The 576,716-nt window shown below is 43.9% G+C and overlaps 4 protein-coding genes across 4 annotated transcripts; 3 read left to right on the forward strand and 1 right to left on the reverse strand.

The window, feature by feature from the left end:
* The first annotated feature begins 55,429 nt into the window (after window positions 1–55,429).
* Window positions 55,430–104,257, forward strand: LOC115476446 (lipopolysaccharide-induced tumor necrosis factor-alpha factor homolog). Its single transcript, XM_030212822.1, has 4 exons — window positions 55,430–55,663; window positions 98,038–98,232; window positions 100,123–100,279; window positions 103,009–104,257. Exons 2-4 carry the CDS (start codon window positions 98,043–98,045, stop codon window positions 103,115–103,117), a joined length of 456 nt encoding a protein of 151 aa, XP_030068682.1. The 5' UTR covers window positions 55,430–55,663; window positions 98,038–98,042; the 3' UTR covers window positions 103,118–104,257.
* Window positions 104,258–145,735: 41,478 nt separating this feature from the next.
* Window positions 145,736–415,433, forward strand: LOC115476004 (the record flags this gene model as incomplete). The annotated part of the gene is given in 73 exon segments (XM_030212099.1): window positions 145,736–145,807; window positions 152,207–152,277; window positions 155,148–155,313; window positions 160,142–160,279; window positions 161,896–162,085; window positions 165,636–165,763; window positions 183,232–183,335; window positions 192,300–192,465; window positions 195,903–196,085; window positions 196,315–196,467; window positions 198,412–198,556; window positions 208,879–209,037; window positions 211,620–211,738; window positions 216,242–216,517; window positions 227,113–227,268; window positions 229,148–229,332; window positions 230,661–230,843; window positions 232,995–233,089; window positions 236,890–237,059; window positions 241,048–241,207; window positions 244,024–244,103; window positions 248,281–248,461; window positions 249,764–249,919; window positions 251,765–251,843; window positions 251,845–251,894; window positions 253,185–253,247; window positions 253,250–253,344; window positions 257,741–257,921; window positions 261,342–261,553; window positions 263,963–264,151; window positions 269,680–269,819; window positions 274,094–274,256; window positions 277,504–277,590; window positions 280,283–280,417; window positions 285,755–285,874; window positions 289,352–289,444; window positions 291,144–291,361; window positions 299,081–299,274; window positions 303,345–303,647; window positions 306,399–306,628; window positions 309,302–309,463; window positions 317,741–317,818; window positions 319,759–320,127; window positions 323,332–323,646; window positions 324,473–324,604; window positions 325,285–325,434; window positions 330,391–330,507; window positions 336,144–336,317; window positions 336,442–336,628; window positions 341,738–341,829; window positions 344,194–344,306; window positions 351,504–351,585; window positions 354,327–354,464; window positions 355,800–355,962; window positions 358,388–358,509; window positions 363,831–363,971; window positions 370,089–370,202; window positions 372,741–372,869; window positions 376,897–377,058; window positions 381,354–381,518; window positions 385,959–386,124; window positions 388,725–388,909; window positions 392,418–392,510; window positions 395,235–395,439; window positions 397,937–398,124; window positions 400,410–400,507; window positions 401,729–401,913; window positions 404,732–404,934; window positions 406,897–407,059; window positions 408,732–408,841; window positions 411,441–411,563; window positions 412,028–412,169; window positions 413,917–415,433. Coding segments are annotated over 73 exon segments (10,959 nt in total), but the record flags the coding sequence as incomplete, so codon positions are not given.
* A 9,842-nt stretch (window positions 415,434–425,275) lies between these two features.
* RMI2 (RecQ mediated genome instability 2) lies at window positions 425,276–430,443 on the reverse strand. Its single transcript, XM_030211923.1, has 2 exons — window positions 430,141–430,443; window positions 425,276–427,627 (listed from the first exon to the last, which is right to left on the reverse strand). The coding sequence occupies exons 1-2, from the start codon at window positions 430,433–430,435 to the stop codon at window positions 427,479–427,481; spliced, it is 444 nt and encodes a 147-aa protein (XP_030067783.1). The 5' UTR covers window positions 430,436–430,443; the 3' UTR covers window positions 425,276–427,478.
* A 96,142-nt stretch (window positions 430,444–526,585) lies between these two features.
* SOCS1 (suppressor of cytokine signaling 1) lies at window positions 526,586–529,276 on the forward strand. Its single transcript, XM_030211899.1, has 2 exons — window positions 526,586–526,837; window positions 528,269–529,276. The coding sequence occupies exon 2, from the start codon at window positions 528,343–528,345 to the stop codon at window positions 528,994–528,996; it is 654 nt and encodes a 217-aa protein (XP_030067759.1). The 5' UTR covers window positions 526,586–526,837; window positions 528,269–528,342; the 3' UTR covers window positions 528,997–529,276.
* Window positions 529,277–576,716: the final 47,440 nt, after the last annotated feature.

The following is a 576,716-nucleotide window of genomic DNA, read 5'->3' on the forward strand; positions in this document are numbered from 1 at the left end:
GTCCAATAAAAAAGGTATCATCTTATTTTCTTTTCCATGTTTTATTTTGTTTGATTTCTATAGATTCTACATGGAATGTTGCTATTCCACTAGCAACATTCCATGTAGAAGTCGGCCCTTGTAGATCACCAATGTGGCCGCGCAGGCTTCTGCTTCTGTGAGTCTGACGTCCTGCACGTACGTCAGACTCACAGAAACAGAAGCCTGCACATCCTTCTACATGGAATGTTGCTAGTGGAATAGCAACATTCCATGTAGAATCTCCAATAGTAGCAACATTCCATGTAGAATCTCCAATGGTATCTATTTTACTGTCATAGTAATGCTTGAATGTTTTCACTTATATACACTGTCAGCTAGCACATTTGCTTATTTCCGATCTGAGGAAGAAGGGCAACCTTCGAAAGCTAATCAAGAAATGTATTAAGCTATGTCCAATAAAAAAGGTATCATCTTATTTTCTTTTCCATGTTTTATTTTGTTTGATTTCTATTGTTATAATTGAGAAACTCGTGTGAACTAAGATATAGGCAGGGAGGTGGACTTTACTGCTATGATGGCAGGCTAGAAGTGCTATCCAAAGAGCTGGTTTTCAGATCTAGATATGCACTCAGTTCTGAGTACTATTCACTATAAAAATGTTATAATGTTGATATAACAAAAAAATATATATGTATGTATAAAGAAGGTTTCTGTATTAGTTTGAGCGTTGCAATTGGAGAAACGGATATATAAAGAACACCCCAGAAAATTAATATAGGAAGTTTCGGATTGCCAGGAAGAACATTCTCCAACTGCTCAACTCCTGGCTGGGACCTTCCATTGTGACAGTATACGTAAATGATAACCCCCAGGACATTTCTGCAGGAAAACTGAGCATATATACAACGTGCATTTGCAATTAAGTCATACACAAATCTGTGAATTCGAACAGAAAGGAATTCTGTAAAGGAGATTTCAGCCCAACAATTTTGAAACTCTTTTCTTCCTTATATCTGATGAAATAATCTTTGTCGATGTCTACAAATACAGGACTCGAAACATTGTTAATTCATTACAAGGTTTCACACCAGTGGCGTAGCCACAGGTGGGCCTGAGTGGGCCAGGGCCCACCCACTTAGGGCTCAGGCCCACCCAACAGTAGCAAATGTTTAGCGGTAGCTGGTGGGGATCCCAAGCTTGGCCAGCTGAAGGCTTCCCCCTGATGGTAACGAAAATGCTACTCTCCATGATACTGGCACCTGTGCATGCCTGCTGCAGACTGCCAAGGTGGAAAGAAACATTTTCCTGCCAGCTGAGATATTTTTATGGTGATGGTTTTGGGGGGGAGGGCGGAACATTTGGTGCCCACCCACTTCTTGCCTAGGCCCACCCAAAATCTGTTGTCTGGCTATGCCCCTGTTTTCACACAACTTATTTGCTTTGCCCTTAAACAAGGAACCAGCACACATGAGGCTCCCATATTAATGGTAAAATCTTTTAGATGCTGCCTTAGGTCAGGAACAGTGGCGTACCAAGGGGGGGGCGCCGCGCGCCTGTCGGCTCTTCGTTTTCATGCTCCCTTTGCCTCGGAACAGGTTACTTCCTGTTCCGGGGCAGAGGGAGCATGAAAACGAAGAGCCGGCAGGCGCGTGGCAACCCCCCCCCCCCCAGCGGCGTGCACCCGGGGGGGGTGTCGCGCTGTTCTGGGGGGGGGCACTGCACCCGGGGGGCGGGGCGCATCGGCGATCTGCCCCGGGTGTCAGCCCCCCTAGGAACGCCACTGGTCAGGAATACACAAAAAAAGAGACTGAAGCCGCATTGAAACTTTTTCATGAGATCCTTTGTCAGTTCAGTCTTTCTCAGGTTAATGGCCCTATTACTCTTCTCAGGAATGGTACATTGACTGAACATTCCTTGTTGATATTAATAGAAGTGCCACAATCAGGGTCATTGAGGGATGACTCTTCTGCAACAGTACAGTGAACAAACCCACACTGTCACTGCAGATGACATCTCCTTTACAGCCCATGTGTTTCAGATTCATGAATCTAATTTAGAAAACAGAATTCTATCACTGGGATATTTATATGGCTGACAAGTTTTGATCATTTATCCATAATTTCAGCATAACGATTATATTTTTCATCTTTCTCAATTTTAGATCTGCCTGGTGTCATTCCCCATGGTCATCACACCATTCACTCTGTCGAAATGCCTATATCTCTTCTTGGTTCCTGCTATGTCCGTGGTCTGTCAAAGTTTCACAGTCTATATTTAGTATGTCCAGAATGCTGTTCAAATCCTTGAGTCGTATGATCACAAAATATGCCAGTCTCTTTTTCAATCCTTGTTTTGATCAGTGCTGGACATATTTGCTCTAAACTCTAAAGGGTTTACACTAGAAAATTGAATTCTTCTTATTCTCTCTCTCCCCCCCCCCCCCCCCACCTTCCCTCAAGCAATCATATTCCCCTCTACACTTCTGCTCCCTGTTGATAGTTAACGTTTTTAGTGGAATTTCTTATGGAGCTCCCAGCTAGCACTCCCCTCCCGGCTCCCGCTTTGTTCTGCTCAGACTCACACACACTTGTTTGTCACTCACTGTCAGAGAGTATGGACTGCATGGGCTTCCTTCCGCTTCTATAAGAACACAAAACAGTTTAAAGTGAGAAATTCTGAAGAATTTCTCTCTTCAAAACCTTCCATGCCACCCCCAGTGCCAGTAAATTTCCAGTGTTAAGGGCAGCCTTTGTTTGTATCTGTGCTGTTCTCTGAGCATTGGGAGGAAATACCAAATGACCTCATTAACATTCATTCCAGTACATTTAAATACAATTTACAGCCATCTTTGGCACGCAAGTTGTTTCCCATGCTAGAGCCCTCTGAACATTCTGCATACATTAACGTGCACTAGTTTGGCGCTAATTACCGGCATTAGGTTTTGAGCATTGACCACTGTGCAGGGCCGCTGAGAGGGGGGCAGGGGGGGCAAAATTCCCCAGGCCCAGGCCTTCAAGGGGGGCCCAGCGCTGGGGTCTCTCCTGCTACTGATGGGATCCGGGTGACCGCGTCCCGACAGGAGCTGGAGAGAGACCTTGGCGCTGGGCCCCCCCTCCCTTGCATTGCCTGCCTAGCAGCTGCTGGGTCCTCAGGCCACACATGCTCAGTTTTGAGACTGAGCATGTGCGACCTGAGGAAAGCAGCCGCAGGGGTAGTCAATGCTGAGCAGAGAAGGAGCCGCGCTGCCTGTAGCTGGCAGGGCCAGCCAAGGTGCTTCAGGCGGGCGGGGGCGATGATGATTCTGTGGGGGGGGGGCAGTGATCCTGGGGGGGGGGTGGAGATCCTGGGTGGCAGCAGCCCTGCCCCGGGCCCGACGGCGGCAGGCCGTCCCCAGGCCCGGCTCACTGTCTCGGCGGCCCTGCCCCTGTGTCTGTTACCCAGGGTTTAATTTCTGCCAGAACAACATTGAAACAATATTCTACCACCTTTTTGGGGGAAGCAGAACAGTTCGTGGTGTAATTCAGTTCCGGCTCAGAACAGAGAGACAAGTAGTTGTGGATCATTTCTGGACTCCTACCTGCTAGAACAAGCAGAACAGAGCTAGGACTATTGGAGCTGTTTAGTCTGAGACAGGAGAAGCAACGTGACCTTGGAGCTGTTTAGTCTGAGGCAGGAGAAGCAACATGACCTTGAACTTTACACATTTTTTTCCACAATTGTTGAGGTTATGAGCAAAAACACAAGGAGTGAATGCCCAGCAAACTCATTGTTTGTTTCGCTAGTTGGTGTGCTGCTTTCCTGGACCTACTTCTGTTTATTGGGCTGCCTCCTCGAGCCCTGCTGCCTATAGTGGAGAAGGGGGGGGGGGGGGGATCCAAAGGAATCAACGGGAGGAAATGAAGAGAAGGGGGGTGTTGGGGGGAGGGGCGCACGAGATATTCAGTCCTCCATCCCCAGCCCCCCACCTTCACTATACAGTACAATGAAGATGAGGAGAAAAAGTGCAAATTTGTGCATCACCATTTATACACTGTTGGGACTGGTTCTGGGAGCTTATTTTATGAAAGCAGGATAGGTCAAAGTCCCAAAATGCAAAACCAAGAGAAGAGTTAAACCACTAATACAAAAATGAGGACTCCAAGGATACTGATTAAGTACTAAAAATAGCAATGTAGCACTGTACTGAAATGATCTATTTGTAATTGTAGCCTATCGGCAATCTGGGGCCAGCATCAGTAATCTGAGCAGTACCATAGGCCGCTGAGCAGCCACCGTGCTACTACATTAGCGGAACATCCCTAATAATTGGTGCTATTTGGCTCGAGCGTACGTCACTCATCTGCCGCCCGTCTCCCACTTCTTTCCAGCGTCCACAACAGCTACATCTGTGGCATATAAAGTCACTCAGCTGTGCCGGCTTAGATTCAATCATATCACTTGTGTCTATGAACAAATATGTGAGAAAAAATGAGGGTGGGGGGGGGGGGGGGGGGAGCCACAACGTCATTTATCTCAACAACTTGAAATGGTGGTTTAGTCCGGACTTGGGTCCATCGAGGTGCCTCGTTTTGAAAAACGCTTCAGGGACCAGTGTAGCTCACACCCTGCTGTTATAGTGAAAATTGAACTGGCTCACACATAAACACCATTGTTGAAGAGTTTGAAGCAGTTTATAAATTAGGTGACTTTTTGGACTTTTCCACATATTCACCACCTGTTATGAAATGACCCCCAAGGCAGGGGCGTAGCCACGGGCGGGCCCGGGTGGGCCTGGGCCCACCCAATTTCAGGTCAGGCTTGCCCAGCAGCAAAGTTCCTGACTGCGATTCCAGTCGCAGGCTCCGCTCACAGTCGCAGCGATTCCCACACGCTGCCTGCCAGTGCCGGCTGCCGCTCAATCTCCTTGCGCTACTAAGCGCTAACCCGGAAGTCTCTCCTCTGCAGGAGAGACTTCCGGGTTAGCGCTTAGTAGCGCAAGGAGATTGTTGAGCGGCAGCCGGCAGGCAGTGTGTGGGAATCGCTGCGACTGCGAGCGGAGCCTGTGAGTAGAATCGCCGTCAGGAACACTGCTGCTGGGAGGGCCTGCAAGGAGGGTGAAATGCTGCAGCTGCCCGGGGGGGGGGGGGGGGGGGGGGGAGGGATGATGGGGGAAAGATGTCGCATGGGGGAGGGAAGACGGGGGACACAGCAGCTGCACAGGGGGAAGGGAAGATGGAAAGAAAGATGCTGCACAGGGGGGAGGGAAGATGGAAAGATGAGGCTTGGTTGGTGGGTGAGGGAGATGCACGGAGGAAAAAGGGAGAGATGCAGCAAAGGGGTGGAGGGGTGAGGAAGGGAGAAGTCTTGGCTGTGTATGAGGTGGAGGGGAGGGACACATGCTGCATACAGAGGGAATAGGTGGGGAGGGAGAGAAATGGTAGGCATAGGGGTGGAGAGGAGGCAGAAATGGTGGGTATAGTGGTGAAGGGAGGGCGGAGCAGAGAAAATTTTGTGCCCACCCACTTTGGGCTCAGGCCCACCCAAAACTGGCTGTCTGGCTACGCCACTGCCCCAAGGTGTCTGTGTTGGCCCCTTTGCTTATCCAACTTGAATATCTTTTGTTCAGGCAGTGCAGAGTAGGTAGTTCGTCTTTCACAAATATCTTCCAAATATCCCCTTTTCATGCCAGCTACTATTTGAGTTTTTCTCTATCCATCTTCAAGGTGCCTAAAAGAAATTTAGGGGAACTAAGCTCAGTGTTAACACTTCCCACCAATTAATGCACATAATTATCATGCTTGCCAATAGTATCAATATTATCAGAAGTTGTTCAAAAGATGGAGGCTTAAGATGAGACACGTCGATCTTACAATGGAATCTTAATACCGGATGCTGTTAAATTACATCTCTAGAAAACATAGTCTCATTTTTAGACTGTAGTTCTCTTGACATCTGCTTTCTCCCTTGATAATAACCAGAAATAAATTAAATTGAAAGTTAATCCTGATCTTTGTAAAAAAAAAGAAAAAAGATGTTCCCAGGTGATTTTTGAAGGTCATGAAGGCATACTGTGATGCAACCGGCTGCCACTCATGCTGTGAATGACTGCTCTAGGATCCTTGAAGCTAAATAATTCACTAAAACTGTTTGCATTTTTATTTTTGTTACTTTCGGCTTCACAGAAAACGATCTCAGCCATGATCATTAATTGGCTGTGACCACCACAGGAAATCAGAAGCCATTAATATAAATAACCACTTGAACTGAAAGGACAACAGTAGAATATTCATGATCCTTGGAAGAAGATATTCCTGGGATGCTGGGGCGGAGTTTTATATGGCACATGCAAATCCCATCGACATTCTTTATGACCTTGGGCAAATCACATAATCCTTCATTGGAGTTTCAATAATGTGTTAACCAGTTAATACGCATTAATGTACATTACCTCTCATTAATTTGAGTTGTGCATATTTAGTTGTGGAGGTCATATTTAGCAACTAAATATGACCTCCACAACAAAGAAAATGTTCCAATCAATGTGGAAACTCAAACGTGTGAAACAATTCTTCCCAAGAGAAACATTTCGCAACCTGATTCAATCAATGGTACTAAGCCAGGTAGACTACTGCAATGGAATTTATGCGGGATGCAAAGAACAAACATTAAAGAAACTTCAGACTGCTCAAAACATGGCAGCTAGGCTTATCTTTGGAAAAACGTGATTTGAAAGCGCAAAACCCCTCCATGAAAAACTACACTGGCTCCCAATCAAAGAACACACAGCTTTCAAAATCTGCACTCTGGTTCACAAAATTATCTACGGTTAAGCCCCGGGATACATGACAGACTTGATTGACCTACCAACTAGAAACACATCCGAATCAACATGAACGTACCTAAATCTGCACTACCCAAGCTGCAAAGGACTCAAATACAAATCAACTTATGCATCCAGTTTCTCCTACATAAGCACACAACTGTGGAACGCATTACCAAAAGCTGTGAAAACTACGTACAACCACCTAAACTTCCGGAAAAAACTAAAAACTAACCTGTTTAAACAGGCATACCCTACCAATCCAACATTAATGCCTGATCTCTGCAACACAACAAAACTAAAGTATGTAATGGACATAACACAACTCTTCCGTTGTACGATTCCATAATGTGGCTATACCACATGAACTTTATCTAACCACAATATCACTTTGTATTTGTTTACACCGGAGTCGTCAAACGCCTCTCCGGTACTATGTAAGCCACATTGAGCCTACAAATAGGTGGGAAAATGTGGGATACAAATGTAACAAATAAATAAATTTAGGAGCCCTTTTACAAAGTGGTGTTAAGCCCACCGTGGACTTACCGCACGCCAATCTGGAGCTACCTCCAGCCCAATACGGGCGCCGGCGGTAGTTCCACCCCCAGTGCCCGGCCTTTCTGGCACTAGTGGAAATATTTTAAAAAATACTTACGCAGGTGCTAACCTGGCGGTAATCGGGCAGCACCCTGCGCTACCCGATTACCACCAGGTTAGCGTGGGAGCCCTTACCGCCACCTTAGTGGGTGGCAGTAAGAGCCCTCCCCTGCATGGCCACGCGGTAAGTGAAATTTTACCTCATGGTCATTTCTTTTTTTGGCCTTTTTACCCGCTGTGCTAAAAAGGGCCTCTGCGCATGGCAAAAATGGCCCCGCAGCTTTGTAAAAATGCTTCTTATATTGTAAATTCTGTGGAGACAGGAAAGTAATTACTGTAACTCACCTTGAACTACCACTGAAAAGGCAAAGCCAAATCCACTCTTAAAGAAAGTATTCTGCAGTATTGTGTGTAGCTTTAGTATATCGCAAGAATCATTGCATAAGCACATAAGTACAAAAGTAATGCCACACTGGGAAAAGACCAAGGGTCCATCGAGCCCAGCATCCTGTCCACGACAGCGGCCAATCCAGGCCAAGGGCACCTGGCAAGCTTCCCAAACGTACAAACATTCTATACATGTTATTCCTGGAATTGTGGATTTTTTCCCAAGTCCATCTAGCAGCGGTTTATGGACTTGTCCTTTAGGAAACCGTCTAACCCCATTTTAAATGCTGCTAAGCTAACCGCCTTCACCATGTTCTCTGGCAACGAATTCCAGAGTTTAATTATGCGTTGGGTGAAGAAAACGTTTCTCCGATTTGTTTTAAATTTACTACACTGTAGTTTCATCGCATGCCCCCTAGTCCTAGTATTTTTGGAAAGCGTGAACAGACGCTTCACATCCACCTGTTCCACTCCACTCATTATTTTATATACCTCTATCATGTCTCCCCTCAGCCGTCTCTTCTCCAAGCTGAAAAGCCCTAGCCTCCTTAGTCCTTCTTCATAGGGAAGTCGTCCCATCCCCGTTATCATTTTAGTCGCCCTTCGCTGCACCTTTTCCAATTCTACTATATCTTTCTTGAGACTTAGGGGAGAAGTTATCAACATGGGCTACCATAAGATGGGTTATTTTACCACAAGTCATGCTTTTTTAGCACAGCGTCTCATTGTACAATATCAGACAGTGTGCCAAAATAGCATTACTTGTAAAATAACCCATCTTAAAGGTAGCCCTCATTGATAACATCCCCACTCTCAATAAGCCAACATTGAGAATGATCTAAAAATGCTACACACAAACTTTGATACCTCTAAGATCTTGTCTTCAAATGTCTGGATGTAGGTTTGATAAAATATGGATGGAACCTGCAAAGAATCCTATTTAATGTAGGATCAATATGGCTGGAAAACTCTACAGTGCAATCACTTGAATGCTGTAGTCTATTCCACCTATTTCCCAAAACTCAGTATACACTATTCACGATCAACTTGGTTTCTTTGGGTTTCCAGCTCAGTCGGCACTTCTGTATGGGGTCTTTTTACTAAGCTGCAGTTAAAGGAGCCCTGCTCTAGCGGCGGTGGCTGTTTTTGCCACGCGATTGAATGACTAGAAATCGGGGTTAGGTTTCTAATGCATTTATGAGTGTTAATATACCAACCTGACTTTTATTTTGGCCTGAAAATGACCACTGCTAGCATTAGAAAGTTCTTGAGGAGATCTGCGTGTCCCTGGGATCAGTAGCATGGAATCTTGCTGCTATTTGGGATTCCATCAGGTACTTGTGACCCGAATTGGCCACTGTATATGCAGGATACTGGGTTAGATGGACCATTGGTCTGACCTAGTATGGCTATTCTTCTGTTCTAATGAAAATGAATTTGAAAATCTGACCTTTTTTTATCAAATTAAATAGGGTATCTGTTCTCAAGAAAGAGCTTTAAAACTGTGATATCAAGGACTCAGTTTCTAATTGATACCAGATAGCCTGTGCATTATAAACTAATTATCTTAGAACACTTTTTCTAATTGTTAATATATGCCCATTGATAGCATTTCTGTACTTAATTGTCTCTAATGCACTAGAGACTATTTGTGGCACGAGTGTAATTATTTCTAATAGCGTATTATTTCTACCTGTTCCCTAGTGGAAATAGCTTTCCTACTTTCGCTGTTCATTAGAACTGTGTTACCGAACACTGATTAGCTAGGATTATGCAGGACACTGAAACCTGGAATAAGCTGCACAGAGAAAAAAAAATCAATAGCAAGAAGTTCAATTACATTTCTAGGACCACTGCCAAGTATCATGGAACAAGCCAATTTAATTTCCTGAGAAAGAGGGGGAGGAGAGGTAAATAAGTGCTGGTACCCATGGCTGCTCAGCATTCTTAGACGCAACACCTTAGATACTAACACCTCCTCAGGCAGAAAATTCAGCATAATCAGACACGTGGAACAGCAGTTAAAGCATAGTTCTCTTTTTAAACTCTTTTTATACTTTTAAACTTTTTATATTTTTTAAACTTTTTTATAATTTCCAGGCATAAAATTGACATTGGTGTTAAAAGAATCCAAATAATCACAAAAATAAATAAAGAAAATTATGGGGGGGGGGGGGGGGGGGGGGTCTTTTACTAAAGTTTAGCTCAAGCTATCTGCAGCAAGGCCTATAGGATAAAATGGGCCCTGTTGCAGATAACTGGAGCTACACTTTAGTAAAAGACCCCCTGTATGAACAATACAAGAGCTAAACTCAATTAGAATGCTGGGGTCAATGGACTTTGGTCTATCTCCACACTTGACAGGTCTAGATCACAAGCACTCAGCACATCCCCAATAGTAGATCAAATTTCTCACAGCTCATTTCAATAGTCTATTTTGAGATCGCTACCTTCCAATCCAGGCACTAAAATATATTAATTGGACATTGACATATGGATGCTGTTAATCTTTTGATTTACCATTAAGAATTTAGTGGAAATCAATGAAAGAAATTAGTTGCTCAAGGAAAAATCATGGACATAGGAATATGAATTTCTGATAACCATATAGATGATTGGAGTGGTTATCTTTTGCTACATTTGGAGAATCTTGAAGATTTTTGAGCCCTTGAGGATTTAACCTTTAGTACAATACCATCGGAGAGTCTATTGGAAAGCTTGAAACTTAAAAGATTGATATAACAACTTACAAGTTATTTAGGACAATACCATCGGAGAGTCTATTGGAAAACTTGAAACTTAAAAGATTGATATAACAACTTACAAGTTATTTAGGACAATACCATCGGAGAGTCTATTGGAAAGCTTGACACTTAAAAGACTGATATAACAACTTACAAGTTAAGTGACCACTTGAGGATTTCTCTTTGTAATTTTGTGAATTTTGTGAATTCCGGGCTTCATGTATTTACCTTGAACACAGATTATGAGTATGAGTGAAAGTGGAGTATGAGTCAGAATGAATGAGGGTTGTGAATAGAGATACAGGAACAATAGAGCAAAAGGTATATTGAAATGTATACTGAAAGGTTAATAAATTAATTATTGTAAAAACTTAATTGCAGTCACATAACTGATAATTAATAGCTCATTTCAAGAGATAAGCAATGGTTTTCCTGGCTAACAAGTTTTAATGGACTGTTCCGAGAATTTGTCCAAACCTCTTTTGAGCCTCACTATGTTCAATGCCTTGACCACATCCTCTGGCAGTAGATGCCACAACTTAATTTGTGCTTCATGGGAAAAAAAAAACCCCTTTCCTACAATTTTCAATTGATTTTCATGAAATGTATTAATGTTTAAAAGGTTAAACAGCTATTCTCTATTTAATTCTTCCATTCAACATGCTTTTGTAAACTTCTATACAGAGGCATTATGATATTCTGAGTTTGTCCTCCTTTTCTTTTCAAATTAATCCTAACGTTCTTTCTCTTTTTGTTTTTGAGTGCCCAGGTCACACTGATGATACTTCCGTTTAAGAGTAATACCTTCTACACTTATTAGGAATAGGAAGCTTATTACATCTTTGAAGGTGTTTTTGGCCGATGATGAAGGGAGGATCATAAAGATCTGTTTCAGCTCCGTCAGATTATTAAGTATCTTGGAGCTCCTTGAGGCCTTTTCTGTGATCATCATTGGCCTAAGCAGCATATGTATTTTGTCATTTTCGAGTAGGTGGAGTTTTTGAGTCAATTTCTAGAGTACTAGCAGCTCCACACCCCATCGATTTTTTTTTTGATTTCTAGTTAATTCAGTGTTAGCCAGTTAGCATAAGCTAATGCCAATGCGCTAGCTGGTTAACGACTCCATGCTCATTCTCTGCCCCTTGACACACACCCTCCAAAGAATAATTTTAAAAAATAGCTAATGTGTGAGCTAGTGCACACTAACAGGCAAAAAACCGCACAACGCAGTAACACATTTTCAGTGAGCCTGTATTTCATATACTAAGTACACGTTAGGGTTTAACACCCTTTAATAAAAGGGCCCATAAGCCAGGGGTTTTTTCAATTACATTTAACTGGACAGACACCTGTGCCATGATGATCCCAGGTAAATGCGGGCGCTACAGGCCACTAGTACCGGACTAGCACCCGCATTTACCAGTGTGGCATAATCGGAGGGGTCTGGCGCAAAATTTAGCTCGTCGGTATTCTGCCTATATGATCAGAGCACTGCACTCTGATTGTACAGGCAGAATAGCGCCTTATCCCTACACCAGCTCAGATTTGGCATTAAAGGCTCTCTTCCTCCCTGTCCGGCCACCATCAGTCCTGGAGGTCCAGTGGACCCCTGGACCCCCCAAAGGCAAGGCCCTGGTGGCCTAGTGCCCCCCAAGCCCCCTCGCCCCCAGATACCGACTGTGTGCACAGGAAGAGTGGAGGTGAATGGGGGTTGGGGGGGGGGGGGGTTGGTCACAGATACCTAAAAATACTATCTTGTATCTATCTCAGAAATCACCCTCAGCCCCACAGTCCCTCAATCTGTCTCTCTCCTGCTCCCCTGTGTCGGGAAGGGACCCAAGTGATTACGTTAACATGATAACCGGGTCCGGGCATGGCATGGAGAGTGATGGATGGAGAGAGGAGCAGATGCAGGAAGGTGGGGGAAGGGTGGCAGCAGCTGTGGCGATCCTGCCCCAAGCCCGGCTCTGTCTCTTGGCGGCACTGAAACACACTGGGAATTGACAAAATCACCATCTGTCAACTTGAGAAATCTGTGCTGCTTGGAGCTGCCCACATCCTGTTTCCATACCTCTGAATATCCTTACTTAAGTACGTAAGTATTGCCATACTGGGAAAGACCAAAGGTCCATCAAGCTCAGCATCCTGTTTCCAACAGTGGCCAATCCAGGTCACAAATACCTGGCAAGATCCCAAAAAAGTACAAAGCATTTTATACTGCTTATCCCAGAAATAGTGGATTTTCCACAAGTCCATTTAATAATGGTCTATAGACCAAACCTTTTTTAAACTCCACTAAGCTAACCGCCTTTACTACATTCTCTGGCAACGAATTCCAGAGTTTAATTATACGTTGGGCACAGTAGCATGGAGGCACTTAGGACTAGATTCTATATATGGTGCCTGAAAAATCGGTGCAGAAAAAAATATACCTAGGCATATTCTATAAAGTATAACTTAATATAGGTTTACTTGATGGAATACACCTACATTTCCACATGGATTATAGAATTCTTGGGAACGTCTCAAAATTTAGAGTGCCAAACCCAGCCAAGAGCATCTGGCAGGCTGTGTGAAGCCACAATATTGTGAAAATTCACTCTCAGCCATCCAACATTGTTCTTACCTGCATAACTCCTAAGTTTTTCAAAATATGCTCTTTCACAAAAGCTTCTGTTCACAGTGGTTTTACTATGGCTGCATTCATTTTAATCCAGCATTAGCAAAACCTCTACAAGTCTCAACAAAGATCGGTTCTCATTGCTTAGATTATACTGACATCTGGTGGGATCCTAACAAATGAGTTGCTTATTTTTTTTAACTTCTGCCATTTCATTGTTCTCTCAAGGCTGGATGCTGTGTAGAAACTTCCCTGTTCCAGTGAGTTTGTAACTGCGGTAATAGAGGGTGAACTGGTGAAGTAACTTTACCAAAGTCAGAAGGAGCATCAGTTGGAGCTTAACCCTGACTTCCCTGATTCTCAGCCACATTTTCTTTTTTAACTTTTAATCAGTGCCTGCCAAAAAATAAATTAAAAAATCCTCATTTTACATGCGTATAGAACACCTACTAATCTCAATTTGTGATTTTTTTTTAAATTTCACAACATGTAAACATTTTTCTACAAAATAAGGGAAAGTCAGAATCCAATGCAGGAATATGTGTGATATTTAAACTATGTACTATAATCTATAAACTGTTACAAACCAAACAACTAATTTATATGTTTCAACTCCTACCATCATTATTGGGTGGTCGTGGTAGATCCTCTCGTAATTTACATAATTTTCACTTTCCAGTTTCTAAAGGAGTGAGATATACAAAGCTATTTGAACAAAACATTCCCATTTCAAATAGTGAAAGTCTGGAATGCTCTTTCACATTGTTTAAAATTATGTGAGAACTATGGGGTCAATATTCAAAGCGATTTAACCAGCCAGAAATGACTCCTGGCCAGTTAGGTTGACTGTTCGGGGCTAACCAGTCATTCTCAAGAATGACTGGTTAGCGTTTAAAGCATAACCAGATACTTTGGGGGTCTTCTGGGGGTAGAATTGGCACTTGGCCAGTTAAGTGCCAATATTCCATATCATCAAGCTGATCAATCCATAGACTGGTGGGTTGTGTCCATCTACCAGCAGGTGGAGATAGAGAGCAAACTTTTGCCTCCCTATATGTGGTCATGTGCTGCCGGAAACTCCTCAGTATGTTCTCTATCTCAGCAGGTGGTGGTCACACACAGCAGCAGCTCTGGCTAGGCCTCCAAGCCTAATCCTTAGGTTTTGTTGAGGCCTGGGGTTGAGGGCTCTTTTGAGCAAGTGCAAACCTGGTGGTGCCAGGTCCCTCCTTTTCTCCCCCCTCCCGCTGGCTCCGTTTAAAAAAAAAAATATATATATTTTTAAACGTCTTTAAAGGCGTTTAATTCGACGTTTCTTTAAACGTTCATTGCAGCTACTCACTGGGACACCAGTTCGTTACAGCTCGGAGCGGCAAGCAGGTAATTTTACCTTTTTATAGCGGGCAGGGGGTTCCCCGATTCTTCTCCTCGTGGCAATGGCGTCGGAGGGCGAGGGCGCAAAGGGTCGCTCCCCGGATCGCTGGAGCGCTTCTAGAGGGGATGCGGGGGTTTTACAACCTGATTCGCCCTTGATGGGTGATAGTTTAGTGACCGATGAATGTCCCGGTCGTTCCTCCGGCGTGGCGGTTTTTTCCCGCCATAAACGCCCATCCCCCGCTCCTCGCCTCCGCCATCTTGGCCGGCCACGCGGCTCGGACGGCTTCTTCGGGGCCGCCCTTGAGGTTGGAGACATTAATGCCATGAACGCCCTTATTTTGGGCGACGGCACAAAAGCGGCTAAAGTTAAGCGCCGTTCTTCCCGCGCGGCTCCTTCACGGAGTTTCGCGCCGGACGCCATTTTGGATGCGCAGCATGTCTCTCCCCCGCTATTGCGAGCGCCGGTTGAGAGTGCGTCTAGGGCCGTTGCCCAGGCTGCGGAAGTGCACAGTCTGGGGGGTTTCTCCCCCGAGTTTGTTTTGCTGCTGCATCAGGCTTTCCTCATGCAAAACGCTGCCCCTGCTCCCTCTTCTGATAAAGAGGTTGAGGTTCCCAGAGGTAAACGCCCTCGGGTTGATTTCCAGGCCTTGGAGGACTTTTGTCTCCTCCGATGTAGATGAGGGCAGCGTGTCTGAGGTCTCCCAACGATCCTTTGCGGATTCCTTGGAGGAGATAGACCCCCGCTCGGATGGAGCGGATGACCCCTCTGCAGCGCGGCTTTTTAGCCCAGAGGATTTGCCCAACCTGTTGTTACAGGCCATGGACACTTTGAAGATTTCCTCTCCGGAGGACGTCTTTCCCTCAGCCCCTGTTGGCTCTGCCATTATGCTGGGGACGAAGCGCCCGCCTAGAACCTTCCACGTGCATGATGCCATGCACACCTTAATTGCGGCTCAATGGGATGTCCCGGAAACGAGCCTTAAAGTGGCTAGGGCTATGTCCCGCCTCTATCCTTTGGCTGTGAGTGAACGTGAGGCCTATCTGTGGCCTACCGTGGATTCTTTAATCACTGCGGTGACTAAGAAAACGGCGTTGCCGGTGGAAGGTGGCACGGCCCTAAAGGACGCCCAAGACAGAAGATTGGAGGCGGCCTTAAGGTCGTCCTTTGAGGCAGCTGCTTTAAGTTTGCAGGCCTCAGTTTGCGGCTCCTATGTGGCCAGGGCGTGCCGGACTATGGTGCAGCGGGCTTCCCCCTCGGATCATTCCTTGAGGGCTGATTGGCCGGCCCTGGAATCGGGCTTAGCCTATTTGGCAGACTTGCTGTATGATGTCTGGAGAGCCTCAGCTAAAGGCATGGCTCAGACAGTCTCTGCGCGGCGGTGGCTTTGGCTGAATCATTGGTCTGCTGACCACGCCTCTAATTCCCGCCTGGCTAGATTGCCTTTTAAAGGCAAGCTGCTCTTTGGGGTCGAGCTGGACAAAATCGTGACCGATCTCGGCACGTCTAAGGGCAAGAAATTACCAGAGGTCAGGGCTCGGGTTAGTACTCGTCCCGATACCTCCAGAGGACGGTTGCAGGAAGCCCATCGGTACCCGCCCGGGCAAGTCGGGTTCCTCTGCCCCCTCTTCCTTCAAGAGGAATTTCTCCCCCAAGCAGCATTCCTTTCGCAGAGACCGCCGTCCCGGAGGTGCTCCCTCCGGTCCTCCCCCAGGGTCTCGTACCCAATGACGGGGCCTTGGTCCACGCCCCAGTGCAGATTGGAGGACGGCTGTCCTCGTTTCTGGGCGAGTGGACCACTATAACTTCAGACGCGTGGGTGCTGGAAGTCATCAGAGACGGCTACAAGCTAGAGTTCTGCCAACCCTTAAGAGACGGGTTTGTACTCTCTCCCTGCAAGTCTCCGGTCAAGCTGTGGTAGTGCAGCAGACCTTGGACAACCTGATCCGCCTGGGTGCGGTCGTTCCGGTGCCAAAAAATCAGATTGGCAAGGGACGTTACTCCATTTACTTTGTGGTTCCAAAGAAAGGAGGTTCTGTCCGGCCTATCCTCGACCTCAAAGGGGTCAATCGGGCCTGGAAAGTGAGGCACTTTCGCATGGGGACTCTCCGCTCTGTTATAGCGGCAGTGAAGGCAGGAGAGTTCTTGGCTTCCTTGGACATCAAGGAAGCGTACCTGCATATTCCCATCTGGCCTCTCCAACGCTTTCTGCGTTTTACAGTCCTGAGACGACACTTCCAGTTCAGAGCCCTCCCTTTCGGGTTGGCTACTGCTCCGCGGACCTTTTCCAAAGTAATGGGGGTCATAGCGGCCTTCCTGCTAAAGGAAGGAGTACAAGTCCATCCTTATCTGAACGAGTGGTTGATCCGAGCCCCCTCTTATGCAGAGTGCGGCAAAGCTATGGACCGGGTAGTTGCTCTTTTGAGCTCCCTGGGATGGATCATCAACTGGAAGAAGAGCCAGCTGCGCCCGACTCAGTCCCTGGTGTATCTGGGAGTTCGATTCGACACCCAAGTGGGCAGAGTGTTCCTGCCAGACAATCGGATTGTCAAGCTTCAGGCTCAGGTGGACTAGTTCCTAGTAGCCTCTCCTATTCGGGCTTGGGACTACGTGCAGCTGTTGGGCTCTATGACGGCCACGATGGAAGTAGTGCCCTGGGCCAGGGCTCATATGAGACCACTACAGCTATCTCTGCTGCTGCGCTGGACTCCGATGTCGGAGGATTATGCTGTGCGCCTTCCCGTGGACCCAGCAGTGCGCAAGGCGCTGAGCTGGTGGACGCAGACAGACAAGTTGTCTGCAGGATTGCCTCTGGTGACCCCGGAGTGGATTGTCGTCACGACAGACGCCTCTTTGATGGGCTGGGGAGCCCACTGCTTGGGAAGGACAGCGCAGGGGCTCTAGTCTCCTGCAGAGGCAAGTGGTCTATCAACCTCCTGGAACTCAGAGCCATTCGGTTGGTGTTATTGGAGTTCATCCCGGTACTGGTGTTGAAGCCTGTACGGGTCCTGTCGGACAATGCCACGGCTGTGGCCTATATCAACCGCCAGGGAGGTACCAAGAGCGCCCCTCTAGCCAAGGAGGCTATGAGTCTTTGCCAGTGGGCGGGAGCGAACCTGGAGCAGCTTTCAGCGGCCCACATTGCCGGAGTCATGAATGTCAAGGCGGACTTTCTCAGTCGCCATACCTTGGAGCCCGGAGAGTGGCAACTATCTGCTCAGGCGTTCTTGGACATCACGAAGCGCTGGGGCCAGCCGAGCCTAGATCTGATGGCGTCATCGGCCAATGGCCAAGTGCCGCACTTTTTCAGCAGAGGACGGGACCCTCGATCCCTGGGAGTAGATGCTCTTCTCCAACAGTGGCCGACACAAGAGCTCCTCTATGTGTTCCCGCCCTGGCCCATGTTGGGCAGGGTGCTAGACCGGGTGGCAAAGCATCCCGGCAGGGTAATCCTGGTGGGTCCGGATTGGCCCAGACGTCCCTGGTATGCGGACTTGTTCAGGCTCTCAGTCGACGATCCTCTGCGGCTGTCAGTGGAGCAGGGCCTGTTACATCAGGGTCCCGTGGTGATGGAGGATCCCTCTCCCTTTGGTCTTACGGCCTGGCTATTGAGCGGCAGCGTCTGAGGAAGAAGGGCTTCTCAGACAAGGTCATCGCCACTATGCTGAGAGCGAGGAAGCGCTCTACTTCTACTGCTTACGCCAGGGTTTGGCGTATCTTTGCAGCATGGTGTGAAGCAGGCTCACTTTCTCCCTTCACTGCTCCAATTTCTTCAGTGTTGGCGTTCCTGCAAGAAGGTCTGGAGAAAGGCCTGTCGCTCAGTTCCCTTAAAGTCCAGGTAGCGGCTCTGGCTTGCTTCAGGGGCCGCCTGAAGGGTGCTTCCCTGGCTTCGCAGCCAGATGTGGTGCGCTTTCTCAAGGGAGTTAATCACCTGCGCCCTCCTCTGCACTCAGTGGTGCCTGCGTGGAATCTCAACCTGGTGCTAAGAGCATTGCAGAAGCCGCCTTTGGAACCCTTGTCGAGGGCATCTCTGAAAGACCTGACGTTGAAAGCAGTCTTTTTGGTGGCTATCACTTCAGCCAGAAGAGTTTCCGAGCTCCAGGCGCTCTCATGTCGAGAGCCTTTTCTGCCGTTCACTGAGGCAGGAGTGACTATTCGCACAGTGCCTTCCTTCCTGCCCAAGATTGGTTCTCGCTTCCATGTGAATCAGCAGCTCTGTCTCCCTTCCTTTCGTAGGGAGGACTACCCAGAGGAGTACTCCGCTCTTGAATATCTGGATGTGAGACGAGTCATCATCAGATACTTGGAAGTGACCAATGATTTCCGGAAATCGGATCATCTGTTTGTCCTGTTTGCAGGTCCTCGTAAGGGTCTGCAGGCTGCTAAGCCTACAGTGGCAAGATGGGTCAAGGAAGCCATTGCAGCGGCTTATGTGGCCGCGGGGAAGGTGCCGCCTATCCAGCTGAAGGCTCACTCCACGAGAGCTCAGGCGGCCTCGATGGCAGAGGCCGGATCCGTCTCCTTGGAAGAGATATGCAAGGCGGCAACGTGGGCTTCGGCTCATACATTCTCCAAGCATTACCGTTTGACTGTGGCTGCACGGGCGGAGGCCCGGTTTGGAGCTTCAGTGTTGAGGTCAGGGATTTCTATGTCCCGCCCTGGGTGAGTACTGCTTCGGTACATCCCACCAGTCTATGGATTGATCAGCTTGATGATATGGAAGGTAAAATTATGTATAATCATACCTGATAATTTTCTTTCCATTAATCATAGCTGATCAATCCATAGCCCCTCCCAGATATCTGTACTGTTTATATTCTGGTTGAATTTTAGGTTCAAGTTTAGCCTTCAGTTACTTCAGGAGGACTTCGTGTTCAAGTTCTTCTTTCACTTGGATTCTTCAAGAGTTGAGACGAGTTTGTGTTACAGTGAGCTGCTGCATTCCTCTCCCCTCCGTTTTACGGGGCTGGATTGAGACATAAATTCTGCCGGCACTCCCTCCCGCTTCGTGCGGCTGTAGGGCAGCTTTGTACCCCTCCCGCTTCGGCGGTGTTAGGGTCAGTCAGCTCCTCCCGCGGTTGCGGTTGCAGGATAAGCCAGATCCCCCCGCATCGGCGGGTGTGGTGTCCCTCCCCCGCTCCGCGGGGATGAGCTGGACGGATTCCCCTCCCCCACTTGTGTGGGGATGAGCTGGGTTAATTCCCCTCCCCCGTTTCGGCGGTGGTGAGCTGGGCAGAGTGTCCCTTCGTGGGTGTAATTCTCTAAGTGCTGAGTCCTGCGGATGGAGCTTTGATATCGACATACTGAGGAGTTTCCGGCAGCACATGACCACATATAGGGAGGCAAAAGTTTGCTCTCTATCTCCACCTGCTGGTAGATGGACACAACCCACCAGTCTATGGATTGATCAGCTATGATTAATGGAAAGAAAATTATCAGGTATGATTATACATAATTTTACCTTCAGCACTTAACTGGCCAAGGTCACAGCATAAATAGGACCACATAAAAGTCAATCCTATCTTTATACGGTGCCCCATAGCTGGTTAAAGTGCCGAATATCACACTTAACCAGTTATGGTGTAGCCGGCTCTGGAAACCTGAAAATTCAATGCCAAAGCCCAGATATTGCTCAGCATTGAATTTATAAAAGTTTATAAAAGTCTGATATTGCTCAGCATTGAATTTATAAAAGTCTATTGTGTTTGCCATCCCCAATCTTTTTGAAATGTTGGCACATCTGATCTTTTACACTTGTGGCTGAGAATCTGGCAGGAAAGAGAGGAAAGAGATTAAGGATAGGATTCTGATCCATTTGGAATTATATTGTGTGCTGAAATTATTATAAATATTAAGCACTTTGATTAAGTACTTATCTTCTGGAGCTCCTGCTTTCATAAATCCTATGATAGAGGAGAGAGAGAGAAATTAGATGTTCAATAGAGACAAGGTACATAAGTATTGCCAAAGGTCCATCAAGCCCAGCATCCTGTTTCCAACAGTGGCCAATTCAGGTCACAAATACCCGGCAAGATCCCCAAAATGTACAAAACATTTTATACTGCTTATCCCAGAAATAGTGGATTCTCCCCAAATCCATTTAATAATGGTCTATGGACTTTTTCTTTAGGAAGCCCGCCAAACCTTTTTTAAACTCCGCTAAGCTAACCGCCTTTACCACATTCTCTGGCAACGAATTCCAGAGTTTAAGTACATGTTGAGTGAAGAAATATTTTCTCCAATTCATTTTAAATTTACTACATTGTAGCTTCATCGCATGCCCCCTAGTCCTAATATTTTTGGAAAGCATAAACAGACGCTTCACATCTACCCGTTCCACTCCACTCATTATTTTATAGACCTCTATCATACCTCCCCTCAGCCGCTTTTTCTCCAAGCTGAAGAGCCCTAGCCGCTTTAGCCTTTCCTCATAGGGAAGTCGTCCCATCCCCTTTATCATTTTCGTCACCCTTCTCTACACCTTTTCTAATTCCACTATATCTTTTTTGAAATACGGCGACCAGAATTGAACACAATATTCAAGACGCGGTCGCACCATGGTGCGATACAAAGGCATTATAACATCCTCATTTTTGTTTTCCATTCCTTTCCTAATAATACCTAACATTCTATTTGCTTTCTTAGCCACAGCAGCACACTGAGCAGAAGGTTTCAACGTATCATCAACGACGACACCTAGATCCCTTTCTTGGTCCATGACTCCTAACGTGGAACCTTGCATGACGTAGCTATAATTCGGGTTCCTCTTTCCCACACGCATCACTTTGCACTTGCTCACATTAAACGTCATCTGCCATTCAGATGCCCGGTCTTCCAGTCTCGTAAGGTCCCCTTGTAATTTTTCACAATCCTCCTGCGATTTAACAACTTTGAATAACTTTGTGTCATCAGCAAATTTAATTACCTCACTAGTTACTCCCATTTCTAGGTCATTTATAAATATGTTAAAAAGCAATGGTCCCAGCACAGACCCATGGGGAACCCCACTAACTACCCTTCTCCATTGAGAATACTGACCATTTAACCCTACTCTCTATTTTCTATCTTTTAACCAGTTTTTAATCTACAATAGAACACTACCTAGGATAAAGGGAAAGGGAAAGGGAAATGGGATTTGATATACCGCCTTTCTGAGGTTTTTGCAACTACATTCAAAGTGGTTTACATATATTCAGGTACTTATTTTGTAGCAGGGGCAACAGAGGTTTAAGTGACTTGCCCAAGGTCACAAGGAGCTGCAGTGGGAATTGAATTCAGTTCCCCAGGATCAAAGTCCACTGTACTAACCACTAGGTATACACTAGGCTACTCCTCCACTCCAATTTAAATATTACTTTTTACCAACTGGTACCTGAATTGAAACCTGAAAAGGAAATGCAGAAATTCTACCTTCATTGCATATTCCTGAAAGGGAACTGGCTACGCCTATTAATATAAAGAAAGGAGTCATTTGTTTGTTAAAGGAGAAGAGTGCTGTGTGTTACCTTGATAAACTTGTTTTTTTTTAATCACAATACCATCCTCCAACCTTGCAGAAAGAGAACAATAAAATTGCTTTCACTTAGGGCCCTGTTTACTTAGTCACGCTATAGGAGCACTAGTGTTTTTAGCGCACACTAAAAATTAGCACGCGCTAATGCTAGAGACGCCCATAGGAATATATGGGTATCTCTAGCATTAGCGCGCACTAAAAAATGTTAGTGCACCTTAGCAAACAGGGCTCCTACTCTTTGTTTGGTACATGGGGGAAAATATACCAACATCGCTGCAACCTTCATCCTACCTGGAGATTTAGCACTGTTTATTGTTTCCTGTCCTAAGTAGAGAGGTGTGGTAGCCGTGTTAGTCCACTCTTAAAGGTTATCAATAGAAATCAAACAAAATAAAACACGGAAAAGAAAATAAGATGATACCTTTTTTATTGGACATAACTTAATACATTTCTTGATTAGCTTTCGAAGGTTGCCATTCTTCGTCAGATCGGAAATAAGCAAATGTGGTAGCAGATAGTATATATACTGAAAGGTTATTTTAAAACAATATAGGAACGTAAGACCTTTGAAATAAGAATGATTGAATATTTTGACACCCAACAAACAGGACTTAATAAGGATCTGGGTTTTCTAACTCATTATAAACCATAAAGCTGTATTTCTCTGTTTATTTCTCTGTTTATTACCCTCCTCTCACCTACCAACACCCATCCTGTTAGAATATCAATGAAATGCTTTGATGTCCCCATGCATACCCCCACCCTCCCACTCTGTCAGACTGTCAAAGTAATGCTTTGATGTTTCTCTTATATATACTATCTGCTAACACATTTGCTTATTTCCGATATGACGAAGAAGGGCAACCTTCGAAAGCTAATCAAGAAATGTATTAAGTTATGTCCAATAAAAAAGGTATCATCTTATTTTCTTTTCCATGTTTTATTTTGTTTGATTTCTATCCTAATCCCTGTCAGGATTGCTGGAAGTCAAAATTATTGCTGGACATACTTATATTAATATGAAACCAGCTTGACATAATATTAAAGCAGCTTCTGGCCTCTGAGAACTCTCCCCCCCCCCTCCCTCAGGAACCACTGAGGATGAAATGGAACAAATTGTGTTGAGGGCCTGCTAGCCCTGTGTTTAATTGCTCTTGATCAGCATACCTTTTGTTCCATTTGAGAGCAGGGCTCTCTCTAAGAACAAAGGAGGCCAGACATAGAGGCTCCATGACTAGTGACTTCAAAAAGGACAACCTGTGAAATTGCTGCCCTCTCCTGGCTTCAAAGAAAGCAAACAGAGTTTTGGCTAGGAAGAAAGATAAGTTTTGATCTCTTTCTGTTCTTGAGATATAAATGCAGAGCACATGCTCAGGGCACTTCTCTCTCTGTCCAGGGCACTTCTCTGTGTCTCTCTTTTTCTTTTTCTTTCCCTCTGCCCACCACCATCTTGAGCCCCAGAATACAGGGCTCTGGGGGGGGGGGGGCTGGCAGCTTCTCTCTCTTCCTTTCTCTCTGCATACCTCCATCTTTAGCCACCAGAGCACATGGCTCTGCTGGCTTAACTGTTCTTTCTCTTTCTCTAGTGTAACAAAGAGAGGGAACCAAGTACAAAAAGACCAAACAAAAAAGAAGAGCACAAAGGGCCTTTAAAAACAGAAGGGAACACAGTTTTTTCATTAAAATAATCCTTTAATGGTGAACTTTGATTGAAGAGAGACCCGACACGGGCAGTGTTTTGGTGCTACCGCACCTGCATCAGGGGTCACACCAATGACAAAGGAGGCTTAATAGACTAATTTCAAAAGACTGATGCTTTCCAAAATTTTGTGTGATATATTCCTCCGGATAAGATGTAATGCGAAACTCACACAGCAGCAGCGTAAGTCGTAATGAAAACCCACTGCCTCTGTGAACTGGATCCGGGACCAACCCTAGACAACGATTGCTGACAATCCCTTCTTCCTGTCTCCAGGAGACTCATTGCCAGGGTAAGTCTACTCATTATTGGTGAGTGACCCTGCAGAGGGGTGGGGTTAAAGAGAAAGTGGTAGGCTGTTTTCCAGTGTGGCCAACCTTGCTCATTTCCTGCGAGTTTGGGCTTTTTTTTTTAACTCATATTTTTTTGGTAACCATTATAAATAATTCATTGGAAAAGTCACGGCCTATGGGGTTTCCAATGAAAACACACAAGGGGTATTTGACAAGAAACATGAGTAAACATTTTATTAAATAATAATAATAATAAATGAAGCATTTGAATGTCTCATTCGTGGAGTACCATTTGTTAATGTGTGATGGTACTGCTGCAGAATGGTAAAAGGTGTTAAATACTTTGCTGCTTCTTTACACAATGCAATGAGATGCCTAGTTTAGCAGCAATTAACATTATCACTCTTTCAAATTTAACTTCTGTAACAAAAAAAAAAATCAGCATATCTTGAAAGGTTTGCACTGAAAGGGTTGTTACTCATTTCTCTCCTTGCCTCTGCAATGGGGACTTGGAAACTCAGCAACAAGCAGGTTTAAACAAACAAACAAAAAAAAAACCCCAGGCTCATATAAATGTAAAAAAACAAACAAACCTCTTTCACCTTCACCTAACTCAAATTCAGTCTGGTAAATGTCCTGTGGTAAGCATATGCACCAATTCACTCCGGTCCGAGATTTTCTTGTCTAAAATAAACTTGTGTGCACACAATATCATTACTGGTAGGTAGAAGCCTCACTAGCGGTGCGGCCATCTTGCGGTGGGTACCACAGGCACCTCCGTTGTGCGTCTCCTCGGGCATCAGATCACTAGCTCAGGAACTCCAGGGTACCTACTACCCTAACTCAAAAAAACACAAAATGAAAAAAACTTGACTCCCTGCCTTCAGTGAGTGCACCCTAACTCCAATCAATGTTTTTTTTTTGGCCAAGGACAGGGAATGCTACCTACCACACTTTACCCTTAGATTCATTTTTTTTTAGGTTATTTCCCCCAACTGTACTTTATGCCTTAATGGTACTGTCAGGGAGGTAGGCTGGATCTCCCAAGCAGGAGTCACTCATGGTGGCAGGCTTTAAGACAGGAGTTCTCGGTGCCAGTTCTTTTTCTGTCAGACAGGCTTTTCTCCTTGAGGCACGCACTTCACTTAGGATACACTCGGATGCAGGCTCTCTTGGGGTCGGGGCACTCGCCTCAGGTGGGGTGCTTCCCCTTCAGGACCAGTCTTACCTTCACCAGTCAGGCCCTTGTATGGCCAGCTTCACTCTCTCCAGACAGGAGCATACACGACTGAATACGCACTGGCTGAACTTCTCAGGGATGTGGGGTTCTCCAGCCACGCCACTCCCTTCTGGCTTCTTGTTCTGGCCCAGCTCTTCTCTCAGCACTGCCCGGGACTGTACTGCTTCTCTCAGCCAATACTGCTCCTAGCACAGCCCTGCATTGCTCCCAGTACGGATCTGCCCTAGTCCCAGCTCAACATAGCTTCTCAGTACAGTCCCCATTGCTCCTTTGCTTCGCCCTCCGTCTAGCCCTGGTCTCAGCTGCAGCCGCTATAGCCTCTCTCCCCGGCTTGCCTGTTCTACAGCAGCTCAGCAGCTCTTGCACCCCAGACTTGCTTGCAGATCTCACCTTGTCCCTCGGGTCACTTACAGTTCAGCTTTCCTTTCCTGGGCAGGCTTGCCTTTTTTGGTCATCGGCTATTATCTTCTCTGTTCAGGCTTGTACTTTTCTCAGTGTGCAGCTTATTCTCTGTTCAGGCTTGTCTCTCCTTTCCAGCCTGCAGCCTTGTTGCTTCTCAAGCGCCTGCCTGCCACTTCACCTTGCCTGGGCTTGCTTCCTCTTCCCTTGGCAGCCACACTTGCTCGAGCTTGTTTCCTCTGCCCTCGGCAGCCGCACATGCCCAAGCATGTTTCTTCTCCTCTCTCTTTTGACTTCTTGCTTCTTTGTCCCCCTATTGGGCTGATCCACCTTCTGCACCCGGATTGGCCCAAATTCACACCCTTTCTTGGCCCTGCCTGTTGATTAGTTGCCTGCCTAAAATGCCCCTCAGACTTGCCTGTTGCCCCTTAAGCTCCCAGGAGGCCATTCAAAAAAAAAACAACCCCGGTATGGTTGCACCAATTGCGGCACCCTTGATTCTCCCCACCTAGGGGCCTCATTAAGCCTCTCAGACTTAGTTTAATTTATGTTGGGGCTCCCAGTGCCCCCAGTGTTTATTTTTTTAAATTTATTTCAAGGTTCCTGTGGCCATGAGAATGGGCCTCTGCACATGTGTGGCTTGTGATGTTACTGCTGTGCATACATGATGATGTCATAGGCTTGTGCAGTAGGCCCAGCAACCTGGCCCCAAGGCTCTGATAGAGTCGGGGCCCTCCCTGCAACTGCCCTCTGCCCTTAAATGAGCCTTGTCTGGCTCAGGAATGGCCCTGCACTCTCCGGATTGCCAACACCCATGGCGGGACTGTGAACCACGTGGCCCCCACCCACAGGCACCATTGGGAGCCTCCTCACTGCCTGGGACCTTCCCAGAAGTAACCAAAACAAAACATTTAATCTCAGGTTACATTTTTTCCGGACCTCGCAAGTAGCTTATTCTTTGGCTTGTTTTTTTTCGGTGCTCGCTTGTTTTTGGGCTTGTTCCAATCATCGCCGTTTGGTTTACCGTAGAAGGTAGAGTGACAACATTGCAAGTAAGTGTTGTCGATGACATCATCGCAGATTTTTATTTCCATGGAGTTCTAAGTCTCTTAAGTTAATATAATACAGTCTAAGAAGACAAATAATTGCATGAACAATGCAATACTTTCAGGAGCATTGCAGGTCCTTACGGAATGACATGCCATGGTATATGCTGTACCAACTTCATGCCAACCAGTTGCATGCTGTAGCGTTTTAATGAAAACATGTACTGCACAACGCAGACAATACTGACAATAACGATGTCTTGGACATTTTGATTGACTGGCTGACAACATGCAATTAATGAACTTGAATTATGTATGTTCATACATATCAACATGTTTAATTTTTAAAAAGTGTTTTAGCATATGATTAAACTTCATATTATGTTAAAAAATTGGTCTTGTTTTTTGAACCGATATCATTTGTTTTTTTAAGCAAAACATGCTTGTTTTTCCAAGACTACCTGGCAACACTGCTGTTTCCTCCTAATTTAGGTGCACTTCAGGTGACGTGGGGACAACTTAAGACATCTGGTCAGGGCTGCCGAGAGGGGGGGGGGCAGTGGGGGCAAAATTCCCTGGGCCCGAGCCTCCAAGGGGGGCCCAGTGCTGGGGTCTCTCTCTCTCCTGCTTCTGCCGAGACCTGAGTGATCGCGTCCTGACAGAAGCAGGAGAGAAAAAACTCCGGCGCTGCGGCCGGGCCCCCCTTGGAGGCTGGGGAGGACCCGGAGGATCCACTCCAGCACTGCTCTTCTGCCCAGTCGAGTGGCTGCTTTTCTTCTCAGGCGCGCCTGCTCGGTTTTGAAACCGAGCATGCCTTGAGAGACAAAACAGCTGCAAGGGAAGGCAATCGACAGAAGAGCAGCGCTGGAGGAAGACATCTTCTGCTGGTGGGGCCTCGGGATGCCTGCCAGCCAACAAAGTATTTTGCAGCAGCGATCTGGGGGCGGGGGGCTGTGGTGACGGTTATGGGGGGCGGAGGGTAGCGGCGGTCCTGCCTTGGGCCTGGCGGCGGCAGCCCTGCATCTGGTCTCTGGGCTGGAATCTCTTGTATCACTGGGGCATTACATAGATTTAAACAGAGAAGTTAAAAGAGGAAGGCAAAACCTCATTGTTCAGAAATCTTGAAACATATCTGCCCATCTACTTTGCCGGTTTTGTTTTAACTCACTTCCTGCTTGGTGTCACTCCCTTTCCATATTGAAAAAAGAAAGTTAATCGCTGTGCCAGTCAGCAGGCAGGAGCACATAGGACCAGATCTGACCTGCAAGTTCTTTGGCTCCTCTGCTTCCTGTGCAACCCACAAAAATCAGCCTGTTGGGTCAGGTTGGTTGGCATTTTTTTTTTACTTCTATATGTTTTCAGGTTAGTATTTTCCAAAGAAGATCAGACCACACTGGCTAGTGCCTGATGATTCAGTGCTTTTTTTTTTTAAATATAGATAGTTTAGAATTACTCACATCCAGTTTAGTTCTTCCCAATTCTGATCGTATGTGTTTTTAAAAACTTCATTTTAACAATTTACATCTCAAAAAGAGTCATGTAAATAAGAAAAGAAAATACATTTCAGAAACAATTTAACAGAAACATACAATTATTATAATGCCTAAATCACAAGGAGAAAGAAAGACTTAAACCAAATTGGTTGTACAAAAAATTACAGTTTCAATAACATCTAATCTCCTGCAACTATTCCAAGACTTCTACCAACCATATCGTAACATATCCTTTAATCAGAAAGAAATTTCTCCAGATGCAAAGGATCCACAAAACCATATGTTCCACCATGGTATTGCAGAATGTATTTACATGGCAACCTTAAAAATAAAAAAACGTGTAGCCCTTATAGCCTAAATATACAATTTCAATTGCCAAAATAAATAAATAAATCTGGGTAGCATGCAAGACACTATGGCCACAAAATGAAATTCCTGAAGTAAACCTTTAAGACCAACAATTGATCTCTTTCTGTGAAGAAACAGGCCAACCCTTTCAGAGACCTACTTCCTTCCACTCTCATACCTTTCCACAGCACCTCATTCTGGCCTCGATCACACATACAGAACACAAACAGTTGCTGCTCAAATACAGGATAAGTGACCACAAACTAAAAATGCTAATGTAGACAAAAATTAAAGTGAAACCCCTGTGATGCCACTCTGCAAGCAGTGCAACACCAGAGAACTAGAAATACATTCGCCCTGCACAGTACAAAAATAACACCAGCAGATGTGAATTCTTAAAAATGACAAAATTTAGTCATTAAACTGAAAATAACATAATTTTTCCTACCTTTGTTGTCTGGTGATTTTATTATTCTAACATCTTGTTCCCAGTCTCTAGTTCTGCCTCCCTCTGTCTATGTTCTCAACTCTATATTCCAGAGCTTTCACGCCATTTACTGTTTCTTTTCTTGCCTCCTTTCTTCTCTACTTCCTGCCCTACATCATCTTTCACATTCATCTTTCTGCCTCCTTCTCAAATCTAGTTTACCATCATTTCTCTTCTCCTCCATCATTGTGTAGCATCCCCTCCCTCCCCTCTTCCTATCCATGTGCAGCATCCAATCCCAACCCTCTCTCTTCTCTTCATTTCCATCTATTTACAGCAATTCCTCCTCTCCTCTTCCCTTCCATCCATGTGCAGCATTTCCCCCTCTTCTCTTCCTGTCCCTTCCATATCCATGTGCAGCATTCCCCCCTTCCCTTCCACCCATGTGTAGCATTTCCCCCTCTCTTCTCTTTTCTTCCATTCCATGTTCAGCATTTCCTCCACTTCCCTTCCATCCATGTGCAGCATTCCCCCTCTCTCTTCTCTTCCATCTGTGTGCAGCATTTCCACCTCTCTTGTCTTTTCTTCCCTCCCACCCATGTGTAGCACTTTTCCCATCTTCTGTTCCATCCATGTGCAAAATTCCTCCCCTTCTGTTTCCATGTGCATTTCCCCTCTCTATCTCTTCCCTTCCATCCATGTGCTGCATTCCTCCACTTCTCTTCCAACCATGTGCATCATTCCCCCTTCTCTTCCTTTCTCCTCCATCCATGTGCAGCATTTCCTCCCCTCTCTTTTCTCTTCCCTTCCATTCATGTGCAGCATTCATCCCCTCTCCTCCTCTTCTATCTCTTCCATTCCCTTCTATCCTCTTATTGACCTATAAGTGCATTCACTCTGCAGCTGCTAAGTACCTCTCCACTCTCATCTTTCCCTACATTCCTCCCCGGGAACTCCGTTCACTGGCTAAATCTCTCTTATCTGCACCCTTCTCCTCCACCGCTAACTCCAGACTCTGTTCCTTTTATCTTGCTGCACCATATGCCTGGAATAGACTTCCTGAGCCAGTATGTCAAGCTCCATCTCTGTCCGTCTTCAAATCTAAGCTAAAAGCCCACCTTTTTGATGCTGCTTTTAACTCCTAACCCTTATTCACTTGTTCAGAACCCTTATTTTATCATCCTCACTTTAATATTCCTTATCTCTTGTTTGTCTGTCCTAATTAGATTGTAAGCTCTGTCGAGCAGGGACTGTCTCTTCATGTTCAAGTGTACAGCGCTGCGTATATCTAGTAGCGCTTTAGAAATGATAAGTAGTAGTAGTAGTATCCATGTGCAGCTTCTTTTCTCTCTCCCCCTTTTCCCTCTTATGGGTCCAGCATCTCTCCTTATCTCCATCTATCCCCTGCCCCATGGGCCCTACAAACTTGGAGTGTTTGCCAGCAGCAATTACATCAAACTCCCTCCAGCCATCCTGTTTTTCCTCTGCCATGTCCTGCCCATATGGCAACAGGAAATTGCAATAGGACGCCGGAGCTGGCTGGAGCAGCCTGATGTAATCACTGCCTATGCACACAGCAAGTTTGTAGGATCCATGGGATGCGGGCAGGCAGAGGAAGTAGGGAGGCGATGCTGGACTCGTAGGGCAGTGTGCTGATTCTGTTTGTGGTGACAAAGGAATATTTTAGGATGTCACTTGCCACTTTGTAGCAACACCTGTGGCTGTGGAATGCCTTCTTGGTTGGTGGGGCCAAGCGCCTGCCTAGCACTGCCACAGACCCTGTCCCCAGCTCTGCCCCTAAGTCTCACTACTGATTCTGCCATAATCTCTTCCATGGATTATTCTCATATATGCTATATAATCTCCTCAGTATGCCCTCAAAGTCTCTCTTCTTCTCCAGCCCTTGCCTTCCTCAGTCCTCCAATGCACTCTCCTCCAACCCCCCACCCCCAGCGAAGTTCTCTCTTTCCCCATCCCCTTTTCCCAGAACTGACTTTTAACAGTGGTGGCTAAAGAGGAAGAGGGGGTTCCTGGCAGTCCAGTGCTCAAAAACAGCCATGCAGCTGCAGAGGTCTGGCACTTACAAACAGCTGTACAGCAGCGGAGGGATCCCGGTGTCCGGTGCCGAACAGCAATGCAGAATGAAACCTGCGTTGAGGGAGCTGGAGCTGATGCTGGTAATGGCGGCAGAGGCTGGATCAGGAAGACTGAGAGCATAGCACAGCAGACAGACAGTAGTTCCACATGCCATAACTTCTGGCCACCTGCTGATTGTTAAAGCTGGTGTGGTAAGGCGAGGGGTTGACAGGACTTCAGTGGCTATGTGCTTGTAGGGGGCGAGGCTCAATATTTTGGTGGGGCTACGGCTCCCGTGGCCCAGCCCGATCCGACACTTATGACGGTGTGCAGTAAAGTACTGTGTGCTAACAGCAGTGCTCCATCCACACCCACTTCCCATTCATAACTCTCCCGTTTTCTGTTCCGTAACTGGCTTGCAGTTACAGGTTGTAATGGTTATTGTGTTTGGGGTCGTTTTACTAAGGTGCACTGAAAAATGGCCTGCGCTGGTGTAGATGCGTATATTGAATTCGCACAGGTCCATTTTTCAGCGTGCTTGCAAAAAAAGGCCTTTTTGGGGGGGGGGGGGGGGGGGCCGAAAATGTTCATTGTGACGAAATGAAAGTTGGTGCCTGTCCATTTTGAACCCGAGACCTTACCGCCACCCATTGACTTAGCGGTAAAGTCTCACGTGTTAACCGGGTGGTAATCAATCATCAGTGCATGTACACTGCCGAATATTGCCCGGTTAGCGCCCTGTGCCGGAAATTTTCCGGCGTGCGTAGTGGACGCGTATTAAAAAAAAAAATGAAATTACCACCCAGGCCACGTGGTAGCCGGGCGGTAGTTCCAAATTGGCACGCACTGGGTGCAAGTAGGCGCCTATGCAGCTTAGTAAAAGGGCCCTGTGTGCTAGTAGTATTTGCTGATTCAGACATTAACTACTTAATCCACTTGAGTAAAAGGGCTCTTTATAGTACAGAGCAGGTGCTACTGGAGGTAACTGTAAGGCAGGGGCGTAGCCAGACTTCGGCAGGAGGGGGGGTCCAGGACCAAATCTATGGGGGCCCAGGCCCCCCTGGCCCCACGTAGCTACACCACTGCTGTAAGGGCCTATTTTATGGAAGCATGAAAGTGCCACTATATCACAGATGTACCCTTTGTCTGGTGGGCATCAGGCGGGTTAATAATAGTACTATTTAGAACTGTTGGGGTTGGGGTCAGGGCCAGGACCAGCAGGCACAGTAAATCCACTTGCACTCCACACTTCTCTCACCCAATAACATATTCCTAGCCAGTATTTTTATACTCCAGCCAAATGTTTACTCAACTCAGGTGATGTAAGGTATCAACAGGATATTTCTTTCGAGAACTATTTACAGTTACACAAAGTATCCAGGATAAAGTATTCTCCCAAAGGTGATATCAAAACGGTATTTAACACTTACAGCTACTTTCGCAAATGTTAGTTGATCCTCAGGTATGTTAGAAGTTTGCTGTAGAAACCTCTTACAGATTATTACTCATTGGGTTCCAGTTTAGGTAGATGTTTTTTCGCTCAGGAGACTGAACTCTGACCCGGCAGGTACATAGTCCTTGTAGAAGTTCCTTGGTCCCAGTCCAAAACACACCTTGGAAACAGTGCAGCAACTGGGCTGTTCTGTCCCTGCTTCCTTCCTCTGTGCACCAGCTGTGTTAGTCAGTCGCAAGCTCCCTTTGCTTTTAGCAGGTGCAATGGCCAGGGAGAAAGAAACCGAAGATATGACCACTCCTTGGGATTAGGGTTTTATAGTCCCTCAGATTCCCTCCAAATGGTATCTCCTACCATGGCTGTTACTAGGTAAAGGACCCTTCCATTCTAGTAGAGAGACAGAGATTACTGCAAAGATGTCTCTGGTAAGCAGAATCTGTGTTTTCTCTACACAGGCATATAGGAACCATGATATGACATTACCCGCCCCTCCAAAGTGCTTACATCAATAGAAATGGAGAGAACTTGGTTCTAATTTAGAATTATTCTGTTTTTCTGCAAACTACTACTACTACTTAACATTTCTAAAGCGCTACTAGGGTTACGCAGCGCTGTACAGTTTAACAAAGAAGGACAGTCCCTGCTCAAAGGAGCGTACAATCTAATGGACAAAATGTGCAATCAAATTGGGGCAGTCTAGATTTCCTGAATAGAGGTATAATGGTTAGGTGCCGAAGGCGACATTGAAGAGGTGGGCTTTGAGCAAGGATTTGAAGATGGGCAGGGAGGGGGCTTGGCGTATGGGTTCAGGAAGTTTATTCCAAGCATAGGGAGAGGCGATGCAGAAAGGGCGGAGCCTGGAATTGGCGGTGGTGGAGAAGGGTGCAGAGAGGAGGGATTTGTCCTGTGAGCGGAGGTTTCGGGTAGGAGCGTAAGGGGAGATAAGGGTAGAGAGGTAATGAGGGGCTGCAGATTGAGTGCATTTGTAGGTTAGTAGGAGAAGCTTGAACTGGATGCAGTACCTGATCGGAAGCCAGTGAAGTGACTTGAAGAGAAATTACTCAGGCCTTCTGTCAAAAACATGCAACTTGTTGTTTAACTGAACTTCCAGCTTCCGACCAGATTAACGTGACATAGAAATGCACGTCCTTCAACCTTCCAGGATCAGTTATAACTTGGTAAGGTATAAATAACAGAGTGAAGAAAAATATCTGTGAACTAGCTTCTGGTGTGACAGCATAAGGTTATTTTTTTACAAATATTTAACTTTATTTATTGTTACACAGACACACACAAAAAAAAAGAAAATGCAAACTACAAACAGTGAGGAAAAATACCCCTTCCCTAACCCTTTATACTCTAAGCCCACACATCCTGGTAAATTACAGTAGTTCCATTCTCTAGAAACCCCAACACATTTCACTGTGAACTTAACAAGGAAATCTTACCATAGTTCTGAGTAGAAATCTAAGCCCTGAAAACATGTGCAATTTTTTAAAGAAAGCAAATCATCATTGAGAGGGAAAGCTAGTCTAGTGGTTAGTGCAGTGGACTTTGATCCTGGGGAACTAAGTTCGATTCCCACTGCAGCTCCTTGTGAATCTGGGCAAGTCACTTAACCCTCCATTGCCCCTGGTACAACTAAGTACCTGAATATATGTAAACCGCATTGAATGTAGTTGCAAAAACCTCAGAAAGGTGGTATATCAAGTCCCATTTCCCTATTTGAGATTCTAGATGGAATGTTGCTACTATTGAGATTCTGTTGCTACTATTTGAGATTCTACATGGAATGTTAATGTTGCTATTCCACTAGCAACATTCCATGTAGAAGCCTGTCCTTGCAGATCAGCAATGTGGCCGCGCAGGCTTCTGTTTCTGTGAGTCTGACGTCCTGCACATACATGCAGGACGTCAAACTCACAGAAACAGAAGCCTGCGCGGCCGCATTGGTGATCTGCAGGGGCAGGCTTCTATATAGAATGTTGTTAGTGGAGGAGTAGCCTAGTGGTTAGTGCAGTGGACTTGGTCTGTGCCAAAGCCGGTGGTGGGAGGCGGGACTGGTGGTTGGGAGGCGGGGATAGTGCTGGGCAGACTTATACGGTCTGTGCCTGAAAAAGGACAGGTACAAATCAAGGTAAGGTATACACAAAAAGTAGCACATGTGAGTTTATCTTGTTGGGCAGACTGGATGGACCGTGCTTGTGCAGGAAATGTTCTGATAAGATCTTTTAGCTGCTTTGTATAATCCTGTGTGGGGTCCTCAGTTAGTTTCCTGTAGTATTTGTTGTCTGAGAGCTGTCTGTGTCCCTCTTCAATGTATTTTTGTGTGTGTCCATAATTACCACTGCGCCTCCTTTGTCTGCGGGTTTGATGATAATGCGTTCGTTAGTTTGTAGAGTTCTTATGGCAGCTCTTTCTGGTGGGGTGAGATTGTACAGAAACTCTGAAACAATTTTACTATTCCTTCAATACAATCTATTCCTTCAATTTTTTGGACACCACAGTCTCAATTAGTGATGGCTGTATACAAACATCTATATACATGAAACCCACAGACAGATGCAGCTACCTCCACAACTCCAGCTTCCACCCTTCACATACAAAAAGATCCATTATTTACAGCCAAGCCACAAGATACCACCATATCTGCTCAGACCCAGAGGATAGAGACAGACACCTTGAAACCCTGACTGCATCCTTCAAACAGAAAGGCTACAACCCCAAAATAATCTCCAAGAATATTGCCTCCTCCCTCAAAACACCCAGGGAAAATCTGCTACAGTACAAAGAAAAAAAAGCCACAGACAGAATTCCCCTTGTAGTGACATACAACCCAGAGCTGGAGAAACTGAGGAAAATCATGAGAGACCTACAGCCACTACTTCAGGAAGATGAATTACTGAAAGAGATATTCCCATCCCCACCAGTGCTGGCCTTCCGACAGCCACCAAATTTAAAACACAAGCTGATCAGAAGTAAACTACCAACACAGACGGAAAAAGAAAAGGGCACGTTCCCGTATAACACAGCCAGCTGCAAACTATGCCAAACCATTTCACAAGACCCCACAGTCATTCACAAAGGAAAAATATTCAACATAAAGGACTATTTTACATGCTCATCTTCCAATGTGGTATATATCATTCAGTGTAAGAAATGTAACGAAGGATGCTATATTGGAGAAACAGGCCAGATGCTTAAGACAAGATTCAATCTACACAGACATCACATGAAAATAGCCGGTGCCAGTCAGGCCCCCACCCCTGTGGGCCAACACTTCACAAGACCAGAACACTGCACCAGTGATTTCACAGCAAGAATACTGAAAGGTAATTTTAAAACAATACAGGAACTTAAGACCTTTGAAATAAGAATGATTGAATATTTTGACACCCAACAAACAGGACTTAATAAGGATCTGGGTTTTCTAACTCATTATAAAACATAAAGCTGTATTTCTCTGTTTATTACCCTCCTCTCACCTACCAACACCCATTCTGTTAGAATATCAATGAAATGCTTTGATGTCCCCATGCATACCCCCACCCTCCCACTCTGTCAGACAGTCAAAGTAATGCTTTGATGTTTCTCTCATATATACTATCTGCTACCTCATTTGCTTATTTCCGATCTGAGGAAGAAGGGCAACCTTCGAAAGCTAATCAAGAAATGTATTGTTATGTCCAATAAAAAAGGTATCATCTTATTTTCTTTTCCATGTTTTATTTTGTTTGATTTCTATTGATAACCTCACTGAAATAAGAAACTTTCTTCTGAAGTTAAGGTACATTGGCTAGGGATTAACGCAGGGGTGTAGCCAGAGCCCAAAGGGGGACATTTTGGTCCGCATCCCCGCCACCCTGCTGCTCCCCACCCACCGCCACCACTGCACATACCTTGGCTCGCAGGGGTCCCCAACCTCCACCAGCTGAAGCATTTGTCCAGCACTGGTCTCTGGCTCTGCCGCCTTGCCTGCCCTGTTCTCTCTTCCCCTCATGTCCAGCATGCTCATTTTAATGAAATTGATCATGCTCACACATGCCCACGCCAGCCAAACCAGGGGCACAGAGCCAATTTGGGAGCCCAGGCCCCCATAGCTACACCACTGGAATAAAGTAAACTTAAGTGAACACTAGAGGAGACAGTGTGGTAACAATTGGAAAATGCGATATTCCTAACTTTGCCCCCGTTTACAAAGTTGTGCAGCAATGCTGACACAGCCCATTCAAAGTGAACGGGCTATTTCAGCATTAACACACCGGCAGCTGCTAGTAGGGCTTTGTAAACGGGGGCCTTTGTTATTGCAGTTAACACTGCAAATCTTGAAAGTGTCAATCAGTTTTGCTAACATTTTACAACATGTACCCCTTTCCCCTCCCTTTGGGAAAAGTATTCATGACAAGTTTCTAAACACATCATGAAGGGATGATGTCGTTTGTGCCCTGCCCTGTGGAAGAATTGGTGCCCAGTGGTAAATACTCAGCACTGGTCACACAAAGGGAGCCTGAATGATTGACCTTGCCTGCACGGATTTGTGCGATACATTATCTTTTCCTGTTTCTAGAGCATACAAATACATGGAGCCAGTGCTATGCACATAATGTAACAGAAACTTCCCTGTTCACTAAAACATTGTTCCAGACTTCACCAGACTTGCTAGTGGTAAACATAACATGTCAGCTGACAGACTGGAGGCTCTACTTGCAGGAAACCATGTTCTGCTCCACCTATTGCTGCAATGTTAACCTCATGTAATGTGATTGTCACTCTAGTTTCCTCTCGATGAGTAACACACGAAAAAGATGTGATCCTGTAAGTGGAGAACTGTAAATAGGTCCTCGGGATCAGATGTTTCTTCTCCAAGTCTCAGTAACTGGATCAGTGAGTTAGGGAGAAAACACTTGGAAATACAGAGCCAGTTTCCTTCTAGGCAAACATAAATCTTTTAACTCTTTTTCACTATGCATTTCTTATTTACGGATAAAAGTGCGGCTGCTGTACTAATCTTATTTATTTATTGCATCTGTATCCCACATATTCCCACCAATTTGCAGGCTCAATGTGGCTTACATTATACCGTGATGGCGATCGCCATTTCCGGATAGAGAAATACAAGCGATATTACATTAAGGTGTATAAATGGTAAAGTAGAATACATGTGGATTTGATACATGTTTATGTGAATTAAGATTATTAAGTTGATTTATAAGAACTACAAAGGTTTTTGTGAGTTTCCTCAATATATTGTGAGTGGAAGTAACCAGATGGTGCCACTGAGGATCCACAGACGGTGGCACCTTACCCAGGTAGCTTTGAATATCACGGATCCCTTGTAAGTTTTACGTAACAGCTGAAAGTGGACGGGTGAGAGAGGAGGCGGGAGGGAGAGTAGGCAGGTTTACAGGTGATGAGCGCATCACCTGACATGCAGATGCAGGTAAATTCTCCAATACGGTCCAGACAGGTGGCATCGTTCTGGCACGGCATGGACAGGCATTCGTTGATATCCGACTCACAGCGGGGGCTGGTGTAGCCCTTCCCACACTGGCACTGGAAGGAGCCCTCTGTATTCACACGCTTCTGCTTGAACGTATAGAAAGATTAATAAATAGAAAACAAAAAGGTGACAGTTTTTATTGGACTAACCTTGGGAAACCATCTAAGTTTATGGTTATGTTTGCTAAAGCTGTTAACATACATTATTTGCTTCAAGGCCCATTTAACTTGCCTTTTGTTAAATCTATGCTGACTCATTCCCATTGAGCTGTGTCTTTCTATGTGGTCAGTACAGTCATTTTTTTTTTTTTAGTATAACTTCTACCATTTGCCCAGCCCCAGGCTCATTGGTCTTTAGTTAGCTGCATCACCTCTGAAGCCTTTTACAAAAATTGGCATTACATTGGTCCTCCCTTTGTTCCTCAGCTACCATGGCTGTTTTAAGTAAGAACCTAAGAATAGCCATACTGGGTCAGACTGACGGTCCATCTAGCCCAGGATCCTGCTTCCAACAGTGGCCAATCCAGGCCACAAGTACCTGGCAGAAACCCAAATAGTAAAAACATTCCATGCTACCAATCCCAGGGCAAGCAGTGGCTTCCCCATGTCTGTCTCAATAGCAGACTATGGACTTTTCCTCCAAGAACTTGTCCAAACCATTTTTAAACCCAGATAAACTAACCACTGTTACCACATCCTCCGGCAAAGAGTTCCAGAACTTAACTATTTGTTGAGTGAAAAAAAATATTTCCTCCTATTTGTTTTAAAAGTGTTTCATCTAACTTCATTGAGCATCCCCTAGTATTTGTACTTTTAGAATGAGTAAAAAATTGATTTACTTCTACTCGTTTTACACCACTCAGGATTTTGAAAACCTCAATCTCATCTCCCCTCAGCTGTCTCTTTTCCAAGCTGAAGAGCCCTAACCTCTTTAGCCTTTCCTCATACAAGTTCCATCCCCTTTATCATTTTGGTTGCTCTTCTTTGAAACTTTTCTAATTCTGCTATATCTTTTTTTAAAGATACAGTGACCAGAACTGAATGCAATACTCAAGGTGAGGTCGTACCATGGAGCGATACAGAAGCTTTATAGCTTTCTCAGTCTTACCATCCCTTTCCTAATAATTCCTAGCATCCTGTTTACTTTTTTGGCCACCACTACACACTGGGTAGAAGATTTCAGCATACTGTCAACAATATCACCTAGTTTACTGAGTACTAAAAACAGGTTAGCAATTTCATACTGCAGTTCCTTCAGAATAGAGAGTTGCACAAGAATGGGGAGTGCAGGAATCTTGCGGAACCCACGAGATTCCCATGGGTATGGAAGCAGTTGCTGTGGGATTCCCACGGGTGACTAAAGTCTTTGGTGACTCCAGAATGTGGCTTGGAATGCACTGAGAAAGACAATCGGAGCACCAGAATGAAGTTTGGAATGTATGGAGAGAGACATTTGGAGCACCAAAATGAGGCTTGGAATGCCCAGAGAGGCAGCTGCAAGACCAGACTGAGGCTTGGAGCACTGTTGACTCAAGGAGGTATGGTAATAGGAGTCAGCATGATGTCACAAGGCTGAAGCTGGTTTCCACCCACTCCACCCAAGGAGATTTAAATTCTCCCCAATGCATCTGCCACCATCTTGGTAGTCCCAAAACAATGTAATTGATAGGGCAACAAGGTCCGCTTACTGGCTTCAGCCCATATAATGGGCCAGATAAGCTCATACTGTCTCCTGTTATCAAACTTCCTTGGGTTGAATAGTGAATACCATCCAAAAAATGTGGGAGGCTGTTGGGGTAGGGAGGAAAGAAGGTGGTCGCAAGTAAATAATAGCGTTGACTCCTGTGGGTATGGGTGGGGATAGAGGAGATTAATTGTGGGGATGGAATGGATCTTAGGTAGGGATGGGTGAAACTTCTGCCCCTTTCCAACTCTCTATTTCAGAACTTTGGGACAAATACCATCAAGTCATGGTGATTTGATACTGTTTAGTTGTCAGTTTCATGTATTACATCTTTGAGACTTACAGTGAATTGTTTTAGTTGCTCTGAATCACCACCATCAAAAAAAGATGTCCACTATGACCATGACTCCATATCCTCCTCGGTAAAGACTGAGGCAAAGGATTCATTTAGGTTTTTTTTTTAAATTTATTTATTTATTTATAAATTTCAAGTATACAAACTTGTTCAGAAAAATTGGATATAATGAGGTTACAATATAATAGGCAATATATCATTTATGAAACTTCCCTCAAACCAATACAAGTCCTCAAATTAGGAGTTCGAAATTCAAACATCATTGAAGGTATATTACTAAGAAATAAACACAATTACAAAAGAGTAGCAGAGATGTAAAGGACACTATATTCCAATTTTCAAACAACATCACTAGTTGAAACTACTGTTTCAGCTGTCTTTCTAGATGTAATAAATGTCTCGAGTTGGGATGGGTCATAAAACACAAACTTTTCAGAGTGGTAGGTGACCAAACACTTGCATGGAAATTAAAAAAAAAAAAGTTGCTCCCAGTTGAATCGTTTCCTGCTTTTTCTGAAGAAATCTTTTCCGGCGCAGCTGTGTATCCTTTGATACATCAGGGTATACACTAATTTTTAACCCTTTGAAGAGTTTTTCACGATTTTTATAGAACAATTTTAATATCCAAAGTTTGTCCGGAGACAAAGCAACTGTAGCCAATAACGTGGCTGCTATTACTTGTTCAGAGTCTGAGGTTTCTAGTAAAGCTGAAACATCGAGGGGTTGGTTTTGTAATGTTTGTTGCTGTCTAGATGGAAGGTAGAAAGCTTGTGCAAAAGGAGGTATATTTTCTTCACTTATCTGTAAGATATCTTTAAAATGTATTTTCAACATCTCTCTAGGAGCCACATTGTCTAATTGAGGAAAATTAATAAATCGCAAGTTATTACTTTTTGAAAAGTTTTCCATTATCTCTGCCTTTCTTCTTAAGTTAATTAAGTCTTTCACCATGTTATTTTGAACTTCTTGCACTCGTTGTACTTCCTTATCTTGTTTCTCAACTTTTACATTCAATTGCTTTATTTTCTCCTCTACACAGACAACATCCTGTTTCACTTTTTGAATCTGAGGAATTAATGCTTTGCCCAAATCTGCAATGAGTGTCCACAGACAGTCTAACGTAACTTCGGGAGGTTTATCTTGAAAAACTGCAAGTGAAAAGGCACCTACCCCCGTTTGTTCTTGTAAGGAAATTCCTTCCATAGTCGAGGCATTTTGCTCCTCCTTTGATGTTTCAGCCTGTGCGATCAATCCAGCTCCCTGGTGATCTTCCTATGCCCCCCGTCGTCCTTCGTCTATCTCCCTTTCCGGGGTTAGACTCGGAGATGCCATTCCTTGAGCTCCAATCTCGCAAGGCACTGGAGGAGGAGGGGGTGTTCGAGCGTCGGGGCTTAGAGAGACTTCCAGCTCTAAGGTCTCCTGCGCTCCTTCAACCAGCACAGGAGACAACAGCGAGCCGCTCACCGGCGTTCTAGCGTCCAAAACTCGCTGCAAAAAACAATCAATTGAACCGCTTCGAGTTGGGGTACTAAGCCGCTGGGAGGCTGCAGCAGCAGCTTTCCCCCTTCTCTTAGGCATTTTAGGTATGGCTAATACAAAAAGCCCTTTTAAAAAAGGAAAATTTGCAGGAGCTTCTGTAACGTGTCTGCTCTACTCGGCAGCCATTTTGAACTCCCAGCTTCAAACCTGGGGATTCATTTAGTTTTATTGATCTTACCGTATCTTCCCTGAGCACTCCTTTTACCCCTTGGCCATTTAGCAGTCTTACTTCCTCAAGGGTTTTTTTTTTTTTGTTTAGAACGTACTTGAAAATGTTTTTGGTGAAAGTTGTCTCTACGATAAGCACTTTCAAACTCTCCGTTAGCCTGTACTGCTACTGTTTTACATCTACTTTTCGAGTGCTTGTTCTCATTCCTGTTTTCTTCATTTGAAACTGCTTTCCACTTTCTGAGAGATGCCTTTTAGATTTTTCACTGCCTCTTCCACCTCACAATTAAACCTCACTGGCCATCATTTCAACCTCTTTAAAGGCATGGAACATATTTTATTTGAACTTCAAAAATACTTTCTTTTTAATAATATGCACACCTTATGCAAAGTTTTGACTCTAGCAACAACGCCTTTAATTTTGCTCTAATTTCCTCATTTAAAAAAAAACAATTAAATGCTACAGTAGTAGCTTTTTAGTGTCCTCCTTCCATTGATGACAAATTTAATTGTATTTTCACCAGTATTGCCTAGCAATCCCATCACTGTTATCCCTTGCACCAAGTCTTGTCTACCAGTAAGGACTGGAGCTAAACTACTTTCCTTTCTGCTCCAGGAAGCAGTCATTTATGGCATGCAAAAACTTTACTCCCCTAATATGTCCCACTGAGATGTTTACCCAGTCATTACTGGGTAGTTGAAATCTCCCATTATTGTATGTGTTAGCCTTCCTTAGTTAGCATGTTATGGTCTGTTGCTTCATTCTTTTAAGGTGGGCAATAGAGCATATTAGTGGGAGAATACTTTCTCTTCACATACAGAATGTCTATCCTTAGAGAATCCACATTGCATTTTGTCTCCTTCAAGACTACTGAACATGAGAACTGTCTGGCTAAATTGAAACCAGGCCTCCTCTACAGAGCAGTTGTTCTCAACCTTTTTCTGTACTGACCAGCCGTTAAGCCCGTAACAACGGGCTAGTTTTTTGTTTTCCTTTGGCCCGCCCCCCCCCAACCCTGCTCTCTCCCCTGCCCTCCCCCCAGCATCTGTTTCCCTCAGTTCCGCCCCCTCCTTCCCTCCCTGCTCCCTCCTCCTCCGATTTCCACGCCCATGTCCAAGCCCTCCTCCCTATTGGGCTGTACTGCTGGTGGAGGCGGGGCTTGGACTTCTACACTCTCAGCATTCCGACTCTACTGCGCATTTGCAGGTGAGTTGGTCACTTGCTGCTTATATGTTTGATACACTTGATGGATGATGCTCTCATGTGTGACATGCTGCACTTGGGACCATCAGTGTGTATGTGTAGTGGTGGTGGTGGGGGGTGGGGGGGGGGGTTAGGTGCAGCTTGCCAGTCCTCTCTCTCTCACACACACTTTCTTAAACACACATTCAGGCTCATCCCCTTTCATCCATCCCCCCCCCCCCCCAAGGCCAGATTCAGTCCCTCTCTCCTCTCTCTCCCACTGCCCCCCCTCCGTACCTTAACTCACCACCTCTAGGTTCACAGTTTATGACCCTTTCAAATGCTCCTCTCTATTCCTTTTGGACTCCTCCCTTTCTCTTATGATGCCTCCCAAACTGAATCATCGTTCCAGGCTTAACTCCACAGGCTCACATCCTCTTTTCCGTTTTCCTCTTCCTCTGCAGCCAACAGTGGCAGGGATGAGAAACTCCCATTTTCTGCCCAGTCCAGTAGCAAGGTTGCCAGGTGGGCGGGTTTTCGCCAGCAGCGGCGGGAAAATTTAGCCGGCCACGGGATGCGGTTTTTTGTGCGGCGGCGGGAAAATTTCACCGGCCACGGGATGCGGTTTTATGGGCGGTTTTCCCATTGCCGCTGTGCGAGTTCGGCGGTTTTTTCCGGGGCTTCTATTGGTCAGTATAATGCTGTTACGGTATCCTCTCCTGACCTAAGGAAGGAAGTATTGGTCTCTGAAACTTTATTAACACCATATTACTTTATCCTAAATTAAAAATACAATTATTTTCTTTACCTTTGTTGTATGGCCATTTACTTTTTCTCATTGTGTTGCTCCCAGTCTCTAGATTCTGCTTTCCTTCGTTTTCGCTTAACTCTTCTGCCAGGGTTTCCTGGCCATTTGTCATTTTTCTCTCCTTTTTCTTTGCTTTCTTCAATATTTTTCTGCCTCTCTCTGTGTCCAGATTTAATTAATTCTTACTATCCATTCTTTAATTTCCTTCATCTACTTATGGCTTTTCATCTTTTTCTCACCCTTGTTCTCCCCATGCCCCTTCCTCTTATTCTCCAATCTTTCACTACTCCCCCTTTCCATCCAGCGTCTTCCCTCTTTCTCTCCCCATCCTTCCACCCATCTACCCTCTCTCCTGATCCTTCCATCTAATGTCTCTCTCCCTCCTTCTAACCAGTGTCTATCTCTCTACCCTTTTCTGTTCAGTGTCCCTTCTCTCTCCACATCCTTCCAGTCTCTCCCCTTTTTCTCTGCATCCTTTCATCCATCTCCCCTCTTTCTCTGCCATCCTCCCATCTGTTTTCCCTCTTTCTCTCCCCATCCTCCATTTTCCCTCTTTCTCTGCCATCCTCCCATCTGTTTTCCCTCTCTCCCCATCCTTCCATTTTCCCTCTTTCTCTGCCATCTGTTTTCCCTCTTTCTCTCTCCATCCTCCATTTTCCCTCTTTCTCTCCCCATCCTTCCATTTTCCCTCTTTCTCTGCCATCTGTTTTCCCTCTTTCTCTCCCCATCCTTCCATTTTCCCTCTTTCTCCCCATCCTGCCATTTTCCCTCTTTCTCTGCCATCTGTTTTCCCTCTTTCTCTCCCCATCCTTCCATTTTCCCTCTTTCTCCGCATCCTGCCATCCATTTTTCCTCTCCCGATTCAGGCCCACCAGCCCCAGCTCCCATTGCCGGCCACTGCTGCTTTTCCTGATGAGCAGCAGGGCCGGTGCTACAAAAAGAAGAAGCGCTCGGCTGACCGAGCTGAGCGCCAATGCAAACGACGACTTGACGAGAAAAAATGTTTTAAAAAAAAACGCGGCACCGCAGGCAGCCTCGAAGCATTGGCTGCTGGCTCTGCAGGCTCCGCCCGCTTCTTCCTACCTGCCAACTTCCGGGTCTGTCTCACTCCTGCGCCTGTGTGCCAGGACCTGGATGATTCTATTAACGTGTTAAACCGGGTGATGCGGGTTATCACGGTAACGCAATCATCTGGGTCCCAGCCCACAGGAGCAGGAGACGACAGACCAAGGGAGGAGCAGTCAGACCATCAAACCTCTTTGAGTCAGACACAGGAAGGTAAGGGGGCAGGTGGGGGTGGGGGCCTGAATGGGGGAGGCTCACCAAGGTGTGGTGGCCCAGGTGGGGTGGGTGGTCGGTCCTGCCCTGGGCCTGGCTGTGTCTCTCGGCAGCCATGCTCACCCTATGCTTGGAACAACCTTCCTGAACCATTACGCCAAGCCCCCTCCCTGCCCGTCTTCAAGTCTTTGCTTAAAGCCCACCTCTTCAATGCTGCGTTCGGCACCTAACCCTTACCGTTCAGTGAATCCAGACTGCCCCAATTTGACTGCCCCTATCGGACCGACCGTTCACTTGTCTATTAGATTGTAAGCTCTTTGAGCAGGGACTGTCTCTCTTTGTTAAATTGTACAGCGCTGTGTAACCCTAGTAGCGCTCTGGAAGTGTTAAGTAGTAGTAGTAGTATTTTACTCCTGCGTGAATGTCATTTGGAAGTTTTAGTGCAGAGGAAGATTCAGCAGGATATCAGAAATTTAGTATATTGGGGATAGGATTTCCAGAATTAAACTTCGTAATGATGGTACAAAATTAGCCTCTGCTAAGGAATTCAACTGAAATCAGAAAGAGAAACCAAAATTATGATGATTTTGTTCATCTGTTTGACTAAAACATGGCAGCCAGGTTGATATTCGGTAAATCACGTTTCGAAAGTGCCAAACCCCTTCGAGAAAAACTGCACTGGCTCCCAATCAAGGAATGTATTACCTTCAAAATCTGCACCTTGGTCCACAAGATTATCTATGGTGAAGTTCCAGGATATATGGTCGACCTGATTGATCTCCCAACCAGAAACTGAACCAGAGCATCACGTACCTACTTGAATCTCCACTACCCGAGCTGCAAAGGACTCGGATACAAATTAACCTATGCATCCAACTTCTCCTACATAGGCACACAATTGTGGAATACACTGCCAAAGACTGTGAAATCAATCTACGACCATCTAAACTTCAGGAGATCATTAAAGACCTACCTATTCAGAAAAGCGTTCCCCACAGACCTAACCTAGATGCCTCCAATCTGCAACACAGCAAAACCATAGACTGTATTGGACATTATATATTATTTCCTATCTTTGATCCCTAGGCACCTGAATATACTAACTTTACCCGACCCTAACATCAAATTGTATTTGTTTCCATACCGGTCTTGGCGATCGCCTTACGGTAAGATGTAAGCCAGATTGAGCCTGCAAATAAGTGGGAAAATGTGGGATACAAATAAAATAAATTGGATTCCTCCTGCTTCGTGCTCACATAGAACAGCCAAATAAGAAGTTAATGTTATATAACAAGTTGCCATCAGTAGGTGCTATCTTATAAAGATAGGTAAGTGGGTACTTTTCTTTATAAAAGACTGGTGAATGTGACAGAGAATACACACTGGATGTAAGCACAATCACTGGCATCTGCTCACACGTTGGTGTAAATAAACACGCATACTTTACACTGGTACATGCATAGATTTTGAAGGCATAGACATTACACAAGTTCAAGAACAGGCATCAATTTTAAAACATACTTTATTCATGTATGTACTTATTTTATAAAATACACATGTAAATCGCAACTACATGCATGCTCCGTCCAAACTCCACACCTCATGTAAAAGTATGCACTAGCTTCTACTGTGTGTACAAAATATATCACTGTGGTAACGGGAGCGAGGGTGGACCCAGGGTCCAGGTAAGAGAGCCACATAGTGGATGCAGGTGAAATAAAAATACTGTTTACTACAAGTATCAGGTAGGGGCCCTGTTCCATTCACAGGTAGGTGAGAAAAGATAAACACAAAACTGTTCTTTAAATGTAACGAGGTTCTCCAGTGACCTGTTTCCAGTGCCGTAGCGAGGGCGGCTGCCACCCGGGGCAGTTAGCTGCTGCGCCCCCCCCCCCAGAGTGCATTCTTACCAGTAGCGTAGGAAGGGGAGCGGGAGGGCCGGTCCGCCCCGATTGCACGTAGCTGGGAGCTGCGTCGGCTCCGCTGGTTCCCTGCTCTCTCTGTCCCGGAACAGGAAGTAACCTGTTCAGGGGCAGATGGAGCAGGGAACCAGCAGAGCCGACACCCCCCCAGCGGCGGACCGCCCCCCTGCCCCCTTCCTACGCCACTGCCTGTTCCTGCAGGGCCACGGCATATATTACTATTTCTCAGCATGGCAGGACACATTGCTTGTCTCTGGCCTAGTTCCCTAGAGTTACCAATATAATCTCTAGCAGTTACTTCAGGGTCAAAATCCGAAGCTGCAAGGTTTCAAGTTGAACTTGGCCTACTGCCTACAGCTGTTACAGTTCACAACAGGTGGTAGAAGCAAACGCAGTTGGGTGTTGTTGTTTCCCTCTGGACCTCTTTAACCTAGCTGTACCCCAGGCTTTTATACTTCCTGGACCATGCCCTCCTGGCTCCACCCCTTCCTGTATAACTTCCTTCCTAGGGAGGGACTATGGGTTTTAAGGTTGGCTTAAGGGGAAATAGCAGTGTCCTAAAGACTCTCTGACAATCACAAGGACACATTTTCTGTCCATGCAGTGCGTCTTCACTTACAATCAGCCAAGGATTAAACTCTTTTTTTTCGCTTTTCATCTAGCATAGTCACTGCAATGACAGACCAAACTAGATTTGATGAGAAAAAAAAATTCTCATCACCAAGACAACATCTTATTTATCACAATATACTCTACCAGCAGCTGTTAAGGATATTAAATAACTTAACTTTGTTTAAACAAACCTGAATGCTCCAAGGCCTTTATAAATAGACAATGCAGTGTTCCCTTCTTGTATCAAGCCACCTGCAAATCATCACATTTGTTTTGTCATACAGTGGATTTAATACATTGTAGCAGAATGTTCCAAGAATTTTTGTAATTTTTGCAGTCAAGATTTCTTGTAACTTTGTTTCTCATGTGTTTGTGTACATCACTCCACAAGCCTAGCAGCGCTACAGAAATAGTAGTACTTTTCCATAAAGGGAGGTTCAATGGCCACCCTGATGGCCATGCACTGCCTTGAACAGGACCCAGTTTTGATTCCTGGGTCATGTGTTCTGCTCCCTGGGTAAGCTGGGGAGTCATGGATGTTACATAGGCAGTTTTCACAGCAACTTGGGGGGGGGGGGGGGGGGGGGGGGAAGTCCACTGCATCAACCACTAGGCTACTCTAGGGACCTGCCTGCCTGCTGCTCTAATGGTCATTATATCTGCAGCTGTCATAGAACCTGGTATGTACTATCACTTTCACTTCTTAGGTGGGTGGGAGGGGGTCAGTGACCACTGGGGGATTAAGGGGGGGATCATGCCTTTATCCCTCCAGTGGTCATGTGGTCAGTTTGGGTACCTTTTTGGCACTTAGTCATTACTGAAGCAGGCCTAGCTTAAAAGTTTGTTTTTTTTGCCCTAGAAGTTTTTACAATGTTCCATTATCACAGAAAAATGTACAAATCGTAAGCCTGCTCAAGTCCCACCCAAAACACGCCTCCAGCATGCCCCCTTCAGATTTAGATGAACTATTTAGAAAAATATCTTTAAAATGTGTTTAGAGAAAAACGTTGATCTGCCATTTTTTGGACGTTTTTCTGTTTCTAAAATGAGCCCCACGTCTGCACATCAAGAACCGCAACCAACTTCAGCTTCATCTCCTTTTCAAAGTAACCCAACTCTTCACGGTTGTGTTTGACTGGAAAGCAGTAACCAGTTCAACAAACACAGGCAGCTATATTGTTCTCATAGGCTGTATTCCCTCAACAGCACCATTTACGATGAGATGATCCATTGTTTGCACGACGAAGATTACAATAGCAAAATTCTGTTCCAGGTTTTGCCATTTCATTTGGTTCATTGAGGAATCGTCATTTACATCTCGCTTCCACGTTTATTTTTTACTTTTAACTGTAAGCAACAGATGTAACTGAGTAAAAGCAGTAAAAATTGATGAAATTATTACTTTGGTAAAAGTTAAAGTAACAAATGTTTCCTGTACTTGTTTACAAGTAAAACTGACAAAACTTTTACTTAAGTACAGTAAGTACTTACCAGTGGCGTAACAAGGGGGGGGGGGGGGGTGGTGGTGGCGGTCCGCCCCAGGTGCACGCCGCTGAGAGGGTGCCACGCGCCTGTCTGCTCTTCGTTTTCATGCTCCCTTTGCCCCGGAACAGGTTACTTCCTGTTCCGGGGCAGAGGGAGCATGAAAACAAAGAGCCGGCAGGCGTGCAGCACCCCCCCCAGCGGCGTGCACCCGGGGGGGTTCTTTCGCCGAGGGGGCATCGCTGCACCCGGGGGGCATCGGCGATCCGCCCCAGGTGTCAGCCCCCCTAGGAATGCCACTGGTACTTACATTTACTTAGTTACCATACAACACTGACTGTACTTACCTTTAGACAGATTGCTTCAGATGGAACCAAACACACCTCTCTTTAACATCACTGGACCTATGCGTGGAATACTCTCCCTATTCTTCTATGATTAGAACCCTCATATGACAAGTTAAAATCTGGTTACAAGACTTACCTGTGCCACGAAACCTGAATTCTGAAGGTCCCTGTCTTATACGCTGCAATGCAGACGCTTAATGGTGAAGGAGGGGGAGGGTCAATTTCTGTGAAATAAGTCAAACATACTTTACACTGTTATGATAGTAAATGTTCTTTTTCTTCCTTGACTATACGATCTTATTATATAAGCTGCTCAGAAGATCAGTCCAATGGGCGGAATAACAGGTGGAAGTAAACTTGAAATTTGATTTAATTCATCTCAAAAGTGTCTAATCTACTATGGAAAAAGCTCCCTCTCTTATCGAGATCCTTCACACATCCTTAAACTAAAGCCCCTTGACTGGAGTGTAAACACACACGAAAGCTGATCAGAAGTCAATGAAGAGAGTCCAGCTCAGCTCACCTCCAATCTGGCAGATGTATTCTGAACCTCTTGCAGCCTATGTGAGGGCCACTGAGGAGGGTGCACACATAGGCCATTATGGTAGCCTATCTGTGAACTCTGAACTTTTTTGGCCATTTAGTACTCAGATTAAAAAAAAAAAGACTCAGAATTGATGGGTATCTTCATTAATTATGCAGCAGAAAAAGTCAAACCATCTTACAAAATCCAGCTATTTCCACGTGATAATTCCATGTGGGAGTCATGTCCAGTACCTGAGGCTTTGAACTGGGTCACAGGATGTTTTATACTGATTAGTTAATTATTATTCACTATCAGATAATAAAATAGTTTCTAACCTTTGGTGACTGTCAACCTTGACTTGAATTTTCTGACCCAGCATCTTTCTTTCATCGTTCTTTTCTCATTTTTATTCTTTTCTTGTTTGTTTCTGTTATTTCTCTCTTTCTGTTGTCTTCTTCCATTTTTTTTTCAGTTCCGTCTCTTCCTTGTTTTTTTTTTTTTTTGGGGCAGCAGATATTAAAAAAAAAAAACAACTTTCTGTCTTTTTATCTCATTATCCAGTTCCTTTCTATTTCTCCAATTCCTGTTCTTCTGGCCTCCCCATTCCTCCTTTTCTCTCTTTCTCTTGTATTTTATTTCTCTCTTCTATCTTTCTACACTGTTTCCCTGGATCCCCCTCCCTACCATCCCTGATCCTCTCATCTCTTACCTCCATCATCCCTGATCCTATCACCTCCTACCTCCATCATCCCTGATCCTCTCACCTTCTACCTCCATCATCCCTGATCCTATCACCTTCTACCTCCATCATCCCTGATCCTATCACCTCCTACCTCCATCATCCCTGATCCTCTCACCTCCTACCTCCATCATCCCTGATCCTCTCATCTCCTACCTCCATCATCCCTGGTACATGTCATCTGTCCTCTCCCGTTATTCTCTTGCACTCATCATGGATCCTATTGCCCTCTCCCTCCAATACCCAATCTTTTTTGCTTAATCAAAGTCCTTTCTCCCCCTATTGATCCTCTCTCTCTCATCTTTTTTATTCTAGGTCCTCTTTCCCCCTCCATATCCCCAACTTGACTCCTCCTTCCAGCTCCTCCCTATTTCCATGTCCTCTCTCTCCTTCTCTCTAGCTCATCTTTTCCCTCCCGTCCTCTCATCTTGGGTCATCTATCTCAATCATGGATCCTCTTTCTTGTTCAATGCCTCCATCACATTAGATAAGTACATAAGCATCGCCATGCTGGGTCAGACCAAGGGTCCATGGAGCCCAGCACCCTGTCACTGACAGCGGCCAAAAGAACAAGCAATTTGTCCCGCCCATCCTAGAAATACTGTATTATTCCCTCATCCATTCAATACCATTCTATGTTTTTTTCCTCCAGGAAGCCGTCCAACCCTTTTTTGAAGTCCGCCATTCGTGCAATCTCTCTCCCCTCAATTCATATGTGGTTTCCATCTTCTTTCTTATTCTACTAATGACATCACACGACTCTCACTGCATATCCATAAAAGGGATGAGGCCATGAATATTTACAAGGAAGCTGACAATGTATTATGAAATTCCAAGCAGGAGACAAACCAAAATAGGAACTATTCACTTTTCCTCTCATGCTCAGGTTCTGTGAGCAATGAGTCAATTTATTTTTATTTTTTTAACAAGATGCATATATTTGCTGACGGTGTCAAATAAGTTCCTGCCACATATGTTTCTAGGTCCAGAGTTCGGGTGAAATAAACCTTGTATGTTTTGCAAAAGCTGTGAAATGTTGAAAAAAGCGTTTGTAACCAAGTTTCCCCTACTCTGGAGGACAAGCCCATTAAAGGTTATTAGCCAGATTTGGGTGTCTCTTCTTACTTCAGGGAATGGATTTTCCTATCATTAGTGAGATACTTCCAAGTAACCCATACCAGCCACTATCAGAAACAGGATGCTGGTCTGAATGGTGCATTGGTCTGAAGCAGCATGACACCTCTTATGTTTATGAAAATGATTTATAACATGTACCCTGTGGTTTCAATAGAAAAACAAGGCTGTCACAGTATGGAAAGTTTGTTTCCATTACCACCATTTATCGTATTGGCATTCCACCAGGGAGATAAAGAGGTTTTGCATATACTGCTAGCACTAGTTGTGTAAGGTAGAACACTACGAAATTTGAATCAAATCATTGAACTGAGCATCACAAATGCCACATGACATACACTGTTATTATCTGCATGCTGTGGATGATGAGACAGGGTGTGGGATTTTCCAGTGAGGAAATAAAGGTCAACAAATGAGCTGTAGGTGATAACATAGTAACATAGTAGATGACGGCAGAAAAAGACCTGCACAGTCCATCCAGTCTGCCCAACAAGATAAACTCATATGTGCTACTTTTTGTGTATACCTTACCTTGATTTGTACCTGTCCTTTTCCGGGCACAGACCGTATAAGTCTGCCCAGCACTATCCCCGCCTCCCAACCACCAGCCCCGCCTCCCACCACCGGTTCTGGCACAGACCGTATAAGTCTGCCCAGCACTGTCCCCGCCTCCCACCACCGGCTCTGGCACAGACTGTATAAGTCTGCCCAGCACCATCTCCACCTCCCGCCACCGGCTCTGGCACCCAACCTCGGCTAAGCTCCTTAGGATCCATTCCTTCTGAACAGGATTCCTTTGTTTATCCCACGCATGTTTGAATTCCGTTACCGTTTTCACCACCTCCCGCGGGAGGGCATTCCAAGCATCCTGAAAAACTGACTGGCAATGGGTAATTCAGGACCGGACTTGGGAAACCCTGGTGTAGGCATTGCTCCTGCCTCCAATTTTAAAGGAACACGGAGGAGTCGAAGGGGGGGGGGGGTCACTAGACCACCAAGGCCACTGTTTTTTGGTTGCAAGGGGAAGGAGCTTGAGAAGGGACTTTTTGGTTGTGGGGGTCCATTGGACCACTGGGGAATTCTAGTGGGGGGGGGGGTAAGGGGGGGGTCTGGTCATCCCTAGGCATAGACACAAAAGCTAGGTCTACCACACAGTTATTGTGGGCATGAGCCAGGAATGTTCAGACCCCTTTACCGACCAATGTTCAAAACTAACAGCGTGCATATAATTTGCATGCTGTTAAGTGTTGATCATTGGTTGGTAATTCCAACTAACTGTCGAGCCAATGTTTGTCCGGCGCTGTTCCCTACAGAGCTGGAGTTTTGTGCATTGGGCCCTTAGTGGTGCTGTAGAGCAAGTAAACATAGATCAATTTTTTACTCTTTCAAAAAGTACAAAGACTAGGGGACGCTCAAAGAAGTTACATGGTACTACTTTTAAAATGTTTGTTCCTTTATTGTAAAACGAAGGGACTTTTTTCCTCTCAATGTGTGATACAACTACTTCACAGAGTGAATGGGAAGAAGTTTGGTTGCTGCACTCAGCATTCATTTCATATTAAATCACTAGTAAAAGAGGCCCGTTTCTGTGTGAAATGAAATGGGCGCTAGCAAGGTTGTCCTCCTTCCCCCTCTCCCTCCCTCCAGGGTTCCCTCCCCCTCCCTCCCGGGCCCCCTCCCCCTCCATCCAGGGCTTCCTCCCTCCCTCCCTCCCTCCAGGGCCCCCTCCCCTCCCCTCCCCACCCCACCCCTTCGAGTTCCAGGGGCACCCCGCTGTGGTAAAAGAAACCACACTTTTTAAACCTACCCCTTCGCCGACGTGCATCATGACATTTCAGCCGCCACTGCGCTGTGCCCGCCCCTTTGTTCTGGGAATAGCTTACTGCCACAGCAGCAGCCGCCTCATCCGGCGGAGGGATACGCGACACTTGCAACCGGCCTCCGCACGTTCGCTGATGGACTGTTGCCTGCGCTGCAGCCGCTCATGTGAAAAGAGCCCCGGGGGTTGAGAGCATTCTCCGGAAAGGTAAAGTGTGTCTCATCTCTTGCTTTCAGTGTTCCTGAAGAGTCATGGCGTCTCGAGCTTCTTTTCACCTTTCCCCCTGCTCTTTCAGCAGACTTCTTAGCCTGGTGAAGTAGTTCCAGGAGAGAGGGAGGGGGGTGGCTGGGAACTCTTTTTTTTTTTTTTGTCCCCTGAAATCTGCCAACATGGCGCTTCTTAAGGGAAAGTTTGGCATTTTGTGGCGGACGGAGTTGGCTGCAGGGGAGGAAATGGGAATGAAGGGATCGGTGGGGACAGCGCTTAGATGACGTTTGTTCGCGAAGGCGGGGGGGGGGGGGGGGGGGGAGAGGCCTTACTACTGCCTTTTTTTTTTAACCTCTTTGGCCCTCTCACTTCCCATTGGTCCTCCCTCTGACGTCATCGCCAGAGTGGACCAATGGGAAGTGTGTTACGAACCCAGGCATCCAGACGGAGGTGCAAATTATTATATAGGACATTTGGCCCCTGACGCAGGCGCTGTGCATCAAAATACAGCCTGTGTTGGGTCCATATTGGAAAATCAATTTTTATCATTAAAGGAATTGTGTCCCGTTTCTGAAGGCTCCTGGTGCTTTTTGCTGTATCTTCTACTACTTTTAAAATGAACAGGAGAAATTATGTTTTCATTCAGGGGGTCTTTTACTAAGCGGTGGTAAACCTAACACAGGCTTACCGCTCGCTAAACTGGAAGTACCGGGTTAGCGCAAAAACCCTTACCGCCACCTCAATGGGTGGCGGTAAGTGCTCCCCCCCCCCCCCCGATATGTCCACGTGGCAAGTACTTCACTTGCCACATGACCATTTCTTAAAAAAAAAAAACCCAAAGAGCCTTTTACTTGCTGCGGTAAAAGAGGGCCTCAGAACATGTCAAAAACAGGCCCCCTTTTACCGCAGCTTAGTAAAAGGACCCCTCAATGAATAGTTACTATTATTATTTTATAAATTATCTCTTTCTGTACCACTAGCTCTTATCTATGTGCTTCCATTCATTTAAATTGTTACACTCATACACGAATAAAATGGTGTGATTGCCTGTTAGTCTATTTTAAAGCATGGACACACAGACATTAAAAACAAAAAACAAAAGAATAAAAAGTGATACTTTTTTTTTTATTGAACTACCAATCCAAATAATCGGTAACTTTAACACCATTCATGCAGGTAGACCTTTTATTTAGTTGGCTTGTTATATTCAAAGCAGCTTAATTTCATGAGCTACCTACTATGCTGGACCCCTGTCTATCCACACCTCCACGTCTATGCAGATACTTTTTATGCATAAGAAGATTACCGGCGCGAATTTAAAGAAAAAAAATTAACTCCGGATACATTATTTAATACTTACCTCTTTTGTGGCAAAAACACAGTACTGTGCAACAAGTCCTCGCGTGGCGTGAATAATTCAGCATAGTCGCACTTGCTCGGCTCCCTGCCCAGGGCTGATACAGCGACGATCACACACTAACCCATGCACGGGTCAGCGACTTCAGAAGTCATCAGCTGATCTAGTGGCGCGTGGGTGTGACGAGTCGACCTCCAAATGCAGCGTTAAGATACACGTGGAGCTCCCTACACGCAGGCGCCAGGAGATCAGGTCAGGTGGTCTCCGAGACTGGGTCGCTCGTGCATGTGTCAGTGTGAGTTCAGCAGCAGGACAGAAAAAGTGCAGCTGCGTTGAATTATTGAAGGAAGGAGGAGGAGGAGGGGGCGGTACCTAATGCCATCCATCCCCGCGGGCTTCCTCTGTCTGATCCAACTTTTTGTTGTTTCCGGCAAGGCAGGAGTCGCAGGACGTCTCAGAGGGAGAGAAGTTGTGCGGACGGAGAGCTGTGGGATTGTTGGTGGGCGACCTCAGGTATGATATGGCGGACGGGACGCAGAGGGTCCAAGAGGGCGGACAGGGAGGGACAGAATGCGCGTGGGGAGGGGTACGCGGTGTGCGTGTGTTACAGAGGCGTACTTTCAAAGCACAGAGTTACGTGGAAGCGTATTTTCAAAGCACGAAGCTACATAGAAACCTATGGGACTTTGTAAGTCTAAGTGCTTTGAAAAGGAACCCCTTGGTATCTTTGTGCTTACGGGAGTGGAGGTATAGCCTAGTATGTTCAGGGAGCCTGGGTTCAAATCCCGCTGGGGCTCCTTGTGCTATGGGGCAAAACTTTTAACCTTCCATTGCCTCATGTACAAATTCCTAATCTCTCCAGGGGTAGGAAAATACCTACTTTAATTGAATATAGGTTACCTTGAGCAACTACTGAGAAGGCACAGCTTACATCCAGATATTGTAAAATAATTACCACAGCTATTTCTGGAATCCATATGAGAATAAAAGAGGAAACGAAAACAAAAGTAAAACCAAAACATTAAACAAAAATACTGTGTTAAATTTCAATACACAAAATTTATCTCTGTACAGTTAGGGCCAGACAGGACTGGGGGGGGGGGGGCAAATAGGGCAGCTACTTTGGCCCACAGCTCCAGAGTGCTCACCCAAGCTGGCATGTGTTCTCCTCCTCCCCACCCTGCAAGCTGGCATGTCTTCTTCTCTTTCTTCTCCCCCCCCCCCCCCCCCCCCACAAGCTGGCATGTCGTCTTCTCCTTCTTCTCCCCCCCACAAGCTGGCATGTCTTCTTCTCCTTCTCCTCCTCCCCCCCTCCACAAGCTGGCATGTCTTCTTCTCCTCCTCCCCCCCTCCACAAGCTGGCATGTCTTCTTCTCCTCCTCCCCCCCTCCACAAGCTGGCATGTCTTCTTCTCCTTCTTCTCCTCCTCCCCCCCCCCACAAGCTGGCATGTCTCCTTCTCCTCCTCCCCCCCCCCACAAGCTGGCATGTCTTCTTCTCCTTCTCCTCCTCCCCACCTCCACAAGCTGGCATGTCTTCTTCTCCTCCTCCCCCCCTCCACAAGCTGGCATGTCTTCTTCTCCTTCTCCCCCCCTCCACAAGCTGGCATGTCTTCTTCTCCTCCCCCCCCCCTCCGGCAAGCTGGCATGTCTTCTGCTCCTCCTCCCCCCCCTGCAATGGGGGTAAAGGAAGGAGATGGTAGAGCTAGGGACTGAGGGAGGATGGGGGAAATTGATAGGAAACTGAAAATTAAAAAGAAGGGTGAGGTTGAAATTTGAGTGGACAGAGGCAGGAAAGAATAAAAGGGAGGAAAGAACTGAAAGGGGAAAAAATTAATTTGTTAGAGATGGGTGTAGTGAGGGAGTGGAATGAGAAAAGAAAAATGGACAGCAGAATTAGTAGGAGACAGATAAGAGAAACTAGGACAAAGATGATGGGAAAACATATGGCTCTCTTTACAAAGCTGCACTATTAGCGGCATGATAATTGCGAAGAAGCCCATTCTGTTCCCCTGGGCTTCCTCACATTCAGAGCACCGTTAATGGTAGCGCAGCTTTGTAAAAGGAGTCCATAATGTCCAGACAAAAAAAGGTAGAAAAAAAGTGTTTTATTTTGAATGTATTAACTGGAATATGTGAGCTTTGGGATATGTGCATCACGGATGCTTTTGTATTGTATTTAGTGGCTTAGACAGACTGTTGATTTGGAAGGGGTGGGGCTTGAGCCCCAAATGGGTGGGCACCATTTCCTCCCTGCCCCAGTGGTGTAGCCAAGGGTGGGCTTGGGTGGGCCCAGGCCCGCCCACTTTGGGTTCAGGCCCACCCAGTCGCAGCATACTTATGATGTGGCTGTCGGGGATCCCCAAGCCCCAAAAGCCGAAAACTTCCAACAAGTGTCTCTCCTGCATACCTTGTAAGTAGCAGATCTTTGCCTGCAGTGAGCAGTGACATACATACTGCTCGCACCGGCCCCACAGCCTTCCCTCTGATGTATTTCTGCCTAGGCAGAAACAGGAAGCTGCATCAGAGAGAAGGGTGTGGGGCCAACATGAGCAGTGTGTATTAGTTGCTGCTGGTGAAAATCTGCTATTTAAAAGGTATACGGGAGAGGGGGGATGTTTGAGAGACCATATGGCATGCAGGCGAGAGGAGAGACCAAATCACCTGTGGGACGGGGCGAGGTTCTTCTGCCCACCCATCTTGGGCCCAGGCCCACCCAAAATTGGGTGTCTGGCTACGCCCCTGCCCTGCCCAAATGCAAAATATAAATAACTGAGCTGGCGGGGATCCCCCGAGCCCTGCCAACTGAAGACCTCCAGTCCAGCTGCCAGAAATCTCCAAGCTCTGCAGATGGGGGCGGTATCCCCGAGCTACCACTGCCGCCCCCACTACACATGTTCAGTTTTCAGGCATTCGTGAAAGTCGAGCAAGAGGGAGGGGCGCGAGGTGTAGCATCAGCAGCTCTGAAATACCGTTGCTGGCTGCAGAGCTTGCAGAGGCTTGGGGATCCTCACCAGCCAGGGAGATGTTAATTTGTGTGGGGCCCATTCCTCCCACCATGGTTACGCCACTGATTGTGTTCAGTGCAAAGCAAAGTGCATTTCTGTTTTTATTTCTCCAGTGTTGGAGTACTTGAGTTTAACTTCTTGGGGTTCCCAGTTCAGTTTAGGTGTTCATATTTCTAATTTGTGATCCTTTGTTCTATATTTGGTGAAGGTATGTCTGTGTGTTTTTGTGTGTGAAGAAGCCATTTAAAGCTGTGTTGTATGTGATTAGAGCTGTACCAGATAGTATTCTACTGTTCGGCCAAATATGAATAATGAAAAATACTGGCCAAGTATGAATACAAATAATGGGCGTTCAGCTTTAACATAAACAAATAAAAGAAGCATCATGAAATCAGAGATGTGCCTTTCAGTAGGATTTAGCACAGAGCCCTGGATTATTCGTATTCAAATTTAAATCACTATTGAGCCGAATATGAATAATGTATTCGTGGCCGAATTGAATATGAATGTTCAGTACAGCCCTGGTAGTAATGGCAGATGGAGAGATCAGAGTAGGGGGCAGGAAGGAGAAGGGATTAGGGCCCCCTCCTTAATTTCTTCATTGGGGCCCCAGTAACACCAGTCCTGGGGCCAAATTATGGAAATAGAAGACCTTGGTTGGTTGTCGGTGAAAATTTGTGCTGCTATAAAGCCATGATAGAAGCTGGTATCAATTGAACTGAAGGACCAGTGGAACAGCCTATGCTTGGAATAAACTCCCTGAGCCCATACGTCAGGCCCCCTCCCTGCCCATCTTCAAATCCTTACTCAAAGCCCACCTCTTCAATGTCGCCTTCGGCACATAACCATTATACCTCCATTCAGGAAATCTAGACTGCCCCAACTTGACATTTCGTCCTTTAGATTGTAATCTCCTTTGAGCAGGGACTGTCCTTCTTTGTTAAACTGTACAGCGCTGCGTAACCCTAGTAGCGCTTTAGAAATGTTGAGCAGTTGTTTTAAAAAGGTATTTGAAAGGGTATATATAATCTTTGTTTATCTAGTTTACATCTGGATAGTATAATACACAAACATCTTACAATCAGCATGTATTTTATATTTGGAAGTCTACATCTTCCAGTTAGGTGATCCATTTTGGTTCGTTACAAATGAGTCATCAGGGTATAATCCCTACCCTCCATGTAAAGTACATATTTGTAGTCTCAGACAAGGGTAAAATTCCAGTTAACCATTGGGACTCTGACTTGTTCCTGAAGCTGACCAAATTTTGGCTTAGGCTTCAGTGCATTTTCATCTGAAATTGAAACTTTGTGCTATGTCATGACCCCCTCCCCCCCCCCCTTGAGCTGAAGGTGCTTCCTTCACCCCCCCCCCCCTTGGGAACAGAAGAAGCGCCTCTCTGGACCCACTTAAGGCTGCTGTGGCCCCTCCTCCCCCCCCCTGTTGACCTACCTTACCACCCTAGTGGTCTAGTGGCTAGCTGGGCAGGGTGATCCTCAGTTGCTCCTGCTAATTCAGTGTCTGCAGTGGGCTTCCAGCAGCAGTTTCACAAGGTTGCTGGTGGAGGTTGCAGCAGCTGTTCTGAGATTGGTACCAACGCGGACAAGAGTTTCTGCAGATCACTTCTGCCCCGACTAGCCACTAAACCACTAGGGTGTTAAAGTAGGCCTTGCGAGTGGGGTGGGAGGGAGAGAGAGTGGAGACTTTTGGCTTTGGTCAAAGCTGAGTGGCAGATTCTGATTTTGGTCACCCTCTTAACTTGTTCTTCTTTATCCGTGTATGTTTTCAAATGTCTAGTCCAAAATGCATTTAAGCAGCAAAACCCTGTTTTATGGCCGTGTATAATCCAAGGTAGAGAAGTAGATAGAAATGGTTTTTTGGTTTACTGGAGATACTTGTCATTGTAACAAATTTGATTGGGAAACAGTGGCTGTTTCCTCACATTGTGATTGCTGCAATGGATTTTTAAGAGTTTGCTTGTGTCTGCAGCTCTTACCGGGAAGGAGGGGGTGGGTGTGTGTGTGTCATGTTTTCCATTTCTTTTCCTTTTGATACAACTTGAGTCCACAGGGTAGCAGAAATCCCCAGCTCTTCCTGCTTCTCTTGTACTGAAATACTAAATGGCTCCAGATGACCCTGGTCTGTCATTTTGGGTTATGACACCAGTAGGGCAAGGAGCAAGTGGGGATTGCTCTGGCCCCCCTTTTTTTTTTTTGACCCAGAATGGTGGCTGGATTCTCAATTGTGCTTTATAGACAGGGGTACGGAATATCGGAGCAGGTAAGTGAGATCTCCAGCTTTTGGACTCCTAAACCTGGCCTTCCCAGGGTGGGGTAAGATGAAAGGGGGCCTACCTTGTGATCAGGGTCACGTACGTGCAGGACGTCAGACTCACAGAAACAGAAGCCTGCGCAGGCTTCTACATGGAATGTTGCTAGTGGAATAGCAACATTCCATGTAGAATCTCCAATAGTAGCAACATTCCACCTAGAATCTCCAATAGTAGCAACATTCCATGTAGAATCTCCAATAGTATCTATTTTATTTTTGTTACATTTGTATCCTGCGCTTTCCCACTCCTGGCAGGCTCAATGCGGCTTACACAGGGCAATGGAGGGTTAAGTGACTTGCCCAGAGTCACAAGGAGCTGCCTGTGCCTGAAGTGGGAATCAAACTCAGTTCTTCAGTTTCCCAGGACCAAAGTCCACCACCCTAACCACTAGGCCACTCCTCCACTGTTGGTGCTATTTGAGATTGAAGTCAGCCCTTGCAGATCACCAATGTGGCCACGCAGGCTTCTGCTTCTGTGAGTCTGACGTCCTGCACAGCAGGACGTCAGACTCACAGAAACAGAAGCCTGCGCAGCCTTCTACATGGAATGTTGCTAGTGGAATAGCAACATTCCATGTAGAATCTCCAATAGTAGCAACATTCCAAGTAGAATCTCAAACAGTAGCAACAGAATCTCCAATAGTAGCAACATTCCATGTAGAATCTCCAATAGTATCTATTTTATTTTTGTTACATTTGTACCCTGCGCTTTCCCACTCATGGCAGGCTCAATGCGGCTTACACAGGGCAATGGAGGGTTAAGTGACTTGCCCAGAGTCACAAGGAGCTGCCTGTGCCTGAAGTGGGAATCGAACTCAGTTCTTCAGTTCCTCAGGACCAAAGTCCACCACCCTAACCACTAGGCCACTCCAAGTTAAGCAAATCTTTTTTTTTTTTTTTTTAACTCTGATATGGCTCCCAGAGCACCAATTTTAGTACCACCAATTTTTTTTTTCAGATTCTTCCAGTATAAATTGACAAATGCTGGTACTTCATGATCTTTTCCAATTCTTTCTTTCCAACCTGACAGTCACCTGATATTGACACTTTATCAAATCATATGTGTTTCTTTTCTATCACTTTTATAGATTACACTATGTTAGATATCAGTTTGGGTTCTAAAATCCCACAGTACTTTTTTGCATTTTCTGTGACTTTATCCTTGATGTCATGTTTCCGGTTTTTACAATCTTCCAATAATCACCTCCTGAATTAATACATTTTACAGATGATCTCGGCGGTGCCCCTTGCTGGATAAAATTACATACCAGCAAGACTTATGCACTCATCTCATCCCTGGTCAAATCTTGCTGGTGTGCAATTTTATCCAGCAAGGGGCACCGCCGAGGTCAGCAGTAAAATTTATTAATTCTGGAGGTGATTATTGGAAGATTGGGATTGATATTACCTACCAGAAATGGTTTTGCCTTGTGGAAGAGTATTAATCCAAATTTTAGTCACCTTGAAATGTATATTTTGTAATCTTTACAAGTGCCAGTGAGTTAATCTGATGACTTAGTCATTTCCTATGTTCGGTTTGGGCAAAATTGCAGGTGAGCCACTGATGCGATCTGCAGTTTTCTTTCTTTCCACTCTAATTTTATCAATGTTTTTTTTGGTCTTCCAGATTTGTTTGAATTGCTTGTTCTTAAGACTTCCATTTTCATGTTAAGTTGTCTGCAGTTGCTTCTGTGTCTTTTTAAATACTGTACATTCAACTGTTAGCTTACAAATATATGGAAACTAAACAGAAATACAAAAAAAAATTAGACAACTGGGAAAAGCTTTCATTTCATACTTTGATCAATAGTTGCACATTTAGCCCTCTTTTTATCCTCTTCCACAATGTTTCACTTGTAATAAATCTCATCCACAATTCCATAAAACGTAGCCTATCTATGGGGTCTTTTTACTAAGCTGTAAACGCTAGCATGCAGTTACCGTAACTTATAATGGCTCACCAAGAGGACATGTTCAGGTGTCCTGCAGTAAGTTTGAAATCAGTGTGCACTAAATGCAGGCAAACATGTGTTTTTTTGTGCAGAGTGGGCACTTCTGCACTAGACATCGCAGCTATGTTACCACGCATTAAGGAGGATGGTGGCTCCTGCAGAGACTGCGAAGCACTGTTCCCAGTTTGGGAACCTGCAAGTAGCATTGGGGAGGTGTACCACATGTCACCGCGTAGCCTCCCAGAGTCCTAAGGTGCTGGAATCCAGTGAAGCCCTTAGCCCAGCATTAGTTGTTTTTGCATCGGGGCAGTTTTGGCGGGCTCTGTGGGGATCGCCTCGGCCTGTACTACTGCGGGTTCCGTTTTTGAGTCCCCGACAGATTTTGGGCGGCCGACATGGTGTCGGAAATTCAGCACGGGGCTGCCTCAAAGTCCAGTCCTTCTGCCCAGACCTCAGAGCTTGATGCTGTATTCCAGAGTAGTTCTGGCGCTGGGGAAGTACTCTTCTCTGGAATTTGTGCTTCTGGTGCACAAGGCCTTTTTTGTTCAAGCGGTCGGGGCTGTCCAGGGTGCCTCTCCGGTGGCCCCAGCAAAGAGGGCGCTCGTGGAGATTTTGGTGGGTTCCTTGTGTGTGGAGTCGGACCACACACGCTGTCCTCCATTGGAGGAAGGGGATGACCCAACAGTGGCTAAAGTTTAGCTGGGATGAGCTTTCTTCTCTTATCACTAGATCTCTGGAGGCGCTTAACACAGTGGCGTAGCCACAGGTGGGCCTGGGTGGGCTGGGGCCCACCCACTTAGGGCTCAGGCCCATCCAACAGCAGCACATGGTAATGAAAATGCCGCTCTCCACAATACTGGCACCTTCGCATGCTCAGTTTTCAGCGCATGCCTGCTGCAGACTACCAAGGTGCAGACTGGAGAGAAGCATTTTTCCACCAGCTGAGATTTTTTTTGATGTGGGGGTGGGGGGGGGGGGGGGGGAGAACATTTGGTGCCCACCCACTTCTTGCCTAGGCCTACCCAAAATTTGCTGCTTGGCTACGCCCCTGGCTTAACATCTCTTCGCTGAATTCCCTGCTCGCGGAGGCTTGTGCTCACCCCTTGATTTTTGACCTTGAACCATCCGTATCAATGAGGCTATGATAAAAGCCCTGATATTCAGCCAGATGCAGGCCTGAGAGTGGCACGACTATATCTGCTGCCAACAGGAGAGTTGGAGTCCTTATGGATTCCCAGGGTGGACTCTCATTACCACAGTCACCAAAAAGACGACCTTGCCTATGGAAGATGTCACTGCCCTTAAGGATGCACAGGATCGTAAGTTGGTGTCTGCCCTTAAGGTATCCTTTGAGGTAGTGGCTTTGGCCATTCAGGCCTTGGTTTGTGGCTCTTATGCCCCCCCCCCCCCCCCCCGGGCGTGCCTCTCCTAGGTCCAGCAGACCTTGGTGGAGGAGATGTTCCTGTCCTTGGAGGTGAGACTGGCCTATCCGGTGTACCTGTTCTACAGTCTCCTACGGGCCTTTGCGAAGGAAGTCCTTGGCAGTGGCTGCATGCCGCTGGCTTTGGCTTCGACACTTGGCTGCAGATACAGCCTCTAAGGCCTGGCATGGCTATCTTTTTGGGGCAAGATTCTGTTTAGCAAGGATTTGGAGATTAAGGATCTGGGGGCGCTCAAAGGGCAGTGCTTGCCTGAGGACAGGCCTAGAGCTTCTTCCCGTTCCACCCAGGCCCTATCTAGATAACAAAGCGTTACTGCCCTGGCAGGTCGGGTTTCTTTCACAGGCTGCACTTTCAAGTGAAACAGCAGCCCTTTCAAGGTGATAGGTGCTCGGGCGCCTCCCCTTCCAGGACTGCACTGGCCACCCATGCTTCCCAATGATGGGCTGCTGGTCCACTCCCCAGAAATGGTGGTTGGAGGTCTGTTTTCACTGTTTCTCAGAAAGTGGACCAGGGTGACATCAGACTAGTTGGTCTTGGAAGTCATGTGGGATGGCTACAAACTGGAATTGGCATGTCCCCTGACAGATTTCTTCTTGGAGTCCCCCTACAAGTTGCTGGCAGTGGTCAGGTTCATGCTATCAGCGCTGGTACGCCTAGGGGTGTTTCTGGAAGTGACTTGGCCGGTACTCAATCTACTTCATGGTCCCCAAAAAAGGGGCAGACTTTTTTTTACCCTGTTCTTGACCTCCAGTATGTCTACAGGGCCCTCACCCCCATTTTCAGTTGGCTATCGTAGCCGTTCAACCGGGAGAGTTTCTCACCTCGCTGGATCTCACAGAGGCATATTTACATATCTCCATTTGTGTTCTCTGCTTTTGTGTGCTGAGAGAGCGTTATCAGTTCTGAGCAGTGCAGTCCAGGTGTTCTCCGACAATGCCACAGCAGTTGCTTTTATGTCGGTAAACAGGGCAGCATGAAGAGCACCTCTTTGGTGCACGAGGCTGTAGTTCTTTGTGGTACACATAGCTTGCTGAATGTGCAGGCAGATTTCCTTCGCAGAAACATTTTGGATCCAGTGGAAGAGTGGGAACTCTGGATTGGCATTTTGTCAGATCACGTCATGCTTGGGGGGGGGGGGGGGGGGGTTGTCATGATGCTGGACCTCATGGCTCGGAGAGCCAATGCGAAGGTACCCAGATTCTTGAGCAGGAGTTGGGAGCTTGATTCAGAAAGGATCAACATGGTGCTTCGGAGTTGTCCACAGCATCAGCTGCTGTATGTCTTTCCACTGTGGCTGATAGGCCATGTCTTGGGTTGTATCATGTGTCTTTGGGGCCCGGTCATTCTGGTGGCTCTGGACTGGCCCAGGCACCCATTGTATGCAGACCTGATCAGTTGCAGATTGGAAGTCCGTTCCGGCTGCCGCCCCCCCCCCCCCCCCCCCCCCCGAAGGATCTTCTTACACAGGGTCCCATGATCATGGAGAATACCCGCCCCCTTTGGTCTTATGGCATGATTCTTGAATGGGCATGACTGAGAAAGAGAGGATATCCAGATACTGTAATTGCGACAGTGCTTCAGGCCCCGAAACGGTACACCTTGGTGGCATACACGTGTGTGGTGCACATTTGAGTCCTGGTGTGAAAAGTTGGGCTGCAGGTGTCCAGCATCGGTAACTCACATCCTTGCCTTGGGTTGGAGAAGTGCCTGTCTCAATTCCTTGAAGATGCAGGTGGTAGCTCTGGCCTGTCTTTGGGGGTGGGTACAGCACATGTCCCCTGCGGCAACCCAGATGTTATCTGTTTTTGTCTGTCTGGGAGTGAACCATCTGCAGTGCCCCATCTTGCCCCCATGGAGCTTGAACTTGGTCCTTCATGCTCTCCATAGGCTGCCATTCGAGCTTTTGGACTGACTTTCCTTGAAGGAGTTGACCAAGACCAGTTTTCCTGGTACCATAGCTTCGACTAAAAGGATTTCTGAACTGTAGGCATTATCTTGCAGGGATTTATTCCTCCATTTTACAAAAGTGGAGGTTTCGATCTGGGTGGTTCCATTTTTCCAAAGGTTGTATCAGTTATTCCATCTGAACTAGCTGATCAACTTGCCTGCATTTCGCAGGGAGGATTATCTGGTAGAATATCATTCTCTTTGCTGCTTGGATGTGCGCAAGATTGTGGTCAAGTATTTGGAGGTCTCTAATGACTTTTGACACTTGGATCTCCTCTTTGCAGGACACAAGAAAGGGGATCAGGCCTCCTAAGGCGACTGTGGTGCATTGGCTAAAGAAGGCCATTGCATCCCCATGTACTTGCTGACAGGCAAGGCTTCTTCACCGCTGTTAGAACACTTTACTAGGGCACGGGTGGCGACTTTCACGGAGGCGCAGACGTTATCAGTTGGAGACTTTTCAGTCAGCCACGTGGTCATCGGACCACATGTTCTCAAAGCACTACAGGCTGGACATGCTGGCACGGGAGGGATGCGTTTTTTGGAGCCCCAGTGTTGTCTGTGGGGGTCTCCAGGTCCCTTCCTACTTGAGAACTGCTATGATAAATCCCACAAGTCTCTGGATTGAACTGTGGGATGCTATGGAAGGAAAAATTTAGTCCTTACTGTTAATTTTCTTTCCGTTAGTCCCAACGGATCAATCCAGAGCCCCCCCCCCCCCCCCCGAATTGTTCTGGATTTGGGCAGGGTCTCAGAGCAGTTGGCAGAGTATAAGTTTCACTGGGGACACTTCGCTTTGGTGTTTTCTGGTGTAGGGCAGTTGATTTCCACTCCTGGTGGGAAGGGTGTGTTTTCTAGGTTCTTCTGTGAGATTGCGTGGCTGCTGCTTCTTAAAATTAATAAAAAAAATGTAATTTCCTTTCTATGGGCAAGTGGCTAAAAGTCTGAACATTTGGTGTTTTTTTTTAATGGAGGAAGGAGATTGTTTTGTTGAATGAATGGTTTTGGACCCTGCTATGTTATTGGCAGTACTGAGTTGTCTGCATGGTACCTTGTATGACAAGAGCGTTCTCTATTTCCACCTGCTCGTAGATAGGCATAACCCACAAGCCTTCGTATTGATCCATTGGGACCTATGGAAAGAAAATTTACCAGGTGAGAACTAATTTTGCTGCTCCAGAAAATTGGAGTTGGATAGTTCACCTCTGTTCGAAATAGGCAAACATTTTTACACACGCCTTTCTTTGCTGTGTTCTCAGGTTCTTCCTGTTGTGCTTATCAGCAGTAGGCAGGCTCAAAAGCAGTTTTCAAGCCCTCACTCAACTAGCTATTCCCCCCCCCCCCCCCCAAAAAAAAAAAAAATAGAAAACTACAGAATTTGCTGGAATTATAAATGCTTTGTTTTCCCTGTGATTTTTCAAGCCAGTGTTCATAAAGGATAAGCACGATAAAATTGGGAGACTTCAACAGTTAAAACAAGAAATCTGCGTAAATCTGTGTCCTGTCTTCTGACCTCCCCCTGCAGTTCCTTTCTTATTCCTAGCTTCCTCTGTACTAACTCATCCTTTCTTTTCTCTTCTGGTTGTGTGGAAACCCTTGGAATTGCCATCCATACACTCTGTGCCATGGGCCAGGGCCACTAATAGTAGTGGAAGATCTGTAACAGTAATTCATCTTTCAGTGCTTGATTTTTCTTTTCCTGTGTGCTGGCTTTCTTATGACTGGAATGTTATAACAGCTGTTGCTGTAGTCTGCCTGACCTTATTTAGCCCACTCTTAACTCTTTGCAAAATTTTGTTCTTTATTCCTCTGTTTTCTGGAGTACACTCCATTAGTCAACTTTTTAGTGGCTTCCTCTGAAGAATCATATTTAGATATTTAACCATTGCCTATTTATGAATTCACTAGTAAAAGAAGCCCGTTTCAGAGCAAATGAAATGGGCGCTAGCAAGGTTTTCGTCGCCAACACCCCGCTCCCTCCCTCCCTGGCCAACCGTTGTTCTGGCATTGCTCCGCCCCAACGTCATGACGTTTGATGGGAGGGCGGGGCCAGGAGCGATTTTCCACCCCCGCCTCCCTGCCAACCCCTTTGTTGTTCTGCCATTGCTCCGCCCTCAAGGGCGGGGCCCGGAGCGATTTCCCACCCCCCTGCCTCCCTCCCTGCCAACCCCTTTGTTGTTCTGCCATTGCTCCGCCCTCGAGGGCGGGGCCCGGAGCGATTTTGGTGGCTTCACCACCACGAACCTTCGAACCTTTTTGAAGGAAGTCCGAGCTTGGCTTCACTGACGTCAGTGTCCTCAGAATGTTGAGGGTGAGTTTTATTATAGTAGATGGTCAGTCTTCATCACAAAACCATATGTACCCTTTGTTTGTCATATTGCCTTCTCTGCATTCCCCATAATAATAATAATAAGCAAGCCTTTTTACCTCTGGGTCCCATCTTCTCGAATAAGCTATCCTCAGATATCCCTCCTCACCCTTCAGCTTGCCCTGGAGAATCTGATACCCTAGGCAAACCTTCAGGGAAACAGTCTTTTTAGTGGCCATTTTTTTGAGAGGGTATCCGAATTACAGGCTTTCTTGCAGAGATCCTTAGCTGTTTTTTTTTTTTTTTTCAACCATCTGATTCTGTTTCCAGGTTAGAACCATCATTTCTTTCAAAGGTGATTTCCCCCCATGTTCATCTAAATCAGGTGATCATTCTTCCAGCTTTGTCAGATAAGTCGGGCTTCCAAGCCTTCATAAGCTTGGGTGTGTGCAGAGCTGTAGGATGTACACAGATTGTATCGGTGAATTAAATTCCTGTCTTGATCAGTTAAATGGGATGGTTAGATGAATCTGCCATAGTAGGTAATGTCTCTTAACACAACTTGGGTATGGGTGAGTCTGAAATATCATGTTGTGGTGACCAAATACGAGAGTGCGCAACCCTTAAGACAGAAACTCCACTGGCTTCCACTCAAGGAACGTATTGAATTCAAGATCTGCACGATCGTACACAAGATCATTCACGCAGATGCCCCACTGTACATGTTTAACCTTGTGGACTTACCGCCCAGAAATGCCAAGAGATCAGCACGCAGATTCCTCAATCTGAACTTCCCCAGTTGTAAAGGACTTAAATATAAGCACTACCTTCTCCTACAGAAGTACACAGATATGGAATGGGTTACCCCCAGCCCTAAAAACTATGGATAATCTAAGCAACTTTCGCAGATCTCTGAAGACACATCTCTTTAATAGAGCCTACAAAAAGACCCCTTAAAGACACAAATCACCTCCTAAACTATCCTATTCTAACACCATCTTCTCTAACTCCTCATCCATCTTCTGCTTACTTTTGATTGTATCCAATATCCTGTTATGACTCTGTCATAACAACACTCTGTAAGCCACATTGAGCCTGCAAATGGGTGGGAAATTGTGGGGTACAAATGTAACAATAATAATAATAATAATAATTTTATCCCGCAATATAATATCAATATTCCCTGGGTTTCAGATATTTAGGGGCAATGCTGTATAAAGAAGATTTGGGTCATAAACCTATTTAGTTTGCTTTTGTGAAAAAGCAATGATGCAGTTGAAGATGAGTCATCAGTTAACAGCCTAATCTAGAAGGTGGTGCTTTGAAGAATAGTGATGCAGGCAATTTTTTGGAACTTTGGTCATAAAAATGGTATAAAAATTATAAACACTTGAAGGTCGTCATTTTCATGCCAGATAGGCTGTTTGTATTTCATAGGCCTTTCAAAAGCTACTATTGCATGTGGGATTAAGGAGAGCATAGCAACAGTTTACCACCTCATTGAATAGAGAATCTAGCAGGTCTCTGAGCTCAGGCAACTTCTTGGGCAGAAGATTGGATATCCGCAGATCAGCTACTCTGTCCTTGCTGTATTCCTTTATACAAGAATTACAAGACTGATGATCAGGCCAGATGAGATGCTGCCTTTGACAGTTATGTAGCAGGATGCCATGTCTTCTGCACACCCAGTGGGATAAAGCTGTGGTACATCCCATTGGTCTAGCACAGTGGTTCTGAAATCAATCTTGGGGGGACTACCAGCCAATCGGGTTTTCAGGATATCACTAATAAAAATGCTTGAGAGAGATTTGCATGTCTGTTGCCTTCATTATATGCAAATCTCTCTTGCACATGTTTTAAGGAAGGAAGATAACAATTTTGACACAATTATCCAAGGAGTAAATAAACGTCTTGAGAATTTTAAATGCAACATTAAGAAAATCAAGTTAAGTAAACTACAGAGAGATGAAAATAAGAGGTTCAATATATCCTTGCTCCAAACCAAAGGTTTTCCACAAAACTAACAATTATAAACTGTCTATCTCACGCCAACACAAACAGATTGAAAAACTAGTATCAGTAGGATAGATAACTCCAGCTCCTAATAACCATACAAGATACACCAGTTCCCAATAATCAGACAATAGAAACAGAGAATCTGTAGTGATTCAGGTGAACTGTTTACCTCTCCTCCTACCAGTCCCGCAACAAGCCAGCAAGCTACATATCTCGATATCTATTAATGATGGGATTTTGACATTTTTTTAGAACATATATTCATTTCCTTATTTATTTTTTTTGAGAGAGAAGGTACTTACAGAGCAAAGCTATTCAATTGCAAGCTTAAGTCTTAAAAACAATTTTTATAAAAGAACAAAATATCTTGACATTCAATAGGGACAAAGAATGTTCCAAAGTGGATTACTGACCTGCCATGTGCCAGTCTCAATTGCAAAAGGACAATAACTATTCTTAACTAACTTGAATAATTAACATAGCTTGATGAATATTTCTTACTGAAAGTGTTTGAGCATACTTAATAAATATACACACAGGTGTGCAAGTATGTCGATGCCGACCGTCGGATTTTTACTGTTTCCTGTGTGATTGCAAGTCTGAGGTTTTTGTTCCTTTGTGCACACATCAATGAAATTTCTAAACTACATTGCATAAACCATCAGACATGTTTTGTACATTTTTGGGATCTTACCGGGTATTTGTGACCTGGATTGGCCACTGTTGGAAATACGATGCTGGGCTCGATGGACCTTTGGTCTTTCCCAGTATGGCAATACTTATGTACTTACGTAATAGAAATCTCTCTACTTTGTTACCAATACCTTCATATAAACACTGCTTACTCTTTGTAGTTCAATATTATAATAGCATCATGCATATTAATTCATGTCATAAAACTGTTTAATATGTAACGGAATCCTCTGAAGTGGTTATATTAACGTGAGCAAATGACTCGCTGCCACTTTTATCAATCTCCTGATTTTTGTAGATAAATCCGAATGTTTTGTGTACATGAAACTAGTATACATAAAAATTTTTGTGCGTGTCAGATATATATATCTTGCTCTGTTCACTTCATTTAGATTAGCATGTGACCCGCGGGGAAGTTCTGTGCAGCCTAGGTTGTTTAGTGTGCTTTAGAAATATCTGGTTAACTACATAAAGTAAATTTGGCTACTAAGTAATTGTAATGGGGAGAGAAAGAAGATGAATATTTTAGTGCAGCCCATGATGAATACACAGCTGCTGTAGCAGCCCATCATAGTCATGAATCATTTATTTATTTTTATTAGGATTTATTTATTGCCTTTTTGAAGGCATTCACTCGAGGCAAATTTCTCAACCTGCACTTCCCCAGCTGTAAAGGACTAAAATACAAGCTGATACACACCACCACCTTCTCTTACATGAGTACGCAGCTGTGGAATGCATTGCCTACAACCCTGAAAGCAATTGACGAAATAACTAGCTTTCCCAAATCTTTGAAGACTCATCTCTTCAACAAGGCCTACTAAGAGAACCCACAGCCTCACAACATTACCTCACCAATATTCCCAATTATTACAACATTACCTCACCAATATTCCCAATTATTAAAGTCCACCTTCCATACCATCCGAATAACACCTTCCTTCTTTCTTCCTTTACTTAATCTCTGTACAATACTAAGTGTTTTTGTTATCATGGAATGACTATACCATAACAAACTATGTAAGCCACATTGAGCCTGCAAATAGGTGGGAAAATGTGGGATACAAATGCAATAAATATTATAATAATAAGGCGGTATACAGTAAGAATAGATCGAACATGAGCAATAGGCAATTACAGCAGTAAAAATATTCAAATAAAGTATGGCATAGTATACTACTTACAATGTCAACTCAATACGTAATAGAACATTTTAACTGATAGTGAAGGGTGAAGCAAAGATGGAACATATAGATAGTGAAGAGAGAGTAAGAAGAATTAGAAAGTAAGGTGACTAATTTAAAGAAAGTTGCACATGAGGTCAGAGAGATGGTTAAATATTATCTCAGCTAGGATAGGAGTGGATAAACATGTCCTGCTGCAGTATGTGCAGCCCATGTCACTCCTTGTGTGTTTGACTGAGACTAACAAGTTAGTTACTTCTTCCATTAAAGGCTTGATTGAAATGCCAAGCTTTCACCTGCTTCCTGAAGTAGCAATAGTCTTGAGTTAAGCAGAGCCTTTGAAGCGGTGCATTCCAGAGTGTGGGGGCTACTTCCATAGATGGAAGCAAAAAAAACCAACTACTATTTTTATTATACCTGGTAGATGTGCAGAATGAAATCTGATGGACCCTTCATTATGTGCTTTTCTTTTATCCCATTTTTTCAGTATCTGTTCTTCATTTCACAAAATTGACACTTGACATCTGTGAGAAGCAGCAGGACATTTTGGAGGTCACGTGGCACCCATGCATTTCCTAAAATCACAAAGCCATTATCCTCTATATATTAATATGTTACAAGAGCATGATGCTTGCTAGATTGGTTCCCCCACTCCCCCCCCCCACCACACACAGCTCTTAAGACAGCTGCTTAAGCCAATGAGACAACCATTCCTCTTTGGTCCATTATCAACCCCTTTCTAATGGGTTTTGTAAGGAAATAACACTTTGCTTATATCTGTCAGTATGTGTGAAAGCATATTTTTAAATATTTTTCTTTCTTTCCGTCCTTCGTATTGGTGTGGGTATTTGCTTACCCAGAACCGCAAAGGAAACATCAGTGAAAAAAGTAACAATAATCTGAATATATGATTATGAGAAATGTGTGTGCTAAAGCCAACATTCTTATTGTTTAATCTGATATTTATTTATTTGTTACATTTGCGTCCCACATTTTCCCCACCTAATTGCAGGCTCAATGTGGCTTACACGGTACCGTAAAGGCGATCGCCGGTTCCGGTATGAAGAAATACAAAATGATGTAGTGGTAGAATAAAGTTAATCTGTGACAGACACTTTAGGTAATCGTAGAGGGGAAGAGTTAATTTATGTCCAGTACTAGCTTTGATGGGATGGATCTGGGATTGAAAGAGTGGTTGGTACAAGGAGAAATTAGATCTTACCTGATCATTTTCTTTCCATTAGTCCTTCCCACCATTCCAGAACCTGTGGGACAGCTGCGTCCACCAACCAGCAGGCAGAGACAGAAAACCAAACCGAGCCGAGACACCTCGATGGTATAATGAAATCACATTTTTAGAAAGCTTATTGAATCAACTGATATTCTATAGCTTGAGATGTGGCTGCAGACTTGCCCTATAGTTAGGGTGATTTAAGTCTGTGCTTTCCAGAGACTTCACTGGCAGAGGCTCATGGTTCTATTAGTAGACTGACCGACCAGCCAGGGTTCAGATCCCTCCTTGTGACCTTAGGTAAGTCACTTAACCCCCTTATTGCCTCGGGTACAAACGCAGAAAGCTACCGTAGGCAGATGTGTGGTTACTGCAGGGTGTAAGTGCCTATTGCTGGGTATGCAGTACAGAAAGGGGTCCTGCACAGAAGTTAATTCTCGCGGCATATTAAAATGGATGATGAGTCTAGTATTCTGCTGCAGTGCACACAGGTGAATGGGATTCTAATGTATGCTCATCATGAGAAACTTACTGCCAGGTCTGAGATGGCTTAGAGTGAGTTAAGAGGATTTGATTTCATTTGGGTTTTTTTTTTCCCTGTAGCTATAATAAGACAAAACGGAGGAAGTAGTAGTGGAGTGCTTGTCCGAACCAAACGAGCCATCTGTACGTAACCTGGAATGTTCTGTGCATAAACACTAGCCTCATAAAAAGTTCTTGCACAGAACAACACTTTCAGTTCATGCACAAATGTGCTGGAACTTCATTCAGAAACGCACCCGGTGAGGCTGCCCTCGCTGCAGAACTTTTGTGCACATGTCTGGCAGGCTTTCCCTGATTAGCGCACAAGTTCTGCATGCTTTGAATTTACACTTAGCTTACTGCATCACGGTTTTTCTTTTAATGTCATGGTAGAAGCCACATGCTCAGCCATCAACACGTGTCTCTACCATTGGGCCTTCTGCATTGGTCTCTTTAAATTGTAAGCCCTCCAAGGTCTTGGAAATTCATTCAGGTTCAGTATGAGCTCATCTTCCGTTTTATTACTGAAAAGAAACTTTGACTTCGGAGAGCTAGTCAAAAATTGTAGTTGTGGAATCTTTTATAAATGCAACAGGCATTACAAAATAGTTTTGCGTATCTATTTACATACTACTGGATTCATTGTACAGTAATGTTAGTACCTTTTTATATATGAACCAATAATAAAGTTGATCACAAAGAACATCCCTCTTGCCTTAAGTCATATTAACAGAAGAATATTTTTCAGTGATGGTTTTGGCTTTTTAGCAGTTGTCAATCTGCTGCACTTCTGCTCTTTTTTTTGTTTTTGTTTTTGTGAACTGTGGCTATTAATGAAAGATACTGTTTCCAAAAGACTTTAGCCTGAAAAATTCCCTTTTCTCTCAAATGGAGCTCTTCTGATTCCGCTTGGAGTTTTCATCTCATGTTTGTTGCAGTACAGGAAATAGCTGTCATTTAGTGTGCATGTATCATTCTAAAATAAGCAGGATATTTTTTTTTTTTGAAGTCTTCTTCCCTGAGCTTTCTTTATGGTAACTTACTGAGAATACATATACTTTTAGAAAAGCTGAAGGGAAAGGGAAATGGGACTTGATATACTGCCTTTCTGTGGTATTTTTGCAACTACATTCAAAGCAGTTTACATATATGCAGGTACTTATTTTGTACCTGGGGCAATGGAGGGTTAAGTGACTTGCCCACAGTCACAAGGAGCTGCAGTGGGAATTGAACCCAGTTCCCCAGGGTCAAAGTCCGCTGCACTAACCACTAGGCTACTCCTCCACTCCAGGAAAGTAGAAGAGTTCTTACTAATATAAAAACATAAGAGCAGGAAAAGCCATACAGCCTATCCTAGTTCTCTGTCCACAAATGCTCAGCACTACAATCCCTTCCACTGTCTTGAAGCCGCTGATTGCCCAAGCTTTTAGAATTCAGAAACTACCCTTGTCTCCTGCACTAGGACATGAACACATGAGATACATTACATCCACTGTATTCAAATTTATCTTGTGCATATTCATTGTGGATATCCTAAAAGCCTGACTCACTAGGTTGAAAACCCCCTGCTTTAGGCCAGTGCTTCTCAAGCCAGTCCTTGGGGCATACCCAGCTAGTCAGGTTTTTAGGATCACAGTGAATATGCATTAAGAGATCTGCATGGACTGCCTCTTTGGTATGTAAATCTATCCATGCACGTTCAGGATATCCTGCAAAAGCAACTGGTTGGGTGTGCTTCGAGGACTGGGCTGAGAGAAACTGCCCTAGGCCATCCCTCCTTGGACCTATTGCTAGGGCAGTGATTTTATTTCAACCCAGTCCGTGGGGCACATCCAGCCATTCAGGTTCAGGATATCCACAACGAATATGCATATGAATACGCTGAAGCACCCTGCTGTAGTTCAGGCATCTGCGCGTGTGTCCCTGGCATTAAAAATCCTTTTGTGTGTTTTAGTGTTAAGAGCGTGTTTGTGGGGGTGGAGAGTAGACATGCTTAGCGAGAATCGGTTTGCGCAGCTACATTGCTACACACCAACCAATTAGCGCATGAGCCCTTTCTGCCTACTAAATAGGTGTTGATAAGGGCTCATGTGCTAACAGCCACACACTACGTTGCATATTCGATTGCTATCTTACTACATTGTTAAATTGTATTTTACTAACTGTAGCCTGCACTACGGTATTGTGTAAGCCAATTGTGGGGTATAAATGTGTTAAATAAATGGGAAATTAGCGCTTGGCCATTAATAGAAAAAAAATAGAAATGCAGCCATTTTACAGCAGCGCTAAAAATGGCCTCGGCATGAAAGGAAACCCATGCGCTAACCATAGCGCACGGCTTCTTTTAGTGCAGCTTAATAAAAGGACCCCTTAGTTTGTAAAATGCTTGACAGTTGTCTTTGAAAGTCATCTAGCAGTTCCAAATAAGCATAAACGCACAACATTTTATAGGACGTGCATGATTAAACGCTCTGATTTTAGCAATCAATGTGTGGATAACAAGGCTTACCACAAAGATCAACCAATGTGAATATATATAACTCCTCCACACATAGTTAGAAATGTCTTATAATATCTGCTTGTTATACTACTATCATGTCTTATCATTATCATGTTACCAAAGATTCTTCTGTAACACTAAATGTCTATTTTCTATTATATTTCCACTACACATGATGTATTGTAAGCCACATTGAGCCTGCAAATAGGTGGGAAAATGTGGGATACAAATGCAATAAATAAATAAAATAAAATTTGGAAAACCCAAATGGCCAGTAGACTGGGCTGAGTGCCGAGTTGGAGGCAGTAGCTTCTCAGCTACCGCAACGCAGAGCTTCAGTTGATCCTTGTGCTGGAATGAGAGCTTGTTCTTTTAAAGTGTCTTGGTGGTGCCTGAATATTTCAAGACTTCTTTAAAGAGGGTGCTATGACTGAAGCAGGGTGAGCTTAAGGAAGGAAAGTGGAATTTCATTGCTTTAGTCAGTGTACATAAAGGAAGAGTAACCTGTGTGCTTTTCTTCCACATTGTATGTCCCACATCTTATTTCCTCTGGTTGTCATTCTGTTCTATCCAGTTCAAGAAATTCCAGATTAACAAACCTATGGATTTGTACTGATGTGTACCTTCTCTCTCTTTTGTTTCATTTTTGGGTCAGTAACATTGGATCAATCTTTGGATGGATACGATTCTAAACATTTTGACACCGTTGATAGCAATAACTGTCAAATATATTTTATCCAACTGGAAGAATAATTCACAACTTATTATACATTTTTGGTGGAATAATGTTTTACAAACCCATAAATATTGTACGGTCAAGACTGGTTATTTCCAGATGTCTCATCACAAAGTTTGGTTAACATTGCAGCAATATTTGGAATCAAATTCTACTAGTTAGCCATCTGAGCACAATATTATGATCTCCCTTTCCCCTTTCTTAATTTTCCCCTCTGTCCTTAGTCTTTCCCTTATCATTTCTTTTTATATACCTGTTGTATACTTCGAATTTATGAACTTTGACAGTAATCTAGTTATATGTTTGTTTCATATGGTTCTTCTAATGGAATGGAAGTTATACTATATTCTATAATCCATTGGGATGGATGTTATATTTAAAACTAATAAAAAATAATGAATTAAAGAAAAATATTTGGGTTTAGGAGGCAAACTGCTTGTTAAAACAGAATGACTAAATGTGCTGGAATTTAGAATACGGCAGAAATTTTATTTTACCTCTGTGAAACAAGCAATTAATTTTAATGTGCTCACATAAAGGCCTAGAAAGATTGTTTCCCAGCCCTGTCCAGATAAGCAGGATTATGCCTGAAAGAGATTTGCATACACTGGGTCTCTAGGACAACGTCATTGCATGATCCATGATAAGGGGATGTGCCGAGGGTAAGGCTTGGAAATGCAAACCTAAAGGAGTTATCCAGTTCCTGAATTCTGTGTTTAGGTAAGGCTGGTGTGATTATATTTTAGCTTACAATAAGTTGCTTAAACTTGAAAAAGGCAGCACTCAGTGTGAGGGAAGAATATTTTTCCCATTATTTCTACAAAATATTTCATACTAGTGGAACCATGCCCGTTTCCTCAACAATGAAACGGGCCCTAGGAAGGCTGTCATGCAAGCTTTTTTCTCTCTCTCTCCCCTCCCATCCGTGTCCCGCGATTCTCTCCTTTTACTGTCCTCCCATCCCATCCATGTCCATCAGTTCTCTTCCCCGCGGTTTGTACCTGAATGTTTTCTGGCTGGCTGACGCTGGCTTCCCTTTCGTTCGTAACATCCCTCCTGACGTCAGCTCGCCTCCAGCGTTCCCTTCCCTCTCACTGTTCCACCCTCTGATATCATTACGTCTTGACGCAAGAGCGGGACAGTGAGGGGGAATGAAACGCTGGAGGCTGGCTGACATCAGGAGATGTTACGAAGCCAGCCAGCCATGGAACGTTGGAGGTGAAAATTATTATATAGGATTTACACACGTAAAACAAAAACATACCTATAGAATTGTTCAGGTAAGAAGGTTTTTTTTTTTTTTAAATTAACTGTGGATAGTACAAATACATAGAGAATGAGACCTTGTTTTTCATGTTCTGTGCAACCCCCCCCCCCCCCCCAACGTTCTTTGGTTCCGAGTCAGAACTAGAGCAGGCACTATTTGGGCTAGGACACTTACCTTCAGACGTTTTCAGATGCTTTAAACTATTATACCCACCTTTCACAACTACATAATAAAGGACATCAATCGGATTTAATGCTTAAATGCAAGATTCAGGATCCACTATACTATACAAGTTTGGTCAGAATATTTATGGTCTGTTCATTATATGTTAGAATTTATGACTAATTGGCTGCCATCAAAACAAGTCTGTTAAACCCACTCAATTATTGAGAAATTTGATTCCCGGTGTTTTATTAATTAGAATCAGCAGATGAACTAGTTCCAGTTCAGAGGAAAAATAAGCTTAAATCTAGTAATAGTAGAGTGGAGGAGTGGCCTAGTGGCTAGAGCACTGGTCTTGCAATCCAGAGGTGGCCGATTCAAATCCCACTGCTGCTCCTTGTGATCTTGTGCAAGTCACTTAACCCTCCATTGCCTCAGGTACAAACTTAGATTGTGAGCTCTCCTGGGACAGAGAAATATCCAGTGTACCTGAATGTAACTCACCTTGAGCTACTACTGAAAAAGGTGTGAGCAAAATCTAAATATGTGAGAATCTACATGGAATGTTGCTAGTGGAGGAGTAGCCTAGTGGTTAGTGCAGTGGAACATGGAATGTTGCTACTATTTGAGATTCTACGTGGAATGTTAATGTTGCTAATACACTAGCAACATTCCATGTAGAAGCTTGCCCTTGCAGCTCAGCAACGCGGCCGCATTGCTGATCTGCAAGAGCAAGCTTCTAGATGGAATGCTGCTAGTGGAGGAGTGGCTAGAGGTTAGAGCATCGGTCTTGAACTCCAGAGGTGCTTGGTTCAAATCCCACTGCTGCTCCTTGTGATCTTGTGCAAGTCACTTAACCCTCCATTGCCTCAGGTACAAACTTAGATTGTGAGCCCTCCTGGGACAGAGAAATACCCAGTGTACCTGAATGTAACTCACCTTGAGCTACTACTGAAAAAGGTGTGAGCAAAATCTAAAATAAATAAAATAATAGTTAAATCCAGATTTGTTAAAACTGTTGTAAATTAGAACATATGGGGGGGGGGGGGGGGGGGGGGGGAACTTCCAATGACTTATCCAGACTTAACTGGAAAAAGGCAGTATCCAGATTATTAGCAGAAGCTAGGAGTAATTTTTACTCCAGTATAATCTGAATTGATGTTACAAATAGTAGGTGACTGTTCAGTCTTGTTGCCTCTTACAAATACACAAAATGTTACAGCTACCGTATTTTTCGGACTATAAGACACTTTTTTTTCCCCCCAAATTTGGGAGGAAAATGGGGGGGTGCGTCTTGTAGTCCGAAGGTAGAGATTTAGCAGGCCGCCCGCCCTCCCTCCGAGTTCGGGATCGCCCTCCCTAGGGTTACCTCCCCTCCCCCCGGCCCTGTCACCACCTCTCCCCTTACTCACGCGATCTTCCCTGGTGGTCCAGTGACGTTGGGGCAGGAAAGAGCCCCTTCTTTCCTGCCCAGCGCGCTGCTCTGCATCCTCCTGTATGCTGCCTGTGACGGTCTCGGCAAGATTCAAAATGGCCACCGAGAATTGAAGTCTCGCGAGGCCACTTCAATTCTCGGAGGCCATTTTGAATCTCGCCGAGACCGTTACAGGCAGCATACAGGAGGATGCAGAGCAGTGCGCTGGGCAGGAAAGAGGGGGCTCTTTCCTGCCCCGACGTCACTAGACCACCAGGGAAGATCGCGTGAGTAAGGGGAGAGGTGGTGACAGGGCCAGGGGGAGGGCGATTCCAAACTTGGAGGGAGGGATTCGGACAAGACGCACCGGAGCACCTAGGTTTTAGAGGAGGGAAAAAGTGCGTCTTATAGTCCGAATTTTTTTTCTATTTCCCTCCTCTAAAACCTAGGTGCGTCTTATGGTCCGGTGCGTCTTATAGTCCGAAAAATACGGTAACTCTAATGTCAATCTCCTATGGCTAACCAATTGGCTGACTATTTTCAGTCTAAAATCCAAGTTATTAGATCCCATTTTCCAGATAGTACAACTGGGATCAATTTTTCTTTAAATCATTACAATAGTGACATTATTCCAAGAGATCAAATCTGTACAAATAATGACTGTATTACATTATTTAGTAAATATGCAGACTCCCACTATCAATTAGCTGTCTTTAATATAAATGATGAACATAGTTCTTTAGAATTTAAACAAATGATCTTTGGTTATGTAAAGCATTAAAATTTGGGAAATTTTCCATCGCATTGAGAAAAAAATATTTTTATAAAGGATCCTATGGAAGCACTGCATATTGTATCAAATTATAAACCAATGTTATCTTCACCATTTTTTTTGTGAAAATAATGGAAGGGTTTGGCTGAACACCTGTTACATTATCTAGGTCTATGTGATATTTTACGTATTTTTCTCAGTCTGGATTTTGATCTTTATGTAGTACAGAGACAGACGTAGAATCTTTTATTAGGTAATATTAAAACTATAATTGCTGAAGGAGGAAAGTGTTGATTTTGCAGTTTGGTCTTTCTAGTGTATTTGATCTGGTTGACCACAATCTTTATACAGCTCTTAGTCTAGGTATAACAGGAAGAGTGTCTGTTTTGGCTTAAGGGTTTTCTACATAGAACTTGTCAGAATGCACAATACTTTTTCAGAGTCCTGAAATAATATCTTGTGGTATGCCGCAAGGTTCCCCTCTGTCTCTGATCTTATTCGCTATCTTTTTACATTCATTAGGCTATGGTCTAGAAAATGCTAATTTTCAATTATTTATATACATGGACAGATTTTGGATGATGTGGTGAACTAAAAAAAAAATCTAGGTGAACCTGGAAAACAGACTGGACCAAATTAACAAGTTAGAGTGATAAATCACCTAGACCAGATGGTATATACCCCAGGGTACTGAAAACTCGAATATGAAATTGCTGATCTGCTGTTAGTCATCTGTAACCTGAAGTTAAAATCGTCCATAGTACTTGAAGACTGGAGGGTGGCCAATGTAACACTGATCTTTAAAAAGGGTTGCGGGGTGATTGGGAAATTACAGACTGGTAAACCTGACTTCAGTTCTGGGCAAAATAGTGGAAACTATAATAAAGAATTAAATTATAGAACACATACAGACAAACGTGGTTTAATGGGACAGAGTCGGCATGGGTTCACCCAAGGTAAGTCTTGCGTTTATCCACACGTTGAAACAAATTGGTAAGCCAATTGATTTTCAGAAAGCTTTGAACAAGTTCTTATGAAACTCCTGAGAATTAAAAAGTCATGGAATAAGTGGCAATGTCCTTCTGTGGATTAAGAATTGGTTATTGGACAGAAAACTGAGAGTGTAGGGTTAAATGGTCATGTTTCTCAATGGAGGAGGGTGAATGTAGAGTGCCGTAAGGATCTGTTCTGGGACTGGTGCTATTTAACTTATTTATTCATGATATGGAAATTGGAACAAGTGAGTTGGTTAAATTTGCAGATGACACAAAACTATTCAAAGTTCTCCAAACACATATGGACTATGAAAAATTGCAGGGAGACACTAGGAAACTGGAAGACTGGGCATCCAGATGGCAAATGAAATTTAATGTGGACAAATGCAAAATGATGTACACTGGAAAGAATAATCTGAATCATACTTACCTGATGCGAAGATTCATATTAGGAGTCAGCACTCAAGAAAAGGTCTTAGTGTCATTGTAGACAAGATGCTGAATTTGCCCAGTGTGCATTAGCAGTCAAGAAAGCAAACAGAATGCTAGGAACAATTAGGAAAAGGATAAGTAAGTAAGACCAAGAATATTATAATGCCTCTATTTCTCCATGGTGCAACCTCACCTTGATTATTGCATTCAGTTCTGGTCACCTCTTGGGCTCTTCAGCTTGGAAAAAGAGATGGCTGGTGTGTGTGTGGGGGGGGGGGGGGGGGGGGAGATATGACTGAGGTTTACAAAATCCTGAGTGATATAGAATGAGCAAAAGTGAATCAATTTTTCACTGTTTTCCAGAAAAGTACAAAGACCAGGGAACAGTCAATGAAATTCCATGGAAATACTTTTACAACAAATAGGAGGAAATATTTTTTCATTTAAAGAATAGTTAAGCTCTGGAACTCGTTGTGGAGGATGCGCAAACAGCGGTTAGCATATCTGGGTTTAAAAGAAAAGGTTTGAACAAGACCTTTGAGGAAAGGTCCATACTGTGTTGTTGAGGTAGACATGGGGGAAGCCACTGCTTTCCCTGGGATTAGTAGCATGGAATGTTTCTACTATTTGGGTTTCTGCCAGGTACTTGTAACCTAGATTGGTCAATGTTGGAAGCAGGATACTGGGCTAAATGGATCATTGGTCTGACCCAGTATGGCTAGTTTCATGTTATTTACAGTGGTTATTCCTATTATAACTTTGCTTTGTTTAGTTTAAAATTGGATAATTCAATTTAGATTAAAATTGAACAAAAACATTTCTATTCATGGGAGAACCTGGTACTGTGAATTATGATCATACCTTAAATATAACGGGCATTGACTATACCATTTTAAGGGGATTTTATTTGATTGCAAGCTTTCTTTGGAACCCCATATTAATTTCTTGAAAACTTTTTTTTTCTTTTGATAAAGTTAAAATTAAAGTTAAAATATATTTGCAAGCTAAGAACATCATTTCCATCTGCTGGTAGAAGCATTATTGCTACCCCAAATGGACTATTGTAATATTTATTTAGATTGCAGGTTTTTTTGTTTTTCAATAAAAAGCTAGGACAAACTATAAAGAATATGGCAGTAAGCTCACCTTTCTAACAAAAGGTGATTAGAATTACCCCATTTCTAATTAAATTACACTGGCTTCCAATAGAGGCAAGAATAATTTTAAAATTGTATTATATATTTAAAATTGTAACTGGAAATGCACTTTTATCTGTATTCTTTATTATGAGACAGATCTCCACTTAACTTTCTCAAACCTAGATGGAAAAAACATAGAAGATGGCTTAATGCCACTTTTGCTTATCAAGCTGCAAAAAATTGGAAAACTTTACCTTCTTACATTACATTATTAACTACAGGCTGTTTGGGATATCTTAAACATTGGGCAAAAAACTCCATTACCCGGACTACTGTTCAAATCTCAAGGTTCTACACACAATTTAAGCAATATTTAAGCGTTATTTGCGTGCTCCTGTTCAACAACACACAGAATAGTGAGTAGCACTTAGCTTATGATTTAAATCGGCACTCTTCTATATCCGTTCGATGGGGACTGCCGTTTCACCTAGAAACATGGCTTCATCCGGAACGAAGTGCTCTCTTGTGATGTTGAGAATTCAAGGTGGAGGCATAAGTTTAAAGATGGCGCTTAAATATTGCTTAAATTGTGTGTAGAACCTTGAGATTTGAACAGTAGTCCGGGTAATGGAGTTTTTTGCCCAATGATAGAACCGCTGCGTGAGTTATTTCTTAAAACTTTGTATAACCTCGCACTAAACCACCAGTATTATACTAGTGGTTTCTGAGGGCTTTTTCTCCATTTTACCCAATGAGTATTGCGACCAATAATTAATATTGGCTGGAGCTGTTTATCTGGTATTAGGTTACATATTTTACCCCAGCCACGCTGCATTTGTTCTGTGCAGTTTCCATATCTTAAACATGCCTATTTCAGAAATATGTGTTAAGTAACTAAAATAAAGTTTTTTAAACGTTTGATTCTAATTTCACATATGATGTAATTCTAGATGGTGGTTCCATATCTCACTTAAACCTCTGTGAACAACACTCGTGAGATTTTTGCGGTATGTAAATACCAAGTATAATGTAATTCACAATACTGTACAGCAGTGGTTCCCAAAACTGGTCCTGGAGGCACCCCAACCAGTCAGGTTTTCAGGGTATCCACAAGGAATATTTACAAGAGATTTTTGCATGCAGTGGAGGCAATGCATGTAAATCTCTTCATGAATATTCATTGTGGGTATCCTGAAAACCAGACTGACTGGTGAACCACCGCCATAGGGGATTTCCATGTTTAGCTGTAACTAGACTATTTTGGTCAGAAGCAACAGAGAGCTCTTTTGGAATCTGGTACTTCTGCAACCTGAGCCTTGCCACCAGGAATGGAGGAATAGCCTAGTAGCACAGTGGATAGAGAACTAAGGAATCCAGGTTTCACATCCCACTGATCCTCCTTGTAGCGCTGGGTAAGTTACTTAACCCTCCATGGGCTCTGGTACACACAGGGCCATTTTTGAAAGAGGACGCCCATCTTTTGACATAAATCGGAAGATGGTCGTCCAAATCGGTATAATCGAAAGTTGATTTTGGACGTCCCCAACTGCTTTCCGTCGCAGGGACGGCCAAAGTTCACAGGGGTGTGTCGGAGGCATAATAAAAAAAAAACAAGGATGTCCCTGACAAACACTTGGATGACTTTACCTGGTCGTGCTTTTCTTACAACCAAATCACAAAAAGGTGCCTGAAATGACCAGATGACCACCGGAGGGAATCAGGGATGACCTCCCATTACTCCCCCAGTGGTCACTAACCCCCTCCCACCCTCAAAAAAACATCTTTAAAAATGTCCTGCCAGCCTCAGATGTCATACTCGGGTCCATCACAGCAGTATGCAGGTCCCTGGAGCAGTTTTAGTGGGTACTGCAGTGCACTTCAGGCAGGTGGACCCAGGCCCATCCCCCTCCTTACCTGTTACATTTGTGGAGGAAACAGCGAGCTCTCCAAAACCCACCACAAACCCACTGTACCCACATCTAAGTGCCCCTCTTCACCCATTAGGGCTGTGGTGGTATTGTACAGTTGTGGGTAGTGGGTTTTGGGGGGCTCAGCACACAAGGTAAGGGAGCTATGTTCCTGGGAGCAATTTCTGAAGTCCACTGCAGTGCCCCCTAGGGTGCCCGGTTGGTGTCCTGGCATGTCGGGGGGGGGGGGGGGGGGGGGGGGGAAACCAGTGCACTAGAAATGCTGGCTCCTCCCATGACCAAATGGCTTGCATTTGGTCGTTTCTGAGATGGACATTCTTGGATTCCATTATCGCTGAAAATCAGAAACGACCAAGTCTAGGGATGACCAAATCTAGGGATGACCAGATTTCAGGATTTGGACGTCCCTGACCGTATTATCGAAACAAAAAATGGACGTCCATCTTGTTTCAAAAATACGGGTTTCCCCGCCCCTGGATGGGGACGTTTTGCGAAGACGTCTAAATAATAACTTTGGACATCCCTTTCAAAAATGCTCTCTTAGTCAGGTACCCTAGGTACATCCTTGTTCTCAGACAACTTAAAATGTAACTACCCTTGAACTACTAATAGAAGAGTGAGCTTATCTTAATAAAAATAAAATAAAATACAATTTTGCAATAGATAGCTGCCCTCTAACTCTTCCTTCCCCCACCTCCTTTTGCAGAGACTTAACACTGCTGCCTCAGCAACTCTATTAGATTTTTTTTTTGTTACATTTGTACCCTGTGCTTTCCCACTCATGGCAGGCTCAATGCGGCTTACATGGGGCAATGGAGGGTTAAGTGACTTGCCCAGAGTCACAAGGAGCTGCCTGTGCCTGAAGTGGGAATCAAACTCAGTTCCTCAGTTCCCCAGGACCAAAGTCCACCACTCTAACCACTAGGCCACTCCTCCACTGTTGGTGCTATTTGAGATTCTACATGGAATGTTGCTATTCCACTAGCAACATTCCATGTAGAAGTCGGCCCTTGCAGATCACCAATGTGGCCGCGCAGGCTTCTACATGGAATGTTGCTAGTGGAATAGCAACATTCCATGTAGAATCTCCAATAGTAGCAACATTCCAAGTAGAATCTCAAACAGTAGCAACAGAATCTCCAATAGTAGCAACATTCCATGTAGAATCTCCAATAGTATCTTTTATTTTTGTTACATTTGTACCCTGCGCTTTCCCACTCATGGCAGGCTCAATGCGGCTTACACAGGGCAATGGAGGGTTAAGTGACTTGCCCAGAGTCACAAAGATCATAAGTTGGTTTGGGGGCATGGATTGCAGATCTGCTTTAGGAAGTTGGAGCATAGTCACTGAGTCATTCTGGCTATGTGCCAGGAATATTATACACATAAGATTTCCCTTCCATTTGATCACAAAGGTTTTGCTGGAAGATGGGATTCAGCTTTGAAATATTCATTAAAGGCTATTCTGATGAGACTTCAAGGGGCTGCCAAAGAAAGGTCTGAGTTACAGTGTAAGTAGCAACTACTGCCTAACCCAAAGTGGACGGTGTACTGAGAGTTTGTGAATACCTTAGGATGGTCTGTTTGTATTAGCACAATTAACACTCCTTTAAGTCCTAAAATTTAAATCTTGAGAGAGGACCACTCCTAAATGATTTCATTCAGAAACTGGTGGCACCTCCTTGAGCAGCAGTAATATCAACAAACAATTTCCATTAATTGATGTTCAGTCTGTCACCTGATCATGGTGTTTTGGCCCATTCTTCTATATGGAACAGTTTTCAACTCTTGACGTATTGGGGGCTTCCTTCCATGAAGGGCTCACTTCAAATCTTGATGCTTTTCAGTAGAGTTGAGGTCAGAGCTTTGACTTGGAAAGCTCAGAATGCACAATGGCTTTTTGTTAGTATCCGTAGTAGTAGGGTTATCTTGCAACGTGACTCACTTTTGGCTCTGCTTCAGATCCAGCTCACAAGTGAATGGCCTGACTTTCACCTCAACAATTTTCTGATAATGAAGCAGAATTTATGGCTCTATTAAAGCTGGCAAGCAGTCTGGATCCCAGTGTCGCTAAGCAGCCCCAAAACATATTTATTTACAGATTCTTGATATACTGCAGATGGCTACTCTTGTGGCGTTTTACGTGGTTTACAATACAAAAATATTCAGGCAGCAGGAAAAGAGAAGAGAGGGAGGGGGAAGAGGTGAGGAGAGAGGAAGTCAGCGAAAGGCCATCTTGGCAAAAGATGTATCTTTAACCAGAGATTTGAATTTGATGAAGTTTCGATATGGGAAGGAATGTGTTCCAGAGCTTTGGTCCAAGATAACCGAAAGCAGTTTCCCAGGAAATGTTTAAGCTGAGGGTGGAGGAAGATGGAGAAGCCCACTGTTGGGATGAGTGGAGAGGTACATAGAAAAATCTTTTTTTTTTAACTGGGCTGAGAAGTACTGATCTAGAGGTAAAAATTGATCATTAGAGTCCTTAGACAACCCCACCACAGAAGAATTCTAATTGTGAATGCCAGAATGCAGGACAGCTCAATACAAACAGTCACCACTATTCTTTGACAGGATGAGGTTCTTAGTTTTGAAAGCAGTATTAGGCAAAAACCAGTGGGCTCAGCCCACCTGGCAGCAGCATGTATCTGATGTGGATGGCAGAGCTCCTTCCCCTGCCCTGCAGGGGTTCAAACATCTCAACTAACTAACCAACCCCCCTCCCTCCCTGTACCTGGTAAACACTTGAGTTCCTCACCAGCAGCGACTTATATCTGTTGATCGTGCTGGCTATAAGCTTTCCCTCCTGATGTAACAATTCTGTTTTCGCATAGGCAGGACCAGGAAGTTACGTCAGAGGGAAGGCTCATGGCCAGCACAAGGAGTGGGTATGAGTTGCTGCTGGTAAGGGGGTTGGTTGAGGGACACTGGAACCCCTGAGGTGAGAGGGAGAGAGACTCCAATGCCAACTCACTTTGGGCTCAGGACCACCCAAAATTGGGTGTCAAGCTATGCCATTGGCTCATGTGTCCAAGTAACATTCTTCAGAAGTCTTGTGAGTCATCACAGATGCTCTTTGTCAAGCTTAAGGTGGGCAGCAATTTTTAACAAAACAGTGGGTCCTTCCTAGCTAACCTCCCCATAAAACACAATTGCAGTGTTGATGCGTTGATCCTTATATCAGTTACAGCAAGAGGCCTGCAGATATTTAGTCTGGGTTCGTATGTGACTCTGGTTTTCTACTGGTGATCTTGGCAGGATGACCATAACCTGGGAAGAGTCACTAGTCTGCAATTTTTTCAGTTGTAGACTGATAGTGGATGAATGATGTTCTAATATATAGAAAGTATGAACTCTTTTATAACAAGTTGCTGTGCTCAGTTATCCTTGAGCACTGAAGTTACCTGGCTGTTAATTTTAGTACAGGATATGACACTTCAGATATGCATTCTTGGTTCATTAGAGGAGTATTGCCTTTTTGTGGCAAGTTGTCTTGCATACTGGCATTCACAATTAGAATTCTTTTCATATCTTTGATGGCAAAATTGTCTGGGGACTTCTCCCCCCCCCCCCCCCCCCCAATGTTTTTCTCCTAGACTTCTCCACCCGGTCCTTGGGATACATCCAGCCAGCTAGGTTTTCAGGGTCTACCAAATATGCATGAGAGATTTGTATGTAGATATATTTTTATACATATTCATGGTAGAGATCCTGAAACCTGACTGACTAGATACATCCTAAGGACTGGGTTGAGAATCTTTGCCCTAGATGCTGAATGGCAGAAGCATAAAATAGATCCTCTGAGTCTTATGTGGTATAAAGGTGGGGCTAGCCCAGGCTGCCAGAAATTAGTGCCTGCAATGGGACTCTAGTAGAGACACCCCACCCAAGCCAAGAAGCTGCTGCTGTAGATTTTAGGGCTAAACATGGACTGCTGTGTGGCTGTCCATCTCTCTAGGCCAGGGGTTCTGAACCCAGTCCACAGGACACACCTACCAGTCAGGTTTTCAGGATACCCACAATGAATATGCATGAGATTGGATTTGCATTCCCTAGCTCAATTGAATGCACAATTTCTTATGCATGCAAATCTTGAAAACCTGACTAGCTGGATGTGTCTCAAGGGCTGGCCCTACTCTAGGCCCTGTACATTTGCACCCTTGGGTAGGGGAAGGAGAGTTCAAAACAAGGCATTTAGCTACAAAAAGATCCAGTGGCGTACAAGATCTGAGGCAGCATGGTTTTAACAAAGGAAAATTGTCACATCTGGCTTTCTTTGACTGGGTGACCAGAGGACTGGATAAGAGGGCACATGCTAGATGTGGTCTATTTGGACTACAGCAAAGCCTTTGACATGGTTCCTCATTGGAGGCTTGTGAACAAATTGAACGGACTGAAATTAGGAGCCATAGTGATGAACTGGATTAGAAACTTGTTAACAGACATCAAGAGTGTGGTAGTGAATGGAATGTCCAAAGGGAGTGGACAACATCAGATTTGATCTAAAAAGATTAGAAGAATGGTCTGTTTGGCAGCTAAAATTTAATGCAAAGAAGTGTACAGTGATGCATGTGGGGTGCAGAGACCCAAGAGTTGTATTTGCTAGGGGGTGAGAGGTTGATCAGCACAGACCAGGAGAGGGACTTTGGGGTCATGGTGTCGGAAGATCTTAAGGCAGCAAAACAATGTGGCAAGGATGCTAGGCTGCATAGAGAGGGGCATATCCAGTAGAAGAAAGGTGTTAATGCCTCTACAAGTGATTAGTGAGGCCCCATTTGGAGTATTAAGCTTTTTGGAGGCCATATCTTGCTAAGGACATCAAAAGGTATATGAGGAAGAGACTTGAAAACCTCAATATGTATACCCTAGAGTAGGGGTTCCCAACCCAGTCCTCAGGACACACACCTAGCCAGTCAAGTTTTCAGGATATCCATAATGAATATGCATGAGATTGATTTGGATACAAAAGAGGATTTATTGTGGATATCCTGAAAACCTGGCTGGGTGTGTCCTGAGGACAGGGTTGAGAACTACTGCACTAGAGGAAAGGAGGTATGGGGATGATACGGATGTTTTACATTTAAAACATATTAATATGCAAACTAATCTTTTAGAGATGGTGCAGTGGTAGAACTAGAGGTCATGAGTTGAGGTTGCAGAATGGAAGACTTGGGAGCAATGTCAAGAAATACTTTTTCACAAAAAGGGTGATGAATGCCCTTCCGCAAGGAGATTGTAAAAAAACCAAAATGATACAGAATTCGAGAGTGTATGGGATAAACACACAGAACTTGTTCACTATATAGAAAAAAAGGTGGAATCCAATTAAAGCAAAACTTAAATGACCTTTATAACTGGAGTTGAGCTTTGATGGCAGCTTTAGAGGTTGGGAAGTAAGACCAATGCCGGGCTGATTTCTGCAGTCTGGGTTCCATAAATGGTAAAAACGGATCAGGATCAAGGCTGGAGTGGGAAGTAGGACTGGTGCCGGGGCAGACCTCTACAGTGTGTGCCCCAAAATTAGCAGGGAGAGACAGATTTGAAGTATACCGATGTTTAATCATGAAAAAATGGAACCTGTGCAGAGTGCCAGATTCAACTTTGGCCACTCTATTAGACTGGATGGGTCATGTAGGTCTTTATCTGCGGACATTTACTATGTTACTATAGCGCTCATTTTCAAAGCACACAGATGTCTCAATGTCAGTCCGTCTGCTGAAAACCTCCCAATTGCGATTTTTGGAATAGCAGAATTTGGGCATCCTACACTGTTCTTCCAAATAGCAAGGGGGTGTGTTTTGGACTAGGGAGGGCCCAAAGATAGGATGTCTCAACAGTGATAATTGAATGGGGAGAAACATCCAAACCTAAAAAGGTTGTCTTTATTTAGACCGATTTTGGTCATGACCCAATTTAAATGCCTGTACCCTGCAACAAAATGAAACCAAAGCTCGTAATGGACATATAATAACTCTTCCTCTCTATGATTCCCTAATGTGTCTGTACACACGAACCTTATTCTACCACATTACTGTATTTCTTCATACCAGAATTGGCGAACGCCTTTACGGTACTATGTAAGCCACATTGAGCCTGCAAATAGATGGGAAAATGTGGGATACAAATGTAACAAATAAATAAAATATCCGGGATACAGAAATGTTCTCTGAGCAGCTGACCACTGGAGGGATAAAGGCGTGATTCCTCATGAAAGTGAAACCTGAAAGGAATACCAGGCTGTAAGACAGCATTAAGTATTATGGGCATACTGGACAAAGCAGAAAGCAGTTCTGAAGGGTAGCCTAGAGGTCAGTGCAGTGGACTATTAACCAAGGTGGGGATACAGGTTCAATTCCCACTTCAGCTTTTTTTTTCCCCCCTTTATACTCTGAGCCCTCCAGATACACATCTATTGTACCTAAATATTTTGACACCTGCAAGCCTGAAGGCTATTAAGGTGGTGTACTGTAATATTTCCCTGTTTCTTGAGGGCTCGGCATTTTAAAATTAAGAGTTGTGGGGAGAATATCAACTTTGATAACCTGGTTTACAATCCATTGCAATGACCACTAGGCTGCCCTTCTCCTCCGCAAGGAGGTCTGTGGCTATTTCTGAAAAAATGCTAACACAGACATCTTTGTCATTAGATGGATGTTAATCATAATTTTGATGTTTTCAGTTTGTAAAATTGAGTGTTTGATATTGCTCATGTATTTTCAAACTAGAAAGCCTGATATATTTCCTGTTAAAAAAATGGCTGACACATGGATGTTTTCTTTGGATGTTATGAGCAGGACATCCTAATTCTAACTTGGATGTCATTTGGAAAATGCCCCTCCCCTCCACATGGGCTGCAGCCTTTCTAGTCTGTTTCAAAAGCACTAAAGCTTTTTTTTTTTTTTTTTGTTAATATTCTGTAAACATTTGGCTCAGGAGGATTATCAAACCAAATATCTGTTACATACTTTGCAGTCTTCAGTGATTTTCTGGTCATTCTCACAAAATCTATTGTAATTCTTATGTGTTGTTCCCAGTAATTTTATGGTTAGTTTTATGTAAATCACTTTGGTCTTTTCTGGGAATCAGCAAATTGTAAGCATTGAGATTAGATTAAAAAACAAAACAAGATTTTCTACAGCCTCCCCCTTACATTCTATATAATAAGCCAAAAATCATGCATTCATTTGGTATGTAACTTCCACCCTACAATGGCAAGTATGGGCGTAAGTGCTCTTAACCACTGTACCATTACTTAGAGCGCTTAAGTGTCCAAGCATGTAATTGCAAGCGGAGTGTTCATGCAGGAGGGGCATGTTAGATTTTATAGCTGTGGGTGCTATTGATATTTACATGAGTTAAAAGGTGGGTCATTCCGTTTCAAGTGGTCTGGTGGTCCCTGTGCGACCATCACGCATTTCGATTAAATTTTCTGTGAACATTCATACGTGTCCCAATGAGCATTGGTAAAGTTTTACGTTCTCAAAGGGAAATGGAGAACAGATGCCATCTTTTGTAAAATTTTCTGTAATATTTATTAGAAAAAAAAAGTAATGGCTTTAATGGTAAGATCACACTAACCCCAGATTCTATACAGTGTTCCTAGAGTTGCACGCTATTCCGTGCATAAATCTAGGCATATTTTATAACTACGTGCGTACATTGTTATATCAAGCTAAGTGTTGTTAACAGCTCTTAACAAGCAATAATGAGCACACTAACTGTCAAAAATTAGAATTTAGCGTGTGTACCTTGCTAAGCGTATTCTGTAATGTACTGTGCCTAAATTCTAATGCGCACAGGCAAAAAGGGGCGTGGAAATGGGCATTTTGTGGGCATTCCGAAACCTATTAATGTTATAAAATATGGGCCAGTGCACACAAATCTATGTGCAGGGATTTACACCAGCTTTTCAGAGCCATAACCAGTCTGAGGTACTACCTTCTCTTTTGCAAGGCACTAAAAATGCATCTGTTTGCACAAATATTTCTACAAGACCTATGTAGGACTATAACCCCTGCAAGCATGCAAACGTGGATTCTGGTTGGACCCATTCTTTTGTACCTTTCTATGTAAAGTGTCTTTTCTTTCTTGCACTAATTTCTAATTTCTCTCTCTCTCTCTCTCTCTCTCTCTCTCTCTCTCTCTCTCTCCCCCCCTCCCCCCCCCCCCCCCCCCCCCCCCCCTCTCTCTCTCTCTCTCTCTCTCTCTCTCCCTCCCCCCTCTCTCTCTCTCTCTCTCCCTCCCCCCCTCTCTCCCTCTCTCTCTCTCTCCTCCCTCTCTCCCCCCCCCCCCCACACACACACATTGAGCCTGCATGTTTGTGGGGTATAAATAAATGGTCGTGCGTACACTGTCACATTAACTACACCTAAGCGTATTCTAAATACCACATATAAGTTTAGAAAATTTAGAAAATGCTTAGGCATAATTGCCTAGCACTCGTTAATTTTAGGCGCCATATATAGAATCGGGGCCTAAGTACTTCCATTAGAAAATGGACAAGCCATGAAAGGTTTTACCAAAAAGCCACTTCCCCCAACCCCAGTAGATATCAAAAATGTAAGAGGTAAAAAGTGTCTGGTTGTGAAAAGACTATGAAATTATACATTTCCCAAGTCTATACACATGCATTTCCATATTTGTAAATATACTTAATTTTTTAAAATTAAGTATAATGTATTTAGCAGTCTAGTTCATCAGGTGTTTGCAGTATATGAACTGTATCCTTAGAAATCATAGCTATTTTCAGTGTATACATGATAGGAACATGGGTGGACCATGGATAATGTTACAAGCAATGTATGCAGTTTATGGGATACTATTGGTTGCGTGCGCAGGATGTCACATTTTTAAGCAGGTGCATTTACATCTGCAATTGGCATGGCATAAGCAAGGTGCAGCTAAATGTTGGTGTATAATTTCTGGCTTATGCCAGTATTCAATAATAGATTTCGCATGCAGATTTGCTGGTACGGAATATTAGCACACAGATTTTTGGCACCTAACTTTTTAGAACTCTTGACTCCTTCAATTCCAAAGTGGCCTTTTTTCACTAAGCCATAGTAACAACAACAACAACAACAAAAAAAAAAAGTGGCCTGCGTTAGTTTTGATGCGTGAAGTTGGCATGTGCTGGGCCACTTTTTACCATGGCAGGAAAGGCCTTTTTAAAAACGGGGGCAGTAAATGGCCATGCGCTAATATTAAATTAGCATGTGGCTATTTACTGCCTGACTCTTACTGCCACATATTTAGTAATCGGTAAAGGCTCACGTTCTAACCCTGTGGTAATCGAGCAGTGTGCAGCAATGTGGCTGCGCTGCAATTACTGCTGGGAATGCCCCCCCCCCCCCAGTAGAAAATAGGAAATTGTATTTACCACGGAAAAACTGCATGCGCCAACTTTGGAACTACCGCCAGGCTCTTGTGCTACCCTGGCGGTAGGGCCGATTTGCCACACTCTACCCATGCGGTAGCCCTATGACACCTTCTGTAAAAGGGCCCCTAGGTTTAATTTGCTTTGAGGTAAGTTTTTTTTTTTTTTTTTTTTTTTTTAGCATGCTGATTTGTTGAGAAATCAGAGGCTGATGTACTGTTTTTGCTTCAATGCAAGCGCAGACCAGAGAGTGAATTTAAACTTGATGCAACACCTATTTGCATGTGGATTAACTGCCACAGGGATCAGTTTGTCAACATTTTTGTAAATAGTATTGCAGAAGGGCCATTGAGAGGTTTGCCTCTTTGCAGAGAGTGGTAAAATCTGTGCACAGTAGACACTTGGAAGGTACAGGATTACATCAGGCGACAGCTGGTGGAACTCAAACTATATTAAACACAAGCACCACTAAATAAATAAGTAAACCCTGCAGGGAGAGAATTATGAGGGGTAAACTTTTTTTGTGCACCAAAGTGTGGTCTGAAGTTGATCATATCTTAGAGTACTCAGGCTGGTAGATGTGACAATGGCAAAAGTCGGAAGGGTGTTTGGAGACACAGGAAAAAGAATGAGCAGCAGGAAAACAAGGTTGTGTCGGAGACGTCATCTGGAGTACAGACAGTGTACAGTGCTGGAGACCGCACCTTCACAAAGATATAAATAAGATGGAGTCGGTCCAGAGGGCAGCTACTAAAATGGTCAGTGGTCTTTATCATAAAGCATATGAGGACAGAATTAAAGATTCCAACATATGCACTGGAGGAAAGGTAGGATGAAAGCTGTGGAATGTAGGGCTGCTAAGATAAATGAAAAAGGATAGACCCGGGTTTAATCTAAGGAAATACTTCTTTTAGAGAAGGCGGCAGATGCACAGAATGGCCTCCCCCTGGAAATGCTGGAATCAGGACCAGCCAGAAGATCTCTATGGTACGCTTTTTGTGTGTGTGTGTGTTTGATAACACCCAGCACGCACTTTGGCATTTACTCTCATGCCACTTTTAGCATACATTTTAACTTTTGCTTTTTTTTGCATGGCCTCTGAATGAGTTATCTATATATATAAAACTCACCCTCAACGTTCTATTGTCTGACGTTACTGAAGCCAAGGTTCGTAAGTTCGAAGGTCTGAAGCCACGAAAATCAGTCTCGGGGCCCCACCCTCGCGTCAAACGTTATGGCGTTGAGGGCGGGAGCAATTCACTCACATCGACGGCGGCCAGGGCGACGCAATGGGCCACCCACTGACGGCGAAGGTGCGTTGGGTGGGAGGGCCAGAGTCACACATCGACGGCGGCCACGGCGGCGCAATGCCATCACTAACAACGAAGGTGCATTGGGTGGGGGGGGGGCCCACAGGAAAGCCTTGCTAGCGCCCGTTTCATTGGCTCCAGAAACGGGCCTTTTTTTACTAGTAGAATATAAAAATTTCCAAGTAGTTACAAGTTGAGGCCCGAGGGTGCTGGATCCCAGCCCTAGTTCCAGCTGAGCTGAAGGCCAGAGGAACAGTAGGGTGGAGCTTAAAGAACAGAAAAAAAATAATTGCTGATTTTTCAAAGGTCTTACCGCCCCCCCCCCTAGAACTGTTCCACATTAGCTAAAAATATTTGCCAAAAAGTTTGAACCTTTTTATTTGAATATCTAGAGGTAGCTCAATCATCCCAAAGTTGGTGAAAAAATTAATTTATTAACAAAAATGCAGGAACACATTTTGTTTCATGAATCAGTTATGCAACATAGTGAAAACATTTGGCACAGGAGTCTATAATGTAGCAATGCTGTAGAAAAGCAACAAAATTAGGGTAGTCCTGCCAGTGTCAGTTTCTTGGTATCTGGAGTCAAGTGTTCTTCTGTAAAACAAAAGAAAATAAGATAACCTGTATTACCCTTTTCATCTAGCTTTCAAACGCAATACCTTCAGTTCAGAAATGAGCGAATGATGACGCACAAGAATGTATATGTGAAACATGAAAGCATTCCAATGACAAGCCTCATGGGGGAAAGTGGGGGGGTGGAGGGAGAGATGGATGGCTGATCGGAAGGTGATCAAGCAGTATAATTTTAGGGTTTATAATGTGATAAAGATTTGGGTTTCCTATCGCATTATAAACCCTAAAATTATATTGCTTTGTCACGCTCTGACTAGCCATCCATTTCTCCCTGTTTCTCACCCCTATCCCCCACTCCTGCCTTTCCCCATGACCTGTTAACTAGAATGCTTTCATGTTTCACATAATCTAATGTCGTAACTTGTTCATTTCGGATCTGAAGTTATTGCTTTCAAAAGCTTATCAAAATATGTATTAAGTCCAATAACTCGGGTATTTTATTTTATTTCTACTTTATATTAGTATGAGGATAAACCTGGTGGTGCTACTCAATTTGCAGTAAGAACTTGTGACTCGACTTTTTTGTCATGAGGCTGCTGTATTTTTCAATGAGAGCAATGCCACATTTCATCGTAATCATTTCACCACTGTAAATGGGATGCATTCAGGCTCATTTTCAAAGCACTTAGCCTCCCAAAGTTCCATAGAAACCTATGGAACTTAGCCTCCCAAAGTGCTTTGAAAATATGCCTCATTGTCTCCACTGCCTGCTGGACGTCCTTGTCACTTCCACATGTTTGGGTTTGCATCGAGAAATGCAATAATGGCTTACATCATCAGCTGATGACTGAGCGGTGATTTGATTTAAGCATACTGGGTGACGTGATGGGAGTTGCATGTTCAGTTTGTTCCACCGTAGCTTGCAAAATACTGACAGCCTAATTTGGTTTCACAGCTGCCCATATTCAAGAATGCCTTATGTGGGATTGCTGAATTACTATTTGATGCCTTCAGAATATACATGTTGAGTTGCTCGTAACTGTTCACCAATTTAACTGTTTGAAGTGTTTCTTTATATACACAAACAAAATTTAGAGGTAAGAAGGTCATTTTTGCAAACTTCAAAGATAAGCTTCAGCTTAAGGAGCAGGAGAAAACAGCTGCCTTCCACCAAAAAAAAACAAAAAATTCAGTACATTTTGGAAACTTTGTTTGTTTTTTTTAAACTAAGCTGCGGTAACTATTTTAGTGCGCACTAAACGCTAGACATGCCCATAGGAATATGTGGGCAGATCTAACGTTAAGACATTTGGGGCTCCTTTACTAAGTGGCGCTACCGATTCAGTGGCGCACCGAATGCGAAGAAGCCCATTCAATTCCCATGGGTTTCTTTGCATTCCGTGCATGCTAATCGGTAGCACCAGTTTGTAAAAGGAGCCCTTGCTTATCTTTAGTAGTGCAACCTGTCATTTCTGTGTATTTGTATCACCACACCACCACTTGTAGTGCAAATACAGTTTCGGTTGCACAGGACTTGAATGAGTAGTAGCCTATACTGTGCATGATAGAAATGTGTGTTTTGGGTGGTGGGAGGAGGGTAAAAAAAAAAGGTATAACTTTTTTTTTTTTTTCCTTTCAATTTCTGCTGTAGGTAAAATGCAGGCTCCAGGCTCTTATCAGTCTATTCCAGCTGGATACCCCACTGCAACAGCTCCTCCTTCATACGAAGAAGCGACAGTCCCCCAATATGGCCCTGCTCCTGGATCAGGCATGAAGAATATGGGTGACCCTGCATATAATGCACAACCCATGCCTATGCCTATGCCTGTACCTGTAGCCAATGCTGGTAAGATTTAAAAAAAAAATTGTTTTTTTTTAAGCAGTTTGACTGCTTCTGTGGTTTTGGAACTTCAGAATTATTATTTTTAAATACTTAGCCCATGAATTTACATTAGTAATCAGTTCCAGATATAGTAGGTATTTTTCTGTCTCCAGAGACCCTACATTCTAATTTTGTATCTAAGGCAAGAGGGTGAAACGACTTGCCCAAGGTGATCAGGAGCATCAGCTGGAGAAATGGGGAAATAAGATTTGAACTCGGGCCTTCCATCCTGCTGCTCTAACCTGTAGGCTACTCCTTTGTCTCCTACATACTCATTAGGAATGTGTGACTTGCATACTCTATCCTTGGGACACACTGAGTCAGTCAGGTTTTCAGGAAATCCACAATAAACATGCATGAAATTTGCATGCACTTCCTCCATTGTATGCAAATCACATGCATATTTTTGGGTTCTGGCTAGGGGTGTCCAAGGAAAATCCACTTTCTTGATATGAATGCTTACCATGCTAAAATTTATTAGATTTTTTTTTTTTTTTAGTTACATTTGTACCCCGTGCTTTCCCACTCATGGCAGGCTCAATGCGGCTTACATGGGGCAATGGAGGGTTAAGTGACTTGCCCAGAGTCACAAGGAGCTGCCTGTGCCTGAAGTGGGAATCGAACTCAGTTCCTCAGTTCCCCAGGACCAAAGTCCACCACCCTAACCACTAGACCACTCCTCCACTGTTGCTACTATTTGAGATTCTACATGGAATGTTCCTATTCCAACATTCCATGTAGAAGTCGGCCCTTGCAGATCACCAATGTGGCCGCGCAGGCTTCTGCTTCTGTGAGTCTGACGTCCTGCACGTACGTGCAGGACGTCAGACTCACAGAAACAGAAGCCTGCGCAGCCTTCTACATGGAATGTTGCTAGTGGAATAGAACATTCCATGTAGAATCTCCAATAGTAGCAACATTCCATGTAGAATCTCCAATAGTAGCAACATTCCACCTAGAATCTCCAATAGTAGCAACATTCCATGTAGAATCTCCAATAGTATCCATTTTATTTTAGTTACAATTGTACCCCGCGCTTTCCCACTCATGGCAGGCTCAATGCGGCTTACATGGGGCAATGGAGGGTTAAGTGACTTGCCCAGAGTCACAAGGAGCTGCCTGTGCCTGAAGTGGGAATCGAGCTCAGTTTCTCAGTTTGACAGGACCAGAGTCCACCACCCTAACCACTAGGCCACTCCTCCACTGTTGCTACTATTTGAGATTCTACATGGAATGTTCCTATTCCAACATTCCATGTAGAAGTCGGCCCTTGCAGATCACCAATGTGGCCGCGCAGGCTTCTGCTTCTGTGAGTCTGACGTCCTGCACGTACGTGCAGGACGTCAGACTCACAGAAACAGAAGCCTGCGCAGCCTTCTACATGGAATGTTGCTAATGGAATAGCAACATTCCATGTAGAATCTCCAATAGTAGCAACATTCCATGTAGAATCTCCAATAGTATCTATTTTATTTTTGTTACATTTGTACCCTGCGCTTTCCCACTCATGGCAGGCTCAATGCGGCTTACATGGGGCAATGGAGGGTTAAGTGACTTGCCCAGAGTCACAAGGAGCTGCCTGTGCCTGAAGTGGGAATCGAGCTCATTCTCAGTTTGACAACACCAGAGTCCACCACCCTAACCACTAGGCCACTCCTGATTAAAGCAGAACTCTGAAGCGAATGTGATTTATGCATCAAAGCACATTTGCAGGTTTCCTTTTGAAGTTTGTACTTCACAGAATTCACAATGGGTATTTTGGGGGTTTTTATTTTGTTCTGCAGTAAGTGGGGGATTATATTTAAATTCCATTTGCTTTACCTTCACGCTGAGCTTTTCTCTTGTTTTGACCAGTTACTGTTCAGACTGTATTCGTGCAGCAACCAGTATCGTTTTATGACCGGCCTGTTCAGATGACCTGCCCTTCCTGCCATGAAATGATAGTGACCCATCTATCATATAATGCAGGAGCACTGACCTGGCTATCCTGTGGGGGCCTCTGCATATTAGGGTGAGTTGTAGAATGCTATAAACTTTTTTTTTTTTTTTTTTTTTCCTTCCCATTTTTTGCAACTTTCTTCAGTCCATGCCTCTCCCATTTTATTTATGAACTTCAATACTTAAAAATGCTAGGAACACTTATGCATCCCTCCTTTGTCCAGCCTGTGAGAGAAGTACCGTCTCGTAGAAGACCAACCTATGACATACCAACTTTAGTGCAAAAGGAATTTTTGAACATCGCAGGTGTCATGTTTTTGTACGCTCCCTCCCTCCTGTGTCCCAGGCATACAATAGTCAATGCAATCTCTTGCCTTGACAGTCTTGTCAGGCACTGAAGAAAATCTACTATAATAAAACTCACCCTCAACGTTCTGAGGACACTAACGTCAGTGAAGCCAAGCCCTGACTTCCTTCAAAAAGGTTCGAAGGTTCGTGGTGGTGAAGCCACCAAAATCGCTCTGGGCCCCGCCCTCGAGGGCGGAGCAATGGCAGAACAACGAAGGGGTTGGCAGGGAGGGAGGTGGGAAATCGCTCCAGGCCCCGCCCTCGCGTCAAATGTCATGACGTTGGGGGCGGAGCAATGGCAGAACAACGAAGGGGTTGGCCAGGGAGGGAGGGAGGGGGTGTTGGCTACGAAAACCTTGCTAGCGCCCGTTTCATTTGCTCAGAAACGGGCCTCTTTTACTAGTAGAATATAAATGACCAAACATCTGACTTTTGGGGTTTTTTTCAGCATACTGTCTTAATCATATTCCTGGGCATTAAATAAGTTTCCCTTGTGACAGAAAGGAGACTGTGCAAGATGAGCACCTCTTTACTACTACTACTACTACTATTTAGCATTTCTATAGCGCTACAAGGCATACAAGAAAGGCAGTCCCTGCTCAAAGAGCTTACAATCTAATAGACAAAAACTAAAGTAAGCAAATCAACTCAATTATTGTGTACAGGAAGGAGGAGGGTAGGTGGAGGCAGGTGGTTACGAGTCAAAAGCAATGTTAAAGAGGTGGGCTTTCAGTCTAGATTTAAAGGTGGCCAAGGATGGGGCAAGACGTAGGGGCCCAGGAAGTTTATTCCAGGCGTAGGGTGCAGCGAGACAGAAGGCGTGAAGTCTGGAGTTGGCAGTAGTGGAGAAGGGAACAGATAAGAAGGATTTATCCATGGAGCGGAGTGCATGGGAAGGGGTGTAGGGAAGGACGAGTGTGGAGAGATACTGGGGAGCAGCAGAGTGAGTACATTTATAGGTTAGTAGAAGAAGTTTGAACAGGATGCGAAAACGGATAGGGAGCCAGTGAAGGGTCTTGAGGAGAGGGGTAGTATGAGTAAAGCGACCCTGGCGGAAGACGAGACAAGATAAAGGAATTGTGCATTAGACATTCAGTCACTAAGACTGAACAAACGTTACCACAAAGGTTTCTGGATGGGTGTTTGATATTACAGACCCATCATGTGGTGATTTTGAGGAAGTGGTTTCTATACAGGAAGAAGCCTGCAGGGTCTGATGGCTTGTGATTTGAAATTGAGCTAAAATCTAGCACCTTTTTATAGAATGTCCTGATGGGTCTGTAAATCCTGGCGGATACTTTTTTAATTTTGTGGGCAAAGTATGCAGCAAAATCATTGCAGTTCAGTTTAGACAGGGCAGACTGGTTCTGTTGTGGGGGTTGCAGTAGGCTGTTTACTATACTGAACCACTGCTTGGCTGAATTGGCAGCCTATGCAGTGCATTAAGAGAACTATTGCTTTTCGGTTGCTGTTAAGGCTTGGCGGTACTTTGTCGTGTTCTTCCTACACAGTTTAGCCAGTCTTCATCCAGGCGAGATTTACACAGTCTCTTTTCCAGTTTCCGTCCTTAGCGTTTTAAGGCATTTTTATGTGTGAAGGTCCATTTTTCGGAGAGAATTGTGTTAGGATATGCAAAGTCCCCTTCCCCCTTTGTATTTTATGAAAGGTTCCGCCAGATACAGAGCCTTTGTAAAATAGCTAGATGAACACTGGCAAAAGGTATTTGCTGTATCATCTAAATGGTTTGTATTTTTTAAAAAGCTGCACATGGTAAGAGTCTCGCTGTCCCTCGAATGTGCATGGGAGTAGCTTTTTAAAATCGCTGCCCCATTTGTCCATGCAACTTCTCCCCCATCTATATAGCTTTGCAGTTCCTGACTGTAACACCCTCACCCTCTGTTCTTATGGGGGGGTCCCTGGTGGTCTAGGGGGAACAAGAATGATGCCTAGTTGCTCCTCTGTTTGGCTACAGGTTCAAAATGGCAGCTTTGAACTCTCAGCAGTAATCATATGGTAGTACCATCAAGGGTTAAGATGCCAAAAGCTTAACCCCCTAGCAGAAGTACCATGAGACCCATGCTAGGGGGTTAAAGCTTCTGTTGTTAAACTGGAACCAAATGGAGTAGGAGCAATTAGGCATGGCTCATGTACATAGTAGCTTCTCTTAACAAGCAAAGCCTTTTGTAGAATACAGAGGGAGTTTTACACATCTGAATACCTCAATCCTCCTCTTCACAACCTAGTTAAAGGGGGCCTTCACATAACTATACAGTGTATATTTAGGGGACCTTTTACTAAAGCTTTGCACATGCTAAATGCTAAGAAGCAATCGGCTTCTTAGCATTTAGCGTGTACTAAGCTGCAGTAAAAGGACCCCTTAATCTTTCCTCTGCTTGTGCTCAAGGATTCCATTTGTTTTAATTCTAAGAAAATGTATTCATCTTAACTTTTTAGGTGTGCGTTCGGATGCTGTTTGATTCCTTTCTGCGTTGATGCCCTCCAGGATGTGGATCATTATTGCCCAAACTGTAAAGCACTGCTTGGCACCTACAAACGTCTATAGACCTCTGTCAGATGTTCTCTGAGAATGTTAGATTTCTTTTTTTTTTTTTTTTCTAGCACCTTTTCAAGCCATTTCTGAACCTCGCAAAGATGTCAGCGATGCCACACTCAAAGGCTGAATATAAATTTGGATTTAAAAACTGTAGGCAGGCAAAAAGTAAAATTTTGTATCCGTTCTGAGCCCAGAATTTTATTGTATTTTCAAGAATATTTTTGCAAATGTCAATTTTTCATAATCTTGTATAGTAAATGCAGGTTGCAATAATGTCTAGCTTGTTAAGGGAAGATTGCAATTCATTTTGTTTAAAAAGTGTATTGGAAAATATTTTCATATTCAGAGTGCCTTCTTTTTTTCCCCCCCTAAATTTCAGGATTTGGGGTTGTAAAGTTTTTATGCACCAAAATGGGTACCTTTCTGGATACACTGGGTGTTGTAGTTTTACCTTTTTAAGAAAGGTGGTTCGATTTTTCATTATTTTATATGAAATCATCTTTTATTGAAGTTTTCAGATATAACCGTTGTACTGAAAAAGAAAAGATTATAAACCGGAAAAGCAGCAACAACAAAAATTGCAAGTTTTATCCCAGAGTATCATCCCCACCTCCCCTCACCCCTTACCCCCTCAACACTAAATCCATCTTATAAGGAGCAAATTTCAACATGGTATCTAACTTCACAAATTGAGTAACAAAACTGTGCAAGTGAGTCCGTAATTTTATAAAATGATTTTTTTTTCTTATCTGCTTCTCCCCTGACATATTCCATTTCGAATCAAATGATACATTTGATTTTTGCCATTGTGCCAGTGTGGGAGGTTCTGGACATATCCATTGTAATAGAATGTAAAGTTTTGCAGTTAAAGACTTTCTGTACAAATGAAGCAGATTAAATTGTATCCAATCCGAGAGACATGATTTTTGCGCTGTTAGGAAGGGATTGTCCCACACAGTTCTTCTTATATGGACACTATCCTAAACATTCCAGGATAACATGTCCACCAGCAATGCCAATAAGTATCCTCTGCATTCCCACATCTGACAATTACCAGTTCATCCCTCCCTAATTCTACTGATCCAGCTTGATTTCCTTATTTAAGCTTTTTTTATTTTTTATTTTTATTAAAAGGCTATCTTAGAGGTACATAACATGAACAGCAGTGATTACTGCATACTAGAGCCAGGTGTACTGAAATAGGGTTATCAATTTCATGATGCCAAATTTCACTCCCAGTTGTGAAAGTAACCTTTTTGTCAGCTCATCTGGTGGATAAAGCTTGCATAAACATGCATTATTAGGTCAGTTGACATTTCATGGAGATGCTGGTCTCTTATTTATCATGGTAACGTTTTAATGGTAAAACAGCATGGGAAAGCAAAACTTGGGTGTAGTTTTTCCTTATTGAACCTTTTTATGGTAATTTGCCTCTATTCCAACTTTGTGTTCACTCTGTGATGACACAAAATCTCATCTGAAATGTTTAAGTAGTTTAATGGTTGTAAGTTGCTTTTTGTATTATCGTGGTAACCTTTTGCAAGACAGTGGGAATCGATTGGCCTAACTAAGCTTCCTTTTGTTCTCCAATACAAACAATAGCACTGGCAAACACGTCAGCCAGGTTTTTATAATGCATATTCAGTGTACTTTCTCTTGTAAACATTTTATTATATTTCTACTAGTTAAACAGCAGCCTTTTAGAATCCTGATACAGCTTCCATGAGTGCTGAACGTTGAGCTGGTGTTTAAAATGTAGGTGTTCTAGTTTTATTGTTGTAATTATCTGTTAACATAAACTTAAAAATAAAATTGAAAGGAAAAAGTGGTAGTATGGCGCAGTGAGGAGTCATCCTACCTGTTGGATTTTGGGAAGGCTGCGTATCTGATGCCTTGAAGCTGTGAGGGTGCAAGAGCTTTTGTGATGGTTGATCTTGGAGACTTCTATACCCTGGATTAGCAAGAGATCCATTGAGGCATATTTTCAAAGCACTTAGCCTTCCAAAGTTCCATACGTTTCTGTGGAACTTTGGAAGGCTAAGTGCTTTGAAAATATGCCTCACAGTCTACTGGGTTCGCCGTCTGGAGAGAGTTTTATAAAGAGGAGATGATAAACAAATTCAATTGCCTTTTATATGAATGCTGTTACCTTCTGGGGATTGTATTCTGAATATCTTTTTTTATGAAGGAAAGAACTGACCTCTGTTCTTCGGGAAATGCATGTGAGAATTGTAATACGTTAACTTCAGTGTGACTACTGGGCGGGGGGGGGGGGGGGGGGTCCACTGATTGCCATACTGTGTGTTTCTCTAATGTACTTAGAATCAACTACAACAATCATTAGCGAGAACATTTAACACTGATATCCCAACAAAGTACAGTTCTCAATGAAAAGAGAAATCAAACAAAAATAGAGATCGCAGACAATTGCAGTAATTAAGTAAAACTTTTCGAGGAAGGTGGTTTATGCCAATGATGCATCATTTTGGCTCCTGAAGGCTAAATTTTTGGAGTTCTGTGAGGCTCTGAGTCTTTTTCCTTTCTCTATTTTGATTAATTACTCTTTTCATTGAGAACTGTATTTTGTTGAGATCTCTAATGTGCCTGGTCTGGCACTCCATATGGTGGTGAGAGATTTTTTTCAAGTCTGCAAATCAGTTGAATAGTTAATCCCTAGAACCAACTGTTGCGTAAATGAAGAATTCCCTGGTTTTACAGCATGGGAAACTACTACAGACGTAGATAAATTGACTCTGTTCCCAATTGTGACATCAATGAAAGGTAGTCAGCAAAACTGCAGGGTTTGTGGTGCATTTTTTTTTTCTTTCAAAATGCAGCTTAGGTTTCACAACCCTGTAGAAGCTGAGGGGGGGGATTTTTGTTTTTATTCTCTTTAAAGTTGGATGTTGTGGTGGGAGGTCCAGGTTTAGTTTGAAGCTGCTCCTACTGAGGTTGCTTGTTTTGTCCTGGGATTTTTATACTTTATGCACCTTCATTTTTATTATCCAGTCATGCAACAGTCTTTTTTTTTATTTTGCTAAAGGGCCACAGATCACAGCTACCTTTTTTGGCATGTGATTTACATGGACCCTGAGCCTGGGTGGTTGCTCTTGTCTGATGTGATGCCTATGCTTAAATTTTGGATGACCATAAATGCTGCTTCTATAGCGTCACCAGCCCCTGCCAATGTGAGCTGGAGCCAGATCTGGTAATCAAATTGGGGCATCTTGTAGGGCTACGTATAGTGTTGGAACAGTTTTATGGAGTATTGTATGAAAAGCACCTTTTGGTTTCAGACAACCCACAGAAATTTAGCCCTGGCTATCCCTGTTGACACATGAAACTTGGGGATGTTTTGACCTTCCTGTTAAAAAGGGGAGGAAGGGAAGCTAAAAAGTAAATGAACAGCTGTTTTGAGGTCTTGTGTCCTCCATTTCCTGTATATAAAATTGCTTTTTGCTGTATGGACCAAAGACATTTAACTCTGTAAACTGTGTGAATAATATATATATGAACAATATTGCTGATGTTTGTTTTAAAATGCTCTGTGCTTGTTACTTGGCTTTATGGAAAATAAATGTTCAAGGATAGTCTATGACAAAATATTTTTGAATTATTATATTTGTCATTTCAAAAGAAAGGTTAAAGGTCTTCTGCAAAATATTCACTGCCCCAGGGATCTGCAGAAGGACTAGTTATTTTAAAATATTTATAAATGATATTGGAAAGGAAGCAGCAAGTAAGGTGATCAGACTTTCAGATGATGACAAAATCTCAAATCATGAGCTGATTATGTGGCACTATAGGACTACCTTGCAAGATGAGGACTGTGTGTCTAAATGAAATTTTTATTCAAAATATCTTAGTTTTTTTTTTTTAACATAATGCAACAGAAGAAGGCCAATACAGCTTGCATTCTTAAGGAGCAGGATGCACTCTTTAGCGGACACATGAGTGTGTGCATGAAAACACTGTCTTCTGTCTTGATTTTAATTATGATGATGATTTCTGTTTTTAGTTTAGTCCTTTCTCTATGGAAATTCACTTTTGACATGCTATCGCTTCAATCTATCCCTGTGCACTGGGGCGATCACACTCTGTCTCCACCTGCTCTTTCAAAGGTAAGACAGTTTGGTCGGTTTCTCCATTCAGGCCTTCACTCTCCTGGAGCTCCTTCCACCTCTCATTGTATTCGGATTGCGCTAGTGAATGCTCGCTCCATTGGGGGGAAAATATTTTCTTACCAGAATAGATAAGAGGCTGGGGCCTTGCTGTTATTTACACATCTAGTCTTCCAATTTGCCAAACTCAACCCATTAGCTCCCACACCCTTAGAACTTTAACCCCTTACACACCTTCAAGAACTCTTCGCTCCATGGGTCTAAACCTCTTCAGTACCTTCCTTACACCAGGTCCGTTTTGACTCCATTCAGACCAGAATTTTCACTGTAAATGGCCCCACACTCTGGACTTTTGTTGCCCTTGTATCTTCAACTGGAGCATGCTCTTGATGGTTTCAAAATAGGGGTAAAAAAAAAAAAACCTTTCAACTTAATAATGCCTTCACGTCTGAGTCTGCTTAGTGTGTTCAGTTATTGGTGCAGCTTTGCTATGTAGGTTTGGTGCTGGGTCTACGGCACAACTGCTTTGTTTCCCCCTCTTCGTCTATTCCCTGCCCTGCTCATGGTCTTCTGCCTAACATTTTTCTCTATCTTATCAACCATTGTAGTTCCTTTCAAAGTTATTTATATTGTATTTTGTATATTATGAATCGCTCTGAAAGTGTACCCGTGAAGTGGTATATCAAATTGAACCTTGGATTTGACAGACATCTACTTTTTCTCAGTTGACATTCAAGGGGAGTTCAGATATTGTAGCTATTTTTCCTGACCCTAGAGTACTTATAATAAGTTTTGTACCTGAGACAATTGAGGGTTAAGTGACATGCCCAAGATCATATGGGGCCACAGTGGGATTTGAACCAGACTTCCCTTGTTCTCGGCCCACTGCCTTATTACGTTGCTCCTCCACTCCACTTGTACATACCTACGTTAGTCTGTGGTCATTATTAAGTTGCAACCACCCTCTTTGTTTTCCTACATACACAAGTTTTATGGGGTAAGGGGTGAGGGTGACTGGGGCTGCATGGACATGTTAGCCTTGCTCAAATGAACAGACTGTTCCAGTGCAGGTTTTGCCCAAAACATGTATGGAGTTGTAGCTCATAGGGAATTTTAATAGCAAAGTGGCAGCCTTAGCTAGGGCCATCTGTACTGAAGGACAAATCAGTGGAAAATAACCCATGCCGCTGTTTAAATGTCAAGGTCTGATAAACTGATATTGCAGTAAGCTTATAAACACAACCAGCAATCTTTACGTTCCCAGAGTGGTGGAGTTGATCTTTCTTGAATGGCTGCTGAATCTGACTCTTCTCCCCCTTTTCCCACAACTTGCTTTTTATGGTAAGACTGATTGTGACTGCTCTCTAGCTGGCCAATGGCTGGAGAGAAAAATCTGAGACTTAACTCTGTAGCTGGTGCTTTTCTGCCACCAGTAATTGGAAAAAAAAATTGCAAGTTTACATACAAATCCAAAACAACATGCCCAATGCTCAGGTAATTCTTGATATCTTTATTAATGAACAGTTCTCAAAATGTCCACTAGACTGAAAGACAGGACCTGTTTCGAGGCTGCATCAGGGACGGGCATCAGGCCACATCCGCTTTGATTAGCATCCATTGTGTTACCCCACCACTACACTGTGTATAGAGTGTGGGATACTTTTGGACAGTGTCAATCTTATATTTATGCTAATATGTATTAAATCACTGTAACAACTCTGGCACTGTATCATTTAATCACAGTAAGTACTGATATAATCGGAGACATGAGGCTCAAATTCTTCCCTATAAACCACTCATTCAAATATGCCAATTAGAGATAATTACTGAGGTCTATATATCATTATTGGCTCAATTCAACTATTTGCTCTTAAAAATTGTGGTGTTTTATGTAGTTCAAATCAGAAGTTCTAGCTTTACTCATCTGAAATAACTTCATGAAGAAGGAACATTGTTTCCAGCCAGTGCTAATGACTTCTCATATGTGTTTTGACCTGGCTGATTGTGTTGCTGCGTTAGGCTTTGTCATGGTGGAGCACTCAACTCAGTCATGAAACACTGGTCTAGTCAATACCCAGATACGAGATGAATGTGACATACAGGCATGGTTAAAAATAAAGGTGTTATATCAACCATAACCAAATAGTAGATGCAGTGGTTTGAAAGACTATTTCATTTTTCTAGAATCCAAGTTGGAGGGTTGGGGGAAGAATTTGCTACCAGCCCCGTGACTGAGCTACATGCTGAAAAATCTTGTGGCTTCTTGGTTTCTAAATTTAAACTTCCTGTGCAGTTCTGGTTTGTCCATCCAGCGGGTGCTTTAATTGTTTTGTAAGTGCAACATCAGCCTGAGTTGATGGTAATGAAACTGCACCATGTTTTCATATTCTATATCTGTGCTAGGTTTTTCATTTGGAAGATTTTCTACTTGTACTTTGGCCTTAAGTATATTGAATATCTTCTGTGGTTAACAAATGAAAATATGTAAGGAAGAGAGCAAGAACTGAACTCCTTTCCTATAGGTAAAAAATAAATTAAAATCTATTAAATTTATTTTAAGCATACACCTATCCTTGAGAAATGTTTTCAACCCCGTCCTGTGGCCAGAAAAATATGTATCACACATTTTTGCACGCACTGCCTACCATGGGGTGTGAATCTTCTCATGTGTGTTCATTGTGGATATCCTGAAAACCTTGACTGGGGTGTCTTGAGGACTCTTCTGAATCACTGTGTAAAGTCATGTGATTATTTTTTATTTTTATTACATTTGTACCTCGCGCTTTCCCACTCATGGCAGACTCAATGTGGCTTACATGGGGCAATGGAGGGTTAAGCTGCCTGTGCCTGAAGTGGGAATCTAACTCAGTTCCTCAGTTCTCCAGGACCAAAGTCCACCACCCTAACCACTAGGCCACTCCTCCACAGATTTCTTTTTAATGGTGATAATGGCTGTAGCACTAGCATGTAGTGTTTTTTTTTTTTTTACTTTCCTTTTCTTAGGCTGTTGGGCGATTATAAACTTGAACAATTTTAATCATGAGATTTAATTACAATTAATCTTGACTTAACTGGCTTGGTGTTGTACCAATATTTCACTTAACACATCATCAGCCAATTAGCGTGGGGGCAAGGCTGGAGCAGGGACAGAGCTAGGGGTTGCCAAAATGCCCCTGCAGCTATGTACCAGTGCCCCTCCTCACCCATCATTACTGCTGCCTTCCTCTGTTGATCCCCATGGCTGCCTTGCAGCTGTGCCCTAGCTCTTACAGGAACTGGAAATTGAATCACAGGAAGGCAGAAATTGGTATGTGCCATGATGTTGGACCCGTGGGAGCTGGGGAAGAGAGGCAGTGAGCACAGCAAAGTTAACCCAAAACTTTTAATCATGAAAAAAACCCATATTGCATCAAAAACTAATGGAAGCAGAATCTTAGAGCGTAAAATATTTTTGTGCATGAGGAAAAAAAAAAAAAAAAGAGTAGGATTGGGGAGGGAAAATGTGATCAAATGATGATCTTAAGGTACCCAAACTGGTTGAAAAGATGATGGGAAAAGCCAGAAGGATGTTTGGGTGTGATACTGTTCAAAAATACCATCCTGGAATCCCAGGCCAAATGTATTCCATGTATTAAAAAAGGAGGAAGGAAGACCAAACAATAGCATGGTTCAAAATTGAGATGAAGGAAGCTATGAGCTAAAAGAAAATCATTCAGAAAATGGAAGAAGAATCTGAGTGAAAATAATAAGAAATAGTATAATGAATGGTAAGTCTAATGCAAAATGCTGATAAGGAAGGCAAAGAGGGACTTTGAAAAAAAAAAAGATTGTGTTGGAGGCAAAAAACACATAGTAAATATATTTTTTAGGTATATTAAAAGCAAGAAGCCAGCAAAAGAATCAGTTGGACTGCTAGATGACTGAGAGGTATAATAGGGTACTCAGGGGAGACAGCCATAGCGGAGAGATTAAATGAATTCTTTGCTTCTGTCTTCACCGAGGAAGATTTGGGAACGATACCAGTGCCAGAAATAGTATTCAAAACTGACAACTCAGAGAAACTGAAATCTCTGTAAACCTGGAAGATGTAATGGTGCAATTTAACAAACTGAAGAGTAGCAAATCATCTGGACTGGATGGTATTCATCCCAGAGTACTAATAGAATTAAAAAAATGAACTTGTAGAGCTATTGTTAGTAATATGTAATTTATCTTTAAAATCAAGCACGGTATTGGAAGATTGGAGGGTGGCCAATATAATGCCAATTTTTAAAATAGATTCCAGAGGTGATCTGGGAATTTATATACTCACATCGGTACCAGGCAAAATGGTAGATACTATTATAAAGAACAAAATTACAGTACATATTCAAAAGCATGGATTAATGAGACAGAGCCAACATGGATTTAGTGAAGGGAAATCTTGCCTCACCAATCTATTACTTATCTTTGAAGGGGTGGACAAAAGCGAGCCGGTCGATATTGTGTATCTGGATTTTCAAAAGGCATTTGACAAAGTACTTCATGAAAAACTCCAGGAAATTGGAGAATCATGGGATAGGAGGTAGTGTTCTATTGTGTATTAAAAACTGGTTAAAAGATAGAAAACAGAGAGTAGGGTTAAATGGTCAGTATTCTCAATGGAGAAGGGTAGATAATGGGGTTCCCCAGGGGTCCATGCTGGGACTGCTGCTTTTTAATATATTTACTAGCCGTTAAGCCTGTTAAAACGGGCGCGTATTGGAATGTTTTTTTTCCCAAGGCCCCCCTCCCGTTGCAGCTGCAAGGCCCCCTGCCATCCTCCTTCCCTGCCAGCTCCAAGGCCCCCTCTGTCCCTCCCTCCCAGCTCCAAGGCTCCAGTCCTCCCCCCTTCCCAGCTGCAAGGTCCCCTGCCCTCCCTCCCTCCCTCCCTCCCTCCCAGTTCCAAGGCCCTCCCCCCAGCTCCCAAGGCCCCCTTCCCTCCCTCCCACCCAGTTCCAAGGCCCCCTGCTCTCCCTCACAACTGTAAGGGGCCCCATTCCCTCACAACTGTAAGGGCCCCCCTGCCCTCCCTCCCAGCTCCAAGGCTCCAGTCCTCCCCCCTTCCCAGCTGCAAGGCCCCCCGCCCTCCCAGTTCCAAGGCCCCAGGCCCTCCCCCCCAGCTCCCAAGGCCCCCTTCCCTCCCTCCCTCCCAGTTCCAAGGCCCCAGGCCCTCCCCCCAGCTCCCAAGGCCCCCTTCCCTCCCTCCCTCCCAGTTCCAAGGCCCCCTGCTCTCCCTCACAACTGTAAGGGCCCCCCTGCCCTCCCTCCCAGCTCCAAGGCTCCAGTCCTCCCCCCTTCCCAGCTGCAAGGCCCCCCACCCTCCCTCCCAGTTCCAAGGCCCCAGGCCCCCCCAACTCCCAAGGCCCCCAGGCCCCCCAGCTCCCAAGGCCCCCTTCCCTCCCTCCCAGTTCCAAGGCCCCCCCCGTGCCTTCTTCCCAGCCAGCTGGAAGGCCCCCTTCAGTCCAGCCCTCCCAGCTCCAAGGCCCCCCTCCTTCTGAGACCTCCCATGTCCCCTCCCCCCCCAAGGTAGCCGCTACCGCCCCCCCCCACCCCGGAGTCGCCACCACCCCCCCCCCTTCACCCGGCCCGGGCCCTCTCTTCATTATTCAACTCACAGCAGCGCCAAAACAGCAGCAAGCAGCAGCTCCCGTTGGCCTTCCTTCACTGCCTATGCCTCGCCCTCGTGTGACATCACGTCGGCGAGGGCGGGGCACAGGCAGGGAAGGAAGGCCGACGGGAGCTGAAGCTGAGCTGCTTGCTGCTGTTTCGGCGCTGCTGTAAGTTGAATAACGAAGAGAGGGCCCGGGCCGGGTGAAGGGGGGGGGGTGGTGGCGACTCCGGGGGGGGGGGGTGGTAGCGGCTACCTTGGGGGGGAGCGGTACCGACGTCAGCGGTTCCCTCCCTCCCCTTCCGCGCAGTTTCCCTCTCTGTCCCGCCTCCCTCCCCCCGTCATCACGTCTTGACGCGGGGGCGGGACAGAGAGGGAAGTCTCTACTGCGCATTTGCAGGTGAGTCGGTCACTTGCCATTTATAGGTTTGATAAATAATCTAGAGATGGGAGTAACTAGTGAGATATTTAAATTTGCCGATGACACAAAGTTATTAAATTGCAAGAGGATTGTGAAAAATTAGAAGAGGACCTTACAAGACTGGGAGACTGGGCATCCAAATGGCAGATGACGTTTAATGTGAGCAAGTGCAAGGTGATGCATGTGGGAATGAGGAACCTGAATTATAGCTACATGAGGCAAGGCTCCACAGTAGGAGTCACCGACCAGGAAAAGGATCTAGGTGTCATTGTTGATGATACATTGAAACCCTCTACTCAGTGTGCGGTGGCGGCTAAGAAAGCAAATAACGTTAGGTATTATTAGGAAAGGAATGGAAAACAAAAATAAGGATGTTATAATTCCTTTGTATTGCTCCATGGTGTGACTGCACCTCGGATATTGTGTGCAATTTTGTACTAGGCTGCGCATTTGGTTTGCTATTCTCTAAACATTATAAAATATTACAGAAAAATATGACAGGAATTAGAGAAAAAAAAAAGTCTTTTATTCTTACTCACCAGCACAGCATCAAATATCAATTGCCAGTTGTAACAAACTTACAAAATCTAACATGAGAGCCTCTGATAATTATAAGTAATCAGACTAATTATATAAAGAAGAGAAAAAGGAGACAGGAAAGTTTATTCCTTATACAAAGGTCACAGAACAAACAGAAAGAATGAATGAAAAAGATTCTTAGCTGTAAAGAATTAGTTTTTACAGAGGGCGGAGAGCACCTCCTTTGGGGAAAAATAGGCCATGGGATGGATCTGAAACTCTCTTTCCAAGCATGGCTAGTTTTGCAGAGTTTCTTTGCAGTGTGGTTTTATAGGCTGTGGTGAGCATCCACCTCTCCTCTACCCTGGACCAATCATAAGTGCTACATAGGTGCTGGAGCCTTGTAATTGGGTCTTTCATATGTGCTGGAGGCTTGCAATTGGTGTCCTTGCCACACCTCTTCTCAGTAAATTACATTTGTAACAAGTTAGACCAGGTAGCTGAGTTGCCCTTGCAACAGGAGGTCCCATCAGAGTTTGTGACCAGCCAGCAATTCCTTCATGAGGCTGATAGTAAAGAAAGATGGGGGATGGGAAATGGTGCAGCATACCTGAACTAGAACATTATACCTAAAAATTATAGACACTTCCCTATGAGAAAAAGCTAAAGCAGCTAGGGCTCTTCAGCTTGGAGAAAAAATGGCTGAGGGGAGATGTGATAGAGATCTATAAAATAATGAGTGAAGTGAAATGGGTAGACGTGAGTCGCTTGTTTACTCTTTCCAAAAATACTAGGACTAGGGAACACACAATGAAGCTACAACGTAGTAAATTTAAAACAAATCAGAGAAAATATTTCTTCACTCAACATGTAATTAAACTCTGTAATTTATTGCCAGTTAGCTTAGCTGGGTTTCAAAAAGGTTTGGATAACTTCCTAAAAGAAAAGTCCATAATCCATTATTAAAATAGAGTTATAAAATAAACTTGGGGAAAATTCACTGTTTATTTCTGAGATAAGCATAAGCAGCAGAAAATGTATTGTACTGTTTTGGGATCTTGCCAGCTACTTGTAACCTGGATTGGCCACCGTTGGAAACAGAATGCTAGGCTTGTTGGACTTTCGGTCTGTCCCAGTGTGGCAATACTTATGTTCTTATGTAAAGAGGAATGGCCAGCAGGAAATACAAGGTGATAGGCCTCTGTCTTTCTGGGAGACCCTATTTAGAGTACAGTGTAGAATTCTGGAGACCACACCCTCAAAGATTTTTTAAAAATAGGATGGAGTCAGGCCAGAGAGCAACTACTAAACTAGTCAGTGGTCTTCTTCATAAAGTGTATAGGGACAAACTTACCCCCCCCCCCCCATGTACTAAGCCATGTTCTAATTCATTTTGAATGGGCTGTGTCGGCTTTGCTGCGTGGCTTAGTAAACAGGGGTGCTAGATACTGCAACATGTACCCAGTTCTTGGGGTACATGCAGCTGGTTTGGGTTTTCATGCACTGCTCTCTTTGGTATGCAAATCTCATGTATATTCATTATGGATATCCTGAAAAACCTAACTGGATGGGACCTGAGAACTGGGTTGAGAAATACCGACTTAGAGAGTATTGAGGAATAGTGATATTACTATGCTATACACACCAAGGTCGACCTTCGGCATGCTTCTAGCTGAACTGGCTGCCACAATTGCTAGTGGAAGGAAAGGAGAAAAACAGTCCTTGAAACTGTTCTGAATCGCTCAGGCTCTCTGTTTGAAGAAACACGCTGGATTTCATTGTAGCAACGTTAACCTTGGTTGAGTAATGACTGTCATTACTGATTGAAGTATGCATGTACGGGGAAATTCTATAAATGGTGCTGAAAAGTCAGTGCCGGTACAAAATAAGTGTTAAGCACTCCAGGATAAGCACCCATTATGGAACGGTGCTCAGAGCTAAGTCTGGGTCTAACTTTGGGTGCCAGTATTTACGCATATTATTTTATTTATTTTAAAAATGTATAAATTGCCTAACTCCTAAGCGGTTTACAAAAAACACATACTGGTGTTTCATGACTTTGGGGAAAATGATTATTTCATCAGTTTGAAGAGTGCTCCTTGACAAAGCCCTAATACAGCAACTCCAATACATAAACCTCAATTAAAATACACAGCACCTGTACTCAAAATGTATAAAACAAACAAATGCCAAAACCTGGTATAAATGTTGATTGCCTAATTTTCAGGCGTTGAGTGTGCAAATCATAGTTTCCTATAACATTATGCGTAACTTTTAGGAATGGTTCCTGATCTGCCCATACCCCATTTGAGAAGCACACCAGAAAAGTTAGGGGGGCCCTTTTACTAAGCCATGTAGGCGCCTACGCATGCTCAATGTGCGCCAATTTGGAACTACCAGCTGGTGACCGCATGGCCTGGGTGGTAATTTCATTTTGTATGTGCGTCCAGTAGGTGCGCCGGAAATTTTCCAGCGCATGGCACTAACTGGGTGGTAATCAGCATTGTATGCATGCTGACGATTACTGCCTGGTTAACACATGAGACCTTACTGCTAACTCAATGGGTGGCGGTAAGGTCTCGGGCCCAAAATGGGTGCATGCCAATTTTCATTTTACTGCATATCCATTTTCGCCCCCCCCCCCCAAAGGCCTTTTTTGTAGGTGCGCTGAAAAATGAACCTGTGCATGTCCAGTACACGCGTCTATACCAGTGCAGGCCACTTTTCAGTGCACCTTAGTAAAAGGACCCCAGGCGCGAACGTTATAGGGCAGATGTGTATGCCATTCCAAATTGGTGCCAATTAATTCCAAATATTACTGTTTAACTAAGGGGCCCTTTTACTAAGCTGCTGAAGGGCTAATGAGCGCCAAATTGACGCTACTGCCCGGGTAGCACGGGCACCCAGCGGTAATTTCGAAGTTGGCGTGTGCTGTTTCCCACGGTAGAAAATATTTTTCTAATTTCTACTGCGGGGGTGTTCCAGGCAGTAATCGGCAGTGTGGCACATTAGCATGTGAGCCCTTACCACTAGGTCAATGGGTGGCAGTAAATAGCTGCGTGCTACTTTTCATTTTAGCACACGGCCATTAAAAAAAAGCCTTTCTTCCCAGCCATGGTAAAAAAAAAAATGACCTAGTATGCACCGATTTCACACATCCAAAATACCACAGGCCAAGGGATAGTGTTTTATCTTTGTGTCAAAGTGCAATGATGGGCTGGTTTTGCCTGGATGCCTTTGGTGGATTCCCAGTATGGCTTGGGATGCTGCACTAGGCTGGAACCTGTGCCACTGTCCAAAAATCAATATCATAAAAATTCTTAAACGATGTAAGGCATATGACTAGGGAATAATAGGAAGAAAAAGCCTCATAAAGCTCCAGCCAGCAGAGTCTATAGAGCTGTAAAATTCTTCATCATCGGCAAAAAAACCTTCTATTAACAAACAAAATTTGTTTACTTGGCTCTAAAAAGAGTCTTGCCCTCTTCAGACAGTGCACAATTGCAGATGCAGAACTGCAGTTTTTGTTTTTGACACTAGCCAATTTTCAAATTAAAAACAGGAGGGTTTTTCTGACAATGATGAAGAATTTTGCAGGTCTATAGACTCTCCCTGTCTGAGAATATTTGCGTAAGGTGTGTATGTTCTATAGTTAAATTCTCCTACCCCTTGGGTTATTATTGTTTGTAGTGGTTTCAAACATCAGTATCTACTGGACCAAACTAGAGTGCACAGAAGGAGCTGTGATAACCCTCTTCACCTACCAACACAGCATGACTATGATCGAACAGGATAACACGCACTCTTCATCCATTCCGACCCTCCACTTATACCTCATACGATCACTATACAACTTTGTATTTGTTATCCACCGACTGAGCAAATGCCTTTGACGGTACTATGTAAGCCACATTGAGCCTGTAAATAGGTGGGAAAATGTGGGGTACAAATGCAATCTCTCTATATAAAACACACCTCCAACGTTCTATTGAAGCCTCAAGTTTCCCAACGTTCTAAAAATGAAGTGGTGTAGATCGATGCTGCTCCATGAGTGTATGCCCCGCCCTCACGTCACAACGTGATGATGTAGAGGGCGGAGCACTTACACTCAACGAATCACATTGCCCACCCAATCTGTGACAGCAAACACATTGAGAACGCGAACGACCTGCAACAAAGGGAGGACTACCATCGCCCCGCCCTCATGTCACAACAGAACACTGACACTTGGGAGGAAGCGAGGGAGCGAGCCAGTCTGAACATGGGAGGGAGGGAGCGAGCCAGCCAGAATGTGGGGGGAGGGAGGCAGGCAGGCAGCCAGCCTGAACGTCGGAGGGAGGGAGGAACCAGCCTGAACGTGGGAGGGAGGGAGCCAGCTTGAATGTGACAGTGGGAGGGAGGGCCACAACCCTGAAAGGTGGAGGGAGGGGGGCCCACGACCCTGAAGCTGGGAGGGGGGAGGGGAGGAAAAAGGGGAGGGGAAGGAAGGGGAGGGGGAAAAGGGCGGGAGACGGAGGGGGGCCCCTGCCGCACACTCTCATTCTTTCTCACACACACACGCACTCACACCGACAGCCTCACTCTATGTCACACACTCACACATTCACTCTGTCACTCTCACACACACACTACGATGAAAACCTTGCTAGCGCCCGTTTCATTGGTCTCACAAACGGGCCTTTTTTACTAGTAAATAAATAAAATAGAAAATGTGAAAAAACACCTTTGCACACCCATCCAAGCCCCCCCCCCCCCCATTGTGGTGGAGGACTTGGCCTGTGGTTTCTGAAGTAGGAAGTGAGTTTCGGAAACAGTGTCAGGACTAGGTTTGAAAAAAAAATTTGAACATTCTGGCATAAGGTCACAAAGAGGAAGAGAGAGGTGGAATTATGAATGAGAGGGGGGATGGTTCTGGGGTTGGGTTGGTAAGTGGGAAGAATATGGTAGGAAAGGGAAGTGTCCAAGCACCCTCTGAATTTTCAGTAGGTCAGAGCTACTTTTAAATATTTTATTTATTTATTGGGATTTATTAACCAACTTTATGAAGAGATTCAGTCAAGGTGATGTATATAATATAAAATATAATAAAGTTACTCATTAAAAACCTGAGTAAACAGCCAGGTCTTAACAAAACAATGCAAAGTGAGCCCTTCCTACATGTAGTGGTGTAGCCAGAATTGATTTTTTTTTTGGAGTGGCCTAAGTTTAATGTGGGGGTGGGGCAGGAATTAGTCCCCACAGGTATGAGTCAGACTCTTATATTCTTAATGACAAATAATGTGTGTGTACCTAAAAATGTCTGCATCAGCTGTCAAGCATCATGCATAACACTTTCCCTAAACTTCACTTCTTGCTGGAATTACTGCAGGATCCATGAGAAAACCAATAATTGAAAAATTACCAGTTTGTACTTTTTTCACAGTACTGTTTCTGTATTTTGCAAAGCTTAAGCTTAATGTGTCAAACATTTACCAACACTGAAGTCCAAGTACATATAGAAACAATTTAATGAAACTGATACCTACCTCTTAATTCTGTTCTAAGTTTCCAAGTTTAATAAGGGCTTATACCTCGCTCATCAAGCAGTATCTGAGCGACTTACAATAGGAAAATATTTTGGTTTATAAATATGCAAGAACAAGGTTACATAGAAAGCAAAGAATTCATTATAGAAGCATCAGAGCTAATTAATCATGTACTAAAGCAACCATCAGTTTCTTCTTTCAGAATGTTCAGGCAGAGAGCAACCCAAAATCCAAAAACATTACATTAGTGCTGTCACCTCAGCAAGGGCAAAGCACAGTCATTCCACTGCCAGACACTGCAAAGTAACACAAAACCCTACAAAATGACAGCCCCAATAATGAATAAACTCCTTGACTGTGTCCAGGGAAGGCTAATTTCCATTGGGTTTAGTGCCCTCAATCAAATTTTGAAAAGTTGGCTCATGGTTAGACTCTGCATGCAGTGCAACACTGGAGAAATAGAAACAGACCTACATATCTGCTTGCACTGAGCTGGGCATTTTATTTTTCCAAGTACTTTAGTTTCATTCTCTCTTTTCTTCTGTCTCTCCCCCTATCTCATTCCAGAGTCTGCTGTTCATTTGCAATTTCTCCTCTCTCCTCCTGTCTTCTTCCATTCTTCCCTATCTCTAATATGGATGTTTTCTTTCATTTCTTTTTTCTGCCCCATGATTGCTGATTGTTATTGCTACTGGTCTTCCTGCAGGTTTTGCTACTGCTGCAATTAACCTGGTTTTGCTGGATATGGAATAGAAACCCTGAGCCAGTAGGTCAGGCTCAGTCTCTGGCCGTCTTCAAGTAAAGGCTTAAAGCCCACCTCTTTGCTACTGCTTTCGACTCCTAACCATGACTCTCTTACTCAACACCCTCACTTATCACCCCCTACCACTGCAATTTCCCCACCCCTAGCTGTCTGTTCGTCTGTCCAATTTAGATTGTAAGCTCTGTTGAGCAGGGACTGTCTTTTCATGTTAATTTGTACAGCGCTGCGTAAGTCTAGTAGTGCTATAGAAATGTTTAGTAGTAGTAGTAGTATGTGGGGGAGGGGGAATGAGCTGAAGACAGAAGGGCCCAGGTCCTCGAGCCCCTCCCAGGGCTATGTCTCTACCTACAGGGATGCAATAGGGTAGCTGTTCACAAAGATGTTTGGGACCCCCCCCATCCTGGCCCCATCAGGCCTTCCCCAGGTCAAGCCACTCCTCACGCACACTCTCTCCCCCTCAGTTCCCTCTTCCTCAGCCTTTATCACACTCTCTCCTCACTTGTCTCTTCCAAAATTGCCAGCTCACTACTCTCACGCACACTCTCTCTCCCTCTCCCAGGCCTTTTCTCTCTTCTGCCCAGCTACTCTCTACCAGTCTCTCTCCCTTTCAGCTGCTTCCCAACATTCACCTTTGCACTTTATATCCACAGACCTTTATGCGAATTTTCAAAAGGAAACTATCTGCAGAGTTTTACATTAACATTGTTTTTCTTCCTTTATTTCTCTTTCTCAATCCTTCTTCAGTTTCTGTCTTGATTACTCTCTTATGTAGGGTTTCAGTTTCCATTTCTCTAGCTTTTCTTTATTTATGTCCCCTCCTCCTTACTTTCCAATTTTCCTCTTCTGTTAACGGTTCTTTTCTCTTAGACTTTCCACTAGATTGTTCTACTTTCTCGTCATCTTTCTTCTGCTTATTTCATTCTATGTCTGATTTCTTTTTTTCCTTTTTTTTTTCATTCTCTTACACTTCTTTCCTCTTCATTCACAATCCTCCTTCTTCAGCACCCTCCCCACCTCTCCCTTACTGCACTTGTCATGCCCCTGTCACACATCCCTCACCCATTTCCTTCATCTCACTTCTCCACCCTCCTTCCCCTTTTATCTCTGCTCATCCTTCCTGTTCCACCGTTCTCTTCTCCAGTCCATCATTTCCCTCCTTAATGCTTGCTGTCACCTCTCTTCTTTTTCCCTGTTTTTCAACATCCCTATTCTTGCCTTTTCTCCTCCACTTTCTGTCCTGCCTTCCTCACGTCTGTACTTTTTTCTTCATTCTTTTGTATCTTGCCCTCCCCCATGTTCTAGTCAGCAACACAACCCAGGAGACTTAACGTTGTTATCTGAAATGTGCTATCTAAGAACTTCTGCATTTCTGTTTATGAAACTAAATAATAGGAAAATGATTTGAAACTACACCATGATCAAATAGTCAGCCCTTCAGCTTTTCTTTTGTACCGTCTGAACCGTTTAGAGCTTGGGAGGGTGTGCAAAATTCTCAGTTCTGCATCTGAGCTCACTTCCGCCTTCCCCAGGGATTAAAGCAGAACTACCGGGCCTGGCTTTCACATCCAGGTGTGGAAATAATTCATTTTAAACTTGAAACTACCCAAATTGATAAACAGGGATAGCTACAAGCCAAAACGTTTTCTCCCACATGCTAGGCAAAAAAAACAAAACAAAACCCTATCTCAATTGTCCTTAATAAATGAAACTTTCCCTATGTGTTTTGTATGTGTGATGCTGTGACCAAGTATGCAATATGCCATACAATATCATAAAATGATGAAAAAGGAGCCCATCTCTCTCAAATGCAATAAGTGTGTTATAATCTACTACTACTACTTATCATTTCTATAGCGCTACTAGATGTACGCAGCGCTGTACACTTGAACATGAAGAGACATTATGATCTAATTGAGGATGTCAGCTGGTGGTTCCTCCTGCATTCCTGTTTTGCAGGGTATGATGGATAGTCTCAGGGGCCAATGCAGAAAGCTTTGCAATAGAGCCCACAATCCCAGAATGCACCACGAGGAGCAGGATGCTACCATTTTGAAGATGACGGTGCCGGAGGCTCCTGCCTCTTTTAGAAGTACGGGATTCAGGGAAGGCCTGGGCAAGGAGTTGGGTAGAGGGCCCCACTAGCCACCAGAGCATTGTATTTTTAGTTAGGTGAGTCGGGTGGGTGGGAGAGAAGGAGGAAAGGATGCCACTAGTTATCATGGATCTAGGTCAGGGCTTGGGGGGTGGGGGGAAGGTGCTGCTGGACACTAGGGATCTGGTTCAGGGGTCAGGATGGGAGGGGGTGGGTGCCACTAGACACCAGAGAATTTTACTTTTAATTTGGGGGTCAGGGGTCAGGTGGGCACCTTATGCCAGGGTTGGGTAAGGGGGTTTGCCCAAATGTCCATTGGGTCCAGTTGGGGTGGGATAGAGGGTGCCAGTGCAGGCAACAAACATGCATGGGATAAACATAAAGGAATCCTGTTCAGAAGGAATGGATCCTAAGGAGCTTAGCCGAGATTGGGTGGCAGAGCCGGTGGCGGGAGGCAGAGATGGTGCTGTGGTGAAGGCGGTTAGCTTAGCAGAGTTTAAAAAGGGGTTGGACGGTTTCCTAAACGACTAAATGGACTTGGAAAAATCCAAAATTTCAGGAATAACATGTATAGAATGTTTGTACATTTGGGAAGCTTGCCAGGTGCCCTTGGTCTGGATTGGCCGCTGTCATGGACAGGATGCTGGGCTCGATGGACCCTTGGTCTTTTCCCAGTATGGCATTACTTATGTACTTATGGGCAGACTTATACGATCTGTGCCAGAGCCGGTGGTGGGAGGCAGGGCTGGTGGTTGGGAGGCAGGGATAGTGCTGGGCAGACTTATACGGTCTGTGCCCGGAAAAGGACAGGTACAAATCAAGGTAAGGTATACACAAAAAGTAGCACATGTGAGTTTATCTTGTTGAGCAGACTGGATGGACCGTGCAGGTCTTTTTCTGCCATCATCTACTATGTTACTATGTTATGCCAGGGTTGGTTAAGGGGGTTTGCCCAAATGTCCATTGGGTCCAGTTGGGGTGGGATAGAGGGTGCCAGTGCAGACAACTAACCAGCAGGGAGGTCAGGTCAGGCAACACTTGTATAAGCTCATTAACTCAAGTTAGCACAGTGAATTTATACCCCTTAGGGCAAGATGCACAAAACAAAATGAGGCTTTAACGAGCCTTTAAACAGTTTTCCTACCCTGGCATGCATTAAAGCCCAATTTCTGACGACGGTAGAGGCAAACGAAAACAGAATGCAGATGAGCAAATTGTGTAGAAACCCTATTGTAATGAGATGCATCAAAGTTTACCGCTTGCCCTAATGCTGGAAAACTACGGGAAAGCTAACGAGAGGTCTGTACCTCTCGTTGGGGCTGCCCAGCTTCCAAAACTAATGTAAAACAAAACAAAAAAATCAGGAGGGGCAAAAACGCTCATCAGGAGCGTCCTTTATCGACGGCCTTGCCCCGCCTGCCCGCCCGAGGTCACCGCTGCTCCCCGCTCCCCCCTGCATTAAAGTCATAGCTTTAGGCTACCCCGGCTCCCCTCCCTTCCTCCCTTCTTCTATTTCTCCTCAGCTCCGCCTCCCGCCATCCTCCGCCCCGTGCCCCGCCCCCACTGAGGTCATAGCTGCCGCTCCCCCTCTCCACCGGGCCCCCCTCCATCTTACCAGGCCCTCACAGCACCTCTCACCTCTGTGTGAAGGCGCTGCACGGGCAAGAAGAACAGCTGATCGCCTCTTCGCCGAATCTTCGGACGTCCCTCCTTACCTCCTGGGCCCGCCCTCGTCTGACGTAAGTAACCTAGATGGAGGGGGGCCCGGTGGAGGGGGGAGCGGCGGGGCATGGGGGGGTGGAGGATGGCGGGAGGCGGAGCTGAGGAGAAAGAGAGGAAGGGAGGGGGGCCGGGGCAGCCTAAAGCTATGACTTTAATGCAGGGGGGAGCGGGGAGCAGCGGGGAGCAGCGGCGACCTCGGGCGGGGGCAAGGACGTCCATAAAGGACGTGTTTGGGTTTTTTTTATTCTTACGTCCTTAGCATGCACAGAGCAGCCAGCATAACGCTCGGCTGCTCTGCGCATGCTCTACGGGCCGATTTTGCGACGGTTTAACGAAGGGTTAGAGAATGCAAGCGAGCTGCAACGAACAGCTCATTTGCATTCCCTTTTCTTCGTGCATAGCCGTTCCGTACCGATTCGTGATGGAATTCGGTGTGGAACGGCTCTAACGAGGACTTTTGTACATTTTGCCCTTAGTCAGCTACCCTGCAACTTTGGGGTGGATGGCAGCTAGATGGCTAGGGGTATAAATACACCACTCTCACTTGGGTGAATAAGAGGCATATTTTCAAAGCACTTTGGGAGGCTAAGTTCCATAGGTTTCTATGGAACTTTGGGAGGCTAAGTTCCATAGGTTTCTATGGAACTTTGGGAGGCTAAGTGCTTTGAAAATATGCCTCTAAGCGTATTAATTCTCATACTCAAACCAGCATCAGCTCCCTTCACTCCACTTTTCTGTTCCCACCACTGTCCTCTATATTTGTCCCAAAAATAATACCCTGTTTCCCCGAAAGTAAGTCATCCCCCGAAAATAAGACCTAGTAGACGTTTTCCTGAATTGGTAGATATAAGGCCTCCCCCGAAAATAAGACCTAGCAAATTTTTGTTTGAAATCAGGGCTGCCGAGAGCCGGACAAGGCCGCCCCCGGGCCGCCCTCCCCACCCGAGGTCGTTGGGCCCACCCTCCTTTGCTCCCAGAACTAACCTTAAATGCCTCCTTTCACCTTCGCAGCAAGCAGCAGCAGGGCAGACCTCTCCTTCCTTCCATGCCCCGCCCTCGCGGACGTTACGGATTAGTTCCGGGAGCGACGGAGGGTGGGCGGGCCAACCCTGATACAACCCCGATGTTTCTCTGAAAAATAAGACAGCCCCTGAAAATAATACCTAGCGCATTTTTGGGGCAAAAATTAATATAAGACAGTGTCTTATTTTCGGGGAAACACGGTAATCTACTGGTCAATATTCATCTGGTGGCACAGTCTTTTTTTAAAGTGTCGAATGTGGCTGGCTAAATTAGCCCCAGATATTGCCCAGGCACCAGCATTGAATACCCAGGGTTACCTGGGCATGATCTGGCCACTGGCTCTTATGCAGAATATCAGATCCCCACCAATTCTGATCCCCCTCCTGCCTCCCCAAAACAAGGTTCAGGTCTGCTCACGCCCCCCCCCAAAAGCATCACCCAAACAACAAATTTAGGACCCTGTCCTGACCTTCCCATCATAGAACCCCCCCCCCATCCCAGTAGGCCACCCCATGAGCCAAGTGTACACTTCCTGCTGGCCCAGTGGGCAATCTGGGCAGGAGTGGATTCCACTCACTTCTGCCCCCTGGTGACTGCAGCAGAAAAATTGTGGCTGTGACCTCTTGCACATTTCCCAATACAGAGTGCCACCTCAAGCTATGAGAGGTTTCGGCCGATATATGCCATATAGTTAAGGAGGCATAGTTAAGACTGCCTTTTGTGTGCCCAATCTGCCTGCTTAGCTGTTTAGACACTGGTACCCACTTAATTGCCAGTTCCTCCCTGTAACGCCCCTTTCCTGCTGGAAAGATGACCATTTAGTGCCCATATTCAATGGCATCGCCTGGTTAAGTACTGCGAATATTGGCGGATGGCCCACTGAGTGCAATTTAACAGGCAGGAGCCTCTCGTGCCCGCTGAAATTGCTTTGAATGTTGACTCCTTAATGTTAGGGTTTTAATGTTACCTCAGTTTTTTTGGAAGCCTAATGTTTCTTCATGCTCCAGTATTTCAGTCTGAGAAATTGAAAAATCTTTTAAAAACAAGAATATGGGATGCGGTTGGACAGGTGTCCATCTCATGGTTTTATAAGTTGTTGATTAAGCAATTGGCTGCTCCTTCCTACGCAGGAAGCTTGGTCTTGGGATCTTGGCCGCCCTTTGGGATGTTCTGTAAGACTTTCCTTGTTTACCACTGAACTTCGAGAATGCCATTATCGGGTGCTTCATCGAGGTTACTTTTCTCAAAGACCTTACCACGCAGTCTGTGCAGATACTCCCTGCTGCCTGAAATGTAATTATCCAGATACAACATTTTCTCACGGCATGTGGACCAGTAGGAAGATCCGTGCCTTTTGGGTGGCTCTCCAAACCTACTTGCAGTGCCTTCTAGGACACTCTCGTCCCCTTTCGTTGGAGGGGGTTCTTTTAATCAACCTCTCCCTTGTGGGTTCACAGTCCAAAGGTGAAAGATATTTTTTGAGGAAAGTCTACATTTTAGCTCAGAAATGTGTTTTGAATCACTGGTTGCAGACCTCCCTGTCAACATTTTGGTACTGTCATAATAAGCTTCAAGCTTTGATGCTTTGCAAATCTTATGGGGCTCGTGCACATCCTAAGCGCCAGTAAGACTTTTTGGCCATTTGGAATCCATATCTCCATTCACTTTCACCAACTTTTCGTAGTCAGGTGATTAATGGCTTTGGAGACTGTCTTACCAATGCTCCCCAGGGATGTGAGGGAGAGTAGGATGTGGCTTTGTGTGGGGCGGAGGGGGCAGAGCCCTCTGGGGTGTTTTGGTTTGGGGTACAAACATGAAGACCTTACACCTTTTGTGGTTTTCTGCTTTGGTTCTGATCCTTGGAAGGGGGAGGGGGTGGGTGGGTGTTCCAAAATATCTGAGGGGGTGGGAAGTTGTTTTAATTTTTTTTGTCATTGCTCACTGTTTCTACTTTGTACTTGCATTTTGCTAACAAAAAGAAACTTAATAATAGCAACAAAAAAACTCAAGAATATGGTTTTGAGGGCTTCTGTTTACTTGATACTGTTGTCGGCCAAAGTTTAATTGCTTTAGCCCCAAACTTCAACTTCTGCATTAAGGGATTGATATTCTAAAGGTTTTGTCCCATTTTATGTCTGTGGGAAAAATGATAACTACGGAGGACCTTAAATACTACAGTAGCAGAACATCTGTCAGCAGATCAGGATTACTTAGCTCACCCTGATGGGAAAAATTTTCCCCACCCAAAATCGGCCCTAAACCAGCCCAAAACCCACCCAAAGTCAAACCCCGCCTCCAATGTCACCGACCCCGTCTCCAACGTCATCTACCCCGCCTCCAACTCCATCAACACTGCCCCTGACATCACCTCTGATGTCGTTAACCCCGCCCACTATGTCACATCTGATGTCATTAACCCCGCCCCTGATGTCAACCCCGCCCCGGAAAAGCTTCTATTGGACCAAATTGGACCAATAGAAGCCCCGGAAAAGAGCCCAAACCCCGCACAGCTGCAACGAAAAAGAAGCCCAATTTCACGCAGCCCGCAGCCTTTGAAAATTTCCCGCATCCTGGCTTAAAAACCAGCCCAATTGGGTTTAAAAACCAGCCCAATTGGGTGGGAAACCCACCCATCTGACAACACTAAGACTCTTAGGGCAGGTCTTATTCACTCTTCAGTTATCTCCTTCTCTACCTTTATTATCACTGCCATCTATATCTGCCCAAACCATGTTTGAATTCAGTCCTGAGAACTGAATTAAAAAAGTTATTTTTGTAGATTTGTTGATGTGTAATTTACAACATCAGCCGAGATAATGTAAGCCACATTGAGCCTGCAAATTGGTGGGAAAATGTGGGATACAAATGCTACTAATAAATAAATACGTTACAGAGTTTACAATGAAACAGCTGCTTAGCCTGTTGGAGATGGTTCTTTACTGGCCCCTAGTGGTTATATTGTATATTATCAAAGCTATGTCATTGCTACTGAACATTATTCTGTGCAAATAAAATTCTTTTGCAGTTGATAAAACTATGAGACTTCCAATTAGGCCCTTTGGTGTTATTTGAGGCCACCTGGGCTTTTCCGCCTTTTTTTTTTGTTTTTTTGAGTCTGCTTGTGTGGGAGATGGTGAAGAGAGAGGTTAAGAGTAAGGGTCCTCCAGCATAGTCAGTATTGGGACCTGCAGACAAGCATCTGCAACCCGTACAAGATATGTCCTTTTCTGGTCATCTTTCATTTAGTTATGATGCCTTCCGAATCTCTGGGGCATCACTGAGCCATGTATATTGGTTATATTGTGTACAGTAGGACACTGATTGGCTTGTTAACCAATTAGGTTAGGCGCATTGTTATGGAATACATTTCAATGTCTAAGCAGAAATCTAGGTGTGATATATAGAATCTGGGGGTTAGTGCCAGTGGCGTAGCCACAGGTGGGCCTGGGTGGGCCGGGGGCCCACCCAACATTAGCACATGTTTAGCGGTAGCCGGTGGGGATCCCAAGCTCCGCCAGCTAAAGACTTCCCCCTGATGGTAACGAAAACGCTACTGTCCACAATACCGGCACCTGCGCATGCTCAGCTTTCAGCGCATGCCTGCTACAGACTGCCAAGGTGGAAAGGAGCATTTTTTCACCAGCTGAGATAATTTTTTTTGGTGGGAGTGTGCCTAGGCCCAGCCAAAATCTGTTGTCTGGCTACGCCTCTGGTTAGTGCACATTTGTGTAACTACCAATTATTGCCACCTATGATCTTCGATTTTTGACTTTTCCTAAAACTTATTTGTGGTCTGCCTTGAAACTTCTGAAAACGTATTTCTTAAGTTTTGTGTGTTTCTGCTTTTGATTTTTATGCCCTAATCTCTGTAGCCTTTCCTCATATGAGAGGAGTTCCATCCCCTCAATCATTTTGGTCAGCCTTCTTTGAACCTGTTCTAATTCTGCTATATCTTTTTTAGATACAGTGACCAGAACTGCACATAATACGCACCATGGAGCGATACAAAGGTATTACAAGATTCTTCGTCGCATTTTCTATCCCTTTCCTAATAATTCCTAGCATTCTGTTAGCTTTTTTGGCTGCCACCACATGGAACATTTCAGTGTATTGACTACAATGACACCTAGATCATTTTCTAAGGTGCTGATTCCTAAGGTTAACCTAACATCAGGTAACTGATTTGGATTATTTTTCCCAATATGCATCACTTTGCATTTGTCTACATTAAATTTCATCTGCCATTTGGATGCCCAGTCTTCCAATTTCCTATGGTCTTCTTGCAATTTTTCACAGCCTGCATGTGTTTTAATATCTATGAATAGTTTTGTGTCATCTGCAAATGTAATCACCTCACTTGTCGTTCCCATTTATAAATAAGTTAAATAGCACCGGTCCCAGTACAGATCCCTGCGGCACTTCCCTATTCACCCTCCTCCATTGAGAAAAATGGCCATTTAACCCTACCCTCTGTTTTCTATCCATTAACCAGTTCCTAATCCACACCAGAACATTGCCTCATATCCCATGAGTTTTTAATTTCCTCAGGAGTCTCTCATGATGGACTGTCAAAAGCTTTCTGAAAATCTAGATGCACTAAAACAACTGACTCAACTTTATCCACATGTTTATTCACTCCTTCAAAGCAGCCATGCACCAACACCTATTTCACAAAAGGTCTGCTTCCCCTGACGTCAAAACCTGGCTACACTTTTGCTTCCAGCAATACTCCAATTTGTACAGGAGCAGCAGGCAACTGCATGATATGCTTATCAAAACTATTGCAAGCACTTTATTATAATGCCAAAAGAATAGCTGACTTTACTTTTTGGTTCCCAGAAGAATCATCATCAGAGCAACAGTTCTATTATAAAGGAAGACATTAGGGGTGGGCAATTAATGCATTAATAACACTATTAACATATTAATATTTTAATGTGGCCCGATTTTTTTTAATGCTGACACACGACTCACTCTTACTTCTACAGCAAGGCTCCTTTTCTCCTTCCTTGGTGCTTCTTATCTCTCATAAGTACATAAGTAGTGCCATACTGGGAAAGACCAAAGGTCCATCTAGCCCAGCATCCTGTCACCGACAGTGGCCAATCCAGGTCAAGGGCACCTGGCACGCTCCCCTGCTGAATATTCGTGGTTAGCTGGCTAAACGCTATTTTAACTGGACAGGAGCCGTTCATGGCTGGTTAAATAGCACCGGATATCAGTCAGTAAGTATTTTAGTCTTTCTGGGAGGAGTATCCTAATGGTTAGCATAATGGGCTGAGGACCAGGGGAGTTAAGTTTGATTCCCACTGTGGCTCTTTGTGACCCTGGGCACGTCACTTAACCTTCCATTGTCCCAGATAAAAAAAACTTAAGATTGTGAGTCCACTAGGGACAGAGAAAGTATCTGTATGTAATATGTAAACTGTTTTGGTTATACCATAGAAAGGCAGTATATTCAATGCATTACCCTTATCAAATGCTATGAGCTGCATAGAAATTTTGATACGCGGCATACAATATTCTGCCTTCAACCTATATAATGAGTGATAAACCCAAAGTCAGTTTGGCATATGAAACAGATTTGCTTCTCAATTTCCACAATTTTACTGAATAAGAGGAACATAAAACTTACTGGAAGAAGGAATGGAGGAAAACCTCTGAGTCGAACTGTTATTAAGTCCTTAGAATACCTCTGCTAAAAAACCTAAAGAGTAACAGTAATGCTTCCTGTAGGTGCTGGGGAGGTGGGCAGGAGACACTGAGATGCATTGAAGACCATTTTGAAGCAGCTGCAAGACAATGGAGAATCTTGGACTAGTACGTTGTAAACCAGGGAAGACAGGCTTCAAATTCTGCTTCTCTCACTGACTCTCTTTAAAGAAAATCCCAGAAATGGCACACAGCAGGAAGGCATGCTTTGCACATGCAAGAGGGTGCCTATATTAGCAGTTATGAATGCGGATTTTGAGCTAGATTCTATATGAGGTGCCTGAAAAATCTGTGAAAATACGCTTAGGTGTATTCTATAAAGTATGCCTAAATCTAGGCATACTTTATAGAATAAGCCTAAATTTCCATGAGGATTATAGAATACACCAAGCGTCCATCTGCATGACTAAATTTAGTCATAGGCAGTGATGCCAAGTAAAATGGTGTAAATCCCAACACCTAAATGAGGTGCAGACCGGGTGTATTCTATAACAACTCACATAGATTTGATAAATGCCCATAGCCCCCCATTCCATGCTCATGGTCATGCTCCCTTTTCAACTATGCAACTGAGAATTTACGTGCATCATGTTGCAGAATACACTTAGACAGTTGTGTGTGTAAATGCTAATTACCTCTTCTTCTACCTCAGTCTTGCTGTTTTTCTTCCTTCGAAGTCCACTCCATCCGTCTATTTGCTCCTCTGCCTCTCCGAGTAGCAGTCATTTATCGACCCCCTGATAAGTCCCTTTCTTCCTTTCTCACTGACTTTGATGCTTGGCTTTCCTTCTTTCTTGAACCTTCATCTCCTTCCCTCATTCTTGGGGATTTTAACATTCATGCTAATGATCCCTCTGACTCTTATGCTTCGCAGTTTCTTGCTTTAACATCCTCTTTCAATCTTCAACTGTGCTTCACTGCCCCCACTCACCAGAATGGCCACTGTCTTGATCTTATCCTCTTCTCAAACTGCTCACTCTCCAGTTTCTGTGCCTCAGCTCTTCCCCTCTCTGACCATCATCTGATAACTTTCACACTTAAACACCCTCCTCCCCAGTCCCCTCCAATCTTAACCAATACATTTAGGAATCTTCAGGCTATTGACCCTTCTACTCTGTCCTCCAGTGTTTCAAATCTCTTCTCTACCACTATGTTATTCAAGTCTGTCAATGAGGCTGTCTCTTCCTATAATACTATTCTCTCCTCTGCTCTGGATACTCTCGCTCCTCCCATTCCCCGTTTTGTAAAATGTACCAAACCCCAGCCTTGGCTGACCTCTAGAATCCGCTACCTACGTTCCTGTGCCCGCTCTGCCGAACGCCTTTAGCTGAAATCCCATGCCCATGCTGACTTCATACATTTTAAATTCTTGCTGACCTCCTTCCAGTCTGCTCTTTTACTTGCCAAACAGGACTATTACATCCAGTTGACAAACTCTCTTGGCTCAAACCCTCGATGTCTCTTTGCCACACTGAACTCTCTTGTCAAAGTGCCTTCACCTCCAACCCCCACTTCACTTCCCCCCCCCCCCCAGACTCTGGCTGAGTTCTTTCATGATAAGGTTCACAAGATTAAACTTGAATTCTCAACCAGGTCACCTCCACCTCTCCTTCCCTTAGTCCATTCTCTCAACCCTCCAACCCCTGCCTCCTTTTCTTCCTTTTCTGAAATTACTGAAGAGGAAACTACACATCTTATTTCCTCCTCGAAACTAACTGCCTGTTCCTCTGATCCTATTCCCACCCATCTACTTAACACTATCTCTCCTAAGGTCATCCCTTTTATCTGTCATATCCTCAATCTTTCACTGTCCACTGTGACTGTTCCTGATGCCTTCAAACATGCCGTAGTCACACCACTCCTTAAAAAACCTTCATTGGATCCTACCTGTCCTTCCAACTATCGCCCTTCTCCCGTTGTATCGTTGTATCGCTCCATGGTGCGACCGCACCTGGAGTATTGTGTTCAGTACTGGTCTCCGTATCTCAAAAAAGATATAGTAGAATTGGAAAAGGTACAGCGAAGGGCGACGAAAATGATAGTGGGGATGGGACGACTTTCCTATGAAGAGAGGCTGAGAAGGCTAGGGCTTTTCAGCTTGGAGAAGAGACGGCTGAGGGGAGATATGATAGAAGTGTATAAAATAATGAGTGGAATGGATCGGGTGGATGTGAAGCGACTGTTCACGCTATCCAAAAATACTAGGACTAGAGGGCATGAGTTGAAGCTACAGTGTGGTAAATTTAAAACGAATCGGAGAAAATTTTTCTTCACCCAACGTGTAATTAGACTCTGGAATTCATTGCCGGAGAACGTGGTACGGGCGGTTAGCTTGACGGAGTTTAAAAAGGGGTTAGATAGATTCCTAAAGGACAAGTCCATAGACCGCTATTAAATGGACTGGAAAAATTCCTCATTTTTAGGTATAACTTGTCTGGAATGTTTTTACGTTTGGGGAGCGTGCCAGGTGCCCTTGACCTGGATTGGCCACTGTCGGTGACAGGATGCTGGGCTAGATGGACCTTTGGTCTTTCCCAGTATGGCACTACTTATGTACTTATGTACTTTCCTATCCAAGATACTTGAATGTACTGTTCACCGCCATTGCCTTGACTTTCTTTCATGTCAAGCTATTCTTGATCCACTTCAATCTGGCTTTCGCCCCCTTCATTCAACTGAAACAGCACTTGCTAAAGTCTCCAATGATCTGTTCCTGACCAGATCCAAAGGTCTCTATTCTATCCTCAGACTTCTCGATCTATCTGCTGCTTTTGACACTGTTGATCACAGCCTACTCCTTGATATGCTGCCCTCACTTGGATTTCAGGGCTCTGTTCTTTCCTGGTTTTCTTCTTATCTCTCCCAGCGTACCTTTAGTGTATACTCTAGTGGATCCTCCTCTACTTCTATCCCACTGTCAGTTGGTGTACCTCAGGGATCTGTCCTGGGACCCCTTCTTTTCTCCATCTATACTTCTTCCCTTGGTACTCTGATCTCATCCCATGGTTTTCAGTATCATCTTTATGCTGATGACTCCCAGATCTACCTCTCCACACCAGAAATCTCAGCTGGAATCCAGGCCAAAGTATCAGCCTGCCTGTCTGACATTGCTGCCTGGATGTCTCAGCGCCATCTGAAACTAAACATGACCAAGACTGAGCTTCTCATCTTTCCCCCTAAACTAACCTCTCCTCCTCCCCCATTCTCTATTTTTGTGGATAACACTCTTATCCTTCCTGTCTCATCAGCTCGTAACCTTGGGGTCATCTTCGACTCCTTCTTCTCCTTCTCTGCACATATTCAGCAGACTGCTAAAACCTGTCGTTTCTCTATAATATCAGCAAAATTCGCGCTTTCCTTCTGAGCACACTACCAGAACCCCCATCCACACTCTTATCACCTCTCGCTTAGACTATTGCAACTTGCTTCTCACAGGTCTCCCACTTAGCCATCTCTCTCCTCTTCAATCTGTTCAAAATTCTGCTGCACAACTAATATTCCGCCAGTGTCGTTATGCTCATGTTAGCCCTCTCCTCAAGTCACTTCACTGGCTTCCTATTCGTTTCTGCATACAGTTCAAACTCCTCTTATTGACCTATAAGTGTATTCACTCTGCAGCTCCTCAGTACCTCTCCACTCTCATCTCTCCCTACATTCCTCCCCGGGAACTCTGTTCACTGGGTAAATCTCTCTTATCTGCACCCTTCTCCTCCACTGCTAACTCCAGACTCTGTTCCTTTTATCTTGCTGCACCATATGCCTGGAATAGACTTCCTAAGCCAGTACGTCAAGTTCCATCTCTGGCCATCTTCAAATCTAAGCTACAAGCCCACCTTTTTGATGCTGCTTTTAACTCCTAACCCTTATTCACTTGTTCAGAACCCTTATTTTATCATCCTCACTTTAATATTCCCTTATCTCTTGTTTGTCCTGTTTGTCCTAATTAGATTATAAACTCTGTCGAGCAGGGACTGTCTCTTCATGTTCAAGTGTACAGCGCTGTGTTCGTCTAGTAGCGCTTTAGAAATGATAACTAGTAGTAGTAGTAGTAATTAATGCCAATTAGTGTCAATAATTATTTATGTTGCAATTATCAGCACTGATTGGCCCCCCTCCATGTGTCCGGCATCTCTCTCCCTTGTCTCCAGCCCCCTCATGAGTCCAGTAGCTCTCACCCTTCTCCCCTTGGGTCCATCACCTCTCCCTCCAGCCTCCATCCACAGGTCCAGCACCTCTCTCCCTTGCCTCCAGCCCCCCCCCCCCAACCACGGGTCTAGCACCTTTCCCTCCAGACCCCTTCCATGGGTCCATCATCTTTCTCCATTGCCTCCAGCCCCCCATGGGTCCAGCAGCTCTCTCCCTTCCCACTATGGGTTCAGCACCTCTCCCTCTAGCCGATCTCCACAGGTCCAGCACCTCTCTCCCTTCCCTCCAGCCCCTCTCCCAGCATAGGTCCAGCACCTCTCCTCAGTTTTTCCAGACAGAATCCCCCTTGAAGTGACATACAATCCAGAGCTGGAAAAACTGAGGAAAATCATAAGAGATATACAACCTATACTCCAGGAGGATGAATTACTGAAAGAGATATTCCCATCCCCACCAGTACTGGCCTTCCAACAGCCACCCAACTTAAAACACAAGCTAATCAGAAGTAAACTTCCATCACAGACTGAAAAGGAACAGAAGGGCACACTTCCCTGTAATTTATCCAGTTGCAAACTATGCCAAAATATTTCACAGGACCCCACAGTCATCCACAAAGGAAAGATATTCAACATAAAGGAATCTTTCACTTGTTCATCTTCCAATGTGGTATACATCATTCAGTGTAAAAAATGTAACGAAGGATGCTATATTGGAGAAACAGGCCAGATGCTTAAGACAAGATTCAATTTACATAGACATCACATGAACAATACTGGTGCCAGTAGGGCTCCCACCCCTGTTGGTCAGCATTTTACAGGACCAGGACACTGTACCAGTGACTTCACAGTGAGAATCCTGAAAGATAACTTTAAAACCATACAAGAACGTAAGACCTTTGAAGTCAGAATGATTGAATATTTTAACACCCAACAGAAAGGACTTAACAAGGATCTGGGGTTCCTAGCCCATTATAAACCATAAAGCTGTATTCTCTCTTGATCACCCCACCCCTCACCTATCCACACCCATCCTGTTACAATATCAATGATATGCTTTGATGTCCCCATGCATACCTCCTACCCACCCCCATCCTCCCACCCTGTCAGACTGTCATAGTAATGCTTGAATGTTTTCACTTATATACACTGTCAGCTAGCACATTTGCTTATTTCCGATCTAACGAAGAAGGGCAACCTTCGAAAGCTAATCAAGAAATGTATTAAGTTATGTCCAATAAAAAAGGTATCATCTTATTTTCTTTTCCATGTTTTATTTTGTTTGATTTCTATTGATAACCTATTGTAATCACAGAAAGGCCCCATCCCATTTCCCTTTAAATAAACGGCTTTGAATGTATGAAAGGCTGTATATTAAATTAAACTAAAATAAGATGCAACGTGCCTTTCTGTAATCCACAAGGTAAGGGCAAGAATACCCTCCTAGTTTCATATTAATGCCCTCAGGACTTCTGTTCCACCGGTGAGCCACTCTGCTATCATACATAATCATTTAATAAGTGGCTCTTCCGACATTACTGGGGTAAAAAGATCCAATTATTTTTAAACAAAGTACATTTTTATTCCAAAATATACGTTTTACCGAATGATCATTAGATACATGGTCCATATAATAAAACACTTTTCCAAATGCAATATACAGATTCAAATAGGTACATTTTACTTTGCCTACAAGGAGAATTTGCAATACATTTTCATAAGGTGTGATCGCCACTCAGAACAATCTAATGTAAGAAATATGATCTTACTTTAAGTAAAGACACAGAGCTGACAATATACAACTCGGTCCGATTAAAGCAGTTACCATTACCGGCCGGCCGGTCCGAGAGAGAAAGTTAGACGTGTCTCAGTGCAAAATAACTCTTTAGTAATGCTCTAGGCAGTTGCTTTCCCTGTTAAATCCAATCCATTGCACTTGCACCCAGCAATTACTGTTACCAAATTATAGTAGGATGATGACCCGATGTTGTTAAGTAGATAGATTTAACTATTTTTTTTCTATCCACCCTGTTGCTCAGATAAGATTTGACCCGCAATCGTAGAAAAGCCGCCGTCCTCACACTAGAGTCGAAGCTGCTTTCTGATTGGCCGAAGGGTTCCCTTTCGAAGAAGGGGTTGATCCAACTGTGCCCGTGCGAGGAATCTATTGGCTGTGTGGTTTCATCTCTATTCCCTCCCACCCCCTCGCGCAGCACTGTGCTCCCTGCAGGGTGTGGGCGGGGTGCGCGGCTGATGCTGTCTGGTGCTGAGGGTTTCCCCAGTCCTCGCGCGCTCCGTGCACCTTCTCAGCAGTGCCGCGGACTGATGCTACTATTCCTCAACGTGTTCACCCGGGGTGCTGATCTCTCTGTCTTTCTTCAGGCCATGAGGCTCCATCCAGGCATACTCCTCTGGGCTGTTGTGGTAGGAGCTTTGGGCAGTAAGTAAAGGATCCGTTTCCCCGTGCTCTCTTAACTCCGCTAGTAGAGGTTCTTTAAGTCTCGAAGTATGCCCTCCTCTCTGTTGTAAATTGTGGTTTAAGATTTATAAGTGCGGTCTTTGTTGCCGTCTCAGCTGGGAAATTTGCCAAAGTCTTTACAATTAAAGCATCACGAGGAAGTGTGAATGTATACTTGCTCATTGTTCAGGTGGTATGCTTAAAGATTGCAGGTGGTGTCCTGCCGGTATCTGTTGTATTGCTTCCTCCGATCATGTATCTGCTGACAGTTGTCTCATCACACTTTATTTCGTTTCTGGTCAGAGCCGTAGAAATAGGACGACAGGTGCCGGTGGTGTTTGTGATGTGATGATACGCTTTGATCGCACGCAAATGTAGTTTGCTTTGTACTGGAGCTTGGATTGTGCGCAGCAGTTCAGTACTTTGTATTCAATGTGAATTACACACTATAAATTCTGCAACTGTCCTCCCCTAAAATTCAATCAATCTTGCAACTGCCCCCCCCCCCCAATAACAATAAAACAAACAAAAAAACTTGGAACAATAGTAACAATAAAGTCGCAACTGGAGAATCCAAAAACAAACAAACAAAAGAACCTAAGAAATTTGTTTAGGATTAAAGTATAGTGATAAAGGGGATGGGATGACATTTTTATGAGGAAAGACTAAAGCGGCTAGGGCTCATCAACTGGGAGAAAAGACGGCCGAGGGGAGATAGGATAGAGATTTATAAAATACTGAGTGGAATGGAACAGGTAGATGTGAATCGCTTGTTAACTCTTTCCAAACATACTGGGACTAGGGGGCACACAAAGAAGCTACTAAGTAGTAAATTTAAAATGAATCAGAGAAAAAATTCGTGCCACAGAATGTGGTAAAAGCAGTTAGCAGGGGGGTTAAAAAAAAGGTTTGGATAATTTCCTAAAAGAAAAGTCCATAAACCATTATTAAGATGGCCTTGGGAAAATCCACTGCTTATTCTAGGATAAGCAGCATAAAATCTGTTCTGCTGTTCTGGGATCTTGCCAGGTACTTGACCTGGATTGGCCACTGTTGGAAACAGGATACTGGGTTTGGTGGACCTTCGGTCTGCCCCAGTATGGTAATTCTTATGTTTTTATGAAAGAAAAAAAAGGCACCAAACCAGATGTGCTTAGTTATTAAGTTAGTCCGATAAACAAAAACTATCATTTGTGACTGGTCTGCTGACCCAAAATTGTAGGTATTAGATTAAGATATTCTATTTGTTTTAAAGATGTGACAGCAGGAATGTAGAGTTAATTGGGTATTGTAATTGGAGACCCTAGTTTGAGTGATACCTTTGAGCTGTCCAGCCAAAAGAATGGAGAACAAAGCAAGTTTATGTCCAGCTATTTGAATGTTTTCATATATGCATTTTTTTTTTTGCAAATTGAACAACTCAGTACAGTATGTCCTGCAAAGGTTTTGTTTTTCTAGTTTTTTAAAATTTTATTCAAAAACTGATTCCTCTACCAGCTATGAATGCTACTTTACATAAAAAGAAAACACAATTCTACAAAAGAAGTTCAAAAGATCAAGGAACTGATGCTGTAAGAATTTATTGGGATAGTTTGCAAGGGAACATCTAGTTTTAAAAGTATGAGAGCAAAATAAAAAGTAAATACGGTTTTTCTCACTAGATGGAATATATTTTAACTATCCATTTCTTAATACCTGACATTCATAATCTGAAAGAAGGTTTAACATATGTGTGTATGTGAGTGGTTTCCTTTTGGACTTTTGCAAGACAGAGCAATAAAATACTCAAAGGCATTGTACGTTTAAGGAAATGCACTGTGGTGAGCTCTTGCTTTTCGGGAGGAAAATCATATCCCTAAAACAAACTTCTCTGATGTATCTTTCATGAAGGAGTCTTTATCGTTCTCCTTGGAAAGTCACCGAAGCAGAAACTTTATTAAAGTATATAAATCTGTAGTTGGACTGCAATTAAAAAGCATCTTAGCATGTCTGACAGATGTAATTCTTGAGAACACCCAGTAGATCTTGTGTGATGCCAGTGCAGCTGTTTCTTATTGACTGGAAAAAGCATGATCTGCAAATCTGAAATGTTTTACACACAGTGGAATCGCAACAGAATAACTAAGAGCTGAATTTACTAAAAAGCACTGCCACATTATGGTGTGTTAACACACATTAAGGCTTGTTATTAACTTCAGTTTCTATTTTCTGCAGTGGGACCTTTTTACTAATAACTCACGTTAACAGCATTAGGATGCTAACCCGTAGCACACTTTTGTAAATCCAGCCTTAATTTTGATTATATTAGACTTATTAATTGCACATTTGAGGCTACTAGTTATTATTGTACTGTCAGCTATTTTTGAAATTAAAATTTGCATTGAGTATACATTACCCTCAAGGTTTTCCAATAGTTTTAAACATTTGTTTTCTTAGCACGCACTTTTCTGTTGTTTTACTTCTTTTGCTTCTTTGTCCTGCTCTTTTGGGCTTCATGCTCTATTGGAGCCCTGGGTAGGAATGGGCAACCCACTTTGTTTTACTTCATTTCCAAGGTTCTGTGCAGCATTATTCATTTTGGGGTTTTTTTGTTGTTAGATTTCATTTTTCTTTCAAGAGCAATGTTAAGCGTGTGCATTATATGCAGAGAATGCATACTTTCCCGATAGTGTGTGCATGTATGATGGTTCACGGATGTGCCAGGGTATTGTGAGCGCCATCAGTAATTGTGAAGCTGGTGTGTGCAGTTTCCTGCAGTAGAAAATCATTTTCTATTTTCTACCGGGGGGGGGGGGGGGGGGGCGTTCCTGGCGGTAATCGGCAGCACAGCCACATTGCCATGCTCTGCCTGATTACTGCACAAGTAGCACGTGAGCCCTTGCCACCAAGTAAATAGGTGGTAATAAGGGCTCAGGCAGTAAATAGCCATGTGCTACTTTTAATATTAGTGCACGGCCATTTACTGCCCCATTTTAAAAAAGGACTTTTTACGCTCTGTGGTAAAAAAAAATGGCCCTACACACACCAATTTCACGTGCCCACACTAGCGCAGGCCACTTTTTACTGCAGCTTAGTAAAAGGGTCTCTGAGAGTGGGAACCACATGTCCAGTATCACTCAAATGCTCAACACTCATAAATTTATATATTATCCATGGTCTCAGTGGTGACTCTTTTCACATAAACCGCTACTAAACGGACTTGGAAAACTCCAAAATTCCAGGAATAACATGTATAGAATGTTTGTACGTTTGGGAAGCTTGCCAGGTGCCCTTGGCCTGGATTGGCCGCTGTCGTGGACAGGATGCTGGGCTCGATGGACCCTTGGTCTTTTCCCAGTATGGCATTACTTATGTACTTATGAGCTGTCAGCTCATGACTCGCCTATCTCTTCATCGATCAAAACAGTTATTTATGCTTACATTTGGGTACAGTAACATTAGTGTAATACATTTGTGACGTATGGAGGCTGTCCGTAGTTTATGTGTTTAGTTGTAGAATATTTTGAATAAGTAGGTTTTCATAGCTTTTCTGAACAGGAGATAGTCAGTGATACTTCAAATGACTTTTGGTATTGAGTTCAACCATTTGGAACCCTGGTAGCTGAATCCTGCTCTGTAAATGGTTTTGTAAGTTGTGTTTCTGTAGTTGGGTAGGTGGAGAAGGAGGTAGCTTCTGGTTTCCGGGTTTGTGTTTCTTGGAGATAATTTGATCGGGTCTTGCATGTATTCTGGTGCCATTCCAAGTAGTATCTTGAAAATGAGGGTGCCGGCTTTGAAGATTAGTCTTGCCTTGATTGGCAGCCAGTGTAGTTTTTTGAGTAGTAGAGTTTCTGTTTCATATTTCGACTTTTTGAATATTAATCTTGCTGCTGTGTTTTGGATAGTTTGTAATGATTTTAGTGTGTTTTCCTTATACCCTACGTATGCTGCATTGCAGTAGTCTAGGTGGGATAGTATTGTTGTTTGTACCATTATACTGAATGATTGTCTGGGAAAGTAGTCTCTTATCCTTCTTAGTTTCCGTAGTGTTCTGAAACATTTTGATGTTACCGCTGATATTTGGTTTTCCAGTGATAGATGTTTATCTAGGATGATTCAAGTATTTTTAGGCATGTTTGATTGTTGATTGTGAATTTTTGGTAGGTTGTGGGTGGACATCTTGGGTTTTCAGTAAGTTGTTCATGAGTTTGAATAGTTTTTTTCATGTTGCTCTGTTCTGGGTTGGTGTAAGTGCTATAGTATTCTGTTTCAGCTTTTTTAACATTGCGTGTGTATTTTCCTATATAGCTTTTCTCCACATGGTTTTGTTTGCAAATGAACCTTTTCCAGAGATGGGAAGGCAGCAGAACTAGAGGGCATGAAATGAGATTGAAGGGGGGCAGACTCAAAAAAAATGTCAGGAAGTATTTTTTCACGGAGAGAGTGGTGGATGCTTGGAATGCCCTCCCGCGGGAGGTGGTGGAGAGGAAAACGGTAACGGAATTCAAACACGCGTGGGATAAACATAAAGGAATCCTGTTCAGAAGAAATTGGGTGGCAGGTCTTTTTCTGCCGTCATCTACTATGTTATGTTACTATGTTTGTGTCAGTTTTGGTTTTGGCCCATTTTTGTTCCAGTTTCTTGCATAGTTTTTTCATTTGTAGTAGTTCATCATTAAACCATGGACATGGTTGGTTTTGGTTCCTTGTTAAGCTAATTAAGTTACGTAGGTTGTTATAGAATATGCCTGGATTTTGGCGCGGATCTCTAGGCAAGCTATGCAGAATTCGGAGGAAAATGCACAATTAAATGCTTAAGTGCAAGCTGTACAGTCAGCAGTATTCTATAATAGGAGTATGGAACTACCTTAGCGTGTAAATATGAGGGGACATACATGTGGGTGGAGCATAGGCGTGACATGGACATATCTCCCACTTGTGCACACAACTTATAGAATACTGTAAGTTGTGTGTGTGAGTTGCCGCATTTAGGTTCACCCATTTATTCCTGCTATTGACATGGCAGAAGTGGGCATAGTTGCCACAAGTAGTAACAGCTGCCAGACTTAGAAGCCTTAATTGCAGGGCTCTGGCTGAAGCCCTAGTGTATTTAAATATCTAGGAGCATTAATGTACAGGAGGTGAGCCTTTTTCAAATGAAGGAAAACTCTGGAATGAGGGGGCATACGATGAACTTAAGAGGAACTAGGCTTAGGAGGAATCTAAGAAAGTAGTCGTTCATGGAAAGGGTGGTAGAAGCGTGGAATGGCCTCCCGGTGGAGGTCATGGAGATGAGGACTGTGTCCGAATTTAAGAAAGCATTGGATAAGCATGTAGTATCCCTCAGGGGCGTAGCCAGACTTCGGTGGGAGGGGGATCCAGAGCCCGAGGTGAGGGGGCCCTTTTACTAAGCAGCGGTAGGGCTAATGTATGGGTAGTGTGCGCCAAATCGACACTACTGCTGGGGTAGTAAGGGCATAATTTTGAAGTTGGTGATAATTTTGAAGTTGGCATGCACTGTTTCCCGCGGTAGAAAATATTTTTCTATTTACTACCATGTGGGGGTTCCCAGCGGTAATCGGCAGCACGGCCACATTAGCACACGCTGCATGATTACCATACTAGTAGTGTGTGAGCCCTTACTGCTAGGTCAGTGGGTGGCGGTAAGGGCTCAGGCAGTAAATAGCTGCATGCTACTTTTAATTTAATGCATGACCATTTACTTCCCCATTAAAAAAGCCTTTTTCCCAGCTGCGATAAAAAAAATGGCCCAGCGCGCACCAATTTCACGCAGCTAAAGTACCACAGGCCACTTTTTACCACAGCTTAGTAAAAGGGCCCCTAATGTATTTATTTAGATTTTGCTCACACCTTTTTCAGTAGTAGCTCAAGGTGAGTTACATTCAGGTACTCTGGATATTTCTCTGTCCCAGGAGGGCTCACAATCTAATTTTGTACCTGAGGCAATGGAGGGTTAAGTGATTTGCCAAGATCACAAGGAGCAGTAGTGGGATTTGCAACGGCCACCTCTGGATTGTAAGACCAGTGCTCTAACCACTAGGCCACGCCACGGTAGGTTGGGATGGGATATAAAAGTGCTGCCAATGAAGCTTTACAGTGCTGGATTCTAATTGCTGTTCTGGTGAAGCTAAAAGTTCAAAGCAGTAGACGGTAACTGCTGGATCAAAACATCTATTTCTTCATTTGTTATCATTCTGTGTTTTTGTAGAAATCCTTGAGAATGTAAAGAAGGAAGATTCCTGTATTATAGAGTGCCCTGGTAAGTAGGACAGTTGGGTATTTCTAATTCAGATTTGTGGTGAATTTGATGTGCAGATTCAGGTGAAAATGCCAAGTCGACTTTTGAGTAGAACAGAGATCACCTTTTGGTGATATGAGTTGACTTGCTTTTTTTCTTTTGACCATAGACTATGTCATTGGTTCCCAAACTGTTTCTGTTCACGGCACCCTTCGTGTCCGAGCAACATTTTGCGGCACCCCTCAACCTCTGCCCCCCAACCACGCAGGTCTTCAGCTCAGAGGGAGGGAGGGAGGACGACCCTGGAACACGGAGGGAGGGGGACACGAACTGGGAGGGAGGGGGGCCCCTGGCACACATTCTCTCTCACAGACAAACTCGCACCCCGTCTCATTCTCTGTCACACACACGCACTCGCACATTCACTCTGTCTCTCTCACACACACTCTCTCAAACATATACACTCCGAGGAAAGCCTTGCTAGCGCCCGTTTCATTTCTTTGAGAAACGGACCTTTTTTACTAGTAAATATAATAAATGAGGTAAACTTGAAAACAGCAAATTGAAACCTAATAATAGGACTACCACGAAACAGGATCAGAAATGTACACATTTGACAGCACTGAAATTCAAATAACAGATGGCCCCCAGATATATGTGCCCAGATTTGTGTGCGTGCCCGAGATGCATGAAGAAATGAATTGAATAATGAGCTCTGAACCATCAATAATTGGGTGCTAACAATTATTGAGGTGACTTGGCACCCATTATTTGTTTTATTTTATTTATTGGGATTTATGAATTGTCTTTATGAAGGTAGAGTGGACCATAGATTAGCAGCTTGGTATGAAAATGAGGATGTAAAACTTTTCTTTAATTTTCTTTAATATTACACCTTTAGCACTGGGAAACAATATCACCATTCTATTCCCAGCTAGGGGTCTACATATGAAATAAACCATATATTGAGGAATTAGTCCATTTAAGATCTTAAAGATCAAACAACCTAGCTTAAACAAAATTCTAGCCAGTGCAGAGTCCAAAAAAAAAAAGGTTTTATCTTATCTGATTTAATCAAAGAATAGATCAGACATACTGCAACATATTGAACTGATTGAACCCTCTTCAACAAGGTTTCTGACAGCCCTAAATAAACAATGTTGCAGTAGTCCAGCTTATTCAAAATTAACGATTGACCCGCCAGCTTAAATTGATTCTGTTCCAAGTACTTTCTAATACTTCTCACATTTCCTAACGTGCAAAATGTACTCTGTATAAAATGATTAAATGATTTTCCATAGATAATTTATAATCCAAAGTAATACCAAAAAGTTTCAATGAATGTTCTAAGGTGTAATCTATCCCATCAGTTCTAAGATTTAAATCCTCATGGGCATGGGCGTTCACATGGGCAGTGCATAGGAGGGGAATGGCGGGGCTGTATTTATATAATACTAGCCATTAAGCCCGTTAAAACAGGCGAGATTTCCAGCTACCCTCCTTGCTGCCGCTCCCTCCCCCCTCCATGCCGGGCCCCCTGCACTGACCTGACAGCGCCTCTCACCTCCTTGTGAAAGCGCTGCAGGCAGCAGCAGATCGCTCCGCTGCTGCGTGCAGCGCTTCCACACAGAGGTGAGAGGCGCTGTCAGGTCAGTGCAGGGGGCCCGATACGGAGGGGGGCGGGAGCGGCGGCGGGGATGGGGGGGAGGGTGGAGGTTGGTACGCGCGATGTTCGTTTCCAGGCTCCAGCGGCAGCATCTGACAGTCCGACTCCGTTTCCCTCTCTGTTCTGCTCTCTGACGTCATCACGTCTTGACGTGAGGGCGGGACAGAGAGGGAAGTCTCTACCGCGCATTTGCAGGTGAGTCGGTCACTTGCCATTTATATGTTTGATAGGGGCCATTTTACTAAGCCACAGCAAAAAGTGGCCTGTGGCAGTGCAAGTCCTAATGTTTGGCCAAAGTTACATATTGGTTGACTCCAAATTCCAAAAATAAATTATGCAGTTAACTTCAAAGTTAACAGAATAAAGACTTTGGGAAAATCAACTTCAATCTTAAACTGAAGTTTAAGATTTTCTCTCTAACATGTGTTTCCCTTTCAGGCTTACATTTTGAATTATTTCCATACTAAGACTGGTCCTTCTCCTGTTGCTTTCAATGTTTGCGTTTAGGCTCTAGTCAGGTGAATTTCCGCAAAGAGCAGAGATACATCTACAAATACTCTACAACCACCAGCACATTTTTACAGGGGAAACTCTCCGGAAGAAGTGGTATTACTTTAGAGAGCATAGTAAATATTGAAGCACTAGGAAAATGCCACCTAGTATTAAAAGTAAGTATATTTTTTTAACTTATTGTAAATGAACCAAAAATAACTGGCGCAATTCAGATGCTGTGGCTCATCTGTACCGTAGTAAGTCCTTTACGTTACTAAAACGTTCCTGCCTTATCGTTAATGGTGCATTATGAGGGATCATCCGTGCATGCCAAGAAAAGGAAGTTATTTGACAAGAAATGCCAATTTGGCTCTTCATTTTGGTGTTAGTTGTCCATATGCATGTACAGGTTGGGAGCACTGCTAGCAGCTCAGAATGATATATCTTGATCACTGTAACAGATCCTGTGTTTGGCACGGTTGATGATGGAAGAACTTTCCAGAGTTTCTGAAATCAAAGGATCAGGAGAGCAAGGCAGCCTATGAAAACTCGTCTGTATTCCTGTGGGTGCAGGCTACAATATATACTGAAGTATTATGTATGATTTTTATTTATTTATTGGGATTTATTTACAGCCTTTTTGAAGAAATGTACCCAAGGCAGTGTAAAGCAAGAATAAACCAGATATAGGCAACAGACTATTAAAGCAGAAGAAAATATTCAAAAAATAGTACACAATATTATGGCATAGTATGCTACTTAAATATCAACACAATATACATTAAAACATCTTATTAAATCATTTATTTATAATCTTTCATTTTACAAGGGTCACTTGCAAACAGGAATACAGAGATGACTGTAAATTAATACAATATAAGAAAAAGTCTAACCTAGAAAATGTATTGTATACAATCTATCACTTTCTTAGACCACAAAATGAAAAGGAACAAGGGGGGGGGGGGGGGGGGGGAGGGGAGTTTAATAATCCATTTTCGCATCCTGTTCAAACTTCTTCTACTAACCTATAAATGTACTCACTCTGCTGCTCCCCAGTATCTCTCCACACTCATCTTTCCCTACACCCCTTCCCGTGCACTCCGCTCCATGGATAAATCCATCTTATCTGTTCCCTTCTCCACTACTGCCAACTCCAGACTTCGCGCCTTCTGTCTCGCTGCACCCTACGCCTGGAATAAACTTCCTGAGCCCCTACGTCTTGCCCCATCCTTGGCCACCTTTAAATCTAGACTGAAAGCCCACCTCTTTAACATTGCTTTTGACTCGTAACCACTTGTAACCACTCGCCTCCACCTACCCTCCTCTCTTCCTTCCCATTCACATTAATTGATTTGATTTGCTTACTTTATTTCTTGTCTATTAGATTGTAAGCTCTTTGAGCAGGGACTGTCTTTCTTCTATGTTTGTGCAGCGCTGCGTATGCCTTGTAGCGCTATAGAAATGCTAAATAGTAGTAGTAGTAGGAGATATTATACTAATATAACCATTGAAGAAAATGGCCTGGCCAGTTCATATACATTCTTATCTTAATTAAAGATCTTATTCTCTAACTTCCAGGCTATCCGGAATCTTTTTTTAGTGTCTAGAAACACTTGAAGCTGATCCGGTTCAAAAAAGACATATTTAGTCCCAGTAGAGTTTATCAAACATTTGCATGGATATACTAATGAAAATGTTGCGCCCAATTTTTTTTCTTCTCTCAAGGCCAAGAATCTCTTTCTTCTGTCCTGTGTTGATTTTTTAAAACATCTTAATAGATAGCACAGGTTGTAAGCAGAGGTGAAACATATAGGCAGATAAGTTAGAGTAACAGGAGTTCGATTGAAAATAAAGGTGACTGACGTAAGAAAAATTGCACGTGAAGTCAGAAAAGGTGCATGAATAGGATTTCAGCTAGATAGGAGAGGATAAGCAAATCCTGTTACAATAAGCGCAGCAGGTTTTAGTCCTTGTACTGTATGTGTGTGTGACTAGCTAGTTGTCGTTTCTTCCATTAAAAATTTGGGAGAAGAGCCAAGTTTTTATCTGCTTCCAGAAGTAGAGATAGTCTTGTGTTAAGAGAAGCGTTTCAGAAAATGCATTCCAAGGTGCAAAGGTGGGGGGGAGGGGCTTCTCTAAAGAAGGCTCATTGGCAGGTGTCAGATTACATGATGTCCTTTGGAGATGGTGTGGTTAGGGATATTCCTTAGGAAGGCCTTAGTGGTTATGCAGGTTGGGCTATGCGAGTAGGAGAATTGGTTGCTCCACATAAGAGAGCAAAGGGAGAGTATGGAGTGTTGCTCCAGGATGTACGACTTATCGCACACGTGCTGCATATTCATATTCACCTGTCCAAGACTGATCAGTCTGGGCGAGGAGTGCGGGTGTTTTTGCTGCGCTGCCCAGATTTGATGTCTTGTCTGGTGCGTTCTGCGTGTGTGTGTATATGCGCTCAGGGAGCGTTGCATTGGTTGGTGCACCAGGACAGGTCCCCACTGACACATTATCAATTTGCTGCAGTGTTAAAGCGGAGGTTAGCGACCATAGGCTGGGATCCCTGTTTGTATGGTACGCATTCCTTCCGTATTTGAGCTGCTTCATTTGCGGCAAGGCAAGGAGGGTCCCCGGCTATGCTAAAAAGGTTGGGTCGTTGGAGGTCTGATTGTTATAGGGTTATGTGCGGGTGGGTAAAATGAAGCTGGGTGACTAACCTGCTGCCTTGTAGCTTCTGATGCCGATCAATAATTGTGTGTGGATTTGTGGGCATTCTTACGTCTACTGGGCTCAGAAGAAAGCGAAGGAGTCCTTTTGGGATTGACTGTACTTGGCGTTTGCATTTTTTCTTCTCCCCAACTGGTGTTGGTGCATTTGGGGGAATGACCTCTGTGCAGTGAAAGGAATGGAGCTGATCTGCATAATTAAAAGGACTTTCCTTATTGCTGCTTGTTTCTTCCCTTTTATACGTTTTGTTTGGTCTGCTATTATTCCTCAGCTGGTGTGGAGGGGGGGCAGAAAAGGTGAAGCCAGTAGAGTGATTGAGGGAGTGGGTCAGTGCTAATGTGGCTCGCTTCGTTATTGCTCTGTGTGGGATGGTGATGGGGCATGAGTTGATGACACGGGATTATCCTGGGCTTTACTGCCCAGATAGGGTCCATTTATCTGATATAGGAGTGAACATTTTCTTGAATGATATTCAGGATTTATTAGAGGTTTATTTTAGTGGCAGACAAGCCGCTTTTGGTAGGGCAGAATGGTAAAAACAGAAGGTGTGTGAATCATTGGTACGGTGGAGACCTATTAAGTTGTGTCTCATGTGCGGCACCACCATGGGAAGGAGCACGACCCTGCGGTCCACGGGTCGTGTGATTTGGGGGTAGACAGAAAATTAATAATTGTTGGGCATAAAATGGGGGTGGCTAGTTCGATACCGGATACCGATTAGCTGAGCAGGGTGGGGGTGAGTTTGATGTAACGTTGACATTGAAGTCTAGCTGTTAAAGTTTGTGTTATATAATAAAGCTGCGGCCAATGCCTTGCCATGTTACTTTAACTGAGGTTTGCAAATTTTATGGCATGAGTGGGAATTGAAATATTATGTTTATCCGCCCAATATTTAAAATGGTATGACCGCCGAAACAGCATTTAACCGGCTACCCGGTGCTGAATAACGCTGGATATATCGTAAAATATAACCAGCTATCCAGCGATTTTCACTGCAGAGCCAGCTAAGTTTGGTGGCCATATTCGGCCACCACAATAGGTGGATTAAACTTTGACAAGCTCCAACTTAACCGGCTAGCACCAAACATTTTGGCCGGTTAAATTGGAACCGGCCAAATTTGAACTGGATATTCAATGCCGGTCACCGGAACTGGCTTGGAATTGAATATCCGGTTTCAGAATTGACCGTGGGAAACAACCCAGCTATCTCCTGTGGTCTGACTAGCGGGACCTATGAGTTTTCACTTTGTGACTTGTCTTTCCTATATAAAAGGACAAGGCCATAAACCGCATAAATAACACCTTCTGTGTTGCAATCTGTATAATTGCAGAGTGTATGAGAAAATGTTAAAGTCAGATGCTTGAAAACACAAAGTTCAAATGTGTGCTCACAGTCTACACACAGGGCCAGTCTTAGGCATAAGTACATAAGCACCGCCACGCTGGGAAAAGACCAAAGGTCCATCAAGCCCAGCACTCCGTCTCCGACAGCGGCCAATCCAGGCCCCAAGAACCTGGCAAAATCCCAAAATTTATTAACGATCAATGGGCTTTTCCTTCAGGAATCTGTCCAGACCCCTTTTAAACTCAGCAAGGCCAGCTGCTGTCACTACCTTCTCCGGCAATGAGTTCCAGAGTCTAACCGTGCGCTGAGTAAAGAAAAACTTTCTCCAATTTGTTTTAAACCTACCACATTCTAGTTTCATCTTGTGTCCCCTAGTTCTATTATTGTTAGAAAGTGTAAACAAATGCAGGGGCGACAGGGGCAGTCATACAGGGCCTCGCGCTCCCAGGGGCCCTGCGCCGGCCTTGGCATGTCCCTCTCTCTCCTCCTCACCTGAAATCCAGCCTATCAACCTCCCTTCCTGTGGGATCTGGTACCCTTCCTGCTCCCTACATCGCTTAATCTTCCATGCTGTTGCCCTCCAGCAGCATCAGTGAAGTAAGCAGACTGCCTTCAGCGGCCCTGGAAGCTTTCCCTCTACTACGTGTCCCGCCTACGCGAGACAGGAAGTTGTAGCAGAGGGAAAGCTTCGGGGCAATAATCATCAAATGTACATGTGTCAATTTTTACAGGCGGGGAGGGGTTGGGTGGAGGGCCCCACAGAACTGGTTCTCACAAGGCCCCGCAGTTGCTAAGACTGGCCCTGTCCACACAGTTTCCACACTTGCAGTGTTCGCTTTGAGTGATATTAGAATTCACAAACACTTGCTGCAGCAGGCTAGGTATTACAAAGAAATCCTGCAAGTTCTTTTGTCTTTGACATGCAAACTGAGGTTTTACATGAGGCCACACAAAGCACCCCCGAAAAGTGATTTACCATAATTCTTCTACTTTTCCCCTTTATCTTGTGGAAATAAACTCCTGGTACTGCTTAAAGTATATCTAGATTCAGGAGTCTGTGCTGCCCTGTAAATCTTCACCAGTAGACAATTCAGAAGCTGGCTCCTTGCCTGGACAATACTGATGTTGCTGCCAGAGCAGCTAAAGTAGGCAATATTTTTTAGTTATAGAAATATAAATTTAGGAAGGGAGGCTGTGTCTCACCTCTCTTTGCCCTGTTCGCTTCAGTGACATGAAAGGTGTACTGGATGATTCAGTGAAGCAGACCTGCTGAGGGAAGTTCCAGATGGTTCCTGAGCTGCACAAGCTTTTGCATTAAGGGCTCCTTTTGCTGAGCTGCGGGGAAAAAGTGGCCTTAGTATGTCCTTAGTGGGTCTTTCCCACATGCTAAGGCCATTTTTAGTGCAGCCGGAAAATGACCGATTTTTCGTTTTCCAAATTAATGGTCTTGCGCTAATGTTACCCAGAGATGCAATTCTGGTGGCTGCATCTCAAAAAAGATATAATGGAACGGGAAAAGGTACAGAGAAGGGTGACCGAAATGATTAATGGGAGGGAACAACTTTACTTTAAGGAAAGGCTAAAGAGGTTAGGGCTCTTCGGCTTGGAGAAGAGACAGCTGAGATATGATAGAGGTCTATAAAATCCTGACTGGAGTGGAATGGGCAAAAGTGAATTGATTGATTTCTATTGCTTTGAGCTTTAGAACCTCAGTTTTTTTTTTGTTTGCCTTTTTTTTTTTGTTACAAGAATGGCAATGTTGTAAGAAAGGTACAGTTAAGTACATAAGAACATAAGTATTGCCATACTGGGATACACCGAAGGTCCATCAAGCCCAGTATCCTGTTTCCAACAGTGGCCAATCCAGGTCACAAGTACCTGGCAAGATCCCAGAACAGTAAAACAGATTTTGTGCTGCTCATACTAGAAAAAAATTAGTATGGATATCTGTGTCTATCATTACATTAGATATTACTGTCTTTTGAATTTTATGAATATTTGTGGGGCTTTTTAGCAGATATATTTGCTGAGTGTTTTTTGATTTTGGTCTTTATTTGATATGTGGTTTATTGTTGCTAAGATAATGGAGTGGTTACCTTTGTTTTTAGTGGGTGGGTGTAATTTTGCATTTGGATTTGCATAATCCCCGGGCCTTACCCCTCCTGTTATAGTTGGATTCTGATGCTACGGTGATAAATTTTACTTGAACATAAACTGTTTCACTTCTATTGTGTACAGCAGTCCTGGGGGGTCTGCTCCAGCCTCTTTTCTCCTGTGAGCCAGTCATCCAGCTAGCCGCTAAACGCTAATATTGAGCCGAGATAGCCAGCTGTCTCACACTGAATATTATCACTTAGCCAGCTAAGTACCGTTTAACTGGCCAAGTGCCGTTCCTGACCGGTTAAATGGTTTTGAATATTGGGGGGGGGGGGGGGGGGGGTTAAGAGTTTTGCTGATCTATTGTATTTAACACATTGAAGTTATTTATTTATTTATTTTTGCTTTGTAGCTACAAGATGTACAATTAAAGACCACACTGGCATCCAGAGGGGAATTGATGAAGAAGATAGAAAGTTTAAAGTAAAAATATTTGGTTTTCTCCATAGTAGCTTCTAAAACTTGCTTATCATAGTGCATTGTAATGTTTCAATTCATTGTCTAGCTGCAGCTTACTATGGAGTTTTCCTGCACGCTGAGAAATATTTGTGTATGTGACTATTTTAATTGCCCTTAGGGGTAAAAGAGATGAATTGATAATGAATGTAACTGTTGGGCAGACTGGATGGACCATTCAGGTCTTTATCTGCCGTCATCTACTATGTTACTATGTTCAGAAAAAAAAATTCTTATGTATTTTTAGAAGAAAAATGAAATTCAACTTGTTAGCTCCATCGGGAAAGTAGAAATACAATGACCTATTAATCCATAGGTGATATTTGTTTATAGAAAATTTCTAATATCCTTACTCTAAATTCTAAGTTTTCTGCTTTCACCATCACTTTTTTATTTATGTAATTGATATTTTGTTCAGGGCCAGTGCTGACACGGAACAGGCACTGTTTTATTAAACTATGGAAAAATTCTAGAACCGAAAGAAGACAATTTTTCTGTAAAATGCAGTTTAGGTTCTCTAGTCTCCAAAAATGTATAGGGAAAGAGAAATGGGACTTGATATACCGCCTTTCTGTGGTTCTTGCAATTACATTCAAAGCGGTTTACATGGTATTTACAGGTACTTATTTGTACCTGGGGCAATGAGGGGTTAAGTGACTTGCCCAGAGTCGGAAGTGTTACAGTAAGAAAATTATGACACCAGTAATCTGCTAACCTGTCATCAGCTGATAGAATTATGCGGTTGAGGATTTGGTTTGAAATCAAATCCTCAGCAGCATAATTCTATCAGCTGACGACAGCAGATTAGTGGTGTCATAATTTTCTTACTATAACACTTGAAATGTAACTCAAATGTGTATTTATAAGAGGTGTGTTTGCAAATTCCTCTGCCTGCCAAGATGCCCAAAGCCTTAGCGAGCTGTCGCTTTCCCACAAAGGGTGATACTCCTTGTGTGACAGGCTGTCCTGCTGTCTAACTTAACTCAGACCTGGGATTTTCATGCCTTGTTCTGTTAGTTAACTGGCCTTTACATAGTAGTACTATCATAAATAATTAACGGGAAACATTATTACCACTGACCATTCCCCTCACAAAAATATCAATAAATATTTGAGAATACAGTTCACAGTACAATGATGCTTTTTATCAAAGCTTTATTCTGTCAAAATCTTTATAAAACCACTTCACAGGTGCTAATAACAATAAATAACTTCATATTAGAAACCCCTTGTGTTATAGAGTAGCACAATCATTTTCTGGGCTGTTATTAATTAAGGCAAAAAATATTGTTCACACTTAAATACACATATTATTAATATTACCTAAATATCACTTATCAAAGAACTAGTAAAAAAAAAAGGCCCGTTTCTGGAGCCAATGAAACGGGCGCTAGCAAGGCTTTCCTCTGGCCCCCCCCACCCAACGCACCTTCATTGTTAGTGACGCCATTGTGCCACCGTGGCCGCCGTCGTCGATGTGTGACTCTGGCCCCGCCACCCAACGCACCTTCGTCGTCAGTGGGTGGCCCATTGAGCCGCCATGGCCGCCGTCGATGTGAGTGAATTGCTCCGCCCTCAACGTCATAACATTTGACGCGAGGGCAGGGCCCCGAGTCTGTGATTTTCGTGGCTTCAGAGCTTCGAACTTACGAACCTTGGCTTCAGTAACGTCAGACAATAGAACATTGAGGGTGAGTTTTATATATATAGATTATACAAGAAGCTCGTACACAGTACTGACAACTAAGTTCAAAGGGTCAGCAACGAGACAACTTAAAACTTTATAAATATATATATATAATATACTTTTTAAAAACTCATGCATGTCTCACAATACCAACAGTCATGCCTTGGGCAGACACATTTCCCCTTTCAAAATCAAATGCATAGTTTCTCTGCAAAACCAACATATTTATGATCTGTTTTGTTGAACACACAAGTACAGAGGGCAATACAGATATATTGAGGAAAAGCATAAAATTATTTAGCACCTTTTGTACATTCATATAGTACATTCCATAGGGCTGTATAAGAGTTGTATAAGGGCTGTATATCATGTGACTTCTACAGGTGTGATGCACATGTGGACTGAAATTGGGACTCTCATATTCTGGACTGAATTAAGAAGCTTAAACATTAAAGAAAGTATTTGGAGGGAGAGGTTCAACATGGATAAGGGAGTAACTGAAAGTCATCCAGTGATGAAATGCAGTTAGACTTAATTTAGTCCTGTATCTCTAGGATGATTGCTAGGCTGCAGTGCCACTAACAATTTTTTAAAGCCAGGAATTTCCTTTCATGGTTCTGTGATTGCTAGTCTCTGTAGGGACTCCAGACAATGAGTAATTTTGAATCTGGTGCAGATGCTCCCTAACCAGGCCAGTAGATGTTGCTGTTGAGTGGCAGAGTGAAGCTTCCTACCTCTACAGCATTCCTAGCCCTTGGCATCCAAGGATATAAATATAGACTGGTATCTTTTCATTAATGGTGGTCATGTTTTAGTCTTATTTCAATGTTCCTAACTGTGAAAGATCATCACTTAGTGCCACCTTAATGAAAAGAAGAGAGTTCTGATGTTGTAGGGCCAGAGATGAAGGAATAGAAGTTTGTGTAGCATAGGTTCACTTGCTGTATTACTCCACAAGATGTTACAGTCATCCTGGGGGAAGCGATGATAACTCTAGTTACAAGCTCTCTTAAAGACCTACATAAGGAAAATTGAAGTGGGCGTAGGGGTCAAAATTATGAAATCCTTGATGGAGAAATATTATAACAAAATATAAGAGAGGTTCCCTCTCTTAACTGTATTTTTCTTTTTCACCATTCTCTAAACACAGGGAGACACTGGAGAGGTATCTGCTTCCATTTTCCTTTCACGATGGGAAGATTGCTAAGATCTGTCCCAGCATGCATGAAGAGACCTGGGCACTGAATATTAAGCGGGGGATTCTGAGCATCCTTCAGAGCTCACTTAAAGCCACAACACAAGGGACTGTTGAAGAGGTGAGAGCTTCTTTTGTTGAGGCTGGTTGAAACGGAATAAAATTCTAGTCCTGCTGCATTCATAGGTACCATCACAAGAATATCATAGGAGAATTTCTAAGTGGGGAAAAAGTCATCATATGCATTTCTCAATAATCGGTTTTGTGTCTATTCTCCAGCATTGAGAATTTCGATAAAAATTATAATTGCAATTAATCGCGTGATGAAAGCAATGTTATTTATTTATTTATGTTTCCTTTGCAGCTTGGGGATCCTCTTCAGGTCCACGGGGATCCTGAGGGGATGGACCCAGGTCCGCGGGAATGGACCTAGGTCCTGCAGTGTTCCTGCGGAAGGTCAGGCAAATCTTCCCAGCCTCAGGGTGCCCACCCCGAACATAGTTCAATGCATGCTGGTGGTCTAGTGGCCTCTTCAGGGCAGAAAAGATCCCCACTCTTTCCTGCCTGCTGCCGCTGTTCCGGTCACTACTGCCGCTTCATCAAAATGGCTGCCAAGACTTCAAGTGACAGCCTCGTGAGACTTCTGCAGAAGTATTGCGAGGCCACTGCTTGAAGTCTCGACAGCCATTTTTAGAAGTATTGTCAGTGAGTGGATCAGCGGCAGCAGGCAGGAAAGAGTGGGGATCTTTCCTGCTCCTTAGAGGCCACTAGACCACTGGGGTCTATTGAGGTATGTTCGGGGAGGGCACCCTGACTCAGTGCTGGAGGGGAGGAGAGGTGGATGGATGGATGGGAGGGAGCTGTAAAAAGGGTGGCTGGAGTGTGGGTGCAGGGTGGAAGGGGGCAGGAAAAAAGATGGGTAAGGAGGACATACAAGAAGGGGGAAGGGAGAAATAGAGCCTATGGGATAGAAGGGGATGGAGAGGAGAGGGGGACCTGCTGCTCATGTATGGGAGGGAAAGGAAAAGGGGACCTGCTGCTCATGGATATTTGCTTTTTTGAAAATGTACATCTTTTAAAATTATGTATTTATCAGAGTACAGAAGAAAATGCATTTATATAACATTTACCAGTATTTTCACTGCTTATAGAATCTGGCTTTCTTGGGGGGGGGGGGGGTTGTCAAAGTGACTGTGAGGCGGGGTGCGATGTGGTTTCACAGGGGCGGGGCTGGGTGAGCCAGGGGTAGGGATGGAGAGAGTACTTGCGGTGGGATGGGCAGGGATGGGTTAGATTTTGGCAGGACCGGGCAGGAATGGGTTAGATTTCTGTCCCTTTGCAACTCTCTACTCTGGTCAAGTCACTTAACCTTCCACTGCCCAGCATCACAAGGAGCTGCTGTTGAAGGGGGGGGGGGGGGACATCCCTTTATTCACATGATTAATTGCAATTACAAATTTTAATCGAAATGCAGCCCTAAAAAAATTAAAGTATAAAAACTAATGAAAAGATAAAAAATACAAGATACTAATTGAAAAATTACAAATTAAAAAAATCTAAACCAGCATGCAGAATAGCTAAAAGCAGGCTTACAGTTTTCAGAGCCTACTTCTGAAATGCAGCCCTTCAGTTTTTCAATCTGGGGAAGCCAATGTTTATATTACCAAATGGCTGAACAGAAAATATGCGGAAAAAAAGAATATTCTAAAAGAGATGATGTTATAAATGAATAAAAGAATACCGCTTCCTTGTTCAAGTTTTTGGTGATAAGGATATCCTGAATATTTGTCTATTTTACTTTGACCACTAGAGTCAAAATCCTATGGGGTCCTTTTAACAAGCTGCAGTAAGAAATGGCCTTAGCACACCCTTATGTGGGTCTTTCCTGTGCTTTAAGGCCATTTTTCGATCTTTTGCCGCAACTGGTGTAAGCAGGAGCTTGAGCCTCGCAGCACCGGACATTGAGGCTGTTCCTGTGGTATCAAGTCTCGTGAGACTTAATTCCGCAAGATCAATCACATCTTCCGGTGCTGTGCTGCTCAACCTTGTGGTGAAACCGGTTGCAGCAGAGAAGCGGGGATCCCATTGGAGGACTTCACCTAGAGCTCCTGCAGGCCAGTCATGACAGGAAAGCAAGTCTCCATCGAAGGTGAGGGGAACGAGACAGGGTGGGATGCCGTGCTGTGCAGTGGAAGAGTACATCTAAGAGAGTATAGCAGCTTCTGCAGAACAAGCTTTATTTTAAAATGTCCGGTTCACAGATGTTTGCATATTTTCTGTGTTTTATTAAAATTGTATGTAATCTGCATGTTTGGCTGTTGTACAAATACTTGGAGGAAATGATGTTTTAAAAGAGAAAACACATTTGGTTTCATTTATATCCAAATGTACAGTGTAATCCTGAATAAGGATGCTAAATGTATGTGCTTGCTGGCTTGCACATTTCAATGCTGTAAATCAGAGAGCGAGTGGGTGACAGCAGGGGGGGGGGTACATATGAGAGAGAGTGAAGGTAGGAAGAGAAAGAGAGAGCGTGAGTGTGCTCAAGAGAACACACACTTGTCTTGGCCCTCCAAATGTTACGAGATATTAAATGCGGCCTCTTTTTCAAAGGTGTGGTAGACCTAACGCAGGCCTACCACATGGTAAAAGGGAACTACCGCAGGATGCGATGAGGTTTCTCCTGGTAGTTTGGCCATCAGCGCACGCTATTCCCGTGGTACAAAATATTTTTACCGTGGTAAGCGTGTCTGGGGACAGAGAATAGGCGTGCCTATGCTAATTGGGTGGCATGGGCACATTACCGTGCGCTACCCGATTGGCACAGGAGTAGCACAGGAGCCCTAAATAGGTGGTGGTAAGGGCTTCCAGCAGTAATGGCCATGTGCTAATAGGAAAGTTTGCATGTGGCCATTAAAAAAAATGAACGCGGCCATTTTGCTGCTGCACTAAAAGTAGCTGCAGTTCCTGGGAAACCTACACACTGACAGCAGCAACAGCCACTTTTTAGTATGGCTTAGTAAAAGGACCCCTACATGTGCATTAGGGCCGCTATCAGGCTTATTTTCGAAAGAGAAGGGCGCCCATCTTTTGATACAAATCGGGAGATGGTCGTCCTTCTCTCAGGGTCGCCCAAATCGGCATAATCGAAAACCGATTTTGGGCATCCCCAACTGCTTCCCGTCGTGGGGACGACCAAAGTTTCCGGGGGCGTGTCGGAGGCGTAGCGAAGGCGGGACTGGGGCGTCCTCGAGCGATAATGGAAAAAAGAAGGGCGTCCCTGACGAGCACTTGGCCGACTTTACTTGGTCCATTTTTTTCTTACAACCAAGCCTCAAAAAGGTGCCCGAACGGACCAGATGACCACCGGAGGGAATCGGGGATGACCTCCCCTGACTCCCCCAGTGGTGACTAACCCCCTCCCACCCTGAAAAAAACAACTTTAAAAACTTTTTTTGCCAGCCTCAAATATCATACTCATGTCCGTCGCAACAGTATACAGGTCCCTGGGGGGGGGGGGGGGGGGGGGGGAGGTGTGTGTGTCAGCGGAGGCATAGCGAAGGCGTAGACATCCTTCTTTCAAACATTTTGGGCATCCTGAACTGCAGGGAGTGGAGTGGAGGCATGGCCTAGTGGTTAGAGCACTGGTCTTGCAATCCAGAGGTGGCCCACTGCTGCTACTTGTGATCCAAAATCCAAATAAATAAATAAATAAATAAAGGGGGTGTCAGAGGTATAGCAAAGGCATGGACATCCTTCTCACAGAAACATCCACATTTTGGACATCCTGAACGAGCACTTGGATGTTTTCACCTGGAATTGTGTTTTTTAAAGGTTGTAGACAGCTATTATACATGCAGCTTGTCTGCATGTATGAAGCCGTCTTTGCCATGCGCAGAGCAGCCATGCATAATGCTTGGCTGCTCTGCACTGGCTTCCCCTCCTTAGGAAGGAAATCATGTGCAAATGAGCTAACAGCGAGCAGCTCATTTGCATAAGATTTCTTTCATGCATGCCCGTTCCTTTCCAAATTGCTAAGGGATTGGTAAGGGAAGGGCTTTTTCCGTTCAGTTAGTCCACTGCAGTGCCCCCTAGGGTGCCTGGTTGGTGTCCTGGCACTACGAATGCTGGCTCCTCCTACAACCAAATGAGTTGGATTTGGTCGTTTTTGAGATGGGTGTCCTTGGTTTCCATTATCGCCGAAAACCGGGGACGACCATCTCTAAGGTCGACCTAAATGTTGAGATTTGGGCGTCCCCAACCGTATTATCAAAACAAAAGATGGACACCCATCTTGTTTCAATAATACGGGTTTCCCCTACCCTTCGCGGGGACGTCCTGCGAGGACATCCTCAGGAAAACTTGGGCGCCCCGTTCGATTATGCCCCTCCACGTTTTGTAATTGTCATTTGAAGCAAAGTTACTTTCCAGCCTTGATTTTTAAACTTTATGGTTTTATTCTGCTCTTGGAAACATTACTTTCTTGGCAGATGAAGACAGTACTTCCAAGTTCACCTTCTAGATGTCTCTGCTCAGGCTTAGAAAGCTTTATATATTATCATTGCATCTTGGGCATGTCAGACCAGCAGTCCCTTGATTTCTAGGCTGGAAGGGCATTGTCCTCTGCTTTGTTCCCTGTAAATTGAGGAGATACTATCAGTTCTCTTCTCTGGTCAGGCTCAGACAGTCATTAGTCATAAATCTCTAGGATTCAGCAGCTATCTTATCTTTAAGGGATTCAGCAGAAACAGATGTTCATCTGACATCAGCGGATGATCATTATCATTTTATTATCCCAAAAGAGGAGTTTGCATGAAAGTGGATAAAATGACTGACACTGCAGGATTACACTACTGCAAGATTAGTCACAACCTGTAGTAAATGGTAATTGATAACATTTGTAAATGCCTGTGTTCTACTAAACATTGTCACTGTGCATTTGACTCCAGGTGGACATTTTGGGATCATGCCCCACCAAGTATCTTCTCAAAAACTCTGTTCTAAAGAAGTCAAAAGACTTAAACCTGTGCTCTCACAGATCTGCAAGCCTTTCTTCACTGCGGTCAGTTCCACTTCCAGATGGAACAGTGAGTACTCAGGGATGTATGTTGTGTTCGTTCATGATTGTCCACATAGACTGTAGTACAAGTACAAGAAAAATGATAAGGTGTGTGAGACATTGCTTAAATAACAGGATTTGAAAAGTGTTAGTCATTGGGGTTCATTCTGGTCAGGACTGGCTCCGGAGCAAATAGAACCCTGAATAAAAATCAATGATGCACTGTCTCCCTCTGGTGGATTGGTGGGAAATAGTTTGGTTTGGTGGGAATGCATACAAGCTTTTTCTAACAATCCCTCCCCCGTGATTGGCATGTGGTTGGGGGTAGACCTTTTATCCCCTCCCAACTCACACGCTCACGTTCACATACACATTCTCTCTCTTTTTTTTCTCCCATCCTAGCAATTGCATGTTCCTGTATCTAAGTCTGAAGTTGACTGTTACTTTAACGTTACCAGTGGTATCTCTAGACATAAGCATTTGGGGGTAAACTAGGGGACCATTTTACTAAGCTGTGCTAAAAAGTGGCCTGCGCTATGACTAGCACATGGGTTTCACGTTCGCTGAGGCCACTTTTAGCATGGCTGTAAAATGGCTGCATTTCCTATTTCCATCATTAATGGCCATGTGCTAATTTCCCAATTAGCATGTGGCCATTAGTGCAGGAGCCCTTAACGACACCTATTTTCTATCAGTAAGGGCTCCCGCAGAACTCGGGGAAGCCACAAACCCAAATTGGGGGTCCCAGGCTCCCAATTCGCCCCGTGGCTACGACACAGGCAGTAATCAGGTAACACGGGCACATTACCGTGTGCTACCCAATTACTGCAGGAGCCTTTACCACCTCCTAAAAGGTTGATGATTAGGGATCCCGGTGGTAATGGCTACGCATTAATGTGTAAATTTGCGCATGGCCATTAATAAAAACACCCGACCGCGGCCATTTTTCAGCCACTCTAGAAAGTGGCTGGAGCACACGGCAAACCCACGTGCTAATCGCAGCACCAGCCACTTTCTAGCACGGCTTGGAAAAAGGACCCCTAATGTGTTAGTCATAGATTAAAATGTAGTTGCCTGGAATGTTGATTATTAAAGCCAACTGTGTGAATATTCCGTGACGCATGTGGCTTGGTATACTTGGCTTCATGGGGCAGAAGTGAAGCCTTAGCCTTGGACTTTTACTTTCCTAATGCAGTTTGGGCATCTGTTTTGCTTTTCTCTGTGGGGCCAGTGTGAAACAGCTCAAATTTACATTGCCATCTTATTCCCCTTGAATTAAAGCAGTTCACATAACACCCCATAATTTAACAGCTTGGAACTGACGGAGCCTTAGAAAGTGTGCATTAAAGACCTTTCTGAAGGAGCCAGCGCTAGCTATGGAACCTTTATATAACACTTGGAAAAAGACCAGTAAAAGTAGTGTTATGAAGTGAAATACCATGAATATAGCCAAAATAAATATTTTAATTGATTAAAAACAAAGCTTTAGAAGTGGAAAAATTTTTTTTTAAAACAAATCATTTGGTTGGAGTCTCACAATTTAAAACCAATTTCAAAGGAGCCCCCAGTGTGCTAAATAATATTTGTGTTTTTAGTATTGTCAAACAAAGATTTCATAGAGCTTGTTTTTCTGTTTTTCCTTAGGCCCAGCAGCGGATTCTAGAATCCAAGCTGGAATGCATACAGAGCTTTAAGGATAAGATACCGGTCCAGACTGCATGCACTGAATCCCATCTCCTCACACCCTTCTCCAAGAGGGGAAATGGTGCCAAGACACAGACACATTCGTCACTTAAACTTCTTAAAATAGAGGCCACGGCATCTTACAGGAAAGGTCAGTGGATGCTTTGCCGATGTATTGTTGACTTTACAAAATACGTTTGAAACCTGTGGCTGAGAGGCACAGTGGGAGAAAAAAATGCACGGGACGAACCTTTAGATATTGAACTCTGTCTGCGTTGGAACTTGACCTATTGAAAATGGGCTAAATTGAAATGTATGACCATCCTCTGGATCAAAAGTTTTAAAAGCAATTTTTATTTCCATTGGTACTTGGCGAATGTTTTCAGTTTCCTCTGGATTTGCTCAGGAAGTGCGGCCACTCCATTGGGCCCAGCTGTGAGTTCTGAAGGTTATTTGTAGTGTATGCTTCTGAAAAACTGGAGACAGAAACAGCTTGTATTTTTAAAGCCGTTGCTTCTCCTAAGGGTGTGTGGTGATAAAAAGACCTGGTCACTTGCGACACAATATAACCAAAGACCGTAACGGACATTACCTGACTCTTCTTCCCCATTTCCCTCTCTAAGTTCCCCCCAACTGTTCCTACCATACATGTACCTCATTATACCACAATATCACTTTGTATTCATTCATACCATGTATTTGTTCAGACCGTAATCGGCTAACGCCGTTAACGGTTATATGTAAGCCACATTGAGCCTGCAAAAGGTGGGATAATGTGGGATACAAATGTAATAAATATTAATAATAAAATGAGCTGTGTAGTCACAAAAGCCCCTGCTGGCTTTCAGCTCAGTCATGCTTTAAATCAAACACAGAGAGGGTAATAAAGCACTGAGTAGTTAATCCAGAGCCTCAAAATAATTAAAAAGAATGGGCTTATGATTCCAATTATTTGAGTAGAAAAAATCGCTTGTTGATATTTCAGCAAAATAATTCTCCCATTTCATCACTTGTGCAGCTATTATTAGAAATCCTGCTGCTGTAGAAAATCCTGCAGTGCCTCCCCTACTGTAGTGACGGTAAAGAATAGTGTGGTGCCAGTCGGTTTCGGATTGCCAGACCGCTACAGTCTCTGATTTTCCAAGGCCCAGTCTGCAGTGTCCTAAGAAAATCGCAGAGCTAAATGATTCCAGTCTGTTTGACCATTCTGTTGAGGCCCAGTGAGGAATCTGCCAAGTTATGTGGAGGTTCCAGTCAGGGGCGTATCTGGACTCTGGCGGTAGGGGGGGCCAGAGCCAGAGGGAGGGGCACATTTTAGCCCCTCCCCCCGGCGCCACCGATCCCCCCCGCCATTTCCGGACCCCTCGCCACTGCCAGACCCCCCCCTCGCCACCAATGACACTCTCCACCCCCTCCCACCGCCGCCAACCCTCCCCCGCTGCTGTCACTTACCTTTGCTGGCGGGGGACCCCAACCCCCCGCCAGCCGAGGTCCTCTCTTCCATGCAGGCTGCAAGTTGCAATGCTTCCTGTTCTTCTGAGTCTGACGTCCTGCACGTACAACGCGCAGGACGTCAGACTGAGTTCCAAATTCTGAGTCTGACAACATGCAGGATGTCAGACTCAGAAGAACAGGAAGTGTTGCAACTTGCATCCTGCATGGAAGAGAGGACTTTGGCTGGCGGGGGTTTGGGGTCCCCTGCCAGCAAAGATCGGCGACGGGTTGGTGGTGGGTGGGCGGGAGGTGGAGAGGGTCGGTGGTAGGGGGGTCCAGGGCGAAATCTGCGGGGGCCCAGGCCCCTGTGGCCCCACGCAGATACGCCCCTGGTTCCAGTACTGGCTGATGTTTCAGTGAAGGCCTGTTTTTAGAGAGAACCAATTTTCAGACCATTCAATGATCATTTCACATCACAAACTTAGATTGTCATGACTGAGAAGGTCTCAACTGTTTTAACGCCCTGAAACTGAACACAACTCTCAGCTCTGTTGAAGAGGTGTGGAAAACCCTCAGGTCATCTCTGCTCCTGTTTCTGTTGATGTTTTCTGTAGCTAATCTTAGGGTACCGTAAACATAACTGGTTAGATGCTCCCTGAGCAAGAGGATTTGAAAGTCACAAGAAAGATAAATCCAACTCCACATCAGGTTGAACTGAATTTAGATCATAGATCCAGATAGCCACTCTGTCTAGGTTTAGAATTCATGGTATAGGGATGTAGCTTCCTTTCAGTTTTTTTCTATGGCTACATTATAAGACATACAGGACTAGATTCTATATATCATGTCTAAACATTTGGCACCAAAATGAAATTTGCTTAGGCGTATTCTATAAAGTACGCTTTAATTTAGGCATAAGTTATTGAATAAGCCTAAATTTCTGCACTGTTTATAGACTATGCCGAACGAAGGTCCACGTGACTAAATTTAGTCATGCTCAATTACGTCAAGTAAAACCTGTTGTAAATTCCAATTTATGTCAATTAGTACTGATTATTGGTTGTTAACATCCAATTATCAGCACTGATTAGCTTGTTAACTAATTAAGTTATGCGTATTGTTATGGAATACGTTTTGATTTCCACATGTAAATCTCAGCACGATATATAGAATCCCGGGGATGGAGAGTTATTTTATAAAAAGTCACCTAGGAGGAGAGGTGTCTCATGACACTAATGAAGGAACGTCTAACGGTGGGTGGTTTCAAATGGCAGAAGGAAGGGATACCCATCAGCTAATGTGATGATCAAAGCATCCTTGAGGAGCTGTGGGGGATCAGTAATCTAGAGAGAAAATGGGGAAGACCACTTTGAAATATTTTGTGCATTAGGATAATAATTTTAAAGATAATTCCTGTAGATGTTGTTAACCAATGTTCTTCTAATAGGAGAAGGGTGACACAGTCATATTTGTAAGTGCCTGTAACAAGTTTGATAGCCGCATTTTGGATAAACTGTAGTCTTTTTATATCTGTAAGCTTAATGCCTTGAAATAAGGCATTACAGTAGTCCAAATTACTGAGCATGAATGTGTGTATTGATATTCTGAGGTCCTTTTTGTAAAGAGCATCCTACCCCATGATTATAACCCAGTAATTGTAGTAACAGTCCTTGGTTAGTGCCATAAATTGTAGCTTCCATCAGCATCTAGTATGCATAGATTCCTGAATCCTACCTATAAGTGTCACTGCAGTACAAGGACTTGGATTCCCTTTGTCCTCTTGGGGTGTTAGTATTGCCTCTGCAGCATAGCCTTAGCTGGTCAGTTGATTAGGACAGTGGTTCCCAAACTTTCTTGGGTCACGGTGCCCCTAGGCTACACATTTCTTCTCATCTCCCCCACCCCTCCCCCATCCTGCCCCACCCCAACAGCGTTGAGTCCTACCTGACCTGGCAGGGATGCCCAAGCCCCACTAGCTGAAGAGGTCCACTGCCCGAGGTCCAAGCTCTATGCTGCTTGCACAAGCAAATTGGTAGCATGCTTCAGCCACCAAGACCTGCATTCCCATGTATGCCCTCCTCTCTTCCTCTTCAATCCAGTGTCTGCCTTCCTTCTCTCCCCCCTTCAATCCTGTGTCTATCCTCCTTCTCGCTCCCCTTCCATGCAGCATCTGCCCTCCTCTCTCCCTGGCTTACACATCTTTATTCTGTTTCAAATATTGGCCATAGCCACTGAGGGTGATCTGTATACATGTTTTGTCTTCTTAGTGGACATCAAGGATTTCTATGTAAGCAATTTGCTGTATGAAAATGAAGAAACCGTGGAAAAGTCCCAGGGAGAGGAGGTAGCTGAGATTGTCAGGAACCTATGCCTGGCACAGAGCATGCACTTTGAGGTGAGACATACCACTTGTTAAAACATACATCTGAGCAGAGCTTATAAAGAAAATTGTACTAGTGCCCTCTGTTGCTGTAATTACTATTATAACAGATTTATAACACTCAGATGGTAAACAATAGTCCTTAGTCTACGTATCTCTGCTTTGCTCAAAAAAAGTAAATCAGCATATCTGCTGTTGTGATCTTAAACACCCCCCCCCAAACTCCCCCCCCCAAAACAAACAAACAAGGTATTCTCTCTCTCTACTGTATATTCAGATAACAAATGAAAAAAAAGGCAACGGGCCTCCAAGGATGGGTTGCAGGGGCAGCCCAAGCAATCTGCGGCCTGAGGCAGGGATGAGATGCCCCCCCCCCCCGAGTCCAACATCTCTCCACACTCTCGCACTCTTCAAATTCCCTGCCCCCAGCTGTGGTCTGGCATCTCCCCCTTCCTTCCTCAACCCCCCTCCCTGAGCCTATGTTCTCCCCCCCCCCAAAAAAAATGTCACGCCTCCGAAGGAAATTATGTCAAAAAGGCGGCTGCAGTACAGAGAAAAAGCTGCAGCGTATGAGAATCGCTGCCAATAGTAATGACTTTTGAAAAACAAAAAAAAAGAAGGTATGCTCGGGGTGGGGGGGGGGGGGGGGGGGGGTTGAGAAAGGAAGGGAGGAGATGCTGCTCCTTAAAGAGTGCTGTCTGAGGCCCCCACCTCAGTTGACCAAACGGTAAGGCCATCATTGATGGGTTAGCATCTAAAGTTGTGGAAAAACAAAAGAACAATTCCTTGTGCAAAGCTCTGCTTGGAACTCAATACACCTATACAAAAATTATAATAGCAATAATGAATTCTTTCTTCGTCACTATTCTGGTGTTACATTTTTAAAATTTTTCAATATTCATACTAACAGGAGGAAAAAAAAACCTCAGCAGTCACAAGCTTTTTGCTGTGGGGTTCAAACATTGTCAAATCCACTCCGTCAAGAGTACCACAGCAGCCCATTGTCTTAGACCAATCATTGGCAAAAACCTCCCAAAAATGTTTTTGAAATTTCAAAACTTTCAAAACTTAAATCCAGATATTCATATATGACAAAATTCTTGCAGCAGAGTAACCAAAATCTTATGCATACTCATCAGTGTGTAATACCATAATATAACAGCACTCAGCTTTGAGTGTGCTCCATCTCAAACTTGATCCCCAATAGGAGTCCAAACATCAATACTCCAACTCCTAAGCAACACTTACTCCTCCTGCTATTGTGAGCTCCGTATTTGTCGGCCCTGAATATTGATGAAAAATGGCGCCGGTGTATTAAAAAGACGCTGACCCTAGCATCAGAACTGACATCGTTACAAAATGAGCATGCTTTATTGAAAAATTCACAAGAACACTGTCCATTAGATCTTCTCATTCAAGCCTACAGATTCCATCTGGAAAATCTTGCTTGAACATCCTGACGAACCAATTCTTTGAAAGCTTTCACTGTTGGGTCCAAAGGAATTGGTGGCATCCACATCGACTTGCACACCATCCATGATTTATCATAGCCCGTCTCTTTATCAGCAAAATAAATCTCTAGTTGTAATGACCTGATAAATCTCTCCAAATCCACTCTGAATTGAAACTCATCAAAATCAATAGCCGGAACAAACGACAGACCCCCTAGAAAGTAAAGAAACAGCGTCTGTCGTTAGCGTTGTGGCGGATAAATTCATCACCACAGGTTGAAGTTTCTCTGTGACCTTCACACTAAGGGGAGAAGTTATCCATGTGGGCTACCATGAAGACATTTATTTTAACAATAACTCATGCTGTTTTAACACATCCCATTTTAGCAATGAGACCTAGTTACTAATGAGGTTAATAACCCTTCTTAACAGTAGCCCACTTGAGAAACTTCCCCCCCCCCAGACATATATGCAATAAAAATGTAAAATACTAGTTTACACACAAATAACACTTCTAAAATAAACACTTAATAATGTATACTATTTTTCATTTTTCTATAAAATGCCATACTTATTTTTCGACATTCAAAATTGTATTTAAATTAATACTGAGCTGCTATGATGCAAAATCATGTGAAGTAGCTTATTAACTATTTCCGTTAAAATAACCCATGTGCAAAATTCATTTTGTGGCTGAAATACTGCAGTAAATAAGTAACTAACTTCATATGTACATAAAAATAAATATATGAATAACCTTACTGAGATGTAGTTGTCTCTTTTGCAAAGTTTTTGCAGGATATTTATGCACTGTTGTTCTATGGGGTTCATTTGCATATGCAGAAAGATGATGTGTGAAAAAGCTGATAATGCATGCTAAAAATCACAATTTACTACTCAAGCCTTAGTAAACGTGAAAGTTAAACTGTAATGGATGTGGATTTATACCATACATTTAGACCGTGGGAGGGAACCTGGCTAACTCCTGCGGTTGGCGGTCAGCCCGGAAATTCAATGCTGTGCCATTTCCGATGACTGGCATTGAATATTCAGTTTATTTTTGGACAGTTTAAAGTTAGCTGGCTGCGTCAATATTCAAAGATAACCATTTAACTTTAAACTGGCTAAACATATACCAGATATTTAAGTGGCCCGATGTGGCTGTTTACAAGAGCTGGATAGGAATTGAATATTTGGGGATAGCTGGCTATATTGTGTGATATAGCTGGTTATCTCCTAGGCACTAACTGGGGATATTCAGTGAGTGATAATCGGCTATCCTCCACTGAATATCACCGGATAGCCGGATAAGTGCCATTTAGCCGGCCAAGTGCCATTCCTGGCCAGTTAAATGGTTTTGAATACTGGGAGGCTTATAGACAGTAATACCTATTATTGAATCAGCTTAGAAATTATTCAGAGATGATGTGGGTGAATTTATTCAAAAAGGCAGTAAATAATTCCTAATTATTAATAATTATGATAGTAGTGCACATGAAATAGTTTCCTTCTTCAGATATGCAGTAATTTATATTCATATAGTTGCATAAAACCTTACTTTTTAGTACGGTGGTGCATAGCAATTTAAGGGCCAGAGTTACTAAGTTTATTTATTTGGATTTTGCTCACACCTTTTTCAGTAGTAGCTCAAGGTGAGTTACATTCAGGTACACTAGGTATTTATATGAATGGAAATAACCCACACTATTGCCTAATAACATATGCTGATTGACAAAATCATGCATTATATGCCCTTATGAAATGATTTTTTTACTGCCACACACATTAACTAGTAATGAGATATAAAGCATGCAAATACATGCAAAGCAGCTATTATTATGCAAATTGAATTAACATACCACATCAAGACGTGTCCGTTGTGTTTCTTCTCCAGGAGCATTGGCCGCTACCTGGGGAGCAAATTAAAGGGGATGTTGCTTGACAAAAGTATCCCTCTACCTTATCAATCCTGTTTGTGAAGTACCCCCCTTCCTGTTCTCCCTATAGGCTTCTACTGGGGATTTCCCTGCAGATGCTCCTGTCCTGGTTGCTCCCAGTTTCAAAATGATGGCTTAGCACTCATGGTATTACTGATAAGGGGTCAGGCTGCCAAATAAGGGGGTCTTTGTTCAGGGGATCAAGGAGGTGGCAGACTGCTTCCAGGAATGCACGATATTCTTGCCTGTAACAACCTAAAATTATATTTATGGTGGGATTCACTAACCACGGGCCTTTGTTTGGACTTTAGTTTGTACTTTGTTCCCTCTCTTTTGTTATACCCGGGATTCACTAACCTGCATTTTTTTTTTTTTGTTACATTTGTACCTCGCGCTTTCCCACTCATGGCAGGCTCTATGCGGCAGGCAATGGAGGGTTAAGTGACTTGCCCAGAGTCACAAGGAGCTGCCTGCGCTGGGAATTGAACTCAGTTCCTCAGTTCCCCAGGACCAAAGTCCACCACCCTAACCACTAGGCCACTCCTCCACTGTTGCTACTATTTGAGATTCTACATGGAACGTTGCTATTCCACTAGCAACATTCCATGTAGAAGTCGGCCCTTGCAGATCACCAATGTGGCCGCGCAGAAGCAGAAGCCTGCGCAGCCTTCTACATGGAATGTTGCTAGTGGAATAGCAACATTCCATGTAGAATCTCCAATAGCAGCAACATTCCATGTAGAGTCTCTAATAGTATCTATTTTATTTTTGTTACATTTGTACCCTGCGCTTTCCCACTCATGGCAGGCTCAATGCGGCTTACGTGGGGCAATGGAGGGTTAAGTGACTTGCCCAGAGTCACAAGGAGCTGCCTGTGCCTGAAGTGGGAATCGAACTCAGTTCCTCAGTTCCTCAGTTCCCCAGGACCAAAGTCCACCACCCTAACCACTAGGCCACTCCTCCACTTACTGTGATGAGGAACAATGCACTATTTTACTACATGAGAATTTATTGTGGGAATAACTAACCTGCATTATTATGGAGAGGCAACATGTGCAGTTTACTGCATGAACATTTATAATCATGGGAATCACTAACCTGCATTACTATAGGGAGGTAAATTTCAATGTTTTGCTGCATGAAAATTTATTACTAACCTGTATTACTAAGGGAAGGTACAAAGTATTATTAATAATAATAATAATAATAATATTATTTATTGCATTTGTACCCCACATTTTCCCACCTATTTGCAGGCTCAATGTGGCTTACAGAGTGTTGTTATGACAAAGTCATGACAGGGAATTGGATACAATCAAAGTAATCAGAAGATGGATGATGAATTAGAGAGGATGGTATTAGATAGGATAGGTTTGGAGGTGATTTGTGTCTTTAAGAGTTCTTTTTGTAGGCTGTCTTGAAGAGATGTGTCTTCAGAGATTTGAGAAAGTTGCTTAGATTGTCCATAGTTTTTAGGGCTGGGGGTAACCCATTCCATATCTGTGTACTTCTGTAGGAGAAGGTAGTGGCGTATGCCTGCTTATATTTAAGTCCTTTACAACTGGGGAAGTTCAGATTTAGGAATTTGCGGGCTGATCTCTTGGCATTTCTGGGCGGTAGGTCCACAAGGTTAGACTTGTACAGTGGAGCATCTGCATGAATGATCTTGTGTACGGTTGTGCAGATCTTGAATTCGATCAGTTCCTTGAGTGGAAGCCAGTGAAGTTTCTCTCTTAAGGGTTTCGCACTTTCGTATTTAGTCTTTCCAAATATGAGTCTGGCTGCGGTATTTTGGGCTGTTTGGAGTTTCTTAATAGTCTGTTCTTTGCAGCCAGCGTACAGAGTGTTACAATAGTCCAAAAGTACTGTTTTACTGCATGAGAATTTATCATGGGATTCACTATCCTGTGGTATCTGGTAAGTATTTTCAGTACGTGAACACAAAGAAGCGTTCAATACCAGTTCCTGTATGGTGACTCTTAATTGATAAGTTTATAAGCTTTGTTATCAAATTATTTAGATTTATTTACTTGTTCATTTTACTATTGTAATGCTGTTAACAAAATTGTAAGTTCGATGCTAAATTGTACCTACTGTACGCCGCCTTGGGTGAATCTCATCATCAAGGCGGTTCATAAATCCAAATACATAAATAAGAGTTACCACACATGAGCTGGGATGAGCCTCCTTGGTACAAAGAATGCTAAAGCAACCAAGCATGCTAGTGCTTTTTTTGGGGAGAGGAGGGATATGTAGGGGTGGAAGGGAGGGACATTGATCAACAAGACAATAGCTGATCTCATTGGGTCTCTATCTTCCTCCTTTCTAGCCATCTGGTCCTCTCTGGGAGTCTAAGCCCCTTGCATGAATGGTTTGAGAAGTTTTAGGAAAGTTCATTCAGTTGCCGGGGAGACTGTATGCAAATGATTTCTCTGAACAATGTTGATTCTAATTGAGGAGGAATAAATAAAAAGAAAATGAGGGATAGGAGAGAAATCGAACGACATGTGGCAGAAAAGCAGTCTAGAGTATAATTTTGCTCTCATCAGCAAGCTCGTTTACCTTTTTAGAAATAAAACTGTGTCTTACAACTGAGTGTACTCTCTATAATTCCCCTTTTCTTTTCACTGTTGATTCTGGACTTTGTATTGCAGTGGACCTGAGCTGCTTTAATAGATAAATCTAGCCAAAAAAGATGTTGGGACTGGCACAGGATTTCTGGGGCTCAGCCCTGTTCTTAGAAAATGACACTGAAGCAACAGCGAAATTAGTTGCTATTGTTCCGTGTCATTTCCACTACAAGATGAAATTTAGAAAAATAAATCTCATTTTGTTTCACTTTTTTCATTTTAGCAAAATGAATTTAAAAAAAGAAGAGAATTTTAAAAATTCACATCTCTGGTTAGCACAACTAAAATAAGCGCCCCCTGTCTTTTCTTCTTCAGCTGTGGATCAGATGTAAGTTACAGGGACAAGTAAGGTTTAAAAGAAACCATACAGGCTGCCTGCAGGTCAGTTTGCTTACATAATTTTGAACCAGCACATCTTTTGCCCCAGGTGCGAAGGTGGCGGACCTCACGCGTCACCTAGATAGGATTTTAGATAGTGCTGGGGAGGAGTCCGCTGTCTTGGTACATGTGGGTACCAATGACATAGGAAAATGTGGGAGAGAGGTTCTGGAAGCCAAATTTAGGCTCTTAGGTAGAAAGCTCAAATCCAGATCCTCTAGGGTAGCATTTTCTGAAATGCTACCTGTTCCACGTGCAGGGCCCAAGAGACAGACAGAGCTCCAGAGTCTCAATGCGTGGATGAGACGATGGTGCAGGGAGGAGGGTTTTAGATTTGTTAGGAACTGGGCAACATTCTGGGGAAGGGGAAGTCTATTCCGAAAGGATGGGCTCCACCTTAACCAGGGTGGGACCAGGCTGGGACCAGGCTGCTGGCATCGGCATTTAAAAAGGAGATAGAGCAGCTTTTAAACTAGAAATGGGGGGAAGGCCGACAGTCGCTCAAAAGCGCATGGTTCGGGAAAAGGTATCTTGCAAAGATACCTCACAAACAGGGAAGATAGGGTTTCTGGATAGTGAGGTTGCACAACAGACCGTGGTAGGCCAGGTGCCCTTAAATACAACTAAAGATCAGACAAAAGATGTCAAATCAATAGTGTCAGGTACTAAGCATCATGCAAATAAGAACAACAAACATACTCTGAAATGTCTATATGCAAATGCTAGGAGTCTAAGAAATAAGATGGGAGAGTTGGAATATATTGCACTAAATGAAAAATTGGATATAATAGGCATTACTGAGACCTGGTGGAAGGAGGATAACCAGTGGGACACTGTCATACCGGGGTACAAAGTATATCGTAATGATAGGGTGGACCGGACTGGTGGAGGGGTAGCATTGTATATTAACGAGAGCCTTGACTCAGATAGATTACAAATTCAGCAGGACACAAATCACACCTTTGAATCACTGTGGGTTGAAATTCCATGTATAAAAGGGAAAAAAATGGTGATAGGAGTGTACTACCGTCCGCCTCGCCAGGATGAGCAGGTAGACACAGAAATGATAAAAGAAATCAGAGACGCGAACAAAATGGGCAATGTGATAATAATGGGTGACTTCAATTATCCAAATATAGACTGGGTAAATGTAACATCGGGACACGCTACAGAGATACAATTCCTTGATGAAATCAAGGACAGCTTTATGGAGCAGCTGGTGCAGGAGCCGACGAGAGAAGGAAAAATTCTAGACTTGGTCCTTAGTGGAGCGCATGATCTGGTGAGGGACGTTATGGTACTCGGGCCGCTTGATAACAGTGACCATAATATGATTAGTTTTGACATCGACCTTGAAGTAACTGTACACAGAAAGTCAAATACGTTAGCGTTTAACTTTAAAAAAGGAGACTATGATAAAATGAGAAGAACGGTAAAAAAAAAAACTTAGGGGGGCAACTGAGAGAGTAAAAACTGTACAACAGGCGTGGACGCTGTTCAAAAATACCATCCTGGAGGCCCAGGCCATACATATTCCGCGAATTAGAAAAGAAAGACGGAAGTCCAAAAGACACCCGGCCTGGTTGAAAAGTGAGGTGAAGGAAGCTATTAGGGCTAAAAGAAACACCTTCAGAAAATGGAAGAAGGAACCGTCTGAAAATAACAAGAAACAGCATAAGGAGTGTCAAAGCAAATGCAAGGCGCAGATTAAGAAGGCCAAGAGGGAGTATGAAAAAAAGATAGCATTAGAGGCAAAAAAACATAGTAAAAATTTTTTTCGGTATATTAAAAGCAGGAAGCCTTCAAAAGAATCGGTTGGGCCGCTGGATGACCGAGGGGTAAAAGGGGCGATCAAGGAAGACAAAGACGTAGCGGAGAGACTGAATGAATTCTTTGCTTCAGTCTTCACCGAGGAAGATTTGGGTGGGATACCGGTGTCGGAAATGGTAAATCAAGCGGACGAGTCGGAGAAACTTACTGACTTCACGGTAAACTTGGAGGACGTAATGGGGCAGTTCGGCAAACTGAAGAGTAGCAAATCTCCTGGACCGGATGGTATTCATCCTAGAGTACTGATAGAACTGAAAAACGAGCTTGCGGAGCTACTGCTAGTGATATGCAACTTATCCTTAAAATCGAGCATGGTACCGGAAGATTGGAGGGTGGCCAATGTAACGCCCATTTTTAAAAAAGGCTCCAGGGGAGATCCGGGAAATTATAGACCGGTGAGTCTGACGTCGGTGCCGGGGAAAATGGTAGAGGCTATTATTAAAAACAAAATTACAGAGCACATCCGAGGACATGGATTACTGAGACCAAGTCAGCATGGCTTTTGTGTGGGGAAATCTTGCCTGACCAATTTACTTCAATTCTTTGAAGGAGTGAACAAACATGTGGACAAAGGGGAGTCGGTTGATATTGTGTATCTGGATTTTCAAAAGGCGTTTGACAAGGTACCTCATGAAAGGCTACAGAGGAAATTGGAGGGTCATAGGATAGGAGGAAATGTCCTATTGTGGATTAAAAACTGGTTGAAGGATAGGAAACAGAGAGTGGGGTTAAATGGGCAGTATTCACAATGGAGAAGGGTAGTTAGTGGGGTTCCTCAGGGGTCCGTGCTAGGACCGCTGCTTTTTAATATATTTATAAATGATTTAGAGATGGGAGTAACTAGCGAGGTAATTAAATTTGCTGATGACACAAAGTTATTCAAAGTCGTTAAATCGCGACAGGATTGTGAAAAATTACAAGAGGACCTTACGAGACTGGGAGACTGGGCTGCTAAATGGCAGATGACGTTTAATGTGAGCAAGTGCAAGGTGATGCATGTGGGAAAAAAGAACCCGAATTATAGCTACGTCATGCAAGGTTCCACGTTAGGAGTTACGGACCAAGAAAGGGATCTGGGTGTCGTCGTCGATAACACACTGAAACCTTCTGCTCAGTGTGCTGCTGCGGCTAAGAAAGCGAATAGAATGTTGGGTATTATTAGGAAAGGTATGGAAAACAGGTGTGAGGATGTTATAATGCCGTTGTATCGCTCCATGGTGCGACCGCACCTTGAGTATTGTGTTCAATTCTGGTCGCCGCATCTCAAGAAAGATATAGTAGAATTGGAAAAGGTGCAGCGAAGGGCGACTAAAATGATAGCGGGGATGGGACGACTTCCCTATGAAGAAAGACTAAGGAGGCTAGGGCTATACAGCTTGGAGAAGAGACGGCTGAGGGGAGACATGATAGAGGTATATAAAATAATGAGTGGAGTGGAACAGGTGGATGTGAAGCATCTGTTCACGCTTTCCAAAAATACTAGGACTAGGGGGCATGCGATGAAACTACAGTGTAGTAAATTTAAAACAAATCGGAGAAAATTTTTCTTCACCCAACGCATAATTAAACTCTGGAATTCGTTGCCGGAGAAAGTGGTGAAGGTGGTTAGCTTAGCAGAGTTTAAAAAGGGGTTGGACGGTTTCCTAAAGGACGTCCATAAACCGCTACTAAACGGACTTGGAAAAATCCAAAATTCCAGGAATAACATGTATAGAATGTTTGTACGTTTGGGAAGCTTGCCAGGTGCCCTTGGCCTGGATTGGCCGCTGTCGTGGACAGGATGCTGGGCTCGATGGACCCTTGGTCTTTTCCCAGTATGGCATTACTTATGTACTTATGTACTTATATGATTTCATTTCCTGCAATTTCAGAAAAGATTTGAGGAAATAAAGGGGCCCTTTTACTAAAGCATAGCATGTGCTAGTGGAATGAATTACCGACCACCTTGAGAACAACACATGACCTGATGACCTTCCGGAAATTACTGAAGACTTACTTGTTCAAAAAAACGTACAAAAAAGATCCCCCATAAGAAACAGACACCTAAACTTCACCAGTTACAATTATAATGGAACTTTACACCCGAATTACTGAATATTATATCTTGTTCAGATATCATTATGTTTTATCTATTTACCCACTTCTCATTATACATAATTTTCTTATGCACCTTTACTGCAATAATGCTGAAATTCTTACTGCGTTAATATGATTGCCATTACATTCTTATGCACCTTATCTGTTAACTATATTCTGATTTCTTTATTCCATCAATGTGATTGTTGTTGTATTATATGGGATATAAATGCAGCAAATAAATAAATAAAATTAGCACCAGTGACGATCCTAGGTCGGCTGCCACCTGGGGCGGATCGCCGATGCACCCCCCCCCCCCTTCCCAGATGCAGGACGACACCCCCCCCAGCACAATGACACCCCCTGGCACATCAACCCCCCCCCCCGAGTGCATTCTTAGTTGATGGGAGCAGACGCACGGCTCTCGGCTCTGCTGGCTCCCTGCTCCCTCTGCCCCGGAACAGGAAGTAACCTGCTCCGGGGCAGAGGGAGCAGGGAACCAGCGGAGCCGACAGGCGCACGGCTGCTCCCTGCAACCCTCCAGCAGCGTGCACCCGGGGCGGACCGCCCCCACCGCCCCGCCCTTGGTATGCCGCTGATTAGCATTAGCTAAATGATGAGATGCCTATAGGTATAAAATGAACTTCTTTGCATTTAGCACATGCTAATTTTGTTAGCACATGCTAGGCTTTAGTAAAAGGGCTCCGAAGTCTGCAAAGTGAGCCCTACGAAGTGAGGCTTTAGGATTTAAACCCGCATATCCTAGAGCAGAGGTTCTCAGCCCAGTCCCCAGGACACAGTCCTTCAGGTTTTCAGGATACCCACAATGAATATGCATGAAATACATTTGCATAGAATGGAGGCAGTGCATGCATATGTATCTCATGCATATTCATTGTGGGTATCCTGAAAACCTGACTGGCTAGGTGTGTCCCGAGGACTGGGTTGAAAACTCCTGCTGTAGAAGAGTGTAACAGAGATATTTCCATCACAATGTATGGGATGTAAATATTTTCAAGCGAGACAGAAACTCCAGAAAAGGTGGTGCTTGTGTGAGGCCAAAAGAGGGTAGACAGTGCTTTGCAAATCTGTCTTGGAGACCCCAAAGCCAGTTAGGTTTACAGCATATGCACAATGAATATGCATGAGATAAATATGCAAATTTATCTCCTTCCTATCCTGAAAAGTCAACCAGCTGGGGGTTCCCAAGGAGAGGTTTTGAGAAGTCCTGGGATAGACTCAGGATAAAATATTTCTTCACAGAAAAGATGGTAGGTGCATGGAGCAGACGTCCAAGGGAGATGCTAGAGATGAGGATAGTACTGGAGCTTACGAAAGCATTGGATAAGCAGCTTAGACATGGGAAAGTGAAGGTAAAGCCAGAGATTGCCTGGAGTCTGTGGTAATGCTACAGGAAGGGAAAACATTCAGGCGTTGCAGTCTTCATCTGCCATGTGTCTCTTCCAGAAAGTGCTGTGGGATTTGTGTTACCTGTTGAGAACTTCATAAAAGTCCTACAGTGTGTTCGGCAGAGGATTTTGCTCACACAGTAGTTCCAGAGCTGTAAGAGCCCCAGTTCGAGGAACAAAACTCCTTGCCACTCCAGGTTTTGGAACTTACACCCCAGATGCACTGCAGTATTTGTAGTCCCCTGAATCAGCACTGTAAGTCACACAGAACTTCAGGAGAGAGCTGGCAGAAGCTCAAAATCTCTCACTTTTTGCTGGGTTACTTGGCATTTCTGTATTTCTGAAGATATTTTTCTCCTTTCTAAAGTTATAGGGGTAAGGTTACTAAGGTGCACTATAGGTGTGTTAGCATTTTTTAAACACGTGTTAATGGTTAACGTGTTAAACACTAATGCGCCCATAGGAATGTGTTGACATAAGCGGGGCCAGGGCCGTCCCAAGGCAAGATGCCGCCTGAGGCAGGAAGTTACAATCAGAGAGGCGGCCGCAGTAAAGGGAAGAGGCAGGTGCCGGAGGTGGTAGGGCAGCGTATGGGAATCTCTGACGCTGTTGGGTTTGGAACATCAACATGATGAGGTAAAACACCGTGAAGGGGGAGATGCCGTTCTCCGAGATTCCATTCCTGAAGAGTGCTGCCTGAAAACCCCGCCTCAGGTGACCTAATGGTCGGACCACTCCTGGGCGGGGCTCCCACTTCCCTCACATAACTTACAGAATACAGTAAGTTATACGTGTCCCAGAGGCACATAGGTGTTAACACTTACAGTTCTGTAGCTGGCGTGAATGACTGCGCCTAAAGGTTAAGTGTGTAAATACCAGTTTACACATGTATTCTATAAAGGAACATAGGTGTCTACATTCTTTTCAAGAGCAGGCTTGTGACATGCACCCTGTTATAGAAATGGCTCCTTTATGACTAGCTGTCAAGGGCAAATTTTTCCTCAGGTTAGAACAACAGTGCATGCACACACTCCACCTAATTCTATGTATGGCACCTTGAGTTGCACGTGCAAATCTGGGTGGAGTCTTATTTTTGCACATAACTTAATTTGATAACGAGCCAATCAGTACCGTTAATTGGATGCTAATAAGCAATTACCACTGATTAGCAATAATTACAATTTGTATGCATTGCTCGCTAAGCGCATTCTATAATGTAGTCTGCATAAATTCTACCATGTGGATCCCAAAAGGGGGGTGTGGCTATAGGAGGAGCATGGGTGTGTCATGGGCGTTCTAAAACTTAACACCCAGTGTTATAGAATAACCTGCTCTCTCCTGGATTCTATATAGTGCACCTAGAGGCCCGCACCAAAATCCAGACGTATTCTATAACAATGCGCATTACATAATTGGCTTATCAAGTTAATCAGCATTGATAACAGCACTTAACAAGCAATAATAAGCACTAATTGGCAATAAGTAGAATTTATGCACACAACAGTGTATTCTGCAATGAACTGCGCCAAAATTCGAATGTATGCAGTTCAAAAGGGGCATGGCAATGAGCTGGGAAATAGGCATTCTGCGGGCATTCCCAAATTTACGTTCATAGCTATAGACTATGGCCCAGTGTGCGTAAATCTATGCACAGGGATTTATGCCACATTTTTATTGGTGTAAATGGAGGCACTTAGTTTTAGGCGCTGGGATATCAACTAAATGTATTCTATATACCACTCCTAAATCTAGGTGCTGCTCATAGAACACGCTTAGACGGAAATGTCTATTGCTTGGATTTTTTAGGCGCCTTATCTAGAATCTGGCCCTCTGCGACTAATGTTAGGCGTGGGTATTTGCACCAGGTTTTCATTGGTGTAAATGGCTGCACCTAAATTCTAGTCAAGTGGGCAGATTTAGGCATATTCTGTAAACCAATCTCTAACTTTAGGCGCAGTTTACAGAATACGCCTAAGTGTGTTTTCCTTTGGCGCTGTTTTTTTAGGCAACATATATAAAATCTGGCCCCACTGTCAGCAAAACACCCACCTCTGTGTAATGTTTAGAACATGCACTTTTCATTTTCTTTTTTTTAAATGAGAAATAAATATTGCATTAAGGGGGGAAGTTATCAATGTGTGCTACTGTTAAGCTGGGTTATTTTAACACAGGGGCTCATTGCATAGAACAGGAACCTGTGCTAAAATAACCCAACTTGTGGTAAAATAACCCAACTTAACAGTAGCCCACATTGATAACTTCTCTCCTAAGTGTAGTAATTTTACAAATATTCTGGACCTTGATTTCACCAATTTCTTAGAAACTTCTCAGGACAACATATCAGAACGAGCCACCATCTGCATTTCCTTTACCTGTGAGCATGATAAAGTTACAGTTATGAAAGCTTACTTCAAAAAGAAAGATTTCCTTTATTTGCGGTGCTAAGGTTCAAATGTTTCCAGATGTAACTTGTGCTACACAGCTGTGTAGAAGGCTTTTTTTTTTGCAGTTAAAGTCATGCACCTTGGCAGCAGGGGCTAGTTTCTTTTTGACATTCCCCTGCAAATGGCCGATTAAAGGCTTCTTATACAAAACTGCACTAACGATTCCCGCGTGGCAAATAAGAGGAAGACCAAAGGAATTGAATGGGCTTCCTTTCATTACCTGCACAGGAAATGCTAGCACGGCTTTGTATAAGAGGCCCTAAGGGGCCATTTTACTAATGTGCGCTGAAAAATGGCCTGCGCTGGTGTAGATATGTGTATTGGACGCGTGCAGGTCCATTTTTCAGCACGCCTGCAGAAAAGGCCTCTTTTTTTGCTGAAAATGGACATGCGGCAAAATAAAAATCAGCACGCATCCGTTTTTGGGCCTGAGAACTTACGGCCACCCATTGACTTAGGGGTAAGGTTCCGCACATTAACCGGGTGGTAATTGTCAGCGTGTGGACACTGCCGATTACTGCCCACTTTGTGCCCATTTTGGGCCTGAGAACTTACTGCCACCCATTGACTTAGCGGTAAGGTCTCACACATTAACCGGGTGGTAATCGTCAGCGTGTGGACACTGCTGATTACGGCCCACTTTGTGCCACACAGTAGAAAATAGAAATTATTTTCTGACGTGCATTTTGGATGCGTGTAGAAATTAGAATTACCACCTGGAGCACACGGTAGCCCAGCGTTAGTTCTAATTTGATGTGTGTTGTACACATGTAGGCGCCTATGCATCTTAGTAAAAGGCAGGGGCGTAGCCAGACTTCAGCAGGAGGGGGGTCCAGAGCCCGAGGTGAGGGGGCAAATTTTAGCCCCCCCTGGCGCCGCCGACCTCCCCCCCGCCATTGCTGACCCCCCCCACTGCCGCTGCTGCTACCACCACCAACAACTTTGACCCCCCCCGCCGCCGACCCTCTCGACCCCCCTCCTGCCGCCAACCCGCCGTCGCCTACCTTTGCTGGCGGGGGACCCCCAACCCCTGCCAGCTGAGGTCCTCTTCTTCCTTTGTTCTGTTTCTGAGTCTGACGTCAGACTCACAGAAACAGAAGCCTGCGCGGCCGCGTTGCTGATCTGCAAGGGCAGGCTTCTACATAGAACATTGCTAGTGGAATAGCAACATTAACATTCCATGTAGAATCTCAAATAATAGCAACATTCCATGTTCCACTGCACTAACCACTAGGCTACTCCTCCACTAGCAACATTCCATGTAGATTCTCACATATTTATTTATTTAGATTTTGCTCACACCTTTTTCAGTAGTAGCTCAAGGTGAGTTACATTCAGGTACACTGGATATTTCCCTGTCCCAGGAGGGCTCACAATCTAAGTTTGCACCTGAGGCAATGGAGGGTTAAGTGACTTGCCCAAGATCACAAGGAGCAGCAGTGGGATTTGAACCAGCCACCTCTGGATTGCAAGACTGATGCTCTAACCACTAGGCTACTCCTCCACTAGCAACATTCCATGTAGATTCTCACATATTTATTTATTTAGATTTTGCTCACACCTTTTTCAGTAGTAGCTTTGTACCTGAGCCAAGGGAGGGTTAAGTGACTTGCCCAAGATCACAAGGAGCAGCAGTGGGATTTGAACTGGCCACTCCTTAATTACTTTTAATATCAGTAGTCAAATGTTTAGAATATAGCATATATCTAGCACTTAGCTTTCAAATTCTGTACCCAGCTAAGTGCTTGATATATGCTATGCTAAAATTTAAAATAAAATTTAAAAAACTAAAAAAAATTTAAAATTTACATTTAAAGAGAGCTTGATTTGCTATTTCATTGTAAACAAGATTAGGTCTATTTTGTCTTCAGTTCTAATTATACTTGTTAATAGATTTTTCACTGAAGCTTGCCTTGTTATACTGAGGGGTCCTTTTACTAAGGTGCCCTGAAAAGTGGCTTGCGGTAGTGTAAGCGCGGGTTTTGGGTGCACGTTGATCCATTTTTCAGCGCGCCTGTAAAAAAGGCATCGTCTTGTACTGCCCTGTTACTGCAGGGTTAGCACGGGAGACCTTATCTCCACCTCAGTGGGTGGCGGTAAGGGCTCCCGTCGCATGGCCAAGCGGTAAGAGTTCTCTTACCGCATGGCCATGTGTGCTGGGGGATTTTTTTTTACCCACTGCAGTAAAAAGGGCCCTGGCACATGGGAAAAACAGCCCCCACCCTCAGCGCAGGGCCCTTTTTCCCGCAGCTTGGTAAAAGGGCCCCTAAGATATGTGCAGGTGTAATTTATTTTATTTTGTTTCTGTAAGATATAACCAAGTAAAACCAAGTAAAGGTTTGAGGGATGATTGCGAGACGAGTCCTGGGATATGAAGAGTGCTTTTGCGCTGAAGCAATTTAAGAAGCCTAATGGCAAAGGAGGCTTTGTTGCCTCTTATTGCTTTTATGGCTTTGACACAGGCGTGGGCTGTTACACTGATCCTGAGGACTCTGTTCCCTTCCTTCACATATTTAGTGGACTGTATATACTCATTTGTGACACATTCTATTATTTTATAGGCTTTGAAGAGTATTTTCATGGATTCTATAAGGCATGGAACCTAACTCTAAGGGGTCCTTTTACCAAGCTGCGGTAAAAAGGGCTTTGCAGTAGCAGCAGCCGCCTTTTTTACCGTGTGCAAAGACCCTTTTTACCGCAGCAGTTAAAAAGCATGAAAAAAACACATGGCCATGTGGTAAGCTTACACTTAGCACGTGGCCATGCTGGGGGGGGGGGGGGGTGAAGAGCACTTATTGCCACCCATTGAGGTGGTGGTAAGAGCTCCCGCACTACCCCGGAGGTAACCCTCGGTGGTATATCTTTTTAAAAATCCAGCAGCACCGGAAATGGAGTGTGCTGGAGGTGGGACTACTGCCGGTGGCCATGTTGGACCGACGGTAGTTCTGGGTTGCTGCGTGGCAAGCGTTTAGTAAAGGGCCCCTAATAGCATGTAATTCAAAAGGGGGTGTGGGGTAGTTGCTTGTGCCTGGACAGTGGCGTACCTAGCTTGTTCGCCACCCAGGGCGGGTCTCTGCAGCCAAGACGTGTCACCCCCCCCCAAGTGCATCACCCCATCACCTTTCCTCCTAGCAAGGGGGTGTTCGGAGCAGGCATGCTGCTGTCTGCTCTGCTGGTCCCCTGCCCCAGAACAGGAAGTAACGCCTGCTCCCTGGGCAGACCGCCCCCACCGCCACTGTGCCTGGATTTGGGAGGTATGCTCATTATCCATGTGTGTGTTCCAGTTGGTAATTTAGTTGGGTTTTTTTTTTGCCTTTTCTTCTCCTAGACTGCAGATCTCTTCATGAAACTGGTGTTTGAACTTCGACGTTTGTCTGCTGATGCCGTGATGGACTTGTGGCAAACATCATCATTTAAGTGCAGAGACAACTGGTAGGGTGATTTCTACATAAGGTGGAGCAGTGATAAAAGACAGTGCAAGTTTCTGTACCTTGTATTACCCTTCCAGTTATATGCATAATCCATATCAAGAATGAAACATTTATTGGGATTTATTAACCACTTTTATAAAGAGATTCATCTAAGGCGGTGTACAGCAGGTACAGTTTAACATCAAATTTACAATTGTGTTAACAACATAACAATAGTAAAATAACCAAGAATAAATATAAATACAATAAATGAGGTAAACTTGAAAACAGCAAATTGAAACTGAATAACAGTTCATTGTCCAGCAGGTGAATGTTTTACTCTAGTTGTACGTGGAGGGGCATAATCAAACGTGAACGCCTATCTCCATGGGCATCTATGTCCGAAAATGGGTACGTGAAGAGGTGGGACAGACCGTTTTTTCGAAAAAATGGACGTTTTTCAGATAGGCGTTTGTTTTTTTTAGTGATAATGGAAACTAAAAACGCCCAGCTCAAAAACAACTTAATCTGAGCCATTTGGTCGTGGGAGGGGCCAGGATTCGTAGTACATTCGCCCCCCTGACATGCCAGGACACCAACTGGGCACCCTAGAGGTCAGTGTGGTGGACTTCAGACAACGCTCTTACATGCATAGCTCCCTTACCATGGGTGCTGAGCACCCAACCCCCCTCCCCCAAAACCCACTACCCACAAATGTACAACACTACCATAGCTCTTAGGAGTGAAGGGGGCACCTACATGTGGGTACAGTGGATTTTGGAAACCTTCCATTTACCAGCCCAAGTATTACAGGTGGGGGGGAGATGGGCCTGGGTCCACCTGGCTGAAGTGCACTGCAGTACCCACTAAAAGTGCTCCAGGGACCTGCATACATGCAGGCCTCTAGGACTTGTTGCTGCTATATAACATTGGCACACCAGTTGACACCTGAAGACTAATCTCTCCGAAAATGTCCTTTATTGAAATAAGCACTCTTACTCACAGTTAACTGCAGATCAGAGGTTGTGCCCCACTGGCAACGAGTTTCCCTGGTACTGAGATGAGCAGTAGGTCAGAGCTGGCACAATGGTGTACAATGCCCTCTTTCAGCCACATTCAAGTTAAGAACTAAGTTCTGTAACGTGGCTAACGCGTGAAAGGGATCTAAAACTAGCTTACAAAAATGCCCACTACCTCATGGACTACCGGAAACAAAACAGGGCACACTCTGACCCAGTAAGCAGGGGGAAAAGCACCATGGGAGTAGAACCTACCAACTACCAACATCGTGAGCATTGAGCACAAGCTAGTGGAATCACGGAGCCCAATACCCTACACCCACCACAATGCATTGCTGATGTGACTCTGCAGTGCGCATAACAGAAAAGGTGTCACACTCACCCGAGAGCCACATCAGAACCAGGGAAAGGCTGTCACAAGATAGAACACATTCTGCTGTCATGGAGGTGGGTACAGCATTTGAGGCTGGCATAGAGGCTGGAAAAAAAGTTTTTAAAGTGGGGTTTTATTGGTGGGAGGGGGTTAGTGACCACTGGGGGAGTCCGGGGAGGTCCTCCCTGATTCCCTCCAGTGGTCATCTTGTCAGTTGGGGCACTTTTTTGGGACTTGTTTGTGAAAAAAAAGGGTCCACAAAAAGTGACCCAAAATCGCGGTAAAAATGCTTTTTTTTCGATTATCAGCTAAAGACACCCATCTCTCCTCGGCTGATAACCATGCCCCAGTTCCGCCTTCACCACGCCTCCGACACGCCCCGTCAACTTTACCCGTTTCCGCAACGGATTGCAGTTGGAAACGCCCCAAATCGGCTTTTGATTATACCGATTTGGGCGCCCACAGGAGAAAGATGCCCATCTCCCGATTTGGGTCGCAATATAGGCGTTTTTCTCTTTCGATTATAAGCAGGATTGTCTCATTGTACAGCTCACCTTGCATGCCTTTAGAGCTAAAGCATTTCAAACTCCCATGAGACAGTTGAAGGAGAACTTACCATAGTGGGCTTATAAACTTGGAAATATGGTGGTAATTTTTAGTTTTAGGTGGCAGGAATGCATGTGCATGACAGTGTCTAGTCATTTACATGCATAAATGGCTACTTGCATATGTAAATAATCTCTTACAGAACACCGACTAATGGAAAGGTAAATGCCATGTTTTGATGTTATGTACTTTGCCAGTGGACATGTGATTTTTTTTAATTACATTTGTACCCCGCGCTTTCCCACTCATGGCATGCTCAATGCGGCTTACATGGGGCAATGGAGGGTTAAGTGACTTGCCCAGAGTCACAAGGAGCTGCCTGTGCCGGGAATCGAACTCAGTTCCTCAGTTCCCCAGGACCAAAGTCCACCACCCTAACCACTAGGCCACTCCTCTGATTGGACAGAGCATGCAAATATGTCCATAAATTATAGAATACTAAATTTATGCATATTGGGCTAGATTCAGTAAATGGTGCTCAAACTTGACTGCTGAAAAAAATGAGCAATAAGTGCTGTTCTAGGAATGGCGCTCTGAGTTGGCCACCATTTATAGAATAGTGCTTAGTTTCGGGATCTGCACCCAGTTTTGGGCACAAGTATTTGCATCAACTGAACCCTGGTGTAATTCCTAAATTAGGTGCAGATCTGCCATAATCTATAACACTGTGTGCAAATTGTAGGAACACCCCTGAGCTGCCCATGCCCCTCCTTTGGCCATGCCCCCTTTTCGGATCCACTGTTAAAACTTTATGCACACACATCTTTATAGAATATCGACAAGGAAGATGCACATGTCAATGCAAATTATTGCCAATTAGCGGCAGTAATTGTTAGTGGCCAATTATTGACACTGGCTCGTTATTCAATTAAATTGCACGTGCAAATTGGATGCATGCCCAAAATTTACACGTGCAATTTTGAGCACCATTTATAGAATTTGGGGGGATTATAGCTAACCTCTAGGCATGACACAAACCAAAGAGGAGGGTAGATGGGCTCTAGGCGTGGGCATTAACACCAGCTATAGGGCTAGTGTAAAAAGGCCTACCCCAACGACCCCACGTAACCCTCTTCACCTATCAACACAGCATGACTATGATCACACAGGACAACACGCAATCTTCGTCCATTTCGACCCTCCACTTATACCTCATACGATCACCATACAACTTTGTATTTGTTATCCACCGACTGGGCAAACGCCTTTGACGGTACTATGTAAGCCACATTGAGCCTGCAAACAGGTGGGAAAATGTGGGGTACAAATGCAATAAATAAATTGTGGAACGCTTTGCCCAAAACCGTGAGATCTATCCATAACCATCTTAACTTCAGGAAACTACTGAAAATCAACTTGTTTAAGAAGGCCTACCCCATGACCCAAATTAACTTTCTACTTCCTGCGACACAGCAAAATATGGACCGTACTAGACTTCTATCACTACCCCCTCTTTATTTCTTTGTTGATCTATACTTATGTTTCTTGCATGCTTACTACTATACTATGTATTTGTATTATTGAACCGGAGCCTACTTCTACGGTATTGTGTAAGCCACATTGAGCCTGCAACTAAGTGGGAAAATGTGGGATATAAATGTGTTAAATAAATAAATAAATAAATAATTGTGTTTTAAGGGGAAGGATTCTATATATGGCGCCTAAAAAATCCACATTTTCGCCTAAGCATATTCTATAAGCGGCACCTAGGTTTAGGCGTAGTATATAGAATATGCTTAGTTGATACCCCTGTGCCTAAAACTATGTGCATCTATTTACACCAGCTTCCTGTTTGCTTTTTTGGTTGGAATGCTTCCTTCTGTTTAATTTCTGAACTAACTAGTTCAATCAATGAGGGTACAACTAATAAAAGGGAAAACATGGCGTAAATCCCAGTGTGTAGATTTAGGCGCAGAGGGCCATATTCTATAGCTACATGCATAACTTTCAAATATGCGCAATAGTCCACAGAATCATCTACGGACTCGCACCAGATTACATGACGGAACTTATCGATCTACCAATAAGAAGCGTGACTAGAACAGCAAGAACCTACCTAACCCTTCACTACCCCAATTGCAAAGGTATAAAATACAAATCTTCACATGCCGCCAGCCTCTCGTTTATAGGCACACAACTTTGGAACTCACCGCCCGAAGACCTGAAACTCACAGAAAACTACCTACAATTCAGAAAAAACCTGAAAACACATCTTTGCAAGAAGTCTTTCCCCCCTGGATCTGCCTAATCCCACACCACCATACATCACAAAAAGTTCAGAAATGGAAAACAATAATATTAACCTCTGCTAATATATCAGCCTAAGCGTTTATTGTACTTCTGTATTATGTACTAGACTTCTACAAATCTAAATTTTGTAACCGCCTTTTTAGCAATATGTAAGCCACATTGAACCTGCCATATGGTGGGAAAATGTGGGATACAAATGCAATAAATAAATTTCAGAATGCCTATGAAATGCCCATTTCCCCGCCCATAACCACTGCATGCGTAGAAGTTGGGCACAGTGCTATACAGAATACGCTTAGCAAGTTGTGTACATAAATTTGAATTATTGCCAATTAGTGCTCATTATTGCTTGTTAAGTGCTGTTATCAACGCTAATTAGCTTGTTAAGCCAATTAAGTTACACGGGTTGTTATGGAATCTGCCTGTATTTTGGTGTGGATCTCTAGTCACGCTATATAGAATACGGGGATAAATGTAAGTATGTTTTCTGCCACTTGCAGTAGTATTCTGTAGAGAAAAGTAGGTGCTTGAAATAGGCACCTTTTCTTATCCTGGTGCCCGATTATAGAATTACCCTCTACAAGTCTGAAATTCTAATCTGTTTTTTTAGGGGAAGATCCAGCCTTTCCTAAATAAATGCCTATTCAAAAGAGCTCAAGAACATAATGCTGATCCCTATTATTTTGATGCAAATTGAATTGTATTTGTAGCTTTAACAAGGACCTTGTTGTGTGCAGTCACTTTGTCTTCATTTGCCTATCTAAGAAGCAGAATCTTGACTGACATCAGTGACAGCTGAGGTATTATGCTCTGCTGCATCCTTTCTGGTCTTTTATTCCCAGGGCAGCTAGTGCTGATTGTGGGAAGAATGTGACTGCATTATGATAGGCGTTTCTGTAATAGATTCTTCTTGTTTGGAGAGTGTTTATTCTTTTGGCTCTTCCAACCCAGCAGCCTTTGGGATAAGTTACTTTTTCCTTGGTTAACTTGTCAAACTTGTGTTTTCTGTGAAGTTGGAGAGAGGAGGGGAGTATCATTTAAAAATGAAATTGTGTGCATTCTATTTGTGTAACCTTTTCCAGATGTTCTTCCTAATAACATTTCTGCATTACTCCAGAGATTTGTCATTGTTTTGTTTTGAATTAGTGAAAACCAGATGTACTTTTCACTGACACAAAATGAGAGCAATGCCTTAGTGTGCCTCATAAGAACAGCCATATTGGGTCAGACCAATGGTCCATCTAGCTCAGCATCCTGCTTCCAGCAGTGGCCAATCCAGGTCACAAGTACCTGGCAGAAACCCAATTAGTAGCACCATTCCATGCTACCAATTCCAGGGCAAGCAGTGGCTTCCCTTATGTCCATCTCAATAACAGTCTATTGACTTTTCCTCCAGGAACTTGTCCAAACCTTTTTTTAAAACTCAGATGCACTAACCACCATTACTACATCCTCCGACAATGAGTTCCAGAGCTTAACTATTCTTTGAGTGAAAAAATATTTCTTCCTATTTGTTTTTAAAGTATTTCCATGCAATTTCATTGAGTGTCCCCTGGTCTTTGTACTTTTTGAATGAGTGAAAAATCGATTCACCTCCACCCACTCCACACCACTCAGGATTTTGTAGACCTCAATCGTATCTTTCCCTCCTCCCCCCCCCCCCCCAGCCGTCTCTTTCCTAAGGTGAAGAGCCCTAACCTCGTTAGCCTTTCCTCATATGGGAGCAGTTCCATCCCCTTTATCATTTTGGTCGCTCTTCTTTGAACCTTTTCTAATTCCGCTATATCTTTTTTGAGATATGGAGACCAGAATTGAACACAGTACTCAAGATGAGGTCGCACCATGGAGCGATACAGAGGCATTATTTTTTTGGTCTTATTTTGCATCCCTATCCTAATTCATCCTAGCTTCCTGTTTGCTTTTTGGCTGGAATGCTTCCTTCTATTTAATTGCTGAACTAACTAGTTCAATCAATGAAGGTGCAACTAACAAAAGTACAACGGTACCGCCAAATAGACAAAAAATGCAAACAAAGGAAAAATATGACTTGACTGGTATACAGTTATTAGAGTTCTTGTCAAAGTCACATGTCTTATATATTGAAATAAATAAACTAAGGAGGAGGAGAGAGTTGGTGGTAAGAGAAGTCCTGAGTCAGGCTTACCTGCCCAAACATTGGCAGTGAGGGAGCTGTATGGTGGGTGCGAAGTAACATCATCTGTTCAAGCCTGGAACATTTAAAAGCCAGCCCCACTTGTGGCGTTCAGTTGAGGGTGTGGCTGGTGTGACCAAAGGGGCACACCAAGCCCTGTGAGATTCTCTTGGAGCAACAGGAGCAATGAAGGAGCTGGTTTGTGGATTTGTCCTGCTGGAGGTGATTGGGATCTCTCTCTGAGCAGTAGGTTGTTGTGTCTGTTTTCTGTTGAAGAGGAAGGCTAAAGCCAATAGTGTAGTTCCTTCAAGCCCTCCTCTTCAAGTTCCTGTGGATAAACATCTGATAATTGAAGGAAGTCAAGTGGGAACTTTGATGAGAGTTGCCCCTCAAGAACAAGCGACGATTAGATCCACTGAGAGGACTCCCCCTCCTATGCCAAGCATTTCCTTTGTGTCTCCTTTGATTAACGTAGATACAGTTGGAAAGGATAATGGGTTGACCTCTATAACTACATCCTGTTCCATTACTTAAGCCGGTTGTGTGTCCTTCTGTGGACTTGCTAAGTTTGATTACAGATTCTTCACAAGATATTACTTTAAAAGAAATATGGACTGTGGATACTAGACCTGAGACCATGATTAAGGGGACTGTGGTGCAGTTGTGTCTCTTTTCCCAGGAAACTGTATCTAAATTGGAAGAGAAGAAGAATACATTTTCATCTATTGAAAAAAAGTTCTGTATGTTACAACTTCAGTTTGCGACTTTGCAGACTAGTGGCTCATTGGCAAGTGAGGATAACCTCTCCACTCATTTGTGGATTGAGAGGCTTGAAAATTCAGTATGATCCAGGATCTGAGATTTTTTTTAATTTTCTTCATACAGAGTTGCTTTCCCTTGATATATTTCTATCCAAGGAGGTTCTTCTTATTTCCAGATCTGAAGAAATTCGAATTTCCTCTTGTTGTTCTATTCCTAATCACTCTCATGTGGACAATGTGATTGAGGGGGATTTTGACTCCCTTGAGGGAGGTAGCTTGAACTTGACCAATTGTTTAGAAAGTTCTTCAAATATTATTTCTTTTAGAACTACACTGTGTGTCACATTTTCTGCTGAGAGAAATCAACTATTAGTAGTACTAAAGTCTTACTTTAAAAAGAAAGATTTCCTATTTTGTGGTCATAAAATTCAGATATTCTGAGATGTTGCTGGTTTTAAATAGCTAAGAAGGACAGTGGCGTACCAAGGGGGGCGGTGGGGGCGGTCCACCCCGGGTGCACGCCGCTGGGGGGTGCCGCGGCGCGTGCCTGTCAGCTGAGTTCACTAACTTCACTGCAGCTCCCTCTGCCCCAGAACAGGTTACTTCCTGTTCCGGCCGGGGCAGAGGGAGCTGCAGCGAAGTTAGCGAACTCAGCTGACAGGTGCGCGCCACGGCACCCCCCCCAGCGGCGTGCACCGGGGGGGGGGGGGGTGTCATTTCGCCGGGGGGGGGGGGGGGCGAGCGCTGCACCCTGGGGGGGCACATCGGCGATCCACCCCGGGTGTCATGCAGGCTAGGATCGCCACTGAAGAAGGAAAATACTTCTCGTTATGAGAACTAGAATTTTCACAATAGGAGGTACCTTTTTAAAGTTTCCTTTGTAAATGTTTGATCACTTGGAAAGGAAAGCAGTATGGTTTGTTTGGGGTTATTTTGGACCCATCACATTTGGAAAGATTTCTTCCTAAAGCTATTTAAGTTGGGAGGGTTTTTGAGATCCTATGTAGTAAAAGCCACAAGAGTGCAAGATCTTGGACGCATCTTGCTTATTTTTCTTATTCTTATTTTTCTTTTTGATTTCTCCTAACCTCTTCTCGATGGGGCTATATTTCCCATTTTCTTTGCGTGATTATTTATGGATGTTGCCTACAGTTTGTTACGGTGTATTTTCCATTACTTCTTTTGCACCAACGGTTGGAAACGCCAAAGATTTCTCCCCGAAGAAGAGCAGAAAAGCTCAAAACACGGTATCGTAACAGGCATTTTGGCACTGGATACTGTTGTGAGCGAGGAGATCTCCTGCTTTTCCACAAGTGAAGGAATGGAGTGGAGGAGTAGCCTATGGGTTAATGTAGTGGTCTGAGAATCTGGAGAACTGGTTCGATTCCCACTGCAGCTCCTTGTGACTCTGGCCAAGTCACTTAACCCTCCATTGCTCCATGTGCGAAATAAGTACCTGCATATAATATGTAAACCAGTTTGATTATAACCAGTATATCAAATACCGTTCCCTTTCCCCTTATTAGTTTGAATGCACATTGAGCACAACAGAGTTTTGGTTGTGTGTGTGTTATGGACCTATGATGAGACCAGCCAAGGATCTCATATGAAAGTTTGTCTTTCTGAGCTTGAATGCGCTATGAAGGTGAAAACCCCCCGTTTACGTTAGATAAAACTCATGAAGTTTGGATGGTATTGCTTTTTAACTAAGACAGTTCTGCTGTATTGGTCATTTGTACATTGTTTTTAATGCAATAGCAATAGAGGTAAGACAAGAACAGCTCATTCAGGTATATTGACTTATGTAGGTGTTTAATTGTTTCAGGCAGCCGCTAATAGATGCCTTACCCTCCTGTGGGACTGAGGCCTGTGTGAGCCTAATGAAAAAAATCCTACTGTCCAAAGAAGTGGAAGAGGATAAGGTGGAATCGTTTCTTTGGTCACTGGCATTTATTCCACAGCCCACGTCTGGCATGATTGGCTCTCTTGCTGTAAGAAAATTATTTATTTTTTTAAAATGTATGAACATATAGAACCAAATTCTATAAATGACGCTGAAAAATCGGTGACCGAAAATGCATGCATAAATTTCAATTAATGCCAATCAGCACCAATAATTGATTATTAGCACCCAGTTCAATTGACATTTGGATCATTAATCAATTAAATTGCACAAGCAAATTGGGTGTGTATCTAAATTTGCACTTGCAATTTTAAATATCATTTATAGAATTTCTGGGATCACACAGACACACACAAACACTGCACTGATTTCCATATTCCTGCCCAAGGGCCAGAAGATCAAGCATGGCGTCAAAATGTTTTTCAAAAACACGGAAAACTTGCAGCCTCTTATACTGCCTTTGTATTGGAAGGTATTACAGTCTGTCACTGTGCCCTGTGTGATTACCTGCAAAGTTCTCGTTTACGAACTGAATTTAGTAAAGGCTTTCAGACATGAACCTCACCGGTTTTTTGTAATAACTTCTTGCAATTTAATTTTTGTGGAAAGGTTTAGGATACATTGCATTATTATTATCTACGGTTAAGCCCCGGGATACATGACAGACCTCGTAGACCTACCAACCAGAAACACAATAAAATCAGCATGAACATACCTAAATCTCCACTACCCAAACTGCAAAGGACTCAAATACAAATCAACGTATGTATCCAGCTTTTCCTACATAAGCACACAACTGTGGAACGCATTACCAAAAGCCGTGAAAACAACGTATGACCACCTAAACTTCCGGAAATCACTAAAAACTAACCTGTTCAAAAAGGCATACCCTACCGACCCAACCTAAATGCCTGAACCCGGGGAAGAGGCAGGTAGTGGAGCACTTATGGAGAGTACTCGAGGCAGTGAAGATAAATTGGTGACACCAGTGAGTAGTGTAGCACAAGTGTCTACAAGGGCCCCTTTAGTTACACGATCATGCAGGGGCAGGAAGGTTTAAGTCCTGTGATTAACTTGTCAAGTAAAGTACTGTCAGCTGATCAGATGGCTCTACTTACGTTGGGACTGTTCAGAAAAAAAACCATCATCTGGTGAGTGACTTGTTTCTTTGGGGCTAGAAATCACAGACTGTTGGGTGAAAGATCCTCAGGCCTACCAGAGACAATTCCAGCCCTGGCCTACGCCCTACATAAAATTTAGAACTTAGCTGGAGATTTGAGTGATCCACACCCCAGGACCAGGGTTACAATACTAAACCTGATTTTAATATGAATCTGATTTATATATGAAGAGCAGCAGAATAAGTAAGAAATCAGTAAGTAACTTACAGAGGATCAGCTGGAAAACCCTATAGGTCACTGAAACCTGATGCTCATAGTCCCATAAGCATTCCACTAGAACAGAAGACCGAGAAAGACTTACAAGTTTTGGGAGGTCAATGAACAGATCATCTAGAACAGGATGAATGGAAATAAATTATTGGCTGGGATCCAAAGACTCCTGGTGTACTAATTCCTTCTCTCCCTCTCCACTAAGGGATACACCAAACTAAAACAGTGGAAGACATTTCCTCTTAAAAAAGAAACATCACCAAGTCTATAAAAATGAATTCTGGATACTTCCCTGGTACCAGATTCACTTTGCTTGGACATTCAGGTTATTTGGACAGAAGCAAGAATCTCTCCAACCCCCCGTCTTAAAAGGGGCTTAAATCTGCCAGAAATATGAGAATCAGGCAGGATTCCTGCTGCCGAATGTCCGTCTAGACCAGAAATTAAGAGAAACCCACCACATCTGTGTAAGCCTTTTCTTTCCTAGGTTTCCAAATCTGCCTTTGAAACCTCCAAGTAACTTGTAAATGGTTGCTTGCAATGATACTTTAAATGTCTCTCTCTCCTCTGTCCTGCTTCTTAAAAACTGGGCTGTAGGATTCTAGACAGGTCTTCAGTGTCACTTTACTGGAAAAAACATACTCCAGCTTAAAGAAATAACTATCTACACAGTCTCCAAGGAAACAAGTTCACTTCTCAAGTCCCAGTGATTTTTTCCAAAATCTGTCCCATCCTGGTATCAAGTCTCTGGTTAGGGAGATCCCTTATTTCAATCAGCCAGTGGGCCACTCCCATTCTTCAGCCCGGGGCCACTTCTTCCCCACCGTGCTGTCACCATCCACCTTGGCTCCTGCCCACCAGTAGGGGCTAGATTTATGCTCTCTTCCAGCAGAATCTCTTTATTCAAACCAGGATCCTCCTCTGTATTTTGGGCCTTGGTGGAGGTTGGGCAACTAAAAGCCCCGTGTCTTTCCCGCTTAGTCCATTTATCCTTCTTAACCCTTCCTCCCTGGGCGGAGTTGATGAAACATCTTTCCCTCCTCCTCACGGCTCTTCCTTTTAGTAACCCTGAGGAGAACAATACCATGCTTGAGGAACTCCTGAGTTTGCATGCCACTAAGAGAGGAAATTAAGACGTGTTATTTTTCTATTAACCCCAGTGATTAGTAAATAGGTCTCATTGCATAAAAAGGGACCTATGCTAAAACAGCATGAGTTAATGGTAGAATAACCTGTCTTGATGATAGTCCATCTTGATAACTTCCCCTCTAAATGCAATGAGCAGAAAGAATGACATTTTCAAATATCAAAATAGACCTACAGTATTACAATTGAGGGTCTGAATAAGGAGAATGTTTTAGTAGTGAATAGTTTGCAGTGAAAACAGAAGAAATATACTCAGTGCAGCTCCTTGACAATAATGTTCATGAACTTCAGACCACTGAGAGTGTTAGAGGATGACCTTGCCTGTTAATTTCCAGGTTATGTGTAATAAACTACCATTTTGTTGATTTCCATGTTGGGTTGGTGTACGGTTCTAGTGTGGGGAACTGAATTTCTGAGCATCTGATTTGAAAAGTGAGGTTAGTAACCAAGCCACAGAGAACAAAGTGAACGTTGAAGCCAGAGCTCTATTACCATTGCAGTTTACTAGAAGTCAAGATAGGACTTGAGCAAATCATGTTGTTATCTACTGTAGTATAATTATAGCAATACTTCCTGATATTTTTCAGGACTAAGTTACACCAGTCTCCTAGGGGCCCCTGTACTAAGATGTGGTAAGCACTAAAGTATGCTTACTGCAGCTAAAAATGCCTTAGCATGGGGTGTGGTCATATGTCCTACAGTAGTTTTGAGATCGGTTAGCGCAGTTACATTGTCGCACACTAACTGATTAGCATATGGTTAGTACGTGAGCCCTTACTGCCTACAAAATAGGTGGCGATAGGGGCTCTTGTGCTAATGAGAAAATTAGCACGTGGCCATTAACGTTGGAAATAGAAAAATCGGCCATTTTACTCCTGGCCTTAGCGCATGGAAATGACTCATGTAAGGATGCACTAAAGCCACATTTTTGTTTGCCTTCATCTTATAGACAACCAGTGACTTGTTTTTCTTGTATTTGTGGTTTCAGCCCTTGCTGCAGTTACCAGAAGCAGGTCAGGGTATTTTTTTAGGCATCACGGCGCTGGTCCATAACTTCTGTTCGACTCACAGTGACTGTGCCCTGGTACCGGAGCTTCAGACTTTAATGAAGACCCTGCAAGGTTATTTGAAGGAAAACTGCACCATAGGAAAACCGGAGCAGATGACCAAGGTACAGTACTGGCAGTGCTGAAGAGCGTGGAACATAACTCAGTAGGATTAAAACAATATTCATCACATTTCTGTCCTTTTTTTTTTCTTCTCTTCTATTAACCTGTTGAAAATGGAACATTTGAACCATGGGTTGCATGAATTCCAGAGAAAGTCTACATTGTGTTGCAGGAAGAGAGGAGGTCTGAAAGTCTTTCATTCTTCTCTGTTGTGCTTTTCTTTTTTTTCAGCTGAATCTGGTGTTGAAGGCGATTGGGAACGCAGGACTGGCAGCAGCTTCTCTTTCTCCTGTTCTAAGTTCTTGTGCACGCCTTAAAAGCAATCCCTTGGCAATACGAATAGCTGCTGTTGAGGCCTTCCGACGCATTCCTTGCTCGGCGGATGTAAGTTTAGAAATTTCTGGGCTAATTCCTTTTTCCTCCAGTTATAGATACAGTGAGTAAAATGCATCAATAGTAGCTCTGTTAGTGTTTTTAAAAGGTGAAGTGAAACATTATTGGGGTTGTTTGGGAGGACAATAGCAGGGCTGCGCTTACTCTCACTTCACAAAGAAATTTTTATAAGGCGTGTGCTTAGAGCATGTTAAATATAGTCAGGTAAATCAAATGTGGCGCAGTGTAGAGTTTACCACAATGTCAACAGAGAATAAAAGAGACCGTTTCAATTTTAAAGTAATAAACTCTTTTAAATAAACTCAGCTTATGTGCTTGACAACAATTATCACATCATGACCTACTTGGGGGGAAAAAGCCTCAGAACCTTACCTCCACCTTTTCTTTTTGTATAGGTGGTAGGATTTACAAGGGTAATTTACCTCATAGGCATAAAAAAACCACCCCAGTTTAAGTCAGTAAGGGGTCCTTCTACTAAGCTGTGGTAAAAGGGGGCCTGCACTAGCGTCAGTGCGTGTTTTTGATGCGCGCTGAGGTCCCCTTTTACCACAGTGGGTAAAAGGCTGTATTTTTTTCCTCAAAAAGAAATGGCCATGCAGTAAATGAACCACTTGCCACTCGGCCATTTCAGGGGAGGGGCACTTATCGCCACCCATTCAGGTGGTAGTAAGGGCTCCCGTGCTAACCTGGCGGTAACTGAGCAGCATGCAGTGATGCCCAATTACCGCCGAGTAAGCACCGACTTGTACTTACGCTCATTACTTATAGAATACCATAAGTTATGCTTGTACAGTGAAACCTCGGTTTTCATCAATAATCCGTCCGAAAACAATCGGTGAAATCCGAAACCAGCGAAAACCAAGGCAATTAAGGAGGATGCCCAAAATCGGGAGAAGGACGTCCATCTTCCGATACAAATTGGGAGATGGACGTCCTTTTTTGACGAAATCCGAGGCAACCGATGAAAACTGAGACAAATTTCTAGATGAAAAAAATCAACGAAATCCGAAACCGACGAAAACCGATGTCAACGAAAACCAAGGTTTCACTATATCTCCGTTTATTTGGGTGCAAGCATTTACTGGTGTAAGCGTGCACCCAGCTTGTACGTGTGTATATGTACCTGGTTATGCTAATATTTGTCCAGAGGAAAGTAGGTGGCTACATTCCTTTAGAGAAGAGGCTCCTACCAGTTGTCCTGTTACAGAACTGGATATTTTAGCTGAACTCTTACCAGGTGACTAGAACTTGTTATACATTGCTGATGGAGAACCATTAGGAAAATACTGAATTTCCGGAAAATTATTAGGAGTAATTTTATAATGAGTTTTATGTTCTAAGAAAATGCATAATCATTTTCACATATTAGTGGCTGCTTACCTGTCCTAAAGTGGGATAGACTCAGGAGAAATTAAGGAAATACTTTATGGAAAGGGTGGTGGATCCGTGGAATGGCCTCCCTGTGGAGATGAAGATAGTCTCTGAAATACAAGAAAGTGTGTAACAGATACATAGGATATGTAAGGAAGAGGAAGAGATAGTCACTTGGTATGGAGGGCAGACTGGATAAGTCATATGCCCCCCCCCCCCCCGATATTCTGCGCCATTTAACCGGCCATCCGCTTATATTCAGCACATCACTGGTTACGTTTGGCGGACAAATTGGGCCACTGAAATAGAAGGCCTATCGTAGGCCAGTTTAAACTTAACCAGCCATCACTGAATATTGGTTTGGCCGGTTAAGTTTAAACTGGCCAAAAATAAACCAGATATTCCATCTCGGTTACCGGAAATGGCCTGGCATTGCATATCTGGTCTCACCGCAAACAGAGGGAGTTTGCCGGGCTGTCTGATTGGACCCTGTGATCTTTATCTGCTTTCATTTCTCTATGTTAACGGTACTTTTCATGACATTATTTCCTCTATGCCTCTTAGCGCACTGTATTACTCCAGCTGTACCAAGCGACCGAAGAAAACGCTGAACTAAGAATTACTTCATATTATACTGCCATGAAATGCCCAAGTGAAGATCTCTTTAACAAAGTGCAACAGACTTTGCAGGATGAGAAATCCAGTCAAGGTCAGGAAGAAGCTAACTGAATATCATAACGTTGGGGGTGGGGATGGGGTAAGGGTTCATCTATCTTTCATTTTATTTTCTCCACAAGACATGTGCAGGGAGCTGTGGGACAAATACTTGGAGATGCATCCTCACAGTAGTATAGCCAGAGCTCAATTTCTGAGTGGGCCTGGAGGTAGACTGGGTGGGCAAGGCCCTCATATTTCCTCTCTGAATACCTTGGCTGTTGGGGATCTCAAAGTCCCACCAGCTAAAGAGTCCTCTCCGGAGCTCCTCCCCTTCAAACTATGTGAAACCCAGGGCAGTCGGTGGTGCATTTCCAGCTGCCGGCACCGCCCCCCATGTGTGCTCAGTTCATGTACATGAACTGAGCATGAGCAGGGGCCATCGACTACCCTGGGTTTGAGAGTTCAAGGAGGGGGGGAGTTTCAGAGAGGACTCTTCAGCTGGTACAGCTTCGGGATCCTTTCCAGCTACACTGACCATCTACGTTGCCACTGGGTGACACAGGCCCACCTGTGGCTACCCCACTGCATTCTTAGAGCCCCTTTCTGCCAGCAGGGGCTACCATGATACTTGAAGCCATTTTTCATTCCCATGCTTGACTGCATGACTTTCTGTGGTGTGCCCAGGCCCAACAGGCTTTAATGAATGGGAGATCTGAAAGCGAGTGTCCTGCAGCAGACCTCACAGTTCACTACACTGCAGCTTTTTCAGTGAAAGCATTGAATTAACCTTCACATTTTTCTTATGATTTTCTCAGTTTTAGAAATACAATAAGGCCAAATTGTCACCAGGGTTACAAACTGATATTATTTATCCTCCACATAATTTATACATGGTGCACATACTTCTCTGACTTTTAGGTGAAAGACAGCAACTTAAAATGCTTCAGTTCTTTCTGTTAAAGAACTATTTTTAAAGGACTGGGAATGCTGTAACTAGGCACAGTAATTGTTAGAGACAAGCCATGTTATGACTTGGAGTATTGTGTTAGTTTTGGAGGCCGTATCTTGCTAAGGACGTAAAAAGACTTGAAGCAGTTCAAAGAAAAGTGACCAAAATGGTATGGGGTTTGCGTCACAAGATGTAAACGGAGAGACTTGAGGACTTGAACATGTACACCCTGGAGGAAATGAGACATAAGGGTGATATGATACAGACATTCAAATGTTTGAAATATATCATTCCACAAATACACCTTTTCCAGAGACGACATGAATTGAGGTTGCAGGGGAGCCGACTCAGGAATAGTGTCAGAAAGTACCTTTTCATGAAGAGGGTGATAGATACCTGGAATGGTGAAGATGAAAATGGTAACGGAATTCAAAAATGCGTGGGATAAACACAAAGGAATCCTGTATAGAAGGCATGGAACCAAACAAGCGTAATGGTGATTAGATGGCAACACTAGTAATTGGGAAGCAAAGCCAGTGCTGGGCAGACTTCTACGGTCTGTGCCCTGAAAATGGCAAGGACAAATCTAGATCAAATATACATATGTAGTATCACATCATACCTTATGCTGTGAGTTTATCTTGTTGGGCAGACTGGATGGACCTTTATAGTCATCTACTATGTATATTATAATTTCCACTAGTATAACTGATGATAATGAGTGTTTTATTCTTCCAGATTTAATAATGAGTGTTTTAATCGTCCAAATTTAACTATAATTTATTGTGCATAGAATTCAGATATGTCTGCTGGCACGGTAAACAGCCACAAAGGGTTATTAGAAAACTGGATACTGGTGCTATGGTAGAGATAAGGTTTTTGTCTTATTTACAAGTGACAGTCGGTTTTAGTAGACAGTTGTTGCGGGATTATACTGTACAGTATGTAGTGCCTCAGAAACATTGCTGTCCACTTTATTGTTTAATCTTTCTTTCTGGCATCAGTTGTAAGCAGTGAGGTAGCAAGGGGGGGGCGGGAGGGGCGGTCTGCCCCGGGTGTCAGCTCGGGGGGGGGGGGGGTTGCTCCCTGCCAGCTCCCCCCCCTCGGCGCATCGACACCCCTCCCCCGACCAGCTCCCGCACCCTACCTTTAAAAAGAATATCGGAATCCCAGGCGCAGCGCCTCGCGCCTGCCCTGCATGTAAAAGAAATGTGGACCGTCGGGCCTTCCCTCGCTCTATCTGTCCCGCCCTCCACTGACGCAACTTCCTATTTCCGCAAGGGCGGGACAGACAGAGCGAGGGAAGGCCCGACGGTCTACATTTCCTTTATGTGCAGGGCAGGCGCGAGGCGCTGCGCCTCGGATTCCGATATTCTTTTTAAAGGTAGGGTGTGGGAGCTGGTCAGGGGGGAGGGGGTGTCGATGCGCCGAGGGGGGGGATGTCATCGTGCTGCACCCGGGGGGGGGGGGGTGCAACGGCGAACCGCCCCGGGTGGCAGCCCCCTCTGCTACGCCACTGGTTGTAAGTATTTTAAGGAAGTTGGAGTGCAGTGTTTTGTATTTTGAGATGATAATCAGTTTATAGTTCCATTATGTAGGGATTGTGTGTGGGGGGGTGGGGGGGAGGGTTATCTAGGTTGCAGACATGCTTGGATAAGGGAGGAGGTGGATGCACTTGAATAAGCTGCAAAAAACAGAGATGTTGTGGGGCTGTAAGACTACTCTCCAAAGGGAACAATTTTGTGAGCAGTAGAGTTGAAAGCTCAGGACTGCATTTGGGATTTGAGGATGGAATTAGGTGGTGGGTTGACATTGTGGTTTCAGTTCTCTTTTGTGGTACAGAGCTGTTTTTTTTCAGTTATGACTATTTATTTATTTGTTACATTTGTATCCCATATTTTCCCACCTATTTGCAGGCTCAATGTGGCTTACATAGTACCGTAAAGGCATTCGCCAATTCTGGTATGAACAAATACAGTAATGTTGTGGTAGAATAAGGTTCATGTGTACAGACACATTAGGGAATCGTAGAGAGGAAGAGAATCGTAGAGAGGAAGAGTTATTATATGTCCATTACGAGCTTTGGTTTCGTTGTGTTGCAGGGTACAGGCATTTAAGTTGGGTCGGTAGGGTATGCCTTTTTGAACAGGTTAGTTTTTAATGATTTCCGGAAGTTTAGGTGATCATAAGTTGTTTTCACGGCTTTTGGTAATGCGTTCCATAGTTGTGTGTTTATGTAGGAAAAGCTGGATGCATAGGTTGATTTGTATTTGAGTCCTTCGCAGAATTGAAATTTCAACATCTTTTCACAGAGAATGGTTTTGTTTGGGTGGTCTATTTGAGGATTATTACACATTTAGACAGGGGCAGCCCTATAGTTAGGCCAATTGAGGTCCTTGAGGAAACAGGAAGTTAGTTCAGACAGGGCAGGACGCGGTAGAGACAAGACTTGGTGGCCAGTGGCAGGCAGCAAATATGAATCGCTGCTACTGCCTGGCAACCTCTACGAAGCAAGTGAATGTAAATGGGGGGAGGGAGGAGTTTGAGAGAGAGGGGGAAAAGATGCCAGACCACCTGTGGGGAGGGGGGTATGTATGGATAGAAAGATGCTGGACTGCTTGCAGGGTGAAGAGGAAGATGGAAGGTACCGGACCGCAGGAGGAGAGAAGCAAAAAGAAAAATGCTGTATCTCGGATGGAGGAATGGAAGGTGTGAAGTTAGAATGGTGGTGGGGGGGGGGGGGGGGGGGGGTAGAGGGAGAAAAATGGAGATATGTTGGCCTCAGAGACAGAGGAGAGGGAGGGAGAGATGGAGGATATCAGGAGACAGGAAGGAAGAGAAAGAGAGAGAGATGTTTGAATAGGGAGCGAGAGGGAAAATTGCTGGACAGCAGGAGGTAGGAAGGGAAATCTGAAGGAGAGATGTATAGGGGAAGGGGGGTTGGAGGACTGGAAGGGAGAAATGATGAACAACAGGAGGCAGGCAGGGAAGTAAGAAGGATGGATATATGAAGGGTGGTTGGGGGAGGGGAAAATGTTGGACAACAGGAAGCAGGAAGTGAAGCCAGAAGGAGGGATGTTTGGAGGGGAGGGAGGGAGAGATGCTTGATAACAAAAAGGGAAGCAAGAGGGCAAGATGTTTGAATCAGGAATGGGGGAGGGAGGGAGAGATGCTGGATAACAGGAGAGAGGGATGATGGACATCAACCATCTTTCCATCCATCCTCTCTGTCCCAACAGGAGGCAGAAAGGGAAGAGAGACAAAGAGAGAGAGAGAGAGAGAGAGAGAGAGAGAGACATCTTGGAATTAGGGGGTGGAGGGGAGGGAATGATAGATACTGGTGAATGGGAGGGATGAAAGAAAGAGGGAGAGATATTGGACTCAAGGGAGGGAAGAAAGAAGGAGAGATGCTGGGCTACTGGGGAGGATGACAGAGAAGAGAAAGGGAGATGCTGGATCATGGGAGGGGACAGAAGGAAAGAGAGATGGGACAGGAACATGTCAGGCTTCAAGGGTGTGGAGGGGGAGAGGAGAGAGAGAAGGAAGAGATGTTGGGCTATAAGGGTGGAGAAAGGGATAGGGAATAAAGATACCAGGAATGGTGGAAACCATGCAGGACAGGCCAAGGGAGTTGTCAAATAGATGAGTGAGAGGAGAATATTGAGTACAGAGGATAGAAATGTGGTAATGGGGAATAGGTGAAATATAAATGGTTATAGGAGGCTGGGGAAGGAGCGAGATGAGAAATGGCAGAGCAGGGAGTGAGAAAAGTAGATGGAAAGTTGATAGGTAGGTGAAAAATAGAAAAGTAGGATGAAATTTGAGTGGACAGAGGCAGAAAACAACAACAACAAAAAAAAAGCAGAAAGGAAAGAGCTAAAAAGGAAAGATTGATATGTCAGAGAACAAGACAGGAGAGAGGAGAAATTAAATGGACAGCAGCCACTGGAAACAAAAGACAGACAGGAAAGCAGACAATGGAAACTGGGACCAATGTAATGGGAGATGAAACTGTCCAGAAAACAAAGATAGAAAAAAGTGTTCTATTTTGAATTTTATTTATTGAAATACTAGTAAAAAAGGCCCGTTTCTCAAAAAAATGAAACGGGCGCTAGCAAGGCTATCTTGCAATGGCGATTATGCTTTTAAGGCTCTCGTCAAAGCAATTTCTCCTCTCTCCCCTGCCCTCCCCTCCATGTCCAGCGATTCTTCCCTTCCCTCCCCTCCCATCCCCTCCGTGTCCCTTGATTCTGACCTCCCCTCCATATGCAGCGATTCTCTTCTGCCCTGCCATTCCCCCTGTGTCCCGCGATACTGGCCTCCCCTCCATGTCCAGCGATTCTCCTCTGCCATACCCTTCCATCCGTGTCCCGCGATTCTGCCCTCCCCTCCATGTCCAGCGATTCTCCTCTGCCATGCCCTCCCATCTATGTCCCGCGATTCTCCCCTCACCTCCCATCCCCTTCATGTCCAGTGATTCTCCTCTGCCCTGCCCTCCCATCCACATCCCGTGATTCTCTCCTCTCCTCCCATCCCATCCATGTCCATCAATTCTCCTCTACCCTGCCTTCCATTTCCGCTCGATGTCCCGCGATTCTGTCCTCCCCTCCATGTCCAGCGATTGTCCTGTGCCCTGCCCTCCTATCTGTGTCCTGTGATTATGCCCTCCCCAGTGATTCTCCTCTGCCCTGCCCTTCGATCCGTGTCCCGCGATTCTGACCTCCCCTCCATGTCCAGCGATTATGCTTTTAAGGCTCTTGTCAAAGCAATTTCTCCTCTCTCCCCTGCCCTCCCCTCCATGTCCAGCGATTCTTCCCTTCCCTCCCCTCCCATCCCCTCCGTGTCCCTTGATTCTGACCTCCCCTCCATATGCAGCGATTCTCTTCTGCCCTGCCGTTCTCTCCGTGTCCCGTGATACTGGCCTCCCCTCCATGTCCAGTGATTCTCCTCTGCCCTGACCTCCCCTCCATGTCCAGCGATTCTCCTCTGCCCTGCCGTTCCCTCCGTGTCCCGCGATACTGCCCTCCCCTCTATGTCCCGTGATTCTCCCCTCGCCTCCCCTCCCCTCCATGTCCCGCGATTCTCCCCTCACCTCCCATCCCCTTCATGTCCAGTGATTCTCCTCTGCCCTGCCCTCCCATCCACATCCCGTGATTCTCTCCTCTCCTCCCATCCCATCCATGTCCATCAATTCTCCTCTACCCTGCCCTCCCTTTCCGCTCGATGTCCCGCGATTCTGTCCGCCCCTCCAAGTCCAGCGATTGTCCTGTGCCCTGCCCTCCCATCCGTGTCCCGCTATTCTGCCCTCCCCAGTGATTCTCCTCTGCTCTGCCCTCCCATCCGTGTCCTGCAATTCTGTCCTCCCCTCCATGTCCTGCGATTGTCCTGTGCCCTGCCTTCCATCCGTGTCCCGCGATTCTGCCCTTCCCAGTGATTCTCCTCTGCCCTGCCCTCCCATCCAGCGTTCCCTGCAGACAGGTTGGGCTCATGTCCCCTCCCCTCCAGCGTTCCGTTGCCTTCACTTGCTTGCATTCGTAACATCCTGACGTCAGCTCACCTCCAGCATTCCCTTCCCTCTCACTGTTCCGCCCTCTTCTGACGTCATTTCGTCTTTACGCGAGAGCGGGACAGTGAGAGGGAAAGGAACGCTGGAGGCTTGCTGACATCAGGATGTTACGAACCCAGCCAGCCATAGAACGTTGAGGTACAAATTATATAGTAGATGTTAGCTTTGGGAAATGTTCCTCGCAGATAGTGCCGCAGATAGTGAAAATGTCCGGTTAGTACCCAATCTGAAACCGGCTCTTTTGGGAGCATTCTGGGGGCGGAGTCAGCACTTGGCTGGCTAAGTGCCATTGTTCAGCACTTAACTGGCCAAAGTAACCACATTAATAGGACTGTAGAAAAGTCAGCGCTATCTTTATGTGGTTCACCATAGCCAGTTAAGTGCTGAATATTGCACTTAACCGGCTCTGTTCTTGTCAATCCTGTATACCCGGAAATTTAGCGTTGGAGCCTGGATATGGCCTGGCATTGAATTTCCAGGGATAACGCCAGCGGCAGACAGCAAAACACTGGTCACCACTGGCTGAATATTGGGCTCTTAGTGAGTATTATGCTGGGAGGGTTAAGCATGGGGGAGGGGGGAAGTATTGCTTTTAAGTGCATATATGTAATGTCTTTTCATTAGTTCAATTATTTATATATGTTGTATTGTAACCTGCCTAGAGATCTGTGTTTGGACAGGATATATATTGAAAGGAATTTAAACCCGGGATCTATATTAAATAAACCAGTAGATGAAGAGAGTCAACCGTGCCTAACACTGGGAAGAGTCAAAAACTGCATGAATATGCATCAGGGTGATTTACTAATAGAAGGCTGAATTTCATTTCTGGTAGTTTGACAGGAACAAATGCTTCAATTCCCTGGAAATGTCCTGATTTACTGACTCAACTATGTGGTATGCATGTGCCTTCTACTTCTTGCGGAAAATGTCCTTTAAAGAATTCTCACCCCGTCTCCTCCAAAGCAACCATATTGTAGTTTTTAGCAGCCCTAACCTGCCCTGGACAGTGTATTTACTCTAATTATGTATCTCTCTGTAAACGCTCCCATCCAGGGGCGACAACTCTTTACGTAATATCCAGTAAATGAAAACGGAGTTCTAGTGCTGGGCCTGGGCCAACTACTGAAAGCAAGAATCAAACAACCCCTGTGGTTCCTGTCCAGGTTTTCTATTTGTGCTTCCAGGCTTGTGGAATCCAGAGCAGCAACAGTCTCGGACATTAACACCTCTGGGGCATAAATTAATCCCATTGCAAAAATGTAGATGAAATATTCTTTCAGAAACGTAATTTTAGTACGGCACATACGTTCTGCATTGCCTATGAAATAAAAAAGGCAGACTGACCATCTGGCAGCCTCCTGTGACAACGTTAACCCCTTGCAATGTATCAGGATATCTAATATATACAAAAGCCCCCGTTGAATGCTCGTTGCAAATTTATGTATAATGTTTTTGAGGAGAACCCCTTGTAAACAGAAAAGCCTATTCAGTGGATCAATTTGTACCACTCCACTAGGCTGAATCTTCACAGGGTGGCCTCACTGGTGCTCTGTGCTACTTAAATTATGCAATATGTGATATAACAAAATTATACTCTCCCTGGCCAATATTCAAAGCAATTTAAGCAGGTAGGAAAGGGTCCTACACGCTTAAGTTGCTTGTCCGTGGCCAACCGTGAATATTCGGCGGCGTTTAACCGGTTAGCACTGCTAAATTATCACAGGGGCCGAGTTGGCACTTATGTGGTTAAATGCTGATATTCAGTCCCTGACTGCATTAATAGCAGTCTTTTCTTTAAGCGAATCAGCTTATGCGGTTAAGGACTGAATATTGCGTTTAACCTCATATGCTTTAGTGGCCAACCTATAACTGGACATTCAGTGCCAGTGTCTGGACATGGCCCGACATGGAATATCTGGGAGTACAGCCAGGGGCAGCCTGACCATTAGGCACTCATCAGGAGCGGCACATCGGAGGGGTGGCATCTACCCCTTCATGGCGGTTTACCTTACGGTGACATTCCAGACCTGGCAGCGACAGCAATTCCCATATGCTGCCCTGCTGCCGCCGGCACCCGCCTCTTCCATTTACTGCAGCCGCCTCTCTGATGTAACTTCCTGTTTCGGCAGAGTTTCAGGCAGCCACATTAAAGGGAAGAGGCAGGTGTTGGCGGCAGCAGGGCAGAGTATGGGAATCGTTGACACTGCTGGGTTTGGAATATTACTGTGAGGTAAAATGCCGCAAAGGGAAGGAGGGCGGCATCTCAGCCCATGGGGGGGGGGGGGCACGTCAGCTCCACCTTAGGCAGCATCTTGTCTTTGGCCGGCTCAGAGAGACATAAAAACACTGACTGCTGGCGGCTTAATATCAGCCGGTGCAAGTCCATGACTAATATCACTTAAATTCAGCGATCGCTTACCTGAACAGTCCATCGCTCTGAAACTTTCAAATTCTACAGAATTTGTTTCCCAAGCGTTCCCCAAACCCAACTTGCTGAGTTTCATCCGCTCTGCTTCAGGGGTTCATGCACTGTCACCTCAGTAATAAATCATTAATGGAGCAATATTGAAGCCACCCTGGTATAGATTTAGCCAGGTATAGTGATAAAAATTGATCCACTTGAGTTCTATTTTTGAGGGGTCCTCTTTTAGTTGTAAACCACTTGGATCTCCTAGTTGGGAATAGATAGTATAGTAAGTTTTTTATAAACATAAACTATATTTGAGCTGAGCACTCAACAGGATCTTTTGTATACATTTAAGATTCTAATCCTGTAGTGAAATATTAGATGTATAATTTTGTACAGTATATCTGATGGCTTCAGTCCTTATTTTGTGTGAGGTTAAGCAGAAGTATTGCAAGATAGAAATAACACTGTTGAAACTGTAGTGCTAAGTTTCAAGCAGGGGCGTATCTGCGTGGGGCCACAGGGGCCTGGGCCCCCGCAGATTTCACCCTGGCCCCCCTCCCCGCCGTCAACCCTCCCCCGCTGCTTACTTTTGCTGGCGGGGTCCGACCCGCAATCTCCATATTTCGGCTTCCTCCGTGGCCATGTGCTTCCAGGAAGTAACGCTGCAGTGCTGATTCGTTGAATCCAGTTCGGCGTCTGACGTCCCAGCACGTCAGACGCCGAACTAGATTCAACGAATCAGCGCTGCAGCGTTACTTCCTGGAAGCACATGGCCACGGAGGAAGCCGAAATATGGAGATTGCGGGTCGGACCCCGCCAGCAAAAGTAAGCAGCGGGGGAGGGTTGACGGCGGGGAGGGGGTGGAGAGAGGCGGCGGCGGCGGCGGCGGGGGGGGGGGGAGGCAAAAATGTGCCCCCCCCCTCTGGCTCTGGCCCCCCCTACCGCCGGATTCCAGATACGCCCCTGGTTTCAAGTAACCATATCAGCCCTGAAGAAAACCAGACTCATTGCAGGCTGTCATGTTGTCTATTGGACAAAAATAAGAATTATTATGCAGTGTTTAATTGTGAATCATCTAAGAACACTACATAAGGCTTCTCTGGAAGAAATAGTTTTTGTACTGTTCTGATGTTAGTGTGTGTTTTTATTTGTTTTATGTGTTATTTTTTAAATTTTATGCATGTTTTAATTGTCCCTTGCCTAGATTTGTGGATAGCGGGGGTAATAAATGTTTAAAATAAATAGCAAACGGAATTCAAAGGACGTAATGTAACTTACCTGGAGCTGCTACTGACAACTCCAGAATCCAGAAAGAATCAGCCACTACAGATCATTTGCATGATTTCCGTATTTTGATTTTCTTTTCCAGGTCTAGCAATAACTGCTGAAAGGAAATTTGAATGTTTCAGACAATTTTCTAACCCTGTGATTCTTTTCAAATTTCAGTGGGTTCATTTGTCTGGAGTCACTTGTCTGAGCTCCTGGAGACAGACGACCCTCTGAAGGCTCATCTTCGAGATTCCCTACCTGATGACATCCTCAGCAAAGAGTTTGACTGGGAAACCTGGAAATATTCTTCATTTTCAGATACCACATTCCGTGGAGGTACTGAGCTGAAATTCATACCAACCTGTGTAGCACATCTGGCTTTTTGTTCTCTGTGTCTGGTTGTTAATTGTCACAGCACCTAAAAGCAGAGATTGCCAAGGTTTACTGGTGTGCCATACTGTGATACGAGTGGACCCCCCCCCTGCCGATGACCCTCTTGATCCCCCCTCCCGCCGCCAGGCCTCCCCCACCGACGCTGTTGCCGTGGGCTACCTTTGCTGGCGGGGGACCCCAATCCCCACCAGCTGAGGTCCTCTCCTTCCCGCGACAAATGACGTTCTCCTGACGATGCAATTTGGCGAAACATGCAGGCATGTTGAGAACGGTAAAGGAAGGTTAAGGGGAGCACTACACAAGCAAAAAGAAAAAAAAGAACAACATGGAAGTGAATTAGCAACGGGCAGCTTCATGAACGCCAGTGGACCCGGCACTCCAAGATATAGATAACAGATTGGAGCAAGATAAGTAGTGAGATCATTCTATATAGACACTTATGAGAGATTTGCCCTATGACAAATAAGTGGTTAAAACATTACACGTGGAGGGGCATAATCGAATGCGAACGCCCATCTCCATGGGCGTCTATCTCCAAGAAAAAGGTATGTGAAGGGGCGGGGCAAACCGTATTTTGGAAAAAAATGGGCGTCCATCTTTTTTCCGATAATACGGTTTGTGCCAGCCAAATGCATCGGATTTGTGCGCATTTGAGCTGGGCTGTTTCGTTTTTCAGCGATAATGGAAACCGTAGGCGCCCAGCTCAAAAATGAACAAATCCAAGACATTGGGTCGTGGGAGGGGCCAGGATTCATAGTGCAGTGGTCCCCCTCACATGCCAGGACACCAACCGGGCATCCTAGGGGGCACTTGTAACAATTAAAAAAAAAAGTTAACAACCTCTGAAGTCCATAGCTCCCTTCCCTTGGGTGCTGAGCCCCCCAAATCCCCCCCAAACCTACTCCCACCATTATCATAGCACTTATGGCTGAAGGGGGGCACCTAGATGTGGGTACAGTGGGTTTTGGGGGCGGTTTGGAGCGCTCCCATTTACCACCACAAGTGTAACAGGTAGGGGGGGATGGGCCTGGGTCCACCTGGCTGAAGTCCAGGAACCTGCATACTACTGTGATGGAGCTGGGTATGACATTTGAGGCTGGCATACAGGCTGGAAAAAAAAAGTTTTTAAAGTTGTTATTTTGGGGTGGAAGGGGGTTAGTGACCACTGGGGGAGTCAGGGGTGGTCATCCCCGATTCCCTCCGGTGGCCATCTGGTCATTTAGGGCACTTTTTTGGGACTTGTTCATGAAAAAAGGGTCCAAAAAAAGTGACCCAAATTTCACGCTAAAAACACCTTTCTTTTTTCGATTATCGGCCGAGGATGCCCATCTCTCCTCAGCCGATAAACACGCCCCAGTCCCGCCTTCACTATGCCTCCGACACGCCCCCGTCAACTTTGGCCGTTTCCGCGATGGATTGCAGTTGAAGACGCCCAAAATCGACTTTCGATTACACTGATTTGGGCACCCACGGGAGAAAGACGCCCATCTCTCGATTTGGGTCAAAATATGGGCGTCTTTCTCTTTCGAAAATAAGGTGGATAGTGTCTTTGAAACATCTTATGGATAGGAAAGGAGGAAGGGAATTGGAGTGCGATGATGGTAGTCAATGGTGTAATTGTATAAGCTACCTGTTAGCTTAAAATCATGACATCAGATACTGAGCACTATTATATTAATACACAGCATACCTCACATTGGCACAGACGGGGTATAGGATTAGTAAAATATAAAAGGGTTTCTAATATTTACAAAGTTAAACCTATTTTGAAGTGCCATTTATAGAATTTCCCCTTAAGTCACAAACTACAAACCAAACCTTCTTTATAAAACAGACGGGTCCCATGTAATTTCATTGCTCACAAGCAAGTCAGATATTTCAATTTGGAACTTTTATAAAGTACCCCCTATGAGTTCCACCTTGAAATATCTGACTTGCTTCCTTGGCTAAACCTAAGGTTTTTGGGATCGCATCCATCTTTCCAGCAACACTTCTTCAAGGCCAATTTGATACCTCAAGGGCCATAGGAGCCGACTTTTCCAAACAAATAAGGGTGCTAACACAAAATACCTCTTCCTGGACACTGGGAATGAGTTTTCTCAGTACTGGGAAGGTGGAAGAACTTACTGAACTTACAGAGTATGGTTTGAGTAACCATACTCCATGAGTAACAGATTCAGTGTAGGTTTATTTGCTTGCCTAACTCTGAGCTCACTAGAGCCCTCTGGTGGCTTGGGAAGCAGGTCTAATATTTATAATATTATAATATACGTAATAGAACATTATAATTGGTAGTGAAGGGCAAGGCAAAGTTGTAACATATACATGAGTAAGAAAGTAGGAAGAATTTGAAAGTAACTTGACTGATTTGAAGAAAGTTGCACATGAGGTCAGAGAGATGGTTAAATATTATCTCAGTTAGGCTAGGAGTGGATAAACATAATAAATGCCACATCTGAAGAAATTCTGTGGACTGATGATCTGTTGGTATTTAAAGCATCATGATCTGCTTTTTTGCTTTCCAGCATCTGGTGGTGCAAATATGGAGACATCAGTGATTTTTACCCCAGCATCTTTTATCCCACAATCAGCAATGGCCAATCTAACTGTACATGTGATGGGGCGAGCTATAAATTTGCTGGAGGTAAGTTCAATATTTTTTTCTTCCACTGGTAGTTACCACACAAATGTAATTTCTGGTTTGGTAAATACTTCAGTAGAAACATTTCCAATATTCAGGCCATGATGGTCAAAGTGTGTGTGTGAGTGGGGGGGGGGGGGGGGGGGGGGGGGGGGGGTTAACACCGACCCACAGTTTGCAGCAAAATCTGGATATTCAGTGGCAGTGCCCGGATGGTGGCTGCTGAGTATCCAGATACTGGCGTGAGTGTCTGGCACTATTCACCTACTGGTGATTTCCCATTGCTATCCAGATAGCTAATCCGGATACACTTAGCACAGCTTATTTTCTGTCTTAAGTTATCCAGATAGATATCCAGGTGGTGGCGCTGAAAATCACCACGACCTAGGTAACTTTGGTCTCTGCCCCAGCTCCTCCCTTGGACCACTCCAGCACTGTCCAGATATTGCCACATCGATTTGTAAAGATATTCAACAATACTATCTGGATAGTGCCACTGAATATCTTTCTCGGTAGCATTTATCCAGATGCTGCTATCAGGAGAAATGCTTTTGAGTATCAACATGATAGGTTTCATGGGAAAAAAAGAAGAACAGAAAAGCCCAGGAAACAGCCCATTGATTCAGCAGGTGCCTTAACCTTTCATCTGATGAAATCCTAAAGCTCCTCCATTGTCCATTCTTTGGGCCTTGCATTTTGCTTTTCAGCATCTCGCTCTGTGTCTTGATACACAGAATTGTAAACATGTATCCTTGCTACAGCCATCTTGTCTTTACTGTTAAGAATTTGGGGGGTTAATATTCAGCCATCGGGTGTAGAGCGTTTTGGTCACCACCGATGGCATTATTCCTGGATATTCCAAGCCGGGATCTGTACGGGATTTGGCTTTGAATATCCGGTTATTTTTAAGCCAGGTAAGGCATAGGTGCTTAAGTCTATATATGGAAAAAAGAAATATGAAAGCGCCAAACCCCTAAGAGAAAAACTACACTGGCTCCCACTTAAAGAACGAATTACGTTCAAAATCTGCACTCTGGTTCATAAAATCATACACGGTGAAGCCCCGGTATACATGTCAGACCTCATAGACTTACCAACCAGGAATTCTAAAAGATCATCACGTACATTCATGAATCTCCACTATCCCAGCTGCAAAGGACTAAAATACAAACTAACATATGCATCCAGCTTCTCCTACATAAGTATGCAACTATGGAATGCACTACCAAAAGCCACAAAAACAATACATGACATAACTGATTTCCGAAAGCTACTAAAAACCAACCTGTTCAATCAGGCATACAACAACGATCCATCCTAAACACCAGACAACAAAACTCATACCAGAACTGTACAAAAGGGAACTCTCTATTCTGGACTGCTTAAGTTATTCTATTACGATCGAACTTTAACGTAATACCTTTTTATTCTTATTATATGAAATGAATTCTCTTTACTTGAATGCCTAATCCAGTCTGTCACCTGCAATATAACTAGGTATTTCTCATTCCGGAATTGACGATCGCCATCACAGAACAATGTAAGCCACATTGAGCCTGCAAATAGGTGGGAAAATGTGGGATACAAATGCGACAAAATAAATAAATAAGTCTATATACAGCACTAAAGCGGCCATAGGTTACAGCATAAAAATAGAACAGACATTTATATGGTTCAATTTATGTGGTAAACCTGGATTCTTAAGGGCTGAATATCCGTACTTAAGCAGCGAAGTGCTCTCTCTGCCCCTGGAACACCCTCAACATAGCTGGCTTTGAGTTTGGCGCTAACTGCGATAGTCAGCGGCACTTAGGGCTCCTTTTACTTAAGCGGTGGTAAGCCCAAAGCGGGCTTACCAATCGCTATACAGGAAGTACCGCCGAGCTACCGCAGCAGCCCACTCCTAACTTGCTGTCATTTCCAGCGCTACAAAAATTGATTTATTTTTGTAGCGCCAGAGTGTACCTGGAGGTAATCGGCACTGCCCAGTTGCTGCCAGGTTAACGCGGGAACCCTTACCACCACCTCAATGGGTGGCAGTAAGTGATCCCCCCCCCCCTGAAATGGCCGCACGGCAAGTGCTTTACTTGCCGCTCAGCCATTTCCTGTAGGAAAGCAAGAATTCCCTTGTACCAGCTGTGGTAAAAGGGACTTCGGTGCACGTGTAAAACACATGCCCATACTATTGCCGGCCTCCTTTTGCCACAGCTTGGTAAAAGGGGCCTTTAGCCAGTTAAGTGCTGCTGAATATTAGCGGGTAGCCCCGACCAACCAATTCAACCAGTCAATGACCGGCTAAATCACTTTGAAAATCGGGCCCTTTGTTTCATAATATTGTGTGATGCTTTTAAATTGCTGGACAACATTGAGCTTAGTTCATAGGAAAGTCCAGAATTTATTTATTTACTAGTAAAAAAGGCCCGTTTCTGTGAGCAATGAAACGGGCACTAGCAAGGTTTACCTGCGGCAGCGTCGGGAGGGCGCAGGATGGCAGCGTGGGGAGGATGCAGGTGGGTAGTTTTTTTTTTTTGGAGGGCAGCAGCTTCGGGGTCCCGGTGGATCAGATGTTCGGACGGCACTCCTCCCCCTGCATAGCTCGGTGTTTGTCGCTGTGCGTCGGGGGGGGGGGGGGTGGAGGCCCTGCGTAGGCCGCTGTTTCTCGCTGTGCATTGGGGGGGTAGCGTCGGAGGGCGGTGGAACTGGCGATTGGCTAAGTGTCATAGCCCCGCCCTCCACGTCATCACGTTGTGACTCGAGGGCGGGGCAGACACTCATGGGATCTTGCAACTACAAATTTACATTTAGAATGTTGGGGTTGTGAATTATGTGTGGATGGGGCGTGGCTGACGGCGGGTCTATGAGTGAGAGTGAGAGTGAGTGGTGCTGACAGCCTAGAAGACTACAGGGCTTCAGTGTTTACCTGCCACACAGTGAGGTTCAGAACGTTGGAGGTGAGAATTATTTATATAGATTTGTTGCATTTGTATCCCACATTTTCCCACCTATTTGCAGGCTCAGTGTGGCTTACAATGTTCCGTTATTGCATTTGCCATTCCAGAAAGTTACATTTGGTGTTACATAGAGAATAGGTTGACATAATAAAAATTAAGCAGACAGGCATAGAAAGAAACCAATCGGAATATAAGGCAATCATAACGGGTAATATTCAGCCTGTAGCAGTAAGTGGCTTGTAAGTTGCTCACAGCTACAGGCTGAACTAACCCCAGATCTTCAATGCCAAGGCATGCACGACTCCTGGCATTGAATATCTTGGTGTATGCGCTGACCCGGAAGTTAATTAGACACCTGCCAATATTCAGACCAGTGACTGATTAACTCTGCCAAAAAAGTTAGGACAGTCTTTTATGCACTTACTTAGCCTGTTAACAAACTGAATATCACTGCTAACCGGCTAAGTTGCAGCTCTACCCAAACTCCACCCCAACACATAAATTGTGACTCCACCCATACTCTGCCCTAACTCCACCCTCACATATAAATTGTGACTCCACCCATGCTCTGCCCAAACTCCACCCCCACACATAAATTGTGACCATCCATACTCTGCCCTAACTCCACCCTCACATATAAATTGTGACTCCACCCATGCTCTGCCCAAACTCCACCCCCACACATAAATTGTGACCATCCATACTCTGCCCTAACTCCACCCTCACATATAAATTGTGACTCCACCCATACTCTGTCCTAACTCCACCCTCACATATAAATTGTGACTCCACCCATACTCTGCCCTAACTCCACCTTCACACATAAATTGTGACTCCACCCATACTCTGCCCTAACTCCAACCTCAGATATAAATTGTGACTCCACCCATTCTCTGCCCTAACTCCACCCTCACATATAAATTGTGACTCCACCCATACTCTGCCCTAACTCCACCCTCACATATAAATTGTGACTCCACCCATACTCTGCCCAAACTCCACCCCACACATAAATTGTGACTCCACCCATACTCTGCCCTAACTCCACCTCCACACATAAATTGTGACTCCACCCATACTCTGCCCTAACTCCACCCTCACATATAAATTGTGACTCCACCCATACTCTGCCCTAACTCCACCTCCACACATAAATTGTGACTCCACCCATACTCTGCCCTAACTCCACCCTCACATATAAATTGTGACTCCACCCATACTCTGCCCTAACTCCACCTCCACACATAAATTGTGACTCTGCCCATGCTCTGCCCTAACTCCTCCCCTGAGCATGCCTGCTGTACAAGAATGCACTGGCTTGCATTGTGTGTACTTTTAAGTGTGACTTAGGTTCATGAGAGGTCTTTTCCATACCTAAATCTGTGTTTTACATATGGAAATGGTTTATAGAATTACTGTCCGTGAGTCTAATCTCCGCTAAACATTTTGTATAGTGAATCATACCACAGGGACAGGTTTAGGCTAAATTGACTTTGTTGTGTGTACAGTGCTTTAGAGACATACATGTGGTCTTTTGGCATGTTTCTTTTACCAGGTTGGCATACGATTAGAAAATTCCGAAGCTCTGGTTAAGAAATTATTTGGTCACCGCTTAGCTGTTGTTCGTGAATACTTCTCTATGAAAAGTGAAGACAGCTATACCAATTCAGACTCTCCAACGAAAGGGGCTTCCAAACCCAATCAGAAGAAACAGCCGATGAAGCACCATGGTCAGAAGGAACATCCTATCTCTGATAAGCTCAAATCAAAAACGACAAAGCACATCTGCCCAAGTGGAAAATATAATAAAATGAATGACGTACAGCAAAAGGTATAATATTGGAATCCATAGAGCGATGCTTAGGTTGAAAATCCAAAACGACTCTTTCATGCTTGTCTTATAAAGGGATTCAAAATAGTATCCAAAAGAAGTGAAATACCAATAGTGAACCATTCAATCACACCTTTGATATATATAGCAAATGCAGTATTTCACGTGCAGTAGTTCAACTTAATTATTGAAACTGTATGTGCTCATAGAGGTAAATGTGAGCATTATAACAGAGGCTAAAGAATTCACTCACATGCTTCTCACATTCAAACAGCCTTCTGAAATTATAATCATCAGTCCCACAATTTATCAGTCTTTCCCACCCCCATCTTTTATATACATTACAAGCTTTTGAGACCTTAAAGACATCTTTAGATTTATGGAAGAAGCCTGTGAGATCTTGACATCTCAGGTACCACAACATCCCTTTTTTCGGACTTGTAAAATGTATCATAGCCATATCAGCTCCTGTTTACTTTTTTTTCCCTTTGGTAGAGTGATGTAAATTGCATGAGTGTTTGCAAAGGCATTGCAAAGTGTTTGTGACAGAAATGCATAAATGATTACATTTGCCACATATATATATGGACTTATAAAGGGCATTTCTAAAAAAAATAAGTGCATACTTTCCTTTAGAGCAGGGGTGAGCAACCACAATCCTCGAGGGCCACAATCCAGTTGGGTTTTTAAGATTTCCACAATGAGTGTGCATGAGATTGATTTGCATACAGCTTTCGTTGTATGCAAAGAGATCTCAAGCATATTCATTCTGGAATTTTGAAAACCCAACAGGATTGTGGCCCTCGAGGTTGTCCACCCCTGATTTGTAGAATATTTGTGTAACTGGATCTACAAATGGATATATGAGCATTTCTGCCAGGCATGGAGTTGGTGCAAGGCTCATGCCTAGATTCTGGAGATGCACATATACTCTGAAATTCTATAAATGGCACATAAAATTGTGTGTGCAAATTTGGGTACACACCTAATTTGCGCATAAAATTTTAATTGATTAATGCGCTAATTAGCGCCAATAATTGGGTGCTCATAATTATTTCAACCCTTCTAATATTTCCCAAGCACACATCAAACTTATTAATAGATTTGAAGTGTTATGAAGGATCTTCAGACTTCATGCATCCTGGCTGCTAAACCTGCAGTTTTTCAAGCAGTCAGGTGCAAATCCTCATTAATCCTTTGGTGTGTGTATTTTTTTTAGTATGTATTTTCTTTAAACCAATTTACTATTTCTAGTGCTCAATTCTTTAATGGTCTCATATTTCCCTTCAAAACTAATTTCTTGTTCATCACAAACTCAACTTAAGCATATTCAACTACTTAACTGGCAGTAAGATGCAAACAACAGGAACCTCAACCAACTTGGCCAGGTTTCGCGACTTCATCAGGGCTGAGATTCTTTTTCACTCTCATGTTACCATCTTCATATTTGACAAAATATAGGGGTCGATATTCAGACTGCAGGAGGCAGCATTAAATATCCGATTTATTTTTGGCCGGTTTAAACTTCTGGTCAAATCAATATTCACTGCTGGCTTTTTAATTTTATAGCAGCCAAAGTTAGGCCTGCTATTTGGGCAGCCTGATTTAGCCGCAAAACATAGCTGGCAATGCGCTGAAAATTCATGCCTAGCCGGCTATATCATGTGATATAGCCGGTTAGCCACTAGGTACTAGATTCTAAATATGGCGCCACACAAAAAAATCGGCGCTGAATAAAATACGCCTAGGCATATTCTATAAACCACACTTAAAGTTAGGTGCGGTTTATAGAATACACCTATGGCCCATCCGCGCGACTAAATCTACTGGTAGGACTTTACACCAATGCTGGCGACTAAGTTAGGCGCAGAGCAGATGTATTCTATAACAGCGCGCATAATTTTTAGAAACGCTCTTGACCCGCCCATTCCACACCCATGGCCCCTTTTCAGCTGCGCACATTAAAATTTACGCGCATCACTTTACAGAATACGCTTAGCAAGTTGTGCACATAAATTCTAATTAAAACCAATCAATAACTGCTCAAGTGGCAATTGTTGGGGCTGATCGGCTTGGTAAGGTAATTAAGTTGCGTGCGCAAATCAGAATATGACCTAATTTGCGAGCGCAACTCAAGTCGCACTATTTAGAATCTGGAGCTTTGCACTCACCACAAATATGTATTTGTGGATAGTTGGATAAGTGCTTTTTAAGAGGCCAGAAGCCATTCCTGTCTAATTAAATAACGCTGAATATCTGGTGAATTGTGTATATGCCAGTATTCTAGTCCTTTCTATGTATATTTGGTATATAAATGTCAGCACCTTCTTTATAGCTCTGCTTTTCTGAAATGAGAAATCCGCTGGCAGTTCTGCTGTTTAGCTTACCGTCACTCTAATTAGTGCCTTTATTTTTTGCATGGTTGGTTGATGTTTGTGAATATATTTGAAAAAGCAGCAAACTAACCAAGTGTTATGAGCCTTTGCTGCTCCAAAAGAGGTCGAGGGCTGTCAGTTGCTCTGGGTGGATGCAGCCTAGTTTGTGAAAAACCAGATGAACACAATTAAAGAGAATTAAACTTCATTTTGAACTTAAGAAGAAGGGTCAGCCTAGTTTACGCTTTGCATCATTTGCTGGCAGAAAGCAAGTATAAAACACTACAAAATAGATTTCACAACGGATGTTGTTTTCTTGTACTTTTCTATATAGTTTTATTTTATTTCTTACTGAAAAATAACTTTCTGCCACTTAGCAGTTTTTTGCTCTATTTGGTAAGTGAGGCCCTCAGCTTGCTATGTGAGATCGATTTTCAGCTCCTGCCTGTCTAAACCATGCTCAGCATCCCAGCTGTCGATATTTAGTGGCACTTCATCAAGAAATGCCACTGAATATCGGCTCTGACCATGGCAGCGTTGCCCAGTTAGTGCCAGGTTGGTTCGTGGACAGATTGGGGAGGAGCCAGTAGTTATGCGGGCAGTGGCCGCATAGCCATGCAGGATAGGACTGCATAAAAGGCTGATCCTATATTTGTCTGCTTAGCTATATAGGTGTTGGCACTGAGTATTGGTGGGTGTGCCTTGATGTGACCTGGCATTGAATCATTGTTCCTGTAAGCTGAGCAGAAGTCTTCCAACTGCATTCCTGCCAGTGAGGGGCGGTGCTTCAATATTATGCCTTCCATCACTAGGGACAGGCAGGTTCCCTGGAGTCCTGCAGACTTGCCTGTCTCTCACTATTGAGAATGTGATAGTGAAGCAGCGTCCTCTACTGGTGGAGGACTCCCACTCAGCTTAGAGGCAACAGTGCATTGAATATCTGGCCTTAATTCTACATGTGGTTGTCAGTAGGTTAAAAACTTCTGACTACTGCAGGCTGAAAGCTAGATGGGAATCAACGCGAACATTGGCATTATTTTTCTTAGCTCCCTCACTTTGGAATTGTCTTCCTAAAGAACTTAGGCTTGAAGATTCTTATACTCATTTTCGTAAAACTTTAAAAACACATTTCTTTCGGGAGTCATTTGAAAAAAACGCTTAAATAGAAATAAAGGAAAAAAAACTTTTAGTTTTTTGATTTTTATTAATGTTTTTATGATTATAGCTTGTGAAATCTGTATGTGTGTTGATTTTTTGCAGTGCTTTTCTATCATAAATGGATTTCAGAGTATGTCTATTTATTGTCTTAATGTCATTTTAATGTTATTTTATGTTGTAAACCGTTCTGATTTACCTTTGTAATAAGTGACGGTCTAGTAAATAAATAAACGATAATATTGGGCAGGGAGTACATAAAATTTCCAAAGGCATTTTTTAAATCTCCTGCAGTTAGTTGTCAGGTTCTCTCATCACCTCTGCCACTTCATTACCACCCCTAGAGACAATCCCTTTCTTATCCCCAGCCCCTCCTCCTACCTCTCAGCTGATCTCCCCATCCCCTCCTCATCCTCCCTTCCCCAGGGGCCCTTTTACTAAGCCGCGTAGGCGCCTATGGGCGTCCAACACACGCCAATTTGCTAACGCTTGGCCCTTGCGGTAATTTCATTTTTGACGTGCATCCGCTAGGCATGTCCAAAAAGTAATTTGTATTTTCTGACGCGCGTCAAGTGGCATTCCATGCGCGTAGGTCATTACCGCCTGGTTAATGTGTGAGGCCTTACCACTAAGTCAATGGCTGGCAGTAAAATCTCAGACCCAAAATGGACACACACCAATTTTCATTTTGCCGCATGTCCATTTTAGGCCAAAATTTTAAAAAGGCCTTTTTTACAGGTGCACTGAAAAATGGATCTTCGCACGTCCATAACATGTGCCTACACTACCGCAGCCCATTTTTCAGAGCGCCTTTGTAAAAGGACCCCCCCCCCCCCCCCCAGTTTGTCCACTCATGATTGAGCTAGTAGCCTGAGGAGAGCAGTGGTACACTGAGCCTCCTCTTCCTTTGAAGCTTGACCCGCTTCTGTGTGTCCCTGTATGCAGGGCCGTGCCGATGCGGTAAGCGAGGTAAGCGCCGCAGGGGGGCGCCCACCTCTGGAGGGCGCCGCCGCGGTGCTTACCCTCGCCCCGGTGCCCCAGCCCAATCGTGGACTTCTTCAGACTTCCCTGCTGCCCTCACAAGCGTAGCGCTTTTGTGAGGCAGCTCGGGCTCTCCCTCCTTCCTTACTTGGTTCCCGCTCTGGCTCCCCGATCGGCAGCCCCCCCCCCCGCGTGTTTTAACCTTTACTCTCCGACGTGGGAGCGATGTCAATCAATGAAGAACGTAGAACAGACTCGCTTCCAGCTTCTCTCTTCACAGTGTCCCGCCTTCAGCGTCAGCGATGATGCACTTCCTGTTCCCGCGAGGGCGGGACACTGTGTGAAGAGAGAAGTTGGAAGCGAGTCTGTTCTACGTTCTTCATTGATTGACATCGCTCCCACGTCGGAGAGTAAAGGTTAAAATACGCGGGGGGGGGGGGGGCTGCCGATCGGGGAGCCAGAGCGGGAACCAAGGAAGGAAGGAGGGAGAGCCAGAGCTGCCTCGCAAAAACGCTGCAGCCTGCCACATGTAGGGGGGAGGGCAGGGGAGAGGAGAATTGTTGGCCATGTATGGATGCAGGGCAGGGAGAGAGAAGAAATCGCTGGACAGGAGGGGAGAGGGCAGAGCAGGGGAGAGAATTGCTGACATGGATGGATGGAGGGGAGGGCAGGGAAGAGAGGAGAATTGCTGGGCATAGATCGAGGGGACAGGGGAGAGAGGAAATTATCTGGAGATAGATGGAGGAGAGGGCAGGGGAGAACGGAGAGTTCCTGGACATGGATGGAGGGGAGGGCAAGGGAGAGAGGAGAATTCTGGACATGGATGATGGGAGATGGGAAGATGGGATCCTGAGATGGGAAGGCGGTAGAACAAGAGGACATGAAATGAGATTGAAGGGGGGCAGACTCAAAAAAGATGTCAGGAACCAGTGTTCTTGTAATAATTGTTAAAACTTATAAATAAAATAATTAAAAAAAAAAAAAAAGATGTCAGGAAGTATTTTTTTCACGGAGAGGGTGGTGGACGCTTGGAATGCCCTCCCGTGGGAGGTGGTGGACATGAAAACGGTAACGGAATTCAAACATGCGTGGGATATGCATAAAGGAATCCTGTGCAGCAGGAATGTATCCTCAGAAGCTTAGCTGAAATTGGGTTGCGGAGCAGGTGGGGGGAAGAGGGGTTGGTGGTTGGGAGGCTAGGATAGGGGAGGGCAGACTTATACGGTCTGTACCAGAGCCGGTGATGGGAGACGGGACTGGTGGTTGGGAGGCGGGAAATACTGCTGGGCAGACTTATACGGTCTGTGCCCTGAAAAAGACAGGTACAAATTCAATATAAACTCATATCTTGGGCAGACTAGATGGACCATGCAGGTCTTTTTCTGCCGTCATCTACTATGTTACTATGGATGGATGAATGGGGACAGGGGAGAGAGGAAATTTTCTGGAGATGGATGGAGGAGAGGGCAGGGGAGAACGGAGAGTTCCTGGACATGGATGGATGGATGGAGGGGAGGGCAAGGGAGAGAGGAGAATTCTGGACATGGATGGATGAATGGGGACAGGGGAGAGAGGAAATTTGCAGGATATGGGTGGATGGATGGAGGAGAGGGAAGGGGAGAATGGAGAGTTGTTGGACATGGATGGATGGAGGGGAGGGACGTCAGGAAGGAGATGCACATGGATGGAGGGGAGGGAAGAGAGGAGAAATGCTGGACATGGATGGAGTGGAGGGCAGGGAAGAGAGGAGAAATGTTGGACAAGGATGGGGGGAAGGAAAGATAAAGGAAGGAGATGCACACGGATGGAGTGGAAGGGAGAGAGGAGAAATGCTGGACATGGATGGAGGGAAGAGAAGACAAAGGTTGTAGATGCACATGGATGGAGGGGAGTGAGGAGAAATGCTTTATATGGATGGAGGGGAAATTGCTGAATTTAAAGGCTGGATTGGAACACTTTGAGGGCAGATGTTGAAACTGGAGAAAGGATAGGGTGGTAGACAGGACGCATAAGGACACAGAAAGATGGTGGACATGATGAGAGAAAAAAATATCAAATGGAAAGAAGACACTGGGACCAAAGCTAATAGAAAAACTAAATGCTCTGACAGCAAAGGTAGAAAACATTTTTTATTCAAAATTTATTAATTGGAATATGTCAGCTTTTGGAAATGTACATCTGTGATATTTTGCATGTAAGTTTCAATGTTTCTAGTATTGCTGCATGCTGAGTCTGACTTCTTGTATTTTGCCTTCATATCTGTTAAGCCATGTGTTTTTCATGTGTGATCAAGATGCAGTATTCTGCTAGCGTGAAGTACAGTGGTGGAAATAAGTATTTGATCCCTTGCTGATTTTGTAAGTTTGCCCACTGACAAAGACATGAGCAGCCCATAATTGAAGGGTAGGTTATTGGTAGCAGTGAGAGATAGCACATCACAAATTAAATCCGGAAAATCACATTGTGGAAAGTATATGAATTTATACGCAAAATCTCACCTCGTGGGGTATCCTTGATCATGAGGAAGGTTAGAAATCAGCCTACAACTACAAGGGGGGAACTTGTCAATGATCTCAAGGCAGCTGGGACCACTGTCACCACGAAAACCATTGGTAACACATTACGACATAACGGATTGCAATCCTGCAGTGCCCGCAAGGTCCCCCTGCTCCGGAAGGCACATGTGACGGCCCGTCTGAAGTTTGCCAGTGAACACCTGGATGATGCCGAGAGTGATTGGGAGAAGGTGCTGTGGTCAGATGAGACAAAAATTGAGCTCTTTGGCATGAACTCAACTCGCCGTGTTTGGAGGAAGAGAAATGCTGCCTATGACCCAAAGAACACCGTCCCCACTGTCAAGCATGGAGGTGGAAATGTTATGTTTTGGGGGTGTTTCTCTGCTAAGGGCACAGGACTACTTCACCGCATCAATGGGAGAATGGATGGGGCCATGTACCGTACAATTCTGAGTGACAACCTCCTTCCCTCCGCCAGGGCCTTAAAAATGGGTCGTGGCTGGGTCTTCCAGCACGACAATGACCCAAAACATACAGCCAAGGCAACAAAGGAGTGGCTCAGGAAGAAGCACATTAGGGTCATGGAGTGGCCTAGCCAGTCACCAGACCTTAATCCCATTGAAACTTATGGAGGGAGCTGAAGCTGCGAGTTGCCAAGCGACAGCCCAGAACTCTTAATGATTTAGAGATGATCTGCAAAGAGGAGTGGACCAAAATTCCTCCTGACATGTGTGCAAACCTCATCATCAACTACAGAAGACGTCTGACCGCTGTGCTTGCCAACAAGGGTTTTGCCACCAAGTATTAGGTCTTGTTTGCCAGAGGGATTAAATACTTATTTCCCTCTGCAGAATGCAAATAAATTCATATACTTTCCACAATGTGATTTTCCGGATTTAATTTGTGATGTGCTATCTCTCACTGTTACCAATAACCTACCCTTCAATTATGGGCTGCTCATGTCTTTGTCAGTGGGCAAACTTACAAAATCAGCAAGGGATCAAATACTTATTTCCACCACTGTATTTGCAGCCCTTTTTGTTTTATTTTGGTTTCACTAGGTTGTGTACTGGTGTTTTAGAGCCCGGTGTAATTATAGTGCTGCCTTTCCACACATAAAGGTTGTAGCTCGTCCTGTCCTTGGAATTAGTGCTGTTATGGTTTGGTAAGGCTATGAGTGTGTTTTGCACAAGTTTGTATATAGTGTTTTGCAGTGGAGAGATTGTGTGTTGGCCTTACTAAGTTGGCACCAAAACACCAGAAAGGGTGTACAGCCGTAAATCATGACACACTACCTCTTGAAGGATCTACATATGGTCGTTAATAAAAGGAGCTCATTGTGAACACTAGCCACCCTAAAAGGGTGTTTTTTGGCTCTACACGTATCATGATATTATGATCCCTTGTTTCATATTGTTGACGGTCTGCATTTTCCGTATGGGTGGTATATTGGTGTATTAGGTTCTGCCCAGTGTAATATTTATGGTACAGTAAGGTTCTGAGTGTGTTTTTGCACAAAGTTGTGCCTAGTGTTTTGCAGTTGAGCGATTGTGTTTAGTATATGCTTTGAGCAACCACTTTATTCTTTGACATATGATACATATCTAATATCTAAATTTAATAAAAGGTATTAACTGTGACTTTTATTTTTACTTATTTTTTTTCTGTGTGTTGTCAAACACTTATGGAGGTAAGCTCCGCCCCTGGCCCACCCTTAACCCCGCCCCCTTTAGCCTCCCCAAACAGTTGGGCCACCGACCGCCTATGGCAGGCATGGATGGGAGGGCAGCAGCAGGGCCCAGGGAGAGGACAAATTGCTGGAAGTGGAGGGGAGAGAGGAGGATTGCTAGCTATGGATGCAGCAGGGAAGGGCAGAGAGGGACAAGGATGGACATGGGGGCCCAGGGAGAGGACAATTTGCTGGAAATGGAGGGGAGGGGAGAGAGGAGGATTGCTGGCTATGGATGGAGGAGGGAAGGGCAGAGAGGGACAAGGATGGACATGGGGGCCCAGGGAGAGGACAAATTGCTGGAAATGGAGGGGAGGGGAGAGAGGAGGATTGCTAGCTATGGATGGAGGAGGGAAGGGCAGAGAGGGACAAGAATGGACATGGATGGGAGGGCAGGACCCAGGGAGAGAGAAGAAATTGCTGGAAATGGATATAGAGCAAGAAATGAAGAAGAAAGGAGGAAAGTAAAGAAATAAATTAGCCCTGGAAATGGAGTTAAGAGGACAGATAGCAGCAGACTCAGATACTGGGCCAGCATGATCGGAAAAAGAAAGTCACCAGACAACAAAGGTAGAAAAAATCATTTTATTTTCATTTTAGCGTTTGGAATATGTCCACTTTGAGAATTTACATCTGCTATCTTATTTTGCAATGTATAGCAATTTGTTTCTAAGAATATTGCTGACAATTCCTGTCAGTGTGGCAAGTGGTGAGCGATCATTTTCACCGGGGGGGGGGGGGGGGGGGGCGCCAACTGATAGTCTGCAGGGGGGCACCAGAGACCCTAGGCACGGCCCTGCCTGTATGGAAAGATATTGGTATGTTGTACAGGATGTGTGTATCTGGAAGTTAATAAATAGAAATCTAAAAAAAAACTGAAAATATGGAGGATATCTTTTTTTTTTTATTGGACTAACAATACATTTTTTCACTAGTGTTCAAAGGCCAGAACCACCTTCCTCAGGCACCTTTTTCAGCGCACCTGTATAAAAGGCCTTTTTAAAATGTTTGCCGAAAATGTACATGTGGCAAAATGAAAATTGCCACGTGTCCATTTTGGGTCTGAGACCTTACCGTCAGCCATTGACCAAGTGGTAAAGTCTCATGTGATAACCAGGCGGTAATGACCTGCGCACACCAATTGCCACTTGGCGTGCGTCCGATATGCGAGGCAGAAAGGTTTTTTTTAGCCGCACATATCGATGCTTGCCAAAAATGAAATTATCGCAAGATCCACGCAGTAGCTGTGCGGTAACTCCATTTTGGTGCACGTTGGGCGCACGTAGATGCTTATGCGGCTTAGTAAAAGGGCCCCTTAGTTCCTTTCTACTACTAATATTTTAGAGTGCCTAGTCCTGCTAGTCAGATTTGTGAGGTATAGTAAATTCTGAATAAATACATACGGGGCGGGGATGGTGCTGGGCAGACTTGTGCGGTCTGTGCCAGAGCCGGTGGTTGGGAGGCGGGGCTGGTGGTTGGGGGGCGGGGATAGTGCTGGGCAGACTTATACAGTCTGTGCCAGAGCCGGTGGCGGGAGACGGGGCTGGTGGTTGGGAGGCGGGGATAGTGCTGGGCAGACTTATATGGTCTGTGCCAGAGCCAGTGGTTGGGAGGCGGGGATAGTGCTGGGCAGACTTATACGGTCTGTGCCCTGAAGAGGACAGGTACAAATCAAAGTAGGGTATACACAAAAAGTAGCACATATGAGTTATCTTGTTGGGCAGACTGGATGGACCGTGCAGGTCTTTTTCTGCCGTCATCTACTATGTTACTATGTTATTTTCGTTCAAGCCTGTCTATCTGCACAATGTCATGTTTCTATACCACTTTTCCCCTCAGTTCACCAAAGGGATGGGGAGTAAGAAGGAGCTGAAATGTGGGCTGAGCCTGAAGATCTTTGGAAATGAGCTTCGCTTTCTGGACTGTGAGGACATGAAGGCCGATGTGAAGCGATACTCCCTGAGCCTGGCTGAGCTCACTCTCAAGTTTCTGAAGGTAAAAGGCGATTCTGAGCTAATCTGTGACAGTGGTGAATAGTTCTAAGCTTTCTTATATTTTATTGTTTTCACGTGAATCTAATACTTATGAAAGCAGAGCTGCCAAGGTTTATCCAACTGCAGGAAACAGGCTTTTTGGCCAGTCCTGATCTCAAGCTAATACCTTGATGGAACAAATGGTATTTATAGTTCTTGATTCAACTATTGAAATCAGTGCTGAAAGTCCCATAATGCATTTGGCTGCGGTTGTCCAGATTTCATGACTGGCCTTAAATCTCCCACTTGGAACTGAGAAACTTGGCAGCTCTCTGATAGCTGTCATCTTAGCAGTACTGGAAGCTAAAACCCCTTATTTGCCCTTATACAAGCTTAAGCTTAGCAGTGACATTGACAGAGTTCACCCCATTGTGTTTCAGTCCTGCTGTGGAAGAAGGCATTTGTGGAACGCAAGGGGTGGTTCAGATTTCCTGCTCTGTCGTTCCTCCAGTGGAGTACCAAGGGGGGGGGGCGGTGGGGGCGGTCCGCCCCGGGTGCACGCCGCTGGGGGGGGTGCCGTGCGCCTGTCAGCTCTTCGTTTTCATGCTCCCTTTGCCCCGGAACAGGTTACTTCCTGTTCCGGGGCAGAGGGAGCATGAAAACGAAGAGCCGGCAGGCGCGCGGCACCTCCCCCCCCCCAGCGGCGTGCACCCGGGGGGGGTTCTTTCATCGAGGGATCGGGGGTTCTTTCGCCGGAGGGGGTGGTGCGTCACGCTGTTCCGGGGGGGGGGGGGCGCTGCACCCGGGGGGCGGGGCACATCAGCGATCCGCCCCGGGTGTCAGCCCCCCCTAGGAACGCCACTGCGTTCCTCTGCCTCTCGGTTCAGTCTGTGACACTAATGGATGATGGTTGTGCTCTCCATATTTACTAAGATGCGCTTCTGTTAACATGCATTATTTTACCATTAAAATGTGTTATTTTACTGCAGGTTCCATTGAATAAAATGGGACCCAGGGTCAACTAACCCATCCTCACAGGCCCCATCTCCAACCCCGTCCCGTCCCCGCAGACCCTGTCTCCGTCCCGTCCCTGTCCCATCCCTGTGGGCTCTGTTCTCATCTGCAGAAACCTCGAACATTTATGATTTTATATTTAAATCTTTTTATTAAAGTATAAAAAGGAACAATATGCTGTGCAACTGTTGTGTATGAATTACAAATAGAAAACAGTAATAACAATGAGCAGCTATAATAACCCTCCCACCACCACCACCCTCGACCCTTCCAACCCCAACAATAGCTGGCTTCTGTTACCCCAAGGAATCCTAATCCACCCTGTTAAAAAGTCCATGGGTACAAAATACAGCCCATTCTGTATGCCCTAGAGGGGAGAAATATGCCCTATGAAGCACTGTTATGATTTTTTAATCTGTGGATGAACAAGAAGTCATCAACAATCTAAGGATTCAGTCTAGCTCTCCTGTCTTCCACAATCTCTCCTGCAATAGAAGTTGTGCTGGTAGCAGGTTGTACACGATCCCCCATGCAAATTTTGCTAGCTGTGGCCAGCATGTTTGCTTGTTTTTCCAAAAAAATAAAAGTATTGTCGTCTACATCAAGCAAACATAAATAACAGTCCAGTTCATTAACAGGCTTCAAAATAGAATGTGACATGGACAAAGTTTGTCCCCATCCTCGCGCTCTGTTTCCGTCCCCATCCCCGTGGTTACTGCGGGTTCCCATCCCCATGTCATTCTCTACTAGGCCTAGTTTGCCTATTCCTTAATCCTGCCCTGAACTTGAGTCAGAGTGGTAAAAACATGGTATGTACAAAAGCTAGCAGAGTTAAGAGGTTTGGTTTGTAGGCTGAGCCTAGCTATTTTCCTTTTTTTTTGCAACAGGGTCAAGAAGTTCAATATGGTAAAAGACTGAGTCTGGCCACAGAAGAATTAACATTCCCGGCAATCTCAGGATTTCCAGTTCAACTCTCTTTAATTGCCTCTGGAGCTGTGAAAGTAAAAATTAAAGGGAATGTGGATTTCAAACGACAGTCAGACTTTTTCATAAATGGATATATTAAGCCAAGGTGATCTATGTGCTATAGGAAGAAACATTAAAATGTTATTAGCTGCTCTTGAGTAATGTTGGGAGTGATGGGATGCGGAACACAGTACACTGGGATGTTCAGTGAGGGACCATCCAATTAATAAAAAATAGTAGTATTCTAGGTTCAGATGTAGGCAGGGGTACTTGGGGCTACTGAGTACAGGCACCTTTTCCATTGTCTGCTAAAATTGACCCTTGGACCCCAAGTTTTAATGCAAGAGTTCAGGCTCAACACACCAATTCTGCCTTGTCATAGATTCTGTGACTGGTTGCAGGAGGCCTGGCTATTGTGGGGTGGGTCCCTCAGTGATCACCCCAATTCTGAAGGGCGGCCTAGCATTTGAGTACTGGCACCTTTTTTGCTAGAAAAAACACACTGGATGTAGGGCTAGTTGGGTAGTGGATATGCACGGTCTCCGTACTTTTTTTTTTTTTCATAGTCCTACATTTCTGCCTCACTTCACCTTCCTTTTTTAATGTCTGTCCTCTCCTTGATGAGATCATTTACATCTGGAAGAACATGTCAGAACTTTCATGTCACTTGTGGCATAAGGGCATGAAAATGAACCAAATCATTGCGCTTGAAATAGAAGAGTGATATTTCTAATTTTTGGCCTGCAGCATAAGGATCCAAATCTCAGGAGAGCCTCCAAATTCAAGGCCTTGTGGCTTCTTACACACAGATGCCGAAACCCCCTAGAACCACTCCCATTGACCTGAGTAGAGTTGCATGGTTGTAGGCAGCAGCTAAGAATTTATTTGACCAACAGGCATAATGCCAGTAGGTGGAAGTTTGGCCCTATATACAGTGGCGTACCAAGGGGGGGGGGCAGTCCACCCCGGGTGCACGCCGCTGGGGGGTGACGCAGCGTGCGCCTGCTCCTCCGAGTTGGCTAAACTTCGCTCAATCGCTGCAGCTCCCTCTGCCCCGGAGCAGGTTACTTCCTGTTCCGGGGCAGAGGGAGCTGCAGCGAACGAACGAAGTTTAGCGAACTCGGAGGAGCAGGTGTGCGCCGCGGCACCCCCCCCAGCGGCATACACCTGGGGGGGGGTGTCATTTCACCGGAGGGTGGGGAGATGTAATCTAGTGGGGGGGCACACTACACCCGGGGGGGGCGCATCGGCGTTCCGCCCCGGGTGCCATCCAGGCCAGGAACGCCACTGCCTATATAGAGTTCCTGTTGCTTAAGCTTTGTTCAGAAAAGGTAATACAGTGTACAAACTATGTAGAAAACTACAATGATCTTCTGTTTTGAGAAAGAAAAATGTCTTTAAACAGAAAATATGTTTGCCTGTATAACCTGACAGTGCTCTCATCCAACTATCAGCCCAAATGGGAATTGTGGGGGCTTTGGGACAAGCTGGTCTGAAATGGATAACTGGGATAAGAACATCGACTAACCTTGATGGTGGAGTCCAGGTGAAAAAGGGTCGAGAGCTCAAAGTGTTCCTGAATACTCCGGAAGAATCCATGGAGATAATTGATTTCAGGTACAAGTCAATTATTGCAATATTCAGCTAAGATCAATAGTATTTAGGCGATCTGTAAACTGTGGATTCTTTATCATACCATAAATGCATAAAACAGAGCTCTGTGTATTCAGGGCAGAGTTCAATAAATGGCATCCAAAGTTAGGCGCCAGGATGATCCATGCTAAAAGGCCCTTTTAGTAAGCTGCGGTAAATGGGGCCCTGCACTAGTGGTGGTGGCTGCTGTCTTTGCCATTCGCCAGGACCCCTTTTACCGCAGCGGGTGAAAAGGCCATAAAAAGAAATGGCTGTGCAGTAAGTTCACACCAGGGACGTAGCCAGACTTCGGCGGGAGGGGGGTCCAGAGCCCAGGTGAGGGGGCACATTTTAGCCCCCCTGGTGCTGCCGACCCCCCCCCCGCCATTGCCGACCCCCCCGCCACCAACTTTGCCCCCCCCTGCCGACGACCCTCTTGACCCCCCTCCCGCTGCCAACCTGCCGCCGCCGTCGTCGCCTACCTTTGCTGGCAAGGGACCCCAATCTCCGCCAGCTGAGGTCCTCTTGCTTCCCACGCAAGGCTTCGTTCTGTTTCTGACGTCCTCCATGTTGTACGTGCAGGACGTCAGACTCACTGAAACGGAACGAAGCCTTGACGTGCAGGACGTCAGAAACAGAACAAAGCCTTCCGCGGGGGTTGGGGTCCCCTGCCAGCAAAGGTAGCCCACGGCTTCAAGTCACATAAACTTCTGATTTGAACCTGGAGTTTGGAGCAGTGGCGTAGCCACGTGGAGCCACGGGGGCCTGGGCCCCCATAGATTTGGCCCTGGGCCCCCTGCCAATGACCCTCTTAACCCCCCTCCCGCCACCAACCCTCTCCCACCGCCGCCATCCGCTACCATTCCTGGCGGGGGACCCCAACCCCGCCAGCTAAGGTCCTCTTCTTCCGGCGCAAGGGTTCGTTCTGTTTCTGTGAGTCTGACGTTGTACGTGCAGGACGTCAGACTCACAGAAACAGAACGAAGCCTTGCGCCGGAAGAAGAGGACCTTGGCTGGCGGGGGTTGGGGTCCCCCGCCATCAAAGGTAGGCGATGGCGGGGGAGGGTTGGTGGTGGGAGGGGGGTCGAGAGGGTCATCGGCAGGGGGGGGTCAAAGTTGTTGGTGGCAGCGGCAGCGGGGGGGGGGGGGGGGGCGGCAGCAGGGGCGGGGGCTAAAACTTGCCCCCTCACCTCGGGCTCTGGACCCCCCTCCCGTCGAAGCCTGGCTACACCCCTGGTTTGGAGGAGTGCTTAAATAGTGAATTTTGCTTACTTTACTGGCATGTAAAACCAACTCCCTTTGCATAAAGGTTGAGTTTCAGTGGATGCTCTCTAATTAGCTCCTCTCTGATAATCTGACACTAATTTGTGTAAGTTGCAAATTTGTGCCTTATGCATTTCTGTGATGCTATTTATACGTATAAACTAACTAGTAATGCTCCTAGTTCTTTTAAACATCTTCCTTTTTGAAGCCAGTTAAACATGTTTCTTCGGTGGTGTCTTGTGTATTTTATACAAGGCTCATTGCTCAGCAAGTTTAAACGGCTGGTTGAGGGCATCCATTTCCTCACCTAGACGACCAATACAAAGTTATCCACTCATTTCTGTCTTAGATTCACTGATCTTACTGCAGCAGGAGTGAGTGTGACAATACGGAGACCACCGTGGGGAAGAGCAGGATGAAGTAAAATAAGCTCCAAACAGTACATCACTCTTGATAACTTAGTAGACCAGAATAACTAAAATATTTTTTATTATTGGGGTATTTATTAAACCAGGAGCAATTGCTTGATGAGCATTCAGAGTAAAGCTGTAATGCAGGAGAAATTTATTTATTTATTACATTTGTATCCCACATTTTCTCACCTATTTGCAGGCTCAATGTGGCTTACAGAGTTTGGTTATGATATAATCATTCCATGATATCAGATACAATTGGTTATGTACAAAGATTGAGTAAGGGAAGAGAGAGGGAAGGTGTTATGCAGGATAGAAGGTGGACTTTAATGACTGGGTGGATTGGTGAGGTAGTTGTGTAAGGTTATGGGTTCTCTTTGTAGGCCTTGTTGAAGAGATGTGTCTTCAAAGATTTGCAGAAGTTAGTTTGTGATTTTTGTGTTTTCTCTTTTCCTGGAAGCTCTAAACTTTATCTTGTAAGTATGGATGGAACTGAGAGGAAGATTGATCTTCCCAAAGACAGTACAGAAACAAAGACCTGTACAAGTGAAGAAGGTAAGTTTGCAGGCATCCTTTCTATGCTGTACAACTCCTGTTCTATCACTGTGAATCTAGTGTTTTCCAATTAGAACTTAATTCTAATGCACACCCAGCTACAGGTAGCCAAAGAAGATTCTCTGAATACCAGAACCAATTGCTGAGAAGATCCAAGCATTTTGGCGGAGATTTGGAGTGGCCCTGGGAGCTCCACTGAGATTGGTGTAACCTCAGAGGCCTCGCCCCTTGATGTTCTGTAACTTATCAGAAGGCAGCAGCACTATGTCTGTGATGTTGTGTAGTGATAGTGCTACAGATGCACACACTGAGCTCGATTAGACATCAATGAACTCAACATTTACTCATTTATACCTCTAGGTCCCTAGGGAATATGTGCATTTATAATCTGAAAATTCATTTGAATGTTAGAGTAAAATATCCAGATTTCTTAGGGCTCCTTTTACTAAACGGCGGTAAGCCCAACGTGGGCTTACTGCTCGCTATACAGGAAGTACCACCGGGCCACCGCAGTAGCCCAGTGGTACTTCCCACCCCTAGCACGCAGTCACTTCCAGCGCCACAAAATTTATTTATTTTTGTAGCGCAGTGCCAGAGTGTACCCAGTGGTAATTGGGCAGTGCCGTGTGCTGGGTTAGCGTGGGAGCCCTTACCACCACCTCAATGGTTGGTAGTAAGGGCTCTTCCCCCCCCCCCCAAAATGGCCATGCGACAAATGCTTACTTGCCACATGGCCATTTCCTGCAGGAAGGCAAGACTTCCCTTTTACCAGCTGCAGTAAAAGGGGGCCTGAACAGGGCCGCCGAGAGGGGGGCAGGGGGGGCAAAATTCCCCAGGCCCGGGCCTCCAAGGGGGGCCGGGTCAGGCCGCCAGCACTGCAGTCCCCGGTCTCACCTGCCTGCCTCCTCAGCTCCGGGCCCCCTTCATTCAAAGCGGCAGTCGCAGATCGCATCTCTTCTGGCCTTCCCTCCCTGTGTCCCGCCCTTGCAGAAACCGGAAGTTACATCAGACGAGGGCGGAACACAGGGAGGGAAGGCCAGAAGAAATGCGATCTGCGACTGCCGCTTTGAATGAAGGGGGCCTGGAGCCGTGGAAGCAGGCAGGTGAGACCGGGGACTGCATAGGCGGGGGGAGCGATGGGGGGGCGGCAGCGGTAGGGGGGGCGGAGGCGGGGCAGCGGGGGGGCAGAGGCGGGGCGGCCTTGCCCCGGGCCCGGCCTAATCTCTCGACGGCCCTGGGCCTCGTCGCGTGTGTAAAACATGTGCCAATGCCAGCGCCGGCCCCCTTTTACCACAGCTTGGTAAAAGGGGCCCTGAGTGTAGTATTCTCAAACACACATCTTTATAAATAATTCTCACCTCCAATTCTGAAGCTTACTGTGTGGCAGGGAAACACTGAAGCCCTGTAATGTTGTAGCCTGTCAGCACCACTCACTCTCACTCATACACCCGCCCTCAGCCACGCCCCATCCAGACATAATTCGCAACCCCAACGTTCTGATGAAGCCCCAAGCTCCACCCACTTCCGTGAAGGGTTCGTTACTTCGTGGTGGTGAAGCCTGTCCACTGACCATGTCTCTCTGTCACGCCCTCGCGTCGAACGTGATGTCGAAGGGCGGAACAATTACAGTGAACGAAAGGAACGCAACGGAAAGGGAGGAGTAGGGAAACATGTGGAGCATGTTTCCCTACTCCTCCCCCTGCCTCACAGTCAGCTGCCAGTGCGCCGACAAAACCAAAATGGCGCCAAAAACGAGTGTACAAAAACGGGACAAAACCGCTTCGGGGGGGGGGGGAGGCAGGCAGGCAGGCAGGCAGCCAGAGACACTAAACGTCGGAGGGTGCGAGGGAGGGACTTACACTCATTCCGTCCCCCCAACACCTCAACGACAACATGGATGCAGCACCTCACAGGTTTGCTTTCTTTTGAGTGTGTGGCGATGACGGCTGCACAGAGTAGGGGAAACAGAGATTAACCAAATTGCCTTCCTTGCTTACACTGCACTACATAGCCTTACGTCCACTCCTGTCTACAAACAGAGGGGAGGGAGGACCGCATGCAACTTGGAGGGGACACAGGGAGAGACCGGGGGAGGGGGAAACCTTGCTAGCGCCCATTTCATTTCATACACTATTCTGACCTGCTAAATCATTTTCCCTTCACTGGCATTGTTAGTTTTGGATGGTGGCTGGAAATAGCTTGTTTTCTCTCTTGTATTTTGTTTTCTAAAATATTAGTGGTTTATGCTAAGCAGAAATTGTGCACTGTCAGATCTTTAGAATGACTGAATGTTGTGCATGGTAAGCCACTGCATCGGGGGACAGCTACTGATCCAAATCTGTTGACAGCTAGGGTCTGTGGGTCATGTCTAATACAATTGCCTGTCACTGGCTGAGAATATCTTGGTGAAATAATAACTGGGAATTTCTTCTGTAGACAATAGAGCAGTTCAGCTACAATATTAACTGTAGAAATAAGGGGCCAGGTATTCAAAAGCACTTGTTCATATATCAGTAGGCCATGTGTCCACAAAGCAGCTATCTACCAATATTCAGAGGCATTATCCCAATAGTTGTTCATTTTGGGGCTCTTTTATTAAAGTGCATTAAAATCAGGGTTTAATGCATTGTAACACAGGATTTTACTGCACGCTAAGTCCAGATTTAATATGGCAACTTTTGGGAGCATTCCCTCTATATTTTTTACTGCAGGTTGTGCATTAAACCAATCATTAGCACACAGTACCTGCCAGGACTATGTACCATCTCCTATTTAGAAGGTGCTAAGTGCTCCTGCATTAACTCGTGGGCATTCCATGCCCCCTCTCCACCCATGGCATGCCCCCTCAGAAAAAAATTCTGAAAACTATTTGTACAATAATGCATGGTTTACCGGTAAGCGGCAACTACGGCACAACCCCTTAACCAATTTGTGCAGTAGCCTCTTACCACACGCTAACCGTGCATTCATCTTTGGATTCTATAAAGGCCAGGCAAAGTTGGGCATCCAAATATAGGTGCGTGGGCCAGATGCGTGTGCAAATTAATGAGTTAATGAGGTGTTAGCAGTCAATAATTGGAGTTAATTGGCATCAGTTTGTATTTGCACATGTATCTGGCCTAGTTGCTATTGTATAACACCTGTGCCTAAATTTCATAGCACATAACTCAAAAGGGGGCGTGGCCATGGGAGGGGCATCGGTGCATTCCCAGAAATCATAGAACAAGTATGGGCGCCAGGATTTATGCCAGATTCCAGTAGGCGTAAGTCCTTGCGACCAAAGTTGCACACAGGAATCCGCTCTAAGTGCTCTTCTGTAAAGGGCGTTTGGTTGAGGTGCCCTTTATAGAATATGACTTTAGCGCAGAACTTTCCAGCACCTGTCTTTGGGTGCCATTTACTGAATCTGGCTCAAAGTGTTTAACGCACTTTAGTAAAGGGCCCTTTCTGTGGTACTGACAATACTGCTACCCTCATATGTTGTAAACATAGATAAACCAAAAGAGGGGACCAGTAAGTTAATGAAACAGGGTGTAAGGGTAAGGAAAAAGTCTAAGAGTTATGAACTGGTTACTGGAGTTGAACAATCATAGTACATCATTGGGGTTATAATAATTGATCAATTTATCCATAAAGGCTTTCAGATAGTGAAGACTGTACAAAATGTGATTAATACAAGCATCTATATTTAAATAGCTTTTGTACAATCCTATCTGGAATATGTACTAGGCAGTCAAAGCATTTCTTCGACCCAGTCAAATAAATGATAATTCTAATGCCTCTTTTTCTCTCTTCATCAGTGTCTAAGTTGCTTGGTTGGCATTTCTGTTCCGAAATGTCCTACCCCAGAACTGTTAGTGGCCTCTCGTTTCCGCTGTCTGGACCAGTGAAAGCAGCGCTTATCCTAAAAAAGCAAGACAGAGGGCTAAAACAGTTTCTGCTTGAAGCTGCTTATAACTATATTCCTCAGGTATCGCCAAGCTCTTTTTGTTGTTTTGTTGATACATGAAACCAGAACAGATAAAGGAAGTGGGTGTTGAGCATGGAAGGAATCCAGTTACACTCTCATGGGAGATATTACATAGCTATACATTAATGTCCTAATTTTAATTCATAGATGAAATAGGAATCTGATGAAAGACATCACATCAACACGTAAGCAGCTGTTTCCCCTTTACAGAATACTTGCTTATCTGAGTATATATGTGTCTAAAATTAACATTTAGCCACAAAGGAGGAGTGGCCTAGTGGTTAGGGTGGTAGACTTTGGTCCTGGGGAACTGAGGAGCTGAGTTCGATTCCCACTTCAGGCACAGGCAGCTCCTTGTGACTCTGGGCAAGTCACTTAACCCTCCATTGCCCCATGTAAGCCGCATTGAGCCTGCCATGAGTGGGAAAGCGCAGGGTACAAATGTAACAAAAATAAAGTAGATACTATTGGAGATTCTAGGTGGAATGTTGCTACTATTGGAGATTCTACATGGAATGTTGCTATTCCACTAGCAACATTCCATGTAGAAGGCTGCACAGGCTTCTGTTTCTGTGAGTCTGACGTCCTGCATGTACGTGCAGGACGTCAGACTCACAGAAGCAGAAGCCTGCGCGGCCACATTGGTGATCTGCAAGGGCCGACTTCAATCTCAAATAGTAGTAACAGTGGAGGAGTGGCCTAGTGGTTAGGGTGGTGGACTTTGGTCCTGAGAAACTGAATTTGATTCCCGGCACAGGCAGTTCCTTGTGACTCTGGGCAAGTCACTTAACCCTCCATTGCCCCATGTAAGCCGCATTGAGCCTGCCATGAGTGGGAAAGCGCGGGGTACAAATGTAACAAAAATAAAATAGATACTACTGGAGATTCTACATGGAATGTTGCTACTATTGGAGATTCTACATGGAATGTTGCTATTCCACTAGCAACATTCCATGTAGAAGGCTGCGCAGGCCACATTGGTGATCTGCAAGGGCCAACTTCAATCTCAAATAGTAGCAACAATGGAGGAGTGGCCTAGTGGTTAGGGTGGTAGACTTTGGTCCTGGGGAACTGAGGAGCTGAGTTCAATTCCCACTTCAGGCACAGGCAGCTCCTTGTGACTCTGGGCAAGTCACTTAACCCTCCATTGCCCCAGGTACAAATAAGTACCTGTATACAATATGTGCATAGCACGGGGTACAAATGTAACAAAAAAAAAAAAAGCTGGTGTTAGCATCTAAGTGCTGCAGATACCCATTGTGATAATGATAAGGTGCCCTCGCCGGGCTTCAGGAACCTCCTGGACACCACCTTCACACTCTGGCCACTCATCTGGTCTCTGGAACTCCTCCAACTCGCCTCCGGAACTCAACTGTTCCCACTCCTCTGGAGACTGATGCCTTTTCCACTCAGCTTCACTTTGAGTTCTCTGGTCCTCCAGAACCAGCGGGTAGTCTGTTGGCCTTTCTGCACACTTCCCTGGGGATACAATTACTGCCTGGGTCTGACCAACCCTCTGCTCTTCCCTTGGCTTCAGCTTTCAGACAGTGTTATTCAACTGCCAAGGGTAGCAGGGATCCTCTGATGTCCTTGTTTCCAGGTGGTTATTTCAACAAGGTATAGTGCCATTTGTAAGCCCAAAGGGGTGCTCTCTGGTGTGCAGTGGCCCTCTAGTGGCTCCTGCCCAGCCTCACCAGCCCTTTGCCTCAGGGAACCACCTTGAAACCAGATTTCTCTGTGACTGCGTTGACTCGGGCCTCTATGTTTGGGCCTCCCCTTTCCCTCAGGGTGACCTCTTCATTAACCTTCAGTCCTGGCCCGGCCTCCCCGCTGTATCTCCTGGTAACCAATCCACCTTACCAGTTCTTCTGGTGGGGCCCCCTGGTCATCCTTCTCTAGAAGATAGCACAGCTTCCTCTGCTTTCAAAAATATGCAAATTAACTGGTTGAATGTAAATTCAGTTTATTAGAGCTAGGTCACAGTCTTTTGGGAACCTGGCTTTCCAACTCTTCTTTGACTGCAATTCACCCTCCTGAGACCATTTACTGGGGAACATCTGGGTCTCAGGGTATAACAGCCACCTCCCCTGGATAGGACACACTTATTCACCTTGACCTTACGGTCCTATCCTCCACCCCACGGCTGTTTGTTCACTTTAACCACTTCACAGTTCCAACCTCCATATTTTGGGACTTCTAACCCCAGGCTTTTACAGCCTGCTTTACCTTCTCGGACACACAATCCCGGACACACAGTCCTTCCTCCACAGCACCAGGATCACACAGTCCAGGCTTCAGGCCTCCAGGCTCCCATCTTCTCTCCCTCGGCAAAACTCCTCTCTTTCAGGCAAACCTCCCCCCTCTGCTAAGAGGAAGCTATTTATGAGGTGTCCAATAAACCTCCCACCTCTTGAAACCTCGCCCCTCTGGTTCCAGAAAGATCTGGCCTAGAAGCCTCTTCTCACTCCCCGCAGCTATCTCTCTGGAGCTCCCTCTACTGGCCCATACATGCCAATACTCAGCTCAATCCCTGGAGCTCCCTCTAGTGACCAGAATGGGCATTTTCCCAATTTCAGTGGGAGAGCGCCCTCTGGCGGTCTCCTCATGTAAGGGCAGATACTGTGTTTTTCACACCATGTAACTTACAACATTCTACAACATAATAACATAACATAGCAAATGATGGCTGATAAAGACCTGAACGGTCCATCCAGTCTGCCTAACAGTCACTCACACTCAGGGGCGGCCCGACAGTCTGCTGCCTGAGGCAAGGGGATGTCCTGCTGCCCTGGCGCTGCTCCACCCCCCCCCCCCCTAGTCTGACATATCCCCCTTCCTTCTATCCCCCAATTTACCTTCTTTTCTGGCTTTCCAAAAGTCAGAGCGACAGTGGTTCCCATACACGCTAGCCTCTCCTCCATGTGCCAAATAGCTTTTTTTCAGGCCACAATTAATGCCATTGTTTGACTAATAACTTCCAAAGATCAATTTTACTGCAATTGCTGATTAGGTATTTTTCACATATTCTTCATTCCAGTTGTTAAAATGAATCTCATTAAATTGAGCCCTATCTATAATAGCAGATACAAAAGTGGGCTGTCTATCACTGCTGGACAGTGACTGTACCCATTATCTTTTCTCCCAGCATGCCAATAACGAGTCTCAATTACTCCCACCATGGATCTCCCCCTTGCAAATGTCAGTACGCAGAACCAAAGAGCAGCACTATAGGAGCAGAAGTGTCATGGCCCCCACAGGATCTTGGCTATTAGAGAAAGCCATGGCAGCAGTGGCGTCCTGGGGGGGCGGTGGGTGCGGTCCGCCTGGGTGCACGCCGCTCGGGGTGGGGGGGGGGGGGTGCCACGCGCGCCTGTCCTCCGTTCGTTCCATGCTTCTTCTCTGCCCTGGAACAGGTTACTTCCTGTTCTGGGGCAGAGAAGAAGCATGGAACGAACGGAGGACAGGCGCGCGTGGCACCCCTCCAGCGGTGTGCACCCGGGGGGGGGGGGGGTATCACGCTGCATGCAGGGGGGGCGTTGCACCCGGGCGGCGGGGTGCATCGGCGATCCGCCCCGGGTGTCAGCCCCCCTAGGAATGCCACTGCATGGCAGACAGCTGAGCAGAGAAGTGGAAGAGAGCAGACAAAAAGGGAGGGTGCATTGGAGGGGTGGAGGAGGGGAGAGAGAGAGCCTGCTGGCAAGAAGGGCTGAGAGAGTACCTTGGTTGGGTTCAGTGGAAGGTGGGACCAGTCCTGAGGTGGAACAAATGCTGAGAGCACCGGTATGTTGTCTACAGGTATCCTCTAGTATTACTAATATATAAGCAATACATGTTAAGTTCTGTTTTCCAAACTTTCAGTAGATGCAGGCCAGATGATCTTATTCATTTAAGGATTATCCTTACTGAGCTGTGACAAATATCTCAAGATGCTCAAAGTTTTCTTCATTTCAAAGTCACTGGGCCAATCTCCATCTTGTTGCTTTTCTAGAAGGACAGTTGGATTCCAAGTGAAGCAGCCCTACATTTCTTTGTGGGAACTCCAAAGTCATATCTGAAGAGAGATATTGGTGTTGACCTGATCTTTAATGTGCCACAGAAAAAATTCAGAATACAGCTTGTACACCCCAGAAAGAAGATCCAAATGGAAGGTAAGTCATAAAGTAAAACAGCCACAATGTCCCATTGTATAGCTATATTACAAATCTTTATAAATAAAAATTAAAAACAGCCACACACGTTTGAGCCTATCATCATCTGATGAGTTCTTATCTTGTTTGGGTTTGTTTGGTTTTGTTTTGTTTAGGTAAGGCATAGCCATGGGTGGGTCTGGGCCCACCCACTTTCAGCTCAGGCCCACCCAGCAGTGGCACACACCATTTGTTTAATTGGCAGGTATTCCCAAGCCCTGCAAGTTGAAGACATCCCCAACTCACCAAACACATAATTATCAGAACACTGAAGCACTGTGCTCCCAGCCACCAGTTCATACACGAGAACTGAGCAGGTGTGGTGTGCCAACATCGGTGGTTGGGAGCCCTGTATTGACTGCCTTGTAGTTCCGATTGGCAAGTTGAGGATGTCTTCAGTTGGTGAGGCTTGGGGATTCTCACCAGCTAAGGTAATCACTTTTAAGTTTGGTGGGGAGGGTGGAGGTGGAGAGGAAATACATCATGCCAACCCATTCTCCCTGTTGGCCCACTCAAAATTGTCTTCTGACTATTTTTGAAAAAAGTAAACAAACGATTCAGGCTCCGAAGGCCCTGGGGTCCAGATTCCCACTCTACTCATTATTTTATAGACCTCTGTCATATCTCCTCTCAGCCGTCTTTTCTCCAAGCTGAAGAACCCTAGAAGCTTTAGCCTTTCCTCATAGAGAAATCGTCCCATTCCCTTTATCATTTTCATTGCCCTTCTCTGTACCTTTTCTAATTCCACTATATCTTTTTTGAGATGGCGGTGACCAGAATTGCACACAATATTCAAGGTGTGCTTGCACCATGGAGTGATACAAGGCATTATAACATCCTCATTTTTGTTTTCCATTCCTTTCCTAATAATACCTAACATTCTATTTGCTTTCTTAGCCACTGCCGCACACTGAGCAGAGGGTTCAACGTATCATCAATGATGACGCCTAGATCCCTTCCTGGTTGGTGACTCCTAATGTGGAACCTTCCATTACGAAGCTGTAGTTTGGGGTTCCTCCTTCCCACATGCATCACTTTGCACTTGCTCACATTAAATGCCATCTGCCATTTGGATGCCTAGTCTCCCAGTTTCATAAGGTCCTCTTGTCATTTTTCACAATCATCTTGTAATTTAACAACTTTTAATAACTATGTTGTCACTCAGCAAATTTAATTACCTCACTAGTTGCTCCTATCTCTAGATCATTTATAAATATGTTAAAAGCAGTGGTCCCAGCACAGAGCCCTGGGGAACCCCACTAACTACCCTTCTCCATTGAGAATACTGGTCATTTAACCCTACTCTCTGTTTTCTATATTTTAACCAGTTTTTAATCCACAATAGAACACTACCTCCTACCCCATGACTCTCCAGTTTCCTCTGGAGTCTTTCATGAGGTATTTTGTCAAACGCCTTTTGAAACTCCAGATACACAATATCAACCACCTCACCTTTATCCACATGTTTGTTCACCCCTTCAAAGAAATGTAATGGATTGGTGAGGCAAGATTTCTCTTCACTAAATCCATGTTGCCTTTGTCTAATTAATCCATGCTTTTGAATATGCTCTGTAATTTTGTTCTTTGTAATAGTCTCTACTATTTTGCCCGGCACCGACGTCAGGCTCACTGATCAATAATTTTCTGGATCATCTCTGGAACCTTTTTAAAAAATCAACATTACATTGGTCACCCTCTAATCTTCTGGTACCATACTTGTGCCTTGTTGCAAGCAATTATTAAAGCATACTTTTTTCAGTAAGCTTTTCCTGTTAAGCCTGCTGAAATTAAGATCCAGATGCTTTACTTGTATTGGTATGATGGATAGTGTGTTTGTATTTTAGGAATGCATGTGCTTGAATGTTTGTGCTATCCTGTTTTATTGTAGTTCTTTCTGTTTTTTGGTTTTATATTTGTGTATCATAAACCACTTAGATTGCCTTGGTGACTACGTGGTATACAAAGTTTAAATAAAACTGTAAACATGCATAAGTTATAAGAATACTATAAGTTAAGCACCTTGCATGTAGGCATGCAAACCTCAAAAGTGGAAGGCATGAAGCACCAAGATGGTCCAAAGTGGTGAAAAACTATTCCTTTATTGATACTGTTCCAAATGAGTCCACAGATTCAACTGCATCCTTTTGGGCATAATTTGATTTTTTTTTCTATTGTCTACTCTGGTTTTGTAAGTTACTATTGGATATTATGTTTGATTGCTGTATTTTGATTTCTCATTTCCCACTCCTTGATCATCGATATGTATGGTCTACAGCTCATTGTCTTTCAGTAAGGATATTACATCGTAAGCAGAATACACAGTGCGACTCAGATGGTACTGAGAAATGATATTTAATAGATGCTGCAAGAAAGGAAAGAGGACAAGGCAAAAAATAAATCTTTCTTGTTTGTAGGTAGCAAATGCCATCTTATTTTTTACATTTATATTGCTGGTGCAGATTCTTTTACAATGGTTTAATGATTCGCAGAGCTGAAATGACGCTGACTTGTTGCTTCTGCTGAGTTTGGGATAATCTACTTCCTGCACCTAAATCATGGATGTTATATTTTGATTTTGAATAGTTTGTCTACTGTGAATAATATGCAGAACAAAGGCTTTTAGCATTTTATGGTTTTCATATTGATATAGTATCTACTGTCCTGAAAATGGCTCAGAAGAGACATCGTTGATCCACACACAGATAGAACAGTTTATTTTCATGCTCTGTCAGGAGTATACACATTAATACATCTTTGTTATCTTCAACTTTTCTCAGGAAAAATTGAGGCTTCCAGAAATTCACAGATTGGGCACTTGGAACTGATCTTTGATGACAGAGATGTGTATTATATTAAGGTATGTCCTCGGATTCAAAATTGTTTTGTACTTTTGATACTGCGACTATGAATAGAAATCTACAGATACCATGGTGGTAAAAATGAAATAGACAGGACTCATTTTGTCAGTACCCTTTACTATTATTATTATTATTATTCATCCTTCTTTTTCCTTTCACCCAAATTATGGAAACAACCTCCCTCTCCACATCTGTACTGAGTTGTTCTTACCTAAATTTAAAACATTGCTTGAATCATATCTGTTACTTTAGCTTTCATTACCTCCTACGTGTGCCCTGCCTCAGAGTTAGTTGACGTGATAACCAGGTTTTACTGCACAGAACAGACCTGTTTACAATTTTTTTAAATTATCTGCTGTGTGTCTTTAAATGATTGGTGTCTTCTTTTCTATTAGACATTGATTTTCTTTTCCCATTCTATATTTTTATCTAGAACTAGAAAAAAAAGCCTGTTTCTCATTGAAATGAAACGGGCGCTAGCAAGGTAATGACCTTCTGCCATTAGTGTTCTCCCCCCTCCTCTACCCCTTCATCTCAGGAGCCCCCTGTTGTCTCAGGACCCCCCTCCCTCTCTCGTCTCAGGACCCCCCTCGTCTCCGGGCCCCCCTGTTCTCCGATGTCCGCGCCCCCGTCTTCCCATTTCCGCCTGCCAGCTCCTCCCTCCCTCGTTTCTCTGCAGCTGCTCTTTACAAAGTTTACTTCCTGCTCATCCGGCAACACTGAAGTACAGCAAGTACAGACGCCGCTTGTTCAGCTGTTCCTCTGGTCCCGCCCTCATTTCCTGTTTGCAGAAGGGCAGGACCACAGGAACTGCAGAAACAGAAGTGAAACCACAGAGTTCCCGCGAGGGCGGGGCAGTGATCGGGAGTGCGATTACGAACCCTACGAACACTACACAGCTTCACTGCCACGCTGCCACGGAATCAGCTTCAGAACGTTGGAGGTGCGAATTATATATATAAATTGTCAGCATTGGCGGTATAATAAATAATAAATAAACATGAACACTATTAGATTCTTCATATACTACCTCTCTGTCGCACAAGTAAAATGGTTTACATGTTGTATTCAGGTACTTTCTCTGTCCGTACTGAGCTCACAGTCTAAAGACCCTGTGTACTAAGCTGCGCTGTAGGCATGCTACCATTTTTAGCGTGCTAAAAATAGCACTCGCTAATGCTAGAGACACTCATGAGTTGTGCACTATGAAAAGTTGGCCCTCATGTTATTTGAATAATATTTTTTATTAAGAGCGCTAACAGGAAGAACCAACAGAACAAGTACAATAATTCCAAGAAAATCATACAACGGGTGATAACAACAAAAAATAACACACTTAGGGCCCCTTTTACCAAGCTGCGGCAAAAGGGGGCCTGCGCTGGTGTCGGTGCGTGTTTTTCACGCACACCAAGGCCCCCTTTTACCACAGCTGGTAAAAGGGAAGTCTTGCTTTCCTACAAGAAATGGCCACATGGCAAGTAAAGCACTTGCCGCACAGCCATTTCGGAGGGAGCCCTTACCACCACCCATTGAGGTAGCAGTAAGGGCTCCTGCGCTAACCCAGTGTACCCAGTGATTACCGCCAGGTACACTGCGGTGCTACAAAAATAAAGTTTTGAAGCACCAGAAATGATGGCATGCTAGGGGTGGGAAGTACCACTGGGCTACTACGGTAGCCCGGCGGTACTTCCTGTATACTGAGCGGTTAGCCGGTGTTGGGCTTACTGCTGCTTAGTACAAGGAGCCCTTAGCATTTTCTATGTTATTTCTTCCACCGTTAGTTAGCCCCATCCCCTCACCCCCATCCATATCTTCCTGGGAGCTGGCCAAGAACAGAGGAAAAAAAACACTCGATCAACAACTCAATATCCTGCTTCTTGCATGATGAGTCAAGGTAGACCAAAAGGGTTCCCATTTTGGCCTGAAACTTAAGGCTCTCCCGGTGAGTCCAAGCTCTGCACCCGTTGCCGCTTCATAGTGAGAGCATGATCATGGCTGTTCTCCACGATTGCTCTGAGAGGGCCTTCTCTGACAACTAGGAAAAAAGGATCACTTTCAGTATTATCAGGGTCACCCAGTGAAGAAACCTATGGGCACCCCGCCGCCATGGAGGCATTTCAGGAGTAACACCAAAAGAAGACTTGGCTGTAGGGGGACTGACAAGGACCAGATTTTGGTGATAAAAGCCAGAAACCGTTGCCAGAGAGATTGTACAAATGAGATTGCCACAGCAAGGAGGCAATCAACTAACCACACTTAAGACAAGCAGAAGTTGAGCAGATTTCATTAAACAAGCACACTCGGGAGAGTAATAGAGTCTAAGGCTGATTTTATATTGTAATTCCCAATAAGGAACGTGGTCCGTAAGGCCCTGAACCGCATTGAGTCCTGACAGCAGGCTGCCCTCCGGAATGGGAGAGCCCAGGTCCTCAGCCCAGGCCCTTTTCAACTGAACAAAGCTAAGTGGAGCAACAGAATCCTTTCAATGGCATAAGAACATAAGTGTTGTCATACTGGGACAGACTGAAGGTCCATCAAAACCCAGTATCCTGTTTCCAAACAGTGACCAATCCAGGTTACAAGTACCTGGCAAGATCCCGAAACAGTACAATACATTTTATGCTGCTTATCCTAGAAATAAGCAGTGGCTTTTCCCCAAGTCCAATGGCTTATGGACTTTTCACCTAAACTTCCAGAAATCATTAAAAACTAACCTGTTCAAAAAGGCATACCCTACCGACCCAACTTAAATGCCTGTACCCTGCAACACAACGAAACCAAAGCTCGTAATGGACATATAATAACTCTTCCTCTCTACGATTCCCTAATGTGTCTGTACACACGAACCTTATTCTACCACAACATTACTGTATTTGTTCATACCGGAATTGGCGAACGCTTTTACGGTACTATGTAAGCCACATTGAGCCTGCAAATTAGGTGGGAAAATATGGGATACAAATGTAGCAAAAAAAAAAAACCCAAACAAACTGTTTTAAAACCCTGCTAAGCTAACTGCTTTTACCACATTCTCTGGCAGTGATGGAATGTCAGGGTACCTGAAGCTGGGATTCCAGAGATAAGCTTTATCCATAGTCTCATACTTGTCACTCATGAGATGGGCCTTATTTAAAGTAGAAACAAAAAAAGGAGGTGAAAACCCTCACAAAACCGTGGGATATATAACAAGAAGTGAGGAGAGTGGATGAGGATACCAACAATTGTATATTTATTCACTTAAAAATTTAAAATTAAAAAATAACATTTTCATGTACATTGTTATTTTTAAATTTTAAATTTTTAAGTGAATAAATATACAATTGTTGGTATCCTCATCCACTCTCCTCACTTCTTGTTATATATCCTTATTTAAAGTAGTCCAGTAATGTTGAAGATGCAGGTAGGAAAAAGTTGCTGTACTAGGCAAGTGAAACCAAACCCTCTGAGCGTGCGATGTAGGCGCTCATGTTATATAATAGGGTGTATGGAGATCTGCATGTAACACCTAATGATTGTCAATTTTGTGCTTATTAGCACCAATTTAGCCAATTACTTTGCATGCTTATCTGCGATCTGTGACCAAAACTGAGTGTCTAACTTTGAAGTTGTTCAAACATCAATTGAAGGGCTACCTCTTTTCTCTGGCTTACACTGTGCCCTCTAAGCTGAGCAGAAGTCCTCCACCTATAGTCCTACCAGTGGGGGGTGCTGTTTCACTATTACATTTTCAATAGTGAGAGACAGACAAGCTCTGCAGGACTCCAGGGAACCTCCTTGTCTCTAGTGAATGAAAATACCCCACCCCCAACTGGCAGCAATATAGTTGGAGGACTCCCGCTCAGCTTAGAGGGAACAATGCTGGCTTACCATCGAACTTGCTGTTTTTGTGAGATGATTTTGTTTGAGTGCCATTGTTGTATGCTGGTATTTGTTTATGTGTGTACTTTTGTTCCCCAACTTGTATAAAGGTAGTTTATAAATGATAACAAGTCTAAATCTGATTGTAACTTTGGGCGACCTATACAGAATTTGGGGGACAGTATTTTGCAGGGGTCTTTGGCTTTAATATTGACTACATATCTTTATTTATTAATTCCTAGTGGGGGGGGGGGGGTTATTATAGACCCATGGAAATGAAAATATTACATTTCATTAAGCGCATTTGTTCGTTTTTAGGGAATGACGGGCTTGCAAACAGTGAATGGAGAACAAAGGTATACAACTCAGCTGGAGGTAAAGCTGACAAAACAGGGCAGCCCTATCATTCTGTCTGGAAACGTCACTAAGCGGCTTGGCAAGAAGCTGACTTTTTCAGTTGTGCTGAATAACTTATTGAAGGATGCAGCATATCTTTCAGGTTGGGCAACAAAAAATATTATAGCTGTACCTGTTAGGGAGCAAATGAGCTATTCTTGTTTCCCATTGTCCTAAAAATAAATGTATTCAGTGTCTTAAAAAATTGCATTTGTCCAACAACTAAACTGAAACTTTCTTCTAGAGGCAGAAACTTAACAGTAACAGCCAAGACCATTAGAAAGGATAGTAGCAGGGCACAAACTTTGTCTTCAAAGAAAGTTACTTTCTTTTCTTGCCTGGAAGTGAGGTAGCAGTGCTACTGACCTGAATTAGGTATTAATTAAGTTGTGAGAAAGGTAGGTTACTAGGGCAATCTGATTACTGTGTTAGCTGCAAAGGGTCTGTTTGAAGCAGTCCCCTTAGAATCAAAAGTATTTAGAGAGGAAAGGTCCCAGGGTTGCCAACTTCACAGTTTTCCTGCGATGTTGGGTGGGTATTTTGAGCTTCCCGCTGGCATTTCCCCTGTTGTACCTGATGGCCTTCAGGTTCCAGCCATATATTCCAGCATAACCCTTTGTGTTGGTCTATATTGGTTCTGTTGTATTTATATATGAACATACAACAAATACACTGGTAAAACTCTTAACTCATCGAAGAAGAGATTTTACTGTGTTGATCGATCATTGATAACTGCAGACAGATGGACAGATGTGAACTCCATGTAAACTCAAAAGTGTATTATTGTATGGATAAATTGATTTGTACCCATAAAGCAGTTCTAATCTGCATACAATGCATGCATTAAATAGCTATATGTGAAATGAACTGACCCCCCCCCCCCCCCCACACACACACACAATAACAGAAAATTGGGAAAAATTAAAATAAATCAAAACATATTACTTTTTTTGGGCCATGCACATCTGTAATCAGCGCACTACTGTGCTGTCGTGTGCTTTCCAGAGCATTTCTCTGTTTTCTTGATGGGTTGCTTGCCATGCCTCAGTGAGTGGAGTGGCCTAACGGTTAGTGTAGCGGGTGCAGACCTGCAGAACTGGGGTCAGTTCCTGCTGCTGCCTGATGGTTGGCAGTGGGTTGAGATCATGGGGAACCAGGTTCAATTCCCTGTACAGCTCCATGTGACCTTGGGCAAGACACTTAATCCTCCATTGCCACAGGTAGAATAGTAGTACAATGTATTACTTAAGATTGTGATCCCACAAGGGATAGACCCAATACCTGTAATATGAAACAGTAAACCACTTAGGTCTAAGTGGTATATAAATGCTTAAAATGAAATTAAATAAATGAAATCTTGAGCCAGCAAGTCATGCCACCACTTTTTACTATTTTCTTTCTGCAGTACAACTGGAGAAAAAAGTGGATGATAAACTGAAGCAGTACTCAGTGCAGGGAGAGGCCTTCTTCCCAGGTGTGATTGGGTCGCATGCCATTGGCCTTTTACAGCAGCGTGGGAACACTTGGTCCAATGCTCTGAGAATAAAATACGGACTCCTAGGTATGATCTCACTGATTTAAGATCTTCCATGCTGTTAGTCTTATCTTTATATGGTAATAATAATTATGATTTTATATGTTAATCTGCATTATTTCCACTTCCGAATAGATAAGACAGCTCTACAGAAGGGGGTCTTTGTAATAAATCAATAAAGTTATGCACTGTTTTGAACAATGTGTGGTGGACAGGAAGGTGGTATATAAATATTAGAATAAAATAGTACATTTCTAATCTTATTTACATATTTATAATTATTCTTCAGTATGCGATTCAATTCGGCCTTAAATAGGTTATTCGGATTCGGCCTAATAGTGATAAAATTCGAATATGAATAATCCTGGGCTCTACTGTGCTAAATCCTCATCTCGGATTTCACGTTGCTTCTTTCATTATTGTTATGTTAAAGCTCACTGCCCATTATTTGTATTCGGTGTTCGTATTCGGCCAAATAATATTTTTTATTATACACATTTGGCCGAATAGTAAAATATGCTATTCTGTACAGCTCTATTTAGGACAGCCTTTTTTCTGTCCTAACTTTATGCAGTTGCTCAGCTGGTTGGCAGACTGAAAATCACCCGCTAACCCCCGTATTCTATATAGTGCGCTTAGATTTAGACACCGAATCAGATTCTAAAACACTGCAATAATGAGCACTAATTGGCACTGATTAAAATTTAGATGCACAACTCGCTAAGCGTATTCTGTAATGATGTGTGCCAAACTTTGTGCGGGCAAATGCGTGCAGGCAAAAGGGGTGGGGTTATGGGAGGGGAAAGGTCAAAGAGGGTGGAGTTGACCAAAGAAAATAGTTCCAGGAGACTATGTCTGTAAAACGTTTTATTGACCTATGTACTTAATCTCCTTACTGGAGGTTTTTCCAACTCACGTTGAGTCTAAGCTGTAAGGCTTTGTTTTTGATATCCATTTTTCACTAAATGACAGGACTCCTGATGAAGGCCAAAGAGCCGAAACATGGCCCGTGTTGGGTCCACCAGTGTAGTGCACCACTTAACTTTGGGATTTGTATACCAGGCACTGTATTTGAATACAATTTTGTATGGACATTTCTCCTGGAACTGTTTTCTTTGGTTACCTCCACCCTCTTCGACCTGCCTTATATTTGAAACCAGCTACCCAAAGTTATTCAGAAGAAGTCAGATAATGTCTAGTACCAGAAAGTGGTTAAAACATGGTTGTGGAGGTAAGCGTTTGGGAATGGAACCAGAGAAAGGGGAGTCAATTTAAATACTGTAGGAAAATATTATATATTAGGAGAGAGTAGTTATACTGTGCTGAATCTTATGGGTAGTAAGTTTGGAATTTTAATGATTGGTGCAAAATGTTTTTTTTTAATTCTTTATTTAAGCTTTTACCAAACATAATATTTATGAGTGATAATACACAAAAAGAAATAATAAAGCATACAATGCAGAAAAATAATATTCATTATAAAAGTATTCCTTACTAACGACCACAATAATCATAGAAATGATCCAAGAAGATTTGGAAAATTCCTTTGCTTAAATAAACATTTCACAAAGTTTAAATCAAATAGGTAGCTACATTCCCAGGTGAGTTACTCAAAGCCTGCTATACAGCGTTGCATAAGTGACTAGACTTGTACATTGAACTCTGCTCTGCTTTTAAGGAAATCTTCCAATTGTTTTGGGTCAAAAAACTGATATTGTTTAGACTGCAAAAATTAATCTAGTGGCAAAATGTTTTAATGAATGTTTTTATGCAACATCTGTGTAAATAGAAATAAAATGTGCAGAGCTTGAATTTTAGATGTAGGTATTTAATGTGCTGAAAGATGAATGTTTCTCTTTCTAAATGGAACAGGGAATGCAAAGTCTCTACAGCACGAGTGTAACACGGGGCAGAAGATAAAAACAGACACAAGTTCTACTGGGGAGTATAACTGGATGTGGACATGAACTTCACTGCAATCAGATACCTTCTTTTAACCACAAGGACAGAATTCAAGAAACAAATAGTATAATGTCCAAGGGCTTTTAAAAACTGAATTTTACTCTACATTTTACACATCTGTAGATCGTTGCATGCAAATCCAAAATATGAACTTAGAAACTCTCTACTTACTGTTATGGAGTGATGTTTGAAAAGACCACTGGGATGAGGAAAGACCTCAAAAAATCACTCGGGTGCTGGGACTCACTTTGCAGCCGGTATCTGTAAAGCACTGATCGAGCTCTTACTCATCATTGGCCAAAACCTCCTCCAAACCCATACATTTGTATATTCTTTTCAAATATTAGGTTTTTTTTTGTTGTTTTATGTGTGCTTATTACAGAAAATATATCAATTTGTGTACTTGAAAATTAGCTTAGCTTCAAAACTTGCCAGGCTGTTGAACATCCGGAGCATAAGACCTGGCTAATTCTATCTGCATTTTTTAAATGTATGGTGTTTTTTTTGTTGTTGTTACATTTGTACCCTGCGCTTTCCCACTCATGGCAGGCTCAATGCGGCTTACATGGGGCAGATGGAGGGTTAAGTGACTTGCCCAGAGTCACAAGTAGCTGCCTGTGCCTGAAGTGGGAATCGAACTCAGGACCAAAGTCCCACCACCTAACCACTAGGCCACTCCTCCACTGTTGCTGCTATTTGAGATTCTACATGGAATGTTGCTATTCCAACATTCCATGTAACTCCTCCACTGTTGCTACTATTTGAGATTCTACATGGAATGTTGCTATTCCAACATTCCATGTAGAAGTTGGCCCTTGCAGATCACCAATGTGGCCGCGCAGGCTTCTGCTTCTGTGAGTCTGACGTCCTGCACGTACGTCAGACTCACAGAAGCAGAAGCCTGCGCAGCCTTCTACATGGAATGTTGCTAGTGGAATAGCACATTCCATGTAGAATCTCCAATAGTATCTATTTTATTTTGTTATATTTGTACCCTGCGCTTTCCCACTCATGGCAGGCTCAATGCGGCTTACGTGGGGCAATGGAGGGTTAAGTGACTTGCCCAGTTTTGGTATTGTAGCCTATTTTAGATTGTTTTAATAATTGAATTTTATGCTATTGTAATTTTTTGTAAATCATCCAAAAATATGATTGATGGGTGATGATAAATGAATAAAATGAAAAATGATTTTTTTATCTAAATACTTATTGAGCTCAAACCATGGATTTATATAGCATTTCACAATCTTTCTCCTGTCCCTAAATATATCAGTGGTTAGGTTGAATGTCAGGAAGAAACAAAAGAATGAAACAATGAAATATCTTGCACAGGTTCAGCTTCAACATGAAGAGAGTACAGCTCATCTCACTTCACAGCTGGAGGTGAATTATGGAAACACTGGGATGAAAGGAATAACAAGAGAAAACTCTTTCTCAGTCAGACCTTCAAAAATGATTCAAGCCCATCCCGAACCAATTACTTCATGGAGGTAACTCGTTTACTTTGAAAGTCGATAATGTATTCTTGTCACACCTCCTGGAAAAGAACAGCATTTTCGAAGTAAGGCTATGTTGAGTTTTCTGTGGAAAGTTGGATATCATTTGCATGAGTCCACTGCTTGTGAGAGAAGTTAGGAGATTAACCACACACTGTAGGATAGCTGAAGTCGTCTTAAGGTTTTTCTGATGGCTCCAGTAGAATAATTTATGGGGAGGTCCAGTTTGATGTCAGATTTCTACCCCTTACCTAAAATTATTGGGTCCAATATTCAAAAACAAACTGAATGCCTAAATTTGGCTCATAAATTAGTGTCCTATTTGCAGTCAAATTTAGGAGCATAAATTTTCAGCTGAAAATTTGTCTAATTTAGGAGCTTAAATGTACTTATAAACTTAGGCCTGCTATTTGTTTGCCTAGATTTATGAGTCTAATTTATGAGCCTAACACTGAAAATCAGTGCTAAGCTCCTAACTTCTTTTCCCCACCCTAAATCACTTCTGTTACCACACACACTTTTTATGTTCTTAAATTTAAGAGTTTAATGAAATTATGAGTAAATCTTTGTATACTCAGCCCTAGTAAATTTTCAAACAGGCCAATTTATGAGCATAACTCTCAAAGTTAAGAACATAAATCCTTTTGAATATCGGGCCCACTATATTTAAGAAAGAGGAAGAAATTGTGGTGCTCTCTGGGCTGGTGAGATTGCAGAAGTAAACGCAGTAGGCATTCTCAGCTCCTGTTGCTTGTTATTTCACCAAAATACATCTTTCTATTATGTAGCTTCCTACTATTCTAGAACCTGTGGGATAGTTGTGACCATCAACAGGCAGGTGAAGATAGAGAACTGAAAACTGAGCTGAGACCATGTCTCTCTTAGCATCCAGTCCAGCTCCTCAGTATTTTCTATCTCCAGCAGGTAGATGGCCACACACATCAGCCTCTGGTTCTAAGTGATTTGTTCCTGGTCCATTTGGTCAACTGGTCCCCTGTTGAGCTTTGTGGGTGGCTTGAGTCTGCAGAGTCATATCTGGAGGTCTTCAGATCCCTTTCTGTGGCGCTCTGCGAATTTACTTCTTCCCTCCCTTCACATCTCCTCTGTTTCCTGTAGAGTTCTCCTTTTCTAGCACAACCACCTTAGAAAAAGAAAAAGAAAGGAGAAGGAAAGAGGCTTTCTGGAGAATGTGGGACAGAGTATCTGTCCTGAGCCTTTCTCATCTATGGTAAGACTTGTGGAGACTGTGAGCTTGGGGGCAGCAACCAGCAGTGGTAAGTCTGACTAAAGTTTGGCTCAAAACCGCATGGAGTTGCTGCAAGTTCTACTTGGTGCAGGAAAGGGATACTGCCTCACTGCTTGGGACATGTTGTGTTGTGCTGGGGACAGCTGGGGTGAATGGTGACTCCTGCAGAGGCAGTTAGGCGGTGTACCCACTGTGGGATCCACAAGCCGTGTCGGGATAGAATCCTGCGGGACACAGAGGAAAAGGTCAGTAGCAGCACATCTTCAGATTCAGTACAGTATCAGAATATTCCAGGGTCTTCGGGCTCTCCAGGAGGGCAGGTGCACAGCTTGATTCAGGAGAGTGCGGGAATGGACGGCATTTTGTTGTGGCTGACTGGCAGTGAGGAGGAGCCTCTAGCTGATCATGCACGGAGTACAGCCACCATTTTACAGTCTCAGGGTCCAACAGAGCATTCAGCTGCTTCAGGATCTTTGTTTTTTCCAGAGTTTATATTCCTCTTACACCAGGCCTATTGACTGAAGTAGGGTCGTCAGAGTTGCTGCAAGGTGCTTCACTGCTCCTCCGGCTCCTAAGAGATCTCTTTAGACCTCCAAGAGTGGGCAGATGAGGCTCTCTTCTTCACCCTCCTTATCTGATCTTGCCTCGGTCTATGGAGGCACCATTGAAGGAGTCATTAGAGGAGGTAGATGACCCAAAGGTACCGAGGTTGATTGAAGAGCCTTTTGCTTTGGTGTCAGGAGTTCCATTTTCATCAATCATGAGGGTGCTTAGAGGTCCTTCTAAGGCCTTCCTGATGCATCCTGACATTCAGGACCTGATTACAGCAGAATGGGTCTCAAGGGTTGTGGGGCTGAGAGTGGGAAGAACCATGGCTCACCTCTACCCATTAGTTCTGGAAGAGAAAGATGAATTGCAGCTTCCCAGGGTGGACTCCCTTGTTACGGTGGTGACAAAGAAGACCACCTTTCTGTGAAGGGGACATTGCCGTAAAGGACCTACAGGATAGGAAGCTAGAAGGCTTGCTGAAACAAGCCTTTGAAGTGGCCTCTTTGGGCCTTCAAGGGACAAGTGTATAGCTTGTTTGTTGCAAGAGCATGCCTGAAGTGGCATCAGCTTTCTGCAACACAAGATAGACATAATGACCAGCTGGAAGTGGGGTAGGCCTACTTAGCAGATGCTATTTATAACATGTTACCAAGTTTATGGTGGTTATGGCGGCCTTCCTTTGGCACCAGCTAATCAGAGTTCACCTGTATCTTGATGTTTGGTTCATTCATGCCTTGTCCTATTTGGACAGTGTGGCGGTGACAGATAGTTGTCCGTCTTCTTCTGTCATTGGATTGGGTAATCAATTTTGAGAAGAGCAGACTAACTCCATCGCAGATGCTGGAGTATCTGGGCATCTATTTGACACAGCAAGGAAGAGGATCATTCTCATGGAATGCAGGAGGTCAAACCTGGTTCACAGATTCATCTTCTACTCAGCCATGGCAGGCCCAGGGTCCTGGGACTATGTCCAAGTTGCAGGGTCAATGACGGTGCCATGTGCAAGGGCTCATATGTGGCTTTTACAGGAATCTGTTCTCAGCCGCTGTTGTCAGAAGTATAACCTTCATCTTCCTTGGACACTGGTTGGCAGATGAAATATGCAGTGGGAGTTGTCGCCCAAGAATTTGACCATCAGAGGTAGTGACAACAGAAGCCAGCAAGTTGGATTGGGGAGCTCATTATAAGTTCCATCTGGCACAGGGCACATGGATGGAACAGGAGTCTCAGTGGTTGATAAATTGCTTGGAGCTCAGGGCAGTTCAGAATGCCTTGCTCGACTTCGCACCCTTTCTTGCAGAGGCCCTGGTCCAAGTTTTCTTTAACAATGCTATGGTGGTGGCTTATATCAAGAAGCAAGACAGGACCTTCAGCCTTCCAATGGCAGTGGAGGCAGCCTCCCTCATGAGTTGGGCGGAGAAAAATCATCTCTGCTTATTGGCAGCTCACATTGCTGGGTCCATAAATGTGGAGGCGGGCTTTCTCAGCAGGCAGTCCTTGGACCCAGGAGAATGGGAACTATCCAGCCAGGGTTTTCAGCTGATAGTGGACTAAGTTCTTCAGCCGTTGGAAATACCCGGCTTGATGGGGATCAATGTTTTACTGTAGCCCTGGCCGGAACACATCTACTGTATGTTTCCCTCCTTGAACCATGGTGGAAAGGTTTGCATTGCACTGGGGTTAAATAATTCTCATAGCCCCAGATTGTCCATGGAGGCGATCGTACACTGTTTGATTCAGCTGTTGGACAGGGCTTCTCTCCATCATCTGCAGGTAAACAGTCTCCTGAATCAAGGCTGCTTCTCATGGAGGATCCATGCGTAACCCTAGTAGCGCTCTAGAAATGTTAAGTAGTAGTAGTAGTCTTACAGCTTGGCCATTGAAAAAGCTCCGTTGAAATGAAGAGGTTATCTGATTTGGTCATTGCTACCTTGCCATCGAAATTTACGGGCATCTCTAGCGTTTAGAGCATGCTTATTTTGCTCCTTAATTTGTGCCTTATTTTCAGTCATCAAAAATTCATCTTAAATTAGGAGCATAAAAGTTATACTCATAAATTCAAGCCAGCCATTCATTTGCCTAGATTTATGAGTCTAGTGCTGCTGAAAATCAATTCTAAGCTCCTAACTTTTTTCCCCTGTCCTAAATCCACCCCTGTTACCACCCACTTTTTATACTCTTAAATTTAAGAGTTTATTAAAATTTTGAGTAAAAGTTTAGGCCCTCAGCCCTAGTAAATTTTCAGAGGCCAATTTAGAAACAAAACTTTCAAAGTTAGGAAAATAAATCCTTTGACTATTGGGTCCTTTAGGGGTCTTTTACTAAACTACAGTACATTTTTTAGCTCACGATAGAAATCAGCTGGCAGCAAATGCTGAGACGCCCATCATCTCGGTGTTTACCACCAGCTGATTTTTACCATGAGCTAAAAACACTACCACAGCTTAGTGAAAGACCCCCCCCCCCCCCTTAGACTCTTAAGTTTGGTTGAAAATAGGGCACAAGTTTAAGAGCCTAACTTAGGAGGATAAATTTAGGAGCTCAGCATTTTTTGAATATCAGGCTTGATTAGATTAAATTTTGTTTTTTCCCTAGTTCATGTTGCAAATTCCTGAGAAGCATGTGAAGTACAGGACCCAGCTGCAGCACCTGTACTTCCTACAGGGCCATTCAGAAAGCGACACTAACTTGAAGGTGGAGTATAATGATCATGTGCCCTTCATGGCAGGAATGCAGTGGAAAGATTCCTCCCAAAATCTCCTAATGAACTGGGAAGGTAATCTATCATGGAAGGTTTTCATCTCTTAAAGCTGTGAAATGAAGTCCTATCTAAGGGCCCTGTTTACTAAGCCGCGTTATAGGCACGTTAACTATGAACGCGCGTTAACTGTGTATGCACCTACAATATCCCTATAGGCGCCTACACAGTTAGCGCGTGCGCTAATTGTAGGCATGCTAAAAATGCTAGTGCGCCTTAGTAAACAGGGCCCTTAGGGATTTCCATGGAGCAAATTGAGGAATCCATGTACATTATTTCAAATGAGAAAAATAAGCTTGAAGACGGTCTTGTTGTACATTGTTTCTGCCCATATAACCAACAGAACTCAAAAGACATTGTTTTGACAGCTCATTGGGCTGCCATGCCATTTTGGAAGGAAGTTTGAATAGCCTGCATAGTGTGGGACTAATTTTCAAAGGGATGTTTGCCTTTAAAAATGAGCTACAGGTACACTTTGCACCTCCTTTTGTGTGAGCTACTGGGGCAAGTAGCATGCACGCTTATTGAAAATGTCAGTGTACACATTCCAGTGCCATTCCCTGCACAAACACACACTTGGAGATATATATTTTTAACCCATCTAAACACATGAACACTGAGGAATCTTATGCCTACTATTGGCCCGTTGAGAAGGGAAAATTGAAACTGGGCAGTTTATCCAAGGCCTATTTATGCAGATAACTGGCTTTTAGAATTGCTGTTTTTGGGGCCGATGCAGAAAGCCATGGGTGGATCAGACATGGATGTCAGCTTCTATCACAAGTGTAACATGTGCCATGCAGAAAGCTAAGTCTATGCAAATTTTATATGCACAGAACTTGCATGCAAATTAGGGGTGGGGAGGGAGCCTGCCAGATGCTTGCGCACAAAGTTTTCATGGTAAGCGCAGTTTCTTGTGCACATGCCAGAACATATCGGCGCCTGGTTTTTTTCATATAAATACCAGCCTCACAAAAATTTATAGCACATAGAAATTTTGCAAGGCTGATATTTATCCACTGAAGTATAGGCGCCGATGTGTTCTGAGATGCGCATAAGCTCTGTTACCTCCCATCAGACTTTTAAACTTGCAGTCACTTCTGTTTGCAGAAGACAAAACGGGCGGTTAAAACTTAAAACCTGCATTAAATCCTCTCTGCTAACCTTTCTACACTGCCCCAGACCTGGCGAAAAATTTCTCGCATTGTCCACCGCTCCCTTCTGTGCCTTCCATGGAATATTTAATGATCTCATTAGCATACATTTGTAACCTTGGTCTCACACACAAGTTCTACTAGCTCTTTGGGTCAGTACCCTAACCAGAGCCACAAACAAAAGTGTTATTTCATTGAGCTGGGCACGGGCCGGGGCCGGGCTTGATCCCGGTAGACCATACCGCTATTTCGTACTCTTCCCTCTTTGTCCTTCATTACCAATTGAGATCAACGTGAGAAAACTGCTGGTTTGCTGTTGTCAGATGCTAGTAGATCATGACACAGACACCCTAACGCCAGCCCTTGAGCTGGTGTAAGTTTGCAGCGCTATGGACATCCTTGTTCTCTGAGCTGCGGGGGGAAGGGGACATGACCTCATTTACATCATTCTGATTACATTAGAATGCTATTTGCACCGAACGTGGGCAAGCTCATTATTTCCTGCGCTAATCCCAATACACACCCCCCTCCAACTCCCCTACCTCTACCATCCTCCTCCCTTACCCACCTTACCTACCCTCATCTAAACGATCACCTCTTTATCTACTATATTACAACCATATCCTTTCTATGTTACTTTGTAAACCTGATATTCTATGTAAGCCGCATTGAACCTGCTAATAAGTGGGAAAACGCGGGGTATAAATATTACAAATAAATAAATAAATAAATTTCTTTATCAGCCTGGGAGCAAAATGTCTTCTCTCTCACTCCAGTGAAACTCTCCACTCCAGGTTTTATGAAAATGCAAACAAAATTTACTGTAATGCTTCAACAGGCAGATCTCCAAACTTCATTCTTTTGTAACAAAACAGTTCTCTTTATATCAGACTGTTCATGTTACTTTCAGATGTTCTTGTGCCAGTTCAAGACTATTGGTTAAAGTCCTTATAACTAAATTGATAGTCTCTTGTAAATCCTATGGGTAATTTACATATTTACAGCTCCACCAGTCCAATACCCATCCTTTGGGCAGAATAATCCAAGGCTGTGCTTGCAGCACTTTTTGTAGTAAGCTGTCCTGCTGGGCTTTTAATCCATCCGCTGGACCCACTCAGGATCAGATCTCCCCTGCCTGTCCATCCTCCAGAAGTGCACTTCCCTGAGCTGCTGTCTCTGGTACTGAACAAACTCTTTCTCTTCCGAGCTGGGTTAATCCAAAAGCATTAACTGAAGTGTGAGGGCACTCCTCACACTTCAGTTAATGCTTTTGCTGGTAAAAACCTCCTCTTTATTCAACCTTAGGTTATTGAGCCTATCCAGGACACCCCCTTTCCTCACAGGTCCTGGCTGGGGAAAAGGCAACCAAAGACCATGTATTCAATAATGCAACCAACTTTCAAACTCCACCCCTATATGACATCTAGTGTTCATCTAACCCCATAAACATTTCCTTCAGCAACTTTTCCATAAACACACCCCTTTGGTCTGAGCTCTACCCTTCTCATCTATTTCTGCTCTCCCTCCCCCCTGCAACTCTGGAGAGTTCCACAGCAATCTAGTAATCCCCTGAGGAAATTTCCAAACTCAGTTTATCAGGGGATTGTACTACAATCTGTGGCCATGTCTTCCACGCAAGTTAACTCCCACACTCAACCCCTCTGTGCATGGCTTGGCCATTAACACGCATATAGAATCTCACGGCTAGGCTTGCCTCCAGCTTTCTGCTTCAGCCCCTGTTGTAGATTAGCATGAATGGGCACACTATCTATGTTCAAGTGGACCCTTAGATACTGTTCATTGACTGAGAAACCTTACACTATCAATACAGAGAATTTAGAGTTAGGTTGAGGAGTGTGGTAGCAGTGTTAGTCCACTCTTAAGGTTATCAATAGAAATCAAACAAAATAAAACATGGAAAAGAAAATAAGATGATACCTTTTTTATTGGACATAACTTAATATATTTCTTGATTAGCTTTCGAAGGTTGCCCTTCTTCGTCAGATCGGAAATAAGCAAATGTGCTAGCTGACAGTGTATATAAGTGAAGACATTCAAGCATTACTATGACAGTCTGACAGGGTGAGAGGATGGGGGTGGGTCGGAGGTATGCATGGGGACATCAAAGCATATCATTGATATTCTAACAGGATGGGTGTGGATAGGTGAGGGGTGGGGTGTTCAACAGAGTTAAGGGTTGAATGATGCTGCTGTTGAAGTGCAATGTGAAAATACACTGTAAGTATTTCATTTTTGAAATGCTGGCTGCTTTGTTTCTTCACAGGGATTTTCAATATGGACACCCCCTGGCTCTATCTACATACAGCAGTTAAAATGAGCCAGCCTCAGCATCAAGCTTATCAGTCAACTGTCGAGCTAACCACAGAGAAAGCCCTTTCCATCAAGAACCTGGTGGTACAAATGTTCTGTAAAGACAAAAGCAATGGGATTGAAGGGCGAATTCACATCTATACACCTACCACGACTTATCTTAAAGTCAGTCCTAGTATCTCTTCTTTTTTTATATAAAAAATGAAATTATTTGTATTTTATGAATATTTATTAGTTTGTTGATTTACATACATTTCTAAAAAAATATTTTATTGATGTTGTACCATAAATGGTGCAAAGAAGATAGAGAGAGAAAGAGAGCGAGAGAGAGCCAAACATCAGCTGTAGTACAAGGTACAAAGGTTTCATTTTGCAAAGCTTTATCTTACTGGTTGTAAGGTCTTCCAGCAACCTCCCCACCTGCTAATAGTTTCTCTCGGGTGGACATTTTCTCCACGTGGGTTAGTTTTCCACATACCATGACAGGAATGAACCTCACTCCTAAGCCAGAGCATGTTGAATATGACCTGTGTCTCAAATTTACTGCTAACGCTGGCTGTAGTACTTACATTGTGCCAAAAGGAGCTTCTTTCTTGAGTTCATAAACATGTATAGGCAACTTAACCGCATAAATAGGACAGCATAAAAGTCAGTCCTATCTTTGGGGCCTTTTTACTAAAGGGTTGGCACATGGCTACAGCTTGCCGACGCCAGTCTGGAACAGCCACCGGGCTACTGCACAAGCCCGGTGGTAGTTCCTATCCCCAGCACAATGCCGTTTACAGATCTACAGTAATTTTTTAGATTTTTGTAGCACCGGAACTTAACCAGCAGTAATCGCTGCCCGGTTACTTCTGGGTTAGTGCAGGAGCCCTTACCGCCATCTCAATAGGTGGCGGTGAGGGCTCTCCACTGAAATGGCCAACCTTTTACCCACTGCAGTGAAAGGGGGCCTCATCGTGCATCAAAAACATGTGCTGATGCTATTACAGGCCCCCTTTTACTGCAGCTTATTAATGGTCACCTATATGCAGTAACCCATAGCCGGTGAAATGCAGAATATCTCACTTAACTGCAGTGGCATACCAAGGGGGGGGGGTGGTCGCCCCGGGTGCACGCCGCTGAGGGGGGTGCCCGTGAGCCTGTTGGCCGAATCCACTCGTTCCCTCCCTGCTGCTCCCTCTGCCCCCGGAACAGGGGCAGAGGGAGCAGCAAGGAGGGAATAAGCGCACTCGGCCAACAGGCACGCTGCACCCCCCCCCACAGCAGGTAAAAATGCACCCCCGGGGGGGTGTAATTTCGCTGGTGGGGGGCCGCACTGCACCCAGGGGGGGCACATCGGCAATCCGCCCCAGGTGTCAGGCAGCCTAGGAACGCCACTGCTTAACTGGCTATGTGTTAGCCAGCTCCACAAACCCGTAAATTCAGTGCCAGTGCTCAGACACAGCTCAGCATTGAATTTCCAGGTTTAGTGCCAGAGGCGATCAGCAAAATGCTGATCATCACTGGTGAATATCGGTCTGTGCTGGAGGAGGGGGAATCGTGCCAGGGAAGATCCAAAGGGAGGTGTTTCAGGCAGTGGCGTAGGAAGGGTGGGGGCGGTGGGGGCGGTCCGCCCCGGGTGCACGCTGCTGGAGGGTGCAGAGAGCAGCTGCGTACCTGTCGGCTCCACTGGTTCCCTGCTCCCTCTGCCCCGGAACAGGTTACTTCCTGTTCTGGGGCAGAGGGAGCAGGGAGCCAGTGGAGCCGACAGGCACGTGGCTGCTCTCTGCACCCTCCAGCAGCCAAGAATGCACCCCGGGGGGGGGGGCTTTATGCGCCGGGGAGGGGGGTGTCATTGCGCCAGGGGGGCTTGATGAGCTGGGGAGGGGGGTGTCATTTGCCCCGGAAAGGGGCTTGATGCACCGGGGAGGGGGTGTCATGCTGCACCCTGGGGGACGGACACCGCTGTACCCGGGGGGGGGGGGGGGGTGCGCAGCGGCGATCCGCCCCAGGTGGCAGCCGACCTAGGATCAGGTGGGTGGGATCATTCCGCAGGGGATCGGAAGCACCTGACCATAAAAAAAAAGTTATGTGTGTCCTGGCTGACATTCAGCCGGGGCTTGCATAGCTAACCAGGTGAATTTAGGACAGCTTTGAAGCTGTCTTAGGTTCACCCAGTTAGCTACGGGGTGTGCCAGCACTGAATATTGCCAGCACCTGCATAACTGTAGGCTCCTCTCCAGTTCCGCCCCCTGTACTGCTCCTGATAATATGCTCACTTTAAACATGGCTAGCCAGAGCCAATATTCAGCGGATCTGCCCAGTTAAGAGCTGCTGAATGTTGGCTGTTTGGTGACCCAAGCAATTTAACCAGGCAGAGGACTTTCCTGCTTACTTAAATAACATTAAATATTGGATGGAAGGGATTTTGTTAAACATATGGAAATATATGGTGTTTTCTGTTCCTTTAGTTACAGTATCTGCTGGTCAACGGTACAGGAAAACACAAAGAAATCTGAGCTTATTTTTCAAAAAGTAGAAGAAAAAAAAAAAGGAGGAAACACAAAAATCTGTTTTAACTTTCACTTGTAGGCCTCCACAGTGAATCACATTGAGAGGAATGCCTTCAGAAGCTACAGTGAAGTGGTGTCTCTATGGAACCAGCTTTTGAAAAATGAAATTCATTTCAAGAATAATGAGCACATTAAATCTTTCCAGTTTAAACTAAGGAGTGCAAAGCGAGAATTTAACTTGACTGCTGACTATGTAAACCTGGAAGGGGTAAGACCACACACAGCATGACATGTGAAATGTTGATGGGAGAACCAAGCTTGACATCTTAACAGTTGTGCCTTTCTGTTTGTCAGGAACCCTGAGCTTTGCATATTTTGTTTGCATGTTGCCACTCCTCACGTGTGAATGCCTGTCATGCTTATGTGTACGATATTAATTGGGGTGTGTTTAGTAGACGTTGCCGTTGTCTTGTGGAGAGACAGAAACTGGTATTCATCTGTAATATTTGTGTATTGCTCTATCACTTCCAGCAGACACATTGGTGTGGTTAGAGTTTGTTCAGTAATGTACTTGTCCATTTTAAAGCTGGGGAAAACATACTACTACCAGTCAAAAAAAATCACAAAATATCTTGGTACCTAAAATGCACAGAAGTAAAGGTCAATACACCAAGGAAGTGGGAATGTGTGGGAGAGCAGAGAACAGCATACAAGCCAAAAACAAGCAGATGAGACAGCCAATCAGCTGGGGAAAACTCCTATGGTGTCAGCTGTTGGGTGGGAGGAATGGAGAAAAAAAGCAGACAGCCAATCAGCTGGGGGAAGCCCCTATGATATCAGCTGAGAGGGGTGGGGTGGGGAGAGAGAGAGCTTTCTGCAAGGAGGAGATTCCCAAGTGAAATTCTCCAGGGCAGTGTTAGGGAAAGCAAGTAAGTTGCAGGAGAAAGGTGAAGCCAGCATCAGAGCACCGAAGGGAAAAGGGCACAGGGAGACAGTGGAGTCAGCAAGTAAGCAGAGTAAAAAAAAAAATAGATTACAACAGCTGTATTCATAAGCATGTGCAGAACATGGACAATTACCAAAAGACTGTTCTGTGCATGGACTAGCTAGGCAATTTCCCTGTCAAGCTGTATGCTAAATTTACATGAATCTCATTTGCATATTACTTTTTTAAAATATCATACCCTATTTTAAAATTGGCAACTTTTATAATGGTCTTAAACATATAGAGTTTTTAACAAAAGCATTTGAGAATCACCCACTGAAAAACATTGTCTTAAGAAACAAACAACAATAAAAAAATGTCCACACTGTCAATCAGTTATACCAATTCCGATTAACTCCAGAAGTCCTTTGTGCATACGGTCAGGATGAATATTCCAATATTGTTCAGGCATTCATTCTATCCAGCACTCTTTTTTTTGTAGACAAAACACTGGCTCTGGTACTTCTAAAGCATTCAGGTTCTTTCTTTGCAACAAAAGGTATTTTCTTAGCAAGCTTTTAGGCAAGATGTAAATTAGGCATGCCTCCTGGCCTAGTCTTATGCAAATCAGCCTCCACCAACCAACTCTGTGGAAGTAATTCTTCTTCAACACAGTTCTCTTTCACATACCAATGTAGAATGGGTCACTTCTAAACTCCCATGGCCTCTGGCCTCCTTTCTACCTGCCATGACCTTTCCACCCCACAAACTGACTATAAGATACCATACTTCCTCCTAGTGTCCCATTACTTCTTCAGACCCTGAAACTGCCAGACTACTCGTCAACATAGCCTACTTCCCCATATTGATAACACATTGTCATTCCCTTCTTTCTCTTTATTGGGCCATTTTCCTTCTTAGAAACCCCTTCAGACACTTGTGCAGTCCCCACAGTTCCTTTGCAAATTCCCAGGGTGCCCTTACCTGGGGTAGCACAGTAATGTGCCTTTCTTGTCTGCTGGGACTCTGTAACTCCCAGTTTACCCTTACCTGGGTAGACCCACTAACATGCTTTTTCAGGGTCTCTTCTTCAGACAGCTGTGTCTCTCTGTATATACCTAACCTTCCAAGTATTAGCTTTTGAGATGTTGTTAGAACCACAACCTTTGCAAGCCCCTCAGATTAACCAGAATCCTAACCAGCAATCAGAACATTCAAATAAATCTTGCCTCTTAAAACAAAACTTAGACAATTTAACCAATTATTCAACTGACAATAACTCCAGCAGTCCTTAGTGTTGGGCCTTTTTTACACTCAAGGTGACTTTTCCAACATTTTTATTCAGGCATTTATTGTGTTCAACATCAGCAATCCTTTTTAGTGGCTCATTTTATACAACAAAATATACTTGGTTAGCATGTATTTTGTTAATACATAAATTAAACACATCATATAGTCTAACCTTAGAACTTCAGCCAAAGGTATTGCCACCACGGACCAACTCTGTAAAAACAACACTTCATCAACATTCAGAAACAAATAAAGTATACTAATGACCATAAATCCAGTAGCCCTTTGTGTTGGACTCCCTTTTCACTCAGGGTGATTCTTCCCAATGTCCTTGTTCAGGTATTCATTCTGTCCAGCATCCCTTTCCTTAGCAAGAACACTGGCTCTGGTATTTCTGAAGCATTCGGGCTCTTCCTAGGCAAGAAAGCATACTTGGTTAGCAGCCTTTTTGGGCAATATTCAAATTAGGCACACCTCATGGCCTCAACTTTCATTAGCAGGCTTTTAGGAAAGATGTAAATTAGGTATGCCTTATAGAATATTCTCATGCAAATCAGCCTTTTATCAACTGTGGATAAACTGTGGATCAACTGTGGATAAACTGTGGATCAACACAGTTCTCTGTTACATACCATTGTTGAATGGGTCACCTCTAAACTCCCATGGCCTCTGGTCTTCTTTCTACCTGCCATGAACTTTCCACCCTACAAACTGACTGTGGGATACCATACTTCCTCCCAGTGTCCCATTACTGCTTCAGACCCTGGCACTGCAAGACTCTACTTCTCAAAGTAGCCTACTTACCTTCATTGTTAACTCATCAGCATTCCCTTATTTCTTCTCACTGGGTCATTTTCCTTCTTAGAAACCCCTTCAGACATTTGTGCAGTCCCCACAGTTCCTTTGCAAATTCCCAGGGTACCCTTACCTGAGGTAGCACAGAAATGTGCCTTTCTTATCTACAGGTTCTCTGTCTGTAACATGCTTTATCAGGGTCTCTTCTTCAGACAGCTGTGTCTTTCTGTATATACCTAACCTTTCAAGTGTTAGCTTTTGAGAGATTATTAGAACCACAACCTTTGCAAGCCCCTCAGATTGACCAGAATCCTAACCAGCAATCAGAACATTCAAAAATGTTTTGCCTCTATCAAGATCAACTAATCCTTACCCTTAAAAAAAAAAAAAAAAAAAAAAAACTAAGTAGCTCATTCTATACAACAAAACATACTTGGTTAGCCTGCTTTTGGTTTATATGTAAATCAAACACATCATAGAGTCTAACCTTAGACCAGTGATGGGCAACCTTTTGAGCTTGGTGTGCCAAAATTCACCAAAAAACCGAGCATAACTCGGGTGGTGTGTCACTTCAAGAAAAATCACTGCTACTAGGACAGCCCCCGGGCCCCCCCTACCCGAGATCGCTGCCCACCTGAGGTCGCCGGGCCCCCCCTCCACCCGGCCCGGAACTAACCTTAAAGCCTCCTTTCACGTTGCAGCAAGCAGCAGCAGGGCAGACCTCTCCTCCTTCCTTCTGTGCTCCGCCCGCACGGACGTTACGTCAGGCGAGGTCAGGACACGGAAGGAAGGAGTGGCCTGCCCTGCTACTGCTTGTTGCGACGTGAAAGGAGGCTTTAAGGTTAGTTTCCGGGAGCGAGGGCGGACCACACTGTGGCGGCGTGTCATAGGTTTGCCATCAGGGCCTTAGACCCTTACCCAAAGGTGGACACCAGTCAACAGACTCCACCTTTAACAAAAGAACTCAAAGACGATCTACCAATTGTAGTAATGGCAATAACTTCAGTAGTCCTTTTTTCTAAGCTCCTTACGCTCAGGGTAATGGTTACCCTTGTACACGTATTCATCCTATCCAGCACAACTTTTTTTGTAGACAAATCACTGGCTCTGGTACTTCTAAAGCATTCAGCCTCTTCTCCTGTAACAAAAGATACTTTGTTGGCAAGCTTTTAGGCTTAGCAGGCTTTTAAGCAAGATGTAAATTAGGCATGCCTCATGGCATAGTCTTATGCAAATCAGCCTCTATCAACCAACTCTGTGGAAGTAATTCTTCAACACAGTTCTCTTTTACATACCAATGTTGAATGGTTCACTTCTAAACTCCCAAGGTCTCTGGCCTTCTTTCTACCAGCCATGACATTTCCACCCCACAAATTAATTGTAGGATACCATTCTTCCTCCCAGTATACTAATGCTTCTTCAGACCTTGGCAGTGTCAGACTGTACTTCTCAATGTAGCCTACTTCCCCACATTGGTAACACACCAATATTCCCTTCTTTCTCCTCACTGGGCCATTTCCCTTCTTAGAAACCCCTTCAGACATTTGTGTAGTCCCCTTGTATCCTTACCTGGGGTAGACCAATAATGTGCATTTGTCAGGACTTCTGGACTTTTCAACACACAACCTTCGGCTCTGCTTTTCCTACTGGTCTGGTCCCATTCCAAGCTACCTACTCTTAAAAAAAATTCAGAACTTATCAGGTGAAGGCTTGGTGTATTCAGTTGTTCTTTTCAGATACTATGATTTCTAAACATTAATTTGTAAGACTCTATTATTATTATGAATACATTCTACATTCTTACAGCTATCTTATAATAATTAGAACATTAATCGGTAGCATAGCACACACATAGAGAGCCTACTTTTCAGCAAACAAGTCAAAAACACTCTCACAGTTACAATAATGGCAATTACTCCAATAGTCCTTTGTGCTGGGGTCCATACACTCGGGGTAACTCTTCCAAATACCATTGTTCAAGCATTCATTCTGTCCAGCACCCCTTTTTTGTTGACAAAACACTGGCTCTGGTACTTCTAAAGCAGTCATGCTTTTCCCATGGAACAAAAGATACTTTGTTAGCAGGCTTTTAGGCAAGATGTAAATTAGGCATGCCTCATGGCCTAGTCTTATGCAAATCAGCCTCTATCAACCAACTCTGTGGAAGTAATTCTTCTTCAACACAGTTCTCTTTCATATATTGTATGGGTTACATCTGAACTCCCAAGGCCATGGCTTCTTTCTACCTGACAATGACATTTCCACCCCACAAACTGACTGTAGGATACCATTCTTCCTCCAAGTGTCCCATTAGTTCTTCAGACCCTGGCACTTGCAGACTCTACTCCTCAACATAGTCTACTTTCCCCACATTGGTAACACACTGGAGTTCCCTTCTTTCTCCTCACTGGGTCATTTTCCTTCTCAGAAACCCCTTTAGATATTTGGGCAGTCCCCATAGTTCCTTTGTAAATTCCCAGGATACCCTTACCTGGGGTAGAACAGTAATGTGCCTTTCATGTCTGCTGGGACTGTATCTGTAACTCCCGGTTTATCCTTACCTGGGTGCTCTAAAATAATCACCTGAATCTTTTGAATCTAAAATCGATTTTGAAGGATATGAGGCAGTAGAATACGAAGTGGTTAAGTGTCATATGTTGAAATATTTTTGTCCAGGATTTAAATATTTTGCAGGTTTAGCAGTTACTGAATTGAGTCCTTGAATTTTGGGGTGTTTTTCTACTGACCATGAGTGAGTAGTAAGCAGCAAGTTCTTTGACTTCTAGCCGAAAAAGACAAATGCCTCAGTCAAGGCCTTGTGGACAGAGCCCAGGAAGCTGCCTGTAGTACTACAGCTGGATGGCCAGATTGAAGAGCTGCAGAAAGAGAAGATGTTTTATCAGAAACGTGGAGTTTTCCATTTCAGGTCTGTTGTTTTCTGTTTTGTTTACACATATTTAAACTAACATATAGAGCAGAGCAGGTTTTTTTTTTTAATGTAAGAATTTACTTCTGCATTTGTGGGCTTCCTGCTCAAGCCAAATTGATGTCTACTGGGCTGTGGATCTGGGAGTCCTTCATTTCCCTTCTTTATATACCCCTTTCAATTCATCCCAGCAGCAGTCTTCAGCCAGGGGTCACAAACCATGGCTTCCTCTGGAACTCAGCTAATGTGGAACCTTTTTCTGGCCGTCAGGATTCTTAAAAAGTGTTACCTCATGCTTTTCAAGTTAAATTATATTCAGGTCCAATAGGTGTTTCCTGAAAACCTACAATCTAGTTTTGCACCTGAGGCAAAACAGATAAAGGGAACAATTTGATTAGTGGGCATCTTTTCTTAGGCACCCTGATGCCACATGGTGAGAGTCTATATAAAGGAATCTGGATGGCCAGATTCCATTATATGTACAATACTAGTGTAACCTGGCATCGGCATGCCTTACATTTACATGGCATAACTGTGGGCACCTAAATGCAGCAAAGGCATATGTAACTTACTGTATTCTACAAGTGTGCACATGCTCATGCCATCTTAGTCTCTTTGTTGCCACTTAACGGAAGTAAGTGTTCACTTACCAGCGAATGTGCTGGTATTCTGAACATTTATTCGCGCCCAGTTATAGACTTGCCCTCAAAGGGGTAGATTTAAGTGCACCAAAAATTAGGGTTGAATAATATAGGAGCCATCGTTGAAGGAGCCGTTAGAGGAGGGAGAGCTCCCTCCTGAAGAGGGGGATGATCTGAAAGTACTGAAGTTGTTTCATAAAGAAGAGCTCAGTGTTCTTATTTTTGAGGCACTGGTGGTGTTTCCATTGAAGAGCCTTCTGCTTTGGTGTCTTGAGTTCCATCTTCGTCAATCATGAGAGAGCTTAGAGGTCCTTCTAAGGCTTTTCCAATGCATCCTGACATTCAGGACCTGATTAGAGCAGAATGGGTCTCACCAGTTGCTGGGCCAAGAGTGGGAAAAGCCATGGAACCTGTTAGTTCTGGAGGAGAAAGATGAATTGCAGCTTCCCGGTGGTGACTAGGAAGAGCACTTTGGCGGTGGAAGGCAGCATTGCCCTAAGAGACCTACAGGATAGGAAGCTAGAAGGCTCACTGAAACAAGCCTTTGAAGTCGCCTGTTTGGGCCTTCAAGCGATAGTGTGCAGCTCGTTCATGGCAAGAGCATGCCAGAAGTGCCGTCGGCAGTCTGTAGCACAAGACTGGCACCGTAAAGCCCAGCTGGGAGCGGGTTTGGCCTGCTTGGCGGGTGCTATTTATGACATGTTATGGGTTATGGCCCACAGTATGTCCTTGGCTGTCACGGCATACCAGCAACTCTGGGTGCGGCATTTGGCAGTGGATGCAGCATCAAAGTCATGTCTAGTAAAATTGCATTTTCGGGGCAAGTGGCAATTTGGAGAAGATCTCAGTAATTTGGTGAAAGAACCACAGAATCCACAGTGGTTGCCGGAGAATAAGCTGAAAGGCTCTGGTCATCCATCTTTTGCGGGCTCTCGATCTCTATTTCGAGACAGCAGACAGTACTGGCCTAGTCGTCAGCAATATGGTTAGAAATCTTGCTTTCAAGCAAGCCAATCTTCCTTTCATGTGACACAAAGTCCTCCTCTCAGTCAGCTAGAGCACCCAATGATGCGAGGCTTGTCCACTCTTCTCTTCCTCTGGCAGGAGGACATCTTCAGGAATTTTGGAAGGAACCCACATCAGATCAGTGGGTTCTAAATATTCTTACAGAAGGTAACATGTTTGAGTTCTCCCAACCTGTTGCTCCTGTCTTCTTGCAGTCTCCGTATCAAAAGGAAACCAAGATGGTTGAGGTTCAGGGACAAGACAGATATTCCATCTACTTCATTGTCACAAAGAAGGAAGGCACCTTGTGTCCGGTCATATATCTGAAAGGTCTAAACTGCTGCCTTCAAGTGTCTGGCTTTTGCATGGAAACACTATCCAGTTTTAAATCTTGACTGTCACCTTTAAAACTTTCGTGCTGGTACTCCCTCCTATTTGGCAACCTTTAATACTTCTTACTCCCCTCCCAGATTTCTCCAATCCTTGAATGACCAACATCTTCGTACTCCTTCACCTAGGACTATTTTTCTTGACCAGACATGGAAAAGTGTGTTCTTTTGCTTAGCCCCATCCCTATGGAATGCTCTACTGCATTATGTGTGGTTGGAACTTTCTTATTTTAAATTTTGTACTGCCCTTAAGACATACCTTTTTCAAAAGGCGTTTAGTGATTCTTTAATGACCTGAGAGTCCATTGACCCACTTCTGTGTGTGTGTTGGTTTTCTCTGTCTGTGTGTGTGTGTGTGTGTCTGTGTGTGTGTGTGTCTCTCTCTCTCTCTCTCTCTCTCTTCTTCTTCTTCCTAAGATTGAGTGTGGTCTTTCATATGATTTTTGGCGTTCCTTTCATATTTTATTTCCAATTATTTGTAATTTGATTCTGAACCACCCTGTGATGTTCTCAGGAAGGGCAGTATAGCAAGTTAAAATAAATCATAAACCATAACAGTCATAGCCTTGGTTCAAGCAGGAGAATTTCTCACCACCCTCGATCTCAAGGAGGTGTATTTGATATACCCATATGTTCCTGAATCAGAGGTTTCTACATTTTTCAGTGCTGGACTGTCACTTCCAGTTCAGGGCTTTGCCCTTCAGTCTCACCACAGCACCAAGAATGTTTACCAAGGTTAAGGTAGTGGTGGTAGTCTTCCTTCGGTGCCAGGAAGTCAGAGTTCACCCGTATCTCGATGACTGGCTCATTTGTGCATCATTTTATTCAGACAGGGTGGTGGCAATGGACAAAGTTGGTGGTCTTCTGCAGTCGTTGGGTTGAGTGATCATTTTCGAAAAGAGCAGACTAACTCCATCACAGACGCTGGACTATCTGGGCATTCTATTCGACATATCAAGGGAGAGGATCTTCTTCATGGAACACAGAAAATCAAAACTGGCTCAACATCTTCTCCTCAATAATGGCAGGCCCAAGGTCTAAGACTATGTCCAGGTTCTGAAGTCAATGATGGTGGCGATGGAAGTGCTGCCATGGGCAAGGGCTCATATGCAGCAATTATCATCTCAGCCGCTGGTGTCTGGTGTCACTGAACTATGACCTTCATCTTCCTTGGATGCTGGTTGCCAAATGGAGTATGCAGAGGTGGCTGTCACTCAGGAATTTGACCATCGGAGCTCCCTGTCCATAACACAATGGGAGGTGGTGACAACGGACACTAGCAAGTTGGTTTAGGGAGCTCATAACAAGTTCCATCTGGCACCATTTTACGAGGTGTGAATATAATTAGTGCAGATGAATAGACGGATGCAGTATTCATAACATCCATACATGCTGTATCTAACCTGTACATTTCATGCAAGAAATATGAAGAATAGTTCAGTGCTCCTGGATTAACTGAATATCTGTTTTGAAGAACTGTTATTGAATTGGATAAGTATATTGAATGCACATTGAGCATACTGTGTTTTCTCAACATAAAATATAAAATAAATTATTTGCTTTGATCCAGCTTCCCTATAAGAAGATCAAACTCGGCTCAAAGATATTTGAAATCTTTAGTAAAGAGCTTCTTTTACAAGGCATTTCCTGAATTATGAAAGCATTTCTTCATCAGAGCCTTACTGTCATGTGAATAGTACATGTGAAATTGATGAACTGTACCGTGTTGCTTGATATCAATTACAGAATGTTCCAGATGTTTCCAGTATTGAATTTCCTTTAGTCTTCCTTTCTGTTGTCTCTGGAGATTTTTTTTTTTAACTGGATTTTGTTTATTGAGACACATTTGTTCTAAGCACATCAGAGAATACCTGACATGGTGAACTAATAAAACAGGGATGTGTACAACCAGACGTCCATGATGAAGTGTGCAATGAACTGGTAATAATAAATAAATTAATATACTTGCTAAGGATCTCTTGTTTGTTTGAGAGAGAGAGAGAGAGAGTTTTTACCTTAGTTTGGAGCCTGAAGTATGCAGAGCTCAGATTATGAGAGTCCACTGAGAGAAGATAAGACTTGTTGTGGACTGTCTGGCAACAAATAGAGAATCCTTACATAGGGCAAAGATTGAAAATCCCAGAGTTAAAAAATAAATAAATAAATAAACAGACAAAAACAAGAAACATTGGACTGTCCTGCAGTTTCACTTTTGACCTGTTGCTTCATCTTGTTCTAGGCATCCCTTTAAATTGCCAGTTCCCCAAAACTTCCTCTTCCAGGAAACATTTACTGTGGATAAGAAAAGGAGTCATTACTTACTGGAAACCAGAATTATGGTAAATGGGGTGGAAGAATCCATTCAAACCATTACACTTGGATACCAAGCTGAAAATCCTTATGTGAGTAAATATTTATTAGCAACTCACTTCATCTCTGGTCTGTAAAATTCCTGAGCTACATTAGGGGCCCTTTTACAAAGCAGCGGTAAGCCCAACGTGGAATTACTGCACGCTGACCTGCAACTACCTCCAGTCTAATCAGGGCACAGGCAGTACTTCCAGCCCCAGTACACGCCATTTGCCAAGCTATGTACTAGCACGGTTCTAACCCAGCGGTAATCGGGCAGCGCTGTCCACTACCCGGTTACCGCCAGGGTAGTGCGAGAGCCCTTACTGCCAACTCAATGGGTGGCGGTAAGTGCTCCCCCTCACATGGCCACACGGTAAGAGCAATCTTACCGCGTGGCCATGGCTATCTTTAGGCATTTGTACCCACTGCGGTAAAAAGGGTTGCAGTGCACGGCAAAAACAGCCCCCTTTTTACTGCAGCTTAGTAAAAGGACCCCATAGTGAGTAAATGTATAGTAACATAGTAGATGACGGCAGAGAAAGACCTGTATGGTCCATCCAGTCTGCCCAACAAGATAAACTCATATGTGCTACTTTATGTGTATACCTGACCTTGATTTATATCTGCCATTTTCAGGGCACAGACCGTAGAAGTCTGCCCAGCACTAGCTCCGCCTCCCAACCACTAGCCCCGCCTCTCAACCACTAGCTCTACTCTTATTCTTCTTTATTTTTTAAATTTACAATATTAACCTGTGCGCTATGAACAAAGGGCTCAAATAATACAACTAAAAAAACACAAACTGGGTGTGGAATTACAAAATCACTAAAGAAAAACAAAAAGTAATCCACGCAGTATAAACACGTGGAGCACAACTATATACCCAAAACAAACTTATTGCCAAAAAAGGAAGGAAAAGTACTACTACTACTACTTAACATTTCTAAAGCGCTACTAGGGTTACGCAGCGCTGTACAATCTAACATAAAAGGACAGGCCCTGCTCAAAGAGCTTACAATCTAAAGGACAAGTGAGTAGTCAATTCGATAGGGGCAGTCAAATTGGGGCAGTCTGGATATCCTGAAGGTAAGAGTTAGGTGCCGAAGGCAGCATTGAAGAGGTGGGCTTTAAGCAGAGACTTGAAGATGGGCAGGGAGGCGGCTTGACATAAGGGCTCAGGAAGGTTGTTCCAGGCATAGGGTGAGGCGAGGCAGAATGGGCAGAGCCTGGAGTTGGCAGTGGTGGAGAAGGGTACTGAGAGGAGGGATTTGTCCTGTGAACGGAGGTTTCGGGTGGGAACATAAGGGGAGATGAGGGTAGAGAGGTAGTGAGGGGCAGCAGAGTGAGTACATTTGTAGGTAAGAAGGAGAAGCTTGAACTGAAAAGCCTCAAAGAAGCTCAAAATCAGAAAGATTTAAAGAGCTATTTTGATCAAACCGATCTTTACTTCATCATCGGCAGAAACCTTGCAAAAAATATATGCAGTTTCTTTTAACAATTTAATCAATATATCTAGATAGTGCACTCATTATAGTCTTCCACTATTCGTATAATTATGGAAAAGCACTTACCTTTAATAGAACAGAAATGTTACAACCACATGTCAGTATGAGCAGGTACATGTTGTTCATTATTATTTCATCATAGCCCGGATCCAAATTTATAAGCCCACCATTAAAAATCAAAATAAAGGAGTGCAAATTTTTCTGCATAGAGTTCCAGGTCTTAACACTGCAATCTCTTCTTTAAATGCAACTTCAGCCACAAATTCTCCAGTAAGATTTCCATCACTTAAAACATTTTTAGTTTCAAAAATCCCATGATGTGCTTATTAATTTGGGCTAAGGAAGGAGCAATTTGGGCTATGATGAAATAGTGTGGTAGCAGTGTTAGTCAACTTTAAAAGGTAATGAACAACAATAAAGCAAAACAAAACAAGAAGATAAGATGATACCTTTTTTATTTGACCAACCTATTACATTTTGATGAAGTAATAATGAGAAACATATACCAGGGCCTTAAACTGATATTTGCTTGCATCATTCGAACCCTTTGTTCCTTCATATTGCAAAGGCTGATATTATAAATTTAGAAAGTAAAAAAAAACCAAGAGTGATTCCAAACATTGTTTTTTTTTTAAATTTTACAGTATAGGTAGCATTTATGGAATTTCAAATTTTATGATAGTACATAGGTGTTTTTATTACTTTTCATAGAGATATTTCCTGGTACATTGTTGCTCATGCTAGGATGGGAATATTTATTTATTTATTTGCTGCATTTGTATCCCACATTATCCCACCTATTTGCAGGCTCAATGTGGCTTACATTATGTCGCAATGGTGATCACCATTAACAGAATAAGAAGTTCAACATATTATTACAATTAAGGTGCGAAACGTATGAGGTAAATTAGGGTAAATAAATGTTTCAATCATTTTTTATTCAAAACTTAAGGAAGAAGAAAAGTTAACATCATCATGTATGAACGTCTGATATTTTCCCCCCATGTGGCTAAACTAACACATAGTACTTCTACCCCAACAAATAGGACTTAACCTTCCCTCCCCCCCCCCCCTTTCTTTTTCCTTTGCTATGGCATCAAATGAACATAATAAAGCAGGCTACAGGGCAATATCTGGAAGTTTAACAGTCTACTCCTGGCAGTTGGAGTCAGAGTATTCCAAAAGGGAGTCCAAGTGAGTTGGAAACGCACTCCAGTCTTCGTTTTAAAGTCTGTAATTCCCATCCTCTCTACCCGCAGTAACGTTATCATATGCACACGCCACTGCGATACTGTAGGGTAGTTGTATGTAAGCCAAATAAATAATACATAACATATAAGTGAGAGCAGGATAAGATATTATGATCAATATGATAATGTGATTAAGGTAATCAAATTAAGAGAGATCAATATTGGTTGGTTCTGGTGTAGTTTAAGAGTCAAGTCATTATGGAGGATATATGGACCAACCCAAGAGAAATCAATGACAGACTAGGGGGAAATGGTATGGATAGGGCAATTTCCTGGGGCCCAAGCCTAGAAGGTCCCATATGGAGTCATATTAAGGGTAATTGTCTATTACTGAAAGATGTGAATGGACATTTGGGCACTCCTATGCAAGGTAAGGTACCTCCTGTAGGCTAAGGAACCCTTAATCCTCTGTGGATATTAGGTTATGTCCTGCAAAGATTACTGCTGTTTGTAACTTTTTAAATACATCCTCCTTTTCGTAGCCTAGTATAAGACAATCAGGTTGCCAAACGTACAGCATACTATCCATTTCTTTGTTTTAGATTTGTGCCGGTTTAGATCATCCATACAATAGCAAGCTTTTCCCCAAAAATATCGAAATGTGTGCCTCAGTCAGAAGCCATCGAACTGTGAGTAGGTTGTGTGTGTGAAAATGAAGAAAAGTTACTTGTGGTGAAGAAACTGTTTTTGTGGTACCTAGCAAATGACATTAAGATCCTTATTTTAGAAGCACCCCGTGTGTACATGGTGGCATTTAAACAACTGGAGAAGCCCAGATGTTTCAGAGCAGGGGCCGTTCACATATGGAGATGCTTCTTACGTGCAGAAGTCAAAGGGGCGTAGGTAGGGCAAGGAGAAGGAGTATCCTGAGTTTGCCTGCAATACAGAGGTGCCTTCCCCATTTCACATAGGTAATTCATTTCTGTATTAAAAAAGAAACACATGGGTATTTACACATGCCCTGAAGTGCCTGCTGTAAGGGGCAGATGTGAATACTAACATTAGCCCCCAATGTCTGCCCTTGCCACATATACCACCCCTCTCATATCTGAGCCCCCCGTATCCCTCCCCCCTTGGCATCCTTCTTCCCCATGCAGCATCACTCTGTTAGTGGCATCACCTCTCCTTCAAGGTCATGCTTTCAAGATGTGATTGTCAAGAGTCCACATTTTCTTGGTTCTGGACTCACAGGTGCTGCCTGGTGATTCAAGGGCTGCAGCGCTAACCCGCTCCCTCATACAATGGTATCGTATCCTAACCGTCTCTCATAGGAGCCAACTTTTCAAAATTATTGGGGTTGCTAAGTCCAATGGAAATAACCCTTCCCTGGACACATCCAAGGAATTTCCTTAATATTGGGGGTGCTCAAGCACCCACAGCACCTACAACTTGTTCCGGTTGTATGCTACACACGTTTTTACCAAGATATTCACACGCTCCATCATTAATCGATATATAGCTGAGCACTCATCGATTGACCCCGAGGAAGGCTTTTGTAGCCGAAACACGGACCGTGTAGGGTCCAAATAAAGTTTTGATTTGAGCATCTTATCCTGGTGTGTGGACTGATCACTTGAACTCGGTTCCTTTCAGCCCTGTTTCTGTTGCGTTCTGCCTTTGTGGAAAGTGTGAACCCCACTTGTTTTTGCGGGGGCACAAAGTTTGACACCAGCAAGATCTGTGCTAAACCGCGTGCTTTGCAGAATAGTAGCTTAGCGTGGATCTTGTGCCTAACTTTGGGCTGAAACCGGGTGTAAATGCTAGCATGCTACTAATGGCAGTTGGGCATGTAAATGGCACCACCACTGACCTACCCATGCCCCTTCTGTGGCCACACCCCATTTTCAGTTGCACGCCATAAAACTTAGGCACATATGTTTGTTTATTTATTTATTTATTGGGATTTATTAACCGTCTCTATGAAGAGATTCACCCAAGGCGGTGTACAGCAGGTACAGTTTAACATACAAGACCCGATTCTATATGGTGCCTAAAATCTAGGTGCGTACAATGGACGTACCTAGGCATATTCTATAAACTATTCCTACATTCAGACACAGTTTATAGAATATGCTTAGGCCAGTGGTGTAGCTACGTGGGGCCTGGGCCCCCGTAGATTTGGCCCTGGACCCCCCTGCTGACGACCCTTCAACCTCCCCCTCCCGCTGCCAACCCGCTGCCAACCCCCGCCAGCTGAGGTCCTCTTCTTCTGGCGCAAGGCTTCGTTCAGTTTCCGAATCTGACGTCCTGCACATTCTACGAGCAGGATGTCAGACTCACAGAAACAGAACGAAGCCTTGTAGACAGCTGCAGGACGTCAGACTCGGAAACTGAACAAAGCCTTGCACCGGAAGAAGAGGACCTCGGCTGGTGGGGGTTGGGGTCCCCCGCCAGCAAAGGTAGGCGACAGCGGTGGCAGGGGAGGGTTGGCGGCGGGAGGGGGGTCGAGAGGGTTGTCGGCAGGGGGAGGTCAAAGTTGTTGTTGGTGGTGGGGGGGTCTGTAATGGCGGGGGGGGGGGGGGGGGTCGGCGGCACCTGGGGGGGCTAAAATGTGCCCCCTCACCTCAGGCTTTGGACCCTTCTCCTGCCAAAGTCTGGCTACGCCCCTGGCATAGGCCAAGAGGATGCACCTAGATTTAGTTGCGTCGATTTACGCCAGTGAAAAGCTGGTGTAAGTGCCTGCGCCTAAATCTAGGCGCGTAGGCCCGAATTCAGTAACCATGCACGTATATCAGATCGATGGCCCTGATATGCCCACACTCCTCCCATGACCACGCCCCCTTTTTAGCTGCACGTGTGGGAATTTACGAGCACCGCTTTATAGAATACTCCTAGAAAGAAGCATGCATAAATTCCAATTAACTCCAATTAGAGTTGATAATTGGTCATTATCAACCAATTATCATAAGTGGCTCATTAAGCAATGCGTAAATTGGCTGTGTGCTACTCGGTGCACCATATATAGAATCTGGGGGGAAATATACAATTTTGTTAACAGCATAACAATAGTAAACTGTTATAGAATAAGGTGCAGGGCAGATTCACACATAACTTCAAATGAGTGACAATTAACACCAAATACTGATGATTAACAGCTTATTAACTAATTCGTTTGCACGCAGATCTGGGATCCACACCCACATTTGTGAGCTTAACTTTAGGTGACCTATATAGAATCTGGGGTTACAGTATTACCAAATATCTTCTGTTTATAACATAATTTCACAATGCTTTGTAATATCCTGTATTTAATATGCAATATTTGCATCATGCTATTCTTTTGATTGTATTAATTCTAATGATTAAAAGTTTAACTTTCAGGCAAAACATGAAATAGAGGCATCATTGAAAGTCAATAAGAAAGATGTGCTCAGCTTTCTCAGCAAGTACCAGAACAAATCCAGTGAGAGAGACTCGCAATATCTATTCCACATGGACGTGACACACCTCTTCCAGGTACTTGTTTCTGCTCTGATTCAGAATTCAAAATGTAGTTAATAATTCTGTAAGGACACAGGCGCCCCGAAGCTCTGACCTTTCCTCGCCTTTTCCGCCTCCGCCCACCCCCCTGCTAAGCCCGCCCTCAGCTCCCCGACCTTTCCATTCCCGCCCAACGTTTAAACCTTTTTAAGTTGCCGCGACGGCTCACCTCCGCTCCAGCCTTTCCCTTCTCACTTCTTGCTCAGTGTCCCACCCTCGCAGAAACAGGAAATACCTCATCACAGAAAGGCGGGACACTGAGCGAGAAGTGAGAAGGGAAAGGCTGGAGCGGAAGTGAGCCGTCGCTGCAACTTAAAAAGGTTTAAATGCCGGGCAGGAATGGAAAGGTCGGGAAGCTGAAGGCGGGCTCAGCAGGGGGTGGGCGGCGGCGAAAAAGGCGAGGAAAGGTCACAGCTTAAGCCTCCCCAAGCCTCTTATACAGGGCGCCTATGTGTAAGGAAGAAGGCCATTTTCAACTGCTACACATCTGAGGTGTTGCTTGTCTTGGATATCTAGAGATAATTTTATACATTTTAAGTGCTGGGTACATATGTAATTCAGCAAATATATACAAACATCAATGTTATAAAAGCTGGTGGAGTTTTCTGTATAGCAGAGGTTCTCAACCCAGTCCTTTGGGCATATCTAGCCAGTCACGTTTCCAGACACCCACTATGAATATGAATGGGATGGCTTTACAAAAAAAAAATGGAAGTAGTGCATGCAAATTTCTCTCATGCATATTCTTTGTGGGTATCCCGCAAACCTGACTGGCTAGGTGTTTCCCAAGGATTGGGTTGAGAACCCCTGCTGTATAGGAAAGGAGGCATAGTCTGGGCATTTCTTTAAACATGTATACACAATTTATGTTTTTTTATTTTAAAAATTTTCTATCTTACTCTATCTGATAATTCTAGGCAGAATTTTATGATGTGCAACTCTAAAGGGGGTGTGGCCATGGGAGGGGCATGGGTGGATAAAGGCATTCTAGAATTTAAGCAGAATTGTAAGATGTGCAGCTTGAAAAGGGGCGTGGAAGTGGGAGGGGCATGGGTAGGTCAGAGGCATTCCTGGAATTTAAGTGCAATGTTATATAATGGTAATCTGTTACACCTGTGCACTTCTACTTACCTTCTTGTAATCATACACAGCCTATTTTTAGCTTGTCTTTTAAAACCTGGGGTTCGATGGAGCTCTTGATAGTGTATATGTGCTCACCTCCCTCATTAGCAAATCCACTTCCCCTGGGATAAAGTGTACAATTCTGTTAAAAATTGCTTTTGTTTTCTGCTCTATGACTGTGAACATATTTATAAAACTTAAAATGTTTCTTAACTCAGAAACAAGTCACAAAATATATAAAACCATCAACAAAACTTAATTTCCAAAGAAATTACTCAGAAACAGCTACTTTACTACAGTGGCGTACCAAGGGGGGGGGCGGTCCGCCCCGGGTGTCAGCGGGTGGGGGGTGCTCCGCGAGAGCCGACAGCTTTTTTTTTTTTTTTTTTTTAAATCCGTGCAGCGATGCAGGCAGCGCCTCGCGTCTGCCCTGCATGAACTGAAAAGAGGAAATCGCTTTGCTGACGTCGGGCCTTCCCTCGCTTGTTGTCCCGCCCTCGAGGAAATAGGAAGTTACCTCAAAAGAGGGCGGGACAACAAGCGAGGGAAGGCCCGACGTCAGCAAAGCGATTTCCTCTTTTCAGTTCATGCAGGGCAGACGCGAGGCGCTGCCTGCATCGCTGCACGGATTTAAAAAAAAAAAAAAAAGCAGGGTGGTGGCTTTAGGAGGGGCTCAGATGGGAGAGGGGGGACTCAGAGGGAAGAAGGGGATTGGGGAGGGTGGGGGTGCTCATATTGGAGAAGGGGAATGGGGAGGGTGGTCATAGGGGAGAAGGGGATTGGAGAGGGTGCTCATAGGGGAGAAGGGGATTGGAGAGGGTGGGGGTGCTCATAGGGGAGAAGGGGATTGGGGAGGGTGCTCAGAGGGGAGAAGGGGATTGGAGAGGGTGGGGGTGCTCATAGGGGAGAAGGGGATTGGGGAGGGTGGTCATAGGGGAGAAGGGGATTGGGGAGGGTGGGGGTACTCATAGGGGAGAAGGGGATTGGGGAGGGTGCTCAGAGGGGAGAAGGGGATTGGAGAGGGTGGGGGTGCTCATAGGGGAGAAGGGGATTGGGGAGGGTGGTCATAGGGGAGAAGGGGATTGGGGAGGGTGGGGGTGCTCATAGGGGATTGGGGAGGGTGCTCAGAGGGGAGAAGGGGATTGGAGAGGGTGGGGGTGCTCATAGGGGAGAAGGGGATTGGGGAGGGTGGTCATAGGGGAGAAGGGGATTGGGGAGGGTGGGGGTGCTCATAGGGGAGAAGGGGATTGGGTAGGGTGCTCATAGGGGAGAAGGGGATTGGAGAGGGTGGGGGTGCTCATAGGGGAGAAGGGGATTGGGGAGGGTGGTCATAGGGGAGAAGGGGATTGGGGAGGGTGGGGGTGCTCATAGGGGATTGGGGAGGGTGCTCAGAGGGGAGAAGGGGATTGGAGAGGGTGGGGTGCTCATAGGGGAGAAGGGGATTGGGGAGGGTGGTCATAGGGGAGAAGGGGATTGGGGAGGGTGGGGGTGCTCATAGGGGAGAAGGGGATTGGGTAGGGTGCTCATAGGGGAGAAGGGGATTGGAGAGGGTGGGGGTGCTCATAGGGGAGAAGGGGATTGGAGAGGGTGGGGGTGCTCATAGGGGAGAAGGGGATTGGGGAGGGTGCTTAGAGGGGAGAAGGGGATTGGGGAGCTCAGAGGGGAGAAGGGGATTGGGGGAGGGTGGGGGTGGTCATAGGGGAGAAGGGGATTGGGGAGGGGAGTGCTCAAATGGGAGAAGGGGTCTGGGGGTCTGACAAGGGGGCAGGAGGGAAAATGGGTCCATGCCTGGGGCAGGTGGGAGAATGGGTCTGGGGCTGAAAAGGGGGGATGCAAGGCATGTGGTGGATGAAGGGGGCTGGAACTGGGGGCTGAAACGGGGCAGGGGCTGAAACTGGGGGCTTTAAAGGGGACAGGGAGAACTGGCTGGGGCTGAAGCTCGGGACTGATGGGAGAAAAGGGCTGGGGACTGGTGGGATAGTGGGGCTGAAAAGGGGGGCAGGTGGGAGATGTGGGCTGGGGCTGGAACTAGGGGCAGGTGGAATAAGGGGGCTGAAAAGAGGGGGCAGAGAGAGAGGGGACAGACCCTGGATGGAAGTGGGGAGCGTGAGGGAGGGCAGACCTTGGATGGATGGGAGAGGGAGGGCAGACGGATTGAAGGGGCAGAGAGAAAGGGCAGATGGTGGGTGGAAGGGGGAGAGAGAAAGAGGCAGACAGGGGTAAATGGTGGATGGAAGGGGCAGAGAGAGAGGGCAGACACTGGATGGAAGGGACATTAGAGAGGGCAGACACTGGATGGCAGAGAGTGAGCGAAGACATGCTGGATGGAAGGAAGACAGTGAAAAGAAGATGAGGAAAGCAGAAACCAGAGACAACAAACTGTAAATATATATTTTAATTATTTTGCTTTAGGATATAGTATTGTAGCTGTGTTAATAAATGTTTATAAGTAGAACATGTAAATAAGGTCATCTTTTTATTGGACTAATTTTAATACATTTTGATTTAACTTTCAGAGAACAAAACCCCCTTCCTCAGGTCATGATAGGATAATGTAACAGCACTATACTGTATTGACCTGAGGAAGGAGATTTTGGTCTCTGAAAGCTAAATGTATTGGTCCAATAAAATGATATTATTTGTTTTATTTCTATTTGTTAATTTGTAAAGTGGTGATTGGTATCTGTTAGTTTTTTCAAATTTACATCTGCTGTCTTTATATTTTGCACAGTACTAGGGGACGTTTTCTGTTTCTGTGGTGTTGCGTTGTATGCAGAGTCTGGCATCTTGGGAGTTCAGTTTAATTATTGTCTAAATAGAAAGTTTAAATATTACTACTTATTCTATAGTGGATTAGGGTATATCTGTGTTTGTGAAAAAGACATGGCTTTCAGTTGGCATTGACTGTGCAGGATCGACGATCTGTATTATTCTGTCTGGTTTCGTTTTACAATAGGTGATTTGATGTTCTAGTGCTCACTGTAGTGTTTAAGATGCTTTCCTTTTCCTTGTGTGACTCGTAGAAATTACTGCTTATGGTATGGTAGAATCGCTCTATAGGTCCTGATGTTTTGTATTCTCGGTATGCCTAGTACTGGATTTGGGGGGGGGGGGGGGGGGTGTTAAAAAATGACCGGCCCCGGGTGTCAACTACCCTAGGTACGCCACTGCTTTACTATGAAGGCCACATACTCGCATGGTATTGTCTACTAGACCCTCTTTAACTCAGAGTGGCTTTGCTGACTGCCCTCCTCCTCACCCCCCCCCACCCCCACCCCTCTCACACTCCTATTTAGGCAGGATCCTACTTTCCATCAGCTGATTTTTCTTTCAGCCTTTAGGCTATCTTGGGGTAATATGCAAATTAGACTCTACTCCATCCTCAGCCTTATGCAAATTCCACTAACTATATCAGCCTCTTTCCAGCTTTAATGCAGGGATTTGAGTTCTCATTTAACATGGCAGAGCATTGGGGTCCCAGTCTAACAGCCTCCTCCCCTTGGACCAGACTTTCACACACCATAACCTTATGGTCCTCTCCTCCACCCCATGACTGTTAATCACAATGTTATGTAAAGTCTATGTTCCTGTGACCTGCTCCCTGTGTTACATGAGCAATTCAAGTCTCTGTATTCATGACACGCTGTTCAACTTTCTCAGTCTCTTCTTTTGGGGTCTTGGTGCCTGGGTTCTCAGCCTATCTTATCCTGTTTGTTATTCAGTTTTCTCGGGCTTTTCTTAGGAGTCCATACCCCAGGATTCTTAGCCCATATTGATTCTCCAATCAGGTTCCTCTCTTCCAGGGAGTGCTTTTTAAAGGACTACCTATTGTCAACTTCTCCAGGTTCTAAAAAGGTCCAGATTTCTCTTCACTGTGCCTGTCTCTTAAAGGGAACTACTTTCTTCCTTTTGCCTCGGGCCCTCCCCTTCTCAACAGATATCTCAGCTATCTGTATCTTGGTTGTTATTGAGGCAGGCTCCTTCTTGTGGTCTCTGCAGGATAATGCAAGCTCCTTTAGTATTAGAACAGCTTCTGATGGCCTCTTCCTGGCTAAGGATTTCCCTTCAGCTCTGCAGCCTGCTGCTCAGAGCTAGAATTGCACTGAATCTCCTTGAATTAGATTCTAGTATTTCTCTGAATATCATGTGGCTGGTCTGAACAGATTGATAATATTTTATTTATTTTTGCAGCTCAGGTTTGCAAAACAACTGGCTCTGGATGCAGAGCTCTTTTCTAAACAAGCCAGATTGGGTGATTTTGATTATGGTGCCAATGGAAAATTCACTGTGAACAAAAGTGACACTGCACAGGTAAAGAAAAAGGATTGTTCTCTTTTTTTGTTTGTTTCGTGTATCCCGCGCTTTCCCACTCATGGCAGGCTCAATGCGGCTTACATGGGGCAATGGAGGGTTAAGTGACTTACCCAGAGTCACAAAGAGCTGGCTGTGCCGGGAATTGAACTCAGTTCCTCAGTTCCCCAGGACCAAAGTCCACCACCCTAACCACTAGGCCACTCCTCCACTGTTGCTACTATTTGAGATTCTACATGGAATGTTGCTATTCCAACATTCCATGTAGAAGTTAGAAGTCGGCCCTTGCAGATCACCAATGTGGCTGCGCAGGCTTCTGCTTCTGTGAGTCTGACGTCCTGCACGTACGTGCAGGATGTCAGACTCAGAGAAACAGAAGCCTGCGCAGCCTTCTACATGGAATGTTGCTAGTGGAATAGCAACATTCCATGTAGAATGTCCAATAGTAGCAACATTCCATGTAGAATCTCCAATAGTATCTATTTTATTTTTGTTACATTTGTACCCTCCGCTTTCCCACTCATGGCAGCCTCAATGTGGCTTACATGGGGGCAATGGAGGGTTAAGTGACTTGCCCAGAGTCAGAAGGAGCTGCCTGTGCCTGAAGTGGGAATTGAACTCAGTTCCCCAGGACCAAAGTCCACCACCCTAACCACTAGGCCACTCCTGCACTTTACTTTAAACCCCCCCCCCACACACACACACACACCCCAAATGGGATGGCTCATAATAACCTATTTAAAAAAAGTCCTTAAGTATAAAACTGATATTCTTCTCTTAGGAATTGATTTGTTTTATTAGCTTGTTTACTCTGGGATACTTTCCTGATTTTCACCATTTTTTTTTGTATTTTTGGATACTACCTGGATAGTGCCATGACAGTTTGTCTGAATTTGCAGTGGCATTATCCAGATAATGCCGCAGAAAATGCAGGTATGGATGGTGAGTGGAACGTATCCAGATCGGAGCATAACTCTCGCTGAATATCAACCCTGTGTTTTCCCCTTTTTGTTCTGCAGAGTTGCCAATTTCCAAAACTCATCCCCTCATGTACTAAAGCTGTGTTAATGTTTTAGCACAAGTTAACTGACATTAACATTCGTTAATGCAGGTTAGGTGTATATGTAGTAAATAAGTCTCATTGAAAATAACGGGACTTGCGTTATTTGATGTGTGTTATATTGAGAATAATGGGATGTGCATTTTTTAATGTGTGTTAAATTACATTAATGCATGTTAACATATTAACACAGCTTAGCAAATGTGTGCTCTTTGTTGAGTCTGACAGATTGCTCCTGGCAGCCCATTGTTTTACTGTACAGCTTTTAGATAAAGTAAAAAGTTGCAAACAACCCCCCCCCCCCCCCAAACACACACTAGTGAAATGTTTTCAGGATATTTCTCAGCTCTTAGTAAATTCCAGAGTCTTTGTTCCATAAACAAGGACAGACAAAAGGCAAATTGGTGTGGGTAGGTATATATGTAAATTAGTTCTACTAGACACTTCATGCTAAGGCCCAGATGCATCAACCAAATGTTAAAAAATAAGAAACGTAAAAGTGCTTAACGATTTTAAAAAAACGAGGAATGCACTACAAAAACACTCCAGAAATGTTCGGATCCGTATTGCAAAGTAGGATGTATCACAGAATCGTTAAACCCGTTGTTAATCAGAGCCTAAAGCATGCTGGCTGCTCTGCACATGCCACAAAGGCACAGCTGTCAAAACAAAAAAAAAACCCCCACAAACACGTGTGTTTCGGGAGGGGGCAAAGGCACTCGTCATGAGCGTCCTGTATGGACGCCTTGCCCCCTCCCTGCTGCTCCCCGCTTCCCCCCCCCCCCACCCCCCAACAAAAAAAACTCCAATTTTAGCAGCCCCAGCCCTGGGCCGGCCTCCCTTCCTGTGTATTCTCCCATCCTAGCTCCGCCTCCTGCCATGCTCCGGTCCCGTGCCCCGCCCCCGCCACCCCGCTTTGGTCGTGGCTGCCGCTCCCCCCTCCAACGACCCCCCCTCCTTTGCCTTACTGGCCCGTGCAGCGCCTCTCACCTCTGCTGCACGGGCAAGAACAGCTGATCGGCGAGTCAGAAGGCCTCCTCAGACGTCCCTTCTTTCTTCCTGGGCCCGCCCTCTACGTCAGAGGAGGGCGGGCCCAGGAAGAAAGAAGGGACGTCTGAAGAGGCCTTCTGACTTGCTGATCAGCTGTTCTTGCCCATGAAGCAGAGGTGAGAGGCGCTGCACGGGCCGGTAAGGCAAAGGGGGGGTCGTTGGAGGGGGGGAGCGGCAGCCACGACCAAAGGGGGGGCGGCGGGGGCGGGGCATGGGACCAGAGCATGGCAGGAGGCGGAGCTAGTGTGGGAGAATACACAGGAAGGGAGGAGGGCCAGGCTGGGGCTGCTAAAATTGGAGATTTTTCGTGCCGGGGGGGGGGGGGGGGAAGCGGAGAGCAGCGGGGGGGGGGGGGGGGGGCAAGGCGTCCATACAGGACGCTCATGACGAGCGCCCTTGCCCCCTCTCGATCCTTTTTTTTTTTTTCTTTTTTGGTGCTGAGGGAGAGGGGAGCAGCGGCGACCTGGGGCTTCAATAAAGGACGCCCCTGACGCGTTTTCGCCCCCCCCCCCCCAGTTATTTATTTTTTTTATGGATTTTGTAAACTTCTAGCAGACAGACAGCCCTAACGAGAGGTACAGACTCTCGTTAGATTTCACGGTGTTTTCCTGCATTAAGTGAATCGGAAAAGGTTAGTGCATGTCATTTCAATGGGATTTGTAGAAGAATTGCTCATCTGCATTCAGTTTTCGTTAGCTGCTACTGTCGTCGGAAAATAAGCTTTAGTACATGGAAAGGATAGGAAATTCTTCCTTAAGGGCTCATTTAACAATGAAAAACGTTTAGTGCATCTGGACCTTAGTCCTAATGAAATCGGGAAGGTAAGGGAAATGCTGGACGAGGGTGGAAGGAAGAGGAAGACATGCCGGTCCAGTCCACAGGGTCGCCCTGGAGCAGCTATTTTTGAACTAAACTGGGGAGGAGGGGAAGGGGTTCAAAGAGTGTTGGGAGTTGCCAGAACGAGGGGCCCAAGGCAGCTGCCCTTTTACCCCCCTCCCCAACACCGGCCCTGTATCTGGCAAGCAGTGGTCTTCAGCCGCTCACAGATAATTTATCTGTCCAAGTTAGATTTCAAAAATATTTTATTTTTTATGTGTCATATATTATGTATAGAATCTGCTGAAGCAGGTCAAGATCAATGAATTTAGCAGATTTTACATAAACAAATGAATAAAAAACAAATAGGAATACAACACACTGCTTGTACCTTAGTAAATGGCAGGTGATAAGCACCAAAACGTTCCTTCTAGTCTGCTCAGTGAAGTGTTTGCAGTTGTAGCTGCTGTTCTGTGGAGATTTCCCCCGGGTCCTCAGTTTGTGGTTGTAATTTCTTCGTTGCTTAATTATAATTCCATTTCCCTTAACAGTTCAGAGTTCAGTTGAATGGATCAGTCAATCAAGTTGGATTTTACTCCCAGTTCACACACCCTTTCCAGTTACCAATTTCCCATGATGTCCAGGTATGTTGCTTTTGTTTAGTCATAAAACATCTTTATGAATTAAAGCAAGCAAACAAACATTGGCTGGTCACTATTCAGAAGGACCACAGTTACATGGATAAGTCCTTTGCTTTCAAATTCCTGTATCTCTCAGTAAATAATTTTTGGCCATGTGAGTCAAGACAGAGCAAAGAGTTATACAGAAAAAGTGAAGCAGGATTTGAGGCCTGCGAGAAACCAAGTCTACTACTACTACTATTTAGCATTTCTATAGCGCTACAAGGCGTACGTAGCGCTGCACAAACATAGAAGACAGTCCCTGCTCAAAGAGCTTACAATCTAATAGACAAAAAATAAAGTAAGCAAATCAAATCAATTAATGTGTACAGGAAGGAGGAGAGGAGGGTAGGTGGAGGCGAGTGGTTACGAGTCGAAAGCAATGTTAAAGAGGTGGGCTTTCAGTCTAGATTTAAAGGTGGCCATGGATGGGGCAAGACGTAGGGGCTCAGGAAGTTTATTCCAGGCGTAGGGTGCAGCGAGACAGAAGGCGCGAAGTCTGGAGTTGGCAGTAGTGGAGAAGGGAACAGATAAGAAGGATTTATCCATGGAGCGGAGTGCACGGGAAGGGGTGTAGGGAAGGAAGAGTGTGGAGAGATACTGGGGAACAGCAGAGTGAGTACATTTATAGGTTAGTAGAAGAAGTCAACAGTTATCTAGATAAGGATGAGAGTCAGGTGCTATCTAGATAATTTATCCATTATATTTATTTATTTTAAAATTGTATAGCCCACACTATCTATCAATTCTAGTTATGGGACAGCTTAAACAAGTTATACTGCCATTTTTACAACCCCAAAAATTAAATTTAAAAGCCATCTTGAAATAAAAATGTTATTTCTTTAAAAAGTGCCAAATTTCTAATAGACCTCAGGCTTGCAGGTAATTCATTCCATAATGTAGGTCCTACAATATAAAAAACAGATTTCCAGTAATCCTCCAGAATAACTAGGTGCAAGGAGGGGCTATCCAGATGATTTTGGGAGTCTGATATATGCGATCTGTCAGGTTGATACTGGAAGCAGTTGCAGTTAGATACCACAATTAATAATCTTAACAATCAGCAGTGGCCTGGGAAGGGGGGGGGGGGCGGTCGGGCGGTCCACCCCGGGTGCAAGCCACCCTGTTCCGGGGCAGAGCGAGCAGGGAACCAGCGGAGCCGACGCAGCTCCCAGCGACGTGCACTTGGGGGCGGATCAGCCCTCTCGCCCGCCCCTCACTTCCTAATTCAATGTAAGAATGCGCTCCGGGGGGAGGAGGGGGGCGCCGAGGGGGGGGGGGCGCAGCGGCGACTCGCCCCGGGTGTCAGCCGCCCTCGCTACAGCACTGACAATCAGTCTAGATGCAGACGTTACAATTTTATAGGGATAATTAATCTGTTTACCCTTAGGGTCACATATTCAATGGTTTTATTTATACACGTATCTTTGCTGAATATACACATAAGGATATATGGATAAGTTATCTGTACATCTTTTTGCAGTCACTGTCATGTTGACTATTGATCATTGGATTATTTTTTCCTTTGAAACACAGGTGGTTCTATGAGAAGCCATTGCAACTCAGGAGCATAACAGCTTATTGAAATTATACATGTCCAAATAAATGCTGTTCATACACATGCAAATGCTACATAAAGCTTTTCTTTCCTTTATATATCTAGGTGCGTGCCACTGCAAGGAGCTATGGTGAAAGCGGTATCAATGGCACACTGTACCTTTGTTCTGAAGGGAGGGATTTGGCAGTGTTAGAGGTTGATGCTAACAATGTAAACAGGAAGACAAGCAGAATGATTGGGCTCAGTGCTCGTATGCAGCAGACCATTCTGGCACAACCTGCAGTGGTCCATCTGCAGCTAACAGGAAGAGTCTTCCCCTCCAGGTAACCTAGAAAGGGAAAGGGAATGGGACTTATATACCACCTTTCTGTGGTTTTTCCAACTACATTCAAAGCGGTTTACATATTATATACAGGTACTTATTTGTACCTGGGACAATGGAGGGTTAAGTGACTTGCCCAGAGTCACAAGGAGCTGCAGTGGGAATTGAACCCAGTTCCCCAGGATCAGAGTCCGCTGCACTAACCACTAGGATACTCCTCCTGACGTCCTCCTGACATCCTCAACGTTCCTATGTGCAGGACGTCAGGACGACTCACACAGAAACAGAATCCTTCCAGATCAGCAACGCGCCAGAGACTGGCGCTGAAGAGAACTTTGGCTGATGGGGGTTGGGGACCCCGCTAGCACAGGTACCTGATGGCGGCGGTGGCAGCGGGAGGGGGGATCAAAGGGGGTGGTGGCAGGGGGGCCAGTGCCAAATCTGGGGGGCCCATGTCCCCGTGGCCCCAAGTAGATATGCCCTTCAGAATACCACCTTTAGTTATGTGGCCTCTTTGTTTTACAATTCACTTCCAACAGATGTTCATCAGGAAAGGTCATAGAAGAAATTCAAAGTAGGAAGACGTGGCTTTTTAATGAGACCCTTAACCTATCTTAAAATTTTGGGGGAAGCTAGGCCTTTAGTTCCTAGTAATTCAAAGACACTAGTCTTCCCTCAAGTGTCTCAGTTATATGTTGGCCTTCTAACTGTAGTGCAATGCATCCTTTTTCTTTTCCATTTTTCTTTCTGTTGAGAGTTAAACCTTAAATCTGTGAACTTCTCTGTTTACTTACTCTTGGCTTTTGTAAACCATTCTGATATTAACTTGAAGAGTAGTATCTCAATTCTGTTTATCAGTAAATAAATAAATAAATAAATAAAATGAACCCTTTCCAAGCAAGTTCCAGGGTTCTTGAGAAACCATGACTTGGTTACAAGTCCTACCCAACTTCTGTAGGTTCAGTTTATGGTAACCTAGAATCTTTAATGCTGTGCTTTGTAAGAACGCCATCTGGTTAAAGATAACGGGATCCGATCAGTGACTCCTTAAACCAGGTGTTTAGCTGACTTACGTGGTTAAGTTGGACGCTCATGAACTGAACATACATGAGAAGTGCCAGTGTTGGTGGCTGGAAAGCATACTGCTGACTTTCTCACGCCAGGGGAGGTTCAGGCTGCCAAGCTGTTCAGCTGGCGGGGCTTGGGTATGCCTACTAGGAAAGGTAAAAATTTGTAATGGGAGGGGGAGAAAGCAGAAAGGAATGGGTGCCCCCCCCCAGTCCACCTTGGGCTCCCAGAAATGGGCCGATGGCTATGCCTCTGCTGTTAAAAAAATTAACACAGGGGGCACTTACTGCCTCCTGTTTAAGAGGTACCAAGTGCTATTATCCAGTTGGTGAGCACTAATCCTAACGCAATAGCTGGATAACACAGTAACACCCGTTCGCCACCCATGGCACGTCCTCTCCAAAAATCTTTCTAAAAAGGATGTAATCTGTGGGTTACCGCATACAAATAGGCAAAATACTGCAAAATGCTTTAATGTGTTCTGTGGTAGTCTATTACTGTGTGGTAATTATACTTTAAGGACTAGATTCTATACAGTGAAACCTCGGTTTTCGTCGATAATCCGTCCGAAAACAATCGGCAAAATCCGAAACCGATGAAAACCGAGGCAATTAACGAGGACGGCCAAAATTGGGAGAAGCACGTCCCTCTTCCAATACAAATTGGGAGATGGACGTCCTTCTTTTTCGACGAAAACTGAGACAAATTTCTCATCGAAAAAATCAACGAAATCCGAAACCGACGAAAACCGACGCCAACGAAAACCGAGGTACTACTGTATATGGTGTCTGAAAAGTCGGCACCGAAAATATTTCCACCTAGGTGTATTCTGTAAACCGTGGTTTATAGAATACACCTAGCCAGTTTTTTTTCTTTTATTTATTACATTTACATTTTATTTCAAACAATTCTTGAATTGGAAAAGATGACTATAAGTCATTATAAATTCCTAAAGAAATTAGTTATTACAAACTTATTTATAATCTTGAACTATTGCTCATCTTTAGTCCACAATTTAGAGGCATTACACAATACTAAGAAAAACATAGAATAATCTTCATTCAAGGAAAAAGGCGGCAAAGTGAATAGCACCATGGTATGAATACTTATTACGGAGTAGAAGGTGTTACATTGCTTGGTTGTGGCATAGGTGATTGAGCTAACTTAGTTTCCAGAAAAGTATTTAACTGTTTAGAGTCAAAAAATACATATTTAATGGAATTTAACTTTTAGACACATTTGCAAGGAAAATTCAACCAAAATAAAGCGCCTAGTTGCAAAGCTTTCGGACGCAGCTTAAGAAACTCTTGTCTTTTCTTTTATGTAGTTTTAGAGACATCTGGATAAATTCTTATTTTACAGTCCAGGAAATTGTTTTCTCTATGAAGGAAATATTGTTTCAGTATCCAGTCTCTGTCAGGTTGTAATATAAAAGTTACTTTAAGCGTTGCTGTTGTCAATCCCACATTGTCGTCTTCAAGTATTTGAGTTAAATTCATATCTAATGTCTCTACAGGCACATCCACTCTTTCTCCATGTTCTAAATCTTTCTTTACGAAAGGCAGCATATAATAAATTTTTGATATAGGAAGATGTGACTGTTCAGGAATGTTTAAAACCTCCATTAGGTATTTTTTAAAAGTAAGAAGAGGTGAGATTGAAAGTTGCTTTGGAAAATTTATAAGCCTTAGAGTATTTGAACGTTGATAATTTTCCAAAATTTCAATCCTGTTTTGCAGGTAAAGATTTTCTTTAATCATGTTGACTTGGATTTGTTGATAGTTTTGTATTAACTTAGAATTACTTTCAATATCTTTACCCATGTTGGCTACCTTTTTATCCAATATAGGTATTTTTTCAGACATAGAGTTAAACTGTTGGTTTAAGGATTTAAACTTTTGTGAGAAAGAAGCCTCTAGACTGACCAAAGCTTCCCATATAGTGTCAAAAGTTATTATCGCAGGTTTATTAGGCAAAAAAGACTTACTTGGTAAGTCTACCTCTGGAGTGGAATCCATTGTTAGCTGTCTCTCCAATGCCAGATGATTTTCTCCCAAGGCATTCTCTCCCCCTTCACTCGCCATTGCAATCATGGGGATAGTTGGCGTCTCTGCTCTGTGGGCGGCACCCGCACCTGGAGGCCCCGTCAATTGTTGAATATCCGGGGTTTCCTGAACCATTCTCGAGGTTTCCACCGGCATAGGAGGGGCACTTTGCATTTCGGGACTGAAAGATGTCTCCGCTTCCAGCCAGGAGTGTGGCAGACCTCTCCCCAGACTCACCGGCAACAAAGAAGTTCCCAACAAAAGACCCGGTGTCAAGAAGCGATCCAGCATCCCCACCAAAGGCAAGTCAGGCGCCGCAGGGCTGGCGCGTTTGCCTCATCTTTTAGGCATGAGAATAGGAAACAGTATTACAATGAAGTGGAGAGTAAATCAGGAGCAGCTTCTCAAGCTGCTCACTCGGCCGCCATCTTGCCTCACACCTAGCCAGTTTATAGAATATGCCTAGGGGCCATGTATATGCCTAACTCTAGTCGTGTCCATTTATGCAAAGTAAAACTTGGTGTAAATACCAGTGCCTAAGTTAAGCGCGGAGCAGGTGTATTCTGCAACCATGTGCATAGATTTTTGGAACGCTCATGGCCCGCCCATTCTACATCCATGGCCACACCCCATTTTTTGGCAGCACACATTAGAATTTACACGGACCACTTTACAGAATATGCCTAGCAAGTTGTGCGCGTAAATTCTAATTAATGTCAATTAGTGTCAATAATTGCTTGTTAAGTGGCAATTATCAGCACTGATTGGCTTATTAAGTAATTAAATTGTGTTCGCAAATCCAGAATATGATCAGATTTGTGCGTGCAATTTTCATCGCGCTATATAGAATCCAGGGGTAAGGGCTTAATGCCCTTTAGTACAACGGCCCCTAAATGTTGTCATATGTATTGTATAATATGTACATAAACAAGAGTTCACCTCTTACTATAGTCTTTGCCTAGTTTTCTGACTTTTTAAGTGGATGTACTGTAGACTTTCCTAGGTACTTAAAGTGTTGCCGTGATATTGTCATCACCATTGAGTGCTGTCTTTGATACAAAGGTTGTCAGCTATCCTGCATATTCCACCATGGAATGATGTGTGCAGACACATTACTTGGTTTCTTAACTTATGTAGTAATAGTATCTTCTTATTTCCCTTGAGATTGCTTTTCTCTTCATTTCCTGGAACTGAGCTGGTTTTCAGAATGTACTTTGGAGTAATTATCCTAAGGGAAGAGTTGATGTTATTCCTGCAAGACAAATTCAATTTCATTTTACTAAAAGAATTCCAAATCTCCCGGGGCTTCTTTGAAACTACTTAATATATTTACTTTCCTTTTCTTTCATCAGCTCCGGGTTTGTAGTGAAAAATCCTGAGGAACCTTGACAAACAATGTGCATGGCAATCCTCAAAGGATAGAGCAGTCATTAAAAACATGCCAGCAAAACTGTAAGCTAATTAAGAGTACCTTCTCTATGGAGATCCTTTTAATGTACTCATTCATTAGTGTGGCTGCTCTTAGATGTGTAATGTACCTGTGTGCTTATGTGAGAGTGTGTGGTTATGTATGTGACTGAGAGATGGGGTTTGGACATGTGTATTCTGGGTAGGAGAGGAGGAGGGGAGAAAATATGGTTGTCCATGTGTGTAAGAATGAAAAGGAGGTTGTGTTTATATGTATGTGAGCGAGAGAAGATGACAGTGTGTTTGAGATAGAGAAAATATTGCTATATGTGTACATGCAAGACACAATAGGCCCGATATTCAGACCACAGGAGGTATCAGGGCTGGCTCTTGCGGTTGATGCTAAGCCTGGATAAGAACACAAGGGTAGCCATACTGGGTCAGACAAATGGTCCATCTAGGCCAGTATCCTGTTTTCCAAACAGTGGCCAAGCCAGGTCACAAGTACCTGGCAGAAACCCAAATCGTGGCCGGGCCATTTCTGGTGACCGGCACTGAATATCCATGTGTATTATGGCCAGTTTAAATTTAACTGGCCAAGCCGATATTCAGCACTGGCCAGTTAAGTTTAAACCGGCCAAAGATATGCCTGCTATTTTGGCAGCCAAATTTGGCCGCCAAACTCATCCAGCGATACACTGAATGTTGGTGGATAGCCGGTTATATCGTGTGGTATAACCAGCTGTCCGCTAAGTGCTAACTGGCAATATTCAGCGGGAGATAACCAGCTGCCTCCCGCTGAATATTGCCAGATAGTAGGTTAAGTGTTATTTAACTGTCCATGAGCCATTCCTGGCCAGTTAAACGGTTTTAAATATTGGACAGAATGTAGTTTATGGGTGTGTGACCACTAAAGAGAATGTGAGATGAGAGAGAATGTGATTAAGAATGAGGGAAACTTTGAGTAAGAGAGGGGGCTGAGTATGTCTCTCTTTAAGTGAAGTTGCCTGTACCTCATCACATGACCCTCACTGCTTCCTGCTGCCCCCTATGCCAATACCAGTGCTGGCATCCCAAGTCCTTCCAGCGCTGGAGCCTAACACTCAGGGCTGTCACCTCCCCCTAAAATATTTAACCAGAACAAAAGCTACAGTGAGAGGGAAAGGCACTGAGGGGAATGAAGACTTCATTGCCCTCAGTGCCTTTCCCTCTCACTGTAGCCCTATATTGTATAGATAATGCTATAAGTCACTCTGTAATGCGTATATATATATTGATTTATTTACTAAGATTTATTTACTGCCAGCCTCAAATGTCATACCCAGCTCCATCACAGCACTATGCAGGTCCCTGGAACAGTTTTTAGTGGGTACTGCAGTGCACGTCAGCCAGGCGGACCCAGGCCCATCCCCCCATACCTGTTACAATTGTGGTGGTAAATGGGAGCCTCCAAAACCCACCACAAACCCACTGTACCCACATCTAGATGCCCCCCATTACCCTTTAAGGGCTATGGTAGTGTTGTACAGTTGTGGGTAGTGGGTTTGGGGGGGCTCAGCACACAAGGTAAGGGAGCTATGCACCTGGGATCAATTTGTGAAGTCCACTGCAGTGCCCCCTAGGATGCCCAGTTGGTGTCCTGGCATGTGAGGGGGACCACTGCATTATAAATGCTGGCTCCTCCCTTGACCAAAGGGCTTAGATTTGGCCGGGTTTGAGATGATCGCCATTAGTTTCCATTATCGGCAAAAACCAATGGCGGCCATCTCTAATGTCGGCCCAGATGTTGAGATTTGGCCGGCCCCGACTGTATTATCGAAACGAAAGATGGCCGGCCATCTTGTTTCGATCATGCAGTCGGGTATGCCGCTTTACGGGGCCGGCCTTAGAGATGGCCGCCCATATAGATGGCCGGCCCCGTTCGATTATGCCCCTCTTTGTGTCTTAGTGTTAACAGCATAATGCGAGAATAGCCACTCTCTGCCCCTGACACGCCCTCTAAAAAAAAAAAAAGAAACACTTGGTATTATAGACAAAGAAATATCACCGTTTCTAAAAGCTTTTTACCTTCTGTATTGGCGGAAGGGACAAAGGTCAACAACTAGAAGTATCTCCTGAAAGCTTGAATTTGACTGCTTTCCTTGAAACATCACGAGAGGAAATTTAGAAACATGCTACTTTGCTTGCAACCTTTGCATTTGAGTCTGATCGAACTGTATTATGAGGCTTTACGTTTAGACATCAGCAAGTACAATTTTTGGGTCAAAAAACTTGGATATTTCCTGATGTCTCTAAGACTCAGGAGAAATAAAGAGCTTTTCTATTATTATGTCAACAAGTGCTTTTCATGGGGGGGGGGGGGGGGGGGGACAGTTCTTCCTGCAAATTCCTGTGAGATGTATTGTAAAAATTGAAGGTCAAACCTTTACTTTTTGGGAACCAATACAGTTAAGAACTTTTCTGGATTTAAGAAAAAAATTGACTGGTCAGGGACTGGCTAATCTGATTTTCCATATCTTTTTTTTTTCTCTTTTTAGTTTTGATTAATCCTTGGTTGTAACTGTTCTCTTTTCCTTCATTCTTATAGAGTTCCTTTCCTACTTTGCTTGATTATTGATTTTATTATTGTGAACCGCTTTGACGTCACCTATGTAAAGGCAGTATATCAAGTACAAAATAAACATAAACATACATTTTGACTCAGTTATAGCCAATTATTTTTCCTTCTTCATATTTTTGGTATCTTCTCCCACTTTCTGGGATCTCCTCACATTATCGGGGACTTGTATGGGGTTTACGTTTATTATATTTAGTTCTGAATTGACTTTGTTTCTTTTCATTCTGTATTACTATTGTAATATGTCCCTAATTTCTGGACAAATGTTCGTTCTTTGTTCTAAAATTTGTAAAAGGTAATAATAATAATATTAAAGAAAAGTGTTAGAATATTGTTACTTCTGGAAACTAAAAACAGTTTCCACCCAGTGAGGAGAAGTGAATTGCAGTATGTAAGAATTAACCTAATGACGAAACTTGGTGCCTTGACAAAGCAAAGGGACAGGTTTAAAGGAGAGCTGAGATGTTAATAAAATAACCTGAAATCTAGCTAATGAATGTGATGTATTGATCTTCATTTCTACACACTGGAAGACAGATCTATTCACTGTGTCTGGTTTTCAATCCTGTGTTTTTACTAATAGAATCTCCATATCTTCTGAGGTGAGGCTTAATCACAACACTTTTCTGCTGGCCTTCACTGGATCCAAAGGGCAGAGAGTGGGAATGGTTCTATCCTTTGATGGAAAAGTGCAGCACAACATCGAAGACCTGAAAGTTGTGCCCCAATTCCTAGCACTGGAAGGTTTTCTTAAGCAGAAGAATCACATACATGAAGGTATATGCCTGTCTTGAATCAGCTGCAATGGTCTGGTGATCAAGATTTCAACCCATTCTCATATCACACAAATGTTGACATATTGTGAATGATCTAATCAAGTTATAGAACACGTAGTGTGGAATATTCCTTAATATGTTATGCCCTGAGCACTCTAATTTTGTTAATGAATTTACCTCTACAGTACACAAGTGAGTGGGGTGTAGTAGATGTGAAACCAAGGAGTCTTTTTCCAGTTAAGGATTTTTGTTGTGGATATTGAGAGCCAAGGAGTGAAAACACACCACTTGGGTAGCTTTTACCTGTGGGGTTCCCCATGATAATCAATGCAAAGTTGTGCAGGTATTTGTGAATTAATTCTTTAAGGAAAAATTACATATGTAGGTTTGATTATTCCAAACTATGGAGGGAATTCTATAAATAGTGCTCAAAAATTGGTGCCAAGCACTTTATAGAATAGCACTTAGAACTGATTCTCATGTCTAAAGTTGAGTACCGGAATTTACACCAGCTGAAATCATGGCATTTCAGCACTTAAATGGCCCTATTCTATAATGCCCCTCCTCTGGCCACACCCCTTTTTGAGTGCATGCTAGAGGATTTAGGTGCAGGGTATTATAGAATAGCATGCAAATTCCAATTCATGCCAATTAAGCACAATTATTGATTGTTAAGGCTCATTAATTCATACTTGATATTGACCAATTGAGTTACATGAGCATCTTGACACTGCATCAAAATTTCAGCCCCAATATTTTGGTACTGTATATAGAATTCAGAGGTATGCATATACATCTTCCCCACCCATAGGAGCCAACTTTTCAAAATTATTGGGGGTGCTAAGCCCAGTGGAAATAACCCTTCCTTGGACACATACAAGGAATTTTCTCAATATTGGGGGTGCTGAAGCACCCACAGAGTCGGCTCCTATTGTTACAAGAAATGATTTATTTTGGGGAAAATAGCTCGAGAGCACTTGCTACTGTTTATAATTTAAGAGCAGATGCTGTATTTATAAGTTTTAGGATATTAATTTCTCCACCAATCACCAAAGGTGATAATTGCAATAAATTAAATAGATTAAGTATATATAAAAGATACCATATACTCAGAACACAAAGAGACCATATTTTTAGCTTCAAAAAGATTGATTTAATATACAGTTGCACACGAGAGGTAGGTTTTAAGAGATCTTTACAGGTAATCTGTGCATAAAATAGAACAAAGTAGCAGGTAGGTTAACTTACAAGTCCTTGTTACAAGCATGCTGTGGTCCAGCTGATTGATGAGCACATGTTGAGGAGCAAGGCATCAGGGCTTCTGCAGTGAGTGGATCTGAGTTGCTTGCAGTTGAAGAGAATCTGAGTTGCTTGCAGTTGATGAGAATTCGACTTTTGGGAAACAGCTTGTCCTTTTATACCTTGCAAGCTGCAGGAGGATATGCCATGTGGATCTTTGCTGGCTTCCTGGTTTTTTGCACACGACCCCTGAGTCCTGGTCTCATGTTTGCACACGACCCCTGAGCCTTGGTCTCATGTCTTATGACATCATGAGACTTGCTGTCTGGATTTTGCTGGCAAATGGTCTTTTGATGTCCTGCTCAGTCTCTGGGGCAGATGCACATTACAAGTCCTTCCTTTCTGCACATGTCTGAAAGCTGATGGGAGGGGCAGGTATACCTTTGACAAGCAAATGTCCTGTTTATGGTCTTCCTCTGAGTTCTTTGTTTTCAATGGGGTATTCAGGTGCCCACCTTAGTCATGCCTTTGTTAGGTGGGAGGGCAGAGGAAGCTCTTTTGTGTTTGTTAAGTGTTTGTAATTAACTATCCCTGCTCTCAGAAGTTCCCAGAAAAAGGGATGGGGAGAGAGGGGCTTCAAATGAAACTATTTTCTCTGCTGCAGTGTAAAAGCTACACAAATATATTGGTGTATATATAATCCAGCAAAATATAATAAACTGATACCATTACACTATGTCCCCACCCCCTCCCCTCTTTCCTTCCCAGCCCTTTGGTAAAGGTTTCCTCATTCTGGCCTGCAAGCCACATGATTAAGAAGCATTTCTATGAGGAGCCAGTGCATTGTGATATATTTGATGCTTGTCTAGAAATAATATGCTCACCCACTAACTACTTTTCCTTCTCTAAAATAGCTGTCTAACTCTTTCTCCTTTCAACAGGAAATACTAAAGTTGAACCTTTTTCTTTAAAACAAAATAGCTAATTTTTTGTTTTCTATAAAAACAGAACTTTCTCTTCCAACTCATTCTCCTTTTAGCTACCACAAAATTAACTTTCCCCTATAAAAACAAATCCCTAGGAAATTTGATCTTTGATAACAATGCCTTTGTTTCACTCCCATAGTCAAACTAGAGAGTCCCTTTTATCTTTAGGGTGAGTGGTTCCCTAATCCTCTTTTCTGGTTAGTGGTAAAAGGGCTCTTACTTTCCTAGTTCACCTCTATTTCTTTTCCCTATGAGAAGGAAGGAAAACAGCCATGCCCTTCATTAAAGATTGGAGGAAAATCATATGCAAATTATTCAACATAGTAGATGACGGCAGAAAAAGACCTGCACGGTCCATCTAGTCTGCCCACGATAAACTCATATGTGTATACCTTACCTTGATTTGTACCTGTCTTTTTCAGGGCACAGACCGTATAAGTCTGTCCAGCAGTATTTCCCGCCTCCCAACCACCAGTCCCGCCTCCCATCACCGGCTCTGGCACAGACCTCGTATAAGTCTGCCCTCCCCTATCCTAGCCTCTCAACCACCAACCCCTCTTCCCCCCGCCACCCAATTTCAGCTAAGCTTCTGTGGATCCATTCCTTAGAAGCTTAGCTGAAATTGGGTGGCGGGGGGAAGAGGGGTTGGTGGTTGAGAGGCTAGGATAGGGGAGGGCAGATTATTCAAATTATTCAAGTTCCTGTATTCTCTTCTCTTCTCCCCCACCAAGATCAGTTTAACTTCCCACACCTGTTTCCTGGCAGGTTTTTAAGTAGAGTCATTCAACAGTTTGGTAGAAACAAAAAAAGAAAACTCTTCTTGTGTTTTCCCCAATGTATTTACTACAGTTCAAAGTAACATAGTAGATGACGGCAGAAAAAGACCTGCATGGTCCATCCAGTCTGCCCAACAAGATAAACTCATATGTGTATACCTTACCTTGATTTGTACCTGCCTTTTTCAGGGCACAGACCGTACAAGTCTGCCCAGCAGTATTTCCTGCCTCCCAACCACCAGTCCCGCCTCCCATCACCGGCTCTGGCAGAGACCGTATAAGTCTGCTCTCCACTATCCTCGCCTCCCAACCACCAACCTCTCTTCCCCCACCTGCTCCGCCACCCAATTTCGGCTAAGCTTCTGAGGATCCATTCCTACTGCACAGGATTCCTTTATGCATATCCCACGCGTGTTTGAATTCCGTTACCGTTTTCATCTCCACCACCTCCCGCGGGAGGGCATTCCAAGCATCCACCACCCTCTCTGTGAAGAAATACTTCCTGACATCTTTCCTGAGTCTGCCCCCCTTCAATCTCATTTCATGTCCTCTCGTTCTACCGCCTTCCCATCTCCGGAAAAGATTTTTTTGCGGATTAATACCTTTCAAGTATTTGAACGTCTGTATCATATCACCCCTGTTCCTCCTTTCCTCCAGGGTATACATGTTCAGGTCAGCAAGTCTCTGCTCATACGTCTTGGAACGCAAATCCCATACCATTCTCGTAGCTTTTCTTTGCACCGCTTCCATGTTTTTTAACATCCTTCGCAAGTCTTTCAACAAAAAACAAACCCATTAGATAGCAAGCCTTCTCAGTATTTTCTTAATTTTGACAAAATTATTCACAGGAAAAGGAGTTTGAGCCTTCTGGCCTAGTAAGCCTAGGGCTCAAACACTGGCAGACTCAAAACCCTCCACACCCCATCCAGTAGGTTTATGCTGCATTGGGACCCACCCCACTCTGCCAGCAAACAAAAACTTTGTTATGTTATGTTAACACTTAACATTTCTCACCATTTTCTCCATTAAGTGGTTCTGTTAGAGTAAGTGCTATTTCTGTCATATTACAGGAAACATCACATTTCTAATTAATCAAGCACTGTATGGGCTTCATCTCAGGGACAGAAATGTCTTTGGAAACACCAGTTTGCACAATATCACATTTACCTTGACTCAAAATGGCAGTCAGGAAATTCCAATGAAGGCTGAGTTGAAAGGGCACCTTGAGTTGGCAGACGCATTGAGAAAAGGTCATGGCTGTTTCGAGGTGGATGAACACGCTTTTTGTGTGGAACTCTCAAGTATTTCCAGCCTGGAAAACCAGGGAATCACTGGGACTTTGTCACATAACATTGGCTCTTTAAAATACGCAGGTATGGTTTGAATTTTAGAAAATGCAGTTTTTAGTATATAGTCACCTCCTCAAATTATGTTCTTTCATGGCTTAATCTTTTCTTTCATCTTCTATATTCCATTCAACATTAATTTACAGTCAAATGTACTCGGCCTGCAGTCTCAGCACTTGGGATTTCACGATAAGAGGTGTCATTAACGTTCTCCTGAGACCATCAGCCCACAAAAAGAAATGAGCTGGTGCTCCTGAAAAACAACTTAAAGTGGGGGGGGGGGGGGGTTGCCAAAGTAATAATAATTGCCCCTCCCATCTGCCAATCCCTTGAAAATGAAGATCCCTTACAACCCCACCTTTATTCTTTTTCATTAAAAAATAATAATAATCAGGGTGGCATCAGCCTTTCCCTTCCCCAGATCGTCCCAGGTGTCTAGTAGAATTGCCCCTGCCCAGGCTGGCTTCAGTCTCAAAATGGCTGCGACATCCAACAGCAATCTTGCAAGACTGTCACTGGACGTTGCTGCAGCCAGTATGAGCAGGAGTGACTGGGGGTTCTGCCCTAATTAGCCACTAGACTGCCAGGGTGGCATGATAGGCCCTGGGGAAGAGGGGCCTATGGGTGGGCCTCGGAGGAGGGCTTATGTTTGAGGGGGGGGGGAGAAAGGAAGTGGGAGCTTCTTTGGTTTGGTGGGGGGGGGGAGGGAGAGGAAGAGACCATGGGGCATAGCACAAAAAGTTTCAATTTTAGACAAAAATGCACTGGTATTGATTCAAATGAAAGTGAAGACCGAACATTGTCCACCAAAAACTGATATTTAAGTACCCAACCAAAAGTAGCAGACACCAACATACTAACACCCCTGTTTACTAAGTTACCCTAGCCGCTGCCACATGGCAATGCCGACACAGCCCATTCAGTGTGAATGGGCAGTGTCGGCATTAGCACACGGCAGCTGCTAGCGAGGCTTAGCAAACAGGAGGGTAAATGAAACGCTTTAAGAAAAAACTTTAGAAGGGAGGAAAAGGCCTCAGAACTCTGTGGTACGTAATACTTCATACAGCACCCTACAGACAATCTTTCTATCATTGGCCAGAAAAACCTCTGTTCTTTAATTTTCAATCTGCTTTCCATCACCTTTAATCTATGTCCTTATTTGATATCATAAAAACTGCACCCCCTGCACCAAAAAATACATTTTATTTTGTAGTGCATGGGTAACGCATGCACCTGGCAAAATTACCGTGGGACAACTCACTGTGCCCCATGGTATGCCATTTTTTTTGCTACAGTAAGCACATGCTAGTTCTTACTGCAGCTTTGTAAAAGGGCCCCATGGCTTTTTAGGAAACATCTTTTCCTGAAGTTGAGGTTTATTTTTAAATTATTATTTTGATATTGTAATTATTTACTGCAATTTCCTCTGGACAATTCTGACGATGATTTGTCAGTTTTTCTGAGCTAATTTTATTTTATTTTTGTTACATTTGTACCCCGCGCTTTCCCACTCATGGCAGGCTCAATGCGGCTTACATGGGGCAATGGAGGGTTAAGTGACTTGCCCAGAGTCAGAAGGAGCTGCCTGTGCCTGAAGTGGGAATCGAACTCAGTTCCTCAGTTCCCCAGGACCAAAGTCCACCACCCTAACCACTAGGCCACTCCTCCACTGTTCCTACTATTTGAGATTCTACATGGAATGTTGCTATTCCAACATTCCATGTAGAAGTTAGAAGTCGGCCCTTTCAGATCACCAATGTGACCGCGCAGGCTTCTGCTTCTGTGAGTCTGACGTCCTGCACGTACGTCCTGCAGGACGTCAGACTCACAGAAACAGAAGCCTGCGCAGCCTTCTACATGGAATGTTGCTAGTGGAATAGCAACATTCCATGTAGAATCTCCAATAGTAGCAACATTCCATGTAGAATCTCCAATAGTATCTATTTTATTTTTGTTACATTTGTACCCTGCGCTTTCCCGCTCATGGCAGGCTCAATGCGGCTTACCTGGGACAATGGAGGGTTAAGTGACTTGCCCAGAGTCACAAGGAGTTGCCTGTGCTTGAAGTGGGAATTGAACTCAGTTCCTCAGTTCCCCAGGACCAGAGTCCACCACCCTAACCACTAGGCCACTCCTCCACTGTTCCTACTATTTGAGATTCTACATGGAATGTTGCTATTCCAACATTCCATGTAGAAGTTAGAAGTCGGCCCTTTCAGATCACCAATGTGACCGCGCAGGCTTCTGCTTCTGTGAGTCTGACGTCCTGCACGTACGTCCTGCAGGACGTCAGACTCACAGAAACAGAAGCCTGCGCAGCCTTCTACATGGAATGTTGCTAGTGGAATAGCAACATTCCATGTAGAATCTCCAATAGTAGCAACATTCCATGTAGAATCTCCAATAGTATCTATTTTATTTTTGTTACATTTGTACCCTGCGCTTTCCCGCTCATGGCAGGCTCAATGCGGCTTACCTGGGACAATGGAGGGTTAAGTGACTTGCCCAGAGTCACAAGGAGTTGCCTGTGCTTGAAGTGGGAATTGAACTCAGTTCCTCAGTTCCCCAGGACCAGAGTCCACCACCCTAACCACTAGGTGTAAGCTAAATTTACTGTAAAATAAATGATCTGTGGTTAAAGAGCTGTGAAAATCTGGTAAATACAAGAGCATAACAGCTAACTCTTGTTATATATGTATTTAACTGAACAGAGACTCCAGCAGTACTGATGCGTTTATGCGTGTGCTGACCAGATATGTTTTCATTGTTTGTGGTCAGGAATTCCCACACGGGGAGCCGTTATGGTTACCTATAACCAGGTAAATACTAACAGCACAGTCACCGTAGCTCTTCAGAGCGACAGTGGCAGGATTGATGCACAAGCTGGGATGGCGAGATCGTCTGCAGAGTTCTCTCAATCCCTGCTCAATGCCAGTTGGAAACACAATGTAGGTGAGCTGAAGATACGTGGCATTCCATTTTCTGCCGAAGGAGCTTTCTACACACAGGTATAAAAATTACATCCTTGACAACTATGGTTAAAACTGTGAATCATCTCCTCCTCAAATGTTCTGTATAGGGTACAAGAAGTTGTCAGTTATCTCTTCTAGGGATGAAAGTTCCTTCTTTTGGTCTTTAAAAAAATTACCATTTTCAACTCTTTCTCTAAGTTAGGTGCGTTTTGGGGAAAGTTCTGATATGCGTCCTTTCACAAATGGTTTTATTTAGTAGTTTGCAAAGTGCATATAACTCCTGCAAATAATAACATAACACAGTAAATAACGGCAGATAAAGACCTGTGTGGTTCATCCAGTCTTCCCAATAATGTAACCAGAGCTGAACCCACCACTCTGTGCAGATGACACTCCTTCGTGCTTAAACATTGGCATCACAACCAGGGCAGTTGGTACTCAGGGATCCTTTTACTAAGGTGCGCTGAAAAATGGCTTGCGGTAGCGTAGGCGCAGGTTTTGGGCGCGCTTCGATCCATTTTTCAGCGTGCCTGTAAAAAAGGCCTTTAAAAAATGTTTTTGCAGAAAATGGACGTGCAGCAAAATCAAAATTGCTGCACGTCCATTTTGGGTCTGCGACCTTGCTACCAGCCATTGACCTAGCGGTAAAGACTCACGCGGTAACCGGGCGGTAATGACCCATGTGTGTTAAATGCCACATGGCGCGCATCCAAAAATTAAATTACCACAAGAGCCACGCAGTAGTCGGGTGGTAACTGTGCACGTAGACACTTACGTGGCTTAGGAAAAGGGCCCCTCAGTTTGTTACCCTGCCTATCGCATATAGGCAGTTCTATAATGTTACCTTGGGTATCACATATGGGCATGGTGTTGTGATGCCACAATATCACAATATCATGGCAGTAGTCTGAAGAGTGACTTTATCATCATAGCCTCAGCATAGTTGCATTCATTCATTCATTATTTATTTATTTACAGCATTTATATCCCACATTTTCCCACCCACGGGCATACATCAAATCTTCAACAAACAGTCAACGGCATTGTAGGGAATGGGACAAGTGAGTAATAGCAGAGGTGGGAAAATATGAATAGAAAAATAGAATTCAATAGGTAGCGGTGTGGGGCGGGTCAAGAGCGTAAGCCTTTCTGAATAAGTAGGTCTTAAGGTATCTTTTGAAGGTCGGATGATCAGGGATAACTTTCACAAATTTAGGTAGACCATTCCACAGTTGTGCACTAATATAGGAAAAGGGGAGGCGTAAGTGGTTTTATACTTGAGGTCACTGTAGATTGGGTAATGCAGATTTAGGTACAAATGAGATGATCTGTGAGAGTTTCGAGGTGGTAATGATCATTCCACAATATTGCTAATTAACAATATTTTACACTCTAATTTCAATCTTAAAATGTCTTCCCCTTCCCTACAGAGATTCATAATGCCCACACTTATAGCATATGATATAAAATACGCATACTTGATCCTAACCTAACCTGTCTTTGCCATTTTTGGAATAGCCTGTAGAAGTTTGCCCAGTCCTGGCCTTCTCAACTAGTGAGGGACTAGCATGCACAGGAATTTATATGCAGCTGACTGTTTCCAAGCCTCCTTCACCTAGGGGCCCTTTTACTAAAGGCTTGCTGTGCGGCAACCCGGAACTACCACCGGCCCAACGCGGCCACCGGCGGTAGTTCTGCTGGATTTTAAAAAGCATATACTGCAGAGGGTTACCCAGTGGTAATCACTACCCGGTTACCGCCGGGGTAGTGTGGGAGCCCTTACCTCCACCTCAATGGGTGGTGGTAAGTGCTGTCCCTCCCCAGCATGGCCATATGGTAAGTGCAAGCTTACTGCATAGTCATGTGTTTTTCGGGCTTTTTACACACTGCGGTGAAAAGGGCCCTGGTGCATAGCAAAAAAGGCTGCTACTGCAGGGTCCTTTCTACCGCAGCTTGGTAAAAGGGCCCCCCCTAATTTTTCCTGTAGAGGTGGTACACTATTCTGTACTGTAGCAACCAATATACAGCAGCTCAAAGGGCATTCAAATTGCTTATTGCATACTAGGCCAATTTCTATAAATACACCCTAAGAATCAGCAACCTAAAGCCATCCGGTTAGCATGATTCTATAAATTATGCCTAAAATGATGCGTAATTTATAGAATATGCGCACGCTCATTTCTTGTGACTAAAATGTAGGTGCACCCATTTAGGCCACCTAAAACCAGGCCTAAATACCTGCACCTAAGTTAGGCACAGATCGGGTATATTCCATAACAGCGTGCAAAGGTTTTTGAAACGCCCACAGTACACCCATTCCACACCCTTCAGCTGTGTGCACGAGAATTAACAAGCACTGCTTTATAGAATATGCCTAGAAAGTTGTGTGCGTAAATTCTAATTAAAGACAATTAGTGCCACTAATTAGTTGTTAAGTACCAATTATCAGGGCTGATTGGCTTGTTAATTAAGTTGTGCACGCAACTTGCCAAATTAGCACACACATCTTAAGGCACCATATATAGAATTTGGGGGACTGTGTACTCTTCATTCCGAAAACATCATAGTATGTTCATGGTCTTAGTGAAATGTACTTTTCTCATTGTTTTTATTGGCTTACCTTTGGTCTCTGACCGTGCTCATAGTTCATGGAAAAAGTTCTTTTGTTCATGTCATTTGATTTACACAGTCACATTTTTCTCTGCTCAGAATGCTAATCAAAAGTTCACTGCTGGCTTAAGAGCTCAGGTGGAAAGGGAGCACTTCAGAGGCGAAATAGAAAAGAAATGTGAGGATGCTGCAACCAAGATTGACTTGTCTCTTGACCATAACATGGGGGTACTGGCTAACTCATTGCCATCAACTATACAGGTTAGTTAAAAAAAGATTAACCACTTGCCTTTAAAAAAAAAATCCATATTCATTAGCAATGCACTAGACTGCGAAGAGATCTAGTGATTAGTGTGAGAAATATGCTTTTGAGCTATTTGAATATTTCTATTATATCAAGGGTATACATTTTAGGTCTTTAAATCTCATCTCGTAGGCTTTATGATTCAGATGCTGTGCCATTTTGTAGCCTTTTACTGGACATAAGAACATAAGAGTTGCCCTACTGGGTCAGACCAAGGGTCCATCTAGCCCAGTATCTTGTTTCCAACAGCGCAAGCCCAAGTCACAAGCAGCGGTGGAGTCCCAAAAAGTAGCAAGATTACATGCTACTCAATTTCAGGGATAAGCAGTGGCTTTCCCCAGGTCTAATGATAATGATTTATGGACTTTTCCTCCAGGAATTTGTTCAACCCTTTTTTAAACCTGGCTACATTAATTGCTTTGCCAGTTATTCTGGCACTGACTTCCAGAACTTAACAATAGGTTCAGTGAAAAAATATTTTCTCCTATTTGTTTTAAACTGTTCTATTCTATCTCAGTCTTATATGCAAGGATTCATGGTGGTTAACAAAAGAAAGAGGATCCTCTACGTAGGAGGGAGTTACGAAGATTATCTTACACAATCTAACATTAACTGTCTAAGGCGTCCTTTTACTAAGGTGCGCTGAAAAATGGGTTGCGCTAGTGTAGATGCGTGTCTGGGGCATGCGCAGATCCATTTTTTCAGCGCGCCTGTAAAAAAGGCCTTTTTAAAATTTTTGCCGAAAATGGATGTGCGGCAAAATCAAAATTGGCGCGCGTCCATTTTAGGTCTGAGACCCTACTGCCACCCATTGACTTAGCAGTAAGGTCTCACACATTAATTGGGCGGTAATGGTCTAAGCACGTAGAATGACGATTACTGCCCGGTTTCCGCTGCACGCTGGAAAATAAAAATTATTTTCCGGTGCGCGTAGTGAACACACGTAAAAAACAAAATTACCGCCGGGGTCATGCAGTAGCTGGGTGGTAACTCTGAGCTGACGTGCATTGGGCGCGCATAGGCCGAATGCGGCATAGAAAAAGGGCCCCTAAATATCTGATGCGATGAAAAATGGACTATGCTAGTGTTGGCGTGTGTTTTGGTCGCGCACAGATCCATTTTTCAGTACACTTGTAAAAAATTGGCGAGCATCCATTTTGGGTCTGAGACCTTACCGCCACCCATTTGCTTAGCAGTAAGGTCTCACACGTTAAGCAGCCGGTAATGGTCTACATGCGTAGAATGATGATTACCACCTGGTTTTCGTGTGTAGTGGACACACGTAAAAAATGAAATTACCACCCGGGCAACACAGTAGCCAGGCGGTAACTCCAAATTGATGCACATTGGGTGCACGTAGGCGTCTACACGGCTTAGTAAAAGGGCCTCCTGATTTCTCAACTTCTTAAATAAAAAAGTTTTTAAAGCCTTCCTAAAAAGTACATAAGGTGGTATATCTTCAAAAACGTAGGCAACTTATTCCAAAATCGTGCCCCCTGAAAAGGGAAAGAATATCTTTTATGGTAGGGTAGTTCCAAGTTAAGAATTAGGTAGAAGCACAAACTTCTACCAGAAGAAGGAATTTCAAGTAATTTTACAAGTCCTCCTGAATTTAGGCCAAAGATCGATTTGAAAACTAGACAAATTATTTAAATCTAATTTGCTGATGTACCATTAGCCAATGAAAGTTTCTCATAAAAGATGAAACACTATTAAAACGACCCAGTCCAAATATCTGCCTAGCAGCAGTATTCTGAAATAAGTGTATATAATTTACTAGAAATCTGACAGTATAAGGAGTTTCAGTAATCAAGTAGCGGAATAAGGATTACCTGGACCAAGACCCTAAAGTCTTTGTGTTGTAAAGATGATCTTATCACCCGTAGCTGTCTTAATCTAAAAAAAATAAAATTATCTTGCTTAAAGCACTAACCTGCTTATCATACGTTAATTTGGAATCCAGGTTTATCCTCAATACTCTAGAATTATCTTCAGTTTCTAACTTCTTGCCCAAGGTCAGTGTCAAAGACTTAACTGGAACCTTTTCCATATCTCCAAACCACATCATTTAGTTTTTTGTTTACTTAATTTCAAAAAATGGTCAGTAGCCCATTTATCTATAGACGAGTGGTGGTTGGGATCAGATGTGGGGATCAAGAGGGGTACAATTTGGAGAGGTAAGGGGGATTTGGATATGGGGATCAAGGAGGGATGGGTAGGGCTCTTTAGCTTGGAAAAGAGATGACTGAGGGGGATTTGATAAAGGTCTGCTAAATCCTGAGTGATGTAGAATGGGTCAAAGTAAATCAATTTTTTACTCTTTCAACAAATACAAAGACTAGTGGACACTCAATGAAGTTACATGATAATACTTTTAAAATGAATAGAAGGAAATATTTTTGAAATTTAAAGAAGTCTTTATTAAACAATTAGAGACATTATAAAAAACCAAGAATGTAACATACAGCAAAATACAAAACTGAAAGAAAACAGCAACAAAATTCCCAAGAGGGAACAAGTCCCAAAAGCATATATTATTACACAACCGAGAAACTTCCATAATTTAGAGCAATTTTAAGAAAACAAAAACTCAACCCACCCAAAGCAAAAAAAAAAAAAAAAAAAGTGGTCCCCTGAATATTTTTTGTTTTTTAGTAAACCTCCAGGTCTCACTATGCCTCAGTCATTGCTGGTTCCTCATGCCATGTCAGCTGCTAGAGTCACACTAGCTGCTTCTTGGAAGTCCCCTCAGGTTCCTTCTTTGATTAAGTGGTTAAGTAAGTTGTGGTATATTTATCAATAGAAATCAAACAAAATAAAACATGGAAAAGAAAATAAGATGATACCTTTTTTATTGGACATAACTTAATACATTTCTTGATTAGCTTTCGAAGGTTGCCCTTCTTCGTCAGATCGGAAATAAGCAAATGTGCTAGCTGGGGTTCCTAGCCCATTATAAACCATAAAGCTGTATTTCTCTCCACCCTTCACCTATCCACACCCATCCTGTTAGAATATCAATGATATGCTTTAATGTCCCCATGCATACCTCCTACCCACCCCCATCCTCCCACCCTGTCAGACTGTCATAGTAATGCTTGAATGTTTTCACTTATATACACTGTCAGCTAGCACATTTGCTTATTTCCGATCTGAGGAAGAAGGGCAACCTTCGAAAGCTAATCAAGAAATGTATTAAGTTATGTCCAATAAAAAAAGTATCATCTTATTTTCTTTTCCATGTTTTATTTTGTTTGATTTCTATTGATAACCTTAAGAGTGGACTAACACGGCTACCACACTCCTCTACTGGTATATTTATGAAATGGAAAGGCTGAGAGCTATTAGGGGTAAAACTTTATCTCAATGGGAGGTGGTTTGGGAACATTTTACTTTTATTTATTGCATTTGTAGCCCACATTATCCCACCTGTTTGCAGGCTCAATGTGGCTTACAGAGTGTTGTTATGATGCAGTCATTACATGATCTTAAATACAGTCGATAATAGGCTGAAGGTAAGTGTTGTGAAAGGTGTTTTTGATGCACCTGAGTAGTTTGAGGAATGATTTATTAAGGATGTTTTTAGTAGGCTTTGTTGAAGAGATATGTCTTCAAAGATTTGCGAAAGCTGGTTAGATTGTCTATATTTTTCAGGGCCATGGGTAATGCGTTCCAGATCCGTGTGCTTTTATACGCAAAAGTAGTAGCGTAAGACTGTTTGTATTTAATTCCTTTACAGCTGGGGAAGTTCAGATTGAGGAATTTGCGGGCCGATCTTTTGGCGTTTCTAGGTGGTAGGTCCACTAGGTTTAACATATAGAGTGGGGTGTCTGCGTGGATGATTTTGTGGACGGTTGTGCAGATCTTGAACTCAATTCGTTCCTTGAGTGGTAGCCAATGTAGTTTCTCCCTTAGAGGTTTCGCCCTTTCGTATTTAGTTTTTCCAAAGATGAGTCTGGCTGCGGTGTTCTGGGCTGTTTGGAGTTTTTTAATGGTCTGTTCTTTACAACCTGCGTACAAAGTGTTACAGTAGTCCAGATGACTTATTACTAATGACTGTACTAGGGTATGGAAGATGTTTCTTGGGAAAAAAGGTTTTATTCTCTTGAGTTTCCACATCGAGTAGAACTTCACATTGTTCTTTTTGATTACAGTCTGCTGAAGTTTAAGGGGTAATTTGATGGGGGTTTTTTTTTTAGAAGGAAATATTTTTTCACTCAATAAATAGTTAAGCTCTGGAACTTGTTGCTCAAGGATGTGGTTACAGTGGTTAGCATATCTGGGTTTAAAAAAGGTTTGGACAAGTTCCTGGTTTATTCTGTGGGAAAATACGAGCATGTAACCTCTCTTTTGATTAACACTCATTGGTTGCCTGTTTATGCTAGGATCATCAGTACAATGTTATTTAAGATATTTCACGGTTTAGCACCATATTATATGTGTTCTCTTATTAATGGTCTTCCTATGCAAATGCTTTTAAAAATTTTGAGATTGTCTAGTAGCCTAGTGGTTAGTGCTGCAGACTTTAATCCTGGAGAACTGGGTTTAATTCTGTTGCCTCAGATACAGATAGGTACCTGTATATACTAAGTAAACCGCTTTGAATGTAGTTGCAAAAAACCCCACAGAAAGGCGGTAAATCAAGTCCCATTTCCCCTTTCCTTCTTCTAAAGGAGTTCGTTATCTGGCAATTTTTAAATAATCTTTTCTGTATCTGTCTGCTAATTTTTGGAACTGTCTACCGAGAAGTCTTAGATACCTGTCAGATTATTTGAATTTTAGGAAGCACTTAAAAACGTGTCTTTTTCGAAAATACTTGAATTAGCTTTTTAACATTGTAATTGTTCATGTTATTTTTATATGTAAAAATCTCACTGGGCTATAACCAGTTTTTTTTGTTTTGTAATCCATGGTGGATAATCTGGGTTTTCGCGGAGTATAAGCATTTATGTCATGTCATGTGAAAAGTCCACATTCTGCTATTGAGATAGATATGAGGGAAGCCACTGCTTGCCATGGGATTGGTGACATAGAACCTTGCTACTATTTGGGATTGTGCCGGGTACTTGTGGGTCTTTCTATCTCTGCTCCTGTGTGTCATGATCCAGGTGATTGCATTAATGTGATAACCTAGGTCCCAGCACACAGGAAGGAGCAGGAGAATGACATAATGAGGAAGGAGCAGATGCAGGAAGATGAGGGGGGGGGGGGGGCAGCGGCAGTGGTCCGAGTTGGGGGGGTGGGCAGTGGCGGCGGCCCTGCCCCAAACCCGGTTTGTCACTCGGCGGCCCTAGAATTGGCCACTTTTGGAAGCAGGATGCTAGGCTTGATGGACCACTGGTCTGACCCAGTATGAGTATTCATATGTTCTTATGTTATGCTCTTCTCTGCCCAGGTATGTAACATGGTGCCGTTGTGATGAGTGTTTGCCCTGTGTGCTAAATGCAGGACAGATGCTGGGTAGGTCACCTGTATCTACCACACAGCCTTTGCATGTAACCGTATGTCCCTTAATCTGTGGTAAATTCAAAAATTTACTGCACTTCAGTAAAATAGTCTCTATTCTGGTTGTTGCATCAACCATCCTGAAGCTGGGAGCTAAGCACCAGAGCTATAAAATTAGCCACCAGATGTCACCTTTAACAGTGACCACAGCGGTTTGTTCCCAGCTCCTCCCCTCCAAAAAAAATGGGGCTGTGAATGTATCTCCAACCCCAGCCAACCTAAGGTGTGTAATACCCAATTCAGGAATCAAACTTGGAACCCTCCTGTAGCAGGGCAAACAGCTGCATTGAGTCACCGGGTCAGCCTACCTGTATCCGTCATAATCAGACTCAATTCTTCTTAGCAAATAATTCACCATCAGACTTGATGCGGATGTATTTGAGCCCACTTTAAAGAAAAGGAAACTCAGATTTTACCTACAATACTTTGAAAAAATCTGTGAACATTTCCTAGCAAATCTGGGGGAAATCTGAAGCAGTTTCAGAAGTTCTGCAGTAGCTCTGCCAAGTCATCTTCAGATTTTCTGAAGATCAGAAGTAGTTTTCTAAGAATCTGCTTTGGGTTTTGACATAGAGGCGTGTTTTTCTTTAACAGAGGTCGATAAACTTTACATGACATTTTTCACAGATTCTTTGATCAAAAATGCAGTTTTTTTAAAAGAGACACATGCGTAGTAAAACTGGAACTTTGATCAAAGTGTAAGATGTAACTGCAGTATATTTACTTGAAGAATCCACTGCAGTTTCTCTTTTGTGTCCTGTAAAGCCATGTTACATTCAATAAACCATGCTCTCTTCAGTTGTCCTTTCTGTAATTAAATTCTGGAATTCGTTGCCAGAGAATGTGGTAAAGGCGGTTAGCTTAGCGGGGTTTTAAAAAAGGTTTGGCCGGCTTCCTAAAGGAAACGTCCATAGACCATTACTAAAATGGACTTGGGGAAAACCCACTGCTTATTTCAGGGATAAGCAGCATAAAATACAGTGGGGGAAATAAGTATTTGATCCCTTGCTGATTTTGTAAGTTTGCCCACTGACAAAGACATGAGCAGCCCATAATTGAAGGGTAGGTTATTGGTAACAGTGAGAGATAGCACATCACAAATTAAATCCGGAAAATCACATTGTGGAAAGTATATGAATTTATTTGCATTCTGCAGAGGGAAATAAGTATTTAATCCCTCTGGCAAACAAGACCTAATACTTGGTGGCAAAACCCTTGTTGGCAAGCACAGCGGTCAGACGTCTTCTGTAGTTGATGATGAGGTTTGCACACATGTCAGGAGGAATTTTGGTCCACTCCTCTTTGCAGATCATCTCTAAATCATTAAGAGTTCTGGGCTGTCGCTTGGCAACTCGCAGCTTCAGCTCCCTCCATAAGTTTTCAATGGGATTAAGGTCTGGTGACTGGCTAGGCCACTCCATGACCCTAATGTGCTTCTTCCTGAGCCACTCCTTTGTTGCCTTGGCTGTATGTTTTGGGTCATTGTCGTGCTGGAAGACCCAGCCACGACCCATTTTTAAGGCCCTGGCGGAGGGAAGGAGGTTGTCACTCAGAATTGTACGGTACATGGCCCCATCCATTCTCCCATTGATGCGGTGAAGTAGTCCTGTGCCCTTAGCAGAGAAACACCCCCAAAACATAACATTTCCACCTCCATGCTTGACAGTGGGGACGGTGTTCTTTGGGTCATAGGCAGCATTTCTCTTCCTCCAAACACGGCGAGTTGAGTTCATGCCAAAGAGCTCAATTTTTGTCTCATCTGACCACAGCACCTTCTCCCAATCACTCTCGGCATCATCCAGGTGTTCACTGGCAAACTTCAGACGGGCCGTCACATGTGCCTTCCGGAGCAGGGGGACCTTGCGGGCACTGCAGGATTGCAATCCGTTATGTCGTAATGTGTTACCAATGGTTTTCGTGGTGACAGTGGTCCCAGCTGCCTTGAGATCATTGACAAGTTCCCCCCTTGTAGTTGTAGGCTGATTTCTAACCTTCCTCATGATCAAGGATACCCCACGAGGTGAGATTTTGCGTGGAGCCCCAGATCTTTGTCGATTGACAGTCATTTTGTACTTCTTCCATTTTCTTACTATGGCACCAACAGTTGTCTCCTTCTCGCCCAGCGTCTTACTGATGGTTTTGTAGCCCATTCCAGCCTTGTGCAGGTGTATGATCTTGTCCCTGACATCCTTAGACAGCTCCTTGCTCTTGGCCATTTTGTAGAGGTTAGAGTCTGACTGATTCACTGAGTCTGTGGACAGGTGTCTTTCATACAGGTGACCATTGCCGACAGCTGTCTGTCATGCAGGTAACGAGTTGATTTGGAGCATCTACCTGGTCTGTAGGGGCCAGATCTCTTACTGGTTGGTGGGGGATCAAATACTTATTTCCCTCTGCAGAATGCAAATAAATTCATATACTTTCCACAATGTGATTTTCCGGATTTAATTTGTGATGTGCTATCTCTCACTGTTACCAATAACCTACCCTTCAATTATGGGCTGCTCATGTCTTTGTCAGTGGGCAAACTTACAAAATCAGCAAGGGATCAAATACTTATTTCCCCCACTGTATATTGTGCTTTTCTGGGATCTTGCCAGGTATTTGTGACCTGGATTGGCCACTGTTGGAAACTGGATGCTGGGCTTGGTGGACCTTTGGTCTGTCCTAGTATGTCCTAGTATGGCAATACTTATGCACTGTACTTATTGGTTTTTTTCTATTGGTAGATCAGTTGCACTGGAGAATCCACCCTTACCCGACTGTCTGCCCACTGCACTGGAGAAACTGAGAACAAACTACTTCAGGTATGTTTCTTTTCTTGAAGCTGCATCATAAGAACATCATTGCGCTGAGGCTTCTTGGTTCTCTTCTTCCTTTAATTTATTGCTGCCTTTTACACTGCTTTGATAAAATTTGAATTGTGTTATATCAGAATTGGTTGTCAAGGAGGCTGTAATGAAAACAAATTAACAGAAGAGTTTTCACACATTTTGAAGTATTTTTATTCATGTGGAGCAGCATTGCAGAAAGATGGACTTGGGGACGCTTCTCTCTCTGCAAAGGTTGCCAAACCCAGCATTGGTACCCCCCCCCCCCCCAGGCGTCATCTATTCCACTGTTGATATTCCAAAACTCTCCTCCCCTTCAGCACACTCAACAGCACAATGACCCTTGTAACCAGACGCCTCTCTTGTGCAGCCAAGGATAGAACAATCTCCTCCAGCCACCGGCTCCCGGCACAATGAAGAAATAGATGCCTACCAGTAACTTCAATCTTAAGGACTTTTATTCTATGCAGGTTTCTAGTACACAGTTCCAACAGCAGCATAGCACATACCAGGATTCAATACAGGCTTCAGTCTGGGCTCTTTATCCAGCGCACAATAAACAGTAATTCAATTCCCAAGGCAAACAGTTCTTTCAGTTCATCATCACAGTTCAGTCACCCAGCAGCATTTTCTACCTTCTATCCTCTTTACATTCAGGAGAGTTCAATATTTTAGGGACTCCTTCTACCCAAGAGTTTTCCCCTGCATCAGCTTCACAGTGAATTCAATACTTTTGGGACTTCCTCTCACCCAAGGAATTTCAGCCTGCTTCAGTACTTTAGGGACCTCCCTGCCCAAGGGTTTTCAGCCTGCCACTGCTTCTCCCCGTCCTTGCTGCTCTCCCTGAACTGAACTAATGAGACTCCTTCCCACCTGCCTAATCAATCCCTGGCTTCTGCCTTCACAACCAATCATTCTCCACTCATTAGCTTCTCTACACACCCATACCAGCTGAGTTTAGCATGAGCCTAATGAGGAGCTCCTGCACAGAGGGTTTCCTAGCTTTCTTTCCCCCTAGTGGCAGCCAATCTACACCTCCTGTTAGCTTACACCCATGTCCTCCCTTATTGCAGCTAGGAGTCCAGTCCGGGTTTTCCATCTCACCCCCTGGCTCCTTGCCTGCAATGCCTTCTGGGACTTGTAGTTCAGACTGAAGCTGCCTTAACCCAACTATCCTGGATGTGACTTTATCACACCCTCCCTCCATCATGGTTCAAGGTTATATTTGATTGATCGCCTAAGGCCGAGGCCATCAAAGCGATTTACATATAATAAAAATTCAAACATACAGCATAATATATTGTATTTCAAAATTGTTACAACACTAGACCACCAGGGTGGGATAAGTTACATGAGAGGAGGGGATGGGAGGAGAGGGGAGGAGAGGGGAGGGGATGGAATGGGAGGTGTGGGTCGAGGGAGGGCTGAAAGAAAGTAGGTGGAGAGAGGCTGGAAAAAAAATTAGGGAAGGGGACATACATAGGGGGAGGGAAAAGGAGGAAATACAGCATATGGATAGAAGAGAATGGAGAGGAGAGGGGGTTATGCTGCTCATGGATGGGAGGGAAAGGAAAGGGGGACATGCTCATGGATGCTTGCTTTTCTGGAAATGTACATCTTTTCATTTTGTATTTAGCAGAGTACGGAACAAAATGCATTTCTATTACTTTAGCAGAGTACGGAAGAAAATGCATTTCACTGCTTGTAGCATCTGGCATTCTTGGCGGGTCAAGGTGACTGCGGTATAGGGGCTTGATGAGGGTGGGGTAGGGATGTAGAAAGGGGTGAGGTAGGGTGGGGCTGGGGCAGGGCTGCATTTTATTTTGTGTCCTCTTTTTTTGTCACGGCAAATATGGTAACCCTATGCTTGATCCTACTTCATGGTAACTTTTTCTTTTGTTTTTGACAACTTTTAGACTCGGGTTCCAACAAAGCTTTCGTTTAATGGTTCTGTGCTGCCCAGCGATTGTTTAACTGACCTCTGGGGACACATCTCCTCCAATGATTCTTTTGCCAATCTGAGTCTTCATATGCAGTGTGGCTACCAGCACAGAATAGAGATCGGATTTAATCATGCCTCCCCTTGGCTCCAGTCTCTGGGCATTGCCGAGGAAAGCAAAGTCAAGATGACGACAAAACGAGATGAGCACAAGGCCCTACTGGACATTGCCCTTGGAAACTGCACTTTTAAAGCCGATGGACAAGCGTTAGTGGAAAACAGGTCAAGAAATGACACCAACTCAGATTGGGCAGTTTCAGTGAATCATAACTGTGTCACACTTAAGGTAAATTGTATTTTTATTTATTAGGATTCGTTTACCACCTTTTTGAAGAAATGAATCCAGGTAGTGTACAGCAAGTATAATATAGGCAATAAACAATTACAACAGTAAAATATTCAAATAACAAATAGCATAGTATGTTGCTTATGATATCAACACAATATCCATTAAAACATCTCAAAGGGGACAAGTGAAGGTGGAACATATAGACAGGTAAGATAGAGTAGCAGGAGTTTGAATAGACATGGGATTATTAACCATAGGTGTAGGGAAGGGACAAGAGGGGGTATTTCCCGTCCCCGTCCCCCCTCCCCAGATTTGTTAGCCACTCACTGCTTCCTGCTACTGTTGCTATTCCTCTCCACTTGAACATTCTGTTGGGTAATACAAAACTTTACTTTGCTCTCCCCCCCCACCCCCGCCTGCCCTTGGAGAAATTCCTCCCTTCGCTGCTATAACTAACTTAAGGGGAAATTGCATGTGGAGTCAGGAAAAATGCATGCAACTGATGTCAGGTGAAGTACGTGTGGTAAGTAAGTGCTGCTACAGTATGTGCAGCTGCTGTTAGTCCTTATCTGCCGAAGGAAGGCGAGTCCGATCTGCTGCCGCTGCGCTTTCAGTCACGGAGGTGACAGGTGAGGCGCTATTGATGATTTCAATGCGGGGGGCCTGGCCGGTGGCGGACGATCGATGAAGCCGAGGGTGGGTGAGATCGGGGACTGTGGCGCCGGGCCCCCTTTAGAGGCCCGGGCCCGAGGAAATTTGTCCCCCTGCCCCCCCTCTCAGCGGCCCTGATCGCCAGTCTTTGAATTGGCGTTCTTCACATCCAGTTACCAGTTTAGTTTTGTTTATTTATACGTGGCATACCACCTTTGCTGGCGCACAGATCGCCAACCATTCCACAATTTTGAAACTTCTTTAGTTTTTTAGAGCACATATTTGGAGCACCGTTAATATAAATACACTTTAGTATTTAAAAAAAACTGAGTGAAATTGTTTTTTTGTTAATGGGCACAATGGAAGGGAATGGGCAATGATGAAAAGTGAACCTCTATTACATTGTGAGATTTCTTTTGTTATTTTTTGTTACCCCACACTTTCCCACTCATGGCAGGCTCAATGTGGCGTACATATTGTATACAGGTACTTATTTGTACCTGGGGCAATGGAGGGTTAAGTGACTTTGCCCAGAGCCACAAGGAGCTGCCTGTGCCTGAAGTGGGAATTGAACTCAGTTCCTCAGGACCAAAGTCCACCACCCTAACCACTAGGCCACTCCTCCACTGTTGCTACTATTTGAGATTCTACATGGAATGTTGCTATTCCACCAATGTGGCCGCACAGAAGCCTGCGCAGCCTTCTACATGGAATGTTGCTAGTGGGATAGCAACATTCCACCTAGAATCTCCAATAGTAGCAACATTCCATGTAGAATCTCCAATAGTATCTATTTTATTTTTGTTACATTTGTACCCTGCACTTTCCCACTCATGGCAGGCTCAATGCGGCTTACATGGGGCAATGGAGGGTTAAGTGACTTGCCCAGAGTCACAAGGAGCTGCCTGTGCCTGAAGTGGGAATCAAACTCAGTTCCTCAGTTCCCCAGGACCAAAGTCCACCACCCTAACCACTAGGCCACTCCTCCACTCCATAAGAGATCCACTCCAGGTTGTTAAAAACAGATGCCCAACATAGCCATGTTTCGCCAAGAACTGCTTCAGGGCCATACAAAGTACAGAGTCTCCAACTCAAGCTGCAGTATAATGAATCCTCCAACCCCAGCTGTAGTATCAGTTGCAGCTTAAAATGGCTTTTCATGGGACACGCTCAGGCATCCTGTGGTAAGTTCCAATAGGCAGATGATCAAAACCCCGCGCTGTTCCAAACAGTGCTCTAAAATAGCGCTAGAACAGCGCGGGGCTTTACTGGACCTATGATTAGAGATAAGTGCATACAATTTTAAGCACACAATTCTCTCTGATCATGGGATAGAAGTGCGGGAGGATTGTGCCTGAGGGCAAACCCAGACCTGTCAAACACAGGGGCTGGAGGTCCATGGGACCACCAGACCCCAACTAGGTATTTCTCCAGGAGAGAGTTGAGAAGCACAGCCCTATATGCTCTCTGTGTCTTACAAAATGAACTTCTGTTGAAGCATCAATACTTATGGAAAGGAGCTGCAAAGAAAATAGAAATTTGTGAAATACAATCTGTTCTGTCAAAGTGAATACAGATTCTTAGACTATAAGAAAAAGCTCAAAATAACATTATATAATCAAGCTTGAAAAGAGTTCCTGCCAAATTTGTGAATACTTTTGAATTTTTAACAGATTTTACCAGCACTGCGAAAGTGATTTTCCACTGAATTCATTTTGTATGCAAATTCTTGAGCATTGACTTCATGCTGATCTTCATTGGCAAGAAAAAGCAATTGAGTGACAAGTTTACAGCAAAATTAAGTTAGATTCATTGAAGGAAAAACTTCTGAAGTTCTCTGAATTGGTCCACGTTTGTCGGCTTTAGAAGAAAGAAAAAATACCTTATCTACAAATGGCCCGATTTCAGGCCACGGGAGTTAGCCCTGAGCCCAGATATTCAATGCTGAGCCGTTTCCGCTGACCAGCATTGAATGTCTGGTTTATTTTTGGCCAGTTCAAACTTAACCAGCCAAGCTGATATTCAGTTCTGGCTGGTTAAGTTTGAACCAACCCAAAATAGGTCTGATATTCATGTGTACCAAATATGGCTGCCAAACTGGTGCTGAAAATAGGTGGATAGTCAGTTATATCGTGCAAGGTAACCGGCTAGCTGTTAACTGCAAATTTTCAGTGAGTCATAGCTGGCCATGTCCTGCTGACAATTCTCAGATAGCTGGTTATGGAGCATTTAACTGGTCAGGTGCCAATCCTGGCTGGTTAAATGCATTTGTTATAGTGGGGGGAGGGGGGAAGGCTTAAATATTTGTTACATGTATTTGATACATACCTGATTGTTCAACACAGAGAGGTCCATGGAGTTCATCTCTTGTCTAGCTGCATTTTGTGTTACTCCAAATGCTGAACTGTGGTATACATCTTTTTAATTTGCATAGTGGAGGGGAAACCCCTTTCCTGACCCCCAAATATGGCAGTTATTACCTTTTTTGAGTTTATACAATGATACCAAATACATATCAATCCTTAAAAAGTATAATTTGTGTATTGGCAGGATCTTGATATACCAGCTGAGATGCAACTCAATGGTTTTCTTGAGATCAATGACCGCCAAGCAGAGCTTCTCTCTGCCCTGACATTGGATGAAAACTTTGCCTATTTTAAAGCAAAAGCAGAGTTTCAACCAGAGAATTTGAAGGAAATTCCAAGAGAGAGCAGACTGTCCGTCGGAGTCGGAAGATGGTTAAAGCATGATATCGATGTAAAGTTCAAATTGGGCAAGTGTGAATTTGAAGCCAAGGGAGACCTTCAAGTTGAAAACAAACTACAGTGGACAATGCTTCTGGAAAACAAATGCAAAGTCGTGCAGGTACCATGACATTGCATAGAATGGAAGCAGTACATGTAAATCAATCTCATGCATATTCACTTTGGAAATCTTGAAAGTCTGACTGGGTTGTGGCCTTCGAGGACTGTGGTTGGCCTCCCCTGTGCTAGGACAACGCTGTGGTATATTGAGACAAAATTGCATTTTTAGTGGAAAGGAAATCATGATGGGAAGGGGTGTAAATAGAAAACTTGTGACAAATGTATTTTAGAACATAAATTATACTTAGTGCAACTGTAGGAAAAAATGTTTATCATTTATTGAATTGGATATTCCGCTTCTTTTGTCAGACAAGTCGAAGCGCTTGACAATAAACATTAAAGAGGAAGGCCTTAAATAACCTACCAATGAAAGTGGTGGAGGCTAGTGCTGTAGCAGAGTATGGACTTGCTGGAGAAGATAGAGGGCAGCAATACAAACAAGGTTGACAGATGGAGCAAAAGACATGGGAGAAGCTGGTGCTGATTTTTGTATGAGAATTTGTGTAAATGACCAGAGAGGAAGGATTTCAGCTGCACCAACTGGCTCAGGCCAGCTCTATGTGTGTGTGTGTGTGTGTGTGTGTGTGTGTGTGTGTGTATATATATATATACACACACATAGAGAGAGAGAGATGTATATATATAGATAGATATAGATGTGTGTATATAAAAACATTAAAGAGCTTACTAGTCTAAGGAGCCAAAATAGTGCCAGAAATATAAACAGACTACATTATGAAGTATTATGTGAGAATAGCAGGGCAATGACATTGTACTTCAAAATAAAAATCACAGAAAATGATTTCCTGGTCATTTCTTAAATGTAGGATCTTGGACTCCCAATAAAAGTCAACGGATCTGGATCCTTCATGGTGAACCAGGTGAACCTAGATTCTCAAATGGTGATTATGATTGATGAACGCATGGTGCGAGGACTTCTCTTCGTGAAAACTACTGATGTGAGTATATGATCTGTGCCCTTCTGAGAAGGATCTGATTTACCCAGTGAGCTGCCATGTTGTAATAGAACATGAAACTGGGAAAGTTTGCAGTTTCTGAGCTACCTACTGTGTCAGAAATATATATTTGCTCTAAAAAAGTCACTTTTTGCCTTGGATACCTGAAGAATAAGTTGGTCTCAAATTTCCAAACTCTTAAAGAAAGGAGCAACCTAGGTATCTACGATAGTAAAATAAATCCTTTATTTTATGGGGGGAGGGTGTCTCTGTTTACTGAAGTGCCTAAATAAGGTCACTAGTGTTTGGTAATGCATATTTCCATTACATAGCTTCCCACTATTCCAGAACCTATGGAATAGTTATAACCATCAACCAACAGGTGGAGCTAGAGAACTGAAAACTGGGCTGAGACATATCTGTCTTGGCATCCAGTCCAGCTCCCCAATATTTTCTATCTCCAGCAGCTGGATGGTAGTTAATGCCAGTTAGCAGCTAATTATTAATTTAAGTTACATGTGCAACTAACGTTATTCTTTAACTTACACGCACAAGTTTGTACCTTAAGCATTGAATTGGGTGCATACGTTTATAGAATTAAGAGGATACTGCACAGAGACATGTTCAGTCTACCTTTATATTCAATTTTTCCCCAGTTCTTCAAATTTCTTCCCTGTTCTTAGAACAAACGAGAGCTAGATGCACTGCTAACCCATAACCTTCAGCCAGCTGCTGACCTTGGTATTCCAGCAAGAACATCTGTGAATGTGACTTCTGAAAGAAATGGTGATCTCTACCAGAGATTTATCCAGCTCAGTATGGACAGCAAGCAGGTATGACAATGTCAACATAATACATATTGAAACATCTTACTAGACAGCATAGGATGTAAATGGAGGTGGCAGGGCCGCTGAGAGACTGGGCCAGGCCCGGGACAAGGCTGCCCCCCGGGCCCCCCCCCACCTGAGGTCGCCGGGCCCCCCCCTCCACCTGCCATCGGGCCTTCTCTCCACCCCCGGGCTCTCTGCACTGACCCTAAGCGCCTCACCTTCGAAGACGCAGCAGGCAGTGGCAGACCACACCTTCCTTCTGTGGCCCGCCCTCACAGAAGTTATGTCAGGCGAGGGCGGGGCACGGAAGGAAGGAGTGGTCTGCCGCTGCTTGCTGCGCTTTTGAAGGTGAGGTGCTTAAATTCAATGCCAGGGAGCAACAGTGGGCGGGCTGGACTGCGGCAGTGGTGCCAGACCCCCGCCGGAGGCCCGGGCCCGGGGAATTTTGTCCCCCATGTCCCCCCCCTCTCGGCGGCCCTGGGAGGTGGAACCTGTGGACAGATAAGATACAGTAGTAGGAGTTAGATAGAAATAAGAGTGAACTAAAAGAAAGCTGCATTTGGCGTCAGAAAAGTGTATGAAAATGATTTTAGCCAGAGTAGGAATAGATAAGTAAGTCCTGCTGTGATGTCACTAGCTAGTTATTTGCTTCTTCTTGGGAGATGAGCCAGGTCTTTCACCTGCTTTGAACATGTAGAGTGTCAGTGCTTACTGTAAATACGTTGGTGGTGATTTGCAATCTATGCACATAAGTGCAGGAGGGAGGGTATGTGGAGAAAGGGGTGCTAGCAGTCTCTTGGAACAGACTTTTCCATGTTGGATAATTCTCCCAGACCACTTTTATTTATGACTAGTAAAAGAGGCCCGTTTCAGAGCAAATAAAACGGGCGCTAGCAAGGTTTTCGTCGCCAACACCCCCCCTCCCTCCCTGGCCAACCCTTTCGTTGTTCTGCCATTGCTCCACCCCCAACGTCATGATGTTTGACGTGAGGGCGGGGCCTGTAGCGATTTCCCACCTCCCTGCCTCCCTCCCTGCCAACCCCTTCGTTGTTCTGCCATTGCTCCGCCCTCGAGGGCGGGGCCCGGAGCGATTTTGGTGGCTTCACCACCACGAACCTTCGAACCTTTTTGAAGGAAGTCAGGGCTTGGCTTCACTGACGTCAGTGTCCTCAGAACGTTGAGGGTGAGTTTTATTATAGTAGATTTGAATAATGCATTTGCTTGTCTTTTACATTCTTGTCTGCAGTCATTTTTATTTGGGGGGGGTCTAAGTATTTGGGTCCTATGTGTTAACTAAACTAATACCCACCAACAGTTTCAGGTGCCCCCTACCTAATGTCACCAATGTCGCAACCAAACAAGCCCAAACCTCAGATGCTTAAATCAGCCCCCCACCCAACCTCCCCCCAACCCTTCCCTCCCACCCCAATTATAGACACAACAGTGGCTGTGACTCTGGGGATCAGGTAAAACAGTAGGTCCCACAAATACAAGCCACTAAAGTTAATGAAGTCCAACAAAAGGTTTCCAAATAGTAGTGTAGCGGCGGCCTGAAGGGTATTCAAGTCGCGCACCTCCTGGCGCTCAAAAGCGATCTGAATGATCATCAGATTTCTCCAGTATGATACAATAGAACAATCGGGAACCAGCCACTGCTGAAGGATACACCATTTCCCTACAAGAAGGGCCTGTCAAGCAAAGTCAGTAAATCCTTTTAAAAATAGGATGAGCAAGATCCGATGTAGAAAACAAAGATGGCAGCTTGGGAGTCCAATGTCAGTGGCAAAGGCGAGACACGTGCATTCCAACAGCCTGCCGAAAGCCAGTGATCAAAACAAATGTCCCAAAGTGGCTGCAGAGCGATCACACTTGTGACAACGATCAGTAGTTCCAAATCGAGCTTGATAGGCACAATGAGGCAATATGTACAATCGCATGATCAATATATATTGTAACTCCCAGTGTAGTACACTGGTAGTACGCATATGCTGTAGATGGAAACTATGCTGGAGCTGGTCTGCTGTAATAGGAAGAGCTAAATCATTGGTCCAAGTCATGACAGTCAAAATCATTAACTCGGCAGCAGCTCCTGCAGAGACTGGTGACGGTAATGCAAATGTACTTGTTGTTGGGCTTCCAAAATGTTATTCTAAAAGAATAACAGTCTCTTATGGTGCACTACTGCTGCTACTATTATGGCCACCCCACCCCTTTTAGTACCTTTCTTTTGAATTATTTTATTGTAATTACAATAAAAACACTGAAGAAAAATACAGTAAAGAAAAGAAAGCATAATTCACAAAATATGTCACAAAAGCATACCACTCCTTATTATATCGCATATCACGGGGACATTACACCAAATAAGAACATAGAACCATACTGGATCAGACCAGTGGTCCATCTAGCCCAGTATCCTGTTCCCAACAGCGGCCAGGCAAAAACCCAATTAGTAGCAACATTCCAGAACCCCAAATAGTAGCAAGATTCCATGCTACAAATCCCAGGGCAAGCAGTGGTTTCCCTATGTCTGTCTCAATAGTAGTCTATGGACTTTTCCTCCAGGAACTTGTCCAAACTGGAAAATGTTACACCTTGTGGTAAATTAAAAGCCTTACATAATGGGGGTCTGTCTCTCTCCTGCTCCTGTCGGGACCTAGGTGATTACGCTAATGCGATAACCTGGTCCCGGCACACAAAAGCGGGGGAGTCGGAGAAACTACCTGATGGTATTCATCCCAGAGTATTAATAGAACTAAAAAATGAACTTGCGGAGCTACTGTTAGAAATATGCAATCTGTCCCTAAAATCGAGTGTAGTACCGGAAGACTGGAGGGTAGCCAATGTTACTCCGATTTTTAAGAAGGGTTCCAGAGGAGATCCGGGAAATTATAGACCGGTGAGTCTGACGTCGGTGCCGGGCAAGATGGTGGAGGCTATTATTAAGAATAAAATTGCAGAGCACATACAAAAACATGGACTGATGAGACAAAGTCAGCACGGATTTAGTGAAGGGAAGTCTTGCCTCACCAATCTAATGCATTTTTTTGAGGGGGTAAGCAAACATGTGGACAATGGGGAGCCGGTTGATATTGTATATCTGGATTTTCAGAAGGCGTTTGACAAAGTGCCGCACGAAAGACTCCTGAAGAAATTGCAGAGTCATGGAATCGGAGGTAGGGTATTATTATGGATTAAGAACTGGTTGAAAGATAGGAAGCAGAGAGTAGGATTGCGTGGCCAGTATTCTCAGTGGCGGAGGGTAGTTAGTGGGGTCCCGCAGGGGTCTGTGCTGGGTTCGTTGCTTTTTAATGTATTTATAAATGACCTAGAGATGGGAATAACTAGTGAGGTAATTAAATTCGCCGATGACACAAAATTATTCAGGGTCGTCAAGTCGCAGGAGGAATGTGAACGATTACAGGAGGACCTTGCGAGACTGGGAGAATGGGCGTGCAAGTGGCAGATGAAGTTCAATGTTGACAAGTGCAAAGTGATGCATGTGGGTAAGAGGAACCCGAATTATAGCTACGTCTTGCAAGGTTCCGCGTTAGGAGTTACGGATCAAGAAAGGGATCTGGGTGTCGTCGTCGATGATACGCTGAAACCTTCTGCTCAGTGTGCTGCTGCGGCTAGGAAAGTAAATAGAATGTTGGGTGTTATTAGGAAGGGTATGGAGTCCAGGTGTGCGGATGTTATAATGCCGTTGTATCGCTCCATGGTGCGACCGCACCTGGAGTATTGTGTTCAGTACTGGTCTCCGTATCTCAAAAAAGATATAGTAGAATTGGAAAAGGTACAGCGAAGGGCGACGAAAATGATAGTGGGGATGGGACGACTTTCCTATGAAGAGAGGCTGAGAAGGCTAGGGCTTTTCAGCGTGGAGAAGAGACGGCTGAGGGGAGATATGATAGAAGTGTATAAAATAATGAGTGGAATGGATCGGGTGGATGTGAAGCGACTGTTCACGCTATCCAAAAATAATAGGACTAGAGGGCATGAGTTGAAGCTACAGTGTGGTAAATTTAAAACGAATCGGAGAAAATTTTTCTTCACCCAACGTGTAATTAGACTCTGGAATTCGTTGCCGGAGAACGTGGTACGGGCGGTTAGCTTGACGGAGTTTAAAAAGGGGTTAGATAGATTCCTAAAGGACAAGTCCATAGACCGCTATTAAATGGACTTGGAAAAATTCCGCATTTTTAGGTATAACTTGTCTGGAATGTTTTTACGTTTGGGGAGCTTGCCAGGTGCCCTTGACCTGGATTGGCCACTGTCGGTGACAGGATGCTGGGCTAGATGGACCTTTGGTCTTTCCCAGTATGGCACTACTTATGTACTTATGAAAAAGATAGACCCTGGCGTCGGGCCCCCCTTGGAGGCTTAGGAGGAGCAGATGCACTGATGCAGGAAGGGAAGGGGCGGGGCGGCCTGAGTGAGTGAGGGGTGGAGGGGGTCACGGCTGTGTCTTGAGTAGGGGGGTGGTGGTAGCTTCCCCAGACCCGGCTCTGTCTCTCGGCGGCACGGGGGCTAGGGTAGGGTAGAGCTGGCTCTAGAATCAAAATGGCAGTTGCAACCTCTGTTCCTGGGGAGCAGAATAATGCATCTGTTGAGGTTTATCATTCCTGTCCTGTGGGAGTTACTAATCTGTGCTGCTACATAATCAGAATTCAGTGACTCCTCTGTGAACTAAAGTGTGGTAGAACACCAGCTTTTACTACACCTTTAGTAACTATCCCCCTGTGAGACTTAATAACTCCATAAGTATCACATAATGTATTAAATATACTACACATGCATTACAATAGAACTGTACATAAGATGTATAGCACTGTCCTGTATATAATACTGTATATATTATATGTTTGGATATGCAGTGTGTAATACATTGTCAGCACATGGTTGCATCATGTTCCCAGTTAGCTTTTATTTCCTGTTTTTTGATTGTTAACAAAATAGATAACTGAAGAACTGAGATTTGTTGAAGAGCCAGACCATGTTTCACTTAACTACAAGCTCTCACACACCCTGGGGACCATGTTGGCATTTTTAACAGAAGATACAATTGATGTAGAGGTATGTTGTTCACTTATTCTAGGTCATGTTATGTCAGAAGTACAGCAGAGCCAAGATGACAGATCCATAATTTAATTTGACCCCGGAGGGAAAACAGAATGTAAAAAGCATGTGGTGTACAAGTCACAAAAACGGAGAAGTTAAAAAAAAGAACATAAAATATCGAAACAAAAATAGATATCCATGAAACTTAACTTACTAACTATAAAACAAGTGTGCCTAGCCATCACAATGGAAAAAAGAAAACTGGGCAGTCCTTTTTATTTCTTCAGGCCAGATCTGCCAGTGAGGGGAATAACGGGGTACGGCATAGGCGCCGACTCCGTGGGTGCTGTGGGTGCTCGAGCACCCCCAATATTTCCCCTCGCTGGAAGTCGGAAGTTGCCAGCCTGACCTGCCCAATGCCCACCCTCTTCTCCCTCAACAGTCCTCCGCCGGCCCGCCCTCACCTTACTGCGTGCCGCACAGAATTTTAAAAGTCATCTTACCTCGGGGTCCCGGCGGCAGCAGTGAAAGGCGAGCAGGCGGGACCAGAGCTGAGAGAGAAGGGAAGGCTGAAGCGCCGAGCCTGCTCACCTTTCACTGCTGCCACCAGGACCCCGAGGTAAGATGACTTTTAAAATTCTGGGCGGCATGCAGGAAGGCGAGGGCGGACTGGCGGAGGACTGTTGTGGGATAAGAGGTCGGGCTGGGGTTGGACTGGCACTCGGAGGAGAGGGGGGGGCCTGGAACTCAGAGGAGAGGGAGGGGGGTCTGGAACTCAGAGTAGAGGGAGGGGGAGGAGGGGGGAGAGGGAGGGGGTATGCACCACCTGTAAAAAAAAAATTTCAGCACCCCCAATCATTTTGAAAAGTTGGCTCCTATGGGGTAAGGGATTGGGACTGGAGACAGATGCTATTTTATTTTATTTTATGTTTTTTTAAAAAATGATTATGCATTGCTTTTACCATGTTTTATTTTGCTGTAAACCACTTTGGATGGCAGGATACCAGGAAGGTGGTATATAACCCCCAGTATTCAGCCCATGATGATCAGCAGTTTTAAAGCCGCTAACCACTACAGGCTGAATCTAACTGGGATAATTCAGTGTCAGGGCCAAGTCTGGGTACCAACAGTGAATATCTGGGTCAGCCTCCAACCCAGAAAATGATATTCAGGAGGAAGTTATTAATGTGGGAATACCATTAAGATGTATTATATTAGTGAAGTGATAACCCCAATTATTAGTAACTAGGTTTTACTGCATAAAATAAACCTGAGTTAAAATGGCATGAATTAATGGTAAAATAACACATCTTTCCATTATGTAGCTTCCTACTGTTCCAGAACCTGTGGGATAATTGTGACCATCAACCAGCAGGTGGAGATAGACATGTTTCGGCTCAGTTTTCAGTTCTCTCTCTTGGCATCCAGTCCAGCTCTTCAGTATTTTCTGTCTCCAGCAGGTGGATAGACATACTTTTCATTCTGTGGTTCTGAGTGCTTTGTTCCAGGTCCAGTTGGTTAACTGGTCCCCAGTTGAGCTTTGTGGGTGGTTTGAGTCTGCAAAGTCATATCTGGAGTCTTCAGATTCCTGTCTCTGGTGCCTAGTGTCAAATAATTCTCATAGCCCCGGATTGGCTGTGGAGGCCATGGTACATGGGCCTGATTCCACTGCTGGACGGGGGTCCTCTCCATTTTTCACGCTTGCATGACCTACTACTGAAGCAAGGTCCTGTGCTCATGGAGGATCAGTGCCCCTTTCATCTTACAGCTTGACCATTGAAAGGGTGCAGTTGAGATTAAAAGGTTATTCTGATTCAGTCATTGCTACCTTGATTCAGACTCAGAAATGCTCTACATCCATGGCGTATGTGAGGGTGTGGAGGATGTTCGAGGACTGGTGTTCTGAGCACAGAGTATCTCCCTTCTCTGCTCAGATTGCGCACATCCTAGCATTTCTCCAGGCAGATCTTCAGAAAGGATTGGCGTTGGGTTCTCTAAATCGATCCCACACACTCTAGGGATTGCTTTTGAATATTATCTGATAATTTTCTTTCCATTAGTCCTTCCCACTATTCCACTATTCCAGGAGCCTGCCCGAGGTTTCTGAAATGTTTAGTTGGTGCAAAGTAATGTGCCAAATGATGACTGTCACCTTGCATGGTGCTTCCTACATATCTCTTGTGCTCTACAAGTTGTCCACAGATGAGAGAAGTCCACATGTTTGCTCCTCTGGTTACTGTTAGGTTAGCACGTTGTTTAGTTTGTTCTGAGTTTCTCCTTACTGCTCGTCTACATAAATACTGAAGAGCTGGACTGGATGCCAAGAGAGAGATGTCTCAGTTTAGTTTTCATTTCTCTTTCGCCACCTGCTGGTTGATGGCCACAGTTATCCCACAGGTTCTGGAACAGTGGGAAGGACTAATGGAAAGGAAATTATCAGGTAAGGCCTAATTTCTCCTAATGGTTGTCCACATTGATAACTGTGCCACTCAGTGCCAGCACCCACATAGCTAAGTGTTCAAAGATAGAACTATCTTTTGTGTGGTCCTATCTGTCTGGTTAGCTATGCGGGCACTAGCACTGAATCTGGCTGGTGCTCAGCTAATTGCTAGCTCCTCCCCATCTCTGCCCATGGAACACCCTGGAGCAAACCACACAGTGCTGCAACAGTAAGAGAGGATATTCAGCAGCACTATGAGGATAAGTGCCCTTGAATATCAGGCGAGCCTTTCATAGTAACATAGTAAGTGACGTTAGATAAAGACCTGAATGGTCCATCCAGTCTGCCCAACAGTCACATTCATTATCAATTCAAGATTAAATCAATAATAAGTGTGATATTATATACTTGATCATGGTCTTTCTTTGGTGTTTCTGGGACATAGACCATAGAAGTCTACCCGGCTCTTTCCTTATGTTCTAACTACTAGATTTGCCGTCAAAGTCCACTCCAGCCTATCCAAATCTGTCATGAAATTTGCGGGACACAGGCCGTAAAAGTCTGCCCGGCATTGACCTCACATTTCAGATTACTGGAGTTTCTGTCAAACCTCTCTCCAGCCCATCCTAAACCGGATTGCTATATGTGGGACTCAGACCGTACAAGCCAGCCCAGCACCCTCCTTAGTGGTCTAAGCGCTACTTAACATTGAAACATATATGCAACCCTTTAAGTTTTGTTTTTTTATATCATTCATGTTCTAATTAGAGAAAATATATGATATGAAAAACAAAACTTCAAGGGTTGCAAATGTGTTTGCCTGTCAAGTGGTGCTTAGAGGGCAACTCTGGCTGCATCAACTAAGGTCGGTGCTGGGCTGGCTTGTACGGTCTGAGTCCCGCATATAGCAATCTGGTTTAGGATAGGTTGCCTGTACTGCCCCCTTCATTTTTAGAAATAAATTAATAAATGTCAATGGCTGTCATTTTTTGGCACTTTCCATTTTTGAATTTGGTGGTTATCAATATAGACAGTATTCAGTGGCGTTCCTATGTCGGCTGCCACCCGGGGCGGATCACCGCTGCGCACCCCCCCCTGGTGCATCACCTCCACCCCTCCCCCTCCGGCGCATCACCTCTTGGGGGTGCAGGGAGCAGTCGCACGGCTGTTGGCTCTGCCGGCTCCCTGCCCCGGAACAGGAAGTGACATCAGAGGGAACAGGGAACCGGCAGAGCTGACAGCCGCTCGGCTGTTCACCCCCTTGCAGCATGCACCCGGAGTGGACCGCCCCACCACCCCACCCTTGGTACACCACTGATAGTATTCTCTCTTTTTCTGACTTTCTCTGTCTTTTGCTGTTATATTTCTCCACTTCATGAGAAGAACATAACGTTTCTGTACAATCCTAGAAACAACGAAGTGAGCAGTGCTACATTGAAGATACATTTACCAGTATGTAAAGAAGCACCATGGAAATAATTCCATTGGCATTCCAAAATAAAATCTTAGATACATGTTGATTAGCACATTTGCCAGTTTGGGCAGTTGGAAATGCTGCAGTTGAACAGGACATGCTACTTTCTTCAGTTACTGAGTTGATGCAGTAAGTTTAAAACAAATAAGAGAAACGTTTTCTTTACTCAGCGTGTAATTCGACTCTGGAATTCGTTGCCAGAGAATGTGGTTAAGGCGGTTAGCTTAACAGAGTTTAAGAAAGGTTTGGACAGCTTCCTGAAGAAAAAGGCCATAGAAAGTTATTAAATGGACGTAGGGAAAAATCCACTATTCCTGGGACAAGCAGTACAAAATGCTTTGCTCCGTGGATCTTGTCAGGTGATTGTGACCTGGATTGGCCACCTTTGGTCTGTCCCAGTGTGGCGATGCTTATGTCTTATGTCTAAAGTGCAATTTGATTTTACTTGCATGTTCATATTTTGAAGAAACTTCTGTAAAACGTGTGATCTGATTGAGAATACTTTCAAATCTGAAATTTGAAGAGTTAGTACAATCCTTGCTCGGCAGTTTCACATTGGGTTACTATTAGTCTGGTTATCGGAATAATCCAGGGGAAATGATGGTTTCTAAAAGGAAAACTAACCTTATGCAGTGTAAAAATATAATATCCTAAATAGCAAACAAAAATGAGATAAAAGAGTAAGCTTAAATTCTTAAAATCTGTAATAAATACTTCTGAATGTAACTCACCTTGAGCTACTATTGAAAATGGTATGAGCAAAATCCAAATAAATATTAAAACATGTTATTTATTTATTTAGGGGTCTTTTACTAAGGCGCGCTCACGTTTTTAGCGCACGCTAAAATTGTGGGCGTGCTAAACGTTAGGAATGCATTGGCGTCTCTAACGTTTAGTGCGCCTACAATTTTAGCATGTGCCAAAAACGTGAGCACGCCTTAGTAAAAGACCCCCTTAGTTAGTGGTATTTTGTCTTCTCAAATCTTCAACCACGATATTATCACGGTTCAGCTTCCTGCATACTGTGTGTTACATATAGGGCTTCTAATTTTAGATTTCACCCAATAAACACCCACAAAACACCCCAATGCAAAAAATAATAATCATAATAAAATAAAATAGGTGTATATTAGGTAGAAACTATTAAAAAAAACTCTACTTTCCTAACACTGTTCCCTCGAAGCTGAGCAGGAGTCCTCCACCTACAGTCCTGCCAATGGGTGACGCCATTTCACTATCAATTTTTAATAGTGAGGGACAGGCTAGTTCTCAGGATTCCAGGGAATCTGCCTGTCTCACTGAAAACACAATATTGAACAGCACTCCCCACTGGAGGACTGCCACTCAGCTTAGAAGGAACAGTGTTCCCCAGTACTCTCATACATCTCCCCTTGCCTGTTTTGGATCCTCCACCCTATTGTTGTGCCTTTTCCATGCTGGCGATTCCACAGCTGTACAAATGTATCTATTTTTATTAAGTGGGAATAGATACTCCATAGTAATGCCTGCAGCGGCGTACCAAGGGCGGGCGGTGGGGGCGGTCCATCCCGGGTGCACGCTGCTGGGGGGGTGCAGAGAGCAGCCACGTGCCTGTCGGCTCCGCTGGTTCCCTGCTCCCTCTGCCCTGGAACAGGTTACTTCCTGACAGTAGCCTCTAACTCTGAGGTTGCACTGTACATGCCCAGACAACCATTAGTTTGTAAACACGTGTGCGTTTCTTGATTTTGTCATATGCAGGCTATGCTGAACCTGAAAGACATAAAAGACTTGCATATGAAGATGCAGTATGGCTCTCACCTGATAACAGCCAGAACACAGATCCAGAGCACTAAAACAAGAAGATACATCAGCGGGGACTTCCAGCAGAACTGCACATGGATGCTGCAGTCTGGCATTCCGGCTTCTGTTCAGGTCCTTCCTTTAAATCGGCATCTTTTTACCTGTGTTTGTACTGCCTGTAAATGTTGTTCATGTTAGTATTTCTGACCTGGGGATGTAAACAGTTGTGTGTGTCTCTCTCTCTCTCTGTTTTCAGGCTTTCTTGAGCCTCCGTGTGATGAATGCAAGCTCGGTGCAGATGGTTGCGGGAGAGATGTTCATCACATATCTTAGCGTACAGAAGCAACATGAGAACCTTCTCAGAAGAGCTGACAACTCAGACACTCTACTAGTATCTGGCTCGCCAAAGGAAATCAGTGCTATAATGAAGCAGCAAAAACAGGGTAGGAATCTACAGAAGAGGCAGTGAACTTACTGGTTGGAGGGGCCAAACAAAAATGTTTGTCTCAAAAACACAGTATAAGCTGTTCTTCTTGCTTCCGTAACCTAATATCACAATACTGATGAACAGCAAAAAAATAGACCCAAAGGGTAAAACTCTACAATTCTTTATATATGGGTATAGCCCTCAGAGACCGAGGGTTAACCAAGGTCTGACCTGCAAGACTCCAGTATCTACATGAGATTATAGTGTCTGCGGTCCAATCTCTTTCATAGAGTAATATTATTCCCATATCATTTTTTTAATTATATCAAGAAAATCATTCATTTTGCTGAATATTGCACTATAAATAAATAGCAGTGAAAACTTCAAAAAAACCACTTAGCTTTCACTGAAGTGACTTGATAACCCCTCTAATTAGATTAACAACGGGGCCCTTATCGTTTCGCCTTCTTACAGGCTTCTTCAGGTTTTGCCCAATATAGGTATTAAACCGGGGTGTCACTTGACCACGCTTAAACACGAGTATTGAGACCAATTCTTAACAGGCCCAAACTCTTTTCACATGTATACGCGTAGCCGGCGCGTATACCAGTGGCGTAGCCAGAAGTCAATTTTTGGGTGGGCCAACAGGTTGGATGGGTGGGCACTAGACAGTGGTGTGCTGGTAAATGTTTAACAACAGGCTCTCTCCCCGGTCCACCTCTGCACCCCCCCCATCCACCTGTGCACCTCCCCTCAAAATTGCAGAGCTGGCTATAGCCGGGGAGAGAGCCTGGGGGGGGGGGGGGCAATGCATTACTGTCTCCAGGAAACAAAAATTAAATGATCCCAGGTTCCAATTTAATTCATGTTTAATGTGGGATAAAATGCCATAAATAAGTAAATAAATATAAACTTTTAATGTTGAGCACCTGATTCTAAAAGTGGACATATTCCAAACACTATAATGAAAATAAAATGATTTTTTTCTACCTTTGTTGTCTGGTGACTGTTTTTCTGATCATGCTGGCCCAGTATCCGATTCTGCTGCTATCTGTCCTCTTAACTCCGTTTCCAGGGCTTCCTTTCCATTTATTTCTTTACTTTCCTCCTTTCTTCTTCATTTCTTGCTCTATATCCATAAGTAAAAGCTGGGTCCTCTGCAGACTTGACTGTCTAGTGGATCCAGCTTCTGCCTATTTTCTTCAACCATGTGCAGTTTTTCTCCTCTCTTCCTTTTTCCTCATCTCATCTCCTTCCTCATTCTTCCATCCCCTCCATCCATGTCCAGCATTTCTTCTCTCTCCCTTCCCTCTCTTCCATCCATGTCCAGCAACCCTCCTCTCCCCTGTCCTTCCCTCCATCCATGTCCAGCAACCCTCCTCTCCCCTTCCCTCCATCCAGCAACCCTCCTCTCCCCATCCCTCCATCCAGCAACCCTCCTCTCCCCTTCTTCCACCATGTCCAGCAACCCTCCCCTCCCCTTCCCTCCATCCAGCAACCCTCCTCTCCCCTTCTTCCACCATGTCCAGCAACCCTCCTCTCCCCTTCCCTCCATCCAGCAACCCTCCTCTCCCCTTCTTCCACCATATCCAGCAACCCTCCTCCCCCCTTCTTCCACCATATCCAGCAACCCTCCTCTCCCCTTCTTCCACCATATCCAGCAACCCTCCTCTCCCCTTCTTCCACCATGTCCAGCAACCCTCCTCTCCCCTTCCCTCCATCCAGCAACCCTCCTCTCCCCTTCTTCCACCATATCCAGCAACCCTCCTCCCCCCTTCTTCCACCATATCCAGCAACCCTCCTCCCCCCTTCTTCCACCATGTGCAGCAACCCTCCTCTCCCGTCTGCCCTGTTTCCTTCCTGCCCCCCCCCCCGCCGTACCTTTAAATATTACAGTTTTGCTGGAGTCGCGGGCCGCCGGCATTGAAGACATCGGCAGGCTTACGCTGGTTCCAGCAGCCTTCCCTCTTCCCTCGTTGCAAGTCGGATGATGGCTCCGCCCTCTTCTGACGTATTTCCTGTATCTACGAGGGCGGAGCCATCATCCGACTTGCAACGAGGGAAGAGGGAAGGCTGCTGGAACCGGCGTAAGCCTGCCGATGTCTTCAATGCCGGCTGCCCGCGACTCCAGCAAAACTGTAATATTTAAAGGTACGGCGGGGGGCGGGGCAGTGGTAGGCTGGGGAGGCAGATGCGGGATCGGAGCTCAGCCTGCTCCCTCCGCTCCGCTGCCTCCACTGCTGGGTGGGCCTGGGCCCACCCAGGCCCACCCGTGGCTACGCCCCTGGCGTATACATTTGAAAAGAGTCACTTCAGTGAAAGCTAAGTGTTTTTTTGAAGTTTTCACTGCTATTTATTTATAGTGCAATATTCAGCAAAATGAATGATTTTCTTGATATAATTAAAAAAATGATATGGGAATAATATTACCCTATGAAAGAGTTTGGACCGCAGACACTATAATCTCATGTAGATACTGGAGTCTTGCAGGTCAGACCTTGGTTAACCCTCGGTCTCTGAGGACTAGACCCATATATAAAGAATTGTAGAGTTTTACCCTTTGGGTCTATTTTTTGCTGTTCATCAGTATTGTGGTATTAGGGGCCAAACAAACCAATGTCTTGTCTCAGCTTGCCTCCAAGTTCTCTGTATGGCCTTTGACTGAAAGTTGTGGCATGGAAGACATTTCATGAAATTAAATTAAACTAGGTTCTCTAATTGCTGATGTGGTGTTGGGCAAAATAGTGGTAGGGCTGTAGTGCCAGTGGCCCACCCCATTTGGCTGCTTGGCTCTGTTTCTGTTAGTGCAATATTCTCTTTTCTCTGGGCATGGGGGGGGGGGGGGGGTTCATTTTATAACATGGTGCCTAGGCTAAGACAGCAAGTAGGTGGCTACTTAGGTGATATTTTATGAAGACATATAAGGGCCTTGTAGGTGTGGACATTTACACCTACTCATGAGCAGATGTAAACATCTGCACTTAGATTATTTAAGTACATGTGCAAATGAACCTATTTTATAAACTGCACATGTAACTCTTAATTCAAGTGTCTGCCTAGGCAGCTGTCTAGTGCTTGCCTCTTGGAGTGAGAACCAGGCTGACAATCAAATGTATTGGTTTAGTGGGACCAAGGCTGGGACTAGTTCAATATCTAGGAGGCCAAATAAGCACTTCAAACGTTTAAAACTCTCCACACAATAACTTAGTTATTGGCTTGCTAAAAAGCAGTTTTTGGCACTAATTAGATTTAGTTGCAATACACTTGCGTAAATTTAGGCACGAGTTCAAAAAGAGGGCATAGAAATGGGAGGGTCACGGGCAGAATGAGGGCGGAACAGGGGCATTCTTAAAATTTACGCCCATAGTTATAGAACAATGGGGATGCACGAATTTCAGTTTGGTGCAAATGGCCGTTCCTAAATTTCAGCGCAATTTCCAGGCGTAAGCACTATTCTATAAACTGTGCTTAACTTTTTTTTAGGCAATATATATAGAATGTAACCCAAACTGTACAAATATTCACAGAATCCAAGCTGTGCCACAGCGATGTTCTAGAACATATGCCCATCGCTGCCCTAGTGCATAAATGCAAGGGGGGGGGGGGGCGTACGCATGGGCGGTGTATGAGTGGGACATGGGCATGTCTCTTATTTATGCACACAACTTAGAGAATACTGTAAGTTATGTGCTTAAATGCTGCATTTAGCCATGCCCATTTACACCTGCCATAGACCTGGTTTAAATGGGTGTGCCTAAATTTATACACATTTCTTCCAACTTACACTAGTATTCTATAAAAGATTCTGTGCACACAGGAGCTGATATGCTCCCCCTGCCCAAACAGATGCCCAGTTATAGAATTGCTCCCATAGGGTGTACAGTATATGTGTATGTGTTGCTGCAGGTGTGAGAGGCACAGTAGGCGTATGCGTGCAGGAGCAGGGGATGCCCCTGACCCTAGAGCTCTCCATTTTTCTCCTTCATTTCCATTCTGTATTCCAAGCCCCCATGCTTTCTCTTTTTCTCTTTCCCTCTTCTTCCTCCTCCCCACCTCCAACCCCAGTGTTCTTTCTCCCCGAGCATCTGCTTTCTGTCTCCTTCCCTCTCCCTACCCCAGCAACAGTTTTATCCTCCCTCCACCGTCCTCTTCACCCAACAGCAACCCTAGTTTATCTTGACTTTCTCTTCCTCCTCCATCATATCAAACTTATTCCTTTAGGCCAAAATGAGCTATTTCAGTGCCCAGAGTGTACTGCAAAAAAATACGCCCACTGACCACTGCTCCAGCCTCTCCTCCTTCCCCTACCCTACAGCACTGGAAATGCCATTTAAAGGACAGCACTTGGGGCAAAAGCCCCTCTTCACCCCACCTTAGTTCCAGCTCTGCCCATAAGCCTAGAGCCTTCCTCATCAGGTTCCCCCCATCTCTTCCCTGTTGGTTCTCCATTTCCTCCCCCATCAGGTCCCCTTTTGAGCAGCCCTTCACTCTCCTCCATCAGATCCTTGTCCTCTCTTAGGCACCATCCTCACTGCCCCTTTTCCTATCTGTTGGGAACCAGTGGTGATCCTAGGTCGGCTGCCACCCAGGGCAGATCGCCACTGCGCACCCCCCCCCCCAGGTGCAGCGGCGTCCGTCCCCCCAGGGTGCAGCACGACGCCCCCCCCCCCCCCGTGCATTCTTGGCTGCTGGAGGGTGCAGAGAGCAGCCGCACGCCTGTCGGCTCCACTGGCTCCCTGCTCCCTCTGCCCCGGAACAGGAAGTAACCTGTTCCGGGGCAGAGGGAGCAGGGAACCAGCAGAGGCGCACAGCATGCACCCAGGGCGAACCGCCCCCACCGCCCACCCTTGGTACACCACTGTTGGGAACCATGGATTCCTAAGTCCCATCTCTATACTGTTTTATTTGTATAAAATAGCTTTGAAATAGTCCCCTCTGGGGACTGAATACTTGTGATAAGTAACTTATAATATGACTGTAGCTGTCCCGTCCAGTGTACTTCCTGTTAAGAGATGCAGACACATAACCATCATCAGATATAGGTTTGTCTCACCTTTGCATGAAAGCAACATTGAAGTTCAATGTGATAGCAAAATGCTTACTACTAATATGGACGTTTTTACAGAGTTAGGCCTGAATGGTAATTCTGAAATGAGCACAGAAGTGAAACATTCAGTACCCGATTTCAAACATCTGGGACATCATCTTACACCTCAGGTACACAATAAAAATAAATATGCTTTTATTTTATTTATTTATTAGTAAGGGACCAATATTCAAACCGCGGAAGTTAGACTGGCTAACTCCCAGGGTCTGCGCTAAGCCCAGATATTCAGCGCTGGCTGTTTCCGGTGACCAGCACTGAATATCCGGGTTATTTTTGGTTGGTTTGAAGATTACCGGTTAAGACGATGTTCAGACTTAGCCGATTATCTTCAAACCAGCCAATGATATTCCAGGGTTTGACGCGGCCAAACATGGCCGCTAAACCCACTTTAGAAATCGGCGGGTAGCCGGTTATATTACGCAATGTAACTGGATAGCTGCAGCCTCTAACCGGGGATATTCAGCGGGAGATAACCAGATTGTAAGCTGTTTCGAGCAGGGACTGTCTCTTCATGTCCAGTGTACAGTGCTGCATACGTCTAGTAGCGCTATAGAAATGATAAGTAGTAGTAGTAGTTACAGTGGGTGTAGCAAGCAAGTCCAGGTACAGGATGGGTGTAAAATCAGTCACCCCAGAGAACTGAAAAACAGCCAGACACAATCCAAAGGGTTGTGTGGAATGAATGTAAGGAAATGAGGAAAGTGGGAAATACCCTCAGAAACCAAGGCTTCTGCCAAGGTCTAAGCAACAAGACACTGTTATCTATAAAAGACTTTGTGCCCGTGATCAAGTTTCAGTTGGATCATACTGTCAGGGGTATCGGTCTCAAGCTGACTAAGCTTCTCTTACAACCGACAGTATGATCCAACTGAGTGGTTCCTGATGAAGCCCTGTTATGGGTGAAACAAATCGGGCCCCGTTGAAAATCAACAGTTGAACTGTGGGGTTGTCAAGCCAGCATTGATTAAGCTAAGTTGATGCATGCCATGCTGTAGCTTGAACAGTTTTTGTTACTCAGTTATCTTTAACATTTGTGCTCTATTGTGGGCTTTTTTGTATAAAAAATTTGTGCTCTATTATGGGCAATTTTGCATGATGCTCCTATATGGGCATTTTTGAATGAGTGGAGTAGGGAATATTTACCCCATGAAAGAAACTTGATCACGGGCACAAAGTCTTTTATAGATAACAGTATCTTGTTGATTAGACCTTGGCAGAAGCCTTGGTTTCTGAGGGTATTTCCCACTTTCCTAATTTCCTTACATTCATTCCACACAACCCTTTGGATTGTGTTCGGCTGTTTTTCAGTTCTCTGGAGTATTAGATTATCTGTTTAGGATTAACAGCCCATACTGTTTTTTTCATCATAATGTAAAATCAGTCACCCTATGTATATGTAGTTACAAGCGCTACTGACCTTATTCTATAATTTAGGTGCACAACTTTGCGTGTTAAAAATAAAGTTGAGTGCTCAAGTTTATAGAATTTGGGGGTTTATGTTCATTAATAGCTAATATTAGCACATCAGGCCCTATATATGTTCCATTTATTTATTTGTTACATTTGTATCCCACATTTTCCCACCTATTTGCAGGCTCAATGTGGCTTACAATTTATCCGTCATGACTTATGTCATTTCAGAATACATATACAATTGGTTATATATATAGAACATGAATGCTAAATGAACAGTCGGGCAAAAAGGGGGAAAATATACAAATGGTTTCACATATTGAACATGGATTGCTTATTAAAATTAAACAATACGGTATAGGGAGAGAGTAATCCTATCGTTAAGTAAATGATGGTGAATTACAGTTCCAATTAAAAGTCTTTATGGTATGTCGTATTAAACAGATGTGTCTTCAGTGCCTTATGGAAGTTCAGTGGCGTAGGAAGGGGGGGCGTTGGGGCGGTCCGCCCCGGGTGCACGCCGCTGGGGGGCTGTCGGCTCCGCTGGTTCAGTGCTCTCTCTGCCCCAGAACAGGCTACTTCCTGTTCCGGGGCAGAGAGAGCAGGGAACCAGCGAAGCCGACGCAGCTCCCAGCGACGTGCACTCGGGGCGGAGCGGCCCTCCCGCCCGCCCCCTTTGGTAAGAATGCGCTCTGGAGGGGGGGTGCGCACGCCAGGGGGGGGTGCACACGCCAAGGGGGGGTGGACCGTGCTGCACCTGGGGGGGGAGGGTGCGCAGTGGCGAACCACCCTCGCTAAGGCACTGCAGAAGTTAATTAGTTATTTATAATATCCCAGCTCCATTTTAGCATTCCTTTTTATTGAAAATTAATGCATGCATATACAAAGAGCAATAACACAACACGTTACATGAAATTGTACTGTAAACATTTGTATCAATTCTGTCTTCATGCAAGATGCATAGCTTTTCCATGTTCACGCTACTGGTTCATGTTACCTTTTAGCTAAGCGCTCATGATTTCTGCTCTTTGGACAGCCACTCATTCTGTTTATTCCTGCAGATGGCATTAAGGGGGATGCTGACGGACGCCGACGTAGAAGGGTCCCTGAAATTGAGCGGTGAATGGAACATAAGCTTTGTAATTACTTTGAATGCCAGGACTCAGCAGCAAAGGTTAGCTAATGATTTCACAACAGGCTGGTGAAAACCACTTTGCATATCGTGGCGGGTGAGTTGCTGTTACAGGGGATTGCAGGAGAAGTAAAAACAGCAATATTAAGTTAATTATTTTCCTTTGCTATGTCAAATTCAATACTGTCTACTATGGTTCAGAACACTTAATTAGATTAAAACCGTGATTATTTCTTTTTTTCCCTTGTAGTGTGTGGTGATGGACTGGGAAAATATGAGCCCATTACTCTGTTTTCCGTTTGTGGATATGATCCTTTATATTACTAGAGGCTGATATTGAAAGAATTTGTCCAGGTAATTTAGGGGCCCTTTTACTAATCGTACCTATTCGGCATTATTTTTACCACTGGATTAAAATGGCCGAATTTTTTATTTTTTGTATTAATGGCCATGCACTAATTTTGCCATTAGCATGTGAGCCTTTACTGCCACCAGGGCCACCAAGAGACTGGCCCGGGGCAAGGGCGGCCACGGGGCCCCACCTCCCCGAGGTCGCCGCCGCCGCTCCCTCCTCCCCCCCCCCCCGAGGTCGCCACCCCTCCCCCCCCCCAAGATCACTGCAGCCACTGCTCCCCCCTCCACCCCTCCCGAGGTCGCCGCCGCTCCCCCCCTCCGTCCGCCACTGGGCCGGGTAGCCTGCATTGAAATCTGCTTCCCTCCTTGTGTCCTGCCCTCATGGAAGTTATGTCAGACGAGGGCGGGACACAGGGAGGGAAGGAGGGCCGAATGGAGGCGTTCTGCTGCCTGCAGCGCTGCTTTCACGGAGGTGAGACTGCGATTTCAATGCAGGGGGCAGACGGTCGACGTCGGAGTGCGGGTGGGACTGCGGTGGCAGCCCGGGGAATTTTGTCCCTCCTGCCCCCCTGCCCGCCACCCATTAATCAGCGTGCAGCAATGTAGCTTCACTAAGGGGCCCTTTTACAAAGGCACGTAGGTGCCTACGCGCGTCCAGTATGCGTCAAATTGGCACTACCACCCGGCTACCACATGCCCCGGGCGGTAATTCCATTTTTGGTATGCGCCCAAAACACACGATAGAAAATATTTTCTGCCACGTGGCGCTTACCCAGCAGTAATTGGCGCGTTGAACCCTTGCCGCCCGATTAGCGCATGAGACCTTACTGCTAAGTCAGTGGGTAGCGGTAAGGTCTCAGGCCGAAAATGGACGCACACCGGCTTTAATTTTCCCGCACGTCCATTTTCCGGCACAAAAAAATGCCTTTTTTCCAGGCGCGCTGAGGAAATTGACTAGCGCGTGTCCAAAACACGCGCCTGCATCAGCTCAGGCCACTTTTAGGTGCACCTTAGTAAAAGGGCCCCTTACTGATTAGCGCACAAAACACCCACTCTCCGCTCCCCCACCCCAGACACACCACGTGCACCAAAAAATACATTTTGTTTTTTAGTGCTTTGTTTGTGCATACACATACCAAAATTACCGCGGAATGCCTCAGCATGATCCATGGTAAAAAACACTTTTTGCTGCAGTAAGCACGCATTAGTGTTTACCGCAGCTCTGTAAAAGGGCCCCTTAGATTGTGAGCCCATTAGGGACAGAGAAATTACCTATATATAATATGTAAGCCACTTTGGTTGTACCACAGAAATGCAGTATATGAAATGCATTACCTTACCTTATTCCCTTTACACTGTGCCTGACCAGTACAATTGTAAAATGTATCATCGATTGCTTGAAATCAGCAATGAGCTGGGTTCTATTACAACTGCATATCTTGTATTACAGCAAGAATCTCTGATCTTGTTATTATTATTATTAGCATTTTTATAGCGCTACCAGATGCACACAGCGCTGAACACCTGATTCAAAGAGACAGTCCTTGCTCAAAAGAGCTTACAATCTAAATAATACAGACAGACAAGACAGTTACGGGTGAGGGAAGTAATGGGAGCTAAAAAGCAGCAGTGAAAAGGTGGGTTTTCAGCATAGATTTGAAAACAGGTAGAGATGGAGCTAGACGTACAGGTCCAGGAAGTCTATTCCAGGCATAAGGTGCCGCGAGAGAAAAGGAGCGAAGCCTGGAGTTAGCAGTGGAGGAGAAGGGGGACGACAAGAGAGATTGTTCACTTTTGTACAATATTAACTTCGATGTGGAAGCTTCACCTTGAGCTTTCTTCTCAAAGTCATATATGTAGAGCTCATGTGACGTTCTGCAGGTGTTGTAAATTGCAGACCAGCCTTTTCAGCTACTAATGTTGGGGTGCTCTCAACTTCTGCTTGATTAAACAATTATAGTAATATTCTTATAACGCATTAAGGGGTCCTTTTTACTAAGCTGTGCTGAAAAATGGCCTGCACTAGTGTAGGCACGTGCTTTGGATGTGCGCAGATCTGTTTTTCAGCACACCTGTAAAAAATTGCCTTTTAAAAATTTTGGCCGAAAATGCACATGCGGCAAAATGAAAATTGGCGCGTTCATTTTGAGCCTGAGACCTTACTGCCACCCATTGACTTAACAATAAGGTCTCACGCGTTAACCGGGCGCTAATAGTCTACACATTGGAGCCGACTCTGTGGGTGCTTGAGCACCCCCACTATTGGAAAAATTCCTTGTATGTGTCCAGGAAGGGATTATTTCCATTGGGCTTAGCACCCCCAATAATTTTGAAAAGTTGGCTCCTATGAGTCTACGCATGTACAATGCCTTTTACCGCCTAGTTAGCGCCACATGCCGGAAAATAACAATTATTTTCCGGCACATGTAGTGGACACATGTAAAAAAAATGAAATTGCCGCCCGGGCCACGTGTTAGCCAGGCGGTAATTCCAAATTGATACGCGTTGGGCGCATGTAGGCGCCTACGCGGCATTGTAAAAGGACAACTATAAACGCAATGGGCTCAAGATGCAGCTATCTCATAAGGCCAGGGGAGAGTAAGCAGGAGGTGCTGGGAGCTTTAGGGGATCTGTGATATTCTGTAGGTTTTATTTGATCTGGAAAGCAGTTCAGTACTGCAATAAGGAAAGGCTGGGCAATAAATACAATCTTTTTTGTCATGTAGAATGATTTGTGTAAAAGCTTACTCATGACGTGACACAGATCTCCTAGAAGATGTAAGCAACACAATTAATCATGTGCTTTAATGTGATAAGTCTAAAGACACAACTAAATATTAATATATATGCAAGCACACAATCCAATCTGCTGACATGGCTATGTTTCAGCTTATGCAGGAGACGATTTACGGTAAGGCGTCTGATTGATTTGTGACTCATGTCTGGGAGAAGTGGAGCACAATGTGACTGCCTCTTTGTGTAAATCGTTCTGGGTGACAAGAGACATGTTGGTTGCCCAGGCGTTCCTTATTGATTTATTATTTTGGTTCGGGATTCTTAAAATTATTTGCCCTGTATGTTTTCAGATCCCTGGACCTTTCCGCTCTGGATTTATGGTTGAATTCTGCATTTATCACTTTTCTTCAAAGCTGTATAAATCATAGGAATATCTGATGAATACCCAAAGCTGCCTTTCCAGCTCCTATTGATTTCACTTTGCTGTTTTACACAGAGGGAGTATATGGAAGAAAATATATATTGCAGAGCAGTCCACAAAAGCAGAACACACACCACTTTAAAACATACAATGCCCAACATGGCCATGTTTCGCCTTCCTAGAGGCTGCATCAGGGGCTACAACTGTATGGCAAAACATACGAAAACATAAGTGGAGGAGTGGCCTAGTGGTTAGGGTGGTGGACTTTGGTCCTGGGGAACTGAGGAACTGAGTTCGATTCCGGCACAGGCAGCTCCTTCTGACTCTGGGCAAGTCACTTAACCCTCCATTGCCCCATGTAAGCCGCATTGAGCCTGCCATGAGTGAGAAAGCGCGGGGTACAAATGTAACAAAAATAAAATAGATACTATTGGAGATTCTACATGGAATGTTGCTACTATTGCAGATTCTACATGGAATGTTGCTATTCCACTAGCAACATTCCATGTAGAAGGCTGCGCAGGCTTCTGTTTCTGTGAGTCTGACGTCAGACTCACAGAAGCAGAAGCCTGCGCGGCCACATTGGTGATCTGCAAGGGCCGACTTCTACATGGAATGTTGCTAGTGGAATAGCAACATTCCATGTAGAATCTCAAATAGCACCAACAGTGGAGGAGTGGTCTAGTGGTTAGGGTGGTGGACTTTGGTCCTGAGGAACTGAGTTCGATTCCCACTTCAGGCACAGGCAGCTCCTTGTGACTCTGGGCAAGTCACTTAACCCTCCATTGCCCCAAGTAAGCCGCATTGAGCCTGACATGAGTGGGAAAGCGCAGGGTACAAATGTAACAAAAAATAAAATAAATATAATTAAATTAGTAAAATAATACATTTTACTATGTTTTGTTTTTTTTTACTTATTCCTTGGTGTCAATTTTTTACTGCCTTTAGGCTGTGCTGTCAATTCCTGATGTTTTGTTTGGACTAACCACTAACTATTAGATGCAAGTGCTCTGTGGGACCCTAATAGGTATGTGTCCCTTTATGTTTTAGAATGTAAGTCCATTTTGATGGTTTTTCATGTTTTTAACATTTTGTAAGAATATGATTGTGATATAAACTTTATTTTAACTTTGGTCTTCTGCACTGATTCATACTGTCATATTAGTCTTTGTACTTACATGTGTAATAAGTCATATATGATTTATAACCTTTTTGTGTTTTAACATTTTTAGCAGTATTGTTTTTATATTTAGGTATTTAGTTTTGTTGGAGTGTATATGTATTATTTTACTTAATTATGTTCAGTACACTTATGTTTTATATGGTTTTTTGCCATACAGTTGTAGCCCCTGATGCAACCTCTAGGAAGTCGAAAAGTGGCCACGTCGGGCATCGTACGTTTTAAAGTGGGAATAAAAGCCATTTAATATCAGAAGATGTGTATTCTTCTTCTGGAATGCCTTCTTGGAAAATATATGTTGTCACATGTCTGATACTTCTGTCTATTTAGAAATACCAAATCTTGCATTCCAGTAGGTACCTACTTTCCTTTGTAAAATGCTAGTGGGAATGGGTAAATGCGTACATGTATGCAGTTAGGTACAAGTATTTATACCAGCCATAAAACTGGCATAAGTGATGCAACTAAATGCCCACTCTCCACCCATACTCTGCCTGTGTCGTAAATACATAAGCATTGCCCTACTGAGACAGACCGAAGGTCCATCAAGCCCAGCATCCTGTTTCCAACAGTGGCCAATCCAGGTCACAAGTACCTGGCAAGATCCCAAAACAATTCAATACATTTTATACTGATTATCCTAGAAATATAAGCAGTGGATTGTTCCCAAGTCCATTTTAATAATGGTTTATGGACTTTTCTTTTAGGAAGCTATCCAGACCTTTTTTTAAACCCCACTAAGCTAACTGCTTTTACTACATTCTCTGGCAACGCATTCCAGAGTTTAATTACATGTGTACAGAATATACTGAGCGAGTTGGGAGCTTAAATTCTAATTATTACCAATTAGTGCTTATTATTGCTTGTTAAATGCTGTTATCAACACAAATCAGCTCGTTAAGCCAATTAAGTTATGAGCGTTGTTACAGAATATGCCTGATTATGGCTCAGTTCTCTAGGCGCGCTATATAGAATCTGGGGGATAATGCCTAATTATTGCCAGTTGAGTGCTTGTAGCACCAATAATTGGTTGTTATCACCTAATTAGCTGATTAGTTTGCACGCAGATCTGTGATCCATGCTCAAAATTGCACAGCCAACTTTGCATGTCCTATACAGAATCCAGGGGAATATAAAACGTGTATTTACCAGGGCCGCCGAGAGACTAGGCCGGGCCCGGGGCAAGGCTGCCCCGCCTCAGCCCCCCCACCGCCGCTCCCCCCCCCCCCCCCCCCCCGTCGCTCCCCACGCTGCTGCAGTCTGCGGTCTCACCTGCCTGCCCCCAGAGCTCCGGGCCCCCTGCATTCAAGACGGCAGTCGCAGATCGCCTCTCTTCGGGCCTTCTCTCCCTCATCTGATGTAACTTCCGGTTTCCATGAGGGCAGGACACAGGGAGGGAAGGCCTGAAGAGAGGTGATCTGTGACTGCCGCTTCGAATGCAGGGGGCCCGGAGTCGAGGAGGCAGGCAGGTGAGACCGGGAACTGCAGTGCTGACGGCCTGACCCTGGCACCGGGCCGCCCTTGGAGGTCCGGACCCGGGGAAATTTGTCCCCCCTGCCCTCTCGGCGGCCCTGGTATTTACACAATATTCCCTAGATTCTATATAGATCACCCAGACTGGGGGTCGTGGAGCTTAGATGCATACGCAAACTAAATAGTCAGTTGGGGGCTAATAACCAGTTATTGGTGTTAATTGGTGTTAAGTGGCGTGTAATTGGCATTAATTTGGATGTACACATCATCTGTCTACATACTATTTTTTTTTTAATTTTTATTTATTCAGTTTAACGTTTCATTTATGTCACATACATAAATTGGAATTTAAAGAAATATACAATATTGAAAAAAAAACAGTCAGGTAAAAAATATATAAATTTGTTTGTCCACATTAATGATCCAAGAACTAAGAACTCAAATTTTAAGACAAGACAACTGAGGCGGTTTCCCACCCCAGTCTACTTGAATTCAAAGAAAAAAAAACTTTTACAACAGGAAGGACAAGAAAAGTAAAGAGTAGTCTGCTGTTTGTCTGGATTGAATGCTATATCGGCTGCACCGACTTGATTACATACTATTTTTTAATGTTGCATATCCAAATTATTTTGCACACAACCCAAAAGAGGGCGTGGCCATGGGAGGGGCATGGGTAGGTTAGGAACATTCCAACTATTTAGGCACAGAGTTATAGAATACCAGGGTTGCATGCCCAACTTGTACACCAAGTTTCAGCTGGCACAAGTCCTCACCCCCAAAGCCCTTTATAGAATAGCGCTTAGCGTGGATTTTTCCTGGTGCCTAAATTTGAGTGTCAGACACTGAATCTGGCCCTTTGTGCATACATACACATGTGGGTGTCATTATTGTAATCATTTACACTTGTAATAGGCGTGTAAATATTAGCACCTGTTTTATAGAATTACCCCCTTGTAGCACAACATATTTAAATCTGATCACGCTTTATTTTGGGCGATGGAGATGTTTTTTGAAATTTTAGAATATGTGTATTCTCCTAAAGTATTTATCTCTTTTTATTTCTTGTCTCATGTAGTGGGCACTTGGATATTAAAGCATTGCAGAATATTCCCTTCCTTCTCCATTTCCTGCCCGGCAGAGCTGAAATTTCCACAAAGGTATCATTTCATCTTTTAAACAGGATTCTGTTGTGTTATTTTTAACCACGATGGCATACGTGCTATGAATCCTTAAGAACCGGTTTCATGCCTTATTGGCTGGCACACACAAAAACAAGATACTGGGGTACAGGGTGCATGTGTAGGTATATGCAGTGGGGTAGCCAGACAGATGATTTAGGGTGGGCTCAAAACCAAAGTGAGTGGGCCCCGGTCTACGCCAGTAGATATATGGCTATCTTTGGGGGGGGGGGGGGGGGGGTTGACTTGGCAGTTTCCTTTTGGTTATATGTACCAGTTCCGAACCCAAACTGGAATTTGTGCCCAGAATTTTTTTTTAATTAATTAATTAATTCATCCATTCAATCAAAATAGACTCAAGTTCAATGTGGCCTACAAACAAAGAATAAAGTGAATAAAACATAATGTACAGAATATAACACAAATTACAATAAGTTCAAGAAGCAAATTAATACGTGTGCAGAAAGTAACCAGGGAAACAAATAATGAAGGGTGGATAGGTGAGAGCATAATTAGGCAGGACTAGATGGGGAACGAGATTAAGAAAAGGGTGTGGGTAAAATTCAAATAGAATTCTTTGTATTCAGAAAGGCCAGACTGAAGAGATGTATTTTTAGAAGACTTCTAAGAGTTAAGTAATCATCTGCAAACTTCATTGATTTAGGAAGAGGATTCCAAATTTTGGTGCCTTGATAGGAGAAATTAGCAGTGAATTGTTTTATATATCACATTCTTACAGATAGGGAAATATAAGACAAGATAGTAACATAGTAACATAGTAGATGACGGCAGAAAAAGACCTGCACGGTCCATCCAGTCTGCCCAACAAGACAACTCATGTGTGCTACTTTTGTGTATACCCTACTTTGATTTGTACCTGTGCTCTTCAGGGCACAGACCGTATAAGTCTGCCCAGCACTAGCCCCGCCTCCCAACCACCGGCTCTGGCATAGACCGTATAAGTCTGCCCAGCGCTATCCCCGCCTCCCAACCTCCAGCCCCGCCTCCCACTACCGGCTCTGCTATCCAATCTCGGTTAAGCTCCTGAGGATCCTTTCCTTCTGAACAGGATTCCTTTCTGTTTATCCCACGCATGTTTGAATTCAGTTACCGTTTTCCTCTCCACCACCTCCCGCGGGAGGGCATTCCAAGCATCCACCACTCTCTCCGTGAAGAAATACTTCCTGACATTTTTCTTGAGTCTGCCCCCCTTCAATCTCATTTCATGTCCTCTAGTTCTACCGCCTTCGTATCTCCGGAAAAGGTTCGTTTGCGGATTAATACCTTTCAAATATTTGAACGTCTGTATCATATCACCCCTGTTTCTCCTTTCCTCCAGGGTATACATGTTCAGGTCAGCAAGTCTCTCTTCATACGTCTTGGAACACAAATCCCATACCATTCTCGTAGCTTTTCTTTCCACCGCTTCGATTCTTTTTACATCCTTAGCAAGATATGGCCTCCAAAACTGAACACAATACTCTAGATGGGGCCTCACCAACGACTTATACAGAGGCATCAACACCCCCTTTCTTCTGCTGGTCACACCTCTCTCTATATTCTCTAGATGATGAAACAGCAGATATTCCATCTCCTACTGGTAACCAATGTAGCTCATATAAAAGAGAAGTGGCTTTGACAAAGCAAGGAGATCTACATATAAGACAAGCAGCAGTATTTTGAGCTGTTTGTCATTTTTTGAGAAGACCACCTTTAAGTCCAACATAGATTGAATTGCAATAGTCGAATCTGGTGAGGACAAGGGATTGAACTAAAGTACGAAAGACAGATTTCGAGAATATGGCCTCAATCTCTTTAGCCTCCAAAATGAGTGAAAGATACTCAAGGTCAACTTAGAGACTTGGTTTTCAAGGTTGAGGAAACAATGTATTGTGACTCCCAAGATTTTCATTGATGACTCAAGGGAATATGTTTGTTCACAATAGTAAAGTTACTAAGATTCATAGGATGGTGAGGGTTAGTTATAATTAGAAACTTAGTTTTATCTGTATTAAGTTTTAGTTTGAAGTTAGAAACCCATGATTCCATAAGTTTTATAGACTAACCATGTGAGTTATGTCAAGTAATTCCTTAGAGAAATAAATGGTGACATCATCAGCATATACTGTATGTATGTCGAAAGACCATGTTTTACAACTACCTACGGATTTTGCCCTTATGCTACATCCCAATATTCCAAGTCTGATCATTGCAGTAGTGGACTTGTATGTTTATTCCTTAAGCCAGTGGTTCCCAAACCTGGTCCTGGAGGCACCCCGGCCAGTCAGGTTTCAGGATATCCTCGATGAGAGAGATTTGCATGCCATGTGTCAAGCTGCAGCTGCTTGAGAAAGAAAGCTCACTGCTTGGGAGCTTAATTCTTTATGCTATATTACACTAACCACACAGAGAAAAAATTGGATTCTTCCTGCTGTTAAGCCGCTGATCAGCCCTTGAGAAGGTGAAACATGGCCATGTTGGGTGGTTAGAGGAAAGTTGTATTCTGATTTTATGTATCTGTGTTGAATAAATTTTGTTTTATTTTATCACATGGGTCTGCTTTTCTGCTATTTTGGATCTTGCAGATCACTTGTCTGTGTACTTTTTGGAAACATACCACTGTGTACATAGCAGTTCACATCCTTATTTTATGGCGTGCAGTGAAAACCAAAGTCTGATGTAGTCTTTTTTTTTTCCTGTATCTGTTTTATTCCAACTAGATCAATTATTCCATGAGTGAAACTGAAGGTAAATTTTGTGCTAGATTGGACGAACAGGAATTTTGTGCTGCGACTAAGTTAATTTTTGCTGGGTCCGGCTACACCAAAGTTATAGAATTGATGCACTCCTTTCCCCAGGTGAGCACTTTACAGGAGTTCTGATTATGGCGATTATTTTAGAAGCACTAGTCATGATTTGTACTTGTAAATATCATCATTTACATATGTATCTTGCATACATATAAAAAACATAATTTTAGAAAGCCTATATTTACATATATAGAACTGCAGTATATGCAGATAGTCAGGGGGTGGAGCTCCTCGGACAGAGCTTGAGCAGAACTAGAATCTACCTGCGTATTCCCATTTCAGAAAGGGCAGTGGCGATCCTAGGTCTGCTGCCACCCGGGGAGGATCGCCGCTGAACCCCCCCCCCCCCCCAGGGTGCAGCCCCCCCCCCCCCCCCCCCCAGCACAATGACATCTCCCTCCCCGGCGCATCAAGCCCCCCCGGGTGCATTCTTGGCTGCTGGAGGGTGCAGAGAGCAGCCGCGCGCCTGCCAGCTCCACTGGTTCCCTGCTCCCTCTGCCTCTGCTCGAGTGGCCAGAATCACTAAGAGTGTCAACTTCAACTGCTGGTCTTGTCAGGAAAGAGATGGTTCACTGGCACATATGGTTTTCTACTGTAAAAACGTCAGAGCTTACTGGCAACTAATTTGGTCAAAAATGTGTCTTATCTTTCATTTGCCTGAGTCCACTGCGCTCTCTTATGAGGTTGTGATCTTACGAGCTTCTTGTCCTGCTATCTCTCTTTTGGAGTCTGATAAGAAATTGTATAACATACTGCTAGCTGTTGCCTTGCATTTAATTGTCTCCAATTGGAAAAATAATGTGTACCTGAATTATAATGAATGGTGGAGTTATGTATGCGTGATCAGAAAATATGAAACAATTTTGGCCCATAGGCGTCGAAACATTAGGTCTGTTTTGAGGATCTGGGCTCGTTTAGACCTTTTTTGTCAGGAGCCACATAGCACTCCTTGACCTTGTGTAGCCCTGCAATTTGTCTCCAGGTATTGCCATGGAACTTTGACTTTGATTATGCTATGCTGATTTTTTTTTTTTTTGGGGGGGGGGGGTTAATTTTCGGGGGGGTTTTGTTTGATTTTGTGTTTACTTTTGTATTCTCTGTATGACAAAACCTTTAATAAAAATATATTAAAAAAAAAAAAAAATTTCTACGTGGAAGGAGCAGATGACAGTCACTGCCCTCCACAGTGAGTACAGCATTTTAAAACGGTCCTGATGGTCTTTTCAACAGCTGAGCTTTGAGATTTCTCATATCCACCTCCACTTCAGTACATAGCCTTCACTGTTTGCCATAATACCTCACTGGATCCTGTCTTGTACTTTCTCAGAAGCAAATTACATGCTGCTTATACTCTGTGCCTGTTTGACATTTTTTGCCATCTAGTTAAAAATTCTACCGGGGCAGCTGGAGCTCATGACCATCTACCAAAAGAACTACAGGACGCATGTCTTGAGGCATATTATGCTGTGGGAAGGCAAAGAAATAAACCTAACAGGTGTTTACACTGGACTTTTCCCCAAGTTATCTGGAAGTCATGAAGTTAATGGTAGGTACTGTAATTTATTTTTCAAGCATTGTAGGCAGCATGTTGCAGTTTCTAGTATATGAACCAACCAATACAGTATACCTTGCAGTACTGGAAGTAGAAGACATCTTTGTGACAGTCAAGGTCGAACTGGATATTTTTTCTGCTTTCCCTGTTTACTAGGTTATGCTAAATTTTACCTTAGGGTTTCTGGATATTATGAGCCCAATATTCAAACCATTTAACCAGGTAAAGGATAAAGGCTAAAGGGTCATGGATTTGATATACTGCCTTTCTATAATACAACCAAAGCGGTTTGCATTTACTATATGTAGGCACTTTCCCTGACCTTAGTGGGTTCACAATCTAACTTTTTTGTACCTGGGGCAATGGAAAGGCTTCTACCCAGTTTAAATGGTGCTCAGCTGCCTATCTGGGCACATTCAGTAGCATTCAGTGCCACTGAAAGCCCCTCTAACCAGTTTATTTATTTATTTACAAGTTCTTGATGTACCGTAATATAGCCTGAAAAGGCTTCAAGGTGGTTAACAACAATTGAAAGAAAAAAAATTAGAGGACATAGGGAAGATAGGGTGGGGTTATGAAGGTACAGACGCTATAGAGAAATCATCTGTTAGAGCAGAAAGTGGATTGAAAGAGTTGGGTTTTGAATAGCTATAGATAAGAGGGAAGCCACTGCTTGCCCCGGGATTGGTAGCATCGAATCTTTCTACCCTTTGGGATTCTGGAATGTTGCTACTATTTGGGATTCTGCCAGGTATTTGTGACCTGAATTGGCCACTGTTGGAAGAAAGATACTGGGCTAGATTGACCATTGGCTATTCTTATGATCTGAATTTGACATATAATGATTATGATCTGAGTGCTAGAGGGAGAGAATTCCAAAGTTTAGGAACAATATAGCTGAACTCAGTTTCATGAGAAATCTGTAGACAGGCTAGATGGAGGAAGGAGATGCAGCAGAAAGCCTTAGGTGGAGCAGGGAGAATGAGATGGGCAGTACAGAATGAGGACATGATTGAGATAGCTGGGAGCTGGTGGTAGACAGAACCTTGAAGACCAGTAACAAAACCTTATAGTGAATTCGGGCAGGGATAGGAAGCTATTGTTCAAGTTGAAGGAGAAGAGTGGAATGGTCAAAATGGTGAGCGGAATGAATTAGTTTTACGGCTGTAGACTGAACTAGTTGAAGGCACTTAAGAGAGTAAAGGGGCAAGCCAATGAGGAGAGAATTGCAGTAGTCAAGATACACTATGAGCAAAGAAGTAATCGGAGAATGGATACAGTCACGGGACAGGAGGTGGTGAATGGCACGGATTACTTAAAACTGTTTATCTTGTGGGCGGTACAAGAGCAGAGCCCGCACTTATCCAGGGAGGTGCTGATATTCAGCATTTTACCAGGTAAGTCAACTGGCCAAATAGGACTGCATAAAAATCAGGCTTATCTTTATCCGGTTGAACTTATCTGGTCAAGGGCAGAATACTGGCCCTTACCTGGATAAGTGTCAGCCTGCCATACATACCTGGATATTCAAATGCCAGTGCCCAGATATGACCTGACATTGACTATCTGAACCTAAAGCTGGCAGCGATGAAAACACTCGCTGACCACCACCACCAGCTGAATATTTACTCCCTGTTGCTATTTAAAAGAAGCAGAACACAACCTACCACGCAGCTGAATTTGCCACTCTACATTACCCGCCCGATATTTAAAACCATTGAACAGGCCAGTTAAACAGCATTTAACTGGCTATCCATCAGTATTCAGTGGGAGATAGCCTACTATCTTCTGCTGAATATTGCTGGATAGCGCTTAACGGAAAACCGGTTATATCACACGATATAACCGGCTATCCGCTGATATTCAGCACATCACCGGCTACATACAGTGGCCATTATAGGCTGCCAGATTAGCAGGTATATCTTTGGCTGGTTTAAACTTCACCAACCAGTGCTGAATATTGGCTTGGCTGGTTAAATTTGAACCTGCCAAAAAACACCCAGGTATTTAATGCCGGTCACTGGAAACGGCCCGGCATTGAATACCTAGGCTCAGCGCCAACCGCAGGAGGCAACCTGGCTACCTCCCCCAGTCTGAATATTGGGCGCTATGTATTTAGACACAAATTATCCTAGGTGTGAAGAAAATCTGATTTCCTGGATTCTTACTGAACATTTTACTTGACTTGAAATCACAGTTACTTGGTGCATAGAAATCTATTGCTTCATATAGAGAAATAAGGGATTGTCCTCACTTTAGTGAATGGCAAGTATCGTAGAAGATGATTCTAATGGTTTCCGAAATTTGTGTTTATACAAGTTAATGCAGCATCATGTTTTTGATGAAGTCTTCAAATACTGTGATGACCATAGCAAACACTTTAGTTTACAACTGAGCTTACGTGAACTTTTTTTTGCAGTGGAGTTTTTCCATCCCTTCCATCTGTCTTTTCCATGGCAATCCAAATTCAACATCTGCGTTGAACACTCAACTCAGAGTCATCGGGATGATGTCACCATTGGTTGGAATGGCAAAGATCAGGTACAACAGAGCAGATTAGAAACCGATTTATCTAATTTATTGAACATAAGGAAGATGTTTTAGAAAGTTTGCTCAGCATTTGTACATGTAAGTAGTCTAATGTGTCTAAACAGTGTTTTTAGAAAAGCCTCTAAGTGGATGTCTGTAGAATCAGGGCAGAATTAAGACTAAGGCAAACTAGTCATGTGCTTAAGGCTCAGATTTTTAGGAGGGGCCTCAAGCCCTAGCTCCATAGGTAGATTTTAGCCCTAGTTTGTTAGCTCCTGACAGAAAGAAGAGTTGGAGGGGAAGACAGGAGCCACCACTGCCCTCAGAGGTCTGTCTATTCTCTTTAACTGCTGTGCTTTATCCACCAGTTGGCAGGAAGAGTCGGTGAAAAGCATTTCCTACTTGTTGCATCCTTCTCTGCTGGGGAATGGGAAGGAACATTTGTAGGAGTTTTATAACGCATTTATATTTGGAAGGGAGAGGGGCAAAGTGCTTCCTTACCTAGGGCCCACCAAAGGGTTAATCCTGCCCTATGTAGAATACACTATTTCAAAGGGACGTGTTCTGGGAGTGGTTTGGGTGGGCCTGAGAAGAATGTGTGTACTTTCTGTTTTGCAAAGGAAATACACGACTTGCCCGTCACGTGTGTAAGGGCCGCTGCTTACACATGTGAGTGCTGGATTTTATATAGCGGAACATCCAACGAGGGCCAATGAAGGAGACTAACTACAAAATGCAAATATTAGGGTTTTTGATGTGCCACAGAGGTTAGCATAGTAGTTCCCAAACCTGGTCCTTGGAGCACCTCAACTAGTTAAGTTTTCAGGATATCCACAATGAATATTCATGAGAGAGATATGCGTGCAGTGGGGAGACAAGTTAAAACCAGGCAAAAATAGACCTGCTATTGATGTGGCCAGATTTGGCCACCAAACTTAGCTGTCGATGTGCTGAAAATTGGCATATAGCCAGCTATATCACACAATATATCCAGCTATCTTCTCATCGTTATCCGGCAATATTCAGTGGAAAACAGCCATCTATCTCTTGCTGAATATCGCCGGATAGCTGGCTAAGTGCCATTTAACCAGCTAGTTGCCATTCCTAGCCAGTTTAATGGTTTTGAATGTCGGGGGGGGGGGGGGGGGGCAAGATTTTTAGGCACCCTGATGATGAGTTACACCAGTATACTATCACAGAATCTGGGAGCTCAAGTGCCATTATAGAGTAGAATCCTAATTCATGGCATCAGGGCACCTCATAGATTGCAAAATGGCCACCTATAGACAGTGACCATACTAAGTCAGCTGCCACCCAGGGCGGATCGCCGATGCGCACCCCCCCTCCCCCAGGTGCAGCACGACACCCCTTCCCCCTGGCGCAATGACACTCCCCCAGCGCATCAACCGCCCCCTCCCCCCGGGTGCATTCTTGGCTGCTGGGAGCAGCCGCGCGGCTCTCGGCTCCGCTGGCTCCCTGTTCCCTCTGCCCTGGAACAGGAAGTAACCTGTTCCGGGGCAGAGGGAGCAGGGAAACAGTGGAGCCAACAGGCGTGTGGCTGCTGTGTGCACCCTGGGCGGACTGCCCCCACTGCCCCGCCCTTGCTACACCGCTGCCTATAGATATATGTGCTGCCAGTTAAATGTTTAAAGCATCAAATAATGCTACTCTGTTTTTGAACATGTATCTTTGGAAAACAGCTGCTCACATCAACTAATACATGTGTATTTCCCATGGCCTTTTGGGAATTATATAAAAGGTTCCGCATTCAGTAGTCCTTTTACAAAATACTTGGGAAAAACTCTGTGCATCTTGATTTGGACATCCTTTTTCCTCCTTAGATAACATTTGCAAAATTAGGCTTTGAAGCTCCCACTTACCAAGCTGTGCCAAAATAGTGTGGAAAAATTATTACAGGACTTACTAACCTGTAGGGATTTGCACAGGGCAAAACTTTTGATTTGGTTTGGTTTGTTTGGACCTTTTCACCAACTTGTGGACATTTTTTCAGTTTGTTTCACACATTTGTTTTAATAGCGATTTTTAAAGCATATTAAAACTTTTTACCATGCACTATTGACTTAACATATGTTAATTTGTAGGTTAACATGCATTAAATTGATTTAGTGTGCACTAAGTTTTATAAGGAGCACTGAGAAACTGAATTGCACTAATGCATATGCAACCCTACTAACCTTTGCTGCCTGACCCCATAGCTGGACATTGCAATGAACACCTAGGGATAAGACAATGTTATCTTGGAAAATGATGATGCCTGCTCTGTAGCTACACTTTCTAAAGTATCACTAGGGTTCAGGTGGTGCCATTTTGAAAAATGACACCAACGGGGCAGGAGCAACTGGGCATTGCAACTGCCTCTACTAGACACCAATCTGATGAGAGGTCTGGGATGAAGGAAGGATAGTCACTGAGGGCACTGGGTTTATTTTTAAAAAGGGAGTAAGGTTTATTGAAGTACCATGTTTTCATCCCTTTTGGTTCTGGCTGGGGATTGGACTACGGGAGGGGGATCATCACTTTTACCAGTAGGGCACCACGATGTTTAAATAATTAACTCTCTGGGGCTTTTCTTTTGTAGACAATGCTTGCAACTTTAACAAAAGCCGTCGGAGGATCAGTTTGCATGTTAATGAACCAGTGCTCCCAAAACGGAAAAGTCAACTACACTTTTAGAGGTGTAGTTAATGCCCCTTCAATAGCGCAGCTTGCTAATATTAGTGCAAGCTGCATCATTCAGTTTGCATAACAGTGAGCTGCTTTGCATGCATTTGCATGTGACATAGCTGATTATTTTTGGCACAAGTATGCCAGATTAATTTTGCCTTACAGCTGCATCATTGCAGTATAATGCATGTTATAACTCATATTACTTAAACCTGCACTATCCAGACTGCAACGGACTTAGATACAAATCTACTTATGCTCAGTGGCGTTCCTAGAGGGGCTGACACCCGGGGCGGATCGCCGATGCACCCCGCCCCCCCCCCCCCGGTGCAGCGCGACCCCCCCCTCAGCGAAAGGATACCCCTGGCGAAAGAACCCCCCCTCCGGGTGCACGCCGCTGGGGGGGGGGGGTGCCACGTGCCTGTCCGCTTCGTTCGTTTCCATGCTCCCGCTGCCCCGGAACAGGAAGTAACCTGTTTCGGGTCAGAGGGAGCACAGAACGAATGTAGCGGACAGGATCGTGGCACCCCCCCCCCCCCCCAGCGGTGTGCACCCGTGGCGGACCGCCCCCACTGCCCCCCCCCCCTTAGTACACCACTGCTTATGGTTCCAGCTTTTATTACATCAGTACACAACTATGGAACGCCCTGCCCAAAACTTTGAAATCTATTCACAACCACCTTATCTTCAGGAAGTCATTGAAAACCATCTTATTTATGAAAGCCTATCCTTTGGACCCAAATTAACGTCTTGCTATTTGCGACTGTATTACCCTTTTATCACCATCCCAACCTTATTTCACTGTTGCTTTATAATACTGTTATTTTATGCTCCTACTTTATATTGTATTTGTGTTAGCCACATTGAGCCTGCAACTGTGTGGGAAAATGTGGGCTATAAATGTGTTAAATAAATAGATATTGAGAAGGTATTTTCTATAAAATAGGCATTAACATTTACTTAGCTAGTAACATAGTACCAGATGGCAGATAAAGACCAGCATGCTCCATCTAGTCTGCCCAGCATGATGGCTGCTCTGTGCAGATCATGCAGGTTACCTGCTCAGTGCCTTTCATTAGAATTGTACCTCCTCTCCATACAAATTACACCCCTTTGTGTTAGATTCCCTTTAATCTCATTCTCTTGCTAGATGGGGTTCGCCTGTATTTATCCCATGCCTTTTTGAATTCTGTCAGTTCTTGACCCAACCACCTCCACTAGGAAGGCGTTCCAGGCATCCACCACAATTTCAGTGAAAAGAATATGTCCTGGTGTTGTTTTCAGTTATTTTAATAATGCAGCTTAGTGAAAAGGGACCTGGATATGGTTTGTTAAATGAAAGTGTGGTAATCATCTGTCAGCATGAAACACAGCAACAGAACAGCATGTTTAGTGATAAACATATTGGCTGAGGGCTAAACCCTGCTATGCTTTGCTGTTTCTGCTGTTAAACAAAACTAATCAGTCCACAGTCAATGGTTAATAATTCTGTAAGTTTTTTGTGCTTTGGCTACCAATAGAAATCAAACAAAATAAAACATGGAAAAGAAAATAAGATGATACCTTTTTTATTGGACATAACTTAATACATTTCTTGATTAGCTTTCGAAGGTTGCCCTTCTTCCTCAGATCGGAAATAAGCAGTGTATATAAGTGAAAACATTCAAGCATTACTATGACAGTAAAATAGATACTATTGGAGATTCTACATAGAATGTTGCTACTATTGGACATTCTACATGGAATGTTGCTATTCCACTAGCAACATTCCTGCGCAGGCTTCTGTTTCTGTGAGTCTGACGTCCTGCACGTACGTGCAGGACGTCAGACTCACAGAAGCAGAAGCCTGCGCGGCCACATTGGTGATCTACAAGGGCCGACTTCTACATGGAATGTTGCTAGTGGAATAGCAACATTCCATGTAGAATCTATAGAAATCAAACAAAATAAAACATGGAAAAGAAAATAAGATGATACCTTTTTTATTGGACATAACTTAATACATTTCTTGATTAGCTTTCGAAGGTTGCCCTTCTTCCTCAGATCGGAAATAAGCAAATGTGCTAGCTGACAGTGTATATAAGTGAAAACATTCAAGCATTACTATGACAGTCTGACAGGGTGGGAGGATGGGGGTGGGTAGGAAGTATGCATGGGGACTTCAAAGCATATCATTGATATTCTAACAGGATAGGTGTGGATAGGTGAGGGGAGGGTGATCAACAGAAACATACAGCTTTATGGTTTATAATGGGCTAGGAACCCCAGATCCTTGTTAAGTCCTTTCTGTTGTGCTTTGGCAAAATGCATTTAAAAGGATTATATTTCGGTGAGCTGCACCATTGACTTACTTTCTAGACTCAGTTATGGAATATTATTTAGTATTTCTTATTTTTGTGACTAAGTGGCTTGTCATCATTGCACTAAATATATAATTAAGCAATAAAATAGACCAGAACCCTGTGTGTGAGAATTGCCACAGCCTTCACAAGTGTATACCTTGGAAAACAAAAAAATGGTAATTAACAATGGGGAAAGGGTCTAAAAATGTGTTAATATGTTTATGAGATTATGATTGAGATGTCTTTGTGACTGTTGGCCAATCACTTACTGTAATTAATGTTGAAGTTATTGCTTCTGTTGACAAGGTGGGCTTCTCATCTTCACTAAAATTTGACCAGGCGCAATTGGACTGCAGAGTAAGTTTGACTCATCCATTCAACCTTTCTGTGAAGCAGCTGGAGCTCAGCTCACTATCAGAACGAAGAGGAGGCAGATACAGTCAGCAGGTGGGATAACAGAAATTATAACCCTATAAGAGCATTCAGAATATACCTGGGGTTGCAATTGACTATTAATTCTCTCTAATTGTTCTGGGTAGGTGCATTCTTTCTAATGAGCTAGTGTAGTGCTGAGGGTCACTGTGTCATCGGATATCCAGTTTTTAGTGGAAGAAAATTATGTGTGTGGATCACATTCTTAAATCTTCCTTTTAGCAAAATTGTACCTGCAAAAAAGGTAGATGCAAATAGCTGAAGGTAAATTCCACCCACCCCAAGTTTCAGAGCACAAGTATGTGGATTCTTTTCCTATGAGAATCGTGGTACAGGGATAAAAAGTAGACCTGATCTTTTTCTCAGTGCATAGAGTTTGAAAGTTGCCTCCTTATGAAAACAGGAAATAGCAGTATTCCATTTTATCAAATTTGTTCAAAGCCTAATGACGCTAGGAGTTAAAATACACTTGCAAAGATTCAAATCGGTAGTTTTTTAACAGAAGTGTAATAATTTATTTGCAGAAGTTGTCATGAATAGTACCCTCTTTGTTTTACTCGGTGACTATTTCCTGTGAACTCTGTGCTTCTACCAGAAATGACAGTCAGTACTTTTGTTGGCTGTTTTTCTGATATATTAATTACTGCCTGTCATGTGATGTGTCGCATGTGAAATCTGTTTCAGAAGGTGTGTAAAGATACCAGGACATCAAATCTAAAGAAACAGCCGCTGAGTGCCCCCCAAAAAATCTATTCTCAGAATCTCTCTGTAATGATCCAGTGTAATAACATATTCCACTATCCAAGAAGAACAATCATATCTCTTCTTCAGGGTACCTGGTCAAAATAGCCCCAACAAAAAGACCCAAACACAAAATAGCCCCGACAAAAACAAAACCAGACAAAAAGCCCTGACAAAACAGCCCCCAACAAATCAGCCCTGACAAAAGGACCTGCCCACAATTTGGACCCTGACAAACAAGCCTCCTGACAAAAGGGCCTGCCATCAAGTATTTTACCCGTTCTGCTCCTACTCCTGCAACTGTGTGTCTTTCTGAGTCCCGCTGCTGCTTTGAGCCAAGGTATGTTTCCCCTTTGCCATCCCAGCTTCAATGCTCAAAGTCCGGAATGTCTCCCTTTTCCCTCCTGCCTACCCTGTGCGGTCTGATATATCTCTCACCCTTCCCCTACCCCCTTGGCAATTCTCTATTGTTCCTGTGGGCCACCAGCAGCATCAGCAAGGAAAACAAGCTGCTTCAGCCGGCCACGGAAGCGTTCCCTCTGTTGTGTCCCGTCTCATCTGACACAAGTTACCTTACTTTGCCTAGGCAGGACACAATAGAGAGAACATTTCCGGGGTCAAAGGGTGAGAGATGCCAGAATGCAGAGAAGGGGGTAGTGGGACAGAGATGACAGATGGGACTAGGAGGTGTGGGTGGAAGGGAGGAGGAATGGAGCAGAAGATGGATGGGGCTAGGGGGTGTGGATGAAGGAAGGGGAAGGGGAACAGAGCAGAAGATGACTGGGATTTGGTGATTGAATGGGAGAGTGTTGGGGAGCAGAGAAGGGAATTATGGATAGGAGAGATTGAGTGGGAATTTTGAGGGGATAGTGAATACTTGGAAATTTTAGTTATGAGTGGGGGGTATATTGATGGGTTGTGAGAATGACTGAGGGTGTGAAATGAGGGATATAAGAAGAGGGGCGAGAAAAGGGGATGATGTGGAGAAAGGTTGAGACATAGTGTGAATGACCCGGAAGACTGGAGAGAGGATGAGAGGCATTGAAAAGGGATGGGGGTACTAGGGAGGGATATGGGACAAAGGAGATGGGTCTCTGATCGGGTTGAGTGAGGGTGGAAATTGGGTTAAAAAGATGGTGAAAGAGAAGCTATTGGGCATGGGGTTTAGGGTAAGAGATAGAATAATGGCCTTGGAGGCAAGGGAAGGAAGGAGAGACAGGGATGGAGCTGAGACTGATAGGGTGATGAGATGCAGTGGAGGGTAGATGAGGGTTAAGAGGGTGAGTACAGAGGATGAAAATGGGAGACTAAGGAAGTGGGTGATAGATGAAGGAGGGGTTCAAGAGACTGGGTAAGGGAGAGACAGTTGGTGAAGTTGGTGAAGTTTAAGAGGAAGTAGGAGCTGCAAGGTTGATGGTATTGACGGCTCATTGAAGTAGTTTGTCAACATCTAGGACCCTAGAAGCACACAATTTTCCACATTATGTCATTTAGGTTTTCTCTTGGTAAATATGTCCTAAAATAGCTCAGTGCCTCAAAGATCTGATTTTTCAATTACTTTTTTTTTTGTCCTTTTCTGGATTTTGTTCCATTTCACACTTCACAGACATGTCTCCGTGTTTCTATCATAGTGCAGTGGGTGAAGACCAATGGTGCAGTTCATTAGCATTCAACTCCAGTCTGTGTATGAAATGATTTCTGCTTTATGTGTAAATAACCCAGTTTATTTTGAAAGACGAAGAATGACAGAGAGTTTCCTGGAAAGGCTTTCCCTGATTTTGCTGAATAAACAGCGTTAATGTTTTCAGTTCATTGCAGTGTAATTTGGTTTTCATTATTTAGGTACAGTACATCGTGTTCCATCTGCTGTGCTAGCTCTTTCCTGAAGACACTTCTGGGAACAGCTCTTTGAAAAGTAACCTCACTTATTAATCCTTCCTGGTAACGCAAGGGGGAATTTCTCATGTTACTTGTCCACTTGCAGCACTTTCATTCCAGATCTGACTGGTCAGGAGAGATTTACCTCTGGAGCCACCAGACTTGGCAAGTGCCTTTTTTTAATGAACCAGCAGATATATTGAAACAACAATGGAAATATTCTATCAGATGGAGGCCACAAAGCACCACCCGTAGTCAAAATAAATGTGCTGATGGAGAGTACCGCTGAAACTCTGGGGTTGACACATGCAGTAAATCAAAGAATGAAAATCAATGAGAATCACATGATCCCAACAGTAGGAGCTTTGCAGAATTCTGCACTCACTGGTATGCAGGGGCGTATGTGGACTTCAGCGGTAGGGGGGGGCCAGAGCCGAGATGAGGGGGCACATTTTAGCCCCCCCCCCCCGGCGCTGTCGGCCGCCATCGCCGACTCCCCCTGCCACAGCCAGCACCACCTCCAACAAGTTTGACCCCCCCTCTCGACCCGCCCGCCATCCATCGCCTTCTCTACCTTTGCTGGCGGGGGACCCAACCCCCGCCAGCCAAAGTCTTCTTCCTGTGCTTGGTTTCTTCTGAGTCTGACGTACTGCTGCACATACAACGTCAGACTCACAGAAACAGAATGAAGCCTTGCGATCTGCAGGGCTTCGTTTTGTTTCTGTGAGTCTGACGTCCTGCACGTTGTACATGCAGCAGGACGTCAGACTCAGAAGAAACCAAACGCAGGAAGAAGACTGGCTGGCGGGGGTTGGATCCCCCGCCAGCAAAGGTACAGATGACAACGGCGGGTTGGCGGGGGGGGGGGGGGGGTTGAGAGGTGCATCGGCAGGGGGGTCCAGGGCCAAATTTACGGGGGCCCAGGCCCCCGTGGCCCCATAGCAGCTACGCCCCTGCTGGTATGCCTCATTGACCATCATAGCTGTCATTGGTTAACTCGCAAGTGTTCACTGTTCACAATAGGTTTTGGCAATAAAGGCGATCATTTTAGAAGGGTTATTCACGTTTCAGACATGTATAAACCAGCACTTGAGAGTTCATCTGGCATAAACATCCAAATCTTTTCTAAGGCATAGCTCACGATACTTTCAAGTTTCAAAAAACTCAAAGGGGAAAAAGTCTCAGAACCCTTCCTCCACTTCTGTACTTATTCTGCCCACACTCAGCGCATAAATGATGTTTTCTCCTGTATTTTAGAACAGCTTCTATGCCAGCAGATTCTGTTCTAAAATACTAGTGAAACTTGAGACATCCTGACTGTGACATATCGATTCTGATCTCTAATTCCTATCTGTGAAGGGACTAAAAGTGTTATTTGTGGCTTCTTTTCCCATCTTCGCAATTGCATATGGAAATCTGTAATAGAATGACAGGAGTATGAGCCCTGTTCACAGAATACCAAACAAAATGTGGATGTTTATGTGAACAGTGAATGACAGGCTGATTGAGGGATACAGGAGAATGGGTCCGAAGAAGGTGAAGCCAACCTTTGCAGCACATCACACTATTGGAAGTGTATTTGCTTCTCACAGGTCCCCCACTTAGCCATCTCTCTCCTCTTCAATCTGTTCAAAATTCTGCTGCACGACTAATATTCCGCCAGTGTCGTTATGCTCATATTAGCCCTCTCCTCAAGTCATTTCACTGGTTTCCTATCTGTTTCCGCATACAGTTCAAACTCCTTTTATTGACCTACTAGCCGTTAAGCCCGTTAAAATGGGCAAGTATTGGTATGGGGGTTTTCCAGGGCTCCCTCCCCCCACCTCGCCGCTGCAAGGCCCCCTGCTCTCCCTCCTTCCCTGCCAGCTCCAAGGCCCCCCTCCATCCCTCCCTCCCAGCTCCAAGGCCCCAGTCCCTCCCTCCCCTTCTCCAAGGCCCCCTGCCCTCCTTCCCAGTTCCAAGGCCCCATTCCCTCCCAGCTCCAAAGGCCCCCCTCCTTTCCTTCCCCCACTCCCAGCTCCAAGGCCCCCTGCCTGCCCTCCCAGTTCCAAGGCCCCATGCCGTCCCAGCTCCAATGGCCCCCCTCCGTCCCTCCCTCCCAGCCAGCTCAAAGGTCCCCTTCTGTCCCTCCCTCTCAGCTCCAAGGCCCCCCTCCTTCCCTGCCAGCTGCAAGGCCCTCTGTCCCTCCCTCCCAGCTCCAAGGCCCCCCTCCGTCCGTCCGTCCCTCCCTCCCAGCTCCAAGGCCCCCCTCCTTCTGATACCTCCCATATCCAGCATTTCTCCTGCCCTCCCCTCCCCCCCCAAGGTCGCCGCCGCCCCCCTCCACCCGGCCTGGGCCCTCTCTTTGCTATTGAACTTACATCGCCGAAAACGCAGCAGGGCAGATCAGCTGAGCTGCCATCGGCCTTCCTTCTCTGCCTGTGTCCCACCCTTGTGTGACGTAACTTCGGCGAGGGCGGGACACAGGCAGGGAAGGAAGGCCGACGGGAGCTCAGCTGATCTGGCCTGGTGCGTTTTCGGTGATGTAAGTTCAATAGCGAAGAGAGGGCCCGGGCCGGGTGGAGGGGTGCGGCGGCGGCGACTCCGGGTGGGGGAGAGGTAGCGGCGACCTCTGGGAGGGGGAGCGGTTCCCTCCCTCCCTCCCCTTTCCGCAGTTTCCCTCTCTGTCCCGCTCTCGTCATCACGTATTGACGCGGGGGCGGGACAGAGAGGGAAATCTCTACTGTGCATTTGCGGGTGAGTACAGTCACTCGCATTTTATATGTTTGATAAGTGCATTCACTCTGCAGCTCCTCAGTACCTCTCCCTACATTCCTCCCTGGAAACTCCGTTCACTGGGTAAATCTCTCTTATCTGCACCCTTCTCCTCCACTCTAACTCCAGACTCTGTTCCTTTTATCTCGGTGCACCATATGCCTGGAATAGACTTCCTGAGCCGGTACGTCAAGCTCCATCTCTGGCCGTCTTCAAATCTAAGCTAAAAGCCCACCTTTTTGATGCTGCTTTTAACTTCTAACCCTTATTCACTTGTTCAGAACCCTTATTTTATCATCCTCGCTTTAATATTCCCTTATCTCTTGTCCTGTTTGTCTGTCCTAATTAGATTGTAAGCTCTGTCAAGCAGGGACTGTCTCTTCATGTTCAAGTGTACAGCGCTGCGCACATCTAGTAGCGCTATAGAAATGATAAGTAGTAGTAGTAGTCCCGAACATTTGAGGACGCTCATTTACCAGTACTAAATAGTGTATCTGAATGTAACTCACCTTGGGCTACTACTGAAAAAAGTGCGAGCTAAATCCAAAATAATAAAATTTTTAAAAATTCTAGTACTAAAGATTTCTGTAGCATTTGTAGATGTACACAACTACGTAATATGCTGCTTCTTACTCAGGTCCCTCTGCGCTGAGTCTTTGCTGGTGCCAATTTTTTTTTTAATTCCTTTGTTTGGGATATTTTATTCTCTGCTTGATCTCCAGGTCTTCAACACACAACACTTCATCTCTTTTTCCTTAGGCACAAGTTGCATGGAATAATGGACAGCCAACTAACCTCACAATCTCCTTCGAAGAAAAGACTAAATCTGACACTGTGGCCTGGGAGGCCTGCGCAACGGTTTTGTCAGGTCAGGTACGAGCAGTAAGATTTATTCCACTTTTCTCTTTCTGCAGTCATATATTTCCCTTAGAATACCTTTAGCACTTATTAACGTGAGGAAGTGGCTTGATGACTGAGAAGCAGTGTTGTACATTGCTGTACAGGAACCAAAGTCCAATGTTCAAGCCTGGCTCCATGGGCCACACACATGGGTGTTAATGTGGTAAGAAGAACCAAAGAATAGGACAGGTGTGGTGCCTCCAAGGACCAAGGGAGACGTGCTAGTTCTTGTAAATGATGTTTATTGAAAATATACCAAAACGACTCGACACGGCGACCGTGTTTTGGTGCCTAAGCACCTGCCTCAGGAGTCTTCCTACAAAAAATAAAGCAAACAGTAGAGCCGCTGGCAATCGTAATGGAGTTTCAGCAAAGTGGTAGCATCTTGTGTTGTATCCTTCCACTGTTAATGTGGCATACATAGCACCAGTGGTGTGCTGGAGCAGGCTCTCACAGGCTCGCGAGAGCCGTTTGTTAAGTTTTTAAGAATTTTGGGAGCCGGTTGTTAAAGTAGGCCTCCCCATGGCTACTTTAACAACTGACTCCCAAAATGTGGGCTTGGACCCCCTCCTGAATTCATTTTTACTTTGCTGGCAGTAATGCTGGCCCCACCAGCCAAGTAAATAGACTGCTGCTGCTCTCTGCTCCTTGTTTCTGACTCTGAGCATCAGGCTGAGACTTTTCATGCAAGCGCAAGAAGGTTCCATCATGCTGCTCAGAGCCAGAAACAAGCAGCAGAGAATGGTGGCAGTCCATTTATTGGCTGGTGGGGCTCGACAAAGGTATGCCTAGCGTGCCCGCACAAGGGAGGGGAGAGAGAAGCATGTATTCCCCCCCCAAAAAAAAGAATTTCAGGGTTGGCTATGCCCGGAGAGAGAGCCCATTGTTAAAAATTTACCAGCACACCCCTGCATAGCACTTACGTCCCCCACGGAAAAAATGAACATATATCCCCTTATTCCTGAACAGGTCACTTCAGTTTACATGCCCATTGCTCATGCACATTTATAGAATACTGTCGCTATGCAAGTAAGTGAATTCTTAGTTGCGTAAATAGCAGCAGTGCGCTAAACGCCATTCTATAATTATGCACTCAGTTTGCACAGCTCATAATTGAAAGGGGGATGTGCACATGGGTGAGCCATAGGCGGAGTCAACATGTACGCGAGCAGTGTACAGAATATTGTAAATGTCTCATCTATGCGCTAACATTTACAAGAGCCATAGACCTGTTGTAAATGTTAGCACCTACTTGTAGCACGCCAATGTTACTTTAGTGTTCTAGAAGGACACGGAGATGCATAAGTGTCATTATAAAGTAGGCTTACTACCCACATTATTATGCCTCCTTAGTGTTCATTCTGGCTATTTCATGGTTTGTTATACCTGGATATAAAGGACGCTATGGTGCAGGTCCATAGACCAGAATATTACCCTTAGGAAATAACTGTAAATGGTGGTCCATGGCAACTTAGCCTTGAGTTCAATTTGACATGTAGATGATGAGTTGAGGAAAGGTGTATTTTATTTGAACTGGAAACCTAAAAAGTTAGACACACCTTCCTTGTACTCCATAAAGTAGTTTTGAGAGAATCATTTTGAAAATGAAGTCTTTCTAAAAATTGTTTTCCAACCAACAGGCCCTGAAATACCCTTAAGAAAGTGGCTTCTATACCTGTCATATTAAATCAGAGCCAGTGTGTCTTTCAGGATATCCCTGTTAGAGATCTAGTATATGCTCCTTTATTCTATGTATGGTCATAGTGGATATCCTGTAAACCTGATTTGCTCTGAGGTCGATAGGACAGGTCTGGGAATCATTGTCTTAATACCTACAGTTTAAAGAGGAAGATTTCTTTTATAGTATTTTCTGAGAAGGGGAAGCCATTTTTTTGTTGTTGTTTTGAATTTTAGCTGTGGCAACTTCAGTGGGGCTCATTTTCAAAGCACTTAGACTTACAAAGTTCCACAGGTTGCCACAAAACAAAGTTCCATAGGTTACCACAAACTTTTTTGGCTACTTTCTCATACTTAGCAGCTCAAGTTTGGAATTCTCTCCCATCTAACATTAATGCTACTCCTGATTATATGCTTTTTAGGAAACAGTTGAAAACATTCTTTTTCAAGAACTATTTTTTTGTTTTGTTTTGTTACATTTGTACCCCGCGCTTTCCCACTCATGGCAGGCTCAATGCGGCTTACATGGGGCAATGGAGGGTTAAGTGACTTGCCCAGAGTCACAAGGAGCTGCCTGAGGTGGGAATCGAACTTAGTTCCTCAGTTCCCCAGGACCAAAGTCCACCATCCTAACCACTAGGCTGATTATGTATTTTTGATAGTGATGCTTTATCATTTAGGTCTGTAAATTCTTCAAGTCTGTCTGAACTCTTTGATCTATGTAATCCGCACTGAACTTGAAAGGTTGTTGCAGAATATAAGCATGTATCAGTATCAGTGTAAATATTTAAAGGTCAGAGACACTAATGTTATTTTCTGTTTTCTATATTTCAGCTTCAGAGAATGCTAGCATTAGGAAATCTTCAGGCATGTGGGTCTATAGAGCAATCAACAAACGCATTAAATGAGTATTTAGATCTGAACTGGGATGATAGGAAAGTCAAACAGAGGCTACTATATGAGGTAATAACAGTACAATCTACTGGGGATGTGGATTCATTAGTGAGCATTCGGTTCATTATAGCACCTTAAAAATGTCAGTGTGTGCTAATTTTATTTAACGTACATTAATCAATGAACCTCTTCTCCAAGCCAGCAATCCTCCCCTCCTTCCCAATAAAAATAAATCACCCCAATGACCCTCTCACCCACTGAATCATTTAGAAAATGACCCTTCTTGATGCCAACTTTCTCCCTCCCAGCCTTAAAAGGAGATTGACCTTATCCCTTCCACCCAGTCATAAAGAAAAGTAGCTCCTTGGTTCTCCCTTCTGATGTCTGTGCCCGTCTGCCTGTTCAGAGAAGAAATAGCTCACCCTCATTCAGCCAGAACTAGGGTTACCATATGTCTGGATTTACCCAGACACGTCCTCTTTTTGAGGGCATGCCCGGGCAACCGCCAGCCTGCCATCCTGCCCGTTTGTCCAGAAATCCGGACAAATGGGCAGATTGCTAGCCTCCCCTCCCCTTACTTACCAGTGTCCTGGTGATCTAGTGACCTCTTCCACCTTCGGGACAGGAAAGAGCCCCCTCTTTCCTGTCCGGAGCGCTGCCCTGCATGCATCCTTCCTGTTGCTGATCCTTGTAGCCGATTCAAAATGGCCGCCAAGAGTTGAGTGACCTCACAAGACTTCAACTCTCAGCGGCCATTTTGGCACCGAGGATCAGCAACAGGAAGGATGCATGCAGGGCAGCGCTCCAGGCAGGAAAGATGGGGCTCTTTTCTGCGCGAAGAGGTCACTTGACCACCAGGGCAGTAGTAAGGTAAGGGGAGGGGGTGACGACGGGGTATGTGACAGGGGGAGGGGAAAATGTGACAGGGGCGGAGCGAGGGTGTGACATTGGGCGGGAAGAGGGTGTGACAGGGGATGGGGCGGGGTGCATGGTGGGGGCGGGGCATGTGTCCTCCTTTTGGGGGGACAAAATATGGTAACCCTAGCCAGAACCTTCCCAAAGCCAAGCAGGCAGAGGGCACAGAATTGCACATTTGGTACCAAGTGTTGCTCTGAGAATACCCAGCAGTAGAACAGTGCTGGATAGTGGACCACAAGGAAGTAAGCCTGGCTGTGTTGGAAGCTTTTGGAGGGGTGTGAGATGGAAAAGGGTTCTGTAGATATTTTTTTAATGCTGGGGAGAGGGGGTATTCTCAGGGAGGAAGTCTCAAGAAGGCTGTTTTTGATGAGATGGGTGTGGGGGGGGGGGAGGGATTAAAGTGGCTGTCTGACAGAAAGGATTGGTGAAATCCAGTAAAGTCTTTGCAAAGTGGCAGTGGCCTTCATTCTTTCTGGAAAGAATTACCAACGACAGGTAAAGATTTACTGCTTTTCATTGCTGGGTTGCATATTAGAAGCTATGTTGGGGATACAGGGATTTAAAACCTGAATCAAAAGAGCTTGTATTCCACTTGTATATCTAGAGGCACAATACAGACCCCATCATTCTACAACTTGGTTCCTACTGTTAGGTGCACGTGCACACAAAGTTTACAGAATCAGAGGTGCCAATATCTGGCATTTACTTGTGCAAGTGGTAGGTGCTATTCTATGAACTATGTGCCAAAATCACTTAGCACGTAACTGCGAGGGAGCAGGTACACGGGCGAAGCATGGGTCAGGGTACACGTTCTCATGTAAAGGAGGAGAATCAATATATGGCGCCTAAAAAAATCGGTGCTGAAATCAGTTCCGACTAAGCACATTCTATAATCATCGCCTAGAATTAGTTCATATTTCAGCGCATAAATCTACGAGCATCCATTTACACCAACGAACACTTGGTGTAAATCCCTAAGGTAGATTTAGGTGCACTAGGCCATATTCTATAACTAGGTGCCTAAATTTTGGAATGCCCAAGAACAGCCCATTTCCCTGCCCCTTTCACCTGCACGCATTAGAAGTTCAGCACACTTCGTTACAGAATACACTTAGCGAGTTGTGCACGTAAATTCTGTACCAGTGCCAATTAGTCTTATTATTGCTTGTTAAGTGCTGTTATCAGTGCTCATTAATTTGTTAAGCTTGTTAAATTACGCGCATGCACTGATCTTTAGGCATGCTATATGGAATCCGGGGTAAGTGTGCAAGTGTTCGCATGGTTTAGCATATTTTATAATCAACATGTGTACTTGCAAACTTGTAATGCTATGGATTTACAGTCTGTCTCACTAACACAGACTGCTCAATAATTACCGTGGATTCTTTTGGATTCGTAATAAGTAAATGAAACCTTTATTAGGGAAGCTAAATTCTACAATGGTTAATATATATATACATAATGGTTAGCACATAAACAATCATTACATCACTGGTCTCTACATCTAAGCAATGCAAAGAACAGCCTGGATGATGGAGACCAGTGATGATTGTATGTATGTACATTATTGCTTCCTTTCCTAGTCTAAAAGAACTCTTTGCATTGCTTAGATGTAGAGATCAGTGGTGTAATGATTGTTTATACAGTTAATCATTGTGTTTGCTTCTTTTTCTGGTCTAAGAGATGTGGAGACCAGTGATGTAATAATTGTTTATGTGCTAACCATTATATATATATATATATATAAACCATTGTAGAATTTAGCTTCCCTAATAAAGGTTTCATTTACTTATTACGAATCCAAAAGAATCCACGGTAATTATTGAGCAGTCTGTGTTAGTGAGGCTGTAAATCCATAGCATTACAAAACTCTACCCCATTCCACCCAACCGTACATAAAAGTACACGCATGCTTTATGTCTGACACTTTAATAAGAGCTATTGTACACAAATATAGGGCTAGATTCTATTCATAGTGCCTTCAAAATTTGGCACTGAAAAAAGTACTATTCTATAAGTCACGTTTAAAGTTAGGCACAATTCATAGAATAGTGCTTATGTCTGGGACTTACGCCTATCTTTAGGCATGGCCATTTCCACCAACTGAAACATGGTACAAATGTTTGTGCGTAAATTAGACACATACCCTGTTATTCTATAACAAGAAGAAATGTAAATGCTAGAAACACTCCTGTTCCACCCATGACCCTCCCATTTCTACGCCCTTTTTTTTTACTTGCATTTAAAATTGAGCTGCGGATCCCATGTCTAAATGTATGCACATAAGTTCCAATTAAATCTAATTAATGCCAATAATTGTTTATTAAAAAATTATTGGCACCAATTGGCTTGTTGTTGAATTAAATTATACGCACAAATTGGGCACATGCCCAAATTTGCACTTACAGTTTTTGGTGATTTTTTATAGAATTAGGGGGATATGGCCATATATGTTTGAAAATTACTTTATAAAATTGCCCTCAATCCCCTGGATTCTATATATGGTGCTTTGAGTTGTATGTGCAAATTTAGACACGTGTCCAATTTGCAGGTGCAACTTAATTGATTGAGCTAATTGGTGCCAATAATTGGGCAGTAGCAAGCAATTATTGGCAATAATTACAATTTACACATGCATCCTTTTAGGCATTCTATAGAGAATTACATGTACATTCTAGTGTGTGGATCTGAGAAGGGGGTAAGACCATGGGAGGGGCATGGATGGGTCAGGTCGTTCCTAAAATGTATGTGCATTTAGAATTAGCTGGATCTGCACCTAATTTATGCATGGGGATTTACACTAGGTTTTCACTGGTGTAAATGGTCGTGCTTAAACGTAGTCGCAGATCCCAGCACCAAGCACTATTCTATATACCATGCTTAACTGAATCGAGTCCACACCATTTATAAAATCTAGTGCAAGATATACATAACTGTACGTATAGCCAAGGAAACCTTCAAGGCATCAGTTCCATAACCGAGCCACTCTTTTTATTACGAGCTTAAGTAGCTGCATGCTACGTCTGTGCAGATAACTAGGCATTCTTGATGTTCAAGTTCACGGCGAAAGTGTCAATGGGTTACTGGTTTGTGTGCGAATCCTAACGTTTCTCTCAGTTTGTTGAAGAAGTATTTTCTAAATTTCTATTCAAAGTGTGCTTTTGTTTTTCACATTTAGAAAAAATGGCCGTCTAATCCTGATAAAATTCAACTAGAAACCAAGCTAGAAAATATTTTCCTAACATCCTGCAACAAGCAAAATATTTTGGGGAAACTTGAGACCAATTATCAGAGCTGGATGAGGCATTCCATCAGCCTCGACTTCTGTGATCTTCCACATGTAAGTGAGCACAGCATGTGACAAGAGATTGGAAGTATACCTGAAGACTGGGTAGAACTTGGAAAAGATGGATCAGGTGTCTCATGTCACTGTTAGATAGAGAAGCCCTTGTCCTGTTGCTCCATGCATTTTTTGTTTCTCACCTCGACTACTGTAACATTCTCTATAATGGGCGACCAGTATCCACTCCTAGGAAACTGCAGTGTGTCCAAAATACAGCCATAGGTCGTTTATATTATCTCAAACTCACCAACCATGTGACCCCATCCCTTAGAGAGGTCCACTGGCTTCCAGTGTCATGGTGCTCTTGCTGACTTTGAAAAGTGTCAGCCCACTGTGCTAGTCAATATGCTTATTCTGTATGTTCCTCCTCATACTCATTGCTTGCAAGATGGTAACCTTTTATCTACAGGAGAACAATGCAGACCAGAGTGAATGTAGAAATACATTCTTTATTAAAATCAATTGCCCGATGTGGCCACATTTCGCCTCCCAGAGGCTGCATTAGGGGATTATCATTCCACTATAAAAATATACATTAAAAAATCAATAATAAAAAACATATTAATTAAATACTAATATCGTATATTGTTAATCCAGTTAAAAGTAAGTACTCAAAAATAGCCCAAAACAAGTACAGACATATGTTAATTAACAACATAAACATAAATTTATTATTCAGTCCGTATATTAAGACACATTCAATTATTAATCTTCAAAAAACATACATACAAAACATATCGTCATACATGCCTCTTAAAAAAAACAACTTAAAGGGGACACGTACCTATCAGGGTCCCTAAAGGCAATACACCTACTGGATAGCAGCTGAAACAAACACTACAGAAGCAAATTGAGATTGCCTAAAAAAAATCAAAAAGAAAACACAAACTCTAAAAAGTCAATTTCATTTTGCTGCTGTAGCGGCCACGTAGGGAGGGCAGTTGATTTTAATAAAGCGTGTATTTCTACTTTCACTCTAGTCTGCATTGTTCTCTTGTGGATTATCTGCATGTAGATCACAGCCTCTGTTGTTCCGTAGTCTTTTACCCTTTCAAGGACTTGTCATGAGTCCCTCCACAAATCTGCTTTTTACACTCTAGCCCCAATGCTCTGGAATTCCTTTTCCAAGCAAGCCCAAACATCTTCATACCAAACAGACACTAACTCGATTTAAAGCAGGTCCTAACACTCATTAATTCTCCCCAGCTTACGGAGGGGGAAGGGGAACGGTGTGACAGCACCCTGATTTGGGGGTCTTTTCTGTATCCATGGCTGAAATATTTATTTTCTCTCTTTTTCAACCTCTGCTATGTCATAGTTGTTGAATGTAAATTACTCTGATGCTTTATTTAAGGTTAGGATATCAAGCATTGTCCTAAACAAAAACATAAACATTCTATTGTGATATTCTTTAGGGCAAAGCTGCGCTACCAGTTAGCATGCGCTGAATGCGAAGAAGCCCATGGGAATTCAATTGGCTTCTCTGCATTCAAGGGCCCTTTTACAAAGCGTTGGTAAGCTCAATGGAACTACCGTCGGCCCAACTTGTGCCATTTAATATTTTAAAATTTAATAGTGTGGCACTAACCCAGAGGTAATCGGGCATCGCCACATGCTGCCCAGTTTACTGCTGGGTTATCACAGGCGCCCTTACCGCCACCTCAATGGCCATGCGGTAAGACTACTCTTACCGCATGATCATTTTTTTGAAGCTTTTTGCTCGCTATGGTAAGAAGAGCCCTAGCACGTGGGAAAAAATGGTCCCCACTGCTACCGCAGGGCCTTTTTTCCCACAGCTTAGTAAAAGAATTAATAGCGCTGCTTTGTAAAAGGAGCCCTTAACTTCTTAATGTATCATATTCATCGTGAAGGCAAACAACAGAAAAAATCCTCTCATTTTATAACTCAATAGAAAATAATTTTATGAATTCAGGGGCCCTTTTATTAAGCAGCGTAAGCATCTAAGCGCATTCAACGTCTGCCAAAATGGAGTTACTGCCTGACTACCACGTGGCTCTTGCAGTAATTTCATTTTTGGCATGCATCCGATACACGCATCTGAAAAATACTTTTTTTTATTTTTGGACGCACGTAATGGACATGCGCCAAGTGGCATTTGATGCGCATAGGTCATTACCGCCCAGATTCTTTACTGCTAGGTCAATGGCTGGCGGTAAGGTCTCAGGCCCAAAATGGAAGCGCAGCAATTTTGATTTTATCGCACGTCCGTTTTTGGGGAAAAAAAGGCATTTTTCAGCGCACCTTAGTAAAAGGACCCCTCAACTTCCAAATTCTGTTTGCTTATAGCAGAAGAAGCATGATTTAAAAAAAAAGAGAAAGGAGAAAGATGAGCAGAAAAATGAAGACCGAGCCAAAAAGTCGCTACTTACCCTCCAATAACTCATCACTTGCTCAACCAAAAATCTCTCAGATTTCATACAAATGTTATCATTCAAAAATAAAGCATACTTAACTGGCAATATTGTTGGAAATATATGACGTGCAAGAACATGTTCCAAGAATGCAGTAGAGAATTCATATTTTCTTCCTTCAACTGAGCCACTGTTTTCACACAAACAAGGAGCTTCATCAGGAATAAGTCTGGATAAGCAAGCAGAAATCAACCAAATTCAAACTCAAATATTTCATTATGTCTTACTTGTGTTAAAGAATTGCCAGATGGATGGAGCAACTTACACAGTGATTTTTCAAAACTTAAATGCAAAGATAATGGGGCCCTTTTACTAAAGCTCTACTAAAAAGTGGCCTGCGTTACGCATGGGTTTCCTGCTCACTGAGGACACTTTTAGCGCAGCTTTAAAATGGCCACATTTTCCAATTAACGTGTAGTGCAGGAGCCCTTAGTAGGTGGTAAGGCCTCCATCACTAACCACATGCTAATCAGCGCACGGCGATGCAGCTGCGCTAGCTGATTATCACTGGACACACTTACTCTCTGCCCCCTTCTACTGTGTTATATAATATAATGGGAGGAGTTTGTTTATTGATTGATTGATTAATTGATTGATTTCAGCACGTGACATACAGCAAGTGATCCTTGGGGCGACTATGCGGTTTACAAATTTTGACTTCATTATGAATATGATACTGTAAGAAATGAAAAAAACTCATAATGAAATTTTTGTGGGACTCTGATTTTTGGGGGTAATTTCTAAATATAATTTTGAAAGTGACAACTTAAAAAGGAATGGCACCATTTCAGGCTGTGGCAGATTTTTTTTTAAAGAACAGTAATAGATAATTAATTTTCTACATATAGGGGGAGATTCTATATACAGCGCCTAAAAAAATCGATGCGGAAATCAGTGCTAAACATATTCCATAAGTGGTGCCTAGATTTTAGGCACAGTATATAGAATATGCTTAGTTGATATCTTAGTTGATAATTACAAGCATCCATTTACGCCAGCGAAACCATGGTGTAAATCCCAGAATGTACCAAACGCCATAAAAACAATGCATGACCTAACAAACTTCCGAAAATGACTAAAAACCAACCTGTTAAAAAAGACATACCACAATTGATCCATCCTAAATACCAGACAACGAAACCGATACTAGAAATAGACAGAAATGAACTCTAAATACTTGACTACTTCACCTACTCTGTCTATTACTGAACTTTAACGCATTACCACTTGACTTCTCATTCCGGAAAAGAATCTTTAAAGCTTGACTGCTTAATTTACTCTGTCATATACGAACTATACTGCAATACCACTCTGTATTTCTGAATCCGGAAATGGCGAACGCCATAACAGTACAATGTAAGCCACATTGAGCCTGCAAATAGGTGGGAAAATGTGGGATACAAATGCAACAAAGAAATAAATGTAGACTTACGTGCACTGGGCCATATTGTATAACACGTAAATTTCAGAACACCCACAAAATGCCCATTTCCCCACCCATAACCATGCCCCTTTTTGCCTGCACATGTTAGAAGATCGGCGCAGTTCATTACAGAATATTCTTAGCGAGTTGTGCGTGTAAATTCTAATTAGTGCTGATTATTGCTTGTTACGTGCTGTTATCAATGTTCATTAGCTTATTAAGCTTGTTAAGCTACACACATTGTTGTAGAATCTGCTTGGATTTCAGCACGGATCTCTAGGCACGCTATATAAAATCTGGGGGGAAAATCCAAAGAATGTAAATTAAATAATAAAGAACGGGCAATACTCTTGATGTAATTGTTTTTAAAATTGCTGTATGTGATGAAGTATCTTCATTGCAATGAGTACAACTCAAGGGAAGTGTTTTTCTTTTAGCCAGTTGTGGTGTTCGGTAAACATCAGCTCAACAGGCGGGAGCACCTTCTACAGTCTGAAACCAGATTACGTTTATCTAGACATAAAAATGAAGACACTGTATTCACAGTGACCGTAAAGAACAATGGCTCAGCCCAAGAAAGGAATTGCTCACTTGCCTTAGATGTAAGTGTTAATGTATGAAATCACACAGGTTGCCTAATGGTCAGTACAGGTCAGAAATACACTGATAATTGAAATGCATATACATAATATTTTGCATTAGAACTTGGTAAATAATGGTAATGACCGTCCCTGTGGTGGTGTCTCCAGTTGGGTTTGTTTGGTATATAATTATGACAGGAATGAACTTTACCCTGCAACAAGGGTACTGTATATTGGGTTCCATCTCCATTGTTCTCAAATTTATCGCTACATAAGTACATAAGTACATAAGTAGTGCCATACTGGGAAAGACCAAAGGTCCATCTAGCCCAGCATCCTGTCACCGACAGTGGCCAATCCAGGTCAAGGGCACCTGGCACGCTCCCCAAACGTAAAAACATTCCAGACAAGTTATACCTAAAAATGCGGAATTTTTCCAAGTCCATTTAATAGCGGTCTATGGACTTGTCCTTTAGGAATCTATCTAACCCCTTTTTAAACTCCGTCAAGCTAACCGCCCGTACCACGTTCTCCGGCAATGAATTCCAGAGTCTAATTACACGTTGGGTGAAGAAAAATTTTCTCCGATTCGTTTTAAATTTACCACACTGTAGCTTCAACTCATGCCCTCTAGTCCTAGTATTTTTGGATAGCGTGAACAGTCGCTTCACATCCACCCGATCCATTCCACTCATTATTTTATACACTTCTATCATATCTCCCCTCAGCCGTCTCTTCTCCAAGCTGAAAAGCCCTAGCCTTCTCAGCCTCTCTTCATAGGAAAGTCGTCCCATCCCCACTATCATTTTTGTCGCCCTTCGCTGTACCTTTTCCAATTCTACTATATCTTTTTTGAGATACGGAGACCAGTACTGAACACAATACTCCAGGTGCGGTCGCACCATGGAGCGATACAACGGCATTATAACATCCGCACACCTGGACTCCATACCCTTCCTAATAACACCCAACATTCTATTCGCTTTCCTAGCCGCAGCAGCACACTGAGCAGAAGGTTTCAGCGTATCATCGACGACGACACCCAGATCCCTTTCTTGATCCGTAACTCCTAACGCGGAACCTTGCAAGACGTAGCTATAATTCGGGTTCCTCTTACCCACATGCATCACTTTGCACTTGTCAATATTGAACTTCATCTGCCACTTGCACGCCCATTCTCCCAGTCTCGCAAGGTCCTCCTGTAATCGTTCACATTCCTCCTGCGACTTGACGACCCTGAATAACTTTGTGTCATCGGCGAATTTAATTACCTCACTAGTTATTCCCATCTCTAGGTCATTTATAAATACATTAAAAAGCAACGGACCCAGCACAGACCCCTGCGGGACCCCACTAACTACCCTCCTCCACTGAGAATACTGGCCACGCAATCCTACTCTCTGCTTCCTATCTTTCAACCAGTTCTTAATCCATAATAATACCCTACCTCCGATTCCATGACTCTGCAATTTCTTCAGGAGTCTTTCGTGCGGCACTTTGTCAAACGCCTTCTGAAAATCCAGATATACAATATCAACCGGCTCCCCATTGTCCACATGTTTGCTTACCCCCTCAAAAAAATGCATTAGATTGGTGAGGCAAGACTTCCCTTCACTAAATCCGTGCTGACTTTGTCTCATCAGTCCATGTTTTTGTATATGCTCTGCAATTTTATTCTTAATAATAGCCTCCACCATCTTGCCCGGCACCGACGTCAGACTCACCGGTCTATAATTTCCCGGATCTCCTCTGGAACCTTTCTTAAAAATCGGAGTAACATTGGCTACCCTCCAGTCTTCCGGTATTACACTCGATTTTAGGGACAGATTGCATATTTCTAACAGTAGCTCCGCAAGTTCATTTTTTAGTTCTATTAATACTCTGGGATGAATACCATCAGGTCCCGGTGATTTACTACTCTTCAGCTTGCTGAACTGACCCATTACATCCTCCAAGGTTACAGAGAATTTGTTTAGTTTCTCCGACTCCCCCGCTTCAAATATTCTTTCCGGCACCGGTGTCCCCCCCCAAATCCTCCTCGGTGAAGACCGAAGCAAAGAATTCATTTAATTTCTCCGCTACGGCTTTGTCCTCCTTGATCGCCCCTTTAACACCATTTTCGTCCAGCGGCCCAACCGACTCTTTGGCCGGTTTCCTGCTTTTAATGTATCTAAAAAAGTTTTTACTATGTATTTTTGCTTCCAACGCTAATTTCTTCTCAAAGTCCTTTTTTGCCCTCCTTATCTCCGCTTTGCATTTGGCTTGGCATTCCTTATGATCTATCCTGTTACTTTCAGTTGGTTCTCTTCTCCACTTTCTGAAGGATTGTTTTTTGGCTCTAATGATTTCCTTTATCTTACTGTTTAGCCACGCCGGCTGACGTTTAGTCTTTTTTCCCTTTTTTCTAATACGTGGAATATATTTGTCCTGAACCTCCAGGATGGTGTTTTTAAACAGCATCCACGCCTGATGCAAGTTTTTTACTCTGCGAGCTGCTCCTTTCAGTCTTTTTTTCACCATTTTTCTCATTTTGTCGTAATCACCTTTTCTATAGTTAAACGCTAGCGTACTTGATTTCCTAGTTTCACTTCCTTCAATGCCAATATCAAAACCGATCATATTATGATCACTGTTATCAAGCGGCCCTCGTATCGTTACCCCCTGCACTAGATCATGAGCACCACTAAGGACTAAGTCTAGTATTTTTCCTTCTCTTGTCGGCTCCTGAACTAGCTGTTCCATGAAGCTGTCCTTGATTTCATCAAGAAATCTTATGTCCCTTACGTGTACAGATGTTACATTAACCCAGTCTATATGCGGGTAATTGAAATCCCCCATTATTATTGTGTTGCCCAGTTTGTTTGCGTCCCTGATTTCCTTTAACATTTCCGCATCCGTCTGTTCGTCCTGGCCAGGCGGACGGTAGTACACTCCTATCACTATCCTTTTCCCCTTTGCACATGGAATTTCAATCCACAGTGATTCCAAGGAGTGTTTTGCTTCCTGCAGAATTTTCAATCTATTTGATTCAAGGCTCTCGTTAATATACAATGCTACCCCTCCACCAATCCGATTCACCCTATCACTACGATATAATTTGTACCCCGGTATGACAGTGTCCCACTGGTTTTCCTCCTTCCACCAGGTCTCAGAGATGCCTATTATATCTAATTTTTCATTTAGTGCAATATATTCTAACTCCCCCATCTTATTTCTTAGGCTCCTGGCATTCGCATATAGACATTTCAAACTATGTTTGTTGTTCCTAAGTACATCATGCTTAGTACTTGACAGTATTAACTGTGTTTGTTTTAATAATTATTTTTTTATTTGTTAGGATTTATTAACCACCTTTATGAACAGATTAAGAACATAATAAGTATTGCCATACTGGGAAAGACCAAAGGTCCATCGAGCCCAACATAAGAATAGCCATACTGGGTCAGACCAATGGTCCATCTAGCCCAATATCCTGCTTCCAACAGTAGTCAATCCAATATTCAGCGGCACTTAACCAGACAGTGCCGCTAAGTAGCACCACAGACCACCCCTGCACTTTCCAGTTAGTGCCAGGGCTGTCCATGGCTGGACCTTGGGAGGAACCAAGACTTAAACCAGTTAGTTGCAATATTCAGACCACTAACCAGTTAAGTAAGGAGTCCTTTTACCAAGCTGCAGTAAAAAAAAAAAAGGGACCCTCGTTGGTGGTAGGGGGCCATTTTTGCTGTTCGCTGAGGCCCTTTTTACCGCAGCGGGTAAAAAGACCAAAAAAGGACACGGCCACACAGTAAGATTTCACTTACCACGTGGCCATGTGGGAGGCAGCACTTAATGCCACCCATTGAGGTGGCAGTAAGAGCTCCTGTGGTAACTGGGTAGCGTATGGCGCTGTCTGATTACCGCTGGGTAACTGCCATGCTAAAAATAGGGACCTATTTTCCGTAGCGCAGGAAATGGCATGCACTAGGACTAGAACTACCGCTGGCAACCCATGTTGGGCCAGCATTAGCTCCAGATTGGCACACAGTAAGCCCACATTGAACTTACAGCCACTTGTAAAAGGGCCCCTAAGTTAGGTTGTGGCAACCATTTTGGAAAAGGAACCTCAATAGGCAAGAGCGAGTGGGCATTGCTTCTGCCATAAGGACCCCAATAGACCACCACAACTGTACACAGTAGGCCCAGGGAAGCCTACGGATGTGGGAGGGGGTGGGCTTGGTCGGCCCTTCATGCCAGTTCAGGATGGGAAGGAGAAGATCAGCATCACAGGATTTCTTATGTGGGTTGTAAAATCAAACTTATTTGTCTTCTAAAGCAGACACCAATGATAAAAGTAAAACCTGAATTTAAATAAAGGATCTTTTCTTTCTGTTGCTTCTGTAAAGTGCACTATTGTCTGCACAGATAATATGGTCACTACTTATGCAGCAATATGATTGGGGTTCTAATTTTCCACTTCAGTTGAAAGCGTCCAGCGAAGCGCAGGTGGGAGTGAGGGGCAGTTACATGTCTTCTGCTCATAACAGTCACATCCTGTTGGAAGGAGGCATGGACGATAAGGAGAAAATAATGCTAGATATGTCCAAAGGAAAGGAATGTCTGCTAGGGCATGTCAGCTTCTTTAAGGGTAAGTACGTATTAGATTCAAATTATGTAGTTCATTGCGACATTATAATCACTCTCTCAGGACAGGAGTGCTAAATGTTACACATTTTATTCCCAGAAAATATACTTGCCTTTAAAAGGAAGAAAATTATGAAATGTGATTTTAAAAAAAGCTCCAGGAGCATTAAAAGCAGGGAAAATACATTTTTTCTTGTCCTCACATCATATTTATTGTTAGCGCATCCACGTTAATTGCACAAGTGACAACGTGGTAGTACCCTGGGCTAAGTGAAATGTGCGCTCCACATCCATTCCCTGGTCTATAACTTGCTATGCAGTAAGGGGTCCTTTTACAAAGCTGCGGTAAGCCCAACGTGGGCTTCCCACAAACTAATCTGGATCTGCCGCCAGCCCAACGTGAGCGCTCGCGGTAATTTCAGCCCCAGAGTGCACATTTGCCACGGTAGGGAAAGTAGCTGGCTATTTTATTTATTTATTTATTATCTCATTTATACCCCACATTTCCCAACTGTGTCAGGCCCAATGTGGCTTAAATCACACTGCAAAGGCGGACACCAATGCAGTAAATTAAGCTAATACATCATGAAACCTATATAAGAAATAAAGGCGAGGACGGGAAAGAAACGAAAGGAACAGGGAAATCAGGGGAGAGAAGGGAAGGGTGGATGTTTCCAAAATTGTCATTATATTGTTAAGAATCAAGTAGTGGAGACAAATGTTGAGTCCTTGGGGTAAGCTTTTCCAAATAACAAAGCCCAAATTTTCTAGCGCAGTGCTAACCCGACGGAAATTGGACAGCACCACTTGCTACCCAGTTACTGCCAGGTTATCGTGGGAGCCCTTACTGCCACCTCAATGGGTGGCGGTAAGTTCTCCACCCTCGCATGGCCACGCGGTAAGAACAATCTTACCGCATGGTCGTGGCTACTTTCAGGCATTTTTACTCGTTGTGGTAAAAAGGGCCGCAGCACATGGCAAAAACAGCACCCACTGCTAGCGAAGGACCCTTTTTACCCCAGCGTAGTAAAAGGACCCCTAAGAGAACAATGTTATAATTGGGCTCCAATAGTTACACACACCTTTTGTGTGGAAGTACCAAGACAATTGTCACTTATGCGTGTAATTGCACTATGCACTATTCTGTATGGTGGTGCAAATGTGCTTTACTTTGTAAGTTCAGGGGGGGATGTACATGTGGGTGAGAGTGTGGGCATGTCTCCAACTTACACAGGCAACATAGAGAATACTATAAGTTAGACACATTATGCCTGCCGTTGACCTGGCACAAATGGTCATACCTAAATGTAGGTGTGCCAGTTTTTTTTTTTTGTTACATTTGTACCCCACGCTTTCCCACTCATGGCAGGCTCAATGCAGCTTACATGGGGCAATGGAGGGTTAAGTGACTTGCCCAGAGTCACAAGGAGCTGCCTGTGCCTGAAGTGGGAATCAAACTCAGTTCCTCAGTTCCCCAGGACCAAAGTCCACCACCCTGATCACAGTTTGGATATACACTAGCATTTTATAACAGCATCTTGGCACATAGATGCCATTATAGAATTGGCACATCTAACTTGAGGTGCCAAGTTATAGAATTGCCCCCAAAGTGTGTGAATTAGCACACACTGTCATATCTGCATGAGAATGGTTATAACACTCTTGCACTAACAGCTTGCGTTAATTCATGCACTAACTACTTTGCATACATTGGTAGAGAGGCCCTTTCCTTATCTTTCCTACCAGACCAGTCCAGACGAGTGAGAAGTATCCATGCACTACCCATACTGGATGGGAGGAAGCCATGGTAGAACTCCTAGACCTAAGTTACTGAACCTCCAGACCTGCATGCCCATCCAAGGGGCACCGTAAAGGAAAGGGCAGTGTCCTCCATTATTACCTGGAAGACAAAATCTAACTTCACCTTCGAGAATGCTTGCCAAGCCCTCTGGGACTTGCCAACTCTTATTGGTGTGGTCTGAGGTGATCATCTGATTGACTCCTCCTGGAATCGAAGTCTTAAAGACCACTGTGCCTTATTGGGATACATTGATAGACCAAATGTTTGCTCTCAATCTCTGCTACTGAAGGAATCCCCTGATCAACAGACCAGCTGGGTGTATAAAATGCACATGCTGAAACAGAATTCTAATTGACCTGGAAATTCTGTAACATACAATACTGTCAACATTTGTAGAATAGCAGTACTATTAGGTGTGATAGGCATAACTGTAGAAGAACCTTAGGCAGCCATTCCGAGATCTTACTTATGGCATTTCATGCAACAATCTGGAACAAGACAAACTCTTATGCAGTCTGGATTCTTCAAAGTAGAATGCATGGGTCCTTTTTCCGAAATAGTGCCTGTAAACATCAGAACTGAGCAAGTTGCTTCAGTGCTAAATTTGCATTATGAGAAATGTATTTCACAGTCTTCCTGACCTACATATTTGATGATGGTTAACATTATGAAAACTCCTTATCACAACAAGAGGCTCTCCTTTCTCCCTAAGAGTGCACATTTATCCTCCACATCTTAGCTGGCATCAAAAGCTAAGGCAATTGAACAGGTCTTCTTTGGTTATGATTGTTTTCTTGTGCTAGGCGATGCCAGTGAAGAAGGCATGGAGTTTAGTGTTTGCGCTGATGGAAAACAGATGGCGTCGGCCAATGCCTATCTCCATACTCATGGTGTGAAAGAAAAAGTGGGACAAATTTCCTTGGTCGCTACTAATCGGAGTCTAAGTTTATTGGCCCAAGGCTGTGGAGACAGAATTGCTCAGGCTGAGGTAATGGATCCTCATTAGCAAATATGTGTGGATTTCAATTTTAATCTTTGAACTTTAATATTCAAATAACTACAAATTGCAGTTCTTGAAGAATAAAATGTTCTGAATTAATGCTATGTTCTCGGATTTATCATACTGAATCATCATTTTGTGGTGTTTTTCAGAGGAATGAGCTGTATTTTGTTGGTTGATGATTGCTTTGCTGTAACTTGAAAACACTGCTGCCCGATGTGGCTGCTTACAATAACCAGCTATAAATTGAATATTTGGGGATATCTGAATATATCATGCAATATAGTCAGTTATCCCCTAGGCGCTAACTGGGAATATTCAGCGGGAGACAACTGGCTATCCTCCACTGAATATCACCAGTTAAGTGCCATTTAAACAGCCAGGTGCTGTTCACAGCTGGTTAAATGGTTTTGAATATCGGGGGGGGGGGGGGGAATACAATAAGGGGTCCTTTTACGAAACTGAACTAAATCAGCATGTGGTTTTTCCATGCGCTATGGCCAGGGCCGTCGAGAGACACAGCCAGGCCCAAGGCAAGACAGGCCCCCCCAACCACAGTGCCACACCCCTTCCACCACACACATTTGTGCCACCCACTCCCTTACCTTCTGTGTCTGACTGCTCCTGCTTCTATGTGCTGGGACCCAGATGACTGCATTAACGCCGGATTATCATGTTAATGCAATCTTCCAGGTCCCAGCTGGCATGCAGAAGAGAGACAGACCTCGAAGAAGCTTGCCGGGCCCCGCTTGGAGGCCAGGCCTGGGGAATTTTGCTTCCCCCTGCCCCCACCCTCCAGCGGCCCTGGCTATGGCCACTTGTAGCAAGGTGATAAAATGGCCACAAACTAATTTTCACATTAGCATGTGGCTATTACTGTGGGAGCCCTTACCCCCACTTATTTAAGAGGCAGTAATGGCTCTCATTCTACTCCTACACTAATCAGGTAGCGCATGGTAATCAGCTCATGCTAGCCAATTAGTGCAGGCACGCCTACTCTCCACCCATGGGCATGCCTCCCATGCTGGAAAATAAAAAAATATTTTCCAGTGTGGGATTAGCATGCACTGAACAGAAAACTACCATGGGACTCCTCAGCGCGTACCATGGTAGTTCCCTTTTAGCTCACGATAGGCCCACATTAGGCCTACTGTGACTTAGTAAAAGAACCCCTAAATGAGGAAAACTTGACATCAGCAAATTAAAACCTAATAATAGAACTATCATGAAACAGTATCAAACACATACATATTTAACAGCACAGAAATTCAAATGACAGAGATACAATTCAATGTAAACTGGTGCCTAAATGCAATACGATGTAGTACACATAGATGGCATTTGGGTAGATTGGGGCTGGGATACATGGAGGGGTATTTTCGCTATGACGTCTAAGTCCGACTTTAGACGTTTTGCAAAAAATGTCCAAAATCCGAATAGGAAAGAAGGTAATTTTCAAAAGAGAAAAATGTCTATCTTTTGTTTTCGAAAATAGAAGGTTTTGTGATTTGGACGTTTTGTTTTTTGGCCCTTTTTCGAAAAAAAAAAAATGTCCAAGTGCAAAACGCACAAAATCAAGTCATTGGGATGTAGGAGGAGCCAAAATGTTAGTAGACTGGTCCCCCTGACATCCCAGGAAAGCAATAGGGCACATTAGGGGGTACTGCAGTGGACTTCATAAAATGCTCCCAGGTACATATCTCTCCCTTGCTCCCTTACCTTGTCTGCTGAGCCCCCCAAAACTCACCCAAAACCCACTACCTCCAATTGTACACCACTACCATAGCCCTTATGGATGAAGGGGGCACCTATATGTGGGTACAGTGAGTTTCTGGTGAGTTTTGGAGGGCTTACAGTTTCATCCACAAGTGTAACAGGAGGGGGAGGTAGGAGCCTGGGTGCACCTGTCTGCAGTGCACTGCACCCACCACTAGACTACTCCAGGGACCTGCGTGTAACATCTGAGGCTGGCAAGTAATATTTTTCATCACATTTTTGGAGGGTGAGAGGGGGTTAGTGACCACTGGGGGAATAAGGGGAGGTTATCCCTGATGACCTTCAGTGGTCATCTGGGCATTTAGGGCACCTTTTTGTACCTTATTCATTACAAAAACAGGTCTAGCTCAAAACGTCTTACATACCCTGTTGCTCAATATCTGTATGCTGTACCATTGGATTCTTTAGCCTATCTGTTTATTTATCATCTTGGTTGACTCCTGAGGCAGGTGCGGTTAGCGCCAAAATGCAGAACTGCATTGAGTCTTTTGAATACATTTATTGGCTTTTTTGAATTAACCTACTTTTTGGGAAATTCTTTTAATCTATCCCCTACTTTTTCTTTCTTCACATTTTTGAAACTGTTCAAGCCTCACTGAATCAACTTCAGGTCCTAAGTTGCCACGGGATGATTTTCAAATGGTTGTACTGAGTTTAGTACTGTCTAAAATAGATTATTGCAACTCATTGTATGCTGGGATTACTCCTTAGCAATGTAAAGCCTTACAGCTGGTGCAGAATGCTGATGCTAGGCTGATTGTAGGACAGGGAAAGTTTGAATACATCACACCAGTATTATTATCTTTGCATTGGCTTCTGATTCATTTTCAAATACAGTTTAAGATTGCTGACTATTGTTTTTAAGGCAGTCTCTGAGTTGGCTCATACGTAGATAAGTATTGCCATACTGGGACAGTCTGAAGGTCCATCAAGCCCAGCATCCTGTTTCCAAAAGTGGCCAATCCAGGTTACAAGTACCTGGCAAGATCCCAAAACAGTACAATACATTTTATGCTGCTTATCCTAGAAATAAGCAGTGGATTTTCCACAAATCCATTTTAATAATGGCTTATGGACTTTTCTTTAAGGAAGCTATCCAAACCTTTTTTTAAACCCTGCTAAGCTAATTGCTTTTTACTATAGTGTCTGGCAACAAATTCCAGAGTTTAATTACAAGTTGAGTGAAGAAATATTGTCTCCCATTCATTTTAAATGTACTACTTTGAGGCATATGTTCAAAGCACTTAGCCTTCCAAAGTTCCATAAAGGGCTTTGAAAATATGCCTCTTTGTAACTTAATGAATATGCATGAGATCTATTTGCATACAATGGAGGCAGGTCATGCAAATAGGTCTCATGCAATATTCATTGGGGAAATTCTGAAAACCCAGCTGGGTTGCAGCCATTGATGACCGAGATTGGACACCCCTGGATGTGACATGATGCAGCAGTTTGAAAGAACTATCTGATGTCCAACTTTCGCTATTTTTAGTAGCAAGGTTGAACTAAGACAGATGTTGCAGGGTACATTCAGATACTTCACTTCCTTACTGTTAGCTGAGTACGTGGTTTGGAATCAGCATAATTCTCATTGGAAATAATTCATATTATTTACTCACTCACAAGAGAGAGGACGTTTTGAAAGGTTAGCTGCAGTTGTGTTTTCTCTGAAAATAATATATTAATTGTCCGATGATTTTTCTTTTCATGCACTATTCAGGCCTTGCTCACTGGGATCGGGGCCTATTTAAACGTCCGACTTGTGGAGATGATTAAAAAATTTGAAAACCACTTTTGGAAATTGCAGAAAACTGTGAGTAGTTCTTACCAGTGAGCTGACAATAAATTTCAATTACTCAATCTGATGCTGTACATAAGTATATAAGTACATAAGTAATGCCATACTGGGAAAAGACCAAGGGTCCATTGAGCCCAGCATCCTGTCCACGACAGCGGCCAATCCAGGCCAAGGGCACCTGGCGAGCTTCCCAAACGTACAAACATTCTATACAATCAAGCCATTGTGACATCACTAATGAGGTTGGCTCTTATTGGTGGAATGAGCCACTATGACATCACAATAGGTTAAATCACTGCTCTATGTAATAAAAGTGAGCCAAGTAGAGGACATAAGTACATAAGTAATGCCACACTGGGAAAAGACCAAGGGTCCATCGAGCCCAGCATCCTGTCCACGACAGCGGCCAATCCAGGCCAAGGGCAACTGGCAAGCTTCCCAAACGTACAAATATTCTATACATGTTATAGAGCACAAACAGTAAATATAAATGGCTTCCTTTATATACTCTGTGGCAACAGAAAACCTGTGTGGTTAGGACAAGCTAATGTTTGCACAGTAAGTTCTTTCCAGAAACTGGCCACGAAAGCCAAGTAATGTACATGTTATGCTAGGTTATGTTATGATGGTGTTACTTGAACCTTTACATATTCATGATTTTTGCATGTTTTTGCTTATTCAATCAGATTTCCCTAATCTGATGAAATTGAGACGAAGCTCAAGGCACGATGGTGTATTGACTTCAAACATTTTGCAACGGTAGTGTTTTAGTGGGTGTAGTAAAGTACTCTGCAAAAACTGGTAAGGGTTGTTGGTTGGTTCTGTGGTCCAGGAACTACGGAGTCTTCATAACCCAAACCACAATTATTTGGCTTAAAAGGAGCTTCAGGTGTGAGCAGCTATTGCCATACATAATGAAGCTTAAAAATCTATAGAAGTGAGGCCTGCCACACCATCTTGGAAGAAAGCAAGCTAATGGCCTACAGAGATCCAAACGATTTGGATCCATTCTAGAACAGTAAACCCTGTGGTCCGCAAGAATCCAGAAGTAGGTTGAAAAAAAGCAGACCCAAAAGAGAAAAATTAAATGCTCAAAAAGCTTTATTGACTGCAAAGAGTTTAAATAGTTGAACAGTGACAATTCATGGCAATAATTTGTCACTGTTCTATTATTTATACATCTATTTATATATTTTTAAAATTTAATTGTATCTCATTGATGTTTATTTTAAGTTTTTAATTTATGTTTTTACATTTGTTTAACATAAATTAATTACCCCTGACACAGCCCTTAGAAGGATGAAACTTGGCCACGTCGGGTTAGGGCTTACTCTTGATGTTCAACTTTGCAGCCAATAAAGCTTTTTGAGCATTTTATTTTTCACTTTTGGGTCTGCTCTTTTTCAACCTCCGTTCAAGAACAACCTTGATCCTAAAAGAAATGTATGCAACTCCAAAGACTGTGATTTCAAAACTAGAATGTTACCACTTTGCCTAAGGATTACAGTGGGCTAGGAATGCCAGATTTTCATCTGTTTAACATGATCTGCCAACTGTGATTTGCATGGGAGTAGACAGTGGGGGAGTACACATTTTGCACAAAGCGGCTGGTAGGAGGAGGGTTGGTGGTTTCATATTCTGCTCTGTTTTTACACAGGCTAGTAAGAAAGATATCTACATAGGAGGGTGAAGGAACAGGTATTATCGAGAGCCATAATAGCAGCCTGGCAATATTTTCAAAAGTCATAAAGGGAGAAGGGGATTAGCGATCTAGGGTTTTGCCATTGTTGAGGAGTGGAGAGCTTTTACTGGGGCCGAGGGGGTGGAGTATTTAGGGAACGGGCACGTAGGTGTATCAGCATTCTAGGGCACTCTTTTAAAATGGGGAACACGTAATATATACTTTAGAGAAGATGATGGAGACTTTGGGCCTTGTTTACAAAGCCGCGCTATAGGTGTGCTAGCGTTTTTAGCATGCGCTAATGCTAGAGACACCCATAGGAATATATGGGTGTCTCTAGCATTAGCGAATGCTAAAAATGTTAGCGCACTTTAGTAAACAGAGCCCCGTTGTGACTTTTTGCATTTTTGCAGGTAAGGTGGGTTAATTCTATACAGAGATGCTTCAGTTTGGCTACAGGAAGGCACGTAAATGGTAGTATTTTAGTCATTTCTGTGCACAAATGGCCTCTTAAAGAATACCAACTAGCAGAACAATATATGCCGTGATTGGATGGCGAGTACTGTGCCAGTGAGTTTGCACATGTGCAGAGATCAGAGTGTAGGCACAGCATACAGGGATGCCCGTAAATTACCTGCATTCTAGCTCACAACTAAGCATTCACATTTACAGCAGCTATTGTTGGTGCAAGTGATTGTGCTATGAGGGGTGAATTCTTTACGTGGCGTCAAAAACTTGGTGCTGAAAAACAGCTATTCTATAAGCCGTGCTTAAAGTTAGGCATGGCTTATAGAATAGTTCTGAGCATCGGCCTGGTAGTGCCTCCTAAATAGGAGGTAAGTGCTCTCACATTATCTTTTTGCAGGTGCTGTGTGCTTAAAAAAAAAACCCACCCAACTTTAATGCCACAGTAAATCTGGGCTTAGCACATGGGAAGTCCCTCATTAGAACACGCCAATCCCAGATTTCACTGCACCGTAGTAAAAGGGCCCCTAAGTTTAAAAAAAAAATAGTTTTATTATTAACATCTTGCACTCTCTATTTCTGGGGTCATGCAGGTACAGCAGATTGACTTTCTATATGAAGCAGCTGATTGGCCCTTGAAGTCTTCTCAGGAAGTGTTGGAAATCTTCCAGAATGGAGCCAAAACAGTTGCTCAGATATGGGAGCAGAGTGGTGTCAGTCACACCCTAAGGAACGATCTGTCTGTGTATTTTGAAAAACTGCATGACATGATACAACAAATCCAGAGTGAATTGCACAGTAAGTAGGGGAGATGAGAAAGAGATGCGGCAGCTGCACCACTCAGTTGAGGGGATGCCGGGCGGAAAAATGGGGTGACAACCTGAGGCTTTCCACTCAGGTGACAGCTCATTTGGGGGGGGGGGCAATGCCCCCCCTATCCCTCTCCAAACTACGCCCATGGCTGGCCTGGCCCCTGTTCTCATCCCCAGTCATTATTTGGATGTCTGACCTCTAGTAGTAATACTGCAGGACTGCCATTAGGGGTCATGTGGCAGCATTTTAGAAGAGTAAGTGGAAATTGGTCCTACCCCTCCCCTTCCCCCATGGAAGGGGCAGGACAGGGCTAGCACTTAGATTTTGTTTTTTAATTAAAGGGGTGGGGATATGTGTGTGTCGGGGGAGGTTCTTCAGCCATTTATGCCGTGCATCAAAGATGGGAGAGGTATTGTGGCATACTAGACTACCAAGTCTGTGTCGTTCACTCTGGCAGTGGGGGGCCAGGAGAACCCTTTTGTAATTTTTATGTCTTGGAACAGAAGGGGTTGTGGTGGCTGCTGTCCCACCATGGATCGGAGGCTCCTGGGGGAAGGAGGCTCTGGTGCCTCTGAAGTTGACACCAAGGCCCTTTAAACTGTACCACTGTCACATGAAATGGAGCTATTTTTCTAAAGATTTTTTTTTGTATGTTGCCACAGCTGAGAACATATGAAGTTTTCAGTTATGGCAAGAACCAATGGGAATGACCACACAAATCGACCAGGATGGCACAAGGGCAAGGACCAGTGAGAATGACCATCAGGGCTTTTTATGAGGGGGTACTGAGTACCGGCACATTTTCCATTGTCTGCTAAAATTGACCCATGATCCCCAAGTTTTAATGAAAGAGCTTAGGCCATACACACCAATTCTGCCTTGTCATATATTCTGTGACTGGTTGCAGGGGGCCTGGCTATTGTAGGGTGGGTCTCTCAGTGAGCACTCCATCCCTGAAGGGTGGCCTGGCATTTGAGTACCGGTACCTTTTTCGCTAGAAAAAATGCACTGATGACCACACAAATGGACCAGGTCATTCCCACTGGTCCTTGCCTTTTTGTATCATCCTAGTCCATTCGTGTGGTCATTCCCACTGGTTCTTGCCCTTCTTGGTTTCTTGTGGTAGTGGTTTGGTTTCCCTTGCTTGTGTCGGACTTCCAGGTATGGCAACATATGAAACTTTACTTGCAAAATTTAGCTATAGGATGCCGATAAGCCAGGAGCTCATTGCATCTCGTATATTTCACAAACTAGGCACTGCATATTTTCACAGGTTAGTACTTGAGATCCTCCATTTACAGTTTTAGTTGTTTTCACCAAGTAAGTGACTTATGTAAGCCGCACTGAACCTGCTATCGAGTGGGAAAGAGTGGGGTATAAATGCTACAAATAAATGTATGAAGGGCAATTCTGTAATCTAGGTGCTCACATTTTACGCTCGCCTTGTGCTTGGAAATTTCTAGAATCCTGACACTTTGCAGATATGTGTGCTCTTAGCTGTGTGCTAGCAGGGTGCCTACACGCCATTCTTCAAATACTTGCATGACTTATATAGTTCATATTTGCATGGGGCTGTACTCAAGGGCAAAGTATGAGCGGGACATAAGTAGGGCTCACAACTATGCATGTAATTACAGAATGTTGTAAGATATGTGCATTCTTGTCATGCTAGGTACACTGATAAAGTTACACTAATATTCTATAATGGAACCAGGGCACCTATCTGGAGGCACCCAATTACAGAACTTCCCCCATGGTGGCTATTTTGTTTGATAATGTGTGCTGGACATTGGCTTTGGCATGGAAGAAAAGGCAAGATAAAAGACTTTGAAAAGATGAACTAATTGGTTTCTCCCACTTTCTTTCTCTGGGAAAAATACCTCATACCCTGGAGTACTTAAATCTAATTTAAAAAAAACAAAACAGACAACCTCACCAAATAATCACTCAGAAATTTCAACAAGTGGAGTATCAACTAGATGTGGAGGAAAAAGCCTCAGAATTCTTATTAGAGTACTCACTCGTATTCACAAATTCCATCGTATGCACAAAAAAAACCTTCGCTCATAGTCAACACTGCAGTGTGCAGTTCCATATTCCCATCATCTGAGGTTATAAATGTCCAAAAAAAACTCAAACTTATCTACACAACATCCCCCCCCCCCCCCACCCATGCAGGAACTCCAAGCAAGCAGGATCATGGTCCAAACTGCCGACAAGGTCCTTTTCCTCCACATCTAGTTGATACTGCACTTGTTAAGTTTCTGTGTGATTATTTGCTGATGTTGTCAGTAGTTTCTTTGACTATTTTGTCCCTCATGCCTCATTCAGTTTTGTTTGTGTACTTAAATCTAAATCTGATCTAATGATATCAACACCTACACCTGTTGTTCCTGCAAATAAACTACTCTATATTTCAGAACTGTCTTGTGTCACGGTTAAATGTTGTGTCTTACCTAAGGTTGCTCTATTCCTGTTTCAGAGCCTCTGGCAGCTTTAAAGGATGCATATTATGATGTGACACTAAAGTCCCTGGATGAGGTTTGGCAAGAGAAAATGGATGAATACCTGAAGAAAATACAGGCTTTCCTGCCTAGTATTGTAAAAGATGTGTGGTTAAAAGAGCCCATCTATGGAACAGTAACAGCTTTGAAGACTGGCATAGATATGGTTGGTCTGATGTGGCATTCCCAAGGCACAGTTCTGGTTATTAAGTAACTTGACGGTCTCTTCAGTTGTAGAAATGTAATAACTTGAGAAATCCTTAGAATCTGGTTCACTAGAGTGTTAGGTTTTAGATCTGTCCCTTTTCTTAGAACTAAAACACATTTTAATTAATCTCTGCTCCACTGTATACAGACACTCAAAACATGACAAGGAATTTTCCAGGACTAATGATGAGAGGTGGAAGTAATATTAAATACTAGTAAAAAAGGCCCGTTTCTGGAGCAAATGAAACGGGCGCTAGCAAGGTTTTCCTCCCCAACCCCCCCCTACCCCTTCGTCGTTGTGAAGCCACTGACGCCATTGCTCCGCACCTCGTCAATGCACCTTCCTCACCTTCTTCGTTCTGAAGCCACTGACGCCATTGCTCTGCCCTCGATGTGTGACGCCATTGCTCCGCCCTCAACGTCATCACGTTTGACGTGAGGGCGGGGCCCAGAGACTTGGTGATTTCGGTGGCTTCACCACCACAAACCCTTCATTCAGGAAGTGACGTCAGTGGCTTGGCTTCAGTGACATCAGTGTCTTCAGAACGTTGAGGGTGAGTTTTATTATATAGATTACAAAAGATATTAAGTACTACAAAAAAAGAGAAAAAAAAGACCTACTATCAAACAAATAACAAACACAATCAGAGGGGTTGATATTCAGCCCATCACGGTAAGCGGCGTGCAAGTTGCTTCCAGCTGTGACTGAATGAACTCTGGATATTCAATTCCAGGGCATTCATGGCTCCCAGCATTGAATATCTGGAAGTTAACTGGGCACTGGCCACTATTCAGACCGGTTCCTGGTTAACTTGCCACTAACCATCTAAGTTTCCATTCTCTCCTAACTGCACCCCCAAATGACCCACAAACAAGCTGGTTCTGGCATAGGCAGTTAGAGAGGATATTCAACTGCATTATCTGGTTAAGTGCTACTGAATGTCCCCAGATAGCCCTTCACAGGCACTTTGAAAATCAACTCCAAAGTAAATAATGGTAGATTAAGTCCAACACGACCCATCTAGTCTGACTAGTATAGTGGACAGGACTGAATCTGCTGCTCTTTGCAGGCTATCCCCACCCCCCATTCCTTTGTTTAGAGTTGTACTTGCTACTATGTGCAAGTTACCCCCTCCATGCCTTTTTGTACTTGTAGGTCTTGACCAACATCTAAACTTTAGACACAGTACGTTCCTGTTTCTATAAACTGAGGATGTTATACTCGGTTAAACATCTATTTTCTCAGGAAGCTCTCTGCATCGTAGTTCATTCTTTCATCATCAGTTGACTTGATTATCGTAATGGCTTGCTAAATGGGGTCCGCATGCCAGACATCTGACAACTACAAATGGAATAGAACATGGTTGTAAAACTAGCTACCGTTTCCTGCAAATCTGATCATATTACTCCCCTGCTCTACAAAGAGCCTTGGCTACCAGGCAACCACAGAATAACATTCAAAATTTTTATGTTAGTACATAAGGGTCATCATTCCAGACTACCACCTTATTTATCACAGCAACTGATTCTCTATGCCCCTTGTAGAACATTAAGAACCTCACAACATAACGGTCTAGTTATTTTTACATTATTTGTCTTGACACTATTAGAACAAAAACTTTCAGTGTGACAGGCCCTTCCCTCTGGAACTCACTCCCTATATCTTTAAGACTAGAACATTCACTTCAAATGTTTCAACAGGGTTTAAAGACATTTCTGTTTCAAGATGTCTTTTGACAGATAACTGTTCCTCGTTCCCCCTTTTCTGCCTTGAATCTCTCTTGGAGGACAGGAGACAGATCACTGCTGGATTAAATTTTTAAATCTCTGAACGTTCTGGTACTTTCACTACTCTCTTCTATCACCTGATTGTATTTCTTTTTCAGTCTATCTAATTTTCTAATTTGTAACACTTGTTAACCACTCAGAAAGTCCACTAATGAGCGGCACATCAAATATTAAATAAACTTGAAACTTGTTACCCCCTCCATGCCTTTGTTTAGGGTCATACCTGCCACTCCCTGCAGGTTACTCCCCCCCACCCAATGCCTTGTTTGACATGTGAAAATAATTTTACTTTTCATGAAAATGCTCTATTACTTTGAGTCCATCCTCTGTGTTTATCCCATACCTTTTTGAATTATTTGCTGAAATATTCTTCTCCACCAAGTTCCTTTCATTCTCGCAGATGACAGTTCTTTTCACTTCCCTATAACATTAGCCTTCTTTCTCTTGTTCTTTCAGGGAACTCGCCAGCTGATGAAGTGGCTAGATGCTAAACTTTCCAGAGCAATGAGCATGATCCGGAGGCCTTTGTCAGATCTGTACAAATACTCTGCCAGGTACAAAGCTACTTTTTCCCTTTGGATAAAAGTCACTTTGATTTTCTAATGATAGCTCTGTGCTCTTTCAAACGAAACATCATGAACCGGACCAGAAGGGATTTCATAAAGACAGAGAGAAGAACATTTGAGGGTGACCAAAACCATTTTTTTCAGTTTTGGCCTAACCCTAATCTGCAGCTGATATTCACCTTTCGGTTTCAGCTGAAACCGAAATCAAAGCCAAAACCAAAACTATCTGTTAGGGTCAGGCGCAACCCTGAACAAGAACAGCTCCCAGTCCCTCCCTCCCACCGAACAGAATGAACCCTTCACTGCCTCAGCTTTCCCAAACAGACTGAGCCTCCCTCCAAGGCCTACCATACATCTCCTGGTGGCCTAGTGGCTAGTTAGGGCAGGAACGGTGCCCATTCACTCTTGCCCTTGCCAGCTCTGCTGCCAAAATGGCTGCTGCTGGCAGTCATGGCAGCCATTTTGAGATTGGAACCAGCACAAGTAGGAACAACTGGGGATCGCTCCTGCCCCCACTAGCCACTAGACCATCAGGGTATGTACAGAAGGCCTGTGGGCTGGGCCTATGGGTGGGTCTGGGAGGAGGGCTCCTTCTGTTTGGTAGGGGAGAGGGAGGGAGGAGGACTTCTTCTGTTCACAGGGGAGGGACAGCTAAAAGATCCAGCATAAAGTTTTGGGTCCAGCCAAAAATGGATTGGCATTTTAGGCTGAAATTTAAAAAAAGAATGAATATGAATTTCAGGCCAGTTTCGGCGCCAAAACTGAAACCAAAATTTGGTTGGCCTCTAAAGAACATATTTCTTGGCGCTGCCACACTGAGTGACTTCATAGATGCTTCTTCTGAAGCTTTTGTTCCTTTTTCCAGGTAAAGCTGCCTATATTTAAAAGGCATTAAACTGTTGCAGGTATGATTTTCCTCATTAAGATTTCATGTCCTGATTTTTGCTATCCACAGTGTTTTTGCTTGAGGAGTTAAGTGGATACTTTTGGGTTCCTTTGTTTTTCTGTTTCAAATAAAAGCAACAATCCTTGTTTAATGGTATAATTTCTGAGTAATGCAGTTTTCACCTCCTGTGAAATCACAAGCAGCTTAAAGGACATTGTATTCTTAGAACAATGAAAATACATTCAAGTGTAGTCCTGAAGCAGGTTCCCAGTTCTGTGCATGATCTATTTAGAAAGGAGTATTTGTCTGTTTCACTTTTGCAGCAACTGTTCGGTCATATTGAACCTCCCCATGCTAGATGAGGGACACCAGCCTGGGGACTTGGCAGACGTTAGCAACTACCTTATTGAAGAAAAACTGTTGAAAACCCTGAAAAACTTATACAGCATCAACCCAATGGCAGAATACTATAGATTCAAGTGGAGAATGATGGAGAGCCCATTTGAATGTAAGTTACCTCTTAATTTGTATCCAAGAATCATCATTGAATTGTATATTTGCCTCCTTTTATGTTTCCAGTTGTGCCCTTTGTTCAAAGCATTTGTGTGTCTTATGAGATGTTAAGGGTTTTTTAACTAATTATTCTATCTACCAGGTTTATAATTGGTTTCTGCAGCTTTTGAAATGTCCATTTAGTCTTCACTGTGGCTTCACTTTCGAGTAGTAGTGGACCATAAAGAGCAAGAGAATTGCCCATGCCATCCATAAATCAAATCAATTTCTTATATACCACTAAAATCCCCTCTTCAGGGTTCATTGCCATTTACATGAATAAATAAGAATAATAAATATGAGAAAATAATACCAGCAGCCAGTAAAACCCTTTCCCCTCCAAGGCTTACAAACGAGTTCTGCCCTTCCCCCCAATCCCTGATGCAGGGCATAAATGGCTGAAATACTTTCCTCTCACCAACACACACACACACAATATCCCCACCCCTTCCATTGGGAGCCTGATTTAACCAAATGTGTTGTGGGAAGGGACAGGACCGATCCCCACTTGTTCATACCCTGCCTCTTCTAAAATAGTGCCACCTAACCACTAGTGGTAATCTTGCAGGCCTACTACTAGATGGATGGATTTCCTAAACTTCTGCATCTATCCATGTGCTCAAGCCTCTGGGGAGATTGCTCAGTTCAAGCAGATTGCTCAGTGTCATATCTTTCTGTAAGCCATGATGATCATGAGCTTTGAGGGGGTGAGAGGTGAGTGTTTGCAATTGGAAGATGTGACGCGGTATCCTATTACATCAGTGGCTCTCAACCAGTGTGTCGGGTCATGCTGGTGTGTCACCATGAGATGGGAGGTGTGTCACAAGAAACTTGGTGTGGATGGCAAGCTTGTTTCCTTTACAACCATCACTACCTGCAGGCTGGGAAGCCCAGCAATCTTGAGAGTCAAGTTCTTGAAATCCCCGTAACTGATCCCTATTTCTGCTTCCCCCTTACCCTCAATAATAAATGCAGTCTCCAGCTCCAACTGAACATGTTGCAGGTGTGCTGTCTGTAGGTTCTGTTTGCTATATAGTTTCTGAGTGTCAAATTTGCAGTTTATATGTTGCTTCACAGTATCTGGCAGTGGAGGGATTTTATATTGTTGTTATTGAGGTGACACCAGAATTTGAATATATATTTGTTTTGATGTATGACGAGTGAGAGATTTGGGACTGATGTGTGGTGTACAGCTTTTTGATATGGGATAGGCAAATTCATTCTGAACTTATAATTAAACAATGAGATATTTAGGCATGCTTTGTTCCGCTGTGAATTTTAGTGTTCGGTGTGTCACCTATATGAACATTGTCTGTCAAGTGTGTTATAACATAAGAAAGGTTGAGCACTGTATTAGATCATAGATCACAGTGTTTGGCTTAGACCATGTGTATTTCCTTTTTTTATAAAAAGTTAGAGTACTATTGTGTTAACTTCCAAAATATAAGAACGCTTCCAAATATAGATATGTGAAATAGTTTGAGCACCAAATATGCACTTTTAACTGAATTCCTGACAGGAGGTAAAGGACACAAATGGACATGTGTTTTTCTTACACCAACATCTTGCTATAGCACTACCAAATGTACGCACCTGGGGTAATGGAGGGTTAAATGACTTGCCCAAGGTCACAAGGAGCTACAGTGGGACTCAAACTCACATTGCCAGGATCAAAGCCCACTGCGCTAACCATTAGGCCACTCCTCCACTCTGTAATGCAAATTAAGCAAACCTTTGTCAGAGGAAAGGCAGCTCTAGAGCAAGAGATTGTGGTGTGAGGCTCCAGACGAGTAGATTCAAGAGAATGTTTACTGGTATGTTGATATATTGAGGCAAGCGTTGACATGTTGGGGAAAATTCCATTTGAAAATATGTTTGTATATAAGCCCCGTTGCCTTCTGTATAGCAGAGGCCTTTTTGTTTTGGTACACAGTCATTAAAGATTGCTATCTCTGACTGTGAGAATATTGGGTCTAAAAACTTATGGGCCTGATATTTAAAGCGATTTAAGCAGGCAAGGAGAGGCTCCTACCCACTTACCTTAGGTTCAGTGAGCCAACTGAAGATATTCAGTGCACTTAAATGGAGAGTGCTGTTGAATATTAGCACTAGCCAGCCATGTGAAAGCCAGCCAGAAAAAAGGGGAGGAGCTGGCAGGTATGCGGATACCAGCAATGTTCAGTGGCAGTGCCCACATAGGTAAGTGGGCAGATAGGACTGTACAAAAAGCAATCCTAAGTTTCTCCACTTAGCTTCTAGGTACCAGCCTGCAACTGATATTCCCTCCTTGCCACTATCCTCTTCACTGATTCTGATCCCCCTCCCACACCCCAATAGCAGACGGCCCCCCTACATTCCTGACCCCCCCCCCCCCCTCCTGATCTCACCCTGCAAAATGCCTTCCTCCATCACACACCAAGTCTGAAAAGGCTCCACTGGGCCTACTGTGCCATGAAATTGGTCTAGAACCCCACTCGTTCCTGCCCCTAGTAGCTCCAGATTAAAAATGGCTGCCATGACCTCTAGCAGTAGGCTCACTTCTAAAATAAGCATCTCTGTGTCTTTATAAAATAGGCTCTAAACAGTTGCCTAATTGTCCTCCAAATCTAGGTAATCTGTTATAAACATTTTTCAAAATTATGCAAACTAAGAATATCCCATTAGTTTTGTTTAGTTGTTTTTCTCTAAAAAGTATTGTACATCCATGTTTTTGGTTGATACCCTTGGAAGTTGTGCGAAATGCATGACCTGGTCATTTTAATGTTATGTTTCAGACCATGCTCTGCTGATTGGAAACCAGCATTTTGTGACCTTTGATGGAAAGGTCTACAGCGGAACTTCAAAATGCAGTCTACTTCTGGCCCATGATTTTACCTATAATAGTTTTTCTGTAGTCCTCAACCAGGAAAGTCGTGGCATGAGATCCCTCTATGTAAGGATGAACCAGACGGCCATTGACCTCTACCCAGGGGGGAAGGTAAATCTCTGATTATAACATATAGGGGTCTATTTTCTAAGCCATGATAGCTGTTAGTGAAGCAGTTAACGCATGCTGACAGTTAATGCGGCATCTTAGCAGTTACTAGTGTGTACTAATTTCTGCATTAACTGCCCGACACTGAAGGAGGCAGGAAATAGGCAGGGGAATATGGCCAGTGAAAAGCAAAGCAGTAGGGTATCCGGTGGTAATTCCAACACAAGACCAAGACACTTGAAGTTCAATGTATGGAAAATTTATTGTAGTAAAAGCATCTCTACGACTTGACTCAACATGGTGCTGTGTTTCGGCATTTTCAATTACGTCAGGAGTTGAGTAAACAACCTCAGATATATTTACTTTTGAGACAAAAGGCTGTCAATAAACTGTTACGAGCCTGAATGCTAGTGAAGTGGTCTACATTCAGGTACAGTATATATTCTTCTGTTCCTGGAGGGCTCATAATTACAAAATAAAAGAGTTAAAGTGGGATTTGAGCCTGAATCCCTTGGCTTAAGGTCAACTCCACTAACCACTAGGCTACTCCTCTGCTCTGCTGGGAGATCTGTCTGGCCACTCTTCTAAGAATGCTGCCAGACAGATGTCCTTGTTCTTGCATTTTTGCCGTTCATATGTTGGAAGTTCTAGTTTGCAAAATGGCTGTTCATGCTGGACAACATCAGAACATTGATGTCTATCTCACACCTTTTCAAACAGGAAATCCTGATATATTTCTTGCTGGGAAATACACGAGATGGATGTCCATTTGGGGTGTTATGAGCTGGACGTCTCTATTCTGACTTGGATGTCCTTTCAAAAATGCCCTTCTATGTTTCTTCGTAAAATAGGTGCCTACATGACCACCACACAGAGGTGCCTTCTATACATCCAAACCTAAACATTCCCAACAACTTCAAAGGGTTTTGGTTCCAGCTGAAAGCGAATCCGTGGCATGGTTTCGGCCAAAACTGAAAAGTCATATCTGCCCTCCCCTTCCCACACCCTCCAGCAGAAGATGCGGCCCCCCTGTGCCCCTCCCCCCCCCCCCCCCCCCCACTGCATCAGTAGGCTCTCCAAAGGCCTACCTTTAACAAGCCCTGGTGGTCTAATGACCTCTTCAGGAGCAGTAAAGAACCCCACATTTTTCTGCCCATTGCTGCCCCTGCCTCCGTTTTAAAATAGCTTCAGAGACACTGATACTGCATTCTTTTCTGCAGAGATGCAGCAGCCAAGTACTGAAAAATGAGTCCGAACAAACTGAATGAATACAGGGTGCACCAAGTATACTGCCATAGGTGAATCTTTTCCAGAGATGATTAATATATCATAGTAAATAATTAGAAACTGCCAAGAGCTAAATCAGGGACTGTGGGAATGTTCAGACTGATGTTTACAGTATAAACAGTCCCTGATATTCTTTGAAAAGGAATTCCTGCAACACACCTGCAGCAGGCTGATGGTAGAGCAGTAAGGTTATATACAAAATAAAGTCAAGATTTGCTGTAGCCAGAATACTGTCTGATTTAAAGCTGATTGAAAAGTACTTTTTATCAAGTGTAGCACACTATGGATGGAAATAAATTGGAAGACCTGAATGATAACACAATCTGTAAAGCACATATTTTCTTTTCTTTGTTTGCTTCTTTTCTCCCATTGCCAGCTGTAATATTTAACTTAATGCTCCTGTATTGACCCTAGAGGCATTTTTAGGTAGTGTAAGCTGGTAATATGAGAACCTGGATTGCTGCTTTTTAAGCCATAAATAGACAGGTTATATTCTGTCTGCTAAACGGTACTACTAAGTAAGATAAATTTAGTGTTAAATACTTGGCCTTATGCCTGGTCTCTTTCCACAGATCATATTTTAAGCTACTATGGCATTGGTACTTCAACCAACGTGCCAGCCTTTCTTCAAGCATGTGGAAGGACATGAACCCATATTCACTGATGCTCTTTCTGCAGGTGGAAGAGGACTGTCAGAGCCTTGACCTACCTTTTGCCAGGGATGGGGTCAGTATAAAAAAAGACGCGAATAAAATTGAAATGCACAGTGTGGATGGAGCCACTCTGACATGCGACCTTCAGTACGATGTCTGCAGTTTCACCTTGGATGGATGGCTTCATGGTTTGTTTGTCTTTTTATCAGTTTTCTCTCATTTCCTAATAGTTTCAGGTCAGTGTGTGGAACTCAGTGATATCGGGGCTCATTTTTAAAACAGAAAAAAAAAAGTCCAAAAAGCAGTACAAAGTGGCAGTTGGATTTTTCTTTTCCCCAAAACATCCAAATCGCTATTTTCAAAACATATTTTAAGATGTTTTTCTATGCAGTTTGTCTGAAGTGCATCCAAATCACAAGAGACTGTGTCAGGGGCTTGTTAGAGGCAGGATTTGGGCATTCCTAACAGTAAGTTAGGAAGCGGAGCTGGCAGAGGGCAGGCCCTGGAGCAGGCCCCTGGGGATCCTCCTCACAGTTACATAAGGTAGAGAGATGCAGCAGGGAGGAGGAGGAAGAAAGACAGGCAGAGATACCTGTAGTAATTGCTTTTTTTTTTAACCGCGAGAGCAAAGCTTTTTACTGCTCCTGCAGTAAACTGGGTAATTATATTTTGTTACCTTGGGTCCCCATCCCCATGTCATTCTCTAGTCTCGCCCATGCTCTGCTCAGATTCCACCCATTTGAATACCTATGTACTTCGTAAGATATATACGTTTTACAGAATAGCAGACAAATTTTTGACATTTATACACATTTGCCAGTATTCTAATTATTTACATGCATAAAATGTTAGCACATACATTAGAGAACTACCCTCTTAATGCTGTCGGGTAGGCTCCTGGACCATTTCTGCCTTCCTCACATGACTGCAAACTAGTTTTAAATAGCAGACCGTTAAGCTTGAGAGTTTTCCAATTTGGTTTGATACCAGGATAAATTCAAATGTCAGTGCCATGCAAGATTTCTCTGCTTCAGTGCAGAATCCTTAATTAGGAGTGAGTGATTTGTTTTTGGTTTAATGTAACAACTTTGCCATCCAAAATATTGTGCTGGATTTGTTACTCCAGTAGAAGTAGGGGTTACTAAGTAAAACTTCTTTCCAGGATATGCTGAAGCAGTTTTGGTTTTCATCCATCAAATTTATTGACTTTTGGTGCTGAGATTCTCTAAGAGAAACAGAAGCAGCGCCCCCCCCCCCCCCCCAAGAAAATGGGAAGTATACACGGAAAATGGCCCACACAAATGTCATTAATGAGTTTTGTTGTCAGTGGAACCATTGAAGGATACAATTGGGCAAGACTTGTTTGACAGTGTTAGCAACTGTTTGGAAAGATAGAAGTATACAGTTAACAAACCATTCTGGCAATAATTTATATTCATTCAGTCACACAGCATTCAGTTTTGTTGGCACTGAATTATATGACAAATTTGTTAATTTTCTGCATGCAGCCCAGACATTCATGTGGCCTTCTGTGCATCACTCGTGCTATAGCAATCAAACCTCTAGTCCATACTAGTAATAATGAAAAGCAGAGCCAGGACCATTAATTCAGAGTGCTTGGAACTTCAGTGCACATTTCATAGCTGTGTTTCCTCAAGGAAGAAAGGAGGGAATATTTCTGCTTTGCTTTCTCTGGTCCAGTTTGACGCTTCATTGTTCTTTCTTCCGTACTGGTTGCCAATGCATTCACAGTAATAGTTATTTCTCATGCGACCACATTTGCTCTAACAAACTAGAGTTTAATGGCCGTGAAATTATACTTTGCTGCTGTACTGACCACCCTTTTTTAATTACTTCCAGGCATCTCAGCTGGCCTTTTTGGAACCAATGATAACGAAGCAAGAAATGAATTTATGCTTCCAGACCACTTGTACACCGACAGTGCCCAGGAATTCACTCAGAACTGGCAGGTACTTAAACATGCGGAAGGTCATTTTAGAACAGGGCTCATAGGCAGGAAAAATGCATAAGTGTCTACGTTACATCTATTTTAAAAAGGCAGCATTTATTTATTTATTTTATTGCATTTGTATCCCACATTCCCCCACCTATTTGCAGGCTCAATGTGGCTTACATAGATTTGGTAACATAGTCATAGCTGGATATCTGATACAGTTAGTAGTGTGTAGCGATTAAGGAAGGGGAGAGGGAAGAAGGGAGAGAGTTGTTAGGGTAGTTATAGATGGTGTGTGTTCATAATTGAGTGGGCGTAGTGAGGTTGTAGGTTTTCATTGTAGGCCTTGTTGAAGAAGAATGTTTTCAGAGATTTTCAAAACATAGTTGTTTCTTTGATTGCTTTCAGTTCTGTAGGTAGTGCATTCCATATCTGCGTGCTCTTGTAGAAGAAGGTAGTGGGGTGCATCAGCTTGTATTTAAGTCCTTTGCAACTGGGGTAGTGCAGGTTGAGAAATTTGCAGGATGATCTTGTGGCGTTTCTGGGAGGTAGGTCCACAAGGTTTAGCAATGTAGATTGGGGCATCTGCAGGAATGATTTTGTGTACAATGGTGCAGATCTTGAACGCAATGTGCTCCTTAAGTGGAAGCCAGTGAAGTTTCTCTCTTAGGGGTTTTGCGCTTTCATATTTGGTTTTTCCAAATATGAGTCTGGCGGCTGTATTCTGGGCAGTTTGGAGTTTTTTTGATTGTCCTTTGCACCCAGCATACAGTGCATTGCAGTAATCTAGATGGCTTATTACCATTGATTGTACCAGGGTACAGAAGATGTATCTCGGGAAGAAAGGTTTTACTCTTTTAAGTTTCCACATGGTGTAGAACATCTTTTTCGTAGTGTTTTTCACGTGTGTATCAAGAGTGAGGTTTCGGTCAATGGTGACTCCAAGAATTTTCAAGTTTTGTGAGACTGGAAGGGAACAGTATGGTGTGATTATGGTGGTGAAGTTTTTTGTGTTATGTTGTGAGGTGAGTACAAGACATTGTGTTTTTTCTGCGTTAAGTTTCAGTTGGAATGCATCTGCCCAGGTGTGCATTATTTGGAGGCTTTGGTTGATCTCGTTGGTGATTTCATTTAGATCTTGTTTGAATGGGATGTAAATTATGACATCGTCTGCAGCATAGGTCCCTGTGTGCTTTTAAAAGACAGCCTATATGAAAACGCCCATACAAAGTTACACTATATTATGCAGGGGTGGGAGAAACCGTATAATACCATACTTTAGGTTGGAGTTAGAAGATAACAAAAACAGTTTGAAGCGCGGGAGTTTTACTAGACTCAGCCCTAGCTGGTGTGAAGATGGTTTGCCACATTACATCTATGTCTTTCACTAAGTTGTGCTTTATGCGCCATATTTGTTCATATTTCTACTACTGATTTCCAGAAATTAGTTTATGCCTTTTGTTTTCACCTTTAAATTATTGTAATGTTTTGTAAACAAAACTTACAAAGACATCATTGTCACATCTTCATTAATACAAACCACAGCTGCTAGGATGAGTCTTATCCTTTATTAAAGAACTACTTTTAATTATTCATCTCCTTGGCTTTTGGAAGAGTTGTGGTGATCACGCTACTTTCTGTTCTTGAGGGTGATACTGGGCACATCAAGATTTGATAGGGTTACTCCACCGTTTTGACACTACATTGGTTTCTATTATAGCTCATGTGCTCCCCTGTTTACAAAAGCACTAGGGGTGCGGCTTCTGGGAGGGGTGCAGGCCTTACAAGGGACACATACTTTTCTCTGTTTTGAATTCCAGACCAGGGGAAGGGGCACCACTAAGTCTACCACAAAATCAAGCCCTCTATGAAGGGGGAGGGGGAACTTTGTACACCAGAATCAGCATCCCCTTTAACCACCAACACTCATTAGAGGGGATTATTTTTTTTAATGAAGTGTACATTACCAGTTAAGAATACACTAACAATTCACAAACGTTAGGGGCAAACCTACCGCGGGCTTGCCGTGTGCCAACTCAGCACCACAGGAGCCCAGTGGTACTTCTTACCCCCTCCATATGCCATTTTCGGCACTTGAAAAGTAACTTTATATTTTTAGTGCCAATGAACCAGAATCTCAGTTGCATCCCATAGCAAAGTTCCACTTAATCAGTCCCAAAGCCATGAAATTATTCACAGATTAATACAGCAAGGCCTACCTATGTGTTATAGTGAAAATAGTTTTATACATTTCTTTTCAGCTGATCCGCATCTTTGCAAACTAAGGGCCCTGTTTACTAAGCCGCACCATAGTCACGCTAGCGTTTGTAGTGCACGCTAACGCTAGAGATGCCCGTAGGAATATATGGGTGTCTCTAGTGTTTGGCTCATGCTAAAAACGCTAGTGCACCTTAGTAAATAGAGCCTCAAAATGTTCTTCTCAGTGATAAATCTATAAACAGCAAAGTGTCACACTCTGAGTCTCCTATATCTTGGTAATGTAGAATTCAGACAACATATACTGGATACAGCCTCGAAAACAAAACAGCATCCTGTCCAAATTTATGCTGAGTTTCTATAACATGCTGTAAGAACGTACCGTTTGTTTTATGCAGGTGAATGGCCAGTGCAGCTCCACACAGAAGAAATCAAAGATTTTTTCTACTGCAATTCATAGAAAAATCTGTAAAACGTTGTTCCAGGAAGCTCATTCTCCACTTCGAAACTGCTTCAGAGTTGTAAGTTCAACATTTATAGCACATGGAAGATTGCTGCATTCTTAGAGTAAAAAGAAAGGCTGCTTTTATGGAACTCTACTAGACCACATTACTAAGTTCTTATGGGATAATCTTTGCAAATGCTGGTTATTCTCAGCCAGTAAATGCTGAATAAGAAAAAGGGAAACAATACAAGAAGGAAAGACACAGGCCATATCAGTGTGATGCACGTTTTGTATTTTATTTCTCCTGATGTGTGTGTGGGGGGGGGGGTTACACTTTTTTATTGTTGTTGAAGCTTTATACTAACAGTTGAAATAGAAAAAATTCCCAACAATCGTCGGAGCAAAGTTGCAGCTGCCCCTCCGTGGCTGTTTCAGTCAATGCAGCAGTTGCCCTCTGTTTATGATTGTTAAGAGGTAGATTCTTGCCTTAAGGTAGTTATGCTAATAAACATATGACACTTTTTTTTTATCTTGATTTAGGTGGATCCTGTACCATTCTACAACATGTGCTTACATGACACAGGTGGATCTAATCAGCTAAAACGGGCCTGCAGCCTGGTGGCAGCATATGTCCACTTGTGTAACAGAAACTTTGTCCCCCTTGAAATGCCTTATCAATGCGGTAGGTTCCACGTCAGTTACAGCAAAGAAAATTCATGCTTCTTGAAATTACTTCATGTTTTAAAATCACTGCTGCTGCTTCAGTTAATCACAGTAACATGCTAAAACCAACACTGATAATTCATGTAAGTAAAAGGATCCATTATAAAAAAAAGTTTAACACTGCAACTTCAGTGTTAAGGAGGGAATTAATCAAGGAGCGGTAAAAGATCACTTTTTACTGCACCTTGATTCAGCAACCTGTGAGATTTCAGTAGATCAGGTTGCTGAATCCCATGAAAAGCAGTGCATGCAAGCCACCTCAACATTTGACCACGCTTTGATCTCCAAGGCGAGCAGAGCAGGGCCCCCGCCCACCCCCACGAGCAAAGGCTACCTTTGAAAGCATTGGGAGGCTGAGGGGTGGGGTTTTTGAGCAGGAACAAGGCCCAATTACTCCTGCCCAGTCTGGTGCCTTCAGTAATATGGCACCCCTAGTGGTTGTCATGCCATTTTACTGAAGGCAGCGGACTGGGCAGGAGGAACTGGGCCTCGCTTCTAGTAGAAGGCCACTCCTTAGACCATCAGTGCTTTCAAAGGCAGCCCCTGTGGGGAGGACCTTGCTCTGCCAACCCCTGTGAGTTTAGGGCCCTAGTGCAACTTGCAGTGTATCACTTACACGTTTTTAGGGCCCTAGTGCAACTTGCAGTGTATCACTGACACGTGCAGATATCTACTGCTTAGACATGAATCACTACTTACACATAGAAGGGATAAAGGGCCAAGACTTGCCCCCAATACATATGAGCATGGAAAACAATGTGACTTTTGTAAAAAGCACAGGCTCTAGCCGCTTTGTTGTAAAATAGAGTGACAAATTTTTAATGTTTCAACTTGGACATCCCTTTCCAGATCTAAGACTTCACTTATTTCTCCTTCTAGGCCTCAAGGAAGAAAGTCATTTAAACCAGTGGTTTTGCATCTCCTTAGGACACAGCTGACTTTTCAGAATATTCACAGTGAATCTGTATATAGAGGCATGCATGGTCCTTGTAGATAATCCTGAAAAAGCCGATGGCCTGGGTGTAACCTGAGGAGTGGGTTGAGCAGCACTGCTTTAGACAATGTGGTGCCTCAAATAAGCACAATAAAAAAGATCAGTACTAATGAAACTTGTATCACTGTGTTCCAGGAAAGATGTCAAGACATAAGGAAACGTGACTCATCTTAATATTTGTTCTAAGTAACCTCTTTTTCAGTGTTCCCTTGTTCTGTATGAGTAAATCCTTGCTTTAAAATAGTTACCTTACAATTTGCTGCTCTAATAGTTAGGAAGGTTGCTCTTGTGATGTGGACTTGAATAACTGTTTAATCCTGTTATATATAAGTTTTTGGGTTTTTTTTAGAGAGGTGTGGTAGCCGTGTTAGTCCACTCTTAAAGGTTATCAATAGAAATCAAACAAAATAAAACATGGAAAAGAAAATAAGATGATACCTTTTTTATTGGACATAACATGTATGTATTAAGTTATGTCCAGTAAAAAGGTATCATCTTATTTTCTTTTCCATGTTTTATTTTGTTTGATTTCTATTGATTTTTGTTTTTAATTGCAATTTAATATACATTACAAGCAATTATCAAGAAAAAAGTAACAAAGGGCAAACCTCTATTTCCAATAAATGCTGTTAGATGTGCAGCAGTACTCTGAGAACACGTTTGGTTTTCGTTGGCATATAATATTAAATTATATAATTTTGTTTCTTTCCAGCTTGAGAACCAACACCATGGAGCATCCGTTTGTCTGGAGGATGAGAAAGCACTTCAGTTGAGGAACAGAGAAGATATACAGTTCTGCCCCAGCTGGGAGAAGGCATCAAAGGTGTATATATAAATGGCATCCAGCTGCATGAAATCTCTGAGTATCTTAACTAGACTTGTTGGAACACAGGAGAGGAGATCACAACGAGACAGTGGCTGATCCTCAAGCCACTGTCTCCCTTTGCTTCTGGGTGGTCCTAGACTAACAGCAGACAGCCATATTTGCCCTATGGGCAGGATACATCAAGAGGAAATATTAAACTTTTTGGCACTGAATAATATAAACTAGATATCCTTACTGACAGATATTAATGAACAGGTACCTACAGTAGCTAACTCTTGGCTCAGTGGACTCCTTTGTTAAAATATAATCCAGTGTATCTTTATTTGGTTAAAGAAAATGTTTACTATTCTCAACAGCCTGAAATTTATTATAGAAATACTTGTCCTCTCAGTACTTGACTAACTGAAATCATAGTCTGACAGTCTGATATAAAAGATTACAACAGTAGTACATTTGGTATACCGCCCAAAGGTTTAGCACTAGCATCACAGGTAAAAATATAATGCATAATAGTTCAAGTAAAATTAAAGCAATATCAAAAAATAACTAATATAACAAAATATCAACACAAAAAAATCATTATGAAAAATACTTGGTAAATAACCAAGCCTTCAAAAGTTTTCTGAATTTTAAATAACCGATTCACACCTGCTGTACCACTACAACCTACTCCTGTAACAACATTTTCTAGTTCTAGAAGTGTCCTGGGTCTAAATGGTCTGCAACTATAAATATGCATAGTTCACTTTACTTTTGTCTTCCTTCACATTTTCCAAATGAACAATTTGGCATAATATTTAGACTGTTCTCAGAAATGCAACTTTATTAGCTTGCATTTTTAATTGGCTTTTTTTGTTTTGCTATATATATTTTTTTTTAAAAAGCTCAAGTTTCCTCCAACTCAGCTGTAACCAGCTGTGAAAGGCTATGTCATGCCAGAAGCATTCTGAGCTGCCCCTTAGTTTCTGCCCATTTTTAATCTGTTGTCACTACGTATAGCCCAACTGTCAAAGCAACAGTCCTTAGCCATGGAGCACAGACTACAGTTTACGTCATCTAGCAGATTATTCTTCCTCTGGCCAGTAGCTGAAATGTTGATGTAATGGATGAGTTGAGTGCACCCCACCCCACGTCAGGCACAGACCACCCAGCAGATGGCAAGTCTTAACTCAGGGCTTCCCAAACCTTATTCTGCAACTCCCACACACATAAACTACTGAATCTTCTATGTCATACCATCAGTCGGGGAAGCCCTCCTATCTTGTATTGTTCCACATCATGTATATCTTTTCTAGCCAAAAGGCACTACAGTTATTTTAAAGACACAGTAATGGCCAAAATTAACACATAGTAACTACAAAATCTGTATGTTAACTGTTGGGGACTTTCCCATTTTTTTTAAAGAGGGCAGTCCTGCAGTTAACAGATGGTCTGTGCCAGAGCTGGTGGTGGGAAGCAGGACTGGTGGTTGGGAGGCAGGGATAGTGCTGGACTGACTTGTACGGTCTGTGCCAGAGCCGGTGGTTGGGAGGCTGGGCTGGTGGAGGTGAGGATAGTGCTGGGCAGACTTATACGGTCTGTGCCAGAGCCGGTGGTTGGGAGGCGGGGATAGTGCTGGGCAGACTTATACGGTCTGTGCCCTGAAGAGCACAGGTACAAATCAAAGTAGGGTATACACAAAAAGCAGCAAATATGAGTTATCTTGTTGGGCAGACTGGATGGACCGTGCAGGTCTTTTTCTGCCGTCAGCTAATATATGTTACTATGTAACTACACAGTAAATGAGCGATGCAGTTAGCTACATCTTTTGCACTAGCATTAATTACTCTGCATTACCTGCATATTAATGGTAACATACAGTAATAACCTCCAAATTAACTGTAAGGCAGCAACCCCATCCCAAAATAGCATTTTCTACCCCACCAGCCATTCTTGTGTAAAAAAAACTTAACAGGTTAATGAATATGTCTCTTAGTTTACTGCAGACCTAGGAAGTACTTTTATATATCAAAGTATTATCCAGTTTCTCAAAATATGAATAACTTTGTACACTGTTTTACTGTAATTTGGAGAAAGCCCACTGCAGAATAGAAGCAAACGACACAACAGCAGCAGCAGTTGGAACAACAGAGTCTCAGTTGCAGCAATAATGATTTTACTTCCTTACCTTAACTTTGCAGTATTGCACTTTGACTAAATTTTCAAAAAATTAGTTTCCACACCAATACCATGAATATGCAAATTTATATGAATGGAACACACACAGCTTACATAGAAGTCTGTCATGCTCAAATCACAGCTGAAAAATAAGATGTATGTTATAGAAAACATGACCATCAGTATAGTAATTGTCATGGCACATTAAAAGCATGTTTATAACCTTGTGAAAGGCTCTTGCTAGCTCTACCAAATTAAGCTCAAATCAGTCCGGGTTTTTGTAGGCTAGGGTCCCCAAAATACAAAAGTAGTTGTACCATCATTGAGCAGCATCAAGTGTAAAAATCTAGCAAGGTCCTCCTTCTTTTTCAGTATGTTTAGCAATGTAGTTCGACTATCAAAAGTATTATAGTCTTTGTGATGGCCATTTCAAGTCTGCTGATTTGAAATGCACCATAAACTTCAACATTTGGAAATAAAAGCAGTTACAGGAAGGCTATTACAGAAATACTTGCTTCTACACCTACCCTTTCATTCTTTTAAACATGCATAATTCTTTGGATTTAGCTCACACCTTTTTCCAGGGGAAGCTCAAGGTGAGTTACATTCAGGTAGAGTAAATATTCCCTTGCCTGAGGCACTTAAGGGTTAAATGATTTGTGCAAGGTCACAAGAAAGTAACTCTATAAGGGTCAACTGAAATTGGGTGCTAGGATGATGTGCTCCAAGAATGAATTCTGTATCGGCAACTTCAGGCATTAATTATTGTCATAGAACGTCTAGCACCTGCCTGGGGTTAACCTGGAGGGTCTGTCCCAACAGTGCTCAGGCCTGCCTGCACCTGGGCACGTACTCTGTACTAGCACCCTCCACCCCACCGACTGGGTCCCACTTGCCTCTGGACGAGTCTCCCACTCTCAAGTTATTCCCCCGGTGATTTCTAGGACACTGGGGCCACACTCCCAAGGGTCCCACAGTTCCTAGAAGGCATCCACAGACCCAAACCACAAATCATCAGGATTCTTAATCAGTCCAGGACAGAGCCAATAAATGAATTATCATGAAAATTTTGAACGGTGAACGATATAAAACAGATGGAAAAGCAGCAAGCAAATAACAGGTAACTGAATAAGGATCAATATTAAAACTATTTAAACATTTTTTTTTAACTACCTGGGTAGCACATGGGACGTTTCAGGAAATTAATTGCTCACAAGTCTTGGAGCAGGGTCTCAAGGACCGTGATGTTTCTCCTCTGTTCTCCCTAGCTGAGACTACAGAAAATCCAGCACCTCCTGGCTACATTTGAACTCAAGGGCCAATCAGCACTCAGGGCACCAGCTTTGAAAGTAACTGGCCAATGGTACTGCAGATTGTCTTTCACCAAGTTTAATCTGGAAAATAAAAGTCTTTTTCTGCAACAGCTTTAAAACACAAAACAAACACCATCTGTTGGCCAATTAGGAGAAATACACTTCATGAAATAATGAATACAGTTCACAGGCTTAGGAACTCACTGTTTTGCTACAATTACCATTATAGAATACTACTGTAAAGTCAACATTTACATGGTTACACCTGAACTTAAGCACTTACACCACATCAATGCCATCAACTACACACGAATGGTAGTATCCTAAAAGCTTAGAATGCAAGTGTTTAGTGCGCCCCCTGTCCTGCCCGCATCCACCCACCTCTTTTTTTTTGTTACATTTGTACCCCGCACTTTCCCACTCATGGCAGGCTCAATGCGGCTTACATGGGGCAATGGAGGGTTAAGTGACTTGCCCAGAGTCACAAGGAGCTGCCTGTGCCTGAAGTGGGAATGCATTATAGAATTTAGGTGCCATTATGGAATAGTGCCTCAGCACAGTTAATTGTGTAACTGCAAATTAGTGGCAATTCACACCTTAATTTACACATATCCATTAATTTTTTTATAACCTACACATACAAAAAATGTGCACACAAGATTACAGAATTAGGGGATGTGGGTAATTGGGATTTGAATGCTGGCTTCCCTGGTTCTCAGCCTGCTGCTTTAACCACTATGCTATTCCACCACTCCATTTTGAAATTTTTACTGTACTGTAAATGGTGATACTAAACTATAGAAATGGCCCAAACTAAAAGCAAACCTCCACACCTTATCCAGGTTACTACTGGTTAATTTCAGATTAGCCAGACTGGGGCCCAGGGTAGAAATTTAAGAGTGAACCCCAAAGCCTACCAGCAGGCAAAACCTCCTTCAACTTTGTGCAGGCTTGGGCGCCTGGGGTAATAGCTCTGGTTGCACGTCCATCAAATGCTGGTCTGGGTGCTATTTCTGGATCCTTATTTGACATTGCATACCAACCATGTGGAGAAACTGTGATGGTACGAAGCAGAGCTGCACTTTACATCAGAGAAAGGTGCTACATTTAAAGTGTTAAGATGACAGCACATAATGAAGAGCTGCTGGTAAACCATCTTTTCAATTCAAGTCTTATATACCGTGGTTAGGGTTCAGTGCAGTTTACATCATCAGTGGGACAGAAGTTGGTACAGTGTTATAAGCTGGTACAATATTATAAGTAGGACATTGGGTTAATACAATCTTGTTGGTAAGATACAATGCGATATAACACTATAGGGTTTGAGGGTGATAGGTGTTTCATATAATAGTTCTGTAGTCCGTCAAGGGACTGAAGAGTAATGATTGCTATGTAGCAGGCTTTGGGAAGAGAAGTTTTTAGCCTCTTCCGGAACCTGAGGTACTTAGTCTCTGATCTCATGGTCCGAGGGAGGGAAGGGGTCTCAGGATTGATGATTGTTATGTGGCAGTCTTTGGAAAGAGGCAAGTTTTTAGCCTCTTCTGGAAGCCGAGGTAGTTAATCTCTGTTCTCATAGCCAGAGGGAGCGAGTTCCATAATGAGATTCCTGAAACAGGGAAGAGAGAGTTATAGATCTTCTGAAATCAGATTCCCTTGTAGAACGATAGGGCTAAGATCAATTGTTCTTTCAGTTTTTTGGAGTGAACGATACAAACAGATGAGGTATTGATCAATAGTTCAGAGGTAGCACCTTGCAGAATCTGAAAGACTAGACAGGCAGCATTAAAATTCTTTCAGCTATGGGTAACCCATGTAGTTTAGTGAGATATGATGTAACGCTAGGGTATCTTGCTGCTGTGCTCTGTATGAGATATACATATATATATTTTTTTTTACTCTTAATGCCAAAAAGTAAGACATTACAGTAGTCCAGATGTGGTAGGGATCAGCATTTGAACCAATAGCACACAGGCTTTGTGATCAAAGGATGACTTGATTAGACATAGTTTCTCATTTTAAACATTGTTTTCCTCCAAAGTTGGTTAATATGGAATGAGAATGATAGGGAGGAGTCTAGGAGGACCCCAATGCACTTTGGCTTCTGATTCAACTGGGAAGGTTCTGCCGTTGGGTAGTGTTATTGAAGTTGGGACCTCTACTCCTTGAGTTTGGAACCAAAGTTTCTTAGTTTTTTGTGCATTCAGTTTGTTTGCCAAAGCCCAGGTCTGAATCATGTTCATCCCGGTTGTTACTGATCGGATTGGATCTTGGTGTGAAGATGTCAGTGGAAGAAGAATCATGATGTCATCAGCATTCAATAGTAGTAGTAGCTCTCCTAAACCCAGATGTATGGATTTGAGGAACGACACAGGCAGCTCCTTGTGACTCTGGGCAAGTCAGTTAACCCTCCATTGCCCTATGTAAGCCACATTGAGCCTGCCATGAGTGGGAAAGTGTGGGGTACAAATGTAACAAAACAAAAAAAAAACCAAGATAGGAGAGAGTAGGGATCCTTGGGGGACACCACATTTCAGGATCCAGTAGTTGGAAAGGTGTTGAGTAGCTTCGGTTTGAGAAGAATTCGTTGAACCATTTGAGGCCTGGTCCAGTTATTCCTATTTGATTCAGGCGCTCCAGTAGCATTACATGATCCACTGAGATGTTGAACTGAAATAGTAGCAGCCGATTCCCCTTACATAGGTATTGTTCATATGTGCGGATCTGAATACAAATTGGGAGTGGTGCAAAGTAGAAAATATTTCCAGATGTTTAGAAAATTGTTTGCTAACATAGGATTCTAGCATTTTGGCAAAAAGTGGTATACTCGCCACTGGGTGATAATTTGCTATGGTGGTTATATCTAGTCCTGAGCCCTTCAGTAGTGGTGTAAGAATGATTTTGCCCATATCTGAAGAAAGAGAGCCCGAGTTTAGTAAGCTCACTGAGGCAGTTTGCTAGCCACTGAACAAACTCTGGTGCAGTGGTTTGGAACAGGAATTCCAGGCAGTAGTAAATGTGAGCATTTCAGTAGCAGTGATTTTGCAGTTGGGGGGGAGGGGGGGGAAAGAACTTCCCATATTTGGTTTGCTTTAGTTCCCTGAATTGGATCTAAACGAGAACAAGCTCCTGAATCCTAGTCTTACGTTTTCATCTGTTGGGTTGCTTTTAGTTAGGTCAGATCTGATTTGATTGATCTTTTTCTCCAAGTAGTCAACTAGTTCTTGAGCGATTTGCAACTTTAATCAGCAATCAAATCTATTCATTTAAATTATAATGAACTGCTATGTTCCAGAGTTGGCTTCAGACCCAAATTTAGGCATAGGCCATATAGGCAACTGCCTCTGGTGCAGAATTTAGATAAGCGCCAGCATGTTGCGTCAGTTTAAGCTTGGTACTACTTCGTCACAATCTATAGCTGAGCATAACTTCAATGTTGTTAAAATTCAGTATGGAGCCCACTCACCAGGGCTGGATTTCTCCTGAAGGAACTATAGGTAAGTCAGGGGGATGTTGCCGCCGCCGCCCCCCCCCCCCCCCCCCTCCTCTGGACCCATCCTGCCCAGCAATGCTATATCCTAAGTCTGCCCAAGCCTGTCGATGCCCCACCTCTTCTCTTGTGGGCTTCTTGCTACCCTGTAAACCCTTCAAGAGAAGAAGAGGGAGCAGGTTTGTGCTAGGCCTGGGCTCATTCTATAACACAATACAATTATATTTAACTTAAATGATTCCTTAGCTGAGAAGGAAAAAGCCTCAGACCTCTGTGGGTTTCTAACCCCACTACAATCTTAGGGCCCTGTTTACTAAGCTACACTATAGGTGCGTTGGCATTTTTAGCACACGCTAAAAGCTAGACACCCATAGGAATATATGGGTGTCTCTAGCATTTAACGTAGGCTAAAAACGCCAGCACACCTTAATCAGCATTAAAAACCTTCTCAAAACTTAGGGTGAAATTATTTAATTATTTTCTATTACTTTTAATAAATCTCACAAAAATATTTTGTCCAAGCAGGGTCAGACAGGGTTATGTTTGCTGAACACGGGGTTACACTAGTTTCCTGAAGCAGCAGTTTAAAAATAAGTATTGTGAAACACTGACCACCGTCAGAGCATTTGTGTGATACTGCTTTGACAAAAGAGACTTATTTTTGTGAGATTTACTAAAGTAATATAATTGAACCCTAACTTTTGAGGTTTATGCCAACAATTAGAGATAGAAACCCACAGAGGTCTCTGAGGCTCTTTCCGTCTAAGCTTTAATAGTGGTTTTTCCTAAGGAGTCAATTCAGTTAAATTTAATTATATTCATAAGGAGAACATGTCTATGAATACTTCACAGTTTGAAGGAGTAAGAAAGTTTACTAGTTACTCCTGTCCTCTACTATCATGTTTCAATAAGTATCCTGAAATTGTTCCAACAGCAACATGTTTATTCACTTATTTCAGACAACAGAAATGGCATGATTTTTATCCATTGAGTATCTGAAGCAACTCAATTCAACTACTGTGAGTGGATATAGGTGAACTAAAAAAAATAAACAGCCCTGTAAGCCTTATTAAGACTATCTTGAAACAAGGACTAATTTGAGTTTGCTATGACATGGTTGAAGAATCATGCAATTATGACTGATTTAAATTACTTTTGGAATAGTTTTAATGTTGTTTTTTTCAAGTTGAACTCAGAGTATTGTGTAGGTCAAAGAAAAATTCCTATTCTATTGCATTTGAACTTTTTATTTTTTATGAAGCCCCATGGGCCATGGGGTAAGGCAGATAAAATTAATTGAGCAGATGTTCATTGGAGTAAGAAAAATGAAAACTGCAATAATTCTAAGTACTTACACACAAATTTATGCCAGCCTTGTTCAGGGGTAAATATATTCTAGGCGGAGCTACCAAAAGCAAGTAAAAAGCACATGTATTTGAGTGAAAGGATGCATATGTCTTCGGTTGAGGCTAAGGGATTAACAGAATGAATGGTTATAGGGTTCCTCTTCCTGTACAATCCAAATATTTTTTCTTTAGGCCCTGGCAAACATGTTCCTGCTTCACTAATATTTTCTTCAACAAATGCCATTTTAAATTTGTACCACTATTCATTCTCCAGAAGCCAAATAAGTTGTGGTGAATCAAACTGAGGAACTGAGTTCAATTCCCAGCACAGGCAGCTCCTTGTGACTCTGGGCAAGTCACTTAACCCTCCATTGCCCCATGTAAGCCGCATTGAGCCTGCCATGAGTGGGAAAGCGCGGGGTACAAATGTAACAAAACAAAAAAAAAAAACTCTCTATACCCAAATTCAACTACTATTCATGTGAATGAACAGCAGGTGGCAATACCTCCTCTAAAGGGACAATACAATACAAAAAAGCAGCCCACATGAGCAAGCTATTTCTTAGATTTATTCACCACTGGAATTTGGATTTAAAGCTCACACTTTTTCAGTAGTAACTCAAGATGAGTTACATACAGTAGGCATTTCCTTGTCCTTGGGAGGGCTTACAATCTATTCTGGATCTGAGTCAATGGAGGGTTAAGTGATTTGCCCAATATCTCAAGCAGCAGCAGATCTGAACCCTGGCTTCCCTGCCTATCAATCCACTGCTCTAACCCCTAGGCTACCTCTTACATATTTACACTTCGTGCAATAAAACAATATTCATGTTTTGTTAGTCCTAGCATTTTAGGATTCTCTTTGCCCACAGAAGCCCACCAGGCTTTTATCTCAATGTGCTGTCTATAGGAAGGTATAGATTAGTTCTATACCTAATTTACTGAAGAATGAGCTACCACCAGCCTTACTTAAGGGCACATTCACTAGCAAAAGGAGTTTGAGCTCCAGTCATCTACCTTCAGAACTGTGAACAAACAAGAAGCAAAAAGGGAATATCAGACAAAAATATTCATAGACATTTTAATAACTTTTTAAAACATAGAAAGCACATAAATGGGCATTGTTTTACATGTCCGTAGAAACCCATTAATAATCCAGCTTACTCAGACAACTTCAATCTAGAGCCCAACATATTTCAGCAAACTACCTGCCTCAGGGGCTACTGAAAGATCTTGCATCCAGTTATGGCATGCTTAGGTTGAAAAAATAAAATATTCAAAACAAATTATAATTTAAAAAAACTATAAACAAAGGTAGGAAACTTTTTTATATTACCACCATATGCATGCTGAGGAACATATAAGCAGCAACTGAAAAGGTTTAACAAAAAAAAAAGGAAAGGAGATCAAGAGGGGTTTACTGCTTTTCACACTGGGGCAAACAGGAGAAATTTAAGAGCAATAAAACTTCAGCTCATAAAGAAGGAAGAAAAGCTTTAAAAACTTGACAAAGCTGAAAAGCCATAAATGTTTTAGTCTTTAGGGGGTCCTGTTTACTAAGCTGCATTGTAGGCATGCTAGCGCTTTTAGCACATGCTAACGCTAGACACACCCATATATTTCTATGGGTGTCTCTAGCATTAGCGTGCGCTAAAAACGCTAGTGCACCTTAGTAAACAGAGCCCTAGATTTGTTAGTTTTAAGCCACAACTCACCCCAAAGTGAGCAACAGCATTTTTGAACTGGCAGTCAGGGAAAACGGCATTACTATCCATTTAAAAACTGCACTATCCCCCAGTGTCTGACAGTTGCAACCTGGCTTACAGAATACCTGCAGTTATGCACCTAACTGCCTACAAATTAGACATGAGCATTTACACTGTTCCTAAAGTGAGGTATGTAACTGTAGACTTATGCTAGTATTCTAAAAGCAATTACCATTACAGAATCCACGCTCAACATCCAGACACCTAACTTTAAGAGACCTTTTGAGCATTACCTCCTCTTAGATATGTCCACATTCACCAAGCACTCCATGTAAACTACTGCATTTTGGAACAACTCAAACTTGGCTATGTGGTCTGTGCTGAACTGGTACAGAAGATCTTTTGCCTATCAGGACCTGGGAGCTTCATAGGGTATTTGATTGCCTTAAAGCTCCCAGCTGTGCTATGTCAGGAAAAAATGAGAGAATAGAAGCTACAACTATTTTCCACTTCCTACTCAGTGTATTAACAATGATAGACATAAAATGCTAATCATTCTTGCTGATCAGAAGGCATAAGCCATTTTACATTACAAAAATGTCACAGTAATAGTGACGGATAGTGCCCCATCTTGGACAGCCTTCTTGCACTGTATGCCGGGATCAGTGGCGTAGCTACCTGGCCTCCCCCAATTTCCTCTGGGACCCTGGTTTTGCTGGCAGGGGTCCCCAACCCCTGCCAGCAGAAGCTTTGTCCAGTGCGCTCTCCAGTGCTGCCACGTTGCCTGCCCTGCTCTCTCTTCCCCACATGTCCTGAACGCTCCTTTTAATGAAACTGAGCATGCTCAATCTCCACATGAGTTAGGTAAGAGAATAACTAATATGGGGAAAACATAGGGGGGGAACATGGTTGGAGGGCAATGTTTATGGGAAATAGTTTGAAATTAACGGGTTGTGTTGATGTTTTATAATACCAGGTAGCTGGATTGTCTGTACGTTGAGATAATGTAACAAGACGGACACAAAAACGGTTGTATATTTAATGGTTTGATGGTTTCAACTGTAAACATAAGAAAATATGCAATAAAAAATTTAAAGTTTAAAAAAAAAAAAAAGAGCGTGCAGGGCAGGGAACTAGGCAGCACCGGAGACCGGCGCTGGACAAAGGCTTCAGCTGGCGGGGGTTGGGGACTCCCGCCAGCCAAGGTATTTACGGAGGCAGTGGGTGGGAAGCAGCAGACCAAAATGTGCCCCCCCCCCCCACCTTAGGCTCTGGCCACGCCCGACTGGGATGAACCCTATGTGTCTATACTTTCTGCTGGGACAAAGCACTTCTACAAAAGGGGAAACAAAGTTATTACAAGCTATTAGGACATTAACACATTAGCTCTCACCATTTAACTGATAAAAACAGAAACAGTACAGCACCAGCATGAAAACTGTCTTCCCATTTCTAGCATCTGACAAGTACAGGATTTAAACCCTTGATAATTTATAGCTAGGGCTGCCAGTTCCTGGAGTTTTAAGTTGGAACGTTGGGCATTTATTTTTCAGGCAATTCAGGGGTACCAAAAATAGGCATTTATCAACTTAAGCATTTATCAACTTAAGCTATACAATACTTCTAAACATTTTCTATTGATTCAGTATTTAATTCAATTTTTCTTCTAAAAATGTTAGATCCAGTACAGCCCTAACTTTCTGACATGACAAGCAGCCCCAGAACAAAAGTAACACTTTTTTCCAGCAGTAGGGCTGAAACACCTGCTGAAGTTTAAACTATAAGGCTCAGTTATCTACAGAACCCCATATATGTCAAGCAGTTGCTTGAACTAGAGTCCATTCATTCAAAATGTTGAGGGCTGAGCCATGCAGAACTCCACAACAGAGCCCTGGGTTCATACTATAGCAGACTTATGAGTACTTAACTTCACCATCTTTTCAGCAGGTTTTGCTTTGCATGCACTCACAAATTGCTTCCCCCCTACCCTCTTTCTGCCTTCCTCCTTTTCCTCCCTCTGTTACCTGTCCGCTGATATTCTTTGGTGTGATTACCTGATTATTTCTTGTAATTTGTATTTCCTACCCGTTATTAAAATTTAATAAAAACATTTCTAAAAATGAAATAAATATTAAATATACATAATTAGACTATTTCCACATAATTAGATCATTTCCACAAATATGACATATATAAAATAAAAGCAAATATAAAACGAGAAAAATATTTACAAATACATATCAGAGGAAACAGGACTCTGCTAGAGCCAACCTACTGCAGGCAGATGGAAGGCGAGAATGGATGAAACACAGCGCACCCTGATGACTATCCATCCCTCAGAACAAGGGCAGCAACTGAACAAGAGGAGTTGATCAGAAGACAAGCTTAAAAAATATATAACTGAAAAGAATCCAACCTCCTCCACTGCTGTTCAGATGGGAGGATTTGAGAGACTGCTGCAGGTATGGGAAAGGGTTTTAAAAAGGCTAAGAGTGCTGGATATGACTATTGTTACCCGTCTTGGATAAAAGGGGGATACAAATGTAAATAAAAGAGAGGCTGAGGGTGCTACTGGGATTAGGTTGCCATTTGGCTCCAGATTTGCTGGACATTTTTGATGTATTCCTGGCTTTAACCCACTGCATGCAGAGAGGTCCCAGTCACATTTAAGACCCATGATTGCAGTTTTCTGGAAAGTACACTGGTGCATAACCTCCAGCTAAGAACTAATGCAGCAATGACTGGATATTTGAGAAGGGAACTGAAATGAGAAGGTGAAGCCTCAGATGGTTGAATGAAGGCTTAAGGCAGCTGAACCCTAACTTTGACCAAAGGTAGAATCCACAGGAGAAAATGGCAAATAAGCTATTTTCTTTGTAAATGTTCTGCAAGGAATGTTTAAAACTTGACATTCTCTTTTCTTCAAACCTATGATTGTGGAGCTAGGGTGATGTGATCACAGAATCTCACCTAGATTTGTGAGCAATTCAGCCTAGTAGCATAGGAGGTTGTGCAGAATCCTTACAAATCCTTAATTTTGGGATCAAACCGATGGATGTCTGTTTTTGGAAACATTCTATCAGAAAGATTCTTTTTATGTAGCATATAGGAGTCTTCTGAAAGGCTTCTCAAGTCTTACAAGCTTACATACAAGCTGTGTTGGTCCTTTAAAAAAAGTCACCCTACAAAAATTCCAGTTTTCTCCAGGATCAATACATCCTCTACATTCCTGCAAAATCAACAAGCATCTCTAAGCCAATTCACAGTTGCTCATACTACAACCAATCATGAAATTCCAACATTTGTTTTTGTAATCTGCCTGGAACAGAGATAAATGTATCAATTACAAACGGAAATGCATTAACCAAAAAAGTCTTGATTTCATCCAGAAGATGTATTTGCCCATTAACATTTCTCTCCACTTTGTCTGTATAGATATCTAGGGCACGTAGTTATGTAAATCCTTCACTTCCAGTTCCCACATTCTTTTGTGCAAAGGATTACAGGTAAGATCCGTCATCTTCACAGCACGCAGCACAGGTTCTGGACTACAGGACTGAACAATTCCCATTACCATCACATATTTTCCTGAAAATAAAAATAAACGTTTTTCAGCATCACTGATGTCTGTACTGTTAGTGTTACAACCCTAGGCATCAAGCATACAATATTAGGCTTCTAAGAAAACCAGAGTAACCTACACGGAGCAGATTGCTATAGCTACATCATTCTTCAAAAAGAACTGGTGTAGCATACAGAACAATTATGATTAAAACCCAAATATCAATGAACATGGGAAAGAAGAATGTTTTTGGCATTAGGATACAGCCACCAAAACTGCTGATGCTGGTCCCAAGAGAGAAAAAAAAGGGCCTTAAAACAGCCTACCAGTAGAGACCAGAAATTATGATTTCTCAATGTATGGGACAGATAATGGACAGCTAAGCGAAAGAAGGTGAGGAATCAATTAAAGACATGGGAAGAAATTAGTGATTAAGGGAATTTATATGGTCATCTACACAGAAAGTCTGAAATGCCTGCTTGATCACCATCTACTATCATTTACTACATTATCTACCTCTACACTATTCCTAAAAGCAAAAGATTTCTTGTTACTTAGGTCTTGGGCTGGTTATTCTGGCAGAAAACTAGCTTCAAAACAGTATACTGACTAGATAATTAAACCAGTTCCTTTTGAAAAGGGTTAAGATATTGTCCACACACAATTAATGCAATATGTTTCAGTGCTTTTTGTGCCCTCCCCTTTCCACCCTCTCCATATATTTAAATACATAATGGGAAAGACGGATAATCCAAAGGAAGCTACTAAAAAACAAAGTATAATCAAGTGTAAGCATGGTTATCAAACAAAACGATGAACCCCCCCCCCCCCCCCGAGCATCTTAGTACCCTTATAATTGAGTCCACATGCCATTTGATATAAACCTCATTGTTAAGCTTATAGAGTCAAGTTCTGGCCTTTTTTTCTAAAATGTAGAAAACTTCCCATTGCACAGTTCCAATGGAGCAGAGTGCCAAATTGTGCAAACCAACCAATGGGGAAAGCATGGCTCACGATATTCTTTTCAAATCCTGTATGTATCTCTTTCTCTTGTGTGGGAAAATTAGCAGGGGAGTTTATTTTGGATGTGGGGTAGTTTGAAAAACAAGGCCACATTAGTGGGGGTAGTTTGTGGGACAGTGGTAAAGTTACAAAAAGAGCAGTTAGAAGGTTTTTAGGTCAAGTTTCATGGTGTAGTTTGGGAAGTGGGGAGGGAAATAGCAATTGTCCCTGCACCCAGCAAACTGTTATTTCTAGAAACAGCAGTGCTGGGACAGTTATAGAGAATTTATTCATGGATATGGTAGCAGGTTGGGGTCATCCACCAACAGAAAAGTTCCATGTGCAATAGTCCCCTAGGCTGCTTTTCAACACTCCAGAACAAGTAGAAAGACCTCCTTCTCGCAACACATCCTCAACCACAGGTAGCCGAATTAGACCTATAATGAAAACCCACTTCCTTCCCCCACACTTACACCTATAGACACAAATACAGAAAGTGCCGACACATATAGACAACATAAAACAAACAGAAAGAGACAATAACTAAGGATCTGAAGCAGAGGCGTATCTGAACGTCAGCGGTAGGGGGGGGGCCAGAGCTAGAGTGAGGGGGCACATTATAGCCCCTGCCGCCGCCATTGCCGCCCCCCCCCGGCCACCACTGCCGCCCCCCCCTCCCCGACGCCGTCACCTACCTTTGCTGGTGGGGGACCCCAACCCCCGAGCCGAGGTCTTTTAAGTTCTTCTTCATCCTCCGTGCTGTTCAAATCCAGTTTCGGAGTCTGACATCGCAGCATGTTGTACATGCAGGACATCAGACTCACAGAAACAGAGTCTGTGAGTCTGACGTCCTGCACGTACAACGATGTCAGACTCCGAAACTGGATTCAGCAGCTTTGAACAGCACGGACGGAGGACGAAGAAGAACTTAAAAGACCTCGGCTCGGCTGGCGGGGGTTGGGGGTCCCCCGCCAGCTGAAGGAATATTTTTAAAGGCAGCGCGGCAGGAGGAAGCGGACCTCGGCTGGCGAAAGTTGGGGTCCCCCGCCAGCAAAGGCAGGCGACGGCGGGGGGGGGGGGGGGGTCCAGGGCAAAATCTGGCCCCCGTGGCCCCACGCAGATACACCCCTGATCTGAAGGCTTAGTTTGCCCAATTTTCACGCTGCTCTCTAGACTCTGACTTGCCTTCACATCTTCATGCAGCTCTGGCAGTCAAAGTATGAGCATAACAACATTAATAAGTACATAAGTAATGTCACACTGGGAAAAGACCAAGGGTCCATCGAGCCCAGCATCCTGTCCACGACAGCGGCCAATCCAGGCCAAGGGCACCTGGCAAGCTTTCCAAATGTACAAACATTCTATACATGTTATTCCTGGAATTGTGGACTAACACTTAGTAGAGCTTCTTTTTTAAACCAAAAAAGGAACTGATCAAAGAGAAACTTTTACCCTGTGAAGGGCAGTAGTTTAAAAGCTATTAAGGTAACAAACAAGTCCTCATGTTACACCGCTTCTCCGAGAGGGCTCCCGTTACCTGGAATCACACAGGGCGTTCCTTGGGGGACGGTATCCAAGCCCGAGACGGTGTAAAGGCCCGTGTCGTCCTGTAAACGCACTGTCGTACCCCGCTCAGGCCTCACCTCCAGCACCGTGCCCTGCATCCACACCACAGTCACTTCCACCGCCCCCCTTCCAACCCTGTCGAGCCAGAAGGAGGGCGGCCCCGCTGCACCTTCCGCCGACGCGCGGCAAGAGCAGCCCTTTAACATTCCCGCCAACATCTTCAATGGCGGAGAACGAAACCGGAAACCGCTTGCAGACACCTCCATGACATCTGTAATCATTAGCAGCAAGCCAAGCAACCGAAAATGGCGCCAAAAGCAGACAACGTCACTTCATACTGCCCACTAGTCCTCGCGATTGGAAACGAAGTGACGTCAGAACGTTTAAGCCAATTAGGATAATGTCTGTTTCCCCCTCCCCGCGCAGCCATCATCGCTATACACTCAAAACAAACCAAGCATACCTATGAACTACTGCATTCACATTGTCGTTCTTGTTGGTAGCATGTTTATTTAATCTACTACTACTAATACTACTATTTAGCATTTATATAGCGCTACAAAGCTCATTTATATTTTCAAACATGCCAGCTTCTGCAGTATATAGATGTACACAGAGGAAGTATTTATTTTATTTTTATTACATTTGTACCCCGCGCTTTCCCACTCATGGCAGGCTCAATGCGGCTTACATGGGGCAATGGAGGGTTAAGTGACTTGCCCAGAGTCACAAGGAGCTGCCTGTGCCTGAAGTGGGAATTTAACTCAGTTCTCCAGGACCAAAGTCCTCCACCCTAACCACTAGGCCACTCCTCCATTTTCATAGGTAGAGTCAGGGCCGCCAAGAGGGGAGGGGCAGGGGGGACAAAATTCCCCGGGCCTCCAGGGGGGGGCCTGGTGCCGCCGCCGCAGTCTGCCTCGCCTGCCCTCCGTCGCTCCCTGGCATTGAATTTAGGCGCCTCACCTTCGAAAGCACAACAAGCAGCGGCAGACCACTCCTTCCTTCCATGTCCCGCCCTCACCTGACGTAACTTCCACGAGGGCGGGACACAGAAGGAAAGAGTGGTCTGCCGCTGCTTGCTGTGCTTTCGAAGGTGAGGCGCTTAAGGTCAATGCAGAGGGCCCGGGGGTGGAGAGAGAGCCCAGTGGCGGATGGAGGGGGCCCCAGGGGCGGCCTTGTCCCGGGCCTGGCCCAGTCTCTTGGCAGCCCTGGGTAGAGTAGCAATTTGTTATAAATCATAATCAGTATGTCATGTGGAAGGGCTGGTTGTAGGGACACCCTAGCATGTGTTATATTCATGCAGAGATTGTTTTCTCCTGATAAAGGGCCACTAAAACAGTGTTTTAAATGGACCTCATTTAGACCCCTTCTGGACTTTTCCAAATGGGGAGGGGAACCTCTTAAGTTCATCCAGAAGATTCTTTATAGTTTCCCTCCAATCCCAGGGTGGTTGGTTCTGGGGAGGCATCAGAAGGCGTAATTCAAAACTGATCCCCATGACCTCTGCTTTCTGCCTTTCTGGATCTAGGTGTATTCTGGGCCATTTATGTTCCCACATATAGTCTATTTGAATCTATCAGTATTTTGTGCACAAAATGAGTGTCTGGTGTGGGTTTAGTTTAGTTTGTAAAATAAGTAACAGGTAAGGAATACTTGAAAATGAAGACAGAGATAGGTTTCAGATAGAAGGCATTTATTCTTACCAAAGGTTCAAAGTAGTACAGACATCGGACAGATTCTGGGTTCAATGGCACAGCGCTCTGCCGTCTGAGATGCGTTGGGGACGACTCCGAAATTAAGCCCAAATCACCCTTCTTTTATACTCTCATCTCTCTATTGAAGTCTATGGCAGCACCTATTTTGGGACCTGTTTTTTTCAAATATTTCTCAATTTCTGCGGTTAAACTGTCGCGTACTGCCATCTGTGCATTTTGTACCCAGCTCTTCCGTTCCATGTATTTCACAAGGTTGCAACATTTTCCGGTAATATCAACATGTTTTTTTGGAACAAACTGTTTTTGCGGTTACTAACATTTTTTCTGTTGAGATACCAGTTTCACATATTTCATCAACATCTTTCACAACACCTTCTGATCTCTGTATCAGTATCATTTTATACAATAATATACTAAAATAGGCCCCATTTTGAGAACCACATTTTATTCATTTTATCCATCGTTCTTTCATTTCAGGTGCTATATATTATTTGGATATTGTACCTGTACCTGTTTGTGTCAAGACTCATTGTTCAGACCTGCTTTCTGCAGATTCTCAAATATTAAATCATTTCAGTACTTTTTAGCAGTTTAGGCTGTTTAAGGTATGTAAATTGACCCACCACTATTCCAGTGGATGGATCCCAAGCGGGGACACATATTAACTTACAGGAAAAGCAAGTCCTTGCTCAGCCAGTCATAGATTTTTAAACCTAGCTGGTATTTTTACAGCCTGAGTCCTAAAATCTGGCCTTCCACCCTTCCGGTGGGCATCTTGCTGTAGTATAATTATACATTCCCCACTTGTCACCCCCTCTGAGGAGGGGTGACACAAAGCTCGTCAAGCTCGTCATCATCCATTCCAGAAGGTGGCAAGCTATCAAACGAGAGGGGGAGTTTTGTTCTTATGGATTGCTAGCAGATATTATGCAAGACAGAAAACTTCACTCTTAGGTGGTATTGTTTTGGGCATATGGAATTCCCTTTATATTACCCAACCCCTTGGGCCTTAATCTTGATGTTACCCCTCTTGAGGCATACTCAAACCTGTAGTGAGAGAGGTTTTATGAATGGGACTAATCCATGAGCTCATTCACAAAATCCCATGAAGTATAGGTATACGGGTAATAGCAATTTCAGGTGGATCATACTAATAAACACTTTCAGGTCTTTCTATGACTTCTATTGTATCTAGTGCATAGTACATGGGGAGATAACCTAATGTATGTATCTCAGTGGTTTTGATTAAGTATTGTTATGGGCTCAACAAATAGTACTCTGATTGCAGGCTGTTTTAGGTTGTCGGTATGCAGAATATCCGTTACCCCACTTGGAGCTTAGTCAGACCTACAGAAAGACATGCAGCTCAAGTAAGCCTACACCAAAGTTAAACAATTGCATAACAGGTTGATACTAACAGAGTTTACACCTACATTATGATATCATAGCCAGTATTAGGGTTTGATGTTACCCATGTATCTGAGCAATATCAACTTCAATTTAAATTACATAAACAGAAAAAAAACGGGGAAACTCTTAGAAAAACAATTAGAACAATACAGGAAATATTAGGAAAATAAAAATAAAACCTTTTCAATACATATAGACAGTATTACTGCTAAACTGAAAATAAAACAAAATATGAATCTATAATGTCCATAAACAGCAACAGTAATTCTCAAATTAAGTATCAGTTCTAAAGTCTCTTTCATCGATCATGGTTGAGACGGTGGAAGCGCTGAAGAATCTGGGCGAAGATCTGGGTTTTCAGGCTGGCCTGCTGAAGGAAGTGGCCGGTCTTGAGATGGTTAGGCTGAGTAAACCCATATATCTTTCACATGGACCCAAAACTTGTGGTCCAGTAGTTTGCAAGGTGTAAAGATTATTGCCACAACCTTAGGGGATCTAACATCATTTGGGCCTGGATAGATCTTGAAGACGTACTTGTGGTGTACAAACTTGGATCTTTCCATGTCTTTATTCTAGGCATACACTATCATAATCAGTCCATCAAGAGCCAGAGGCTGGCAAAGGAATAAGCAAAATAACTGTATGCTTGAATGATACATTGCTATATCTTAGTGGGCATAATGCGGTGTGAATTGAATAGACATGAAAGACAATGTCAACATGGAGAAAACAGTGTTAATTAGGTGCAAAAGCAAAAGGGAACCCAGAAGGGTTCAATAATGAAAAGCCAATTTACATAAATGCAAGACAGATTAGTAATTATTACAAAGGCATGATCAAATAACAATGGTAAAGTATATGGAACAAAAGAGAAGATTACAAAAAAAACAATTAAAAATTTAGAGATGATGGTAAATGTTCAACTATTGATGTATGGAGGGCAATGCCTCGCAATCTATCGCCAATAGATATGGAATCTTCACCTACGATGACTACCATTCACCAAGAGTTGAGCCCTCAGCTGCAGGAGGCCAGCAGGACTTACGAGTTAGATGATTCAAAAAGAAGGGTAGCTTAGGAAATAGTCATAATCAAAGCAGAAGACTAATGTGCAGAAATTTAAAACTCATAACTAGTCCAGGTGATGGAAGTATCTTCTGGAATCACGGTCGATGTTTGTTGTAAAAGAGAGCTCATATGTAAAGTGTCATGTAAGTTCTGGAAAAGATGAGCCTGCAAAAATATTTAATATAGCAGAATATTTAAGAGCATAACCAAGAAGGTCTAAATTAAGGACATCATTTGGACAAAAGAAAATTCTCATTGGAGAAGTTGGTGCTCCTTTTTCTTGCCAGAGGTCAGTTGCAGTAGAAGTACTAAACTGAAATAGAGACGGTAGATCAGGAATTGGATTAGCAGTCTTCACTCAACCTACAGAACTTAATAAATAGAGCTGATATAAGAAGTAGTCAAATCTCAGTACAGGACCATTAGAAAGAAAAAATCAAAGAATGCATTGTTAGTTCCTTGGGGCACCCGTAGGTGGAGCATAGTCTCAATATATAAAATCACAAGTTACAAGTAGAAAACAATTTTTCTCTGTCGATTAGATTTTGCTAGCACAGGAAGTCAGCAGAGTCTGAGGAAACATTGTGGTCAGAGTCTGCTCCAGGAAAATGCAGCTTTTAATATGATATTTAGAGAGATAGAGAAAAGCCAATATCAGAAAAGAAAGATGTAAAAACTATATATTTCTATGAGGCCTCCTCATGTGACCTTCACAAGGTTTAACAATTTTTATTAATGCAATAAATGCACAAATTGACCAGTAGGATATGTTCATATGATAAATGGAACAGCTTGTAAGCCAACATTGTAAATTGAATTCTAAACAAAAAGTAGCAAGGATAACACGGAATCATAGAAAAACCCATCTAGTTATTAAAACTCTGAAACACGTAATGAATTCCTGTATCATATACTGAGTTCAAAGCATTTGTAAAGATGAACTTTAGAGAAAATAAGAACTACAAGGGTTAATCTCTGTTATTCGGTCTTAAGGAAATCATGAAATAACGGTGCTTCCTGTGTCTAATTTGAGTTTACTGCTCACCGCAAGCATTAGACATTATGATGACTGAAAATAGGACTATACATCAAAATAAAAACAGTAAGTTCAAGTTTTCGTATTAAAACTTTATGCTGGTGTAATTGGTCTTCATAGAATTAATACTTCAGGAGAGGAAAAGGAGGAAGAGAAGGTTATTACTTTATCTGCTTCCAGAGATACGGTTCTCAATTGTAGCTAGTCTTATCTGAACATAGCTCTGAAATAATAGCAACCTGAATTTCTTTAGTTCTGATTTACCAGTTAGTTATGTTATGCAAGGGTTAATCATGCAAGGGTTAATCTCCAAACCCTATTGCATAGATTATAAAGCAGGCACTGTAGTATTATGGAATCCGGACATGAAATTTAACTGTGCCATTTGAGGTCTGAGAACCAAAAATTCTGAAACTCTATACAATAATATATCTTAAAACTATAAATCTTTAAGAGGCAGGAAAGGAAGTTTGTAAGTAGTAGATAAGACGTGAAAGGGAAAATTAAAACAGTTAATTTATTCTTACGTATCCCATCCCCAATAGAGAGCCAGGAAGAGAACATCAGCACTAGTTATTGTAAAAAACGTCACAAATAAACTGTTTTAGATGGCATATAATATAAAACCTTTTATAGTAAACATCTGGAATAATTATGCAATTTTCAAAGAACACATACACGGACACACACTTATAAAATTAAAACTAAATAAAGTGGATCTCTTTTACTAAAAAGTCTGTCACATGATACCTGAATAAGTATCATGTCCGGTATATCTGTCTTATCCAGATTTAGAATCCGGATGTGAGTACCGGAGCCAACAAAGATTAATTATCGTAAACCCTTAATCTATTTATAGCTACTAGAACTAAAAAGTGCTTGCATTTCTAGTGAAAGCAATTTATCGGAAGTAAATAACAACAATCTATTTAATATCATGTCACAAGTTAAACAAACATTGCTTAAATGGAATAATATACAATTCTGGGAAAAAAAAACACTCCTTTGAGATTTACTACCACTGCAGTTGATAGGCAATCTCTCAGAGTAACCTTAAAGCACTAATTTAAAACTAAAGAAATGATTCCTTAATAATTAGCTGGTGAAATTTATGCCATTTATCACAGGACACATGGGAACATATAGGCATAAAATTAAAATAGTAACCTAATCCTGATAAGTAGAAAACTTAAAACTCAGAAGAGGAAGCAAGATATTTCTAAATGTAGTTCAAAACCAATCATTGGAATGGTGCACGGTTAAGCAATTCTTTACGGTTTTAAAACAAAAAATATAAAAATAAATATTCCAGTAGCCAATCATAAGTCACAGCACACAGACAGAAAAGGAAAACCACGTTCATACACATACAAAGTCATTGTCCCACATACAGAGGTGTGCTTCTGTACTGAGGACAAAATCTTAATCCTAAATTTGGTAAGATAAAACATTTAAATTAGTGCTAATCCAACAGGCTATGAAAGTATACAATGGTAAGCTTAATAGTAACACATACAATAAGTAAAAAGATACTCACGATTCGTGCAATGTAATCTCTAGTGCAGAAAATCAATTGAGAAAGAGAATCGTTGGCGGGATCACTATGCCCTTCTGAACTTTCGGTATAGGGAGGTCAACCGCAAAATAGAAAGGTTTATTTCAGAAAGTCCTTACCAGAGATCTGAATAGATGTTAGAGCACCAGTGCGGAGAGGAAGATATGATATAACGGGTAGTGAACAACATCACCCAATATGTATAATGACGGGACCTGGTAAGCAAGTGGTCTACAAATAAGCTCCAGACCTGTAATTTGCTATAGAAAAATGAACTAGATTAGTAATATATATATTGACCAGATCTAGAACCCGGTACAAGGTCAGTTGTTCAAAAGGCAGCTTCAGAGATAACAGGGAGATCTTGAAATGATAATGTGCTAACAGTGTACAAAAACATGCGATGATTATTCTGATAGTAGAACCTGCAGAGACATAACACAATCATACTCACACATCTATTAATGTACTCCAACATAGGGACCTAAAATAAAAATTACTAATTGGCGGAAAGCTCCACGCTTTGACCACAGGTGACATTAACAGAGAAATAAAAACAGCAAACAGGGATGTACCCAAAGAGTGGGTGAATAAGTGAATAAATACCTAGTGTCAGCTATTATATATTTATACTACTCTATCCCAAATTAATTGTCCCCCCCAGGGTAGGCTTCTAAGGGCTGGAGCGTTACGGCACCTTATCCAGTCCGCCGGAAGTGTTCAGCAACTTCAGCCATGAGTAATTTCAGCACTACAAATGATAGAACCCCGAAAATGGGGGTTGCTACTACCCTTAAAAGAATATAGGAGACGCGGAAGAAAGTCTCCCATAGTCAGAGGACACGGGTCTCAGGGGTCTCCGCTGGTTAGGAGTTCTTCTACAACTAAAACCTCCCCTGGATCCTGGTTAGGAGTTCATCTACAACTAACCTTTAATAAATTTAAATCAGTCAGGAGTTCGTCTACAACTAACTGTCCTAAAAGTCCTGGTTAGGAGTTCATCTACAACTAACCTTTATAAGATTTTTAGATGCCCGAGTCAACCTGTATACAATCTCAACCAATGTCGTTAGGCGTCCCTGTATTGTCACGGCGATCATCTATACAGGTAACCCATATGTGGGCAATATTGCCGAATCCGCAGGCCACTCTGAAAATTGAATGGAAATCTGCTTTAAATCTGGAATTTATGATACCGTCATCCATTGAAGGTTTTGTGGCCCTCAAATGGGTGTGAGTCGCAGACATCAGACATCGGTATCTAGTCCAATAGTTATAGCGTGACACTGGTATATAAGAGGAGAAAAAAACAAACAAAAATTTGTAAAAGTAGAATAAAAGGTATAGCCCATCCCAGGGAAGAGCCCCTGAAACAAACTGCAAAAATAGTAAAAATAAGATAAATCTTGTTAAAAGAAAATTGGAAGAAAAACTTAACACTAAACATATGTAAGCTCTTGGGGGAAGGTACCATAAAAGAGTAACAAGACAATAGATTTGCTTATTAAATAATTCATAAAAAGGGACTCAAAAGCATTAAAATAAGACAGCCGACAGTGAAGAGGCCCGCAAAACCAGGACAACACAATACAAAATAAAATCATTCACACTGTTGCACAGCATAAACATGCATAAAAGTTAAACACAAGAGTGACAGAAGCAAAGTAGGAGAGTAGGTGGGACTTGGAGAGAAAGAGGAGAAAAAAAAAATGAATGTGCTGGACAAGCTGAGCAAACCAATGAACGACAACCTTCGTCTGTTCACCATATCAGAGGAGGAAAAAAACTGTACAACAAAATTAGATTTTCAAGTAATGAAACAAAAAATCCCCTAGTAAAAACAACCTATAAATCATTATAATGGAGCTCGCATAATATTATACTGCAAAAACAAAACCCATTCTAGACAAGCAAAGAGGTAGCGCTACGATCGCTAACATTGAAACCGAAAGCATTCAAACACTGCTGTTTGTCATATACTGAGACTATGTATCATAAAACAGGGTTAAACTTACAGAGAAGTAAATATATGATTGGACTAAGAACATTGCCATACACTATCTATTTATAGAACGCAGGCACAGTATCGTAAGCTTAAACCACTTGTATGCAGGAAAGTTACAGTTTTACAGGAAATGAGTGCATATTAATCGTGGCAAGCAGAAATCATGGCAGAAGCTCAGTCCCCAAAGCTCATGCAGCAGTGGCCAATAAAAACAACGCAAGTGTTTGAAAAGGACCGTAGAAAAAGGTTGATTACTAAATGTGTTTAAGTTAGGCTCCAAGGTCAAACAGATGCAGCTCTAAAAATCTTAATATGCAAACTGTGGCGTACGATAGCAATTAGAGAATAGCATTGTCCATTTCAAATACAATAATAGCCAGGTGGCAGGTAATGCTCCAAATGGGAGTTTTAGCAGAAAAAGAAAAATAATTAACAGCACAGAAGACGGTAGCAGTTTATCAAAAGTGATGACACACAATCTCTACAACGTATGACCTGACAATAAGCTCTCAAAGAGAGAAAAAAAGTAAAAACACGGGCTGACAATACTTAAACTTGCAACAGACCTGTCACCAGAAATATATATAGTTAAAGCAATGAGTAACAAAATGATATAGCAAAGAAATCACAGACAGAGATAAGAACGTAACCTTGCTGACATAAGGGCAGGGAATATAGGCAAGAGAAAAAGTAGATTCCAATGCGGGAAACACCGGAAGCGGTACCAAGTGCAGGGCAAGAAGTTATAACAGAAATTAATTTTTTTTTTTTTTTTTTGGAATATTTCGTTTTTCTCTCTATTTTTCTACCACTTCTATAGTAATTTTCAGGGGAAAAGGTGCGTCTTATCTACTACTTACAAACTTCCTTTCCTGCCTCTTAAAGATTTATAGTTTTAAGATATATTATTGTATAGAGTTTCAGAATTTTTGGTTCTCAGACCTCAAATGGCACAGTTAAATTTCATGTCCGGATTCCATAATACTACAGTGCCTGCTTTATAATCTATGCAATAGGGTTTGGAGATTAACCCTTGCATGATTAACCCTTGCATAACATAACTAACTGGTAAATCAGAACTAAAGAAATTCAGGTTGCTATTATTTCAGAGCTATGTTCAGATAAGACTAGCTACAATTGAGAACCGTATCTCTGGAATCGGTTTCAGGGATTCTTTCTAGGAACATGACATATATGTATAATTATGGTACAGCCAGAGACCCCCCCACTGGAATGGTGGCGGGCCCAGTCATAGAGCTCAGGCCATTACAGACCTTGGCTGAGTCAGAAATCTGATGGCTGACATAACTGGGAGCTTACTGGAAAAGTATGGCCTAGTTTGTAGCCCAGATTGAGGCCTAAAAGTTAAGTCAATAGATATGGAAACAAAATGGAGGATTTCAACACAAAATGGAAGCCCATATCTGTTACAAAGTGGAATTTTCTCTAATGTAAGTTAGAAAAACAAGTTGAGAAATGAGTGAGTCATGCCAGGTGCAAAGAAAATAGGGAACTAGCTGTTCAAGAGAGGAGGGAGACTTTCCTGTGAGCAGCTGGTGTGAGAAAGGAAAGGGTAGCAAGATAGAAGCTACTCATTAGCATGAGCCAATCAGTGACAACCATGACATTAGCATAGATCCAATCAGGTATATCTACTGTCATATTATCCATATCCTGAGGGCACCTATAAAAATCAGGGTATTTCCTGGTTTGAGTTAGAGAGAATAGGGTTGCCACTCTCTCTCCAAGGGAAACCAATGTGTCCAGCAGAATTGACAAATTACCTAATTGCTTTCCCTTGTAAAACCTCTAATTGATAAAAGAAATTATAAAAGATTAGCAAATAATTAACACCTGTTTGCAGCTTATCATATTCCTATAATTAATTGTACATGCCTGTTGTCCATCACTGATTTGACTTGTACCTTGGCAAATAAACTCCTCATTCCAAATGATGATTTGTGGGCTTCACTTAATGATCAAAGGCTGTAAGTATAAATGCATTGTATAACTTGTAATCTAAATCTTCCTTAGAGGCAATAACTCCTTGATTACCCCAGTACTAGTGTTATTTAGAGATGGAGTCAGATTGAGGTCACTCTAGCCTTCTTGGGGGGCTTGGGACCCCTAAATTCTAAACAACAGACATCATATTATGAGAATCAGGTGCTCAACATTCAGAGTTTCTATCTATCTAGTTATTTATTTACGTCATTTATATTCCACATTAAACATGAATTAGGTTGAAACCTGGGAACATTTTAAATCTTTTTTTTTTCTGTGCCTAGATCAAAAGAAAAAGATGGCATGTGGGAACATGCTCCTTTTGTTTTGTGGATTGCAGTGGTATATTATAATAATGCACTTGATATTTTTATTACTATTATGTAAAAGACATATGTAGAATAATGAAGGCACAGCTACCTTCATGCAGAAGTCCAGAGTCAGTCTAAATGTGCCAACATTGTCCAGTTCAGCACACTTAGCTGCCAAACTCATACAAAGTTAATTATATTCAATGGAAAATAAAGCTGTTGGCTCAGGCTGCTTTCTATGTGAATATTCCATCACTGTTTCATTATTGCTACCTAGTATTATTAGGGGCATTTGCTTTCAACTTTGTTTTAATTCATTTATACAATCCTTACATGCACATGGTTTTGCTTCTTAAACCCAAAGGTGAATTCTAAGGGTGCTGAACAATTAGGTATAAACTGTGTTGTTTCTGACTTTATGTGTTCTGGACTGTTTTGTGTCTTGCTGATCTGTACATCTGCTATCTGGAATTTTGGAAGATTAAAATGAGAAAATAAAAGTTAAGCTTTGGATGTACTCGGTAGAAGTTGTTGCTTACTTTTGCAATATGTGTATGGATGCCTGTTCTGGTGTATGCACGTGATAATATTTGAATAACTGCCTATACTTATGGCTATGAGTTCTGAACATGCGGCATCATTAAAGGACAAACTTTTAAATGCCCAATTGGGTATATATGCTAATCTCAACTTTGTTAAATGTTTCAGACATTTCCATCTATTTGTTCCCATGATATAACTGAATTCTATTATTCTGTCTCACTGTATTTTCAAATGTGTGATATAAGTATTTAAAAACAAAATCCTTTATCCTCCAACTTTCAAGACTATCCAGCTGGACAGTGATGGTATAAGGAAAGCAAGTTTGGTCCAGTGAAGACTAGCTCAAAATAACCTGTTCCTTAGCTGGGTCCTAGCATTACCATATTGAAAATGTGACCATATCATGACTCTGGTTATATTCAACGAATAAGTTAAATGATTTCCAAAAATACTAGGACTAGGGGGCATGCGATGAAGCTACTAAGTAGTAAACTGAATATGAATCAGAGAAAATGTTTCTTCACTCAACGTATAATTAAACTCTGGAATTCGTTGCCAGAGAATGTGGTAAAGGTTAGCTTAGTGGGGTTTAAAAAGGGTCTGGATGGCTTCCTAAAGGAAAAGTCCATAGACCATTATTACATTGACTTGGGGAAAAACCACTGTTTATTTCTTGGATAAGCAGCATAAAATATATTGAGTTTTCTGGGATCTTGCCAGGTATTTGTGACCTGGATTGACCACTGTTGGAAACAGGATGCTGGGCTTGATGGACCTTTGGTCTGTCCCAGTGTGGCAATACTTATGTACTTATGATTAACTGGCTTTCTTGAAAGGATTATGTAATTTGGGGGATACATGACTAGGAACACAAACATACATTTATTTATTTATTCAATCACAATTCCTTGTGTACAACCACAAAACAACCTTTTAGGGTGGATAGTGTGCACAATGAACTCCTTTTATTATCAACCAGATACAGATAAGAGTTTTCAGTTTTGACACAGTGTAAGTCATCACAAGAACAAAAATAAGAAAACCAATGGACTGCATTAGGGGCTAATAGTCAATTTAGCTATGTTTAAACAAAAGAGATCCGCATGAAACAAAATATGTATTTGTACTTTGACTTATAAAACCACTTGTCCCTGAAAAATGTTCAAAACAGAATAATCCATTTGTGTATCTAAAAGGTAAGCTTCTACAAAACAGATGAATATGTGATTCCATGTGCCCCAATGAAAGGAGAGTTTAATTTTACTTCTATTTAATGTCAATATTATAACACCAGGCTTCCCAAGGCAGATTACAACAACAGTTAAGATGAACCCTTCAGAAAACAGGATATCCTTCGTAAAATTTGGTCATCTGTATTGTATAGAACATTGTAGAAAAATGAAAACAAAATACAGAGTTTATAAGTGCTGGTTCTACCAGCTACAATAATTTTGAAATCTGTTTTAGTGATATTCAATTTTTATTTCATGATATTTGTAACTAGATATGGGAAGCTTTCAAGTAAATTAAAAAGCTGTCAAATAAGTAAAAAAAAAAAAAAAACATCTTTTGTCCTCTACCTTTTAAGGCACTGCCTATCCAACTGGAACAGCTTTACACATTTTTCAGATGGACCAAGCATAGGCAGCCCGTTATTTCTAATAATCCTTTGCTATTGTTTTCAATGCGGGGTAGAAATGTTCACAATAAAATAAAATATACAGTTGATTCAGATTCAGAAATTGAGATTGGGCTTCAGGAAAATATCAACTGGTACAAAAGTACTTGACTTGAATTGATGGCATATACTTTGCCAGTGGGCATGCACAAGGGTGGAATTTGGGTGGAACATTGTGGAGTGTGCAAGTATGCACATAGATTATAAAATACTATAATCAATGCATATACTTGGCAAATATTGGTGCAGACATTTACACCAGCACCTGCCCCTTACTCTAGTATTTATAAAGATAAGGCCTTACAAAGGAGTTCCCTTATAAAATTACCTGCTGTATGCATATTTGGTGGTGTCTGTTAGGTGCCACACTGGTTTGTGCTATTTCAGTGGTGGCCGCAAGGGATGCTCTCTGCATTGCAATGCATGCTGTTTGCAAAGCTGCAAATATCTCAATCTGCACTTCCCCAGCTGCAAAGGACTGAAATACAAACTGACACACGCCACCACCTTCTCCTACTTGAGCACGCAGCTGTGGAATGATCTACCTACAGACTTGAAAGCTATTGACGAATTAACCAACTTCCACAAATCTCTGAAAACTCATCTCTTCCAAAAGGCCTTCAAGGAAAATACATAGCCTACAAACTACTTCAACAAACCACACAATTACCACAGCTCACCTCTAACTTACCTAACACTTCCCGTCTATCCTCCCCTACCCAATCTCTAAACAGCAAGAATTGTACCTGTCATCATGAAACGACTATGCTTATCTTCTCTTACCAACATTCAAACTATAAGAAATGTACCTGTTAACACGAAATGATTATGTCATAACCACACTCTGTAAGCCACTTTGAGCCTACAAATAGGTGGGAAAAGGTGGGATACAAATGCAATAAATAAATAAATAAATAAAATCATAGCGGTGGCACAGGGCCTGGTGGGCTACACAGCAGAGAATGTACTGAGACTGAGAAGTAGGAAAGGAAGAGGACAAAGTCAGACTGGGTAAGTGGAGCAGGGGTTGTTTGCGACAGGCCAGGAGGGATGAAAAAGAGTGTTGGATTGATTCCAAATTGTTCTTTGTTGACATTTCAATGGATGTCAGCTAGTTTAATATACTATGTATTTTATGATTAATTGTATAATGGGACTTTATTGTCATAAGTAAATTTATTATTTGATTTCTTACTCACCATTTGTATTTTATGACTGCAGTCTGGGACCTAGCCGACTTAAGGAGAACCTTGTTGGAGAACACAGGAGGTGCAAAAAGAAGGAGTGGGCATGATTGCTGCCAAGTTGCTGACACTAAATCTAGTGAAAAGATAAGGAAAGAAAGGGCATGCCAGGGAGCCATGCTGAAGAGAGAAACGAAAGAAAGCAAGAGGTAGAGGGGTAGGGCAGGATCAAACCACCTCTGCTAGGGTCCATTGGCTACTACTGACAAAGTTCTCCCAAAGGACACTGAGTAGAGTGACCTCCCTAGGTGCAAGTTCAGGGAGGGGAATGCTCTGCCAGCCCTTTTGACTCAGTCTCTGGGTGCGTGATCATGTAAGCATAAAAGTGAAAGCAACCCTTGCCCTGAGTGTCATGTTAGACATGCTGGGCCCAGGCAAAAATTTGGAAGGGGGCCTCAAAGCCTGCCAGCAGACTGTGCCTTGTTCAGCTTAGGGTAGACTTGGAGCCCCCTGTAATATGAGGCCCAGGGCAATTGTCTAGTTTACACCCCCAACACCCACCCTGAGGATCTTGGCATAGCTCAGAAATCTGTGAAAGGCCTAGAAATAATCAGTATCTTTTTTTTTTTAGAGCAAGATCTCTCTTGATTTAGCAAGAGATTTCCTCTTTTTGCATCAAAAATGTTGCCTTTCATTCCAATTCAGGTCACCGCATCTCAAAAAAGATATAGTGGGATTAGAAAAGGTACAGAGAAGGGTGATGAAAATGAAAAAGGGGATGGGACGACTTCCCTATGAGGAAAGGCTGAAGCGTCTAGGGCTCTTCAGCTTGGAGAAAAGACGGCTGAGGGGAGATATGATAGAAGTCTATAAAATAATGAGTGGAGTTGAACGGGTAGATGTGAATCATTTGTTTACTCTATCCAAAAATACTAGGACTAGTAGGCATGCAATGAAACTACAAAGTAGTAAATTTAATACGAATCAGAGAAAATATTTCTTCACTCAACGTGTAATTAAACTCTGGCATTTGTTGCTGGACAATGTGGTAAAGGCAGTTAGCTCAGCAGGGTTTAAAAAAGGTCTGGATGGCTTCCTAAAGGAAAAGTCCATAGACCATTATTACATTGACTTGGGGAAAATCCACTGCTTATTTCTAGGATAAGCAGCATAAAATGTATTGAACTTTTTTGGAATCTTGTCAGGTATTTGTGACCTGGATTAACCACTGTTGGAAACAGGATGCTGGGCTTGATGGACCTTTGGTCTGGCCCAGTGTGGCAATACTTATGTACTTATTTAAAAAATGTTTCTTTCTCCAAGCCAGTCTACTGGAGGATTTAAACATTTCCTTCTTTTCATCTGGTCTCCCTTTGAAACTCATTCAAACATTGATAACAGTGTTCTTCCCAGAAAGTTTTGCCAGCTGGGGTGGCATGAAGGTATAGCCGGGTGGGGGCAGGGGAGTACAGTGCAGTATGAAATTTTCTATTAAGCTAGCCAGGTAAAATCAGCTGGGTTGCATACCCATTTAGAAGATCCTAGGGAGAACACTAACACGTGCATGGTCATTAGCAGCTGATGTACTAAGGGGGAAGTTTCAATATGGGCTACCATTAAGACAGGCTATTTTACCGTTAACTCATGCCACTTTGCACAGATCCCATTTACTAACCCAACCCCCCTGTTTACTAAGCCATGCTAGTGGCTGACACTGGCTACCGTGCGCTAATGCGACACAGCCCATTCACTTTGAATGGGATGTGTCAGCACTGCTGTGCGGCTTAGTAAACGGGGGGGGGGGGAGGGGGTAACTTAATAATAAAATATCCCCTCTTAATGGTAGCCCGTGTGGATAACTTCCCCCATAACGCCTTTCTGAAAATTTCTGAACTGAATAACTATGAACAGACTTTTGCCTCTTAACCTGCTATTTGCAGAGAGGAATAAAATGCAGGGTGATAGCTGCAGAAATAAAGAACGGGATCAAAATTGTATTTATTTCTTTACTTTATTTATTAAGATTTATTTACCGCCTTTTTGAAAGAATTCACTCAAGGTAAAAATATTCAAATAGCAGTACAAAGTATGGCATAGTATAGTACTTACAATGTCAACACAATACGTAATAGAACATTTTAATTGACAGTGTAGGGTATAAGCAAAGATGGAACATACAGATAGGTGAGCTAGTAAGAGGAGTTAGAAAGTAAGGTGACTGATTTAAAGAAAGGTGCACCTGAGGTCAGAGAGATGGTTAAATATTATCTCAGCTAGGGTAGGAGTGGATAAACATGAGACGTTCAGGTCGGGACATGCTCAATTCCTGCAGATCTTTTGTTTTTAAGATACTGCCGCAGACCTGCACAGTGGGAGCAGGCCATTTTAGAAATATACACTTAGATAAAGTAAGCAGCATGAGCCTGGCACCTTCCACTTGGAAGTGTCAGTACTTCCACATAGACGTGGTGATTTAACACTACTTGTCTAAATGTGGCTGCTTCCATACCCACCAATTAATCAGGGGCCCGTTTGCGAAGCTGCGTTAGGTGCTATGGAGTACTGTGGGATGCGCTGAAACATCCTATAGCAACTTCAAAATACATAGTAACGTGGTAACATAGTAGATGACAGCAGAGAAAGACCTGCACGGTCCATCCAGTCTACCCAACAAGATAAACTCATATGTGTTACTTTTTTGTATTACCTGACCTTGATTTGTATCTGCCATTTTCAGGGCACAGACCGTAGAAGTCTGCCCAGCACTAGCCCCACCTCCCACCACCGGCTCTGCCACCCAATCTCCGCTAAGCTTCTGAGGATCCATTCCTTCGGAACAGGATTCCTTTATGTTAATCCCAAGCATTTTTGAATTCCGTTACCATTTTCATCTCCACCACCTCCCGCGGGAGGGCATTCCAAGTATCCACCACTCTCTCCATGAAAAAATACTTCCTGACATTTTTCTTGAGTCTGCCCCCCTTCAACCTCATTTCTTGTCCTCTAGTTCTACCGCCTTCCTGTCTCCGGAAAAGGTTCGTTTGCGGATTAATACCTTTCAAATATTTGAACGTCTATATCATATCACCCCTGTTTCTCCTTTCCTCCAGGGTATACGTGTGTGTGCTAACCATGCGTTAAAAAAATTATTCTGGTTTTTTTTTTGAGGGAACATACCAGGGGCGGAGAGTGGGTGTTCCAGTGCTAACCAGTTAGTGGAGTGGAGGAGTGACCTAGTGGTTAGGGTGATGGACTTTGGTCCTGGGGAACTGAAGAACTGAGTTCAATTCCCACTTCAGGCACAGGCAGCTCCTTGTGACTCTGGGCAAAGTCACTTAACCCTCCATTGCCCCAGGTACAAATAAGTACCTGTATACAACGCATTGAGCCTGCCATGAGTGGGAAAGTGTGGGGTAGAAATGTAACAAAAATTAAAAAATATTACCACGTGTTAACTGGTTAGCCCACAAATACCACATTTGCTCTTACCATCTACAAAATGGGTGGCAGTAAGTGTTCATGCAGTAATTTCAAACATTGGCCGTATGCTAATGGCAACATTAGCACTTGGCCTTTAATGAAAAAAAATAGAAAAAGCCATTTTTACGGACGCAGTAGAAATGGCCATCGCGCACAGGAAAGACCCGCATAAGAGTATGTTAAAGCCACTTGGCGGTAAGCCCAACGTAGGCTTACCACTCGCTAAACCGGAAGCCGGGCTACCCCCAGTGCGCGCCATTTCCAGCACTACAAAAATATTTTTATTTTTGTAACGCCGATATTTACCCAGCGGTAATCAGGCAGTGCTGCGTACTGCTCGGTTACCACTGGATTAGTGCAGGAGCCCTTACCACCACCCACTGCAGTAAAAAGGGGCCTCAACGTGCATCAAAAACACACACCAATAGCTATGGGGGCCACGGGGGCCTGAGTCCCCCAAATTGGCTCTTGGCCCCCCCCTGGTTTGGCTGGTAGGGTCCCCAACCCCCGCCAGCTAAAGCGTTTGTCCAACGCTGGTCTCACATTGCCTGGCACCCTGTCCTGTATTCAGTCGCTGTGCACGTTCGTTTTAATGAAACTGAGCACGCCCGCGGCCGCTACCGCAAGCCATTTTTCAGCGTGCCTTTGTAAAAGGACCCCATAGTGTTAAGGGATATATGGAAAGATCATCTAGTTGGAATCCTGGTTTTGGACTGCCCCAGGGCTCTCCGCTTTCTCCATCATTGTTCAATATTTATCTTAGTTCTCTGAGTAATTTCTTCCTTGAGGAGGGAATCACAATATTATCGTATGCAGATGATATTTTTCTTCTTTGCCCTGTGAGGGGGACTCCTGACAGTATTCTGAATTTTATTAAATATTATATTTTTATTGTGTGCCCATTGTCCATCAATTTAAGTTTGGCCCGATAGAGGAGGCTAAATCTATACTTGTGCCCAAATAGTTTGGTGCACAATGGAGCAAAACGTTTGTGGGCCGCAGACACTACTGTAGAATAGTCCTGAAAACAGATGATTTTTTCCTTTATAATCTAGGTGCTTGCCTTTGCGCAATTCTTGCAAAATTAGCATTTTATGAGCGCAGTTTAGTATCTTAAATATCACCACTCTGGGACGGCCCGCATCCTCCCTCCTCTGGCCTAGTCTGTGCGCTCTTTCCACTCTCAACACATTCCCCAGCTCCATGTTGTCCAGGGTTTCTGGCAGCCATTTCTCCAGGAATGTGCATAAGTTTCGCTCAGGTAAGGTTTCCGGCAGTCCCACGAGTCTCAGATTATTCCTCCTCGAGCGGTTCTCGAGGTCATCGAGCTTCACTTCCACCTCCGCCAGGCGCGCCCATATTCGCGGTTGCTCTTCCGAAACCTTGTTTATGTCATCTTCCACCTGCCCAACACGTTGCTGTACCGCTTGTAGCTCGTTTAGCATTTGTGTGTGCCGCTCTGTCAGCCCTTCCAATTTATCCAGGATAAGCTGCAATTTAGCTCCCACCGCCTGCTCAACCGCCGCCTTCACCTCCTTGGTGATCTCCACCGCCCACACCGAGCTCAGCGATGGTGAGGTCGGCGCTGCTCTGTCTGCCATTTTCATATCTGCAGTGCGGGTTTTTCCTTTTGTGTCTTGGCGAGTTGTTTTTGCCGCCATCCACGCCACCTCAATGTCTGCAGGCTCCTAATTGTAACGTGATTCTTCCTCGCTTAGTCCGGTGCAGTATTTTGACGGTTTTGTGGTGATATGAATGCAGTTTTCGTCAGGCGCCCCGGAGCAGTTCTTCCTCATGTCTTCACTGCTCCATGCCTCCACCGGAGGCTTGAATAAACAAAACATTGGTTGCAAAAGAATCATGGGCTGTCTGATTTACAATGGGCAGGTTATGGACCACACTGAGACTGGGTGGGAGGGTGGGAACCAGGAGGCTTGGCTGAATTATAAGGAACAGAAATGGATTTATACACTGCACAGAGTTGCTCCTGGGGGATTAAATGCAGAAATAGAATGGATGACATTGATTTAATTGTCCTTTTAAACTAGGTTAAATTACATTTTGCCATCTAGGTCCTTTGATTGGTGGGGGATCATGGGGTGATAGTATTTATTTATTTAGATTTTGCTCACACCTTTTTCAGTAGCTGCTCAAGGTGAGTTATATTTGGGTACTCTGGATGTTTTTCTGTCCCAGGAGGGCTCACAATCTACGTTTGCACCTGAGGCAATGGAGATCACAAGGAGCAGCAGTGGGATTTGAACCAGCCACCTCTGGATTACAAGAGCGGTGCTCTAACCACTAGGCCACTCCTCCACTCAGTACGTAAGAAGGTTAGCACCAAGACACCACTGTCATTTTGACTGTGGGGCATTATGTCGGCAGGTTGTAAGGAGACTAATAATAGGTAACTTTATGCACTGGAAATTGTAAATGGTAAAAATATTTAGAGGGGTTGGGTTTAACATATGTACCCTTTATTTGTAGGGGACCTCCTTGAGAAAGCTATTGTGAAATATGTGCTGTGTCGGAGCACTGTATCCCTATGGCCGACTAACGTCAAAATTTCATTTAAGATGAGTATTGCTTAAAATCTATTCTATTATCAATAGAATAAGCAATAAGATTAAGCAATGTATAAGTAATTAGTTAGTGAATACATTTGGGTGGAGGCGGTTGGACCAATGACGATACGTGTGCATAAGACTCAGCGACAAAACATATTCGCCGAGCGACACCACTGAGGTTCGCTGTTTTACACAAAGAATTGGTTAGACATTGTCTAGGAGGCTAGACTCACTGATACTCAGAAAATTGGGTGAACATCAGAACAAGGTTTCAATTTTGGGAGCCAGCAAAAGATTATTTTGCCATCTGGAGTTTGGTTTATTGAATAAACAAAAGAGCATATTACTCTGGTTTGGGGAAAATATCCCAAATAGTTCTATTGTTTTGGCTTCTGGTGAAAGTTTGAAAATTGAGGGCTGCTCTAGGGTATTGGGAGTATTTTAGATTCTACTCTTACGTTTGAACAACAGGTTGGTGCTCTGAGCAAAAGATTTTTTTAAAAACGTAGACAACTAAGGGGTCCTTTTACTAAGCCGCGTAAGCGTCTACGTGCACCCAATGCGTGCCAAAATGGAGTTACTGCCTGACTACCACGTGGTTCTTGCGTTAATTTCATTTTTGCCGTGCGTCCAATACGAACATCTGAAAAATATTTTTTATTTTTGGGCGCATGTAACGGATGCGAGCCAAGTGACATTTTGTGTGCGTAGGTCATTACCACCCAGTTACCGCATGAGTCTTTACCTTTAGGTCAATGGCTGGCAGTAAGGTCTCAGATCCAAAATGGACGCGCGGCAATTTTCATTTTGCCGCACATCCATTTTCGGCAAAAAAAGGCCTTTTTTTTATAGATGCGCTACAAAATGGATCGGCGTGCGCCCCAAACCCATACCTACACTACCGCAAGCCATTTCTCAGCGTGCCTTTGTAAAAGGACCCCTCAGTTCCCACCTATCCCACTCTAAGCCGTTAGTGCAGGATTTTTACCACACTGGCTGTCTTAGCGCGGGGTTACAGTTAGCACATGCTAAAACCCGCACTAACTGCTCAGCACACCTACTACTGCTACTACTTATCATTTCTAAAGCGCTACTAGACGTATGCAGCGCTGTACACTTGAACATGAAGAGACAGTCCCTGCTCGACAAAGCTTACAATCTAATTAGGACAGACAGACAGAACAAACAAGAGATAAGGGAATATTAAAGTGAGGATGATAAAAAAAGGGTTCTGAACAAAGTGAATAAGGGTTAGGAGTTAAAAGCAGTATCAAAAAGGTTTTAGCTTAGATTTGAAGACGGCCAGAGATGGAGCTTGACGTACTGGCTCAGGAAGTCTATTCCAGGCATATGGCGCAGCAAGATAAAAGGAACGGAGTCTGGAGTTAGCAGTAGAGGAGTGGAGGAGAAGGGTGCAGATAAGAGAGATTTACACAGTGAACGGAGTTCCCGGGGAGGAATGTAGGGAGAGATGAGAGTGGAGTGGAGAGGTACTGAGGAGCTGCAGAGTGAATGCACTTATAGGTCAATAAGAGGAGTTTGAACTGTAAGTGGAAACGGATAGGAAGCCAGTGAAGTGACTTGAGGAGAGGGCTAATATGAGCATAACGACACTGGCGGAATATTAGTTGTGCAGCAGAATTTTGAACACCTCAATAAACATGGCCCATGATTACTGTTAATGCAGGGCTGCTCCTTAAGGCATGTTAAAAGCTGCATTGAACTCCAACCTGCAAAACCTTTGGATTCCACCCGTGTGTCCATTCCCATACTTTAAGCCCTTTTTATGTATAAAATACAATACTGGGAGACTTGGGCTCATTTGCCCTTCACCTGTACAATGAGTTGTCACTCCTTTCCCTTTAGTAGAAAAGAAAAGGTGGAGGCAATACTTGGGAAAGGCAATTAAAATATATGTATGACAATTTTTTTTTAGCATGGTCCGCCCTGTATCAAGGTGAGCAAAGAGGTACTTTTTTTCCTCTATGTGATGACAGTCCTGTACACAATTACATACCCCTTTTGTTTCTCTGATGAAATGCAAATTCAAGGAAAAGAGAAGGACGATAACCTTTAATATCCTGTTCTGTGTGAAACAATTGTAGTCAGCACAGGAAGGTACTTTCCTACTGATGTTTGCATGTAGTGATTTCCTTGTAAACCATTTATTACATTTGTTAATTAAAATCCAGTCAGCGAAAGGACAGCATAAAAGTTGCTTAGAAATCTCATGCATCAAGATGCCTATACTTTGGTTCTATCACTGCCATGTTAGACTTGATTTTGACGTTTCCTTTCTTTTTTTTTTTTGTGATGGTATTTTATAAGTTAATTAATTTTGTCTTACAACTTTCTCTTACTCCCTGGCTTCAAAGCCCATTCTGAACCTAGGTGAGTTATGGTTCAATAGGCCTTATTCTTGGCTACCTGGGATCTTTTCCTCCAGTAAGTACTTCCTTCTCCAGCCTTTGCAGTGACATTCCTCTCATTGAGAGGTACTGGGTGCAGCTCCCTCAAGTTCTCAACATAACTGCATTTGTGTTGGCCAGTAAGTGTCACTGTCGATTGAAGGCTGGGATTCTCTATGCAGCATCCATACTACTACTAGCAATCATTACTATAGCACTACTAGATGTACGCAGCACTGTACACATTATGTGCAGGTACTTTCCCTGTCCCTAGAGGGCTCACAATCTAACTTTTTGTACCTGGGGCAATGGAGAGGGTTAAGTGACTTGCCCAAGGTCACAAGGAGCTGCAGTAGGAATTGAACACAGGTTGCCAGGATCAAAGCCCGCTGCACTAACCATTTGGCCACTCCTCCCATAGCACCAAACAAATTGGTACGCAGGCACAGCACCAAGGAATTGAAACATAGGGCCTTCAAAATGGTGGTTTTACACTTTTTCATATGTAGGTGGTTGGGAGGCGGGGAATCCTGCTGGGCAGACTTATAAGGTCTGTGCCCTGAAAAAGACAGGTACAAATCAAGGTAAGGTATATACATATGAATTTATCTTGTTGGGCAGACTGGATGGACCATGCGGGTCTTTTTCTGCCGTCATCTACTATGTTACTATGAGGCATATTTTCGAAGCACTTAGACTTACAAAGTTACATAGCAACCCATGGAACTTTCCAAGTCTAAGTGCTTTGAAAATGAGCCCCAATGTTATGTTACTAAGCAGGATGTTATTATTTCTGGTTCCGATTCTTACCGTTTTGCAAAACTTGGTTTAACTTTAGATTCTCTGCAAGGCCCTGAGCACAACTACCCATTGGTCTAAATAGCAAAACAAATTTATTATAGAAAGTTGATGTCATTTCAAAAACACATTTCATTCCATCTCTTCAACAAAACAGCTCATAATCATCCTTAGAAAAACTTCAACTGTCAACTACGGTCCTGATCAATTTATGCCTCTGGGCCCTCTGACACTTGCAAAGTCACTTTGCCTTTTAGTACATGAGGCCCAAAGGAAGAAACTCAGGAAAAGAAATATCTTGAAACTATCAAATGAATACTGGCTAGATCAGATATTTTTTTATTCCCATTTTGAACATAGGTTATGATTGCTCTTGTCTAACACATTTCTATCCAGTGCTTGTCTTCTGTTCTCTTCCTTCTTTTTCCTTTTTTCTATTTCTGAAAAGTCATTTTTGTTTTATACACTTTCTGTTTTTTTTAAAAGCCTCTGTCCTATCTCCTCTTTTAGGAGCCGATGCTCAAAAGTCGCCGTTACAAACCAAGTGCGTTCAGACCTGTGGTTGAAATTACCAATTTTGAAATAGAAAGTGATGCTCAAAGGAAATCACATGCAAATGAACTGCATGCAATTTTAGCAAGTAGATCAGTAGGGAAAGCGCCAAGCGTCTGCATAGAACAGTCACTCGCTAATTATGGATGCTATGCATATGCCCAAGAATAAAAAGCTACAACCGCGTCACAGCCATGCATCCTAGGCAATCATCAAACATGTCCATCGGAAAAGTGCCGTAAGGTTCCTCAACAACTTTCACATCCCAAGGGGGTTTATTGTTTATAGGTGCATAAATGAAAGCCAAGTGTAGCTTTTTTTTTCTAGCTGCAGGTGCCATGGATGTGCCTCCACAACGTGTTTCAGCCTTTTTTTGTCTTCCATGACAATTTTTACACAGTGCTGTTATATGCGGGACTCACGTCCAGGGCATATTTAATACACACATACAAATACTATTAAAATATGACAGTAGACTGCTCCACCAAGAAGTCATGGTCATACAACGACAGCTCCAGACCTCCCAGAAAATTTTGCACATTAAAGGTAAGCACTCCTTTCTGTGCATTGCTCTGAAATGGCTGTGCATCGCTTGGAATACTAATCAGCTCTTTGTAATACATTTGCATAAGATTGTCATTGGCTGCTACCATGAATGGTAAGATTGATGCAGAGCCCCATTGTGCATTACTTGCAGGGCTGGCGCAACCCGGTAAGTGCAGTAAGTGTAGCAGGGTGGCACCAGCCTTCAGAGAACGCTGTCGTACAGACAATCACCATGGCTGCAGAACCAAAACTTTTTACTGCCCTGTGGGAACTGTAAAAAGTTTTGTTCCCGCAGCAAAAATATTTTCCTCCCTTCCCGTCTTCCTCCCCGCAGGTCTCACATAAAGGATCCTGAAGCCAGCAGCAATTCACAGTAAGAGGTTGTCTCTGTGGCCTTCCTCCTGCTGCGTCCCACCCTTTATACTGCAACTTCCTGTTTAGCGTCAAAAGTATGCGTTGATGGTTCATTGAGTTAAGGTGACTGCCAGGATATTGTTGTGCTAATTAATACTCAGGCAGAGGTATACAAGACACTGCTTTACAGAATAGTTCTAGCTGGAAGGCCACTCTCTTTAAACAAGAAAGCTGCTTACCATTGTCCACTTAGTACAACCTTCCTGTCACCTCTTCAGTACATTGGTGCCTCACACATATCACATTTGAAGAATACCACTTGCTATTTACAAGTCCTATTCTTAAAATACACTGTGACCAACTAGCTTACCGTGCTTGCAAAGTCCAAATTAGACTGGTTCTAGCCAGTTTAGCTTTCACGTTATTCAGCAAGTAATCAGGGCAGGTGCAAGGGTTTCTGGCACCCCCCCTGCAAACCTATAAACTGGCACCCTCAGAACATCATAAAGAATGCCACAGGGACAAAGATTGTCCCTGTCCCCGCCCCAACCCGCAAGCTCTGTCCCTGTCAGCTCTGACTGACCCCATCCAAAGGGATGAAGGAAGACGGAGTCAAAAATCTTTAAAACAATGTGGAAACTAAAAATAATCAAGCATCTCTTCCCTAACGATATGTTTAGAATCTTAGTACAAAGTATTATCACACTTCGATTATCGCAATACCATTTATGTTGGCTGTAAGGAATCTTCCTTGAAAAAACTGCAGACAGCTCAAAATATAGCAGCCAGATTAGTCTATAAGGCTACGAGATTCAAAAGTGCTGCCCCTTTGCTTGTAAAGTTACACTGGCTCTCAATCAAAGCCAGAATAACATTCAAATATGTACATTTGTTTTCAAAACTCTATGGGGTCCTTTCACAAAGGCGCACTGGAAAATGGCTTGCGGTAGCGTAGGCACGGGTTTTGGTCACACGCAGAATCATTTTTCAGCACACCTGTAAAAAAAGGCCTCTTTTTTTTTTAACCCTGAAAATGGACGTGCGGCAAAATGAAAATTGCCGCGCGTCCAGTTTGGGTCTCAGACCTTACCACCAGACCTAGCGGTAAGGAATTTGGGCAGTAATGACCTACATGCATCAGATGCAAGAAAATAAAAATTAGTTTTCAGATGCACGTATCGGACGCGCACCAAAAATGAAATTACCGCAAGAGCCACTCAGTAGTCGGGCGGCAAGTCCATTTTGGTGCGCGTAGATGCTTACGTGGCTTAGTACAAGGGGCCCTATATGACTTAACCCCTGATTATATGTAAGCTTTAATTGATTTCCCTCTCCGCAACGCTCTCCATGGTTCGAGAGATTATCTAGCCCTCCGCTAGTGATCTACAAGTCAATCTACATGTCAGGATTCCCTTACCTCTGTACCAAATGGTAGAATTCCCTCCCGAAACTCATCAGAGAGGAACCTCATTATTTGGTATTCCGGAAATACCTTAAAGCCTCTCTGTTCAAGCAATTTCTCATGAATGATCATAATTAATTTACAACCCTAATTGTAAGTTATTCCAATTTCTCTGTTCTAATCTAATTGTTATTATACATGGATGACTATAAATTGTTACCTTCTTGTGTCTAGCATTTTTTTCCATATTACATATTGTAATACTCTATAGTCATTTACTTTGTTATTACTACTTAATGTATACTATCCTGAATATGTTAATTACATTAAGTTGTTAGCCACATTGAACCTGATCTATTCGGATAATGAGAGACATAAATGAAATAAATAAATAAGTTTGCAGACAACACAAAACTTATAAAATAATAAGCTTATAAGCAGGAATAATTCATAAACTAATTTTTGTAAAGTTCATGTGGCCATATATAGATGATTTATTCAACATTTTTCCTTGATCAGAAGATGTATAACTGTAATATGTATGTACTAAATTGCCTAGATAGTAAACCACATTGAACCTGAACTCTGGTTGGGATAATGCGGAATACAAATGTCATTATAAATAAATAAATAACTAAATAATTACAATAATTGTTGAAGCAGTGGAGGGGTTTTTTCTGCTTTTTTCACACCTGTTTTCAAATAGACCATTTGCCCAGATTATTCTGGGAGGGGTAATGTTGGAATGATTATGATTGTTGGATTTGATTATCAAAATCTGGGGAGAGTGGGACTGAATATATAACGTTTTTACCAGTGAATGACCCCCGTGCAGAGGTTTCCAATCTATGCGCCGCAGCACCCTGGTGCACCACAATGAGATCTCTGGGGTGCCATGGCAAATTCCGACCTCTCTCCCGCCACCACCCGAACCGCTACTGCAGGCAGCGGCGGCGGCAAAACAACAACAAAAAAGCAAGCGCAGGGCTGCAGCAGCCTTCAAGCATGTGCTGTCAGTTCTGCCGGTCCTCTGCCCCCCCTGAACTGTAAGTTGACGTCAGCGGGGGCAGAGGACCAGCAGAGCTGACAACGCATGCCTGAAGGCTGCTGCGGCCCCATGCTTGCTTTTTTTATTGTCGTGGTCACTGAGGACACAGAGCAGGCGGTCTTCAGGACGCGCGCTTTTGCTGCCAAGGAGGTTGGATGAAAAAACAGGAGACGGGATGAAGTCAAAAAGTTGTAAATTTTTGGAGGCCATATCTTGCTAAAGATGTAAAAAGACTGGAAGTAGGGCAAAGAAAAGCTACAAAAATGGTATGGGATTTGTGTTGCAAACCGTACAAGGACAGACTTGCCGACCTGAACATGTATACCTTTGAGGAAATGAGAAACAGGGGTGACATGATACAGACATTCAAATATTTGAAAGGTATTAATCCGCAAAGAAACCTTTTCCGGAGAAGGGAAGGTGGTAGAACTAGAGGACATGAATTGAGGTTGAAGGGGGGCAGACTCAGGAGTAACGTCAGGAAATATTTTTTCACGGAAAGGGTGGTAGATATGTGGAATGCTCTCCCATGGGAGGTGGTGGAGATGAAAACTGTAATGGAATTCAAACATTCGTAGGATAAACACAAAGGAATCCTGTTTAGAAGGAATGGATCTACAGAATCTTAGCAGAGATTGGGTGGCAACGCCGGTAATTGGGAAACAAAACCGATGCTGGGCAGACTTCTACGGTCTACGCCCTGATCGTAACGGAATAGATATGGAAAGTTCAAGAACAGTGCTGGGCAGACTTTTACGGTCTGTGCCCTGAGAAAGGCAAGGACAAATCAAACTTAGGTTTACATATAAAATATCACATACCGTGTAAAATGAGTTTATCTTGTTGGATGGACTGAACAGATGTTTATCTGCCATCATTTACTATGTTACTATGAAGCCAATAGGTCAGTCACTATTTCCCCTTCCAATTCTAAACAAAGCAAACCAACTTATGAGCTGCTACATCCAAGTTGTCGTTCTTTACTGTTTGTAACATTTTTATTTAATCTCACTTGTATTTTCAAACATTCCAGCTTGTGTAGCACACAGATGTACACAGAAAAAGTATAATAATGGAATAACTTTTCATAGGTAGAGTTGTAATCAAACATATAAACGGCGAGTGACCGACTCACTCGCAAATGCGCAGTAGAGACTTCCCTCTCTGTCCCGCCCCCGCGTCAATCCATGATGACGGGGGCGGGACAGAGAGGGAAACTGCGCAAAGCCGCCGAGGTTGCTACCACTCCCCGCCGCCCGAGGTCGCCGCTGCCGCTACCGCTCCCCCCAACCGGTGTTGCCGCCACCAGCCCTCCACCTGCCCCAGGCCCTCTGTCCGCTACTGAACTTACATCCATTCGCTGGAACGCAGCACGCATATCAGCTGAGCTGCCGTCCGCCTTCCTTCCCTGCCTGTGCCCCGCCCTCGCTGATGTTACGTCACACGAGGGTGGGACACAGGCAGAGAAGGAAGGCCGACGGCAGCTCAGCTGATCTGCCCTGCTGCGTTCCGGCGAATGGATGTAAGTTCAGTAGCGGAGAGAGGGCCTGGGCCGGGTGGAGGGCTGGCGGCAGCGACTCCGGGGGTGGGGGGGGGAACGGGAACGGTGGCGACCACACAGGGGGGCCAGCATCGGTGACCACACGGTGGGGGGGGGCAGCGTCGACCTCCGAAAACCCCAATACCAGCCCGTTTTAACGGGCTCAACGGCTAGTTTGTTATAAATCGTAATCAGTGTGTCATTTGGACAGGCTGGTTATAGGGACATTCTAGCACTATTATATTTGTGCAGAGAAAAAGACAGCTGGGGGGAGGAGATCGGTGTGGCCGGGGGGGGGGGGGGGGGGGGGGTCGTGAAAAATTGCTCAGAAAAAGTTTGGGAACCACTGTCCCAGATCATTGTTTGCTACTTTTTAATTGCTGTACCAGCCAGGCTGACTTTGAAGTGTAGACATAAACTAAAGATATCAATAGGGAACTGGTTCAATCCAATAACTTTTCATGTATAAATACAGAACTCAGTTATAAAAATGCAAAGCAAAAATCATTCAAAAAGAGGAGGAAACGCGCCTCAAAAGAAAGCTTCTCCCACAGCTGTAAATGGGACAAAAGCTACTATTTCATCATCATAGGCGATACAAAACTCTCTCCTCTCTGACCGTAATCAAACTGTGGTCAACGGGTCCCGTTTCACGTTCCGCTGCTTCAGGACCACAGCTGTTTCAACTATACCCTTCAACGATGCCGACGGTAGCGCGGTTGCCAGCCATGCTACCGTCGGCATAATGAACGGAAAGAAAGAAGACCGTTGGGATTGGCTCAAAGTTTATTTATTTTTTCACTTAATGATTTTTCCTGGCACAGAGCTGTCCTAACGAGTGGTCCAGACCTCTCGTTAGATTTCCTGCCTTTTTCCTGCGTAAAGGCAATCGGAAAAGGTTAGTGCATGTCGTTTCAATGGGGTTTTCACACTAATTGCTCATCTCCATTCCGTTTTTGTTAGCTGCTGGCTTCCTCGGTAAAAGCCCTTTGATGCATGCAACGGATCAAATTTTCCTCGTTGGAGAGTCATTAAAGGCTCATTTAGCTTTAGTGCATCTGCCTCTGAGTTCTTTGACCTATTTGACATTCAAGGAGCTCACTATCCCTACCACCTCAAGACCTGTTCAGGGATGAGAAATAGGAAGGGGAGAAGAGCAAATGGATACGTGATAGAAGCTACAGATGGTAGCAACAAGACCCATCTACCGACTCTTCTTGAATGTAATCAGATACCTGATAACTGAGAAGAAATTCCCATAACATAGATTGCAAAGCACCATCGTCATCTTCAACCTATAGCAGAGTATCTGCAGCCTTTGGACCCAAATGCCAAGACTCTTGTTGGAAAGAGATGCACCAACCTTGATCAGAGTTTGTGGGTCATGTGCAGGTCCACCTGATGCCCCATATGCCTACCGACTTGCCCTGGGATGGATGATAGTAGGTGACATCTGCCTTAACAGGCTGAGCAGACCAAGTGTAGATATCTACAAAATGTGCATCTTGGAAAATGGGTGCACCACCTTGTTCAAGCCATGCCATAACCATCTGCATCATGTGAAGGAGGTTTACAGTTGAGAAGAACCAGACCCCGGCTCAAACATTTTTCAGGACACCTCTCCACCATATTTAGGAGACCATCTGGGGTACTTGGTGTTCCAAGTCACCAAGGATGATGACAAACCAACTCTTTCAGTAGAGGAGAGAGAGTTCTTGAGAATTATGGATAAGGAATTCTACAAGGATGAGTCCAGCAGGTGGGTGGCTCCACTACCATTCCTGACACCCATAACACGACTACCTAACAACAGACAGCAAGCTCTCTCTCTCATCTAACTTCATTGCAAAACACTCTGGGAAAGAAACAAGAGAGGAAACAGCACTTTACAACATTCATGCAGAACATGCTGGATAATGGCCATGCTCCACCATTATAAGAAAACGAAGAATGTTGGTACTTACCTACCTTTGGTGTATATCATCCACAAAAGCCAGGCCAAAACAAGACTGTGTTCAATCCCAATGCTCAATTTCAAGGAATCTCACTCAACAATGTGCTGCTATCTGGGCCTCACATGATTAACAGCCTAATAGGAGTCTTGATTCACTTCAGAAAGGACCCTATTGCCATAACAGCAGGTATCCAGAATATGTTCTATTGGTTTGTCGTACCCCAAAACTATAGAAACTACTTGAGATTACTGTGGTACCGTGACAATGACATCAACCAGAAAATCGTGGAATACAGAATGAGAGTTCATGTCTTTGGTAACAGTCCATCACCTGCAGTAGCAACCTACAAGCTTAGAAGGACAGCCCAAGAAGGTGAAAGAGAATATAGCATGGATACCAGGCACTTCATTGAGAGAGACTTTTATATAGATGATGGTTTGAAATCCTTACCTACCATAGGAGAAGCCATTGACTAGCTAGAGAGAACACAAGCAATGTTGGCAGAGGCCAATCTGAGACTTCATAAAATTGCCTCCAACAGCCTAGAAGTAATGAGAGCATTTCCTGCAGAGGATCACGCCAAATTTTAAAGGCTCTAGATCTAAAAGTAGGCATCCCTCTGCTTTAGAGAATCTGGGTTTGGGTTTCTGCCAAAAATGCCACTGTATTTTTGGCAGAAACTGAAACTCTTCTCCCCTCATACCCACAATCACTGTCCACCCCCCCCCCCCCCCTTGGGCTGCCTGACAGCTGCAGATGCACCCCCCCCCCCCTGCTGCAGAAAAGGAGTCCTTCTGGGCTGCCCCCTTGGCAAAGACCTGGCTCAATTAGGCCACCTGCCCCCCCCCCCCATAGGCCCTCCTCAGGCCTACTTTAACAAGCTCTGGTGATCTAGAGGCCTCTTCCTGGTGCTATTGCTCAAATGGAAATGGCCACCAAAACTGCAGAGGGAGGTCTTAGCATCCATTTTGAGCTTGGTTTTGCTTACACTGGTGCCAATCTCAAGACATTCCAGATTATGCCAGTGCCAGTCTCAAAACGGCTGCTGGGATGTCTCATGGCAGTCTTGGCGGCCATTTCCATTGAGCAGCAGCACTAGGCAGGAACGGGTGGACTTCATGCTGAACCCTGAAGAGGCCATTAGACCACCAGGGCTTGTTAAGCTAGGCCCAGGGAGGTCCTATAGGGGGTCAGGGATCAGGTCTTTGCTATGGGAGTGGGCACAGTGGTCCGGAGAGACTCCTTTTTTGCAGCAGAGTGTGTATCTTCTGCCAGGAGGGGGTGGGCGGGTCTGGCCGGGCACAATGGTTTCAATTTCGGTTCTAGCCAAAACCGAGCAGCGAATTTCGGCTGCAAATTTGGTTTCAATGAAAACCAAAACCGTCAGTTTTAGTCAGCCTCTACTTCCCATATTTATTTGCACTCTGTTACTGACCTTGCATTCCAGTGGAATTCCCAGGAACACTACCTCTAAAGCAGAAAACTTACCAGATCAGTTTCAAAGTGTATTGTCCAATCCATCAAGGAAGACATGATTAAAGACTTTCCTTTTCCTGAAGCCAGCAGTTTAAATTCTGCTGTATTTCAGATCTAAGGTAAACTGCAGACCATAAAGTCTACAGTGTAAAACTGTTAATCAAATAGACATGGCTATAAATTATCCTAGAATAAACAAACCAAGCCAGAATTACAACCATAAAACAATGCATCTAAAGAAAATAATCAGGACACAATGGCTGTTCTTAGTGCCTCCAGATGTCAGTTCTGTTTTGAAAAGGGTTGCATTTTTCTTTTTTTTTTTTAAATAGCATTCTAAGCAGTTATTGCTCATGGTCCATATAAACCAGTACACCATCCATAGGAGCCAGTGCTGTGGGGGCTTCAGCACCCTCAGTATTGACCAAACTCCTTGACTCTGTCCAGGGAGAGGTCATTTCCATTAGGTCCAGCATCCCCAATAATTTTAAAGAGTTGGCTCCTATGGCACCTTCAGCTCTCCCATTACACATTGCAACTCCTACACACTCTAAAACAGTGGAAAGACAAAGGCTGATATGAACTAACCCAGAGCGTAGCAAAGAGAGGGTAACAAAGCACAGAATAAAGTCCAAATAGCACAAGAAAGCACCAGGAGCCTTCAAAAACAGGACAAATTTCCTTTATTCACACAACTTAGCAGACAATCTTCAGAAAATGACCTGACACGGGCCATGTCTCGGCACGCAGCGCCTGCGTCAGGGGTCTATAGCGAATAAAAACAATAATTTTTTTTTGTTACATTTGTACCCTGTGCTTTCCCACTCATGGCAGGCTCAATGCGGCTTACATGGGGCAATTGAGGGTTAAGTGACTTGCCCAGAGTCACAAGGAGCTGCCTGTGCCTGAAGTGGGAATCAAACTTAGTTCCTCAGTTCCCCAGGACCAAAGTCCACCACCCTAACCACTAGGCCAATATAATTTAAAAAACAAAACTGATAAATAGAAAAATACAAATACAGGTAAATAATGATGATGATAATAAAAAGGTAGCCATTAAACATTATCTATATTTGTGTTTTTCTATTTTTAAGTTTATTCTCATCCAGTTATTGGACATTATAAATATATGCATGTCTATTTATATACCTTACTAGTTTGACATTTCTTCATGTTTTATTTGTAGTTCATTATTATTTATTCATTATTTGTTCCTTAATTGACGCATTTTATCAGTTTTGGTTTTTTAAATTATATTATTGTTTTTATTTGGTATAGACCCCCGATGCAGGCGCTGTGTGATTAGCAACGGAACTGTGTGCATGTTAATGTGCGCAGCATGACCAAAACCCTCTAGTATGCATGCTAATCTGTGCACTGAAGATCAGCACAAATTGCATTTGAATGCATTGAAATGGATTCAAATCAGGTAGCGTGGAGGGGCATAATCGAACGGGGGCACCCATCTCTAAGGGCGCCCATCTCTGGGGACGGCCCTGGAAAGGGGCAGAGCCAACCGTATTATCGAACAAGATGGGCGTCCATCTTTCGTTTCGATAATACGGTTGGGGCCGGCCAAATGTCAACATTTAGGTCTACCTTAGAGATGGTCGACCTAAATGTTGAGATCACCGAACTTAGAGATGGCCGACCTCGGTTTTCGCCGATAATGGAAACCGAGGCCGACCATCTCAAAAATGACCAAGCCATTTGGTCATGGGAGGAGCCAGCATTCCTAGTGCACTGATCCCCCCCTCACATGCCAGGACACCCACCGGGCACCCTAGGGGACACTGCAGTGGACTTCACAAATTGCTCCCAGGTGCATAGCGCCCTTACCTAGGTTCCTGAGCCCCCCCAAACCCTCCCAAAACCCACTACCCACAACTGTACAACAGTACCATAGCCCTTAAAGGGTAAAGGGGGGCACCTACATGTGGGTATAGTGGGTTTCGGGTGGGTTTTGGAGGGCTCCCATTTACCACCACAAGTGGTGCTCTTATTCCTTCTATCTGTCACATTCTCAACCTCTCACTTTCCACTGCGACTGTCCCTGCTGCCTTTAAACATGCTGTGGTCACACCTCTCCTTAAGAAGCCTTCACTCGACCCTACTTGTCCCTCTAATTACCGACCCATCTCCCTCCTTCCATTTCTCTCCAAATTACTTGAGCGTGCTGTTCACCGCCGCTGCCTTGATTTTCTCTCCTCACATGCTATTCTTGACCCACTACAATCAGGTTTTCGCCCTCTCCACTCAACCGAAACTGTGCTTACTAAAGTCTCCAATGACTTATTACTGGCTAAATCCAGAGGTCAATATTCCATCCTCATTCTTCTTGATCTTTCTGCTGCTTTTGACACTGTCGATCACAGCATACTTCTCGATACCCTGTCCTCACTTGGATTCCAGGGCTCTGTCCTTTCCTGGTTCTCTTCCTACCTCTCCCTCCGCAGCTTTAGTGTTTACTCTGGTGGATCCTCTTCTACTTCTATCCCTCTGCCTGTCGGCGTACCTCAGGGTTCTGTTCTTGGTCCCCTCCTCTTTTCTATCTACACTTCTTCCCTTGGTTCATTAATCTCATCCCATGGCTTTTCCTACCATCTCTATGCTGATGACTCCCAAATCTACCTTTCTACCCCTGATATCTCACCTTGCATCCAAACCAAAGTTTCAGCATGCTTGTCTGACATTGCTGTCTGGATGTCTCAACGCCACCTGAAATTAAACATGACCAAAACCGAGCTTCTCATTTTTCCCCCCAAACCCACTTCCCCGCTCCCCCCGTTTTCTATTTCTGTTGATGGCTCTCTCATTCTCCCTGTCTCCTCTGCTCGAAACCTTGGGGTCATCTTTGACTCTTCTCTCTCCTTCTCTGCTCATATCCAGCAGATCGCCAAGACCTGTCGTTTCTTTCTTTACAACATCCGTAAAATCCGCCCCTTTCTTTCCGAGCACTCTACCAAAACCCTCATCCATACCCTTGTGACCTCTCGCTTAGACTACTGCAATCTGCTTCTTGCTGGCCTCCCACTTAGTCACCTCTCCCCTCTCCAATCGGTTCAAAACTCTGCTGCCCGTCTCGTCTTCCGCCAGGGTCGCTTTACTCATACTACCCCTCTCCTCAAGTTGCTTCACTGGCTCCCTATCCATTTTTGCATCCTGTTCAAACTTCTTCTACTAACCTATAAATGTACTCATTCTGCTGCTCCCCAGTATCTCTCCACACTCGTTCTTCCCTACACCCCTTCCCGTACACTCCGCTCCATGGATAAATCCTTCTTATCTGTTCCCTTCTCCACTACTGCCAACTCCAGTCTTCGCGCCTTCTGTCTCGCTGCACCCTACGCCTGGAATAAACTTCCTGAGCCCCTATGTATTGCCCCATCCTTGGCCACCTTTAAATCTAGACTGAAAGCTCACCTCTTTAACATTGCTTTTGACACGTAACCACTTGTAACCACTCGCCTCCACCTACCCTCCTCTCTTCCTTCCTGTACACATTAATTGATTTGATTACTTTATTTTTGTCTATTAGATTGTAAACTCTTTGAGCAGGGACTGTCTTTCTTCTATGTTTGTGCAGCGCTGCGTACACCTTGTAGCGCTATAGAAATGCTAAATAGTAGTAGTAGTAGTAGTAGTAGGGGGGGGATGGGCCTGGGTCCATCTGCCTGAAGTGCACTGCAGTACCCACTAAAAACTGCTCCAGGGATCTGCTTAGTGCTGTGATGGAGCTGGGTATGACATTTGAGGCTGGCATAGAGGCTGGCAAAAAATATGTTTAATTTTTTTTTTGGGTGGGAGGGAGGGGGTTGGTGACCACTGGGGGAGTAAGGGGAGGTGATCCCCGATTCCCACCGGTGGTCATCTGGTCAGTACAGGCACCTTTTCAAGGCTTGGTCATGAACAAAAAGGGACCAAGTAAAGTTGGCCAAATGCTCATCAAGGCCACCCTTCTTTTTTCCATTATCGGCCGAGGATGGCCATCTCTTAACCACGCCCCTGTCCCGCCTTCGGTACACTGCCGACACGCCCCCTTGAACTTTGGCCGTCTCTGTGACGGAAAGCAGTTGAGGGTGGCCAAAATCAGCTTTCGATTATACCGATTTGGCTGCCCTTAGGAGAAGGGCGCCCATCTCCTGATTTGTGTCGGAAGATGGGCGCCCTTCTCCTTCGAAAATAAACTGCATAGTAATATAGTAGAAGTCGGCAGATATGGTCCATCCAGTCTGCCCAACAAGATAAACTCATTATATGTGATAAGTATGTATACCTGACCATGTCCTTGCCATTTTCAGGGCACAGACCATAGACGTCTGCCCAGCACTAGCTTTGCTTCCCAATTACCGGTGTTGCCACCCGATCTCTATTCACTCTAATGCTCAGAACACCACCAGGTCAGAGGATTTCTTCTGCATGTTTCACATTAAATGGCTGTTTTTTGGCTTCTTTTGAAAAGAGAAAGAAGCCTGTACAGTCTTTAGCACTGATAGTGAGAAAAAAAACCATGACTAAGAGTGCGAGCAAAGCCGGGAGTGAGGGCGGGCATTGGCACCTGTTTTCCTACGCGTTGCTGTGAGCCTTTTATGGGATTTAAACTGCAAAAATGTTTTTTTTTTTTGGGGGGGGGGGGTTATATTTCATGGCACGGGGGAAGGGTATCAATATGCTCTTGCACTTTCTGTTTTGCCTGGCACATGCGCACAGGAGTTTTGCAGTAAACACAGCTTTTGTTCGCATGCATAAGAACATAAGAATTGCCATACTGGGACAGACCGAAGCATCCTTTTTCCAACAGTGGCTAATCCAGTACCTGGCAGTACCTGGCAAGATCCCAAAACAATACTTTATGCTGCTTATCCTAGAAATACTGTTAGTATCGTAAGGCGATCGTCTACTAGAGGTATTCAAACAAGAAATTTATTTATTTATTTATTGCATTTGTATCCCACATTATCCCACCTCTTTGCAGGCTCAAACTAGTAGGGAAACATGTATGTATGCCTTCTTTCTTGTCACATTTCACCCCTGTGCACCTGGAAGCCTAAGCTAAGTTGAAATCCTATACTCGAAATAAGCACAGCCTAGTCCGATTGTTCAACACATGAGTCAAATGTATATATGAAGAGATCTTGAGATTAATCAGTATCCTATATAATAAAACTCACCCTCAACGTTCTGAGGACACTGACGTCACTGTCAGGTCCTACGGGCACTTCCTTCCGGTTCGAAGCCTTCGTGGTGGTGAAGCCACCGAAAACACTGTGTTGGGGCCCCGCCCTCGCGTCAAACGTGATGACGTCGAAGGCAGAGCAATGGCGCCACTGGCAACACAACAAACGACGCATCAGATTGAAGGTGGCGTGCCGAGGTCCGCCTTCAGAACGCCGAAGGGGTGAGTAGGGAGGGGGGAGGTTCGGAAGGAAAACCGTGCTAGCGCCCGTTTCATTTCCGCAAGAAACGGGCATCTTTTACTAGTATATTTATATTTGCAGATAGTTAAGCAAAACGATCAAAAAACAGAAAATAAAAAAGAAAATAAAGTAGAAAAGCCTCAAAAAATATACAGAAATATAGGGCGGAGGGAGGTGAATGTCTATGATTATAATTGTCACAAAGTAGGGGTAAGCCAGAATGGGCGAAGAAAATCCCCAGCGACTGTATGAGACTTCCCCTGTATAACACAATAAGTGTTATTGATATAGTGACAAGATAGAAGGCATACATACCTGTTTCCCTACTAGTTTATGTATTGCTAGTATCCTAGAAATAAGCAGTGGATTGACTTTTCTTTTAGGAAGCTATCCAAGCCTTTTTTAAACCCCTCTAAGCTAACTGCTTTTACTATATTCTCTGGCAACAAATTCCAGAGTTTAATTACACGTTGAGTGAAGAAATATTTTCTCTGATTCGATTTAAATTTACTATTTTGTAGCTTTATTGCGTGCCCCCTAGTCCTAATATTTTTGGAAAGTGCAAACAAGCGATTCACATTTACCCATTCCACTCGTTGTTTTATACATTCTATCATATCTCCCCTCTCAGCCGTCTATTCTCCAAGCAGAAGAGTCCTAATTATAGGAGGTGAGGTAATGAAGCATTACTGGGGGACATGCTCACTTCCCCTGATAGTCTGAATCTAGCAGTGATATTGGAAGTAACTGAACTGGAAGACACCTACAGAGCTTCCTTATTGATTTGTTTTGTTCCCTTCCCCCCCCTCCCCCACCCACACACAAATCCAGATATGGTTATGAAGCTGTATTTTTGTAAGGCTCAGGCCTTGTTTCTGAGGCAAAATGTCTGGGTTTTCCCAGATCATACTAAAATAATTCAAGAGCACCAGAAGGGTTTTTTTTTAATGTCTGTGCCAGCAGACATGTGATCTTGGTGCCTCTTTTACTCTTTGATTTCCTTGTAAATGTTTTGTGAAATATGCAAATAACTGTTACGTGTTCTTTGCCCCAGTGTAGTTAGATGTTTTTTTCTGGATAAGACGACTCTCAGTTCTGGGTTTGTGGATGAGGGGAATGGTTAGAGTATGAACATGTTATAAAACCTAGATGGATTCATGTTAATCCTTGTTATTACTGATATTTTCTTCCTTTATAACACTCCTTCTTTACTTCTTGGGTGTCTGTCCCTTGTTTATATTTGTGGTCTATAGGGAGTAAGTGATTCCTGGTTGTCTTGTTTTCTTCTTTGTGTTTTTTTTTAAATTTTATTTTTATTTTCTAGGGAATTGTTATTCATGTGTACTGTTACAATAATTATTTTGTAAGTACTGGGTAAATTTCGCTAAAAAGGGGGCCTTTTTATTAAGCTGCGCTAAAAAGTGGACTGCGTTATTTTTAACGTATGGGTTTCCCACATGCTGAGGCCACTGTTACCATGGTAGTATAATGGCTGCAATTTCTATTTTTATATTCATGGCCACACGCTAATTTCCCAATTAGCAAGTGGCCATTACTTTGTGAGCCCTTACCGCCACCTACTTACTGGGTAGTAAGGGTTCATGCTCTAACCCTGCGCCAATCAGACAGCACGTGACATTTTACCCATGCTACCTGATTAAGCCAGGGCACGCCTACTCTTCACCTACAAACACGCCCCCGTGCTAAAAAATATTTTTAGCACGGGATTGGGATACACTGATCCCAGAACTACCACGTGACGCCTACGCATGTCCTGCGGAAGTGTCCTTTTAGTGTACAGGAAGCACGCATTAGTGCTTACTGCCACTTAGTAAAAGCACCCTAACGTGTTTATGCTTACGTTTATCTAAAAACTTGCTGTACCACCTTTTCTGACGTACAGATCAAGGCGGTGTACAATAATTAAAAATCAGTTATAAAAAGGATAAGAGAAAAGAAATCCATTAAAAACAGGAAAGTTACACTCGAGCAAAAGAACAATCATTCTAAAGGCCTACTGGACATCTGGCTTACGAAGACAAACTCAAGCCTAAGATGCAAATGCCAGTGAGAAAACATGAGCTTTTAGTAGAGTTTCCAAAGCTGCAGGAGACTTGATTAAATAGAGTAACTTCTTGGAGCATCATCGTTATACACATGTGGGTCACGTGACTCCGAGTAACTGAGGGTAGTCGGGACTCAAAGTGCTTCGGAAGCCAGGCAGCATGTGGCACAGACTCCGAGTAACTGAGAGGGTAATCGGGACTCAGGCCCAGATGCATCAACCAAACGTTAAAAAATAAGAAACGTAAAAGTGCTTAACGATTTTTAAAAAACGAGGAATGCACTACAAAAACACTCCAGAAATGTTAGGATCGGTATTGCAAAGTAGGATGTATCACAGAATCGTTAAACCCGTCATTAATCAGCGCCTAAAGCATGCGCAGAGCAGCCAAGCGTTATGCTGGCTACTCTACGCATGCCACAAAGGCCCAGCTGTCAAAACAAAACAAAAAAACCCCACAAACACGTGTGTTTCGGGAGGGGGCAAAGGCGCTCGTCATGACCATCCTGTATGGACGCCTTGCCCCCCCCCCGCTCCCCGCTTCCCCCCCCCCCCCCCCCCACGAAAAAAACTCCAATTTTAGCAGCCCCAGCCCCGGGCCGGCCCTCCTCCCTTCCTGTGTATTCTCCCACACTAGCTCCGCCTCCTGCCATGCTCCGGTCCCGTGTCCCGCCCCCACCGCCCCCCCTTTGGTCGTGGCTGCCGCTCCCCCCCTCCAATGACCCCCCCCCCTTTGCCTTACCGGCCCGTGCAGCGCCTCTCACCTCTGCTGCACGGGCAAGAACAGCTGATCGGTGAGTCAGAAGGCCTCCTCAGACGTCCCTTCTTTCTTCCTGGGCCTGCCCAGGTAAACTACATCAGAGGAGGGCGGGCCCAGGAAGAAAGAAGGGACGTCTGAGGAGGCCTTCTGACTCGCCGATCAGCTGTTCTTGCCCGTGCAGCAGAGGTGAGAGGCGCTGCACGGGCCGGTAAGGCAAAGGGGGGGGTCGTTGGAGGGGGGGAGCGGCAGCCACGACCAAAGGGGGGGCGGTGGGGGTGGGGCACGGGACCGGAGCATGGCAGGAGGCGGAGCTAGTGTGGGAGAATACACAGGAAGGGAGGAGGGCCATCCCGGGGCTGGGGCTGCTAAAATTGGAGTTTTTTCGTGCGGGGGGGTGGGGGGGAAGCGGGGAGCAGCGGGGGGGGAGGGGGGAGGCGTCCATACAGGACACTCATGACGAGCGCCCTTGCCCCCTCCCGATCCTTTTTTTTTTTTTCTTTTTTGGTGCTGAGGAAGAGGGGAGCAGCGGCGACTTGGGGCGTCAATAAAGGACGCCCCTGACGCGCGTTTTTGCCCCCCAGTTATTTTTTTTAATGGATTTTGTAAACTTCTAGCAGACAGACAGCCCTAACGGAGGTACAGACCTCTCATTAGATTTCACAGTGTTTTCCTGCGTTAAACGAATCGGAAAAGGTTAGTGCATGCCATTTCAAAGGGATTTGTAGAAGAATTGCTCATCTGCATTCAGTTTTCGTTAGCTGCTACTGTCGTCGGAAAATAGGCTTTAGTGCATGGAAAGGATAGGAAATTCTTCCTTAAGGGCTCATTTAACGATGAAAAACGTTTAGTGCATCTGGGCCTCAGTTCTTTGGAAGCCAGGCAGCATGTGTCACATGACTCTGAGTAACTGAGGGTAGTCGGGACTCAAAGTGCTTCGGGAGCCAGGCAGCCTGTAAGCAAAAACACACACAGGAACAGATATTAAGTACAAACATAGATTAGAAAAACAATCTAGGCACGAATGCCGCAGAAAATGTCATTAAATAGAGTAACTTTCGGGAGCGTCATCATATGTAACTGAGAAGGTAATCGGGACTCAAAGTGCTTCGGAAGCCAGGCAGCATGTGTCACATGACTCTGAGTAACTGAGAGGGTAATCGGGACTCAAAGTTCTTTAGGAGCCAGACAGCCTATAAGCAAAAACATACACAGGCACAGACATTGGTCCAGATTCAGTAAATGGTGCTCAAAATTGGATGCCAGAAAAAAAATCAGTACTAAACGCAATTCTATAAGTCAAAGGTGAGCAACCTCGGTCCTTGATGGCAGCAACCCAGTCGGGTCCTATGAATATGCATGAGGTATATTACCATGCACTGCCTCTATTGTATGCAAATAAATATCCCTTGGGTACTTTTGCCCCACCCAGTGTATTTCAGGATGTATTTTGAAGACGGTGATGTCCTAGGTAGGAGTGAGTGGGCTTCTTTCCCACCTCCTTTGAGGTGGGGGGGGGGGGGGGGGAAGGGAGGGAGTGGCCTAGTCTACCACCAGGGTACAGTTACTGAGAGGGCCAAGCCTGACCCAGCCTTGCTGAGGAGGAGGGCTCCAGGAGGGCCATGCTGCCTTAGCTGGAGGTCCCACTGGACCATTAGGACTTATTTTAAGTATGGGGGGGGATCACTGGGGGAGGGGTTGCCAGGGTCAGGGACCACCAGGTCTTTGTGTGTGTATGTGTGTGTGTGTGTGTGGTGGTGGTGGTGTCACAAAGCCTGTCCAGGGCAGAGTGGTCAGGTTGGTGGGAGGCAGGGGCGTAGCTAGACAACAAATTTTGGGTGGGCCTAGGCAAGAAGTGGGTGGGCACCAAGTGTTCTCCCCCTCCCAACCACCACCAAAAAAAAAATATTTCAGCTGCCTTCCTTTCACCTTGGCAGTATGCAGCAGGCATGCGCTGAAAACTGAGCGTGTGCAGGTGCCAGTATCGTGGAGAGTAGCGTTTTTGTTACCATCAGGGGGAAGTCTTCAGCTGGCCGAGCTTGAGATCCCCATCAGGTACCGCTAAATGTGTGCTACTGTTGGGTGGGCCTGAACACTAAATGGGTGGGCCCCGGCCCACCTGTGGCTAGGCCACTGGTGGGAGGGAAGGCGTGCTGCTATGCACCTCTTCTCTCCACCAACCCTTCCAACACTGGACCTGGAGTTATTTTTCTGGCGCTAAATGCTCCTCCCGACAGCAGGGTTGTAAATGACTGTAATTAAATGCGGTCTGTGCCAGCGCTGAAACCATTAGAGCATTTAGGGCAGACTTTTGCCAGCACTACTAGCCTGGCACTGGTCACCTCTAGCGCTGGCATTAAGTTTTGAGCATTGGACCCTGAGATTGGTGCATTAGCAAATGTTACTGTCATGGATATACATAGTCCAATAAATCCAGTCAATTTCCTCCCAGATAATCTAACTGCCATTTTATGTTTACAGTTTAAACTTTTTTTGGTATTGTTTTAAATCTTCTCCCCTTCTGAACTCTCTTATCCTCCAAACACACATACATCGATGAGTGAGAATTTGGATGCACATTGATAACTGGGTTTTTTTTAAAAACGCAAGTGCCTAATGCACAGTAACAGGATGCCCATCAATGTAATTTATTGTGAAAGAAGAGTTATAGCTATTAAATGTTCACAAAATTGATAGCTCCACCTTTATCGCTTTATCATAGAGTTTGCCCTCATTGGTGCTTTGTACTGATAAGCACTGCATCCAAGCCAGTCTTTTATCAGCAGAACTACTACTACTACTACTACTACTATTTAACATTTCTAAAGCGCTACTAGGGTTACGCAGCGCTGTACAATTTAACATAGAAGGACAGTCCCTGCTCAAGAGCTTACAATCTAATGGACAAATGTACAGTCAGTCAAGTAGGGGCAGTCAAATTGGGGCAGTCTAGATTTCCTGAAAGGTATAAAGGTTAGGTGCCGAAAGCAACATTGAAGAGGTGGGCTTTGAGCAAGGACTTGAAGATGGGTAGGGAGGGGGCTTGGCGTAGAGGCTCAGGAAGTTTGTTCCATGCATAGGGTGAGGCGAGGCAGAATGGGCGGAGCCTGGAGTTGGCGGTGGTGGAGAAGGGTACTGAGAGGAGGGATTTGTCCTGTGAGCGGACAAATTAATATGCATGATCATACAACTTAGCTAACAGGCCATTTTATAGCAAGTTACTTCCTCTGGGATAGTGAGTATTAACGAAGTGTTAAACCAATTCTTCCTTTATTCTTTCCAAGGACTACTTGGTTCTCTTTGTTTGATATATTCCTGATATATTCCTGTAAGGCTTTCCTTCTGACATAACAATGTATTCCACTGTAATCTTTAACCATTTTATTTTATACTCACCGATAGCACTTAATAAGTCACGGTGTCCATCGCCAAACTTGGCATAGCATACGAGATCTGTACAGTACAACCAGCTGTCTATAAAGCTCAGATATTTGTGGGCCAGTTTTATTTATTTATATTCTGCCTATGATCTAGGCGGATTACAATGAAACAAACATAAAATCTATTTTTAACCCCCCCCCCAAACAAAAGGAATAAGAAAAAAGTGTGCTGATATACCTCACTGAGGGGCCCTTTTACTAAGGTGCTTAAGCATCCAACATGCGTCAAAGTAGAGCTACCGCATGCCCCAGGCAGTAATTCTGTTTTTCACGTGCGTCCAAAACGCGCAGCAGAAAATATTTTCTATATTTTACCGTGTGGCGCTAACCGGGTGGTAATCGGCAGTGTATGTGTGCTGACGGTTACTGCCCGATTAATGCGTGAGACCTTACCACTAACCAGTTCATTTTCAAAAAGGATCGCCTGCGATCTTCTGACACAAATCGGGAGATCGCCGGCAATCTCCTGATCCCGGCCAAATCAGTATTATCGAAAGCCAATTTTGGCCGGCCCCAACTGCTTTTTTGTCGTGGCGTCGGCCAACCTTCAAGAGGGCGTGTTGTTAGGGTAGCGAAGGCGGTACAGGGGGCGGGACGGGGGCGTGGATACGGGATGGCTGGCTTCAACTTATAATGAAAAAAAATGGCCGGCTCAAACGAGTATTTCGCTGGCCAGACTTGGTCCATTTATTTTTAGGACCAAGTCTGATAAAAGTGCCCCAACTGACCAAATGACCACTGGAGGGAAGTGGGGATCACCTCCCCTTACTCCCCCAGTGGTCACTAACCCCCTCCCACCCAAATAAAAGCCTAAAACCTTTTTTGCCAGCCTGTATGCCAGCCTGAAATGTCATACCCAGCTCCTTGACAGCAGTATGCAGGTCCCTGGAGCAGTTTTCAGTGGGTGCAGTGCACTTCAGGCAGGTGGACCCAGGCCCATCCTCCCCGCTACTTATTCCACTTGTGGTGGTTAATGTTAAGCCCTCCAAAAACCCCCAAAACCTACTATACCCACATGTAGGTGCCCCCCTTCACCCCTTAGGGCTATGATAATGGTGTAGAGTTCTGGTGAGTGGGTTTTGGGGGGGATTTGGGGGGCTCAGCACCCAAGGTAAGGGTGCTATGCACCTGGAAGCTATTTTGGGGGGGGGGTTAAAAAATTTTTAAGTGCCCCCTAGGGTGCCCGGTTGGTGTCCTGGCATGTGAGGGGTGCCAGTGCACTACAAATGCTGGCTCCTCCCATGCCCAAATGCCTTGCATTTCACCGGGTTTCAGATGGCCGGGCCTGGTTTCCATTATGGCTGAAAAACGAAGCCGGCCATCTCATATAAACCCAGCGATCCTGCTCTAAACCCGGCGAGCGATTTGGCCGGCGCCATTCGATTATGCCCCTCTATGTCAATGGCTTCCGGCAAGGTCTCAGGCCCGAAATGGATGTGCGCTTATTTTTAATTTTGCCGCACGTCCTTTTTCGGCCACAAAAAAAAGGCCTTTTTTGTGGGCACACTGAAAAATGGACCTGCGTGTGTCCGATACACCAGCGCTGGCCATTTTTTGGCACTCCTTAGTAAAAGGGCCCCTCACTGCCCCACAACAAATTGCCTCTTACAAGGGATTTGCCATATAAAACAAGTGGGTGTCCAACAGCTTCTGAAACTGTACCAGATTAGTACATAAAAGTAAATGCCCGGGTAAATGGTTCCATAGGAGCAGGCCTGTGACTGAAAAAGCAGCCAAGCTAGTATCAGTATAGTGTATTTTCCCTCAAAGGCACCACTTCTAAAGAACAGGGAGGTTGGTACACTTTCAGAATCTGCAAAAAATACCATGGAGCTGTCGCATAAATTGCCTGGTAGATAAACGTCAACACCTTACCATTGAACTCTATTCGCTACTGGCAGCCATTGCACTTCTTTCAAGGTAGGCGTCACATGGACATTCTTCGACGCTCTAGCAGATAGACGCGCTGCAGTGTTTTGAACAACCTGCAGTGCCCTACACCACGATGCATAAATCCCCAAGTGCAGTGCATTACAATAATCTAGAGGTCCTTTTACCATGGTAGTAGCGGACATGTTTTTGCCACACATCAGGGCCTTTTTTTTTTTACCACAGCGGGTAAAAAGCACCTAAAAAAGACATGCCCCATGCCCCTCCTCTCCCTCCTCCCCCCCTCCTTCCTATCCCTCCTCTGCCCCCCTTCCCTTCTCTTACCCCACAGCAGGGGCGTATCTGCGTGGGGCCACAGGGGCCTGGGCCCCCGCAGATTTCGCCCTGGACCCCCCCTACCGCCGTTAACCCTCCCCCGCCTACCGCCAACCCTTTCCCCGCCTACCGCTGTCACCTACCCCCAAGGTCCGCTCCTGCCGGTTTTTTAAAATATTACTTCAGCTGGCGGGTACCCCAACCCCCGCCAGCCCAGCCGAGGTCTTCTTTAACTTCTTCATCCTCGTGCTGTTAAAGCTGCATGATGCATCCTTCCAGTTGGACGGAGTTTGACGTCGCAGCACGTTGACGTCCTGCACGCCACATTGGTGATCTGCAAGGGCCGACTTCTACATGTAGAATAGAATCTCAAATAGTAGCAACAGTGGAGTAGTGGTTAGGGGGCTGGACTCTGGTCCTGAGGAACTGAGTTCAATTCCCACTTCAGGCACAGGCAGCTCCTTGTGACTCTGGGCAAGTCACTTATCCCTCCATTGCCCCATGTAAGCCGCATTGAGCCTGCCATGAGTGGGAAAGCACGGGGTACAAATGTAACAAACAAATCTATCTTTTCATTCAGTGCATACAATATTCAACACAACTCGTTATGACACACACTTTGGAGCTCAGCTTGCAATAGCTCACAATTCACTATATAAATCTGTAGCATCAATAACATCAAGACCCCATGTTGTAAAATTTGTCAATAGGTTATTTAGTATGGTTTAGCTATATCGTTCCATTAATTTCACAGCAAAGTGGTTAACAATAAAGGCACAAGACCAGCAAAAGGCTTCATACATGTTTCATTCTTTGCTCTGATGTTCTATTCTGCAAACTATGATCTTTATAGAGGAAGTCAAACACAGACCTAAACATGCATCTGTGTAAATCTTTTTCCTGCAGACTTTATTACTGTGTCAAGGATATTGAATAATGCAGCACACAAATAAAAAGAGACATTCAAAGTATATTATATTTAAATACACTCAGGACCAATGTAATCTTCTTGCAAAGTAGGCTGTTGCCTAGTAGACCGTAATTTAAGAGGCAAAATACAATGAATCATAGCCCATACTCAAGATGCCATGTTGCAATCAATATCTGGTTGTGTCTTATGCTTAACAGGAAAGCCAATTAAATTTACCCATGATGGAATCCTGCTCCTGTTCGCCAGGTGGGCGGTGATGGGTAAAACCACAGAACAAAAACACACAAAAGAGAGGCATTAAGAAGCAGTGTCAACACAGAGCTGTTTCCATCAAACATCCATCAAAATGCCAAGGAAGAAAACAGAACACTCATTGCTGTGCTACCACCATTGCTGCCAAAGGAGGGAATCAGGTCAACCTACCTGTGCCAGACCCACCATTAGTAAGAAAAAAAGGACTTCAGGCTTCTCTGGTTAATGGATCAGTTTTCTCAAAGGGAGGGTGCCAGGGAAGAGTGTTTGCAGGTAGACAAGGAAAAGGGAGAGAGAGAGAGAGAGAGAGAGAAGGGGGATGCTTCAAACAGTGAGCAAGAGGGAGCATGCTAGGGATGAGCAGAGCATGATGGGAAACTAGAGGAAGAATTCATGGCCATAGTTTGACTGTTTCATTTGGAGGGGGCAAAGGATGGGGCGGAGCATATTAGCATATTCATATATATGCAAATGAATATGCTAATATGTTTCTATCCGTCCCCTTCCCCATTCTATCCAGTGTCTCCCCCCCCCCCCCTTCCCAGCATCTCCCATAAAGAACATGTGGATGCAGCAGCTCACAGGTTTGAGTGAACGGCGACGGTTGCGCGGGGGAGTGGAAGCAGAGATTTACCAAATGGCTTCCTACCTTCAAGTGGACTAGACAGGAGCGAGGAGCCAGCATTTCCCAGCGGCGAACAGGCGGGTCGGCGAGCGAGTGGAGGTTGTAAAAGCAGCAAGCAGGCACGCTCGTCTCTGTCCGCTTCCCTGCCCTCTCTGAGTCTGTGTCCCGCCTTCCTCTGAGGTCATTTCCTTTCGGGCGGGATGCTGAGAGGGCAGGGAAGTGGACAGAGATGAGCGTGCCTGCTTGTTGCGTTTACTCAGTGGTGCCCCGCCCACCAGTGAGTTCGGTCGGGTAAGTCACTCATTGTTTGGGGGGCACTGCCCCCCTAGTCTACGCCCATGAGGAAGATGCTGTGCAGAGGATTTTGGGGGGGGGGGTGGCGATGCAAGATGCTCAGCAGGGAAAAGACTGAGATGGAAAATGGTGGTCACTGTACACAAGGTACAAAGAGAGATGAGGTTGCTGGGTGGAGAAATGGCTCCCCCCCCCCCTCCCACACACACTGAAGGAGGGAGCGCTGTGTGAAAGCAGCCACTAGTATGAGAAGGAGGACTTCATGGGAGAGCTTAATTCTGAATATCTTTCCCTGGTGCAGAAAAGCTGATCCTGTCACTGGTGAATGTGTATCAGTGCACTTTCCCAACTGTTTCTACCAGAAAGTGCAGCTCACCTTAGGCAGAGAGGATTTATTTCTTAAACTTAATATATTCCTGACCACTCGTCCAGAAAACCCGTCCCTCAGTGGTTAGTCCAGCAACAGTTTTGGCCTGACTGGGGCTTCCAAGGTGGGAGAAGTATCTTCATCTTTAGCTGGGCTGAATCAGCAACATCTAGAGGTGGTGGGGCTGCTGGGATGGGGGGGGGGGGGGGTATATAGAGGAGGGTAGAAATGTTAGGGAATGGTGATATTTTTATTTATTCAATATTGCACTGCCAATTCTGATTGCTTTGGGTTTCTATTAAAGTGTTTGACTGCCCTGGAAAGACATGAGATAAAGAAATTAATAATAATAATAACTCTCGGGGCTGGTGGATCTTTTCTGCAGAGGAAAGAATTAATTGTGTTTCAGTCAATTATATTCAGCAGTTTCCTACTTGTAAATTCTCTCTCTGTTGGAGAGGCATCAAGGTCATGATACTTTGAACTGAGTCTCAGAATGTTTTACTTTGAATACTTTGTTACACTTTAATCTTATACTTTTACTTTCTTTTACCTTCATTTTCTGTTTCAAGCAATAAAATACTTTCCAGTCTTTTCTGCCTCAGCTTCTCTCTCTCTCTCTTTTTTTCTAAATCACTTTTGAGTCCTTCTCCTTTTTCTTGTTGTTTCAGATTAGTCTCTTATTTGCGTCTTGTCCCCCCCCCCCCCCCCCCCCCCCCCAAGCAGTGTATTTTTATCTCCCTTCTCAGTTTCTACCCCTTCTCCTGTTTCTCAGATTCAGGAATCTTTACTGACATGGCAACTTGTAACTATGTTGTCTCTACATTTTCATATGCTCTCTTCTCTTTCCTCTGTATCCATCTTTCTCCTGTACACTCTTGATTTCATTCCAGCTGTGTTCTCTGTCCTTTGTTCTATCTTGTCTACCTTCCTCCATTGCTCCTGCTCAACTCCCCTTCATGTTTTATTTTTCCAACTTCCATCCTCCTGTTACTTGTTGTTTCACATCTTCTTCCTTCCTGTATGCTCTCTCTCCATGTCTGTCTTCTGAATCTATAGTTCTTGTATTCGCCCCTTCTTTATTCCTCTTGAGAACCTTTTCTTTATTCTCTTTGTCCTGGATAATGTTATCTCATCCCCTTCCTCCAGGACTCTCTCCTCTCTGCTAGACACTATTTTGCTCTTTCTTTATGGGATTTGATATACCGGCTTTCCGTGGTGCAAACAAAGCAGCCTACGTACGTTATATGCAGGCTCTTTCTCTGAACATACAGAGCTGTGCTCAATTATTCATGTTCCAATATTAATAAACATGCAGGCTGCAGTGCACATTGCTGACAAAACTTCACCTTGTCATGAAAAGCTTTAACATATCACAAAAAAAAAAAAATTAGATGAGTCCGACGGAGGCTTTTTGTTTCACTGTTACAGCTTCCTCAGGAGCTGTTCATTAAGGCATGATTTTATCACTTTGCAGCTGCAGCTCCAGTGGCGTAGCCACAGGTGGGCCTGGGTGGACCAGGGCCCACCCACTTAGGGCTCAGGGCCACCCAACAATAGCACACGTTTAGTGGTAGCTGGTTGGGATCCCAAGCTCCGCCAGTTGAAGACTTCCCCCTGATGGTAACGAAAATGCTACTCTCCACACTACCGGCACCTGCACATGCTCAGTTTTCAGTGCATGCCTGCTGCAGGCTGCCAAGATGGAAAGAAGCGTTTTCCCACCAGCTGAGATACTTTTTGGGTGGTGGTTGAGAGGAGGGGGAGAGAACACTTGGTGCCCACCCACTTCTTGCCTAGGCCCACCCAAAATCTGTTGTCTGGCTATGCCCTCGTGCAGCTCGTCTATAAAGACCCTCCAAGTCTTGGGTGCAACATTGCTCTATAAAACAAATCACAAACTATAATTAATATTTTCTTTTCATAGTGAAAAAGTACTTTAATATTAAGGCCTTGGCTCATTAATTATAACCTACTGTGTTCACTTCATCATTTCAGCTTGTGTCCACCGTCTTTTCAAAATGGCATCTGCATTTCGAACAAACGCTATGCCACACTCAGCCAACCAGCATTTGTGCTGCTGATCACATTTGAACTTGCACAATTATGGAATCGTTTGTATTGTGCAACATTTATTACATTTCTGTTACATGATGTTTTACAGTGCTGTTAAATGTGTCCATTTCTGATACTGTATCATGTTAGTCCTGTTACTAGAATTCAATTTGTCATCTCCAAGTTTCACTCAGTGATTGTGCTCGTGCTTATATTTGGTCATTTTACTACTGTTAACAAAATTGTAAGGCAGTTAATAAATCACAGTAAATATATAAATAAGTATCAAATTCTCAAAGGACAATGCATACGTTTAAAAAAAAATATTCCAATTGATATTTAAACCTAATATCACCTGTGATTGTAATTGATAGATCCAATGGAACTAAAGCTTCTCCCAATCACCTCCTCATATCATTTTTTTTATTACATTTGTACCCTGTGCTTTCCCACTCATGGCAGGCTCAATGCAGCGTGTGTCCAATACATGTGACTACACCAGCGCTGGCCATTTTTTGGCAGTCCTTAGTAAAAGGGCCTCTCACTGCCCCACAACAAATTGCCTCTTACCTGGGGCAATGGAGGGTTATGTGACTTGCCCAGAGTCACAAGGAGCTGGCTGTGCCTGAAGTGGGAATTGAACTCAGTTCCTCAGTGCCCCAAGACCAAAGTCCACCACCCTAACCACTTGGCAACTCCTCCACTCCAGTTGACACGTGACCAGAAATTATGACCAGAATCCACACAATGTGACACTAAATCCACACAATGTGACACCAAAAGGGCCTCTTTTCTTTTCCTTTGCAAACTAAATCTGTGCCCCTTCATCCTAATTTTGAATAGTCTGTTGGTTTTACCAATATAGATTTTGCCAAATGGACATTTTGAGGCTCATTTTCAAAGCACATAGGGGCTGACATTCATGGGAGGTAGCCAGGGCTGCCTCCTGCGGTCAGTGCTGAGCCTGGATATTCAATACCGGGCTGTTTCCGGTGGGACTGGCATTGAATATCCAGGTGTTTTTTGTCCGGTTTCAAATTAAGCGGCCAAATCAATATTGTGCGTGGGTCGGTTAAGTTGAAAACAGCCAAAGATAGGCCTGCTATTTTGACAGCCTAATTTGGCCTCCAAACTTAGCCAGCGATGTGCTGAATATCAGTGGATAGTTGGTTATATCGCTATCCGCTAAGCACTAACCGGTGATATTCAGCGGGAAATAACTGGCTATATGCCACTGAATATCGCCAGATAGCAGGTTAAGCACCATTTAACCAGCAAGAAGCCATTTCTGGCAGGTTAAATGGTTTTAAATATTGGCTGGGTAGACTAAAGTTCCATAGGTTACTATCAGGCTTATTTTCGAAAGAGAAGGACGTCCATCTTGCGACATAAATCGGACGATGGGCGTCCTTGTCCCAGAGACGTCCAAATCGGTATAATCAAAACCCGATTTTTGACGTCTCCAACTGCAGTCCATTGCAAGGACATCCAAATTTCAAGGGGGCATGTTGGAGCCGTAGCAAAGGCGGGACTTGGGCATGCCTAACGCTTGGACGTCCTTGACCCATAATCGAAAAAAGCAAGGACGTCCCTGACGAACACTTGGACGTTTTCACCCAGATGTGTTTTTATTACGAATAAGACACAAAAAGGTGCCCGAAATGACCAGATGACCACCAGAGAGAATCAGGGATGACCTCCTGTTACTCCCCCAGTGGTCACTAACCCCCTCCCACCCTCAAAAAACATCTTTAAAAATATGTTGTGCCAGCCTCAGATGTCATACTCAGGTCCTTGACAGCGTATGAAGGTCCCAGGAGCAGTTTTAGTGGGTACTGCAGTGCACTTCAGACAGGCGGACCGAGGCCCATACCCCCCTACATGTTACATTTGTGGAGGAAACAGCGAGCTCTCCAAAACCCACCACAAACCCACTGTACCCATATATAGGTGCCCCCTTCACCCGTAAGGGCTATGGTAGTGGTGTACAGTTGTGGGTAGTGGTTTTGGGGGGCTCAGTACACAAGGTAAGGGAGCTATGTTCCTGGGAGCATTTTCTGAAGTCCACTGCAGTGCCCCCTAGGGTGCCCGCTTGGTGTCCTGGCATGTCGGGGGGGGGGGGGAACCAGTGCACTACAAATGCTTGGTCCTCCCACCTCCAAATAGCTTGCATTTAGACATTTTTGACATGGACGTCTTTGGTTTCAAAAATCACTGAAAGCCAGAAACATCCATGTCTAGGGACGTCCAAATTTAAGGATTTGGACGTCTCTGACGATATTTTCAAAACGAAAGATGGATGTCCATCTTTTTTCGAAAATACGGTTTCCCCGCCCCTGGATTTGAACATTTTGCAAGGACGTCCAAATCGCAACTTGGCCATTTCTTTCAAAAATGCCCCCCACGTAAATTTGTAAGTCTAACTGCTTTGAAAATACACCTCTGTGTAACTTTGTAAGTGTATGTGCTTTGAAAATGAGCACCTTAATAGCACAGATAACAAAGGGACTCTGTATAAAGCCGCACTAACAAGTTCCCAGTGTGGCAAATGAGAGGAAGCCCATTCAGTTCCTATGAGCTTCCATCTCAATTGACATGTGGGAATTGCTAGCACAGCTTTGTAAAAGAAGCCCAAAGTCACTGTTACAATTAGTTAAATACTTTAATTTATACAGCTTACCATCCAATGGATTAACAAACTCTTTTAACTGTTGTACAGTTGCCACACTTATAGGAGTGGAGTAGCCTAATGGTTAGTGCAGCGGCCTAAGACCTAGGAGAACTGGGTTCAATGCCCACTGCAGCTCCTTGTTACTCTGTGTAAGTCACTTAAGCTTTTATTGCCCCAGGTACAAAATAAGGGCCTGTATATAATGTGTAAACTGCTTTGAATGTAACCACAAAAAGGCAGAGTAGATTCAAGAAAGAGCACCAAAATTTAGGTGTCAGGATGATGTAAGCACAAGCACTTCTGACATTTATTTATTTGTTACATTTGTATCCCTCATTTTCCCACCAATTTTTAAGCTCAATGTGGCTTACATAGTACTGGAGAGGTGTTTGCAGACTCCGATGTAAACAAATACAAAGTGATATTGTGGTAAGATAAAGTTCATGTGGCACAGCCACATTAGGGAATCGTACAACGGAAGAGTTGTGTTATGTCCGTTACATACTTTAGTTTTGTTGTGTTGCAGAGATCAGGCATTTATGTTGGATTGGTAGGGTATGCCTTTTTAAACAGGTTAGTTTTTAGTGTTTTCCGGAAGTTTAGGTGGTCGTTCGTAGTTTTCAAGGCTTTTGGTAATGCGTTCCACAGTTGTGTGCTTATGTAGGAGAAACTGGATGCTTAAGTTGATTTGTATTTGAGTCCTTTGCAGCTTGGGTAGTGCAGATTTAGGTACGTTCGTGTTGATTCGGATGTGTTTCTAGTTGGTAGGCCAATCAGGTCGGTCATGTATCCCAGGGCTTCACCGTAGATAATTTTGTGAACCAGAGTGCAGATTTTGAAAGCAATGCGTTCTTTGATTGGGAGCCAGTGTAGTTTTTCACGGAGGGGTTTTGCGCTTTCAAATCACGTTTTTCCAAAGATGTCTAGCTGCCGTGTTTTGAGCAGTCTGAAGTTTCTTTAATGTTTGTTCTTTGCATCCCGCATAAATTCCATTGCAGTAGTCTAAATGGCTTAGTACCATTCCCACTGCAGCTCCTTGTGACTCTGGGCAAGTCATTAATCCTCCATTGCCCCTGGTACAAATAAGTACCTGAAATACTATGTAAACCGCTTTGAATGTAGTTGCAAAAACCACAGAAAGGCGGTATATCAAGTCCCATTTCCCTTTCCCTTCCCTTTCCCTTGGGAAGAATTGTTTCACGCATTTGAGTTTCCACATTGAGTGGAACATTTTCTTTGTTGTGGATGTCATTTGGCTCTCTAGTGTTAGGTTGCGGTCCAATGTAACGCAGAGGATTTTCAGGCTGTCTGAGATAGGGAGGGTGTAATCTGGGGTATTGATAATTGTGGGTTGTCCCCGCAGTGTTGGGATGAGAGGATAAGACAATGTGTTTTTTCTTTGTTGAGTTTTAGTTGAAATGCATTTGCCTAAGAGTCCATGATGTTCAAGCTGATCTTGATTTCATTAGTGATTTCTGTCAGTTTAGATTTGTAAGGAATGTATATTGTGACATCATCTGCATAGATGAAGGGGTTAAGGCCTTGGTTGGATAAGGACTTGGCTAGTGGGGTCATCATTAGGCTGAAGAGGATCGGTGATAGCGGTGATCTTTGTGGTACTCTGCAGTCTGCTTTCCATGGTGATGATACGTTTGAGTTTGATTTTACTTGGTATGTTCTTGTGGTTAGGAAACCCTTGATCCAGCTAAGTACGTTTCCACCAATCCCAAACTTATCTAGTACTCTTATTAATATATTGTGGTTTACCATGTCGAATGCACTAGACATGTCGAATTGGAGGAGGAGGATATTTTTGCCTATTGCTATTTCCTGCTTGAATTTGGCTAGGAGAGTGAGTAGTACCGTTTCTGTGCTGTGGAGGGGGTGAAAACCTGACTGTGATTCATGTAATATTGAGAATTTGTTTATATATTCTGTAAGTTGTTTGGCTACCATGCTTTCCATCAGTTTGACTGACAACGGGATGGATGCTACTGGACGGTAGTTAGTGATTTCATTTGTTTTTTTCTTGGTGTCTTTTGGTATCGGGGTGAGTAGGATATTGCCATTTTCCTTAGGGAAGAGACCTTGCTGTAGCATGTAATTTAGGTGGGATGTGAGGTCTACTATGAAGCGGTCAGGGGAGGATTTCATTAGGTAGTTGGGGCAGGTATCTAGTTTACAGTGAGTGTTGGAGAACCTGCTGATCGCCCATGCAACTGTATTGATGGTGAGGAGGCCAAAATTTAACCAGGTTCAGTCAGCCGGGTATTCTCCAGTGGTTGAGTCCAACTCGTTAAAGAAGTTTTCGATGTCAGTATTGTCCTGAGGTAGCATGTTGCATAGGTTTACAATTTTTTCATTGAAATACTTAGCAAGTTCATCTGCAGATGGGATGTCTATATTCGATGTACTGACCAGGTTGGCGTCTAGGAGTTTGTTCACGAGTTGGTATAATTTCTTCGTGCCTTTGTAATCTGTCCCTATTTTAGTTTTATAGTATGATCTTTTGGTCTGTCTTATAGCATATTTGTACTTTCTTTGTGATTGTTTCATGTGTTGAGTGTCCGTTCTTCTTTTGTTTTTTTCCATGCTCATTCGAGTTTTCTGAATTGTGTTTTTAGCTTTTTCAGTTCATCATTGAACCATGGTATCGAGTTATGCTTACGTGAAGATCTTGTTCTTAAGGGTGCTATTTCATCTAGTATGCATTTGCATCTTTTATCCCATTCCATGAGGTAGTGTATGGAGTCTGTTTGTGCTGTCCATTCATTGTTATATATCTGTTGCCAGAATGTTTTCATGTCTACTTGACCTCTTGTTCTGTAGGATGTGTGTTCTTGTATTTGGTGTACTCCCTTCTTCCACCAGCGTAGGGATAAGTTTAGTTTGTAGTGATCAGTCCAAGGTGTTTCTGTCCATTTAATATCTGTTGTTATTAAGTTCTGGTCTGTTGAAAGTTTGTGTGAGATGAGATCAAGAGTGTGCCCTTTGACATGGGTTGCTTGCATTTATGGCCATTTGAGATCCCATAATTGGAAGAATTCCTTACATTCTCATGTGTTGATTGAGTTTGGGTCTTCTAAGTAAAGGTTGATGTCTCCTATTACTAGTACATTGGAATTGGTTACACATGTGTTTGAAATGAAGTCCATGAAGTTAGTCTGGCCTTCGTTCCAATTACCTGGAGGTCTGTAAAACAGGACACAATTCAAATGATCGCGAAGGGTTTTGTTGTGGATTCTGACTGAGGCCATTTCAAGTTGAGGTGTCACGGACTCGGCAGTGGTGTCATAGGCTGGTGTAAGTGCTCACACCTCACTGCTGGACACAATCACGTCCCTTGTGCGATGCATCCCTTGGTGCCCCCACCCCGTCCACTGTGCATGGTGAGCAATTTTGCCTCCCCCTGCCTTCTTTCTGCTCTGTACAGCCACACCGCTCACACAGCCTTATCTCGGGTAAACTGAGTAAGTACTTAATAAACACCTGGCGTTAATTGTTTGGATATAAACAAAATCAAATACCAGGAATCCTTATGATTTCCTTGAAACAGAAACTAGCCAGCTTGCTTTCACTTTCAACAGTTTCCATAAATGAAACTTAGCATGCCAGAGAAAGGTTAGACTATAAACTGGGAATAATGTCATGTTAGTCAAGTCATTCATAATTACACTCACAATTGTATACTGTATTGCAAAGCTATGCAAACTTCAAAATTGCCCCTTAAGCACGAATTTTAACATCAGGCAGAACACCAGTCAAGGTTTTGTTTCTTTAGAGGGAAAAACTTAGGACCCAGGTAGAAGAAGGTACCATTTAGCAGTGAAAGGAGAGACTGTAGGAGGTATTGTAATTCTAGCTAGGATGTGAGCAAAATAGTAATTAAGTGATTAAGGGGCTCATTTTCAAAAGAGAGAAACGTCTCAAAAAGAGCAAAGAGTGGCAGAAAAATGTCCAAAATTGCGATTCTTGAAACTCAGATTTGAGATGTTTTTCTGCAGTGCAGGGGGCATGTTGGGGGTGGGATTGGGTGTTACCACAACTTGGCGTTTTTCTGCCATATGGAACAAGGCAAAACACTTCCAGAACTAAAAGTTAAACTTTTTGGTCTAGAGCTGTTTCAATCAGTGGCGTAGCAAGGGCGGGGCGTCAATGGGTGGAGGGGTGCTCAGCTGGCGAGTCCCTACCAGCTCCGTCCACCCCCCCAACACAGTCCCCACCTGCCTACCAGCTCCATCCACCCGGCACTGTGCAGCGTGGCGCCTCGCATCTGCAGCGCTGCTGTTAAAAGAAGAAAATCGCCTCATCATCGGCCCTTCCCTCACTGTGTTCCGCCCTCTGATGTAACTTCCTATTGTCGAAGGGCCGACGAGGCGATTTTCTTCTTTTTACAGCAGCGCTGCCACATGTGAGGCGCCACGCTGCACCGTGCCGGGTGGACCGGAGCTGGTAGGCAGTGGGGACTGTGTCGGGGGGGGGGGGGGGTGCCGTGTTGCCCTGCACCCGGGGGGGATGCGCAGCAGCGATCCGCCCCGGGTGTCAGCCAACCACGGAACACTACTGGTTTCAATCATGCCTAAGTCACATAAAGGTTCACGTAAATGATGAGATGACCATTGGAGGGAATAAGGTCCCCCCTCTTACTCTCCCAGTGGTCACTAACCCCCTCCCACTCCCCACAAGAAAAAAAACAGTACATACCAGCCTCTACGACAGCTTCAGATGTTATGGCCAGTCCAATTAGAACAGCAAAGCAGATCCCTGGAGCAGCCTAGTGGTCGGTGCAATCCACTTTAGAGAAGGGGACCCAGGCCCATATCCCATTCTAACTGTTACACTTGTGGTGGAAAGTGTGAGCCCTCCAAAACCCACTGAATACCTACTGTGCCTACATGTTGTAATGCATGCTTATTAGGTGTATCATTAGTATTATGCTAAAGTTGTATTATAACTCTGGTATTTGAATTCCAGTGCCGTTAAATGTGTATATTTTTTATACTGTTTCACAGTAGTTCTATTATTAGGTTTCAATTTACTGTTTTCAAGTTTACCTCATTTGTTGTATTTATGTTTATTCTTGGTTATTTTACTATTGTTATGCTGTTAACAAATTGTAAGTGTTATGTTAAACTGTACCTGCTGTACACCGGCTTGGGTGAATCTCTTCATAAAGGCGGTTAATATATTCCCAGTAATAAATAAATAATATAGGTGACCTCTGAAGGCCTAAGGGCTATTGTAGTGGTGTACAGTTGGTTTTGGTGGGTTTTTGGAGGCTCACTAAACAATATAAGGGGGTAATGGTAAGATGAGTACCTGGAACCTTTTACTACTTACTACTTATCATTTCTATAACACTACTAGACGTACACAGTCCTGTATACTGAACATGTAAGAGACAGTCCCTGCTCGACAATCTAAACAAGACTGACAAACGGGAACAAATAAGGTATAAGGGAATTACTTAAGGTGGGAATTATAAAACAGACATGGGTCCTGAACAAGTGAATAGGAGTTGGCGTTAAAAGCTTAGATTGAAGACGGCCATTGCTCTGCTGGATGTCTGTGTGGCCAGTCTACTAAGAATACTGCCCCCCCCCCCCCCCTTATATACCAATGGCTTGTTTTTGTATGTTTTTCTCTTGGACTTTTTTTTCCAGAAAACCGAAATTCGGTTGACCTTTGGCTAAGGATTATTCAAAAAGCAATTGGGAACAAAACTGAGAATATCATTATGCCTCTGTATAGGTTCATGATGGTGCAACTGTACTTAAGTATCGGGGTATTTCTGGTTGCTCCGTCTCAAAGAGGCTATAGAAAAGATTCAAAGGGTGACCAAAAACTGTAATGAGGATAGGACACCCCCCTCTTATGACGAAAGGCTAAACAGGTTGGGGTCTCTTCAACTTAGAAAAGAGATAATGGAGAGGGGCATATGACAGAATCTTTATAAAATCATGAGTGGAGTGGAACAGTTAATTAGGAAATTAAACAACACAAGAGGACACTTGGCCATTAGTGCAGATTGAAAACAAACCGTAGAAAATATTTCTTCACACATCATATAATGAAATTGCCCAACTGCCCAAGGCGGAGTTCAAAAGAGGTTTGGACACGTTCCTGGAGGAAAAGTCCCTGGGAGAGTCAACACATATCCTTTAAGCTGAGCTCTGAAACTGCAGGGCACTTATGACCCAGATTGGCCACAGCTGGAGACAGGATGCTGGCTCAATAGACTTTGATCTGACTTAACATGACTTATCTATGTTCTTATCCATGGTTTCATTTTTCAGGATCCTACCTGTCTTTAAAAATGAGCCCCAAATAGAAACCCCACTTTGGCCCCGATGATCCAGAAGCAAATGCGGGTGCTAGAGGCTATTAGCGCCATACTAGCGCCCACGTTTGCTCCCACCCCGTGATCAGTGCCAGCAAGCATGTGAAGCAATGAGCTCACCGGCTTGACTGCAAGAAGCATGCAAATAAACAGGGATTACCTATTCCTCCCCAATGCTCAGCGGGCAGCGCACCAAACATTGGCGCTGCTCCCACAGCAAAACCCTATGCCAACTCGGAGCTGGTGTTAGGGTTTGCAGAACATTGGGGAGTAATGGGGAGCCTTGTCCAGCATGCATTTGCATGCTTAAAGGCCACCCACCCCCAACCTCCAGACCCCATAACCACCCCCCCAGACAAGTTTCCCTGGTTGCCTGGTGGACCTCTAGCCCCCTAACCCTTCTGACACTGAACAAATGTCCCTGGTGGCCCAGTGGGCAATCCTAGCCCTATCCCCACCAGCCCTGGTGGCCTAGTGCCCCCAAACCCCCATACCTTTAGAAGGGAGGAGGAAGTAGCACTCCTTCTGGGGTGCTGCCTTCAAATTGACAGTGCCTTGCCCTGCCCAGTGTATCCTGGGATGCACTGGGCAGAGCTCAATACCATTCAGGGGGGGTGGGGAGAAGGACATTGGGCCACCAGGGAAACATGTCCGGGGGAGAGCTAGGGAGGCTGGAAGTCCATCAGCCTCCAGCTCCTTGCGTACGGGGGGGGGGGGGGGGGGAGCTCCTGTTTGCCAGGTCTGTGATTTTTTTTTTTTTTTGACAGCCTGGACCTGTCAAACAACTTTTACGGGAGGATTGTGCCTTGGACGCATGCCCAGGCACAATCCTCCCGCAGAAGTCCCTCATGATCAAAATTAATAACGTGCACAAATTTGCATGCTATTAGTTTTGATCATTGGGGCTTAATTCCCCGTTCTGTTCCGGTGCTAATTTTTCAGCGGTTCGGAACAGCGCAGGAAATTTGATCATCAGCCCCTTGGTCTCTCCATCTAGGTAACCTAGTATGAAATCCCCTGCTTTGTGTGCACTAGTTGAGTTTTTATGGGATATTTATTACTATTGTGTACAACAAAAGACACTCAGAACGACTGACAAAGTAGCTTCTTTAAAACATGTCAGTTCATTCCTTTCTAAGGTGTGACTCTTGTAGCAACATTTATAAGCACGATCAGAAAAACAATAGCTCTTGAACTCTAAACTTAATCAGTGTTAACTGGTTTTGGATGGATTCTGCTCCTCTGTGAACAATAACATATGAATTGCTTGAACAGAGAGCTGTACAAAATGCTCTAAAGATGATCACCAACTATAAAACAAAAGAAAAATCAAGGCATAAAGGCTTAATGGATTACCCCACTATTTGATAAAGCATGAAGGCAATTTCAGATACAACTTAAGTTGAAACATTCAAATGTAATTTCCACTCTACTTCTGTACTCTACATTCGTTCATCTATGAAAATTTGACCTTATTTGGACTTCCGGACTTGGCTTCAGCTTAGGTACGCCTTCTGGTGGGCTGTTGTTGCATGGCACAGAAGCACCCCCCTGGACTGGGACCACATGGGGGAAAGGTCTTGGGGCGCCTAGGGAGGTCTCAACAAACCTGGGCACAGTTTTAGATCATCTCCCAGTCACCCTGGGCCAAGAACCGAGAAGACAAGAAAGAGGCGACACCTCTTCACCTTGTTGACATGAAAAGATCAAGACGCCCCCCTGGAAGGGGCATCAGCAAACTTCAGTCCAACCTTCTGAAACTGCCCATCGGATACGGAGAGCCAAATTTGACCTCGTTCAGACTTCCGGCCTCACAGGTTTTACTTCAACTAGAAATTACCCTGACAGCCAGGACAGTAGGTATACTTTTGGTTTGGTAAATATATATTATTTCAGCACTTGATCCAGTGGCGTTGCCAAGGGGGGCCTAGGCCCACCCACTTTGGGCTCAGGCCCATCCAGTAGCAGCACACCTATGATGTGTGGCTGGCAGGGATCCCAAAGCCCCACTAGCCAAAAACTCCCAACAACTGTCCTTCCTTCATACCTTTTAAATAGCAGATCTTCACTTGCTGCGAGCAGCGACTGATACATACTTCTCGCACTGACCCCACAGCCTTCCCTCTGATGTATTCCCACCTATGCAGAAACAGGAAGTTGCATCAGAGGGAAGGCTGTGGGGCCAACATGAGCAGCGTGTATTAGCTGCTGCTCACTGCCAGTGAAAATCTGCTATTTAAAATGCATGAGGGGGAAGGGGATGTTTGAGAGATCATATGGCATGCAGGTGAGAGAGGGAGATACCAAATCACTTATGGGACAAGGCGAAGTTCTTCTGCCCACCCATCTTGGGCCCAGGCCCACCCAAAATTGGGTGTCTGGCTACGCCCCTGACTTGATCTTTTTAACAGATTCACCTCTCAAGAAAGGCTGAGCTAGCCTTCCTCAGGGTACACTCATCCAAAATGGGTGATACATACATGTTACTTTTTGTGGAGAATAAACCTTTTCGAACAACTTTCGTTCTGTTCGTTTCTTGGACCATCCCTCCACCCTGTTTGGTGCTTGTTTGATTGCTGTGGAAGGAGTTTCCCACCCTTTTGTTTCAATTCATTAACTTTTATTGCCATGTGTCCAGGAGGGCTGCTGTTCTCTGCATTTTACATGCTTTGGAGTCACATTTCAGTCACTTATTTTGAAAAGGTAGGAATTTAAACACTGCTGGACTGCTCTCTGAGGCACTGTTCACTCCTCTGAAATAATCATGATGTGACCCTCTGTCAAGGCCGCTTAAAGCATATTATTCTTAAGGCTTTAACACCCAAGAAGTGTAACCTCGGCACATCAGCACACCCAGAAGTCTCTTCTTTTTCTGAGAGGTACTTTATTGAATAAATGTAGACAGTTTACTCACAGCCCCAAGGCAAGAGGCTTCCTAGTTCTGAGAGCTGCAAGGGTGGATGGAGGTAGAAATCTGAAGAAAGGAAGCTTGTTGCAGGGATGGGAGGGCGATTAAATAGATGGATGCAGTTCAGAGATGAGGTGCAAAAGACAAGTGCTGTGGTGGCAAGATGGAGAATGTGCCTCGTGGAAATGGAGGTCAGAAAAGCTGTATAGGGTTACCATACGTCCGGATTTACCCGGACGTGTCCTCTTTTTGAGGACATGGCCGGGCGTCCGGACGGATTTGGCCAGCCTGCCCGTTTGTCCGGATTTCAGGACAAACAGGCTGGCTGGCGGGGGCGGGCGCGGGACTCCCCTACTGTACTCTACTACCCCTGGTGGTCTAGAGGTACCTCTTCGGGGCAGGAAAGAGCCCCCCTCTTTCCTGCCCGGAGCGCTGCTGCTAGCTGCCCTGCATCCTGTGAGTCTGGCTCTCGGCGTTTCAAAATGGCCGCCGAGAGTTGAAGAAGCCTCACGAGACTTCAACTCTCGGTGGCCATTTTGAAATGCCGAGAGCCAGACTCACAGGATGCAGGGCTGCTGGCAGCAGTGCTCCGGGCAAGAAAGAGGGGGCTCTTTCCTGCCCCGAAGAGGTATCTCTAGACCACCAGGGTTAGTAGAGTAAGGGGAGGGGAGGTGATGGGGGGGGGGGGGGAGTGGAGATGACAGGGGGGAGGAGAGGGTGACCGGGGGAAGGGAATATGCGTCAGGGGCAGGGTGAGGACGTGAAAGTGGCGGGGCAGGGCAAGTGTCCTCTTTTTATGAGGACAAAAAATGGTAACCCTACCCACACAAGCCCAGGGAGGGGGAGGGAAAGAGGCCAATAGGGAAAGAACCTGAGATCAGGTAGCAGGGGTGTTCACAGAGGGCATTCCTCATTGGAGAAGCAGGTCATACCCTAGTTGACCCATCAGGACAGAGATAGCAGGAATAGTCAGGAAACGATAGCAGGTTGACAAAGGAGCCAATCTTGGCTGAGAAAGGGAGGAGGTCTTTGCAGATGAATAGATCACTAGTAACAGACTTTATACAAACAAGCAGGGGTGGCTGCAGCACATGTGAGACTACATTTCACACAATGCACTGCTCATATATCTTTGCAGTGAGGACTGCAGCACTAAAAATCCTTAGAAGTGAGAATAATAGTAAAGGTATTAAACACATTTTAGGGCCACATTATAAACTAGTGTAAGGCTGTTGGGGGCCAAAACACCCACTCCATCAGTTATTACACTTTTCACTGGTTCTAACACTTTCACCTGAAAGGGAACTTGAGCATTGGGATCCAGTTAAGCTGCTCTCACTCTAGTGCTGATACCAGAGGTCAGTCATGCCCAGTAGTACTGGTGTCAGCTATCTGAATTCTGTAACTATCTTTCCCTTCCATCCAACACTGTCTCACAGCCAGGAAAGCAAATCTATATATAACAAGTAAAAAAGGCCCGTTTCGGTATGAAAGGAAACGGGCGCTAGCAAGGTTTTCCTCCCCCCCCCCCTCACTCTCTCCCTTTGTCCTCTCCAAGTCCCACGACCCCCTTTCCTCCCCTCCGATTTCCATGGCTTCCTCCCTCCCTCTGTCACTCTCCTTCCACTCTGTCCTCCCTCCCTCCACCTGTCATTCTCCTTCGCTCTGTCCTCCCTCCGAGTGCCAGTCCCCCCCCTCCAAAATCGCCAACCCCCCTCTCCCCCTCTCTTACCGGGGTCCTGTCGGCAGCATTGAAGAGCGAGCAGGCTCAGCGAGTCTACTGCCTTTCCTTCTCTTTGCTCTGAGCTCTGACTCTGTTCCCGCCCTCATTTCCTGTTTGCGCAAGGGCAGGACCAGAGTCAGAGCGAATAAAAGGGAAGGCAGCAGACTCGAAGGGATGTATGACGTCAGTGTTATCTACCGCAGGTAGCAGACCACTTCTGAGGGAGCCCCGGTCCCAGGCAGCGTCAGAACGTTGGAGGTGAGAATTATTATATAGGATACATCAGTTTGCACCAAAGATGCAGAACATTGCCTGCAATAACAAATACCCTGTCCTCACTTGGATTCCAGGGCTCTGTCCTTTCCTGGTTCTCTTCCTACCTCTCCCTCCGCACCTTTAGTGTTCACTCTGGTGGATCCTCTTCTACTTCTATCCTCTGCCTGTCGGCGTACCTCAGGGTTCTGTTCTTGGTCCCCTCCTCTTTTCTATCTACACTTCTTCCCTTGGTTCATTAATCTCATCCCATGGCTTTTCCTACCATCTCTATGCTGATGACTCCCAAATCTACCTTTCTACCCCTGATATCTCACCTTGCATCCAAACCAAAGTTTCAGCGTGCTTGTCTGACATTGCTGTCTGGATGTCTCAACGCCACCTGAAATTAAATATGACCAAAACCGAGCTTCTTATTTCCCCCCCCCCCCCCCCCCAAACCCACCCGTTTTCTATTTCTGTTGATTGCTCTCTCATTCTCCCTGTCTCCTCAGCTCGAAACCTTGGGGTCATCTTTGACTCTTCTCTCTCCTTCTCTGCTCATATCCAGCAGATTGCCAAGACCTGTCGTTTCTTTCTTTACAACATCCGTAAAATCCGCCCCTTTCTTTCCGAGCACTCTACCAAAACTCTCATTCACACCCTTGTCACCTCTCGTTTAGACTACTGCAATCTGCTTCTTGCTGGCCTCCCACTTAGTCACCTCTCCCCTCTCCAGTTCAAAACTCTGCTGCACGTCTCATCTTCCGCCAGGGTCACTTTACTCATACTACCCCTCTCCTCAAGACCCTTCACTGGCTCCCTATCCGTTTTCGCATCCTGTTCAAACTTCTTCTACTAACCTATAAATGTACTCACTCTGCTGCTCCCCAGTATCTCTCCACACTCGTCCTTCCCTACACCCCTTCCTGTGCACTTTGCTCCATGGATAAATCCTTCTTATCTGTTCCCTTCTCCACTACTGCCAACTCCAGACTTCGTGCCTTCTGTCTCGCTGCACCCTAAGCCTGGAATAAACTTCCTGAGCCCCTACGTCTTGCCCCATCCTTGGCCACCTTTAAATCTAGACTGAAAGCCCACCTCTTTAACATTGCTTTTGACTCATAACCACTTGTAACCACTCGCCTCCACCTACCCTCCTCTCTTCCTTCCCGTTCACATTAATTGATTTGATTTGCTTACTTTATTTATTTTTTGTCTATTAGATTGTAAGCTCTTTGAGCAGGGACTGTCTTTCTTCTATGTTTGTGCAGCGCTGCGTACGCCTTGTAGCGCTATAGAAATGCTAAATAGTAGTAGTAGTAATAAAAAATCATGCAAACTGAGATGTGAAGATGCCATTCTAGCATCTCCTTCTCTGAAATACCGTATTTTTGCACATATAACAGCCCAGGCATATAATGCACATACACATATACCCCCGGGATTCTACGTAGCATGCCTAGTGTTCCGCACCAAAATCCAGGTAACAATGCACGTAACTTAATCAGCGTAACAAGCCAATCAGCGTTGTTAACAGCACTTAACAAGCAATAATGAGCACTAATTGGTCAACATTAGAATTTACGTGCACAACTCTCTAAGAGTATTCTGTAATGCACTGCGCCTAAATTTTAATGCATGCAGGCAAAAGGGACGTGGTTATGGACAGGGAAATGGGCATTTTGTGGGCATTCCAAAATCTATGCTCGTTGTTATAGAATATGGTCCACTGCGCCTAAATCTACGCACGGGATTTTACGCCACATTTTCGCTGGTGTAGATGAAGGTGAGTAGTTTTAGGCATTAAAATATCAACTAAGCATATTATATTTACCACGCCTAAATATATGTGCCGCTTCTAGAATACGCTTAGGCAGAAATGTTTTCCATATGGATTTTCTAGGCGTCATATATAGAATGTGGCCCATAATATGCATACATAAGGAAGAGGGGAGATGCCCTATATCCAAACTAATTCTTCTTCTTATTATTATTATTACTAATTATTATTCCTACCCGTTATGTAAACGCATCCTACTCTACTACTGATCATTTAAGACTGAAATTTTGTAAATGTCTCTCTTGTACTATATAAGCCACATTGAACCTACCAAAGGATGGGAAAATGTGGGATACAAATGCAATAAATAAATAAATATATTGCGTGTCTACGTAAAAATAAACCTGTATAATGGACTGTCTTTTCGTATATGATGTACAGCGCTGCGTATGCCTTGTAGTGCTATAGAAGTGATAAGTAGTAGTAGGATAATGCGCACCCACTTATATCCCTGAATTCTGTAAAAGTCACTAAAAACTGTGTGTGCAAATTTGGCCATTAGCCCAATTTAATTGATGAGCCAATTAGCATTAATAATTGGGCCCTAACAATCAACTATCAGTGCTAATTGACATCAATTAAAATGTTTGTGTATATATTTTTTTTATTTGTTACATTTGTATCCCACCTTTTCCCACCTATTAGTAGGCTCAAAGTGGCTTACATAGTTCCGAAGTGGTGATTACTGTCAGGTTTTCAAGGCAGAAACTAGGTTCATGAGCCCTTGGGCCACTGCCGAGGAGCGGCAGTGGCAGGCAAAACCACCCCACACCAGAGACAAGGAAGAACTCTGACAGAAACTGCTAGACTTCACCTGCACTTGACTACCATTCCCCAGGAGTTGAGCTCCTGGGTGCAGGCGGCCAGCAGGACTTACTGGACTGGGCTGGATACTAACAGGAAACACACAACAGAGTCAGGACTAAAAGCTGCCAGGCAGCCACTAAGACAGAAACACAGACAGGAGAGAGGACTAAAAGCTGCCAAGCAGCCACTAAAAAGGAACACAGACACAAGACAATGAAATGCAGACCAGAAACAAGACTAGGAACTAAACAATAAAACCAAAGCTAACTACACACAAACAAATAAGAACCAGGCAAGAACTCAGACTAAAACTGGACTACGCAGACGTGCACAAAGCACACCCACATACCAGGGACCTTAGACGATGCAAAGGCAAACACAGAAGTTTCCAGGTGATTAATAAAGCCCATCAGCTGCTGAAGTTCAAGCTGCAGGAATCACAAGGCAGCTACTGGTATTGTTCAGGCACAAACAAGAGAAGCAAGTCTGGCAGCCCAGAAGATCCGGACCGGACTGGGCTTTAGTCTGGAACGTGTGACAGTTCATAGCAACCACCGGTTCTGGCCACCAGAGGGCGAGACGAGCACAGACAAGGAAACGGTCACGAACGTGACAATTACAGACTCCGGTGTGAACAAACACAGTGCAGGAGTACTGGTAATAAATTTGGTGTGGTTCATCCCAAGCAAATTGCTAGGGTGGGATCATGTGTCAGGGGTTGAGTCCCGTCCGTTTCCTAGTTTAATTGTTTTGTTTCATTATTCGGTGTTTATATTGGTTCTGTGTGGTATGCCTTTCTGAAAAGGTGAGTCTTTAGTTTTTTTCTGAATTTTAGATGATAGTTCGTGGTTTTCAGGCCTTTCGGTAGTGTATTCCAAAGCTGTGTACATATGTAGGAAAAACTGGATGCGTATGTTGATTTATACTTCAGGCACTTACAACTTGGGAAGTGAAGGGTTTGGTACGTTCTGGCTGATTCAATTGTGTTTCTAATTGGTTAAGTCGATTAGTTCAGTCATGTAGCTTGGAGCTAGGCCATGCATTATTTTGTGAACCAAGGTACAAATCTTGAAGGCAATACATTCTTTAATTGGTAGCCAGTGCAGTAAATCTAGTTTTTCTGTAGATAAGCCTGGCTGCCGTATTCTGAGCAGTCTGTAGTTTCCTTAGGATTTGTTCTTTGCAAAACGCATCTATTCCATTGGAGTAATCGACATGTTAGTACCATTGTTTGAATCATGTTACGAAAAGTTTCCCTCGGGAAGAATTGTTTTACCCATTTGAGTTTCCACATTGTGTGGAACATTTTCTTAGTAGTGGCAATGGCTTATGCATCCAGATCCACGGTGTACTTATGTAGTAATGAGGTGCTTTGCATGCACGTCAGTGCTTTGCATCTCATTGCTATATAGCCCGTAGCCACCTACATAATCTGATGTTAGAGCATCAAAACACATCAAGGAGAAATAATGTGGGTTATCACTAATGCAGCTTGATAACCTCCTCCTATTTATTTATTTAGATTTTGCTCACATCTTTTTCAGTAGTAGCTCAAGGTGAGTTACATTCAGGTACTCTGGATATTTCTCTGTCCCAGGAGGGCTCACAATCTTGGTTTGTACCTGAGGCAATGGAGGGTTAAGTGACTTGCCCAAGATCACAAGGTGCAGCGACGGCATTTGAACCGGCTACTTCTGGATTGCAAGACCAGTGCTCTAACCACTAGGCCACTCCTCCACTAGCAACATTCCATATAGAAGCTTGCCCTTGCAGATCAGAAACAGAAGCCTGTGCGGCCGCATTGCTGATCTGCAAGGGCAAGCTTCTACATGGAACGTTGCTAGTGGAGGAGTGGCCTAGTGGTTAGAGCACTGGTCTTGCAATCCAGAGGTAGCCGGTTCAAATGCCGTCGCATTGCAACATGGAATGTTGCTAGTGGAATACCAACATTAACATTCCATGTAGAATCTCAAATAGTAGCAACATTCCGTTTTCCACTGCACTAATCACTAGGCTACTCCTCCACTAGCAACATTCCATGTAGAAGCTTGCCCTTGCAGATCAGCAAAGCGACTGCGCAGGCTTCTGTTTCTGTGAGTCTGACGTCCTGCACGTACGTGCAGGATTTCAGACTCACAGAAACAGAAGCCTGCGCAGCCGCGTTGCTCATCTGCAAGGGCAGGCTTCTACATGGAATGTTGCTAGTGGAATAGCAACATTAACATTCCATGTAGAAACTCAAATAGTACCAACATTCCATATAGAATCTCAAATAGTAGCAACATTCCATGTTCCACTGCACTAACCACTAGGCTACTCCTCCACTAGCATAACATTCCATGTAGAATCTCAAATAGTACCAACATTCCATATAGAATCTCAAATAGTAGCAACATTCCATGTTCCACTGCACTAACCACTAGGCTACTCCTCCACTAGCAACATTCCATGTAGATTCTCACATATTTATTTATTTAGATTTTGCTCACACCTTTTTCAGTAGTAGCTCAAGGTGAGTTACATTCATGTACTTTTGGATATTTCTCTGCCCCAGGAGGGCTCACAATCTAAGTTTGTACCTGAGGCAATGGAGGGTTAAGTGACTTGCCCAAGATCACAAGGAGCAGCAGCAGGATTTGAACCGGCCACCTCTGGATTACAAGACCAGTGCTCTAACCACCAGGCCACTCCTCCACTCCTATGTGACTTACATATTAAAACTCTGGCCAATTTATGGCATCCAACAATGTGTCTTGTCTCTACTCTCAATACCAACCCCCTACTGTCTCTTAACAACTGCTGTTGTTTACTACTGTAATTGATATATTCTGTACACTCCTGTAACCGAAGCTTCCACCTTTTGTTTTCCAAATATTTATTAAAGTGTTAGGTAAGATATCCTGTTCAGTTCACAGGTGGGGGAGAAAATAAACACAAAAATATTCCTTAGACGTTAACAATGTTCTCCAGTGGCCTGCTCCTGAAGGGCCATGGCGTATATTACTGTCTCTCAGAACGGCAGCACATTTTACTTGTCTCTGTCCTTTATCTCATCTCCTATGGATGTAACAGATAAAATAAAAACTTGTCTAGGTACGGTGGAATTCTGAGTCTCAACTAATTTATTAAAATTAAATATAGAGAAAATGAAATCCTTCATTCTAAGTCACCCTAATAACTAACTATCTAAACTGTTCTGAAATTGAGGTTGGAAACAAGCCGGTCGATTTTCAAAGTGATTTAAACAGGCAAGAGCCTCTCCTGCCTGTTTAAATCGCTGCCTGCCACCTAAGCGGGGATCTTCAGTGGCACTTAACCACAGAGTGCCCAACCAAAATATCGGCAGGTTAGGGACGGCACTGGTGGCAGAACTGGGAGGAGGCCTGGGGGTTATGTGGGTGCCGGCAATATTCAGCTCAAAAGTTGTCCTAAATTAGGCCACTTAGCTATGCGGGTGCCAGAAGTGAATGTCTGGCCTGCACCCACATGAATAATTTGTTTTCTAAAACCCTCCCTCTCAGCCTCTCTAATACCCCCACCCCACCCCTGACCGCAATGCCCTAGGTCCTTCCCATCCCCCTGAACGAACCCCTGCTTCTGATGTCTAGATAGCCCCCCCCCCCCCCACCGGCATACCTGTCTCACTGGTGGTCCAGTAGTGATTTTGGGGGGAGGGAGTGCAGCCATCTTGCTCCTGCCCCCTCATGGCTGCCTGTCAAAATGGTTGCCACAATCTCTTGCAGCAGCTCACGGTACTTCGAGTAGTACTGCAAGCAGCTGTGACAGGTCGAGGCAGCCATTTTGAAAGTGTCATGAAAGGTAGGAGCATGGGTTGCGCTCCTGCCTCCAAAGACCCCCACTGGACCACCAGGGAGACAGGTAGGCTCGTGGGGAGGGGCTTAGGGGGCCAGGGGCTAATTTAGCCGGCGACGGAAAGTGCTTAAAAAAGCACTGCCCATCACCGGCTGAATATTGGGGAAGGGGGATGTGTTTAAAGTTGAATCTATGTTAAAATTTTTTAGGAATTATTATAGACAATAATCTAACTAGGGAGGATCAAGATATAGTGTCATTAAAAATTCCTTTTGGACCCTTAGAAACTTACACACACTCAAAAATATTTTGAATTTGAACAATTTAAGTTCATGATTCAATCTTTATTACTTGCATGGCTAGATAATTGTAATAGTTTGTATGCCAACTGTCATTTGAGGCTGCTTAAGAAATGGGGGATGATACAAAATACAGCTATCCGGCTGATCTATTCAATCAGACCACACAGCAGAGTAACTCCATATTTTATGAAACTACACTGGTTTTTACCAGTGGAGGCAAGAGTTAAGTTTAAAATGTGTACCATGATATTTCTAGGTGAGTAACCAGACAACAATTATTAATAAGGCTTCCCAACCCAAAAGGTGTTCGATATAAAACCTATTGCTCACAGCCTTTAGGGGGTCCAATATTCAGATTACTGGAGGCAGCCCGGCTCAGGGCCACCAAGAGGGGGGGAGGGGGAAAGATTCCCATGGCCTGGTCTCCAAGGAGGGCCCATAGCCAGCGATCGAAACTGCTCTACCAACCACGTGTCCTTCTTCTTGCCACATCCAGGGCTTTTTTTGAGGGGGTACTTGGGGGTACTGAGTACCGGCACCTTTTCCATTGGCTGCTAAAATTGACCCATGGTCCCCAAGTTTTAATGAAAGAGCTCAGGCTCTACACACCAATTCTGCCTTGTCATAGATTCTGTGACTGGTTGCAGGGGGCCTAGCTATTGTGGGGAGGGTCCCTCAGTGATTATCCCCACCCCTGAAGGGTGGCCTAGCATTTGAGTACCGGCACCTTTTTCACTAGAAAAACTGCACTGGCCACATCCCACCAATATGGAAACAGAAAGTTACTTCAAAGGTGGTGGGACGTGACAGAAGGACCCATGGCTGGCAGAGCAGGCTCTCTCGATCGCTGTTGTAACGGGGGGGGGGGGGGGGGGGCAGCAGGTGGTGGCTGTAGCGGGGATGTCGGCAGGCCCCTGAGGATTGTTTTCCCGGTCCTCTGAACATTGTTTGACCAGGGCCCGGCTTTGTCTCTTGGTGGCCCTGGCCCTGCTAACTCCCGTAGTCAGTGGAAGACCAGATAGTCAATGCCAGGCACTGAATATCAGGTTTATTTTTGGCTGGTTTAAAACTTAACCGGCAGAGCCAATATTCAGGGCTGACTGGTTAAGTTTATAGTGGCCAAAGATAGGTCTGATATCTGGGTGGGATGTGGCCAAACTTAGCCAGCAATGTGCTGAATATTTGCAGATGGTTGGTTATATCGTGCGATATAACCAGTTAGCTGCTAAGCACTGACCGTGAATATTCAGCAGGAAATAACCAGCTATCTCCAGCTGAATATTTGCGAATAGCCAGTTAAGCAGTATTTAACCAGCCAGGAGCCGTTCCTGGCCGGTTAAAAAGCACTGAATATCAGGGGTAGGTTATCAAGCAGCAAAGATTTGGAACTCCATTCTGCAGGATTTAAAGGCAATACAAGATTATAGACAATATAGAAAATTGATAAATAAAAACCTATCTCTGTCAAAAATATGTTACGGCTTTAGTTTAGAAATCCATTTATTTTATAATTTCCAGGAATGTCTGTCTTCTTACTATTGCTAACCGCTTTGAGCTGTAAAGGGTACATGCGGTATACAAGAATTTTTTTGTAATTGAATTGTTCCACAGAGTTAACAATGTAGTCTCTAGCAGTTACTCTGGTCAAAAATCCAAGTCTGCAAGGTTCCAAGCTGAATAACTGTCTATACTTATAGCTATGATTTCTGAATATGCGGCATCATTAATGGGCAGACTTTTAAATTCCCAGTTGGGTATATATGCTAATCTCAACTTTGTTAAATGTTTCAGACATATCCATCTATTTGATCCCATGATATAACTGAATTCTATTATTCTGACTCACTGTATTATATTTATTTGTTACATTTGTATCCCACATTTTCCCACCTATTTTCAAATGTAAGCCACATTGAACCCAACTTTGCTTAGGATAATGTGTGTTATAAATGTAAAAAAAAAATTTTTTTTTAATCCTTTATCCTCCACCTTTTACGATACTGCCTTTCCGGCTGGACGGTGATGGCATAAGGAAAGCAAGTTTAGTCCAGTGAACGCTAACTCAAAATAACCTGTTCCTTAGCTGGGCTCTAGTATTATCATATTGAAAACATAATCATACCATGCCTCTGTGGTTATGTTCCACTAATAAGTTAAATGAGTAACTGGATTTCTTGAAAGGATTATATAAACTTTGGATGCATGACTAGGGACACAAACATACACTATTTATTCAATCACAATTCCTCATGTGCAGCCACAAAACAGCCTTTAAGGTGGACAGCGTTCACAACAAGCTCCCTGTATTGTCAACCAGATAGAGGTAAGAGTTTTCAGTTTTGGTACAGTATAAGTCAATACAAGAACAAAATGTAAGAAAACCAATGGACTGCATTAGGGGCTTACAGACCATTTTAGTTCTGTTTAAATAAAAGAGATCTGCATGAAACAAAATATTTATTTTTGACTTATAAAAACACTTGCTCCAGAAACATGTTCAAAACAGAATAATCCATTTGTGTAACTAAAAGATAAAACTTGTACAAAACAGATGAAGATGTTTTGTAAGGAGCGTTTAATTCTACTTTCATTCAATTTCAATATAATCAATCATCTTTATAAACACCAGGCTTCCCAAGGCAGATTACAACAACAGGTAAGACGAACCCATCAGGAAACAGGATATCCTCCTTTACGGTACTATGTGAGCCTGCAAATAGGTGGGAAAATGTGGGATACAAATATAACAAACAAATAAATAAATATTTGGCCATCTGTATTGTATAGAACAGTGTAGAAAAATGAGCACAAAATACAGAGTTTATAATTGCTGTTTCTACCAGCTACAATAAATTTGTGAACCCGTTTTAGTGATATTCAATTGCTATTTCATGATATTTATATCAGAAACTTAAATTCTAATTGCTCCAAATCAACAGGATTTAAATGAGTCTTTGAACTGCTATACTATCATTTAATTATATGTAGCCTCATAAGCCCAGGGTACCTTTTTTCACATTAGCACACCACTGACTGACATTCATCATTGGCTACCACCACCTACCCAACACCGCAGAGAAAAACTCTCCTATCTATATCTAGTCATGAGACTACATAAGGGAAGCTGTCAAGTAAATCGAAAAATCTGTCCAATAAGTTAAAAAAAATCTTGTGTTCTCCACCTTTTAAGGCACTGCCTATCCAACTGAAACAGTTTTAGACTTGTTACAGATTAACCCCGCATAGGCAGTCCCTTATTTCTAATAATATTTTGCTATTGTTTTGGGTGTACTAAAACCACAGCAAGCTCTGACTACTGGCTTCAGCTCATACAATGGACTAGATAGGCTCACTTCGTCTCCTGTTTTATCCAACCTCCTTGGTTCTGACACTTGAGGGAGCGTTATCAAGGGGAAGTGGCTGCTTCCTATAGACTCCCTCACAGGTTAATGCTACAAGGAGCGACCTAGGTTTAGGCGGCAAGTACACACGTGAATGCTAGAATTCTAGTCATTTATGTCACTGACAGATCCAGTCAAGGAGTTAAGGACCATTTTCAGCTATGCAGTATTCTGTAAGTATGTACCAGGATTTGATGGTATCTACTTTGCAAGAAGGTGCTGACATGGGCAGAACTTGGGCGGAAAGTGGGTAGGGTGCATATTTGCTCCCATCTCTCTATATAATAATTGGTCAATCTGCGTCCCTGGATGGCTGGCTGGCTGGGTTTGTAACCGTATGCTAATGAGGTTACGTCAGCTCGCCTCCAGCATTACCTTCCCTCTGTGTCCTGCCCTTGCGGAAAGACGAAATGATGTCAGAAGAGGGCGGAACACTGAGAGGGAAGGCTGGAGGTGACGCGAGCCGAGCCTGCCACCGCTGTGACCTCAGGTATGGAGTGGAGGGGAGGATCGCTGGACATGGAGGGGAGGGCAGGGAGAATCACTAAACAGGGAAGGGAGGGGAGGGAAGGGCAGGGGAGAGAGACGAGAAAACGCTTACACGACAGCCTTCCTAGGGTCCATTTCATTTGTTCCGAAACAGGCTTTTTTGCTTATAGATCATAAAAATACGATATTGTATATGCGTTGTTTAATAATCTAAGTGTGGGTATTGACACCAGCTTTAGGGCCTAAAATCTGTAGCTCACTCAGCTACTATCCTGAGTGCATTTTTGGCCTGTTATGCAACTACTACAAATAGGCATGTTGTCAGGGCCTAAAAATAGATTTTGCTTTATTTTAGTTGTATCTCACACATTTTTTCAGTAGCTCAAGGCAAGTTACATTCGGATAGACTAGGGGCCAGATGCACTAAACAATCATTAAAGCCCTTAACAGGCATGCATTAAGGAAAGGGAATGCAAATGAGCTGCTCGTTGTAGTTCACTTGCATTCTCTATTCCATCGGTGAACAGCTGGCCACTCGGCCGGTCGAGGATGCGCAGAGCAGCCAAGCGTTATGCTGGCTGCTCTGCGCATGCCAAATACGCCTCCCTGTGCCGCCCGAAGACACCGTGCTGGTCACCCCCTCCAATGCGGCTCGAGTGCAAGTCTCTGAGCCACTCACAGGTCTCTCAGCTGAGTGAAGCACTGACAAAAAAGACGTTTTTATTATTGTGGGGGGGGGGGGAGGGGAATGACAGCCAAAATGGACGTTTTTTTTTAATGGGCATCCTCAACTGCACTGTCGAGCCGCATCAGAGGGGGTGAGTGGTGCAGCGTCTTGGGGGGGGGGATACGCATTTTTTTAAAGCGGAGCACTATTTTTTTTTTACTTTTCTAGAAGTTTTTCTATCCCGCACAGCCCCGAGAGGTACAGACCTCTCGTTAGATTTTCCAGCATTAAGGCAATCGGAAAAGGTTAGTGCATCTCATTACAATAGGGCTTCTACACATTTGCTCATCTGCATTCCGTTTTCGTTTAACTGTTACCGTCGTCGGAAAAAAGTCTTTAGTGCATGCCAGGTTTACTACTTGCTCGTTAATGGCTTGTTAAGTTTAGTGCATCTGGCCCTAGGTATTTCCCTGTCCACAGAGGACTTACAATCTAACTTTGTACCTGTGAAAATGGAGGGCTGGGTGACTTGCCCATGAAGAAGGTTTTCCTGGTTGTCAGTTTGATGCTAATTCCCTATTCTACTTACAGAATTACCCTCCAAGTGTTAAGATTAGATAGCACTTGATTCTGATACATCCCTAAGGGGTCCTTTACTAAAACATGGTAAAGACTGGCCTACGGCAAGGGGTCTGCAGCAGGGGCAGGAAGCACTCGGCGTCTCTGACCTGGAAGTGCATCCAGTAGAGGGAACTGCAGCAGACCAAGAATTACCGGCTTTGGAAGTCGGGGGAAAAAGAATCAGTGAATTGCTGGCTGGAAATCAGGAGCAGACAATGAAGAGAGATTTGACTGAGCTAGCTATACCCAGTAAGTCATTTTTGCCTTCTAAACCTGGGAATATAACTCTTGACTCGATTTGGGAAGCCTTGGTAGGGCTCGAGAACTCTTTTACACAGAAGATATCTCAGGGTGTTACAATTAACTCAGTTCCATTTGGAAAAAATTGAAGCTTTAGAAATTAGAATGAGTAATACTGAAAAATCTTTATTGTCATGTAATGAAGCATTAAAAACTTCTCAACAAATACAAACAAATCTGATAAAAGAGAACATTATATTGCATCAAAAGACTGAAAATTTGGAAAATCAACTAAGAGCTAAAACTCTTAGATTGATTAATTTTCCAAAAACCTCTTTAATGGCTCCACTAATAATGTTCAAGAAATATTTATCAGACAATCTAAAGATTCCTGAACAAGCATACCCTCCAATTTCAAAAATTTTCTATTTGCCTCCATATAAAATTGAAAAACAAAAGGCTAGAGTGGACCAACAAGAACAAAGATCTGATGCTTCATTTGACATGTTGAATTTAACGCAAGAACTTCAAAAAGAAGAAATGACACGATTCCAGCAACATTGATTGTCTCCTTTGTGTTAGAACCCGATCGTGATTGGGTTCTTAAACAATTTTTTCGACATAGAGATGAACTCTTTATGAATAACAAAATTAGAATATTTCCAGATATTGCCAGAGCAACACAAAGGAGACGTCAAGCGTTTTTGAAGCTCCGTCCAAGGGTCCTACAGTTGGGAGGACTATTCTGGTTAAACTTTCCATGTAAATGCGTGATAAAAGTCAGCTCAGTTAAATATATTTTTTATGATGCAATTCAATTGAATAATTTTCTTGATTCTAAGTTTGCAGCTAATTCTAGTCAGCAATTGCAGACTCTGTCTACATCTACTCCGTAAAAAGGATTATAACAGGCATATTACGTTCACTTTCTTTCTTTTTTGATCTTTGTATTAATGAGAATAATAATTTTTCCTGGAATTGTACCTTGTTTTTTCTCTTAAATTGTGGACTTGAAATAGAAGAGATAAAGTAATTACCTTAATTAGATTTTCCTATGAAAATGATGTAAAAACTTCTTCCATTTTTCATTACAAGTGTTCTTGTAATAATTTGTGAAAAGTTATAAATAAAATAATAAAAAAAAATAAAAAAAAAAAAAGACTGGCCTACGGTAGCGTGGTGTGTGCTTTTGGCACAGGATGGACCGTCTTTTACCACGGCTGAGAAAAAAAGGCTTTTTTAATGGGGGCAGTAAATGTCCACAGCGCTAAAATTAAAAGTAGTGTGCGACTACTGCCTGAGCCCTTACTGCCACCCACTGACCTAGCAGTAAGAACTCACGTGCTACACGCACAGTACTCATGCAGCGCGCGCGCCAATGTGTCTGCACTGCAGATTACCACTGGGAACGGCCCCTGTGGTAGAAAATAGAAAAAAATATTTTCTACTATGGGAAACAGTGCGCGTCAACTTCAAAATTACCACCGGGTGGGCGTGCTAAACAGGTGGTAGTGTCGAACTGGCACGCACTACACGCAAAGTAGCCCTACCACCACTTTGTAAAAAAAGCCCCTAAACGGTCGCTTCTGATCACTTGACAAAACTTATGAAATTCCTATTAATTATAATTACTAAGGTGCGCTGGTGTTTTTTAGCACTCATAGGGATACATGGATGTCTCTAGCGTGCGTTAATGTTTAGCACGCGCTAAAAAACACTAGAGTGCCTACAGCACGGCTTGGTAAACAGGGCCTTAAGTTTGTGTAGCTAGGGCAGTGGAGGGTTAGATAATTTGCCCCGGGGTCACAAGGAGCCACAGAGGGAATTGAACTAGCTCCCTTAGGTCTTAGCGCGCTCTGCTGCTCTTTAATATTGTCACCCCCCCCTCCCCAAAAAAAAAAAAACCTGCACAAAGTTCTGAGCAAAGTGTAACTGTTCCATTTTGTTTTACACGCTCATCAATAGGATGTTTACATTTACATGCAGGTACCCCAGTCCATCTTATAAATCCTTGCTGTTTTATCTGCTTAAATGGCTCATATGGTATCTGCTAAATCTAAACACAAGGAGGAGATCCCTTCAAATGAGTCAATCTACCAAACAAGAGATACTCTTCTCAGGATCTATCTTGCAAAATAATTAAGAAGCGTGAGGTGGGAAAAAAAAGCCCCAAGAAGCTCCCAGCAGTGGCATACCAAGGGGGGGGGGGGCAGTGGGGGCGGTCCGCCCCGGGTGCACACCGCTGGGGGGTGCCGCGGCGCGCACCTGTGGGCTCCGACTTTGCTAACTTCGCTCGTTCGCTGCAGCTGCCTCTGCCCCGGAACAGGTAACTTCCTGTTCCGGGGCAGAGGGAGCTGCAGCGAAGGAGCGAAGTTAGCGAAGTCAGAGCTCACAGGCGTGCGCCGCGGCACCCCCCCCCAGCAGCGTGCACCCGGGGGGTGTCATTTCACTGGGGGGGGAGGTGTCATTTTGCAGGCGGGGGGGCACGCTGCACCCGGGAGGGGGGGGGGGGCGCATCGGCGATCCGCCCCGGGTGCCATCCAGGCTAGGAACGCCACTGGCTCCCAGCATCATTTAGCAGCGGGAGCAGGACTGCTTCATCATTGGCTTACATAAACGTCCTACTGAAGCGTTGTAACGCCTCTTAGTATCGAGCCAAAACAGATTTAAATTGGACCAGAACAGTTTTGTATTGTTTGCACTCACTATCTAATGCACTGAAAAATATGTACCTCGGTCACGGTTTTACTCGTGGGAAAGGAAGCACCAGAAGAAGCTAAGTGAAAGCTGAAAGTCACTATAGTATGTATTTTTCTGTGCATTAGACAGTGAGTACAAACACGAGTTAGTGGTAAAATAACCCATTTTAACAGTAGCCTACATTGATAACTTTCCTTCTTAAAGTCTTTTCATTGGCCTGCCTATTTCCTAACTTCCAGCAGAGGGCGCATCACGGTTACTTGATCTAAATTTAGCTCTGCTAAAGAAGGCCGACCTTTTTCTTCAGAAAATGAGTAACAAATTACAACAGAAAAGGCAGCTTATGTTTCATAAGAATAGGAAATGGATTACAACTGGTCTTCTTAGGAAGATGAAATTCGTTAGATTGAAACAGAGGTGTTATATTCTAGCGACACCTCTTCTTCCTGTAGTTCTTAATACAACCTCTCTGTTTCAGCGCACATAGAGGAGGGAACTCAATAAATGATGCCAAAAAATCTTGAACGTACCCTTTATAGAATAACCCTACAGATTTGCACACCAGAGTTAATCAAGTCTTGGGTTTATCCCATTGCAAACTGCCACTGAAACTATCTTTGACAGCTTTCAGCCAAAACCAAAACTGTAGCCAAAACCAAAGTTTGTGTGAATGTGAACCAGTGAAAGCTGCTGGGGACTGCCCGAGTTTGCAGTCTGCAAACCTCTGCTAAACCCATAGTATCCAAGCTAGAATATAATCATTTAAATAATGAAAGATTGTGTATTGCCTCCAAGCAAAATAGCCTCCATACACATGGACCACGGCTAATATCAACAAACTAAAAATCATAGTGTGACAGCTGATGTCATAATTCTACAGAAAGGCTAATTCCTAAGGAGCTTCTCATCCTAAATTTCCAGACTTAAATTCCTGCTAAAAGTTTGTATCAAAAGCATTTATTTGGAGCACTGTACTTACCACATAAGTTAAGATCTAAGATCATAACTACACTACAAAAAAAAGAATACATAGAGTAGCCCCTCCCCCCCTCCCCGGACTACCTTACAATCCTTGGTGGTCTAGTGGTGTAGTCAGGGAAGGAGCGATGCCCCAGTTACGGCAGCCATTTTGAGAGCAGAGTCAGAATGGGTACGAGTAACTGGGAATCGCTCCAGCCCAAACTATACCCCTAGACCACCAGGGATTGTTACAGGTGGAAGGGGGAGGCATTTGGGGGATCTGGGAGGAGAGGCAACTCCTATTTGGTGGGGGGGGAGGGAGGGAGAAAAACAGAACAAAGCACAAATTTTTGACTTCCACAGAAAACACGTGGAGGGGCATAATCGAAAGGGGCGCCCAAGTTTTCCTGAGGACGTCCTCGCAGGACGCCCCCCGCGAAGGCGCGTGGAAACCCGTATTATCGAAACAAGATGGACGGCCATCTTTAGTTTCGATAATACGGTCGGGGACGCCCAAATCTCAACATTTAGGTTGACCTTAGAGATGCTCGTCCCCGATTTTCGGTGATAATGGAAACTGAGGACGCCCATCTCAGAAACGACCAAATCCAAGCCATTTGGTCGTGGGAGGAGCCAGCATTCGTAGTGCGCTGGTCCCCCTCACATACCAGGACACCAACCGGGCACCCGAGGGGGCACTGCAGTGGACTTCAGAAAAAGCTTGCAGGTGCATAGCTCCCTTACCTTGTGTGCTGAGCCCCCCAACCCCCCCCAAAAAAAAACCCACTCCCCATAACTGTACACCACTACCATAGCCTTTAGGGATGAAAGGGGGCATCTAGATGTGGGTACAGTGGGTTTGTGGTCGGTTTTGGAGGGCTCACGTTTACCACCACAAGTATAACAGGTAGGGGGGATGGGCCTGGGTCCGCCTGCCTGAAGTGCACTGCACCCACTAAAACTGTTCCAGGAACCTGCATACTGCTGTCATGGAGCTGGGTATGATATTTGAGGCTGGAAAAATATTTTTTAAAAACTTTTTTTTAGGGTGGGAGGGGGTTAGTGACCACTGGGGGAGTAAGGGGAAGTCATCCCCCATTCCCTCCGGTGGTCATCTGGTCATTTAGAGCAGATTTTTGTGGCTTGGTCGTAAAAAAAAAAGGACCAAGTAAAGTCAGCCAAGTGTTCATCAGGGACGCCCTTCTTTTTTCCATTATCGGCCGAGGACGCCCATGTGTTAAGCACACCCCAGTCCTGTCTTTGCTATGCTTCCGACACACCCCCGTGAACATTGGTCGTCTACGTGACAGAAAGCAGTTGAGGACGCCCAAAATCAGCTTTCGATTATGCCAATTTTGGTGACCTTGGGAGAAGGACGCCCATCTCCTGATTTGTGTCGAAAGATGGGCGCCTTTCTCTTTCTAAAATAAGCCTGATAGGTGGCAAAAATTAAAATAACCTTTCAGTCGACATCGAAACTAGGCAGAAAAGGCTGGTTTTGGCGCCATAACCAAAACTGAAACCGAAATTCGGTCGGCCTTTAGTTTTGATTTTTCAATTGTATTTTCCTGAGAAAAGCAAGACCACAAGTCCCTGCATGCAGCAGGGTAAACCCAGGACTGGATCAATCCTGTCAACTGAATCTGGAGCCAGTTGCAACCCTATATGGAAGCTAACAGAGGTTTGAGTCTGCAGATTTTACTAGAATTTAATTACATAAATTAATTTCTTTTCAGAAAAATAAACATGCTGAGTGGTTTCTGTTGCTTCCTCCATCTTTCCCCATCCTCCTAACAATTTTCAAGCCTACACAATACAGAGATAAACTTCTGTCAGAGCATAAACCATATTTAACAGTCTAAGCAATGCCCAACAAATCGAAAGCACTTAAGGAACATTCCCCATGAGTTCTTCATCGACTGCTCAATAACCAGCTACTGTTCTACAGCTAACCTTTCCAACCAAGGGCCAGGACAATAATAGAGGTAACAGGTCTTATCTTCCACTGCGCAACTGCAAAAGACGATCTACTGCCATTAAGGCAAAGCAGCGAAATACTACTTCATTTCTTTAAAGAAATATTTCTCCATTTTACGATATTGATTATGGTTAACAGGGTACACTTCCATGAATTGCAGCATGTGAAGAGCTGGCAGTCAGTTCTAAAGTACTGCAGTCACTGAATCTGATTAACAGAGAAGTTACTTAAATAAATGGATTTCATACACTATCCAACAACTGTTAAAATTGTTAAAATTTTCAGTAATCCTTAATCACTGTGTTACCTAAATTAGAAGTGTTTGGAGTACATTAAAGAGTCTCTCTGTTCTTGTAATTTTGTACAGAGCACAATTATGAACTCATCAGGTGCCATCTTGTCCTGATCTAGAACAAGGTTCTCAACTCAGTCCTCGGGACACACCTAGACTAGCCTGTCAGGTTGTCAGGATACCTGCAATGAATATACATGAGATAAATCTGCATGTATTAGTTTATCTGATGCATATTCATTGTGGATATCCTGAAAACCTGACTGGCACAGGGTACTCCAGGACTGGACTTGGGAAACACTGCTCTAGATCAGGGGTTCTCAACCCAGTCCTTGGGACACACTAGCCATAAGAACACAAGTACATAAATAATGCCACATTGGGAAAAGACCAAGGGTCCATCGAGCCCAGCATCCTGTCCACGACAGCGGCCAATCCAGGCCAAGGGCACCTGGCAAGCTTCCCAAACGTACAAACATTCTATACATGTTATTCCTGGAATTGTGGATTTTTCCCAAGTCCACTTAGTAGCGGTTTATGGACTTGTCCTTTAGGAAACTGTCTAACCCCTTTTTAAACTCTGCCAAGCCAACCGCCTTCACCACGTTCTCCGGCAACGAATTCCAGAGTTTAATTACGCGTTGGGTGAAGAAAAATTTTCTCCGATTTGTTTTAAATTTACTACACTGTAGTTTCATCGCATGCCCACTAGTCCTAGTATTTTTGGAAAGCGTGAACAGACGCTTCACATCCACCTGTTCCACTCCACTCATTATTTTATATACCTCTATCATGTCTCCCCTCAGCCGTCTCTTCTCCAAGCTGAAAAGCCCTAGCCTCCTTAGTCTTTCTTCATAGGGAAGTCGTCCCATCCCCGTTATCATTTTAGTCGCCCTTCGCTGCACCTTTTCCAGTCGGGTTTTCAGGATATCCACAATGAATCCACTGCTGCAGAACAACCTTTTTCACACTTTTCTATTTGTTTGATCCTGGAGGCACCCCAGCCAGTCAGGTTTTCAGGATACCCACAATGAATATTCATAGTAACATAGTAACATAGTAGATGACGGCAGAAAAAGACTTGCATGGTCCATCCAGTCTGCCCAACAAGATAAATTCATATGTGCTACTTTTTATTTATACCTGTCCTCTTCAGGGCACAGACCATATAAGTCTGGCCAGCACTATCCCCACCTCCCAACCACCAGCCCCGCCTCCCACCACCAGCTCTGGCACAGACCGTATAAGTCTGCCCAGCACTATCCCCGCCTCCAAACTGCCAGTCCCACCACCAGCTCTGGCACAGACCGTATAAGTCTGCCCAGCACTATAACATAGTAACATAGTAGATGACGGCAGATAAAGACCTGCATGGTCCATCCAGTCTGCCCATGACAAACTCATATGTGTATACCTTACCTTGAATTTGTACCTGTCCTTTTCAGGGCACAGACCATATAAGTCTGCCCAGCAGTATTTCTCGCCTCCCAACCACCAGTCCCGCCTCATGAGATAGATTTGCAGGCAGTGGACACAGTGCATGCAAATCTCTCTCATGAATATTCATTGTGGGTATCCTAAAAACCTGACTGGCTGGGGTGCCTCCAGGGCCAGGTTTGGGAACCACTGCCTTATGGTACAAACGACTTTCCCTCCCTCCCTCCCTCCCTCCCTCCCTCCCTCCCCCCACTGATGCCTTTCTTCCTTCTACATCCAATCCCACTCGTGAGCATATAATCTGGTTTGAAAAATGACCCGAGAATCAATACAGTTTTATAGTAAAATTAACATTTTCCCCACAAAAGGGTAAATTTCCATTGGGTCTCTACCTTCAAAAGCATTAATGCAGACCAAAAGTGCTCATGTGTCTTTTGAGATCAGCATGGTATGTGACCGAAATGGAAGAATATGTGTGGTGTTGAATGATGGTATAAAGTGGAAGCATATGCTCCTTAAACTTAAATATATGTGTACAGTTTCTAAACATAAGCCAAAATACACCCCCCCCCCCCCCCCCGGAAGATCTTTTTACTATGCAGCTAGAAGTAAGCATATTCTGAAATTATGCCTGTACTTTTAGCAACCAAAAATACACTTATGCAGATTCAACTGTTCCATCCAGATCATATATGTGTAAATCCCAACCAACAGGGCCGTGCCGATGCGGTAAGCGGGGTAAGCACCGCAGGAGGACGCCCACCTCTGGAGGGCGCCGCCGCAGTGCTTATCCTCGCCCCACGCCGCCGAGGCCTTTAAATCTTTTACTTGCAGTCGCAGCAGCGTCTGTGAAAACGGAGCGCTGCCGACGTCTCCCTTCCCTTGCACTCGTTGGTTCCCTCAGTGTCCCGCCTTCTTCTGATGTCAGAAGAAGGCGGACACTGAGGGAACCAAGAGCGCGAAGGGAAGGGAGACGTCGGCAGCGCTCCGCTTTCACAGACGCTGCTGCGACTGCAAGTAAAAGATTTAAAGGCCCCCAGGGCGCGCAGCGATCATCTTCGTGGGGGGGAGAGGGGCGCGCGCGCGCCAACTGTTCTTCTGCGGGGGGGGGGGGGGGGCGCCAACAGTTCGTCTGCGGGGGGGCAGCATAGACCCTTGGCACGGGCCTGCCAACCAAGCATTTGAAAATACACCCCAATACTATTATCATCATTATTTGTACAGTGCATATCAGATGTTTGTGTACTGTTTCAGGTCATTTATGGGCTGACATCAGAATTGTTAGGAAACCTGTCGCATGATTTTCTAATTAGCCGATCATCTCAGTTATAGGGCATTGCTGCTGTTCGGTTCTTCTGGTTCTAGAGGGGTGCACTTTTTGAAAATCTTTAATCCGCGGCTTCCATTTGCAGTAATTTCTGTGTAGAATTCTTTACACTCCTTTATTAGAGTGGAGAGCTCTTGCCTGATGCTTCGAAAGAAATGGAAAACTTTTCTGTTTGATAATTGATTACTATTTTTTTCTTAACGTTGGTGATTTTAATTCTTTCATGACCTGACTGCAGTGGAACAGGTAAATGAAAATCGATGATTTACTGTTTCAAAAGACTTGAGGACACTCAATGAAGTTATATAGTAATGCTTTCAAAACAAATAGGAAAAAATATTTTTTCGTTGAACACATAATTAAGTTCTGGAACTCATTAACAGAGGATTTTGTAAAAGCAGTTGGCATGGCTCAGTTTAAGAAAAGGTTTGGACAAATTCCTGAGGTAAGGTCCATAAACCTTAATAAGGTAGACCTGGGAAAAGCCTACCCTTCGGGGTAGGTAGCATGGAATCTTGCTACTCTTTGGGATTCTGCCAGGTACTTGCGATGGGAATAGGAAAGACAAGACACTGAACAGGGGGAAAGATCCTTGAACCACTCGGGAGGGGGAGGGGCAGAGCTGAAGGTTAAGAACATAAGAATATCCATACTGAGTCAGACCAATGGTCCATCTAGCCCAGTATCCTGCTTCCAATAGTGGCCAATCCAGGTCACAAGTACCTGACAGAATCCCAAACAGTAGCAAAATTCATGCTACTGACCCCAGGGACAAGCAGTGGTTTCCCCATGTCTACCTCAATAGCAGACTACGGATTTTTATTTCATGAACTTGTCCAAACCTTTTTTAAACCCAGATATACTAACCGCTGATACCACATCCTCTGGCAACAAGTTCCAGAGCTTAACTATTCATTGAGTGAAAAACGTTTTTCCTCCTGTTCGTTTTGAAAGTAGTACCATGTAACTTCCTTGAGTGTCCCCTAGTCTTTGTACTTTTTGAAAGATTAAAAAATCAATTTATACTCACCTGTTCTACAGCACTCAGGATTTTGTAGACCTCTATCGTATCCCCCCTCAGCTGTCTCTTTTCCAAACTCAAGAGTCCTAACCTCTTAAGCCTTTCCTCATATGAGAGGAGTTTCATCTTCTCAATCATTTTGGTCGCCCTCTTTGAATCTTTTCTAATTTTGCCATATCTTTTTTAAGATACAGTAGACCAGAATTGCACACAACAGTTAAGGTATGGTCGCACTATGGAGCGATATAAACGCATTATAATATTCTTGGTCTTATTTTGCATCCCTTTCCTAATAATTCCTAGCATCCTATTTGCTTTTTTGGCTGCCGTCACCACACACTGGGCAGAAGATTTCAGCGTATTGTCTACAATGACACCTAGATCATTTTCTTGGGTGCCGACTCCTAGTGTGGAACCTACCATCAAATAACTATGATTTGGATTATTCTTCCCAATATGCATCACTTTGCACTTGTCCACATCAATATCTCATCTGCCATTTGGATGCCCAGTCTTCCAACTTCCTAAGGTCTTCCTGCAATTTTTCACAATCCACATGTGTTTTAACAACTTTGAATAGTTTTGTGCATTTGCAAATTTAATCACCTCACTCGTCATTCACATTTCCAGATCATTAATAAATAAGTTAAATGGCACAAGTCTCAGTACAGATCCATGGGACACTTTACTATTCACCCTCCTCCATTGTGAGAAATAGTCATTTAACCCTACCCTCCATTTTCTATCAACCAGTTCCTAATCCATAACAGAACACTGCCTCCTATCCCATAACTCTTTAATTTTCTCAAAAGTCTCTCATGAGGGACTTTGTCGAACACTTTCTGAAAATCCAGATACACTACATCAACCAGCTCACCTTTATGCACGTTCATTCACGCGTTCAAAGAAATGAAGCAAATTGGTGAGGCAAGACTTCCGTTGGCTGAATCCATGTTGAGTCTGTCCCATTAAACAATGTTTGTCTATATGGTCAGTGATTTTATTTCTTTATAATAGTTTCCACTACTTTGCCCAGCATTGAAATCAGGCTTACCAGTCTGTAATTTCACAGATCATCCTGGATCCATTTTTTTAAAAACAGGCTTTATGTTGGCCACCCTCCAACCTTCAGTTACTACAGACGATTTTAACCACAGGGTTCATCTACTGCATCATATAGCCTTGAGCTGATTATGTCCCTAGGAAAGGAAAAAGGTGAGAGACACTCGGTCTAATATAGATAATGACGTACTTGTGTCTTCAGCTGTCAAACAGTGAATCCCTTCATTTTACATTTTGCAGAAAAGACACATAGATTACAAGTTTGCATGTGGCTTTCATTAAGCAGAATTTGCCTGCAATTTGAAGAAGTGAGGGATTAGCTGGAATTCAGGGAACTTGGAGGCCAGACACATGAATACCAATCTTTGTACTAGACTGTTATCTGTACAGTTCATACTTTACAGTTTCAGCCGTGGTTCAGTTTCCCCGAAATCAGCACTTGACAAAACCACAATTTCAGTCTTTTAGGGGGATCAGAAACCAGTTTCAGGAAATAGAACCAACTTTGATGGTAAACATAGCTGCTTAAAGTAAAAATCATTCTAGAGCAACCTACCTTTTCAGGAGGAGAGTTCCACTTTATTGGCAGGTACCGAGAGCCTATTGTCTGAAAGATGCAGAAATCTGGAGTAAAACACACAGACTTTGCTTTTCAAGTAATATTCTTGCTTTTTATGGTAAATGAAAAGTAGCTCAAAACTATGACTTTACTAAAAAAAAAATAATAAAGAAAAGCAGTATATAAAAATTCAAGAAAATGTAAAAAAAAAACTTCACCCCAGAAAGTACAGACTTCACAACAACCAGCTTAACAGCTAATGCTATCAAACAATCAAGACAGTATTGTAACCATTAAGTCAATGGCTTATTCTGGTCAAGGGCTACTCAAAAAGTGTGAAAGCAGACCCATCACACACAATTAATCAACTTTTTAACAGTTGGTTTCTACTGTGGCATAAATGAGACAGTTTCTTTAAAGTTAGAAAAACTTGATTTCCTTTTCTTTCAAGTTGCGTAGTGGGATTTTTGTCTTATGATCCCTTTGTAAACTTTTTGCGAAACACTTTGGGAATCTGGCCTGAAGACAGAAAAACACAGTTCAGCAATAGATGTACGAAAAGGAAGAAGTTTACTCTTTGAACTGAACTCAGACAGAAACTTAAGCTTTCCTGTTCTACTCATCTAATTAAAAAAAAGCTACCGGTTCTGATTACAGCACTATGTTGGGAAACGCAAACTGCATTCCTCACTCACATAAACATTTAGGGGTAAATTCAAGAACAGGCACCCAAAGTTAGGTGCCATGACACAATTCGCTAAGGGGCCCTTTGACCATGGGCGTAGTTTTACTGTTTCATTTGGGGGGGGCAAAGGATGGGGCGGAGCATATTAGCATATATATATATATGCAAATGAATATGCTAATATGGAGGAAGGAAGGAAGGGAAAAAGCTGGCTTTTTTTGGGAATATCAAGCCAGTTGTTTCTCCCTTCCTTCCTTCCTTCCTTCCTTCCTTCCTTCCTCCTTACCCAGCACTCCCTCTTCCTCTTCAGTAGTATTTACCCACCCCCTTTCTTGTTTCTATCCATTGTCTCCCCCCCCCCCTCTCCCCCTTTGCAGCAACGACAACGTGGATGCAGCAGCTCACAGGTTTGCTTGCTGTGTTTGAGTGAACGGCGACGGCTGTGCGGGGGAGTGGAAGCAGAGACTTACCAAATGGCTTCCTTCCTTACCGTGGACTACACAGGAGCCAGCATTTCCACTCCAGCGGCGAACGGGCGGGCGGCCGAAGGTTGTAAAAGCAGCAAGCAGGCACGCTCGTCTCCGTCCGCTTCCCTGCCCTCTCTGCGTCCCGCCTTCCTCTGATGTCATTTCCTTTCGGGCAGGATGCTGAGAGGGCAGGGAAGTGGACGGAGACAAGTGTGCCTGTTTGTTGCTTTTACTACTGGCGCCCCCCGCCCGCCAGTTCGCCGAAGCAACTTCCAGTAAGTCGTCGTCATTTGGGGGGGCACTGCCCCCCTTCGCCCCCCCAGTCTACACCCATGCCTTTGACGAAGTGGCGGTAAACCCAAGATGGGCTTACTGCTCACTAAAAGGGAAGTACCACCGGGCTACTGTAGTTCCCTCCCCCAGTGCATGCCATTTCCAGCGCTATAAAAATATTTCAATTTTTTTTAGCACCGGTGTGTACCCAGCAGTAATCAGGCAGTGCTGAACGCTGTCCGGTTACTGCCGGGTTAGCACGGGAGCCCTTACCGCCACCTCAATGGGTGGCGGTAAGTGCTCCCCCCCCCCCGAAATGGCCACGTGGCAAGTGCTTCACTTGCCGCACGGCCATTTCTTGAAAAAAGCAAAGAGCTGCCTTTTACCGGCTGCGGCAAAGGGGGGCCTTGGCGTGTGTCAAAAACATGCGCCAACACCACAGCAGGCCCCCTTTTGCCACAGCATTGTAAAAGGATCCTACGAGCAGATTATATAACAGAAATGGCATGCACATCTACACATCTAACCTTAGGTACAAGCACTTATGCCACGTCAAAGGATGGTGTAAACGATGGCGCCTAAACATTTTATTTATTTATTTATTTATTTGTTACATTTTCCTAACTCTTTGTAGGTTCAATGTGGCTTACATAGTGCCAGAGAGCAGATGCATATTCCGGTGTATACAATTACAAGGTGAAGTTGTGGTATGGTAAGGTTCAATGTGGTAGGAATTGTTCAACGGGAGAGTTCGGTGGTTATCATTATGAGCCATAGTGTTGTTGTGTCGCAGAGATTAGGCATTTACGTTGGATCTGTGGGGTATGTCTTTCTAAACAGGTGTGTCTTGAGTGACTTTCTAAAATGTAGCTGGTCGTATATGGTTTTCAGGTCTTTTGGTAGTGCGTTCCATAGTTGTGTGCTGATGTAGGAGAAGCTGGATGCGTACGTAGTTTTTTATTTAAGACCTTTGCAGCCTGGGTAGTGTAGATTTAGGTGAGTTCGTGTAGATGCGGATACGTTTCTGGCTGGTAGGTCGATGAGGTCTGACATGTAATTCGGTGCTTCGCCGTATATGATTTTGTGGACCATAGTACAGATTTTGAAGGCAATCCGTTCCTTAATTGGGAGCCAGTGTAGTTTTTCGCGAAGGGCCACCCTGAACTGTTAGGCCCTCCCCTGACCCGCCCATGCCCCGCCTATATCCACAACCCTGTAGCAGGGGAGTGCAATAGATTTTGAACATTCAATTTATAGAATACCGAATAAGGGCTGTTACAAGTGTAGCTGCTAATTGGTCTCAACTAGTGCCGATTAAGTCCAACTGTAACCTATTCTTGCTCGTTAATACCAATCATCAGCTCATAATGAAACTTACACATGTAACTGACCTTATTCTATAACCTGCGCACTAAGGGAGTCTTTTACTAAGCCACTGTAGCGTTTTTAGCTTGCAGTAGAAACCAGCTGGCGGTAAACACCAAGACTCCCATAGGAATACAGTGGGCGTCACGGCGTTTACCGCAAGTTGATGTCAACCACTGCTTAGCAAAAGACCCCCCTAAGGGGTGGATTCTTTATAAAGCATTTTAAATGTAGGTGTGTCGGAATAGCGCTATTCTATAAATCACAACTACAGTAAGACACGGTTTATAGAATAGCGCATAGGCCGTGGGAACATGTATATTTAGATGCAGCCATTTACGCCACTTAAAACCTTGCATCAATGCCTGCCCCAAAATGTACATGCATTCCCCTGAATTCTATAACAATGCGCGTAAATATGGTTGACACCCCTGACATGCTTACACTCCTCCCACGGACGCACCCCCTTTTCAGCTACACGTGTTAGAATTTACGTGCACTTCTTTTTAGAACACGCCTAAAAAGAAGTACATGTAAATTCTAATTATTGCCAATTAGTGATGATAATTGGTTAGCCAATTATCAATACTAATTGGCTCATTGCTCAATTAAGCAGTGTGCGTAAATCATCTGCATGCACAATTTAACAAATGCTACTTGCCGCACTTCATAGAATCCGTCCCGACCAGCATACAGTTGGGCGTGCAACTTTATGGAATTTGGAGGTTAGTGTATGAATACGGATATTGTTGTAAGGGAGCCCTAAGCTTCAGGATCGAAAAGGCATTTTAAATTATGCTTGTTCATTCACATTTTTTTCAGAACTCGCTTTTACTCTCCAAACATTTACTTATTTTTCAATTCAAGCACACAAGCAATGGTATCCAGTGTCAAGCCAAGAAGTTCAACAGGCCCTGTCAGCTTAAACTGAATTATGGCTCCTGCTTCTCTTAGCAAACAGCATCCTGCAGTTACCTAGAAATAAAGTTGTTTCCTGAAATAGTACAGGATGCCAGTTAAAGCATTATCTGATCACCAGGAAAGAAAGGATTACCACATGGCCATATGATGCCCCTCCCCTTTATTTAACCCTTCAAACTTTCAAAAGGAAGCAAACACAATGATAAAGAGCCAGGATGACTGACTATCAATGGTTTTTAATACAAACAGGCCCAAATCTACTCAAAAAACCTCAACAGACATGAAAATGTTTTAAGCATCCAGCATTTCATTTTGTCTAAGGACTCACAACTTCCACAAACCAAGGGAATCAAAGACACAATAAAGAAATTCTACAATAATACCGATACACAGTGTAATCATTGAAAGACGGAGTCTACAAACGCGCTTCAAAGATTAACAGCATATGGCCACACTCTTCAAATTCGCGATTGTAGACTCCGTCTTTGAGGAAGTCCATCTGCTGGTTTTTGTCCTGCTGTTCTGCTTCAGTTTTCACTTCGTTCACCACATTTGCCGACAATAAAGTTATCTAAGTTGTATGAAGACCTTATTTTAGAGCCCCTGACGCAGCTCTTGTGGTCGAAACACAGTCTGTGTCGGGAACTTACCTTACAATAAAGTTTGAATTGTACTACTGATTGATCTGCTTTGTTTGTCTCCACATCCTCTCTAGCCACCAGATTTCTGGTTAGCTGCATGGACGACTTATATTGCTGAGGGTCTCAGATATTCAGTATATGAAGGATTACACTGTGTATCAGTGTTATTGTAGGATTTCATTATGATTGACTTGGATCCCCATGCATTGTGGAGGTTGTGTGTATTGGATACCAGAGGGTTTGGGGATTTGTGATTGAGTTTTTGCGCTTAACTATAGGCAGTTGGGTGCATAGTATTCTAAAGATGTGCGCAGTATTATAGAATCTTGGGGATCCAAGCCTCATTTTCATGCGAGGATTTACACCAGGTTTCAGTTAGTATAAATCCTCGTGTCCAAACTTGGGTACGGACCCCGGGATTAAGCGCTATTCTATAAACGGCCCAACTCGGAGCACCATTGGTCAATCATTAATACAATAATCAGTATTACTGTATAATTTCTTTATTGTGATTGACTTTGATTTCCTTGGTTTGTAGAAGTTATAGTTAAGTGCAAGCACTTACGCCAGCCATTGAGCTAGCATCAGTACTTGCGCCTAGAGGTAGGCCCATATATGGGATGTACACACGTATATTAGAACGGCGGTTGAACGCACAATCGCCAATGTAGACTTTGCGCTAACTTTTGGTGTCACTTAACTGAATCTGGCTATATATGCCTAACAAAAACATGGGGAAGTAACCTGTACTGTGCAGTACGTACGCCCCTAACAATTGTACAGGGCAGGGGGGATGGGCCATGTTGGTCTTCATCTGCTGGCAAATCAGAAAGGGAGAGACACATAGAAGCTACAGCAGCAGTCCAAGAAAAGAAGCAGCAAAAATGGACCATAAGAACATAAGAGTAGCCATACTGGGTCAGACCAATGGTCTATCTAGCCCGGTAGCCTGTTTCCAAACAAGCCAGGTCACAAGTAACATGGCAGAAACCCAAATCATGACAACACTCCATGCTACAAATCCCAGGGCAAGCAGTTGCTTTCCCATGTATGTCTCAATAGCGGACTATGGACTTTTCCTCCAGGAACTTGTCCAAACCTTTTTTAAACCCAGATACGCTAATTGCTATTACCACATCCTCCGGCAAAGAGTTCCAGAGCTTAACTATTCGTTGAGTGAAAAATATTTCCTTCTATTTGTTTTAAAAGGATTTCCACGCAACTTCCTTGAGTGTCCCCTAGTCTTTGTACTTTTGGAATAAGTAAAAAAAATCGATTTACGTCTACTGGTTCTATACCACTCAGGATTTTGTAGACCTCAGTCTTATCTCCCCTCATCCATCTCTTTTCCAAGCAGTAAACTTTCAATAAATGGTAAGTCAGTGGAAGCTAATAAAATAATGACTGGTCAGGTTAACAATGTTATATCACTTTCACAGCAACAACAAAAAGCTGTTCTAAGGGGATATATGAAGTTAAATATTCATTCTAACACAGGGGTTCTCAACCCAGTCCTCCGGAAACACTCGACCTGTCAGGTTTTCATGATATCCACAATGAATATGCAAGAGAGAAATTTGCATGCACTTCTATGTAAGTGGCTGCAGAGCAGCTTATTATTAACTAGTGGAACCATGCCCGTTTCTTCAACAATGACACGGGGCCTAGGAAGGCTGTCATGTAAGCTTTTTTCTCTCTCTCTCCCCTGCCCTCCCCTCCATGTCCGGCAATTCTTCCCTCCCCTCCCCTCCATGTCCAGCGATTCTCCTCTTCCGTGCCCTCCCATCCGTGTCCCGCAATTCTCTCCTCTACTGTCCTCCCATCCCATCCATGACCATCAATTCTCCTCTGCCCTGCCCTCCCCTCTCCTTCTCTTCTTCCCTCCCTCCCCTCGATGTCCCGCGATTCTCTCCTCCCCTCGATTTCTACCTGAACGTTCTCTGGCTGGCTGGTTGGCTGGCGCTGGCTTCCGTTCCGTTCGTAACATCCCTCCTGACGTCAGCTCGCCTCCAGCGTTCCCTTCCCTCTCACTGTTCCGCCCTCTGTCATTACATCTTGACGCGAGGGCGGGGCAGTGAGGGGGAATGGAACGCTGGAGGGGGAATGGAATGCAGGAGGCTGGGTGACGTCAGGAGATGTTATGAACCCAGGCAGCCAGACATGGAACGCTGGAGGTGCAAATTATTATATAGGATAAGTGACTTAGGACTAGATTCAGTAAATGACACTCAAAATTCCACACTGAACTTTTAGGCGCTGGACTTGCAGGTGTAATAAATGCTACTGCCTAACTTGGGCTGGCTCAGGCCATATTCTGTAAATCCGTGTGCTAGTTTTTGGAACACCCCACCATGCCCCTGAGCACGCTCCCTTTTCAGACACCCAGCCTTATAATAGCATGCAGCCAGATGTACTTGCAAATCCTAACTGAAGCCAATTAACAGCAAAAATGGGTTGTTAGCACCCAATTGTAACTCGTTAAGGGCTTGTTACTCAATTAAGCTGTGTGCACAGCTTGAGCACTTTCCATGCCCATCCTCCACCCATGCCCTGCCAATTCCATCCCCTTCCAAAAAATGCACTTAACATGCAACTCACTGTACATTAATTGTAAATATACCTCATTGGCTGTTGAAGTGTCTGTGTGTTAGCTGTTAACAGCCTTAAACACCTTAGTAAAAGGGCCCCTTTGTTTCTAGATTTGCCAAAGTCATAATCTCTAAAAAAAAAAAAAAAAAAACAAACCCTGACCTCCCCAAAGATCCCACCATCAGAACAGAACAAAAAAAACATATTAAGACATTTTCACAAGGTGAGGCAAATTCTATAGCCCTATGTTACATAGACTAGAAAATATAATGCTTTTAAAATTGCAAGAGAGATAATGTTCCCTAGTAACAAATGGACATAAAATAAACACTGATCCTGCAAAACAACGCGGTACTTATTTAAAACTGAGTGAGCCCTACTGGCTTATACAGATAACCAGTCAGACAGAAAAACAAGTGCAACGTCTTGTTTCGAAGTCATATAACATGGCTCATGTTGTTCATTTGCACATAGGTACGTTTTAAATATATTAAGATGATTGATTTGCAGGAGTCCTCGAATATTTTCAAATGCCCATTGCTATACATTTCTTTTGAAAAATAAACTGGGAAGGTATCTCTTCCTGCAGATCAATACGTTAAACGGATCCACAGGCATCTCTTAGTTTGACAGGTGAGACGTGACTCCAGAATCAAACATTCTGAGCGAAGTTTCCTCATTATCAGATCCCTTCCCCCCCAATCCACCCCGAGTTTTCCTGAAGGGCGAAAAAAAATCAAGGCGGCATGCAGAGCATCTGCAAAAGCCACTCTTTCTCGGTACCTCCTTCCTCAGTAATTTGCTTCCAGCCTGATTCACTTCCAGAGAATCGAAAGCGTTGTGCCGCTCGTCTCTTCCCTCTTCTTTTCTCATGGGAGGGTCACTCACCCCACGCCGCCTCCTGCTCCAGTTGGAGCGTTTCCGTGAATGAAAGTGAAACTAGACCTGAGCGCACACGTGTTTTCTGAGAAGCCTGAGAGGCAGGACGTCGATCGCACGGCTGCGCCACTTAAAAGGCTGAGGCTTCGAAGAAATGACAGGCAGAAGTCGGCTGTCTTGGCAGTGAAACGAGTCGCTCGGGGTGTCCTGGATTGCTTTTATACACCACCTCTCTGGATTGTGTGTTTTTTTTTCCTCGTTGGAATCGGTGGGATTAAAACATTTCTAATTATTCCTCTGGAGTAAACTGGCTGATATTTCCGAGGCAATTGAGTTTTCTTATGCTGCGCTTGGAGGAATTTACCTGCATCCGGCGATTATACTGAGAAAAGGTGAGCGGCAGTGCGCGACTGGTTTTGGGAGTAAGAACGCTTATTTGGGGGTGGGGGTGGATTTGAATTTGGACGCGCAAAGTTAGTGCCGAGTGTTGGGAATGGACGGCCTTTTCGGAGGTGACTGGTCCAATTTGGGGGGATATTTTTTTAAATCGGAATTTAACGTCTAATACGCTATTGCTGCTAACTGCAGAGCAAACCTAATAGAAAGGAGGCATAAAGTTGCGCATGTCAAAAATGAAAAAGAATTGCAAGTAATATACGAATTGACTCTGTTGCCAGCAACTTGACATTCTTGCGTTTAGAACCACAGTTCAAAGACTGAAAAATATCTTTACCCAGTTTTAGGAGACCCATAATAATTGCATAACGGCATAATCTGTTTTATGAAAACATCTTTCATTTCTGCATTACAAGTAGCATTGACGGAACTGGCTGCTGCTTGTTTCTTAGGCACAGTACAGTTTAAGATACAACAGAAATTAAAGCTAATGTTCTGTCCCGTTGTGAAATTCGGAGAAACAGCAATCATGTTGTTGGCTTTTTTTTTTTTTTTCTTTCAAATCAATGTCAGGCTGCAAGAGTACCTGTAAAAAAAAAAAAAACGGGCTGCTGGGAATTCATTTCTCAGAAAGCCTCACGGTTTCTCAATTTGCTAGAGCAGTCAATAACTGGGTACTATCAGGATAAGGGCTAAAATCCGTGCATGCCGGTAAGGTCAAGTCAATCAGCAAAGATGTATTGAACCACACTGTCAGTAGCAGACATTTTTGGTGTGGAGAGATGGGGAGAGCGAGGAGATCTGCAGATAGGAAGCAATTCAGCAGGGATCACTTATGCACAGAATACAGCAGGAATAGACACAACGGGAGAAGCTGTGTGCGTGCATTAGGAGGGCTGGATTGCGAGTTGGGATCATCTATGGCATATTGTGCAATTCAGAGGTGGTGCAATCGAACGCTGTAGTAATTCAGTTCTGTGCTGCACGCCTTGTTTACGTTAATGAAATGTCATATTGTAAATTATTACGCAATTTTGTAGTGAAACTAAGACGATTGGATTTTTTTTTTTTTAGGGAGCCCACTTCATGTTTTCCAAACGGAAATAGTAAATGTTTAACATAAGGGAGAAAGGATAAGAAACAGAAATCATATAGGGAACATGTATGATGTAACTTTTCTGGCATTTTTATTTTCAATGCCGGTGGTACTTGGAGAAGTCTCTCTACGACAGCAAAAAAGTATCCCCAGTGTCAGAAATCTGCGATTTTGCATAGAGATTAAACAAGAGATTTTTATTGATATAATTAGACATTACACCCTGCCAGCTGCCTCCAAAAGGTTTTGTTCTGAATACTGCATCTAGCCTTTTTTTTTTATTTTTAGCTAATCTTTCTTTTTCATTCCTCCCTCTTTTGTTCCTGCCTAGGCACCGAAGAGCAGCAGCGGTGCCCTGAAGGACGGACGCTATGGAAGACCACATAGGCTGGTCTAGTCTGTAGGATGGTAGCTCACAATAAGGTGGCAGATAATGCAGTTGGAGACACGCAATCTCACCTTGAAGTTCAGGGCCCCGATCGTCGCCCGGAGGAGGACAAGGAGGAGCCGCAGCAGCAGACGCCGCCGCCACTGCAGCTGCAGAGAGCTCGCCGTAGTCCGGCCCCCCACCGCAGCGACACCCACTTCCGCACCTTCCGCTCCCATGCCGACTTCAGCCTCATCACCCACACCAGCACCATGCTGGAAGCCTGCGGTTTCTACTGGGGGCCGATGACAGTCAACGCAGCCCACGAGAAGCTGAAAAGCGAGCCCGTGGGCACCTTCCTGGTCAGGGACAGCAGGCAGAAAAACTGTTTCTTCGCCATCAGCGTTAAGACCTCCAACGGGCCCACCAGCGTCAGGATCCTGTTCCAGGGCGGCCGCTTCAGCCTAGATGGCAGCAAAGAGTCTTTTGACTGTATTTTCAAACTGGTGGAACATTATTTAAACTCCCCCAAAAAGGTTCTGGTCACGCCCCTGCGTAAGGTCAGGTTGAGGCCTCTGCAAGAACTCTGTCGCAAAAGTATAGTGGCTACCTTCGGGCGGGAAAACTTAGACCATATTTCTCTCAACCCTGTGTTGAAGGACTATCTGAAGTCCTTCCCATTTCGGATTTAACTCACACAGCATTAATCAGTGCGAGAAAGGACATGTTAGCAGAAGCGCAGTTTCTCTGGATTTTTATATTATTTAATAGTGATCAAGTTTATTTTTGTAGCAATTTATTGTATTTTGGGATGAATCTTGAACACTTGACTTTAAATGTTTACAGAAAGGAAACTTGTTTGCACAAACCAGGGGCTTTTGATCCCTGGCATGATTTTTCTGCTAAGCAGAAAACAATATTTTATAATAATATTTTAAGAGAAAATAAACTTTATTATGAAAGTTTTAAAAATATTTCTGGTGTGACTGTCAGTCTCATTGTTATGCTTATCTAGTCACTTGCAGTAGCTTCGTGTAGTTTTGAAATGTGTGGTTTATACAGGCCTGTCTGGTTTTAAAAGTTTCCAAGTCATTCAGTGTTTCAAAAATTAATCTATTTGCTAAAAGACAAAAAAAAAAAAAACCTTCAAAGTTGATTTTCCACAAAATCTAAGAAACCTAATAAGAAATGCAGTATAATCAAGGCTTCTGGGTATTAGTCTGAATACATAAACATTGACAAAATACCTTCCTTTAGACTCACTGTTCTGTCTTTGTACTTTTCCTGTGCTGATGGTTCCACAGCTGCTCAAGCTCTTAGTAGCCAAGAGGTCTTCATTCTCTTCCTCCTGCTGGCTTCACTTACACAACTGTTCCCAGTCAGTCCTGTTGGATCTGGGGGCATAGGCTCCAACATGTCAAAAGTGATTGGTGATGCCAAAGCTTGAAAGCAATGGTTTCATGCAGTGGCGTAGCTACATGGGGGCCTGGACCCCCCGCCAACCCGCCACTGCCGTTGTCTACCTTTGCTGGCGGGGGACCCGAACCCCTGCCAGCCAAGGTCCTCTTCTTCAGGCACAAGGCTTCGTTCTGTTTCTGTGAGTCTGACCTCCTGTACGTAACGTGCAGGAATTCAGACTCACAGAAACAGAACGAAGCCTTGCACCGGGAGAAGAGGACCTCGGCTGGCAGGGGTTGGGGTCCCCCGCCAGCAAAGGTAGGCAACGGCAGTGGCGGGGGGGTCGAGAGGGTCGTTGGCAGGGGGGGATCAAAGTTGGTGGCGGCATCGGGGAGGGGGCTAAAATGTGCCCCCTCACCTTGGGCTCTGGACCCCCCTCCCACCGAAGTCTGGCTACGCCCCTGGTTTAATGTTCCAAGATTGCATCATAACTGCCTACGGGGCCCTTTGCCGCATGCCAATCCAGAACTACTGCGGGAGCCTGGCGGTAGTTCCCCCCCCCCCCCCTCCCAGCATGCTCCATTTCCGATGCTGCAAAAATATTTTCAATATTGTAATGCCTGTGCTTACACGGTGGTAATCAGGCAGCGCCACATGCTGCTCGGTTACCACTGGGTTAGCGCAGGAGCCCTTTCTGCCACCTCAATGCGTTGGTGGTAAGTGCTCCCCCCCCCCCCCCCCAAAAAAAATAGCTGTGTGCCAAGTGGTTCACTTACCGCACGGCCATTTCTTTTCCCGAAAAAACCCCAAAACCTAGCCTTGTACCCACTGCGGTAAAAAGGGGCCTCAACACGCATCAAAAACACGCAGTACGCTAGCGCAGGCCCCCTTTTTTTACTGCAGCTTAGTAAAAGGACCGTTATATGAGGTTGGCAAGGAGGCGAGTTGCCCGACTGCTCTGTTTTACGATGCCAGTGTTTAATCAGGAAGAAACGGAACCTGTGCAGAGTGCCAGACACAACTCTGGACAGATGGGATGGACCGTACAGGTCTGTATCTGCCGACATTTACTATGGTACTATGTCAATTCCCTCTCCCTTGACACAGTGAAAGAGCTTGCTCAATATTGGGGGTGCTCAGCACCCAGTGGCACCCACAGAGCTGGCTTCTATGTCTGAGGGTAATTGGAAAAATTGATAAGGAGGAAAAACACAAACTTAGAAGTGCCTAAAACATATCTTAGTATGCAATGTAAAGGCCTCACAAGTTTCAATTAGTTGTTCCATATCATCATGCTGATCAATCCATAGACTGGTGGGTTGTGTCCATCTACCAGCAGGTGGAGATAGAGAGCAATCCTTTTGCCTCCCTATATGTGGTCATGTGCTGCCGGAAACTCCTCAGTATGTTCTCTATCTCAGCAGGTGGTGGTCACACACAGCAGCAGCTCTGGCTAGGCCTCCAAGCCTAATTTTTAGGTTTTGTTGAGTGCCTGGGGTTGAGGGCTCTTCTTGAGCAAGTGCAAACCTGGTGGCGCCAGGTCCCTCCTTTTCTCCCCCCTCCCGCTGGCTCCGTTAAAAAAAAAAAAAAAAATTTGGGACGTCCTTAAGGGCGTTTATTTCGACGTTTATTTAAACGTTTATTGCAGCTACTCACTGGGACACCAGGTCGTTACAGCTCGGAGCGAGAAGCAGGTAATTTTTACCTTTTTATAGCGGGCAGGGGGTTCCCCGATCGATCTCCACGTGGCCTATGGCGTCGGAGGGCGAGGGCGCGAAGAATCGCTCCCCGGACCGCGTGTGCGCTTCTAGCGGGGATGCGGGGGTATTAAAGTCTGATTCGCCCTTGGTGGGTGTCAGTTCGGAGGCCGGTCAGTGTCCCGGGTCTTCCTCCGGCGCGGCGGTTTTTCCCCGCCATAAACGCCCATCCCCCGCTGCTCGCCTCCGCCATCTTGGCCGGCCACTCTGCTCGGACGGCTTCTTCTTGGGCCGCCCTTGAGCTGGGAGACGTTCATGCCATGGCCGCCCTTGATTTGGGCGACGGCAAAAAAGCGGCTAAAGTTAAGCGCCGTTCTTCCCGCGCGGCTCCTTCGCGGAGTGTCGGCACCCACAGAGCTGGCTTCTATGTCTGAGGGTAATTGGAAAAATTGATAAGGAGGAAAAACACAAACTTAGAAGTACCTAAAACATATCCTAGTATGCAATGTAAAGGCCTCACAAGTTTCAATTTGTTGTTCTTGCAACATATACTTTAGAAGTTGTTTTCAAAAGTGTGCCATTAAAACTGTTGCAACTGGGGTGGGAGGGGCTGTGTGGTATGATAGTAGTAAGCGCTGCCATGAGTAATATTATTAGGGGAGGCAAAATAAATATGTGTGGGCGTGAATAATTCATGTCTGGACACAGTATTTTCTGACAACAATACAATTAGGGGTTTTGTTCTTAGATATTTAAAACTTATAAATGTAGGTGTTTTCCAGCTAATTCAGGGTTCTTTGAGGATAGAAAAAGAAAAAATCTGTGTTTTCATGCCACGTATACTATTACTGGGTACCTTTTCCTTAGAATCAGCTGTGAATGTAAATGTGATCAGCACACAAAGAGTCCCCTGTTTACAAAACCACACGGCAATGCCCACTGAGCCCATTCAGCCACTAGTGTGGCTATCCTGCTTATAATCGAACGAGAAAAATGCCCAAGTTCCGACCTAAATCGGGAGATGGACGTTTATCTCACAAAAACGAGTAACACGGTATAATCGAAAGCCGAACTGGACGTTTTCAACTGCACTTCATCGCGGAAGACGACAAAGTTGACGGGGGCGTGTTGGAGGCGGGACTGGGGCATGGTTATCACCCGAACAGAGATGGGCGCCTTTCGCCGATAATGGAAAAAAAGTATGCGTTTGTAGCTAGAATTTAGGGCACTTTTCCTGGACCCTGTTTTTTCACGAATAAGGCCCTAAAAAGTGCCCTAAATGACCAGATTACCACCAGAGGGAATCGGGATGACCTTCCCTGACTCCCCCAGTGGTCACTAACCCCCTCCCACCACAAAAAATGATGTTTCACAACTTTTTATTTTCACCCTCAAATGTCATACCCACCTCCCTGGCAGCAGTATGCAGGTCCCTGGAGCAGTTGTTAGGGGGTGCAGTGGACTTCAGGCAGGTGGACCCAGGCCCATCCCCACCCTACCTGTTACAATTGTGCTGCTTAATGCTTAGTCGTCCAACCCCCCCCCCCCCAAACCCACTGTACCCACATGTAGGTGCCCCCCTTCACCCCTTAGGGCTATAGTAATGGTGTAGACTTGTGGGCAGTGTGTTTTGAGGGGGATTTGGGGGGCTCAACACACAAGGGAAGGGTGCTATGCACCTGGGAGCTCTTTTACCTTTTTTTTTTTTTTTGTAAAAGTGCCCCCTAGGGTGCCCGGTTGGTGTCCTGGCATGTGAGGGGGACCAGTGCACTACGAATCCTGGCCCCTCCCACGAACAAATGCCTTGGATTTATTCGTTTTTGAGCCGGGCGCTTTCATTTTCCATTGTCGCTGAAAAGCAAAAACGCCCAGCTCACAAATTGTCGAATAAAACATGGACGTCTATTTTTTTCAAAAATACGGTTCGGTCCGCCTCTTCACAGACCCCAGGGCCGTGCCGATGCGGTAAGCGGGGTAAGCACCGCAGGAGGGTGCCCACCTCTGGAGGGCGCCGCCGCAGTGCTTACCCTCGCCCCGCGACGCCGAGGCCTTTAAATCTTTTACTTGCAGTTGCAGCAGCGTCTGTGAAAACGGAGCGCTGCCGACGTCTCCCTTCCCTTGCACTCGTTGGTTCCCTCAGTGTCCCGCCTTCTTCTGACGTCAGAAGAAGGCGGACACTGAGGGAACCAAGAGCGCGAAGGGAAGGGAGACGTCGGCAGCGCTCCGTTTTCACAGACGCTGCTGCAACTGCAAGTAAAAGATTTAAAGGCCCCCAGGGCGCGCAGCGATCATCTTCTTGGGGGGGGGAGAGGGGCACGCGCGCGCGCCAACTGTTCTTCTGCGGGGGGGGGGCATAGACCCTTGGCACGGGCCTGACGGACCCGTTCTCGGAGATAAACGCCCATGGAGATAGACATTTTCGTTCGATTATGCCCCTCTATGTAAACAGGGGGGGGGGAGTGAATGGAGGATATGAGACAGCTGAGGAGGGGTGAGAGAGTGCCTGGGGTAAGTGCTGTTTTCTAGTGTGTATCCATTCTCACTCTTTCTTTCTCTTTCTTTTTGCATCGGGGTGTTTTATCAATGTTTATTGGTTAAAACCTAAAATCAGAAGTGTGAGAATCATATTATTCTTAACTGAGGGGCCCGAAACAGTTTAGGGGGTGAATATTTGTGCACGAAAGAGGAGCGGGACTTGGCTGTGATCGTATATGATGATCTTAAGGTGGCCAAACAGGTAGGAAAGGCGACAGCCAAAGCTAGAAGGATGCTTGGATGCATAGGGAGAGGAAAGTCCAGTAGGAAAAAGGAGGTGATGATGCCCTTGTAGAAGACTATGGGAAGACCTCTAGAAAATTGTGTACAATTCTGGAGATCGCACCTTCAAAAAGATATAAACAGGATGGAGTCGGTCCAGAGGGCAGCTATTAAAATGGTCAGTAGTCTTCATCACAAAGCGTATGGGAGAAAACTTGATATACTTTGGAAGAAAGGTGGGAGAGGAGATGTATGATAACAGATATTTAAATACCTATGTGGCATAAATGCACAGGAGGGGTGAGTCTCTTTCAATTGAAAGGAAGCTCTGGAACGAGGGGAGGGGGCATAGGATGAAGATTCAGAAGTAACCTGAGGAAATACTTCTTCAAGGAAAGAGTGATTAATTTTTTTTTTTTACATTTGTACCCCGCACTTTCCCACTCATGGCAGGCTCAATGGGGTTTACATGGGGCAATGGACTTGCCCAGAGTCACAAGGAGCTGCCTGTGCCTGAAGTGGGAATTGAACTCAGTTGCCCAGGACCAAAGTCCACCATCCTAACCACTAGGTTACTCCTCCACTGTTGCTACTATTTGAGATTGAAGTTGGCCCTTGCAGATCACAGAAACAGAAGCCTGCGCAGCCTTCTACATGGAATGTTGCTAGTGGAATAGCAACATTCCATGTAGAATCTCCAATAGTAGCAACATTCCACCTAGAATCTCCAATATAGCAACATTCCATGTAGAATCTCCAATAGTAGCAACATTCCATTTAGAATCTCCAATAGTATCTATTTTATTTTTGTTACATTTGTACCCTGTGCTTTCCCCACTCATGGCAGGCTCAATGCGGCTTACATGGGGCAATGGAGGGTTAAGTGACTTGCCCAGAGTCACAAGGAGCTGCCTGTGCCTGAAGTGGGAATTGAACTCAGTTCCTCAGGACCAAAGTCCACCACCCTAACCACTAGGTCACTCCTGGTTGAGATGGTGGAGTATCTGAATTCTGAGATATGAAAACAAAAAGTGAGGAGAATGAACGAGGATACCAATTAGTTTGTTTATTCACATAAAAAATGAGTATCTGAATTCAACAGAGCTTGGGACAAGTACATGAAGGTCTCTCAGGGAGTGATAGGGAGAGTAGATGACATTTTTTTCTCTGTTTCTATGTAATACAGACTTTAAATGTACAGCAAACCCAAAACTAATGCAGTATTAGGATGGGGTATGCCCACTATTTTTTTTTTAATTGCAGGTCATGTGTTAAGATTTGGATTAATGCACAATACCTGCTGGTTAACGCAGAAGGACTTACCCCCCGCTTCTATAACGTTGTGTGCCCAAATTTCTGACTAGCATGCAAATTTGGGCACTCAGGTTATAGAATAGTGCCATTTACGCGCCTAACTTAATTGTTAGACTAGGCACCAATTGGTCTTAGGTACCAATAATAACCCTTATGTGACATTAGTGCTAACGGGCACTAATTTGTAATTACACATGTAACTTCACTTAGGTGTTATTCTATAAATGTAGCGCCTAAATTCTGGTGTGTAACTACAAAGGGGGTGTGCACATGGATGGTCAGGGGCGTGTCTTGCAGTTGAATGCATAAGATATAGAATACTATGACTTACGCATGCAACTGCCAACTTTAGGCGTGCTCGCGTCGTGCATGCTGACTTACGCTCACAATTGCCGATATAGAATTGCCACCTAGTGGCCATATTTTTCACGCTTCATTTTTGGTGTTCTTTCTTGAATTTACCTCTTTAACACCTTCCATTTAGGAGGCAGTAGTCATTCTGTGGAAACTCCGCACTAGGCAGTTAACACGCAGTACATGTAGTGCGCATTAACTGCCAAACGCCTTCCATTCCCACCCTCCGCCCACGCCACACCTCACTAGCAAAATTCAAAACAATTAAGGAATGCATGGTTTAACATGCAGTAATAGGCAAACTACTGCCAAGCCCCTTAACACAATCATGATGTAGCATGTTTCCAGGTAGCATTAATGCCCTTTAGTAGAAAGAGCCCTGAATTGCTTCTCCATCACGAATTATTACTTCTACCAATCTAAAATCAGTGCCGAAAAAGCACTTTGCTGTACGCTCTGCTTATGTATTTATTTATTTATTGAGATTTATTGAGATTTATTAACACCTTTATGAAGAGATTCGCCCAAGGCGGTGAATAGCAAGTACAGTTTAACATTAAACTTACAATTTTGGTAACAGCATAACAATAGCAAAATAACCAAGAATAAACATAAATACAATAAATGAGGTAAATTTGAAATAGTAAATTGAAAATAATAGAACTACTGTGAAACAGTATCAAAAATATACACATTTAACAACACTGGATTTCAAGTACCAGAGAATATAATACAATGTTAGCATAATAATAACGATACACTTAATAAGCATCCATTAGAACATTCAACTAACATAGATATGATGCTAAAGATTTTCTACAATACGGCTTACCATGTAACTGAGGGACCAAGAGCAGATATATGATGGGAACAAGATGCATGGTACAGAGTCATTTGGGATCATTTTATGGTTAGTTAAACTCAAGGCAAGTTCGTTGTACAGTTAAGCAAGAGATAAGGAACTGATCTAAGTTACAGTGTGTATAGAAAGCTAGTCCAGGTGCAGCACAATAAGTATATAGTCAGTCATCCTATGTAGTAAAGGCTTGGGAGAAGAGCCAGGCTTAAAGTTAGGCACGGTTTATAGAACCGTGCTTATGGCCAGGAATCACGCCTAACTTTATGTGCACCGTGTTTATTTTAGAAATGCCCCCATTACGCTCATGCCCCTTCCATTTCCATTCTCCTTTTTTCCAATCATGCATAAAGTTTAGGTGCGTAAATGCCAATTAAATCTAATAAGTTCAAATAATTGATTGTTAAAAGCCAATTATTGGCACTAATTGGCTCATTATTCAATTAAATTGTGTGTGCAAATTGGGTGTATGTGCAAACCCGCACACACAACTTTTGGCAACTTTTATAGAATTAGCAGGTAGATGTGAATTTGCTGTCACTTCCCTTTCACTGTGGTACAGTTCATGTCCCTTTCTGGATCAGCACTAACCCCCTTTTACAAAGCTGCGCTTGTGGCTTTGTAAAAAAAAGGGGGGGGGGTGAATGTGATCTGAAAATAGAAAAATATCCTACAAAAGTTATCCTTAGATTTGCAGCATAATTTATGTGCTGCCAGCAGGGGATACTCTTTTTCCTGAATGAATCAATTACAACTTATTTATTACTTGCTCCTAAAAGTGAGCAGAAAACATGAAATGCTGAATTTTTTTTTTAAGTTGCTAGGTACGGTTGATGGGCAAAACCATCTGAAAGTGTGGCATCTTATTTCTTGTTTTAGAAGGCAATTACTTGCAATCCACTGTTTATGGAGGTTGTGGAAAGACAGAAAAAGGATTAGGAACCCTGCAGGTTAAGCATCAGGAATGCATTTTCTAAAGCTTTCTCCTGGAGTTCAAAGCATCCTTCCCTTACATTTCTTGACACTTACACATTTTGCTGAGACAGGTGGCCTCATTAGTCATATGCTTTGAGATATTAACCCTCAAGGTTTAAATTCTGCTCGGCAGCTTGTGTGCCTGGCACACACATTTGGCTTAGTTTCCTGTTTCCACAATGTGTTTTTCATCTTTGAGTGCAAGGCACTCACCTGAAAGATGATGTATGAAGCCCTTCCCAAATTGAGCCATAAAGCATTTTTAGGTCCTTCCTTGGTGCATTTAAAAAAAGAATAATTTTGAACTATTTCAGGCACAAATTATTTCATTCCTTAAGAGAAATATACCTTCAAAGATGTTTAAAATGTCTTCTGATCAATTGTTCTGGTTCTTACCAAGAAAATTAGAGTGGGGTGTTGCTCTTTCCCCAGAAGTTGCACTAATAAGTACCACCCTGATGCACATCATGTACAAACTGCTAAAACATCCCTTGAAGGCATGGATTTTTAAAAGAGGACAGACAGCTATATTTTAAAAAATATGAAACACTGAAGACAAGAAATGCCTTTGATTTCGGAACAAAGAGCAATAGAGTAACATAGTAGATGACAGAAGAGAAAGACCTGCTCAGTCCATCCAGTCTGCCCAACATGATAAACTCATAGCATAAGCTAAGAGTTGATACTTCATATGTATACCTGATCTTAAGAACATAACAATGTAAGTATTGCCATTCTGGGACAGATCGAAGGTCCATCAAGCCCAGCATCCTGTTTCCAACAGTGGCCAAACCAGGTCACAAGTACCTGGCAAGATCTCAAAACAGTACAATATATTTTATGCTGCTTATCCTAGAAATAAGCAGTGGATTTTCCCCAAGTCCATTTCAATAATGGCTTATGAACTTTTCTTTTTGGAAGCTAGCCAAATCTTTTTTAAACCCCCGCTAAGCTAACTGCTTTTACTACATTCTCTGGCAGTGAATTACGTTTTGAGTGAAGAAACAGTTTCTCTGATTCATTTTAAATGTACTACTTTGTAGCTTTGTTGCGTGCCCCCTAGTCCTAGTATTTTTGAAAACTACTACTACTACTACTTATCATTTCTATAGCGCTACTAGACGTACGCAGCGCTGTACACTTGAACATGAAGAGACAGTCCCTGCTCGACAGAGCTTACAATCTAAAGAGTTAACAAGTGATTCACGTCTACCCATTCCACTCCACTCATTATTTTGTAGACCTCTATCATATCTCCCCTCAGCCGTCTTTTCTCCAAGCTGAAGAGCCTTAGTCACTTTAGCCTTTCCTCATAGCTATGTGCTACTTTTCATTTTAGTGCACGGTCATTTACTGCCCCAATATAAAGCCTCTTTTCCCAGCCATGGTAAAAAGTGGCACAGCGCATGCCAATTTCACGTGTCCAAACAACCACAGGCCACTTTTTACCACAGCTTGGTAAAAGGGTCCTAAAGACTTTCAGGGGCTGCAGCCGCCCAGAGCAAGTGAGATCTGCTGCAAAGCTTTTTATTTTGGTAAGACGCATTACTCCATCGCAGTATTAATCACTTGTTTTGCAAGGAAATGTTCCCCTTTTCAGTAGGAGGAAAGTGAAAGTAAGATTATGTACACTTCTGCACTGCAATGACCCAGAGTGCTCTCTGAACTCATTCATTATTACGATTAAGGGAACAGTTTCATATTCTAATCAAACAGAACCCATGAAACGAGCGACTGGAGGGAGTGGTTTGAAAAATAAAAAGGCTTGGCTTCACGGGGGGTTTTTTTCTTCCTTTTTCTTATTTCTAATTACTTTTTTTTTTCAGCCAATAAGAGACTTTTCTTTCCCCTGTACAGCACCCAGCATCTTGGATTGCTACTTCAGATTTAGATCTTTGGATTATTTTTTATTCCATTGATAGTCACTACAACTTTGAAAAAAAATCTAGCTATTTAACAAATGCACAACAGAAAAAATAAGTCTATATAGAAATAAGCACATATTTGATTGGTATTGAGTAATTACCACCGCCAGGCTCCAGGTGATTGGGCTAGTTTGGAATCAGACATTCAATTGTAATTAAGTGTCATCAATAATTTTAGTTGGGAGAAGAGCTGGGCATATGTTTAATCTTGTTATGATCGAAACCGTTTACAAGAAGTGACGCTGCAAGCTCAGTCAGCAGAGATGCTATATTCAACTGCCGAGCAAGAAAGCAGCTTCCCAGGGGTCATCCACTGACCGGATTCAGACGTCAATAGAACTCAGCTGGCCCCTTCTACCTTGTACAAATTGACCACCGCCTGAGCAGACTTTTGCATTCGGTGCCATGCTTTTCAGTTTCCGCCTGCTCCACGCTCAGATCATTGATTCTTCTGCCCTTTATTTTCCATAGTGTCTTTCATGCTTTTCCGTCATCATATAGCAGCAGCTCAACCTCTGGAGTCTCTCCAAGACACAGTTTTAAATTGCAAACTATCATTCATCTATCACAGGGCATTATCTCCAAAGGGGTTAATTTTCCACGTACCATAAGAATGAACCTCACACCTAGGATGACCTCAATCCAGGGGCGTGGCCAGACACCCAATTTTGGGTGGGCCTAGGCCCAAGATGGGTGGGCAGAAGAACTGTGCCTTGTCCCACCAGTGATTTGGTCTCTCCCTTTCTCGCCTGCATGCCATATGGTCTCAAACATCCCCCTCCCCGCATACCCCTTAATTAGCAGATTTCCCCCCCCCCCCCCCATGGCAGCGAGCAGCAACTAATATACACTGCTCATGTTGGCCCCACAGCCTTCCCTGTGATGCAAGTTCTTGTTTACACATAGGAAGGAATTCATCATAGGGAAGGGTGTGGGGCCAGTGTGAGCAGTATGTATCAGTGTTGCTTGAGGCAGGCGAAGATCTGCTATTTACAAGGTATGCAGGAGGGACAGTTATTGAGAGTTTTCGGCTGGTGGGGTTTGCGGATCCCTGCCAGCCACATCATAGGTGTGCTGCTGCCCACCCAGGCCCACCCATGGCTACGCCACTGCCTCATTCTTAAAATGGCAGTAACTTATCTCCTCTGTATCTGCAGGGCTTCACTTCATTGTAGTTTACCCTCTTAGGGGCCTTTTACTAAGATGCATTAGGTGCTAATGTGCACCTAATGCAACAAAAACGTGGACCACCATGGGACACACTACAGCGCCGAACGGTAGTTTTTGAATGTGCACATGCTAAGGGGGGCATGTCAGGGGCAGAGAGTGAGTGTTCCTGCACTAACCAGTTAGCATGTGTGATCTGCATTATTTTATTTATTTGTTACATTTATATCCCACATTTTCCCACCTATTTGTAGGCTCAATGTGGCTTATATAGTACCGGAGAGGCGTTTGCAGACTCCGGTGTGAACAAATACAAAGTGATGCTGTGGTAAGATAAAGTTCATGTGGTACAGCCACATTAGGGCATCGTATAACGGAAGAGTTGTGTTATGTCCATTACGTTCTTTAGTTTTGTTGTGTTGCAGAGATCAGGCATTTATGTTGGATCGGTAGGGTATGCCTTTTTAAACAGGTTAATGTTTTCCGGAAGTTTAGGTGGTGGTTCGTAGTTTTCAAGGCTTTTGCTAATGCGTACAACAGTGGATCAAATAAAAGTCCTCTCACAATGATCGTCTTCCTGAACAAGGCCTTTATTCAAATCTACAAAAACGACCCGACACGTGACGTGTTTCGGCCATTAAGGCCTGCATCAGGGGTCTAGTAGTATTTGATGCAAAAACGCCTTGTTAATCAGGTGAATAACAGCAAGCAAACCGTTAACAGAGATATCACATGCGATGTGCCGCTACTCCTCTCTGCCACACGCTGAATAGTAATGGTAATTAATGCGTTCCACAGTTGTGTGCTTAAGTAGGAAAAACTAGGCGCGTGAGTTGATTTGTATTTGGTCCCTTTGCAGCTTGGGTAGTGCAGATTTAGGTACGTTCGTGTTGATTCGGATGTGTTTCTAGTTGGTAGGCCGATCAAGCCTGTCATGTCTCCCGGAGCTTCACCGTAGATAATTTTGTGAACCAGAGTGCAGATTTTGAAAGCAATGCGTTCTTTGATTGGGAGCCAGTGTAGTTTTTCGCGGAGGGGTTTTGCACTTTCAAATCGCGTTTTTCCGAAAATAAGCCTAGCTGCCGTGTTTTGAGCGGTCTGAAGTTTCTTTAATGTTTGGTTATTACCACACGCGGATTAGCACCCGGAAAACGCAGGAGCCCTTACCGCCTACAAAATAGGAGGCAGTAAGTGCTCCCATGATCATTTTTTAAAAAATGGCTGTGCACTAGTGGCAACATTATCGCATGGGCTGTCTCAGTATCAGGGCCATAATAAGCAATTTTAACATGGGAGGTTTTTTTATGCCGATGATGAAGAGTATCTAGCTCTAGAGACAAGTTATTTCTGGAGCTCTTTGAGGCTTTTTCCTCCTAGCAACACTATTGGTTTAAAGGCAGTTTATGGGTGTCTTTTACATTACATTTGTACCCTGCACTTTCCCACTCATGGCAGGCTCAATGTGGCTTACATGGGGCAATGGAGGGTTAAGTGACTTGCCCAGAGTCACAAGGAGCTGCCTGTGCCTGAAGTGGGAATCAAACTCAGTTCCTCAGTTCCTCAAGACCAAAGTCCACCACCCTAACCACTAGGCCACTCCTCCACTGTTGCTACTATTTGAGATTGAAGTCGGCCCTTGCAGATCACCAATGTGGCCGCGCAGGCTTCTACATGGAATGTTGCTAGTGGAATAGCAACATGCCATGTAGAATCTCCAAAAGTAGCAACATTCCATATAGAATCTCCAATAGTAGCAACATTCCATGTAGAATCACCAATAGTATCTATTTTATTTTTGTTACATTTGTACCCTGCACTTTCCCACTCATGGCAGGCTCAATGCAGCTTACATGGGGCAATGGAGGGTTAAGTGACTTGCCCAGAGTCACAAGGAGCTGCCTGTGCCTGAAGTGGGAATTGAACTTAGTTCCTCAGTTCCCCAGGACCAAAGTCCACCACCCTAACCACTAGGCCACTCCTCCACTGTTGCTACTATTTGAGATTGAAGTCGGCCCTTGCAGATCACCAATGTGGCCGCGCAGGCTTCTGCTTCTGTGAGTCTGACGTCCTGCACAAACGTCAGACTCACAGAAACAGAAGCCTGCGTAGCCTTCTACATGGAATATTGCTAGTGGAATAGCAACATTCCATGTAGAATCTCAAAGAGTAGCAACATTCCATGTAGAATCACCAATAGTATCTATTTTATTTTTGTTACATTTGTACCCTGCACTTTCCCACTCATGGCAGGCTCAATGTGGCTTACATGGGGCAATGGAGGCTTAAGTGACTTGCCCAGAGTCACAAGGAGCTGCCTGTGCCTGAAGTGGGAATCAAACTCAGTTCCTCAGTTCCCCAGGACCAAAGTCCACCACCCTGACCACTAGGCCACTCTTCCACACCTATTTTTAGCATGTGCTAAAAATAGGTGCACGCTAAACGCTAGAGACGCCCATAGGAATGCATTGGCGTCTCTAGCATTTAGCGCATGCCTATTTTTTAGCATGCGCTAAAAGCGTTAGCGCTCCTTAGCAAAAGACCCCCTATATGCTTTATTAGTTGGGAGAACTGTTTCCTATTTTTGTAAGTGCTCTCTACAATTTTGATTCTCCTTTCCCCTCAGGTTCAATTTTGTAACTGCAGGAAAGAGTGGGGATCTTTCCTGACTGGAAGAGGCCACTAGCCCACCAGGGTGCATAGGGTTTTCTTTCGGGGAGAGCACTGACTCCGTGCTGGAGGGGAAAGGAAGGAAGGTGGATGGATAGATAGATAGATGGATGGATGAATGAATGGAGTCATGGGTGGGGTGGGAGGGGCTGTAAAAAGGGTGGAGTGTGGGTGCAGGGAAAGAAGGGATGGAAGAAGTTTGGTAAAGGGGACTTACATAGAGGGGGAAGGTAAGAGGGGGAAATACAGCATATGGGATAGAGGGGGTGGAGAGGAGAGGGGAAAGATGTTTGCTTTTTTGAATATGTACTTCTTTTTTAATTTTGCATTTAGCAGCGTATGGAAGAAAATGCATTTATTTTTATTACATTTGTACCCCGCACTTTCCCACTCATGGCAGGCTCAATGCGGCTTACATGGGGCAATGGAGGGTTAACTGACTTGCCCAGAGTCACAAGGAGCTGCTTGTGCTTGAAGTGGGAATCGAACTCAGTTCCTCAGGACCAAAGTCCACTACCCTAACCACTAGGCCACTCCTCCACTGTTGCTACTATTTGAGATTGAAGTCGGCCCTTGCAGATCACCAATGTGGCTGCGCAGGCTTCTGCTTCTGTGAGTCTGACGTCCTGCACAGAAACAGAAGCCTGCGCAGCCTTCTACATGGAATGTTGCTATTCCACTAGCAACATTCCATGTAAAATCTCCAATAGTAGCAACATTCCATGTAGAATCTCCAATAGTATCTATTTTATTTTTGTTACATTTGTACCCTGCGCTTTCCTACTCATGGCAGGCTCAAAGCGGCTTACATGGGGCAATGGAGGGTTAAGTGACTTGCCCAGAGTCACAAGGAGCTGCCTGTGCCTGAAGTGGGAATCGAACTCAGTTCCTCAGTTCCCCAGGACCAAAGTCCACCACCCTAACCACTAGGCCACTCCTCAGTATTTTCACTGCTTATAGAGTCTGGCTTTCTTGGGAGGGGGTGGTCAAGGTGTCTGTGAGGCAGGGTGCGATGCGGTGCAGCAGGGGTGTGGCTGGGTGAGCCAGGGGTAGGAATGAAGGAGATTACTTGTGGTGGGGACGAGTTAGATTCCCGTGGGGCTGGGCGGGGACAAGTTAAATTTCTGTCCCCTTGCAATTCTCCAGTTGAGAACCACTGGCCTAGAGTAAATGAGCAGATTGGATGGGACAACTGGTCATTGTCTGTCATGATGTACTTTATGAGGATTTAAGACAGCTGGCCATACTAAGTGGGTGATAAATATATCTATCTAAATTTCCCTGACAATTAAGAGGACTAAGTCACAGATATAAATCTCCTCCATCTTGTACTGGAAGTTTACAAGGCCCATGAAACTGGAAGGGAATCCTTGGTGCCACAGAAGTGTATTTTACAGGCCTGGACTTCACCAGACCCTCTGGCCTACTGGCGCTGGTAGAACCAGGTGCATTTGCTGGGAAGCGAAAGAGGCGAGGGGTTCTTGTAAGATGAAAGTCCATTTTCTGAAGGTGTGGGAAGCCTATTTTGATATGTTATCTTCTCGGGACGTAGTCTTTTGTTTAGTAACTTGTAATTTTTTTTTTTAAACCGGCAATATAGTTGGAGCTTTGGGCTGGGTGGGGTGGGTGTGTGGGGGTAGGGTTTCTTTTGGTATTGTGGATGAGTTCAGGAGTCGTCAGAGTCCAGGCTCTTGGATTCTTTTGCTGCAGGTTATGCTTGTGATTGGGGGGTGGGGGTATATGGGAATGGGTTGTTTTTGAATTATGGAGTGGGGGGGAGTTGGGGGTGTTGGGTTGGGGGAGGGGGAAGGGGAACATTTTTGTAACAATTTGATGAAAGCTTGGCTCTTTTTTGTATTTACCTTGTTTGTTTGGCTGTTTGCTGTGTTGTACCTGCATACTGTTGGTTGGTTTTCCTTGGCTTTGTCATCAATAAAAATTGTTCAAATTAAAAACTGGAAGGGAAAGGTAGGAACAGCAGCCACCCAGAGATGGTAAATGTGCTTTCGGTTTACTGTCATATTAAATTCACCATCATAAAAGAGGAAGCAGGGTTTTTTTTTTTTAGTTTTGTTTTTAGGCGGTTCCTCAAACTGAAACTACTCCAGCCTAGAAACCGAATTCAACATAAATCTGATTTCACTTTAAAAAAATAAAAAAAATCCCACAGGGCTGATATAACTTGGTGACTAGAAATGGAGCATTTACTGGAAACAAGAGTCAGAGGGAATACGCAGAATAAGAATTCCTACCTGGGAATTCATAGCCTCACCTGAAAGGGAAAGTACCGTGAACTACCAGGCATGAACATTAAACTTCGTCATTACACTGTGCCTTGCTCCCTAATTCTAGAAACTTCTGCACCCAAAATTCTATATATGGTGCCAAAAAAATAAGTGTTATTATATAAATGGCACTCTGACCCGCCCATGCCCCTCCCATGACCACGCCCTCTTCTCAGGTCCATATGCACTAGAATTTCCACGCACATCTATATAGAATATACCTAGCAAGATGCGTGTGTAAATTCTAATTGTTGCCAATTAGCATTGGTAATTGATTATTAGCACCCAATCAGTGGTGCTAATTGGCAAATGATACAATTAAATTGCGTGTGAAAATTGGGAGCTTGCACGCAGTTTTAAGCACCATAAATAGAATCTAGGGGTTAGCATGCAAAGTTGTGTGTGCAAGTTAAAGAACTGTATTAGTTATGCATAGGGTTACCATATTTGTTTAGACAAGAAACTGGACAGAAAAAATAAAAATGGCTGCTACCTTTGCTAAACAAATATTGAATCGTAGCCTTTAGTTAATGAATATACATCAAACAGTGACTTACTTACAGTAAAGCAGTAGACAATCTACTTTTCAAGAACTTCTGGATTTGATTTTGACTGGGCCTGAGCCCAAATGTACTTATCAGAAGAGCAGATGTCCCTCAACAACTTTGGCTGGCTTCTGAGATATGTGTGAAAGTCTATGCATGACATATGCTTAAAGTTGTTCTGTGCGAACAAAATTCCTTTGACAGATTCAACCAGTAGGGAAAAAGAAGAGATCAGCAATGCCTTTCTCTCTCTTTAGCATCCCCGTGTGTTCAGACTTACTAATAGGCCAGAGATGGTTTCTCTCATTATATGGGTAGGTGTGGATCATAGGCACATAAAAAAAGGAGGACATTTCCCTAAAAATTAAAAATCCTGGAGGACATATCTGAAGACGTCCAAAAAGAGGACATATACCAGCTTATTTTCGAAAAAGAAAAATGCCTATAGTGTGACCTAAATCGGGAGATAGACGTTTGTCTCGCAAAGGCGCCCAAATCGGTATAATCGAAAGCCGATTTTGGGCATTTCCCACTGCACTCCATCGCGGAAATGAATAAAGTTGACGGGGGCGTGTCGGAGGCGTGGTGGAGGCGGAACTGGGGCTTGGTTATCAGCCAAGGAGAGATGGGCATCTTTTGCTGATAATCGAAAAAAAAAAGGCGTTTTTACCGCGATTTTGGGTCACTTTTTTTGGACCCTTTTTTTTTCACGAACAAGTCCCAAAAAAGTGCTCCAACTGCCCATATGACCACTGGAGGGAATCGGGGATGACCTCCCCGGACTCCCCCAGTGGTCACTAACCCCCTCCCACCAAAAAAAAACCACTTTACAAACTTTTTTTCCAGCCTGTATGCCAGCCTCAAATGCCGTACCCACCTCCATGACAGCAGAATGAGTTCGATCCTGTCACAGCCTTTCCCTGGGTCAGATGTGGCTCTCGGGTGCAGTACAGGGTCACATCAGCATTGCATTTGTGGTGGGTGTAGGGTATTGGGCTCTGTGATTTCATTAGCTTGTGTTACAGTCTCACGATGTTGGTAGTTGGTAGACTCTTCTCCCATGGTGCTTTTCCCCCTGCCTACTGGGTCAGAGTGTGCCCTGTTGTGTTTCCTGTTGTAGTCCATGCGGTAGTGGCCATTTTTGTAAGCCAGTTTTAGTTCCCTTTCCTGTGTTAGCCACGTTAGAGAACTTCAAGTTAGTTCTTCCCTTGAATGTGGCTGAAAGAGGGCATTGTACAGCATTCTGCCAGCTCTGACCTACTGCTAATCTCAGTTCCAGGGAGACTCGTTGCCAGTGGGGCACAACCTCTGATCTGCAGTTAACTGTGAGTAAAAGCGGTTATTCCAATAAAGGACGTTTTCGGAGAGATTAGTCTTCAGGTGTCAACTGGTGTGCCAATGTTATATAGCAGCAACCAGTCCTAGAGGCCTGCGTGTATGCAGGTCCCCGGAGCACTTTTAGTGGGTACTGCAGTGCACTTCAGCCAGGTGGCCCCAGGCCCATCCCCCCCCCCCCCACCTGTAACACTTGTGCTGGTAAATGGGAGGCCTCCAAAACCCACTGTACCCACATGTAGGTGCCCCCTTCACCCCTAAGAGCTATGGTAGTGTTCTACATTTGTGGGTAGTGGGTTTTGGGGGAGGGGGGTTGGGTGTTCAGCACCCTTGGTAAGGGAGCAATGCATGTGGGAGCTTTTTCTGAAGTCCACCGCACTGACCTAGGGTGCCCAGTTAGTGTCCTGGCATATCAGGGGGGCCAGTGTACTACGAATCCTGGCCCCTCCCACGACCAAATGGCTCGGATTAGGACGTTTTTGAGCTGGGCGTTTTTAGTTTCCATTATCGCTAAAAAAAACAAACGCCCAGCTCAAAAACGTCCATTTTTTCAAAAATACGGTTCGCTCCCCCCCCCCCCCCCCTTCACGGACCCATTCTCGGAGATAAATGCCCATGGAGATAGGCGTTTCCATTCGATTATGCCCCTCCACGTAACCCTAGTTATGCATGTACTACTACTTGTTGGAATGTAATTGTATTTTACATGCATTGCCTGTCACCTATTATTTCTCTGTGATTACTCTGTGACCTCTGATGTGAATTACTTAGAGAGGTCACACAGCTATGCAACTTCCTGTGGGGGTTAGATGCAGCAGATGCAGCACATGGAGCACATGGAGCTCATGTTCTCTCCTAACCTGAGAGGATCTATGGTGGTGTGAGCATCCATTACCATCTAAGCACATGGAAAGAGCTGATAATACAAATGTATAGTAATATGTATATAAAAGCCTGTCTGATTATAATCTAACTACAAACTGTGAGTAAACAGATGTTTTGTTACTTCAACTTTAAAGTGACTCAGCAGTGAATTATTCAGGGGTGAATGAGAGAGAGATGAAGAAAGAAATTAACATTTCTAAAGCTGAAGCTGTGTGTACTAAAATCTGCTAATTATTTACTACAAATAATCCAACAAAAGGGTTACGGGCCCAGGGTCAGGAATTGAAAAAGAAGAGAAATATTACCAGGCAGAAAAAAAGGCCACATTTTTCTCTTAAGTTTTAAAGGAAAGATTCAGTCTGTCTCTCTCTCCCCCCCACACAGCAGACAGAAGGCTAAGAAAATGGCTGAGGGAAGAAATTCACCATTTTTCTACTCTCTCAAGGTGCCTAAATTAACTGAATTTAATTATCAGCAATGGGAATTAAGATTCATATGTTTCCTTCGAGCAAAAAGATTAGATATATGCTTAGACCAAGACAGAACAGCTGAAAATATGGCTGAATGGGACAATGCAAACTATTATGTGAAGTGCATGCTTTTGGAAGCTCTCTCAGAGAAACAAGCCATATTAGTGGAGGGAAAAGATACACCAAAGGACATTTTATATAAACTGAGAACTATGTATGCAACTACATATGCAAAGCAGCAACCAATTTGGTTGGCAGAGTTGAATGAAACCAAATTAAGGGATAAAAGTAAATGTAATGATCACATTATGTATCTTATGTCTTCATTTCAAAAGCTAGAACTTTCTGGAATTCCCATGTGTGATGCATTGAAAAGAGCATTTCTTTTTACCTCACTATCAAAGAAGTTTGATGTTTTTAGGTCTGTAAATGAGGCCATTGAAGGGCAATCTTTTGAACAGGCAACATCAAAACTAAGGCAGGAATGCATAATAAATGATTCTGAGGAGATGTGTTCTCAAAGCAAGTCAGAGAGAAATGAAACAAATTTCTTGGCAAAGAACAGAGGAAGGCGGAGCTATGGGAAAACTCCACCCAAGGGCAAGCTGATTTGCTACTCATGTGGAAAGGAGGGACATGTATCTAAATGGTGTAAGGAAACACAAAACACTCCCTCTAGCTCACCTAAGCCAATGGAACTAAAGAATTTTCAAACCAGGAAATGTATGAAGGACAAAGATAAACACAAGGGCTTTCTAATGGCAGAAAAATCTTTGACTATGGTAAATAATAATTCAAATGAAAGTACTTGGATTTTGGATTCAGGGAGCACATGCCATTTAACCAATTGTAAGGATTTCTTTCAGGAAATGTGTCCAGAGGAAGGTATTCTTAAAACTGCAAACGCAGGGACTGCTAAGATCCAAGCAAAAGGTATTGGATTCTTAAAATGCAAAGTGTCTAATGAAGTTAAAGAAATTCCTGTAAGTGATGTCTTGTATATTCCCCAAGCAGTTTGCAATATGCTTAGTGTATCTACATTAGATAAGAAGGGATTTGCGATTCATTTTGAAAACAGTAAGTGCACAATCTCTAAAAATGATGAAGTGTATGCTGAAGCTTTTATGCATAATGATGTTTATAAACTGAGCATTTCAGGTGAAGCCTCACATATGGCGCAAGTAAGGAAGAATGATGGTAAATGTAGTCTGGAAATCTGGCACCGCCGCCTGGGACATCGTGATTTTAAGGTGATCCAGGATCTTTACAGTAGGCAACTAGCCACAGGCATTCAGATAAGTGCAGATGCTGGTAAAATGGAGAAATGCATAGACTGTGTTACTCAAAAAGGTGTGAGACCCTCATTTCCTGCATACACAGGAAATAGGAGTAATAAAGTGCTGGACTTAATACACAGTGACTTATGTGGACCGTTTAATATCCCATCATTGGGAAATAACAGATTTGTGCTGATATTCTTGGATGATTTCTCTAGATACTGTGTGGCCTATTTGCTGAAAGAGAAAAGTCAAGTCACAGACATGCTGAAGAAATACGTAGCCATGGTGAGCAATAAATTTGAAAGAAAACCAAAGGTTCTTCAGACCGACAATAGTGGTGAGTTCACTTCACAAAGCATGCGCACATTTCTAGAACAAGAAGGCATTCAGCATATCACAACAGTAGCTTATACACCAGAGCAAAATTCTGTTGCAGAGAGAAAATTTAGGTCACTTGTGGAAATGACCAGATGTATGCTGTCAGATAGCAATCTCCCTAAAAGACTATGGGGGGAAGCCATTCTCACAGCAGTGTACCTACAAAACAGAATGCCAACTAAAGGCGCTGAGCGCACACCACATGAGACATGGCATGGTAGGAAGCCAAACCTGTCACACATAAGAACATTTGGAAGTACAGCATATGCTCATGTACCAAAGCAAAGAAGGCATAAGCTGGATTCCACAACAGAAAGGGGCATTTTAGTTGGATATACTCCAGGACACAAAGGATATAGAATTTTGAATCTGAAAACTGGCATTGTTGGCATAAGACATGTTACATATTTTGATGAAAACAAAAGGGTTGATAAAGGCTGGATTATCCCAGATGAGCCTTATCATCCAGAATATGAAACTAGAACCATAATAGACATGCCAGTGTATATAAATGCCATACCAAGGCAGATGTCTGAAAGCAACTCATCTGTATCTAACGAGGAACAGACAGAGGAAGCAGACACAGAAAGGATCATTGAAGAGGACAGTACAGTTGGAGAAGGGGAATCAATTGGAGAAGAACTCTCAGATTTAGAGGATGCGGAAAGGTCAGACCAACCTGTTGTCAGACGCTCATCCAGGGAAAACAAAGGTGTTCCACCCCTAAGACTGTCTTACCTAACAAAGTCAGCAGAAGCTCAAGAGCCCTTAACATGGGATGAGATTGAGAAAATGCCAGCAGAAGAAGCTGCTGAATGGCATAAAGCTGCACAAGAAGAAATTGATGCATTGGATAAAAATAATACTTGGATTCTTACAAAATTACCTCCTGGCAAGAAAGCTATAGGATGCAAATGGGTATTCAAGTTAAAAAGGAATGCACAAGGAAAAGTGGAAAGGTATAAAGCAAGATTAGTCGCAAAGGGATATCTTCAAAAATATGGAGAAGATTTTGATGAAGTGTTTGCACCTGTAGTGAAACACACGACAATTAGAACACTTCTGAGCATTGCAGTCTCAAAAGGCATGCAAGTCAACCACATTGATGTGAAAACAGCGTTTCTTCACGGAGATATAACTGAAGACTTGTACATGGAACAACCAACAGGTTTCATAAATACAAAACAAAGACAGCTAGTGTGTAAATTAAACAAAGGTCTTTATGGATTAAAGCAAAGTGCAAAATGTTGGAATGAAAAATTGCATGAAATATTGACAAATTTAGGATTTAAGCAAGGTGAAGCAGATAAATGCTTGTACACTAGGTGCACAAATGGACAATATGCATACATTTTAGCTTTTGTTGATGATCTGCTCATTGCAAGCAAAAGTGAGCAAGAGTACAAGGACATTGTAAAGTGTTTAAACCTCAATGTTGAGATAAAAGAACTGGGTAATGTGTCATACTATCTTGGTATAGAAATTGAGAAACAAAATGATGGTTCTTATCTTCTAAGCCAGAAGCAGAAAATAAATGAGCTTATTGAAAGTTTAGGTATGCAAGATGCCCAAGTTGTAAGCACTCCCATGATCACTGATTTTCTGAAGGATGAAACAGTAAGAGAACCTTTACCAGATAACATCCAATATAGATCAGCCATAGGTAAGCTTTTATATCTAGCTACCACGTACAGGGCTGATATAGCAAATGCAGTAGGAATTTTGAGCAGAAGGGTCAGCTCACCTACCAAATCAGATTGGACTGCAGTTAAAAGGATGGTAAGGTATTTAAAGGGTACCATTGATTGTAAATTAAAGATTTCAGCCAATAGTAATCCAAAACTAATATGTTACTGTGATTCAGATTGGGCAGGGGATCATTCTGATTATAAATCCACAAGTGGATATGTGTTTATGTATGGAAATGTACAAATTTCATGGGCCAGTCATAAACAAAGTATTGTGAGTTTGTCTTCTACAGAAGCTGAATACGTGGCCGTATCGGAAGCGTGCAGAGAACTGATGTGGATTGAAAAACTTTTGCTGGATTTCGGAATAGCTGAAAAGAGACCAATCCAGATAATGGAAGATAATCAGAGCTGCATCCGACTGTCACAGAATGACAAGGTTCAGTCACGCACCAAGCACATCGCAACGAAATACCACAACGTGCGAGAGTTGGCGAAAGAAGGGGTCATCAGTCTACACTATTGTCACACCAGTGAGATGACAGCTGACATCATGACCAAACCATTACCCAGAGAACATTTTGTGAATCTGCGTATAAAGCTTGGACTTTGTATGAATAAATAATTGCATGACAGTTATGCATGAGAAGGGGTTTGTTGGAATGTAATTGTATTTTACATGCATTGCCTGTCACCTATTATTTCTCTGTGATTACTCTGTGACCTCTGATGTGAATTACTTAGAGAGGTCACACAGCTATGCAACTTCCTGTGGGGGTTAGATGCAGCAGATGCAGCACATGGAGCACATGGAGCTCATGTTCTCTCCTAACCTGAGAGGATCTATGGTGGTGTGAGCATCCATTACCATCTAAGCACATGGAAAGAGCTGATAATACAAATGTATAGTAATATGTATATAAAAGCCTGTCTGATTATAATCTAACTACAAACTGTGAGTAAACAGATGTTTTGTTACTTCAACTTTAAAGTGACTCAGCAGTGAATTATTCAGGGGTGAATGAGAGAGAGATGAAGAAAGAAATTAACATTTCTAAAGCTGAAGCTGTGTGTACTAAAATCTGCTAATTATTTACTACAAATAATCCAACACTACTACTACTTATCACTTCTATAGCGCTACAAAGCATATGCAGCGCTGTTCATCATACATAAAAAGACAGTCCCTGCTCAAAGAGCTCACAATCTAAGTAGGACAGACAAACAGACAGACAAGCAGACAGAACAACTAAGAGGTAAGGGAATTAAAGAGGAGGGGATAAAAGATAACATGATTTAATAATTAGTTGGTAATTAGTATTAACAACGAATTATTGGCTATAATTGGTGTTGATTGGCACTAATTAGCAATCACATGCATAACTTCTATTAGTTGATATTCTAGTGGTTTCTTCGGTAACAGGAATGAACCCCACTCATTCCCGCCCTTTGCCGCTGCTCTGGTGCAATGGCTGCCAAGGGCCTGCCGCAGGAGGTCCTGGCAGTAATTTTAAGACTAGAACCAGCATGGGCAGGAGTCAGTCCCCTGCCCATGTTTGTTCCAATTGCAAAATGACTGCCAGGGCCTTCCGTGGCAGTCTCGGCAGCCATTGCATCTGGAACAGCAGCACGGGGCAGGAACAGGTGAGGTTCTTTCCTGTTCCTGAAGAGGCCACTAGACATCCAGGGCTTCCTAAGGTAGGCCCAGGGAGGGCCTACAGGTGGTTGGGTGGGATGGAGGGACTGATCATGGGAGGGGGGCGGAGAGAGTTTTGGGTTTCAGCTGAAAATGCAAAGGCATTCTCTGGCAACAAATTCAAGAGTTTAATAACACATTGAGTGAAGAAATATTTTCTCCCATTCATTTTAAATTTGTAGCTTCATTGCGTACCCCCTAGTCCTAGTATTTTTGGAAAGAGTTAACAAGTGATTCACGTCTACCTGTTCCACTCCACTCATTATTTTATAGACCTCTGTCATATCTCTCCTCAGCCGTCTTTTCTCCAAGCTGAAGAGCCCTAGCCACTTCAGCCTTTCCTCATAGGGAAGTCATCCCATCCCCTTTATTATTTTTGTCACCCTTTTCTGTACCTTTTCTAATTCCACTATATCTTTTGTTGAGATGCGGTGACCAGAATTAAGCACAATATTCGAGGTGCGGTCGCACCATGGAGCGATGCAAAGGCATTATAATGTCCTCATTTTTGTTTTCCATTCCTTTCCTAATAATACCTAACATTCTATTTGCTTTCTTAGCCGCAGCAGCACACTGAGCAGAGGGTTTCAACGTATCATCAACGATGACGCATAGATCCCTTTCCTGGTCGGTGACTCCCAACGTGGAACCTTGCATTACGTGGCTATAATTCAGGTTCCTCTTTCCCACATGCATCACTTTACACTTCCTCACATTAAACGTCATCTGCCATTTAGATGCCCAGTCTCCCAATCTCGTAAGGTAATTTTTCACAATTCTCTCGTGATTTAACAACTTTGAATAATTTTGTGTTGTCAGCAAATTTAATTACCTCGCTAGTTACTCCCATCTCTAGATCATTTATAAATATGTTAACAACCAGCAGTCCCAGCACAGACCCCCTGAGGAACCCCACTAACTACCCTTCTCCATTGAGAATACTGACCATTTAACCCTACTCTCTGTTTTCTATCTTTTAACCAGTTTTTAATCCACAATAGGACACTACCTCCTATCCCATGACTCTCCAATTTCCTCTGGAGTCTTTCATGAGGTACTTTGTCAAATGCCTTTTGAAAATTCAGATACACAATATCAACCGGCTCACCTTTATCCACATGTTTGTTCACCCCTTCAAAGAAATGTAATAGATTGGTGAGGCAAGATTTCCCTTCACTAAATCCATGTTGGCTTTGTCTCATTAATCCATACTTTTGAATATGCTCTGCAATTTTGTTCTTTATAATAGTCTCTACCATTTTGCCCGACACCGACGTCGGGCTCATCGGTCTATGATTTCCCGGATCTGCTCTGGAACCTTTTTAAAAAATGGGCATTACATTGGCCACCCTCCAGGTACCATGCTTGATTTTAAAGATAAACTACATATTACTAAGAATAGTTCCAAGTTCATTTTTCAATTCTATCAGTACTTTGGGGTGAATACCATCCGGTCCATGAGATTTTCTACTCTTCAATTTGTCAAATTGCGCCATTACATCCTCCAGGTTTATAGAGATTTCATTCAGTTTCTCTGACTCATCAACTTTGAATACCATTTCTGGCACTGGTATCTCACCCAAATCTTCCTCAGTGAAGGCCGAAGCAAAGAATTAATTTAATCTCTCCGCTATGGCTTTGCCTTCCCTGAGTGCCCCTTTTATCCCTCAGTCATCTAGTGGTCCAACCGATTCTTTTGCCAGCTTCTTGCTTTTAATATACTTTAAAACATTTTTACTATGTGTTTTTGCCTCCAACACAATCTTTTTTTTTCAAAGTATCTCTTTGCCTTCCTTATCAGCGTTTTGCATTTGACTTGACATTCTTTATGCTGTTTCTTATTATTTTCAGTCGGTTCCTTCTTCCATTTTCTGAAGTGTTTTCTTTTAGCTTTAATAGCTTCCTTCTCCTCATTTTTTAACCATGCCAGCTGTTGTTTGGTCTTTCTTCCTCCTTTTTTAATACATGGAATATATTTGGCCTGGGCTTCCAGGATGGTATTTTTGAACAGCATCCACACCTGATGTGTTTTTGACCTTCGCAGCTGCCCCTAAGTTTTTTTTTTTTCACCGTTCTTCTCATTTTATCATAGTCTCCTTTTTGAAAGTTAAATGCTAATGTATTGGATTTCCTGTGTGTACTTACTCCAAAGCCGATATCAAATCTGATCATATTATGATCACTGTTATCAAGCAGCTCCAGCACCATTACCTCCTGCACCAGATCATGTGCTCCACTAAGGACTAGGTCTAGAATGTTTCCTTCTCTTGTTGATTCCTATACCAGCTGCTCCATAAAGCAGTCCTTGATTTCATCAAGGAATCTTACCTCCCTAGCATGCCCTGATGTTACATTTACCCATTCAGTATTGGGGTAAATGAAATCACCCATTAGAAAAGGTTCAAAGAAGAGTGACCAAAATGATGAAGGGAATGGAACTCCTCTTATGAGGAATGGCTAAAGAGTTTAGGACTCTTCAGCTTGCAAAAGAGATGGCTGAGAGGAGAGATTATAGAGATCTACAAAATACTGAGTGGTATAGAATGAGTAAAAGTGAACTGATTTTTTACTCTTTCAAAAATTACAAAGACTAGGGGATGCTCAATTAAGTTATATGGAGATACTTTAAAAAAATAGAAGGAAATATTTTTTCTTTCATCAAATAAATAAGCTCTGGAACTCTTTGCTGGAGGATATGGTAACAGCGGTTAGTGTATCTGGGTTTAAAAAAGAACTAGACAAGTTCCTGGAGGAAAGGTCCATAGTCTGTTATTGAGATGGACAGGGGGGAAGCCACTGCTTGCCCCAGGATTGGTAGCATGGAATGGTGCAACTATTTGGGGTTCTGCCAGGTACTTGTGACCTGCATTGGCCACTGTTGGGAAGCAGGATACTAGGCTAGATGGACCATTGGTCTGACCCAGTATGGATATTCTTAGTCACACCTACATTAGGCACTATGTGAAAGAGGGGGCACTCGTCTTAAAGAATGTGTGCTATGTGGAAGGGAGCAGAGTGCATCCTTCCTTCCTTTTAGGATATGCATGCACTATCAAGAAAGAGTGTGCACTCTTGAAGAAGAGTGTTCTCTCTTGGGACATATGCGTACTCTAAAAAAAAAAGTGCACCCTCTTTACATGTACCCCATAATTCTGTAAACTTGCGCACTCAAATTTCTGACTAGTGCACAAATTTGCTCATGCAAGTTATAGAATAAGATCAGTTGCATGTGTAACTTAATTCACTAATTGGCTGTTAATTGGAATTATTGGCTGTATTTGGACTTGATTGGTGGTAATTGGCACCAATTAGCAGTTACACACATAACTGCCCTTAGTCGCTATGTTAAAATTCCAAAGCGCACAATTTCAAAGTGGGCATGGATGTAGGAGGGGTATGGCTGGGTCAGGGGCATGTCAGGCAGTTATTCAATTCAATTTCAGTATTTATATTCTGCTTAGATCTAAATGGTTTTACAGGTACTGGGTCTGTCCCTAGTGGGCTCATAGTCTAAGTAGTACATTGCACTACTGCTGTACCTCGGGCAACGGAGGGTTAAGTGACTTGCCCAGGGTCACACAGAGCTGCAAAAGGAATTGAACCTGGTACCCCAGGATCTCAACCCACTGCTGACCATTAGGCAGTAGTGGAAATCCAACCCAGCTCCCCAGGTCTGCAACCTGCTACACTAACCATTAGCCACTCTTCCACTCCATGGCTTGTAGAATACTATCCTTTACATACCTAATTGCCTACAGTCAGGCTGGTGTAAGTGTTCCTACCCAAAGTTAGGCATGTAAATGCAGTGATGATCCTAGGTCAGCTGCCACCCGGGGCGGATCGCCGATGCGCACCCCCCCCCCCCCGGGTGCACCATGACCCCCCCCCCCCCCCCGGCGCAATGACCCCCCCCCAGCGCATCAACCCCCCCCCCCCCGGGGTGCACGCTGCTGGAGGGGTGCAGAGAGCGGCCGCGCACCTGTCAGCTCCGCTGGCTCCCTGCTCCCTCTGCCCCGGAACAGGAAGTAACCTGTTCTGGGGCAGAGGGAGCTGGGAACCAGCAGAGCCGACAGGTGCGCGGCCGCTCTCTGCACCCCTCCAGCGGCGTGCAACTGGGGCGGACCGCCCCCACCACCCTGCCCTTGGTACGCCACTGTGTAAATGCAGACTTAAGCTAGTATTTTATAGTGGCAATTACACACACAACTGTCACTGAATAATTTGCGCTTAGAATGCATTGTCCTGTTGCCTAAATTTTGGAGACCGTTTGAGAATTTACCCCATAGTGTGCACTATTTTTCTGTTAGCATTTCACTGGCTGTCTCAAAATCCTTGTAGAATTTGCAGGTGCAAAGTATCCAATGGTAAAGAATGTATGCATATCTTTACCGGTCTTGCCCTAACCACTCCAGGTGCTGCTTCTTTCCCCCACCTATTTACCTACAGAAATCCATTTGAAAATTGTTTCCAAAATCTTTATTTCCACAAGACAATAATACAATAAACTCCACCTTGACTTGGTCTCTGTCTTTCCTTCTTGGGTTTGCTGGATCTGCTCTTCTTACTGCTGCGTCTATAGTTTCAAGGCTACATGTTATTGCTAAAGAAAAACCAGGCGCTTAAACCCTACAACTTCTATTCATAAGGAAACAGCATATAGCAAAGAACCACAGGGGAAAATCAGAAAGTGAACTTTACAGAAAGTGACAACACTGTAACCACTTACATTCAATTGTTGCAAAGAGAAGCTAAAAGCCACCAAAGAGAAAAGAGGTGTTTCCAGATGTTGAATCATACAATCAGGCTTTCTTACCGAGAGCTGCCACTTGGTGGATGGTAGATTCTCCTGATGACACTTCCCCTATGTGGCTCAATATAGAACAGCAGGCCATCCCACCCATTTCCTTTGAAAATAAGAATGGGTACATCCTTCATTAGACCTAATTACTCTGATATAAATATAATAAATGATACCTTAAATAGCTATTAAGAGACTGGATGCCACTCAAAAACATTCCATTTTTCAGTCTAAATACGCCTTTATGTGGGATCACTCCAAAATTAAGAATAGCAGCTCCCCTATTGTTTGGCATTCTTGGATTTCCTTTGGTTTCCAATGCTTCGCTAACACACTCATCCTTCCCTACACCCCTTCCCGTGCACTCCGCTCCATGGATAAATCCTTCTTATCTGTTCCCTTCTCCACTACTGCCAACTCCAGACTTCGCGCCTTCTGTCTCGCTGCACCCTACGCCTGGAATAAACTTCCTGAGCCCCTACGTCTTGCCCCATCCTTGGCCACCTTTAAATCTAGACTGAAAGCCCACCTCTTTAACATTGCTTTTGACTCGTAACCACTTGTAACCACTCGCCTCCACCTACCCTCCTCTCTTCCTTCCCGTTCACATTAATTGATTTGATTTGCTTACTTTATTTATTTTTTGTCTATTAGATTGTAAGCTCTTTGAGCAGGGACTGTCTTTCTTCTATGTTTGTGTAGTGCTATAGAAATGCTAAATAGTAGTAGTAGTAGACATAATGGATGATAATTGTATATCATCTTTTAACATTTTACATCTTAAGTTTCCCTTCCTAATTCACAGTTTTTTTCACTATCTTCAGATCAGCTCAGCAATTTCTTCCACTTCAGTTTTTAGTAATTTGTCTACGGATATCCCAGCAACATACAATATTTTTAATGAAGCTTTATTTAAAGGTAACTCAGTTTCCAAATATTACATTATTTTCATTTCCACCTTTGATCAATATGTTATTGCATTGCAGAATGCATAGTCTAGTGATTTGTCAATTTCTCTGACTGAGCAACAGTGGTCTACTTTCTGGACCAAAGTTAACAGGCCTTGGCTTCTGCACCTACTCTCCAATCTTTATATTTTATCATGCAAAAAATAACACGGACTCCTGTGAGGAAAATGAGATTAATTGGTAATACATCCAACGTATACTGTTTGTGCAGCGCTGCGTACGCCTTGTAGCACTGTAGAAATGCTAAATAGTAGTAGTAGTCCTGTAACTCCCCGATTGGTGCACTTGAAAACATGCTGCTTTTTTGTCCAAATTTACAATTATTTTGGAACCAGGTATGGAATAGAATTTCTTTGTTTTTGAACATTCATCTTTCTCTAAGTTTCCTTATAATTATTCTTAGATCTCTTGGTGGTCCGTTATATCTCTCCTCTATGCTGAGTTACCTGCTGCATACACTTGGGTTCTTGCCAGGTATTTGTGACCTGGATTGACCACTGTTGGAAACAGAATGCTGGGCTTGATGGACCTTTGGTCTGTCCCAGTGTGGCAATACTTATGTACTTATTGACTATAGGCCTTAAAACGGTAATGTCAGAATGGAAAGATAACACTAGACTGCCTTTCTCTTTCTGGTGGAACTCTGCCTGACATACAAGTATGAAGCGAACACTGCTGATAAATTGAATTGCATTGATAAGTTTCTTAAAGTTTGGGAGCCAGTTTTTGTTCAAATGGTCCTATTAGAGGGGTTCTGCCACCTCATGAATACAATCGGTGATTTTTAGGTATTCGTAGACATTTTACGCTGCTCTGGTTTTCCTTCTGATGCTGCTTTGCTGTACTGGATGTTTAGCATCTGACGTTATGACACCATCTCTGATGTCAAAATATGGCACAATGGCATAATGTTGTGTTGTTTATATATTCTGTATTTGTCCTTAAAATACACACAATTTAATAATAACACAATTTGAACTCAATTGCGCAAAGAGTAAACGCAAACTTCAAACATCACAACAGTGAGCAGCAAACAAATGGCCGAATGATAAACAACACTACCCCCGTATTCGTACATGGATTTGAAAGTTGTACAGTGGTTAAGGGGAAAGTGTGTAGCTAGTGTCCTGTGAATTTGGTCCCTTCATGAAAATAAAACAGCTGTGAATAAAAGATAGAGGCAGGGCTGCCGAGAGGGGGGGACAGGGGGGACAAGGTTCCCGGGGCCCGGGCCTCCAGGGGGGGGGGGGGCGGCGCCGCAGTCCCACCCACCACCGCCACCAGGCCCCTTCCACCCGAACCCCCGGCAGAGGCGGGTGGGACTGTGGCACCGGGCCCCCGCAGCGACACCCTGGGGGGGTGGCAGTGGGGGCGGTCCAGGGGCCGGCCTTGTCCCAGGCCCGGCCCAGTCTCTCGGCGGCCCTGGATAGAGGAGAACAATTTTATAGATGTCTGTGCAGATGCTGGCTTTCCATGCCAACAATCCCTCTTGCTATGCAGCTTGCTAAAGCATTAGCAGTTTGTTTTCTGACTGTACTGGGAGGTTTCTTTCCTTTGGTTTATGAATACTGATTTTTGCCCCATTGATTCTTATGGAGCTGCGGTGAATAAATGTTTCAGAGAATATATAAATAAGGTAGCACGGATACAGAAATGGCTTTTTGTCATTAGATCATGTTTACATCATAACTCAACATGCCCAGTGTGGTTTGTCTGCATGTATTTTTTACCGCCTTTTTGAAGGAATTCACTCAAGGCGGTACATAGCAAGAATAAGTCAAACATAAGCAACCGATAATTACAGCAATACAAATATTCAAACAACAATACAAAGTATGGTATAGTATGTTACATTACAATGCAAACATAATAAGTACCACAGGACATTTGAATATCCAGGATGAGATCGTGTTGCTTATGCTTAGGGAAATAAGGCAGATAATACATTCCATAGTCCAAAGCAAGAGCCTGAAATACCTTATTAAGGAAGCAATTTTCATATTGCCACATCAGCACTAAGACCACATGTGCCTTTTTCCCTGCAGATTGTTCACCCGTTTTCAAAGCGAAAGTACGTTCATGCTTTCACTTTGAAACCTGGGACAGCTGCAAAGCGCACGTGGTCACTTAGAACTTTTTCTGTGAGTAAAGTGCATTCAAAGATTTTAATTGCAATGCACAGTACGGAGGGGATTCTATAAACGGCGCTGAAACTCGGGTGCCAAAAAATTCAGCGGTAAGCGCTAGTCTATAAAGGGCGTACACCTTATATAGAATAGTTTGAGTGCGGATCCCATGTCAGACTTATGCCTGTAAACGCTGGCCCTCAAGTTAGGCATCGTAATGCAGTAATCTGTAATTCCGCGTGCAACGTTTTGGAACGCTCCTGACGTGGCCCTGGCCACGCCCTCTTCTCAAATACATGCTATGAAAGGTAGGCACCTAGCCTTGTAGAATAGAGCGCAGCCAGTTGTGCATGAAAATCCTAATTGATGCCAATTAACAGCAATAATTGATTGTTAGTGCTCAATTATTGCTAGTTAAGGCCTCATTAATCAGTTAAGTTGTGCACGCCCAAAGTACGGCGCACAGTCAGTTTGCACTCAAGCGATTTTGAAGGCGATTTCACTGACAGAATACAAGGATAAATCTTTGATTCAGACACGGAATATACTGGCATTTCTACTGTACACATCCAGTTTTAAGTGACTCCTGAGGAAGGCCCATGTAGGCCGAAACACATCTCATGTCGAGTCCTGGATGTTCAATAAAGCACACGTTTTTACACCACTTGCTGTCCCCCAGTGGTGTACCAAGGGGGGGCAGTGGGGGCGGTCCGCCCCGGGTGCACGCCGCTGGGGGGGGGTGCCGCGCGCCTGTCGGCTCTTCGTTTTCATGCTCCCTTTGCCCCGGAACAGGTTACTTCCTGTTCCGGGGCAGAGGGAGCATAAAAACGAAGAGCCGGCAGGCGCGCGGCACCCCCCCAGCAGTTTGCACCCGGGAGGGTTCTTTCGCCAGGGGATCGGGGGTTCTTTCGCCGGGGAGGGGGCGTCGCGCTGTTCTGGGGGGGGCGCTGCACCCGGGGGGCGGGGCGCATCGGCGATCCACCCCAGGTGTCAGCCCCCCTAGGAACGCCACTGCTGTCCCCTCTTCCTTTCGTCGCCCCTTGTTGTGAATGTTTTGTCTGCACGGCTACAAGGGTTGCTGTTTTTCTGTTTTCTGGTTGTGTCCTGAACACAACTTTGGGTGTCATATATAGAATCCTGGCAGATTGGTTCAATGTTGACATATAGTTGCCTTGTTTTTGGAAATTTGCAATGTTGAACCATTGTTGTAAGTGGAGATTTAAAGTTAAAAATGTTTAGGGTGCCTTAAATGTTTCGGGATTTTACACTCCTCCCCTTCCCCTGCCCCCATTCTGGTACCAGATTTCTCTCAATGGAAATATCAACCCTTAGTGGTATTATTTATCCACTCCTACCCTAGCTGAGATTTGTAATCACCTCTCTGACCTCATGTGCAACTTTCTTTAAATTAGTCCCCTTATTTTCAAACTCCTCTTCCTCTCTTACCTATCTATCCCCCCTGTTTACTAAGCTGCGCGGTAATGCCAACACAGCCCACTTGAAGTGAATGAGCTGTGTCGGCATTAGTGCACAGCAGCCGCCAGTGTGTATTAGTAAACAGGGTTATATATGTTCCATCTTTGCTTATAGCCTACGCTGTTTATTAAAATGTTTTATTACATATTGTGTTGACATTGCAAGTAGTATACTATCAGGCTTATTTTCAAAAGAGAAGGGTGCCCATCTTCCGACACAAATCGGGAGATGGGCGTCCTTCTGTCAGGGTCGCCCAAATTGGCATAACCGAAAGCCGATTTTGGGCATCCTCAACTGCACCCCGTCGCGGGGACAACCAAAGTTCACGGGGGCATGTTGGCACCGTAGCAAAGGTGGGGCTGAGGCATGATTAAGAGATCAGCGTCCTCGGCTGATAATGGAAAAAAGAAGGGCGTCCCTGACAAGCACTTGGCTGACTTTATTTGGTCCATTTTTTCTTGCGACCAAATGTCGGAAAGGTGCCCGAGCTGACCAGATGACCACCGGAGGGTATCAGGGTTGACCTCCCCTTACTCCCCCAGGGGTCACCAACCCCCTCCCACCCTAAAAAATACTTTAAAAAATGTTTTTCCCAGCCTCTATGCCAGCCTCAAATGTCAAACCCAGCTCCATGACAGCAGTATGCAGGTCCCTGGAGCAGTTTTAGTGGGTACTGCAGTGCCCTTCAGGCAGGCGGACCCAGGCCCATCCCCCCCTACCTGTTACACTTGTGGTGGTAAATGTGAGCCCTCCAAAACCCACCACAAACCCATTGTACCCACATGTAGGTGCCCCCCTTCACTCCTCAGGGCAATGGTAGTGGTGTACAGTTGTGGGGAGTGGGTTTTGGGGGGCTCAGCACCCAAGGTAAAGGAGCTATGCACCTGGGATCAATTTGTGAAGTCCACTGCAGTGCCCTCTAGGGTGCCCGGTTGGTGTCCTGGCATGTCAGGGGGACCAGTGCACTACGAATTCTTGCTCCTCCAATGACCAAAGGGCTTAGATTTGGTCGTTTTTGAGATGGGCGTCCTCGGTTTCCATGATGTCCGAAAACCGGGAACGACCATCTCTAAGGTCAACCATCTCAACCTTTAGGTCGACCATCTCTAAGGTCGACCTAAATGTTGAGATTTGGGTGTCCCCAACCGTATTATAGAAACGAAAGATGGACACCCATCTTGTTTCGATAATACGGGTTTCCCCGCCTCTTCGTCGGGCCATTCTGCGAGGACGCCCTCACGAAAACTTGGGCGCCCCATTTGATTATGCCCCTCCACGCCATACTTTGTATTCTTATTTGAATATTTTTACTGCTGTCATTGTCTATTGCTCATGTTTGATTTATTCCTGCTGTACACCGCCTTGAGTGAATTCCTTCAAAAAGGCAGTAAATAAATCCCAATAAATAAGTATTTGCTAAGGGAAGAAATAGATTCTAACATCTGCAAAGGAAAGAATTTGTGACAGAGGGGGCTGAACACATGGAACATTATGGCAGTGGAGACTGTCATAACTATAAAACAAACTTCAAAAGGAAATAGGCCAAGATTTTAGATGAAAAAACCACACAGCTACATATGAAGATCAGCCAGATTCTAGAGAAAAGAGTTAATCCAGGTACTCAATTTGACTGTCATATCTTCAGATCTTAAGGCTGGAAAGTTTTTCCACTTCATTGCCGAACTGGCTCCAGATGCAGTCTTTTTTCACTTTCCCCTGGATTGTTACCACATACAAGGAGTGCTCAGTCATAAGGCTGGACTAGTGTTGTCCTGTGCTCTTTCAACTAAACCAACTTTGGGAGAAAAACTGCTAATGTGCTGTTCTTCCATGCAGAAAAAAAGTCACTGCACAGTGTCCATTCATCTTCTGGTTGTTAAGAACCAGTGCTCTCAACTCCCAAACTATTTCCCTTCCCACCCCTTACACAGCTTTTTTTTCTATCTCTCTTCCCTCATCCTACACTAGGGTTTCTCGTCTTTCTTTCTCCTGTTCTTTCTTTCTAAGTCCTCTCCTCACTTGAACTGATCCAGGCCCCTTACCCAGTTTCACAGTACAAAAACTGAAGAAAAAAAATCAGTGCAGTACCTGTGAGCTAGCGCACACTTGAAGGTTTTTCCAGTGGTCCCTCCCACCCCTCATACAGAGTTCCTAGATAGCAGGAAGTCTGTGCCAAAGGAGGAGCAGGGTCACAGCTCTGTACTAAATTTTTAAAACAATAGCGGCTGGTGATGCTCTGGTCGGTCACTTGAGCATGCGACATTTTACCGTGTGTCTTTTAAGCATGTGTCATTTACAGGCTCATTTTCAAAAGAGATGGACGTCCATCTTTCGACATAAATCGGAACATGGACGTCCATCTCCCAGAGACGTCCAAATCGGTATAATCGAAACCTGATTTTGGAGGTGTCCAACTGCAGTCCGTCACAAGGACGTCCAAATTTCAAGGGGGCGTGTTGGAGGCAGGACTTGGGCGTGCCTAACACTTGGATGTCTTTGAGCCATAATCGAAAAAAGCAGGGACGTCCAAAAGTAAAACTTGGACATTTTCACCTGGACATGTTTTTTTTAAGAATAAGGCACAAAAAGGTACCCGAAATGACCAGATGACCACCGGCTGGAATTGGGATGACCTCCCATTGCTCCCCCAGTGATCACTAACCCCCTCCCACCCTCAAAAAACATCTTTAAAAATATGTCGTGCCAGCCTCTATGCCAGCCTCAGATGTCATACTCAGGTCCATGACAGCGTATGAAGGTCCCAGGAGCAGTTTTAGTGGGTATTGCAGTGCACTTCAGACAGGTGGACCCAGGCCCATACCCCCCCTACCTATTACATTTGTGGAGGAAATAGCGAGCTCTCCAAAACCCACCACAAACCACTGTACTCATATATAGGTGCCCCCTTCACCTGTAAGGGCTATGGTAGTGGTGTACAGTTGGGGGCAGTGGGTTTTGTGGGAGGGTTGGGGGGCTCAGCACACACAGTAAGGGAGCTATGTACCTGGGAGCAATTTATGAAGTCCACTGCAGTGCCCCCTAGGGTGCCCGGTTGGTGTCCTGGCATGTCAGGAGGACCAGTGCACTACAAATGCTGGCTCCTCCCACATCCAAATGGCTTGCATTTGGATGTTTTTGACATGGACGTCTTTGGTTTCAAAAATCACCAAAACTCAAAGACGTCCATGTCTAAGAATGTCCATCTCTAAGGACATCCAAATTCAAGGACGTTCTTTGTATTTTCGAAACAAAAGATGGACATCCATCTTATTCCGAAAATACGGTTTTCCTCGCCCCCAGATTTGGACATTTTACAAAGACGTCCAAATCCCAACTTGGACGTTTCTTTCGAAAATGCCCCTCATAGTCATGTATGATATTTAAGTATGCAACTTTCTGACATGCGTCAGTTTGTCAGTTATAACATTTCAGCGTGCGATACATGAGCACACTTCACTTAAGCATACATCACTTAAGCATGTGTCACGTGACTGAGCATCTCTAAAAGGGGACAGGGAACAAGCATGGCCGTCATAATCCACGAGGCTGTAATGGTAGAGGCATGGAGATTTATAAGTCCTCAAAGGGAAGAAAGAAAATATACCTTAATGGCTTTTCTTACCGTTTCTCACTGAAAAACAAGTCCACTTTGAACAGGAAATGCGACCAACAATATTGCAACGGTAGTTTAACTACCGTGATGGATTATAATACTGCTAATGCATCTTTTCAAGAATTGTGACCTCACAACCATACTCCCGATCCTGCCTCCGAGGAGCTCAAAGTGAAACCACAAAGAATGGCACCTGATGACTACCTCCTCAATGTATGATAAGTTCTGCTTTTGGCATCTTTTAATGAGGAAGTTCTCACATCTGCTTTCCTGCTAATGTCTATGGCCTGTAAAATTCATTGTGCTCGGAAGGACCTTGATGGATTTGAGGAAAAGTCAATCACTGCAATGGGTTTGAATATTCCAGAGAAATATCAGACTGCCATTCATCTGGGTAAGACTGTGCGGTTTCGTTGTACAAATGGTGATGAGACAAATTCTAAACCAATAGTTATTTATGCTTCTGACACAATGCTGGATGCCTTATGTACTGCTAAAGTTTGGATGTTCAATGGGACTTTTAAAGCTGTTCCTTTAATATTCTGTTAACTTTTCGCTATTCATGCAGTTGTGGTGCTGAAGTTTATCCCTGCATTTATGCAATCCTGCCTGAAAAAACTCAATCAACCTATTCCTGTTTGCTGATTTAAAGACCTTTCACTGTTGTTTAGCTCCAGAAACTTGTATTATGGATTTCGAGCTTGCTTCAAAAGCGCCCTTTGAGGCTGAATTTCCAGATGTCAATATTCAGGGAGGTTTTTTTCATCTTACTCAGTCCATATGGAGGAATGTAATGGATTGATGGCAGCATATGTAGAGAATGAAAATGTTTGCCAGTTGGTAAAGTCATTGTGTTCCCTGGCGTTTTTATCTGTCCAAGAAGTGCCCGAAGCTTTTGATCATATTCTAGATAAAACTGAGTTATTAAATCTCAACATTTCAGATTTGTTGGACTATTTTCCAGGATACTTACATAGGCCACAGAAATAGAAGAGGTATCTGTAGACGTCCTCCATTTCCTCCTGTGGACGGTTCACAAAGGGACTATCGAAGGCATATCATGAACTAATAATAAGCTTGGAGGCTGGCTTCGTGCCTTCCAAAAGCAGATCAATTATCACCATCCATCCTTTTTCAAATTTCTGCATGCTCTTCAACATGAAGAAGGATTCCAGTTTGCAGTTTGCCTTGTATTCCAGAGCTTCCGATGGTCAGGAAAAAAATAAAAATTTTAATTCTTAGATTATTAATTTAATTCAAGACTACTCTAAGAATAATATTCATCGAAAAATCTTTCCCCGTCTCCCTGATCCTTTCCCAGCCTCCTATTTTCCTTTTCTTTCCCTCTATCCCCAGTCCTCTCTTTCTTTTTCCACCATCATAGGTCCTCTGTCCATCCACCCTGGCCCCACTCTTTTCCTCTCCTTCCATCCTTCCTCCCATTTTGGGTATCCTCTCCCACATCCCCAGTTTTACTTTTCTACCTCCAGTCCTCCCTCCCTTCCTTCCCAATCAAGGTCCTCTCCTTCTCTACTCTTTTCCTCACCACCACTTTCCACCCCTTGCAGGGTTCGGTCTACTACTACTACTATTTAGCATTTCTATAGCACTACAAGGCGTACGCAGCGCTGCACAAACATAGAAGAAAGACAGTCCCTGCTCAAAGAGCTTACAATCTAACATTCCCTCTCCCTTTCCTTTCCCACCTCCAGGCATTCTCTCCCTATTTTCTCAACTTCCCTCACTCCCTCTAGGCTTTGTTTCCCCATTTCCTCACTGCAGGAATTTTCTTTCCCTTTTACCCCTCCCTTCAGTCACTCTCTTAGCTTCTCCCCTCCATTCAAATACTCTTTCCCTTATCCTCCACTCTCCTCACCTGGCACATTAATTTGAAGTTAACTTTGATTTTCTCTGTAAGGAAATGAAGTTTAGTAGAAAAACCTGCTAAAAAGCATGGTTTTCAAAACATCCGCTGTCCTCCTGATCCTCACGCTTCCTTCGTGTCTTGCAACAGCAGCCATGGCACTTAATAGGATGTCATGCAGTAGGGCAGGGCCAATCTTATGGTATGAGCTGCACAATTCACACAGCTCTTACCAGGAGATTGGCCCCACATCATGGTAGAAGATGACATCCTATTAAATGCCACTGGTGCTGCCGTGGAACCCGGAAGAGATGCTGATGAAGCTGGAATGATGGGAGAAGAAGGAAGCATTCTTGATTGGCAGGAGTCCAGTGAAAAAGGTGCAGGTACTGAGTACTGGTTAATGCTGCAAAAAAGAACCCAAAAAAATCCCCATCTCTACCTACCCTACCACCAGCAAGAGGAGAGCAGAGCCCACATACAGAGTAACTCAGTATGTGACAGAAAAAAAAAAGACCAACAAGCCCATCCAGTTTACCTAGTTATTCCTGTTAATATCGTAAGCGTAAATGTCAAGTGCCAGCCATACATCATGTCTCCTTCTGGCTACTAGTGGGCTGGGTACATCGAGGGGGAGGACCAGGAGGAGGGTGGGTAGTGATGAGTGTATATCAAGGATGAGGGAATAGGTGACTACAAAAAGAAGCAATATATTCCATCTTTTGTTTGAAAATCTAGTTTTAAGTAACTTTGGAAGGGAAAAAAATGAGCAAGACTTGGGGAAAACCTCACAGGGATATTGATATTTAGGACCTGGGCAAAAGTTCCAGAATATTTGTACGGTTCCCCTTGGGGTTCACCTCTAAGACAAAGGGTGCATACTCAATAACAGGACTAAGTTCCACTGGGCACTTGCTGACTCTTGTGTGGCTCCCAAAGTAGGAAAAAGTTTCGTTCAGGGCTCAACACATATTATTTTTACTTGTTACGTTTGTATCCACATTTTCCCATCTTTTTGCAGGCTCAATGTGGCTTATATATAACCATTAATGGCGTTAGCCGATTCCAGTCTGAACAAATACATAGTATGAATGAATACAAAGTGATATTGTGGTAGAATGAGGTATATGTATTGTAGGTACAATTGGGGGGAACTTAGGGAGGGAAAGGGGGAAGAAGAGTCCTCCGGAATTGTCTTAATATGACTTAATTGGTTCAAAGGGGATGCTCCATACAAGGTACAAAGTACATCTTTGCTGGGAAAATGTACAGTTGGAAATTGCAGTTTTCAAAGCACACAGTTACAGGCAGCATGGACATGTCTAATCTTTGCATATTTTCCTTGAACAGCCTCACTTCCCTCTTCGGTTTGTAGGTTTCCCTTGTGTAGAGTTTCCTGACACCCCAGGGACCCTCCTTGTTGCTCCTGTCAGTTCTCCAAATGGTCCAGTCTCTCTGCTGTTTTTCTTTTCCTGCTCTGGATTCCCGTAGGAAGCTCTGTCCCCTCTCCTTTTCACCTTTCCTTATGACTGCATATATCTGTATTTACTGTTACTTCTAACTACTCCTACAACAGTGGCGTAGCCACAGGTGGGCCAGGGCCCACCACTTAGGGCTCAGGCCCACCCAACAGTAGCACACGTTTAGCAGTAGCTGGTGGAGATCCCCAGCTCTGCCAGCTGAAGACTCCCCCCTGATGGTAACAGAGACGCTACTCTCTATGGTACTGGCACCTGCGCGTGCTCAGTTTTCAGCGCATGCCTGCTGCAGACTGACAAGGTGGAAAGAAGCATTTTCCTGCCATCTGAGATATTTTTTAGTGGTGGTTTTTTTTTGGGGGGGGGGGGAGAACACTTGGTGCCCACCCACTTCTTGCCTATGCCCACCCAAAATCTGTTGTCTGGCTACGCCCCTGTCCTACAAGAATGTTCCAAGTGTGACTGAGCTCAGGTCGGGGCCTTCTTTCTGCATGGAAGACAGAGTTAGATGTTCATTTTCTCAGAGTAGGGATAACACCACTTGTTACAACTGGAGTCGTCAGGAACAACCACTTTAGTAAAATGCCAGAAAGACCAGTGCACTGGCTTTAGCAGGTGGATCTGTGCACCCACTGCATGAAGAGTTAGCAGGTGGAAATGCTTGCAAGCCCTTAGGCAGCTTTCAGTGTTAAAGTCTATCTATACTTTCACTTTGAAAATTTGTGCAAAGTTTGCAAATAAAAACTTGCTGCAGTTTGAGCAGTGATTAAATTACCCCACTAGACACACACATGCAGATTGTGAATAAAAACCAAACACAACGGGCTGTTGTGAACTACATAGAATGATCAGTTTTTCAGGATATAAAAGATGAATGCGGTTCTTGAGGATTTGAGTCTTGCAGGTTGTTTCTTCAGTTATGACTGTGCAACTGGAAACTATTACATGCAAAGTGTTCTTCAAAGTGGAAATTCCCTCCACAAGGGGCCATTGCTGAAAGCCGGGCGCTAAAGCCCACAACGCAAAACCCCATTGCGCAACAACAGTGCAGACAAATAACTAAAGGGCGCTTTCACTAAGCCATGGCAAAAAGTGGCCTGCAGCAGTGTGAGTGCGTCTTTCGGGCATACGCTGGGCCAGTTTTTACTGCGTCCTGGAAAAAGGTCCTTTTTTTTAAGGGTCTGGAAAACGGACGTGCGGCAAAATAAAAACCAGCACGTATCCATTTTTGGCCGGAGATCTTACTGCCACCCATTGACTTAGCAGTAAGGTCTCATGTGCTACCTGGGCAGTAGGCATGCAGCACACGCCCACTGCTGTTTACCTCTGGGTAAGCCCCATGAGGTAGAAAATAGAAACAATTCACAATTACCACCCGGGGCATGCGGTAGCTGGGCGGCAAAAAGGCTCCTAAGTGATGCTCAAAAGAAATTATCTACTATAATAAAAGGCACCTCCAACGTTCTGAAGCTGACTCCGTGGCTTCACTCAAGGGTTCGTGGGTTCGTAGTGGTGTAGATTGCTCTCTGACCATGTCTCTCTGCCTCGCCCTCGCGTCTAAACGTGATGACATCAAGGGTGGGTAAAACACCGTTATGAACCAACGAAACCGTCAAGGAAGCCACAGAGTCAGCTGCTTCGGAACGTTGGAAGTGCTTAAAGCTGGGTGGCTGCAGGGGGGGCAGAGCAGAATCGCTGGGTGGCTGCAGGGGGGGCAGGGAAGAGAGCAGATTCGCTGGGTGGCTGCAGGGGGGGCAGGGGAGACAGCAGAATCGCTGGGTGGCTGAAGGAGGGGCAGGGGAGAGAACAGAATCACTAGGTGGCTGGAAGGGGGGCAGGGGAGAGAGCAGAATCGCTGGAAGGATGGAGGGGGACAGGGGATACAGGAGAATCGCAGGGTGGCTGGAGGGGGGCAGGGGAAACAGGACAATCACACACACACACAGACACACTCGCACCCTGACTCTCTCTGTCACACACACACACACTTGCACATTCACTCTCTCTCTCACACAGTCACTCTCACACACACTCTCTCTCTCTCTCAAACCTACACACTCCCAGGAAAACCTTGCTAGCGCCCGTTTCATTTGTGTCAGAAATGGGCCTTATTTACTAGTATGCAAATAATATGCACAGTTCATTTATTTATTTTATTTTATTTTGCTGCATTTATAGCCCACATTTTCCCACCTATTTGCAGTCTCAATGTGGCTTACAATATAATACAACTACAATCACATCGATGGAATAGAGAATCAGAGTATATATAACAGATAAGGTGCGTAGGAATATTATGGCAATCATATTAACGGAGAAGAATTTCAGAATTATTGCTATTAAGGTTCATACGAAAATTATGTTGATTAAGAAGTGGGTAAGTGGATAACAACATAATATAATGATATCAGGACAAGGTATAATTGTCAGTAATTAGGATAAATGGTTAACAACATAACATAATGATATCAGGACAGGGTATGATTATCAGTAATTAGGGTGTAAATAAAAAAGGCAAGATAAAAGAGTTCCAATATAAAATTCTGTCTGGTGTAGTTTGCGCTAACAAACCAAAAGCAAGGGGAGGACTGTGCCTTGCACATGTGCACAAGGGTTTTTGTGAGAAGCACGGGTCTTGTGCCCATGTCCAAACAAATTGGACGGGGAAGTACACATCGGCGCCGTTCTTCTGTGCTTTTAAAATGGGCAGAGGGGAGGGAAGGGAGGGGTTAGGGAAGTAGGGGAGTAGGAATGGGGGGGGGCAGGGGGAGGGAATAAATTAGAAAATGAATGAGCAAGAGCTCAGAGACCACAATTTGTGTGTGGATATATTTGTTGGGAGCGTATCGGACACATATCTCTCTATATAAAACGCACCTCCAACGTTCTATTGAAGCCTCTCTTAGCAAAGTGAAGGGGGTGAGATCGCATTGTGTCTGCCCCGCCCACGCGTCAAACGTGATGACGTCGAGGGCGGAGCTATGACACAACCAATCGCATCGCTCGGCAGCGAAGCGTCAGGGAAGGAGGCGGCGCTCTCGACATCTAGCCTTCCCTTCGCTGTGTTCCGCCTTCTTCTGACGTCAAGGATGACGTCAAAAGAAGGCGGAACACAGCGAAGGGAAGGCTAGACGTCGAGAGCGCCGCCTCCTTCCCTGACGCTTCGCTGCCGGAACCGCCACGGAGGTAAATTTAAAAACAAGAAAAAAAAAAACGCATGTTGGGGGGAGATAAGAGGGTGGCCAGTAAACTACAACAATGGGAGCGGGAGGGCAGGGGAGAAACAACAGCATGGATTTGAAGGGGGGGGGGGAGAAGAGGCCGGCCCAGGCTGCCACATGGGAGAGAGAGGAGCATGGATGCGAGGGGGGGTCATGGAAGGGAGAGAGGGGACTTGCTGGAAAAGGATGAATGGAGGCGGCAGGGGACAGAGGAGCATGGATGGGCATGGATTGGGAGGGCAGGGCTCAGGGAGAGAGGGGAATTACTGGAAATGGATGAATGGAGGGGGCAGGGGACAGAGGAGCATGGATGGGCATGGATTGGGAGGGCAGGACTCAGGGAGAGAGGGAAATTGCTGGATAGGGATGAATAGAGGGGACAGATGGGCATGGATGGATATGGATTGCAGGGCAGGCCTCAGGGAGAGAGGGCAATTGCTGGATAGGGAAAATGGAGGGGCCAGGTGACAGATGAGCATGGATGGGCATGGATTGGAAGGGCAGGACTCAGGGAGAGGGGAATTGCTGGATAGGGATGAACGGAGGGGACAGATGGGCATGGATGGATATGGATTGCAGGGCAGGCCTCAGGCAGAGAGGGGAAATGCTGGATAGGGATGAATGGAGGGGGCAGGTGACAGAGAAACATGGATGGCCATGGATTGGGAGGGCAGGGCTCAGGGAGAGAGGGGAATTGCTGGAAAACGATGAATGGAGGGGGCAGGGGACAGATGGCCATGGATGGATATGGATTGCAGGACAGGCCTCAGGCAGAGAGGGGAAATGCTGGATAGGGATGAATGGAGGGGGCAGGTGACAGAGAAACATGGATGGCCATGGATTGGGAGGGCAGGCCTCAAGGAGAGAGGGAAATTGCTGGATAGGGATGAATGGAGGGGCCAGGTGACAAAGGAGCATGGATGGGCATGGATTGGAAGGGCAGGACTCAGGGAGAGGGGAATTGCTGGATAGGGATGAATGGAGGGGACAGATGGGCATGGATGGATATGGATTGCAGGGCAGGCCTCAGGGAGAGATGGGAATTGCTGGATAGGGATGAATGGAGGGGGCAGGTGACAAAGGAGCATGGATGGCCATGGATTGGAAGGGCAGGACTCAGGAAGAGGGGAATTGCTGGATAGGGATGAATGGAGGGACCAGGTGACAGAGGAGCATGGATTGGACTCACACTTTCACTCTGACTCTCAAACAGTCACTCTCACATACACTCTCCCAAACATACACACTCCGAGGAAAACCTTGCTAGCGCCCGTTTCATTTGTGTCAGAAACGGGCCTTTTTTACTAGTAATATATATAAAAGGCACGACCAACGTTCTAAATGAAGCCTCCAGCCGGAAGTGTGAAGGGGGAGAGATATCCGGCTTCCCCATAAGTGTCTGCCCCGCCCTCACTCTCTCTGTAACACAAACTGTGAAGGAAAACACAGCAAAGCACGAAATCAAATCGCTCTCTCTGTAACAGTGAAGGACTCAGAAGGGGGAGGGGAGAGAGGGCAGAGGGCAGGGACACACACACACACTCCCACATGCACACAGAAGAAAACCTTGCTAGCCCCGGTTTCATTTGCATCAGAAACGGGGCTTTTTTACTAGTAATATATAAGTGCACAATATGTATATGGTAGCTTGTAATTGTCCAAGAGTTAACGCTACAGATTGAACCTTGAGTGTATTTGTTTTAAGTTTGTATTACTATGCTCTGCTTGTTCTTAATAAAAAGATTACTCAAAAAAATGAGCCTTTCAAAAATTGTTTGCACTTGAATGTTTTGAGAGGCTCATATTTAAATGCAGAAAAACAGGCACCAATGTGTGCTTTCACTTTCGATTTTGCTTGGACTCGCACACATTTATTTCTCACTATCAGCAGTTAAAGTTGCATAGGCTTCCTTACGCTTGCAAAAGAAGACAAAGCATGCAGTTTAATTTGAAAAATTGGCAAGAAGTCTTCTCCTGAAAGCCTTCTATGCTGCTCCTGACCTGATGGTAAATTTTCGGCATTATGGGTCATCATTTCCTTTTGTGCATAGCAGCGGTTTTGTTTGTGCATTGGGAAGGAAAACTTACTGGCCTCATTAACATCTATTTAAATACATTTAAATAAAATTTGTTAACGCCAGTGCTCAAGTCCTCTGAGCATTCGTCACTGTACAGCATGCGCGTAAACCCAGTGTTAACCGCATGTTAATGCTGACGGTACTTTGGAGCATCAGCCCCCAAGAAAGCAAGAGGTGTTCACAGGAAATTAAATTAGCCCAAATCAGACAATTAGCAGAACTATAGTGAGTAGAGGTGTCAAAATTCTTATGAACAGCGTGGTGACTTATCAGAACTGAAACACAAAGAGAGGGAAATCAAAGCACAAAATATAAACAGCAACAACAAAAAAAAGCACCAGGGGTCTTCAGAACTGAGGATATCAAACAGATCTTTATTTTTCATGTTTCAGCAAATATGTCTGCGTTATGGGTCATTGTAGTAGCTCATCAGAAAAAAATGAATAATGAGGAATGCTATCCACAACCATCTTGTGAATTGTGTTGCGTACTGCAGCTTGCACAAGCCGGATCACTGATGCATCTAGAATTGAATACTGAATTGTGCTTTGAGAATCATTGGACCATCAGCTTTTGGATAGCATTCCTCATTATTCATTTTTTCTGATGAGCTACTATAACAAACCCTGATACAAGCATATTTGCTGAAACACGGCCCATGTCGGGTCAGAAAATAAAGATCTGTTTGCTATCCTCAGTTTTCAAAACAGGTGTTAAAAGCTCCCTTACAGAGTCATGCATCCAGAGGCTCGCTTCAGTTCATTATTTTGTACATTTCGACAAATTTAAGCAAATTGTCTTTAGTCAGTTGGCTAGCTCCCTTGTTGGCCCCAGGTAACAAACTCTATCAGCACTGACTCCAAATGCTTAACATTGGTTATGGTTATACACATGTCTTCGGGGTGCTTAGGCTGAATAGACCCAACTTATATGATAGGACCTGTGGCCATTTTGCCAGTATGGACTAGCTATTGATTAGAGGAACTAGGTAGCTATTGATTGAAAAGCCTTAAAATTATCATCCTAAAACAGTACTACCTTGTAAATCTTTGAACTGTTGTTCACTACATAGTTGACAGGCCTCACCTGTAAATATTTTACATCCTATATTTATAATG

The sequence above is a fragment of the Microcaecilia unicolor genome, chromosome 8, assembly GCF_901765095.1.
Source record: "Microcaecilia unicolor chromosome 8, aMicUni1.1, whole genome shotgun sequence".
Lineage (NCBI taxonomy): Eukaryota > Metazoa > Chordata > Amphibia > Gymnophiona > Siphonopidae > Microcaecilia > Microcaecilia unicolor.

Excerpts from the sequence above, each read along its gene's own strand:
- LOC115476446 (XM_030212822.1), top strand. The coding sequence starts at position 98,043 with ATGCAGGCTCCAGGCTCTTATCAGTCTATTCCAGCTGGATACCCCACT. Across the intron at positions 98,233-100,122 it reads TGTACCTGTAGCCAATGCTG|TTACTGTTCAGACTGTATTC; the intron begins GTAAGATTTAAA and ends TGTTTTGACCAG. Across the intron at positions 100,280-103,008 it reads GGGGGCCTCTGCATATTAGG|GTGTGCGTTCGGATGCTGTT; the intron begins GTGAGTTGTAGA and ends TTAACTTTTTAG.
- RMI2 (XM_030211923.1), bottom strand. The coding sequence starts at position 430,435 with ATGGAGGTGTCTGCAAGCGGTTTCCGGTTTCGTTCTCCGCCATTGAAG. Across the intron at positions 427,628-430,140 it reads AACGCCCTGTGTGATTCCAG|GAAAATATGTGATGGTAATG; the intron begins GTAACGGGAGCC and ends TTTTATTTTCAG.
- SOCS1 (XM_030211899.1), top strand. The coding sequence starts at position 528,343 with ATGGTAGCTCACAATAAGGTGGCAGATAATGCAGTTGGAGACACGCAA.